This window comes from Bactrocera dorsalis, chromosome 2 (genome assembly GCF_023373825.1).
Source record: "Bactrocera dorsalis isolate Fly_Bdor chromosome 2, ASM2337382v1, whole genome shotgun sequence".
NCBI lineage: Eukaryota > Metazoa > Arthropoda > Insecta > Diptera > Tephritidae > Bactrocera > Bactrocera dorsalis.
In genome coordinates, this window is record NC_064304.1 from 5,193,136 (window position 1) to 5,769,851 (window position 576,716).

General features: G+C 38.6%; 9 protein-coding genes across 17 annotated transcripts; 7 read left to right on the plus strand and 2 right to left on the minus strand.

Moving 5' to 3' along the window:
- The first annotated feature begins 11,903 nt into the window (after positions 1 to 11,903).
- LOC105225867 (putative uncharacterized protein DDB_G0279653) lies at positions 11,904 to 15,163 on the plus strand. The gene is made up of 4 exons (XM_049447485.1): positions 11,904 to 12,073; positions 12,135 to 12,739; positions 13,209 to 13,388; positions 13,462 to 15,163. The coding sequence occupies exons 2-4, from the start codon at positions 12,633 to 12,635 to the stop codon at positions 15,044 to 15,046; spliced, it is 1,872 nt and encodes a 623-aa protein (XP_049303442.1). The 5' UTR covers positions 11,904 to 12,073; positions 12,135 to 12,632; the 3' UTR covers positions 15,047 to 15,163.
- A 31,873-nt stretch (positions 15,164 to 47,036) lies between these two features.
- On the plus strand, positions 47,037 to 79,049 carry LOC105225868 (uncharacterized). 4 transcript variants are annotated; one of them, XM_011204535.4, is made up of 14 exons: positions 47,039 to 47,547; positions 59,006 to 59,038; positions 59,129 to 63,509; positions 72,895 to 73,046; positions 73,133 to 73,267; positions 73,338 to 73,595; positions 73,658 to 73,997; positions 74,062 to 74,148; positions 74,228 to 74,378; positions 74,659 to 74,824; positions 75,086 to 75,229; positions 75,431 to 75,530; positions 77,320 to 77,463; positions 77,846 to 79,049. In XM_011204535.4, the coding sequence occupies exons 3-14, from the start codon at positions 59,530 to 59,532 to the stop codon at positions 78,402 to 78,404; spliced, it is 6,216 nt and encodes a 2,071-aa protein (XP_011202837.2). In that variant the 5' UTR covers positions 47,039 to 47,547; positions 59,006 to 59,038; positions 59,129 to 59,529; the 3' UTR covers positions 78,405 to 79,049. The 4 variants fall into 4 exon arrangements, with proteins under 4 accessions (XP_049306466.1, XP_049306465.1, XP_011202837.2 ...); XM_011204536.4 differs by having other exon boundaries at positions 59,132 to 63,509; XM_049450509.1 differs by lacking the exons at positions 77,320 to 77,463; positions 77,846 to 79,049 and adding an exon at positions 76,336 to 76,617 and having other exon boundaries at positions 47,037 to 47,547.
- Positions 79,050 to 82,865: 3,816 nt separating this feature from the next.
- LOC105233611 (sterile alpha motif domain-containing protein 5) lies at positions 82,866 to 449,413 on the plus strand. 3 transcript variants are annotated; one of them, XM_049446973.1, is made up of 18 exons: positions 82,872 to 84,300; positions 172,493 to 174,625; positions 402,558 to 402,854; positions 408,271 to 408,569; positions 408,665 to 408,714; positions 410,534 to 410,640; positions 414,690 to 414,767; positions 417,948 to 418,004; positions 425,701 to 425,755; positions 426,717 to 426,874; positions 432,320 to 432,483; positions 438,996 to 439,077; positions 440,303 to 440,506; positions 444,870 to 445,062; positions 447,455 to 447,597; positions 448,179 to 448,480; positions 448,662 to 448,783; positions 448,956 to 449,413. In XM_049446973.1, the coding sequence occupies exons 2-18, from the start codon at positions 174,269 to 174,271 to the stop codon at positions 449,411 to 449,413; spliced, it is 3,126 nt and encodes a 1,041-aa protein (XP_049302930.1). In that variant the 5' UTR covers positions 82,872 to 84,300; positions 172,493 to 174,268. The 3 variants fall into 3 exon arrangements, with proteins under 3 accessions (XP_049302932.1, XP_049302930.1, XP_049302931.1); XM_049446974.1 differs by having other exon boundaries at positions 82,873 to 84,300; positions 448,977 to 449,413; XM_049446975.1 differs by lacking the exons at positions 402,558 to 402,854; positions 408,271 to 408,569; positions 408,665 to 408,714; ... (11 more) ...; positions 448,662 to 448,783; positions 448,956 to 449,413 and adding an exon at positions 262,281 to 262,540 and having other exon boundaries at positions 82,866 to 84,300.
- Positions 449,414 to 449,443: 30 nt separating this feature from the next.
- On the plus strand, positions 449,444 to 452,174 carry LOC115065733 (serine/threonine-protein kinase minibrain). Its single transcript, XM_029548296.2, has one exon. The coding sequence runs from the start codon at positions 449,444 to 449,446 to the stop codon at positions 449,960 to 449,962; it is 519 nt and encodes a 172-aa protein (XP_029404156.2). The 3' UTR covers positions 449,963 to 452,174.
- Positions 452,175 to 460,579: 8,405 nt separating this feature from the next.
- Positions 460,580 to 482,841, plus strand: LOC105233612 (carcinine transporter). Of its 4 annotated transcripts, none has more exons than XM_049450406.1 (11): positions 460,580 to 460,834; positions 471,763 to 472,184; positions 473,772 to 473,884; positions 477,813 to 477,975; positions 478,264 to 478,440; positions 480,363 to 480,512; positions 481,374 to 481,601; positions 481,743 to 481,870; positions 481,937 to 482,023; positions 482,097 to 482,431; positions 482,498 to 482,841. In XM_049450406.1, exons 2-11 carry the CDS (start codon positions 471,877 to 471,879, stop codon positions 482,591 to 482,593), a joined length of 1,785 nt encoding a protein of 594 aa, XP_049306363.1. In that variant the 5' UTR covers positions 460,580 to 460,834; positions 471,763 to 471,876; the 3' UTR covers positions 482,594 to 482,841. The 4 variants fall into 4 exon arrangements, with proteins under 4 accessions (XP_049306363.1, XP_049306366.1, XP_049306365.1 ...); XM_049450409.1 differs by having other exon boundaries at positions 471,768 to 472,184; XM_049450408.1 differs by lacking the exon at positions 460,580 to 460,834 and adding an exon at positions 467,919 to 468,330.
- Positions 482,842 to 510,450: 27,609 nt separating this feature from the next.
- On the minus strand, positions 510,451 to 542,406 carry LOC105233613 (uncharacterized). Its single transcript, XM_049450413.1, has 7 exons — positions 541,121 to 542,406; positions 527,136 to 527,884; positions 520,729 to 521,058; positions 520,366 to 520,543; positions 520,040 to 520,143; positions 511,894 to 511,971; positions 510,451 to 511,818 (listed from the first exon to the last, which is right to left on the minus strand). Exons 2-7 carry the CDS (start codon positions 527,505 to 527,507, stop codon positions 511,699 to 511,701), a joined length of 1,182 nt encoding a protein of 393 aa, XP_049306370.1. The 5' UTR covers positions 527,508 to 527,884; positions 541,121 to 542,406; the 3' UTR covers positions 510,451 to 511,698.
- Positions 542,407 to 562,720: 20,314 nt separating this feature from the next.
- LOC105233615 (trithorax group protein osa-like) lies at positions 562,721 to 565,039 on the plus strand. Its single transcript, XM_011215736.3, has one exon. It carries the CDS (start codon positions 563,476 to 563,478, stop codon positions 564,733 to 564,735), a length of 1,260 nt encoding a protein of 419 aa, XP_011214038.2. The 5' UTR covers positions 562,721 to 563,475; the 3' UTR covers positions 564,736 to 565,039.
- A 391-nt stretch (positions 565,040 to 565,430) lies between these two features.
- Positions 565,431 to 566,442, plus strand: LOC115065732 (uncharacterized). Its single transcript, XM_029548292.2, has 2 exons — positions 565,431 to 565,762; positions 565,847 to 566,442. The coding sequence occupies exons 1-2, from the start codon at positions 565,742 to 565,744 to the stop codon at positions 566,249 to 566,251; spliced, it is 426 nt and encodes a 141-aa protein (XP_029404152.2). The 5' UTR covers positions 565,431 to 565,741; the 3' UTR covers positions 566,252 to 566,442.
- A 3,626-nt stretch (positions 566,443 to 570,068) lies between these two features.
- On the minus strand, positions 570,069 to 571,655 carry LOC105233614 (uncharacterized). Its single transcript, XM_011215735.3, has 2 exons — positions 571,457 to 571,655; positions 570,069 to 570,674 (listed from the first exon to the last, which is right to left on the minus strand). Exons 1-2 carry the CDS (start codon positions 571,478 to 571,480, stop codon positions 570,183 to 570,185), a joined length of 516 nt encoding a protein of 171 aa, XP_011214037.2. The 5' UTR covers positions 571,481 to 571,655; the 3' UTR covers positions 570,069 to 570,182.
- Between the last annotated feature and the right edge of the window lie 5,061 nt (positions 571,656 to 576,716).

Below are 576,716 nucleotides of genomic sequence, written 5' to 3' on the forward strand. Positions count from 1 at the left end.
GAGAACTAGATGGCCGTGCGAAAACTTCAAATTGATAGGTTCAGTGTTTTCAAAGAAATTTTTCTTACTCTCAATGAAACTACTTAGTATATAATAGGTTATGTTTTTTGTGGACAACCATTCAAAGTTTGGTGCCTGGTGGATTTCCAACATTTTGTGTCGGGTTTGTGAGAGCTTTACATTCACAGAAAAAGTGGAAACCCGTTTTCGTATTTCCTTCTTGCTTGCAGATGCAGCAACGATTGTTACAAAGCAGACCAGTGCTCTCCAGCATGTTCCTCAAAAGGTCAGTGCCTCGAAATAGAAGTTGTAAGCCTGTATTTAATATTTTGGTACTAAATAGTAAATTCTTGTTTATACTCCTGACATATTTGGCTCATATCTTCTGTGTGTCTTGTAGCTTGTTGTTGTGTTCCATCTACATTGAGCAATTTATTCAAAATGCGTATAAAGTTCACTTTTAATAAAGGGTGATTTTTTAAGAGCTTGATAACTTTTTTTAAAAAAAAAACGCATAAAATTTGCAAAATCTCATCGGTTCTTTATTTGAAACGTTAGATTGGTTCATGACATTTACTTTTTGAAGATAATTTCATTTAAATGTTGACCGCGGCTGCGTCTTAGGTGGTCCATTCGGAAAGTCCAATTTTGGGCAACTTTTTCGAGCATTTCGGCCGGAATAGCCCGAATTTCTTCGGAAATGTTGTCTTCCAAAGCTGGAATAGTTGCTGGCTTATTTCTGTAGACTTTAGACTTGACGTAGCCCCACAAAAAATTGTCTAAAGGCGTTAAATCGCATGATCTTGGTGGCCAACTTACGGGTCCATTTCTTGAGATGAATTGTTGTCCGAAGTTTTCCCTCAAAATGGCCATAGAATCGCGAGCTGTGTGGCATGTAGCGCCATCTTGTTGAAACCACATGTCAACCAAGTTCAGTTCTTCCATTTTTGGCAACAAAAAGTTTGTTAGCATCGAACGATAGCGATCGCCATTCACCGTAACGTTGCGTCCAACAGCATCTTTGAAAAAATACGGTCCAATGATTCCACCAGCGTACAAACCACACCAAACAGTGCATTTTTCGGGATGCATGGGCAGTTCTTGAACGGCTTCTGGTTGCTCTTCACCCCAAATGCGGCAATTTTGCTTATTTACATAGCCATTCAACCAGAAATGAGCCTCATCGCTGAACAAAATTTGTCGATAAAACACATTTCGAACCGAACACTGATTTTGGTAATAAAATTCAATGATTTGCAAGCGTTGCTCGTTATTAAGTCTATTCATGATGAAATGTCAAAGCATACTGAGCATCTTTCTCTTTGACACCATGTCTGAAATCCCACGTGATCTGTCAAATACTAATGCATGAAAATCCTAACCTCAAAAAAATCACCCGTTAGTTCCATTAGCTCCTTCATTCAATAGAACTTCACAGGTTTTCTTTATACCTAGTACTGTCGCTTGAAGATGTTGGCTGAGTATTGTGGGTGGATAAAAAAAGAAAGCTCGAGAATATTGGAGTGTATCCCGGCTCTACTTCGCAGTCCAGTTTGGACCCGTCGATATATAATATGTATCCTCCCCTACTGTACCTCTTCCCCGTTATAGTCTGGGGCGAATCATAACAGAAAGTGACTATTGAAATCTAACCATAGGAGAATGTAGTCTGATTTGCTTAAATTTTGTTAATTTATGATGGCGTTATGCTCGTAATCTTTCCGGCTCTATCCTCCAAATTCATTAATTCTAAAGCAGAGCGTGTTGCTACTTTCAGTGTTTACAGGTCTATGGCCAGCTGATGTAATCAGTCGAATATGATTTGATAGCTCCAGTAACCCATGTTATTATATTTTTTTTAATGCTGGCCTCCAAACCAATGCTCCATAAGTTAGAATTTATCTAATGACGGCCGTATACATCCACATGAGTATATTTGGATATTCGAAAATAGATATAAACCCTTCTGCCAAAAATGTAAGAGAATTGCTTATAAAAAGGAATGGTATCATGATGGTGTTAAGGAAAGGTTTTGCCAGTATTATGGTCTCCTCTCTGGAAACAATATTTATTCTGAATACCTTGCCAATTAACTTACTTCTACCATCTACTTCGTTAGCATGCTTTTATTGATTTAAAAAGAGGCTAATTTGCTATCAATTTAATGGTTTTTAACAGTCCGAATCACAATTGTTCAGGTGGCAAAAATAAAAATTAATCCAAACATCTAAAAATGTGTGGATCAAACTTCTTTAGACTGGTTGGTACATTATTTTTTATATTTTTTGTTCTTGTATTTCAGCAATTAAGCATTTGTTTTACGCCACAGTTTGACTGTTAAGTACATACTTCTCAGCTGGAAATTAAATTAATTTTATTTCGTTTCCGTGTAGTAATACTATTTACATGTATTGTATGTACACATGTATGAAAAGCAATTATTTTATCGTAAAATGTTATTCGCTCTTTAAGTGCGTCAAGGAAAAGAATGCGAAAGCGCACAGTGTTTCGAGTTCATAGAAAATGAAAAAAAAAATCACATAATTTTAGCAAATATTCCAGCAACTATATCTTTACATTTTAGAATCAGTATGTTAAGCAATTATACCTTTTGTTCGAAAAGAAAGCATCGAAAGCTTGCTTTCAGCAGGGCAGCGCTAAAGAGCAAAAATCTCAGTTCATATCTTTACTTTTACGAGTGACTGTATTCCAAATTTTGACTTCGGGCGAGCAGTAAGTTTTTCCTTTTCAAGATTAGTTTGGTTCTCAGCATTCCTGAGAGTTTTTGTAATTGCTCTAGATACTTGATATTAAGCGGGTTAATACCTGCTTTCTATATTTTATCGAAAACGTCTCTTTAAAATCTAATCAAACTCTCAATATTCTCAAAATTCAAAATCTTACTTAGACGCGTCCAATAGCATATCGTCACCTGAAATGCAAAATAACGTATCATCAAAAAATTCGAAATTGAGTGTCTTATTGATTACGCTTCACTACTTCAAATTTTATACATAATATTAAATATGTTCAACATTTTCTGGTTCTGCGGTCATATATAAACCATTTTCCGTGTTTCATTCATGCCACTGTAAATTTCTGAAAATGTTGTTACGTTAATTTGCATTTCAGGTGATGATATGTATATATAATTTTTTATTTTTTTTTAAGTCAGAAAAATTCCTAAAGGCATAATTCCGCCTTTCAAACTCATAACTGGATTAGATCCTTATTATCTTAGTTTCAAGAACTTTTGTTGTGGTTCGAGAACACTGTGAGACCGTGGCACACTTAAGCAATACCGCAAAAAGAACAAAGAGAAGAAAAAATGTTGCGAAACGAACAAAATGTCTTGAATGCTGGAAATGTTAAACATTTTTATACCCACGGGGAATGTTTACGAGACGCTCTATCATTTACTGAATGAGTGAGGGTCGTAATTTAAGAATATAACCGGTATACTAAAACTTTGGATTATATATAATGACAACAGAGGCTGATATTTTTTGAAATATTGGAAATTGTAGTTTTTTCGTTTATATGAAGTAAAATTTTGAGGCTAATTTGCATTAGAAGTAATGGCTGAATTAAGATTTTATTGGGTGAGCGTAGCATAACATAGAAAATAACTAGATATTTCTCGACTACATATCATGATAAGAAAAAGTTCACTATGAGATATTTATCGTCAAAAACAAAAAACAAAAAACAAATAAAAAATAGGCGACCACTTTGTAGAGAAACAATATATGTTTTGAAAGAATTTGGAAGCAAAATATGAATACCTCTGTCTGATAACAAGAAAAAAAGTTATAACTGCAAGGCCTCCATTTGGATAGATTTGGAATGTCTAAACACCTACGAGTATGTATTTGTTAGAGTACGAAGCGAACAAAACAGTGTATGCCAATCGTCCACAAACTTCAACCGATGTAGTTAGGTTATCTGATTAAATGGTGTAATACCGTTGGCTCTTCTCCCAAGGAACAGCATTATCAAAAGGGTAAATTTCACCAAGAAGTTCAAGGTTGCTGTTAGCAGTAAGACTAAATGGAATGATTCCACTCCCAAGCAACTGCTTAGGGATAGTACAATCAAGTGATAAACCGACGTCTTGAAAATGTCGGAAGAAATTGGTGCATGACCACCCACCAAACTCTCGATATCTACGGGCAGTTTTCCAAGCATTTTTCTGGCAGATGTGGAGATAAGCCTCCAACACAACTATCGCAGCGAACTTTTAATCATACTTAGCGACAATCACGAGGCACTTAAAGCTATGAGATCAAGTCACTACTGGTGCAGTAGTATAGAGAACGGCTGAATAGTTTGGCGGAATGTAACCAATTGAACCTCAACTGAGTGCCCGATGACAAAGGTATAGCCGGTATATAGGACCTGAACACTTCATCACGGTGATCCTCATACCATAAAGGAACTGCTCCGTAAAAAAGATGGAGTAGATAGAGAGAGGTATTGGCAACAACTTCAAGGCATGCGTCATTAAGTTGCTAATCAATCAACCGCCCTTGGGACAAACTTAGGCTACTCGTCGCATTCTACACTGGCTAATGTAAGCAAAAGAAGCACTTATACTTACATAATATGGACCAAGCTTCTTGTGGAAGTTTCCGGTTTGCGACAGGGAGCCTGAAACTCCAGAACACCTGCTAATTGACTGCATAACAGTCTGAAGACGCAGGATAAAGGTCCTTGGATCCATGTTTCCAAATGGGGATGAGATCGCCTCACTAGCACCTAGCAGTATATTGGAATTTATCAATATCTATTTATCTTATTTTAGGTTATCTGATGATGTCTTCTAGAAATGCATTGTATTTGTTTGAATCGGTTGTATCCGAATTTCGTACCGTACTTTTTAGATTCGCTTTCGCTATATCGAGATATTAATTTAAGCTAAGGATACTCTCTGTGCATATACGAGTATGTTTATCACTATGTCTGTATGTGTATGTATAGTATGTGACAAAGTACAATTTAAACAATTTCACTTACAAGAGAGCCTGGTATTCCGTTCTTCTGCCGCAGCTGCACGACTACAAACCGAGAGTTCGTTACTGGCAAGCAGCTTGAAGCACACACACATATGCATGCTCATACATATATGAAGATGTTGGCACACGCACGTGAAAGGCCATACTTTTTAAATAATATTGTAAATATATGTAGATAATTATCTGATATGTGTGTATGTGTTGCAGTTGTTTTCTTCGCCGAAATTAAGCGATTCGCTGTACTTTTTGTGCGTAGAAACAGTCCTCTTCACTTGTCCCAATGGTTGCGGCTCCAAATGCAACTATATGTACATGTGTTTGTCGCTGTGTGATGTGTGTCTGTGCTAAATTAAAAATTAAACTTGTTTCTGTAATTAAATGTATTCACAAGTTCTTTGTTGTTGCTCTTTTTTGTATTACTTTCTTTTAGTCAACTGCTTTACGTGTTTGTCGTACGGTCTGCTGCGTCCTTTCCGTTCTTGCGAAGTTAACTCATTTACCCACACACTCGACAACTCGAAAACACACACACACCAAAGAGATATGAACGCAGCTACGCACACATACACACGCGCTTCCCCTTTTATTCGTGCGCTGCTCGAAACAATGACAACTTAAAGATGCCAATTAAAACCGTAATCAACAAAAGCTTCAGTTCTTCAGTTTATGCTTTTTTCGCCTTTCCTTTTCGGCATTTTGATAGTCTTTTAACACAGCTGCTGATGAGCTGACGACAGCGGCACAAAAACAAAGCCAACGCGCTGATGTTTCTTAAGCTCAGCAATGTAGGAGTGTGTGCGTGTCTCCAAATATGTGTGTATGTGTGTGTGTGCGTAGCTTTGCAGCCTTAACTGGCCTTCAACGCTGCCGTCCGCTCGCCGCTCTTCGCTGTCCGTGTGGAGCGAGTGGCGCTTTGTGTCGGCGCTGGGCGCCGCTGGCGTATCCAATTAGGCTGTTTGTTCAGGATATTTACAAATGATTAGGGTGGCATTTGCGGCGGATTTATTATTGTCGTGACAATTGTTTCTGCTGCTGCTGCTCGCCGTGCTGAATTGGTTCATGGGCGTGGCCGGCGTTGACACGTTTCTGCTGGTCGCTCAGTAAGAATTTTTGATTTCGAACCTTTTTGTTTGTTCAAAAACTTTTGGTGATTGTAATTAACTCTTGCGTACAATTACTGTGTGGTCTTCTGATTTCGGAAAATTTATTTCCTAAATGTTTGCAACAAATTCAGAATTAAGTTCAAGTGTAGACATACATATGTAGAATAAGTATGCACGAGGTGGTTGGCGCTGATCATCAATGGTAGGTTCATACCATATCTAAATACATAGTTATGCGCTCTGATTCGTAGAGTTTGAAGTTTGAGTTGCTAGAAGAAGGAGGTTGTATATTCGACGGTTTTGGCTAGAAGATTTGAGACGTGCGCTTGAGGGATCTGATTTGGTATTATAGTTAAACATTTTCTTCGAAAATCTCCGGCAAGAATTTATACGTAAAATTCTTTCATATTAAATAAAACTAATTTTAGGTCTTTAATGAAATTACCATCTGATGAAATTTTACTCTTATGGATAGCATAAATACATTTACAAATACCTTAATACAAATCTGAATTATGGCCTTCAAAATAAGCCTCAGAGTCTGTGAAAACATAGTACCAATACTTAATCCAATTTTCCATACACTTCTTATAAGCCTCCGCAGTCATGGCCATCAGTCTTTTCAACGAATTTCGGTTTTTTCGACTTTGGCTGATTTTGGTACTCCATTCACTAGATTGTTGGCCAGTTTTGGCCTCATATGCAGAAACCTACGCCACTTCAGCAGTAATGATGCGTTTGGTGAATGTAGGAGCCTCAGCTCATTATCTCACTTCGCTTGAAAGGGCTCTAAAAGTGAATTCTTTGATTTTTACTTTGAATTTATTGAACAAAGATGTGCGATAATGCTCCATCTCATACTGCATTGGTTATTCGTGATCATTTCGCCACATTTTCAACTAATATCGTGCCGCTAACCACCGCATGCGCCTAATTTACCTTCGTGTAACTTCTGGCCATTCATCAATTGAGGACATAAAAGCTGACTCGAAAAAGGGTCTGATGACCATCACGACGGGGATATTTGCAAGTGCTATGCTGACTGGAAAATTCGTTGGCATAAGTGTATTGCAGCGGGAGCGGATTACTTTCAAGAAGATGAAATGGACAAAACTCACATTTCTTTTGATTACATTAGTGTATAAGGATGAGTCCGATTCAATTTTGATCCGATTGTAATGTAAATACTTACCTTACGGCCGACCAAAAAGAGCAACAATGATCCTGAGCAGTATATGGAGCCAGATTTTTTGATTCTTCATGAATGATTCAAGGTTCCGTCTTACACTCCGGAGTTTAATCGATAGCCATTTGGCCATGAACCGAATCCAAAGCGTAGAAAAACTCAACAGGCCTTTGTAAAAGTTAGGACTACATTTTTGGATGAGTTTGTAACCATTTTCATCGACTTTTTGGAAAAGAGTCTTAAATAGTGATACTAGAAGTTCTTCTAGAACATTCCGCCATTAGCGCATCAATTGAGGAAGACCCAAATCAGTCTCTCACACGTCGTTCTCAAGCTTTGGGCATCTCTGTGACGTCATAGTAGCGAATTTTGCGAAAAGATCTTGGTCTACATCCTTACACGACGTACTTTTACCGTGATGATCAAGACCGGCAGGTTACTGTGAATGGGAATCGCTACCGCACAATGATAGCCTAATATTTTCGACTGAACTGGATGATATGAACTTAGACAATATGTGATTCCAACAGGACGGCGCAAGCCATACAGCGTATGCCACAATCGATTTATTGAAAACCAGGTTTGATTCTCGAAACTCTCTTGATAAATCTAAAAGATTCTTCCGTTCAAGAGAGTTTTTCATCGAGATTTAACCACTAGTTGAATGCCGACCGAATTTCTAAGCAACAGCAAAATATCTATAGTTTGATCCTACTTCTGTAGCACACTACAACAACACCAATATTCGTATTGCTTAGACATCTCTCTCTTGAGTCTGTGGTTAGATCAAATTTACTATTCCCCCGCAGCTGGCAACACAATGTTGCAACTGTCAACCACTTCTGCGAGCCATCAACACTTCATGGTCAAGTGGCGATTTGCCAGAAGCCCATTGAGCATTGAGAGTTTGCGGAAGTGTGGGCAGCGAGAGGGATTGGGTATCGCTGCATCGAGCCATTTGGCAAGCAACAAGCAATCGGCACAGCAATCAGCCAAGCGGTGAGGTGCCAACTGTCACACCATGCAGCAACAGCTACAACAATTAGAAATTGTGTTAACAGTTGTACCTCTTGAGCTGAGCGCAGCGAGCATTAGGCGTCGCAGCGGCACAATTGCCATGCATTTGATGTTTTCGAGTTCATGCCTAGATAAGCACTCAGGTGCACATGTAGCACTTGTGGCGCCGTTGTGGTGGAGTGGAGTGGAATGGGGCACTCGTTATTGTTATTGCCTTTGCTACAGTTATTGCTTGCTCCAGTTGTGCGTTGTTGCCTCCGCTGGCTGTTTGCTAGCGCTGGTGTTGCGACCATTGTCGTGCGTGTCTCAGCTCTCCGGCCTCCGCGCTCCAATTCGTGTGTGTGCGTGTGTGAATGTGTGTGTGGGTCACTTGAACGTTTGGGCGGTTGGGCGGCGCAGGGTAGCCTAAAAGCGTGCTTGCAATTGAATAAATGTGCGCATAAACATTTACCGTTATGGGTGCACACATATGTGTGACAGATTATGAGGCTGTGCGTGCATGCAACCGCAACGCAAGCGCTACAACAACCACCAGCGTGTAATTTGCATCACTTGCCACCAATTGTCTGTGAAACATTTGGTGTGAAGACACTTCGCACATGCATGCTTGTGCTTCTTCGCCTCAAACTTGAAAATTCTGACACTGCCGCAGTCGCAGTCGCAGTCGGCGTCGTTGCTGCCTCAGTTGTCCACACGACATTGTCAATTGTGGTTTCGCGCTGGCGGCTGACGACTCTTGGTTTGGCGGTTAGTGACTGCTGTTCGCTTCTGCCCAGAGCACTTCTCAAGTCGGTTCGGAAATTTGTAGCCGGGGAATTGACGCATCTTCACAGCTTGACTCGAAGTGCATTTCTAGTTGATAATTATTTTTGTTGTTTAGTTAACATAAGCCGTTGTGCGTGCGTGTGTGTGCAGCGACAAGCAAATGCGGTTGTTTGCTTAGGATATCTGCTTGTTGTAGTTGCAATCTGCTTAAAAGTTTGAGTCCTCATTCGTGTCTTCTGAAATGAAGTTTTTGATAGAATTCACTAAACGGTATTTATCCAGTGACTGCTTAGGCGATATGTTTTACTATTATTGCGGTAAAGTGAAATAATATAATGAGTTTCAATAAGTGATGGTTATAAGATTTAATTCAAACTATTAGACTATATTTGAAAAAATTATAAAAAAAGAAAGAAAATCATAGTAGGAATATAACCACCGAAAACGAAAGATAAAAAAGCAAACATTTAGGAAAAATAAAATAATTTACGGGCGATCTGAGGTCGGAAGAGAAGAAGAGGGCCAAGATTAAATTTTTAAGCGTTTTAAGCGATTTATCTCGATTTCCGGCAAAGCTACGAGTCCTATAGTAAAAAGTTATATGGCAATGTTGTAGGTAATGACTTAATCTACAACTTTTGTATACTGACTTTTTCCACATAACCTCAAAATTTATCTAACAAGTTCAATAAAATTCCTGAAAGCTTGTTTTGTGTATACTTATAACGGATAATATTGTTTAATATTTATATTAAATAATAAATTAGTATACATATTATCTAAAAACTTAGGAATAAGTTCAAAAGAACTCATGCATATGATTGAGTGTTTATTGAAATAATGATAAATTAAGGAGTTACATGAGTTTGCTAGGGTAAAAAACAGCCTTTTTTCAACAAATTTATTCTCATATAAAAATTGAAATATTTTATCAGAATTTCTTAGCATTACGAGTACAAACATACACTATTAACAAAGAAATTTTGAAATTTTTGGAAACAAATATTTAAAACTCGGAAAAAGGTGCGGCGGCGTTGGCAGGATAACTCCTTAAGGATCATCTAAAGTGAAAAAATACGTGTTTCAGTTAAAACCTTAATTTAGAAGTTGGACAAAGGAAAAAAATTGAAAATTGGTTTTTGGCATTTTTACAAAAAAATGAAAACTTTAGTGAGAATTTCGCGAAACTTTTTTTAAATAGTTACTATCGAAAAAAAATCCTTCATCCAAGTCATTAAGAATTGTATCTCAAAGACTTGTGTAAAATTTCATAAAAATAGGTAAATTTGTTCTCGACAAATCTTACCAACCGACTTCAAAAACACAGTTTCGAGAAAAACGCGTTTAAAGACGGCGCACTTAGCCTAGCTAGCCTCGAGCGCACAAGTTCTCAAGGCTGTATTTCCGAAACTATTACTCGGATCAACTTGCAAATTTGGGACAATATTTTAGAGGTGTTGTAGAATTTAATAATATTTAATTTTTTGAAACCCGTAAACCCATGTAAGTCCTGAAAGTTCCGGCCGAACCAGTTTGGATGTCGGTTTCAAAAAATACCTATGTATGTCTCTGAAATTAAGTGGAATTTTGAAAAATCATCTTGAAGATAGAATAGTTAAAGTTTGAAAATACGCAAGCAAAAAATGGTTAAGGAGCATACCTAGTGTGTGTTTTGGAGTTATACCGGATCTACGACGGCGCTAAAAAAGGCCCTCCACTGCTGCATTGATTATCTGTGGTTAAAACCTAAAAATACAAAAATTTGTTTAACTAGAAGATATTCTTCGTACGATGTTTTATGATAGAAAAAAATCGAAAGTGACTATTAGATGACGTTTTAAAAATAAAAAAATATAATCTATATAAAGTAACGTGAAATCAGATGACTAAATTGAACTTAAAATTAGTTAATAACTTAAGAAGAATCAGAATTCAGTTTCGGTGCGACAATGTCTAACTAGTTGACCAAAGTTATTGTGAAAGAAATTTTATTTATTTTACTTGATAAGTAAAGGTAAGAGCCATGGTACACTGACGGCTCGAGTCGTCTATGAGTTTGCAAACGTCTACAACGGATCTGGATGCCGGTATATAAAGGTATAATCGACAATGAACCGGCCAACGAACGAGCCCACTCTGCGGCGGCTTCCAGAATGATGGACCAGAACCATGCATAGCGGTGGGGTTTGTTATCACAAAGTAGCTTCTCCACTACTGGAAGGTTACATAGCAAAGTTTAGAGATATGTTCAACCTCCTGTGAGACAAATTCCATCTCCTTGTCGCACTCTATACTGAGCACTGCCGACTCAAGAAATACTTGTCCAACAGGGTCATAGCCTCTTGTGCAAACTTCAAGTTTTTGCGACATGGAACCGCAGACTTCAGAACACTTTATTCTAAATTGCCCAGCAATTGTAGCTTTCAGTTCTTTACGCATCTTACTTTCTAGATAATGTCTTCATATATGTATATAACGAAAAGTGTTTGGTTAGTTCTTCCTAGCCTGAATGATATAATCAAGTTTCAAGTCGAGTTAAGATAATATAATAAGAAAGATATTTTATATATCTAAATGTTGGTATCTTATAGGTGGGTACTCTGTGAAAACACCTTAGTACCCACCTCTTAGTTATTTCTTGAATAAATAAACGAACTTTTTGGTCTGTCACCAAAGTACCTCTGTGATATGCGCTGTGTTGCTAGTTTTAAAAAACGTGACATCTTCCGCAGAGTTCAATGCTTCAGACTATGCTTGAAGAAACTTGAATTACTCGTCACACCACTCACTTGTAGAAAAATAAATATCAATTATTTTTGTTTGAACAAATCATAGTCGGCCTTAAATTATCATTTATTCATTTATTATTTACTGAAAGAAAATTGAACTAAATACATCTCGGAGACTTTCCTTTGTGATTCTTTGCATTTTTTATTGCATGGTGAAGGCCCATGCTAGTGCAACTACCTGATTATGACACTACCCAGGTAAGAGAGAGCTTAAAGCAAATAATCCACAAACTTATTCTAAAATAATTTTTCGCCACAGATTTGACTAGAACTTAACAATTTATCAGTGATATGCAGTTATTTGAGAAAATGTTCTTTAATAGCCGTGTATCGTTGTTTGGAACTCACCGGATTAGTTGTTGTGCATGATTCACAAGAAAACTATATCTGGATAACAGGCATGAAACAGACTTCTGATTGAATCTAACACCTGTAACAATAAACATGTACTCGTATTTAACAAAACGTCGAATAAAAACTGTATATTTTAAACCGAAATTTCTCGTGGATTTTAAAAATCTTTACTAAAACAGATTATTGAAACATAATTTTTGAGTTTTAAAGTTTGCTTTTTATAATTGTTTAAGTGGAGCTTATTCCATATTCTATCCATAGGAAGTACATATGTTTTTAAGCTTAAATGCCTGTACTTCTAATCTCTTTAATTGCAGTTGAAGAAGTCGAATCTTGTTTTTGACCTACAACCATATTACATAAAACTATAAATTTGGAAATAAGCGCATCGTAAAGGGCAAAAATGTTTGCCGACTACGGAAACGTACCCCCAAATCATGCTCCAACATACAGTGATGTGTCGGTGAATCCCTTTTCGGCCGCCGCTGGCCTTGATATGGATCAATACTCGTAAGTATTCAAGTCGTAACTACCAAAATTCTTACCAAGATAATAAGTAGTCTAGCACCAGCAATTAACGGTTCTTATAGAATATTGTATTATAACTTTCGAGATAGGGCATTAATAAGGATTCTAAAGGTTAATTTCTTGAGAGGATAACAGATCTTGTTGTAGTAAGAACTAGGAATCAGTCTATTTAACTATCATAACCTAAGACCCAAAAATATTCCACAAATATTTGTAAAGAATTTTACAGAAGCGACAGTCCCTAACATGACTCAAGACCAGTTGAAAACTGGTTACGTAGAGCCGACTGGCGCCAATAGGAAAATATCAGCGGTTTGTATAAGTTTATTACGAGAAAACGACCACAGGAACAGCACAATAAAACTTTAGCGAGGCTGAGATAGAAATGCCGTTTCCTGGTTTCCTAAATACAACTTAATATATTACTATATCACCTCAAATTCCATTGCAGAAGTGCTGAAGATCGCGCCAGATATCCAAGTCATATGGCGTATCCAATGTCGCCGGAAATGGGCGAGATGGACGAAGCAACCAATTTACATGGCTTGTATCCAAGTGGTGGTGGCGGGGGAACAGGCTGGGGCGATGACCCCACAGGCATTGGCGGTGGTACTGGACCCTCCGGATATGGGTTAGTATGGAATTGTACAAAAATGCTGAACTTATTAACATTAACATTATTTATCGAAATGCTTTACTAACAGTTATGGTGCGCCCTATGGCGGCGGAGCTGGTGGTTATCCCGCACATGCACCGGTACATGTGCCTACCGGTGGCTCGTATTCACATCATGCTATAGCCGGTAGCGGTTATGGCGGCTATGCACCACCTCCGCCAAAGATCTATGCCCGTCCCCATCCGACTGTGCCGACTAAGGGCTTCAAAAAGAAGCATAGCTCCAGTGACAGTAATGCCTCCACAATGAACGCACTTACGTTGTTGGCATTCTTCTTCTTTGTGAATCTGCTGCAGAGCTGCCTCAAGGAGAATATGGAAGCCATGAATCCCACTGTGATGGTGATGACGACGAATATGGTGCGCAATCGCAACACGAAGCTGGCGGAAATGAACTCGCGTGAGCAGAGCAGTTCGCCAGCATCGGCATTCACATCGGGCGCGAATATTGTCGTGGCGCCAGAGACTTTGGTGTCGGCGGGCAGCAGCTCAGTGGCGGCAGGAGCGCCCGGTTTGACCAGTGTGACGCTACAAACATCACCATACAGTGATGGTGGGGGCGGCGGCGGTATTGCCGCTGGTGCAGCTGGTGTGTCGGGTGCAGTGAATGTTGGTAACAATTTCGCAGGCGGCGCTGGCGTTACCAGTAACAACAACCATATTAGTAATTACAACAATAACAATCACGGTGGCAACGATAATGGCAATCGCCAACCCGGAGAACCTCAATACAGTTATGGCATCAACGGTGTCAATAGTGGACCGCAGCATCATAGTGGCGCAACGGTAATGCAGAACCAACAGAACCAGAACGCGAACAACAACAATAACAATCAAGCATACGGTGCTAGCCATCATGGTGACACTTATCCTTTTTCACCCACGCCAACAATAATAACCGCTAATCGCGATCCACGTCCAGAGTTGTATGACCCACCCTATCTGTACCGTAATCAAACAATAAACTCCGCCACCAGCCTCAACCAACAACATTATTACCAGCAGCAGCTTCAACTGCACCATCAGCAACATCAGCAACAACGTCCATATCCACCCGAACAATTTGAAGAAGAAGAGTATGAAGCGCAGTCGCCACAACAACAACCTCCGTCTCAAATTCAACAGCAGCAGCAACATGAACATCACGTCCATAATCAGTTTCAACAACAACATCAACAGCAATACCATGAACATCGTCCAAATGACAACTATGCACCACAACAACAAACAGATCATCATGAAGAATATCACGAGCATCACCATAATCAGCCACCGGTTCCTCATCCGCCACATGATCACTTCCAGCATCATTATCCAGCTCAACACCCTCAGCAACAGTCTTCGTTTCACTCTCATCAACATCACAATTACGGCACTAACCGTCGTCCATCGCCCCCCAACAGGGGCTATAGTGAGGTATCGCATCCATGGTCTTACAGCCCGGCTTCTTCAACCTTTAGACGTGGCTCGAGCAACTCTCCACTTTCGTCGTATACCTGGTCTTCAGACTCTTCAAAGGGTCACGTGAGTGGAAATAATAACTTTGGTGACCATGACGATGATGACGATCGCCGATATGAGGACTCATTTTATACACGCTCCGAGAGAAAATAATAGCAAACTATGAACTTAATAAGCATTTAAATGACTTTGAAGGACCTTGCTTAATAAAATGTCAATATATTTTAGATCACGATTTTTTGGGTAATAAAGGAATAAAGTGTCGTGAAATTTGTGGAACATAATGTCATATTTTTTATTAATTTATGTAAGGGTAACTACCTTTTTACTTAGCCTACCAATGTTTTACGTCAGAATCTTTAAAGTGGGCTACTCAAAGTTTGGTGTAATATTAAAATAAAACACATAAAGTCAATTGGACAAACGACTCAACATATTGCTCTAAGCTCTCTTTAGCGGGATACTTAATTCAACATGAGTCAATAGGTTTAGTACCCTGGAGCTGGAAGCTACTTTGAACTATGTTAGGTTAGAGTCTACTGATGGGCTATCACATCATATATAGACCTACTTTTCCTTAGTAAAACCAGAAAGAGGGTTCAGTTTAGTTTGAGTAGAAGTGTTTGAACTGAACTTTAATAGTGACTCGAAACCTAATTCTGATATTTCATCTAGTCCTTTGAACTGCGAATCTGCTAAATATCGAAGACGAGTCTTGATAAGTCTTCACAGTGGTATAGAAGATTATCCATCGTCTCTCTCATGCCTTCTTACCTGTACTTACTGCGTGTATCGTTATTACTTATATCCATCCGGTTCGCGTGAGCTGCCAGTAGGTTGTTACCCGTCATCAGGACAAAAACCGTCCTGCAGTCCATTCGAGGCCACGTAATTAATAAGCGTGCGTGGCTCTTGCACACGAAGTCTGTCAACTGAGGTTCAGTTCCGAGATTCAGTTCCGAGCTCCCACTCCATTGGCCCTTTTGATCTGTATGAGTAGATGTAGTAGGTTCTACTGGGGAGTCTCATGCGCCACTCATCTTCTTTTTGTGTGGCTTGAAACCCTTTCTACGAATACAGTGCTAGCATCGGATTTGTTATGCGGTCTATTTTATCCACCAACCCCCTGCTTATTGAGCTATGCCCGAATTCACCTAACCCCACCAATCTTTCCACTGCAATGTCGATTGGTGTTAGGTTGAGTAAATGGTGCATTGAATGTACGAAGGATATAGTGAAGGAAAATCTATTTTTTCTATACTCGAATCAACCAGACAATGTTTTTAGGATCAATGGTAATAAGGCTATATGTCATGGACTCTATAGTTATAAACATTTGGAGAGTAACGAACAGAATTAGCTATTGCTGACAATAATACAATATATTTGCTAGATGTGAAGAAGAGCTGTCAAAAACAGCTGAAGGCAGCTTAAGGTAGCACGCTTTTTATAAGGCTTTTCTGTATTCTTCGAGAGCAAATTTAGCCCTTACTAATGGAGTACATTTTTTTTGGATTAATTTTTTTATACTCTGAACATGGTATTTTAAGTTTACAATAAAGTTTCTAACAACCAGAAAAATACATAACAGATCCTTTATAATATATATATACCTACTATATAAATGATCAGGTCCAATACAACAAATATGTAGCTGCCATACAAACTGAACGACCGGAATCAAGTGGTTGCATGGCAAACTTTTTCATTTGAAGAGATATATTCATCAAATTTGATACGTAATTGTATTTGGTAATCTGACCGATTAAAGTTATTGTAAGGAATCTTTTGTATTAGGGAAGGGTACTTCAGCTTGGGCGCAACCGAAGTTAGCGTTTTTCCATTTTTTTGTTGATTTTTAACTTGAATTACATGATAAATTGGCAACTTTTGTGTATCCTTTTCTTTCGGTTATAGCCACTTAATGATTGTCCCCGCTAAATTATGAAAAGGTTATACATTTTGAGAGTATCCACATTGTGTGCACTTATTTCAGTAAAATGTATATACATATATATATATACAATCACTTAGATGTGAAGCTAATCTGAGCAAGAGAAAAGGATTGAAAACTTATCTTTTTAACTCAAGTGTAATATATTCGAAGGAGTGATAAGTCAATCGCATGAAGTATATGCTTAATCCTTAAGCTGAAACACAAAAGCGGTTGAGTACAAAGGTGGGCTCAATACTCGATCAAAGTCTTATTAATTTCCAGCTTATTGCCAAAAAGGAAAACCAAAAAATCGAACGACTTCTAAGTGTGAGCAGCCACAAGCAGCTGTCGACTGGGAGAAGGTTTTGCTATTGAGGTGAATTCACAACGCTGTGAATAGAAACATTAAAATGGATTAGCATGCGGAACAGTGTGTGACATTGCAAGAGCCAGGGCACTGGCAGAACTCCACTGAAGGTACAAGGTGGCTGCAACCCTGAAAGCAATTGCTGACACGGCCACAGCGATTGGCACTTGAAAGCGCCGGCGGCTTGTGACACGGGTGTTGGTGGTGGCAACGCCGTTGCACTTAGTTATGCAGATGCAGCGAATGTGCGTGGCAGCCGCACAAAGGCATGTACGCCAAGCTGGCGGACGGGACGAAGGCAAAGGATTGCAATAAAAATTAATACGAAAAGGAATTTCCAAATATGTAAAAAGCAAAAAGTGGCATCACAGCCACATACTCTCACACCGGCTGCTTGCGTATGCATAGGGGCATGTGAGCGGCTTGCAACAGCTTGCGCCAGCATGGCTGGCAGTTGTCAGCTTTCAGTGGCTGCCGAGCGGCAGTCTCTATGCCACAGCACTTTTGTGTCCTCGCTGCACATATTGCCGAAAAAAGGAATTTTAAATTATCCTTTGAGTGGAATATTGTCAGGCGAAAATTTTATTTTATTTTATTCCCCTCACCTCTCTGGCTGCCCGCCTCTGCCACTCTCGCGCGCATACATTTTATTCCACATTGGCATCTTTATTGATTATTGATGACGCCAAGTGGCGTTAGTGGCGCGCGGCGCTGCGTGCAACGACATTAACGCCACTGCATCAGCTCGCACGCACACACACCAACACACAGGCAGGCACCTCGTACAGTGCGCTTCAAGTTTGTGAGTGGAGCGTCGCGCTATAAATTTTATTTATTTTTCATCCTTTAATTGCAAATGAGGTGTTGACAGTTGACATATAGCGCAATGACACATGCGCACACACACACGCACACGCACGCATGTACGCGAGCACACACTCTCAGTCATTGGCGCGTGATCGCACGCAACCGCAGCACTTCCGGTGCGAACGACATTTAATCAAATTTGTAAGACACGTTGGCATTTCGCTCGCTCCGCACAAAGTCACTTCCATTCACGGAGATTGCTCGCAGATAAGTAAATTGAAAATGCAATTCAGTGCGTTATTTTAACAGTGACTCCCCGCCCCGCGCCTTCACGCAGTCGCTGTTGGCATCGCTGCCGCTGCCGCCGCCGCAAACGCAGTTGTCGGTTAGTGTGCGGCGCGTAAACACTTAAGAGCACTCACCGCATGCCCCCATGCCGCGCGCCCCGCTCGCTTTGCTTGATTACGACGCGCATTAAAGCGGCGCTTGGGCCTCCGCCGTGCAAATGTGGGACTTATCGCATTAAAGTGCTGTTTTTCTTTCTACTTGCCGTGCTTGCTGCCGCGTACCGTTGAACTTTCACCGATTTCATATGCAGCCTTTCATTCGCATTGTGCGAGAAAATTAAAACTATGGCAAAACTTAGTTAACTGCACTCTCTCATTTAAATTAGCTTAATGCCGATTTTTTGCCACACTTCTACTTCCATTAACGGCATTTATTTCAGCTGGCAAGCGCCTTAGTTCTCACAGGTGCTATAATCCGGTACACTGAGCGGTTTAAGGTAAGCTCTGTACAGTTTATGTAGATCTTTCGCAGATAGATCATATTTAAGGGCAATCGAAATCCGTACTGATTGCATCTTTTGGCGTTCTTTTATAATTACAAATATAAATTGGTTCGTTTCGGCACAAAAGATATCCTTCGTATTCTTGAAAACTTCATATCGTTCCAATCTGAAATTCATTTATAATGACAAATACAGATACGGTTCCTCACAATAAAATATCGCTTGGATTCTTGGAGACTTTATATCATTCCAATCATTTATCGGCCCTTCCAATTTTTTTCGTTTTGTCAACTAGAGATTAGTAGTACTTCTCTAGTGTGAAGCTAGCACTTTTAGTCTGGTTTCTTCCTCAATTGTGGGTGTGAGTCTTTGCTTTCTTCAGTGTCTAAACATTTTTGTAAAAATTTACGGTTATACTAAATTGAGTATGTTAAGTATGTCGGAGAAATCACTAGAATATGGTAATTGCAGCTGTCGCACAAATATTGAGCTATTTTACTTTTATTGGTAACTGAATTTGTACACCTTTAGTCGAGTTCTGCACTCCATAATAGGTGTGTGACTAGACTTAAATAAAAAAAATAGAGTTTTTTTTATCAATTTCAAGCCGCTTTAGAATTTCTGACAGCTATTGGTTTGATGATAACATTACTTTTATATACGAGGTGTGTTCAAAAAGTATCGCGAAAGTTTTGCTGACAGTTTTCTTCGATTGCAGGGGCGTGGTGCATCATGAGTTCTTGCCACAGGGAAGAACGGTCAATAAGGAATATTACCTGCAAGTTATGCGCAATTTGCGCGAAGCAATCCGCCAGAAACGCCCGGATTTGTGGAAGAACAAAAATTGGCTTTTGCACCACGATAACGCCCCTGCTCACACACATCGTTGCTTGTGCGCGACTTTTTGGCCAAAAACAACACACTAATGATGCCGCAGCCACCGTATTCCCAGATCTGGCCCCCTGTGACTTTTTCTTGTTCCCTAAACTGAAGAGGCCCATGAAAGGACGACGTTACGCTTCTCTTGACGAGATAAAGACGGCATCGAAGGAGGAGCTGAAGAAGATAAAAAAAAAATGATTTTTTGAAGTGCTTCGAAGATTGGAAAAACCGTTGGCACAAGTGTATAATATCTCATGGGGATTACTTTGAAGGGGACAAAATAGATATTCATGAATAAATAAATAATTTTTGAAAAAACACAAAATTCGCGATACTTTTTGAACACACCTCGTATTCTCGGATCCAAAAATTTGAGTGAGAAGTAAAAGCAAAATATTTATGGTTAACAGCCAGTTATTGAATGAAATATGCCTTTTTTATAGTAAGAGGAAACTTTGAAGGCCGGAGTACGGAACTTTAATCCAAACCTAAACCTAACCTACTCTCAACTAAAGACTCTCCCACGGAACCGCGGGCTAAATATTACTTCGTGAAATATGCCTGCCTTGAAATCCCATTTTTTGAGACCCTGGTTATTGTGGTGGAGACTAATTATTGACAGAATTAAATTTTATTTTTTTTAGTTAGGTTAGGTTACTAAAAATGATGTCACTAGAACAGCTTAGATCGTCGATCCGTTGTATTATTTAAACACTTTTGTATACTGGAGCATAAGCCCATTACAAATCGACGATGCGCTTTGATTCTTCCACACATTTGTTGAGACGTCTGTAGTCATTTTCAGTTTTGACTTCTGGTGTGTCGAAGGTAAGACTAACTAGTTGTTTCAATCTCAGTAATGCAAAGGCTAGGCAATGGAGTAGAAGGTACTTAGATATTTCCACTTCACTCACCTTCATAAAACTTTGACAACTAGCGATCGACAAGATTATTAATCTTAACGCATGGGTGTCTATTGGGATTATTGGCCAGTGTCTGAAAATAACTCATACAACTGCGGCAAGATGAAAATTACTCATGGCAAGTACATACTTTAGCAGCTCACTTGCATTCTACTCTAGCTGAAAAGGATCTCGCCGTTGCAGAGGAGCTCACCTTTTACTGAGGGAGATGTAACTCGGCCCCATTCTGTTGTGAGCGGGGCAAGCGAGCTTTGGGCGCTTATTATTTTTGGTATCTGCGTTGGTTGAACGGTGGAAACATTTCCTTAAAACAAGAACTTATAAAAGAATGTACAATAATTGTTAATTTATATGAACTGGACTCTTTTGGTCAATATTAGATTACAGACGTCGATGTCTTCCAAATATCTCATATATTTTTCAACTCTACTGGGCCTCGCGCTATCATCTAATATCATAAAAACTTTGGAATTGTATTAAACACATTCCAAACTGTTGAAGCTCGTCAAATTTTACTTCTCCTCATAGGATAAAGAGCTCTGAGATCCTAACATTAACAAAACTTATAATATTTATTCAATTACAGTATTTATGAGTCCCAGCAATCATATTTTTTCTCAAAGTGTGCGCTTAGTGCCAACCGGTATATTGCCCTTCTTTTGCAAAGACAACAATTCAGCGCTGACATTGTTGCATTCGCCCCTTTGCAGCGCTCTCGAAGCGGATTTGCGGCATGCAACTACTGAAAGTAGATAAATGTAGGTGAGCACTTACACAGTCGGTACACATAACTGCACTCAACGCGATAAACATTTCACATAATTATTTTAAGGATTCCACATTTACCGCCACACCCCTCGCAGCACCGCATTTCTCTGTTTTTCGCTTTGTGCAACATGCAACACTAGCCCTGCATTGCACTCATTTATGTTTGCTATTTATTCCTGCGTTGCAACACACCGCAGCTGCTTATCTAACGCCGGCACACGCACACACACGCTGCTAGAGAGATAAATATATATATATGTGTGTGTGTGTGTGTGTGGCTGTAAGTAAGTACGTACTTAGTTTGAAAGTTGAGAATTGTGGCAAGTGCTACTGTGCGAAAGGGTTAAATATTTTACGTTTGCAGAAAAACTGCAAACGCACTTGCAAAAACTCACACACATACAAGTGGAAATACACATACATAGACGCACATGGTTTCGCTTGCAACAGCAACGGCTGAAAAACTTGGGAAAACCAATCTGCAGCAGCAGCATTTCATAATGCAACATGCGTGTTATTGTTGTTGTTGTTGATGTCTGCGTGTGGCATACAAACGAAAATCCATAACTTCGACAAAAACAACAACAATCGTATTGGCAAAAACAAAATGTGTCATTGTTGTGCTGCGGCTGCCGAAAGCAAAAGCGAATGCGAACGAGCATGAAGCTGCCACATGGGAAGCGCAACGCCATGCAAAATACACAACAACTAACGCACACACATATACACACACATAGTTACACATAAATTAGGGTTTTATTTCAGTTAAATTTCATTTGCTATTTTACAGAAATGTTCGGATTCTTCGCTCGTGCGATTATCTGTGTGTTCTTTACATGTGTCTTGGTGGCAATGAGCAGTGTTGCACACGTGCGCCTTGTATTTCACAGCGTAAGCACATGCGCGCCCGCCCACAGACGCCTGCACACAGCTGCCAGTATATCGACAAATAAGCCCTGCTGAGCTGGAAATACGACAATATGACAATTTAGCCGAAATTCGCTCCTTTGCCGCACTCCTTGCGTCTGTGGCAAAGCAGCTGCCTGCATAACGGTGCATATGAGCTGCATTGAATATCCGCATTTGTTGTGGCTGTATTTACGCTTTCCACAATAATAGTTGTGCCTTGGCTTTGTGTGTGTTTGTAGTTGCTCGTTTGGGTTGCTCATACGCCGTGTTGGGCGTGCGAAGTTTCCGCCACTGTTGTTATGCTATTTGCAGTTTATTGCTCCTGCGTATGGCTGTGTGTGTGCGTGGAACTTGTTCGGGTTTTGCAATGTTGTGGTTCGCCTTGTAGTTTTGCTGCAAACAAATTAGCATTTATTTTAATTAGAAGACTACTAAAATTGCCATATTAAGTGCTCATCGAGCGAACTTTTACACGTTCGAGATAAATGTTGGTTGTTGTGTTTTGCCAAATATTGGATAACTGTAAATTTTTGATCATACTACGAATTGCTTGAATAATCTAATGCCACAAAGTGATAGTAGAGAGTACTGTAGAGGTGTGAGGGGAGCTAATGACATCACTCGTATTAGAAATGAAAATATTTGATGTACTGTAAGTGAGGTTATATCCTCTTCTTCTTCTTCTTCTTCTGTATTGGAATAGACACCCTCGCGTTCAAAACAGCGCTTTAGTTGTTCTTTCTTTTGTGTCAATTGGAGATTTCAAAAGTACCCCGGCCCTTCACCATCTTTCCAACGAAGTGGAGTTCTTCCTGTGCTTCCCCCGACAGGAACTGCGTCGAAGACTCTAAGAATTGTACACTTTTGTAACAGATTGTACCTTCTTATTTCTTCTGTAGTTCTTGTATTTTGCAGCTCTCCAGCTCCAATAATTTTCTCCAGGAGTAGATATAAGAAGTCGCACGATAGGGAGTCTGCCTTGTCTGAAATCTCTTTGGGTATCGAACGCCTCAGGGAGGTCCTTCCAGATCTTGACGGAGCTTGTGGTATTGCTCAAGGTCAGTTTAAAAAGCCTTTATTGATTTTTGAGCCCTGAAGCCACACTAATTTTTTTATATTGTAAAAAGAAGCATCGAAAGCCGTAGTGCGGAACTTTAATCCACAAAACCTAAGATACGCCTAACTCAAAACTCCCACACGGAACCACCGGATAAGTATTACTTCATTGGAGGGACAGGACATTTAAATCTTATCTATTGTGCAGACTGGCGGAAGCCTAATCTGTTGAATTTAAGAGTCGACTTGACACATGCCCTTAAATTATCGATCGTAAAACTACCACCGAATGTGGTTTTTAGTTTTTCCTTGTACTTGAAAAGCGAGGGCAGTAAAATAATACGTGTTCAGAGTCTTCTAAATACTCTATTTTCCACGGGAAGCCACATTGATAAGGAGCAGTCAGTTTCCTTGTTGTGGACTTTAAATTTTCACACAGTACTCTTTTTATCAGTGCTTTGCCGCCATATTTGAATAGCTCGACCGGCAATCCATAAGACCCCGCCACTTTGTTGATCTTCAAATGGGTAATTACTATTCGAACTCCTTCATGGTCTGGCAACGGAACGTCTATTCCATCGTCATCGATTGGCGAAGTAAAGTTTTATACTAACATTAAAGGCATCGAAAACAGATTCCACTCAGATAGCTGACTACACCGATCCTTTGTGATACATAATACTCATAACTACTGATCGAAAGGGCTTCTATGTTCGACTCTAGACCAGAAGGTTATCGCTATGTAAAGCATTAGAACGCTGGAGAACAACGGATACCCAGCGAAAAAATAGAGACTCTCTTGCCTGCTGATCAACTTTGCTGTTTACATCGACTCACCTATGGACAGGCATCCAAACGTGTCTGATCCGAAACTAGCTTGTAGTTATCGATAATGAGGATAGAGACTGCTAACCAACTTTGAGCGCACTTCCTTTTTGGCAACTTGCAAGTCCAAATGTTTGTCTGCCGAGTATCAAGTCAATCAAGTTTCTGCAGGTGGCTCAAAATTTGTGTTACTTCAAACCTTGAACTTCGATTTCATAAATCAATCCTCATTTTCTATTTTCCTCCTAAAACACTTGAGGATTCATCCTCAGAACAAGCTTCACCTCGACGTCAAGCAGTTCAGCGCAGTTCGCAGCGATTTAACTCAATCCATGCAGTGAATTATAGTGACACAGTGGCTTGCTGACCCAGTGCAAGATTTATGGCTGACCAATACACTGTTATGCTGACACCTACACACATATGCACAACTCATTCACACATGCAGACCTTTATTCAAATAAGTGCCTTGTGTACAAATATAAGCTGGGGATGAGCTTGAGTAAGGTATTCTTAGTTCGAAGGAGGATAAGGAAGGTATGTGTATAGTTCTGTGTGGCAGTGACAATTGCTGGAGCAAGAAAATAGTTTTATTGTGGAAAATGAGAAAAATAGCCACAAGTAAATGCCATAAAGTTTTTCACTTACACACCGGAAATGGCCAAAGGATGACCCCAGCAAGTGTCGTCCTTCCTCACTTGTTAAGAATATCGTACGAGAGTAAAGCACTAGGGCACGGCTACCCTAGAATATGTGGAGGGTAGAACGTCATGTATTTGGTGCAAATATGCCTGCTATGAAATTAGCGTGAGTAATTATTAATTTATGATTTAATTAAATGAGTAGAACAGATATACACATAAATAATAGAATTTAGAAGTTCAAGGACAATGACTTTTACCAGCTTAGTGCTATGAAAAGAAAATTTTAAAATAATTATATAACTTTGGCTATATTGAAAAAGGAAAATAAGTTAATTTCGGTTACATTGCACTTCGAATACGTTCCACAAATAAAAAAGTTTCCTTAAAAGAACTTGACTTTGATCGGCCAGTTTGTATGGAAGCTATGTGCTATACTAAACCGATATGTACCATTTCTTCGAAGATTAAAGCAATAATTCATGCCAAGTATCGGAAAGATATTTCGTTAAATTAAAAAGTTTCTAATACAAGGACTTGATTTTGATCGGTCAGTTTGTATGACAGCTACATGCTATAGAGGATGCCATCTGAAAAAATTTTTCGCAGATTATAGAGTTGCTTTAGTTAATGGTTTGTGCTGAATTTCGGGAAGATATCTCGTCAAATAAGAATACTTTCCCCACAAACAATTTATTTCGGCTATACACTTTGTATAGCAGCTAAATGCTATAGTGACCCGATCTGAACAATTTCTTCAGAGATTGCAATGTTTACCTTAGAAATAATGTATGCAAAATTTCTTCAAGATATCTCGTAAAATGGAAAAGTATTCTATACAAGCACTTGGTTGCGATCGTTCTGTTTGTATGGCAGCTATATGCTATAGTGGTCCGATATCGACTGTTTCGGCACAAGAGCAGCTTCTGGGTGAGAAAAGGACGGATGCAAAATTTCAGATCGATACCTCAAAAACGAATGGTCTACTTCGCGTTTATATGGAAAGACAGGCATGGCTAAATTGACACAGCTCAGTTTGGTGATATAATATGTACCATATAAATATTCTCCGACATTCAGTCTTTCGACGTCTGATCAGGGTATACAAAAATCTAGTATTTTTCACTTGCAACTGCTCGTACCCTTGAATTTTAATATAACGTTTTGACAGAAGAGTTGACCGGCAGGGTTTCTACCTACAAACACTTTATTTTCGAGTTAAAGAATTTCCATCATCCATGCAATTTTCCACTTTCACTTTTATTTTTTATTTCCTGTTGCTTATAAACTACACTTCGCATTCATTGTTGTTGCCGTTGTTGTTGTTGTGAGTCAACTATTGTCCCTATTGCCATTCTGTTTAGTTGTCACAGTGTTTACACGCGCACTGTAATACATTTTAGATGAGTTGAAACAATTCATTTGGTATGTAAGTTGACACACACACTCAAATGCACACACAGACACATTTGCATGTTGTAGCTAACAGTTTTGTAATTTTTCTCAGTCGCTGCGTTTAGCTGACACATTCGTAAAAATGCTGTAAAACGTGCGCTTTCATTTACTTTTACTGCTTTTATTATTCCTTCGTCGTTTGCCTTTATTTTCATTAAATATATGGCGTAGTGCAAAATGCAGTCGGAGTGTGCAAATATTTTCACTTGCCTTGCCACACGCCACTATGTATGGTTTTGAGTGTGTGTGTGGGTGTGTGTACAATTTGCAATATTTACTGTGCATTTTCTCTAGATTTCTTTGCAAATAATTTTCTGCAGTTTTTTCGCTTCGCATATTCCGGCATATGCCCCACAATTGTACATACATATATATATCATACTATATATATACATATATATATATATGCATGTGTGTTCATTTGCGAATATTTGTGCGCAAGCTTAGCTCCGGTATTTGCGTTGTATTTGCACTGTCATGTGCTTGGGCGAAAATGACACCAATGTTGTTGGGTCAGTTGTCCTCTTTGCATTTTCTATATTCTATTTTATTTTATTTTACATTTTATTTTTCCAGCACAACTGCACAACTTTGTTCCGCTTCCGGTTTCGCTTATTTGCCTGTCGACGCACACACACACACACTAAGCAGCAAATCCAAACATATGACTCATAGGACTCGTTGAGCGGATAAAGTAAATCATAAAACTGATTCACAGCACTTACTGCGGGCAAATATGAGAGTCTTCCATTGAATTTCATTTTTGAAATCACTTATGTTGACCCAAGATCATGATAAATGGTAAATTGAATTTAAATTGTGTTATCAAATGCGTTCATAGAGTCTACTTTTACGCGCATGGAAAGCTCTACCCAGTGGAGAATTGGCAGCAAATTGTTCATACATTTTTTTCTTTTGCTCAAAATAGCCATAATATCCTTATGTAAATAAACTCTTTATAATGTTTTGCAATTAACTTTTCAAATAGTTGGCAACTCTTACGGAAAATACGACATATAGCCCTTTTTTTACTTCAAAAGGGGGGTCTCACTTTCGAGGAAATTTTCTTCTTCTCATTGGGTGTGTTTTTTTACGTGAACGGGTCCCAGCGCACAACCCTAGAGAGGGATTTTGGCTATCCTGACGATACTTGGTCTAAGACCAGAAGTCGTAAACTGCTTGAGCCATATGTTAAAGAATCGTTGCTGGCCACTACCAAGTGAATGGTGCTCAGAGAACCGTAAGACTACATGCAAACGATGGTTTCAACGGTTCAAAGATAATGATTTTAATGTAAGAAATGAAGATTATGGAAGACCACCAAAAAAGTTTCAAGGCGCCGAGGTGCAAGCAATTGATACAATTAAAAAGCAAATGGCAGTCATTTTAAATGTTGCAAAACAAAGAATTTCAGAAATATAACGGGTGATTTTTTTGAGGTTAGGATTTTCATGCATTAGTATTTGACAGATCACGTGGGATTTCAGACATGGTGTCAAAAAGAAAGATGCTCAGTATGCTTTGACATTTCATCATGAATAGACTTACTAACGAGCAACGCTTGCAAATCATTGAATTTTATTACCAAAATCAGTGTTCGGTTCGAAATGTGTTTCGCGCTTTACGTCCGATTTATGGTCTACATAATCGACCAAGTGAGCAAACAATTAATGCGATTGGGACCAAGTTTCGCACTCAGTTTACTTTATTGGACATTAAACCAACCACACGAATGCGTACAGTGCGTACAGAAGAGAATATTGCGTCTGTTTCTGAGAGTGTGGCTGAAGACCGTGAAATGTCGATTCGTCGCCGTTCGCAGCAATTGAGTTTGTGTTATTCGACCACATGGAAGATTTTACGCAAAGATCTTGGTGTAAAACCGTATAAAATACAGCTCGTGCAAGAACTGAAGCCGAACGATCTGCCACAACGTCGAATTTTCAGTGAATGGGCCCTAGAAAAGTTGGCAGAAAATCCGCTTTTTTATCGACAAATTTTGTTCAGCGATGAGGCTCATTTCTGGTTGAATGGCTACGTAAATAAGCAAAATTGCTGCATTTGGGGTGAAGAGCAACCAGAAGCCGTTCAAGAACTGCCCATGCATCCCGAAAAATGCACTGTTTGGTGTGGTTTGTACGCTGGTGGAATCATTGGACCGTATTTTTTCAAAGATGCTGTTGGACGCAACGTTACGGTGAATGGCGATCGCTATCGTTCGATGCTAACAAACTTTTTGTTGCCAAAAATGGAAGAACTGAACTTGGTTGACATGTGGTTTCAACAAGATGGCGCTACATGCCACACAGCTCGCGATTCTATGGCCATTTTGAGGGAAAACTTCGGACAACAATTCATCTCAAGAAATGGACCCGTAAGTTGGCCACCAAGATCATGCGATTTAACGCCTTTAGACTATTTTTTGTGGGGCTACGTCAAGTCTAAAGTCTACAGAAATAAGCCAGCAACTATTCCAGCTTTGGAAGACAACATTTCCGAAGAAATTCGGGCTATTCCGGCCGAAATGCTCGAAAAAGTTGCCCAAAATTGGACTTTCCGAATGGACCACCTAAGACGCAGCCGCGGTCAACATTTAAATGAAATTATCTTCAAAAAGTAAATGTCATGAACCAATCTAACGTTTCAAATAAAGAACCGATGAGATTTTGCAAATTTTATGCGTTTTTTTTTTTTAAAAGTTATCAAGCTCTTAAAAAATCACCCTTTATATATCCAAAAAGTATGGAAAGTGGATGCCAAAAAACATTTGTGAAATTTTGTTACAAAGGCACGAAAGAAAATCTGTTTTTCATCCAATTGTGACTGGCGGTGAAAAATTTTTATAATTTAAGAATCCGTAACAAAGAAATCATGGCTTAATCCGGGACAACTATATACATAGAATGCAAAACCAGATCGATGCGGTAAGAATGTTCTGTGTTTGGTGGGATCAGAAAAGTCTGGTATATCATGAGCTTCTACAACTTGCTAAAACTGTTAATATTAATCGCTACAGACAACAAATTATCAATTTGAAGCATGCACTGTTCGAAAAATTACCAGAATAGACCAGAAGACACGACCAAGTAATATTTTTATATGGCAATGCACTAGCAAACAAAGTAAAATCGGTTCAGGATACTTGATTCAAATACTTGGCTGGAAGCTGCTACCTCACTCCCCGTATTCACCAGACTTGGCTCCTTTCGATTGCAATTTGTTTTCATCAACGGGACACGCATTGTCTATGCGGCATTTCGATTCCACCACAGGAGTCGAAAATTGGGTGTCTAATTAAATTAATTTATTTAAAGCAAAGTTTAAAAAGATGGCAACTCTTTTTAAACAATTTTAAATTAAACGCTTTTTAATTTGACACACGCATTTTTTAATGATTCTTTTACGTATAATTTGATAACGTGTCAACTTTTGCTATAGTTGGAACCTTCTAGCATTACCTTTTCTGCGGTTAGACCCTTTTCGTGACTTTTTCTTTGGATATTTAAGTAGGCTCTGCTTCCAATATAGTCGTATTCAGTAAAATGCTATTGTAATGATTATGTTAGGTTAGGCTAAAAGTTCGATGTTTGCAACAAAGGCCACTAGGGATCCAAGTGAACAGCTAAATAAGCTAAAACCGGTTCATTGATATGTCTAAATGTCTATTGATCATGAAACCCACATAAATCGTCGGAGCCTTTAAGAGTTTAAAATTAACCTGACTCACGGAAAATATGAAACTAATCAAACAAAACCTGGACAATAGAGAAGGAAAATGTTTCTACCCCATATTCCTCATTGCAATTTTGACAAATTAAGTCCTGCAAATTTTTTGCTCGTTTTGCTTGCTCAGCTTCCGCGAGGCCCGACATTCAGTTCTCGAACGCATGAAGACAGGGAAACCTCTGCTTCCTTTTTTGATGGAATTAGGATAAGGGTGCCTTTTTTTTGCTAGATCATAATGCTTTACAATTTTTTAAGATCCCGCTGTGGTCAGGCACACAGGCAAGTTTAAATAAAAATATCTTGATGGACTTCAGAGAAGTTCGCCTGCTGCTTCCTTGTTAGCTGCAACGTCTACTTGAGATACAGATAGTGGTCTAAAAGAAGAGTGGATCGAGAACTACCATCAGAACCCGAGTCCCTCGAACCTTCCCTTTAAGTTTCGATCCGTCCGCGAAAGAACTCACTGCGCTTTTTTCCAGCCCAACCACATATCCATCAAAGCTGATATACATAGGAACCGGTAGTTTAGCGATTGCGGATTTTCCGAGCGTCATCCATTAGACAATTACTTTATAGAACAGGCCCAACCGCTTCCGCATAGCTACTTTACCACAATATAAGGCAACAAATGACTTCTTCATCCTCTCTTCTAAATTGGGCTTTATGTCAGCTTTCTATTAAGGTTGAGGTCCAAGTACGACAGATGGAGATCGAATTTGTGGCCTTACCGTATGTAAAAAATTATAAATTTAGAGTAAGATGAACCAAATAACGGTCATTTTACAAATTCTATCGAGTTTCCTATTTGTTTAAAAGGAATTTCACTCAAAAAGGAAAGTGAAATTAAATACTTGAGCGGAATGTCTCACTCTCCTAGGCTACTGAGTTTAACTGTTCAAAATTTATGAAAAAACAATTATTGTATTGTCAGTAAGTAGTAAGCATGAACATTTTAAATTTTTTCACATTTTCGTAAATAATAATATTTTCCTTCTCTCAAAATTATTAGTGAAAAGTTTCGCTTTTTTCGTCACCCTCCGGAAATGCGATTTATATTTAATTTTCGCTGCAAAAATGAGTTGTGGCTGAGCAAAAGATTTTGTCAAACACAACGCAAATACGCTTTACTCGAAAACCCCTTTCCTACATACATATGTATATACCACACCGTTTGCTCCTCTCCTACGTAACTATCGCAGTAAATGCGCCCAAGCCTTCTTTGTGCCAGCTCAGCAGCGCTGACTGCTTAACAACTCAGTGGATGATAATAAAAAACGCCGAGGATGAGCAGGATTAAGTGTTCGCATTCATTGTATTTACTTTGTGTGAGCGCTTTGTTCTGCGAAAGTATCGCAAGAAATTACGAAACTTAGTTAGTTTTGCACAAACCAAGCGCCGCGCCAATGAGCGTGAGCCAACTTGTAATTCATGTGAATGCCACAGCTGTGTTGTTGTTATTATTACAGTTGTTGCCATTTGGCTACGATGTATGACGCTTTTTCCGATTCCACTTAACCTCTCAAACTCGCCGCTCAACTGGCTGGCGCACAAAAAAAGGATAAGCGATAACGAGCAGCAGCAGCAGCGGAATGGGTGACAAAAACTGTGAAAAGATGCGATGAGCACACACACCCACACACACACAGATAGAGATATACGCAAACAAGGCGATTAGTACAGTTTACGCATTTCTTGCGCTTTGTGGGCTGTGCGTTCTGCGTTGCCTGGCCAACGGGTCGTATGAGTAACGGCTTGCGTTGTTGGCTGCGTGCGCGCTTAATGCGTCTGTCAGCACCCGCTTGCACACACAAAGCCACATACACGCATACATATATATAGAAAGCAAGTTTATGTGTTGGTGCGCTTCCTGCCGTTGCGTTCGTTTGCTTGTCTGCTGTCGGGTTGGCGCAAATTAATAGTCGGACATTTTTATCACACTCACTTCGGCGAAACGAAAGTGCGAAATATTTTCGTGAATAATCGGATTAGACATTGCGGAAATCTTAAGCATTTAGACATTTCGCCAGACAACGCGCACGGAAGGTGCTTAATGCGAGTGCTTATAGCATTATAGTTTAGAAGTTTGCTGGCAGTAAGACACTCTTTGTCTGCCGATGTGTGGGTGTGGGGGTGTGTGTGTGTGTGGCCTTGTCTTTTGGGACTGTGAATGATAATGAGCTCAGTTGAATCAAAAGGATAAGATAAAATGGCGTTGAGGTAGACGAATTCAGCAGCTGCTTAATTGCAATGCCATTTGATGGCGGCTCATTGAGGAAAAATTGAGGCGACGACTGAAGACTGAAGAAAAATGTTTAAGTAATGAAGACTCAAATGAAAAATTGGGTACTCATTTTATGTACTTATATAATGGTGTAAATGTCTCACGCGTTTGTGAAAATGGCTTATGATTAAAGTTAAGAACGTTAACTTAAGGATATCGGGTATAAAAATTTAAGAAATGTATGTTATATAAAGAGGAACATTCTAGCAATATATAGAGGTCCAATATAGGTCCATCAAAGATTATCTACCTATTAGTATTAGTCTTTTCTGCCTGCGTAGGTTTGATGATCCAAAATTGAGATTTTAAAGACATTAATCAGATATTATTATCTTTCATCAAATCAGAATAAATGAAATAAAAATCATTATTATATAATAAAAACCACGACAGAAAGACATCTACCATGTGATCAATTTTGACCCGGACTGGCCCAAGAGTAGTAAAATCTTTTTTATGTTAGTGGAAAATTTGATTTCAATATATCAGTTATTTTTGTTGTGTGTTCAGCAGCTGTTTAATCAAAGAGCGAAAAGTTTGTTTGGCATTTTTTACTGTGAAAAAAATTGGACAACAAGTTTGCTTAAGATTTAGTGCTTTCAATGGATTTACGGCTACGGAATCGTTAAAAATGTTGCATAAGTGTTTTGGAGAGTATACTTGATCACAAGTCAAGGTGTTTGAGCGGCACAAAGTATTCAGTGAAAGTCATAAAGTCATCGAAAATTTGCTTCAAGCGACTTATTCATACACCTCTGTTAAGTTAAGGAAATAGTGCTTTAAAGTCGTCGTGTCGATATCACAGGACCTTAGCTTCCATTATAATTGGAGTCAGCATATTTTGGTTAATGTTTCCGAAACGACGCGAATCAATGTCATACTCATACCAAGAGACCTTAATGTTTTGCATAAACGATTTCGAGTAGAGGTCGCTAGGGAGATGATTCTAAACGTAACGTGAGTTTATGAATATGATGTCGAAGCTGTTCAAGAAGCCAGCGAATACTGCAGTCAATATGAATCAAAGATTACCAAAGATTGCTGAACAAACTAAAGTCCATCTCAGCCGAGGCTGATAAGAAGTAGGAAATTGAATTAAGCATAGACATGTTTGTATTGGCTCAGTACCCTATTTGGAAGCCGTGAAAAATTAATATTTTTTATCAGTCCGAGACAATTATGATCAATAGTACATATTTCTCTGTTTTTCGAAAATTCTTGAAATACGTAGGTTGTCTTTTATATTTCGAGAGTTGGCCTCCCGAGTGTTCCAATTTGGTAACTCACAAGTTTAATGTAATATTTGATTTTTGTTTTTATACATACTCAGAACGTTTTGACATATGAGCACTGTCTGGGCTGTTTACAGTAACTTAAAATATTCATATCGGTCAAAAAATGGAACTAAAACGCGAATATTTTCTAGCGATTGCTTTTCAATTCTAATCATGGATTAACTCAGCAATACTACATTATGAACTAATTCAATTTTTCGCGATGAAGCTCCATCAGGTATCAGTGTTAATCAGTGGCATGGTGAATGGTGATGGAGGTTGTTAAAAATCGGTTGTTGTTTCGGAAACTAATGATGTTGCGCGCAAACTAATATTGCAAGTTCGTCGTGTGACATATCGTGAGTTCGATACAATTTTAGTCATTAGTGGGATCAGGATACATTCACTAATGCGTGAAAATTTGACTGTAAAAAATGTGTTGATGTTGGATCCCACACAATGTGTCAATAGCACAAACAAGGCTCGAGTCGATTATTCGATAGAAATGTAAAATAAATTTTCGGTGTTTCGAAAAACGTCCATGTCATTGTGATGATGAATAGTGGATTTACGCGTATGGGCCCGAAAGTAAACAGGAAAACCAACCGCCGAATATGGATTTCTCTCGCATCGACTGAAAGGGTTGCTTTTTTCAGCACTCTACTCACGATTTGATGAGTCATTCATCGATTGATCCTGGCTTGGCACAGGTTGACTTCTTTTTATTCACCTACGAGTATGTAAAAAATAATCTAAGAGTCAACGTTTTTCGAGATCTGAAGAGGAGGTGGATGCGTTCAAAAGGCATGTTTTGGAGACTCCTCGATTAGAGTAGCAAAAGTGGTTCGAAAATTATTCCAAACGCATGCATAGATCTTAATGTAGAAAATTTCAAGAGCAGTAAAGTTATTTTCGATGATTAATATTTGTTTTTGTCCTCTAATCTCGAAATATTAAAGACGGTCGTCATAAAAAATTTGTGTAAAAATTAAGCAATTTTCAATGTGATGACGGAGGCAATAAGTGATACATTAAATCCTTTTGTGTTGTTGCTTGCGTTCACTTTTATTATGGACTTAAAAGCAGAAAGAACCGAAAATCGTATACTTTGTGACAAAAAAGTAAAAATATTTAACTAAGAATTTGTCTCAAATTTTCTACTTCTAACCAAATTTCATATGCGGAATCGTTGCGAATGCTGGAAAAGACTTCTTTTTAACAAAAACACAAGCCTATGAGAGGTACCTTTGTAAAGATGGTTGAGAGATCGTTGAAGACATCCTTCGTTCTGGACGACATTCGACCTCTTCAACCGATGTTAATAATTTAAAAAAAAGTGCAGGATATGGTGCTTGAAAATCATCAGGCAAGTGTTAGAGAGATGGCAAGAGAGCACCATATCGCTCGGGCGTACATTCAAACGATTTTGGGGGATATTTTGGATTTCAAACGCATTCTTGCTCGACTCGCCCCGATAAAGCTGAACGTTTTTTAAAACGAGTGCCGTAAACAGGTCTCTTTGGAATTTTATCGGAATGAATGGAAAAAACGAGACAAAGCCGCTCAAAGATCAAGGTGATGCTCATTGTTTTTTTCGATATTCGTGGTTTGGTGCATGGAATTTGTTCTGGAGAGCCAATAAGAAGTTCTATTTGGCCGTATTGAGGCATTTGCGAGAGAACATTTTTCGAAAAAAGCTGGATTTTTGTAAGAACATTTCATGGATTTCAAACCATGATAATACACCATCGCATCGAGCAGCGATTATGACCGAATTTAAAGCGAGAAACGCAATGAATACCATCGACACACCACCGTATTAACCAAATTAAAATTAGCAGAAGGAGCTGAAGGCCATCCAAATTATCATTTAAAAGCAGGCTTTAATGATTTTCAATCCTCAAAAAAAAATATTGCACATTTTCCTTTAAACATTTTAAGTAACTATGTTATATTGGATATACAATAAACTCGATAAATTCTGAAGAATTTTGGAGTTTTCATGATATTTGATATTTTAATAATAGCAATTACTTTTTATATCAAGCATTTAACAATGCATTATATAATAATTTAAATAAATTGGAAGCTGTTTAAGGTAAATTTTTATAGACAAAATTATTGTGTGCCGCTAATGCCCATATATTTGCTTCTAAAATCGCCGAACTTTTCGCAACAATTCCGCATCATTATTATTTCATCATGGCGATTTGAAATTACTATCGCACGCACACAGGTGCACAGGTACATACATATGTACATAGGTGATAGTGGGCATAATTTAATTTGGCATTATTGAGGTCGTAAATAAATTGTTGGCAGCGCGTTTTCGGCTCATTCGTTGTTGTCTGATTTCGGCTGTGATGCGGCAAAGAATTTAATTATGCCACTGGGACATGATAGGTGCACAACTACATGCACACACGCACACATATATACACACGCACCTTTGCATTTGATAGACGCGTACGTGCAGGACATAACCATTATGTGTGTATGCGGATGTGTGATTGGGCATTTGCACTCGCAGACTTTGCCTTGTCAGCAGCAAAACGCGGCGCCGTCAACAGCATTGTTTGTGTTGCTGCGAAAATTAGTCTCCAGGCGAAAAAAGCAACGCTATCAGTTATAGACGCACACACACAGGGCACACTGTTTATATATGTTATATATGTATGTGTTGGTGTAAATGGAAATATATATATTTATCAGCGCATGCATTGAAGCGCCAAATTGATATTTACATAGAAAAATGCGGATGTGAACAAGCAACAACACACAAGCATTTAGTTGGCTGTTGATAGATGCATGTATTAGTGTTTCTGTAAGTGTGTTTGTGTGTGTTTGCCAGTCGATAAATGCCAGCGAATAATATAAAACATATGTACGGCCGACAATTTAATTCGTTGCTTTGTTGCAGCTGCAACAATTCAATGCAAATTACGCACACACACACACACACATGCACACGAACACTCATGCATATTTATTTATCAATGCCTGCTTGTTAAAATATGGCCGCTAGGCATAAAAGTGCTGTCCATTCAAATATAATTTCCTGTCAAACAATGTTTAGTGAGTGTCCTGACACACACACACACACATGCATACACCAACACAGACAATCAAGCACATACAGCAAATTCACCAATACATTCGCGTTTGTTTCGTTGGCGCTGCCACATCGGTCGTTGATTGGTGATTAACCGTTAGGACCGCTGCGCATTGGCACAATTCCAGTACCGTTGAGAGTACCGCTGGCACACATTTGCCGCATAAAAGCTCAATACATCGTAGTGTGTTGCTGTTGTTGTTGCAGTTTTTGTTCGCCTGGCTCAGTCACCTTTGCGTTCTCACCTATTGGCCAAGTGACCGCTTGTTCGGCGGGGGGTGGGGGGCTGCTGGAGTCGATGCAACAGTCGGTTCGTTGTGCTGGCTGCTGTCGGTGTAATTGCCGTTAGGACAGGTGTCATAGCCACCAGCACAATGCAACTGTCACATGCTGTGGCGCGTGCGGTGGCGCAACAAACATTGCTCAGTGCCACAATGTTATTTATGACTTAATTTTAAAATGTGGTTAGCCTTACTTGCGCGAGTGTGTGTGTGAATGCGCTCATGTATTTGTTTTTATGAAACTTACACCGCGTTTTTGGTTTATGTGCTCTGAAAGGCTGCACAGTGGTTCGCCTTGAATAAAATATTAGAAAGAAATAAAAGGTTTCCATCTTTGATTGTTGGTAACATCACACATGTGCGTGGTTTTCTGCGTTAAACTAGTTGTTTACAAGGCTCAGAGAAGCAAAAATTTGATTCGAGCTTGACGAAGAAGCTCAGACGACAAAGAATGGGGGGGGTTTAAATATGAAGGAAAACTACAAAAAAAAAACCGACTTATGTGTTTTTCCATACTTTGGAGCGAATTCATTGTGTCCAGCCCACTCGGATGACTATCGATTGGACTTCGGAATGAAATGATGGGGCCATGAATAATCAACTGTCAACTGTACTTTTTCATGATTGTAATATAAGTGGGATGGAGCCATGTGAGGAAGTTCTCTGAGCGTTAGCAGTAGTCAGAAACGATTTTTTTCTTTCGGGCTTAGATCAAGTATCCTCGCTAAAGGAAGAAGGCGAAACATCCCTCCTCGGTGCTGTCCGCTGAAAGACCCGCCACGTTAAATACACATACAATGAAAAGAAGAATTAAACCGCGGATGAGAGAGACCCTCGTTTTGATGACACCCTTGCAAACGTATTAAGAATTACGATTTAAGGGCATGCACCTGGAATGGTCCATTGATTGGGTAGGTGTCACTGCTCAACTGATTGATGTCCTCGGAAGAATAAAGGGAGATATCACTGCCGTACAAGAAATGCAATGGACGGGACAAAGACTGAGACGATTCGGTTCTTGCGGCATTTACTTCAGTGGCCATATGAAGGAGAGTAAATTTGGTGTGGGATTCGTTAGAAAGAGACTCCGTCGCCGAGTTGTGGTATTCACACCGGTGGATGAACGTCTAGCCACAATCCGCATTAAAGCGAAATTCTTCAAAATGTCGCTGATTTGCGCCCACGCCCTGACGGAAGAGAAGACGAAAGGCAAGAAAGGAAAGGAAAGACGCCTTCTATAAGCGTTTTGGGGTTACCTATGAGAGCTGCCCCCACCACAAAGAAGATATGGTTATATTTAGTACTGGAATCCTCAAGGATTGAAAAGCCACCAAACAGGTCGATCATATTGTGATAGACGGAAGAGACCACTATCACAAGGACGTTCAACGTCTAGAAGCGAAATCAAAACAGACAGCCGAAAGATTTTCTATTCGACTACACTCATGCTCTCGCGAGGGCAGACATCAGCACAACTTGGTATAAGAAAACATTTCAAGTTCCTTACTTACGCAGAAAACGAAACCGCTGTCTTTCGGAAAAGGGGACACAGTTGCGATGAGAAATGTCATTTCATAGTGGAGATAAAATAGATATCGTAACGTTACAATCGACTAAAGCACGTGCAGGATGATGCAGAGCCTTGAACAATGACATTATCTGATGAGTCGGCGTTACCAGATTTCGAGAGAAAGGTTCTGCGGAAGATTTATGGTGCTTTGGGCATTGACGACGGTATATATACGACCACATTTACATAGTTCAGCGAATTAAGAGAGGTAATGTCGTCCAAATGGATGAAAATACTCCAGCTCTGAAAGTAATCGACGCAGTATCCGCCAAGGAAAGCAGAGGAAGAGGAACCCCTCCACTTCTTTGGAAATATCATGTGGAGAAGAACCCGGCTACTAGTATATGGTATTGGACAATTAACCAGAGCAGAGAAATATATCATTTAGAAATAAAATGCACGACGCTACAGACGGTTTTAAGGTTCTGGCGAACCTTAAACCACTGCAAACGAGAGCCAAGTCCAAAAACTTGACAATTTGATGGTTTAAAATCACCGATTGACAGATAAAGACCCCGCTGGTAGTGTTGGAATATCTTTGGCTCAGGCTTTTAGGAATGTTATATCAAAAATCACGATGTTGGTTCGACACGATTTTTTTTTCAATAAGTGGACTCATATCTTACAGTAAAAACCATATTCGCTTAATAAAGCTTCATGCTTCAAGGAGATAAAAATCGAATCGAAAAAGGTATTGAAGTCTGTACCCGAGAAAGACTATTCTGACTGTTTCGAGGACTGAAAGAAACGTTGGCTAAAGTTTGTCTTATCGGGTAAAGATGACTTTGAAGGGAATGAAATTGATTTGGAAAAATAAATAAGTGATTTACATTTTATAAACAAACTCAGCTTATTTTTTGATAACAACCAAGTATTGCCTATCTAAAGCTTTAACATTTTCCTACCTTTCTGGTAATTCGTAGATTCCATCCCAAAAGAACTGCACCGACATGGCGGCTAAAATGAAATAAAACAATTTTTGAAACCCTATTCTGATGAGAACCATATTCAAGTGAGAGGGTTTTGCATCGACCGGAATAAATGATATTCCTAAAGGCGAGTGAGGCAAAACTTCCCGGCCGCTATTTTCCAAATAATTTTTAAGCGGTCTGGCAACACGAGGCCGAGCATTGACGTGATGAAAAACTATTGCTTCGTGTTTAGTCGCAAATTCCCGGCATGCTTCGGCAGAATGCTCCTTTCAATTTGATTAATGTTTTAGAGAGGCACGTCGAGAGAATTTGAACGCTGACTGATTGTCTAAAATCTGCAGATCTGCAGATCTGCGACAAGGACAAAAGAGTTAAGAGTTATGAATTATGAATTAACATCCGACCTTGTTTTCACCCACGGTGCTTATAATGGTCCTATTGTACGACATTTTCAATTTAAGTTCAAACATGTCATGTATGCATGTATGTGTGTGTGTGTGCGGTCATGTAATTTGATTTCAACAAAATTTCTGTTTCTGTATTTGTTTTTAGTTATTTTCGGCGCAAGTTTGCCATCGGTCACTCTGCCCCGCTGCACTTGCACAATGACCGCTTGTTGTTGTTTCTGTAAAAGTATGTGTTTTTGGTCAGCGTTGACTGTGTGTGCCATTGGCGTGCTGTTGTTGACTGCGGTTAATACATACTGACCTCGGCACCAACTTTGCTCATGATTTTAAATAAATATACGCTTTTTTCGGTTAAACGATTTAAGTTTGTACGCCTGTGCATGGCTGTGTGTGTATGTGTCTGTGCGCAAATTTGCTGTGTCACGAGCGATTTATTTTCTCTTTTAATATTCAATAAAATTATTGTGCATTTTCAACAAAAACATCCGCAAGTACGTAAATTGCATGGACCTCATATGACAAGCTCATAACTTCAAAAGCATTTATGTGGGCGTTCGTTTACCGCCCACTCTTTCACTCACTCTCCCTCTCTCACACCTACTCGCTTGGTTTGAGCGGCTAAATTGCCCCATATGGACGACACGGCCTACATGAATGGCAAAATGACCAAAACTGAAATTATGTGCATAATCTGATTTATATAAAATTCGCACTCAATGTTTTGTGGTCCTTTTAAATGCCCCGGGGAATTCGCTAAATGGGTGTAAATGCGCTGTGTATGCGACCAATATGGGGCTTGTAAATGTTAAATTACAGATGTGTTGCTGACACAATTGAAATTTAACCGCAAAGTGGCAGATCGCTTTTTTGAACACACCAAATATTTCATTTTAAATTCAATTAATTTTTCAATATTATGTGGCTATTCCACAGTGTTTGGGCTTTTTTAGGGCTTGAAAATAAAGTGGAACACGTTTTTGTGTACTTTTAGCTTGTGAAGAATATGCAGGAGCGTTATGCCAAGCGGACTTTCAAAAAAGAATTCGCAGGCACGCAAAGTGTCAATAGCCTTTCGAAATAGGATTGCCTACTATCGATATAGGCTGTATAAAACTTTTATTCCTCCTGTAAATATATAGTACATACGGTGTATTGTTATGTAACAGCGCACCTGGTTGCTCGAACTATTCAAAGTATATCAAATTTTTATACCACTGAACTCAGCAGCAGCTCAACCACCGACAATGTCAAACAAGATCTGGCCACAGAACTTTAACTTGATTGACAAGGCGACCGACAAAAAGGATCGATGGAGAAATTTTGATATTAAGTATATAGGGCCATAAAATGACGGGAAATTACGAGTTTAAGGGATTATCTCAACCATCTATGATAGCAAAAAGAAAACGTTTAAGGAACTTTGCGAGGGTGTTAACAAAAACACTGGAAGCTTGGGTATAAAATAGTAATGAAGTGACTCTTGTTCGAGCAAAGCCACCTGACTCAACCGCTGTCAAAATAGAACAAATCGTAAACCCACTCTTCCCCAATCACGAAAAATATTTAGTGTTCCAAAATAGAATCTAAGATTTTCGAAAAACCCCCAGTTCACCCTCGAAGAGCTGCAACTTGTTTTTGGCAAGGTCAAGCTCAACAAATCACCCGGCCTGGACGGGCTTCCAGAATCCTGAAAATAATCGCTGCTGGGCGACTGACAGTACTATTGAATATGTACAACGCCTGCCTCGAAGTCCGAATATTCCCTAAACCCTGGAAAACGGGTGGTGCTAATCAGTAAAGGAAGAACAGATTCAACTTGTCTACAGCATGCCGCCCACTATGTATGCTTAACACAGCGGGAAAGCTCTGTGTAAAACTACTTCAACCCAGACTCGAAGCGGCGGACTCCACCCTAGACAACATGGCTCTAAAGCCCGGCAGCTCAACTCTTGGAACTATAAAAGCCTCATTGAAAGTGTAGAAGCCACACAGCGTAGATGGCATAAATAGAAATGAATAGTGTTGCTGGCGACTTTAGATATCTTTAGAAGGGTGGATATGATCGAATAAAACTTTAAAATTCCCGACTACCTTTAGAGCTGTGGTGTGGAGTTACCTTAGAAAGAGAAAAGTGCTGTACCGAACTAGAGAGGGATCACGACAAGTAGCGGTGACATCAGAAGCAGCTCAAGAATCTATTCTAGGCCCAGGCGTGTGGGACATCAGCTACGCCTCTACATTGAAACTCGAAATGCTGGACGAATCGTACTTATTGGTTACGCGGACGACATTGCAGCAGTAATTACAGCACGAGACACAGGAGAAACGCGAAGATAGCTTAATCAGATCATGATGCGCACGACTCACACAACCTTCAGCTTGCTACGAAAAAAAAGAGCTACTACTGCTAAAAATAAGCACTTCTTGAAATAAGTATGCAAACGTCTACGGATATTCTCAGGACACAACACGCAGTAAATTACCTAGACTGGATTCCATGCTAACCTTCTGGGTATAAATCTAGCACGTCGCAGAAAAGACAGCGAAAATCTCCTCCCAACATAGCAGAATGATGACCAACATAGGGGGCCCTGGCCAAGGAAAGACAAGGTGGTAGTTTAATGACCTGCAAATGGCACATACCGCTGCTGTGACGTCAGCAATGATGATGCGGAAGGAAGTTTTACAGCTGACATCTTACCTTCAAATCGTTACTGAGCAGATTCAGAAAAAGAAGAGGATGTTGAAGAATGTTGAAACGTTAAAACATTATATTTGCGAATGACCAATCTTCAGAGGATCGGAATGCAATATCTTCTATGAATCCAAATGCTCCAATGCTTTAAAATCAGGAGTGTCTCTGCCTGCAGCTGAAGAAAATTCCCCTCAGTACATAGAGGGTATTTGTATCACTATTCAGAACTCCTATATGCCAAGTAAAGTTGAATTGATACCTTCGTGTAATTTCTGGCTATTCAGCAAACTCACATGATCACTCCGAGGACACCATTTTGACTCAATTGAGGATATAAAAGCTGACTCGAAGAAGGCGGTGGATTTTTCCAAGTGCTATGATGACTGGAAATAAGTTTATTACAGCGAGAGGGGATTACTTTGCAGGAGATAAAATGGACAAAATTCACTTTTCAATTTGATCACAGTAGTACAAGAAGATATTGTCCGTAAAGTGAACTAAGGTTCTAAAAAAATCAAAAATTAAAAAAAGTCGATGGTGTTTAAAAAACCACGACAAACATTTGCTTTCATTTTTGGACTGCCATAATTCGATTCTTAATGAGATCATAAAACGGGTAGGTCATAGTATGGATCACTACCTATAAACCATTTAGAAAAATTTGACGTAATCATATGCCACCGAGTAATCACTCAATCGAATGTGAAAGTTGTAATTTCAAGAAAAACGCGTTTGAAGATAAACTGATGGAGCTGACATAGCTACATTTTGGCAAGACTTAAGAAGGCTGTAACACAAAGACTATTTGAGATATTATATTTAGGGGTATAACCAATCGTAATATGGAGTTTTTGTTAATTTCAAAATTGGAGTGCATCTTAAGAACGCCCGAATTTTTTTAGAACGATGTCTAATTTAGATATATACTTATGTATAGCAAAACACTTTTTCTGTCTACTTTAAAGGTTGAACAGTAAGTAAGTACAGTAATATAGATATTCAACTCTCTACTAACAATTATCACCCTCCTATTTTAGAAGTCGCAGTTGAAAATGGGAACCGCATCGCCTACAACCCGGAATTACCTATATACCTAAGTACAAATGTATGTTGTTTGCAGTGTTTATTTTTTCTTTCATACTTTTTCATTTTTAAGAAAACTCACTTAGCAAACCAAAGAGCATACTCAAAAGCAAATATATTCAGAAGTAGCTTAGAGCTCCATTTATGGCATAATTGTCGAATTATTGTTCAATATTACTTTAATAAGCATAAGAAGATTTGCGCAAATAAACCCACACTCTACTCATGAACAACAATAACACCTGAGCAGCCAACTTAAAGCCTTAGCATTGTATCTTTGTGAGTGCGAGAGTAACTGTTTTGGCGGTAAATATCTAAAAGAGCGCACAACCGCGCTTTTATTTACTGAAAGCTGGAAGTCTAAACCGCTGTGCGCGTGTATGTGTGTGTGTGTGAGTAAATTAGTGTTTACTTGCATTAAAGCCATTAATCAAAAGCACGAGCACATAATTATGAGCTCACTGTGGGCGGGTGTACTTGAGTATATTGATATTAACAAGCGTTAAACGGTGAGTCAACCCACTCAATCGGCACTTTGTCATTGTGAAGATGCTCGATTTGCGAAGCAAAGTCACGCCTCGCTGCTAACCGCAACCGCAAATAAGCGTGCAAACTCGGCTTGTTCTTTCAGCGACACATACATAGACAAATTTTGCACGTGTGTGTGTATAAAATATGAACTAACAAAGGTGAAATTCAAATGCTTATTGATTTAGAATCTAAGGTGTATTTAAAGTAGCAAATTAATATTTCATTAACTTTCGAACGCCGGAGTGAGTCTGTACCAGAAGGCGAGCAAGCGAGAGAAAAAATACCAGCTGAAAAACACATGCGCAATTTTACGTACGCTTTAATTATTTTAAGTTTAAAATTTTATATTTATTTGTGTGTTTGCCTCCAGTGCGGATTTCCAAAAACAATTTCAGCAATGTTGGCACCCATCTGGCAAGAGATCAGCGCCGGCAAAAGTCAAATTGCCGATCACTTAATCGCAAATTAGGTGGCGGGGAGCTCTTGTGGCTCACTTATTTGCTCCAAATGTGTATAAGTTTGTTGTTATTCTAGATTTTCGCATTGTTAATTTGTTCTCTCGCGAACTTTCTTCTTGCTGTTTATATTTTTATTACCTCCTTCCTACAGCACACAATTCTGTGCCCGGAAAATGTTTTTTTTTTTAGTATTTTTGTTGTTGTTGTTGTAGCGGCATTTCTTGTTGGACGTAGTGACTGCTGGTAGTTTCGCATACATCTTGGTTCAAAAACAACTTTTTTGTTAGGAAAAATAGTTTTTCTTTTAAATTGATTAACTAAATATTTTTCTTCTAATTTTTCTGACTAGAGAACGTGTCTTTACTTTTATGATCTACAAATGATAATCGAAAAAGATAGTTCATAATGAAATTTGATTAGGCGAATACTAATTTTTTATACTCTGAACAGGTTCACAAGCCGTGAAGTGTGAAACAGCCAGAAGAAAATCCCGGAAACCTTAAGAGTATAGATATAGTTGCACAGCTTGACGAGTGGAGTCCATTTAGCCTGTCAGTACATACACGAAACAGTCGCTCATTTTTGAGGTATGGAACTGAAATTTTAAACATGATCTTTTTTCTCCTAGAAGCTGCTCGCAAATACACAAACTGAACAAACACTGTGAGGTCATTTTTGGCGCTTCCTTAGAAAATTTACCATAGAGATGTATATATAAATGTTTAAGAAAGCAAAGCTTAGAGCAATCATAAGTTATAGATCTTCTCATTACCTACCACATTGTCATATAACTTTTTACTATAGGACTCGTAGTTTTGCCATAAATCGGTATAAACATAAATTTAACCCTTAGAAATTCAACCACGGCCCTCTGCTTCCCGTTTCCGACCACAGATTGACCGCAATATATTTTTCCTTTCATGTTTTTATATTTCGTTTCCGGTGGGTATCATTCTACTAGGTTAGGTTAGGTTAATCTGGTAAGTCAATAAACCACGCATAGGCCAGCGAATTTTAACAGATTCTGGGGCCTGACTGCCGATATCTCCTTCAGTTTATCATACTGTGGGAACTTCATTCTGCGGGGGCGTGCTTTGGTTGAGGTCGTCGTATAGGAAATGCATGGGTTTCCCAATGTTTTTCACGTTTTCGGATGTTGGTCTTACACCATTCTTGGCAACCTCGTCCACTATTTCATTGCCCTCGATGCCTTTGTAGATTGGTACTCAGTAGAAGTTAAGTTGCTTACTTTTGGCAACACTTTCCATAGCTACCCTGATTCCCAAGACACTTCTGACCGATATTCGATTACTGCTTGGCTGTCTACGTAGATGTTGACTCTTGAATTCCCTGCAGGTGCATTGGAGGCCAACTCCGCGGCTTTCAGAATAGCAAAGACCGCAGCCTGAAATAATCTGTACCGGTCCAGAAACTTAAAAGGTTGACTTATCTCTATCTCTGGACAGTATATCCCCGCACCAACTCCATCGCCCATTTTCGAGCCATCCGTATATATGTTTTGAGTGTTGCGCGCAGCCAACATACCTTTAACTTAGCCATTTCTTTCTATGTTTACTTTGAACCTTCTTTCACAGTTGAAAAGTGGAGTCATGTAGTCGGTGTTTGTCCAACCGCTATTACCCACCGAGCTATGCCCGATGGTTCTATATATGTAAACCATGCTTGTAAAACCTTCTACGATCCCTTATATGTCTCCTCATCTATAACCCCGAGAACACTAAAGTTAACTAATTAGTGAAATAGTTGGTTGCTTTAAGGTGTCTACAATCTAGAATTGTCTAAAGTTATTGGGTATAGTATTGTTAATGGCTAATACCTGAAATGATAATTTGATAGGCTCTATGAATTAAAGTTTTCCATGTCAATGCAAATCTTTGCTACCAAAAGAAGCAGTATTTGGACCACACTATGCAAACATCGATATAAATCCATACACGCGTGCCGCCTCTGTGCGTACAAATAGCAAAAACAATATCAAATGCTAATGTCTATTTGACGGCGCACCAACAATTGCACACTCCTCCACACACACTTGCGCAAACATACAGCGTCAAACAAGTGAGCGCGGCCGCGATATTTCTAGTACTCATTGTAGATGATCACCGCTAAGCGCTTTCAATTTCTATCTCGCATTTGGCGTTCCATGTTTCAGTTGTCTCCAACCCCTTGCGACTCAACGCCAACAACCAGCAATGTTGTCGTTGTCACTTGTATGTATGGAATGTATGTGTCAGTGTCTTGTGTATGGGCCCAGTGTAGTTGCAAAAGTGCTCTCAAGTAGCAAGCTGTCGGGTGGGTGGATGCAGGCGTCGCGCGGTATGAGCCGTACCGCTGAGGCAACACGGCGCTTCAGCGATGCACGACATCTCCCCAAGACGTCGCTCGCTGGCTGGCTGGTCGTATGGACTGACGCTTCAGTCGCTACAAGTGTGCGCCGCCGGTCGAACGTGTACTCTGTCCGCATGGCTTTGTTGGCCAAATAACTACAAGCAGTAGCGATCGCGCGTTAGATCGACAGTTCGCCTCCAACACGACGGAGCCGGTATGTGTGTGTGGACGGCTCGCTAATATTTTTTATACAATTACTTTTAGTTGGAAATATTTAACAAATTTATCATAATAATTGGAAATAGTAATTAAAGTGAAACAGCAACAACAACACGCTAAAATTGATCACAGTGAATTAATTCAGTGGAAATTAAAAGTGTGTGTGACTCAAACTCAGCTTTTGTTATTGTTGCATGACCAGTAAGTCATCAAGAGTTAACTAATAGCGAAAGGGTGTGCCGACATCGGTCGACAAGTTGCTGGATGCGCGCAGAAGTTCAGTGTGTAGGCTGAAGGCCGGCTGTGCCCAGAAGATTCTCGTCGTGAATTGCGAATAAAGCGAATAAAGGCCGAGGAAAGCGCCATAAATTACAATTGTAAGTAATCAAAGCAGATTGCGCATTTAAAACAATTAGGTAGGCAAGTAGAAATATTGTGGTTGCATACGAGTATGTGCTCCTGAAATGGAAAGCATACTGACATTCCTCAATCAAGTATGCAATTTTTATATTAACGCAACGGAAACCTGTTCAATTTGAGGTGTGGTTCGGATTGTAGTTAAAAGAAAGAAATTGTTTCAGTGTTTCAAAAGAATGTATGTTAAGAAGTTTGTAAAATTATATGCTAGGCTTGCCGTTCTTCTCTCTTCATACTTTTACCTTGACAGCGCCCCTAACAAAATTTAACAAAAAATCTCTATGAATCGAGAAACTTATGACTGACTATAACTGGAACTGAACGTAGAAGGTGATATCTCACATAAAATTATTGTCATAAAGCTGAAGTATTAAAAATATAAAAGTAATACCAGAATCATAACCGTCAAATTGGTATATAACTGGTATATGCTACCCACAAGTACTCATTTGAGAACCTACCGCATACAAAAACTTTTGGGATCATAATAATCGAATTCAAGAATTAATTTTTTCTGGATTTTGATTAAAAATTATAACAAAACACACCGGTTATTCATTAGAAATGTGAAAAAAATAAAAATTATTTATACCCCTATCTATCATCAGCAGTTATGTTAATTTTTCCCATCAACCATTGTTTTGAAAATTTATGTTTCACCACTAATTACTTGTTTTGTTCGATTTCACTTTCATCAAAAATTTACTAAATAATTTTCAAGCACATTACACGCTTAATTACACGAATCTACGGCCTCCACTAAATTATTTATACCGAAAACGACCTTGAGATGCCATAATTTAACTTAAACTGTTTATACAAGCATAAATGTGATCACAGCTAAACAACTCGAAAATTAATAAATTTTATAAAAACTCCACTTTTCCATTAAGCACGCAGACAAGCAACAACAATTTCGGCGTTTTTAAAATGAAAATGAGCATTTTTGTTTACAAATTCATAGTAATGAAAACGCTCGGAAAAACACACGCTGAACTTTCCACGAAAATACCAAAAGATTAATGTGCATTTGCCGAACACCCTACATGCGGCATTATGCGACTTGTGGAAACGCAAATATGCTTTAGAAACACATTTAGACAATTTTAAAAATTAGGAAGGAAATGACGAAAAGGTGAATATGAATGACTGAAGATCGAAGAACAAGTTATAACAATACTACTAATACTACTTTCTAAAAAGAAGAGGAAGAGGGGGAAAATACAATATATAAATGCGGAGTATATTATCGTTAAGTGAAATGTAGGCTGTTAAAAATGGATTTAGAGGCCAATATTTGAGAATTGATTACAAAGACAAAAACTTTTTTAAATGACCAGAATTTGGATTTATTTTCGATATTACCTTATATTCAAATTTATCTACGAGAATTGAGTCGTGGTCTAGAAAAGCTTTGTTTTGATTTTGAAAGATTATCGGTTGTAATTCAGGATTCGATTTGACAACAAATGTAATAGCATTACTATTAAAATGACTTAAGAATTTTCAGATTGTCAAAAAATTAATAGCTTCCTCCCTCCATAGAACCAATAATCCATAGAATCACCGTAAAAAGTATGCAAAAATATGAACTCCAACTTAAGCGACATAACACTCAGAAACTCGAACTTTCTGCTTTAAACTTTAGGAAAATGAATGTCATGTTTCAAATATTAAAATTTTGAAAAAGTATTTAAAAAGATTATCCTAAATTACCTACATATATTTTAGTCACTACATATAGGTTAGATCGGTTCGTAATATAGCGAAAGAAAGTACAAGCATAGCTTTTTTTTCAACTAAAATTAGTACACGACCGGATGTCTAGATCAGCTCTCGAAATATGGACTTGAATGGTAAACGCAAATTTCAAGTACATAGTATAGTAAATACCGCGGCATGTCATACTTCGTATTATTTGCAATAAATAAGCATTAAAAGCCAAAAATTTATTAATAATATATGTACATTTGTTGTATGTTCGCCAAAATCTTGAAAATATATTCGACACGATTCCACTCACGCTTACCCCGGTTGGCGGTTGCTTTTCAACAACAATAAAGGCGTCACAATCGACTCAATGAAGCTGAACAGATCGAATGTAGGTACTAATGTATGTGCCATATATACATATATGCGTATGTATGTAAAGGGTGAACCATTTCGAGCTTCGCAACTTGTTTAAAGAAAAAACACAGAAACTTCAAATTTAGTGGGGAATGTTTATTATCATTCGGGAGAACATTTTTTAGCATTTATTTTTTGGAGATTATCTCTTTCAAATCTTGGTCGCGGCTACGTATCAAATGGTCCATCCGTTGAGTTCAATTTTCGATAACTCGTTTGAGTATATCGACTGGTAACTGGCGAATGACACGAGTGATGTTTCGTTCCAAGCCCTGAATCGATCGGTATTGTCCGCATAGACTTAAGACTTTGCATATCCCCATAGGGAAAAGCCTAACAGTGTGATATCACACGATCTTGGTAACCAATTGACCGGCTCAAAACATGAAAATATCTGCCCATCAAAGTGTTCTCTCAATAAAGCCATTGATTGAAGCGATGTGTGAGAAGTGGCGCCGTCTTGTAAAAACCAAATGTCGCCGAGATCCCGAGTTTCAATTTTAGACATCAAATAGTTGGTTAACATGGCGCGATAACAGTCATTGACGGTTACATTCTCACCGGCTTAATTTTTGAAGAAACACGGATGAATAATTCCATCGGCCCATAAACTACATCAAACCATTATTTTTCTGGGTGAAATGACAGCTCTTGAATCTCTTCAGAGAATAGGAATAAAATAAGGTAATTTTGGTCGTTTAGATACCCATTGAGCCGGAAATGAACCTCATCCCTAAACAATCTGGTTCGAAAACGTCGGATCTTAGCCCAAGTTATTTCGAATGGTGTCGAATCAACTCTCTAAGGTCTTCGTGTTCACTCTCAGCTACGGCTGCTTTATTTCATGCCTTTCCCTGGTCTATTCGGTCGAATATTATCCAATAGAGAAAGCTGGACGCTTGGTAGGCCGATTATGTTGACCTTAAGTTGAGCGAAGTCCACGAAACACATTCTTTACAGAACGTGTATTTTCTTAACAAAGTTAAACGATTTGTACCTCCACTTGGATCACCCGTTATATTTCGGGAAACGCTTGGCTGCTCGTTTTGTTGCAGACTAAAGTGTCGATATGTGAATTTTTAAGTAAACTCTCAAACATACCGAAAATGCAGACATTTGGAGAAAGAATTAAATTGTAAAATACATACACATGTACTTACATATACATATATATAAATACATCCATAAATATATACATCCGCGTATGCTATACACACCGCAGAGCAAAACATTAACCCACACAAGCCATTGGAGGCTTTGGGGCAGACTGTATATGCATCAGTCAATGTCAGTTGGGTACGTGCCAAAATCCAAAAAGAACCACAACAATAACAACAATGCCAACAACAACAACCAAAATAAAGGCGAATAATAATATTAAATGTTAAATGCTGGGGTGTTTACAAAAAGGAAGGCAAAGCACAAGCAGAAATCAAGAACCAAAAAGTATTTAGCATTTAGTAAGCAAAAGAGCACATTGTTTAGTCGGTACTCGTATTAAGCGGAAAACGCTCGCTTAACGGCAGCTGGCTGAAGTGATCGTGGCAGAGTATCAAGTGCCGCCTTCTGGCGCTGATGGTTGGCAGATTTGCTTGGAGTACAGCAGCAGCTGCGTGGCAAGCAACAATTACGGTGGCACAACTACAACAACTGCTGCCTGTAGACAGCACAGCTGATGGAGCGCAAACAAAAATGTGTTTCTAGTTGTTGTAGATTTTTAGTTTTTCTTTTCTTCTTTTATTTGCTGCCGGATACTTTGTAGTTTTGTCCAAAAAGAATATAAAAATTTAATTTTTTTTGAATGCATTCCTACAATTCAAACATTTTCTTATACATATATGTATATACTAGGGTGGTAAAAAAATTTATGTTTTTCATTGCTTGGCGACTTGTCGCATCTTTACGTCGAGATCTTAGATTGAAAGCGTACAAAACACAGCTTGTGGAAGAGCTGAAGCCGCTTGAGTTTCCCAAGCGACGTCGCTTTTCTCTATGCACTCTTGAAAAGTTCCAAGAAGAATCAACGTTTTCGAGCTAAATTTTGTTCAGCGATGAAGTCCACTTCTGGCTCAAAGGGTCCGTTAACAAGCAAATTTTTCTTATTGGGACGAAGAGCAACCTGAAGAGATTCGAGAGCTGTCATTTCTTTTTATTATAATTGATTATTCGATGTCTGAAACTGGAGCTCTTGAGCTCGGTGACGTTTGGTTTCAACAAGACAGCGTCACTTCTTAAACATCGCATCAACCAATAGATTTATTGTGAGGACTCTTCGGTAAGCAAATAATTTCACGTTTTGCGCTGGTCGATTGGCCACCAAGATCGTCTGATATCACACCGTTAGACTTTTCCTGAGGAGATACGTAAAGTCTAAAGTCTATGCGGACAATCCCGTTTCGATTAAGGCCTTGGAGCAAAACATCTTGTGTGTCATTCGCCAATTACCATTTGAAATGCTTGAACGAGCGATCGAAAATTGAACGCAATGAATGGTCCGCGTAAACGTTTGAAAGAGAGAATCTTCAACAAAAAAAAGGGAAAGAATGTTCTTTCGAATGATAATAAACGTTCCCCGTTAAATATCGTGTTTTTTCTGTAGAAAAGTGGAGATGCTCGAAATGGGTCACCCTTTATTATTTTAAAGCAACTTTTTTTTCTTATGAAATTTATATGCATCTCAATAAAAAATTAATTTAAAATTTCAAAAATCAAATTTTCGTAGGAAATTTACTGCTAGAGTTGTCAAAAAATCTATTACTCAGAGTACCAAGCAAAAAAAAAATAAATAATTTATTTTTACCCACCCTAATGTACATAAATATTAATTACATGTTGAACAATTATCACTCAACGCCGTACGAATTTCTCTCAACGCAATATGCGAAATTATTTTAGTGCGTCTGTTTATCTTTAATTTAATTTTTATTTTACTTTTTCCCTCTCAGCTTGTTCTGTCATTGGCAACACTTAATTATTGCCAATAGTTGCGCAATGTCGAAGTTTATTAGTAATATGGCAGTTGTAAAGTTGATATTTATTCAATTTATGTATTTCGCAATAATTGGCATCGCCCACTTCTTCACTTTGGTTCGAAGTCCATTCGTAGCGGCTTTCACACTCGTGTGTGTGTATGCTCAAGAACATTAGAAAAACTTAATTTTTTATGGAACAATTGACCTCGATAAACACAGAAAACGAAACCAAGAACACCACTGACAAATTGGAAAAATGTTTTACAAATTATTATTTGTACACAATAAAAATAAAAAATAAAATAAAATTGAAAATAAAAATTAGGGCGGCATTTTGGCGTTTTCGAGTGGAACTTCAGAAAATGAATTTCTCGGACAATTTTTTTTATTTGGAATTTGAGATAAATTTGTGTAAAAATGTTTATTCCAAAGATTTTTTATTACAACGAACTTTTATTTTCAGCTAAAAGTGTTGAAAAATATGTTCTTAGGAGCTCAAGTGTCAACATTTTTTTTATACGCTCGTCTTATAAAAAATTGAGTGGACAGCAAGTCGAAAGCAACGCTTCGGAATATTTCGTTTACGTATATATTTTCTCGGACTATCAAAATCAAATACATTCGTATTTGGTTCTTAATATGATGGTTGAATGATTGATGCGGGGATACATATATTATCAAGAGTTAGGCATAAGGCAGACTTTTAAGTTACCGTACCATTCCAGTGTATTCTGAGGTCTTTACTAATGCGAAGGTCACGGAGCTTTTTTCTAATGCAACTGTAGTTAGTTCAAGAGTCTACATCTACGTAGACAGCCAAGCAGCAATCAACGAAGTAACCTTGCATCGCATATCCGCCATTAGTGTCTTGGGAAGTAGGGCAGCAATGAAAAGTGTTGCCAGAAGTAAGCGACTACACTTCGACTGGGTTCCAGGTCACAAAGGCAACGATGGCAATGAGATAGTGAACGTAATTGCCAAGAATGGTGTACGACTGTTATCCGAAAATGTGAACCGCATTGGTAAACCATTGTAGTTTCTTGAGACGATCTGGACAAAAGCATGGCAAGGAATGTGAAAACGCAATACAGTGATCTAAAGGGATACAAAAATATTGTGCGGTGGGTCAAAAGTATATAAAGTTCCTGCTCACTTTTGATGGAAGTGATTGCAGAAACATGATTGGAATACTAACTAGTCACAGTCCGGTGGCAGCACACGGCTTCAGAATGGAGCTGAGAGATAGAGGTGATTGCTGGAAATGTCAAGAGTAAAGCACTAGAGATACAATGTAGGATCTCTTGTGAATTTTAAGCATTTAAGGACCACAAGACACAGAAGTATAAATAGTAAGGCCGCAGAAGAATTGAAATACGCGTCAAGCGCTGGCATTCTGAAGCATGACTACTTCTCGGGAACTTCATAACGGCACTCCATCTGGCATCGCTAAGAACCAAAACTAAACTCGATCTGACGCGCTGTTGTAAATTCGGCAATAACCGCGTAAGGGGTGTCTATACCAATAGAAGATGCTCAAAAATACTAGAGAAAAATCAAATATTACACCGACTTCGAATTATTCGCTTTTAACCAGAATTATATTCAGTATGGATTTCATGAGTGATACCTGATTTCCATTCTGAAGGACCACTTTCCAATATTACCGGTCATTTAACAATAGGGCTCAGGGGGCAAGATGTTCTGTCTATTAAATATTTCCTCTGTAAATTCCCTCAACCATCTCCCTATATGCCTAGATTCTATAATACAATGTGATTTTTTATTGAACGTTAACCAATCTGAATGCAAAATGGTAATTGTATACATACTTACATATAAATAAAATTGTTACTAAATATTATGTAATCAATATATCATATTGAAATCCGGTTATAAATAACTTTAGTTTATGAGTTACATAAAACATACACTTACCCTTTCATCCCATAGGATTGCATAGATTTTTGAGTTCAACGCCCTGAACATACATACATACATACATATGTATAAAAAGTCACACGCAGTTCTAAAAACAACTCATCATAAAAGTGAATCATTACTACCCGACTATTACTCAAAACATATTTTCATATTCGCATATGTATTTATAAACATACATAGGTGTTGTACTATTAATGAAACACCCTGCAGGAAATTCATTAATATTTTCCAATAAGCATAGCTAATGCGTCATAGGACAGAATCATATCGCTAATTCTGAGAAAAGAAATTATATTTTAAGCATTGTAAGTGATCAGCGTAACGAGCTGCCTCGATTTTGCCATTTCCATCCATCTACATTTATATGCGAACAACTCCTTCAGTTTTTGAGATATCCATCTGAGATTGAGAATTCGTCTCTTCTTTTCGCTTTTTGATGCTAATTCGAGATACCAAGTTTAGCCAACCCTTTTCCATCTAATCCCTCCTACGGAGTGGAGGTCTTCCCTTACTTCTGTTTCCACCAGCTGGTACCAGTGGAATTGAAAACCTTCAAAGCTGGAGTGTTATCATCCATGCGGACAACATAACCTAGCCAACGTAGCCGCTGTCTCTTAATTCGCTAAACTATGTCGATTTCGTCGTATATATCCTACAACTTCTTGTTCCATGGACTGTGGAAAGGACCATAAATATTCCGCAAAACTTTTCTCTCGAACACTCCTAAGGCCGACTCATCAGTTGATGTCATTGTCCATGCATCCGCACCATATCGCAGGACAGGAATTGTGAGAGACTTGTAGAGCTTGGTCTTTGTTCGTCGAGAGAGGTCATCGATTGGGGAATCGGGACCGCCATCTATAGATATTTGCTTCGCTGCATTATCCATTCTGGAGAAAGCAGAACTAACGGCACTCAATCATCATGCATGCCATATTTGAATAGATCGACCTTCCATCGGTTCAACACGAGTATGCTCCGGTCTTTAAACCTTCTGTTAGTCGCCGCATCTTTTCGTTGAATCGCTTCCCTCTTTTACTCTCCGTATCTACCCCATCGTCAATCAGCTCCGCCACTCCACACGATGTTACACTTTCACTGTCCAGCAGCTGTTCTTTCGACCTTTTCATAAACCAATGGTTTCGCTTGCAGCTGTGCGTAAGGAGCATAAAATGTCGTCCCATAGTTTCCCTATACCGAGTTGCTGATGAGTGCCCTCAGAGAGTTCTCAATCTATTCATACTTACGCATTTCGTCCTCTTTCTCTTTTGTTTGCTGTACGTAAGAAAACACATTTTCCTACAGGGGTTTCAATCATAAGTGCACGCACAACTTGTCCGCGTATCTGCTTACGCACACACTCAAGTGTGCTAATTCAGGCGCACTCATTAGCGCTTTTAATAGGGATATTTCCTTTAAGGTAATTACAAAAACAAAAAGGCAAAAACACTGTTTACACGTTCAATTACTAACACATTGCTGAAAAATATTTATGGAAATTTACTCGCCGCTGCTGTTTGTTGTTAGTTTATATAGCACTTCAGTCGCCGATGCGCCTAGTTGTTTTTGTATTTGTGTGCGGTTTTTCCTGTGTCGGCATGAGTGAATGTGGCGTCGCAATATAATTGCGTTTATTTTCAGCCATTCAAATGCCACATTTAAAAATTGCACTACTCGAATGAATTTATATCACACACATACAGAGACACATATACACATACATAATTCTAAGTATACTACTAGTACGTCGATTTGCCGATTCCCCCGCTTCTCCGCCCTTGGGCAACTTTTTATAGCCTCACACGTGGCAACGGAGGGGACGCTGCATGGAAAATGTTCCGTTTGTTCCGTTGCAAATCAATCGGGATGACGTCAAGCCACATTCTGCCGCATTCTGTGGCGTCCTATACTTATTTGGTTTGATTTGCTGGGTATTTGATTGTGTGTTTATAGTAAAGAACCTGGCATTTATGCACTATATACCAGATATATTAGGTGCGCACATCTGTGCTGCTCATAAAACTAACATTATTCACAAAGTAACAGTTTGAAATTCGCAGACTTTGTTGAAATATATTCTAAAATTAGTTTTATTTAAAATAATTATAACATTAATGGTGTTCGTCTGACCAATGAGAATATTTATTTAACCTTCTACTTCGACTACTTTGTGAAAACAGTTGTGAATGTTCGATTAATTTTGGGCACATAAAATTTTAAACTATGATAAAAGCAGTTCAAAATATTGTGTTCTTCTTACGCGGTTGTAGCCGAGTTATGAACAGGGCGCCAATCGTTTCTTTTTTTCGTTATTTGGCGGCAATTGGAGATACTAACCAAGTGCAGCTAGGTCCTTCTCCGCCTTATCTCTTCAACGGAGTGAAGATATTCCTCTGCTTTTACCGGTGGGTAGCGAATCGAATACTTTCAAAGGTGGACTGCTCTTCTCCGTAGCAGAGCCGCTACCTTTTTAATCGCTGAACTATATACCAATGTCACCGTGTATCTCGTAGAACTCATTGTTCCATCGACTGAGGTATTCATCGTTGTCAGTGCAAAGACCCATACATCTTCCGCAAAACTTTTCTCACGAATGCTCTTAACGCCGATTCATCAGCTGATGCCATGGTCCATGCTTCCGCATCATACATGTATATCAGAATGTGAATGATGAGGGACTTGTAGAGTTTGGTCTTTGTTCGTCTAAAGTAGCACCTGTTGGTTCTGAGTAGGACTTCAAAGCTGACATTGTTGTTGGTGTTAATTCTGGCTTCAAGATAGACGAAATTGTCTACGACAAAGATGATTGTGAGATAGGGAATATTTCGTTTTGTACTCTTTCCCAAACTGACCTTGTCTGACACAAGGAGTTCCCCTATCGTTCAAAATATTGGCCTGATTGTAGTTCTGATAGAGATATCGAGTGTAGCTTTCTATTCAGACAGTGATACAGGCGAGACTGTCCGTATAGACTTTAGACTTTACATATCCCCACAGGAAAAAGGATATATCACACGATCTTGGCCGTCAATGGATCGACCCAAAACGTGAAATGATTGATGAGTCCATTGAGCCAGAAATGGGACTCATCGCTGAACAAAACCTTGCTTGAAAACGTCAGATCTTCTTGGAATGATGGCGCCAAGTCGTTCCACACGTCAATTCGTTCCACACGTCAGTCCGAGTAGCTGCGAACGGTGCCGAATCGACTTTCTACGGTCTTCATGTACACTCTCAGCTACAGCTGTTATATTTTCTTCACTGCATGTTGGACAAATCTACTCGGTCGAATATTGTCCAGCAATGATTGCTAGGTTTTAAGGTGGTTAATGGTGTTGCAAATAGTTGGCTCAGTGACATTCTGCCAATAACCTGTTAGCACTCCTATTAGAGGTTTTAAGCCATTTCTTTTAAATTTTGATAGTAGGCATGTGCAGCCCATGTTCTATACTTGCCACGTTTGTTTGCTTGTTACGCAAACCAGGGATAGACTCAGCTAAATTTTTAACATGCTCATCTATTAAATATTTACAAGTGGTCGTAGGCATACAAATTCTCTTTTTATCTTCATCTGCTGCACAGTTACCAGGTATGTTACTTTGCTCTAGAAGCCATAGTAGGTTTATCGTGAAATCGGATGTTACATCCACTAAGAGATTGAGGTATTCTTTCACTACCTTTGACGGAACTCTAGGACACTTTAGTGATTTCAATAACATATAGTATATACTCTGTACTGAGCACACTCCTTCTCATGACAACATGACTTTCTTTAACTGATGTAATCTCCGCTTGGAAGACACTGCAGTGGTCTGGTAAGCGGAAGAGGATTTTGGTATCAAATTTAGTGGGTTATATAGTTTGGATCATCCACATAGATGCTTATCTTTGCATCCCTGTCCACCTCGCTCCTTTCCACTCTCTGGAAGTTGATGTAAATGCCATTCAAAATAAATCTTATGAATATATTATACTATACATATACGATCACCTTGAAGATGACATTGACAATGAGATAAACGAATTGATCATTTCTAGATAATTTCGGTTTTCGTTTTAGAAATAGAACTTGAAAGAACCATTTTCGTAGAAAATCTGAAGACAACTTTCAAAAGAAATATACATATGTTTAATTATTTCAAAATAAAATGATATCCCTATACAAGACATACATATATAGCACATACGTTCATTTGCAAATGCGCATCTTATTTGAATAAGACTTGACCATGACCGACGTAGTTTCTAAATTTTCTAAGCAATCAAAGCTCTCAGCACTAGCTAAAGTACTTTCTGGAAATCTTTGTTTATAATAAAACTTACACAAAAGTAGATCTAACATATGTCTTCAACAAATTTTCTCGTTTTTCTTTTCCAGCAAATCTGGTGAATCGGGGGAATTACAAACGAAGTGAGTATGCACAACTGTTCAAAGCAAAAGCGCAATTTTATTCAAATGAAAAACAAATTTCTTTCCATAAAATTCTAATAAACATTTTAGCAGATTCCGAGTAAATGACACACAACCTAAGAGAGCTTAAGAATAAAAAGGATAAACTAATCAACTAGATGCGAGCTACTTTTAAAGATACGCCACTGAACGTTATTTATAAAAAGCTTCCCATCCAGTAGCCGCAGAGAGTGGCTGAGTGATAAAACTCAAACAAAACAAGCAGGAAGAGACAACTGTAAATTTAGTTGTAACCGAAATAAACAACGAAAAAGCTAATAAAAACAAAAGCGACTAAACGCTCGGCAAATGCTAATGATCTTCTATAAATATACAACTTAAGCAAAGAACAAGAGCGTAGGCAAATAAGGGAGCAGACGCCAACCGGTTTGAGTGAGTGCTTGAAGTGCCAAAGTAACGCGCGAAAACACAAGCGAACAGCGCCTCAAAGTATGTTCAACTTGCTGCGGCGCTCCTCAAAGAAGAAGAAGAAATCCAATCAGGAGAAGAGTCCCAAGGCAGCGCGCTATTCAGCGGGAGTGGCGCCAGAAGAGCGCGCTGCTAGTAGCGATAGTGATAAAGCACAGAGAACCGCTTCCATTGAGCGTTATCGCTCTTACAATGAGTGGCAGCGCGAACGGGAGCGCGAGCGCGAATATGAGCGAGAGCGGCAGCGCGATGAGCGGCGCATAGGGTTACCAAACCACGCGTTTGCAAGCAAAACGTTTACACGCGCGGAAATAGAAGAGTTCGATGATTTAAAAGATTTAGAAGAAGACGAATACGACTATTGCGATGATGATGAAGATGCGAGAAGTGATGAAAGTGGACTGGCGAATGCGGGACGCAAATCACTGCTGGCGGGGCGTGGTGCGGCGGCAGTGAACGAGCATTGTAGCTATTTTCGCAGCAAGCGCATTGATGATGAACGCGAACGCGAACGCGAAGTGGGGGACAAATTAAATTTAGCAAAAACAACAGCTGCCAACAACACGCTCACGGCGAATGAAGAAATTGATGCTTTCGCACGGGGTGGTGGGGTTGTGGCAGCCACAGGCAGTGTCGCGTCGTCTGCGTTGCCCAACAAAGCGGCCACTTTGCGTAGCAATGATTTTAATGTCGACATAATAAATAAGTTTTCATCTAATCCAAGCAAATTGGATGTGCACAGCGTTGTTGGGCACGAATGCGAGGACGATGATGATCGTACCGCACGAACGTACGCTGTGCGCGACGCTGTAGATTGCGGTGAGTATGAGTCGCTGAATCGCCATGGCAGTTCGAACGCAGAAGCTGTGTGGCAGGGGCGCACTTTACCAGTTGTCATTAGCGGAAATTCTAATAAAAACGATCGATGCGCCAATCGATCAATAATCGATACAGAACAACGCGGATCTATTCAACAAATCGCGAGTAGCGCAGCGTGCGCCGAAAATGTCGAAAGGGCTGTCGCAGCGGCTGCGGGTAGTGAAAATAGAATTAGACACTGTAACGGGAACGGTAATAGGCACAAAAGTGAAGCATTTCATGGTGATGAGCAAACTGCACTAGCCACTGACACAGCAAGTGCTGCGGCAATTAACGAAGTGAAATATCGAAATCTTGAGAAAACAAATAAAACGCCGAAAGTGCAAAAGAGCCACGAAGCGAAACGACAATCGAGACTATCGCTGACATTGGGACTGAATTTGAAGGGTGCGCGCAGTAAAAGTATCACCGACGTCTCAGCGGCGACCACCGATTCCAGCATTGTCACTGGCTATTACAGTGGTTCGAGTAGCTGCTCCGGACGCGGTCCGCGAAAGCGTTCACAACTTGGCAAAGCATTTAGGTATTCATTCCTGCGCGGACGTTCGAAGAGTAGCGACACAGAAACGCCCTACGAGGAGGACGACGCCGCCGTGTCCGTGTTGGAGAATTCAAAAACCGAACGCAGTGTTAACGGTGTTGGTAGTAAGGCTTTCAAAAAGAGTAAAGAATTCTTAAGTGATTTATTTATGGCGCGTGGACGTAATCATAACCGCAGTCGCCATACACAAGCACAAGTGCAAAGCGCTGCCCAAAACCAACATTTACACACACAACAACAGCAGCAGCAAAAATTGGCACAACTTCAGCAGCAAAAGCAACAACAAGGAACCGCGAAGGACGTCCGTACGTTAGCACCTGTCAGTGCGCCAACAAACGTCAACAACAATAGTCATCCCCATCATAATCAACGGCAAAAGCAACAGCAACAACGAAATAGTCATAACAATAGTTCCTCCCCTGCAGATCCAGTCAAAGTAATGCAAAATGGTCAAAATAATTCAGCTAGTACACACCTTGACTTGATCTCCGACCCCTCGTACGCTTCCACAAATAGTTATCAAATAACGAGGTCTAATAATAGCGCGAAGAATGTGCGCCGAACGTACGAAGACGAAGAGCGCCAACGACGCAGCAATTCAGCGGGAGAGCAACCACTGAGCGTGAGAGCTGATTCGATGGATGCCGGTTTGCGTGCGCGCTCAGCAGATCCGCAGTGGAACGCGAGCGAGACTGGAGCCCAGCATGAGAGCAAAGTGATCGAAGAGGAGTCGTTCGAACAGAGGCTGCAAGTGCCCTGTGGCAGCGAGTGTGATGTTATTCGCGAGATAAGAGTCGAATTGAACGGTACATTCAAAACGGCAGGCACGGATAACAACAACGCGGAACAGCCGAATGATCGTGCGGGGTGTACTGCAGACGATCTGCGTAAGAATAAATCAAACAACGCAAGTAAACAAAACGAAACATCGAAGGTCGGCGGTGAAGAGTGTATAATAGAAAGTGACGTAGAGGCAGAAGAAGCTGACGCAGTAATTGTGTGTGAAAGTGACGTCCAAGTTGGCGTTAACAGTGATGATTTTAATGGTAATCAGTGCAACACCGAAGTGACGACATGTAGTGCAGCGAGTGAGGCACCGCATAGTGCGTTCCCCTTAACAGCAACAACAACCGCAAGTGTACCAACAAATAACGCGAGCGGCGAGCGCGAAGCGTGTGACGTACCGTCGTCAATACCAACTTTTCTGTCTTCGTCTGTGTGCCCTAGCGACGCCCCGTCCATGGGACAGACTAACGCTAAACCGAGCGAAGCCGCGCCCAGTTCTAGCGCTGACACACCGGGTGCATTTCGCGAAACGGTTTTGCCGCAAACGAACAGCAGTGACGTGAGTGCAAGTGTTGACGATGCACCGCGTGTGCCGATATTACCCAAAATAACAGTTGTGGACTGCAGCGGCAGCTCAAGTGGTCTAGAGAATAGCTTAGCTGGAAGCCCAGTGGAGCAGGAAGTGTTTTACGATTTCGAAAATGAACCACTAACAACGAAACGCGAAAGCGGCGGCGTGGAGATAAGCGCGGTAGATGAGGACGTCGAAGACATAGAGGACGATGAGGTCTTCCACGATCAGGAAATACCCGCAACTGTTTACCAACCCAAGTGGCCGCTGCGCTATAATCACAGAAAACTGGAGAATGTGCCCGAGCAGGAGGAAAATGAGGAGGAGAGTGATGCCAAGTACGCTGCAAATGACGGCGATGCAGACAGCTTGGCAGACTCGGACTCTGACGGCATAGAGGCTGGTGCCGGTATTGACGTGACAAAGATCGACAACCTTGACATTGAATATGAGGATAGCCAACATTTCGATAGCCCTGAGCGCAGCACACTCAAGAGTGCCAATACGAGTGATTCTAATCTGAGCAACAGCTATCCCGATTCGGGTATCAGCGGCATTGATTCTCACAGCTCGTCAACATCGTCGTACAGCCGCCGGCATTCGAGTAGCGACAATGAAACGCGCGCTACGCGTTCAACAAAGAGCGGGTCACCAATAATGCAACAGCATTACAATAACAACAACAATCGTCAACAGCAACTACACACACAGTCGTTGGCACAACAACGTTTGCCCTTCGTGCGCGATGGCAATTCGACCGATTGCGATGAGACGCTAATGCAATGCGACGATCTCGACTATCTGGCAGAGGCTGTGGATCCGAATGAACGTTTGGTCTGCATCGAGAGCATCAGTTTGCCGGATGTGGTAGTGGAGTCAACGACCGGGTCGTCGATTGCAAATATATCCGCTTCCACCGCCACCTCGTCTAGTAAGGGCGACAGTGAGCAGATTATCAATATCAACGGTGCCACTGGGAACAGTATTGGTAATGTGCACTTCATACCGATTCATGTGGAGGGTAGCGCACCAGCCACGCCGAAGAGACGCAGTCTTGACGACATTGTGCTCGGCACTGGTAGTGGCATTAACAAATCCTTCGCGCATATGAACGGGCTGCATCAGAAGACAACAGTGGAGATAATAGAGGAGGACAGTGAATTGACAAACGGCTCGGTGAACGGCTACCAGAGCAAGGAGAACGACGCAACGGTGGAAAAACTGAGGTGCGTATAAATAACTCTCTAAATTTTGTGAATTTCTTAATTATGAATGCCAGTGTTAGTGGTGGGTTAATTAGGGTACGTGTTGGCGTTATTGTTAGTGGAAATTATGTAATGGTTCCGCTCGAGTAACTCTGTGGTAACTGTTTATTTGGACTTCCGGAAAATTAGTGCAATTTCTTAGAAATTATGGCTAATATTCAACGCTTCTTTGTATTATTTTTAGTCTTTATAAATGGCTTTTTCACGAGTATCTCTCTCTGACTGGCAGCTCATTAAAATTTGATTTATTATTCGCTTATGGGTGTATTTAATGTTGAAATTTTTGATTTCAATACCAAAAAGTTAAAAAGTTTTATTTTTTATACGATTATATTGTGTCGAAACGGAATATTCTAACAAAACAAAGACTTAATCACAGGTGGGTAAGAGAATTCGCAAATTGTTGGCTTTGCGCCAGTTTCTGCGCTAGATTTGATCGCGTCGGGAAGCAGCTGCTTCTCACATGTCTTCAGGTATATTTTTGATACTTAACGTATTTCAATTTACCACGAAGCAACAAAGCATTTGGATACATAAACAGCCATAGCTATATGTACACAAACTCGTAGGTAAAGGAAGTGAAATAATAATTGTAGGCAAGATCAAAGTATTCTGCTGAAAGTTCTGAAAATGAATGTCAAGTTGCGAAATTTAATCCGCATTTTTACAAAAAAATATATTTGAATATATATATACTTAACATTTATGAAATTGTATTATGAAAGAACTACGTATTTAGCTAATCTCCTATATTTCCGGTAACATATAAAAGCAAAGTGAAATAAGCATTTAATGATTCATTTGTATGGAATATTCTGCTGATTGTACTACATAGAAAAGAGTTCACAGTTTAATTTTAATCAAAAACCTCTGCAGATTTTGTAGTCTCCCTTTTTCTGGATTGGCAAGAGCACACTAAAATTCTAAACGCCGGGCAAGCTTTTGTCCGACCATATTCTACAAAGAAGCTGTTGCATGCTACCTATTAGTTCATCGCCTCCGTATTTTAAGTCAAATTCAGGTAGAACAGCTCGACCGGCAATCCATCGGCCACCGCCGCTTTGTTGCTTTTCAGACGGGTAGTTGCTGTTCGAACTTTTTCATCGTCGGGCAATGGAACGTCTATTCCATCGTCATCGATTGGATAACCGGGTTCACCATCTCCTGGTGTCATGCTTTCACTGCCATTCAGCAGGCTGGATAAGTGTTCTCTCCATAATTTTAGTATGCTTTGGGCATCAGTCATTAGATAACTTCTGGGGGTTCTACAAAAGTATGCTAAGGTCTTGAAACATTCTGTTAGTCGCCGCATCTTTTTGTAGAATTTTCGAACATTACCCCTTTCGGCCAGCAACACCGCATGTGTTGTGGTTGATTGTAATGTTGCGAGGTAGGCAGTCTTTTTTCTATACACTGCGACACGGCACTCCTCATCGTACCAGCTGTTCTTTTGCATTTTCCGAAAACCAATGGTTTTGTTTGCAGGTGTACGTAAGGAGCTTGAAATGCCGCCCTACAGTTCCTGGCGAAGTCATAGTGTCACACTTATAGTAATCTTCCTCCCCTCCCTATTGACAAAAAACTGCAACAGTCGATTTTCACAAGGTACTCTTGTGGTGAATTGTTTACCAGCAAATTCATACAGCACAGAAAGGAAGAGATAGTAATCATTAGGTGCCAGGTTTGGACTATAAGGATGAATACAAACCGAGCTCCCTGGGCATATAGTGAGTTATTATCTATGTGTGTTGCCTAGCGTTGTCCTCATAGAATCTAATTCCTCTCCTTTTGGTTGATTGCCTTCTTTCCATGGTCCAACTGTTGACAGTAAAGGTCCGAATTGAAAGTCTCATAAATGCGCATAAAGCAATAACTTCTACAGCGATAATCCTAGCTTGGCCACCGTCTCTACCGGTGAACTTTGATTCGATCACAACCATTTTCCCTTAATGTTATCGTATTTAAGTGACAGTATTACTGAGTCAAGCAAACAAAAACTATCTGAGAATAACTTTTGGTAAGAACTCTCTTTAAAGGCGTATAACTATTGTACTCTCGAACTCGAAATATCAGAGAATTATCTTTGATAAAAACTAAGCTGGGGAGAACACATTGAGAGCAAGGCTACCAAAGCCCTTCGAAGCTGAAACTCCCGCAGAAAAGCCATTTTCCCATTCGGCTTACACTCTATATCTTCCGCCTCATAATAACGTTCGAAATAAAAACTTCTTCAACAAAGGCTCTGAAGGTTATACGCGACATCCGGCCAATTCAAATGCAAGTGAGTTATTAGACAATGCTTACGGCCAGTCAGCTCATCATTTTATCGCACTGGAACCAGACTACTGTGCTATGATCGACAGTTCCAGCGTCGAAATCTACATATTCACTGGCGGATGAAATGGTGTAACCGGAACTGGAGCGGGCTTCTCCTGTCGTACTTAATCTATACACAGCAGGCAGTTTCACCGTAAATGACTGCAATACAGTCGTGCAGGCTGAATTTGTGGGCATAATAGAAAGTAGTATGTGGGCTTCTGCTCTAACCAGCAAAGTCGTTAAGCATTATAGTCGATAGCATGCATACAAACAATATTTCAAGTATAATAAAGGCCCTTGAGATCTTAAAGAATAATGCATCCGTTTACAATAGGAACAGTTCGACTCCAATACCAAGAGCTTTCAAAAATAGTTGGAATAATACTTAAATGTATTCTAATTCAATTCAAAACGTACAAAATAATATGAAGCAGCTGCATATGTTGATATACCATAAAATTACTGTTTTATTCAGATAAAGGTTAGGTTAGGTTAGTTTGGATAAGTTGGCTAAAAAGGCACGCATAGGTAATTTTTGTTCCTTAACCTTCCTTAGACGGAGGTGTGATATCATAATTTAGAATACCATCGCTTCATGTGAATTTTAACAGACTCTGTGGCCTTTCTAACGATACCTATTTCAGTGTCTCATACTATACAAAGGCACAAAAGAAGCTATACTGACTTTCTGTTGCCTTGCTCTTTAATTTTTTTGCAATCTTCTTCATCTGTCACCAGGTTTGCGTCACCACCAGTTCAGTGAGTATTTCAATCGTGCTTTTACAGTTTCTCTATTGAGTGCCACTTTTTATATTTCCGATCTACCGTTTTACACATGGCTTTTGCAGTCATGTACCTAGATAGGTCATTCTATCGCATTTGATCTTTCTTGCTAAACTCTGCTCCAGATCACGCAGATAAAAGTACATTGAAATAATTTCAAGAGAACTAATGAGTGACGCTGACGGTTTTGGCAAGAGTATCGGTATCGGGCACTCCAGTTATTAGTTTATAGCTTTAATGCGCTCTTCTTTCTAAAAGATTGAGGTTTCAATGTCAAAGAATACATTTAATTCACTTCTTTATCAAATTTACGAATTAATGAGCTTCACCCTTAGCGTACACAGTGGTTAACTTTGCAAGTATTTCCAATTGCTTCATTTCAATTTTTACCCAAAATTGTTTGACTAATTTTTTTCCACGAAATAAAGGCACTTCCTCACTCCAACTGTCAAGTGATTGAATATTCGATAATAGGAACCACTGATCAATAGTAATTTATTTTTGCAATCTTATTGATCGAAAAAAAGTTTTTTAGAAAAATTTTCGTTTATAATATAAAAATCTAAAACGTTTGAACATTTTCTGTTTTGTTAGCTAAACATAGCAAGTAAATTGCGGCGCGTTTTTCTAATTCATTCTGCATATACTATTAATAATGAGACATGCACGGCGTATGAGTAACCTTATGAAGCCAATATACTATAGACTGACACCTACTCAATCATATGAATGGACATACATATTTGTAGTATAATATATTAGATAAAGACATATCGTCACCTGAAATGCAAAATAACGTATCATCAAAAAATTCGAAATTGAGTGTCTTATTGATTACGCTTCACTACTTCAAATTATATACATAATATTAAATATGTTCAACATTTTCTGGTTCTGCGGTCATATATAAACCAGTTTTAACCAATATTAATATTTTGTTTCACTCATGTTCCATTTTATTCCGTGTTTCATTCATGCCACTGTGAATTTCTGAAAATGTTGTTACGTTAATTTGCATTTCAGGTGACGATATGAATTCATTTGCAATATTGAAATATTGTATTTTTATTTATTTATATACAAATATATTGGTAGTCGAGAAAGTATTTTCGTATTTTGTTAACCAAAACAAATGGTTTTATAAGCAATTCGAAAAGACTTTTTCGACTACCCAATATATGAAAATACTTAACTTTCAATGAATAATTATAAGAATAATTATAAAAATTGTATTGTAGAAAAATTATTTTCATTTGTAAAGAACGCCTTGCTCAGCCAACTAAAATGATGATCCAGCGTTGTTTGCAGACCATGAGTCACATAATCTGCGCCTATTTAAAGATAAATTTCGCGTGTAAAATAAACTGTCCGCATTTATGCCTAAGTAATCGCCAATGATTTGAGAAAAATTTTCAGAATTCTTGCACAAAATTACCACGCCGATTCGCCGAAGTTTTTTTTTTGCTGAAAATCATTCAGTTTTTCAAAGATTCAACAGAAAACAGCGAAAACACCGAATTCAAAATTCAAATACTAACGAAGGAAGGCTAAATAAAACTCATGACGGAATGAATCGTTTCGTATTTTCGGACATGCAACCAGCCAAACTGTTGCCTACATATTTCTATATTAATGTCTCGCTCATATATATTATAACTACGTGCGTGAGTATGTGTGCAGGTGTGTGTATCAATTCCCACGCTGGCGCATTGTGGGCGCACACACAGACTTTCTACACCAAAATTCAGACGTTTTCGGCACAAATGCACCGGCTAAATGGCAGCAGTAAATAACTGCAGTCCAAAGGAGCTGCGTGTGTGTGTGTAGGTGTGCTTCTGCACGCTTTGCAGAAATTATTGTGTGTTAAAGCTCATGCAAATATATACTTATGTGTGTGTGTGTGAATATTTTGCTCTAGTTTTCGGGCTCCAATTCAACGCTGCTTGTGTGTTTTTGTGTGTGTGTGTAGGTGTGAGTGTGTGCGGGTGCGTTTGCTTGCATTTCTAATTATGATTATTTTGGGAGTAGGACAAATCAGCTTAATATTTATTGCTTTTGTTTCGACATGCCAATGTTTGTTTGCTTTGTAGTTCGGCATTCTTCTGCGAAATTCTTAAAATATTGGAAATTTTGAGTGAATTTTTTGAAATATGCGCGTCATTGAGCAGCTAATCGCATGTGGTCCACGTGCTGTTTACTTTTTACAACCGAAATGGAGCGCTTTGCCATTGTTTTTTCTTACAATTAAAGGCAGGAGGGGGTTTTTATATGAACAAGTATCTACAAAGTATGCGTATGTATGTGTGTGTCCATCATTTAATGCTGTTTAACATTGAAATCTTCGCAGTTGCGTAAAAGCATATCCAATAAGTGGCTTTATTGGAAAAGCACCAACACGCAGGCACACATGCACGCGTACACTGAGGCACCACTTATTTTATGTTGGTGTGTGTGCATTTGCTGCCAGGTTCTGTGCATATTTATACTTAGTCTTTACATTCTAATTGCAAGCCATTTATCTGTCAGTTTATATTGTGTAAAATCAGTGTTTATAATTAAGAAATTGCGAAGTGCTAACAAAATTTTTGGTAAATTATAAGCGAGTTGGCAATGAGGAAATCTCTAATGCTGCGCGTATTGCAACCCAAAATTTAACATTTTCCCCCGAAATATTTAACAAAAGTGTAATTTACGTGTTGAGCAGGGAAAAAAGTTTAAATAAATAAACAAGAAGTACGCAATATAAAATGAACAGTGCAAAGTACACCCTTACACTTGTATATCTATTTACTATTTATAAATATGTATGTATGTCTGGTGGGTACGACTCTCACCTACCTGCCGCTTAATTTGTTTATATTTGCCTCTGAGTACTTTGATGGCGGCAACAATTGTACTTATAGACAATCTTGAGATCTATCCCAAACATTTCAGTACCATCACACATACACTGTTATATGTAAATATATATATATATATATATATGCGCTTTAGGGTGTCCATTATTTACCAAGTTGATTATTTTCTGATGCTTCTTAAAATTTCAGTGTTTCCCTTAAAAAACAGGAAAAAGCGTTAACTTCGGTTGCACCGAAATTTTGATACCACTCAGTTTGAATGCCAGTAATATGCTATAGTGATCCGATCTGAACAATTTCTTCAGAGATTACATTACATTCTTAAATAATAAGCTATGAAAAATTTCTTCAAGATATCTCAGCAAATGAAGAAGTTTTCCAAACAAGAACTTGATCCTGAACGTTCAGTTTGTATGGCAGCTGTATGCTATAATTATCCGATCTGAACAATTTTTTCGAAAATTACATAATTGCCATAGATAATAATCCATGCAAAATTTCTTCAAGATATCTCGTCAAATGAAAAAGTTTTCCATACAAGAACTTGATTCCAATCGTTCAGTTTGTATAGCAGCCATATGCTACAGTGCTCCGATATCGGCAATTCCGACAAATTAGCAGCTTCTCAAGCAGAAAAATATATGTGACAAATTTCAGATCATTATCTCAAAAACTGAAGGACTAGTTCATGTATATACAGACACGTGGACTGAATCTATCTGATTACGTCAATCAGTTAGATATATACTTTATAGAGACCATATACATTCGTTCTTTTAAGTCTTACAAACTTCGTTGTATGCTTGAGTTACCTCCTTCAGTGTTATAAAAAATGCGCTGGTAAAACAATGAACACCCTAATGTATATGTTTATGTGTGTATATTGCAATATATTTGCTTTGCCACTGACATCTCCTCCCATCTCATTTCATTTACGTTCTTCAGCGCGTGCTATTTTGAAAGCAATTTTTCAATACGAAGTATTTATATACACTCATACACATACATACTTATATACAGGCACTTAAATATATATTCAAATCGTAAAAAGCTACCGAAGCGCCAAATTATCCGTTTATTTTTCCATTTTTTCTTATAAACAGAAGCGTTAAATATACGTTTTTAAAAATAAAATGCTCATAAAAAACAATATTCGTGCCGAATTCAGATAAATAAATCGTACAAAGTACCCAGTAGGAATAATAAAACTGACATACAAACTTCACTTTTCAAATAGCGCACTCAGTGTAAGAGCCGAAAACTGTTTTAAAATTCAAAGTATTTTCTTTCTAAGAATATAAAATAAAAATTTTGAAGGAATAAATTAAATATTTTTCGAGTTACGCGGTCTCGGATCGCGCAATAAAAAAGGTTCTTCACTCTTGCGGTTATAATGACCTTCTCCGTGAATGAAATCTAAACATGACAAAATTAAAGATTGAAAAAATGACGGTGAAAAAATAAATTTGGCCTGCCGAATTTCGATTTATGTATGTATGTATTGTATGCATAACTATGTACTACTATGAGCAAAAATTAGTAAGAATTTGTTCATAATTTTAAAATTCTTAATTTATTTTTCAAAGTCTATGTCGCTCACCTCAAAGTAAACCTTCTTGGCGCCATTACACTTGACCCAACGTTTTTTGCAATTCTCGAAACAGTTGTTAAAGTCAATTTCCGAAATAGCATCTAATGAGCTTAGCGATTCACATTTAATTCAATTGACTCAAAACGGTTTCCCCGGAGCGGTCGTTTGGATTTGCTGAATAACAGATAGTCACACAGAACTAAATCAGGTGAATACGATAGATGGATGGCAAAACATTGGATGAAAATTTCTCGAAAAACTTCTGAACAATCAATGAGGTATGCGACGGTGCATTATCGTAGTACAAAACCAAAGAGTGGCATAACACTCAAATAGTATTCCTTGTTGACAGTTTGGGCGGTAGCAAGGAATTCGGAGTGCACCACACCTCGATAATCGAAGTAAACTGTCAACATTACCTTGAATTTTGACCTGCTTTGATTTGTTTGCTGCTTCGGCTCTCATTTGCCGCGATATTCGCCAATTGATCGTCTGTTGCTGGGTCATAAGCATAGACTCATCGCCAGTACATTACATGACATCCTCGTAGTCGGAAAGCGTTGTTTCACAGACGTTAACGCGACGCTGGTTTTCGAAAAAATTGAGTGATTTTGGAACCAATCATGCTTTTCCAACATTCTGAACATTTTGGCACCAGAAATTTGATTCCGCACACAAAATTTAATGGAAATTCTTTCTTGAATAATTTCACTCATTGTGAAAATCGCCGAATTCATTTTATGTACATACTTTAGAATAAACAAGCTTATACTGAATACTTATTTTGAAAGTTAAGAGAGAAATCTGGATCTTGTGCCTTGTTAAAATTTATCGTACTTCCTGTTTTTCTAAGGTTGTGTGGTCTAAATTTTTGGTTAATAGGGTATGTTGATAAGCCAAATGGGTATTTGAAAAGTGTGCTAGCACTAGTGGAAATTCTAATTTGCGCAATTAGGAACACACTAAAACATATTATACATATATGAATAAAGCATTTAATATAAAGAAATAATATAGAGGGTTGTTTGATTAATAGTTTTAGCTTCTTGCAACTTTTTTTTAGTTTATTAATAAATATTTTGGATCGAATTTCTGTGCGGGTGACCTAACAACATTTGTCATTTGCTTTACCCGTCCAACTTAAAACAAACAAATCTGTACATATTTAATATTAATTGAAAAGTCCCCGGCCTACCATAGTAAAAACATTCTTTTGGAAAAACTCATTTTTTTTAATTCAAGATACGGTGGTTGCAGGAGCAATCCATGGACTTTTGTCACCGTTTTCATTCACTTTGACACGGTGCATTATCTTGGTAAAACACTTTTTTATCTTCAACTGCAGCCGTTTTTCGACGATTTCGTCATTTAAACTCTCCGATAACGTTCGCTGTTGATACTTAGTCGTTCCTTTTTCAGGAAGTCAATGTCCGAAAACTTGTCCATTCTGGAACAAGTGTCCGAAAACTTTGTCATTTGTTTTTTCAAAAAGCAATATTTTATCAACACACAAAATTCCTTTTTATAGATTTTTTCAGAATAACAAAAACTCAAAATGATATAATTTATAAACTTATGATCCGACAAGTTTTAAAGGTTAGGTCTAACTAAAAGCCTTATGGATATAATTCTAGTAGCGCCACCTAAGCGTCAGGCCGGCGACTTTTCAATTGACTTTTTATGTACATATGTGTGTAGACTAGATACATATTTTATCTCGCAACAAATTTAGGCTAAGCAAAATATTTTATCTGCATTTAATAGAAATTAAATTAAAAATTAATATACTTTCCAGACGCGAACTAATTGAACAGAAATCACGTTACAACACACAAATTGGGGACGCGCAGAAGAATGTGCAAAATCTGCAGAACAAAGTCAGCGAGATGCAGGCGAAAATCGAGAAACTGGAACAAGAGATGTCGGCGAAGGCGTGGAATGTAGAGCGTAAGTTAACCGAATTAATCAAAACTAATTACTCTTCCCGAACACGAATAATCGGTATTAATGTGTGGAATTACATTTATAAACAGGATTGCAGGGCGAGCTGAGAGCGGCGCAAAAGGACGATGACTTCGTGCGAAAGCGACTGAAGCTGCTGGAAGATGAAAAGACAAGTCTGCGGCATAAGTACAGTGAAAACGAGGATGAATTTAGGAAGAAATATGGTAACACCAACTTGGCGTCAATGCAATTATAAAGTGTGACTTTTTTATTAAATTACACTCTTCCATGCAGAGGAACTCGAAACGCAGTACCAGGAACTAGAGGCTAAGTACAATGAGACGAAGAGTTTGGCCAGCAACTTGCAAACTCAACTGGCGACGGCACAGACCGAAGCGGAGGAATGGCGCAAGGAGGTGGAGAAAATACGCTGCGAATTGGAAGCGCAGATCCAAATATTGAAGAATGCGTTGGAGAACTCGGAAGCGGAACGAAAGATCTGCCAGGATAAATGGCAAAAGGAATTCGAAATGTTGAGAACACAAAATCAAGGTCAGTTGAGAAATAACGAAACATTTTGCGAAGGCTGCTTAACTTACAAAATATCATTTTAGATCGAGAGGAGAACCTTATGGCTGATTGCGAATGGCAACTGCGCGAAATACGCTTGCAAGCGAAAGATAAAACCGATAAACTGCTGCACGAACGCCAGTTGGCATTGGAGCGAACCGAGGAGCTGCATAACGAGTTGGAGGAACGCAAGCAGGAAGTCGCGGGCTTGAAGGTGTACCAGGCGGAGGTGAAGTCACTGCGTGGCGTTGTGGTCGAGCAAGAATCGGCGATAAAAACACTCATGCAACAGATAGACAACATAAAGTCCGAACTGCAAACGGCCAACATGAACTTGGAGGAGCAGATGAAGGCCGTCAAGAAAATCAAAACTCAGTGTGATAAGTGAGTAAAATGCGAAATGCGTTGTAGGTGGTAATAATTGAATTTATCTTAATTTGTTTGCCAGCGCGCTCTGTGATAAGGAACGAGAAGTAGTCCATCGTATCAATGAAGTGCGCCATCAAGCTGCCGTCTTCTGGGAGGACAAACTTTAGTGAGTTCTTCGTAGTTTGCGATTTTTCCAAATTCTAACTAATATTTATAAATTTTTATATTTTTGCTTGGGAACACAGTACAGAGATGACAAGACTGAAAACAGAACTCGAATCCGTTTATGTGGACGAGCGTCGCGAAGCTCTCGATAAGCTGCAAGCTGAGCATATTGAAGAGCTCCGAGCGCTGACAAACCGCTACACCGCCAATGAGGATGAGCTCAGAACTGAGGTATGCATTTAGTATTTAAAGCTACTTAGGGTTGATGATAAACTTATTGCAATAGGAAACCTTTTATAGAATAGATTTATCGAAACTTTTCTCAGAGAAAAATCAATGACTGTTCTGATCTTTCAGATTCAAATCTTCTATTTCATTTGACTATTATATTATATATCTGTCAAAGACCATAATCCCAACTTAGCCCTCTTCTTTTTCAAAAAATATTGTTAAAGACACGAAGACAGACTTTTAAATGAGTCTTTGAATCTCTTTCTCATCTGTATTTTAGCTCACTGAAGTACAAGAGCGTTTTGAGCGGAAAAGCGAGGAATTCACTGAGATGCGAGATAAATCTGATAACAGCTTGCTGCAGATGCGAATGCATTTGGATCGCGCTGATCGTGAATACCAAAATGCAATGTGTCGGGAGGAGGAGCGACGAGAGGCATTAGAAGGTAAGCAGATTTCTTAAAAAGCTGTAATTTTTAAAGTAAAAGTATTTTCTTATATAAATAAATAAAATATAAAAAATTTTGAGAGTATGACCGACAAAAGACAAAATTTTTTGGACTAAGCAATAATTGGCTAAACGACTTTTTAGTCATCTTTTCATAAAGCCCAAGCAACTTGTTGAAAGAAACTTGTTTTATAGTTAAAAATATGAAATTTCTACTTTAAAGTTCTTCAATTTCACTAATAAACCTTTACATTTCTAGCAAACCTACGCAAAGAGTTTGATGCCGAAAGAGAGGAAATGGAAGAGAAGTTCCGCGAACGCTTAAGTCAGGTGAAGGAGGAATTTGCCAAGGAGCTGCAAGATGCTACACAGGAAATGCGACAGAAGCAACAAAAAGAATTGGGTAATTTAAATATTTAAGCATTTTCAGCTCAAAAGTGTTTTTAGGAAACAAGGTTGTAAAAAGCAGTGTTATAGATTACACTGTTGTGGAGAAAACTAAACTACAAATTACAAAGCTTTTCAAATCCTTTTCCGTTTTATAATTATAATTATTTGTTGAATCGTTGAAGATATTTATTTTTTTATTATTTGGTTATTACAGAGCAACAAAAAGCTAAACTGCAAGCTGAGAAGGAGGAAGCGCTGCAAGAGCTTTCCGATCGACATCGCAAAAAGCTCGCCGCTGTCGAAGAGCAAATCAAGTGAGTTGAATATTTGTAATTTCTTAGGATGTATGACTAAAATCACCTCGTTTACTAATCAAATGTTAATATATATCACATTGACTGTATATATGAGTTTAAGAAACAAAAAAATAATATTTTTGCATGGCAAGTAGATTACTCCCTGTTTTCAACTAATAGAAGTGGCTTGACTTAGAACAATTCAAACACACTCCTTATGCTTTACTGCTAACTAAGATTGGCATTTTTCAAAAAGACAGTTTTTATGGGTAATCCATTTCGAGGCTCCCTACTTTTTTTTAAGAAAAAAACACAGAAACTTAAATTTTAAAGGGGAAAGTTATTTTCATTCGAAAGAATATTCTTTGGTATATATTTTTTGAAAATTATCTCTTTCAAATGTTGGCTGCGTCTCAGATGGTCCATCCGTTGAGTCCAATTTTCGATGACTCCTTCGAGTATTGACCACACCAAACAGTTGTTTTTGCTGGATGAAATACGGCAATTTTTCTTGTTTACATACATTGAGCCGAAAATGGCTCGCTAAACAAAATTTGGCTCGAAAACGTCGGATTTTCTTGGAACTTTTCAAGAGCCCATAGAGTGAAGCAATGTCGATTGAGAAGATTGAAAAAATTACCTATACTTGAATCACCCGTTATATGCATCACTTGTTTTACTAATTTCGAAATTTCTAGCACTGCATGCATCACCCTTTATAAAACAACCCCGCTTTAATTATTGTACCTTAATTGATAACTTTCTTCAAATAATGCAACAACATTTAACATTTGTACTTACTTTGTATGTACTTTTTCAACAGCATTTCGTATGCGATTCGTGGTGTTTTCGTAAATGCTGAGTCATTTGCATCATCAGCATCGTCAACATCATCGTTAGTACTCACTGCCTTGTATGTGCTTGCGCAGCGGTCGTACCCATACATTTTGCCATCACTGTTTGTGCTTTACATGACCATGTCGCCATTCATAACATTAGCATGCTTGATATTGCACATAATCGCCATGTTATTTATAAGATACCGTTATTTGTTAAATGCAAATTGATTTCACGCACATAATTATGTTTCAATATGTTACATACACACAATAAAGGTTTTTATTTGAAATAAGATTCCGTTAAATTTTGGATATTTATGGGTAGGAATGTGGAGGTTCGGTTAAATTTTGGGTACTTATGGGTAGAAATGTAGAGATTCGGTTACATTTTGGGTATTTATGGGTAGAAATATGGAGATTCGGTTAAATTTTTGGGTATTTATGAGTAAAATGTAGAGATTCTGTTAAATTTTTAGATATTGATGGGTAGAAATGTGGTAATTCGGTTAAACTATTGGGTAGTTGTGGGTAGAAATGTGGAGATTAACTTTTCTTCTGAATCAGTATAAGGTTTAATTTAATATTTCCTCTGGCAATACTTTACTTTTTTCTAAGTAAACCTGTCTTCTTTAATAAATTTATAAAGCGTCATCTTGCTGAAAAATATGTTCAAATATAATACACATGCCCTAATAGAAGTGCATATGTATTGTAATGAAAAATACAAAACAAAAAATTAAAAAACACTTTATAATTAGTTCGACTAAGCACATTTGGTTATCCCGTATATTGAGCAAGTTAATTCTCCCCCTTAACACATTCATTCATTCTAATTAACAGTGTACGAAAAATAGTATTTTCTTCCCAGTAATTAATTCTTCAAACTCTAACAAATATTTCCAAATTTTTCTGCTAAAAATACAACAAAACTTATAACCAACCTATAACCAACCGACCAATCGCTACAGAGAAATTGAACTTCGACACAAACACGATTTGAAGGATCTGAAAGCAGCGTATGACACCGAGAAATCGGCCATGGACAAGCGTGATATCAGCAATACGAACGAAATTGAGCAGCTCCATCGGAAATGTCGATGCCTGACAAATCTGTAAGTAAAGCTAATGCGTTCATTATAAAAAAATATCAAAAAGCTCAATTGGTTAAAACGAAGAGCTTAAAAGCTCGTTAATTATAAATCGAAAAATTTGAAATGTAACGCGAACTTTCAATATTTATTTGTTTGGAAAATTTGTATACTCGCAGAGAAATATGTCAATATGTGCTAGCACTGCAAAAGCTTTCGGTGGTCGCTACTGTGCATAATTTCTAAAAGCTCGACGATGTAAATGTTGTAATTAAAAAATTAACCTAACAAACTCAATTGGTACAAATTATAGAATTATAGTATCGATAAAGATACTGAGCTTTCACGCTTACAAACGCTTTCACCTAAAGCTTTTATTTTCATACACTTAATTATTTATTTTTAGCTTTGAGGAGATGCGCATGCGCTATGAACGGCGCGATCCGCGACCCGAAGATCTGCGCGAAATTGAAGAGCTGCGAACGCGTTGCGAGTCGCAGGAGCGTGATCTATTCGAGCTCACCGATCGCCTGCGTGAAATGCAAATACAAATGACCAATATGCAAGAGGCTAATGGTGAAGCGGGCAAAAAGCCTGCGAAACCCGTGAAGAAGCCACCACCGAAAACGATACCAACAAATTGTGATGTCATCTACGAAGATGAAAACGAAGAACGTGAATCACCACCCCCACAAACGCCCACAAGTCGTACAGCCACACCACTGAATGAAGAAGAAGAAGATGCGGAAGACGATGATGATGATGATGACGATGAGGAAGCGGACCAAGATGGGAACAAAGCAGTAAAAGAAGTTAAGACCCAACAAGTCGTAAATAATCAGACGAAAATCGTCAATGGCGATGCCAAAACTGCCAATCTGATCATTTCGAACAACGAGCTCAACAAGAAGAATATCAACACAATCAACGAAGACGATGAGAGTCACATGATAACAGCGATGTAATCGCCTTGAAAAGCTTATAAAGTTGCAATGCTTTTATGAGCTTATTGATACTCGGAGCTTTTAGCGATTTACAAAAAGTTTTAAAAACTTTTTTGGGTTAAGAGCGAAGAAAGCGTTCAACGCCTCGAAAGTTTGGTACGCGTTACCGTGACGCTGATTTCCTAAACTTCCTTTAAACTATACGCGCTCACACACCCACACACATCTAAGTGTGCACACACAAACACAAACAATTTTTTGGAAATTCTTTGTTTACTTTGTTGAAGAATGGATTATGTTGGAATTTTTAGTTACTCTATTTATATAGAAATTGTTACATAGCTATATAATATCACCGTTACATCGGAGAATGTCTGTACACTCACAAACACACAAACATTTAATATCTTTATTGACTATCATTGCAAGGCAGCTCGATGACAATTTTCTTAATATAATTTAATTTTTGGCCCTTTTCGAAAGCTCATTTTTTCTGAAAAATATTATAAAACCCTAAAGCTTCGAAATTGTAATATTCAAACGATTTAGTTTTTAGAAAGCGAAAAAAAATTATATAACCAAAAAATTAAACTAAATTTAAGTGTAAAAAAATTGTAAAATTTTAAATAAAGTGAAATTAATAATTAATATTTGTAACTGTAAAAATTGAATTTTTATTTCTTGATTAGATTAGGTAAGGTTTATACTAAAGCTAGTGTACGATAGTTGGATCTTGAACAAGTCTTCTTCATGTATAGCGTAGACAACACTTACGCGGTTATAGCCGAGTTTACAAAAGCACGCCAGTCGTATTTCCTTTTCGCTGTTTGGCGCCAATTGGAGATTCCAAGTGCAGCCAAGTCCTTCTCCACCTGATCTTTCCAACGAGTGGAGGTCTTCCTCTGCTTCCCTTGGCGGTTATTGCGTCGAATACTCTCAGAGCTGTAGTGTTTTCATCCATTCGGACGAGATGACCTATCTAGCGTAGCCGCTGTCTTTAATCCGCTGTACTATGCCAATGTCATCGTATAGCTCGTACACTTCATCGTTCAATCGAATGCGATATTCGCCTTTATCTTGAAAACTCATAACGACGTCTCATCATCTGTTGTCATCGTCCATGTCTCTACGCATCGGGTAAGGACTTTACTACTCAATTGCCTCAGTTCGAAGTATCATCTGTTGGAAAGAGTTATTTTGCGTTGGATTTCAAGGCTGACGTTGTCGTCAGTACTAATGCTGGATCCAAGATAAACGAAATTATCTACGACTTTGAAGTTATGACTGCCAACAGTGACGTGGGAGCCAAGTCGCGAGAGCGACGACTGTTTATGGTTATGGCTGATTATAGTTTTAGTCTTATTCTTATAATCACCATACAGCTTCTGGCGATCAGCGTCGTAAGCACCGACTCGTTCCCATTATACTGCTAGCGGAGTTATCCCTTCTGGCCAGCTCACCAATTTTACAGATGCCTGATACCCATACTAGCCTTATCACAAAGTTAGTCAGTTACTTGGAGCTATTGATAACGAGGTTAGGCATTCCTTTGCCAGCCCTAAACCCACGGCTAGTGAGCTCTAGGCTATTAAGGCCGTCTGGATATCAGACTGAATAGTTACTTTTCTGAAGGAGGCTACACTTGGAAGCAGTAAATCCACTTCTACTTTAATAACCGCAACTTCGGCTTGAAAAACACTGCAATATTCAGGCAGTCTGGAAGTGAAGTTGATAAAGAGCATCTAACAATATTCCATTCCCCTCCACCAACCCTCTACTCAAGCTTTGACGCATCCGTTAAGAAGGTCGCTGCTCCTCGTCTCTTGCAGGTATGTGGACAAAGGAGAGGTCCGCAAAGTTTGCTTTTGTGACTACATGATCCAAAAGATCCGGTTAAGACGATCTAAGATTTGGCTACATAGCATTTGTACTACTTTTTAGATAAAATATGGGCATAAACACCTCTCTTTATGGAGAATTAGTACATTTTTTATTTAACATATTTACAGTTAAACTTCTATAACTCGAAGTTCTCCATAGCTCGAACTCTGGAGTAGAAGTCAAATTTCATACAAGTTTCCTCCCCGAACTCAAGTCTCTCTAACTCGAAGTGTTTTTGTGGATTAGATAATAATAAAAATTCAATAGTTAAAATAATTTCTTTGAAAATATTTGAGTACTTTTAGCGCTATCGAACTATACCCGATGAAATGTTGTATACATTTTCTAACTCGACTTCAGTAGCTGCGAACCCAGTGCAGTTCTTTATCAAATTCTAGATATTATTTACAGGTTTTAAATAAAGCATACATTAGGTGGTGTTCTGTTAATCCGACCCATAAGAAGTATTTCTTTTAAACATTTATAAAAAAAAATAAATAATACAGCTTTCAAAAAGTGTCTTCAATTTTTGCAGTCTTTTAATTAATTACTTAATTACACATTTCAAATATCAATCAAGTAATGATCACATATCAGTTACACTTGCCAATTACACTCTGTTGCATGTGGAACATAAGACGTTACTTAAATAAGTATTGACTTAAGTTATTCCACAATTCGAAAGAGAGGATATAAGAGCAAAACTAAGAGATTCGTGATTGTTCGAATTTTTGGTACTCCAGTTGAGAGACGAGGTGTTTCTATATTTCTTGTTTTGTATACAAGAAGCCGGCATAGCCGAAGGTTCTGCTGTGGATGCTATTTAAGAGGTGACCAGAAGATAAAAATAAATTTGTAACTTTTAAGTTCTTATAAATGATTTACCCTTGAAAAGGAGCATAATTTGTCTGGACATTAAAGAATCATTGCATACATACAAGCAAGCTTCATTAGTTGCGCTACCGAAATAAAAAGAAATAACTGTAAGTCTAAATATACATACATATATAGTAAAATATGTCTACATGTTTACAAACTGTTCTTATAATAGTTGGGTTGTTGAGGTAAATCTAGGCAACCCTGAACAAAAATCTGATTAGAACGCTTAATCTATCAATTATTACCATTTGATAGCAACAACAACACAAACAATAAATCAACTATTTGTTGTGCCGATCGCACCAACTTCGCATTGGTGGAATTACATGTATCTATGGCGAGCATAGCAAGGTGGCTGATCAAGCGATTGACCGACCGCTGAGTCGCCTAAGCAACGAAGCGCCTAAACAGGTTTAACCTTTTTACAAGTACTCGTATCAACAGCTTCCACTACAATTGCGACAAAAAGTCGAAAATTCCTGTTTTGCCAAAACCATTCTCAGCAACACAAACAAAAATAGTTGGTGATCTGAGCAATTGTTGGTTCGCAAGATTTGTATTTGGCTGCCTTACATTTCTATAAACGTGACTACACAACTATTTGTTGTTGTGACTACACTATCGTTGGCTCTTGCTTGTTTGCCAATGCATGTGTGTGTGTGTGTGTGTGACGGATTCGATTCAGTTCGAAGATTTGGATGCTGGAGTTCAAGTGTTGCTGCTGCCCGTTCCACCGCCCACCTCCCAATATCATTTGACACATTCACAGTGTTTCTCAGTTAATTCAATGCGCTCATATTGCTTAAAACCTGCTGCTGCTTGAGGGAGCCGGACTTTACGTTTTGATTGTTGCTGCAAGTCGTCTTCGTGTTTTTTATTTTGTTTTTATTGTTATTTTCTTTAATGCAACTCTTCTTTACAACTTCGTTTCATGAGAGAATTTCGAATTTAATGTTCTCGGAGCGCATTTCTAACAGAACTTGGTGTTTTTCGAATTACGTCGGCGCTCTTAGTTGCACTCTTCTAAGAGGGAGGTTTAGTATGTACAATCTGCATCCCTCTAGGAAAATACTGCCAGATCTGGAACTTAATATGTATTGATGGGAGAACAGTGTAGTTTCAAATTTGTGAAATTTTAAAATTTCGTAAAATATTAGGTTGATTTTATAAAAATATTTTCGTGGTGGCAGTAAATTCTAGACTCGAAAATACATGCTGTTTGACTTTATGCAAAGGGAGACATATTTTGGATTTTAAATTCCAGAAACACTACCTAAGAAGTTTTAAATCCGCTGCAGAAACCGTGAGAAATTTTGAAAGCTATGTATATATCCCACAAGCACAATATGAAAAATATTTCAAATTTTGAATAGTTGAGTCTACTTTTATTTTTATTTTCCATAGTCAGTTTCCCAGAAGTACCTGGCTATAAAAAAAATTTGAGTAAATATGTTGATACTTATGTACTGATCACAAATTATGCACGTTATACTGCGTTTCATAATAGAATCGGTCTATTTTTTTAAGACTGATTGCTCGAAAAAACAAGAAGAAGTAAAGTAGGAGCGGGAAAGAAATAAAATACAGCAAGTTCTCTATCTTCAATGACTACTTCTAAGAGATTGCACGTCACCAAGTATGTGTCAAGACGCGATAACAGTTCTAAAATTCGAGCATGAATTACTCTAATAGTATCTAGAGAAGAAAAACTATCCAATACTCTCTAGAATTAATTTTCTTTACAAGGGTACTGAATTTCTTTTGTGATGCTTACAATTTCGTTTCAAATTTCCTACCTGTCCTTTGGATTCAGTAATTTATCCCATTCCACACTTTGGGAACCTTCGCTCTTCTACTCTCTTGACTTTCTCAATTGCCTTTTGACACATTCGTATACCATTTCGAACTTCGAACTGGTTTCCCGAAGCGAATGTCTCGCACATCGCTTCTGCTGGACTCCACAAGCTACGCGTCGTCGCTGCGCTGCGTTCCAACATTGCTGCCACAGAGCGTTGCCGTTTTGCTGATTTGCCATCGAGGCGCTGCGCTGCATTTTCAGTTCGGTTTCGTGCATTAACGTATTTGGACGTATAATAAACAGTGTCAGCGCGCAAAGAATGCGGCAATTCGCGTTGTTTGTGTGTGTGCATTCTGTGAAGAAATGAAAACATAAAAAATAATTAAGTTCGGAATAAATTGTTGAAAGTGTTGGCAATTATAATACATTTTTGTGAAAATACTAGATAATACTGAAAATAAGATATTCGTGTGTGTTTGTTGTGCTAGCGGTGGCTAACGAGTAGCGCAGTGCAGCATCCAGTCAGCACGTTGTTGGTGTTCAAGGAGCAGCAGACAGTGCGAAAAACGTCGCCGCCCTAGCAAATAATGAAGCAAAGGTGCATTCTGGCTGCGCCACAAGCGTTTGCTGCATAAATTAATGAATGAGTGAAGTGGCAAGTGAATGAATGATAAAGTTGTGATAATCGCACAGTGTGGCATGATGTTATTGAAAAGGGTGAATGCCACCAGTGCCAAGTTTTGAATGAAATTGCCGCTCCAAGTTCTCCCAGTTCAATACTAATTACAGTCTTGAGCACAAAATCTAATTGACTTTCTCGACTTAGCAGAGACAAGTTAACTTAAACGCATGAATTTGATTGTGAATCCGCGTGTTGCTATTAAAGTGTATAGCACAATTTAAACGTGTAAGTTCTGTTCCTTCAAAGGTCGCGTCAAAGGTCAAATCACCAGAAGTCTTTTGTGAAAACCAATTTAGCGAAATAAGCAAATTTCAAATTTTCAATGTTGCATTTTCATGTTGCAAGTTGCGTGATATTGTGAAAATATTGTAACGCCTCTTCAGTGCGGAATTATAACTTAAGTCAAGCGTTTGTAAACAGCTACGAAACAACAACAACGCGCTATAAAAATAAACAAATTTGAAATTTGTCATATTTATAGGCATGAACTCTGCCGCGGACTTTTTTCGAGCAGCTGAGCATCATCACCTACAGCAAGCAGGCGGCTCATAGGCCTTCTCGACAACATAAGCACCTTGGCTGACTTTACGCCTGCAAGAAAAACGCACAATAAGTAAATAAATAATTTTGAGCCGCAGCAAAGTCGTCTCCTCCAGCCTTGGGCGCCCCCAAAAAATGTGAGTATTTCCATGAAAATTTCACGTAAAATGTTAAAAATACCAATCAAGCGCTCAAAGGACGACTCCTCGTCGCATTAAGCCACACGTACGCGGTCGCCCTTGCGCTCCGCACCGCGTCCGCACACCAAGCAGCTGACGTAGCCGCACACTTTGTTGCTGTTTTCCTTTTAGGCATTTTATTATTTTATTTACCTGCAATTTTGTCTCTATTTTTACGGCCTTCTGCCACCTTAACCTTCTGTTCGCTCGCGTGTTGCGCTCCACTTGCCATTCCAATTGGATTTGTGTTTTCTGACTTTGTTTTCGAGTTTTATTTTTTTTGTTTTTCTTTCTGTTTGCCTTTACGCAGTTTTCTGCCTTTCGTGCTTTCCCACTGTTCTTCACTTGTCTCGCTGTGTTTGCGTTTTCGCTTTAAGTACTCAGCAACGAAATCCTTTTCGGCAGGAATTCTTGTATTTTATTGTAATTCCCGCTATGCAGGATATTTAAGGATATATTTAAGCTGCTTTATTGATTGCACCCGGTGTTTGGGAAATCTGCCTCAGCCTGTTTAAGTTGAATATATTGTATGTGTGTGTATGCGCCGTTGCGTGTTCTTCGGTGTGCTCTTTTGGCATGTTTTGTTTGTGTTTTTATTTTATGTTTTGCTTTCGTTGTTACTTTTGTTGCTTTTCCCACTCGCTGCGGCCCTCTGGTGCTATGCTGTGCCTCAGCGCCTCAGCCATGCCAGAGGTGTCCTGTGCGCACACCGCTCAGCCCGCTCGGCGTGTGGGTTTGTCAGCTTGTCTCACTGCCTGCCTGTCTGTCGGTTGCTCTGTCGGCGTGTGTGCCTTGTGCCTGCCTGTTGTTTTCAGTCACCAGCTATTTGACTGCCGCCTGCTTCGTTTTCGGGGTTGAAACATTAAACCATCTCAGTCCTTTTCTGGGCTCTTAATGCTATTTTCTTATCGATGAATGAATGAAGAAATAAATGTATGCGTGTGTGTGTATGTGCGGTTTTCGGAATGCGTATTTGATTGTATGTACATAACCCGAAATGGTAAACGGATTTACTGACAATTGTCGAGCGTAGAAATCAAATCGTTTGGGTTTCCCTAATTGCTGCTTGGATTTCATTTGATTCCGTAGTTATTTGGCTTTGTTTCGAATTCGAACAATAGTTTTAATGACAACTTACGCTGTGAAATAACGGTATGCGTTTTGAGAAGATAGTTGGTAGTTTGTCTATAAATTTTATTTTAGTTGGAGTTGGCCAAAATAAAAAATAAAAATATGAAAAAAATTGCATAATGATTAGAAAATCCTAAATTCTAACCAAGAAAGGTTAACATATATGTAACTAAAAATAATGTTTTCTAAAATCTCGAAAATTTTAATTTTAAATTTTTGAAAATTTTAAGTTTTCTGTTTCGGGAATTTTGATTTTATTGGCTACTTTGTCTCAAACATTTTTCAACTTGTTCTTTTCGTTTTTTCAAAAACCTATTTTATAAATATTTTACAAATCATTGAACATGCATTTTATTTAAAAAATATTAAAAAAAAAAATAAGATTAAAAAATTTTTCTCATCGAAGTTTTCAAAATTGGCTGTGTTAAACAGTGTATTATTTTTAATTATGCCATATTCTATCAATTTTAAATATAAAAAAATATTTTTATACATTAAAATTAAATTAAAATTAGACAAAAAAATACATATTTTTAATTTAAAATTTTTTTAAAATAAATATTAAGTAAAAAAAAAATATTTTTACAAACAATTCAAAATTTTTTATTATAAAATTTTTTTTTTAACAATTTAAAATCTATTTCATCGAAATTTTCAAATAATAATAATATATTTTAGTAAAAAATATTTTATAAATATAAATAAAATTTTTTAGTAAAAAATGTTTTATTTTAATTTAAATTTTCCTTTAATACATTTTGTAAAAAAATAAAATTTTAAGTAAAAAAATAAATACATAAAAAATAGTTCTTTGTTTAACAGTTTAAAATTAAACAATAAGTTTTTAAAATAAATTTTGAATACAAAAATAAAAAATTAAAAAAAATATATATTTTTCATTAATTTTTTTTTAACAATTTAAAACTTCTTTTATCGAAATTTTCAAAATTTGTTGTGTTAAACAGTGTAGTTATTCTAAATTTTGCCTTTTCCTATCACTTTGAAATACTCAAAAAATATTTTTAAATATTGTATAAAAATAAAATTTTTTAGTAAAAAATATTTTATTTTAATTTTAATTTTCCTTTAATAAATTTTTGTAAGAAAATAAAATTTTATGTAAAAAAATAACAAAAATATATTAAAATATATAAAAAATTATTATGTATTAAAATATTTTTTATATATTTTTTATTACTTTTTATATACAATATTTTAAAATATATTTTTTAGTTTAACAATTTAAAATTATGTTTTTTTTTTAACAATTTAAAATTTTTTTGATCGCAGTTATCAAAATTATTTGTGTTAAGCAGTGTAGTTTAAATTTTACAATATTCTATCATTTTTAAATAGACAAAAAATATTTTGAAATATTAAAATAAGATTTTAAATAAAAACAAAAATATTTTTAAATATAAAAATAAAATTTTAATTAGAAAAATATTTTTTTGTGTTTGAAATTTTACATTATGTTTGAAATTTTCGAAAATTCTAAAATTTTATTTTTGCTTATATGTATGTTCTAATAAATTTAAATTGTAAAATTTAACATCACGGGCAGTCCTCTTAACTGGACAGCTGCAATAATTGAAGAAATTTAATGAACACAAAGTTGCTATGACCGGACCTGAGTACGTTCCACCACAGAGCATAAAATAATTATTTTAATTAAAATTAAAAGAAATTAATTCTTTTGTGTTTTCTGGTTCAACCGAACGGACACGACATTATTTTGGTATTATTCCGAACAAATAATAATCTCTTATAAACGGAAAATACCTACAACCTGCGACGTTGGGTTTCCGGTTATGAGGAACTTCACTTTACTTATATAAGAATTTTAAAAAATATTCAAAAAATAATAATGAAATATTAAATACAAAATATTATTTAATAAAGCTTGATGAAAACTATACCGTTTACGATATGTGCATAGTTTATTGATTTCTGAAAAAAAACTAATAATTTCTGTAAAAGATTTAAATATGAATTATTGATACATGTACATATGTATATGTATATGTAGGCTTTTATAAGCACAAATATGAGTATTATAGCACACACATATACCGGGTATATTTTTTAGTAAATACCAACAATTACAAATGGGTTAGAAAAGAATCCTCACTCCCTACCAATATCAAGTGGCTGAGTTCAAGGCGTAGTGCATGCCGCAAGTGTCCGCAAATAATGTGGCACGTTTGTGCAATGAAGTCGCCAATGCCAACGCAGTTGACACCGACGCCGCAGCCGAAGCTGAAGCCGCCAATTACGCTAGAAATCCACACCAGCAACACTTTGGTGTTAAAGCCAATTCCAAAAGCAGATAAAAGTCCAAGCAGACGACTTAAGCGGAATGTGGCGATTGAAATAAATAGAATCGCAGCGAAATTACGAGTAAAAGCCAGTGCGGCACAAGAGGCAAGCACAAAGCGCTGGAATTGGAAAATTGTTAAATAAATTAAAGCGCTGGAATGCGACAACACGCGCTCCTTTTACGGCGCGCTAGAAGTAGCTAAATGGAGCAGCATTGCGTTTGTTTCTCTGCACTTGTCTGTATGTGTGTGTGTGCACCAAAGGCAGCATAATAAATATAAATGCGCTTGTGGAACTTAATCCAGCACAAAGCGGCGCTCTCAGGCGAACTGAACTGGCGACTTGATTAGTGGCAGCCACAGCTGTGTGAAATGCACCAGGCGACAGACATAAATTCAAAGTGAAATATGCAATCCATATGCAATGCGGCAACGCAGCGCCATTAGACCGCTTTTATACCAAAGAAATCCCGATGTTGCAACGTGCACAGCATTTGTTGCCAATGGCCGTTGCAAGTTGGATTTTAATGAAGAACGAAGAAGTTGTGGCAGCTAGTTGTTGCCGCCTTTAGAAAGCAGTAAAATGTGTGGAAAAAGTGGCTTTAATAACTGATAATGACAAGCGGCTTGCAAGCGCCGGATATAATGAACGCTGATGATGTCAAATATGGTGGATATTACAAATAATTGTTCTTGGAATTCTTGAAGTTGCTTATAAATTTGTTGAATATTCTCCAAGACTCCAATAGGAAATGCATTATAGTGGAACTAGTCAATCCTATGCTATATTATTTTGCAACAAAAAAATTTGGTCCAAGGCGCCTTCTTGAATCTACACTTATGTTTTAAAAGCTTTCCTTGATTCAAAAATCAATTAAATCATGAAATTCACCCTATATTCGTTGAAAGTTCTCAATCTTATATAAATTTATGCTTCTCGGGTCTATAGTGTTAATTGTGGTCGGTTAAAGTTTTTTCTTGGTGTTTTTGATATATCCTGGAGTTAGCCTGAGTTTAATTCAGACTCATTTATGTCTGAACTTACAAAACAATAACTATATTTTTAGTATCTAATATAAAATAAGGATTTATCGCCTTCAAAATTACTTGAAGCCGGAACCAATACAAGTTTGTCAAAGCTTAATCCAAAAAAGCCTCGAATGGGCATTCAGTACTTTCAGCGAGTTTTGGTTTCTTCGGGTTTGGCTCATTTTTGGAGACCCATTCACGCAGTTTCGATTCCATATTCATAAGCCTCGCTAACTTGACAAGCATCTCTTTCCTGTACTTTTGTTACGAATCTTGCACTGACACGTTTCGTAACCAAAACATTAACCAAATTAAGTCGTCTTATAAGAGATTTTGAGATCCTCTGCTAAGTTTCTGATGTTAACACGTCGATTTTTAAGCAATTTGTTTTAGCAGCGCCAAGGGTTTGATGACTTCAAGACCTTCATTAAATGCTTTGTGGCACTCAAATACTTTTTTATTATTTTTTTTTTTATAGTAGGGGAAAGCAACGAATGCCGGAGTGAGGAACTTAAATCCGCTAAACCTACTCCTAATTCAAGACTCTCCTACGGAACCACCGGTTAAGTATTTCTTCGAGGGAGGGACAGTATATTTAAATCTCCTCTATTGTCCGGACTGATGGACGTCTAATCTGTTGAAAAAATCTCTGTTTTGTCATTATGACTGACACATGAGTGTCGCTAAATTATTGACCGTAAAACTGTAGTTTTTAGATTTTCCTTTATAATTGAAAAGCGAGGGCAATAAAATAGGGTTTTTTATGCTCTGATCATGACGGATATTTCGAACCACCGTTATGGTGCAATATGTAAAGATAGCTTCTAAAGCACCCATGTACACTAAGTTTTTAGGTCAGACTAAAATCCAGGTCCCCATGTCGTCTGCCCATCCACTAGTGGATGTCCGGTATATGTAAGTCTGACGATCTTACCGCTGCTGCTACTGTATTTTCCGATTCTGTTTTAGGCGTTGATAGCTAATATAAAAATCGAGTTCATCTCATTGGGCGCTAAGGGCATTAAGAAGACTCATCAAAGCACTTTTCCAACATCTGCAACGATTCTGAAACCGTGATTCTATTCGAAACATCAAATTGCAAGCAAACTCGCTATTCACTCAAGAGATCAAGCTTCATGCGAACGTAAAAAAGAGATGCAACAAGCTAGGAAAAACTTGGGACTAGTTCGGGTCAAATTTGATCAGGTGGCATTAAGATTCGATTTTCTATCATCAGTTGCAGTCGGTAGTTCAAAGCCTTATATACCATAATTATCATGAAAAATCTAATTTTTTTTCAAGTTTCGAAAATTTTTATGATTTTTTAAGGTTAAAGAGTTTCGTAATATTCGAGCTAACACGTCATTTATAAATACATATACAGTTGTATAAATGAAAAGTGACTCATATTTCGAGCACTAATGACCGCCATGAAGCAGATCTGTCAATATTAATAACTATAATAACTGTAAAATATTTCACAACTGCAGTACAAGCACACACACAAAGAGACAAGCAGGCCTATATACCATAATGACCTCTTAGAATCGCTGCTTAGGTGCATTAACTGGTATAAAAACAACAAGCGTAGCTGCAACAAAGCGATATCTAACAACAAAGCTGCAGCATGGAGCAAAGCCTCGCCATCAAGCCGCACAGCAGACGCTTGGAGAGGCCAATGCAATGCAGCAACATGACAAAGCTGTCGATAAGCAGCAAAAAAACAACAAAACAACAACAAAACGAGATGGAGAGCAACAGCAAAAAGTAGCCAGTAAAACCGGTTGCATGCTGCCGTACAAAAACAACAAAACAAGCAAAAGCGCAATCACGTAAGTAGCAGTAGTGGTTAAGTAGCAGCATCGGAAGATCAAATTGAGTAGAGGAAGTGCTGACCAGGGGCAGGGGAGTAGAGGGAAGATTTGCTGCTCACTCTTGACTGCTGCTGCCGCCTGCGACGCAGACAACAAGACGGATGGGAATGTTGCTTAAAAAACATTAAAATCATTGCAGGTAGAAATCGGGGTTGTTGTGGTTGTTGTTGTTGCTGCTGTGCGCCAGCCAAAGTGAAAAAGTGCAATCGCAGCCGACAACAACAGCGACAGGCGTCCAACAGCGTCCGTGATTGCGGACGAAAGGGATCACCGGCAGCCAGCCAGCCGTACCAACGGCAGCTACTAATAGTCAACAAAGTGCAACAGCAACAGCAACAACAACAACTGCAAATGGCATTGCAAGCCAAACAAAAAATGCGCAAGCAGTCAACGTGTGGCAACGCCAAAGATGGTCAGCAGCAGACAGTCGAGAAGAACAGGCTTGAAGCCTTGGAGCAAATAAGTGGTCGGTGCGGTTATCGGTGCGAGGTGCGCCTGTTGCAAGTTGCTCAATGCAGTGCCGATTTTCTTTTCGCTGCGGTGGCTCCTGTAGTTGCATCATTACTTTGTTGTGCCTTCGCTACGCCGTTGTTGCACCGATAGTTTGCGTAGCAAATCCACTGCCGCAAAAGCGCATCAATCGTTGCAATGTGTTGTTGTTGCACACAGCGTTGCAACGCTTTGTTGCGGTTACGACGTCGTTGCATGCAGCATTGCAAGCTGAAACTGATAATCATGGCCGTTGCAGCAATCCTTAGTCGCAGCTCAACTGCGTGCGTATGTGTGTGTGTGTTGTGTCTGTATGCAGTTGCTTTGTTGTTGTCACAATTGCAGTCGTTGTTTGTTTTAGCTGTGCGTCTGCTAGGCAAAGTTGCACGAGATTCTTTTTGTCGTTGATTTAGGTGCATCGGCGTACTTTTCTCGAGCTCTTCGGCAGTGAGGCTGCCTTCTTCGTCTACTAATTTTGTTTATGCCACAACTCGCTCGCCAGGCACTTAATGCGTTTATTTGCTGATGTGCTCTGTGCTGCAAGTTGCATCCAATTCGCTCGCAATTACAGCTCATAGCTGGCTCCGTTAATGCTTTTAACGATTTATTGTTGTTGGTTTTAGTTTCGCCTTTAATGTACTTTTGTTGCGTTTTTGGTTAAATGTGGTTTGAAGATTTCTAAATTGTAATGAAAGCAAACTTTTGCATAGAAGAGTATGGTTTTTGGTAGGTAACGCGGAATTTCGTTGCTTTCTAAATAATTTTTTGTGCTAGGATTATAAGCTAACGAACTCATAGCCCTGCATTGAACTGGTTTTAATTTTTATTTCAATCATCAAAAATTCACTCGCTTCAACAATTTTATGAGCATTATAAAGATTTGCTATCTTGATTTTCATGTGTTAGTTTAGGAGTGGGCTTCGGAGTGGCCAGAAACGATTCTTTTACATATGGCTTGAGCAGTTCACGACTTCCGGTCTTTGACCAAGTATCCTTTGGGTAGCCAGAAAACATCCGTTTGAAGGCGAGCTAAAATGAGAAGGCGAAAAATTCGTGGGTTTGGGACCCGCTGCGTAAAAAGCACTACCAATGAAAAGAACAAGTTGGTATGACAGCTTTCCTCTCAAGGACCTGACTTTGATCAATCAGTTTTGTATGGCAGCTATCACCCACAGTGTTCGGATATCGGCGGTTCCGAAAAATGAGCAGTATATTGGAAAGAAAAGGATGTGTGCAAAATTTCAGACCGATATCTCAAAAACTGGGCGATTAGTTCGCGCATACACAGGCGGATGTGACCAAAACGAGTTGGTCCCCTACGTTGAACATTTATATATTACTTATGTACTTCGTGGCAAACTTTATAAACCCTGGGTATAAAAATATATTTGTGCTGTTTGGAATCGTATTTCAATTTTCTTATTATTTATTGGTGTAGACACTTTTTACGCGATTATAGCCGAGTTTAGAACAGCCATTCTTTCTTTTCACTGTTCGGCGACTATTGGAAATTCTAAGTGTAGCAAGGTCCTTTTCCACCTGGTCTTTCCAGGGTGGTGATCTTCCTCTTCCTCTGCTTCAGTCTTGCCAACACCGGAGCTGAGTAGGCAAAGGAAAATCCTCTTTTGACGAACAGAGACCAAATTCTACAAGTCGCTCAGCATCCCCGTCCTGCTATATGGTGCAGAGGCATGAACGATGACAGCATCTGATGACTCGCTGTTACGAGTTTTCGAGAGAGAGGTTCTGTGGAAGATTTATGGTCATTGGCGCATTGGCAACGGCGATTATCGCAGTCGATATAACGATGAGCAGTATGAGATATACGACGTCATTGGCATATGTAGTTCAGCGAATTAAGAGACAGCGGCTACGGTGGCTAAGTCATGTCACCCCAATGAATGAAAACATTCCAGTTCTGAGAATCTTCGACACAGTACCCGCCGGGGGAAGCAAAGACCAAGTGAAGTCGGATGTAGCTACACTTGCTCTGGATTGGTAATCATTGCGGAGCTTTCATATGAAAAAACTGTATATGAAATGAAAGCTGTAACTGGAATTGTTTCGAAAATGCATGAGAATATTAAAGCAATATTAATCGCTCACACAGATACCCGATTTGAGCTAATCATTTAACTAGATAGATGGATTTCATTAGGATAAATACTTTATAGAATATATCCTATTAAGTGCAACACCAGGCAAATTCATGAATATTTGTTAATTTTTTTTGAAAACCAGTAGACTAGTGCTTTAACTGCAAAATCTAATTAATTAATATGAATGCGCGACGGCTAACAACAAAAGCAAAAACTAAACACTAAAACCATTTAAGCGCTTATCATACACACACATACATACATGAACAATTGTTGCATGAAAAAAAGTGAGAAAACCCGATATAAACAAATAATTATAATAAGCTAAATATTTGCCTAGATTCATAACGGCATATAATTGCCAAAAGCGCCAAAAAACTGTATACAAACACCGCATGTGTGTGAATATGCTTGTGGGTGTGTGTGTGTGCGTGTGGTCGCATATTTGTGCGATTAATTATATTTTTATGCACCGTCTAAATTTCCCATAATTGCATAATTATTTTTAATTAAGCGCGTTGGAACGTCACCCAGAGCTATTGTGCGGCGTTTAATGCCCTGTTTGTTGTTTTTGTCGGCGGCCCACCTGTTAATATGCCGGCGCTGACGACTTAGCGGATTATGCTGCCCATGCTTGCCGCAATTTAAAGCGCATAAACAAAAGTGATGAGCATGAAATTTATAATTACCCAATAATGGATGCCGCACAAATTCATGCCACACACCCACACACACGCGCACAACGGCGTGTATGCTCATGTATTGATTTACTTTTGCGCGCTTAAATAATTTATGCACTGTTTGTTTGTGTTTGTGTGCTTAAGTAAATGCATATTTAAATTTTTAATGCGCGTTTTCGGTTGTTTATGCCGTTTATAGGCGTGTTTACATGCAACACGGCCACATCACACGCCCCACGCCCACTGGTCGCTTAAATAAGCCCGTAGCACGCTTTGCAGGTGCAAATTGAAGTCGCACACACACGCACACACGCCAACCAGCGCACGCACACTGTAATGAAACAATTAAAAGCCTTGTTTGTGGTCACTCCGTCAATCGCCCAATACGCATCCGTGTGTGTGTGTGTGTTTGCGTGTAATGGCTTTGGTTGACGTTTGTTTGCGCGCGTTTGAGTGCGTTCGGTTTCCCTCGTGCTGTTTACCTTTAATTATTGCATATTTAATTCCAATTAAATCAATGTTTCTCAATGAGCGCTTATTGTTAGTGGCGAAGTTGTTTGGTCAGCGCTTGCATTAAGACCTTTTCGATATTTGCGTTGAAGGAATCATTTTTCATAACATAACTGTTAGTTAGAGAACTACATTTGCTTCTCCTAATAGTCTTGACCTTGCTCAATCGAAAAAATTAACCAAAAAACGGGAAAATAACTGTTAAATTTGACTTCTGATTTTTTTGTTTCATTCTTGTCTGGTGTTTTGTTTTTAACAGATTTCAATTCTGCTAAGATTGTTTTACTAATTACTGTTATCTGCTGGGAATTTCTTTCATAAACCGTGTGTCCTTCAAGTCGATCATGGTTCTGGATAGATAAAAATTATTTGTCCTATTTATTATTACCTATTCAGTTGGTTTTTGAGCAGAGCTTTGGCAACGTCTGCACAAACCTTTTCCAGAAATTCTTCTTGCATGAGAGGCTTTAAAAAAGACGGTTCATTGCGCAATAGAGAAAAATAGCCTGCTAGATCTGTATAATTGTGAAGCCTTAACGAAAAATGTTCTCGGTTTTAACCTTTTGCTTAAAACTATAGATGGATGGTGTCAAGTCGCGACTGTTTGTTTGATGACAGGAGACATTTCGTCTTGTCTCCGTTCTCTACCAAACTCATTTGCTTTCCTTCTTCATCCAACTTGAAGAAAGCATAAGTAACGCCGCGGTTGTTATGGCCAATGATATCGATATAATCGGACCTACTTCATCAGTTGCATACTTGTGTAGAAGAGATCTTCTCTATTCAGATCTACAGCTCGATATCTTCTTCAGCAGTAGCTTGAAGAAGTCGCAAGATAGGGAGTCGTCTTGTCTGAAATGCTATCGAACGGCTCGGAGAGGGCCTTAATTTTCACAGTTATTTTCCAAGATTTAGCGCATGGTGAATATTTGGGCAGTTGTTGATTTTCCAGTCCTAAAGCCACACTGATAAGATCCAATCAGTTTGTTGTCGGTGTGCTTTAATCTTTTACACAATACGCTCGATAGAACCTTATATGCGATGTTGAAAGGCTTATATCACGGTAGTTGACGTAGATTGTGGGGTCTCCCTTTTTGTGGATTGGGCAGAGCACACTTAAATTCTTATCGTCGGGCATGCTTTCATCCGACAAAGAAGCTTATGCATGCTTCTTATCAGTTCTTCGCCACCGAATTTCATTACAATACTCGCATCTCACAGATTGACGATATTTTCGGTAAAAAGTCAACCATAGGCACTGGGAACCACATATTCGGTATGTGGGAGAAAAATTGTGCTTCGTTAAGGCTACCTCGAAGACATTATTTTTGCAAAGTTATACTTCGATATCTTCGAGAAAGTTTTAACCTGTATATTTTAAAGTGATAGGATCAAACGGAATTTCAGATTGTGATATAGACGAAGTGGGCTTGGTTGAAGGAATTCATAAAGATATCTCAATGTTAACTCATGTTATCAGTTGCTCAGACGGACAGGCAGACAGTCACGCTAATTTCAGCTCGACTGGTCTGTCTGATAATATTTGTAATTATATATACATACATAGCTTTCGTGTATACGATTTTTTATGACATTAATACTTATGTTTTCATCAAAGCTCTTAAGCCCCATTAAATAATTCACAAATACTCACCCTTAATAAACAGGTTTTAGAATCATACGAGGGCTGCTATATATATTTCTGGCCTAATAATGAAAATAGGCATATTTATCAACGAAAATGTTTTTTTTTCGTTGGATTTGGCTCGTCTTGGAAGACCCACACGGTCGATTGCTGTTTTGTTTCGGGCTCATACGCATAGATCCATGATTCGTCACCTGTGACGATCTTATAAACGTCTTTTGAAGCACCGCGATCGTTTTTTTCAGCATTTCTTTACACCAATCCACACGAGCCTTTTTTTGAGCGATTGTCAAATTGTGCGGGATCCAACGAGAACAAACCTTTTTTACGGCCAGGTGTTCATGCAATATCGAATGTATGCTGGTGGGAGAAATGCATAGGCATGCCTCTATCCGCATTATCAGATCACGTACGGCATCGATGTTTTCTGGCACAACGGCTGTTTTTGGACGACCTTCACGGAATTCGTCTTTGAGCGAGCGTCGGCCACGATTGAATTCGTTGTACCAGTTTTTCACAGTGCAATAGGATGGTGCTTCATAGCCATACAAAGATTTTAGTTCATCGATGCACTCTTGTCGTGATAATCCACGTCGAAAGTTGTGAAAAATGATCGCACGAAAATGTTCACGAGTTAATTCCATTTTTTGGCCGAGATGATTTTTTTAATTCCCTGTAAATAAAACAATTCACTATTAAATGACAAAACGTTCTGAGTGATGTTATGATTAAATATGTCTTAGTTTCCAATGGAAATGTCAGATTGCTCCTGGCTACACTTAGTGTTGCCTTGGCCAGTAATTTATATAGCAGCCTATGTAGTACAAGGCAGTTCGAGATGCTAACACAACCGTCTTTGTCAATGTGAATGTGAATCCCTCGCGCGCCAATTCTTTGAAGATTTTGTTACTAACTTTAAACGAACCCAAGCTTACAACAACCATATTACAAGTTTATGAACTAAACATAAATAATTTCCTCTTCTTTGAAAAGTAAGTCTAGGTGCTCAATTATGGAACACACGTTTACTTATTATTCTAAGTCATCCAATATTCCTTGTAGCAACTTAGCTACCATTTCCGGTTATGCTAAAGTACAAGTCTCTCGTTACAATTCACAAAAAAGTCCTCGCCGCCTCTAAGTGGCATGCGTTAGTGCAATGACAAAAACAGCAGGAACTTAAATCAACAGCCATGCAACCCGAACCCGAACCTTAACCGCCACAACCTGCGATGCGAGTCATTGTCGCTGGCGCACAGACGCACTCGCATTCTCAGACGACAGCAGCAGAAACGCAGAAACAGAAAACGTTTTCCATGAATGCAACTGGAAACCCAACACAGCGGCGGCCACGGTTCAGTGCACCAAGAGCCACACCAGCCACCAGCCAACAGCAACGACAACAACAGCGACACAAGCGGCAGCATGCATTTGTCAGCCAAGGCAGCAACGGCAGCTGCGGAGCGAAGAGTCGGCTGTGGCAGCGATTGCACAAATGTCGTAAGTCAAATGCGAAATGCAGCAAACCGCGAAAAGTGTTTAAGGATGACTCGAAAGAGGCGAAAATACACACAAAAATGAAGAAATTTCTGCTGCTTCTTCCAGATTTATTTAATTTTTTTTTGGAAATACGCCGTGGTAATGCAACGCGCTGCCGGTGTGGCAGTGAGGCAGTGTGGCGCGCGTTGGCAACACTGTTATTGCTCCAGCTGTGGCTTCTGGCTGCGGTTCCTGCGGCTTGGCAAGAACCCAACAAACCATGAAGTAAATAAACGCTGCGGTGAGTATGGCAAATAAAATCTACGATTTAGTAACTAAGTAATAACGGGACATAGCGAACTGCTGCAGCAATAAAGAGCCATGCAGCCGGAGCAAGCACCCAGCCATTGTTGTTGCTGGTGTCCAAAGTTGTGATTGTGTAATTTCGTAGATTTTTGCATCTTTTTGCGACATTTTTGTCGGGCTTCTGCATGTTTCGTTTGAGGAAAACCCGAGAAGGCGGAAACGCAAAGCCCGAAATGCAGTGCTGAATGCAAATCGCTGTAATGCAACGATACGCCGCCGAGAGGTCGGAGCGAAAGGAGCGAGTGAAAAAATAAGCAAATATATGGTGGAAGAAGGAGAAGCAGAGAAACATGTACAAATTACAAAAAGAATTGCTACGGATAAAAGAAAAACAACAAATGCTAAGCACAAAAAGCCTGCAGATTTGCTCGAGGTAAAAACTCGTGCAAAAACGGAAGAAAAAACTAAATTGCAATCAAGGCCCTTACACACACACACACAGACGGGCGCATAGAAAGCGAGACGAGTTAAGAACTAAAGGCAATAATTAAGGCGAACTGAACTGCATCGAAGTGAACTAGTGAAACCACTGACTGATTCGCCGCACATTCGACTCCATAAAACCCTGAAAATCCACAGAAAATCAGTGAGCCCCCGACGCAACAGCCAGCGCAACGGAAAGTAGGCACTAATCACCCTACCTGCCACTTAGGCGTGAGTCAACAGCACATGCGTGTGGGTGTGTGTGAGCAAAGACAAATACAAACAAATGCACGGAGAGCTTTGCCACTCATTTTCCCTTTCTTCGGTGCGACAAGACAAGCACAAATCAAATGGCCAAAGTATGCGCTCACAAACGGCGCTGGCGGGGGAGGGGAGAAGACGAGAGCAGAGGGTGTCTAGCAGTGGCAAAAAGCAAATAGCAGCGAAGTAAGTGGCTTCGGAAGAGGCGTAGGCAGCTTTGGTGGCCAGGCTAAAGATGAGGCGCCGTTGACTGTGCGCTAGGCCGGTGGCCAGTCTTCGAGGAGGTGAGGGGGGGGAGGGGCGATCGAAAAAAGTGCACTTGTTTTATTGCAATCAACATGCAAATGCGCTTCACTCGATTACTACGCCGTGCATGCTCACACACACACACGCTCATATACTTGCCTATAAGGCAAAGGATGCATTGCATTCAATATGGCTTAGTTCTAGTTGTTGTTGTTGTTGCTCGCCACTATTGTAGCTGCTGTGCTATGTGTGATTGCAGCTGTTGGCAGATTTTTTACCAGTTTTCTGTGTTATTGTTGCAGCACTTGTTGTTCTTGCCGTGCCTAGTGTTGGCAGGCAACTTGACTCGGCTTGTGCAGCCGCCCTGTGACTCGCTGTGACTCCCTTCCCCGTTGGTGCAACAATTGACTGCTGTTGTAGTTGTTGCTACGACGCTGCTTTTTTCTAGTTATGCTCGCTGCTGCTTCTTCTTCTTTATCATCGTATTATTTTGTTAATTCTTCTTTGTTGTTGTTTTCTTTTTGCGGTGCAACTTTCAACTGCAATTGCAGTGGCTTATAAACAAGGCAAAATTATTACAAAAGCGTAGCAAAAGCAAAAGCGAAAAAAGAAAACAAAAACAAAAAGAAAATCAAAAAAGAAGCGAGGAAAAATGCCGCGCTGCGCCGCTGTTGTATGTATGTGTGTATGTAGTTTCCAGAGCATTATTGCCAGCTTTTGTTTTTGGGCGCTTCTACAGACACACATACACACACACACACACACTCTCAGGGCCCCGTGTAGTTCACCGCTTATGCAATTGCCTTAACGGATTTTTTCACTTTTTCGTATTTTCTTCCCTCCCCACTTCGTATGAAAACGAGCTGGTTTTTGTGTTGTTATTGCTATTGTTGCGCTCGGTTTCGGTAACACTGTCACAGTTTTATGGCAGGAAGTTGGCTGCGAGTCAAAGTAATTACTGCGCAGTTGAATGTTTTGGCTCGCTGCTGACTGCCTCACTGACTCCACTCCTGCTTCCCTTCATGTTCACATCTCCACTTGCTGCATGCACTGCCGTTCGTGTGTTGCATTCTGATTTTGCTGCTCGCTTCCTTCGTTCGTCGCTCGCTTTCGTCGGGTTCAAAGTTCAACGTGTCCAAGACATCAAAGCTCGTTGGCAACGGCAGTGAGCTTTCGATTATTCGAAATTCCTTTTTAATTAGCAATAATGAGGCCTCTTATTTTGCACTCTGATTACTATGTCGCCTTTGTCCTGCTCGCTGAATAATAGCTTGGAGGGCATCCAGAGTGCAGATCAAGTTCAATACACTTTTGTGTGCGCATACAAAAACGAAATACCAAATGAAGTACCCGAGAAAATAACGAAGTTATTGTAATTGAAAGTTAAGTTCTTCGCAGGATTAAGTGTATCCTTTGAGTTGATTTGTTTTTTTTTTTGTTTTCCTTCGAACTGTGAGTGGCGTAAGGAAATAAAGTGTTGTCTTGCAAGTAACTCAGATAAATTAAAGGGTGGCAAGTTTAATTATTTTAAATACACAATAACAAGCAAGCTCAAAGTTGCATTCGTTTTGAAGAAAAACATATTTTTGAAGAAAGTTTGATTTTTCTTAATTAGCGTTGGTGTCAGGGAAGGCGATACATTGACTAAAGCGATTCTATCAGTTCTTTTAATACAAATATGTAAAACGGTCACCGCAATCTACTAAGGGATAAACTTATGCTACTTGTAGCCTTCTACCCTGGCCATTGTAAGCTCAAGAAGCACTTACAAACATGGTTCTTGTGCGAATTGCCGGTTCTGCGATATGGAGCCTGAAACTCTAGTACACCTGCTAATTGACTGCAGGATAAAGGCCCTTGGATCCATGTTTCCAAATAGGGATCACATCGCCCCGATAACACCTAGCAGTATATTGAAACTTATCAATATGCTGGGGCTAAGTGAGTCGTTGTGACTTAGACCTTGGGTAGCGGTGCAATCCTCATTTACTTATCTTAGTAAGTAAGTCTTTCCAATGATAGTTTTCTTGAGGTTTGAGAACGGGAAAATCTCACTAAGAGCCAATGCTAGAGAATATGTTGGCTACAGAAGCAATTTCAGCCAATGTATCCTTATTTTGCTTATTTGAGACACGGGATTACCAGACTGAAAAAAATAACAATCTCGACTACTACTGACTTAATCTGAGGGAATTTGAATGGTGCTACCAAATATTTTTGTTGGACTCTGGTAAAGTTTTAAACCTGTTACTATCAAAACGGCGAATAGAACAGCTTCAGTCTGATGATTATTTCATCCATATTTCAAGTGGCTGAACACTACATATGTTTTAAGTACAATTGTATTTTTGGCTTGTGGCGCCGTCACCAAGTACATATCATCCAATTCGGGCCAAAAATATTCGGTTATCATTGAGCGCTAGAGATTCCCGTTCACAGTAACGTGTCGATCTTGATCATCACGGAAGAAGTACAGCACAATGATACCGCCGGCCCATAAACCGCATCAAGCCGAAATTTTTACAGAATGCAATGATGACTCATGAAGTGTGACGACTATAAATTGGTCGAAGTGCTCTTAAAGTTGAGGCTACTGACTCCAAATTTCCGCAGTAAATTTTAATAATTTCGACTCGTTGTTGGACCGTATATCTTTCCATGATGAAATGGCAAACCTTATTGAAGAGAAATGTTTAAAGAGCGGGAAAAATATGACGTCTTTTGCTGTCCCTATCGGTCTGAGTCATCCACCGTGGGTTCCTGACTTGACACCGAATGACTTGTTTTTATTCCCTGAACTAAGAAATTAACGTTTTTTGACACCTGAAGAGGGGGTTAATGCATTCAAAAAGCAGGTATTGGAGATATCTCGAATGGAGTGGCAAAAGCACTCCGACAATTGATTCAAACATATGCAAAATCACATAGTGGAGATTTTGAAAAACAGTCGTACAAATTTCGCGTGCGAACGCTGACTCTTGTTATTGGAATATCGAATTGATTGGTGGCTTATAATAATTTTTGTGATTATTTTGTACCGAAAAAGCAAAAGCTCTGAAGGAATTGTTTTATTATACGCAATAATAACACGTGACATTTTTTGGAGCCAAAATTTATGCTAATTTGCTGGAAATAAAATTTGTGACCAATTATAAGGAGACAACGCCACAAATCACGAGCGCGTTGATTGAATAAATCCCTCAAGTCATTAGCTAACAATTCTCAGAAGTACAGCAAAAACTACGAAAAAGACTTGAGATCAGAGATTTCACTTAAGCAGCCATGCCGCTGATGCGCTATTAGCGCTGACAACAAAAGCAGCAACGCCTACCACATTACTCGCAACGCAGCATGCATCAGAGACTCGGAGATCACACGCACACATACATATGCAAACATATGTGCAATGCGATATGAGCATGTGTGAGTGCCATAAACAACTGCAAGCAGTCCAATTAACATGTCAGCACAACTGATTCTTCTGATTCCTGCATGTTGACATGTTCAACGGCTGACCATAATCTTCTCGCGCGCTTTGCCGCAGCGCTGCTCGTCGATAATTATGCGCTAATTAAATGCCACATAGCAGACGAAATTTTCGGCAGCAACAGCAGCGGCAGCCGTTCGGTATGGCAGCACCGAGAGCGACACAAAGCGGCCGGAGGGCGGACGCGCCGCATAAAATGAGTTGTCTGAGTTCGAGGCGAGGCGGTGCGCGGCGTGGTGCGGCGCGTTGTACAACACATGTTGCAAGCAATGCGTGGCGAGCAAAGTGCTGATGTTGCACTTTGTTGTTGTTGCATGACAAAGTTGCTGCTGCTGCTGCTGTCACGGCATGATGCACAATTTAACCCTTTTTTATGCCGTGGAAAAAAGCAAAAAGGCAACAAAAAACAAAAACATTTTCTACCCAAAAACCATAAACATAACATGTTTTTAATTATATGTGCCGAGTGATGAGTAGGCGGTGCAAGGGGAGCGCTGAGCGACTGTGTTGCCTGCGCGCAATTTGTCTGCACGCGCACACACACACACACAGCCGCCTCACTTGCGTAGGTATGCAGGAATGTGTGGCACAGCCAGACATAGAATCCTTACATATTTGACTGTTGTTGTTGTTGTTGTTGCCACAACAATTTGTATTATGTAGCTGATGTTGCGCTTTCGGTTTTGTGCCGTAATTTTTGAAGAGTTAATGTCAGCTGGAATGCGTGTTGCACAGACACAGTTGGGCCCAACAAGCGGCAAGCGGACCAAGGAGTGAATGAGCGCGCCGTGTTTGCCACGCAAAAAATTAAAACTTGTTTCGAAAATACCTCAATAATCCCTTGCACGTCGGCGACAGCCACTGCGTGCACTCGTGTTGCATGTTGCCTGCATACCTACGCAGTTGCCACCAGACAGCGCTAAAATTATCTGCCTCTTTGTTTTTGTTTTGTTTTTCTCATTTGCGAAAAAGCCTCTGCTTTAATTTCTCCTTCCGTTGTCCGTTTTGCTGCATCTTCATTTCGTCCGCCATTCATTTTCTGCTCTAAATTACCATAATTATACGCAATAACGACGTTGCAGCGACTTTTCTGCCTGATAACTAAACTAAAGCATCGGAAATACACACCGTTACCCTTGCCACTTGGCGTGCAACCTGCCGTTGCAGCGTCGAAAGGCAAAAAGTCAACCGACTGCAGCTGTTGCACAATGCCCAGAGGCCACATGCAACACCGGTGACCGTTGACTATTGGCAGCAGTGTCACACTGTAGTTACAACAACCCGCTGCACACTGGCGAACAGCCACAAAGACAATGCGCCACTAACACTAGCCGCGCAGCAACAACAACAGTTTAGTTCTGGTTCACTGCCACGACTGGCCATCGCCGCCGGTCAACTTTATCGCTGAGTGGTGAAGGGTTACATCGCTTTTTTGCTGTTGTTGTTGTTGTTTTACCTGCCAGTTAGTGGACATTTTTATTTGGGTAATAGTTTGCACGTTTTTACGAGCGACTAATTAAACAGTTTCACACACCAACTCAGCGCCCCTCGAGTGCGTCGCTAACGAAGCGTCAAAAGGTCTGCATGGGGAGCGCGGGAACATATGTCATGACATATTCAGTTGTCTATGTGTACTCTTTATATTCGTATTTAGCTATGTACTTGCCTGAAATTAGTTAATGTGTGAACTTACAACTCTATTAACTAAGCTTGAAGGGTGTGACCTTGCGTTGTGTATAACTTTAGGCATTTGCTGGTCGAAGGCAAGTGACTTCCTGGCTTTACCTTTTAAATATTTGAGAAAATTTTTTTATTTCTGATGATAAAACTACTCGTATGTGAATCTTGAGTTTAGATTTTATATTGTGTTTTGTCTTTGATAATAATTTCTAATTTAATTGTTTTGTTTTGTAGTCTTTGTCCTCCATTTTGAATTTTGACGCTTGGAAGATTTTATTAACTTTTATTTTTAGTTTCTATGCATTCCATTTCCAATTCTTGGCTTAGAGCCAATTATAATGACAAGAGGTCTAGAACAAATATTTATTTCCTGACAAATCTAGGTTTCTCATATCATTTTAATGACTCAGAGTGAGGTCTCTTTACATTGCATCTAGAATGTTATTCCAAGTTAGACATTTGGAAATTTACAGCTCACTGATATCTTGTTGTAGAATTATGTAGCTTGAGCGATAAGTTTACAGACTATAGTAAATTCTTTTTCGGAGTTATCACTTAAATTCGCTAAATTATTGGACTAGTGCGCAAGGTTCTATTTAAAAATCCTATCAGGTGTTTTATGATTATGGCAGATGTTCTCCAGCATTTATTTGCTGAAGCTCAGTCAACCCGACTTAGTACTTACCAATCGCAATATGGTTAGGTTAGATTAGGTAAGGTTAAGTTAGGTTAAGCTAGGCTAAATGGCTGTTTCCTCAGTGTCGTGGAGTGATCACGCTTAAACTGTTATGTTCTGTCCTTTCTTAAGCCAGATGAAGTACTCCTTTAGTTAAATATTAGCTATCGGCAAAACGCCCTGAACATATCACAAATTTGCTTACGTTTTTTATTACATCTGTTTTCGTAATACACGTGGTCGACTGAGAGTATGAGATCCGCGGATTTTTTGCTTTAAACTGGCAATGTATTGGGTGTATTCGAGAAGGAGGCGTTGGGATCATTCTACCTCATCTTCTTCCAATTCTACCATTCCTGTCCTAGCAAACTCATCAGCCTGACAGTTTTCGGCAATATCGTTGTGGTCAGGCATTCAAACCAGTTTAATCATAAAATAGCTCGAAGCTAGAGGTAAGGAGTCTAGACTCTCCTTAACAAACCTGGAGCGCACAGTCTGCGAACTTAAAGCTAAAATTGCTGCGCAACTATTAGAGTGGATAATCGTCACTGTTAAAGAAGCTACGCTCCGGATCAGTAAATCAACTGTTACCTTTATGGCGACTACTTCCATTTGAAAGACGCTGCAGTAGTCAGGAAGCTTAAAACTGGAGTTAATGAACAGTTCTTGACAGTGTATTCCTCCACCAACCTTCCCTGCAAGCTTTGAATCATCCTTAAAAAGTCACTGCTCCTGAATAAAATCGAAATGTGGGGGTATTTCAAAGTGTCAAGGCTCGCAGTCACCAAGTACCCAGATTTTCTGAGTATGCGTGCAACTTTCGCGTTCATACACCTAGCGGCTGTGTCCACCGGTGCCATATGCAGTACATCGTTCAGCGCCATAGTTGGTGTAGTTCCAAACAAAGCAGTAATATGTAATAGCCCTTGAGACCAATGTGACCTTCCTCGCTGCTTCGTTAAGACTCTGAATAATCTCTACCACGAAGTTGAGTAGGACGAACGAATTTTTCGGGCCTATAACTATAACGATCTAGAAATTGTGAGTATTATTTCGATCGGCATGTTAAATAAATCGGCTTGTTTAAAAACGATAACTTTTATACTTTGAAATATGGAACAATTTACTTTCAAATATAGATAATGACAGTATTATAAAACATACACTTTAGTATTATTATACTTTCGAACCTCCGTCGGTTGATGTTTCGCCGGAAACAATGTGGATATCAATGAGAATGGCTTCCGGAAATTTCTGATTTCTAGAAATCTATTGTAGTTATTTTTCGAATGGAGATTCCAGCTATTCAAAAAAACTTAAAAAATATTACCAAATATGTTTCCGAGAAGTATTATTAAGGTTTTCTTATTAGCACTTTTTAGAATACGAATAGAATAATAAAGAGTTGGCAATCTTGTAGTAAATTTTCATTTATGTAATAAGTTTTTAAACGATTTGAGTCAGACGAAAGTTGTTTAAAAAATGTTCAGAAAATAGTTTGAGTCAAAATGTTTTGGATAAAGTTGGCAACTCTAAACAAAATTAGACAAAAATCAAGCCTGAAGTTTGGTATATTTTATTTATATGCTTTTTGAAATATTTTATTTAAATTTACCTTTATCGATTACTGGTAATAGCGTCGTCGAACCAAAGTTGTAATTTTAATATAATTTGTGTAGAGTCTTGAAAGTTTAAATTAAAAAAAAAAATCAACATTATATCGTCACCTAAAATGCAAAATAACGTAACATTACTTTTCATAAGTTTACAGGCTAAGGAAAAACCATATATTTAAATGTAGCCACTCATACTGAAACAATATTTGAGTTTTGGTTATAAAACGGTTATTTCAGGTAATCAAAAAAGTCTTTTCGTATTTTGTCAATATATGGCTTTACAGTTGCATATCTCCAGTACTACCAATCATATTGTGTCATACCATATAGTGGTGGAATACGAAAAGACTTTTTCGACTAACCAATATATAGGTTACACCTGACCGCGAAGGCTTAAAATTAAAAAAATTTATGCGTAGGCAATAAAAAACTCAATTTCGGTTTTTTTGATGCGTTGTTTTGCATTTTAGGTTGCGATATACTGAGTATTATCGGCGATTAATTTGTATGATCGGTACACAAAGTGTTAGTTTATGAACCATATAGGTAAAAAAAAATTAAGAAAAATAAAAACAAATTGTAAGGGCGTTCATTTGTGTGTGTATATGTTTGAAAATTCGTGTCTGTTGCTTAAGCTTTTGTAAACAATAAACTGTAGTTATCAATAAGGTAGTCACGCGGTAGTTTCCAGCAGAAACACACACTTATCAAACGATTTGGAAGTGAAAAGTAAAACTTATCACAAGCACTTTCGATAACTAAGTGAGTGGGAATGCGAAGTAAAACACGATAATTTCGTGCACTAATTTTGTAATAATTTCCACTAAAAACAAACAAAGCGAGCGCAACGAAAGCAACATACAACGCTGGCGCGGCGACGCCTAGGCGACGATCAGCGCGCGGAGCAACTGAAGCAGCAGCAACTCGACACTAAGCAAATATAAACAAACAAATGGGCAAATAGACACAAAAACTTAAGCGGAGATATCAGCAGAAATTATTTGATTATTATTGGTAAACAGAGGAGCGGTAAGGCGGTAAGGCAGGGCGAGCGCTTACGCGTGAGGCAGCTAAGCAGCGCATAATGGATGACTACACACATGCCCAAGCGCACAAACATACATATCAGCAGTTTATGGTGCAGGAGTCGAATGTTGCTGATGGGGCACGATAAGCGCTGCCACGATGCACAGTCGGCAATGGGAACCGCTACAATTGACGCAAACTAAAAGCAAATGAGCGTGTGGTTGTTGTGAGTGTTGTTGCAACAAAAAAGTGTTAAAGTAAATAAGTGGAAGTAAACAAAGCAGCAAAAAAGAAAACGCTTGTTTGGGAAGTCATAAAATTACAACAAATAATACAACAATAACGGCAACAAGCATGGAAATTGCAGCAACAAGCAACACATAGACCGTTATAAAGCAGTCAGCAAGCATCGTAAATTAGAAAAGTGATAAAGCAGCGCGCTCGGCTGGTGTCTGGCGGGTTAAGCGGTGGGGTCAAGGCGCAGCCAAATGCCCAAAAATGAAATGCTGTGGCATTAAGCGTCGCAATGACAGACAAATTTATGTTGCACACAAAACAATTGGAGCTGCATGCAAAGCGCGTGTGATTGGGGGAAGGTCAGAAGCCTCAAAAGCCTACAATTAGGCGTTCATGCAACAAATACTGCACTCAGCGCTGCACAACGCGCTTGTACACATACACACATACATATATTGAAATGATTGGGAAGAACTGCGCGCCCGCATTCGTACGTGCAACAGATGCGCTGCGCTGCATTGTGTTTTTTTTCAGTTTGCTTTCCACTTCCACACCTCCGTGTCATAAAAGTTGCCTTTTAATGTTTTTCATAAAAATACATATTTTTATGACCCCGTTATGATTGTGCGTTCGTGTTAATGAACTACACAGCTACCAAGACCCCGCTCACCCGCTTCCCCGCGCTCCTTTAATTGCTGTCTCGGAGTCTTCGTTTTACCAACGCCTGCGCACACTTTCATTTGGACGCACAAAAACATATAACAACAACAACATATAAAAACATATAACAACAACAACAGCAACAAAATTAATTGCTATACATGTTTATTAGAGGCGATCACACGATTGAGCTGTAAAAAATATCAAATATTTACGCACACATATTCCGGTGATGATTTTAGCTGCGCGTGCGCGTGTGTGTGGGTGTGCGCTCGAGTTTATTACTATTAATTTCACGCGCCCTACAACGCTTTTTATGACCACTTTTTATTATGGACATGCTCCTAAAAATATTTAACAACAAACACATGCACACAAACACCAACAAATATGTGTGCACTTATAGTCTGTATTTCATATTATTTTTTTATTCTTATTTTTTAATTTTTTAAATATTATTTTAATTTTTTTAATATTTTTTTCAATATTTTTTTTTTACTACGAGTACAAACACATATTTTACACGCGCTTTGCCCTGAAAATTCGTATGTTTCCGCATTGCTTGCTGTCGGGAATTTATTGTTTTTGTATGATTTTAACTGTTGTATCACGCTGTCAACACACATACTTGCAATGTAAATAATTGTAAAATAAAGAAACACCAAATAGTGTGCCTTTTTATTGCGGCGACCACAGGGAAATTACGCCTCGCTTAACTTAACCCAGTCACAAAAAAAAAACAACACAGACACATATCAATATATACAAACAAATATACTATGACATTTTATTGCCTTTGTCATAATTGCTGTTGAGTATAAGTGCCTTTGGACTTATTTGTATTGATTTCAAATTACTACCCATAAAAACGATAAGTTTATTTGTAAAATTAATAATATTTTTTTAATGTTTTTTTAGTATTTTTATATTTTTTCTTGTTTTTTTTTTAGTTTTTATTATTTTATTATTTTTTTTTTGCTGTTTTTAATTTTAATTATGTCGCTTAGTTATCGTCATTTTGCAGGTTCCGCTCGCAGCGCTATTTCTCACTTTTCATGCCCGCTGCTTCAGTTCAGCGTCAGTAGTTCTATCATACATCTACATATGTAAATAGTTTATATGTCAATATGTATACGAAAATGAGTAAATTTCTGATAATGCTCTCAATAATTTATGTAACCCGGTCGCAAAGATTAGAAGAACCACCAATATGTGTTCATACATTTTTTCATGTTTTTCCTATAACTTATTTACATTTGTAAGTAAATCGGTCATTTTCTCTCAATTGGTGCCTTAACACAATTCACATTCATATTATCGATATTTTAATGCCTTAAAATTATTTGATCCGTCCGAGGTTCCCTACTTTTGAAAAGAAAAAAAAACTCAGAAACGTCAACTTTAATGGGAAATGTTGACTATCATTCGAAACAACTTTTTTTTTGAATTGATTTATTGAAGATAACCTTATTCAAATGTAACCGATGATCCCACCGATGATCCCACCGTTGAGTCCGAGCAAACCCAAAGAGATCACGAGCTTCCATTTAAGGATCGAGTATCGCCATTCACGGTTAAATTCTCATCAGCATTTGTGAAGAAATTTTGGCCAGTGAAATCATCACCAAACATCGGTTTTTTTTGTCTGGATGAAATGGCAGCTCCTGAATCTCTTCTGGTTGCACTTCATCCCAAATGCGGCGTGTATGGTTAACCATTGAGGCCAAAATGGGGCTCATCGCTGAACAAAATTTGGCTGGAAAATGACGTATATTCTTCGAACTTTTCAAGAGCCCACAGAGCGAAGCGATGTCGCTTGGACAGATCGAGCGGCTTCAGTTCTTGCACAAGTTCTATTTTGTACGCTTTCAATTTAAGATCTCGAAGTAAAATGCCTCAAGTCGTTCCATACGTCAGTCCGAATTGCTGCGATCGCCAGACTACTTTAAAGTCTACATTGAAACTTTAAATCGAACTGTTAGTTTTTAAAGTCTTCACAGCTTTGTGAGGACAAATGCTTTCAAGTCTTATTATCTTATTATTCTGAGTTACTGCCTAGAATTACAACAAAGCTTCCACCTTCAAACTACTTTCATCCCATACTTTCAGAATTTTTCTTGCGGCACAACCAGGTTGATAGACATTTCAACAGAATTCTTCGAAATGCAAATGACAAAAACCGCAAGGCAACAATTTACTTAATTTACTAATATGAACAATTTGTGAAATTGTCTTAAAGCCACACACACATGCTTTATTTAGTATTCATATACTTTTAAGTGTAAAGTACAGGCTTACAGTGTACATATTCGTAGTGTTATATACGCAAACTGCAAGCAAACAGACCAGGAAAAGTTCTACTTACTAACTCAACTAGTTATAAATATCTCCTGGTAACAAAAACGTTGCCTCCGAAAATCAACTATTCGGAGGGTCCAGATTTCCATCAATTTTAAAAATATTATATATAAGTTATTTTATCACACTTCAAAGGTTAAATATAAACTAATATACAAACAAGTAAGGATGAGCTAAGTTCAAGTATAACCGAATATTTCAACTTTTGCAACTTACAAGGGTTAAAACCAGGGAAGTACCTTCAGATACATAAGGCATGCTCGTTATATGGGGAATGGGGCGATTTTTCGCCCGATTTTATTCATTGTAAGCACAAATGTTATAAGAATAATACGCTCCCTCAATTTTATTAAGGTAACTCACATATTGGTTACTCCAAAAAGTCTTTTCGTATTTTGTCAATAGATGTTGTTGCAGTCGCATATCTTCAGTGCTACCAATCACATTGTGTCATACCATATACTGTTAGAAAGGTGTGAGATTTTAAGCTATATTTAACCAAAAAAAATCGAAGTGTTCCAAAACGATATTCCAACTCTGTTAGGCCTCAGTTTACTGAACGTGGAAATAATACATGATTGCATATTTGTTATATTTATATATACTGCCGCAAGTATATATATACATACAACGGTGAAAGGACACTCGAATGCACTCAATCCTGAAATAGTTTTGTAGAATTCAGTTTAAATATTTTATGCGGAAACCAAGAAATATTTATTTGCAGCTAAGCTTATTTGTTGTTGCATTTGTTTTTGTACTGGCAACATAGCATCACACATATTTTGTGTGTAAACTAGTAATGGACAACAAATATTGTGTATCTGATAGATACATTTATATATAAATTTATTATATTTTAGCATTCCGTGTTCATTGGTTTCGGTCAACGAATTTCATGCCGAATAGCTAAATTCGATTGCGCGTTGATTTGGAATAATTTAATTGCATAATCAACTTGAATTCATTGCAGACCGAAAGTATTTGCTGGCAACTTTTTTCACTCACATCAACTCTTATTCTCCACACTCCAACCACACCTTTACGGGGGGGAGGAGGCCTTCGCTATGCTTTCAACTGCATCAATTTATGCACAAGCAGCTCTTTCCGCTTGCTTCCGTGGCAATTTGTTGTTTGTTTACTTTACCTGCTGAAATATTATGATACTCTCACAAATGTGCCCCTTGTGCGCTCTAAAGTTCTTGAGAGCATAATAAAACGAGTATTTTTCAAGTCACTTGGCAACCACCCGCACTTCCACGCCCCGACAGTTATCGCCCACGCGCCACACCCACCGCGCTCTTGTCGTTCATTACTCGCGCTAAACGCCGTTCGCCAGGTCGAGCTGTCGGCAACACCTGTAGTATCGCGCGGACTTCTCCTGCGCTTTCGCTTCACACGCGCGTTTCGCCACCGTCCAACGTCGTTTGCATTCAACGCCTTGCCAGCGCGCGACGTTCGAATGCGAATGTCTCGCGCCAAATGCCTGAGTGTGTGTGTGCGCTTGAAGTTCGCCTTTTAATTTTCTTATTCACTTGGTGTCCTGCCTGCATGTCCTTTCCTTGCTGGCGCGCGTTGCGATACTCCTTTCGTCGCCAACTACACCGGCAACTTTTATTTGCTGCCAACACTGTTGTTATTGCTGTTCTGGGTATTGCTTACGGAAATGTCCTGTCGTTCGCTTCGTTCGCTGTGTCCACTGTGACATGTTCGTGTCAACTGCCCGGTGGTTCAGTACTGGTCTCCTCCCTGCTTTATTACCATGCGTACGCGTCACCGACTGAAGTGGCAGCAGCATTTTATGTAGTTGCTGACATTTTCGGGCGTGCTGTTGATTGTACTCGCCGGAGCGTACGCAAACCGGCTGAGTGACTGCCCGAGTGCCTGAATGACTGACTGACTGGCAGCATGATTGCCCGACGTTGTAGTCGCCGTCCTTGTGTGCGTGATTTGTATAGCGCTCGCTGGGTTTTTTCACATTTATTATTAGTTTTAACGTTGACGATTATTTGTCCCCCATTATTGCGTTGAAAGGTAAAATCTGATTCTCACGTCCGTCTGTCCGACTGTCCATTTGGACATTCGGTTGTTCGGACATGGTGTGTAAAGCAAATCCTGATGTCACGTACATTTGTTTAATAAAAAGACGAGAGACAAACATGTCGTAAAATTCGGGCAGACTGATGTGTGGCAAGGAATTTAATTTCTCCCGACAAAGACGCATCGCTTCAAAGAAATTGTATTAAACGCGCTGAAATTATTTATTTATTTCGGTTGTGTCGTATGTGGTTGGCTTACGTAAAAATTTAAATATTCTGAAGTTATTCATGAAAGAGCGGGTCTTCAAAAATACTTCAGTGATATCTTCTAAATCTTTTTAAATTTTATGAAATCCGAAGGTAAAATTCTTTACATATCTGGAATGATAGGTTTAATAATTTAGTTTGATACTAAGCAGCTGAGTCGGATAGTTCTTAAAACCTAGGTCGTTAGAATTATTCATAAAAAATTGGCATCCAAACCTTATAGTTCGGTATCTATATGGTCGAAATATATGGATCATCAGTTCTTCTGCAAAAATTCACAAATATGTTGCTCCATAATATAAAGTTCTTTTTAGACTTTCAACTACAATTAATATACATATAATAACATTTTCGATTTATCTGAAAATTTTGACCTCCCAAAAGAGGGACAATCAAGAAGGAAGAGTTCAATTGTTTCCACCTCATATTCTTCCATACAGATTTTTCAGATTTCGTCTGGTAGGATTCTCGGACTTACTGCGTGGACGCCAATAGGGCAATGGCCTATTTAATGAGAGCAAAGAAATCACTAGTTCTCTTACGATCGATTTTGGGGCAAAAGGCATTTGCGACAGCGCATGTCCCGATGGTGGACTGGCAGTGGCCAAGTTCCCGCGAAGCCTAGCTATTCAGTAGTAGAACACTCGAGGAGAGGGAAGCACCGATCCGTTCCTATTCTATCGAGAGCGGTTCTACGTTGCCTTTTCTTGCTAGCTCATCATAATTACATAATTTCCCGCGATTCCGCTGTGGCCTGGTAACCCATACTAGTGTTGTCACAAAGACACTCGTTGTTATTGATGCCGATTTGCTTTCTGAGTGGATGATCATTTCTTTGAAAGAGGCTGCACTCCGCAGCAATAAATCTACTGCTACCTTATTGGCTGCAACCGCGGCTTGGAAGACACTGCAATAGTCAGGAAGTCTGAAGCCGGAGTTGTTGGAGCTTCTGACAGTAAATCCCTCCACCAACCTTCCCCCCATCTTTAAACTAGTCAGGTAATTTAATCTGAAAAACTTTCCGCTAAGTATCTTTTTTCGGAGGTCCTCCTGTAAATCGGTTTGCGGATTGGTGGAAGCTGAATTTTTTTCAAAATTAAGTGCCGATTATTAAAGCACATGAATGTGCTCTAAGTGTACATTATTTTTATTTATTTATGAAAAAATGCTTTGTCAACAAAAAATCATAGGATAGAGTCCAAATCGGTTCTATGATGCCATCTTTCGTTCTGGCGTTGGTCCGTTGCGTTTCCAGTGAGCTCGTCAACAACCGGAACTTGTGCGAACTTGAGAAGTAAGAACTCAACCGAAGTAAGTAAGAGGTCATCCGAACTCCTGGCTCTTAGCAATGAGAGATGGCTCCCCACCATTTTATATGCTCTGAGGGGACATTGTCCAATAGGTTTATGTACAGTGCGGTTAAACATTCTGTCGAAGGTTTTTTCCAAAGGATGGGAGGCGAGGTGGAATCATCTTGTGACTTCCTTTTCTATTGCTGTTGATGCTTCATCGGTCAATGAGGATTCGGGGATCAACATGTTAAGAGATTATGAGTGAAATACTTATATTGATTTTGGTTCAACCCTACGACCTAACCTAACCTCTTGAAGAAAGAATAGCTCATTATAAAAATAAAACAGGAAATATATATAAATACATATTTATGAGTTGCAATGTGAAAGCTGTTTCCAACAGTTTGAAATATATGTCTTCTCTATCAAATCGAATCTTTTCATCAAACAGCCACTGCTAAGACTGTAAGCGCTGAGTCAAAATATAATAACTACTTTGCAGCTTAAGTACTTAAAGAGCAAATGATGCCACTAAGTATGTGTCCGTGTGAAATTTACATACACAAATGTGTTTGTTTGTATGTATGTGGCAACATTCCCAACTGTGGGCATGCATTAACAGGCATATTGAAGTACATTTCCCGAAACTGCCAACTTAAATCAACTCATGTCAGTCAGCGTGATGCTGCGGGTTCAGCAGGCAAGCCCCTCAGCGCCACTGTCCACAATTTAATTTGATTTTTTCTTAAGCTGGCAGCGCGCAAACCTTCACATGTGCCGTTGCAACGCTGAGGCAAATGAACGAAATTCGCCGCTGTTGGAGCAACTTGCTTCTTGTTAAACACCAAAAGCACCAAAAACACCAAAAGCGAAGCGGCAGCAATAACAAAGCGGCCAGCCGTTGGGATGAAGGAAAAATCATTAACAGAAAATACTTAAGCCGCAACAAAGTAAACAAAAAACCCCAAAGCAACAAAAAAGCAAAGACCAACAACAACAACAAGAAGAAAGTAAGTAAGGCAAGCAAGTTGAGCTGACGAACGCTCATGTGTACGTGTGATTGTGTGTGCACATACCTCTCATCGTGCAGACATGTGTGTAGGTAGTGAGGTGAACTGTCAGCAGGCAGCAACAACAATTGCAACTTTTTTAACAACTGCAATAACAGCAGGAACGAATAAATATTGCAACGTCACTCAACATGTTGCAGCGTGGCTGTGTTGCAGCAACGAAGGCGCAGGCTAAAGCATGGCAACAACAGCGGTGGCGACGGCAGGAGCGGCGCTGCAACTGCCAAAGATGCCAGTGTAATGTGCGAGCGAACGGTGGCAGGGGTGGTGCAGGGCGGTATGTTGCACGTACTTGTTGTATGCACAATAAACTTCGAGTTCAATAATACCACAAATTCCGCAAAACTTTAAATTGATGTTACAGTGTGTAATACACTTTGACTGTCAAAGTGGACGGACAGCTGCAGGAAGCAACAGCCGAGTGATGAGGCAGGGAGTGGCGTGGAGTGCGGGCCATTGCAGGGCGGTGTGTGCAAACAAAGTATGCTTTTAAGTACACACGCCGTTGCATGGCTGGCTGGACCGATGCAGGACTGCACTAATGGCCGTGTGGCAAGGTGCTGGGCATGGGACTGTGTCGGGGCACAGTACTCCAGCACTCCGAGCGAACTTTGTGCAAATGAAGAAAATGTTGCTTAGGCAAAATTTGTTTGCGAGTTGCAATTTTGCACTTTCATGCTTTTAAGTTGCACGAAAGTGGACTTGTGCAGGCCTGCGTGTGTTTGTGAGTGCTCACTGGCGCCCAGAAAACAACACAAATAATGTAATCAACAAGAATCAACCACAACAACAGCAAATGACAACAAGCAGCACAACTTAACAACAACAACAATGAAGTGCAATCATTACGCTTGTTATTGTTGTTGTTGTGCATGTAGTTGCTGCAACTAGTCAAAGTGTTTTGTTGTCATTGCTTGTTTAGCTGAAAACGCTCTTGTTATTCCTGTTGTTGTTGGCCGCAGCCAACTTCGAACTACAAGCAGCGCCCGACAATATCTTATTGTGTTGCAAGCACCACTTGAAAGTTGCTCACTACTCACTTTCAAGCGTCAAATGCAGCAACAGCAGCGGCAGCTACGTTTTCGGCTGTGAAAGCTTCGTTCGAAGGTGGCAGCTTGAGTGGTGGAAATTTTCCTTTCAAAACGGCTGCAACAATGCGGCCAACAACTGTGCTTTCGAACGGCAGCTGCTTGAAGCAGCAACAGCAGTAGCTACAGTTTGTTGCTTTTGTTGTGAATTAACTGCTGTGGTTTTGTGCAAAAATTTCGGCCAACAAGTTTGCGGAAAATTAATTACAAAATCGTGAGGTCAATCTTCTTTCAACGCCAGCAACACTGATGACGTCGACGTTGAGCTGGGCGCTGTGAGCGGTGCGCTGCAAAGCTGCTGTGCGGCAGGCAATGTGGGTGCGGGTGGCTGTTGCACGTTGCAAGTGTGGTGAACGTCGCTGGCAACAAAGTCTACAAAAGTTTACGCTCACTTTGCACATTTCATTTTCGGGCTTCGCAACAGTTTTCCACGCTCAGGCTCCGCCACCGCCGGCTGCTGCGCCCCCGCGTGCCCGCAACGCCTTCTCAGTTTCAGATTTTCGGGTTAATTTGCATTTTCTTCCATTTCCTTTTTGCCATATAGAGTTTTCAATTAATTTCTTCTGCATTTTTAGCGTGATGCATATTTGAAAGTATTTCCTTCGTCGGTTCGTCGGTTAGTTGTTTGTTGTTCGGTTTTTGCAATGCTAACAACTCATTTTCCCTCCATTTCATGCACGCTCACACACACACCTGCGTATCTATATAGGTTTCTTACTTTGTTGTTGATTTTCAAAGCATGAAAATTGAATTTTCGATTGGCAGCTTCGGCTAAAGATCTTAAATTACCTTTTAATTGGAGGATTTATGATGCTAGCAAGAAGTGCTGTGAAGGGAATGCTCAGCTACAGTTTTGGCCACAGCAGCGTTTTAGTTTTCAGTAGCGCTTGCATTTAGTTCGTGATATTATTCTTCCTAAGCTGCCATGACCTTCATTTAAGAAGCGGATCTTAAAATTGTTATTAACATATTTACCAAAGCAAAGGTTATGTTAAGGCCGAAACTTCTTGAACAGTACGTTCTTGAAGTTATAAAGGCTAATCCTGTTGAAGGTTCCATACTTTCTTAAAGAAAACCCACAGAAACTACAAATTTAATGGATGATGTTTATTATTATTCGAAAGCACATTATTTTCCATTTATTTTTTGAAGATTATCTCTTTCAAATGTTGGCCGCGGCTACGTCTCATCTGGTCTATCCGTTGAGTCCAATTTTCGATTACTCGTTTGAGTATTCCGACTGGTAACTGGCGAATGTCACGCGTGATGTTTTCCTCCAAGGTCTGAATCGAAGCTCCAAGGCCTGAATTGTCCACATAGACCTTAGAATTTACATATCCAGACAGGAAAAAGTCAAACGGTATGATATCACACGCCATTCGACCGGGCCTAAAAGTGAAAATATCTGCTCACTGAAGTGTTCTTGCAATAAATCCATTGATTGATGCGATGTGTGAGAAGTGGTTCTGTCTTGTTAAAACCAAATGTCGAGGAGATCACTAGCTTCAATTTTAGGCATCAAATAGTCGGCTATCATACCGCGATAAGGGTCACCATTGACGGTTACGTTCTCACCGGCATCAGTTTTTATGAAATATGGACCGATTATTCGACTATCCCACAAACCACACCAAACCGTTGTTTTTTTGGATGAAATGACAGCTCTTGATTCTTTTCAGGTTGATCTTCGTTCTAAATGCGGAAATTCTGCTTGTTTACATACCCCTTGAGCTAGAAATAGGCTTCATGACTGAACAAACTTTGTCTCGAAATCGTCGAAACGGATCTTCTTGGAACTTTTCAAGAACCCACAGAGCGAAGAATGTCGCTTGGGAAGGTCAAACGGCTTTAGTTCTTGAACAAGCTGTATTTTGTACGCTGTCAGTTTAAGATCTCGACATAAAATACGCCAAGTCGTTCCATACGTCAGTCCGAGAAGTTGCGAACAGCGCCGAATCAACTCTCCACAGTCTTCCTGTATTGTCAAACCAAATACGGACTATCTTAAAAACGGACAAGGAAATATGTTCCCCATTTCTATTTCAGAGCTTCGAGACTACCAAAACCATGATGACATACTAAAATTTACTCGATAAATACCTACAATCATCAGATAAAACAAATTTTTAAACTTTGGCGAATAACCAATCAAAGTATAGCGATTAATTTCTTAACACCAATTCTTATCGCTGAGGAACGCTAGCGCGATTAACCTCGTATTATTACCCACGATTGAGCCAAACCCTCAGATGTCAGCGAACCTCGGTTAAATAATAAAACTTTTAAACTCAGAAAGCCATACATTAAAGTAATGAGAAGAACGCTTAAAGAAACTGGAGGCATAATTAATATTTAAGACTTCAAACTTACACTTGCACACCCATACAAATACATAGAAAAGTACATTTATATGTATGTGTGCCGCTGTTTGCAAGCGTCAATGCATGAATGTAATTAAAGTAAATGAACTTTGCGGTTAAACAGTTGAAAGCAGCAGCAGTTCCTCAAACAATCAAACGGCATTAGGGAAAACTCGTGCGGTGGCACTTGAGAAAAGAAACGAAACGAACGCAGGAGCGCCAGCTTAGTTATGAATGCGATTAAAATTACAGTTAACTAAGCCAGCAGCCAACGGTGCCGAGAAGTTGCCAAGTTTGAATATTTAGTTCCACATTCAGCGGATATGGAGCTTTGGCGCTTAAGATTCATTGGAAAAACAGCAGCCTTTGCTCGGGTCTGAATGCATTCCCGCACACAGCCATTGAAAAGGATCGAGGAGTAAGATTTTACTTGCGTTTGCTTTCTTATAATTGTAAATTGCAAGGAATTAAAGTGAAGTAAAATCTTATATTTGGAGCGAATGCGAGAAAAAGTAGTGTGGTGGTTATAAAAGTAAGCTTGGAGATTGGGAGATTGGTGCAGATTCTGGTGTAATAATTATGTTGAAACGAATGTCGTAGTATTAAGATTTTAAAAGAGTAGAAAGAAGAATTTTTTCACTTCATTTAGAACCCGGCTGAAATAACTGAATAGGAAACGTGGAGACCATATGAAGTACAAATAAAAATGACCAGCTTCGTCAATTTAGCCATGACCGTCTGTCGTTTTTCTTTTTTATAGCGGGAGGAAGCAACGAATGCCGGAGTAGGGAACTTTAATCCACTAAACCTTATGTACTCCCGAATCATGACTCTTCCACGGAACCGCCGGATTATATATTACTTCATGGGGGAGAGAAAGACTTTGGTTCTTGTCTATGGTACGGACTGCTTGACGCATTATACTGGTATAAGTACATCTCTGTTCTTTCATAATTAGAGTTTACGTTTGGCTATCGCTTTTTATTTATAAGAAGACTGACTGAGTGCGGTCGAATTGTCGACCGCGAAACTATCGCCTAGTGTAGTTCTTAACTGTCCCTTTGCATTTAAAAGACGAGTGCATTAAAAAAATACCTGCTCAGAATCTTCTATATATTCTATACCTGTCGGACAGTGCGGATTACGGTCGTGATCAAATAGGAATAAGTAACTTCTAAAGCACCTAAGTCCACTCAGTATTTAGGTGGAAGTCTGGATCCCCATGTTGCCTATCTCTTCACGAATGGATGAGCGGAATCAGTCTGTGGATCCACCGTCCTTAAGTTTGCCACCGTTGCTGCGCTGCCGCATTGTTATGCTTTGGTTCTCTCTTCTCTTTTTACGCCTGTAGATGGCTCTGACAGCTGGTTCAATCGCGATGTCTGTCCGTCCGTTTGTCCGTCTGAATAAGTGCAAACTACTTTGTCAGGTTTTGAGATATTGGTTTGAGTTTTTTGAAGAACTGAAGCCTGGTTATTACTACCAATCGAATAGTGAATCAAAACCCCAAGTATGAGCTACTGAAAATAATCCCAAAAATATTTTTAGGGATTACGTAGACCCATCTGACAGGGTTTAGAAGGATAACGATTACGTAGACCCGTGCGACAAAGGAACGGTTTAAAGGGTTTACATAGGCCCGTCTTATAAGGGAATGGTTCACAGGTAGTAGAGATACAGGTAGTCAGTTTGCTAATTTTTCCAGTTGTTGTTGTTTTAGCGGCAGAAAGCATTACTGAAATAAATTTGAAGAAAATTGCCATGTGGCCGGTTAAAATTTTGGTTCGTTCCGGTTGCGGTTTCCTGAGAACGGTTTACCTAAAAGTTTGCGGTGATTCCTTTTACTTCGAAAACAATTCTTAAATACTCTTATTTGGATATATGCAGAGTGTGATTAACTAAGTTATGTCATTATTGGCTCGTTTTTTTTGTACAATTAAATTTAAGAGATCTCTGATAATCGTTCTTTCCTCGATTTTGTTCCAAAGTTTCGGACGCAGCGCTATCTCTTAGCACCACAGTGCACAGTGGATTGAATCAATTCTCAATTAATAGATTACTTGTGGGAATTCCGACTCGATAGCTGACATGCTTTTGCTCTTAGTCGGGTCCACACAATCGTAAAGAGCTCGTCTCAATATCAGAAAAGAAAATCATTATTTAAATTAAAATAACTGCCACATTGGTGGAAAATTTTCAATCTTAGAACCACTCATCGTTCTTCGATATGAGTTTGTGTGCACAAGGATTCACCTCTTACATAATCCACAAATATTTATGTCGGTGTTTTCAATCTGTTTTTCAAGGTTCACATATAATCAAAGAGTTGCTCGCAAAGGATTTTAAGCGTCGTAGGTAGTAAAGACGATTTTATTGTTCTTGCAACGTCGCTCGCTCGCTGTGCTAACTGTTACGGTTGGTCGTAAATTACATTACAAACTGTGTCCCCTGTCTTCACACACACACACACGCATTGGGGCACGCATTGCATTTCAATTCATTCGATTCGAATTTATGTGTGTACACACTCGTGACAATAAGCAGACGTTGAGACTCTGCTAGGTGTTCTAGAGACTAAGCGGCGGAACGCAAAATGTTGCCAGCTTGCGGCAAATATATCAGCAGCGATAGCTCAAATTCAGCAACGTCACCGTCGTCACCGTCACCGGAATGTGTGAAGCATGGACACAAAAAGAAAAGCACTCACATACACAAACACACACTCGCATACAAATGTGTACATGCAAATACTTGTGAATTCACTGACTGGCTGTCTGACATTGCCACAGCCTACACCTGTTGTCTAAGCAAGGGTTTTTCCTCAAACAATCTACAAATAGCAAAAGTATACTCGTGCATGTGTTTGTGTGCATGTGTGCGTGTGTATAACTCTTTAGCCTCCACGGTGTTGACGGTTTTTGTAGACGTGTGTTGAAAATTCGTAATTTCACTTGAAAGTGTTGAAACAATCAGCGTTGGTGGCATGCCACACACACAGTCATATCACACATGTAATATGTATGTGCGCGTTCTAATATATGCGCTGACACCTAAAATTTGTCTGCGACTGCCAGAGAACTCATACATATGCATGCGATATGTGCTAGCGCTTGCTGTTGTTGTTGGTCTTGTACAGGTATTGTAGCATTTCGCATTGCAAAGCGGCGAAGATGGAATTGAAAGGCAACGCAATGCATTAAAAATGGATTATACGTCACGTGAGCCGTCACAACAAAAACATTTGGTGGGGCAAAACAACTGTTTGTTGGTGTGTGTGAAAAAAAAATAAGAAAAGGATATGTGCGTAGAAATATTTGTGCCTGGAAGGTTGTGAGAATTTTCTAGTGTTTTTGTTCTGTTTGAATCTATTTATAGATGAATGTGTGTTTTTTGTGCATCCTTCAGAAACCGTTAAACCGTTGCGAATATTCATGTGTGTGAGACACAAATGTGTGTTTAGGAAAACATCAGATTTAATAATGCGAAATACTACTGTGGGCAAAAAATTGTAAGACTTTTTAATTAATTTCTGATGTCGAAATGTTCAGAATGTTGAAAAATGCCTTCGGTGTTTATTGCGAGTAAGTGTTTTTGGTCGAGAACGCGTTTACGACAAACCACGTCCAGGACGAATATCAACATCAACTGATGTTCCACACGTCAAAAAAATAAAAGAATTGGTGCTTGAGAATCTACGATTCATAGTCAGGGAACTTACTGGCATCATTGGAATATCAGTATGATCAGTGAAAATCATTTTAGGCCTAAGAAAAGTGAAAGCACAATAGACTAAAAATCACTAAATATTTTCGAAAATCTACGTCGCGTAAAACAATGCTTTCCGACTACCAGCATGTCATAAAATGTATTATTACTGCCGATGAGTCTTAAATCTATGCTTACGTCCCGAAAACACATTCAATCGGCCGAGTATCGTGGCAATGGTGAGCCGAAAAAACCATGTCAAAGCAAGTCAAAAATCAAAAGTTATGTTGACAGTTTTCTTCGATTATCGAGGTATGTTGCACAACGATTTCATTCCAACCGTCCGAACTGTCAACAAGGAATACTACTTGATCGTTATGCGTCGTTTACGCGAAGCTATTCGTTAAAAGAGACCGGAATTATAGACCATCAACTATTGGATTTTGCTCCACGATAATAGACCGTCGCATACTGCATTGATTCTTTGTTATTTTGCCGCCAAATTTTCAACCAATATTGTGCCGCAACCACCATATTCGTCTGATTTAGCTTTCAGCAGCCTCAAACAAATGAAGATATAAACAAAGTCGTACTAGTTTTTTGTCATAGTAGTATTGGAGGATGGAGCCATGTGTAGAAGTTTCCGCAAGTAAAGAAATTTCTCTGAGCGCCATTCTCTTGGGAGTGGCCAGAAACGATTCTATTACATATGGCTCAAGAAACTCACGACTTCCTGGTTTAGACTAAGTATCTTCTGGTTAGACAAAGAACATCCGTTTGAATACGAGCTAAAGTGAGAAGGCCAAACCTTCCCTCCGCAGGGTTGTGAAAACTAAACGACAGCCTTGCTGTTGTTAACTCGGCTATAATCGCGTAAGCGGTGTCTACGCAAGTAAAGAAGAAGAAGTATCACTTCAGTAATAAAAAAGACTGGGACGTGCATTAAATTGCGCTTAAATCGATATCTCAAAACCCTAGTCTCTCAAGTTTGCGTATATACCGCTATACAAATAAAGAGACGGGCGCGATTAAATCGGCTCTGCTCAAAGGTACACTTAATTCTTTCAATTTCACTTTGCCAAGGTAGGGATTTGTCCTGTAGATTTGACTCCAGCAATATATCTCAATTCTCTCTTTCTTTTGGACTAAATAGAACTTTCATATGAGCTTTCACGCACTGGATTACAACTTATATATTGGCATACTCTTAAAACGCTCAACTTTCTCAAATTCTTATACAGATTACTTGATGAATTGAGCCGGTTAGAAAACTTGCTAATAATTCCGATTTTGCGTTGAATATTCTTGTACATTTTTTATATTCATATTATTAACTATATATAGCATATCAATGTGTTTAAATTAACATTTCAAATTGAGCTTTCACATAAGTTTCCACCAAACTTTCTAACTAGTGTTAGCTTTTGATGATGCCAGCAATTCCTTATGGTGCCGACCACATATTTAATTGTCAGAAAGCTTCCATTGTCTGAATTCTTGACAAATGTAAGTTATTTTCGATCATGTCGAAAAGAGCTTTCACATAAACTTTCATTAAACAATCTACATAGTGTAAACTTTTAGTCAGGTCTCTGTTTCTTAAAAGCAGAACTCTTTTGGAACTTGGATCCTATTCGAAAAACCTCAAAATACTGTTGTGCTACACCCGGTTTTCATGGTTCTTCAAGATTCTAGGTATTTCTCTAGAGTTTATTGAGTCATGCAACCATCAAAAGAACTGAAGAGCTTGAGAAGTTTAGTTGGTTCAGGGAATTACTATCCAGGAGTAAATCACATTTTTCTTTAATAAGAATACCGATATTAGTGAAAGACGCTCGTAAACCAAATTCTAGCATTTCTTTGATTTATTACGAGCATTTGAGATTCAGCTGATGCTTACGTAAATCTGAGCCCAGGTACCTTTGAGTGTATATTGGTATGTGAATAATTTCTAATATCACTGAATCCCACATTAATCCCATTTAAATTGGTTTTATCGAAAGGTCAAACATGTAGACAATTTAATTTGTAGACACACACACACAAATACACACATACACGAATAGTTTAAAATGCTGCTTGCCATGCAAATGCGCCACGAAACAGAATTTTTGTGCGTCCGTCGGGTTTCTGTGTGCATAGCGGGCGTATCTCCAGACAAAGTAATACTTTTTACCACCAGCTTTTAAATACATATGCACATGAGTGTGTGTATGTGTGTGTGTGTGTGTGGGTATGAAACTATAATCTAAAAAGGACATCACAGACGGCGGCGCGTGCAGACCGACCGACGTGCGCTGGCTGGCACTGAGTGATGTGCATAAAGGGGCAGAGCCGCTGGCTACAGACGACTGCCAGCATTCAATGTTGGCTTAAAGTTAAGCTAATGCAATACAACTACAACTGTTACTAAGCGTTTCGCATTATATTGCTACAATAGTGAAACACACACACACACCCACACGTACATATACACATGAAAAGCCTTTGTAGTTACATGTAAGCGATGGTGGGTGTGGAGGCGGGCATCCTTCAGCGCTTCATTTAGCTAACTGATTATCTTAATGCTTAAAGTAAATTCCTGCAAATACGCACTGCCCTGAGCGCCGGCTCTGCTCTTCACTCGCTCTCGGTTTCGCACAAAGCCGTTTTGCAACACATGGCCACGCCGCGCGCTCCGCCCAGTAGGCCGCCACCAAAATCCAATGTTCGCCAGTGTGTGAAAGGCAAGAGTGGCATTGCGGCGCATCCTCAATGGCACACACATACAAACAAATAAATAAAAATATATGTGTGTGTGTTAGTGCTTTGTCCATCTTTGCGTATAAAACTCGCAATTCTTTCAGTCATTTAGCCGAACAAACACTGCTGCCACACACACACTCACACACCACATCACTACTCATGTGAATATTTAAGCCATTTTCCTAGTTTGCTTTACAAATCTTTTGGTTTCAAGTGTAATTTAAGTAGAGCAGTTGGTTATATACCCTTGTAAGCAAGTAATTGTGTATGTGTGAAGTTGTGTTCTACAAGTACATACATATGTATATGCCACTTTTATTAAGTAGCAAGCAACGCTGTTTAGTATTTAGAAAAATATGGGTTTCTAGTGCACTCAGGTTTGCATCTTTCTCTTAAACACACACATTTTAAAGCTGTGTAATTAGCTTGTTTAGAACTGTGTGTAGGTTATCTGTGGTGGATTTTGTGTGATTCCGTGTTCAGGAAGGCAGCAGATAAAAGTTCAAGTTCTGGCGCTTAGAAAAAATAAAAAGAAATGAGATTTAGGAAAATTTGCTTTGCTTTTATTGGGTCTATAAACATATGTGTATGGTTTGCCCAGAACTTAACTTACCTTTATTATTATTCCACTGTATCGACATCCCGAACAATTTCGTTCAAATGCCGCTTTTTCAGTGTACACTTGTTATTCTAACTGAAAATTAATGCCAAACACAAGAAGAACTCGGATAATCTTGGGAAGTTCCTAAAGCAACCATTTCGAAACGTTTAAAAATAGGACAATATGGTGCCTTATAAATTGAAGCCATCCAACCTTCTAATACGATTTTGCATATCAGAAATGCTGCTTGAATGCTACAAAAAGAGTTGTTTTTGCATTGGATTGAGATTGGTGAAGAAATTGATCTATTAAGATTACACTCAAGGCAAAAAATCATATGTGTAACGTAGAAAAATAGCCAAATCAACGGCAAACCCGAACATCCATGACGCAAAGGTATTTGGTCTCTGAAGAGAGTGCTGTATTATAAGCTTCTAAAACTGAGTGAAATCATTAATGGAGAGCTCTACCGATAAAATCTCATGAAATTGAAGCTGACGTTTGCCGACAAAAACCCAGAACTTGCGACAAGACTCGAGGCAATAATTTTCCATGTTAGCAACGCTCGGCCTCATACTGCAAGATCTTTAAAAACTATGTGGAAAATGCTGCTGTAATGTCTCGCCAAACTCGCTTCACACTGCAGACCTTTCCCCTTCTGACTATCATTTTTTCCGGTTGATGCACAACGTTCTTACTGGTATATGATTCACATCAGAAATTATTATCAAAATAGGCTTAATTCATTCAAGGTTGTCAAGCAGGCTCGGTTCTTTGGGATGAAAACAACAAATTTCTAGAAAGATGGGAGAATTTTATAGCTTCAGATGGAAATCAGACTATTTTACCTGTTTTTCTAAAATGAATGTTAAAATTTTGAAAAAAAAAAGAAATCAGATGAGTCAAAGACATTTAAAAATGTAAATGATGAAAAGAGCTTTCATATGAGCTTTCACGCACTGGATTATAACTCATTTATTGACACACTCTAAAAACTCATAGCTTTCTCAAATTGTTATACAGATTATTTGATGATTTGAGCCGGTTAGAAAAACTTGCTACTGATTCTGATTTTCAAAAAACATTCTTATAGATTTTTCATATATTTGAAACTAAATTATCATTATAAATATATAGATGCTCTATTAATACGTTTTACTGGATACTTCTAATTGAGCTTTCATATAAGTTTTTCACTAACCTTTCTGAATAGTGTATTTCTCATTTCTCATTTCTCATATTTAATTGTTATAAAGCTTCCATTATCAGGATAATTGGCGAATGTAAGTTATTTTCGATTATGTCGGAAAGAGCTTTCACATAAACTTTTACTAAACTCTCTTAGTAGTTTATGTGATTAATATATCATTTGCCAACCACATGTTTAGTTGGTAGAAAGCTTCCATTATCTGAATTCTTGGCGAATGTAAGCTACTTATGATCATGTCGAAAAAAACTTTTACATAAGCTATTACTAAACTATCTAAATCGTCTAAGCTTTTGATGTGTTTAATTTCTGATATTGCTGAGCACATCTTAAATTGTAAGAAAGCTTTCATAAAATATACATATAAATTTAAATCGTGCCTAGAAGAGCTTTCACATACGCTTTCCATAAACTTTTAACTAGTTTAAGCTTTTGATGATCATATTATTTCCTGCTAAACGCTTTTATTCTCTACATTTGCGCTAAGAGTGGTAAGCTTTTTTCGAGAAGCTTTCATTAGACTCATTTTTCAACCTCACATGTTATAATTGAGATTTCCTATCCTTCGATTGAAAACAACTTGGCGGTCAGCTTTAATGCTTAACATCCACTCGTACAAAAGCTCTTACAAGTTAGCTGCTGTAGAGCATTAAGCTTTCACTTTTGTTGAATAATCACTATCATACCACAAACAGTTGAGTACAAACGTTTCAAATCACAAAATTTCATAAGGTCAAATGCAAACGTTGCAACCGAAAGCTGAGCTTTAATGAAAGCTGCTGCTTAAATACGAATTTCTAACAAAAACAATAAAAATAACAAAACTATTTCACATTTTATTCCGTTTTAGTTTGTCGCAAAGTCACTCTGCAACTGTGCTTTCGAGTGTTTCTCATAACGGCATAATGTTGCAAATACAAGCGCAAGCAAATATTAGTTATCCATGCATAAAATTACAAACACACACATACACACACATATGCATAAATAAACAGATAGCAGCTTTTTACTAAATTACAACGAAGAACTTCATCTGCCGTTATGCAAAAACGGAACGTGCAACATATATGTATATATATATATAGTATATATACACAAACGAAAACGCATGATGACCGTGTGCTTCAAAGCAGACGACGAAAATATACATTTGCTCACACCAACACCGACATGGAGATTAGTTTTCATATATTAAATACACACACACTTACATATACACAAATAAAGGTTGGTTTGAGCGCCGAACACACCCAAACCACAGCGCGTCTAATCATCCACAAACACGCATGCCACAATATGTTGCACATCCTTAATGGATGCCGTCGCATGGGGCTCACAAAACGAATGGGCAGCGGCCAAAAGCATACCACCACACACACACACACACCCAAGCACTTGTTTGCTTATAAAAATGTGTGCGGAGCACCGAGAACGCAAAGTACACCTAAGCTGCGTCTTCTTCTTCCTTTTGTGGTCATTTAATGGACACAAACATACACAACTAACTGTTACGTGTGCAGTTATGTACAGCGTCATGCGGCATGTGTATGCGTGTGACGTAATAATGTTGTAATGACATCCATGTGCAACATTTTGGTTTATTTTTATTTTTTATGCTGCCAAAATGGCATTCAATCTCATTCCCTATGCACGAGTCTCATTCGTTATCCTCGAAACGTGCCACACACGAGTAACAGTTGTTGTGGCAAAATTTGTGGCACGCAAAATTATAACTGTGCATACCGAAAAAGCCATGAAGCACAACTCACACATTCGTCCATGCAAATAACTGTGGGAAATTATTGTTGTTGTTGTTGTAACTTTGTTCATATTTTATTTATATTTTTGCTTAAATATTTCATGTTTTATAATTGCGATGTTCTTTGGTGTGTTTTCTGGTTATGTAACACTTCCACATTTTTGTGTTCTTTTTCATGTTCATTAACCAGCGATTTCACTAAACTTTCAACATTTACATTTTTGAAGTTGACGCTTTACGTGGGTGGCTAGTTAGGTTTCGCGTCCAGGCCACTTTTCGTAACATCAAAAACATTTTGCAGATTCCATTGGAGAGTTTTCTCCTGCATCGGCTGAGAACGGGCGTTTTTAAGCGCCAAAACACCGAGAAGATGAAGCATCTTCGGTGCTGTGCTGATTTGGACTCAATTCTCTCTTTGTAATTGCTCTCCTCAGTCCAATTTTCGATGAGTCGTTCGAGTATTTCGATTGGTAACTGGCGAATGACACACGAGATGTTTTGCTCCAAGTCCTGAATCTAAGCATGTCCGCATAGGCTTTAAAAAAAGGCTAGCATTATGATATCAGATGATGTTGGAGGGCAATCGACTTTCCCAAGATGTAAAATTTCCCGAAAAATTTCTCTCAAAATCAGTTGATTGATGCGATGTGTGGGAAGTGACTCCATTTTGTTCAAACCAAATGTCGCCAAGATAACGAGCCTCGATTTCGGACATCAAATAGTCGGTTATAATGGCAAATAATCGCCGCTATTGACGGTTACGTTCTCCCCGGCATAATTTTTGAAGAAATATGGACCGATGATTCCACCAAACCATTGTTGTTTGGATGAAATGGCAGCTCTTGAATCTCTTCAGGTTACTCTTTGTCCCAATTGCGTCAATCTTGAATGTTTACATACCCATTGAGCCGGAAATGGGCCTCATCGTTGACAAAACTTGGCTCGAAAACCTCGGATCTTCCCTGAAATGTTCAAGAGTCCATACGGCAAAGCGATGTCGTTTGGGAAAGTCGAGTGGCTTCAGTTCTTCGCTTTCTATTTAAGATCTCGCGCCAAGTCGTTCTATACTTCAGTTTGAGTTGCTACGAACGGCGCCGAATCGACTCTTCACGGTCTGCGTGTAAGTTCTACGGCTGCTATATTTCCTTTACTGCGTGCTGGAATTTGGTCGACTCACACGTGATCACTCAAAAAAAAGGTTTTTGAAAAAAGTATCTCTACATGGATCACCCCTTAAAAATATCGATAGAATTATTATTTTTTTTAATTTTAACAATAAATGCATCACAGAAGGATTCTTAAAGACAACTGAACTGGATCGGAAGACTCGAAAATTTTTTCAAATTTTAATAAAATTATAACTTCCAAAAAAAAAAAGTATTTCGAGAGTCTACCCAGCTCGGAAATCCAGGTATTGTTTCAAAATCACGAACAAAATTTTTAATTGCTTCGTTATTGTTTCGGAAATGAGCGAAGAAGCGAGCATAAGCTGCTTAAAAACGAACCCATTACGTACATACATACACCTGAACGGGTATGTAAGTGCGACCTCAACACTGAGCGCCCTGCGTTAAGTTCATCAAAAAGTATGCGTTGGGAATGACTTAACATAACACGGAAAAAATAAAACAAAAACAACAATCACGAGCAACTACGGTATCATCATACTCAATAATAATCCACGCGTCATTGCCTCGAACGTCGGGTAGAGCTGTTCGTGACGGCACATCATTCGAGTTGCGCGTTGCATCAGAGTGCATTTGTTTGATTATGGCATTAGTGCAGCAATAACAACAACAGCATGAAAAGAAAGCGCTGTCTGCTGCATTCGCATGACACATCTGAGCGACACTGCGTAGCGCAGCCCCCCGCTCCACGGCACACCATCGCTCCTCCCTTGCTTTGGTGCGCATTCAGTCAGGGCCGGGCCATCAGCGGTGGCATCAGTGTCAGCGCACATCGCATTATCTCGCTCATTATTCCGACATTCAACGCAGTGTTGGCATTCTCGACCCACATCGCGTGAAGCGGCAGGCAGCAAGCAGCAAGTCGACAGTAGCCAGCAGCCGGCAGCCAGTTGGCCACTGCCGCCGCCGTGCTATCAGCTATCGCCGGCAATAATCATCTGCCCGTGCATGAATTACAGCGTCAAGTGCACTTTGCGCTGCGCCCCTCTTTGCGCCTCTTAGCGGCATTTCATTTGTGTTGGCTTCTTTAGTTGCGCTCACTTGAATATGTAGATATTTATATGTAAGTGGCATGGCCCAGTGTTGAACTCTATGCTGGTGTATTGGCTGCAGCATGCCACAAGTTTATGCCACATAGTGCGTGCGCGGCCTCGTCGAGCTACTGTTCATAAGTTTCCACTTGGTTGTTGTTCTTTTATGGGTGATCTTGTTGTTGTTGTTGTTGATACATGCGTAAGTGTGCAAGTCAAGTGTGTTTTCATAATCTTCTTCTGCTTCAGCAATTCTTCAATATATTCTTTGTTATTTCCTTCGCCATATCACTTCGCACAGGCGATTGTTCAAGCCCTGAGAAACAAGCGAATAATTGTGTCGAAATGCGGTCGAATAATGTAATATGTAATATAATAATTCTTTTTCATGAATTATTGAAAGTACATAAATAATTGTATTATTTATTTTGATTCAGTATCAAGGTCTTAAAATAATATTTTTTTTAGAAATGTAACAAAAACTTCTGAAAACAATATACTACTTGATAATCTTAAAGAGAGGGGATAAGAACGGGAGTAATTCTCTATATGAAATTACCCCAGAAACGTTTCGTGCGCCTTTAGTTTCTCTATCTAACTTACCGTACGATTCAATCAACATGTGGAATCTTGAACACCGAAAAAACACAATAATAAGGAGCTCCATCAATTCTTTAATGATATTACGACACGATTCTTCAAAATTTATAAAGAATATGACGGAGTTATATTCACTACCTCTTCCTCTACGTACGAACAAGGGCCATACATGTTTCGCAGAGCCTTTCTCATCAGATGTTGTCATCGTCCAACTCGATTAAGTTCTTTAGCTGGAATTAAGAGCAAATTGAAGAAGTTGGCATGGAAGGGAGTCAGCTTGGCTGAAATCCCGCTTGGTACCGAACGGCCGGCAATCCATCGGCCCCGCCGCTTTGTTGTTCTTTAGACGGGCAATTGCTATTCGAACTTCTTCATAGTCGAGCAATGGAACATCTGCTCCATCGTCATCGATTGGGGCATCGGGTTCGCCTTCTCCTGGCGTTATGCTTTCACTACCATTCAGCAGGCTGGAGAAGTATTTCCTCCATAATTTTAGTATGAGCGTCGGTTACCACATCACTTTTGGGGGTTCTACAAGAGTATGGTCCGGTCTTGAATTCTTCCGTTACTCGCCGCATCTTTTCATAGAATTTTCGAGCATTACCCCTGTCGGCCAGCTTGTCAAGCTCTTCATACTCACGAATTTCGGTCTCTCTTTTTTCTGTCTGCAAATGCGTCTCGCTTCCCTCTTCAACTCTTGGTAAAATCCCATAAAGAGAGAATGAAAATAGAACATTGTTAATTAATAATGACAAATAATACTCGAAACTTGAACCACTCTCGTTTTTTCGTATAGTCTCTCATCTCTTTAATCACTTGCCTCTTTTCCCATTTCCTACTATTTCACAATTAATTGGTTGCGTCGATTGTTAATGACTACCAAACTTAGTGATGAAAGTGTTGAAAGATAATAGTGAAAAACTAAAAAATTAATGAAAGCCGAAATGAAAGCAAAACAGAAGCACTGAAAATGTCAGCTTAAAAGTCGCTTGTGATTGCGTTACGCTGCTGGTGGCTTAAGAAGCTTGCTTTTATTTCTAGGTAGCGGCAACACGGTTGCAACAAAAGCAGCTTCGCTCTTGGCTTTTCAGTTAGCCGATAAGAGCTGCTGATTGCCGCATTGTTGTTGTTGTTGTTGCTCCTGCAGTTAGGTGGACGCGTAGGAGCGTTAAGGTCAGCGACGCCTCCGTGAAAAGAAAGCGACGGAAGAGAGAATGAAAATAAAGTGCCTTATGCAGGCGCAGCACACTTTTTTACCGTTAATGCATTCGCTTACAGTTCTATTTCTTCCTCGCTTTTAATCTGCATTTCCAGCTTACCTCCAATTTTCCAATTTAAGCGTCTTTTGGCGCTGAGTTTGTAACACCGCGCCTCTTTCTTCGGCTTTCGTCGACTTTTTTGAGTTAACGCATCGCAATTAGAAGATTTCTTGGCCCTAATGGCTGCATAAGTCATACCCGGCGAATGATTCATGCAAAGTTGCCTCGTCTTTCATCAGTTGCTTGCGCTTTCCACGCGCCGCGCTCTAAAGCTGATTCCGCCTGCTGGCGCTTTGCTGTTTTGACTCATTTAGCTCGCCTATTCGGTTGCTTGTATTAGCGCTCAGTCTCAGCTGCAGCTAAGCAATTTTATAGCCTCCGTTGCAAGCGGATAATGACCCAGTGCGTCATGTTGCAACGTCTGCCATGTTTCGCATGCTGTGTGGCTTAAATTCGCGGAATGTGCGTTGTATTTTATGACATTTTGCAAATCACATAAGACGATAACGTCATCTTGCACGACATGCCGTTAATCTGTTGACTTCTTGTTGCTCTACTCCGTCTTCTTTCGGCCGTAAATGTTTCGCTTCTTAGAAGTATACTTTTTAGTATTTCTTAAGCAAATAGTTTAAGAGTGACTTGTTATAGTCTGAGTTGGTAGCTTTCTATTTTATGACGCTTATATAGACTTTCTTATAATTTCTGATGTTTTTAGTGAGTTCTTAAGTAATGAGTAACCTGTGTATATGTTACTCTCAAAGAAAAAAGTTTTATTTGAAAGCTCTTTTAAGCTAAAGTATTCAGCAATACAATTCTTAAATTATATTGCCTTCAGCCATTTGCTTATTTCCTCGCTCTCCACATAACACTGAACGACCTCGAGCAACATTTTTTCAAATAGCTTCCCACGAACAGGATTTCTCAGACTAATAAATTCACAAATTTAGTTACTAAGTTCTGTCTAACAGCTCAGCCACTACTAAATAATACTAATACAACCTGCTAATGATTGTAAAATAGTCAACACAGTAAAAAACCACAAAGCAAAAACAAAAAACGCAAATAAAACTCAAAAACCATTTATCAAACTTTTTGTGAACGCATTTTGTGAGCAACACTCGAGCACAAATTTGACAGCTGTGTGAATTTCTGGGAACTTGTCGCTTACCACTGCGCTCTCAAGAGAGATACAATCAGCGCGCTGGGCTTGACAAGTTTAGCATGCGAGCTTTCCATTGAAACGTTAACACACGAATGTGTCCATAAATCAGACGAATGACATGGCAGCAAAAACAATAAGTACCAACAAAAATCAAATCGAATTTTCGAATTGTAAATTCGAAACGAAACACAACTCACAAAACAATATTGCATGGTGATTCGAGTACTTGTTGTACTCGTACTCGTAACTAATCTGACATCTCAACAGGTGGCAACAATTACTCATTTGCCACAGGCAGCGCGGCTTGGCAGTGGTGGTCCAAAACGCTGGGCGGCAGCACACTTGAACGCTCGAATGAAGTGCGACTTTCGGTTTCACTTTTTTGGCCTCCAAAGCAAAATGTTAGCTAAATGCATTTTAATATAGAGATACATTTGTCTATATGTAGTATTACATTTTTAAATACTCTTGTGAACCAATTCGTGCTAAAAGCCATTCAACTAAATCCCATTAAATGCTCAAGTGACTTTTCGAATTTGGTTTTTCTTGCTACTTTTTGATTGTTTTTCGACTGGATCACATTTCCATGAGAATATCAAAGTGGAGTGCAAAAGTAGAGAGCGACACTTATTGTAAATGAAATTTTATGAGTTTCAATTATGTTTATTTCAGTGCTAAATTTGTAAATTAATCGTTTAGAGCTTTATAGTTAATAGTTCACCAATAAATAGCTTAAAATAAAATAAAGATTATTAACCTCAATATTTTTCTTCTCTTTACAGGTAAGTCTCAGATGTTGACAAACCCATATAATGAAACAGAGCATTCACCACAATTTGTAAGTCTTAAAACAATTTATAGCTATGTAAATGCATTACTCTGTAGTAAAATAATGCCAATGGTTAAAAGCTCGGTCCTTAATTTATGCTTGTGTTATAACTTTTTGCTTGTTTCCGTATTTTTGTCACAACTTCATCTTAAAAATTTAAGCTCAGAAGAAGGCAAAGGTATAAGAACCGTTATCTTAATTTCAGAATTTTCATCTCCAACACATTTATATAAGAGCTAAGAAACGTAGGAAATAAATCTCATAAGACGTTTAAGCTCACTTCGACTGCTCATAATCGTATCCGGGTATTGTCCATAACTATGAAAATACTAGTATTTGGTTCCAAAATTGTGTTTATATCGAAGTTTCACGTTTTTATGTTTCTCCATGTAGTTTAAAATATCATCGAAATATGTTTAGTCTTGTTTAAATTAAAATTCAATCTAACATATTCTTCGCGGCGTATGTTCACCAGGTTTCGCTTGGAATATGAATTCTACCTGGGATACTTCGCCATTAGTAAAAAACATCTTTATATCAGTGGTGAATAGAAAGATAAAAATGGAAGAGAGAGAGTTAGAGAGAGAGAAAATTAGAAAGAGAAAGATGTAGACAGAGAAAGGGATAGAAAGAGATAGAGATAGAAATAGAGACAGAGAGAGACAAAGAGATAGTGTGAAAGAAAGAGATAGATAGAGATAAAAAGGAAGAGATTGTAAAAAGATAACGTTATTTTTAGTAGCTCCTTCTTCTTCGAAAAATGGCAATTATTTAGTTTGAGTTTTTCAAAGATCATTCATATTCTCTCAATTAAACTATTTTCTTCATCTCAGATTAGTTCCAAAAAAGTGTTTTGAGGATACTCTATGTAGTTAGAATTAACGTCGACGTAAGTATGGCCGAGATGACTCTTCAAGGCGTATGTTTGAGATCAACTTAACAGATTACGTTTGGAATACAAGTATACGAAAATTCTAACGGTTTCCTTATCCTGAGTGACTTAATCTATCAGTATAAATTTTCCGTAAAACTGCTTTAATTGAAACTAATACAATAATAGGTTAAACTGGGTATATTAACTTTTAGACGATATTTGTAATACCCAGGAAGAATCGTCGGTGACCTTATAATATATTTCTCTTCCTCTTTATTGGCGTAGATATAGCTTACGCTGTTATAGCCGAGCTTACAACAGCGGAGACTGTTTTCTTCTTTTTATTGAGGGTATTTTTTACGTGGTGGGTCCCAAAGAAAGCGCACAACCCTGGGGAGGTATAATAATATAATATACTAATATATATTTGATCTACTGGACTAGCTGAGGCCATCTAGCTTTGTCTTGTCGGTCCGTCATAACTGAAGGACTAGAGTTTTTAAGATGTCGATCTGAAATTTCGCAACCGTTGGTCACCAGGTACCTGCTCTTTCCACAGAACGGCCGATGTCGGGCTACTATAGCATGAACAATCAGCATCCAGTAACTATGGACAACTTTTTCAGTTGGAAAAATATCTTCACGATAACTGACCGATCAAAATCAAGTTACTGTAAGGAATCTTTTGTATTTGTGAAGGGCGTTGTAGCTTCGGTGCAATCGAAAGGGTTTGCCTTTATTTTTTTTTTTCGCTTTTAGATTAACATCCAGATTTTTGTTTAATTGTTACTTAGTTCATTATCCGAGTAGCTTCAGCACTTGAATCACACTGGGAGAGCTACACTTTCGAGTGAGCTACACCGGGGTGACAGTTGTATGATAAGCTCCTACCTTCGGCAACCATACCTCATTACCGAGACTCCATATGTGTGTTTTCGCTTCTAAAAGGCTCTGAAACAATTTTGCTCTCGGCAACTATTGAAAAGTCACGCTTGTTGAAAAAACAACATATGCCAACTCTTATTTATTTTATCATCATATAACTATGCAATTTGTATTATTGTAGTATGATGTCACTATTTCACTATATTTGAAAGTGGAGAAAAATTTTTGAATTTTAAATGACCAATTTTCCGCCTAAAAATCAAATTTATTGGCAATTTCGCTTGCAGTCACAATATTATTTGTAGTTTTCAAATTGCATTTGCCTTTTGTGTTGCATTTCAAAGCAAATATTGTGCATTTCGAATGGAAATTGCCACACACACACACACATACATACATAGATAAAAGTTTGTGTATTTGTAAGCGCCGAGGCTATTAGTTTAATATTTAAACATTTTTCGTCAACTCGAAAACTATGTAATTTGATATTTTGAAAGTTGCCGCCTTTGCGCGCGCCGCGCTCCGCCATATTTTATGTTGCACAAATTTAATATGAGCACTTTGTGAGCGCTGCAGCGTGAAAACGTGTCTAAAAACTTGTAACACATTTTATTTAAAATTTTTCCTTTTTATTTTAATTTTTTTTGCCTTTTTATTTATTTTTTCCTTTTACCTTTTTTTTCGAAAAAAGTAAGAGTCGAACTTTTTAAGTGCACCGAAAAACGACAAGTCAAGCAGAATAAAAGGAAATAAGCAGCACAAACACACGCACAGGCACGCGCATGTATGTGTAAAGTACGAAAGTGGAAAAAAGTAGTTTCCCAAAAGCAATTATAGCCGAACTGTTGCAAACGAAAAGTTTTATTTCGAGTTAACACTTTTGTATGCGACGCGCGCCCCACTCGCTCTGCGCCCCGCGCGCGTGTGTCAATGCACTTCAGTGTGTGTGTGCATATGCATGTGTTTGCACACACACACACATACACGCGCGCGCTTGGCACACCTGTAGGCTATTTGTGTGAAATATTTTGTAAATAGAGCGATCATAAAAAATGCACTTGTCGAAATGCACGATTTTTTCTGCAAATAAGCAGCAACAAAAAATGTCAAAAATTGCAAAAACAACAAGAACACACAACAAACAGTCGTAGCATTTATGAAATGAAGAAATCATAAAAGAGGAAACAAGAACTAAGCTGCAGCTTTAATAAAAATGAGGTCAGCAAACAGCGCTTTGGCAGCGCGCGCCTATGAATGCGAATGAATGCGCGCAATAGAATAAAGCGCAAATAAAAGTGTAGCACAGCGAGGGAAAAACGAAAACGAAAAATGCAAAACGGAAGGCGAAGAGCGAATATATTGGTGGAGCGCGGCGGAAAAGTAGTAAAACGTGAATTGCCAGCGCACGAATGCCTGGCGCTCAAAGGGGCCACTAACCCGCTGGCTGCGCGCGCGTTTGTGTGTGAGTGCACACGCACTTGCAAGGGGCTGGCACACACACACTTGCGAACACAGGAGTCGGCAGCGCGCGCACACACACACACTCACAAGCACAGGAATCGCCAGCGCTCAGCTATGCCACTTGCATTTGTATGCCTACTTGCTATTTATTTAGCAGCATTTACCGTTTTTTCCCGCTGTTGTTGTTGTTTACTTGCCGAAATCTTTCAGCTTTTCGTTTTTTCACATTTACGCCGTGAGTTTATTCAACTTTTTGCGCCACTAACACGTCAACACTGTTTTCATTTAGACAATGCAAGTAAATACGAAATAAAAACTACTTGCCACCTCAGCGTGCCTTGCCACATTTCGCAACGCATTCAGTAGCCAGCATTTTGTCCAAAACCGAAAAAGAAGAAGTGAAAATGCTGAAATATTTATTTCATTTTTATTATTTGTTGGTTTTCATACAAAAGCGTTTGGGGCGCGCAAGCTGACGGCAGTGGCGGCGGGGCAGGCCTATTGTCAAGCATAAAGGAGCGCTTCTTGCATGTGTGTGTGTGGCATACCGCGCGGATAGTAGGCCAAAGTAGAATGTACGTGTGCTGGCTGCGCGTGTAGCGCTGATCTCAGCGCTGTTGCGTCGCAGTGAAAGGCGGTGAAAGGAGAAGAAAAGCAAGTGAAAGCACTCCAACTTCTCTGCGCTTCGAGTGGCCGAGTTTGTCGGTTCGAGTGGTTCCGGCGAATGGCCGCAGTGTGCGGCTGCAGCAACAACTCGCCTTCCCTCCCATTGCCTCGTGGTGGCAACTGCATGAAATTGCAAGCGCATAGTTGCTGGCATTGTGCTGTTGTTGTTGTTGTTGTTGTTGTTGGTGCGCGCTCGACTATTTGAATTTTTTAAAATTGTGTCGAAATAGTTGTTAGATCTAGTTGAGCGGTTTGTATTTGCCAGCGCTTGCGCCCCTTACGACATGTTGTAATCTCGCTACAACCGCTGTTTCTGCTGCTGTTGTTGTTGTAGCTGTTGCATGCTGTATTCATGCAACATTTAGTTTCACACTTCTGCATGCTATCAAATAACTGGGATTGTACTAGCGAAAGTAATTTCGTTACTTTTTATGTCCGTTTGGAATTCGTTGCCGCGTTTTAGGCGCATTGCCATGTTGTGCTTTTCCCTCTCTCGCTTGCTGTTGCTACTAGTGTATATTGCTTGTTTTCGTTTAATTGCAACACAATTTCGTTGAGTGCTTCACAAGTTGTTGTATTCATGTATGTGTCTGTGTGTATTTGTTTGTATGTATGGATGTGTGTATTTGTTCATGAATGTGTATGTGTGTGTGTGTTAATGGAAAAAGCTGCATTTAATATTACAAACATAAAGCAATTAGCAGCAGATACAAATTAAAGCGCAGCTTTTCGGTACAAAATGGAATTCGGTAGAGGGAAATTGTCGCTTTTCGTAAAGCGAGCGTTTCAAAGCATCGCCATAGAATATTCTAATAACTGTAATTTACGAATTTTCAGTTTGGAGCTCTATTGATAAAATATTTTGTTAAAATCAGTAAATTTTTAATTGAAATCTATTTCTGAGGACAACTTGACTTGAGAAATGGAAGACCTCTTCTTATGTCTATTCATTCACAATCTCTCTTTGCCTACCAGCGCGAGTAAACACGAACTCTATAACACTAGGCTCCACTTAAATAACGGCATCATTTTTATTTATGCTTTCTTTGTAAATATTTTCCAAAGCATTTTAGGATTACCGCCTCTCTCGTCACCTACATTTCCGCCCACTATTTACAGTTGTCGTAATCATGTGTATAATTTACTAAGAAACCGTTAGTCCTTAGTGGCAACACGCAAACCTGTAATTTTCAATTCAGCATTTTTTAACGGCGAATGTAGCGTTTTGTGTGTGTTGACAGCAGCGGAAAAGTAAAAGCAGGCAATAACATACATTTTTTATTATTTGTAAGTGGAAATATTTACTTGAAAAAAAAAGAAAATTGTCAATATTAGAAAGACATGTAGTTGAATACGCAGGACTCGATTTTAGGGTTTACATAATATTTATTGTTGTTGCTTTTGTTGTTATAGCAGAAAAAATAGAAAACATTCCTGAAGTGATTTAGAGCAATGATGCCGAGTTGACAGTCCTTGGCAGGATAAAAATCCAGGTCCGTTCCGCTTACTTATTGTAGACCCGACTGTCATGGGAACTTTGAATAAGCCAACGTAATATTTTTGTAATTATGCTTGGCTACACATATTTGTGAGAGTACAATTAGTAATGTTTTATTCTCTTCAACTTTTTGGCTTAAGTAGAAGAAGTTTTATCAAGTCTGAACTCTAAATGAGTTCCTTCAGTATTCTTGTTTGATCAGTTAGCACTGCATCCTTGACTAAAAGACTTCTTAAAACAAAAACTGAAATATTAGAAGAACCTTCTCAAATTTGTAGACTAGGTTGGTTGGATTACAGCAAGAGAACTTCACATTTGGACCTCATCGGTAGGCTGGGGTAATAGTTAGCGATATGGTTTATTCGTTAAAATCGTGATCGGTGTGATTTTAACCTCATTGATATGAACGATAATGGTGCAACCCGCCTCATAAATGAACCATATTACAGGCCCTGCAAAATAACACTTAGAAACAAGACTTTAACCGATCGAAGCGGGATCGCTGTAGTTTTAAGCTTTCTGTGAATTAAGCTCCTGGATAGGAAGCTTTCATGGAAGCCGAATATGGAAGAGAGAGCAAAAGGCATCGATTGTCTTATACTGTTACAGTGGATCCATTGGCAAATGGTGGGATCTTTCACCAAAAGTGATTCTCCGGCTCTACGACACCATTTGGTTCTATGGAGTCTTTATGTGACTAGAGAACACTACAATTGCAAAGAAACTCGAGAGCGTTCAATGGGCGGCGCTCATCAGCATGTGTGGCGCACTAAGGTTCACTTCAACTATGACACTTAACACAGTCAAAATAGTGCTTGTAAACATAGGCGAAGGTGTAGTTGATATCAGACTCAGAGAATCTGCGATCTTAAAACAACACGTATCTAAACACTGGGATATCCTGACACACCTTGACTTAGGAGGTCAAAGTTGGTGGAGCGATTTACTCTCTATCAATTTCAGCTTTAGACTTTCTGACTATTGTAGTGTTTTCCAAGGCGAGGTTGTAGCCATTAAGGTAGCAGTAAATCTACTGCTCTGGAGTGTGGCCTCCTTCAGAGAAGTAATCATTAACTGAGATAACAGAGCGGCGATACTAGCCTTGAACTCCGTAACAGTGCGTCTTTGGGATTAGACTGGTATGGGTGCTATAACCGGGTAAGCGGTTTCTACGCCATTAAAAAAGAAGAAGAATCGCCATCGGTACATGCACTGTCACAAACAACTTTTGCCCCAAGATCGATTGCAAGTGATATACTGATCGCTTCGCCCTCAGTAAGACTAGCCTCTCCCTAGATATAGGGCTTTTAACAGGCCAATGTTCTATTAACGTCCACGCAGTAAGGCTAAGCATCCTACCAAACGCTATCTGAAAAAGCTGTATAGAGGAAGATGAAGGGAAAACAACTTAACACTTCCTTATTGACTGGCTTGAGCTTGGGAGCGCATAGCTTCAGATATCCCGCTGAACAACTGGGAATGTAAATTAAATACCTGTGCAAATTTGTATTGGCTACTAAGATGTTTGCTAATGTATAAGTTCGAAAAGTTGGTTACAAAGTATTCTCTAGGACTCAGAGCACGAACTCTACATTTAGTGATGAGAATAGTATCCTTTAAACTCATAAGCCGATTTAAACAATCAGAAAACTATCTAAGTAGTTATTTTACCATAAAATCATATCGTACTAATGTAATATAGTAATAATCGCACGATTGAAGAGATGAAAAGTATTACATTTTGGTCTCAAAATCTCACATTTTAAGTGCTTTTTTCGACATTGTCATCGAACCATGCTTAGCATTTACACAATTTTATTTAGCAAAAATAAACAAATAATAACCATAGATCCTTAGAAATATGGAACACTAAATGCATTCATTAAAATGCAACAAAAACATGCGCATTTCACATACAACAACATTATAACCGAAAGTTATTGACATAAAAGCAAGCATTTTCACTTCATCTCTTCGCGCAAAACAAACAGAGTTGCCAACACAGCGCAAACAAAGGGGTGAAATATCTGCAAATTAACACCTCACAGAAATTTTCCCAATATTTCCGAAACTAATGGTATTGGGCAGCAACAATGCAAACAATAGAAACAATAGCCATTCAACTGTTGTGGCACCAGCAACATATTGGACAAGGAAGCGAAAAGCAACACAACAACAACGAGCAAATAGTCGCTGATGAAAATCCCGAAAAGCAAACAAATGCGAAACCCACACTATTTGAGTTTTGAGCAGAGTTTTGAGCAAATACAAAAACAAAGCAAAAACTATAACAATAATATTAAACACATAAGTGTGTGTGTGTGTGTTTGGAAAAATTGCGAAAAGTGGTGCAGTGAAGCACCGATGGACTTATTGGCGAAAACAAAATAAAAATCTATAAATAAATAACGGTAAAAATAATAAATAAATTTGAGCGCGCTGTTGCCGCTGTTACCCAGAGCTTGACTGGGCGTGTGCGTTTTGAGACGTGATGTTTACCGCCGCTGAGGGGCGGCATGTGGCATGTAGCCTACACCGAGTGTTTTCCGTAAATATATTTATTTGAGTGTGTCCATAAATATGTTTGTTTTTGTATATTCTGTGTGTGTGTGTGTGAGTGAGTATGGCAAATTTTGCGCTTAGCTGATTGCGTTGCTAAATACGCGACGAAAGCAATAAGTGACAACTGCAAAAACAATGGATGACAGCCGGGCAAACAACAAGTCGACGTTGGAGTGACAGACAATAAGCGGAAGGATAAGCGGATAATAATCTGGATGTACATATACTTGCTTATACCGTTATGTGTGTAAGTACTGGGAGCTGGCAATTCGTTTATGAACTAAATTCTCTGAAAAATTGCTTACTGTAGCATGACATGCTAAACTTCTTATAAGGGATTAGACCCTGCTTTAGAATCCACATGTTAAGAAAACGTAATTGATTTTTAAATGTGATAATTATAAGATCATTTTGTTAAGATTTATAGTATATAGGAAGATGTTTAGGTAACTGTTCCATATACATAAGTACATAGGTAATGTATAGCGATCTTCTTAGCAAGAACTAATAATAGAGGGCTTCCATTAGATCTCCTTAGTATGAACTAATAATTAAGGTTTTCACAGGGTACCTATCGCCTTTCAAAGTTACTGGAGTGTTTCCTTTCCATCTCCGCCTTAGACAATCTTTTCAGCAATCTCTAAAGAGGTTTTCCATGGATATTCAAAAAATGATATACAGAAACTAGAGTTCCTTGGGTGCCAAATAAGTAGTTGTAGAAGCATTCCAAGTTCTATTGACTATATAGTTTGAATTGCTGAAAATCTTAGGAAATTTAAATTTTTCGAAAACTCTCGAACATAGGTTAAGTGGCTACCTAACGATGCACCTAGGTCTTTATGAGGTCAACCACCAGCACTAAAATCCCCTCACTCTTTTGAGTCTTGCAATCGCTTAAAATATGTTCTATTCTCTTCCTCTTCTTCTCTTCCTCTACCTTCTGACAACTTCTACAACAGTCGTTATATGGCATCCCTAGTTTACTGACATGTCTGCCTTATATCAGTACTTTAAATACTTGTAGACGGCACGTGCGACCTACATTTTCACTCATGCAAGTCCGGGATCGATTCCACCGAGGCTCAACTATGTTTATAACATTTTCGTCTATTTAATTTCTGCAAGTAGCCAGAGGCAAGTAAATTCCCTCGTTTGTCCACTTTAATTGTAAGATGGTGGCTGTTCGAGATAGCTCATCTGCTTCACAGTACCCAGGAATATTACTATGTTCTGTAACACATTGAAACCCTCACAAGTTCCATATAAATTTTAAAGGAACAAGGCTTGTTTTGCTTCTTCCAATTGTCTAGTATAAAGTTGTTTAAAGTGTTTCGAAAGAAATTCCTAATTTGCGGTCTTCGTGACGTACCTATAGTATGATCTATAGTGTTCGGATAAGGATTGGGAAATCAAATTATGCAACCTTTAAACTAATTTTACAAAGGGTCCTTCAGGTAACTTAATTCAAACCTTGTGTTACAAGAGATTCCAGGAATTTTCTGGAAAACCTTCGAAAAACAAAGAAAATACTTCTGGGCCTGGGACAGGAACCAAAAAATCGAGCTATCAAATGTCCTATCAGAGTTTGAAGTTTATTTGTCTTTTTATGTATGTCAGAAGGAGATTTTCTTCTTCTTCTTTACTGGCAAATCTCTTTTGCGGTTCCTCTTTTCGCTATGTGGCGCCAGTTCGAGATACCAAATGCGGGGTGGCGGGGGGATCTATATTTATGCTTCTGGGTAAGCAATTACAGTTGTAAAACCATACTCTATTCCTACTCTTGCGTCCATGCCGCAAGCTGGAAGTGTGAGTAACCCTTGGGTAAGATGCGGTAACCAACCCGTGTGGAGCTTGGGGTCAGGTCTAAAAGAGAGGATGCTTCAGTGGCTCCACTCCGAAGTCTTTGGTTTAAGGGTTCGCTGAAGTCTAATTGCAGCGTCTGTTCACCAGATGAGGCTACGAGCGGGCGTCATTCTAAATGTGTATAAAGCTTTATACTACTCGCCTAGCGAGATTGTGCACTGGGTTTGGGACTCGCCGTTTAGAAAATACTCCAAATGAAAGGAAACCAAAAATGATTCCTTTCTCTTTTAGCATAATTTCAGTTGGGTCGTTAGTAAATGTGAACATATTCGTGAACGTGATGACAACGTTGTTCGCCAGTTTTAGCAATTTTCATTGTCCAAACAAAGACGAAATTCATAATTAGGTGCAAAATGAAAGTAAACCCAGAAATAGCGAAAGCCAAAACATAAATATTGACTCTTAGTATGTAGAACATGCCGTTATGAGTGAGAGGACTGACATCCAATTGTGGTTAAATGGAAAGCAATAGGAAAGGTAACGCGACGACGTCAGGATTTGGCTTAACTTATTGCCAGGCAGGCAGCTTGCGAGCGCGATTACGAAGGACAAGGCACGAACACAAACATATGGCGCGCGGCGAGAGGAAAGGCAGCAGTTGTACAGCGGGATGTAGCAGAAGCTAAACTAGTGACGCACACAAAAAAAAAAACATTGGCGTCCCTGAAACAGTGATTGTTTGGGGTGTTTCTCTGATAACTAGCAGCGCTTGCAAAGAGCGGTCACAAAGTTTGCACGTGGATTATGTGTAGTGCGTCAATGAGTCCGTCTGTGTGTGTGTTTCCGTCAGTGTATTTATTAATAAAGCATTTATTATTAGTTTTTCCTTCTTGTTGCTTCATTATTTTTTCCGCATTTTCCGCAGTTTTCCACCCCTTCCACGCGCCTCGCCAGCACTGAACGGCTCGGGTGGCTGTCAGCGCAGCGGATTTGCTGCTGTCGACTTTGCCAAGCTGTCGTCTTGTTTGTCCGCCGTTACTTTGGCGTTGCGAACTTCATCCCTTTTGGAAAATGTCGTTTTCATTTCTGCAGTCAACATTAAGGCGACATGTAAAGGATTTGTGCGTACGCCAGTGTCCCTTTCGCTGGGTCCTTAACGTTACATCATTTATTTTGTGTTTAACATTACTCAGGGATTTAGTCAACACACAACGCCCTTGTCGCAGTTCGACGGTTGTTCGGCGGGGTGGTACATTGCGTGGCCAAACAGTGTCTGATGTGGCGAGGTTCAGCTGCTTGCCACTTCTACTTAGGTGGAAATCTATCTGATGAAGATATTCGTTCGATAAGCGTTGACTAATGCACTCAGCTGTTGTGATGCCGAGTAAACGATAAGTTAATGTTTCGATATTTTTACCGTTATTTGTAGTAATTTATGAAAATGTGTGGGTTTGTATACATATGTATAGTTTTTAACTTATAGTTGAAGACCTGAGACTTGGGAGTTCTCTCTGATGTTGTTCTAAAAGCTTTACAAATTGTTTGCCGTTGCCATATCTAGAAAATATTATTGGCAGAAAACTTTAAAATTACCTAAAGAAACTGAATAGTGAAAAATTAATATTTGGGGATACGGAACTCTTGCTCTTCACAGTAAATTGAGTATTCGTTCAGGTGGTTTTGCTCGCCCGGTTTTCGGTTGTCGGTGCCAGTCGACCGTTTGATTCAAGTATAAGCTATTTTCGGCAATATCGAAAGTTTTTCGTTGAACTATTGAGGCTTTCCGCATGAAGTAATGACAGCTGGACTCTGCAGTCATCTATGAAAAGGGTTAATCACTAGCTGTGTGAGCTGTTTTGAATCGAGCTTGACCAACACAGAGTTCATCTGAACTACAGGTCGAATGAAAATAATTAAAATCTTTTGTCAGTCTTTTTGTCTGTCCGTTTCTGTTTACGCGAACTAATCCCTCAGATTTTGAGCTATCGATCTGAAATTTGCGCACTTCCTTTTCTTATTAAAAAGCTGCTCATTTGTTCGAACCGCCTATATTCCGCAATAGAGTAAAACTGCGATCGCGCAAATAGATCGGTAAAAATCAAGTACTCAAATAGAAAACTTTGTCATCGAGGTTATGCAACGATAGACCCAGAAAACGTGCGGTTTTGACGGGATCGGACCATAGGAAGAGGGGTGTCAGATGTGTAGGGTTAGTTGGGTGATTGGTGCCTTGCGAGCAACTGATGTTAATAGCTTTTCTTGTTTTTTTCTTAGTTTCCTCGACGATAAACATTTCCTCGGAACAGAAGCAAAAGTCGAGGAATCTGAAATTTGAGTTCATTCTACTCTTAGATGTTATCAGAGCTCCACAATATGTTTTCTATATTACGAAGCTGTTAGCTAAGCTGTTATTTCCGAGAATACTTATTATGGAAAGCTTTATCAGCTTTGGTCGCAGTGCAGTTCCTTTCATTATATTGTTATTCGTCAGAAACTCGAGGCACAAAGAAAATACTGATTTTTGATATGAACATACATCCTTTCCTTATTCTTCTTCCTCTGTTTTCAGTTTTTAGGACTTGTCGCGTAATCTGCTTTTAAACCAACGATCAGCAGTCTTTTTGTGAACAGCTGCCGCCGACTTTGACATTTAGTGGGCCTTCATAACGAATATGTCATGCCAATATTTTACGCACCAGTGTACATATAAAAGGTAACAGCAATTATTATTGGCCGCTGCAGGCAATAATAAGTTTTTCGAAAATATAAATAAATCAAAAACAAATACGAGCACTTACTTTCACACACACACACGTACACATTCACGTATACAATTGGCGTGAGTATACGTTTGACAATGCCAGCGGCTCGACCTTTGGTGCAGCGCAGCACAGCAATTTTTATGCTCGCCAATTTGCAGCGTCAACAGCTATTGATGGCGACGTTCAAAGTAAATCGCCAGCAGCCGCCAATTGACGCTCCATTTTCAGCTGGCAATTTTTTGCTTAAATTGAAATTTATTTCTTTGTCACACACACGCACACATACACACACATGCACACAGAGAGAACAAATGTTATGTGGCACCACCGCTTTTGGCTTTTATTTCGACATGCCGCTGCCGTTAGCTGGTCGTTGGCAGCGATAACTGTATTTTCGCGCTTTTGCATATCGCCATTGTGTGTGTTGCACGCCGCTGTGTGGCACAATGGAGCTATTTTTGTCACTTTGCCGCTTGCGCCGTTATTTTTATATATTCTCGCTTTATTTACTTTTATCCGCAACAATTTCGCCATGTCTCAGTGGGCGTAAGCACAGCCATGGCGCGCAACATGGCTGTTGTTGCAAGCAAGCGCGCCAGCGTTGCAAGTGTTTATTGCTGGGCCGAAGTGCCCACTACAAAAGCGCACATGTGTGTGTGTGGGCAACCTCCGGTGTGCAGGCATTTGTGTGCGCGATTTTTATAGTTGCCACTTGTCGCATACTGAAGTGGCACGGACGCACACCCACCGCGTCTAGCGAAGAATGAATGTGAAAATAAATTTTATATAAAATTGCAAGTGTGTGTCGAAATAATTGTCAATGGCGATAGTGCTGGCGTGCGATTGTTGTGCTTATTGTTGTTGTCGCTGTGTAGTGTTGCAACTGTTGACTTTGTAAGCGCGCGTGGGTGTGGCTGTGTACGGCGTTGGCGCGCTGGCTCGCTGGCAGCTGTTAAATGCTATTTCGCAGTCCATTACCCTGTGGTTTTATTGTCCATTACTATTCTTTCTGACACTGAATGTGTTGTTGTTGTTGTTATTGCTGCCTTTGTTGCTTTATTGTTATGCTATTATTTGTGGCAGGGACTTTAGTCGTCGCTCTTATCTGTGTGCCAGTTATGAGAGCCACTTTACAATTAAAAATATTCACAGTTATTTTTGAGTTGATGGACATGAAAGCTTGCGAAAAACTGCAAAAAGCTTTCCTGTGTGTAATGGATACTCCTGCGATGGCTTTTTGGTCAGCAATAGTTTGCAGATTATTTATAGTTGTCACTCAAATGGAGGGTAGTTATAGTCTCACGCGTCTCTCTCTCTCTCGATCGATCGAACGAAACCGTTACCGCGCTTCGCTCTCTTTCTCTGTCTCGATCTATCGTTCGAACGAAACCTTTACCCAACAGTCCATCCCGAAACCCGAATTAGCCGCCGAAATTCCATCCATTCGTTAATCAATCACTCCGATACTTTGTCGCCGCATAAATTAACGCTGATAACTGTGTATGCCCTCGAACAAAGCCCTCAATTAAAATTATCTTCTAATTGTCTTCTGCGCACTTAAGCACTTTGAATGCCTCGAATCGGTAAATGTGACACAAATAGTTTGAAATTTGATTAATTGCTGTCTGCTCGAGCAGGAAGCCGAAAGGACAGTGCAAGCCGATAACATCGCCATATGAAGTGACCTAAAAGAATATTTTCGATAAAGAAAAAATTGCTCGCTACCTGCGTTGTTGTGTGGGCAAAGGTCAGTGTGTGACACACAAACCTACTGCGCTGGAAAATATTTGTGTGAGGATAACACGTCTTTAAACTACAAGGAATCTCACTTTGTGGCAGGTATATACATGAAAATCCTCTTTCGCTGCCACAAACAAGCAACAGCAGTGACACAAAGGCAAAGAAAACTGCTGGCAGCTGACATTTTGTGGACATTTAAAATTATATAGGCACACAAATACACATTTTTTTTTCACTCATGTGCCTTGTGACATAATTCGGAGATCGTTTTTCACTGAGCGCGATGTGACGGCACAATGAGCAGAAATGTGTTGTGCGGAGATTGTACATATTGAAACATTTCGGTCAAATGAAATGTGAGCGGAAGCATGATATCGCTGAGCGAATAGATCAGGCAGAAATTAGGTTTGTGAAATCGAGAAGATGTAAAAAGCAAATATAATGAAGTATATTTGTATTCGTCAATTTGAAAACATTAACCTAGTTAATGAGGCATAAATTAGGGGGATCATAATGTAATGGATTAAGATAATTATTTTAACTAATTACTAATAAATTAAGTAATAAATTAATTGTAAATATGTAACTAAAATAAAGTACTCTCTTAAGTTGTGGAGATTACGTAAAAAAGTCTGCTAAAAATGACAGAATGAAGCAAGTTTGACTTTGGCAATTTTTAGCAGCGATCCCGTGAGCAAATTACAACTTGGTTTCACTAAAGAATCTAAGTCATCATTTAAGGTATCATCTTCTGAAAAGTCGAAATTGGTTTTCCCGTTACACAAAAGTTTAGTAAAAAGTCAATTGAAAAATCCTCGGCACCATAGAGGTATACCTTTTTCTTTGACTAAAATTCGTTATTTTTATTCGAGAATGCCCTTCAAAGGTGTTACACTGATTATAGCGATATTCCAACTTTTCGATACCAGCATTATAGTACGATTTGTCCTTTGCTACAAAATAAGCCCCAGTTTTGGCGATGACCTCTTCACTCGAAAATTTTTTTCCCAACGAGCATTTCTTTGAGATCTGAGAACAAGAAATAGTTGCTGGAGGCCAGATTTGGAGAATTCGGTGGATGAGGATGCATAATTTATGGATATTGCCCTGGTGAAACAGCACTTTTTTCCTTCAAATGCGGCTGTTTTTCTGCATACTATTGATGTTTCTCCCGTTTTCAAGGTAGTCATAAAAATTATTCTATGCGTATTCCAAAAACAGACGCCATAACCATGTCAGCCGACTATACCTTTTTTTACGCTATGAAGCGGATTCATCGTGTACAGTCCACTCGGATGACTGTTGATTGGACTTCGGAGTGAATTGACCTTCATCTATTGTCACTTATCGACGCAAAAACTCGCGCTTATTACGCTTGAACATCTCCAAACTCTGAATCCTCAACTCGTTGTTGTTGTTTTCGTAGCGGCATAAAACCTTCCTGAAGTAATTTCGAGGAATGGTGCTGAGTCATTAGTCCTTGACCGTATAAAAATCGGGGTCCGTTCCGGTTACTTAGACCCAACTGTCGTGGGAGCGAAATTCTTTTTAAAACAAAAAGTATCCTCAACTCGTCGTTGTTTTTGGTAAAAAGCGAGCTCTCGTGGTATCCAATTTGCACAGGGCTTTTTCAGACCCTAATATTCGTTAATGATATGATATTCACATTCAGTTGATATCTTTAGAGTGCCTGCTATCTCGAAATTCACTTTACGGTCTTCCAAAAATTTTTCTTGACTTTTTGATGTTTTCGTCAGTAACAACATCTTCAGGGCGCCAACTGCGCACACCTTCTTCGGTGCTCATTTCACCAGGCCTAAACTTCAAATGCTGGATTTTGATGATTATGCAGTGTCCAAAAACTCCTAGTTTTTGCGTCAACTGTATTTCTGCCCCTCAAAAAGCAATATTAACACGCCAAATTCCTTTATACCCAATTTTTTCGCAGTAACAAAAATTGCTTCACTCAAACTGATATAATTCACAAACTAATGATGTCCGACAGCTGTCAAATTTATATTCGCGTCTTTGGAAAGTTCGGGCTAACTAAAAGTCATATGAATTTAGTACTACTAGCGCCTTCTATGTTATGAGTCAGGCTTGGGACCTTTGAATTCACCTGTTATGTGGACTGGTCTGCCAAAAATTATTTGTGAAATTTGATTTTTCATCATTTTTACAAGCAATTTACTCGATCCCAGAGGCCACTTACAGTTTGGTTTCATTAAATATCCTAACTCATCATTTTTCCATATCTCGAAATTAGTTTTTAGGTTTAACAAAAGTTTAACACTTGCTTTTAACGAATTCAACTTTCTCTCTTTTCTTTTGCATTTAAAAGGTAGCGATAAGGAAATTTGTTAGAGGCTTATTCGCATATAGTATAACTTATGTTTCGCTTTTCTTCAGAACTTTTGCTATGACAGAAAAATTCAATATATGCGATTTTCTGAGTTCTACCACATCGAGGCAAAGCAAAACAAAATTTTGAGTAATTATTTGTCTTTTTATGCTTTGGCAAGCACAGTCTCCATATTTTTAGAGTGTTCATTCTAATATTAATTATGTTCTCGTCATTTCTTTGTTGTAATATAGACTCTGAAGCCATAGCGAGGAAAGTTTTATGTGAGTCGGTCATAATTCTGGCACTCTTACTCTTTTTGTCAACGATATCTTTGGTGAGGGATATAAACAGGATACCATTTTTTTTCCTTGCAAAGAGCTTGTTCGGTCTTTAGAGCAACACATAAACTGTTTATGAGATCCAACGACATTTTGTCAGTTATTCACCTCCTCAGTGAAGAGAGATTCCACAAAATCAGAGATTATCAGAGTTGTTTCATCGTTGCTAATTATAAAAGATCACTCGATTTTATTTAATTTATATAGTTATGAGCAAATATAGACCAATTTGCACCATATTTGGAAGATAGCTGTACCTTTCCACAAGTCATGTGTAATATTATTTGATTTGAAGTCGTTGTCTACTAAGTCAAATGACTACAAATGCTGTCCAGTCAAAAGAGACACACGCTAGAAATGGAAACCTTAAACCCTTAAACATTTTAAACGTTATCAATTCATTTCTTTAAGAATCTCCTTTAACATTTCTCACATATCGACGCATAAGTCCTGCATTCGACTGCCGTATTAAAATATCATTACATAGCTGTCGAATTGATTTTCCACTTAAGCACGTCACTTTGACTTCATTAAAATCAAAGACGGAAAATGTCCCTTCGCGCTCATTAAAAAAAGCGGATTCTTGAAATCCTTTTCGTTACAGTTTAAAGGAAAATAATTAATCTTAATTATATACGGTAGAATTTCGTAATCGAATCAAATTAATGTGGCAGCATGCCAAACATTCCACGAAGTACCCTTTTTGGATGGCAATGCCTTAGTGTGTGCGTGTGTAAGTGTGCGCTGCTCAATCAAATACAATAATTAATCATCTTTTAATATGCACATATTTGGAAGTCAGCTTCAAAGCTGGTTGGAAGCTAATAAATTGCTGAAGGAAGGCTAAGTCGCTGAATATTGAATACATATTTGTGTGTATGTGTGTCGGAGCGCCGTCGAAAGAAGTTAAAATTTGCTGAATGGCCGTGAAATATACGCACATATGTATGCGAAACTCACGGAGGACAGCGCCGTGCTTAAAAGCGCTTCAACAAAGACGCAGTCAAGTAGAAATCCTTTTAGAGTTTTCGCTTGAAAGCGATAAGTGTGCATGTTTGTGTGGCGTGTATTGGTAATAGCTGTTTATAGAATCCATATTTTGCTCTTGCCTGTTTCTAGAGCTGCTTGAGAGGTGAAGAATGAGGGTGGCACTTTAAATATAAGTATTTCAATGCCAATGTTGCAATAATATTAAAGATTAGTTATTTAACTATATACATTATAATAATTTATAATGGGCGCATTCGTTTGGTGAATCGTTGGAGAGTAGTGAATCGAACAAACTTTACCACTTGTTCAAGCAAACTGGTATCTTCTGCGATGCGCTAACATATTCTCCGGCGCAGGTGCAACTTTAAGATTAGATTAGATAATTAAATGAAGATTTCACTGGGACCTAAGGTCTACATATTGTGCCCTCTCCTAAGTCACAACGACTCAGCTAGCCCCAACATATTGATAAATTCAATATTCCAATTCCTAGGTGCTATTAAGGCGATATGATCCCTATTTGGATCCATGGATCCTAGGTCCTTTAAACACGCCTACAGACTGATGTGCAGTCAATTAGCAGGTGATTATATAAGTGCTTCTTGAGCTTGCAATGGCCAGTGTACCGACAAGTAACCTGAGTTGCTCCTTTTCGAGGTTAATTACCTATTTAAACCTTTTAAGGTTGTTATCATCCATTAGCAACTTGGCACGACGCATGCCATGTAGTTGTTGCCAATACCCCTCTCTACCCATACCTTCATATTTGCGGAGCAGCTTTATGGTATGGAGACCAGCCGCAATGAATTGTACGATATCGCAGAGAGGGTTCTCAAATTTTCCGATAGCTATGAAAAAAATATCGTCCGCATATCATTGACAGCGAATTCCATTGTTAGTTAGTAACACGAACGGTTCGTCAACGCTCCATAACCTTCGGTTTCTAAGAACGCGCTTAAGAGAACTTTCCCTCTTTTCAGCGAACTCTGTATCTCCGAGGTTAGCTGATACAGAGCAGTATTGGTTGATCTGTCTGCCCTGTAAGTATGCTGGTTCGCGTGAAAAGGTGCTGATTTCAGTGCCTTCGACTTTATTTCATAGTTCACGATCTTTTCCATACACTTCCTTCCTACTTTTGGTATAAAAATCTCCTCTGCAATCCTCCATGTTTCACGGATATTCGCCAGCGCAAGGCTATCTCTCATCAGCCGAACAAGGTAGGGTAGTAGAACCTGCCCTCCCTATTGCTTAAGTGCTAGAAAGATACTGTCCGACCCGGAGATCTGAATTTCGCGAAGAAAGCCGTAGCCCTCCTGATTGTTTCCGCAGAAAACAGTTGCTTTGCGACTACACAATCTACATAAGCTTGTGTTCTACTCCAGGTAAACACTGGTCTTCCTTAATTTATTTCGGGAAATGCACACGCGGAAGGGCCGTAGCTCTCTACTCTTTCTGTTTCGTGGATCTAATCTCCTTGTTATAGGCAGTCAGGTTGTATCTGTACTCCTCCCAGTTCCCAGTATGTTTGGCCTTGTTGAAGCTTCAATACCTTTGTTCTGAGTACAGATTGTCTACTTGACCACCAAGGTGGTCGTCTTTAAGTGCTCTCCAGTCCTAGAGCCGTTGCGCCTCTCTCCTTTAACATTTAACCCCTCGTAACCTTCTCATAGTAACCTATTACGTTTGCCGTGCTCGCAAACCAACGATTTGCAATCACTGATAACGGAATCCAGATGTACCTCAGGACCACCCTTATGGGCGAAGCATTTAGTATATAAAAGAATCTTTCTTGGCTGGTACCTATAAAATTAGGAAATATATTATTTCCATCTCTAGTGGAATATATGTATGCATCTTCTGAAGACTCCAGCCATAATCTCAACAGGACATAAATTTCACTTTATGAATGAAAAATTATGAATAGCCAAATTACTTCTTAATTTTTTTAGTAATAATGCCATCAACTGCGCAATCGCTTATTTATATCTCATCTCAATTAGTCTAATACCGAGGTTCACATATTTATTAGACGTTTCTCATGAATTTCTATCAATTAATAGCAAATGAAATTCATTACTATGCTAAACAAGCCAGTTCCGTCACCACACACGTGCCCCGCAGGGCCAACGCTCCGCAACAATAGCAATAAATAAATAGAAACGTCAATCCGTGGTCATTAAAGAATATTTTGATTTCTCATAGTTCTTTTGGAAAGTCTTCCATTTCGGCGCAATACCTCATAATTGCGCTTGCAGCAACGTCAAATCAATTCAATCGCTACTAATTTATACGCGCTTGCCCCGACGCTTGCGACCTGAACCTTCCATGGCAGTCATTCCGTTTGCGGCTACTTGGCTTGGCTTGGCTTGATTGCCACACAATGGTAATTAACTCGTAAAAAATCAACACATTCGATATTATTTAGCATTAAATCGATGATGAGGAGCGAGTCAACGACAAAACCCGTCACTTGAGAGTCGAGCGCGCTGCTTTCACATGACTTGACTTGCGGCAGCGTGAGGAAGTGATGAGTGGGGTGTGCGCTACCAGCGGCTGCAATTAATTGAGTACCGAGTTGTGGCTTTTATTGTGATATATTTCCTTTCCACATATGGCTTTGTTTTATCAATATTTCTACTTTATTTTACGATTATTTGCTTTGTGGCATGTATATGAATGAGTAACTGTGTTGGTGTGCCGCCGCCAAAGACTTTTTATGCGTTTTTTCTCAGCTCAATCGAACGCACTGCAGGCAATTAATTAATATGGCACTCGTAAAATATTTAAATTTATCGCCAGCTTCTTGAAATGGTGACAGCAGGGACCAAGGCAGCATCAATTGAACCACGAACTTGCCACGAACAAAGGCTGTAAAGATGTGGAGACCGTTAGGAAGTTAAAATGTCAATTTGAGAGCAGTAACACTTGTGTTTAACTGTTATTTTTAATATAGCATCTTAATAGATTTCAAATATGCACTTGAGCTTCCAACACTAGAACTTTTAAAACTCGAAGTTTTCCATAACTCGAATTCCTGGATTTGCAATAGAAGTGAAATTTCATACAAATTTCTCCATAACTCGAAATCTCTCCAGCTCAAAGCTTTTTTGTGAATTATGGTGATTCGAGTTGGGGAAGTTGAACTGTATTTCGCCAAAGCTTTAGTTATTGACCAATATAATTTAGTGCCTCTCCCTCTCTCATTAAAGAATACTCACTCTGTACCTCTCTCTGTACCTTTCCAAAGCCGAAAATATTTTTTTAGTCCCCCATTTATTTAAGAATCCACATTTTATAATAAATTTGTTACACATTTTCTCAATAAAATTTTCAATATACTCTACTACCAAGCATTCTCCAGCTTTCACCCGAATATAAAAAGTTAATAATGTCTTTCATTTCCACTTGACTAATCAGCACAATCGTTTCAGCTTGTGAATTCTATAAGCAGCCACGCATACTCATTCACAATTATCGTCGATTCCTTACACTTCGTCGCCTTGCTGATTCGCCTCTTGCTTGTGCTCATCCGGCCACCGGTGTTGCACGTGCGCTTAAAAGCTCTCGCGCCCTCGGCAGGCGAAATGCATTTGTCAATTGTTTTTTTTTCTTTGCACTCACCCACAGCATTCGACGGGCGTGCAGTGTGGCCGCATTGTCGGCAAATGTCATTTCACGCAGCTTGTTCTGACTAATCCTAAGCGATATTGACATTTGGCGTGACTAATGATTTTCGCGCTGCTCTCCGGTGTTTATTGTCGCGTTTGTGCTCTTCGTTGTAGCTTTTATCCCGAGATGCGGCGTCGTAAGCTCTCCTGTGCGTGGTACTTATTGTCAGTTATTTGTCATATTTCTGTCAAATAATATTTCCAAATTAATATTATTAATGACTGCGAGTTTATCAGCTCGTAATTGACAAATTAAATATTACACTCTTGATGAGAGTAATCATCGTTTGTAATGAGTTGAGAAATTTGAGGAAGAGCATTGTTTAAGTATGTTTGTAATATATACATATGTATATGATAAATGTAATATTAAGGGTCATTGCTTTTGATATTTGTGGGATGTCATTAATTTTTTGGTAATTATTTTCTATTTTTTCTTTATACCTTGAACTCAAAAGGGAACGTTAGAGACCCTAACAAAGTGTATATAGACCTATAAATGATCAGCGTGATGAGCTGAGTTCGTTTAGACATATCTATCCTTAAACATACATACGATGTATCATACAAAGTGAGCGATCAAAATCAAGCTAAAGATGCTTCAATATTCCTTTACTGGTTGGCACTTGTCTATACGAACTGCATAAGACTGGGTTACATCCCGTAGGCTTGGAGACGAGTCAGAGTTACGTTGATCACGAGGGCTGGCAGGGGCTCCCACGTTACGCTCAAGTACTTTAGGCCCATCAGCCTCTCCTCCATCTTACTAAAACTCTGAAGAGACTGTTGGAATGGTAAATGTAAATAAGGAGGCGTATTCCGAGGGACTATCTTTCAGAAGCGCAACGTGCTAATTGTTAAGCCAAGTCAGTGGATACTGCCTTAAATACTATCGTGTTATGGCTGGAGGAAGTCATTAGGGTTAAGGAATTCGCTGTTGGAACCTTCATTGATATTGAGGGAGCTTTCAATAACGTTCTGCCGGAAGCTGTCGTTACTGTTGTGGACGATCTTGTGATTGAATCAAACCTCAAACACCTCATTCTCAGTCTTCTGTGCGACAAAGTGATTGGGACAGAATGAGTCAACGCACGTTGACGAAGGTGTAGTTCTCTCTCCTCGTCTATAGGTCCTGATCATTACTGACCTACTTAAAAACTTTAGAATCGTGATTGCCTATGCAGACGATGTATTATAGCACTTATGGTTAAAGGAAACTTCCTGAGTACCGCGCACGAGTTGACGCAGGGGTATCTCAGCGTCATAACAAATTGAGCAGCCCACTCAACATTTCCTTCTTGACTGTCCCGCGTTTTGGAGGTCAAGACTTACCACACTTGGGAGCGCATACCTTCAGGCATCCCACTAAAATGGCGGGAATCTTTGATCAGCCATCTAACCTAACCTTTATTCGATAAAATTGCATATATGAAGGTTATTAAAGCTTCATTAAAGCCGAAGTTAAGTTTCAAATATATCCTAAAAATATTTTTGTGCAATTTTTTCGAGAATTATGTGGTCGAATTTTTCATTTGATATAAGATTGCCGAAGCCTGAGTTCGAATAAAGCTACTAATGCGCCGGAAACGATTTGTGGAGCTTGGTCTTTCGAAGAATGCTAGTCGTGTTCCCTTTGCTATGTACATTTATAGTTCAGTAAACTGTTGTCATAATCCTTGTGCATCTACTTATTAGCATAGTAATTAGTAAAAAGTATAAAAATACTCCAAAATTTCGACAACATTAGAGTCATTAATAAAGCAATTAATTTGTTATTCAACCAAAAGTTTTTCTAATCACTGAACTTTTACAAATCCAACTGCTAAGCCTCAATGAAACATAACAAGCCCAAACGAAGCACAAGTAATGGCCTGCGCAAACATTAATTAACCATAAAATTATTAGGAACTATAAAAATCTAATATTTTATAGCGCCGACGAAATACTTGAAAGCTAGTGAACATTCGCCACGCACAAGTGTCTTGAGACTGATAAATACACGCACAATGTAGCAGAGCTTTCCCACCATACTCAAATCGCAATAAAAGTGCCAAGAAAGCTCATCAATATCCAACTAATTAACTTGATTTCGAGATCGTAAAAACGCCGCAAGACATTCGAGTTATTAAAATGCTATATAATGTTTAATTTAATATGAGTGAAAATGTCGAATTTAGCTACGCATGTATTTAGTACGGAATCTGTGTGTCACACATGTGTACGCAGCTTAAAACAGGTTGGAGAGGACGTGTGTATGTCGATTGCGCTTCGAACCGCTCAAACGACCGGAAATCCAGCAAAGCAAAGGCACTTCAGTGAAGATACTTGCATGTGTGTGTTAATATTATATATAGGCTGCCAGGACAGACCTTGTAAGGAATTTCGGTTTCTGTGTTGGCATTACATATTTATCTCGATATTATTATACTTTGAGCTCATAATGGATATCTTCTACATCTCTCTTGTTACTCGCTATTATGACGTCAGGTAAGCTTTTGGATGAAACAAATTCAATGGGTATTCCGCATAGACAATCTTCCATACATGTGTTTTAAGCATACGCGAGTATAGCTTTGAATTTTTTCAGTTGATTTAGGTACTTTCAGCTCATTTTTGGAGCGGTCTTCGCTGTTTCGACATAAGATTTTCAGCTATGCTATCAAGCATCTCTTTTGACCCTTCACTCCACTTGTGGTCATTTTCGCAAAAGGTTCAGGACTTTATGGACGAGTAATTTTTGCAATCGATTCAGGACTCTATGGTCTATGATCTCTATGAGTCTAGCTTTAACACATGTCGTATCCAAAACATTAACCAAAAGTTAACCAAAACTTTACCCAAAATGTATCCAAAATATTAACCAAAAAGCACTTGATGTAATTTTTGCAATCGATTCAGGACTTTGTGGTCTATTGTCTCTATGAGTCTAGCTTTAACACATGTCGTATCCAAAACTTTAACCAAAAGTTAACCAAAACATTAACCAAAAGTTAACCAAAATATTAACCAAAAGGTAACCAAAATATTAACCAAAAGGTAAACAAAACATTAACCAAAACGTACCTAAAACATTAACCAGAATGTATCCAAAACAATAACCAAAACGTACCCAAAATATTAAACAAGATGTCTTGGATTGGTCCATTGCTAAAAATCGCAGGACCAAACATTCCTTAATTGACATATGGAGCACAAACTTCAGACGAACAATGAAAAGGGTTTACCAGTCTAGGAAACAATTTCTTCGGACTCGGTTTGCGCGCGCAGTTTATATGGACCAGTGCGGATCAGATGATATATATATATATGTTTGAAAAAAACCTTTAAGGCACTTAAATCCCTGAAATGATTAGTTAGGGCTAAGCTATTTAGGGACGAGGTTCTTCGCTGTATGCAAACACTGAGGGTTGTTTTTGGACTAAATATTCTTAATTTTGCTCAATAACATGATTAAAAAAGGTTGTGGCTAAGTGTTTTTCATTTCACGATTACCCAAATTCTCAAGTGAAAATCGGAAAGGTATGGCTTTAGACTCTTAAAGTAGCTAGATTATCAATTTTGAAATAAAAATAGGCTAACTAGATGCTACAACATACCCAATAATTTCGCACAAAATGTGCGCCAACTAAATCTAGAATATCTAAACTCACTTTAGTTTGCCTTTCCCTGCCTGGTCTCGCATAGCCTGGCATTCACCAGTTCGCCGCAGCGCTCATTGATATGCTCCAGTTAGCAAATAAGCGCTGCTATCTATTTACACACACACACACACATTTATATATGTATGTATATCATACACACAAGTATATCACTGTGTGCGTGTGCGAGCGTAAGCGAATTTGCCCTACTTTGCAAACAACACAAACTCCACTAACGAAGTTAGTCGTGAATGTTGCCAAATAGTGCTTAAACTGCTCGTACAACTGGTACTTGTGCAAGTAATAATTAGATTTGAAAATTGAGATAATCAAGTGGACATTAAAATTTTACAGCCTTCCCCCCGCTGCCGCCCCACCGTTGGGCCGCCATCGCTCGGAAGAGCGATATGCAGCAAACATCCGGCGTTTGGTGAACGAGCGCTCGTGAACTCAATAAATTAATTACACAGACACTTGATACTAACAGCGGGCGCATACACAAACACACATACACATGAGCATGCAAACACACTCAAATATCGTAAAAGTGTTAAATGTCGTGCCGTTTTTTGCTCTCCGCAAAGTGTCACTGCTCATTGGACATTTGCTCTAATGTCATTCGCATTATTTGACCAACTCAATAGCACCACTGTTGTTGTTGTTATTATTTATGTGTCATTCGAAAGATAACCCGTTTTTAGTTGTTGCACTGCTGTTTCTTGTGTCCTCTGACATGTTCCGACACACACACACACACACACACACACGCACACATGTTTTCTAGTGCAGAATTGTTGTATTTAGAATTGAAAGTGTCACTTAAACTAAATGAATTCTGCAATTTGGCAAACGTTTGCTTGGAGATTCGTGGTTGACTCGAGCTTTCTGTGCTATCACAAAGTGATTATGGTTTCGGTATTAGTTACATCGTTTGGTTTAGTAAGTTTCAAGTGCAAATGCTCTGCGCCAGTGGTGAGCCTGCTCAGGCTCCTCTTAAGCGGCAGCTCAATTGTCAATGAAAGTGGCAAATTTCACATTCTCAACTAACTTTACATAAGTGCCTGGTTCGTGTGCAGTGTGATTCGTAGTACTTGGAGACTAATGAATGACGATTGACTAAGCTGGAGTTTTGTGCCTCAAGTTAAAAGCATACTTTGAATTCATAGAATGGTGTGGCGTAGCCCATTGAGTTGAGATTAAAATAATTACTTTCAATTTAGCAGTTCTCTCGAAGAAAGTTGTTTGTGAAGTTCAAAAATCTATTGGCAAAGTTAGGGACCGAATATAATCGTTGGAGTAGAAAACCTTGAAGAAAAGAACAAATCATTTATGCTGTATGCCATGGCTACGACCATGAATTTTTTTGGTGTAACCACATTTGTCTTATATTTAGCACTGTTTTGGTCTTACGATACGCATATTGCTCTTTGACTCACCTCCTTCCATAGATCTTACTCTATGGGTGAACCATTTCGAGGTTCCCTACTTTTTCAAAGAAAAAACACAGAAACTTCAAATTTAATGGGGAATGTTTATTATCATTCGAAAGAATATTCTTTGGAATTTTTTTTTTTTGCAAATAATCTCTTTCAATTGTTGGCCGCGGCTACGCCTTGGATGGTTCATCCGTTGAGTCTAATTTTCCATGACTCGTTCGAACATTTCGTCTGGTCTGGTCGTTCGCTCGAAGGCTTGATTCGAATAGGGATTGTCCGCATAGACCTTAGTCTTATTATATACCCACAGAAAAAATTCATCGTGTTGATATATCTCTATTTTGGTGGCCTATCGACCGGCCCAAGACGTAAAATTATCTGCTCACCGAAGTGTTCTCTCAATAAATCCATTGCTTGATGCAATATGTGGGAAGTGGCGCCGTCGTGTTGAAACCAAATGTCGCCGAGATCACGAGCTTCAATTTCAGGCATCAAATAGTACCGATGATCCCACCGGCCCAGAAACCACACCAAACCCTTTTTTCGAATGGAATGACAGCTCTTTAATTTGTTTAGGTTGCTCTTCGTTCCAAATGCGGCAACTTTGATTGCTTACATACCCTTTGAGCCAAAAATGGGGCTCATCGCTGAACAAAATTTTGGCTTGAAACTGCGGGATCTTCTCGGAACTTTTCAAGAGACCACAGGGAGACTTGAAGTCCCTTGGGAAGGTTGACCGGATTCAGTTTTTGCATAAGCTTTTAATTTAAAATCTCGTTCCATACCTCAGTCCGAGTTGTTGTGAACGGCACCGAATCCACTCTCCAAGGCTTTCGTTTTTATACTCTCAGCTGCGGCTGCTATATTTTCTTCACTGCGTGTTTGATGTGGTCTATTCGGTCGAATATTATCCAATAATGAAAGCTGGATCTCAAAATGGGCGATGGTTTTGCGAATAGAACGTTCAGTGGACCGACTATGTTGACCATATGTTGAGCGAAGCGCGTGAAACACATGGTTGAATAATTTGTGAATTTTGTTCAGGCGTAAGTCTTTCCATAAAATGCCAAACAATACTGAACACCATGACAGCTTGACACGACTCAAGCGTGGTCTGTCAAAAGAGGATTATTGAAAAGAGAACCTCTATTTGGATTGCCCATTATAGCTCTGAAAGAATGAGTTAGCCTGAAACTGAAAACCTTCACCTTAAATGTCCTTTATTAGCCAATTCATCTCCAACTTTGCTATCCAGGGTTGGTGAGTCTAATGCGAACAGTCTTTTAAGCAAGAAATATCAAGTATGTTATCCAAATACTGTCGTGTAAAGTTGCAAGACCGTTATATTGACTTGCACCCCTTGTGCATGTCATGAAATATTTCTCTTCTCTTCTGTGTGTAAATTCAAGTAATTACACTGATCTAAATATTTACTTGCAGCAAATTGACAGGAATCTTAGCATAATCGAAAGCATTTAAAATTTAAATATCGTGCCACATTTCAAGCAGAAATGCAGTTTCACTTATTGGAGAGCTAGAATATGGATATATATACATATAGTATAGATGCCTGTCGAATCACAGTAGCCAAACCAAGTCCGCAAGTTAGGTATGCGGCGAAATGTTGCAATTGAATTAGGAATGTAGCACAATTGACTTTATTGGAGAGTAGCGAACGGCACCGAGCCACTTCGGCGACTTCTGGATAACCAATAACTGCGACATATATACATATATATAGCAATATATTAATGCTGCTGGTTGTAGGTATTTGTGGCAGTGTTAAAAATTTATATTTTTATTTGCAACCAACTGACAGGCATCACTGCAGCAGCGTGTGGCATAAGCGCACACACTTACAACACAGCGAACAAATATGCCACTATGCAAATGCATACGTGCACGAAGGTGTATGTATGTGTGTTGCACGTACACCACCCACTTGAATTGGTTTAACCTAATTCATTTGTAGGTTCATTTACCCGTGAATAGGAATTCATCAATCATGCATTTGATTTTGTGTGCAACAGCACAGAATGCAGTGCGGGGCATGGCGCACAGATAGTTGTGGCAGAGATACACACTGAATATGCATACAAGCGCTTGTTTGCATGTGTGTGTGTGTGTACGTGCATTAAACGCACTTCAAACTGAGATTGATTCGAAATTTGCCTATGCGATTGAGTGGCTACAAACAAGCCAATGCAGTTGGTGCGTGTGTGTGACAATTGCATGTTGCACGCGTTCAAGTGCTCGGTATATGCATATGTTGCTTATGTCAAACGCTGCAATTGACTGTGCCACGCTCGCCTCTAATGAAAATCCATAAGAGTATGCAATTTCGAGTTCTTGGCCTGCAACGCAGTGCCGCTCCGAGGTATTCGTTTTTGTTGCGCCACAATAAAATTGCTGATTGGCTTCGTTTGTTGCTTTGTGCTGCTCGACGGCATGGACGTCGAAATTTAATTTATTGCAAATTAATTGTGTGGCATTATGTCACTAACGTTATTTTGTGCGCTAGAAATTAAGTCAACGTGCCGCAAAATCAAAATTTTTAATTAGTGGGTCTATTACAGCGAAAGAGGTGAGTGACACACTTCGCTTTCTTCCGCATTTTTATGTGTGTAGTAGACGGAAGTATAATTTTAAACTTAGTTGAAGATCTTTGGCTCTGTTGACCAATATTCGAGCCAAACACTGCAGCATTGTTATTTCAGGGCATTTCCACGGTCATTCTCGATGCATCTTCGGTCAGTTTGTATGACAGCTATATGCCATAGTAGTCTGATCTGTACAATTTTTTCAGAGATTGTAGCGATAGCTATGAAAATAATATATGACGAATTTCGTGAAGAAACCTTGTCAAAATAAAAAGTTTTCCTTATAAGGACTTGAGTTTGATCAGCCAGTTTGTATGACAGCTATATGTAATTGTGATCTGATCTGTACAATTTCTTCAGAGATTGTAGTGATGGCTAGGAAAATAATATGTGACGAATTTTGTGAAGATATCTTGTCAAGTAAGAAAGTGTTCCATACAAGGACTTGATTTGGATCGGTCATTTCGTATGGCAGCTACATGCTATAGTAGTCTGATCTGTACAATTTTTTCAGAGATTGTAGCGATGGCTAGAAAAATAATCCGTACAAAATTTCATAAAGATATCTTGTCAAGTAAAGAAGTTTTCCATACAAGGACTTGATTTGGATCGGTCATTACGTATGGCAGCTATATGATATAGGGATCCGATATCGACAATTCCGGCAAATGAGCAGCATAGTAGTAAGAAATATTTATTTCCAAAATTTCAGAACGATATCTCAAAAATTTAGGGACTAGCTTGCTGATGCAAAGATGGGCAGACAGATTTTAGTAAGCTAGATCTATCTTAATAATTCCTGTTCACCATTAATACTATATATTTGGAAATTTGCCCTCACCTAAACGACAACCCAAAAAGTCTAAAAATTCCTTATAATAACTACTTCGAACTATAACCGTTATAACGTTATTATTGGACACTTCATATTTGCACTTAAACAATTAAGTTTATCGATGAATGTCACAATTTGACAACTAAAGTTCAAGTGCTCACTTAAGTCATCAGGCAGCCACAACCGTTATGGCTCACAGCGCTTGATTGCACTGACTTTCTGCTCTCTGCCTTACTCAGTAGCCAGTGGAAGACCGCCGCAACGACCAATGCAAGCAAAAAACCACAATATAGTTAGGCTTTGTGGTGAAGCAATAAACGTTTTGTTGACTTTGTACTTCAATTTAGTAAATAAATTAGATACAAATCGCCGCAGTAATCAATCAATCGCCGGTTCGGACTGCTTGTCGAGCGCAAATGCAAAGGAAGGTAGGAAGGCGGGAATAGTTTGCAAAGTATTGCATAGAAATTAAGTGAAATACTTTCGATGCAGAACAAAGTGTTGGATTTCGGTAAAGGAAGCAGTGTTTGACTGAACTGAGTGTAAATATATATGTAAGTAAAAAACACAGGAAATAAAATTTTTGCTTTCCAATCCAATTAAAAATATTTGTATTTGTTCTTAACCTTAATTTGCTCGACCAAAATAGTTTCCAAGAAGTTTAAACAGACTTTGAAGGTCAGACCATGATGGCACATAGTGTAGCTTGTACCTGAATTTAGAATGATACCTCACTTTTCAGTATTTCAGTAGAAACGCTCTTAAATAAAGATGTTGAAAGTGTCACACTTCCCACTATGATCTTCAAGGGCATTCTGGGGACCCATCCACTCACAAGTTCTAGTAGGCATTATTTCGTATGATCTACTCGTAATATGCTTTCGCAACAAAATATGTCTTACTTTTCTCAAATCAAATAAGTCAAAAACTCTCCCAGCCCCTGCAAAGTCCAATACACTGCTAGGTGCTGGTGAGGCGATATGATCCAAATTTGGAAACATGGATCCCAAGGCCTTTAGCCTGGGTATTCTGACTGTTATACAGTCAATTAGTAGGTGTTCTGGAGTTTCAGGCTCCTTGTCGCTGTACCGACAATTTACACAATAAGCTAGGCCTATATTATATAAATGCTTCCTCAGCTTGCGGTGTCCAGTGTAGAATGAGAATATTGGATTTGTTCCTAGGGCGGTTAATTAAATACTTTTCTCATGAGACTATGACCCATCATGAGCAACTTGGAATGGCACATGCCTTGGAGTTATTGCCAATGCCTCTCTCTGCCTACTACTTCTTCCTTGCGGATCAGCTCCATTATGGTACGAGGAACCACCGCAGCATTGTTCAGGTCTTAGCATGTTACCGGATGTTACGGAGCGGGCGAGCTTATCAGCCAATTCATTTCCGGCTATACCTTTGTGGCCGGGCACCTAAATGAGGTGCACTTGGTTACATTCCGCTAGACTATTGAGCCGTTCTCTACACTCCTGCACCAGTAGAGATTTGATCTTATAGACGGAGATTGCTTTAAGTGCCGCTTGATTGTCGCTAAGTATGGTTATAAGTTCGTTACGATAGTTGCTGTGGAGGTTTATTTCTACACACTGACTTATGACAAAGACTTCTGCCTGAAAAATGCTCAGAAAACTTCCCATAGGTATGAAAAGTTTGGTGCGTGGTCATCCGACTCCTGCACCCATTCCCTCCGTTTTCCAGCCGTCGGTGTACTACTTGATTGTTCTATCCATAAGCAGTAGCCCGAGATACATTCCATCATTCCATTCAGCCTGAAGTTTACCCTTTTGGTTATGCTGAGCCTGGAAAAGAGTAAACGGTATTACAAAGTGACAAAGCAATCTAAGATAAATGAAGTAATAGCTCCAAAAAGAAAAATTGCGAAACTTTTGCTTTGAAAATCACACGTCCGAAAGGCAAGGGGTTACTGTACATATTTTTTATTCCAAACAGCATTCGAATAATTAGGCCACCAGCGTCTCTCATAATGCAACTCAAATTACCAAAAAAATATTATTGCTTGTCTCGAGTCCACTCAGCAAGCATTAAGGGTCTCTAAATATGTTTATTTAGCTTTATATCAACTGATGTAACTGTAAACAAGCTGTCATGTGACGGCTTGGCAAATACACAAGGAGACTCCTACGCTTTCGATTTATGCTCCGCGTTCGGTCCATGCGGCTGAGAGCAGCTGATTCAATTATTTTTATATGCTGAGGCAACAAATGGAGCTGGAAAGGAAAATACGAAATCGCTGCATAATTTGTCGGGCTTATGAGATATAAAGCTTTGATAAACACACGCTGAGAATTAAACAAATAATTCGCTGAATTGACGCTTACTTGCTGGAAGAACTGATTTCTTGTTATTGTTTTAATAAAGCTGTGTTTATGTATTTTCTGATTGCCTGCGTTTTTCGAAAGTGGTTGTGCACTTTATTGTTGTTGTTTATACAGTTGTCATACAAGACAGAAGCGAAGAATCGGCCAGGATGACAACAAGAATAACAATTTGACTTGCGCAACAGATCCACGTATGGATCCAGCAGCAAGCGGCAGAGTCCAGCGTCCAGTTTTCGATGCGATTAGGCAAAAAGCCGCAAAACCGGCTAATGATTACATATGAATGTATGTGTGTATGTGTTTCCGCTAATGCTTATCCGTGTACATAAACAATGGGATGTAATAAAATATTTATGCACTCTTGCTGTTGTTGTTTTAACTTATTAACAACGCTTGTTGCTGCGCGTTTGCTGGGAAAACAATGGAATTAATCACGTTCGCAGCAATCAACGCAAACTTTTAGGCACACACACACACACCCATACATGAATTGGCAGTTTGTTTATACTTATTTGCCAAGAATATAGTTGGTGTCACTGTTTGCAGTGGATCCGCCTAGCTCTGCTGTCTAACCTCCCCTTGTACTGGTTGTGCAACCACCTGGCTGCGCTGTGTGGTGGAACGTGTGGCTTGAACGGTGCCAGTGTCGTTTTGAAATTGACTTTTAGCATTTTCCAGCGTTGAAAAGTTCAATAAAGCCAAAAACCAAATCCGTTTGTGATTGCCTTTGAATTTGCATTGCGATAATTACGCGGGTAGTTCGATGAGGCGGTGAAATTTTGTCTTCACTTACAACTTTCGATTAGCAAACTTCTTCTTCTTCTTTACAACAGCGCGCCAGTCGTTCTTTATTTTAGCTGCTTGGCGTCAATTGGAGACTCCAAGCTAAGCCGGGCTCTTTTCCACCTGGACTTTCCAATGGAGTAGAAGGGTTCCTGTTCCTCTGTTTTCCCCGACGAGTACTGGGTCGAATACTTTAAGTTTCAGAGCTGGAGTGTTTTTATCTATTCGAACAATGTGATCTAGCCAGCTTAGCCGCTTTCTTTTAATTTGCTGAACTATTTCAATGTCGTCGTATATGTCAAACAGCTCATTGTACCATAGAATGCGATATTCGCCTTGGCGAACGCGAAAACGAACATTTCTCCCGAAAACTCTTAACGTCGACTCAACAGATGTTGTCTGAATAGTATTAGGTAGGATGGTTTCATACAACCAGAGCAAAAGATCTGAACGATCTCCTTCGACAGCGTCCTTTCATTGTGGTGGGGTCCCACACTAAAAAGGAGTTACTCCGTATAGAGGAGACAGACCTTACAAGGTTTAATGATACTATCAACTTATTACGAGACAAAGTCCGTCTCCTTGTCACGTTATATACAGGGCACTGCATGCTCAGGAAGCACTTGTCCAACATGTGCATAGTCTCTGGCAGTTGGTTGCCGACATGGAACTGGAAAGAAACGTAATAGCAGGATGAAAACTCTAGGATCCTTCTATGTGGACAGGAATCACATTACCTCAGTCGCACCCAGCAGGTTCCTGAAATCTTTTAGAATACTGGACCTTTGTGACCATATGTGATATATGAGAGGACACAATAGACCATAGGTCACAGTGGAAAATCTCAATTTTCTATCTAATGTAATCGAGTAGTATTTTTTTCAGGCTTTTATTGATCTCTGTTATTGAGCCTTGTCCAGTGTGCGAAATAATTAGTCATAACCCACAGTTATTTGAAAAGTCACTGACTCTTAAAGCTTCACTCGTATTTTCCGCAATATTGCTTCAAGCGCAACCAATAATTGCTTTCGCGTATATTTAATTCTATCTTTTATTATTTTTTTCTCGAGTATTTAGTTGCTCAGCTTTATCATCACCATGGCATCTCTTGTGTGGCATAAACGCTTTTGTGGCGCTGAAGCGAAGGTGAAAACCTGAAAAAACCGCGAAATAAGATAAAATTAACTTTGAATATATTTGCTGAAGTCAAAAGTTGTCATTTAATTAAATTCTTTAATTAATTTGGTATTTTGTGAATGTCACGCCGTTGCGATGGGTTCAAACTTGATTGTTGGCTGTGTGAGGTTTGTTTGTGAATAGTTTTTCATAGCCTCAAGTGTCAGCGAGAAAAAAAGTATTATAAGCAGTAATAGAGGGCGCTCAAAAAGAGGGTCCAAGGTGGTTTAGTGGTGAAATTGACTGCTTTACAGTTGTGTGCTCGAACTGTGCTCTAGAGGAAACCCTATTATGTGCTCATGATCTTAAACCCAGAGAACTCTTCTTACTACAAAACTGCAACAAATTTATATATTCTTTCCAAAATTTTCTTACCTCAAAAGGTGAACCTTCTTACAACAATATTCTTAATTAATTGAGCTCATTGATTTTTATTATATTTTATGCTCACGCTCGCGCCGTAAGCGCACATTTAGACTGAGCGCCAGCAATAATGATTGGCGCTGTTATCATCTCGGCGCAAGCACACACCTCATAACTAATGATACTATCAATTATGCCCACCGCCAAGCCTCCGCCAGTGTGTTGAGCTAAGTGTGATTTTCACACAACAACCAAATCGGGCGAGCGGTATGCGTATGGACTCACGACACAAGGTTCGAGTGCCCGAATGTGGATTCCCCATATGAGCACATACAAACAAATAGCGGAGTAGTGTGTGCCCGAGACACACAGTCGCTTGCTGCGCCCCCTCGAGGGGGGTGCTAACACATGCAACCAAACTCATATCTCTAGCTATGCCGTTATGTGTGTGATGTTGCACGTTTGGTCGCTTTGAAAAGTGGCATGCTTTGGCAATTTGAGCGCTGTTCGCTCACAATGAGCTGCTGGCATGCGATCGAAATCAATAAATGTCTTCGATACTCGTATGCTGTTCTATTTGCCATTGGAAATAACAGTTAGCGCAGCTACGAACGCATGTACTCATATGCTTCGTAATGCTTGTGTGTATGTGTGCATGGAAACTCTGAAGTTTTGGCCTTTCAAGATTATTTCTCCACTAATATTTGTTCGAAATGAATGAACTTAATTAATTTTGGTGTTATTTGTATAATTTTCAAATGTATTTTGACTATGTACATATGTATGTACATATCTAGACATGTGTGTGGGTACATGGGTGCAGCTCCTTCTTGGCTGTTTGCTGTAATGAAGATGATGATTGTTATGTTGATATTGATATGATTTTAATGTTGTGGGTTTTGTTAGTTCTTGGGAATTTTCTGTTTAATTTTGTGGGTGATGTACAGTGTAATGCAAGTGTTAAAAGTGTAGATAAATTTTAGAATTTTTTAAGTCTTGTTTTTTGAAGGTGTATTACACTAAAAAATAGGTTTCCTAAATATCACATTTTTCACCAATTATGGCCAGCTCATGTGAAGACTTACTATCATGAATACTTGTACGACCATTATTTGGAAAACGGTTTTTTACACATAACTAAATGGTGATCCATTTTGAGATTCCCTACTTTTTTAAAGAAAAGGCAGAAAAACTTCAAACTTAATAGGGAATGTCCATTATCATTCCAAAGAACATTCTTTGGTATTTATTTATTGAAATTTATCTCTTTCAAATGGTGGCCACGGCTACGTCTCAGATAGTCCTTCTGTTAAGTCCAATTTTCGATTCGTTCGAGCGTTTCGACTAGTAACTGCCGAATGACGTGCATGATGTTTTGCTTCATGACCTGAATCGAAGCGGGATTATCCGCATGGACTTTAGACTTTGAATATCCCAGAGGAAAAAGTCTAACGTTATGATATCACATGACACTGGTGGCCAATCGATCGGTCCAAAACGTGAAATTATCTGCTCACCGAAGTGTTCTCTCAATGAATCTATTGATTGATGCGATGTGTGGGAAGTGTAGTCGGTTATAATGGCGCGATAACTGTCGCCATTGTTGGTTACGTACTCACTGGCATAATTTTTGAAGAAGTATGGACTGATGGTTCCACAGACTCACAAATCACACCAAACCGTTGCCTTTTAGGGATAAAATGGCGCTCTTGAATCTCTTCAGTTGCTCTTCGTTCCAAATGCGGCCAAAATTTGGCTCAAAAACGTCGGATCTTCTTGAAACTTTTCAAGTGCCCGTAGAGCGTAGCAATGTCGCTTGGGAAGGTCGAGCGTCTTCTATTTTTTTTTTTTATGCTTTCAATTTAAGATCTCACTCAAGATGCGCCAAGTCGTCCCATACGTCAGTCCGAGTTGTTGCGAACAGCGTCGAATCGACTATTCACAATCCTCGTGTAAACTCTGGGCTCTCACTACGGCTGCTATATTTTCCTCACTGCGTGCTGAACGTGGTCAATTCGGTCGAATATTATCCAATAATGAATGCTGGGTCTCAAGATGGGTGATGGTGTTGCGAATAGTACGTTCAGTATGCCGATTATGTTGACCATAAGTTGAGCGAAGCTCGCGAAACACATTCTTTACAGAACGCTGAGCTGAGAGATCCCAGATTAACAATGTTTTCAGTGTAAATGTCTTATTTGAGCAACAGGATAGTCGAGATCAATAGCTTTGAACCACAGAAGCCGCCATTGAAAGACCACAGAAAGACCAAATTCGAAAGGTGATGGAGATAAAAGACAGAAATGTTTCTTCTGAAAGTTTTACTTGAGATCATCTGTGATAGAGTAAAGCAAAATTAATGAAACCGACAACAATCCCGCACAAAAACTACATTTACTGCAGACTTCTTTTGTGTTGTCGTCGATAATTTTACAAAGAAGTTGTTTTTTCCCATCTCAATACTCAATTTTCATCCAATACTGAACCACTGTAACATATCAAGCATATCTTCGGCTTCGACAGTCAGTAGCCTGGGAACATAACTGTGTTTATTAATATGCGCTGCAGCATATTTATTTGAATTTATCGAAATGTGCGACTTCAACAATTGACAGACATAAAATTTAACACTTCTGCTTGACCCCAGAATTTAGAGAATTTGGGACTTTTTGATTTCGCATAAATATTAATTTACATTCATTTAAGTCAATGGCTGGTTGGGCGCAGTTGGCCTGCGTCCTTGTCAAAATAGGTTAAATGAACATTTTTCATTGCCACTTAAAAACATTTAGTTCTCACAATGTGCATGTGCAAGAAGTCAACCCTTGAATCAAGCCAGCTACACACAAATCTCTCACACTCATTCTCTCTTTCTCATTGCAGTGCATCAAACGGAGTGCGCAAGCAGGCAGCTGAGCGCACAGTGGCGGCATTATCAGCAGCAGAGAAACAGTCAAAGCAACGGCAGCAACAACAACGCGCGGTAGAGGATACGCTCTGAAGATGAACCTGTGTTAGAGCGAAAATGGCTGTGAGAGACGTGGCCGTAGCCGTCTTCTCAGCAGTAGTCTGGCCGTGACCGTCGAAGCGTTTGGTAGTGTTTGTGATGACAGTCGGCGCGTGTTGAGAAAATGTAAGGATCAGTGCACGAGTCGTTTTTGAGAATCGTGGTGGAATATTAAAAAAAAAAATAAAAACAAGTGAATGTAATTACGCGGCGAACGTGTCTGGAAAGTGACTACTTATGCAAATACATAATTTTACGATTATTTTTATTAGCAACGCGACCGACTGCGAGTGGCAAGCGGGCACATATACAGTTATCAAGAAAAGTGCGAAATTGAATGAAACACCGTGACGCGTAAGTCGCCGCGACATGCACGTATGTGTGTGTATGTGCCACAGTGTAGCCTAAGCTGTAAGTGCCGTTTGGCAGGTCAACCGTTTGTGCGCGGATCTTCATTGAGTTTAATGCCATTTAAGGCAAAGCAACACATTCCTGCCACATGCCACCAAAAACAAGAGTGTTGTAAATTTTTATGTTTGTACGCGCGTTTGTGAAATCTTATGAGCGCTGCCATTAAAGCTGCGCATAACGAGCGCGCTACTACACAACGAAGCGAAAAAACGCTAAGCGCTAGATCGTGTTCGAAAGAATTATAAAACGCGCAACAACAATAACAACTGAAAGTGTTTTAGCAAAGCACCACTGCCAATTGGCATTTGTTCCTTAATGCGCCTACGAAAATCGCTTTCTTCCTGCCCCAGCGCGCAAGTGTTAGTGTGTGTGCGCGCCGCGGTGCTTAAGCGAAATTGCAGCGATTTTAACGATAGAAATGTGTGTGTTCAAGTGTTTGCTGCCAAATTGATTTAAACTGCCACTTATGTAGTAAAAGCGAAAATAAAGTTGCACGAAAAATGCGCCAGGTGAATTAGCGCGCAAGCAAAGATTTCCCCAAACAGTGGCACAAAGCAAAGCAAAAAAAAAGAAAAATATCAAGTAGCGCCAAAACGAAATGTGCAACGCCCCTTGACGCGCCACCCCGACAAACGACGAAACGGTAAATGAAAATATTTTCGCGGAAATTGCATGCCGTGCAACATTTACCAGCAATGTCCATTAAAAGTTGCCCCTTGCGCGTGACTGTGTGCATGTGCGCCTAGCAGCCAAGTGACTACTGCCGCCTAACAGTGCAACTGCGCGCGGCCATAGCGCGCAACAATACAAATAAAAATAAACGAATTTACGAAATTTAAGTGCAAAATTAGTGAAATAAATAATATAAAGTGTTATTATCGTGCGAGTGCAACAAGCCGCGTCGCGCCACCGCTTACGTTACAAGCGCGCGCGCTGCCACATGTGAGCGCGCCAATATACACGCGTCCCACCAGCCAACCCGACCCAACGGGGCAAACGACCAACCGAGCAAACCGACCGTCAACAATAATTACGCGCGCGTAAATTGGTCCCATTTCGACATTTTGTAGCGCGTTAATTGCCGCATACACGCTAAATTCGCACATCAACAACTCGGGTACAAAACTTCGCGCCATTAGCGTCCGACCTCCCAAGGCACCTGTTCGTGTGGCATTGCACTGTGTGTGTGTGTGTTCACTGTACACCGTTAATCGCTCGCCTGCGAACTTGCCGCACACACAATGGCCGTTAGCAATATCGTTTGCGAGTGGCTACGCGCCCTTGGCCTGTCGCAATATGCGGAGAGCTTTCTGGATAATGGCTATGATGATTTAGAGATTTGCAAGCAGGTCGGCGATCCCGATTTGGATGCTATTGGCGTGGAAAACCCCGTGCATCGCCACAAGTTGTTGAAGAGTATACGGCAATTGCGTGAAAAAGGTGCCGCTTCCGTTTATTTCATGTTGAACGATCCGAGCTCGCTATCGGGCAGTATGGAGATTCTGTGCGAGACGCCACCGAACGAGCTGGATATAGTGTTGCGTGAACAATTGGAAACCGATGGCATACGTTTGACAGCGCATCCTTATTCGACACCGGTGAGTACGCCACTTATTCTTTCCTTATTGACGTAGACGCCGCATACGCGGTTATAGCACGGCTTTTGTGTTCCTTTTATTAGAGTTTTTACGTGGCGGATCGATTCCAAGCCTAGCACATAATCACGGGAAAGGACGATTCGCCTTTTCATTTTGGCTCGCTTTCAAATGGATGTTTTTTTGGCTACCCAGAGGATACTTTTTCTAAGACTGGAAGTCGTGAGCTGCTTGAGCCATATGTATAAGAATCGTTTCTGGCCAATCTCAAGTGAATGGCGCTCAGAGAACTTTCCCCACTTCCGAGAATTTCTATTCTGTTTTATAAAACTTGTTGGATTCTCAATGAGAACACTTAAGAGTTCGCCACAAACACTCTACCTTAAACTTGAGTTTGTAGCGAACCTTTTAAGTCACTGTTATTAACACCAAATAACAAAAAATTTGTTAGAAAAAAATCAAAATTTATCTCAGCTTCCCAATGTGTTTGAAAAACTTGACTGTAGTTCTGAAAGACCCAACTTTTAGCTCGAGTTTATGTTGAAAATAGCCTCTTAAACCGACTTTACAATTACAAGCTAGCCAGCTGCTATTTTCTATGCGCCAACTATGACTTTCATACGAATCGAACAGGTAATTAAAATGCTATTGATTTATTTATGAAAGTTTCGCCTCACCGCAGACCTCAACCCTCACACGCTGTGGCTACATATGTATGTAAATATGTATGACTGAAGCAGCATGGCTTCGACGAGATTGCCTTACTATGAATCACAGCATCAGTGACGCAGAAATCACGCTCCATCACACACGATTCCATCAACAGCATGACAACACACACTCACTCACACACACACATGCACGCAAATTGCATGAAACCACAACAAACCCCGGCAGGAGACTGTGCAGACGAACTACAGCAGCTAATATATAACAAAAACAACAGCAACAACAATGCTGCATGACAACAACCGACAGTCGACGCCAACATGTGGGCGCACCATCTACCACCGCCGCCGCCGCCGCTACTGCTGTTGCTGTTGAGTTTTAAGCTTGATTTATTATGTAAAATCTGCAGAGCGCCAACAACAACAACTAAGCAAACCACAATAACAACAGAAATGGCAATAACTTCAACTTCAAGGCAAATTAATGTCCGTCTTCAAAATTTTGTGATTTATATCTATTTCACATGGTTTGACTGCTGGTCGACGAGTATGTATGTGTGTGTGTGTCTTACTTGCGAATATGTTGAAGGTGAATTCTCTGGGGGGCTGCTGCATGTAGATGCGGTGAAAGACATCGCATCGCGTCTGAGTGTGACGACAATGACCGGGATGCCGCTCAAACACACGCACACACTCACACATTCAGAACAATCATGCACAGTTAGACCGACTGACAAACCAAGACAACTCTGATGAATATCTCAGGCTCAAACTGGCAGGAGCGCGCACATATTCATGCATATCCATAATACACCTCTTCAACATCCCCCAGCCAGCTTCAGATTTGCATTTATGGCGCCGCCTACGCAAATAAATTTTTAGTACATAACCTCACAAATTGCAAATTCACTTGATTGTCACTACACGCTTGTGTTTGTGTGCCTATGTGTGTAATTTGCCAGTATTTTTGTTGTGCACATTTCGATGTTATCTTTTGCCTCCGCCTTCGCTTGCGCCACCCATACTCGCCGCTCACCTGCTCTCGAGCTGGTTTGTGTGTCGGTAATTTATTTATTATTCATTCAACTGCAAAATTGTTCCTTAATTGCCCATATCAGGCGAAATGAAATTTATTACCTGCTGTTCTCCTCCACTTTATCATCGTCATTAAGTTTCTCATGCATCGCCTGTGTGTGTTTTGTAAGCGCGCATAATGGCCTGTTGGCGAACGGCTAGTCGATTATCCTCGTCAGCTGTTGACGTCGCCCCCCGGCGCTTGCCCTAGCTGCCCTACTACTACTAACTCCAGTGCCCGTCTTCAGCTCTTCAGCCCTTTAGTTGTTGTACCACTATGTTTATCTGTCATTTGTGTACTATTTTTTGTCTTGCTTTTCGCTCTCGGCTCTGCCACAGATTTACAAGTTCTTTGTCCACTTATTTTTATGCCATCAACCTACGGATCAAAAGACTCAAAAGACATTTACTTGTGCTTCCTGCTGCTGACATTGTTTTTGTATTTAGTTTACTTCATTCTCCGTCTTTCGGTTTCGTTTTGTTCTCGCTGTCTTCGGCTTCGCTTGATTTTATTACGTTTACGTGCAACCTTGACCAGGTCAGGCAGTTAGTTATTTGCACACGAGCTTGCTCTGCTATTGATTCGCCTTTTGATCTTTACCTTAAATCGAGCAGATGGCTATTAATGACACCGGGGGTCGTGGTGTGTGCAGTGGGTATGTTTCAGCTCACACTGAGACACTGGAAATTGTTGTATCGAGAAACGACAGAATAAAAAATAAATTACGCAGTCATAGCAGAGATTTATGGTGAGAAGCGTGAAGAGAACTGAATCAAGTCGCATTTCTTAGGGGGAATATCTGATTTTCTTCCTTTTTCCAATCAGGAGAACCTAAGTATATCTTTATTTATAAAAATTACTGTCACGTTGTTTGTCCTCGATGGACTCCTGAAGTACTGAACCGATTTTAGCAAAATTTAGCACACTGTGTTCAGTTCAAACAAACTTAGAAGATAGGATAGTAAAAACAATTCAGGAATGATAAATGTAGTCAAAGCTGTATTAAATGGACGCTCTATTAAGCGGACATCTCCACTAACCATGCACATTGGACGGTTCCATAATTTGTTGATGTTTATTAAGTACATTCTGCGATTGTTTTCTTTAGAATAATCAATTTTTAATGTCGGGGGAGAACATCGTTTCTTACATAGAAAGGAGCCTTCACTTCTTTATTTGAATTACTTTTAAATTTGAATTCGCTGCACTACCCAAGATTTGAATGAAATGAATTGAAAGGGTTACCACTTGATGCTAACAGTGCAGTATCATCAGCATAGGTTACCATCACTGTGGATTCACAGTTGATCACTGGAAGGTCTGCTGTATAAAGAATGTAGACCACAGGGGCGAGTGCACTGCCTTAAGGCACGCCAGCACGAAAAGATGTAACAAAATTAACCAGATGTTCAGGTTTTCCGGGTTTCCGCACATTATTATTGCGATGATAAATGACAATGTCTGAGCATTTCCGGAGGTAGCGCTTTAAGTTCAAATGGAATAATTCTGTCATAAACTCTAGAAAGTTGTTTACTAGATCTTCTGGTTTGGCAGCAACCAGAAACGCCTCTGAGGACTTGTTGCGCAATTTGCAGAGAATATGCTTCAGCTTCTTAATGGTACGAAGTGTTTTGTCTTTAGGATTTCTACTGACTTGCCTTGCTTTCCGAACTTCATCATTACCTATTGCACCAGAGATGTCTGTCTCGCTTGTGGACGCCCTGTGTGGTGCTAGCTTCTGGCGTATTTTTATGAGCAGCTTTGTGTATACTTCTGGATTTTCATTACGTCGTATGGCTAGTAAGTTGGTTCACCAGCCGATTGCCACATAAAATCTTTGCTCCGAAGAGAGCACATTCTCTCAAATTTTTTTATTTCTCTCGATCCAAACTACTTTAACTCATACATAATTAATATCCTTCAGCTAGTGTTCGTTTAAAGTGCAGTCAGATATGTCCCTACTACTCCCAAACATTCCTCAATTTCAACGAAACCCTTTTAATTACACTTTAAAGGCGCTTAATCAAATTGAGTTGGTAAATAATTGTTCAAACGAACAACTATTGAGTTTAATTTGACAAAACCGTTAGCGCACTATTAGACATGCAACCAAATAATTGTAGCAAAAAAATACTCACAAACATGCAACAAGTCGAACTAAAAGCGAGGAAAAAAGCATAAACTAAAAGAGAAATAAACAGCGCCATGAAAACTTTTCGAAGCACACACTTAATTTGTGAAAAACAGCAGCATATTTAATTAATTTAATTGCGAACTAATTACGCTTGCTATTTAATTAAAGTTAGGTGGCAAAGTAAAAAGTCCAAAAGTTGAAACGAAAACGACGGAACAAAGGAAAAGTGATAGCATCTATGGACTACCGGTGGCGCGTCCGGGTATGGGTGAATGAGCTGAGTGTGGATCATTGAGCACTCTGCGCAGATTGACGCTATCTCTGGCCGACTGCAATTTATCTAATGCAAGCGGAATGAGGGCATAACGGTTTTGTTGTTGTTTAGTAAGTTTGCACCTAGTAGTGGGTTAACCGAATTTGGGTCATTCATTTCGCATTATTCGCAGTAAAAAGCCGGTGTTTTTAGAGTAATATTTACATACATGTATTTACATATATAGCTTTTGATTGTATTTTTTTTCCAAATTAAGCAGGTTTAATGCAATGCATTTTATAAAAAAAATTACAAATATTTTTCCCGAAGTTCATAAAGGCTATTAAATGCTTGTTTTAATGACCAGATCTCACTCATATTGGGTTTTAAGAACATTTAGTTTAAAACATTGGAATGAAAACTTTGCACACAACTGTAACTTCATACGTAGGCTGTCTTAATATTTCGAGATTTGGCAACCCTAATGTTTCAATCTGGCAACTTACAGCTTTATCGTAAAGTTTGATATATTTGTTGTAATACATACTCAGTACGTTTTGACATACGGGCGCTTTTTGTGTTGTTTATAGTAACTTAAAATGTTCTTCTCCGCCAAAAATGGAACTAATATATATATATAGCGATGAAGTCCCATCAAGGACCAGTGTTCATGGTTGTTATGCGGAATCCAATCAGAGTCTTGCACCACTTCTAGACCAATTACGTAAAGGTCGTCCAAAATCAGTTGTTGTTCCGGAAATTATTAATTCTGTGCGCAAACTGATATCGTCAGGTCGTTATGAGACCCAACCTCAAATTTGTGTTGAAATGCCTTCATAATAAAATTTGATAACATAATTTTTTTTGACTATTTGCTTCTAATAATCCTCCTCAGTGCAAGAAAAAAACTTTCTCCGCAGGAAAATATAATCTTCGACCTTTTGGTCGGCATGCCGCACTCTGACTCCAAAAATGCCACATGCGTTTAAATATTAAACATACAAAAGATAAATAAAATTATATTTATATACTGTCTGCGGCAGTAATCCGGCCATATTTTCCCACAAGCGTCGCAATGTAGACCACGCTGTCTCATTCCTGTCGCTTTAAATTTATAACTTTGGCTTTCGAGTTCAACGATTTCTCAGTTGAGACGCTGTAATGCGGTCATTTAGTGACATAATAGCAAGGAATTGCAGCAATGATTTATGGTAAGCAAATGCTCGTGTCCAGCAACAATGCCGAGTTGCGGCAACTTCGCAATTCGTTGGTCACTCTTCGGTATAATAAATTTCTTGGCAAGCAAAAGAGCATCTTGACTGGCTTTCCACAACTTATCTGCAGTTGCATATAGTAATCTGCTTTATTCCCAAATGACTGGCTGTTATTTTGGACGGCTGTGTGGCAACTGGCTGTTGCTGCGGCACTGCAGTGGCTCTCTTAGGGTCAAAATAGCATTTTTGCGCACAATACCCCTAATTGACTTGTGCAAGACGTCGGCGCCTGAGCCAGTTAAGTGAGAAGCTGCAGAAATATCGCAAAATGCTTGCATGTGGCAGTGTTTTAGTTTAAAAAATGCAAACTTTTAAATTCTGCTTGCAACAGCTGAGTTTTTTTTTTTTGTTTTTGTGTACTAAAGTTTAAGCTGCCACATTTGCAGCTTTGTATTTTCTGTTAATTGTGTTCGCAATTGTTTTAAATAAGTAAATTCTCCGACTTTCACTGCACTTTGCTTCGAGGCAATTCTCGTTTAAAAAACGCAAAAGGAAATGTTGCAAGCAGATTGTTTGGCTCTTTTTGCTTCAACACAAGTTCCATCAGCCCAATTATACTTTGAAGTTGCTTATTTATGACAGTACAATGTGCCCTTTTCATCGTCGGCAATCATTTCCTTGACAGACTCTCATGCTGCCACATCGGCGTTCTCGCATTTGCTGAGTTACCGTAAAGTTCATACTCATACTCAAGGCACACATATTCTTTTGTGCTCAACACTGTAAAGTTTTTAAAACTTTCTCACATTTGCTTATAGCGCATAGTTGGCAATCGGCGGCTTAAGCAACCCTGTTGGAAACATGTGTGGAGGTGAACCTCGTTATGTACTAAAAGAGAGAAGGGAATGCCTTTAAGACTGCCAAAAAAATGTTCTACACTGGGAGCAGCTGTGTAAGATAAAGCAGTTAGAGGAATCCTGCCCATTCTATGACTAGATTAGTGAATTCCAAGACTGTGGCTCTATCGAAATGAAGACAATTTTCCAAGAAGAAGACCATCAATTCTTGACACAGTTTAGAACCGTCGGTTAAAGTAGTCGTTTTTATTTCTCTAATCAGAAAAAAATATGAGTATTTTATAAGATCTCAACTCTGGAGAATTAACCAGATACTCTATACAACGATCTCTCATTGTTCCGTAGCAATGCTGCCTCTTCAAACTGTAACTCGATACTAATACCCTACATTTTAGCAATAACTTCTCTCAGGATATGTTTGAAGAATAATACAACCAAGTTCTTATTAAATTTCCTGTAGGCTTTCGTCCGAACATTCACACATACTGTGCAATTCCTGCGCGCGATGAACTTGCAACTTCTGCTCACATACCAAATACAATTTAATTTGAGTTGCTAACAAATTGACAGGTTTTTAGCAACTGCGCGCTCTTGCCGATGAGATGTAACTTTAACTCAGACAAGAACCGAAGAAAAGAACTTCGCAACTGTGCAAAGCAGGCAATAATAGAAAAGTCGTATTGGAAGTTGCAAGTTGTAAGTTGTGTGAATGAGATACACAGCGTCATTGTGGGGCAAGTATTTATTGGCATTGTGCGATTGTCAGGCGGCCGTCGACCATCGGCAGTTGCCAACTTGAGCGCTACCTACATGAAGTGGACAAAATTCTTGAAGACTTTTCGACATTGCGACGAGTGGACATTCAACTACAAACGAACACTTCTAGACGCTGTTAGTGGAGTTGTTGCCACGACTTGTCACCGTCTTCCCACGTACGTGGCATGTATTTTGTTACACTGCAAGACAGCCAAGGATGAGAGTCCAATTGACGGTTCGTGCTGAGTGGGCACTGTCAACGGCACACACACACATAATGACAGCGCACGCCAGCGCTTTAAACGTTTTTTGACATTCATTACAGTTGACAAACATTTTCGTAACTGACACATTTGGAAATTAGGAGCATCCGCTGCGCTGCGCCATCCTTAACGCAGGTTCGTAAGCGCGCTGTCGGCACGCGTTCGCTTGTTTGCTCTGCTGTAAATGTCACTGTTGGATATACGAATATGTGTTTGTATGTCTGTGGGATTACACACATTACCAGCAGCGCACGAGCTTTAGTTTGTCAGTCAATTTGAAAGTTTAAATGTTGTCGCTTCCGCTCCGCGAACAAGCTTTATTATTTATTTATGTCAATTAATGTCACAAAGCGTCAAACAAACAGTTACGTGTAGCTTCTAATAGATATGTATATGTACAGAGGAATACATGTGTTTTGTGTCGTCTAACTGTTAGAAGGTTTTAATTTTTTATGTGGTTGAAAAATGGTTCTAAATTTTTAGTATTACTTGAACGATTGATAAGTGTTTATTGGAAAATTCCATTAATTTTTGAAAAGTATTCTTTTTGATAGACGCCAAAAAGTTTTAAGGTGCTGATAAATTATAAAGAAGGATCAGGAAAGACCTCTTCGAGCCGTTCGATACCAAATGAGGTTTCAGACAGGGCGACTACATTTCGAAGCTGACGTTGTTGTTGCTGTTAATGCTGGTTCCAGGTCAGACGAAACTCTCTACGACTTCGAAGTTATGACTGTCAACAGTAGCGTGGGAGTCAAGTCGCGACTGTCTGTTTGATGACAGGAGATATTTACTCTTCCCCTTGTTCACTATCAGACCCATTTGCTTCGCTTCTTTGTACAACCTGGAGAACGCAGAATTAACCGCGCGGTTGTTACGGCCAATGATCAACGGCATTTGTCAGCATTTGTACACTCTTATAGCAGATTATGCAGATCTGTAGCTGGAATTGTTTTCTCCAGCAGCAGAATGAAGAAATCGTATGATAGAGAGTCGCCTTGTCTGAAACCTTGTTTGTTATTGAACGGGTCGGAGAAGTCCTTCCGGTTCTTGACGGAACTTTTGGTATTGGTCAACGTCAGTGTGCACAGCTATTCGTTTTCGGGGATACCAACTCCGGACAGCTCCTTTTCGTGCTGTCGAAAGCAACTTTGAAATCGACGAAGAGGTGGTGTGTGTCGTTTCTCTTTTCACGGGTCTTTCCTAAGACTTGGCGCGTGGTGAATATCTTGTCGGTTGTCGATTTCCCAGGTCTAAAGCCACACTGATAAGGTCCAATCAGTTTGTTGACGGTGTGTTTTAATCTTTCACACAATACGCTCGATAGAACCTTATATGCGATGCTGAGGAGGCTTATCCCACGGTAATTGGCGCAGATTGTGGGGTCTCCCGCTTTAAAAATTTGGCTAAGTACACTTAAATTCCGATCCTTTCGTCCGACCATATTATACAAAGAAGTTGATGCATTGTCTTTATTAGTTCTTCGCCGCCGTATTTAAATAGCTCGGCCGACAATGCATCGGCCCCCGCTGCTTTGTTGTTTTTCAGACGGGTAATTGTTATTCGATCTTTTTCACGGTCGCGCAATGTTGACGTCCATTCATAGTCATTGATTGGGGAATCGGGTTCGCCATCTCGCATCGCGTTATGCTTTCTCTACCATTCAGCAGGCTGGAGAAGTGTTCCTTCAATAATTTTAGTATGTTGTGGGCATCAGTCACTAGATCACCTCTAGGGGTTCAACAAGAGTATGCTCCAGTCTTGAAATGTTTTGTTAGTTGCAATACCTTTTCGTTGAATTTTTGAGCATTACCCCTATTGGCCAGCGTGTAAAGCTTTTCATAGTCACGCATTTCGCCCTCTCTTTTTGTTTGTCTGCGTCTCGTATCCCTCTTCAGCTCTCGGTATCTATCCCATCTCGCACGTGTTGTGGTCGATTATAACATTGAGAGGTAGGCAGTCTGCTTTCAGCTATTTTTTTTTTTTTTGCATTTTCCGAAAACCAATGCAGCTGTACGTTAGGAGCTTGAAATGCCGTCCCAAAGTTCTTTTATACCGAGTTGTTGATGAGCGCTCTCAGAGAACAAGAGTGCAAGTCCAGTAGAAAATCATTCGGCTATTTCTATTTTATACAACACGAAAATTTCGTCCTATAAAATCGAAAAAGGTTTCTGGATGAGTTTTATCCAGTTTTCGTATATAGAGATTAAAATTTTCGCAGCTTTTGGACCTTTCTCACTTGCAAATGTGCAAATATATGCTTAACTATGATAATTATGTACCATAAGTTTAGAACATATGCAGCAAATTCGACCAAAAGTAACAACAAATTATGTATTTTTGTTGCTATAATTTTCCACTAACTACTTCGAGTTGCGTATTGCGGTCTGGAAATGTGCAAAACTCTGAATGGCCACCGCAAATGATGCAACCACAAATTTAAAGTTGCCCGATTAAGCGAATAGTTTTGGGACGCATATTATGCACACACACACACACACACATATGTGCAATCGAATGCATGTAACTTTCCAACACGATGATAAATCAGTACAGCAAACCAGCAGCAGCAAAAATGCTCACTGCTCGACTAAATGTCACACAAGCTGACTTGGAGCAGTTTAACCGGCTTACAAGCATTTACATACACGAATCTGTGTGTGTGCATGTGTACTTAGTGTGTGTGTGTGTTTGTACAGTGTATTAAGGTGCTAAAGCCTGAAGCAGTTGGAGCAACTCGTATTTTCGGGATTGCAATAAATTGCGGGACAAAATGGTAACTCTTTGATTGGTTATCTACTTTTAGTGATCACTGAAATAATTTACCGTTGTAGATCGTTTGATGTCGGGCTTTTCAATAATTTTACAATTTTTCGAAGGACTATATGAAGATCAATTTCTTTAGATAATAAAATGATGCAGGGCTTTTAAGAATAGGAAAGCTATAACACTCTTCACAAAAACAAAAGATTTGTTGCAAGAACTTTGAACAGTCAGTTTGTATGGCAGCTATATGTTTTAGTGATCCGATCTGAACAATTTCTTTGGATATTACATTACTGTTTTATGTCACAACCCATACCAAATTTCACGCAGATATCTCATCAAATGGAGGAGCTTTTTATGTAAGCGCCTGATTCCTATCGTTCAGTTTGTATGACAGCTATATGCTATAATTATCCGATCTGAAGAATTTCTTTGGAGATTGCATTGCAGCCTTAAATAATAATCTATGCAAAATTTCTTCAAGATATCTCAGAAAATGAAGGAGCTTTCCATACAAGCACTTGATTCCTATCGTTCACTTTGTATGGCAGCTATATGCTATAGTGGTCAGATATCTGCCGTTTCCGCACATAAGCAGTTTCTTGAAGAAAAAAGAACGTGTGGAAATTTTCAGCACGATATCTCAAAAACTGAGAGACCAGATCACGTATACATATAAAGACAGATGGACGGATAGGCAGACGGGCATGGCAAATCGACTCAGCTCGTAACGCCGACCTATTATATATATATTTTATAGGGTATCCAACGTTTTGTTCTGCGTGTTACAAACATCGTGTCAAACTAGATATACATTGTAAAGGGTATAAAAATGATTAACTGAGAAGCTGCGATCAAAAAAGCTTAATACCGAACTTTTAATACTCACAAAGCTTTCGGGATTCGATATTTCGGGCACTGATACTGAGCGCATTGTTGTTTCTGGCAATTGTAAGGCATAAATATGTCTGGCTGTGCGGCGTGTGTGTATGTGTGTGCACACAAATGTTTATGGAATAGTAATCACCCGCTTAAAGCACTCACCAAGCACTAAAATTGGGCAAATATATGGATAATCTTGTCAGAGGACATAACGGGGTGCCTACAGCAAACGGCAACAGTAACAACAACAATAGCAGCAACAAAAGCAAATGGCAACAATAACAACAGCAATAGCAGCAGCGGCAGCAATCAAGGAAACGAGGCAACTAACGTGGCACGGTCGTCATAAAGCTTAATGACGTTCATTTGAAATGGTCATAAATGGCGCTGAGTTGAAATGTTGACAGCAGTACATCCGTTACTCGCCCCAGCCGCACCACTGCCTGAATACCCCTGCAGCTAAGCACAAACATACAACTGTAAGTATGAAAGGTTTTCGGTCAGCTGTTGCCCCGAGCCCCAGTCACGGCGTCTGTATGTAAGGTTGGCTGTAATCATTAAGCTGCCTTCTACGTTTGTGCTGCCACGATTTATGAGCGACAGCTTCGACGAAGTTAGTTGACAATTTCTCGTCGAATAAGCGGCACCGAGCCAGGGTCCGACTTGGAGCCAAACTCGAATGGCCACTGCAACTATTGTTTCACAGTTTTGGCAATTTTAAGGTATCTAGGTGTGTGTGCACGTGTGTGATGGAGGAGATTGCTGACGGTTCGGCCACCGCTTGTGGAAAAATACGAGCGTTTTGCTGGCGAAACTCGTGTGTCGCTTTAATTTTGCGCAAATAAAGTAGAAGCAGCAAATTTTCGTTGCAACATGCTTTACTGCTACCATTTCTGTGTGACAAACACACATACTTACACATGCATAAATGATTGCCACATGTGTGTGCGCCGGTTTGAGTGCCTAAGCAAATGTAAACGTGGCAATGTAAATGGGGACATTTTCCACTTTTCCACTTGCGCGTTGCAGCCAGCGTCGGTCTCCCGGTGGCGAGTGGTGAGCGGGCCTTAGCGTCGTGTGGCTTGCGGGACCACTGTCGCCAACTGTGGCAACAACGTGCATACAAATGCAACTGTAATGTTTTTAGCGCTGAAATGATATACTACCTTTTTGTTGTTGTTGTTGTTGCCTATGTTTTTGTTGTTGCCCTGCTGCTACTAATTTCGGCTAGCAGGTTTTTAGATTGCATTTCATGCGCAGCGCTCTCCGACTCCAAGTTACTATACACGTTTTGGCTCTTTTGGCCCATATACATACATACAATCATACATACATACATATACATATGCAAATATGCACTTGCGTGTGTGTGCAGGCATTTCATGTTTTAATCGCTTCATATTCTGTTAATTACAGCAAACAAGTGTGTGTGTTCCCTCAGCGCCGCAGAGCAGCACTCCCAGCCGGTTGCTCCTTGCTTTGCTTACCCACTCTCACACACATGCACTCATATATGCGCTCTCATGTGTGTGTGCATGTTTGATTTGTTGAACTGTCCTAATTAGGCGGCCTATTTTCGTTGAAAAGATTTACCCGCGCAACCTGCCACATTCCCAGCAAACACACACCCACCCACTCGCATGTGTGTTTGTGTGACCTCCCGCTGCCCTCAAGCGCTAGCTGTGACTAACGCTCAGCAATGACTTATTCTCGGTTGACAAACACCGTGACAGCCGGCGAAATGTTTGTTGCCAAAGCACGAGCACAAACGAGCTGGTGTTCAACTATGCTCTTGTTTTGCCAGCGAATATGCAGATGAAGTGCCGCTTGCCGCTGTTCAAGCTCGAGCTCGAGCTGGTGCTCCCGCTGCTGCTGCTGCTATTGCCGTTGATGTTGATGGATTCTGGTGTATGCTAAAGTGGCGGGTTTGTTTTGGGCTGTCTGCTTTGTCGGCTTATTCAGTCGGGCGTTTTTAGTTGCCTAGTAATTAGGATCTCCTCGCACTGCTTTAGTTGCTCGGAATGGGGCCAACGTCGGATTTTCAGATTTTCCATAAGTAAGTGCCAGCGTATGGTGATTCGCTGAAGCTCAAGTGGTTTCGAAAGTCGCTTGAGAAGTGACATTTTGCTCTTGTGCGAGTATGTAGACCTTTTGGAGGAACTTCAAGTTGATCCAGAGCAAGTTTTAATAAAATTTCGTGGCTTCTCAAAAAAAAAAAAATAATAAAAATAAAAATATTCGGCTGTAGGAATTTCGAATTGCCAACTCACACACGACTGCCTTAGAAACAGTACTCTTTAAGCGATTTTAACTGTCGGTATTGTTAAATTTTGGCATAGGATGTTATTGTCCCAAGAGTCCTACTTTCTATAAGCTAAGTTTTGGATTTTTTTTTATTCAAATAACGTATCACTAGGTAGACTCAACTTTATACACGGGATCTGTAAGGATCATATACTGGTATATGCATCAGTGGGGCCCTTAAGACCCAAGTCAGGCACTAAACTCCACTTTATATTTACTGTCAATTGCTTTGTAGGCAACTGACAGCGAAGTCAGTTCTCAAACTGAGGGAATCTGGTCTATTGAGGACCTGTAATAAGTGACATGCTTGGATATTGAGTAAGTTCCCATTTCAAGCCGATAACACAGATTATCCGTAATCCTATGGAATGGAACTGAAACCCGGTCCTCAATATTGTCTTGTGAGAAAGAGGTTAGGAGCACTATAATGAAGGGATAAGCATCTATATATATGGTTCCAAACTGGTTAATCGACAGTGAGGTGGTATCTTTTCAGCAAAGTTAGGTACCCAAATTGTTTTCCGTCTACCACACCACTGCATTGTCTTCCAAGCGGGGATCAAATCAATTATAGAAAGTATTGTTGATCTGAGAAGTACATTGTTCACAACAAGGAATGTATTCATATACACAGATAGCCCAGCGGCCTTAAAATCACTACAGTCTCATTGAGTCTCATCGAAGACACTGAAGGAATGCCTTGATCTCATACTAATGGCTTATTTAACGATAAACTGTAATGGATTCCAAGACCTAGTGATATTCTGGGCAATTACAAAGCCATTGAACTAGGCAGAACCTACAATTAGACTCTGAGAAAGAGAGATTTTGTATGTCACTGTCAATTTATAGATATTTAATCGACAAACATGTGATGGATAAAGCTGAGTCTATATTTGTTTGATATTTTTTGATGTTATACATACTCTATAAATGGTTACAGTAACTTAAAAAATTCATCTCGCTCAAAAACTGAAATAAAGTTTTGGTCATTAAGCTCCATCCAGGACCAGTGTTTACCGATGGTTTGATGAATGTATTTTACATTATAGATCACGCCAAGGCAAAGGTTATCAAAAATCACTTGTTCGTCCGGAAACGATTGATGCTGTGCGCAAACTGGTATTGCCATCATGATATTAGGATAAATATAGACAGCATAAAATTAATATGGCTGTTTCAATAAAAAAGATTCTGTCGATACAACAAAAACAACGAGTCCTTCAGTCTGCCTTGAACTGGCACTATTCAGCTATTCTACGAAAGTTATAGTTGTAGGAGAGATAGGAGCCAAGGAAAGCCAACAGTTATAATGAATGAAATATATATTCAGTTCTCCCCTTTTCACAATTTTCTTCGAATTAATTTAAATTTCAAAAGCAATATTTTACAAACACTTTGAAGTTCATTTACTCCATGAAAGCCATGAATGAGAATAACAGAAACACGCGGCCATAAAAAAGAGAAATGTTGCAGGCATGCGCTGCAACACGGCAATGAAATGCGCTTCCGCCAAAATTTAGTTGTCAAAGTCACACAAAATGTACAGTTAAATGGCAACACAGCGCACGGGATGCTGACAACACTCACACACACACACACATAAATGAATCGCGGCAACGCACTCTAATGTTCAAATAAAGCGCGCTGCATGCTCCACACAATTACCACAACTGTGACGTGGCGGTGCGCTGCTTGCAACGACATGCGACATGCAACATGCCGCCTGCATGCAGCGCACAATGCCACAGCATTGCGAATGCAAATGTTGTGCCCGTTTGTGTGGCAATAAATTTCATGGCTGCGACATTTTGGCATTTTTATGTACTTTTCCACAAAAACACACACACAGATACACGTATGTGCGGTGTTTTTTGTGCGCGCATATTTATTTACAACAATTTCGTAAGCATCGGTGGCATTTCCATTCGATGCAACACGCGCGCCTGCAACAACATGCTAATTTGTTGTTGTTGTCGCAAAGCGCACGCATTGTGCGCCACGCGGTGAGCCCTGCGCGGCATTTAAAGGTGCAACTATGCAACGCGCACTGCCTACAGTCCGCTGGTCCCCCCTCCGCGGCGCGTCAATTAAACTTTGGCTTTGTCAATGGCGTTCGTTTTGGCATGTCGAGCGCCATTTCGGACACTCGTAACAAAATGTGAATTTATATTTATTGCCTACAGTTATGCGCTTACATTTATATATTTGCAACTAAATAACGGTTATTTTTTTACGCTGCTTTCCGTTAACGGTGGCTGCTTGCGCATAATTCACACATTTCACGAGTGATTAGCCGAGTGCCGAGGCGCATATTATTCAGCGTAGGCATTTTGGTAACAACAACAATAAGGAGACATTTAAGTCAAAGTAAATTTTGAGAGAAATAACCGTTAGTATGCCACCTTAAATATTTTCATGACTGAGGAACTCAAGTTTCAAACCTTTTTTTTTAATTTTAACTCATTATAACTCTTAGAGAGGCTCTTGAAGGCCAAAAGAATACCAAAAACCATTCCCCAAACTTTTTCTCAGCACCTCTTCCGACCAAATTCGCGGGAAGGCGGTCAAAACTACTTCTCTGAACTCCAAAAAAATAATTTTCTCTCTTGACATAACCTAAAAATATGTTTTTTTTCGTACCACATGAAACAACAAATATTTCTAAAACTTGCAACTTGTATGCGCGAAAGAAGCAACAAAAACAGCCGTTGCGCCGATAACTTATCCATGTCATTGCAACATACACAATTGCGAAGATTAATTTTTAATTGCCGGCAAATGTGCGGCACAAAGCAGCGTTTAGGCGCTTGTAGCAATAACAACAACTGCCAGCATGTAAGCAGAATTCAGTAAATCATTGTTGCCACAGCTACATATCGGTATGGCTGCTGATTTGTTGCGTACAAATCATGTTGCACGCCAATGCACCTGTGAGACATGCAACAAGCGGCAACTTCCTACAGACGAGCAGCAGCTGTGGCACAACATATGCGCTACAATTGCTTAGCGAGCACCAGACTAAATGCGGCAAATTAGCGCCTTGGTGCAACAACAACATACACATGCATATGTACGGACACAACGATACACATTTACGCACACACAGGCACACAGTTACGCATACATAGACACACATTTTTGTAGACAAATGATTTTGTAGTTCGATGCTGCAACATTATGCAAGCGCATGCAACATAAACAAACGCCGAACATAGCAAATAAGCGAATTAGCATTGCGATGCCGGCGTTTGGTTGTTTGTGTTGCCACCGCATACCGTTAATGCAGTGAAATGCGTAATTCCACTTTCGGACGGACGGACGGACGGACACTTGCCTTCCGCAGCATAAGCTACATATTGTTGTGGCATGCGCTTGATTGAGTGAATTTGGGGATTGAGCTGCCTTCGCGCAACCAAGCCGCCTTAGCCTGCATATTTGCACCCCCGACCCCGAATGGCCGGAAATTGTGACGACCCGCGACCAGTACCTAATTACTTGCAAATAAGCCGCAAACATTATCGGGCAATTGTTCGTGTTTCGGTGTGTGCGCAGGTGTAGTTCCAAGCACCGAAATAACCGTCAGTTTGGGTGACTGACTGTCCGACCGCCTGAGTGTACGACTGACTGGGTATCAAGCTGCCAGCGGCGTCTGGTGTTAATTTCCTACTCGAAGGTGAATATCCTGCAGCAAGCGGAGAGACTTAACACAATTGAGCCTACTTAGCTGTTTGTGTGGTCGCCTTAATGCATAGCGGTATTGTCGACTGTCGACATGGATCAGTCAATTATGCTCCTCCTGACAGCGCCCCGCGTGGGCATATTATGCGGCTTGTGGGCGCTGTCGGACCTTCACTTCGGCTAGTTGATTAATTTATGAACACGCTTATTTGCAGCTGTTGTCTCACATTCCGGCCGAATCAGAGGCACGAATAGCCGCACCGTTTCTCTGCCAACAACACACCGAAAGCTAGGAGCTCAGCCTCGCCATGTCTTGCTTTCAACTGGGCCGTATATCAAATTTCATTGCGCTTGTACTGTGCCTCACATGACGGGTGTACAAAGTGTATGTGTATAATGTCTTAAGCATTTATGCTTATATATTTGTATGAATGTATGTATGTATGTATGCATGTATATATGTATGTATGAAGTGTAGCTGAAATATGGAAATGTAGTCAGGGCACTTCCTTCGCTAGCTCCTTTGTGTCAATTGCATATCAACTTCAGCTCTGGTATTATTACCTCCTGTGGTGATTACAAATGAATGCAATGTGGTATAATATATGTATATATATATGTACATATATTTAAATACACTTATTGATGTGTGTGTTCTACGTACAGTATCATGAGCTATTAATTTCCCTAATTGGTACCAATATAGGGTTAATAATATTCATAATACGCGGTATTTATTTAATTCCGTCTTCCATGCTGGATAAGAAGCTGAAATGCCTGCTTATGTAAATACTAAGTGGTTATATATCCTTCCCAAAAAATTAAATAATTAAATTAAGTTTTCTTAGGTGTACAAAAGAAGCATCCAGGTGATTTGTTAGCCAATAACCTTCGGCTCAGAGTTTTCTAGGTCTTGTACAACTTTGCTTACCTGAAAACTATAAAATTTGGAGCTCTCTGAAAAAGCTTTCACACATCAGAGCTTTTGAAGAGTTTTCATGCTAAAAACTTTTTGGAAAAAAATTTTTATAAACCCCAATTCGAGTGAAAGATTCGGCATAAAGTTAAGTTTTCTAAGATTTACAAAATAAGCATCTTTAGAAGCTTTCACACATCAGAGCTTTCGCGGAGCTTTTGAAAAGTTTTCATTCTAAAAGCCTTTTAGAAGGAAACTGTCTATAAACCCGAATTCGAATAAAAAATTCACCATAAAATAAGTTTTTTAAGATATACAAAATAAGCTTCTGCAGGATCTGTTTGCTAATAACGTTCTGCTCGGAATTTTCTGGGTCTAACACAGCTTTGTTTACCTCGAAACTATAAAATTTGGTGCCCTCTCAAAAGCTTTCATACATCAGAGCTTTCGCAGAGCTTTTGAAGAGCTTTCATTTTAAAAGCGATTGAAAAATCCGCTATAAAATCTGACACTTTTGACGTCGCTGAGTAACTTTATTACTGTCAAATTTTAAAAAACAAAGAAAACACGCCTTTGTGATGTTCTACACGATTTAAATTGTATTTTATAGGAAAATACATATCGATATATAAGGCTATAGAGACTTTTTGACATATTTCTGACATACTTTTTGAGCTACAAAGCTCGAATTCGATCCATAGAAAGTGCTTTTGAATAAGCAAGCCTGGAAAAGCTTTTGCTTGTCTTAAAAAATCACTAGTGGATCTGGTTTCAAAGTGACTTTCTATATAAGTAATCTTAACTTATTCAAGTCTTCGTCTTGCTAAAAAAAGCTACAAATCATCATAAAACCATGATGAGTCTATATAAAGTACAATAGTTGGGTTAGCTAAATAAATGAATTCCCCGTTGTAGTCCTGTTTGGTCTTCGCCTTGTCTAAAAAAGCTCGAGATTCCTTTAAAATCATGAAGAGTCTATAAAATGTTTTACAGCACAGTAGGTTAGGTTAGGTAAATAGAATGATTACTCGTGAAGCCACAGTTAGTCCCACTTGAACTGCTATACATAGAAGCTTGTCCGTTGTGAAGCCCAGAACTCCTAGGATTGGATCAAAAATACCCTTGTTATAATATAATACTTTGGCAGAATACTTATAGCCACTTTGTTCTCAGCAGTATATGTGTGATCTCTCGAAAGACCACTCTCGAGTTTGGTGAATAGTGTTTTTCTTATTTTTACATCGCAGTTAATATTTTCCAATATCAACTTGTCATTCTGTTAAGTTTTGTTCTACACTTCAAGCCTTGAAAGTTCGTGCAAATATGCATCCCTTTCTCATACTCATATTTAGTACATATCCCTCCACACTTAATTACAAAATCATTTCCTCAACTTCCAAGGTTTTAAGGAAAGGCAACATTTAAAGAGCATTAATTAACACACAGCAATCAAATGCGAAAAATTGCCTTAATTTGCAGAAAAAATGCGAAATGAATGTAATCCGCAGCAAACTTAGCATATCAGAAGTAATTTCCTGCGAAATTTCACATGCCAATTCACATATCTCGATGTTGTACTTGTGTTTCCGCCCCCCGCACATTCGCCGCTCCTACATTCGCGCTCACACATTCGGGGATTACTTTATTTGTAAGCCCCAATCGCGAGCGTATGGACTACTTTTGCTTATCTGCTGACATACAAACAAGCGAGAAATTAACCTGTTGCCCCTCATTTTTCAGCGCAACATGCAAGCCGCATACCACACTCGGCTCGGCTGCAATGCAGCAAATGTGTAAAGCGTACGAGGCGAACGGAAAAAGAGTAGGCAAAAGGGAATTTCACATTTCAGTCGGTTTAATACGATTCCACCACATACATATGCATGTGTGTAAGGGAATACCGTTATAAGCAGCGAATACTTGCTATAATTACTTGTTGTACGAGCAATGTAATGTGACCTCTCGTTTTTGTTGCGCCTCGAGGTTTGGTGGGTGAAAAACTGGCAGTTGGATACATTAAAAGTAGTACTAAAATGCATTGCGAGATTAGCTTGAAATTGGCACTAGTGATATTACTCGTAATTAAAAGTAGCAAGTCATGTTTTTTGCGTGGAAAGTGTGGCATAAAAAGTGCGTTTCTCAATATCATCAAATTACTGACTTCTTTCCACATGAATACTAATTTATTTCTTCATTTCTTTTACTTTCAGGTAAGCATCTCTGATTGTATTAACTGTAATGCATGTTTATAATTGTTTTCCTATGGGTTTATATAAGCATGTGGGTGAGTAGATATAATGTTTATTGAATCTTCGCTAAGAAAATTTAGAGAAAATGTAAAAACTACTAAATATCAGTATATTGGACTATATTTCCAAAACAGACTAGATAATCTTGGAAGTAATATGCATAAAGTCGCAAAACAGACTCACTACCAAATGTGAGCTAAGAATAAATGAGTAAGAGTATAACCGATTTCTAACAAATTCAGTCAAAATCGTTAAAAAAGAAGCCAATTTTATTAAATGAAATCTGAAATATTAAGAAACCTCAGCTAACTTGCCGTTATCTACTTTATTCACTCTTTTTCGAAGTATATCGATGTAGCATGGGAAATATAAGAAAAAATATAACATGATTATAGATTCAACATATTATTGCTGCTGTGTAATTGTAAAATTCTTCGTTGTTACAAAGGTCCTCACTTGGGCAGCTTAGAATGCCGATCCGTTATGGCGCCTAAAAAAATTCCTTTATACTGGATCATAAGACCATTACGAACCCGCGAAGCGCTTTGAGCTTCCCACAAATTTATTAAGAAAGATGATCAAGAAAAAAATATGAATTTCAGTTTTTTTTTTATTGTCAAGCTCGGTAATAAAGAATCTAACTATAAAAATTATTATAAGTTTATTTATTTTCTCATTTATTTAACAATTTGCTTTCCTGAAATAACAAAAATTACGGAGTATTACAAATTTTCATTGATTATTTTGTTTTTATGGCTGTTTTTAAAGCTTCTTGATATTTTTTTAATTTGAATGGATTATCTAGCTTATTTTTAATTTAAAAGCCCAAACTCAGTCATCATCTTCTATTCGCATTATCAGTGAACTCCATACTCCTTTTAACTGTATGATATACTAGGAATATGAAATCCGAAATATTGATTAATTTCTATATAATCCTTATACATACAAGTTGTCCATAAGTTGGAGAGATCTCTGTTAAAGGGTTAGGAGCAGTCAGAGGCACGAAAAAATGAGAATTTTCAGTATCTTTTTTTTTGCTATTAAATCGTGTTATTTTACAAAAGTACATAGTAATAAGGCATTATTATATATAGAATGCGTTGACTTGAAGTCTCGAAAATTTCAAAAAAAAAAAAATTATTTCCAAAGTTATAGTTGTTTGTGTTGACCCAGTTCCAATAAAAGGCAAGTACCTGACAACCATAAGTCCTGGGAGATTCATCTCAAATCAATCGGACAAAAAATTAGTTTTATAAATAGATAATCCTGGGCCTGGTCGAAGGATTATCTTTCAAAATAATTATAATAAAATAGAACAACAGTTTTCTTTTGTTTTAGTATGTCATAACGCCGTGTTTTAACAAAGAATTTAGCGAAATAAACTTTTTATGGCAAATAGTGATGGTTTTACTGAAAAGTTAGATTTTTGAAGGTACCTAATTTCAAAACTAAAAGAAAATTTTGAAATATAAATTTTCTTATTGAAGTATAAAATATTTGCAATTTTAGAATATCCTGAAATAAAGGGTCGATAGCTCACATGATGATTGAGAAACCTGCTGATTTTCCTCGGACAAAAAATAGCATTTTTCAAAAAAAAAATTTCTCAAATAAAAATATTTTATTAGAATTTTTTATAGTTACAAACATACCCCATAAGCAAGAAAATTTTGAAATTTTTGGAAAAAAAAATATTTTAAAGTAGGGCATTGCGACGCCATTTCCAGAAACCCTCCTAAAAAAGATACGCCCGATTTGACAGGGTAACTCTTAACAGGATCATCTAAAGTGAAAAATACGTATTTTAGTTAAAACATTAACTCTGAACTTGGACGAAAAAAATGACTGAAAATTAGATTTTTGGCAGACATTTTTACAAAAAAAATGAAAACTTCGCAACTTTTTTTTCAAATAGTTGTAATTGCCAAAAAAGTCCTTTGCCCAAGTCATTAGGAATTGTATCTCAAAGACCTGTGCAAAATTTCATGAAGATCAGTTGAGTAGTTCCCGAGAAATCTTGGCAACCGACTTCAAAAACACACAAGTTCTCAAGGATGTAATTCCGAAACCATTGGTCGGATCAACTAGAGGGTGGGCCATATAAAATTTTAAATTTAAAGATAGGGCGTAAAAGATTGAGTGTAGCGTTTGCTGTATGGCACGTAGCGCCGTCCTGCTGGAACCAAATGTTGTCCAAGTCTTCCTCTTCAATTTGCTTGAAGAAAACTTGGGTTAACATTGCGCGATATCGCTCACCATTGATGGTTACGGCGGTTCCTTCTTCATTTTCGAAGAAAAATGGGCCGATGATTCCACCAGACCAAAATCCGCACCTTACAGTGATTCGTGCTGGGTGCATTGGCTTCTCGACGATGACGTGCGGGTTTTCTGTGCCCCAAATGCGACAATTCTGCTTGTTAACGTAACCATCGAGGTGGAAATGAGCCTCGTCCGAAAAGATGATTTTTCGGTAAAATTGACCATCCTCGGTCAAACGATCTTCTGCCCAACCTGCGAACTGTTTTCCAGTTTTCTTCTAGGGATTAGCGACCCATTTCGTAAGTTTTAGACTTTATACTGAATATCTGTCACTTTCCGAATGGTATTTGACGTGTCCAATGTCGAAATATAGATCATTTAAATTTAAAACGTTAGGTGGCCAACCCGTTATTACTTGGACAATATTCTAAAGGTGTTGTAGTAGAATGTAATTAGGCAATCAAAAGGTTAGATTTTTTGATACCCATAGATTTATGTAACCCTTTAACTAAACAAAAATTATTTGCATGAATGAAATAACCGATAATATTTGCTTGGAGATCGGTGTGAAAATGTGCAGGTCACTTGTACCCAATGCTACCATAGCAAGGTTAAGAAAAGTAACAAAATGCTAAAATAACTGAAACCAACAGAAAATTGAAAATCTTGCATTGCAAAATGTGAACTTAAGTGTCAATTCATACTTGAAAAAAAGAAAAGAAAAGAAAGGAAAAGAAAAGAAAAGATATAGTTACGCCCTACACATATTAAAAAAAAATATAAGATCTTGTCCAGTACCTAACAGTGCAGAACTTTTTGATACAAATAGACATAGAAACTTCAGATTAAAGGGTCTTGTCGAGCGAAAAACGGCCTACTTTCAATAAAAATGTTTCCATATATATATACATTTTTTTATTCAAAGTTTCTATTATATCAGAAATACATATTTTGTAAAGATTTTGTGCAAATTTTAACGGAAAATAAATTATAACTTGAAGACTTGTGTCATTAAGAACTGCTGAGTGGCGCACGAGAAACCTTAACCGACGTTGGAAACACGCTTTCGAGAAACACGCGTCTAATGTTACAAATATCTATATAGCTGACCTCGAGCTACAAAACTATTAACCGCATCATTCTAAAAATTTAGAACAGTGTTCTAGAGATGCTACAAAATTATATAAGTCAATAAAAATAATATTTTTTTGAAGCCGTGAAACCCATGTATCTCTTAAAGCTTCATAAGTCACAATAAACAAAGTGTGTATAATTAAAAGAAAGCCATTAGTGCCCAAAGTTCTTAGCACGTCTAAACTCAACAAGAAAGTAGACTATTTCAACTCATCAATCTCGCAGTTGTCAATCAACTTGATTGAAAGATGTTTCTTTAATGAATGACACTTTGAGACAAAGCACCATTAATGTCAACTGCATTTCAGACTCGGTGACTAATCTCAGCTTTTCTGCCGCTTGTGGTCATTACTTTACCAGCGCGTGCATTTATCCACTTAGCCATGACAATCCCTACTCCATTTACTTTGCATTCACGTGCATTTAGTCAATCTCTTGCTCTGTCTCTTGTCCCTCCGACTTTAGCTACTCCCAACCATATTGTAATTAGTCAATGCACTTTGTTTGCTTTGTTCCCGCGCAGTGGATTCGGGACGCACCAGAGCCGTCCTGCAAAGGATCACTGTCAAACGAATTAAGTCGAAATTAGTAGCCCAATCTAGAATACAAACTCGCAGCCGCATTCGTAGTTAGCATTGAATAGCCGACAGCTGATGCTCTGTCTGCTCCACTTCACATTGCGCCGGCGGCGGGGCAACAGTCGCACAAATGCAATTAAGAAACCAATTTCAACAAGGAAATTCACGAATTTTCACACACGAGATAATTAACTCTTTGCGAAGGCTCGGCGACACCAGCACACACGAGTACATGTGCATGAGCGCCTGCTCATATGTGTGCGTGTGTTCGGTGTAAGTAAGTGGAAACGCACGATCAAAGGATTGGCTGTTGCGAAAAGGTTCAACTAAGAGAGTACTAGACAAAAAGAAGAAAAAGAAGTTAGGAATCCGAAAAAAGCAGCAATAACAACAAAACAGGCGCATATACAGACTTGTCAGCCAACCAAGCGACTCTGCGCGGAAGCTATTTGAAGTGATTGAGTCAGAGCGAAAATGACACAAAGGATGCACACAGACACGCACACACCAGCAGCCGCTGAAAGAAACCAAACAATGCACATGCAAACCTTTATTACTTCACATTTGTATGTGTGCTTGCAGCAAAAAAATCCCACTAACGCTGAGGCAAGTGAATGCGGCCGGAACTGTGGCACCCCAGCGACTGATAATCTCTCGGCGCAAGGAAAACGCGGCAATGTGTCAAGTCATTCGAATTTGTGCGATAGCACACGAGCATGTATATGTGTGTGTGCGTGGGTGGACTAGTGAAACTAACGCATAGTCATTGCAACAACGGCAGCGCCGTACAATGCCGCAATATGCCGCCACTTAGGTGGCGCTGCCACGAAAAGCTAAATTTTTCGACATGACAAGCGTCGCAACAGTGTGACGTCGCTGACGACGGCTGCCACAACCGCGCCAAGAGCACACAGTGCGACGTTGCGCTTGTCGCAGCGGCTGTCGGCCGGTCTGCTGGAGTACTTCTAATTGGAAAAGCATGAAAACGCAGGAAAATTGCAATTGAATTCGTTGAGTGGCATGCAACGCAATTAACCTACTCGCATTCATACGAGAGTATATCGCTCCATATATAACCCAGCTTATACGCATATGTCTCTGAGTTTGTGTGTGTGCAAATTGGCAACGCCAACTGTCGCGCATCCTTTCACGCCACCCCGCTGGTGGCTGCTTCCGTCGCTGTGCTGAGCCGTGTTGTTAGTCACTCGCACAACGGCTTGTGGGCGGTTTGTTGCATGCAGCATGTGGCGCGTTCGAAGTGACAAACACGAAAATCAGCCAACTGCAAAAATGTGCGTACGAAAAAAACGGTCGTCCATGTGCATATCAGACAGACCCTGAGTTGGTAACTATGTGTTGATGTATGTGTGTGCTTTCCGCGCCAAGCTGTTGGCTGCGTGGCGGCAGGAGCATCGGAATTTGCCAGGCTTTTGGTTGCGCTGACGTACAGCTTGTGACTGTGTGGCATGAATACAACCAGGCACATAAGTGTCAGTGAGCAGGGAGTTTCATCGTTTGCTGCACCAGCTTTTACCGGCATTCAGCGGCACTTGTGGGTTCAAAAACCCCAAATAGTGGGTGCTAAAAGATTATGAACCAAAAGGTGGTAGTTTTTAGTACTGAAAGATCGGTAGCTGCTTTCGTTGGAACATAACCTTAAAGCTCGATGATCCTTAGGGAAGCGCTAATATTTTATAATATCCCACAGGTCTTTCCAACTGACAAAAAAAATATTTTTTTGACTCTTCGAGAGAGAGTTGTGTATCGAATTCTTCACTAATAGCTTTAAATGCTGTTTTCTTCTTTTCAATGGGGGTCTCTTTTGGCGGGTCTCAAACCCAGTGAACAACCCATAAGAGGGATCATTCGCCTTCTTACTTCAGCTCGCCTTCAAACGGACATCTTTTGGCTACCCAGAAGATACTTGGTCTAACATCAGCAGTCGTGAGCTGCTTGATCTATGTATATGTAAAATAATCATTTCTGGCCACTTCCAAGTGAATGGCGCTCAGAGAACTTTCCTTATTTGCGTGAACTTCTATACATGACTCCATCCTTCTATCTATCTTCCGCTGTTGTAAACTCGGCTATAACCGCCTAAGTGGTGTCCTCAAGATTTTTAACAAAAAATTTTCATAAAGATTTTCTTATTTCGATATGACAGTCGGGAGTTGGAACCAACTCAGTAAAAATGTCCTGCAGATCTGCATAACCTTCATCATTCTCATCGCTAGAATATTTACTTAACTCACCAGCAAGCACCCTGTACTCGCACTAGCCCGCTGTTATAGCAATCATAAGCCGGAAGTAGCTGCTTTTAGCTTTTCGGCATACACATACATTCCCCTCCACCCTCCACTCAAACACATAGTCACAGCTCCGCGCTGGCATGTATCGTTAATGAGCGTCAAAATACCTAAAAGTATGCAATGTTTATCAACCGGTCCCTTGGCTGCTGCAACTTTTATTTGCACGCTTTAAATTCGACAGCGAAATTGCCAGTTCCAGCTCCACCCCTGGTTGCCTTTTGGCTGGCTGACTCTACGACAGCGCCAAACAATAGTTTGCTCGCGAGTTCGCTGCATTTGCCAGCCAGTTCGTCACGTGTTTGACGCTTAATTAAAAGTGTCGGCATCATATGTACACATACACACACATACACAAACGTGCACACCTACACAGCGCCGCCCACGTGTGGGACAGCTGACATGTGGCTTATGGCATTGCCAACGCCAACTTGCCGCCGCACCGCCTGCCATCATTTACAATCAGTGTTGACTGCTGACAACTTTATTTCTGTGTTCTTGCGGCCCTTTCTTTGCTGCAACGGCTCAGCACCTGCCAGCCAATTTTTTGCCGTTCTCTCACCATTTTTATAACTTCATGTGTGCAAGCGAACCCGCATTTGGCTACATCTTCGACTTCTACTACCGTTAGCCCCCACAAGGCTGCGGCAAAGTGCACAATGATGTCGTGCCCCGCGTGTATAGTGCACATATGTGTTTGTGTGTGGCGCTATGTTGCACACACTGCTTTTTTGCACCGAAAATATGCGCCAGGTCGTCGGTGCGCGCCCGTGCTACTCCATTTCATTTCGTTCTCCGGCATTTTTTCCGTTTTGTTGCGCGAAAAAAGCGCGCTCACATTTTACAATTTAGTTGCACACCCACTCTTTCGTTTAATTAACAGGCAGCGGCGGCGGTGGCTTGCATGTGCGCGTCTCGCGCGCTGTGTGGCAAGCGGACTTAGTTAGCGCTGGTTTGTCGACTGCGCGTCCGCCCACCTTCCGGCTGCCGTTTGCTTATAGTTGTGCTTTTTCTTCGCTGTTTCTCGTTTGTTGTTCATTTACTGCCACATGAGGCGCGCGCTCCAGCCGCTCCCCGCCACAGCGCCCTCCGCACACTTTTAGCTGACTTTATGGCTTTCACTGGATTTTTTACGTACTTCCGCAACTTCATTCCGCTTCTTTTCACATACTTTAGTTCTTTCACATGCTGCTGCTGCCTTTGCAATCTTACGGTCTTCCTTCTGCTGCACCGCCCAGAGCCTTTGCTCCGTGCCATTGGTGGCACTAACTATGCATCGTTAGATCTTAATTATGAATTATAGTTTTCGGAGTGCATGTAAATGAGATAATTATACGCAACTCGCCGGCTCGCGCTCTGGGAAAGCAGCAAGTCCATAAAACTCCCAGCATGCAGACATGTGAATTTTTACAGCGCGCCATAAGCATGTATATGTTTTGCCATTTTCAACTTTGCAATTCGAAATTCGTCTGAAAGCGCGGAGTTGAAGACATGTGCATGTACGGAAATGAAGTGTAAATAAATTCCAATTATGATTGCGTGTAGCATACATGCGCTCCAGCTCGCGATTCTTGCCACAGGCTCCGCGTTTCAAACAGAAAGCTCTTGCTTATATAGTTATTTATCGTATAAAATGGGTTTAGCTTTCATTCCCTTTTGTTTGTTAATTCAAAATTAGTAGTAGACTGAATTTTAAATTAGACACCTGCTGGCTTAACTGTAATTAGAAGAGGCCTCTCCCAAGGCAAGCCTACTTCATGCACATAATTTAGTTTTTGAAAAGAATATGCATGGCTATAGATGCATAGAAATGAGTATTCTTGCGAAATTTCCTACAAAACATTTATACTAAAGAATATTAAAGATTTGCTGTACCATAGTTTGTAGGCTATCCCGTTCAGCTTAAGAAAGAATTTAATTTCAAATGAAATGTTAAATTGTCGCCGAACAATAATATTTCTTCTAAGAGTCTTTAACTTTAACTTCTTCTGCGAACAGTCGATTTCGAACATAGTAAACAGTTAAGCTTTGTTGTAATATAAAACCCATCTATTAACAGCTGATGGATATTCAGAAACCATGACTGAATCTGAAAATTAGATTTTTTAAACCGACAAATATTCCAGGTGTCAGAAATCCAAGTGCGACCCAATGAAAGTTAGAGAAAAGAGTGGTCTGAAAAGCTTAAGGGTGCTTAAAGAGAGTAGTCTTTTCTTGTGGAAGCTTATGGTCTCATGTTAAAATTTAGCTGCTTTAGCAAACTGTCAGCCTCCGAACCTAACCTACAAGTGATCTATTGGAAATTCAGGCGAAAATTCTGAAATAATTGTATGTACATATGTTACCTATGTGTAATAAATTCTGAAAATCAGAGTTGTCACTGGTGGTATGAACTCTAGAAACACTTCTGTTTTGTATGCATATTTCAGGTATCAGAAACCCAAACAACCGAGTGAAATTCACACATTTGACCCTTTTCTACGGATTGTTCGAATAGTGTCTTTGAAAAGAGTATTCATCAAAACTTCGCAGTGTCTCAAGGGATCGCGGTCTCTCATTGTGGAAACCTATTGTTTTACTTCAACACTCCCGGTCTTCTTTTTCGAACATTCGGACTCCAACTTGCCCCAAATGATATTTTTATGATCTCACACATATTGAATACTAAATTCTGGAAATTGAACTTGGCTACCGAGGTGTGAACTCTGAAACCAATATTGGAATATCCAAGAACATCCGAGTGAAGGTCAGACAGTTAACCATTTACAATACGATTGGTCTCATAGGAAAGAGACGTCTTAAAAACTTAACGGTATCTAAAGAGACCACCCCCGCTTGTTGTGGAAGCTTATAGTCTTACCCAGAATATTTGACAGATATTTTTTCCCGAACAGCTAGGCTTCAACATAGTACCCTAATGATATTTTTATGATTCAACCCATATTATCAAAAGCAATATTTAGTAAATTCGGGAAATTAGAATTGGTCTACCGAGTCGTGTACTCTGGAAACTATTTTGTGACAGCTTTCTGTTTCCCGTCTGCGAAAGTTTCTATTTAATTTTAAAGTACGAAGGCTCGGAACTGTCCGGGAGTGGCTATAAAATTCTGGAATCACGTCTTCTCTTTTATTGGCGTAGACACCGGTTTGACGGATATAGTCTTCCTTTTCGCTGTTTGGCGCCAATTGGAGATTGCAGGGTGGTCTTTCTTCACCTTGTCTTTTCAACGGAGTGGAGGTCTTCCTCTTTCTTTTCTTTCCCTGACGGGAACTCAGTGCTGGAGAGTTTTCATCTATTCAGCGAAGCCGCTGTCTCTTAATTCGCTGAACTATGTATATCTCGGACAGCTCATCGTTCCATGGACTGCGGTATTCGTCGGACCATATATCTTCCGCATAACCTTTCTTTTGAAAACTCGTAACGCCGACTCATCGGTGCCTCTGCACTATATATGTATATGATGGGGAATGATGAGTGACTTGTAAAATGTGGTCTTTGTTCGTCGAGAGAGGACTTTACTCTCAGTTGCCTGCTCAGTCCGAAGTAGCACCTGTTGGCAAGAATTATTCTGATTTGGATTTCTAGGATGACGTTGTTGTTGATATTATTGCGGGTTCCTCTATCTTGGAACTAGCATTCTAGAATCACTATATTATTTAGTAAATTATAATTCCATCACGATCAGTCACAGGCACTCCGCATGATATGCATGGGAATGTGGATACCTGAGCTCGTCTAGCGCCAACTTCGCTCAATTTGGAAATTTATTGCATGTACAAACCGGCCGCTCGTACGCAAATCTCCATCTAATGCTCGTAACGAAAGAACAAAGTATGCGAATCGTAAAAATGCAAATGTATTTGTTTTGTGTGATTGCATACGAAATTTTACGATTGCCTCGAATCAATTCCAAACAGGTGTAGCTGCTAGCGCGCTCGCTGGCAGGCAGGCAAGCAGGCAGTGCGCCGAATTCCACTCGAGGCCGTAAAACCTACTACGCCTAGATTGATGGATCGGGAAGCACTTCGATGGGAACTTTTAATGTGGCAAATTAATTGGATGGCTTGTTGCGCATTTATGGCCCGAGCGAGTGTGTTGCAACACGGGACACGTACGCAGTATTTACAACAGTTGAACGCCGTTGAGGAACAATAAAAGCTCATTTCGACATTTGTGGGCCATAAAGCGCGCTCCAAGGCGCAATGAGTGTATGTGGCGTGTGCGCGTGTGTGTTTGTGTGTGTGTGCTTAGCATCGATATGGTAAATTCGCAATTAATACTAACATTTTATTGGCATATTTTATGAGTTGCTCCTAAAAATGTTTAACAACCCGCCGTGCGGTGGCGAAGCAATGAGAAAGTAATCGCAAGCACCACAAAGATGTTGCAAGTTGTTGCGGCCGCCGCCGCGTAGGCACACGTGTGCGAATCGTAAAAACGTCGCTTGGACGAGAACAACCGAAAGTGAAGGTATGCGGCTTGATAACAGTTATGCAAAGCTTAAATCAGAAAATTAAATCGGCAGTCGGTGGCGAGTAGAAATTCGCTGAGAGCGGAGCGGCTGCAACATTGTATGCGTAGAAGAGTATGGAAGAAGCGGCGCGCAAGGGTTAAGCTATTAATTTCTACTGTGAGATTCGATATTATAATTTGTATTTGTTTTTTTTTACAGTTTTTTTCTTGGTTTAAACAAAATTCCGTTAGTGAATATCATATTTGCAAATTGGAAGCCCTCAGACATGAAAATGAAAAATAAAAAGCCAGATAATAGTTCTTTTTTTCCTTAGTTTGAAGAGACCAAATGCGACATGGCAACCTCTGCCCCTACTTAAGGCGCTACTGCCGCGCTGGTAGTTGGAATGGCGTCCTAATGCCGTCGCTGAAGCGTTAAAAATGTCTGCGGCGTCGCACGCATAATCCCTTTTATTACAACCAAATATATGTGCTCATTTGAATATTTGCGAGTGGGCTGCCAGGAAAGCTCAAAAAAAGTATTATATTAACAAAAAAAGAAGCACCGCTACACACACACACACACAGAAATGCACAGCTTCCACACATGCCACACAGCGTCTGCATGCCGGCAACAACAGCGCGTTGTAACGAGTTCAATGCCAAATATTCACATGCCGCAGGAAAGCAGGAAAAAAGCATGCCACACAATGCTCGTGGCGGGTGGCTTGCGGTCTCTGCCAGATTTTGCTTTTTGTCCGGCACATGTGCATGGATATTTTGTGATTTTCGGTTTCTGGGCTTTTATGTGCCCCAGCGCCTGCGTATGTGTGTGTGTGTGGATATTTCATCTCCAAAAAATGGTATCGAAATGTGCCGTCATAAAATGCCATAAAGCTAGCAAACCAATGCGCATTGCAGGCATTTTCCAGCTGAAGCTGGAGCGCAGCTGCGTCGTAGTGCGAGCGCAAAAACGCCACACTCGTACGAAGTACTGTAATCAGGAGATAGCAAAAAATGTGCTATTTGTGGCATGCTCGTGTTGTATGCATGAGCATGTGATGGCAGAAAAACAGTCATATTTGAGGTAAAGACACACATGAGTATATTTTATTGAACCCTGCGAGAAATTGCTAAAAATTTTAACCGTGATGGACCAAGCTAATAATAATTGTTGAAGTGGAAGTGGAGTAACTTTGAGGTTAGGTTTCGAATGTTGGGAATATATCAGTGAGTTTGCGTTGGTTTAGCTGTCAGCTTGCTATTCGTATTGATAATTCCTCTTTAATGGCGCTTCGCTTAGCAAATTATCCGTCCCAAAGGATCTCTTCAATGCACTTTCCCTTTCATAAATTCGCGTAACGCAATGTTTGTCTATTTAGTTGGTGTTGTTGTTGTTTTAGTGTTCAGAATTCTACCGAGTTGATAGTTCTTGGTCGGTTAAAAGTCCGGGTCCGTTCTAGTTACGTAGACCCAACTGCTGTGGGAATAGATATTCTATTTAGTCACCACTTTCTCGTCTCGGAAATGTTCTTATTCTTAGAGCTATGGTTAGAAGCCTTTTCTTTACCTATCATTGCAGTATGAATTTGAAACAAAAGCCCTGAGAACCAGTAACCACAAAATTTCAAGATTTTTTTGGTGCTGAAGCTCAATTATTCCAGAAAAAGATTGTTAAAGGTGCACTCATCCTTATCAGCGTTGATTTAAACCTGTTGAATGGACCCTCAACTATATTACCGTCAGGGTCAAGTGATGTTCTAAACATTTCTATTCACTCAAGTATTTTCATTTTGAAGCTGTAAAAAGACGCGGGCCTGGCGAAATATGTACTGTCATCAAACAAACAGACGTCGCACTCACGACTTGGCTCCCACGTCTCTATTGACAGTCATAACATCGAAGCCGTAGATAATTTCGTCTATCTTGGAACCAGCATTTACACCAACAGCAATGTCAGCTTTGAAATACAACGCAGAATAAGTCTTGCCAACAGGCGCTACTTCGGTCTGAGTAGGCCATTGAGAATGAAAGTCTTCTCTCCACGAACAAAGACTAAACTCTCAAGCCGGCCTGTTATATGGTGCAAAGGCAAAGACGATGACAAAAGCTGATGAGTCGGCGTTTCGAGTTTGTTTGAGAGAAAGGTTTTGCGGAAGATGCATGGTCCTTTGAGTATTGGCAAAGGCGAATACCGGAGTCGATGGAACGATGAGCTGTACTAGATATACGACCACACTGACATTAGTAGTTCAGCGAATTAAGAGACAGGGACAACCTTGCCTAGGTCTTGTCGTTCGAATGGATGAAAACTCTGGAGCTCTAAGAGTATGCGACACAGTACCCGCCGAGGAAGGCAGAACCTTTTATATGGGGCAGAAATATGGACTATGATGACCCGAAAGGAGAAGGCACTTGGTGCATTCGAAAAAACTGTTATTCGTAAGATCTTTGATTCTTCGAGTAAACTGTCCTTCGCAAGATCTTTGTAGCCGTCTGCGTGGGGGATGAATATCTAATTAGATGGAACCACAAACTGCACGAGCTGAACGTCGGTATAAATACTGTAGTATATAGTATAGTTAAGCATTGGTTAAGCCAAGTCGTTAGCATTGAAGACGATGCTCCAGCAAAATGCTCCTTCTTCTCGGTATCCTTGGGTGGAGAATAGAAGCTAGGAAGCCTACGTATATAATGGAAGTACCAAGCTTGGGATGTACAATTGACGTAACCGCGCTATAGACAGAAGCAACTGACGAAGTTTTGTGTTCTTGGCCCGGACCGACCGATCCACGGTTGTAGTGACAAAGATGAAGAAGAAAAAACAAAGTTCCCATATAATGGCACTTTAAGAATTATTAATTTCGCAATCGCCGGTTCTAAGTTCTCGGAATTCACTGATATTTTATCTATCCTTTTCTTTCGGCGACCTAATCCTGTCTTGATCACTTTATCGCAAGTCCTTGCGAAGACTTTATAACCTAAGCTTAACAATTTTTTTTCCAATTCTTCAACCCCGCTTGTGAAAAATGCTTGCAAAACCCCTTATTTTCCTCGTGACCTCTTTATCACATTTCTGCCATTTACGAAAATATTCCGAGCAGCACTCTTGTGCGGTTTTTAGACACAGTATTTTATGCAAATGCCGAAAAAAAGTGTGAGATTAAATGTGCAAATACATTTTTTATGCCTCTCCATTCTTTGCGCTTGCTAATAACCTTCAAAAGGGATTATTGTAAGCTTTTTATTTAATAATTCATCTATTCATGGCTATGCACACGGCCTTTTTTCACTCACGCGTATATTAGCGCGCTCAGTCGGACGCTCAATGCCGCGCCAGCAAACTTTATAAATCCAAACATTAAAGCAAAAAAAAAAAACAAAAAACAGAACAACAACAACAAATGTGGCAGCTGAATGATTGACAAGTGCTCAATAATGCGCAACACTTTTATTGCACTTTAATTATGGATTTCTGTTGGTGATGGCCAATTGGACTTTGCTGTGAAAATGTGGCGACAAGCACACGCACACAGCATTCCACTTGTGTTTGTGTGCGGGTGCGCATATCAAATGTCATTGCGAGCATTATTGCAACTTTAATATGAATGCGATTTGCCACTGCGGCTAATTGTTGCACTTGGCTTATTGATTGCCTGCCTGCCTGCCTTACTAAGCGCTCGCTCGCTGGCTCATGGCTCGGTGCGAGTATTAAATGCTTTCGTTATTGCATTTATCCAATATCATTAAATTGGCATTGCAGGGCTTAAAGTGGACTTCAAATGGCGCCAGCGAATCGATAAAAGTTGAATGGCATGCAACACACACGAACACACACACAGACACATGCACAGCTGTGTGCGCCGCTATGCAATATTTCCCATATTTATTTAAATTCGAAAACGTTTACGCGCCCCGCCTCTGCGCGTGTGTGTGTTTGTGTTTGTGCGCCAAGTAATAACGGCACAATTTCATATCGCCACTCCTTGGGCCATCGGTCGCAGCGCTGCGCCGTGCCATTGCATATGCCGTACCTTTGAGCCGCCCAATCTGCCTTTGAACCGCCTGTCAACATGACGTCCATGCCCTTCTATCCATCAGCGCCGGGGTTCATCCGGTCATCCGACACCCGCCAATGCTTGCCCGGTCCCATCAGCTCTGCCCGGTCGGCCTTTATCAATTCCACTGCATACTTGCCTACATATTTGTGCCTTTATCACCGTTCACTTGCACACACATACACTTTATCTGTGTATCTGCGGGTCTGTGTGCGTTCATAAATAACTGTTTGCCGCTTGTTGCAGCCATAATTATGCTTTACTTTTTGCATTTCCACCCATATACAAGCACCGTGCCAACATACACAGCTACCTATCACACACACACACACACACGTATATGCACCCACTTATATGCCCGTATACTGTATGCCTGTTCGTCGTCCTGCACCTCCAGCATTAATTCCACAACTTTAATAGCCACAACTCGTTGCATATTTTTACGCAATATTGCGGCCGTAAAGGCTTTCATGCCGGCGCATTGCAGCTCCCCGCATCCTCTCTCCTCTGTCTTCCGCCGTTTGCTGCGCTCCACCTCCTCCTCTTCGTCCTCCTCCACTTTTGCTTTAACGAGCCAGATTTTTCATGCTGTTGCATTTATACTTTTATTGGTTATTCTTGTTGTTGTTGTTGTTGTTTTGTTGCGGTATCGGATAATGCCAGTGTAACTGTCGCTGCGGTGGCTATAACGATTTAATCGCTGGAATTCATATCCTTAATGATGTGAAATATAGTACACTTTAATTGTGATGGCAGGCGGCGCGCATGGCCGGTCGGTCGGCGGGGCTCGAACGGCGCTGGCGTAAAGTCGCAGCAGGACCGTACATTCGTTTTTATTGCATTCAATAATGGTTCGAAATTCTCAACGGTGTTATTAATGTTTTGATTTGCAAGCTTTCGATATTTTTTCGGTAAGAAAGTGCTTTATAGTCGATTGGATAAGTGCGTTGCTTGCCAAAAAGAGTTTCAGAAAGAAAATAAATAAATATAGTTTGTTGCTTAATACAAAAATATGCTATATATGCTAAAGTATTTAAGCATCTAGGGATCTAGGGGTTTGGGTTTCGGTACTAGTACTCCGATATATACTAGATATACATATAAAATCAAATCGAATTTGATCCGACCTGACAAGAAACAACATTTTCACATATACTATTGAAAAATAATTTTGTGTCACCTCCGAAGCAGACTCCTATTGAGCCAATACAAGCATACCCAATCTCAATGTACTTTTTTCAACATTTCTTATAAACCTCGGCTGGGATTGCCTAAAGTGACTTCAACAAATTTTGTTGTTTTCTTTTTTGGCACATTTTTGGAGCGCCATTCGTTAAAATGTTGAATATTTTCGTGTAATTCAAAAACCCACGTCTTGTCACCAGTAATTGTGACTCAGCCACGATATCAAGCATCTCTTTTGCGACCTTTAGTCGACGTTATTATTTCCAAAAACTCATGTCATTTGGCACGAGCTTAGTATTCATACGCAAAACCAAAATGTGTTACCTTTATACCCAAAACATTAACCAAAACGAGTCACGTTGATAACCGTAACATTAACCAAAATGTTAGGTATCCATACCCATTACATTAACCAAGATATTGGGTATTCATACCTAAGACATTAACCAAAATGTTGGGTATTCATACCTAGGACATTAAACACAATGTATCGACCCAACGATTCATAAGAGTCGATCTGGTATCTCTCGGATGTCAATACGATAATTGTATATACACTTCGAGAGGTATAACATTCATTTTTCTAACCAATTTTGCTTGTAACTGTAAAATCTCATGAAAACAAGTTTATCTGGTACTTTACCTGCTCCAACCTTAAACCATGTATAAGCCTTCTTCTTGAACTAAGCAAATACTAGACGCAGCTGAGCTTTAAGCGCTTGTGGTACAGAAATCTTTCCCGGTGCTGGATATTAATTTTACCAATGGTTGGATCAAGATCACAAAAGCTCTTGCAATTAATAATCGATTGCTCTCAACGACTTAGACGGAGCGTAAATCAGAGTTGCATAAAAAATATGAATTTGTATGAGAACGATGTCACTCGGTTAAGATATTTTTCCCGACACAAGTTTAAGGTTGATGTCAGAGTGGACACCAGAAGCGATACGAAAACCGAAATGCTAATAGTTCAAACGAAGATCGATGCTTTAGGATGACAGGGAAAGCGGTAAAGTCTTTAGGTCCTCGAAAGTAGCTTTGGTGCTCGCTCTCACTCTGACAACTATGAGCGATTAACACTAGGGAACACATGCAGCGAGTTTTAGCTTGAAGTAGCGCCATCTTATAGCATCGCTTCTCACTTCCACTCGGACTTTAGCTCAAGTACATTGTATGACGTAGCTCAGCGAGCTATTTGCTAAGCCAGATTCCAATTAAAAAAGCAAATTTAAGAAAAAATTAATCCATATAACTCACCATTTCTCGGTGAAAGCTCTTACCCTTCATTGCAGCAACTCTTCAACTTAACTTACATCAACATCCTCTGCTGGCCGATGCTTAAATCGCCTTGTCAGCTGCTTAATTTCGCGCAATCGCTGCTAATTTCATGCTGATTAATGAATCAAGCTCACAGTTAAACTTTCGCAGTGTCAACGTTAAGTTCTTGGCGTCCTTTCGCGCCCGTTGTGCTAGTGTCTGCGAATCCTTTATGTCGGCCAGCAATCCATTTGTCATTCGCTGCATAAATGCGCGCCGTTTTTTCACCCGACCAATTGTCTCCTACTTAAATATTTCAATACAAAACTCATTATTCTTGCTCGCTTGTGACACGAGCGCTTAAATTGGAGAAAGAATTTTTTGCAAATGCATGCAAATACACACACACACATACATATACACACGTATGCGATCATTCATTATAACTGTATTTTATGTAGTCACGTTTTTTGTCTATGCCAGTGTTGCCAGTTGGGGTTCGAGTGTGAGCGCGCAGCCGTTCGTTCACCCATTTCAATGGTGGAAGCAATCATGCAATTACCCATTTAATCATTCGCGCGCTATTTGTTTTTGTTGCTGCCTCTTATTGCCACTATAAGCGCGCCTCTTGCGCCCGCTCGCGCGCTTTCATTTCCGCATAGGTATGCGGCGCGTTCCCACACTCACTTCGACACTCGCGGCGATAATCAAGTTAATGAGCTGCGCCACACAACGCTTATGCCCCGCCGCGCCGCGCCGCTGGCGCCTGCGTTTTCACACACTGATTGGCCCATTTGGCGCTAATCCGCGTCGCCAAACTGTCGCATTAAATCAATAAAATTAATTATTTTATTTTATCGTAATTGTTTAACCAGAAAATGTCCTTTCATTAGAGCTGCGATCCATTAAAAATGCGCCGGGCATTGGAGTGCGCAGCATATGCTGGGCGCCTGTGGCCAATATTTGCATTTATGTGTGTGTGTGTCAATTATCCGTGTAGGATAAAGTATGTATGTGAGGCACAGCACATCATTTGTTATTCATAATCACGCGCATTTATTAATAATTATGGCACGTCCGCCATTTTGGCCCCTCCAGCAAGCGTAGCCACTGGTGTACCGTTTCGGTAGCAATAATGTAGAACTTCGGCGGATTAAGGTCATATTTTCTTTTCAATTGGGATGAAGAGGATGCTTTTCAGTGGTGTCCATATTTTTATAAAGTCTACTCTGCATAAAAATGGATAAAATCGGCAAGGGAAGGATACATACTGAATATTCAGCGTGGCCAACGAAATGAACTTTTCAGGAACTCCAAATTGCACAGAAGTAAAGGCATTGATTGAAATATTTCTCAGCAATTCATTGGTAAAGAAGTTACAAAACGTATATCTTTAAGCTCGTTAAAGCCCTAAAATTGGCCGTCTTGTCCTCAACAATTTATATGAGAAGTTTTCATTTAGAACTCAATCCAATTTTCTCGATCTAATGAATATACAGTACTTCATCAGCAAACAGCATTAAATGCTTCCTTCTGCTTTTGTTTTTGTTGTTTTTCTTGTTGTTGCTGGTTATGTTAACTAGTCAGTTCGATTTTTGTGCTGCTCTTCATTCTGCCCATCATTGGCCTCCAATTAGCGATTAAAATCTACTTTTTATGAACTTTACATGTACTGTATTTGCCTGTGAATTGATGACTCCCTGTGTATTTGTGCTGATTGAGAATGTGTTACGGCTTTATTTTATATACTCAGTTTCAACTTTTTCCCACTTGACCTTTCGCCACTCAATTATTCATTGCACTTTGCTCGATATTTACATTATTTCCGATTTCTTTGAAATTTTCTTGCTGCCACTTTATTGCCTTGCATATTTCAGGGCGCAACGGCAGATTATCATAAATATTTTATAACGAAATTAAGTTAAAAAGGATTATTTACAACATAACTGTGAATGTGCTGTAATTGCCTGAGCATTTCTTTCGCCCCGCACAACTGATCTGCCGCCCGGTGCGGCGCTGGATTTCGGCGCAAGTGCAATTATTGTTGTTGTGTTTAACGAAGTGTGGCAATTAAGCTTTGATTTAGTTGTGCGGTGATTGCAATGGAATTATGCAAATTTCTATGGAATAATTTCGCATATCCATTCGGTTGTGTGCATTTTGAAAAACTTTAATTGCGTATGGATAATCAGCTTTCCAGTGATGTTTTTATAAATGCTCGCACGTGAATTTTTCATTAAGCTAGAACTGCATAAATTTCCTTTAAATAGTGTCAACATGCATAGCGCTGTTATTTAATGGAATTATAACCGAGTAAAGCATTAAATATTTTGTCCAAGCTGCATATAAATTCATTAGGCAATTTAAATTTTAAATTAAGCAAACAAATATTTTAATCTGTAAATATTTTTCAGCCATAGCTGGAAGCTGATTCTGGTTGAATTTGTGGGAAAAATTTATTTAATAAAATGTGTGCAATATGTATTAAGGTGAACAAGAAAAATCGACTATTTTTTACTTTGTAAATTGGTAGACACCTCAAAAAAGATATCTCAAGTATATTATATAATCTTTATTTTAGAAGGGAAGTCCAACGCCTTTCAGCTTCCTAATGCCATAACCTGAACAAGGTATGTTTCGCCTTCTAGAAGAAAGCGTCTGTGACCCTATAAAATATACATAGAGAGTGATCAGTATGACGAGATGAGTCGATATAGCCATGTCCGTCTGTATATTGGCCCCTCAATTTTTGAGATAATAATCTGAAATTCATTACGCGAATTTTAACAGACTGTGGTTTCACTATCAATAAGTCCTCCAGTGTATCATACCGTGGGGACCCCATATGCTTACAGCGTTGTTTTGACAATGCGGGATAATATTGTTTTCCTGCTGTCTTGCTCCAGACAGTTCCTGCAATGTTTTCCCTTATGCCATCATGCGGTCGTGTGTCGCCAGACAGTGACCAGTAAGCATTCCCATCCTGTTCCTACAGTCTCTTTTATCGAGAGCCAATATGAACCATTTTGCACATGACTTTTACAGTTTTTCACCCAGTCAGCTCGTTTCATCGGGTTTCTCTTCACAATGCTTCTGTCCAGATCGTCGTATAGACAATGCTTACGCTTCTCAATGTTGATCACGTTTTCGGATGTTAGCCGTATATCACTCTTGGCAATATGACCGAGTATTTTATTGCCCTCAATGTCTTTGTAGCCTGGCATCAAGTAGAAGTGTAGTTGCTTGCTTTTGGCAACACTTCCCACTGCTGTTCTGCTTCCCAAGGCACTTCTGACCGATGTGCGATAAGAGTTTACTGCTTTGATTGCTGCTTTGCGGTCTACGTATGTAAATGTTGACTCTGGAATTGTCAGCAGGCGCATTTGGTTTCCTAGAAATTGTGGCCAGCTCCATGGCTTTCGCAACATCAAAGACCTCAGCTTGAAATATATTGCAGTGCTTTGGTAACTTAAAAGGTTGCATTATGCCTAACTCTGGACAGTATATTCTCGTATCAATTCTATCGACCATTTTCGAGGCATCAGTATAAATGTTTAGAGTGCTGAGCGTAGTTAACATACCTTTAGGCCAGCCATTTTTTCTAAGTTTACAGTGAACCTTTTTTCCCAGCTGAAAAGTGGGATGATATAGTCGGTTTTTGTCAAACCCACCGAGCTATGCTCAAAGGTTCTATATGCGAATTCTTCTGTAACCAATAGTCGTCTCGCCGATTTTGCCGCGCAGTTTTCATCGAAGAGGTCTATAAGGTAGGTGGTAGCTTTAGTATTAGTTCAAGAGCCTCCGTTCGAGTCGTTCTTACAGTTCCCGTTATGTACAGCGTAGCGAGCCTCTGAAATCCACTTTCCGGTTTTCGTACGCCTGTTCACCATACTACGCACCGTAGAGCAGAATTGGTCTGAGAATGAGAAAGGGAGAGAGCCCACAGGTTGTGCCGGGCATCTACCTACACGCATATGTATCATTGTTAGCCTTTCTTACTCTTTCCTCCACATTGTGCTTTCACAGCAGTTTGGTGTCTAAATAATAGTTACCGAAATATGAACTTTTCATACCAATAAAGGAAAGTATAAAGATAAGAGCTCATACTTGGAGAAAACTTTTGAGGTGTCCAGTAAAGACTATTTAAGAGTAAAATGTAAAAAAAATCGAATCTTTTACCCACCCTAATCAATTTATATTATATAAAATCACTAAACACTAAAAATTACAAAATTTTCACAAAATGCTTAATCTCAGCTTGCAAGCGCTGAATTAGCTCTTGTTGTTGCAGCAAATAATATTTAAAATGCATACAATGTTTCAGTGATTCGGGACCTAAGAGGAAAGCACACAAATTATATACATATGTGAAAACTGCATATATCTATATATGCACCTTACACTCGCCCTTCAATAGCATGTTTTCAATGCCTGCCACTTGTCGTTCATCATTTCGCACAAAAACCGACACTCAATTGGCATTCGTTAATAATTTTCAACTTTGGCAACGCATAGAATTTCGCGCTTGAAAACATACTTATCGCGCTTTTTCCATTTGCTGCCAAATTTTTTCGAATTTTTCGTGTTTTCCGCAGATTGACTGTTTTTATAAACGCTCTTAATCTATCTTAAATTCCGCGTCACTTCTGCGCGGCCGCCGATTGTTGGTGGAAATTCGCATTTGCGACGCCTGAAAGCGCCGCTTTTGTGCCAAAGTGCGCGCTTTGTTTTTGTGCTGATTACATTTGCTTTATTTGTGGCTGTGTTGTTGTTGTTGGTGTGGGCTGCCGTAAATGCATCGCTGCTGCTGTGTGCCGTACACACTCAATTGCTCAATTTCGGCAATCGAAATTATTTACGAAATTCGCGAAATTTAATGAATATTCATAAAACAGCGGGAGGCAAAGTTTTAAGCGCATATTAGCAAAAAACGCGCCAGCGTTGCTTTTATTGGCGCGCGCACAAAGCGGCAAACAACAAACACAAAACGGCGCGCATACAGCGCGGCAATCAAAAAATTATGAGAGGAAATCAATGTTTTTCGCTGGCGCTTTGTTCATCGCTTTGTGCGTTTTTTCGTTTTTGTTCGTTTCGTGTTTTTAGTTTTCGTGCTTGTGCTCGTTTTTTTCGACAGATCATTCATATAATGGCATATGTTGTGGTTAAAATTCAAATATTTGCTTTTGTAGACACCAAAATTCATAAGCCTCAGTTTGCAGGATTTTGAATTTTTAATGAAATGTTTGGTCAATTTATTGGAAGATTTGTGGGGAAAAAAATTACTTTGCCAAAAAAATATGTATTTCAGGAACAAAGCCGTGCAATCGGTGGATGCTGGTGAGTGATTTTATTCACAAAAATCATTTTGTCAGAGGGAGTTTAAATATTGAAATTTTTCATTTTTGGAATAAAGAGCTTTTGGCGCATAAAGTTCTTTAAAGTGTTGAACAAAATATTGCAGATTATTTAATTTTAAAACTTCTGAATTTAACATGGATCCATAACATTTTTTTTTCAAGATGTTAAAGAAAACTTGGATTTATATTTGTTTCCTCGGGAAATATGAGGGATATCTCGTGGATATTTTCTTCAAATCAGCATAAGGGAAGGTTTTTGAACAGAAGTCAGTATAGAAAATATTGAAAGAATACTGCCTTTTGATAAAATATACTACAAAGTAGACTTCTGCGTACCGGACGGTTAAAATCTTTACTGACAATCGAAAGGTAATTGATGTTCCCGAGATTCCAAAATATCTAGGACGACAACCCTTAACCCTAACATGGCGTATGTTGGTTCCAAACATTTTTAATTGAAAGTTAGTCTTGGTAATATAGTTGAGGTAAAAGACTGTGGCAGGACTATATCCGTTTGGCTTATGTAGACCGAACGTACTGATCGACTATCACGCTATACATATACGTAATAGTCCTTAGTAATGCCAGATGGAGGTTCTGTTTACTTTGAGGTAAAGTACTCAACATCTACTTTTCATACTGCGTCTAGTCCCATGAGCTTCTAAATAACTAAGACGAGCTCTTGATGATGCTGAGCAGAAGCATAGGAAGAGTTCCAGCGCTTTTCTCATGTCTACTTCTCTACACTTTTTGCATGTATCTGGCAAGCATGTGATAACAGTTGGGACCTGTTGAGAGGCGCTCCAAAATGTTTGAGTCTTGACCTTCCAAACGCGAGACAGTCATGAAAAGAAGGAAGTGTTGAGTTTTTTTCCACCTCATCTCTCTCCATGCAACTTCTGCAGACAACTTAAGGTCAGCCTTATTGCATGGACGCCAATTGGGCGATAGCCTGTTAAAAGACCCACAACTAAGGTTAGAGAGAGCAAAAATATCACTAGATCTTTTGCGATCGATCTTGGGCCAAAAGGCTTTCGCGACAGCACATGTAGCGATGGTGGCCCAGCGCAGATCTAGTTTCCGCAAAGACCAATTATCTAGTAGAAGAACACATGAGGATACGGGACGACCGACCCGCTTCCAATTTACCGAAAGCAGTTCTAAAGTGCCTTTTCTTGCGAGCTCATCAGCCCTGCGATTCCGCTGTGGCCTGGCACCCATACCAGTCTTAACGGAAAGACACTTAATGCTATTGATAGCGAGTTTAGGCACTCCTTGACCAGCCCTGAACGTACTGTTAATCAGTTCAAGACAAGTATCGCCGCTCTGCTATCTGAAGGAATGTAAGCAAGGTATTGCTAAAATGTTTTTCGATCTAATTGGCGAGTCAAGTTTTCATATTCTAAACGTAATTTTGATCAGAGTTTTTTCTATGCCTCATACTACTAACTAGAACCTAACTAGAACCTCTAAAAGTAAGATTGATGTGGAAGCTCAGGAAACACGTCACAATCATAAAGTCGAAGAGCAACTAAAGGAGCTGCAGATATCGTACTTCACAAATATTGAAAAACTTATTCTAATAGCAAATATCTTCTTAAACCGCCGTTAGCCAATCACTTTAGCAATCATTTAAACCTACAATCTTGATGAATTGATGCAATCGAGATTTCTTATGCAAAAATGGAATTAAGCACAAATAGCGAGAAATGTGAATGTGAAAAAATACAAACTCAACAGTAATCCCTCCAAATTGGCGTGATCTTGACAGTCATGCCACAACATATGTGCAACATCACGCCGCTTGACGCGCTAATGTGCCTCCGAACACACACAAAAATACTTCTAAGAGTGTGTGCTTGTTAATTAAATTGCGGGCGAGAGGCAAAAAACAAAATAAATAAACACGTGTCTTAACGAGAAGCAGCCTGCCGATGATCTTGATTGAAATGCTTCGACAATCGCACTTCGACGGCCAACGCAGAAGTCGAAGCACTACATATAAAGCAACAGAAATGTAGTGCTTTCCGTCAAACATCAATATTTTGTTATTCGTCACTTGATAAGTCTGCAGCGAAGAGCAGAGGATACTGTCTCTGTTGGTGTGGCAGTGCATACGCTCTCGAGTTGTCTGTGTTGCACGTTGCCTTTACGACCCAACAACGTTGCTCAGACGGCAAATACCAGCAGCAATACGAGTTTTATTGCTTAACGCGCAGCAGTTGCAACAACAAATGCAACAGCAATGCATACATGAACTCACATATCAATCAGCAAGCGCACACAGAGGCGCTCGGCCTGAGAGCCCCAGCGCCGTCGCCGTAAGCAGTTCCATTAAAAAATCTTTAAGCAAACAGCGCGCTGCGTTCGAGGCTTAAGAAAACAAGCAACTGTTGCTTTTTAATTAAACGCTAATGCATGGCTGTGTGTGTGTGTTAACTCCATATGGTCGGCGCAGCAAGGCAAATTGATGTTGCGAAGGGCCAAAGTGTAGACACATGTGCAACAGTTGTACAAGCCGTTTATACGGTGCGGCTCGAGTTCGCACTTGAACTTGCCACACTGCTTGCTCTTCTTTCCACACCACTCGGTGCACATGGATCTGTATATATACGAGTATATGTATGTATGTATATAGGTGTATGCAGAAATGAAAATATAGTTGATGACTATAATTACCAGTGCACCTGGCATTCGCGTACGAAGCAACAATCTGAGTGGATGAGTGTACGAAGGCAGTTGGGACTGTCGACTCAAAGTAACTGGATTTGAAAGCGATCAATTCAAAGTTTTCAGAAAATATGAGAACTTGTTTAGTCTTCCCCATATTGTCCCAATATTTACTTGAGAACATCGAAAAATCTAAGCTCCCTCCAGGGTTGAAAAGGTGGACTATGAACTACCTGGGTGGTCGACAATAATCTGTACTGTTTTGAAGTAACAACTCTAAACTGAGAAGAATTCAGCATAGGGTTCCGCAGGGTGGTGTCCTCTCCACGTTGCGTTTAACTTTTACCATTCAAAACTTCCTCAACCACTAGATTTCTATCACCTCGTACGCTGATTATTGCATGATAATGAGGTCGGTCAATTGAATCGATGGCATGCTCTCAAAAGTAAACGCTATCTCTCCGACCTTTCTCGCTGTACGGAACCTAAGTCTTCTTTACTAAAGCCACAGCGACCATATTCATAAACAGGACGAAGTAGTTTAGACTTGGCTTTAATATTGCAGTCGATGGCGTTAAATTTCCCTAAGATTTTATGTGTCACATTCGACAGCCTGTCTTGACTCGACCGCGATTATTGCCAAAGTACAGAGCCGCAACAAAAGCATCAAAATACAAAGGTTGTTCGCAATAAACAACGCAGTCGGTCGGCCAGTCCTTAACTATGCTGCGCTAATATGGTCACCTGAATGCAGGGAAACGCAGATAAGGAAGCTTCAGACATGTAAGAACATTGCCCCCCAGATTATAACAGGAAGCCTATTGGTGTCTCCCGTCGAACAGACAGTGAGGCCGGCATGCGGAACCTCCTCCTAGGGGCATAAAGAGGTTCTTCCTCGACTACGTCGACCACACGTCGGACGCAACTATCTTCAAACATGCACTGACCGTCGTTCACAGTGGAGCCATAAACACCTTCATCGGCTCCTCAGTGTATGGCGTACTCGGAGTCAAACATCCCACCCTTTGCAGGCGAAGAGCTCTAGTTCCCGCGAGAATCGAAAGTGAGTCTGGCGCAGCTTAGTTCTGGATACTGTAGCACGTTAAACTCCTACTTATCTAGAATCGACCCCGACATATCAAATATATGTCCTGAATTCAACGAGTCGCCGCATGACTCTAACCACCTCTTTGTATGCCTAGATTACTCAAAACATCTGACACCTCTCTCCCTATGGTGCGAATATGTCGAAACACCAAGTTTCCTGGGCCTACCGTTGGATGACCTCCATGACTACTTATCTGAAACTCAAGGCGTAATAAGCGCTCCGACAGCTCGCTTGGCCGGTTTATACCTACAGTTGGTGATATCTTCCTTTGATCCACCGATTGCAGTTATGATTCTGTCAAAGTTACAAAAGAATTTCGTTCCGCTTGTAAATACCTCCAGTAGAATTTTTTTCTATATACGTTAGTAAAATAAGATCCTACGATGATTCCGTCTGAACTTAAGTTAGATGTAAATACTTACAAGGCTTTTTCATGGAGACGGTATGGGAGGTTTGGCGTTAATGACGTATTTAGGTAATCGCTAAGACTAAAGAAACCCTTATTTGTTCTGGTTTGTTAACATCGTTTATAGGTCTTGCAAAATCTCTCCGTATGTTTCGACAAAGGCGCAAATCGGTATACAGAAATCGGCACATATAAAAATACTATTGGAGATTGTCTCGAAGGCTGTCTCAATCTAACAATAAGATCAAAGAAAAAAGTACAATTAAGATTAGCAAAAAATGCACCAAATAGTACGATTCCAACGCTGAAAGCGTCTAGTACAAGGTTTTAGAAAAATAGTACTCAAGTTCATTGTTTGTTTCGAACCCTTGACCACTCTGCAATTAGACAAACACCGAGCGCTGAGCTCTGCACATATTTTCCCACACCACTTCAAGTATTACCGACAGGACAACTTCACTACTTGAACTCAATACCAACAACAACAATTGCTGCGCTTTAACTTCCAACTCTCGCGAAAGTTGCATTCGCTGTGCATGTAAATAATTTCGCCTCAATGAACCGCTTGATGACTTAATTGCTTACGCAGTGCCACTATAACTTTGAGCTGAGCGCTTGGAAGCACCTGCTGCCGCGCGCCTAAAACAAAAGCACATAAGCCAATACGCATATGTCCACGTATGTAGCAACGCGCAGTCATTTATGCATAAGTATGTGAGTGTGTGGGAGAAATAACTCTTTATGAAATTTTAATTACACTTTTTAATTGGTGTATTCTCCTTAAGAAAACACGACGCATAAAGAACGGAGCGCGTAAACGCCTAAGGATATATGGCATTCAACGTGAGTGTTTTTGTATTGAGTAATTACATTGCCACGCTACACATAACATATGTATTACGAAATATATGCTTGCAACAGTGCCTGCCGCACTTAAAATTTCCGCGCGATATCCTTGACAGCTGGCAACGAAGTGCGAATGCCGAGCGCGCGCAAATTTTTATGTCTGTCTGGCGCGCGGTGCTTATATGCCCGTGTGTGTGTGCGTTTCATTTTCATAATAAAAATAAAACCAAATGTCATAATTGTACGCGCTTTGCTTGTCGTAGCGCGCACTCGAAATAGCCATTTCGGCTCATTATGTGAGCGCTCATTTGCCTCGTGCATTTTTGTGGCAATTTTTCGCTTACTCATCCCCGAATATGCTGGGGCTGTCACTCATTTTCACACTTGCTTAATGTTGCGTTTATGCTCCCCAGCTACGCGCCACATACACAGCTACGTGTACCGTGTTGAGAATGCTGTGCTTTAGTGCCTGCCACATGTGGTATGATGGCGTTGCAACGCCCCGTGGCATTTATGAGCTGCCAAGCCAATGACAATTAAAATGTAAATTAACATTGCACCACAATTTATGTGAGTTTCCGCCGTTGCAGCCGTACGCCCGCGCCGCATCGCCAATCACTTTGTTACCTTTGGCAAGCAATGTTGCCAGCGATGATTTACGAGTGTTTGCGCCGCCGCGCACCACCGCGTACCACTGCTGCCACGCTCCCGCATGCTCAATTTACAGGCATGTATGTGTGTGTGCGTTCGTGTGCCGATGTGTTTACTGCCATGCGGTTGCAAGTTGTAAGTTCGCAATTGTCACAGCGTCAAGCAGCAAGGATTTATGTATGCACTAACTTGCCACCTGCTCGCAAATGAACTGTTGTACTCAACATGTGTGTGTGTGAGCTTTAGGATGCTGCATGCGCGCGTAGCTTCTTGTAAATTCTCAGCCACTTTAATTTAATTCCTCTATAAATTCTGTTAATTTGTCAAACTGTGACACCAACTTGGTGCGCGCCCATAAATATGCAACAATTATCTGTCAACTTTTCACAATGTAAATTTACATTCGAAAGCGTTTTTGTTTTATTGTCAGCAAATACTTTGACTTGTTTTTTTTTATTGTTTTTGTTGTGCGCGGCAAAAAGTGGCGTGTCGCTTAATTTGCATGAATTATTGAGCAACATATTTGCTGATTTGCCACTTTTCACACGAAATTCACGCAGTTAATAAATATTGAAGCGCGTTTTTATTAAAAAAGCATAGCAAATTAACGGCAATTGCGTTGTACGTTAATTAAGCAATGAAAAAAATTATTTAATTAAAAAAATTTCTTTTTTTTAATTTTTCACGTATTGAATTAAAAACAAGACACAAAGTTAACTTCGGCTGCACCGTAGCTATAATGCCTTTCACAAATACAAAAGATTCCTTACCAGAACTTGATTTCGATCGGTCTATGGCAGCTGTGTGTTGTAGTTGTCTGATCTGAACAATTTCTTCAGAGATTACACTATTGCCTTAAAAAATAAATCATGCCAAGTTTCGGGAAGATAACTCGTCAAATAAAAAAGTTTTCCATACAAACACTTGAAGCTGATCGTTTGCTTATAGACTAAGATTTTATTTATTGTAAGGGTGATTTCTTGCCGATTAAATAGTTTATTTTGCTGTATGTTAGGCGTAGGTATGTCGCTAGTAAATAAAATGTATAGTATAAGAGTAGTCCCAGGACACTTCCTTGGGCTACACCGGTTTTTATTGGTACACATTTTCCCTGCTTGACTCTGAAGTAGCAGTTGCTCAGGTAAAAGGCAACTAGGTCGTCTAAATACTGTGGAAAAGAAGTACTAATTTATGAAGTAAGCCATAGTAAGCTATCGAATGCCTAGGATATGTAAGAAAAACAGCTGTGCAATCCTGTTTTTTCCATCGCATCTTCTACTATGTTTGTTATTCGATGAACTTGACCGATTGTGCTCAACATTCTACCTTAATCCAAAATGATGAATTGGTATAAGGCTCTTTTCTTCAGTTATTTTGTGAAGTCTTCTTATAAGTACAACTTCAAGTAGCTTGGACAAAAGAGGCAATAGTGAGATTGGTCGATATGACTAGGCCTCTTGTGCGCTTTTGTCAGGTTCTTTTTGACCATAATGATTTCAGATACCTTCCATGTCAATGATACGTATCTGAGATTTAAGCAAGCGTTTATTGTCGATGTAAGCTTCGCTAATGCTTTTCTCATAAGACTTTTTAGCATCAGACTTCATAGCATCATCAGCAGTCACAAAGTCAAAGCCAGGAGCCTTTTTTGGCTTAAATCCAGTTTTAATGATATTTTTCTCTTCTTTATTTGTTGCTGGTTGGTTTTCAACTACACATCGCGATCCGTCCGGCTGCGGTTAAGTACCATGGGACATAAAAGGATTAAATGTTTTAGTTAGTTTCTCAGAAATACCCCAGGCTCAAAATTTTAGTTTTCTGAGGGCTGTATTCGACAATATTGGTTTTCTAACATTTTTTACAGCTTTCCAAAGGGAATAATCTGTATTTTTGTTTGAAGTTAATTTCTCAATATAATTGGAAATATTTTGATTTGTAAATAACTTAAGTTTGGTGCTGAGAAGCTTAGTTAAATTGTTTGGTTCTGTTTTATATTGAGGAAATCGCTTGATTCGTATGTCTATTCGAAAGATAGGTGGTAGGTATATCGATTTCTTTTAGATGGCCATTTAGGATTAGATACGAGTATACTGGTGAGTGCTGAATTTAAGTCCAATCCATTTTCCCCGGTAAAGAAAGTCTTGGCTATTTGTCGTGTGATGAAAAAGTCGATCAAGTTAGATAATTTTCTTGTGTCGGAAGGTCAGTAAGTCAGCTTGCCATTAGACATGAAGTCACATCCAATGGCCATGGGTGCTTCAAAGAGCTATCTTCATTTCGATATTTAAACTATTGAAACCCATTGCGAGTGTTTTGGGTTAAAGTCACCACCCATGATGTTTTAGAATAAGTTCTGTGTACAAGTCCTCTTTGATATTGAGTCTAGGTGGGCTATATATTACAGTAATGCTTAATTTTCCGAAACTAGAATCAACCGATATGGCCGTGGTTTCGAATTCTGAGACAATTATATTAATTTGTTCGTAGTGGGGAATTTACATGTCAAATAACAAATAACTTTTTTTCAATGCCGATTAATTGTATGAACAAAACAACCGATTCATACCAATTACTTGATTATTGAATAATAATAAATCTAAAATATTTATCTATGAGACTAATTTTAAACAAAAATATTTTATTTAATCCTAACTTTCAAACAAAAAATTTAATATATATTTTCTTTTCTTTCAGGTGAGTTTGCATACACATAACCTCCCATTGCATAAAACATAAACATTTAGTAAGTATAAAAAACACTAAATTTTCAGAAATACCAGATACTTAATATTTCTTCCCCCCGGTTGTGTGTGTTGACACCCAAATGCAATGAAATGCTATTAAATATTCAAAGCTTTCGAAATTTCCTGCGATAAATTTGAACGAAAAGCGATATGCAACATGTCCCCTGACATTTGGCGCCTCCGCGCTCCCCATACAAAATCACTTAAAATCAGATGGCGCAGGTATTTGGTTACCAACAAAAACCAATAAAAAACGAAGAGTGTGAGCTCCAGCCGATCTTGCGCTGATTAACAACAGAGTTATGTGACAGCGTCAGTGCAACTTTATGGGGCATTTAAAAATGCATTTCGTGGAACTGGATGCCACATTAACGCATTCGTGTCATTTGTACTGCTTTTCTCTCGCCTCTTCTCTTCCTAACGCAGTGCTAGTGCCAGTGCCAGCGCCTAGAACAATTGTCAATGAGCGCAAACTTGTTTTAGTGGGCAATAAAAATTAGTGATTTTTTTAGCTCTACATTTTTGTTGTTGTTTGTGTTGATGCAAAGATGACAGCGGTTTGATATTTTGTTTGAAAGGCCATAAACACATGAAAAGTTGGAAAAATATCAAATTACGCGTGGAGAGTTCGAGGTGAGCCGTTTAGCCCTGTTTAAGGTGTAAATGAGCTGGTGAGGTGATTTTGGTGTGCAGAGTTCAAAATGGTGTTGATCTTGTTAGCTAGTCGTAGCGATTTGTTAAAGGTGGGCACTGCTTTAAATTATTTATATTTGTTCGACATTTGAGGGCGTGGAAATGAATTGTTGGCGGATACGAGACGCCAACACCCTGTTTGAGAGTGCTGTAATAATTTTGAATTTTTTTTGTCTAATTTTTTTTTTATTTTTTTCTTTTGGTTTTTTCATATTTCTTTCTTCTGATTTTATAAGATATTTTTTTTAGATTTTTTTTTTTAAGATTTTTTTTATTTTTTATTTTATTTTAATTTTTTTCTGATTTTTTTCATGAAGTATTTACGTCATTTTGTGTTTTCATGTTGAGTTCTTGTGTAGTCTCCTTCGCGCATTGCTAACAAGCTGGCACGCGCGTTCGTGCCGCACAGCGGGTTGCATTCTAACTGTAAATCAGTGCGATGATCATTTTTATCGATTTGTTATTATTGTTTTCTTCTTTTACCTGAACAACTGCTGAACCATGATCTTGAATCGCTTGAACAAACATATTATAAGCACCACGCGGCTCATCTCATACCATTTGGGGCACACCAAATTGTTAATTGTTGTTGTAGCGTTGAAATTTACAACATGTTCATTTAATTTCGATTGCTACAACAATTTTATAATTTCTTTTTCTTCCTCCACTTTGCTGAAGCTTTCCAATGGCTTTGTAACAAAGCGCTCACACGCAATGCCAACAACAAAAGCACACCCGCTACAAAGCTCGGTATTTGTTTAAACAATTTTGCGTGGACGCAGCGTTATCTGCGCGGCGCTTAATAAATTTGTTGCCACAGCCGCCGCTACATCGCCAAGCACGCATCTTTAAGTGAACATGACTGCCGCAACAACAAATATATGTTATCCCCGGGTGTTTTGTCTTCCGCATCTGTTGCTTGTATCTTCTGCTTTCTTCTTCATCCCAATTCAAACTGTGTTAGTCCGCTTTCATGGCGTTTTTGTTTCAGCGCGTTCGACAGACGCACACACAATTGAGAAAACCATCGCCGCATTGTGTTGTGTCAGTCGCTGCTTGGCGTTTTAATTGATGATCTGCGCATGCGCAACAGTGTTTCTCACATTTTCAAACCTTTTTTCTTTGACTTTACCTTTTAACTGGCGTTTTTTGCTTAATCATACACACCCAAGCCTGTACATACATACACACATACATTTGTTGTATGAGGCTCCGCTAGCGCTGCTTTTGTGTGCTTATCGCAGCCATTCAAATCGATCGTTTTGTATTTATGTGCTTTTTAATGGCGTATTAATCACGTTAAACAATTCGTTTGAAATTATACATATTTATGTAAGCGCAGCTCAGTCGGCTATCACATCGTATTCAATTTATTTACCAACAATAAATTTTGATTCACGTTCACGTTTTTTATGTGTTTTTAATAAACTTTTGTGGCCCAAGTGGATCTGGTTGAGAAGTCGGTTTTTACATATAAAATCAATAATTTAGTTTTAATGAGCTGCTCCTCATAACAATCTAATGACCAAGGCTGCAGACAGGTTTTGAAGATCTTGTTAACCATTTTACAGACCTTGTATTGATCGTCTTGGAGGGTAGAAGTTTTATTAATTGATTTTGTCCACCATTCACATAAAATATATTTTTATATACCAAGAAAGACTCATCTTTGATTTTTAATTCACCTCAATCGTAAATTAGAAAATTCATCTTATTAGAAGCAAAGCTCCCAGATCGGCGAACCAACAATGGAGACTTATTAAGTGTTAAAGACAAAGCTTCTCACTGGTACATTGTAGCTTCATTGCAGCATTGCGCTGATTTTCCGTTAGTTCCGTAGTATTTTGTTCCGACTTGGAACGATATTGTTTTCAATTCGAAATGTACATTTAGGTTGATCGACAGATTGCATACAAGCTCAGGTTATTCTGGAGCAAATTTACTTACACTATCTTCCTTTTTGAGATTCCTCTGTTTTACAAATATTTTTTGGGAATTTTTTTTGTTACCAATTGGCAGTGTGGAATGGACACACTAACCACTTTGGTAGGGTTCGAGGTCCATCTAAAATCTATGTTGTTTTAGGTCCGGCAACCGATTGCACTGCAAATCCACATTGAGTGATCAAAACACTCTGCCCACCACGTTACTCCCCGAGGGGCTAGTCCACATGAGTAGGTTGGAGCGAACTCCAAGGGCTCCTGCTGCCCGTGGTACCAGAATTAAGTCTCCAGGCATACTTCTACCTGTTGAGCTTCCATACTGCACTGGACTGGTGACCGGTAGTTGGACTCTGTACTTTGATCCTACGCACCCACAATTACACAAGAACCTAAACTCAAGTTCCAGCGAATTGTCTTCGTCACCTAAATAACTTGCGCCCAAAGCTTTCAAACGACCATAACTGTTCGGCATTCCAACTAGTGACGATCACACCCTTTACATCTAACCGTCCATCTGTCCAGCTAACTCCCATTCCCTCAAACTACCTGATGTCCTAGTATATTGCACATTCTGTAATCCTCAATGCGTGCTTCAGACCCTTCCTATAAGTTTCTCTAATGCAAAAATGCTTTCAGATGTTCATGCCCAGTAAGTAGGAAGCCCAAGTTCAGACAGAATCTGAAGTCTAGATTCCCTAAAAAACCTAACATCCCGAATGTGCTCTTAAGTCCCCGACCGTCATGGCTATTACCCCAATGGTTTGCTACTTCTAACCCTATCATCTAGAAAATTTCTGGACCTTAGATATTCCTTCCTCTCCACATCTCCATTAGAAAATCAATCATTCTGAAGCATGACACACTCAAACCTCTCCTTAACATGAATTAAACAGATCGCTGTATGACAATCAGATCATTAGGGCCATAGCGCCTAACAACTCCTGCATTGCATCCGTTGAGACGGTGCCAGATACAGACAAACAGGCAATCATCATATAACGCTGTATGGAGAAGAGTTTTTGGCGCTCCAGGACTGTCGTGGCTGCGTTCCACCATACAGCGGCTCCATAAGTGGCACCGACCACAAACAAGCCGCGATATATGGTGCGAACAAGCCGACGTCCGAAACCCCAATCTCTCCGTAAGACGCGCCTGACCCTGCCCGTTCTATTTCACTCCACGAACGACCTTAATCTAACAGAAAAAGATCATCCGTATATGCAGAACATTTACAGAGTTGTTCCAATTGTGCCAGCAGGGACCACTCCGATCTCAACACTTCCATGCATTCAAACAATAGAGGCCTTTTTGCCCGAAAGATAGCTCCGCCAGTGAGTAATTTCCAGATGGCCAATCTCCTCCAATCATTCAATCACTCAATCCCAGATTAGGCAGACAAATGGCCTTTTGATATATGCTAAGGACTCTGAACATACATCACGGTACCTCTACACTACGTCCTTTTCTGATCAAATACTGCCTATTCGACCACATACCCCGCGTTAGCTCCTGAAACAGTTCCACCATCACTCTTTTTAGCACTTTACCAACTACTGGAAGGAGACTGATGCCCCGATAAAAACGAAGATCGTTCTTGATGTTATCAGTTGAATTCAGGAGGAGAATAACCCTAGCTCTTTTTCACTCACGTGGAAAGTATCTCTTACACACGCGCTTAATTGCTTCCAGGTGTTCCGGAATGAGCTGCCACAAACTTTTGCACATCTCTCCGCTCAAGCCATCAAGACCTGTGCTTAGACCTAACCAGGCCAAAGGCGTACCCCAACTCCCCATTGTCTAATGGAGGGACAGGTTCCTCTTGTGCTTGAATTATCTGTACCTCCGACCCAGGGGAAATAGTAGAAACAACTGTCGACAGTTGATCTTCAACTTCTGGTCTTGCTTCCCAAAGAAGTGTACCTAGTAGTGTAAGTATGATCCCACGCCATTTGCAGAGATCAGCCATCTAACCTAACTTAATTTGACTTCATGCTGCTGAGTGCATTTTAATGCTAAACACTTAAACAGCCAATAAACTCGAGTTTGTGGTATACCGAGACTATGAATGTGCCAACATGGCTTGCACTTTATATTTCCACCTAAATACTCAAATAAATTCTATTGCGCATACGGAGAAGCGACAAAAAGTCTTAATCAATTGGCAATAAATATTTAAACTGCAATCTTGTTGCAGTTTGCTGAACTTCGACTTTGATTAATAAACGACCTCAGCGAAACTCGTGTGCTGTTGAAAAATTGATGAAACACTTTCAGCAAGCGGACAGCCGACAAGCCAGCGAGGAAAACTTCAAATTTGCTGTGCATTCCCAGAACACGTGTGTGTGTGGGTGTAGACGATTGGCAGAGGGCGGTGAGCGAATGCGCTGAGCAAATAGCAGCTTGCAAGCGTTGAACCCCCACAAAGTGGATATTGCCGGTTGTCTAATACTTTATTACTCGTCGTGCAGCGTTGCCAACGACTGTGAAACTGCAGCATTGCCGTTTCGCCGCTTCGAACGATAAAAGCGCATATCCAACAGAAATTGCATAAATAAATCATTTCTAATGCCGCAAGGAGCATGTTGCAACACCACAAATGCGCATAGGTGTGTGTGTGCTTGTGTGCGAGTGAGTGCATATGTGCGCCTAGCCGCCTCTACCACACATGCCTGCGCGCGAATGAGAATGAGAAAAACGCTATTTGCCACGTCAGCAAAGGCGCTGGTAAGCAACTGTTTGTCGCCGCACACAAAACGGAGGACGCAAGGTTAGATGCCGGCGCGAGGAGCTGCCACGGCAGTGTCTGCTGGAAAACCAATCAATATCGCACATTGCCACCGTTATTGCGGCAACCGCATCAATGGCGCGCTCGTAACTGTGCCTCGCAAACGCTATCAATGGCGGCAAGCGCTGATATGGCGGCCGTGACCATAAAATGCCGACTGATTGCCAGTGCCAATGCCATTGCTATTGTTGTTGTTGTTGGCACAGCCGCCTATGCCAGCGCCTAATTCGTCACTAAATGTTCGCCGCACTTAATTTTTTCCAATTTTCCCAGACATGCTGACCAAAGTAACGGGTTTATTTCGTGTGTGTGGCTATGTGTTCCTGCGGCCGGTCGTGTGTTTGCCAACAGCGCAACAACAACAACATATGAGAATGTATGCGAATGAGACAATGGCGAAATGAGCAACAATCATGCCACATAAGCGCCTGTGCCACAGCCGACTGTGCGGGTGGACCACCCAGCCTGCAGCTTCCACTGGCTGCGCCCCCGACCACCTGCCGCGCAGGATGTTGCCAAGCAATTTACGGCACAGAAAGGCAACTCTCTGCAGCCAATGCAGACACTTCATAGACGCATTCGTAGGCGACCTTCATATGCCGTTAAATGTTGCCACGGCACATGCCAAGCAACAATATCAATACAAGCAACAACAACAACAACAACGGCGGCTAACAGCAGCCACTTTGCAATATCAGCGTGAAATTGCAACGCCAAATCGAATCAGTCCGCCCGGGAAATTCGATTTTCAGCAACGATTACGAACAGACAATTGCCGAGCGCAGACAGCACACAAGTAATGTACTCTCACATGAGGTCGGCAATGCGGCACTATGAGCATATAAGAGTGTGCAAGATGAAAGTGGAAAATGAGGTGGTGTGTGTGGGTGTTGAAAGTGATGGCTGAGCTGAAAATTGTGGCAGATTGTTGAATATTGGACGACTTCGTGCCACCGCTGCCTGCGCCTAGGCTGGTGGACGACGTCCTGCTGGAAGAACCACAATGGCCAGTTTGGTCGTTTACTAACAATGCAATTTGCGAAGCGGAAAATCATTTTTACGCGCTGGCAAAATGCTTGCAACACGGCACACACGGCACACACAGCACTAACACATGCATAATCTGTGTATTGCTGCTGAAGTGTTGAAGCACATAGACAAAACAGAGCAATAAAATTCGCTCCCAAATATAAACACAAATAACGAAAAGCAAAAACAAAATCACTTTTGGCCAGTTGGGGGCACTTACGTCCTCAGCGCGAGGAGTGTGTGTATGTGTGGCAAAACAAAAAGGATTATAACGAGTTTTATGGCTGGCCACCTAACATCGGCCAATTCACTAAATGAGATTTTCCAGCATAAATGCGAGCGCTGTGCACGCCTTCCCCGCACCGCCCGCTTGGCAGTGTGCTTTTAATGTTTTATATCCTGTCTGATGTGCTGCTTTAAAATGGCACCCATGCTTTGGGTGTATGTGTGTGCGTATACACGTGCATTTTCGGCAAAAAATTTTGTCTCGCCCGACAGCAGCCAGGCACCCACTTGTCCCTCAGCGGCGGCTGCGCCCCAGTTGCACTTGGCTTTGAAACGGTCGCGTCTGGCTCGGACACATCATGTCTCGTTGCAGGTTGCACGTTGCGCGCTCATCACGTTGTGTCTGTTGTTGATTATGAAATGCAATGAAATGAAATTACAACAAATAAACCGTTGACGAACATAAAATGAGGAGCCTTGTGCTTACGACATGTTAGTTGCGGATTTGCAGATTCGGTAATATCCACACATACATAAGCATAGTTTCATGCCAACAAACTCATATTCTTCTAAAAAACACAAATGAAAAAATTTGCTATGCAAGCACTATTTTGGTTTGGGTTGAGCTGTTTGTATGGTCCACTTTAAAAAATTTCTACGAAAATTGTACTTTTAGCTTGGCCCATATTTAAAGCTACGTTTCGTGAAGACGTCTTGTTAAATAAAAAAAGTTTGTACTCCTAGGAGCATCAAGAGGTCCTTCTTCAACTCCGTCAACGACATAAACCACACATTGACATTGTTTCGAACTCAGCTTCCGATTAAAAAGTTATCGAAGGTGGTTTAAAATTGCAGTAGCCTCGCGGCAATCAGCGATAATACTTTGAATTTTAGCCATAAAACTTTGCTTACCACGGCGGGTACTGAGTCAAATAGTTAAATAAATATAGTGATCTGTTCCACTCGGAACCATGATCTAGACAACGCAGCCTCTCCCTCCTGATTCGCTGAACTCTTTCATGGTCGACGTAAATCTCGTACAGCTCATCGTTCCATCGACTGCGATATTCGCCGTTGCCAATGCACACGGACTATAAATCTTTAGCAGAACCTTTTTCTCAAAAACTCGCAACGTCGACTCATCAGATGTCGTCATCGTTCATGCCTCTGCACCATATAGCAGGACGGAGATCATAAGTGACTTGTAAAATTTGGTCCTTCTTCGTCGAAAGAGGACTTTACTTCTCAGTTGCTTACTCAGTCAGGTACTGCTTATTGACAAGAGTTATTCTGCATTGGATTCCGAAGCTGATTTTGTTGTTGGTGTCATTTCTGGTTCCAAGTTAGACGAAATTATCTACGAATTTGAAGTTATGACTGTCAACAGTGACGTGGAAGCCAAGTTGCTTCGCTTCCTTATCCAGTCTGAAAGCAGAACACTGTTACACTGTGGAAATGTAAGAAATCGGACAACGAACACACCTACTTGCCATATAATACAATTTCAAATTCATTCCGATTCTTTTACTTCACAGTACAAATAGTGTCTCCAAGATCTTATCCGAAAACGCTCAAAATCTGACATGAGATTTTTAAGCCCCAAAAACCGAATATATCGTCGGCAGTGCCTATGCCTGACTTTATGCTGAAATTATTAGCCAATTTCTGAGATATGTTAATAAAATTTAGAAAGCTTCTTTCCCTGTTATTAAAGTGACTTCTGTACAGAAGGATGCACCAGTTGGAGCAACCTGACAGAACTATTTCGCAAGTAGAAACTCTATCCAAAACCCAACTACCCACTGCTTCTTCTACAAACTCCAAGAATTACTTCAGTCCTAACCTTAATTTATTTCAACTAGCGAATTGACAAATAACGCTCTTAATTTCCTCCGATAAATTCAAAGCGAATATTTAAGTGCTGTCGCCCAGGCAGCCGGCACATGCCAACAAGCTGCCAAGTGACCAGTTCGCGCTTAAAGAACAGCAAAAATTCCATAATGTTGGCAATTAAACAGAGACAAAGCCGAAATCCCGATATTCCAATTATCCGGCTTTTGCATGAGACATTTTTCTTTTATTCTAACTGCAAGAATTCAAAATTCCATTTCACTCAACAACCGTCCATGTGCTTCCCTCTACGCCGCTGCGCGCTCTTCCATGCCATTTAGTGCTGCTCGTTTGCAAAATGGACTAAAGGAATTTTAGGCATCGCCATTATACAGTCAATAACGGTTAACGGTTGGCAGCGAGGCAATGACTTTGTGTACGAGTCGCTGGACGGGCGGCAGCCAGTGTGAATGCAACAAATTCGGAAGAACAGTCAACAACAATAAGCAGCCATAAGCGCCATACAACAACAGCTGTTGCGCGCCACGAAAAGTCGTCATGCTCCCATGGAGGAAGAGTCGCAAATGGAAATCAGTGTGATGGCGAGTGCGATTTTTTAATCGTAGTTCGCTTTTCGCTACTCGTTCTCTCTCTCTCTATCTCTCTCTCCTTCGCTTTGGCTCCTACACACTAATGATGTTGCTAACGCTTTTGAAATTAAATTGTTGCTTCGCCTTCGCGCTGCGCCTGCACCGCGCCGGCGACATGCAAAATAACTTCGCGAGAGTTGCCAAGAATTTTTCATTAAGTGACACAGTGGCTGGCAGCAGCGGCTTGTGACACTTCGCAGTGCCGTCACCGCCGCCGCGCGCGTTCGATTAGGCGCAGTTAGCAACATGAAAAATTTACGCCGGCATTTTAATGGACACGGCAATCAATCGACACTGTGCGATAATTATCGGCAACTAAGCGCGTTGATAGGCAGGCAGGCAGGCTGTGTGCTGGCAAATTATTGTCTTCTGTCACAAGAAGCTCACAAATCGAAGTAATTTCGCTACACAAAAATTTCAATTTCGCTCAACGCTCCATTTGGGCATTTTAATAAACATGAAAAATTGCCAAAAAAAAAACAAAAACAAAAGCGAGACTGTCAAAGCGAAAAGGCTGCTCAATAGACGTTCAATACACTAATAATGATGATTGAAAACAGGATATCATTTCAGCGCGCCCGTCCTTCGGAGTCATTTAGAGTCCTTTGCTGTCCCTTGGTGTCCAATGGTGTGTGCAACGTTCAAGCCAGCTGTCCGTTATTCCTCATTCCCAGCAATTACTTGAGCAATTTTATGTTATCGTTGATTTTTTGTTATCTGCAACTTGCTGGACTTGCAAGAAAGCGTACAAAAAGGGCGGCAAAAATTGCTTGAAATGGACAGCAGTTGCCACTCAGCGCAGCGAAATTGCAGACGCTTCGGTGATTAATGTAGCGTAGAATGGTTTTCAATCATTCGTGCAATAGCTTCCAGACTAAAAGAAGCTTGCTGATTTTTTTTTTTAATTTTTTGTTTGGCAATCAGCATGGGAAAAGTGGCGTTGCAGCTAAATGAATACTCGCAACGTTCTGGCTTTGCGAAAACCAATTCGCAACTTTAACTTTTCCATTTCACGGCTGAATTTCTTTTTTGTGTTTGCATTTTGGTTACGTTTGTAAGTTCTTACTTACAATGGTTAAATGGTTAAAGAAACTACTTTTAATTATAACTTTAGTGTGTGTCAAGGACTCAAGTGGTTCAGACTGTGAAGATTCTATGACAACTAAGGCCAATATTGGTTAGTTAGCTCTGAAATTCAAAAAAAAAAATCTTAAAAAAGTCCGATAATACAGAGAAAGCTCTCATAAACGGACACTGGCGGAATCAGCCTTCTGTCCTCTTGTTATATATGTCCACTTAATAGATTGTCCTTCACAAACATCAAAAATTGTTGGAAACCGGCCAATGTACTCTGTTAATGGAGATGCCCGCTTAATAGAGCGTTCGTTTAATAAAGCGGCGCTATAATAGAGCTTCCCATGTAGTTCTCATCAACTTGCAGAACGTCGATTACTCTAAGTTAAACAATTCTTGCAAATACAATCATAACTGCAAAATTGCCAAAAACAAATTTTTTGAACCCCTTAAGGGGTTACATGGGTTTCCTCAGCTTTTTTTCAAACTTTTTTCTCATATAAAGAATTAAATATGTTATTAGAATATAGAGTAGTTCCCGAAACATCTTGACAACCGGCTTCGAAAACACAGTTTTGAGAAAAAACACGTTTAAAGGCAGGCACTTAGCATAGCTAGCCTCGAGCGCATAAGTTGTCAAGGCTGTATCTCCGAAACTATTACACGGATCCACTTGAAAATTTATGACAATACTCTAGAGCTGTTGTAGAATTTAATAAGACAATAAAAAAAAAACTCGATTTCTGAAACCCTTAAACCTATGTAACCCCTTAAAGTGTTGTGGATTTGATGAAAGAGCTAACTTTATGAAGATGAGCGAACTGAGGATGTCTAAAGCAAATATTTGCCTTTTCGGATCAATCATTTACAGAGAAATTTTCATTGTAATTATATTTTGAAATTTTTGAGATGAAGAAATAAAGAGTATAAAGATCCCTCTCTATTCGATTGAATTTCAAGTACAATAATATAAAGATTTAGATGATGATTGTTTCGAAAGGTTTTAGTTGAATTAACGAAGGTCTGTTTTATGTGGTATAATCCTTTATGCCCATTGAAAAATCATGGCCTAGAAATCTTTGAATATTATTTCTAATATATTTGCTAACTAAAAGTCTATATTTAAACTTTTTTTATAAACCACAATTTTCAATAATTTATTCATTCAATAAAAGTGGTGAAAAGTTGTCTACTTTCCTTCCATTTCTGGTACGCACATTCAATTTCATCTGTCAATTGATTAATTTCATATTTCATTCACACTTCGCAAACACATATGTACCGTAGTTGTTGTGAGCCCGGCAATAGGCCGTTAAACGTCGTGTATGCTTTGTCATGGTGTAATTGGAAAATTACGTCAATTATACAGTTAGAAGCGACAATCGGAAGCTAGCCATCGCTGGCCAACGCGGCTGCAGCTGTTAGACTTTTCACTTTGTGACGACGTTGTTCTGCCGCGAAGGTGTTGTTGTGGGCGTTTTGAACACGTGTCAGGAAGTTTGATTGTTGGCAAGCTGGTGTCGTTCCGCTGAGAGGTTATGGAATGACTTTGCAGTGTGTAAACCACAATTTTATATGATATGCTATGTAAATTAATATTTAATGAATGTTTAATGAAATTAATATGTTATTAGAGAGCTATTTGTATTGTATATTGAATATCTATATTTCTTTTAAGAGGTCGATCCTATATTAGTAGTGTTCTATGTATGATGGAAGACACACGTCCAATAAAATATTAATATTTACTATTTAAATAATTGCTTTTGTTGGATGTCTTAAGTGACTGTCTTTCTCTAAAGACCTCATGACCTAATATTGTATATTTATATAGTTTGAGAACAAGATAGACCCTTTAGAGGTGCGCGCCGAAGATACCAGACCCCAAACTAATATCTAAAACAACTATCCCTTCAAATGTTATGCCATTATTTTTCTGTAGTCGTTCTAAGAACATAACCAATAAAATATCCTCTAGGATGAGAGTCGTTCATAAGTCCAGTTCCTGCTCGATTATATTGATCCACATATGCTTTGCTATTGGTTCACATCGCTTTCGTAAGCCAAAAACTATATAATATTCCGTGATTATCTTGTTTTCGTTTAATGAATGCGACTAATAGCACTTTGATGCTTTTTTCCAAACTAATTTTCAAGCTCCTCTAACACACTTTGTTCCCTTTTTTTCTCGACTACTTTTTGATCTTCTTTAACACACTTTGCTCTATCTCCTCTCTTCCTCTCAATTATTGCAAATTATTTTCAATTCATATTTGTAATTTTTGAATAATTTTGCAACTTTTGTTGCAATTGCTAATCCTTTATCCCAAAGCGCGTGCAGACACCGAGCTGACCCCGCGGCGATTTGTATAATTAGGACTGTAAAATTAACATTTTATTCGCATCAAATGTTGAATATCTCGCAATCGTAGAATCGCATATTTTATTTGCGAAGCGCGTAAGTTCCCACAGCTGACTCGCATTCGACCGCATAATTTGCGCAGTAATATGGCAGCGCTACAAAAATGGCGGAAATTTCGCACAGCCAAAGCGCAATGTGCAACTACAATTCTTATTAGCCGCATAAATTGCCGCAGCTGCGTCGAGGCGCCGCTTACCGCGCCTTCGGCTGCATGAAATTAACGAGCGTTGCAGCATTTGCGCGCATTTTGTAGCGCTAATTTCACCATTTTCCACCTACAGCCGCGCAGCGTTGCAAGGCGCATTCGCACCCTTTTGGGCCGCGCGCTGCAGTCGCGGCACTTGTCAATAGCCGCTGGCACATTTGCGCGGAAACTTCAAATTACACTGAAAATACATTTACATTTTGTGTTTTATGCAAACAGGAAGGCGAAAATTTCCGCTCGGCCGTCCGTCCGTCCAATGCGGCATGCAACACGCGCGCATAGCGGCCGAAAATCACAGTCATTGTGGAAGTTTTGAAAAGTTAACTAACAAAGCAACAGAAACGCGAGTGAAAAATAGTATATCAAATGAGTTACGCTGCCGCATTTGGCGTAGCGCTCATTGTGCTTTCCCCAAACTACAACAACACATCGGTCACAACAGTTAGAACTACAGTAATTGCAAAGCCATCAGCGACGACCGCTTCCGTCAGCCACATCCTTCGTGTCACTGTAGTCGAAATATGTCCGTCTATCCGACCACCCGCCTGCAGTTGAAGCGCTCGTCTTCCTAACCGCCGCTTGCAGGTTGCGGCTTGTATTGCTCTCGCGTCGTTGTGCGGCGCCCACGAACAACGGCGGTGCTGCTCCGCCGCCGCAACATGCTGTTGCTTATTATTTCTATGCCGCAGGCGTAATTTTTAAATATTTTAACTCCGCGCAGCGCCACTCAACGCACAGAAGGTAGTTGCGTGCATCCACCGAAGGGAGAAGGAAAGTTACTAGAAATGTTGGATATGCATTGGAAATGGAAACTGTGCACTCCCGTGCGGCCCCACTCTAGTTGCAACACCACTTTTGTAAGCTGCCCGCGTTCGCTGCGTTACTAATTGGGGTTAACATTCTCAGCGGTGGCCGTGATGCGAGTGGTGACTGCTCGGCATGGCTTCTGCCTTGCACAAATAAACGTTGCTTACAGCCAGCTACTTGCAACCCGCTGTGCCCTTCCTCACCTCTCCACATTCAGCTGCATGGGGCCAGAGGAAAAGCTCAATTTCACTAATGCTTGCGCGCAAAACCCCAACAGCAGCGCGCTTAAAGTGGAGAAGTCGGCTGAAATATTTGGTAAAATAATTTTGTGGTCGCACCGTCGGTACAAATGCGTGGAAGTAGTGCAAGAAAATGCGCAAAAATTTAAAGAATGCATTTGCAGACGTACCCAGAAGTTTCGATGCCCTGTGGTCCAACAGATTTACCCGCGTTTTGTAATTACTTTCTGCAGCTATTTAGTATACTCTTAGGCGAAAAAGTGAATATTTTGCAGAATGCCACAATAGCTTAAGTGTGCCGCTTTCATTAGAAATGAAAGTTGCGCGAAAGTAACCCAGGAAATGCTGCAAAAATGCGGTACTGCGCACAATAAGAAGAAAGTAAAGTTGCTTAAGCGAATTGTAGCCGATTTGTGGTATGGCGCTGAAATGTATGCTGTGGCACAGCAACAGTCATTAATGCAATTAAAGAGCGCGTTAGGAGGAGTCTTAAATAGGCAAAATTTAAAGACCTTCAAAGTCCAATATGAGGCACATAACGCACTTCATTTGAACGCACTGGCGAGAAATATTCGTTTTAGTGTTTGGATTGTCACCTCAGAGTTTAGAACGCACAAAATTTATCCGGACAACTTTTTTCTTCAATACTAAGCAACTTTTAGTTATGCTGTTTGTCTTCTGTTGGATGTCAAACTTCGAGTGCGTTTTTTCGCACTTGGCGACTTGATTTCTCTATCGCCCAAGGAAAATATTATGCAAACCTTCATAGTGCTCTCCTCCCTTGCCGCGTATCTCTCAGCTTTGTGGCTAATTTAAATTTCCTCAAAATATATTAATGTGTTTTCTTAGTAAATGCAAAAATAATAAAGCAGTAGCCGAGTCAACTGGACCTCCCATGCTCCTGGTTTGTTGCCCCGTCATTGTTGGCGTCGTGCATATATATTTTATATGCATGGTCCGCCGTGTTCTCCTGTGCCATCATATTCATGGCGTTATGTAAACAATTCCGTTGATAATTATTTTTGCACCGCATCTTCATTAAAAATGTAAATGGCAACACTTTGCCACTTTGTGATTTTTTTTATTCTGCACTCTTGGATGCTGCGTGAAATTGTGGCTATGAGGTAATTGATGAAGGGCGAAATGAGGAACTGTGTTTTGCATCGAGAGATTATGGAAGAAAATATAAAAAAAAAAACGGAAAGTTTAATATATTATTGCTGTATAGTGTTGGATTTCATATTAGGCTCTTTTATACGAATAGTAAAGTTGCTCCAAAGAGAGGTATACATTTAGGCTACTTTTCCTAAGGTTTGGAGATATGCTAAGGTGACTGTTTTTAAAGGTCATTCAATGAAAATCTAACCTGAATGGTATTTCTGAGAAAAGTTGCATTTAAAGTTATTTCAAACGAAGTTGGAGAAGAAAGAAAGTAGAAGAAGAAATGGCAGGATTAATTTTGTAGTTTTTAGATTTCTCCATCCTGCTTCTCAACCCAGAATACCCCAGGTACATCCATGGAATAGAAACCGAAAATTTTTTCGACAGATTTCGCATTTATTACAGTCACATTTCTTATTTTCCAAGTGGTGCAATCGATTAAGGCTTCTGCACTGAAAAATTCTATGGATTTCAATCTAAAGTTGTCGGTAACTCAACAGATAGCGCTGGTGTCGCCGTAGTTATAAATCACCTATTTCTGTTGATTTAAGTATTTTTAAGTCACTAATTTGCACTGGCAACTTTATTCAAGATTACTTTTAATCCAAAGCCGCCCAGAATTTATATAAAAACCGTTATTTTTCACCTGTTTATTGAGCAAAATGTCAGTGAACCCCACTGTTAACAAACCAAAAGCTCATTGACTGCATGCAACATTGCCTTACGAGTGCCACAACATGCATAAACGAAGTCGAAACTGGCGGAAGGACAATTGCAACAAAATGTACGCAGCTGCCACAGCAACGCGTATGAGTACAAACACATATATATATATATATACAGACAAATGCGCCGTGCGTATGTCAATAAAACGCAGGCCATAACACAGAGAATGCGAAATCAAAAAAAAGTGGAATTTCAAAAAGTGAAAATTAAATAAAAGTTCCACAAAAATATTGAAAACTCGTCAACTCGTTGGCATAGCACACACTTACGCCCACCTTAACGCACGCACACAAACGCACCGGTGCGCTGGAGTGCCACGGCCGGAGTGCCGGCATACAAACTTTTGCTTGCATTGCGGAATATTCACGAACATTCGTTGGAAAAAGCAAAAATAAGCGAAAAAACGCCTGCATTATTAATTATTGTGTTGGCATTGCACACACACACACACACACGCACGCACATAGCGCGCCTTGCATTGGCATTTATGCACGTTGCCGCGCGCTAGGAGCCGCCGCATGTCCTGGCCGGCTGTCACCGTTCGTCACAGATGTGCGGTCGCGTTGCGTGTGCGCTTGGCGCGGCCTGAAAGCCGAACGCGGCGCGGTTGGCATGCGGGGTCTGGCGTGTGGCATCAATGTTGTCATAGCTGTCGTTGCGGCAACGCGCTGCCGCTAATGCAGCGCCTGCTCTCCAGCCGCACGGTGCAACGCACGCGCTTGCAAGTGGCAATGGAGGATGTGTGTGCGCCGCGCGCTCAAAGAAACGCCGTGCAAACAACAGAAAATTAATTTTAAATTAAAATTCGCTTAAAAATTAATGCATTCGCTGATGCAAGCGTTTTTCCGCAAAACCAATGTGGCATCTCAGTTTGCACGTTGCAACAGTTCTTTTTTTAATTACGCGCAATGTTTTTTTCGTGATATTGGTTGTAATGAGAGAAAAATGCGGGTTTTTGGTAATGTATGTGCAACACGCAGTTGTCAAATGACTTGACGCATGTCAGCTGCGACGCGGGGCGCAAAAAATAAGCAACTCACGTAAAATATATTAGCGAGAACGTGACTGTAGTTGATTCTTTTTACAAAATATATTTTATTTTTATAAATTTTGGAGCAATTATGAATAGGTCGTAGCTTGGAAATAAAAGGACTTACATACAAGTTGCTTCAGAACATCGTTAAAAACCTCGTTAGAGGGCGCTATAATCCAGTTGCTATGAAAACGATGAAGCTTAGAAAAATTATACCAGGAAATGAGCAGTGTTATATTTTAAGTGCCTTGATAGTTTCCAAAACTCAAAACCAATTAACCACAATGCTGAGACTTTACTCACTCACCTTCTAGTGTAGAAAAAATTTAACCCCACTAGATGGCGCTGTGATACAGATACTATAAAAGCGGTGTTTATAAGAAGGTTTACCAGTGAAACGAAAAAGTGTCCGAGCGGAGTCAAAAAATTGACATTTTGCTGCAATGTACAGTTATTTTCGTGCACGAAATGGTTCAATTGTTCTGTCAAGTGCTTACTAACATAAATACAGCGCAATTATATAACAAAAAAATAAAATATTCAACTACGTATTTTCCGTCAAAACCACCAATCAACTGTAAATTCATTTGCTCATTTTTAAGCATTTGCAAATTTAATTTCTGAACAAGACAACCAAAAAGCTTTCACTTGCATGAAATTGGAGAAAAACTGCGCTTATTGCCATTTCACAATTTACAATTTTCCACCACCAAATATTAGCTCAATTCTTCAAGCATTCGTTTACTCGTTTGCGCTACTAGCCCCTGCAACATTCAACGGCAATGTAAGCATTTGCGCGTTTATTTTCCTCGGAATATTTATAATTAACTTATGCAAATCTTGAGTTACAGTTCTTCGCTCGCGGCGACGGTGCGGTTATATTCGTTAAAATAAATTAAATTTCCAAATATTATTTTTAATTCCAACGAAATTTCGTTCAAATGGATTTCGTCTGCGCTTGCAGCGCAGTTAGCGCGCGCTTGCCACAAATAAATGCGGGAATTTATTTTCCGAATTCATATCGCACAAACGAAGTTAATATGTTGCAACTTGAAATGTAAATAATTGCTTTCCTTTACCTTGCGGGTGGCGTTGTATTGGTTATTTACTCGCGCTGCTCGAGAAAAGAAATGTTTTATTAAATATATACATTAATATATACAAGCATATGTGTTATGTAGTACTTCTCGGCTTACTTAGTTGTTGCATAAAGTTTTAATTCAACTCATTGATTACAAATATATTCAACTAAGATTCAAATACTCGTCTCATGTAATAAACATTTCTATTTTTTTCAATCTGGCAATCTTCTAGGTTAGATGGCTGATAAAAGATCGCACGTGATATATATAGTCCTTTTTGCAGCCATAGAAGAGGAACTCCTGTGTTCTAATATATTGTTCTGCTTTGTTCAAAAAATCTTGTCAAACACTAGTTGTCAAAGTTATATGAAGAAGAGTGTCGTGGCAACATGTGGACATCTACTTCTCCATAGTCCAGCCTTTACAAGAGTGAGTCTGAAACATCTCGTTAGACTTACCTTCGGCAAACCAGTAGACATAGCCGAAACTGACATTAGACGTCTTAACAAATTTGTGGGAGGTTCAAACATTTGTCGATTTGTAAGGGTCTTAAGATCCAGTATATAGGAGTTTCTTAAGCACCACAACGGATTCTTATTTAAGCTGTCCAAGTGAGATCCCTCTTAGTATCGATCTCTTAACCTAACATAACATTCGAATAAATTATTCTAACAAGTGGCTGTAAGTATTTGGATTCTCATCATCCGATAATAAGTAAAAGACCGAAATTGAAATTTTTATTAAATTTAAAAACAGAAATTTTGACGTCGACTGGTTTTTTACTTTACGCCAAAATGTAGGTGGCACTTACCATAATTGAAGCTAATACAAGTTTATCAAGGACTAATTTTGCAAAAAACTTGAATTGTCTAATCATCTTATATTAAATATTGTAAAGTATACTTTACATAATTTTTTGGTTAGAGTTCGTCACTTAATATGCAAAACAACGTATTATCAAAAAATAAAAATTGTGCTTTTTATTGTTTACGATTCACATCATATTGCTTATAAGTATGTGGATAAAATTTTCAGCTTCCGTCAGATATAAACAATATTTAACCATTTTATAACCCATATATAACCATTTCATAACGAATATGTAACCAGTTTATAACTGCTACATAACCATTTCATAACGAATATATAACCATATTATAACCAAAACTCAAATTTTGTTTTAATATCAGTGGTTTCAGCTTCCGCTGTTAGATATAACCAATATATAACCAGTTTATAACTAATATATAACCAGTTTATAACTAATATATAACCAGTTTATAACTAATATATAACCAGTTTATAACCCATATATAACCATTTTATAACCAATATATAACCATATTATAATCAAAACTCAAATTTTGTTTCAATGTGAGTGGTTTCTATTATATCGGTTTTACTTCGCCTGTATACTAATGAAAGTGATGCTACGTTATTTTGCATTTAAGGTGACGTTATGTACTTTTTGAAAATTAATATGTCACTAATTGAAAATATAACGTCCAAACATATATGAATTTGCGATTCTGAGCTATTATATACAACTTTTGATAATACTGTCACAATTTTAAAAATTTTTCGGACTTTTTGAGTTAACTCTACTCTTAACCTATTACAGTCTCTACTAGTCTCTCACATTTTTTTTACTGTTTAAATCGCTAAGGTAATTGAACTGCGTAGAATATTTTCCCAAATTGTTATTTTTTTCTAAGAAGAGCAAGGTGCAGTGAACCTGTAAAGCAAAACTGCCCCACACACATACATATTCATTCGAAGATAGTCTCTGAAAAAGTGCAAAACTAAAGCAAAAATGCGTCAGGCGAAAAAATCGAGTTTCCGCAGATAACTGATGACTTAGTTCAACGAAAAAGTGCCAAAAGATTGCAGCAGCACACCTCAATGGCTGTGTCGAATGAACTGTAGCCCTCGCAGCAAAAATGCCAACAAAGACACTGGAGGTAGTAGTGGATGCGAAATTACTATTCTCCAGGGTGTCTTACGTGCGAATACTAACAATGCAAAAAATTACCACGTCGAGGGTGCAGTGGTAGTAACTAATAGAGTGAAATATACGCAGAAGAGGAGGGCAACTGGGCGAGCGAAAGTGTAAGGTACAACAGATCGAACAAACAGAAGCAGGAAAAACCGAAACAGAGGGAAAAACTCGTGAAAAATGACTGTGTGTGGCGCAACAACGACGTTTACTGCTTAAATGTGGAAACCACGTGTACCTAACGGTAGTTTACTTTAAGGGATGTTTAATTTAGCCACTCGAAATTGTTGCATTTCCAACGGTGCACAACGGTGGTTGGAAAAAATCGAACAGATGAATCATTTCAGCAACATTTTAATTCGGATTCGGTTGAAATTTCATAGCATACGCGCCCAATGGTATGCAATGCCGAATGAATAAAGTTGCCGTCGTAAATAGACACCGAATGAAAATGTAATGAAATTGTGAATTGTCTGGACACTGCTCCCGCGAGGCAAGTGTGTTAAGGCGCTGCTTTGTTGGCGGCTTTGCTGCTCAAGTGGCAGTGGCTTAGCAAAGGGAAAAATACAAAGCAATTTCGCTACTGTGCCACCGTTTGCCTCTCTATTTGTATGATGTGTGTGTGTGTGTGTGTAGTCTCGGCGTTGACAAAGCGTACGCAGGCGAACAAATAAAGTGTGACAGCTAATTAGATTAAGTTAATGCCGCATTTATTGGCAATAATCAAATGCGCAGCTTGAGCACGCAGTCAAGGCGGCAGCGGCATAACGGTGCGTCGAATTTCGGAATTTTCACGCCACAAAGAATATTAGCTACACAAAAGGCGAGCTCGTACATCGATGTATGTGTGCGTGTGGGAGTGTGTACGCAGAATTTATGAATGCCAGCGATGATTTATCGCGGAAGGCGGCTATTGCTGGCGCTGGTGCTTGTGGTGAGCAATGTTGCAGCTCCAGCGGGATTTGTTTGTGCTTGTGGAAGTACGTGTTGAGTCTTAAGCAAACTTAGATATTGCGTTAATTAGCTGGCTACCATAATGGCTGGAATGACAGACGGAATGGCAATGTTGTAGGAGGACACATTTTACAGCTTCGCAAGTGAAAGTTTATTAGCTTCGTGGCATCCCAATTTCATCATAAATTTGACTTGTTTCGGTCTGCGAATATATCTAGGAAATTTTCAACTCACAGAATGAGCACTAAATTTTTTATATAGAAACAGAAACTGTTTGTAACAGCCATAATAACAAAGGAACAATGTGAAGGCAAGGAAAGGACAATTGCAACTCGGCAATTGCATTGTTGACTTAGTTTTGGCCACATACAATATATCATAAAAGCTTCTTAGTGAAAGAGTAAATTTTTGGGACATTTTTAGGTTTTTTACAATCTTTTATTGTGCGAGTGTGTGTGTTCCAAAATGAGAAATGAGCTTAAAAAGCTCTTTCCAAATGTAATAGCGTGAGAAAAGGCACTTAGTATCTACAAGAAAGTGTGTGCAACGCGCACATATACTCAAACAAGTATAAAAGCACTTCATATGCATTACAAAAGCATCTAGTGTTGCACAGATGTATATAAATACCTCTGTATGCGATACAATGGCTTCCAATATAGACTAGCGTGCTTGTAAGTAAAAGCAAGTTATTGTTGTAATTGATATTTTACGAGAATATTACATTAAGAGTTAATTAATTTGAAATCATTAGGTCTACAATCCGAGCGATTTGCCAAGAAATTACGTAAATTGATTATTATTCCATTGTACCAATATTCCGAACATGTGTTGGGAAGCTACTTCCTGAGATGAATACATTTCAAAGTCAGAAAATTGAATGTCATATCAATCAAATGAAGCCAAGAGACGTTAAAAGACGACAACAAGAAGTTGTGTTTGCATCGAATTGTGACTGGTGATGGAAAATAGATCTCTTATGACAACACCAAATGCCAAAAATCATATTTGAAACTTCACCAAATGCCAATTTGACGATAAAGCCAAATATCCTTGACGCCAAGATATTGAACTTTGTGCGTCAGAAAGACTCGCTATATTATGGGCTTCTAAAATCGGATGAAACTATTAATGAGAAACACTAACGACAACCACTCATCTAATTAAAGTGAGCAGTTGCCGGAGAATGTTCGGAATTTTCCAAATTCGAGACCACAATTTTTCATAATGTATGGTAAGTTTTACGTCACCCGCCTTAAAGCTCTGCCCTTGCGCTTTCTAAATAACATTTATTCCAGACGATACAGCATGCTCACACTAGAATAAGGTTCACATATGATACGGCAGTTACAGCACGATATTAGTTGAAAATTTGGCAAAAACTGACAAAGAATCGATATAGTATGCGACGGTGCATTGTCGTGGTCCAAAAACCAAGAGTTGACGGGCACAATTCCGGCCATAATTCCGGCCTCTTTTACCGAATACCTTCGCGCGAACGGCGCATAACACTTAAGTCATACTTATTGATGATAGTTTGGCTGGTCGGAAGGAATTCGGAGTGCACCACATCTCGATAATCGACCACTACTGTCAACACAACCTTGATTTTTGGCCTACTTTGACGTGGTTTTTTCGCTTCAGCTCACGATATTCGGCTGATTGATCGTTGACTTCCGGGTCGTTTCAATAGATCCAAGACTGATCGCCAGTCATAATGCGTTTCATGACATCCTGATAACCATAGTTTAACGGATGTTAACGCGGCGCTGTCTTTTTAAAAAATTGAGAGATTTTGGAACCAATCGTGTTTTTACTTTTTTCTGGCCCAAATGATCTTTCAAGATGGTTTTCATTGATCCTTCCGTTATTCCAACGATACCAGTAAGTTGTCTAACTGTTAATCGTCGATTCTCAAGCACCAATTGCTTTATTTTATTTTCACCAGTAATGTTTATGACCTTCCTGGTCCTAGTTCGTCTACGTCTTCTCGGCCCTCTTTGAATAATTTGTTCCAATTAAACAATTATTCCCAAAAATTGTATTCCGCACACAAAATTTAATGGAACTTTTTTGTTGAATAATTTTACTCGTCGTAAAAGTGTGGTTCAAAAGAGGAATTATTTTTCATAAACCCCATTGAAATTTAAGTAAACGAACTGCAGAACTTCTTCATCTCCACAGCTTCTAATATTCTTATTAAAGAAGCTGTTTTCGAAACGAAAACCTATTACGAGTTTTCTCAAACCAATCTTGGTTTTGGTGAGCCAAGTCGATGATCTTTCGAAAAGTAGATAAATGTAAAGGTAAAATGCATAAAATAGTAAAATATTAATGAGAGAATCACTTAGCGTATATATTCTTAATATTCATTTCCATTCAATTAAGCATACAGTGCCTTAAGGCAACTAGGTATTAAAAATATTTAATATTAAAGGCAGGCATCTAAGTTCTAGGGAAGTTCTGGTTCAGAGGGAAATTTGCACATTCTTGCGAAAAGAGGGAAATAACTATTTCCGCCTTTCAATTAAACTATAAAATTCACTATACATAAAATACAATCAATATTCATAAGCTGAAAGGCACAAGCAGCATAAATATTCACATAATTACCACATCTACAACTGTGCAATAGAACAAGCAGCGGTGGCATAAAAATGGAATTGTATTGCAATTATAAAAACATCAAGTGGCATCACAATTATGCTCAGCTAATGCATAGATGAATTACTCAATTTCCCATCAGACCGTTGCCGAGGTTCTATCGGGCTAAAAATATGCAGCGCCGCGGCAACTGAGTGTGGCAAGCAGAGCCCCTTGCAACGGAGTCACACAACATTTGCCACGCTGACGTGCGGCAGTTGCAACCAAGTGAAACGCAGGAATTTTCTCAGCCCACACAAGAGCAGCCGAAGCACCAGCCATAACAGCAACAACAACACGCACACAAGCACACAAAGAAAGCGCTGAAGAAGCAGCGGAAAACGCAGCGAGTCAATCAACTTCTCAGGCAGTGGGCGCTTGTGAGATGAATAAGGCAAGGTATTTAGATGTGGCAGTGGTGGCATGTTTACACACACACACACGTACATGCGCCATATAAGTGTGTGACTTCTGGGCATGAGGGCTGCCTGTCTGGTGGCTCGCTCGCTTGAATTGTTGCGGAGCTAAAGTGTACACATATTAAACTGCTGACATGCTTGCGCTTAGCTGTGTATATATATATATGAGTGTGTGTGTGTGTGAGTGCGTTCACTCGCCGATCAAATCAACAACGCAATCTTAATGAAGGCAATAATTTAGGGCCAAATGCGAAATTCCCTATGAGACGCCAGCGATGCGTTGATAAATGCACAGCAACAAAAAACAAAAATAAACAACAACAACTACACACACTGTGTTCAACGCAGGCGACGAGTGATTGAGGTGCTGGAAGTGAAGGTGATGCCGTGACAAAACTACACGCAGAGAAATGATTTCGCGATTTTTGAAGAAGAAGTGCTTTGGAAAAAGAGTCGATTATTTTTGGAGAATTTATATTAAGAAACTCGTTGGAAAATAAAGAGAATATAACAAAAATGAAAGGAAATCTAAAAAAAACCTTCAAGTGAGCTATGGTCGCGAAGTAGAAGGGTAGGGGAAGGAGTTCTCGGTTTCTGGAAAATTTTTCTGCTAACACTTTTTCAAAATATTTTTTCTTTTCGGGAAAACTAACCTTTTTATATCCAGAAGTTCATCTCCAAAAATCGGACCATAAAATATTTTTAAAGTTCAAAAATCCTATTGCAAATATCAAAACGGAAATAAAAAATGTTTTTTGTCACTGAAAATCTTGCCTTCTTTCTCGCGGTGCAACCATCCGCAGCCAGCTGCGTGGTGGCAAGTCTCATTTGCATCAGCCACGTGTGTGAAGGTGCATGAATGTGATAAATTTGCCGCGACGATGCTGCTGAATTTAGCTTTGCCCCCGCTTTTTGTTGCCTAAGTTGTTGTTGTTGCGACTACCGCGCAACGATTTGCTTCAATAATTCGAATACTTTGCTGCAAAAGTGTTGCCGACAGACGTGGCAACTGCCACACATACAGTCATGCATATGCAAATGCAAGCAGCCTGTGTGTGCAGACAGATTGGCAGACGTATACAACAAAAGCAACAACAGAAGTCGAATTGTGTGTGTGTATAACAAGAATGGCTTGCCTTCCCCTTTTGGCCAACAAATACAACATCTTTAAAACGCTGCTTTTGTGCGCTTGCGTGCTTGTGTATGTGTGCGTTAAGTTTTATTGCAAGACTCATGAGTGCAATTTAAATAAATTAATTAGTTTGTATTTTTAGTTGAAGTAAAAAATTAATGCCATTCACTCCCGAGTGACGGCTGATAGCTGCTGGCCGATAGCGCTGCCCTGCTGCCTCAATTCGGGCCAAAAAGTGGCCGAGTGGCGCAGTGGTGGAGTCTGAAAGTTGTAAATTGCCGCCGTCAGCGGCGTGTCTGTCAGGCGACTCGTCATGTGGCAAGCACACAAAAGGCAGCCGCACAAAGTGAAAGTGAAAAGACTTGTATGCAAATAAATGTTGTAATTACTCATTATGCCACTGTGTTAACTCAGAGCGCACGCGTGTGTGTGTGTGTGTGTGAGTGCGCGTGGGTGAATGAAGCATGAATTGCGGAGTTGTTGGAAGTTTAATTTTATTTTAATGCTAAATGAAGCCAATGAATGTAAGACAAAGCGCTGTTGAAGAGTTCACTTCAGTGGCCGCTTGTATGTGTGTTCATTTTAGTTGCCGTTACTCTATAAATAGCGTAGAGTTAATTAAATTGTATTAAAGACCAGGAAAATGAGCTTTAAATACGCCAGGCATTTTACATATTTATTGGAAAAGGATAAATTTATCTTTACGAGGGCTGCTATATATATTCCTGGCCTAATAATGAAAATAGGCATATTTATCAACGAAAATGTTTTTATAGATCCATGATTCGTCACCTGTGACGATCTTATACGGCCACGATTGAATTCGTTGTACTAGTTTTTCACAGTGCTATAGGGTGGTGCTTCATACATACAAAGGTTTTAGTTCATCGATGCACTTTTGTCGTGATAATCCACGTCGAAAGTGAAAATGTTCACGAGTTAATTGGCCGAGATGATTTTTTTAATTCCCTGTAAATAAAACAATTCACGATTAAATGACAAAACGGTGATGTTATGCTAAATATATATAGCAGCCTATGTAATGTCATGAAGCATGTGCCACAATGCCAGGCCGTTGAATCTATGTTGAAGCATGTTCCACCTCAGCCACGTTTTCAAGCGGCGAAGTGTCGAAAAAGAGTGTCACATAGAAAATATGCGAAAAAGACTATGAAGTCTAGGGTATAGTTCTACATGGCAGTTCTTCAACGTTTTCAATACAGTAGTCGGAACCTCTTGTCTTTTGGCTTTTGCTTCTACCCCTATCGTACTGCCAGTGATCAAATTCACCTTTGATCTTCAAACGTCGCACGAGATTATCGTTATCCAAAAGGCCTTTGAATATATCTGTCAAGCAGTCAATAAATTTCCATTTCTTTGGTTTTCAAATGTACTTTTTCTAGAGGCAGCAAAATCAGATGAAATACATCAAAATTTTCGCCGATTGTCTGCTACATAGGAATGCACACTGAGATCTTGTAGTATTCTTCGCAAGTTTTCACGCAAAAATTTTCGCGTTTTGTTTGTCGGCCGCAGATTTTTGGGTTTTCTTCGTTAACTTTCAGTTCTGTCGCCAATTTTTTCGTGTCTAAATCGATCGAAAATGTTTCTCACCTTTTTCACCCATATCCACCACTGCTATATAAAGGGTGATTTTTTAAGAGCTTGATAACTTTTTTTTAAAAAAAAACGCATAAAATTTGCAAAATCTCATCGGTTCTTTATTTGAAACGTTAGATTGGTTCATGACATTTACTTTTTGAAGATAATTTCATTTAAATGTTGACCGCGGCTGCGTCTTAGGTGGTCCATTCGGAAAGTCCAATTTTGGGCAACTTTTTCGAGCATTTCGGCCGGAATAGCCCGAATTTCTTCGGAAATGTTGTCTTCCAAAGCTGGAATAGTTGCTGGCTTATTTCTGTAGACTTTAGACTTGACGTAGCCCCACAAAAAATAGTCTAAAGGCGTTAAATCGCATGATCTTGGTGGCCAACTTACGGGTCCATTTCTTGAGATGAATTGTTGTCCGAAGTTTTCCCTCAAAATGGCCATAGAATCGCGAGCTGTGTGGCATGTAGCGCCATCTTGTTGAAACCACATGTCAACCAAGTTCAGTTCTTCCATTTTTGGCAACAAAAAGTTTGTTAGCATCGAACGATAGCGATCGCCATTCACCGTAAACGTTGCGTCCAACAGCATCTTTGAAAAAATACGGTCCAATGATTCCACCAGCGTACAAACCACACCAAACAGTGCATTTTTCGGGATGCATGGGCAGTTCTTGAACGGCTTCTGGTTGCTCTTCACCCCAAATGCGGCAATTTTGCTTATTTACGTAGCCATTCAACCAGAAATGAGCCTCATCGCTGAACAAAATTTGTCGATAAAAAAGCGGATTTTCTGCCAACTTTTCTAGGGGCCCATTCACTGAAAATTCGACGTTGTGGCAGATCGTTCGGCTTCAGTTCTTGCACGAGCTGTATTTTATACGGTTTTACACCAAGATCTTTGCGTAAAATCTTCCATGTGGTCGAATAACACAAACCCAATTGCTGCGAACGGCGACGAATCGACATTTCACGGTCTTCAGCCACACTCTCAGAAACAGACGCAATATTCTCTTCTGTACGCACTGTACGCATTCGTGTGGTTGGTTTAATGTCCAATAAAGCAAACTGAGTGCGAAACTTGGTCACAATCGCATTAATTGTTTGCTCACTTGGTCGATTATATAGACCATAAATCGGACGTAAAGCGCGAAACACATTTCGAACCGAACACTGATTTTGGTAATAAAATTCAATGATTTGCAAGCGTTGCTCGTTAGTAAGTCTATTCATGATGAAATGTCAAAGCATACTGAGCATCTTTCTCTTTGACACCATGTCTGAAATCCCACGTGATCTGTCAAATACTAATGCATGAAAATCCTAACCTCAAAAAAATCACCCGTTATAACTGTGAAAAAATGCTTTTCGACTACCAGTATATTAGGAAACGTATTATTACTTGCGATCAGTCTTGGTTTTATGCTTATGATCTGGAAAGATGAATTATGACAAAAAAGGGTTCTATTCCGATGATTGTTGACTTGTTTGCATGTCAAACTCATACACACACCCATATCTTATCGGTACTTATAGTGATCTCCCTGAATGTGGGATCGGTATACGCACGAACAATCATGTCCAAAGAGACCTATTTAAAGTACTCTTTTTCAGCTTTATCGGAACCAGTCGGGCCTAAACGCGTTTTCTACACTAACTGTCCATCATAATCATTCTGGTAGTCGCTCTAACACTTGCTTGAGGATTTTCAAGTACCATATTTTCATCAGTTAAAGAGGTCGAAGGTCGAGCAGAACGAGAAATAGACGAATTTGAGGCAAATTCTTGCTACGATATTTTTATCCATTGTAAAAATCGCAACGTACTACTGAGGTTACCGACTTGAGCAGTAGCTGTAAACAAACTTTTCGGCAGATCGCACTTATATTTGGCACATTAATTAAGGACAGTCCTGCCAACTTTGCAAAATACATTTTTTGAAATGTCATTTACCAGGTTTAAATACAATTTACGAGGGAAGCTTTCTGAAAGGGTTATAAAATTAGTTGTATAATATCCACATTAGTGTTTTTCCACAATATATTAACCCTCAGGTATCTGATAAGTTCAGAGCAGCCAAACATATCGATTCTCTCCATATATATTCCTTTGTTCTAAAAGTATTAGTGATTATGATTTCAATAATTAAAACTTAGATGATTGCTCACCAAATAAAATACAAAAGCATTCAGTATTAATTCACAGCAAAGAAGCCTCAGGCCGCCGCTCTGCTTTGTATTGCTATTAACCGCTTATCAAACATTTACATTTGAAAATACTTTGAGTTCAAATAGTAGCAACAAAATCTTTACTAACTTTGCATGCTCATTAGGTATGCGTTTAATAAGAAATCTCATTACGGTATTTATCAACAATTTAACAGTTAAACTCTATTTGCACATCAATTGACATGCAATTTCTAATTTTCTACTATTTAACTATTTAATAAGAAATTATATAACACCGGCAGCACTGGCAGCTAATATCACTGGTTTCTGGTTAAGTAAGACATGTTAGTGTACTGTGAGTGCGTCGTGTGGCAGTTGCAACATGAATTTTAATTAAAATCGTCTGTTGGCGCCGAGCAATTCGTCTTTGCATTTCACTTAACCTTTCATTATTCGATTTAAGTGAAATATTAATTTTAATTAATCCACAAGAAGCCGTTAAGCAGTTGCACGTAGCACGTAGCAGCCGTGCAACACAGCTTAGCGCAGCAAATGTGTTCATCAATGAGCAAATATATTATTTACACATTTACTTAAATAGACTTGCGGCATAATCGCATGCATATTGCAACTGCATGTGGCAAGTTGTGCGTGTTTGCACATGCGGCAGGCAGTTTGCCGACGACAAACAGCTACATGCTAACGGTTATATTTAACAATCCCAATGCCAACTAGTGCGTGTGTTTGTGTGTGTGTTGCATATTGTCGAATAATAATGCCAATAACAATAATAATAATCAAAATGCAAATCAGCATGCAACGTGCAACACATTACGCCTAACGCCAAATCAAACACACATTCAAGCGTGTGCAGATATAACTGCGCATGCTGCACGTTGCACGTTGCACGTTCTTAATGCATTGCAAATTCATTTAATTGTCTCGCCCAAAAGAACTCAAATTACAGCTTCACACGCACACACACACGCGCATTTGCGACAAGCACGATTTAATGCAATAATTGTTGCAGCTTCCAACCCCCGCTTGCCGGCTTATGCTCTTGCTCTTCTCACCTCATTTTACTCGAATGACTTACTTTTTCCCCGGAGCGAAGGTTGTTCACCGCCATTTCTGTATTAGAAGCGTGAATTTGTTTTGTTGTAATGGCGTTAGAACTACAATTGCGGCAACAATCACAGCGCGGTGCGAAAACAGTCTAAAACAAAAACAACTAGCACAGCGCGAGGAGTATTGGTAACCAGATATGGCTATTGCTCTGAACATGTTATCAATTACTCACCACCCAAGCGTCATTTGTAGTGTGTGCGGGGAGGAGGGTCAGCTCGTTGCGCTAATCTGCACCGCCTTTGTGCACCCTGCCACAATGCAACACTGCAAAAAATGTAAGCAGATGTCTTAGAGCTCTGTAGCACAGCTGGAAAGGTGTGCCCATCAAGAGTACAAGTGAAGCAGAGAGTGGCGAATAGAACAGACAACTGGCAAGTCAAACGGCTTAACGGTATAAAATTCCAAGCATCCGTTCTAGTGTATAAGCAATATATAACCAATATATAACCATTTTATAACCAATATATAACCATTTTATAACCAATATATATCCATTATATACCCATTTTCTAACCAATATGTAACCATTTTATAACCAATAAATACCCAATTTATAACCATTTTATAACCAAAACCCAAATTTTGTTTAAATTTAAGTGGTTTCTGTTATATCGTTTTTCCTTACATTTTTTCCTGTTTTCGCTGCAGCCAATATATCATAACACTTTGTTTCAGTGTAGTGCCAACAAATCGTGTGCATTTATGCATTTGTGTCTGTGGTATTGTTCAAAATTGATTAAACCATACTCGCACTCCCAATCCACTGTCAGCTGTCTAATGCTAGTATCGTTAACCGGCTGTCGGTATGTGAACTCACACAAAGCACCAATCGACGAACTTGCCACCAGTGCTGCACAAATAAATATGCTCACACACACACCCTCAAACAAGTGCGAATACAAAAAACACAACTCTTCAGCAAGCGCACACGAGTGTCTACGAGTTTGTGGTCCATTTAATATCTTTGTGACATTCTTGCTTGTCCGCACCGCCCACTTCCATGCAAGCGCCACCATCCTCTGCCTCATTTGTCCACATGCATTTACCACTAACAGTTAGGGTGCGGAGTGCGGGTGTGGCGCGCAAGTTTCAAATGGCTGTCAATGTCAGCACAGCTGTTACATATGATTTGATTTTTCACCGAAATTGCCATGAATTTGACACTCTAGTTATTTTCTATTGCGCTGGCCATTTCATTACTGCAGCAATATGCAAAATTACTCTCAAAGTGCATGCCATATGCGAGGGGATAGGAGAGTGATTAATCTAATTTTGGACTGTGACGACATATTGCAGCTTTTCGGTGTGCTTTTGCAATTGCAGCAAGTGTGGTAAGGGATCAGATATTCGTATATTCGTGCAATACTTAATGAAAATACATGGCAATTTGATCTCGAGCGGAACATTGCGAGGCGAATAGAGTCGGCTAATATAACCGTTATTAAAATTGTGCAAATCGCGAAAGAAATATAGTCATTGTTCTTTTATTTTTAGAGGCTCCGGTTGGAATATTCTCGATCATCAAACTTCTAGTAAAATCAAATTATTAATTAAAACAATACTTGCGCTGATTCGTTTTTCTAAAAAAAAATTTTACTGAACGAAGGAAAACTTATTAGTGGGACTCTTAACAGGCCACTGTCCTATTGGCTTACATGCGGTAAGAATGGGTATCTTACCGGATGCTGACTGTAGAAGCTGTTTGGAAGAGGATGCGGTAGAAACAAGCCAGTACTTCCCCGCGTTTGGGAAGTCAAGACTTAGACGCTTGGGGCGCATACCTTTGGATATCCCTCCGAACTGGCGGGCGGAAGTTAAGCGTCTGTGTAACTATGTATTGGCTACAAAACGCTTCGCCAATCTGTAAGTCCGAACACGGGAGTTCTTTTTCAATGGCATCACAAAGGACTACATATTAGTCTACGTGTGATCTTTGATCAGCCATCTAACCTAACCTAACCTAAGGAAAACTAATCAAAACAAGAAAAAAACATTAACTTAACTCCGAACCTGCGCTCTTTTATATGGTCACTGTAGTAAATGCCACAAGGACCTACTCGTCTCATTCCTTGTCCCGTCTATTGCACTTCTTGGACGGTCGTACTTTCAGCCATTACTCTTACGAGGGCATCAACCAGCTGGGCAGCGGCACCTTCTCGATTAAGGAATCGGATATTCCAGGTGCATACTCTTAAATGGTAATCCTTAATGCATTTGAGATGGTCTTCATCAAAAGGGGGGGTCTCTCATCCGAGGCTCTTTTCTACCAAGCGTACAACCCTGAGAAAGATGGTTCGCCTTCTCACTTTAGCTCGCCTTCAAACGGATTTTTTTTTGTCTACCCAAAGTATGCTTGGTCTGAGGCCGGAGGCCGTGAGCTGCTTAAGCCATTTGTAAAAGAATCATTTCTGGTCATTCCCAAGTGAAAGGCGCCCAGAGAACTTTCCTCATTTGCGTGAACTTCTACACAAACAAAAAAGTTTTCCACACAAAATTCTGGAAAACGTTAGTTAAGCTGTAGTGGTCCGATATCGGCGGTTCCGACAAATGGAGAGAAACGAACGGACAGGCGAACATGGCTAAATCGATTGAGCTCATCACGCTGTTCTCCTATGGTATATAGGGTCTCCAGCGTTTCCTTCTGGGTTTTACGAACTTCTTTGAACTTCGGAAAAATATAGAAAACTTTAAAGTGCCGTCGTTTTACAAGATAGATGAAAATCGCTGAAAGAGCTGAGTGTTATTCCAAAAATCGAGTTTGAGAAGTGTTACGACGATATCAAGAAGCACTGGTATAAAAGCGTAATATCCAATGCGATCTATTTTGCAGGCTACAACATTAATATGGACAAATAAATGAGTTTTTTTTTCAAAATAATTAAATTATCGTTAGTTTTAAACACAGCTCGTACGTGTATTCGAGTTTGACTCGAAAAATTTTGCAATACCTGACATTTTATCTGAACTCGATTTATGCTCTTCTAACTTAATGACATCGAAATGTACTGCTCCCAGGCAATATCTCCAAAGAAAATTGCAGAAAACAAATTTGCAAAATTTCTAGTGACACACCTGCGCCCAGGAGCTCCTTTTCAATAAACAATTACGAGAACAAAAAACTGTCTTTGCTCACGTGCACTAAAAAACGGTAACAAGTAATTATCGGTTACCTATTGATTGGTGGTTTGCTCGCTTATTGGCAGCGCTGCAGCGGCATTGTGGCTCTGTGGCATTGTGTTTGCCAGGAAACCTTCAAATTGATTACTTTGAATGCCAATAAGCAGCACAGCCAACCGACGGATTAACAAGTTGTGACATTTCCTTGGCTGCGTAATTTGCTTTGCATACACACCGACACACAACAACAAACGCATACAACCCAGCATATGCTAACTCATTGTGTTGCATGCCTCATGATTTTTCAGTTTTCTTATTTTTTGTGTGTTTTGCTTTCCACTTCTATTCCGTGCAATCGCCATGTATACAGTGTAAACAAGTTGCATTGCCTTTCGTGTTTTTTTCGCTTCTTCTTTTGTTAGTTGTTTACCGAGGTCCTTGGGCACTTTGAATACAGCAAATACTGAAGTGATATGTGTGAATGCAATGTTTGCCTGAAACAGTAACAAAACAGAATTTTTTTCGACAAATTTGTACATACCTATGTAATGTGGTGCGGGCATATTGACGGATTTGAAAAATTAACTATTTTCATGGAAGCGCACAGTGGGACGTTTTAAATTTTTTTTTTTTTCAAAAAATAATGAATGTTTAGTGAAAGCAATCTCAAATTAAGACATATAGCACAATTAATTTGATTTTTAAATTTTTGCACTCGCACAGTGGGCCGTTTAATATCTTTTTTATAAAAAAAATTATTGTTTAGCGAAAAAATCTAAATTTCAGACATTTTTTGTTCAAAAAATTATATTACAAGTTTTAAATAAATTCGTAAAATTTTTTATTATTTTTTTATAATAAATTTGCATGAAAAAAATTAATTCAAAAACATGAAAATTTAATAACGTTGAACATGCACATGCTGAGAACTTATAGATTAAACAAAATAGCTGCTAACCATAGTTTATAATTTTGGTTGTAAAAAATATTAGGGTGTGTAAATTTTGTGCAGAATAATTTTTAAATTTCAGAAAGCATTGCCATATTTGCCTTATATTTTCAGAAAATCTACTTTAAATATTATTAAATGTATAAAAAAACATTAGGGTGTGCCTCACAAAAGTATATATAATATAATATTTTTTCTTTTTTTAAATTTTTCTAAAAACTGCAGTCTTGCGAGAATATATGATCTTTGTTACGTTTATTACCGGCATATTTAAGAACCACCTTAATAATATAGTGTAGAGAAACTTGCGAAAATTTCTAATTTCAGAAAGCATTGCCATATTTGCCTTATATTTACAGAAAATCTACTTTAAATTTTATTAAATGTATAAACAGCATTAGGGTGTGCCTCACAAAAGTAAAAAATTTTTTTTTGTACAATTCTTTGACTAACTGTAGTCCTGAGGAAGAATATATGATTTCCACACACTGTGCTGTAAAAAATAAAACGGTTGTTGCACGAAGCCAACAACAATTTCCACCTAACTGTCGATAAGCCAGCTGAGAGCCTAATAAGCGGTAACAGTTTGACAAACAAGCAAACACTTCCCGCCCGCCCAACAACTAAGCTACCAACACACACACACACAAAATTACTAGGATCTGTGCACGAGTAGCTGTTGCTAGTCACTTATGCGAGGCAATTGAAAACGTCCCACACGAACGGAAACAATGCACTTGCAACATGCTAACAAGGTAAAAACGAGCGCAAAAGAAAACAAGCGAAAAAGCAAGAAACTAAAAATAGAAATAAATTCAAATGTTAGTGTGTGTGTGTGTGAGGAAGCGCAAATTTGTATTCCAAATAGAGCATATGATAAAGGGGCGTAACTGCAAATATGTGCACATGCAGCATTAGAACCTGGTCAAAAAAAAAAAAAACAAAAACGGGAAACAATAGAGAGGTTCAGTTGAGTGCACTCGCATGCAGCTTCCAATGTGCTCGACACTCATGCCTCACAAATTACCTGAGGCATGTTAACCAATACCACTGCGCTCGTTTTCGAGTGTGATCAGCAGCAATTGCTGTCTATTTGCCCAGTTTGTTAGACAGTTAGATGGACATTTGGCATCCGCCACCTGACTCCAAACAGCTGCCACCTGGCAGGGCATACATGCCACAGCACGGCACGGCATGGCATGGCCTGGCACGGCAACAATGCAATGTTTGTGTTGATGAACTGCAAATATTGCACTTGCCTGTCTCATGTCTGTGCACATAGCGCACTGCTGCTGAAATTTTCTATGTGCAACAACAATGCAAGCACTTTTTTCATATTGATAAGTCCGCTCGTGTGTGAGTGCTTATGCATGTTTGGCCAGTTCATCAACGCATTTACAGGCAATTTCCACAGTAATTGCCTGTGAAGGTGCGCTTTTTCACTTTTCGCTGCGGAAATGTGAGCGAAAAGCATAATTGAGGGATCAGTACCGCGATAACAAAGCATATGTGTTTCGAATTTTTAAAATATTAGGGTATATTAAGTTTGCCACAAAGCTTGCAACACCCAATACGGTGACTTTCGAGAACGTATAAACTATATATGTACATATATATGTATATAAATGATCTGTGTGGCAAGTCATATCCGGGGGAATTAGAGCCTCAGTTTCTGAGATATAGATTAGAAAACTTGCACTTGCCCATTTCTCCCAAAAATACTGCTTATTTGGCGGTCTCGTCGATATCAGACTACTATAGCACATAGCTGCCATACAAAATTACCCATCAAAATTAAACCCTTGTATGGAAAACTTTTTTGTTTGATAATATATCGTTACGAAATTTTACAAAGGTTATTGTCCATTGATACCCCACAATCTCCGAACATAATGTCTTGATCAGGTCACTATTGCGTATAGTTGCCATACAAACTGAACGATCGGAAATAGGTGCTTGCATGGAAAACGTTGTTATCTGACAAGATATTTTTACGAAATTTTGCACGAATTACTACCTTAAGCATTACTACAATATTTGAATAAATTGTTCAGATCGGACCACTATAGCATATAGCTGCCATACAAACTGACCCATCAAAATCAACACCTTGTATGGAAAACTTTTATATTTGATAAGTTATCAGCACGAATATTGACCAAAACTGCGCTACAATTTGAGAACATATTTTTCAGATCGGACAACTATAGCATATAGCTGCCATACAAACTGAACGTTGGAATCATGTTTTTATATGGAAAGCTTTTTCATTTGATTGGATATCTGCACGAAATTTGGCAGAGACTGTTATTCAAGGCATTACTATAATTTGAGAACATATTTTTCAGATCGGACAACTATAGCATATAGCTGCCATACAAACTGACTTTGACTTTAACATATTTTTCCCTGCTTTTATTCTAATTTATCGCTAAAGACAATATTTTTCCTAGCCTGCAACCAAAAAAATGCAAATAACTTATACATAACCTATAAAAACAACAAAACCTTCTTAACGCCCACAAGTATGCTACATTAATTTTCCATCAATATTTTTAAATGTAAATACATTTTTTCTAATTCATTTTTTTACTTTTTCTCTTTACAGGTAAGTGATCTAATGCTCACCGCAGGCTGCCTATTTATCAGCGCGTATGTATGTGAAGGTCTTTCCGAGTCATTTGACCGTTTATAGTTAACTGCTGCCGCGCTTTAGGCGCAATCATGCAACTAGTCACAAAACAATTTGAAATAATTGCGCACACGACACCGCGCAATAATTTACACGAAAATTTATTAAATATAATAAATCATTGTTTTACAATTCATTACACCGCCAGACGGACAGACAATAGCCGGCAGCCATGCAATTGCAAATAAAATGCAAATAAATAAAGCAAGCGCTCATGCATATGCACACGCACACATGATTGAAAAACAAATACTAGCTCACACACATACACATATACAATGACGTCGTGACAAACCCGAAGCCATAAATATGCTCGCAGCTAAGGACCGCAATAAAACGCTTGTAATTAGAATACATTAGTTTTTTAAACGCCGCAGAACATGCAACACAATTGCCATATGAACATGTCGCTGCGCACCTCCGCCATTGATGCCGCACCGCCCCGCCTAACGGGCAATTTAACAAGCTGCTAGGCGGTTTAGTGTAATGACATGTAAACACATGCAAATGCCCAGAAACAAGCTTTTCACAATCATATGCTCGCTGCACAAACGCACATACACACTCAAATGTTTGTGTGGCTTACCGCTTTCAGCTACTTGTGCGTGTGTGTGTTTAGTTGAGAGACTTGCTCGCTGCCGTTGGCCACAAACAATGCCGCCATTCAATAAATGAAAAATTATTGTTTGATATTCTCTAATTGCGATTGTAATTTTATGCAAAGTGTCGTGTTTGCGGTTGCGACTTCGACGAATTCATTGTTGTTTCTAAATTAATTTGTGTTTCGCTTAGTTTTTTAGTTTTTTCCAAAGTTTTTTTATTTCATACAGCTATTTATTTTATTTTTAGACACATTTTTCTTTTGGAACCAGCTTGGAATTTTTGAAAATGTTTGTTCTTTTCCTGTATTCGATTTAATTTTAATATTTGATGAAATGGACAAAATTTGAACCAATGGTAGCTGTAACAAACTCTTTTTTGGCAGATATACCATATTGTCACCTTAAATGCAAATAACGTAACATCACTTTTCATAAGCTTACAGGCGAAGGTAAAGCGGTATAATAGAAACCACTCATATGCAAACTAAATTTGAGTTTTGATTATAAAATGGTTATATATTGGTTATAAAATGGTTATATATTAGTTATAAACTGGTTACATATTGGTTATAAAATGGTTATATATTAGTTATAAACTGGTCACATATTGGTTATATATTGGTTATAAAATGGTTATATATTGGTTATAAGCTGGTTACATATTGGTTATAAAATGGTTATATATTAGTTATAAACTGGTTACATATTGGTTATAAACTGGTTACATAATGGAAATGTTACATATCGGTTATGAAAAGGTTATATATTGGTTATTAAATGGTTATATATTGGTTATACGTTTGTTATATTTGAGAGCGGAAGCTGAAAATTTTATGCTAAATGTATTTATGTAGTATGATCTACTGAATGGTAAGCAATAAAAAAATGTCTGATGTACGTTGTTTTGCATTTTGGGTGATGATATACACTTAATTTGTTCCCTTTTTCTATCGAAGGGAATTTCTAGAAAAATCCATGCAAATATCTGCGAAATATTCTTTTATACAATGTAATGTTAGTAGCGCATTACTGAATGTTTTAATACTAGCTCTTCAAATTCTATCACCTGAAACCATAAATGATATTTAGTGAGCTTGACGAGACTTTCGTATGAAAAGTTATATGCCCATATTTTATTATACTCAATGGGGGAAATTTACTAAATAGTCGGTGTTTTGATTCGCACACGAGTTCTTCTTTCCCAAAGGTCATTGCTTATAATAATTCACATTTGGATATCCCTAAATCGAGGTGTTCTTTCAATTAACTTCCATCTCCCTCCTCAGAAAAATTTCTTGCTCTTCAGAAAAATTCTTTTTCAACATTGAAAGCAAAAATAAGGCACAAAGGCGACTAAATCTCGAGAATACACCTGAAATTGTTACATACTGACCTAATCTGGCTTTTGATCAATGCGCGCGAATGCTCGTTCCCTGGCAAGAGAAAATTAAGAGTTCGCACTGCCACACCCAAACAAAAACCTATAACATATAAAACTCTCTCTTGGCACAAGAGATCGCAGTATGAAAATGCACCTATAGGCGAAAAATTTTGAAAACGTGGGTATGGCCCCGACCTCTAATAGCTTTAATTTACATATATCTTAAACCATTAAAACTACAACAACTAAGTTTGACAGACGCAAATATTATGAGAACTCCTACCGACAATGCGAAAATGGCTGAAATCAGATGTTAACTTCGCTCACTTCCCATATAATGGTAACGTTTAAAAACTACCAATAAATCAATAACTAAATACACCAGAGACATTAAATTTTACCAGATAGATGGTATGACAGAGCTTCAATGGAGTCGCGGTCAGAATTGGATGAGTATATGACCTTCCTCTGTCATTTTAATGATGCAGTGTGAAAAAAGAAAATTGTTGAAGGAAACAAAAATTTTATAACAACTAGTTTTTAGAACAAGTTTTCATGAATAAATAGGGACATGGACACAGTCATGGATTTGAATTCGCTGACAGTAGAATTTTGCTCTCAAATACTTAGTTGAAAGCAACGCTGATGGAATCGTCATCAGATCAGTCATCGGATCATCACTTGTCACGAAGCTCTTTGCAGTAGAGTTTACTACTAGGATCTTCGAGCAGCATGGTAACTAGTGTAAGAAACAACAAGTTCGAGTACAAACTCATCAACTTTTGTTTTAACGCAAAGCGAACTTACGGTTATATATCTCCGAGTCTATATCGGAGTCACTTCCAATTACATTAAATAAAATTAAATTGTGTACTTGCATTGCAATGTTAATGGCAACATAACGGCTCAAAATATGCGCGCGACTTTCAGTTTTCATTGCTAAATAAACATGTTTATGCGCCTACACCGTTATTGCACACTTTTATAGATAGAAAATTGTGTTTGAATTTCAGTTTCAGCGGCGCTCGACCGCATTGATGTTTTACCAGGTCGAATGAAGCGGCAATATCAAATATTTTCTAAAGGAAACCTACACAAAGTCACCGCAAAAAGCTTGCTGAAGCTCGTTCACAGCGCACACTCACACATGTATACACAGGCACACACACACACATAGATAATGCCAAAAATGCCGCACACACACAGTCAGATCTGGTAGCTTCACAGTTGACTTTGAATTTGATCTCCACACAAAAGCAATGCTTTCACGTGTCTGTGTGTCTGCGCTTGTGAGGAGCTGTGTGTGTGTGTGTGTAGTTTATGCGCCTTTTAGCCATCAATTTACCGTGCATTGCCTTTCGTGGTTGCTGCGGTTTGCTTTATGCGCTTCATTTGACAAGCCCCACACCGACTTGCCACATGCCACATGCCGAACACTTACAGCAACAACATAGCGACGCTGCACTGTAAGCTACATTTAACTGACTTTTGCTGCTGACATCTCAGCGGTGACCTTGTTTCCTCTCGACAATTGCAAACTGTTTTCTCAGATCCACCACACACACACATAGGTATCCATAGACACACTTATATACGTGTGTGAGTGTAGCTCTATTTGCTGTACAAGTAGTTGCGTCGCTTGGCTGTGTGTGTGACATGTGTGCTGTCGATTTGCGGTTGCCGGCTGAAGTTGCAGGCGAGATAGATTAAGTGTTGCCAACCCAAAACTGCTCTTAGCCCGAACATAATGGCGAAAGTTGGTGGCAACTAAGTTTATGGCAACATTACGTTGCAAGAATTTCATCAAATTGTTTCGTTCGCAACTTAGACAAAAGGTAACGGCTTTGTATTGCTTACCCGAGGCTTTAACTTTTCCACTTTCCGTGCGTGCATTCCTCTGTGTATGTGTGTATGTGTGTGCGGCAAAGCGTTTATGCAAATTGAAAAAATTGCTACTTCATTCGCATAATATTTTTAATGCCGCTCATAAAATTAACTATTTACTTTTATTACTTTGTAGCCGTACCGTTAATAGCTTCGCTTTGTGCCACACGGCAATTCTCCTTTATCAATTTGCGCTCAGCGTCAAAGTGCTCATTGTTATCCTTTCATTTTCAATTTAAAATTGTCTGCCGCCGGAGATTATTTCTACAATAAATTTTAATTACAATTACTTACTCGCCCATATGGACGCTGTAACTTTTACGAGCTTTGCTGGACAGCTTATGCTGGCTTTGCCTGCTTCCAGGCGCTTTGGTAGGCACAACACCAGCTGGTCAAGCCACTATTGTGTGCTCTCATAATTGTTTTGACTCTTTATGATTTTCCATTAAATTTTTATGCATATGACATTGCCGGCTGTTTTGTGGCACAAGCGTTAACTCAGTGCGCCCCAGTCACGCCGTCAGCCAGAAGTGTTTAGCTGCAATTTCCTATTAAAATGTTGTTGGTTTTAGCAAGAGAGCGTATTATGCGGGCTCTGCTGTAAAGTATACAATTACTTAATAGAAGCTAAAATAAGGTTTAGTAAAATGCAAAGAAAATTTTGCTGAGAGGATGCATATAAATGCAGCTGTAATCAGTTATGCAAAATATTATCGATTAATTTTAAATAAAATAATCGACTTATTTTCTTGCAGGATAGAGTTACGTGTTTCCTTCAACGAATATCTATAGGCAAAAAATATTTATTTAGCAAATGTTCAGAGTCCAAACAGTAAAAAATTATACCTAAAATTATTAATCGATAATTATCGAGTTTTGTTTTTTTTCACTTGAAAAATGTTTTACTACAACAAAAATATACGTTTTTGAGTTTAAAAAGAATAACATTATTGCATTTCACACTTATCGAAATATGTATCAAGATTAATCAAATAATAACGCTTTTATTCCATCGTAAATATGTCAGCACCAACCTAAAAGTTAGATAATGCAATTATGAATTGCGAATAATTAGATAAAACTTATCTGCAACTATCGAAACTATGTAATTATTTACGATTAATCGATTAATATCGATTTTTTCATTCGATTAATCTGCCATCACTAACCATTTTTCAATAGCTGCACATATATGTTTCAATTTATATTTACCAAGAAAATTCTGACGCCTGTTGAGATTATGTATCATTAATTCATTAATCGTCGATTATTTTTGTTATCAATTGTAAACGATTAATATCGGTTTTTTTTCATTTGATGAGATTTACATTGAGAAAAGCAGATGTATGTGAGAGTATATACAATTACATTAAAACTTTTCACGCTAATAAAGACCATGCAACAAAAGCTTTAAAAAAATCGATTATTAGTAACTTTCTTCAAACAATGAAAATATCACCACCAAACTTACTTCAATTATCGGATTTATGTACATCAATTTATTAACTTCTGTTAAAATTCAGTCGCCTGTCAAATCCATTCACCAAGAGGAATCGATTAAAATCGATTTTTTTCGATGAGATTTTCACGAATTAATAAAAAAAATAATAATAAAAAAATGTTATATATATTTTTAGATAAACGTATATTACATAGACCCGTCTCAAATGTATTGAGGCTATGTACAAATATTAATCGATTAAAATCGATTTTTTTTTATAAATTTATGAGACTTCCTACATTGAAAGAAATATATGCTATTGAAAGCATATGTATTTAAATGTCGAGCTACCCAAGATAAGGAGAACAATTAATCGATTTTTTTTAGAATTTCTTCAATCGATGAAAATTTCACCACCGAACTTATTTCAACAGCTGAATTTTTGTATATGAATTTGTTAGTTACCTAAATATGAAACGATTAATATCGATTTTTTTCAATCGATGAGATTTTCACCATTCAAAAAAAATATGTGTATTTAAAAATTTGAACTAACATAAAATCAGCTCAAAGCTTATCAAAAGATTGTACCAAAATTAATCGATAAATATCGATTTTCTTTTAAAAGAGTGCCACCACCCACCAACCCTTCTTTAACCACAAAACATATTTTATGCATAAGAATTCTACACGCTTGTCGTTACGATATACTCAGTATTATGCAAGCACGCAAACGTCTTTGCGCCTGAATTACCCGAATTTTTACGACCCCACAGGATTTATAAATTTTATACTTTTACACCAGCCATGAGACTGATACGCTGAAGGCTTTGTCATATGTCTTATTGAGCCATAAGCGCAGATCATGTCATATCGCTACCATCTATCGCGCTGAATGATTGAAAGAGTATGATGCCACATTCCCTCCGCCTGTAATTGGCACTTTGGCAACCCGCCACATACGCGAAAATGCGCGCGTTTCGTGCGAATTATTACCGTAAATTTTGTTTTTTACAACTTTTTGATGTTATTTGTGCGCGTTTCGTAGATTTTAACGTTAAGCGCGTTCAAGCATCGAATGATTGACAGCATGCAAGTTTAATCCGTACGAATTGAACAGGCAACAAAGTACTGTTAAACCACAAAATACTTGTGTCGGCGCATAAAAACAGCAAAATAAAACAACAGCAACAACAACAATAACAACATTGAACGAAGTTGTTTCTGTGTGTGTGTGTGTGTATGTGTTTGCATGGCGAAGTGTTAAAAAGCGTTTAAAACCATTGTTGCCAAGCGCCGTAACAACAAATGAGAATATAAATAAAAAATGTTGCACCAACCGAAACAAAAGAGGTGTTGAGCATAACAAAAACGAGGGAAAAAGCGACGCGCCGCCCCCGCAGACAAGTGCTTTGCAGTATAAAACGCGCGCAACGGTTGCAAAGTGGTGTTAGCATGCGGCAAACACTTGCACACACACACACACTCGCAACACTTAAATCACTTTTATGCTTGTTTATACCGCCGAGTGCACTTAGCAAAATATAACACTGCGTCAAAGAAGTTGCACGAATAAACACTAAAAATTATATATGCATTCAAGAACTCGTGTTTGTAGTCTATCAAAGTGTGCGTGGGATGAACAAAACTTATGGAAAGAAATTGTGAAAATATTAAAATCTTGTAAGAAGTTTTTTGGCGATAATCAGCAAGTTGCCGCGCAAACCCAAACACACACACGAGTTCAAAAGCGGTGGCTTGCCTTCCAGAAAGCGCTTGATGAAGTTAGTTGCACGACAGTTTCGTTGCTGGTACTTCACCGCGGGTAAGGCATGTCTTATCTGAACGAGCACAACCACACCCGCAACCTCAGCTGTGGCTGACCAGCACCGCCGCGCAGTCCAACTCCTTGAGCGAGTATTGCTTACTTAGACACCGTTACTTTCATTCTCACGTTGCAACACCTGCGCGCCGCGCCGGCCATTGATGGCTCTGCATCCAATGAATTCTCTTAGCGCGCCTTCGCTGGCGTCATTGCGGTAAACCACTTGAAACCATTTCGTGCCATTCTTTGGCTGCTTCACGAACTGTGCTGCAAACAACGGTTATTTTAGCCGCACATCAGCATACCCAGACCGGAGAGACCGAGTTGTACTTATTGCTAGCCTCTTCAAACATTAATTCTGCCACATTTCTTTTGATAACGGCACAGCGTAATGGCGCATTGTTGCATGCCATGAACAATTTGTGAAAGAATTCAGTAGAATCGTAGAATATTGTCATCGCGGTAACCATGTAGGAACATCAAGTGTTAATTTTCAGCGAATATTTTTAGTCTAGCAAAAGCCGGATGGCCGGGATGATGTGACAAGACGATTGCATCTCGCCTTCCTCCATACAGCTTTAGCAAAAAGTGTTCGACAAATGCTTGTGGACCCATTGGAATAGTGTCCAGTCAGAAGACCTATAGTTATGGAGAGATTGACTTTGCTAAAAGCCAGTAGGTCGATGGACCTCTTACGGTTCACTCTGGACCAGAAGAATTTCTCAGCTTTCCTCTTGTCGACCAGCACCTACCAATTTCACGTCCAAAGGACCAATGCTAGAACGCAAGAACACATCGGAAAACCAACTCGCTTCCAAGCGGATGAAAGGGGGAAAAGGTTGGCCTTCCTAGCAAACTCATGATTCTTACAGCTTCCGGCTGTTCAGCTGTCACCTGGCACCCACACAACTCTAATATGGTAGTCAAGCTAAAGTTCATAGAGAGCTCCGGACAAGACACCACATCCATCCCGACGACTCCACATCCTACCCTCCTCTTCACTAACTCATTCTGCTACTAATACAAATCAATTGTGTAAAGTTTTCTCAGACAATTGTTACAATTTTCCTACTGGGCATGCTTTCTTTTACCTCTTCAAAGGTAGCACAAGAATTAAATACAGACTTCAGCCGGTAAGAAGCTGGTGCAACGCGAGCGCAAAACCAAAACAAATCGAAGTCTCCGGGTAGATATAGAACAAAGGAATTGCGCATGCCGTAAGTGTAGCAAAATTGCGAGGAAAAAGATATATGTATGTGTGTATGTATGATAAAGCGTAGGAAGTGGAGGAAATGTCTATAAAAGCGTGCGAATATTTCCACTTCATCCACTTATGTGCCAGAAATGTGACAAATTGCACTTCATTGCTACGTGTTGGTATAAAATTTTCGTTATTTAAAGAAAATAGATTGCGCAAAATGTTCGCCGCAAAGTTGCCGAGACGAAGTAGAAATGAGTAAATGCATGTTGCATTTTTATCTGTGCCACATAGCTCTGAGTAGTGTCCTAGTGGTGGCACGTGCAGTAGTCAGATTCAGACTCAAATCATTAGCATTCCCCGAGCGAGTTTGATTAGAAATATGAAATATAGTTTTACGAGTAGATTTACTTAAATTTAGAAAAATGATTTACCGACTGAGAAGCGAGTTTGCTATGGAAGAAGAGCTTAGCATGCTTTAACCTCTAGTTGCCGTTGAGTTTAAATGAAAAATTAATAATTTCGTAAGTATTAGCAATTCCCCAAAGTAGGTAAGATATCATGCAAAGAAGGGTAATTTCAATTTCCGGTTTAAAGAACGAGTTTTCACTGCTCTTATTTTTGCTTTAAGAGAATGGAATTTGAGAAACTTTAAGATACCAATATTAGATATGAAGCGTCATGAATATTCAAAGATGCACTCCGGACTATAAAGGGATGACTCCTAAAGTCTCCCATCGAACATCTGCACACTGAAGTTCGTATGTTCCCAGTTAAGCCAAATAGTTTCTGATGTTGTGTATTCGAAGAAATCACTTCTGCAGTCTCCTGCTTGTAGCGGAACCGCCTCCTAGGAGCATCAAGACGTGCTTCCTTAACTACGTCGACGACATACAAGTAAGACAATACGACGACCAGACTTCGGACGCAACTAACTTCACACATGGCATTCGCAGTGGAGCCATTAACATTTTCACCGACTCCCTCTCAGTGAGTGGCGTACTTAGAGTCAAACTACCACCCATTACAGACGACGAGCTCGAGTTCTTACGAGAATCGAGAGCGAACCTACCGCAGTCTCGTTCTGGATACTAAAGCAGATTAAACTTCCTAGTTATTCATAAGCAACAAACCGACTTATCAAATATATGTGCAGCATGCAATGGGTCCCTGGGCTTACCGTTGGATGACATCGATGACAAATTATCCTGACCATCCTAACGGAAACTCGATAACCGTTACAACAACATTCACAGATACAGATATGCTGGTTTTGTATGTTTCGTAACGCCACAGTCTATTTATATTTATGGAAAATTTTGATTTGAATTGGGACAATAAGATGGTGAAATTTCTTTTCTTTCTCTCCAGTTGGTGGAAAAAGCGAATTAGTAGCTTTCGTAGAGTCGATTAATATCAACTCCGGCTAATGCACCTGGTTCGTAGAAAGTATGTCAACCAAGATGTTTCAATTTTAGTCTAGTGTAAGCTGGACAGTGGAAGAAAAATGCCTAGATATTTCCACCTCAGCTCCTTCCGTACAACTTTGTTAAGTAGCGTCTACCAAAATCTTTAGCCTCATTCCTTCTCTCGAATAATTGCAGCCATATACTCGTAAACCTTGCTGAGAAGAAGTTAATCAATAAACCTATTTCAATCTACCCTGAGCCAGAAAAAGTTCGTAATCGTATATGTGTACGCTTGCTGATCTCGCGAGAGATCCTTACATCCAAACGCCAGAATACAAGAAGGTAGGCGAAAACCGGCTCGAACCCATCCTGATGAAATTTGGATGAGTGTGCACTTTCTTGCAAATTCATCAGATTTGCAGTTGTGAGGGATTCTGTTGTGATCAGGTACTCAGACAAGTCCAATGTGGAAGTAGCTTGTTGTTTCTGCTAATGAGGTCATGCAATCCTTGACCAGCTTTGACTCCACTGTCAACGAGCTCAATGCTTGTATTGTGATTGTAATCTGAGAATGCCTCTGAAATAAGCTGCTTGAAAGCACCTAGTGGTCTGACAGTCGGGAGCAAGAGTTGATTGAGAGTTTCCTCCAACCTTCTCATTGAGCTTCGATGCATCCATGACAAATAGCACTGCGACTTTTCTCCAACGACTACGCTCACATTTCCCTAGAAGATACATGGGTGAATGAGTACCGCTCACAAGTGGTCCAGCTTATCAGAATTGCAGTTGAAGTAAGGAAGAATTTCGGAATGTCTTCTGGGATCATGGTTGTCCGGAGTTTATATCATCGCTTCTAAATACCTTTATTTACCTATTCTTATTAAGGAAATTAAGTGAAGACGGGCTATAAATATGCAAGACAGCAGCAAACGGCCAAGCTGAATAATCTCTCAGAGTTTCTTACGTTCTCAGCAGTTGCATTAGTAGCTTTGTACATCTGGAAGTCCTAAAGACTGACCGTGTCAGTTACTTGGAGTGTAATTCGAACGAGTAGCAAGTTAACTTTCTCTTCGCTCATCTTTAGAAAGTAACTGATTCTTAGAATTATATCCTTTGTTGATTCCATATTCAAAATCTTTGTGGGAGTTCAAAGCACACGAAGAACTCACGCTTGCACCGCTTTTTCAGCATTTAACATTTAATGCGCTTAATTTAAGCCCTTTCGAAATTCCCGTGAAAAGTGAGAGTTATTGTTTCGTTTCTCGCAGAATTCACACTCGCGAGCACTCATTTGCATTTGCTGCGTCGAAATGAAAAATGTAAATAAATTAAGCTTGCATATTAAATGAGCCGCGCATAAATCTCATTTGAGGCTGCTGCCAAAGCAACCTAATTCCTCTTTAATATATACAATGCAAATAACTACAAGCGCTGAGTTACTCACGAATTAATCAAGTTAGCAAGAATGAAAATAACTTAAAACCCAACAACAACAAGACGGCGATGCAGCGGCAGTGCCACCAAAGCGCTGACCACACAAACAAGTTAGTGAAACAGAAACAAAAATAAAAACAAAAACACAAAATAAATAAATACTCGCAAAGGACATCGCTTACAAAATAAATAAAGCCGAGAAGCGACACAAAAACCCAACTTCAAACTTTTGCCGAGTTGAGAAGCCGCGCCGAGCATTATTCATATTCATGCACGTGCAAGGCAAGGAGGAGGTGAAATTTGCATTTCCAATTTTGCATAAAACCCGTCATCAGCTGTTGTCAGCTGCAAGCTCACAGCGCCGCGTGCGCGCTTAGTTGCCACAGCAACGGCGAAAGTGCAACCGCAGCTGCCCTTTCACAAATAAATACGCCACACTCACAAACCCACCCGCAACGCCGCTAGTGGCAGAATGAGCGTGGAATTTAGTTATCAGCGTCAGCCAAGCCACCAATGCCACCGCTGCCACCGCTGCTGCTGCTGCCTTTGGAAAACTTCTAAACTAAATAATGTCTCGTTATCTTCGTCATTTGTGGTCGCCACTGTGTTGCCTTCACAACTGCTGCCAGCGCGCGATACAAAGCGGCAAACGAGAAGAACCACAACAACAACAACCAAACAAATGCTACACGACAGCGTGTTGTAATGAAGTTGTTGCCGTTCGACATTTGCTCGCATTTTCATATTTGCTCGATGTCAACGAGCGCAAGCAACAACTACGCTAGTACCAATACCAGCAACAACAACAATGTTGGCATCAACATCAGCCCAAACACATAAGAGTAAAAGCTTGTCGTAATGAAGCAAGTGGCAAGAAAAGTGTGTACAGGCGTCGCCGACAAACTTAAAGTAAAATTAATATTCCGCAAACATTTTATTGCATACCTTAAGGCGAATTAGAATAAACAAACAGCTGAACACAAGTCAAATAGCACAAACACACGCGCACAGCTGCCACCCTTTTTGACGTATGCACACATAGACAGCTGCGTGCGTGTGGCATCTGCCAGCATTGCCAACTGCGTTGTTGCCATTATTGGCGGCGGCAGCCTCTTAGAGCGACTCCACTGGTGTTCAAGCAAGAAATTTCTTTGTAAATAGCACAGAAGACTCTCTATTTGCTCTCTGGTTTGAAAGATGGTTGGAGTTTGTCAAGCTTTCGCATTGCCAGCGTTGTCAGGGAGTGCGAAAGGAAGATAAAAAAGCGCACAGAATTTAATTTTCGTCTCGTAGATATTTTCATTAAGTTCAGGGTTAGTTATTTTAGATTTTTTGTTAAATCAATAGTTGGTTTCATTTTTGTTAAAGCGTAGTTACAGAACCAGTATGGAAAAAATTTTCTTAGTTCTATTGGGTTGTCGAAAAAGTATTTTCGTATTTCTAATCAAACTTCAACATATTTGTTTTTATATTTATAATGAACTTAAATGAACCAAATACGTACCACTTTGGTCGACCGCTAGAGATATTATTCCATCAGTGTAAAACTTTTATGGTTGCTCGTCTAAAAACTGTGACAAGTCATTATGTAACAGGTTCGATTTCATTTCGTTTCAGCAAAGAATCCCAGATGTGAATTCGGTCCCTTTAATTTTTCACAGACAATTCATGAGGTGCACAAGCATCGAGCTTCTTTTTGTAGCCAACCTTTTCTAAATGGTTCAAAACCGTTTGATGATGATTGTTAAATTCCTTAGCGATGTCATGGCTGCTTATGTAAGGGTCCTGGTCAATCTTTTCCATAATTTCATTGACTTTTTCAACGAAGGGTCGACTAGAGCGGGATGCATATTTCACATCGAAATTTCCACAACCGAAGCGAGCGAACCATTGTTGTGCTATACGAAGTGATACAGCATCGTCTCCGTGAACTTCACAAATTTCATTGGTGGCTCTTTTGGTATGAATCTATAATTTACACTCTTCATAAAGATCAAGCTTCACGCGAACGTTAAACAGACTTGGGCAATCGAGGGAAGATATTTTCTCAATTCGGTTTGGCACGTAGTTTAAGTCCACCAGTCCCAGTCAATATTGATCAGTTGTGGTATCGTTAAAATTTAGTTTTTATGAGTTCCAAATGGAAACAAGATCCAATTGTCGCAGTTGTCTGGAAAGAAGTTGAGATAAATTATATTTGCAGATCTGAAGAAAATGCTTGAACTCTCATAAAACTAAACTTTAAACAGCTCGGAACTTATACCTTCAGTCATCCAGCCAAATTAGCTCGAATTGAAATACGTCCCCTCAAAAGTAAGTTACAAGCTCAAAGTGATTTGTCGATTATTGAGTATCTTCATACGTCTTTAGGAGTTTTGGATTTCACTATCGGTGTGAAACTATCACTTAGTTTCTGCTTCGATTAGCTCGAGCCTAAAATGTACATGGTAACCATGTAGCATCTCTGAAACCACGAAACCTTTTCAACAAAGTTTCCAAACTCTATACACACTGAAACACGCAACTAGCAAACGCAAGAACCTTGGCTTACACACACAGCTCGTCTTGTCACTGGCTGCAGAAGAGCGTAGCGAGGCGAGCAACAAAGTGATAACAGCCGGGCTATGCGGCGGGGTAGACGGGATGACAGTGCGTATGAAAGGCGACAAGAGAAAAAGCCAATTTAAATTAAGCGCCACAACTGTCAAAGAAGTGAGATAAAACTCATTAAAGACGAAAGCAGTTGGTGCCTACAACGTAAATGTAAATATTGTGGAACTCCGAAAGCGTATACAAGCACACACACATCTGTACATATACATTGGCAAAGGAATGTCTGCTGAAATGAGGCATAAAAGGCAGGATGTGCGGGCAAATGTCGGCAAAGTTTTTGTATTTTATATGCTGGGCGCTGCACTGGCAGACTGGCTGCTTGACGCGCTGACTGAGTGTCTGTGCCCTGGCGGCTGTTTTATTGTGAGCGTTAATTTTTTGACGGAAAACTTGTCGTTTCGGCATGCCAGCTTTATTAACTTTTCGTCGCAACGCCGTTGTTGTTGTTATAGCGGGTCGGCGTCGCTGTTGGTTATGCTTCATTAAAACGCCGTTTATAAAGTGACGAGCCGGCATATCTTGATTTCGTTACAAGCAATAACCGGCCGCGCCACTTGCCCCTATGTTGTTTGTGCAACGCCTGGCGGAATGCCATTGATCATGCGCGCGTGTGCCGCCACGAGTGAGCGAGGCATGAATAAATGGGAATTTAAAACGCCGCAGAGCAATGACACACACGCGCAGGCTGGAATGCGCTTTGGAAAAATCAAATCAGCGACTGTTTTGGGGGCAAATCGTCATTGGACGCCGCTGGGCTTGTGGAATTATGACAGTGTGAAATGTATTTTAGATTTACGAATGCCGATAAGCGCGCGATAAGGCATTGTGCCCAACGAAATTTAAATTCACTGCTACAACAACAAAGTATATAAGCATATAAACAAATAACAAACAATAATAATGGTTGACTGATGGAATGAAAAAATTACTTCAACTTAATAAAGAAAATTTATTGCCGCTCACTGTTGCACACTCATTTCACGCCACTGCCAGCCACACTCACACACACCGGCTCCGCTTTAAAACATATTCAAAATGCGCATAAATTTAAATTTATTGCCTTTGCGTACAGTTATTAGTCGTCAACGTTGTTGTAGCGCTTGTTATTTGCCTTTATTGTTGTTCACGCGTACGTGCCACACACCGTTGCCACCAGTTCACTGCCTTGCTACGCAGCTCTTGGCTTCATTAAGTGCCGAATTTGTATGAAAGCTAGTTTTGGTTGTTGTTGTTGTTGCCCGTTTTTGGCTACAAATTTGAATTCAATTAAGCTCTCGCACCAGCAATCTTTTCCGAAATCTTTTTCCTTACAAATTATTATTGTTATTGTTGCAATATTGTATTTCCGTTAATTGTGGCCGGCGGCGGTCTGCTGCTTCGTCTGGGAAAAGTGCTTCCGTTCGTGCCACAAACTGGTGCATCAGTACTCAGACGTAAGAAAATATATTCGTATGTATGTATATATTGGATCTTAAATGGTGGTTATGATGTTGTTTGGTCTGAGAATCTTTTTCGAGTTGAGGAAGCAGTGAGTGGATCTAAAAGTGAGTAAGACTTATGCTCCTGAAATTATGTGTATTTTTAAACCTGTAAGAAAATTTTTGTTAAGAAAAAAGTTGGTCATAAATGTCCAAAAGAAATTTTAGCAGGACTAATTCGATATGGTACAAGTAATCTTCTTCTTCTTTAATTGTTTTAGAACAAGATTTAGTATCTCATATTTTTCGTCAGCAGGTCAGGTTCCTATGATAACTATAAACTTTTGTAAGTCGTTTTCCATCAACTGTCAAAATTATAATGATAAAAGCAGTCTTCTGATATCTGTGTTCATTAACTTGTGAATATTAAGGGTAGAAAAATTGTGTTTTAATATGTATGTTCATTAATTATTGACCTAAAACTATAAAATATACATATGATCAAATTTGACCCGGACTAACAAAAAACTATATTTTCACGTATTTTCTATCATTTGTGAATTTTAAAGTGAGAAAAATTTTCTTTGGATATTTATGTTCATTACCTATTGACCTAAAACTATAAATATAGATATAAATATAACAGATCAAATTTGACCCGGACTAGCAAAAAATAGCTACATTTGCACGTATTTTTACACAAATCTTTATCGGCGACTTCAAAATAGGCTCCTGATTACATGTCTCGTCTGGAATAGTCTTCAGTGCCTTCAGTTAATCCTTGAGCGGTTTGCGCTCATTTTGATTTTTGAGCGCCATTCGCTTGATTGTTAGATAGTTTCGTGATCTTATTTTTAAACTCATTTTTTTCATTTGTGACCTTCACTCGAAGTTGTTCTTTTTCTTCTGTTGTTGTGAGTCCAGCTTCATACCCAAAACATTATTACAGTATTAAAAATGTATTGAGTGTTCCCATGAAAGGTACTGAGATCCTCTTCTTTCTCTCTGTTCTGCACTGTTTCAGAGGTGGCTGGTCGACTAGTATGCGGCAAGTTTGCGATGACTTTCCGGTCTTCTCTGAATACTTTGTGCCACTCAAATTCTTATTTTCATAGCCGTAATTCCATTGGAAGCACATATTTCCAAGCAGTATTGTTCCAATTATTTTCCTTGGGAAAAATCCTCTACAGGGTACAGATTATATGGATCAGTCCACGACAAATATCATTAAATGTAAATTCCTTTACATATTACGTCGTCTAACCATATCATATCGAAACATGAGACAAGTCTTTTCGGTTTTCTTAAAGTTGGTTGAAGAGCGCATGACAAGAAATGGATAAGAAATGTTCGGGCTCAACCTTCCCAATGATCCTGATGCTTCGTATTTAACAAAAGATGTTCAGACCGTAGCGAGATCCCCATTTCTTTCTTTTTCATATATAATATGCACACATATTTCTAGGTTTGCGACCCAGATATTGTTATTGCCTAGTTGACAAAAAAGAGACCTTAAAGCTTATGAGGTTTTTAACGAATCTGAGTTCTTTTGAAGTTCACAAACTGAGCCTTATCTTCCAACTTATTTCTCTATTCACCACTTTAAGTATATAGACTAACCGAAATGTATTCTAACTGCTTTAAAACTACCCGCCTACTACCAACTACCAAAAACTACCATAACTTTCATATAGCTTACAAATTTAAGGTTCTGCGTTACAGAATTTCTGCTATAAAACCCTTTCAAAACTAAAGTCTTGCGCAAAATTCCTTAAAACTTAAACTGCCAATTCGCCTGCACCGCAATTCGAGTATTACAACACACGCCGTCAACGACATTAAATAAGTTTTCATCGTCGCACCGAAATTCCTTGGCGCTTTCAACAAATGACACCTCTTCAACATCTTTCAATGCTCGCAATCCGCTTTTCAAACTTCCATCAAACACCGCTCAACAAAGAGAAATGAGAAAACACTATTTTTACTGCGCAGATAAAGAAAATAAATCTATTCTTTACGCTCAATAGAACACCTCGATGAGTTAGACAGACTTGCTGCTTTCTTCTTCTTCTTTGGTCCCCCTCAACAACTGCACGCGCCTGCATGCCCGGCTGCATATCGACCGAGCATTGGTCAAAGAACTTTGCCATTTGTTGGCGTGACAAAGCATCTTGAGCGACGTGAGAGGCGCCAAAGTGGCTCAAGAGTGCGCTGCTGCGGCAAGAAGTGCCGTGTGCTATCTTCTACACTTGCACCTGAACTTGGCGCACTCAAGACGAAGGTGAATGTTGGCAGGTCGTGTGTTGCACGTTCACTACTCCGCCAAGCCATGGCGTCCCTCGCCGGCTCTCTCTCGCTTTCCGTTTGCGCTGCCATTTTCTTCGTTTTGTTCGTCAAACCCAGCTGCTTCGTCTTCTCGCCTGTCTGCCGTAACAAATAAGCTGACAAACAGCTTTACATATCTTATTCAAGGCAAACTTACAGCAGCCGCAGCAAAACCGCAGTAGCTACACCAGCGGCAGTGGCGGCGGCGACGGTGGCAGCAGCACCTCGAGAAATTTATGAAAGGAAGCAGCTAATAGTTTCGACGGCAGACAGCAGATATGAGTATTATAAAGCGGCTGCATATATATCTTCCGTGGCTGTGTGGCTGTGCGGTGGCGATAAGGTGAGGAGGGCGCCGGCGGCGTTGCTGACAATTGCACACCTACGCCGGGACGGTGCAAGTCTTGCACTTGTCTGCTGCCACATTTTGTGGCCAAGGAAATTCACTCAATCCACATGCGTGCTTACATATACACTTGATACACAGTTGTGTGCAAAAGTTTTTACCGCCAACTTGCAGCTCGCAATTTGCGCCTTTCCAAATTGCACACCCAAGTTGCTAAGCAAGCAGCCGGCTAACCAACCGGTTTGGCTGTTGCATGTTGCTTGATTGGTTGGTTGGTTGTTGGGTTTTCCTTTCGGTTAAGTTGGTTACTTGTGCCCACAAACCATTATTTAAGTGTCCTTGGGGAACTTTGCCCCACTACTTATTCATACATGTGTTTGTGTGTGTGTGTGTGTTTGTCGACGAGTGTGTATATTTATGAATTTGTCGGCACGTCAATGCAGTCAAGCGCGCAGACAGTCACTGAGTCGTGCTAAAAACTTGAAGTTGTCGCTGACAATTTGTTGTTTTATGCAACATTGGTAATTGCTAACTAACGAAACAGTGTTGCAGACCTACGAGTAAATATTTGGTAGTCGAAAAAGTCTTTTCGTATTTTGTCAATAGATGTCGTTGCAATATTTTTTATCTAATTTCGAAAACATTATATTTGTGGGCTTGAAAAATTCCTGGAAAGCGCACATCAATTTTTAAATAAAGTTCTTGAGGAAGCTACACAATATCCTATAGTTGGCTATTAACTCTAGACAAATCGTCTTGAACTTATCACAAATCTATATATTTATATGCTTCAGATATTTCACCTGGATGTCTTCTTTTTTTTTAAGGTAGGGAGAAGTCTCACAAGCCGGAGTGCGGAATTTCAATCTGCTAAAGTTAACATACTCCCAATTCCAGACTCTCCCACGGAAACATCTGATTAAGTATTACTTTGTGAGAGTAATAAGACTTTAAAGTCTCCTCTATGACACGGACTGAAGGCCGCCCGCTTTATAAGTCTAAGTTTTGTTTGTGATTGTGGCTGCCGTTTCGCTGACAGCTTTCCAGTTATCAGTGGATTGACACAAAAGTGTCATCAATCGTTTATCTACCACTGAGTATAGAATTATATGTACTTAAAGAGCGAGGGCAATAAAAGTATACCTGCTCAGAGTCTTCAAAGCACTCTGAACACGTCGAACAATTCGGAATAATGTCATACTGGAATCTATTCAGGTAGCTTCTAAAACATCCATGTCTACTTAGTAAGGGTTTAAGTAGAAATCCAGGTCTCCATGTCATCTGTCAATCAACAAATAATGTCTGGTACCAGTCTATAAGTCCACCGTTCTTTGAGTGAAGTTTGTCACCGCTGCTGCCACATTGTTAAGCTTTTGACAGTCTCTTCTCTTTTGACTTCTATAACTTAACTCTGTAACTTGTATATCAGCAATGGGCATCATACAGGCTACTACTTCAGCAGCCTCGCTTAATATTGTTCAGAAAGCACTGATAACTCTTAGTGCCGACAAGCTATGACTGTGCTTGTCTGTCTGGTATATTCTTTAATGCCTAGAAGTCTAAATGTGTGAGATTGGAAGTATTTTAGCCTTGATCAAAAAAAGATATTAACAAAAGTAAAATTTTAGTTCATTTCTTGAAAAAACTTCTTACGAGTGGTTAATTAAATCCAAAGAGCATAAGGCGACTTTGAGATATCTCGTATACGCTCAATGGCTTAAACACGCCATGTTCGTTCTCTACCTAACCCATAAGGTAACCGATTACATAACTAGTTGAATATAGTATTTAAAGTATTCTTTCGAACCTATAATATTTTCTTAGCTGATATGAAGGCTTTGATTGTAAGAAACGAGCGGTTCGATGTTTCGGTATTCGATAAAACAAGCGATTATGGATCGATCCATCTAATACAACTTAGAGCGGATGTTAGATTAACTGTCAAAAATCTCAAAAATGCCTCAGCAAATCGCACTTACCTTTCTTCGGCCAAGCGGGCAAGTATTGTAGAAAAGTTTTCAAGCGAAATGAGAGCAAAAGAGTGTGAATTCGGTTGGACACTATGGTTCACGATGGTTCTGAAGGCGTGCATAAGCTGAACTCTTGTGACGAAAGTGAAGCAATAGTTCGCAGCTTGAAGGGTATAACTGACAACTAATAATTTGTAATGAATATGAGGTAATAGTTGTAAGGCGAAAGGACTAAAATGGTTAGAAAATAGATACACTTTTCATCTCAACTCTTACACTCCGATCACGTCTGACAAGTTAGAAAGAAGAATAATACTCTCAAGTTCCTTTTGCGAAGAACTCACATGAGTTAAAAAAAGCCACAATTGTTTATAATACATTTTTATTTAATTATTTTGGTATACTTTAATTACAAACAAATTAACTCGGCTTAAGCCACAGTGTTTTCTTGATTATTTTTACAATTTAGTTGGCTGTCATTTCGTAGACAATTGCATCAGCAAACTTTCTGCGCATTTCCATAAAATCAAACTTGAATTCATTTTTACGCCAGTTTGTTGCAAGTGAGTATGCAAACAACAACATTAACTTGGAAAATATTGCAACGAAACAGCGTTTAACCGCCGAGTGACAGCCATTGCAGCAGGTGTCTGCCCATACGCACACCTTTGCATATAAGAAGTTATGGAAATAAACTTTTCTTCGTATGTATTTGCATACCTACATATGTTTGTATGTATATGTACATATATACGTATATTTTATGCATATTTGCCTGTACTTTGCATTTCACTGTCTCCTCATGTGCTTGTTGCACCGTCAACTCCGTGAAAAGCTTATGTTAGCCTCAAGTGATGCACTCAAGTGAAAGTGTGTTGCATGCATGTGCAATTGTGTGCGTATATGCGTGTGTGTGTTTAGCATAATATGTTAATATATTATTTCTGCAAACTTATTGGCACTTCCTCATATGAACTTCGGCTCTTAGCAGAAAGTTGGTGGATTAAGCAATTTCATGCTCTAAAGTATAGAAAATTCTACTGTTGTGTATGTCTCCACTTAAAAAGTGCTTGAATTGTAGTAAAAAGAGATTGTTAAACATATTTTATTTGCAAACACTGAATCCTCCATAAAAATACTTAGCGACTTATCGATAATGGCACTGCGTTGCAACAACAATTGTAAGTACAAAAGCGCTGCAAATTTAATTATGAAAATTCGAAGTGTTGGCGAGACGTCCATTTGTACTAAAAAGTTTCAGTGCTCTTGTCCGGTTTCTTTTGTGCGTTTTTCGTCTTCAGTTCGCAGCTTTTGTGGCCACTAATGCGTTCCGACTGCTGGCTACTTTCAACACACAAAAAAGTGACCAAAGTTTGTATGTGTTTGACTAAGTGGGATCCGGCTAATGGAAGCGCGTAATTTCATTAATTCGCTTTAATTTGTTATTTCATTGTATCTTGCGCTAGTATATATATGAATATGTTCGAATATACGCTGCTACAAATACATATATACCTACAATATATACCAACTAGTATGAAGTCCACCAGTTGGGCAGCGGCTCCTTCCCAATTAAGGGGCCATTTCAGGTGGATGCCTTTAAATCGTAAACCTTAACACGTTTGCAGTGGTCGTCATCAAAAGGGGGTCTCTCATACGAGGCTGTTGTGTCCTTTCCATGGGGGGCGTTTTTTTACAAGGCGAGTCCCAAACTCAGCGAACAACCCTGAGAAGGGATGATACGCCTTTTACCACTTTATCAATGTTTTTTGGCTTCCCATGGGATACTTGGTCTAAGAACGGAGGTCGTGAATTGCTTGAGCTATAAAGAACTTTCCTTTTTTGCGCGAACTTCTACACATGACTCCACGGATGCCGTTAGTACTGTTTTTTTCCAGGTTAGACAAAGAAAGAAAGCAAACGGGTGTGTTAGTCAACGAATAATTTCGAAGTAGTAGATAATTTCGTCTCTCTTGTAACCAACATTAATATCAACAACAACATCGACCTCGTAATCCAACACAGAAAAACTTCTTACTTCAGACTGAGGCGAATGAAGACCAAACCCTACAAGTCACTCATTATTCCCGTCCTATTATATTGTATAGAAGCATGGACGATGCCAACATCTGATGAGTCGGTTTTATGAGTTTTTCAGAGAAAGGTTCCGCGGAAGACTTTTGTATATTGACAGCGAACACCGCAGTCGATGGAACGATGAGCTGTATGTCAGCGGCTACCCTCTGAAAGTATACGACGCAGTACCCGCCGGTGTACAGATGAAGAGGAGGACCTCCATTCCTTTGGACAAGCCAGGTGGAGAAGAACTCGGCTACACTTTGAAGCTCCTATTGACGCCAAACAGCGAAAAGAAAGAACGACTGTCGCGCTGTTGGAAATTCAGCTGTAACTGCGTAAGCCGTGTCCACGCCAAAAAAGAAAAAGAAGAAGAAGTATGAAGTCATCCATTCAGCTCGGGAAGAAACTGGCAAAGCAATTGGAAGGTCTAGACGTTGGGTGTTTTCAGTCCCAGTTTCGAACTTGAAATTTCTCGGTCTGGTACAAAATTCATATTATCTCAAGTCTTATCCTTTATATAATACTAATAATTCGCATAATTGTTATTGTAATACTAAATCTAGAATCATCATTATTCTGAAGCATAAATTTGTCTGAGCATTTTTAAAGACATCACTTCAAAAATCTCAAATTCTAATGAAATTTTCATAGCATAACGGTTTTACGTACTTTAACATTGGTGTCGGCACATCAGACGGCCACACACAGAGACACAGTTTTAGCCGGAGCACTTTGCTGCAACTGAAGTTCTTTGACTCGTTTGTGCGGGAAAAAGTTGTTTTATAAAAAAAAAAAAACAAAAACCCGGCTGAAAGGAAAAATATTCAACTTTCACGGGATTTCGCAAAGCCGAAACAAAAAACTCGCAAATAAAGCCGCAAACTAAAGAAAAACTTTTCCTTTCAAAGCGCTATTGCTTGACCAGATAATAACCTGACTGCCGTTTGTTGGCGGCTGACCAAACCAAGCTGCCCGTCAGCGAGCGTGTTCGACTCACTTTTCAAATGTGCAACCGTAAAAAACGAGCAAACTTCACTTGAGTTCGCTTCAAATGCAATTAGTCGACGGCTTGTCCAACTGACACACACCCCGCATAGCTGCGGCCCACCCCCTCTCCAACCACACCACATGGACACTACCAGCCACAAACACATGCGCGCACACGAACACGAAGCCGGCCGCTTCGCAAACTTTCGTTGACGCCTTTTGGTTTCTCCGCTTTGCTCCTTGCAGCGCAGAGCATTGACGGGCCGTTGTTGCAATGAATACCGTTGTGAAAAGTGAGAATTTGCGGCAAAGTAAATTGCGGAAAGCTAGTGAATTTCCTATTTTCACTCTGCGGCCATTTTGTGACCGATTCTGGAGTGAAAGTGAAAAAAACCATGGCTTTTCTATAACAAAAGCAACGAACAACCCACACACACACATGCACACACGAACTTCGTGCACAATAAACAAGTTTAGCTAACTTCGTTAAATATTTACCGAGGTACCGTTGCAGTTGGTTAAACAATTAATGCAAAATTAATTGTATTTGCTTGATGATGAAGTCGGAGCGAATCACGCTGTTGTTGTTCTTGTTAGTGGTGGTGTGCGAAACGTGCGTTAAGGTAAACTCAATGAAAAACTAACAATTTTCGCTGGCAATTTAAGATTTAAGGTCAGCGGCTAATTTCATTTGCACTCATTTCGGTTAAGAATAATTAACTAGCCTCTGGATAAACTCGCTTTTAATGAAATTTCGCGAGTGAGATGCGATGGCGAAGTGGTTAGCAAATACGAATTCAGTGTTCGGACGAAGTTCTACAGTTAAATTACATTGTTAAATTAAAAAAGAGTCCATTTAAAAGCAAAAAGAAGCTATAACACCCTCCGCATGCACCTGCCTTATAATAAATATATATGCATTAGAGCGGGTCGTTTTTTTTCATAAAATCACGTATGCGGGAAATCTTCTACGGATCATTCTGAACAATTTTGCCTAAGAGACTATGGGTCTAAAACCGGTTTCAAGCCAGCGATTTTTAAGGCGAACTTTATAAAATCTGACTAATCAGTTCAGCGATATGCGATATAGCATTCTGTTCTAGCCGATTCCGATAAATGATCAATAGAACATGAAAATGCAACTACGTACTAAATTTCATTCGGATATCTCAAAAAATGGCAAAGAACTTTTCATGATCTCTGAAAAACTCTTCCTTAAAAATCTCTGGCTTGAAACCGATTTTAGAACAATAGTCTCTCAGGCAAAGTTGTTCAGCATTCTGAATCATTATTCGAAAAAAGGTTCTCGCACTCGCGATTTTTCCATTTTTTGGGTACTTTATAAATCAAACCGCACTAATGTATATACATACCAGCTAATGCTTTCATTCTACGGTCGGTCAAGTCGAATTAAGGTGAGTTAGGGTAAAAAACTATAATTCAAGATGATCTTTATCTTGATTTTGATCATTCAGTTTGTATGGCAGTTGTACGACATAGTGGTCGGATCTGGCTAATATGTCGAGAAATTATAGATTGCCTTAGAAAGTAACCCATATCAAATTTCGAGAAGATATCTTGTCAAATAAAAAGTTATTCAAACATGGACTTGATCAATTTCTATGGCAGCTATATCCTATCGTGGTCCTATATCGCCGATGGCCACTAAGGGAGACCAATATAGAGTGTTCTTGTCAGGAAAGCATCTGCTTTTAAACGTAGATTTTTTAAATGTTGGTTTTGTATACTCAAATGTATTTTTTTACACAGGAAAGCTTCTTAAATGCAATTGATAAGGAATCTAAGTATTTCTCTTCATTTTGAAAATCATTATTTTATCAAGTCCTGTCATTTAGTGTTGTATTCCTTGGCTTAAATCATTAATTACAATATTTTTTTCGAAATTTCTTAGCTCAAAGCTTTCAAATGTATATAGTTTCTCTGAACTGATCGGCAACTTAATAGTAATTTGCGGTTATTTCTATTATTTTTGAATCATCTTTCAGAGAGTTAAGTAAAAAAGAAAAAAATTTAAAATATAATTTCTCCATTCAAATATTAGTGAAAATTTCATTTCTCATATTAAATGAGAACTATTTTTATCGCATTCATGAGAGTTATTGTTATTGCCTTCAGAAAAGACCGAAAGTAATATTTCACTAAAATAAGAATTCAACTTCAATCGCACTCAAGTTTGAGAAAGCAAAAATGTTTTTATTGTGCTCTTATGAATACCATTTTGAATTCCACAAATATATTTTCGCATCTTTCATTATTCAGCATCACAATTGACCTTATTTTAATGCCTTCACATGACGCTCATACGCACTGGTGTACCCATGTACTTTTGAATGCTTATACAAACATATCGATAACTACAAACACTTGTCTGTGGATTGCCTGTGGCTGCTCATCTTTCAACTTTCACCTTGTCTGCACATACTTATACACATACTTACATGCATGTGTACATTCATGGATACATACAGACATACATTCCTACTAGAATACATGCATGCTGAAATCCACCTAAAGTATTGAATATTCTCAATAAGCGTGCGCACCTTACTTTACGTGTGTGTGTGCTTGCGAAATTGGTGACACATTTATTTCATCACCAAATTTTTTTCGTTTTTATTTTACTTTTTCGTTTTCTGCTTTTTCTTGCAATTTACTTGAAATGTTGTTTAGGTGTTCCAAACATGCATTGCTGTTGTTGTGTTGTCATTTTTAGTACAGTTCATAAAAATACACATGAAAATAAATTGAAAAATTCCATTTCACAACATTTTCACAGGCATGTCAAACAAAGTTACCACACACACACACACGCAACACACACACACGCAAGACACATGCAAAGGTATGAGTATTGTCTCTCCGCAACTCTGCCACCTCGTTTTTCGTGCATTTTTCTATCAAGCATTTGTGTTTGCATACATTTACGCTTCATTCCTCCATTATGTCTTTCCTTTACACTGAATGCCGCCTTTTCCCGTCTATGCCACCCCGAATACCGCTTATTTATTTGCGTCAGTGTTTTATGGATTGGTTTTTCTTCATTGAATTAAATGGCTTCATCGGCAGTTATCACCGTCGTCGTCATCGCCATCGCCATCTTCATCGTCAACCGTCGTAAAATTGTGGCAACATTTTTCAGTTTCTTTTGCCGAAAAAGAATTGCTGACTTTTCCATTTTTTCTTTTCTGGAAATAGTGAAATAGTGCTGTGTTCTCCCATTCGCTTACATTACTCAGAAAAATATATTTATTTAGTGGGTTGAATACCTTGTTTGGTAAATTTCAATTCAAAGTGATATTTATGTGGCGAAGTTGTTTGTCTTTTTACGTTGGAAAAAAGAAAAATGTGTAATTTTTTGTGTTTTAAGAAACTTGCGTGGTTCTTACTTGCTACCTTATTTAATATAATCAGTTAATATTAACTGAATTATGCTAAGTATATGATCATTAGACGGTACTACCGCACATGATTAACTATTTTCCAGTATTCAATGCCCTAAAGATCTCATATGATTACCTATCCTTTAGTTTTTGCCGCACTAAAATCGTCACTTTTACAGTCGCGCCTAAAAAAACTTGTCTTTCTTATATTATATAATAAAATTTGTGTGTTTTGAAATCTCGGAGATTAGTTTATGCTCCAGGTAATTGCTCCAGAGACCCTTTTACAAATATGAGTTTATGTGCCGTATCGGCGGAATTCGAATTATTATATACAATACGATAAGATATGTCTACTATACACAGCTGTCTTACTGGGCTTTCCAATAGGGATGATATGATTTCTAGTTGTCGTTTCGGCCATTTTTAATATGATATGATCTGTAATTTTACTTTCATTGTATTTTGTAATGTTCACAATTTCATTCCGGAAAAATATACCCAAGAATAACGTTCACAAGTTATCCAAATATTTTATGAAAACTATCGTTCTCCAATTGCAACTTTTCGTGCATTTTTGCCATTTTATGACCGTAACAATCGTCCGTCTGACAATAAATTAAAATTTCGAGCGCACATTTTCTTCCATAATATTCAGGAATCAGCAAGAGGGGGAACCGCTCGAAGTAATGAAAATATTGCTCCCTTTCAGGTCAGTGCTGCTGAAGACCGCAATTTGTCGATTCCAAGATGTTCTCAAGTATTGGGACCGTCTCAAACCGCAACTTGCGGATTTTGAGAAAGAATTTGTGCTTGTCTCGATATCAAATTGTTCTCACTCAAGAACTCAAGCCATTAGATCACCGTAAATGTTGTAAATTTGTTGATTTAGACTTGGAACAACTAGAGAAGGATAACTAGTTGAATTCAACTGAGATTATATGGTAACTTCAGAGCGAATGTTTGGTCTTATTTGTCAAATTCTTCAGAATTTTTGTTTTTTGATGCTTAGCTTTAGTTTTTTTTTTATAGATTCATGTTTTCTGAAAGAAAATAGTTTTAAGCGTATTTTTTTCAAGCAGAAACTGACAAATTTGGATATAATAATATTGAAGGAATGTGAAACTCAAGCTTCGAAAGCACTTATAGTGCTTTAAAATAACATTTATATCCACAAAGGAAACTTTCAATATACCACCACAATCAAGCTGCTACACTCAACATATCCTTTGATGCAAACATGTATAACCGTAAATGTACGAAATTATGAGAGTGCACGAAAGTACACAAACATAAAAATTATAATTCAACTGCAATTCTTCCACTCCATTCGATAAGCAAAGAGTCACAAAAAATGTATAACTGCGTTAAACTGAAATAACTGTATATTCGTGTCAACACAAAAGCCCACAAAAATGCCGTCTAAGGACGTGCATACGTAAAACTTTGCATGCCACATGCCACAACCGCTGCCACACGCACAAGCTATAAAATCAACTTGAAGAACTCAAATTGCCTGGAAACCCGAACAGCGAAGAACGTTCGATTCGTTTCTGGTTTTTCTGTTCGCTCCTTTGGCGGCGTAACTTTTTATGCCGCAACAACAACAACACGGCCATAATGAAATGTAAACCCACTCGATGCAGGCGCAGTACAAGTAACAACGCTGTTAAACACGAGCGCCGGCAGAGCGCACACACATTACTGTTGTTGTTGTACAATAGTAAGCGAAGAGTTGCAATAAAAATCGAGTATGCGCTCGCAGTGAATTTTGTCAACTGTTAAACAGAAAATCGAAAACGATTAAACTACATTTTTTGTGCGCTTATTTATTTATTTCCAACTGCCAGCGGAGGGAAACGCAAAGCGAAGCCTACATGTAGGCGCAAATGTTGAGAAGCAAGGTTTTTGTTGCTTTGCTTGCGTCGTCTAGGATAATAGCGGCAATATATTTGCATGCACACGGACACATATATAAATGTGTTTATCTATGTGTGTGAGAAAACAAACAAAGCCATTAGTTGAGCTGCTATGTGTGAATGTGTGTGTGTGCTGGCTGTTGAATGAGCGCTTAAGTGGGTGGTTGATCGAATGCGGAAAATAGGAAATTGAATTTCTCAAAACGAAACCGCAATTACATGCATATGTATGGGTGCGCTCAACAACACACACACACACAAATACATATAAAGATATGTGGCATGCCACACGCTCTGCATTGCGAAAAAGCAGCGCAAAAAGTCAATAGTGAAAATTGCAAAGTGTTTTAGTGAGAAAAAGTCGAGCAAAAGTGAAATAAAATAATGTGAAGAAGAACAAGACCGAACAAGAAGAAGAAGCAGAAAAATGTCAAATAAAGTCGCTGCGCGCGCCAGGCGGTCGACATTAAAAGCACGAAAGGATTCTCAAGAAGTTTCTTGCCGTCGATTTTCAAGCGGCAAAGCGTGTCCCAACAGCACGATGAATAATACGAACGGCACGAATGGGTTGGCAATAAAAATGGAAATCGAAAGCAATAAAAAATAAAACTTTGTCGCTTATTTATATATATTTTTTATATTTAATGTTATTTTTGCTCCGCAGCAGCAGCGGCGCAGTTGGCGGAGTTTATATTGCTTCGGCATTTCTTGAGGTTCCTGGCCGCAATGCACAATTCAATTCGCCGAGTGCAAGTGAAGCGCGTTCGCTTTGGTGTGGTGTCTGTCTGTAGGGACTCAAATATATTTTTGTGTGTTCGTGTGGGTAATGTATAATTGAAGTGGTTGTCGGATGTGGCGCTTTTTCGTTGGCGGTATGCGGTGCAATGCCATTAACTCTCGACATTTCATATGAACTGAAATTTTCCTGAATAGGGGTTTCTTATATATTAATTTAGGAAATATAAATGAAATAAATAACAATAAAATAATAAAATTTACATATAATATTCTTCTGGGTAATTGTTTGGCAAATAAGATCTTTTAGTTATAATGTGGTAAAGCATACCTTTAGGCTACTATTTTATTAACGTATGAAAACGCTGTTAGCACTGCTGTTTCTAACTATTCTTTATAATTTTACCCAACCTGTGGTCTCTTTTTTAATTTTTTTTTTAACTTTAAATACAAAAAAATATTTTTGTTTAGAACCAAAGCTTAAATCTTTTAAAAATGGTACCTAAAATATCGCTGATTTTCACTAATCGGTACGACGCATAACTTAATCATGAATCCAGTGGTAAACTTATATGCTATAATGACATATTCTTTCTTAGCAACATTTTTCTGAACTAGACAGCATTTTTCTTTAAGTGTTGCCTACATTTTGGCGTCGAAATAAAAAATGTATCGAATTAAAGTTACAAAGTACAACCGAAGGTTAGATTAGGTTAGGTTAAGTTAATAAGGTAGGCCAACGATCCATGCATAAACCAGTTTTAGTCCTTTGCGATACCAGATGGAGTTCAGTTACTAGATCCATGAGAAGTAGCCATCATTTAGGATGCCTTGATTGCTACTTGGCTGCCTACTTAGGTATTGACTCTATTATTGCCAGCAGTTACTTTAGAGGCCAGCTCCACGGCTTTCGCAATGGCAAAGGCCTCAGCTTGAAATATACTGCAGTGATCCGGCAACTGAAAAAGGAAAAAGTTCTTATGTTCTTTCACAAAATATTTGTCTGTGCATTATATACCGCTAAGTTCTTACAATTTCTCAGATTTTGTCATCTTACCTGTACATTTCGCAATTGTTTCCTTATTTATGCAAACTTCACCTAACTACAACCTTATTCCATTCCCCAGCTATGCCGCTTAATGAGAAGCGCACCTTTGAAACTCGATGCGCCCTCATTTTAAAAATTACCGCCAACTTCTTGCGCTTCGTTGCGCAAGCGAACCCAGCGCGCCACCACGCTAGAATGCCCCGCCACCTTGGCTACCAGTCGAGAGTAAGTCGCCTTAAGACGCGACCGCGTGTGTACGTGCTGAAGTTGCCAACAAGCGCTGCCGCCGCCAGATGAACTGCAATCCGGCCACCGATCGACGGGGAACTCGGCAGCTGTGCGCGCTTGGGAATTTCATGTTTGAGTGGTTCGCGCGGCCGCAGTTTGTGCCACAACACGCGCTCCTCCATGCCTTGCAACCAATGTGTCGCGGCGGCGAGTATGCAAATAAATGCGCGCACTAACACATATGCAAATGATGATGGCGCGCTTGTTTGTGGCATATTTGCGAGCGTCGCCGCGCACGTTCTTCGCTGCTTTGCATGAATGCAAGCTGTGCTGCTGATGTGTTGGCTGCTGACTGGTGGCATGCAACTTCCGGCTTACGCGTCAGCCCTATCTTCTTTAGCTGCCGCCGCGCAAATCCTGCTGTCTGTGTAGTTAAAGCTTTTGTTGTTGTTGTGGTTTATGCGTCGCGTGGTTGTTTTAGTGGAGAAGTGTGTGGGTGTGTTTGTGTGTGGCGCTGCATGAGCGCGCGATGGGAAATTTAAAAAATTGCAGGCGTGAAAATCTGCCATCGATAAGCGTTCACATGGAGGGCGTTGCAAGTGCCGCTACCTTCGCTTCGCAATCTGTAAAAATTACCGTTATGTACCTTTTATCGCAGTTTATGATAAAGCATGCATATTTCAGCTACTTGTATAAGCAACGCACAAGTGGAAATTAAGGTCACAGGATATTTCCTTGCGCCGCGTATCCTTAAGCCGTACGAATTCCTGAATCTTCGCCGCGCGCCTCCAATCAAAGGCACATAGTTGTCTTCGCCGTAAGTTTTAAGTGCCCTCACTTACGTGTCTATGAAAATTTATTGCCACCAAAGCGGCGCAATTTCATTGCCGACTGCGCGCTGCGTGTACCTGTCCGCTTGACAAGCGAATAAAAATGCAAAATCAGAAATAAAAACTTTATTGCGTTTCGAGGATATTTTTACGCCAATAAATTCGCATTAAATAAGTAATTTTAACGATCGACGCTTTAGAGCGCAGATTAAACTCAATTACCAATATAAAGAGAAGCCGCAGCGAATTGCCACGCACACACACAAACACATGCACAGACACTTATGCGGCTGTGTGTGACTTTTGTTTGGGGTTGGCAGATACTTGCGAATTGCAATGGCAAATAAAATCGTTCACTCGCTAACATTTAAATGCCAACAACTACAGATACAGCTACAGTTACAGTTACAATACAAATTATGCGCATCATTTAACTTTCGATTCGTTGCGTTCGAAAGCGATTCGATACAATCCACAGCAGAGCGCTATGCATTGACAGAAGCGCAGCAAGCGAGCGCCGCGTCGAATTTGCCATTCTTATATTCGACTATCAGTTGAAATCTACCTATGGCTCAAGTTAATCTGCTTTTTGTGTGGCAAGGGATCAGCGCAGAGACGACAACGATATGACAAGCGGGGTATAAAACCTACAAAACCATTTTCATATCTAAGTAGATATATATATATACGTGGGCATATGCACGGCAGGTACACAGTTATTTTGTGTGCCATTTTAAAGCGTTTCAATTGTGCCATTGCCGATGCACAGGCGGCATTTGCAAATGCAAACGGAAACCGGCAAAAAAAATTTCGTCGTCAAAAGTGAAAGTTGAAAAAATGGGCGGAAATCCATTTAGTGGGTATTTTCTGCAACATTTAACGAAAGTGCTATCAAAATCAATAAAAAAAAAAGACATTAAGTATGCTCCATTCCGCACATTTCATTTATTTTTATCTGTTTATTTCATCTGCCGCTCAAATGTTCGAAGTAGAAAGCGATTTGTTTATAAAGCTCCTCTTTTTTCCGACGAAAGCTTGATAAAAAAGGGGAGGCTAAAGCTGCGCTTACCTTTTCGATACACTTGCTCAAGAGAGTATGTTGCCTTCATCCATGCATCAAGTTTATTTGATTGCCAAAATATAAAATGATTTTTATTAGTGAATATAAGCCTCATCTTATTCAGGAGCTCAATATTCTTCTTTATTAACGTAGACACTGCTTACGCTGTTAAATCCGAGTTTACAACAGGGGCCGTCGATTCCAAGTGTAGCCAGGTTCTTTTCCACCTGATCTTCCCAATAAAATGGACGTCTTCCTCTTTCCCTGCTTCCTCCGACGGGTATTGCGTCAAACAATCTCAGAGCTGGTGTTTTTAGCCAGCACAACCGCTTTCTCTAAATTCACTGAACTATGTTAATGTCGTCGTATAACTCCTACAGCTCATCGTTCCATCGAAAAGCGACCGTTGCCAATGTGCAACTTATGGTCTCTTAGCGCAGAACTTTTCTCTCGAAAAGTCAAAGAGGTTGTTGTTGGTATTATTATTGGTTCCAAAATAGACGAAATTATCTTCCATTTCCAAGTTATGACTGTTAACAGTGACGTGGGAGCCAAGTGGCGAGTACGACGACTGTTTGTTTCATGAGAGGAGATATTTTGTCTTACCCTCGTTCACAGTCAGACTCATTTGCTTCACTTCTTTGTCTAACCTGGAGAAAGCACAACCAACGTCGCGGTTGTTATGGACAATGCTATCGATGGCTTACGTCAACAGTTGTATACTTTTGTAAGAGATTTTACCTTCTCTATGCAGCTTTTAATTGGGGGTGCTTTTTACAGGGTAGGTCCCAAACCCAGCGTACAGCCCTGGGAATGGGATATTTCGCTTTTCCCCATTCGCTCGCTTTCAAACGGATGTTTTCTGGCTACTCATAGGGTACTAAGTCCAAGACCGTAAATTTGTAAAAGGTTCTTTTCTGGCCACGCCCAAGTGAATGGTGGTCAGAAAACTTTGCTCACTCGCTTCAACTTCTACACAAGCCGCCATCCGCTGAATAGTTCGTGTAATTTCTTGTATTTGCCAGATTTGTTAACAAATTTTGCATGTTAGGTAGTATTGTGTAGTTATATCCTCATGAAGTAACTTCTTTAGATCCTGTCAGGCGCTTAACTTAGAGATGTATAATAGATTTATAACAGATTTATGCGACTCTTGATTACTCCTACGCTTCCTTAAGGCGGAAAATTAATTTAAATGTCGGTAGTTTCATCTCGCTTAGTTTCCTGATTCCTCCTAAGCTGTGAATTGGCAACAATAAGATGGCTGGAAAAGAGAATGAGACACTCTGTCTGGTTTTTGGTTACATTATCAATTAATCATTGAATTGTATTTTTCTTAAGCTGATTAAGAGCGACCTTACAAGTGGCTAAACAGTTTAAATGGCAGGTTTGTCGAAGCCAAATCCTATTTCTATATATTATTCGTTTTGGACTCATTTTTGTTAGAGGTCATATTCATAAATCCATGTCTGGTCAGCAGTAATGATACGTTGATGAATGTTGTGCTCTAAGCTATTTTGTTAAGTATATCTTTAGTCTTTGTTATCTCTAGTCGACATCCTTTTTGCAAAAGACTCAGTTCTCTTGGTACAAGCCTCGCCTTGACACGCTTCATACCCAAAACAGTAATCAAAATGTGTTCAGTAGATCCATAAGAGGTCCTCAGTCATCTCTCTAATGCCAACACAGTGATTTTCAAGCACTCTTTCTTCAATATTTTCGATGTTGTCGTCGTGAACAGGGGTGGATGGACGACGCGCATAAAGCTAGTTTTTTTTTCACTGGATGCCTCCCAAAACATTTTTTCAACATTTTCAACGTTTCCATAGCCGTGATTCCATTAGAGACAGAAAATTCCTGGCTAACTCTACTTTTACTTTTTGTCCTTGGTATAAATTGACGTGACATCAATCGAACATGAAAGACTTCTAGAAATCTAGGAAAAATATGCTTTGTTTATCTAGTTTGCACTCAGTTGAAATGGACCAGTCCTACTCAATTGTGATATAATATATCCACGTAAAACTTAGATAAATGCTTTCTGTAATTTTTAAGTCGCCTCAAAATCGTTGCATTTTAGCTTTGCATTACGTTTTTGCCCTCGTAACCCTCATGCTGATCTGGTAAACATACTGATTGTCAGGAATAATAAACCTGCTTTCATATAATGTAATGTATGGGTATGCTGTCTCGAAGCGCATGCGCTATAAGCAAATGAATGTCAGAATTCAATTACAACTCAAACAGTCAAGTATTATAAAATCAAATAGCGCACAAACCCAAACAAAGCCAGCACATTAAACACACCCACACGAAGCAAGAAGCACAACCAAGACAACACACACACACAAATAGCTACCCACACATAAACCAATAAACAGACAAGCAGTGCCATCGCACCTGTGCAACATTGACAGACTTGTGGCAGCTACAATACGAAAACATTGCGGGCCAGCGGGAGAGCAATTGGAGTGACGATGCACGGACGGACGGACGGATGTTAGACAACTAAATCGGAAGGCGGGCGAAAGCAATTCCGAATTCGTTGCGATGAATTGCAAGTGACTCCAATTGTAGTGGCTGCTTTCGCTGTTGTTGTTGTTATTGTTGTTGCCGTTGTCTGTGCTGTTGCCACAATTGGAAATTGAAATTGTAACCACGGCTGCCAGCGCTGTGTTTATTGCTATTATTGTTGTTGCTGTTGTTGTTGTAGGTGTAGTCGCGCTGTCGGTGCCGATTCCGGTGACAGCATTGCTGACTGGTTGCTGCCAACCATGTCGGTGGTGGCTGCCGTTGCCGTGTGTAGACGCCGGTGTTGCATGCAAAGCAACAAAACAGTCGCAGACAGACAGACAGTTACATGTGTGTGCTTATGTGTGGTTGTGTGCGTGTATGTTATACAGACGCTGGCATGTGTGTTGGTGGGCGCCATTTCAGGTGGAAAATGTGTGAAATTGAAAAAAGGTACAACAACAAAAACGACAAACACAAGAATATGCGGAAAAGAAAACGAAACGAAGTCGAGTCTTTAAATATTTGCACACTAACACACACACGTGCATACTTATACTCACACATTCACATGCAGGTGTGTACTGGCGTTGAATTTAGCGGAAGGAACTGCTTAGACGAGTATATTTATGCTGAAAATACATATGTATGCGCTATTTACCCTCCCAATGAAGTGGAAACCATAAAATTTTACAACTTTCGATTTTCGATTTTTAGCAACATTTTAGCTTAAAAAGCTTAGCCCGCCTCACCTGAGCGAGCTAACATAGACAAGCGCCGACAGCGGCTCGTCTACGGTGAGGAAAAACAACGAACGACAATTTCTAGTGATACTTAAATGTATATATGTAAATATATATATTTTATGTATGTCCGTGAGTTCATGCCACTTGCTTGTGTTCCTGTCTGTCCTTTTACATATTCATACATTGTATTTACGTCATGCCGCAGCCACATTTGAAAGGCTCTGCGCCTTGTGTTGCATGTGGTTGCTGTGTTGCCGCTATTAGTGGTGGGCGGAAATGGGCGTTTACTTAAGAAATACTTTCATAGAAATTTCAGCTATGAAATTATTTGCAAATTGTGGGTAAACATTTCGTCCTGACGTGACTATGTACAGATATTCATAGCTTTAGAATTGCTGCAGGAACGCTGAAAAGAATTTTGGGTTTGAATTGCGTTGGCCAAATTGTTTCAGCCTAACCTTAAAGTTGATTTTCACTTATCGCGAAAACAATTCTCATAAAAATGCTGATTTTATTGTGTGATATATTTTTTCTTTTGCTTCAAGTTACAAAATAATAAAATTCTTAAGAAAGTGTTTCGGAGAAAAAAATTTTAAAAATTTCTCTTAGGTGTTCTGAAATACAAAGGAAAGGTGTTAAACGAAATATTTCAGTTCAGATTATAAATAAGTCCGTTAGTAGACTTTTGAATGTTTTGTACGGTTTCGAGGTTCCTTACCTTTTTTTTAAAGCAAAAACAAAGAAACTTCAAATTTAGTAGGAAATATTTATTATTTTTCGAAAGGTCATTGGCATTTATTTTTCCTTCTCTCTCTCTCTCAAATGTTGACCGTGGCTACGCCTCAGATGGGCCATCCTTTGAGTGCAATCCTCGATGACTCGTTCGAGCATTTCGACTCGTAACTGACGAATGACATACTTAATGATTTGCTTCAAAACTTGAATCGAAGTGAAATTTATTTATTGATTTAACAATAATTTGCTCAGCATACAACAGTTACTTAGATGATCAAATTATAAAGTTTCAAGAACTCATTTGTTGGATTATATATAATTTTTTTGCGTAGAAAATAAAGTAGACCTTCTTGTTGTGATTAGCATTTTTTTTAGGTAAAAATTGTATCAGTCATCAGAGTGTACTACACACGATAAACCCGCTTCAAAGCTGGGAAAAACGGCATAGTCGGCTGACAAGATTATGACGTCTGTATCTTGGGCTGCGCATGGAATAATTTTAAATGACTACCTTACAAAAGGGAAGAACCGTCAACAGCATGGATGTTATTGGACCGCTTGAAGGACGAAATCGCCGAAAAACGGTCGTGTTTGAAGGAAAAAAGTGTTGTTTCACCAAGACTATGGGCCGTGCCACAAGTCAGTGAAAATCCATGAATTGGGCTTCGGATTGCTTACGCATTCATTGTATTCTTAAGCTTCTTTTTTCGTGGAATGAAGGGGTGATTGCCACAATTGACGCTTATTTTGAAGCGAAAGACAAATCGTACTACAAAAATGATGCAATTAACCTATGTTGAAAAAAAGGAATTTTGCCAAAAAAAATGTCTAAATATGGTAGGTCGTTGACTTTTCAATTCACCTGTTCTAACTTTGTTGTTGTATCGGAAGAAAACATTTTTAAAATTTTTTTGATGAAAGCTGCCAATTTTTCTGTCCAACAACCAGATTTTTTTCACTTCTGAAAACCCGCTTGTCTGTGAAAACAAAATAGAACCGTACAAATTTATTGTTATTTGTGTTGTCTTAAGTTTTTCATCCAAAAAGTGATAAAATTAAACTATTATTTATATAAAAATGAAAATTAATTTATTCAGAAAGCGTATATAAAAGAAATATAATAATACAAGTATACGAGTATCTATGCTATTATTCTATCGCGTCGTATAATTTATAAAGCCAACACAATCCTTTTAAAGCGCAAATAAGTTTTCATAGCGGAGCTTTAGAAGTGCTGCGCTTAAAGTAAAATTAAAACTCACACAAATTTACGAAAACGCATTAAAAGCGAAGCTCAGCAGAAGGCAAATACAGCTTAGCAATATAGCTGCACTTAACTTTTTACGAGCTCACTTTGTACGAAGCAACACCTGAGACAACTTTTACAAATGCGACAGCGAGTGTAGGGGTGTGCAACGCTTAGAAAATGCAGAGCAAGCGAACTGGAGCTAATAAAGATAAGCAAATAAATAAAATAAGAAGCAGAAGCAGTAGCAGAAGTGGCAGGGAGGAAAGAGTGTAAAGTAAATGCATAGATACACACACATATACACATAAGTAAGCGTAAGGAACTTTATTTGTATGAAGCAGTGCTAAACAGATCTAAAATGCAATTTAAAAGTGAGTTAATTTTCTGCTTAAAGTTACATAAAGCGCAAAATTAGAGAAAATTATAGAAAGCAAAGCAGCAAATTGAGAATATTTGTAGCTAAGCGCACACACGCTTACCAAATTTCAATCATGACAAGTTGCAATCAAAGTAAATCATATAGGCTGCGGCTGGAGCTTATAGGCACTGAAATGCTCACAACTATTTTCAATGCACAGACACATCTTCTCACATTTCTCTATTACCACACGCTTTGCCTTCCACACTCAGCGCCAAGATGAGCCGCCGCCTTTCCTCATGCACGTCTGACAGTAGCCGGCTTATTAAGCGCAGACCCTAATAATGAAAGCCGGTATTATTGACACCTCTCGAGAGTGGTGGCGACAGTCAGTCAAGCCATCAGCGTAAGCGGATTTCCTTAAGAATAGGTTTTTCAACGATTTCAAATGTACTTATGAGCACACATTTCCATCCACACATTCTTGAGTGTGTTGCTATATGAGTGTGTTTGTGGGTCGGAGTGCGGATGTGAGTGTGGGTGTGAGTGTGGAAAACGTTTGATCACAATTGGAAAAGCTCACAATGGTAAGCGGATTTAAAACTACAATTGCTTTTGCCGTAACAAATCAGAGCGTCTCTGGAGTATGGAATATTATTAGGTGTGAAACGGATTAAAAAACGGTGCAAGGGAAAGCAGTGATAAAACTCGTGTGATGGGAAGAATATTTATTTTTTTACTCTCTTGTTGGTAATTTTATGTTGAAATTTGTAATGTGTTCATATTTTTAATAAAGATATTTATTTGAATAGATAGTTTATGAAATATTAACCTTCTAACCTTCGAAAAGTATATTTTCAACAATTCTTTTATTTCTTCGGTAGTTAAATTCCCAGGTTAATTAGATTATGTTAAGAGGTCGATACTAACAGCAATATTAGGACGCAGGACACTTACAAATCGACAAAGTGCTTTGAGCATATCAATAATATTGGATAGTCAAAAAAGTTTTTTCTTATTTCTAATCAAGTTTTAACTAATTGGTTTTTTTTTTTTGTTTATATTTATAATAATAAATTTGTATACAAAATTTTCAAAATATAGCGAATTTTTTCATTATTTTCGCTTATTTTTGAACTTGTAATTTTTTTTCAACTTCCCAGAATTTAATTTTTGTTTAAACGAAGCTTAAAATATCACCTTTCCAACACTATATGGTATGACACAATGTGATTGGAGATAAAACACTACAGTGGTTCAGTAGTCTAGCTTCTTTTAGAAAGGTCTCCCTTCAAACTACTTTCAATCCATCCCTAAAAAAGCTCACTACGCCTCATCTCTAGCGACTTCTCTCCATCAGGATATGCCTCTTCGGTATGTGAGCGGAAAAACGGTAATGAGTGACCTCTTCGACGCAGTAATCCAAGTTTTCAAGAATGCGGCTGCAGAAGTAGAGAATTTCGGCGTATCCTTGTTGGGATCTCTGCATATACCTAGCTTCTCTGAGCCCTCGAGCACACTTTCCATTCATACACCTGTCCGCAATATCCACTGCTGCTGTGTTTAAAAAAGCATTAAGTTGGTATAGTCCTTAGTGCAACGGAGCGCTCTCCGTCAGACGAATACACCATAGAACATTACTGACTTGACTACGATTTCGTAGAGCCAAAACACCATCCTTGGTAAGAGTCTCCACCTATTCCATATAGCTCTTCTACAAGAATGTAGGCAACCGATGTCTTTCTTACATATTTAGCCTTCATGGAAGCTTTTTATCAAGGATAAGCCCTAAATATTTCACCATATCAGGAGGTTGAAGGCGACAACCCTAAAACAGGGTAAGGGTTCGTTTGGGATCTTTTACCTCTTGGTAAATACCTTTAAAGGCGAAGCTGCTTCTAATCGCTCAATTCAATGCCATTTTGAGGCACTCTTTGGTTAGCGATTATACGGTATTTAAGAATTTTCCTTTAACCATACGGACAACATCGTCAGCGTAGGCTATCGCCCGAAAGTTCTTTACGTAGATCTTTTCCCACTAATATTCAAAACAATGATAAAAGTACGCATTTGAGGGGTTCCCTTATTAAATTTTCGGAATACCTTTGCACTGTCTCACTCCGCTACGACCGTTCTGTCACAAAGAAGACTCGTCAAACCTTGGAGGGAGCAAAAACGAATATGTAACTGGTATAAATAAGTCTGAATAACCGTTTTTCATGACTTTAATAAGATATTCAGATATTTTCGTGTATTGAGTTTAGCCAAATATTTTTGTTGTTGCTTTTAACAATAATTTGTTGCCGAAAAATTGCACCATTAACGGATCGACTTAAGAAATGGCGAAACAAAGACGTTAATGACTTTGTATAAGAACCAAAAAATTAGGTTATGTTCGATTCAGCTGCATAACAAAAGGTGAGATCCAAGGTGCTTCAGCCTTGATCTCCCAGATATCGGTCAATCATAAAGAAAGTTTTTAGCTGAATATTTTTCGTCTTTTTCCAAACAACTTCTTGACTACTTCTTCTTTATAAGTTTGGAAGATCTCCTCTTTTCAAGCAGATTTGTTTATAAGCTTGCGGTAAGGCATTATATAATGGATTTGGATGTTTCCAGAGCTTAAATTTCTATTTCTTTCTACAGTCCTTTATTTCTTTCTTTTCACTTTCAGCTTGTTTAAGTTTGTCTCAATGTCTGAATTATATAATACAATATACAAAATAATCTCATAAATTTGCTCAAAAACATTTCAGATGAAATATATTCTAATTTCTAAGAATTTCTAAGAATTTTATGTCATTTTCTACATGACTAACGAAGTGTAACTAAAATGTTTTTCTTTTTTTCTTTTCAGGTATGTACCCACTCCACAAAAAGTATTTCAGAACTGCCTCACAACCACCCACAGGTTTGCTATGTATTTATAAAACTTCATGCCATCGTAATAGTACTTTGCCGCAAAATAAGTGTACAATTCATTTATGTGGTGAAAACCACAAGTGAGTGGCCTTACGACGAGTACTAATGTCCAATAATTAAGAGCCTCAAAGCCACTAAAAATAACTTCCACGCCCGCTGTACACACTTAAAGTCACCGACGGTGAAGAGTGGAAATGTCAAGTTCAACACAGGCGAACACAAATCACTTGCCAAACTGTTGCCACCGCTCGTGGTGTGAATTGCCTTGCCCGCCCACCCTCGCGCCAACACACCGCTTGGCAGCAGCACTAATTGCCGCACTCTAGCCTAGGCGAGCGTCCAGAGGAATGTTGTGTCTGTGTGTGTGTAGTATCGGTTGGCCGTTGGACAGTGCGCAAAACCAGCGAATGAGCTGACGAAGCAGAAAATAATAAATGTCCCCATTAGCAACACCTTTGCATTGTTGGGAATTCATTATGATTTATACGCGCTGCTGAGGCGGCAAAATGCCAACAAATAACAACACTGTAGGCACACGAACGCAGCATATTTCTAAACAACAGTGATTTTTATTGCTGCTGCTTTTGTTGCTGCTACTTTTGTAACCAGTGTTTCGGCTGAAGACACGGTGACACCTTTTGTGTGTAAGTGTAAGTGGCAATGAGCGGAGTTTTGGCATATAACCCGAGTCAAACGCAAATCGCCTTTCTGATAGTTTGCTTAAAAGTAAATTTAAACCCAGCAGCAGTACTCAGAAGTGACTACGAACTCTAGACCTTACCTAGGCTTAAAATATACATCAAAATTTTACAGGGTGTTGTAATTTTCTACTTCTATCTCATATTTTAGATATTTTTCTGACTTTTATGGTGTCAATAAAGCTACTTTCATGAGATGAAAGTAGTTCGATCGAGACTGAGCGAAATATTGGGTAGTCGAAAAAGTCTTTTCGTATTTCTAATCAAACTTTGATATAAATTTTTTTATATTTATACTAATAAATAAATAAACAAATATGTTTTTCAACAGTATAAAGCTTTCAAAAGTGGAAATTTCCAGAACGAAAACGAGCGAACGGCTGCAACAACACCTATTGACAAAATACGAAAAAACTTTTTCGACTACCCAATAATTTTGATTTTTGATTTCGATTTTTCAAAATTTTACAGTTTGGCTACCAATGTAGTTAATTTTCCAATCTAACATAAATATGTAATCCAAATCCATTTCAACTTTCGATTTCCATGCAAAAAAGTGGGGAATCCCCACTTTAGTAAACATTTTTGTTGCTCTAACATTTTACTTTCATCGGCCACTCTAAATAAAGTTCCATTTTCACTTTCCATCATACCAAAGCACGCACGTGACATGTGTTTTTGCTGTAAGCCTTCATTGGCTGCTCGTGTGCTTGTTGTGGCCTTGTTCAACCTGCCTTGTTGCCTAACACTCATCAACGTTGATGGCAACACCTTTAACTTGCGCAATCACCAATGTTCTAATGCATGTAACACAAACACATATGTATACAATACATACATACAAGTCAATATATATACACACACACACACATATATATGTTTATGTGTGTGTGCGTGCACTTAACGCTGACTCTTTACACCATTCACTTAGGCTAAGCCACTCGACCGATTTCACCAACACATATTTCTCGCTTTGCTCTATGCTCTGCCTTTTATTGCTTATTGCTTTTATTGTTGTAGTTTTAATGTGCTTTCGGTTGTTTGTGGCGGGTGTGGGTGTGTGCTGTTGCATTTGTTGGCACTTTGCTCCCATTTATTTAATATGCCAATTTGTGCCACACTTACCACAGCTGCACCACTAACCAGCGACCCGCTTTATATCCCCTCCCCACCTCCCTCCACCGTCATCACTCACTCAGCGGTCATTTTTTATTTGCCTAACACCCGCACATGCGAGCACAGCCTCGCTTGCTCTGCCACACCCGTCGCTCTCACCTGCAATCTGTCATTTTCGCTTAATAAACGCTTAACGTCGTCTAACGGCTTATCCCCGCCGCAACGCCCCTTTTCTTTTTGTTGCCATTACAATCGTTCTTATGGCGTATGGCATGTGTGTGTGTGTGTGTGCAACATAAATCTGCCACTTTAATGTTGACTTTCTTGTTCAATTGTGACTTTTTATTGCTTCATCGCCATATTGTTTTCGAACTTTGTCCTTATTTTTTCGCTTTTCTCACACATTTTTTACGACTTTTTCGCCAATTGTTTGCGTTCGCATTTCGTTTGTACGCTAGTTGCTTCGCCGTCATTGCCGTTAAATATAACTGTACAAACACACATGCACACACGCACATTTGCTCGCGTTGCGCAAATAAAGCCGTGGTGGCTGCCAACTGCTCGCTCGCGTTGTTTGCGCCATTCTGCCTGCGGGCCATCCATTTTGGCCAAAATAGTCGTCCGGCCCCGGCTGTCTGGTTTCTGTCCATTGCCGTCCCCACTCACTCGCTTGCCTTTCATCATGTTGTTAGTGTGTCTGACATAATTTCTTCATATGATCGCTGCGTTTTTCCTTCGGCATGTGTCGTCTCTGGCTTTGTGCGCTTTCGGCTGTTGCAAAGCGTACAATGGCAAAAACAAAAACAATTGAAAAATTGTGGCAACTTCTGTCGAGTCACCGAAATTGCCGTCCAAAGTGTTGATTTATATCTCGCCACAGATTTATGGTTATGATTTAATGTGCTGAAGGCTCGCATGATATTTCAATTGTGCCGAATTTAGACAGACAAATGCACTCTCCTCCACATATATATGTGTGTGTGTGTGTCTTCGTATTACTTTTTATTAACTCGTGTTTGAATTATGTACTTTCAGAAACTAGTTAGTTGGTTTTAAATTTATAGACTTGTAATCTTGATAAAAGATAAAGCTCTTCTCCTCTCTTTTAAATTCTATTGGTCATTGTCTCTGCGTAAAAAGCCATAAAATAAATTACAACAATAATCACTGGTTTACCAAGTTCAGATAAGATCGTCTAGAAATGAATTTATTCAAACAAATGTATATAAATTTTTTGTTATATATATGTATATATGTATGTATATTAACAATGTTTGAATATATATGACACAACTTAAATTGACATTTCAACTAGCTGGTTTCTCATTGTGGATTGTGCTTTACTACAGGAATGTCCCTATGCATAACGATGAGCAATTAAAGATTAACTTTTTTAACAATTATAATAAAAATTAACTTCAAATATGTTTTCTGTTACTTTAACTCTCAGATACTTTAGTATTCAATCACAATACCCGTAATCTAAAATATTTTGATTTTGAGAGACTTCGAAGGGTGTTGCTCGTAGAGGAATGGAATCAAAAATTGCAATTTATGAATTTCTTTTCAAGCTGGCCTTGCTATTTCTGAGCTTTTTCTATACTTGCAAAATGTTGCTATAGAGTATACTAGATTTTTCACCTAATAGTTGATTGTGTCACCTAAAACTAAAATGTACGATTTGGAGTTAGTTATATACAAATGGACGAGGTGATAAGAAGAGTTGAAATACAGTTGACTATCTGTACGTCCGTTTTTCCGTCTGTCCGCAAACAACAAAAGTGAATAAAAATTAAGATATGTATCTCTCGGAATAATATCTACTCACTGTCTAGTGACGGCACGCGCCCGCAGAATGGGGCTCACATATCGATAACACTTATGGCTAAAGTAAGCACCAAGGAAACGATGGAGCATCTGTTGTGCATTTGTGTCGCATTGGCAAGACTACGCTGTAAGCATCTGGGGCCGCCACTGTATGATATAATGAAGGAGGTATCGACAGTAAGGTCGCAGAGTCTGTTAAAATTCCTGTCAAGCGAAGGCATCCTAAAGGATGACTACTCCTCATGGATCTAGCAACTGAACGCCATCTGGACCAAAACTGTTCTATGCGTGGCTCGTTAGCCTACCAGATTAGCCTAACCTAACCTAAGATATCTTAATGAAACTTGGTATATAAGATCCACCATTGGCATTCAAAGAGGTTAGATATTACAAATCAGATCATTGTCAACGACCACGAAACGCCATTAATCGAGAACCTCTAAACTGTTAAAACTAAGCTCCAAATTGAGATACAAAACTGTAGTTTGGTTCAACAGACTGCATCCGTGTTTTGAAACCTACAAAAAGCTAGATCAACCAAACTTGCGCAAAGCAAATATCTTAAGTAGCCTCCTCGAAAGTGTAAAAATAGCTGAAATCGGATTATAACTATGCCCACTACCCATATAACGGTTATGTTAAAAACTAATTAAAGAGCGATAACTCAATCAATAAAAGCGTGAGTGAGATGTTGATACAGAAATGCTTTGTAAGAGCGGGTATCAAAACTGAACAATGGGCGTGCCACTGCCCTTATTTAGGTGGGAACTCATTTCTCGGGACCTACTTGAACAATTTCAATCAAATTTAGTACATCATATTATACTAGCATTCATTTCCAATAAATAGGCAACTGATAAAATATCAAAAAGTGAAGGACATGGTGCTGGGAAATCGTCAGACCACTGTTAGAGAGATGACAAAAAAGGTCGATATCTCTCGCGAGTACGTTTCAAAGATTTTGGTAAATAATTTGGATATGAAATGCTTTCTTGCTCAACCCGTACCGATAAAGCTGAATTTTTTCAAAAAGAGAGCAGCTTTCAGAGAATCCTTGTCACTAACCCTAGTCATTCCAGAGGATCCTAGTCACTAACCCATATTTACGTTATTCCAAGAATTATCGATCTCAGCTAAATTATATTTTTTCACATTATTTGTAGGATTTTCAAAAAATATTTCTTTCCAGAATAATAACACTAACCGACAATGGATTTTGCTCTGAAATATAAATTATATATTTTGGTTCCTGTTAGTATGTATATCATTAGAAAAATAATAAAAAAAAATCCTTAGGTCCAATTACGATAGTATTATTGAAGTTATACTTCTTATACGAGTTCGGAAAAGGTTGCGATAGATTCAGGTGCATGGAGTACATATCAAAGAAACCTATGAAAATATCAAAAATCTACTACAAAAAATACAGTATGCTAAACATTCTTGGAAAATTTGTTCTGATTTAAAAGTAGTTGGGATGTTACTAGGTATGCAAGCTGGTTACACAAAATTTTGCTGTTTTATGTGCGATTGGGATAGCAGAGCTCGAAGAAAACACTATATCCAAAAAGAGTGGCCAAAAAGAACAGACCATGTACCTAATCAGAAAAGTGTTTCCAATCTTCGTCTTGTTGAACCCGAGAATATTGTATTGCCACCCCTTCATATAAAATTAGGCTTAATGAAAAATTTTGTAAAAGCAATGGATAAAACGGGAGAAGGTTTTCAATACCTTAAAAGTATATTTCCGAGACTTAGTGATGCGAAATTAAAAGAAGGGATTTTTGTGGGGCCAGACATACGACGAGTTATGAAGGATCAAAACTTTGTCTCTAAACTAAATACGTTAGAAAAAAAAGCATGGCTTTCATTTGTTGAGGTTGTAAAAAATTTTTTGGGTAACACCAAATCACCCGATTATGAAGAACTCATATCAAGCCTATTGACGGATTTTCAGGCTTTAGGGTGTAACATGTCCCTGAAAATACATTTCCTACATTCGCACTTGGATTTCTTTCCTCCCAATTTAGGTGCAGTCAGTGATGAACATGGGGAGAGATTTCACCAAGACTTATTGAGTATGGAGAAAAGGTATCAAGGCAAATGGACTCCTAGCATGCTGGCAGATTATTGCTGGATATGCTTACGTGATAATCCTGACTACCAATACAGCAGAAGTTCAAAAAAGTACAAGAAAATATAAATTGAGGGATAAAAATTTGTAATATTCAATATATTTTTTGCAAAAACTTTACTTTTATTTTTCTCTTAACCTGGACCTAGCAATTTTTTTTTATATTCAAATTATATATGTACCTTATCAAAGCAACATAAAAAAACAAGTTTGGTTTCAGAGCAGAAAATAAATGTCAAAATTGTCGGCTAGTGTAATTTAAGTTTCTTTTACAGTTAAGTCATGAGGCCAGTAATAAATTTGCACCTCGCGGTGTCAGAGTTTAATATCGGTAAAAACTTTTACTGTTTTCCTTTGATTTTATCTCTCACCATAATCTTGTGCAAGCAGCTGTGGTGAATAAATACCTCAGTTTGGAATTTTATATTGAGTATTTTTGAATATAAAATACTCAATATAAAGGGATACATATGCGGATCTTATTATCCTCCAAATCCTCTAGCTTGAATCAGTATTTCTAAATTAACTTATATGATGTAACTTTAGAGTTGACTTTATTACTACTAGACAGTAAAAACCATACTAAAACCCGTTTTAATTGAACAAATAAAATTCTCTATCTATTCCCACAAAAAATACCAGAAAAAGGTGGCTCATTTACGTTATTGAATTTTCAGAAAAATATTGTTCACTCTCGGCAAAGCTCTTTCATACAAAAGATTAAGTAAAAATATGTTGCCACTAACATTAACGGAATAGTGCCATTAGTAGATAAAAACAACAACAAGCGCCAAACAACAAGGTTAGAAACCCTGACAATAAACAAAAAAAAGTTTAGAGTGAACACAAATAAAGCAAAGGACGGAAATGAGCTCATAACCTGACATAACCATGGCACATTACATGAATGGTGACACCCATACAACAATAGCAACCTGCACTTACTTATACATACATACATACATACATACATGCATGCATACACACAGATGCTGCTATGTTCGAGCTGTTGAAGCAAAAAGTTCAAAGCGACACAAGCTGCCGAAAAGTATGCTACATATTTAGTAAGCATGAGAGTACGTGTGCGCTCGTGTGTTCGTGTAAGGTTGCGCCATTGTTTGAAGACTATCTCAAAAATGACAGCATCATCATCAGCGGCGGCGGCAGCGGCAGTGGCAGATAAAAGTAATGGCGGCAGCAAGTGCAACAAAGCTTTGTTGTCGTAAGCCAACGAAGAAACAAAAGCAAAACACATACTCGCACGCGTGGTATGTGCGGCAGTCACCTTTGCTTACTTAGCAGCAGTAACGACTATTTTACGATGTTATTAAATATGATAATCCCCAGCGTTTAAGTGTAGTGGCAAAAGTTCATTAAAGTAACTGCGTTGGAAATGAACGCCAGCGTGCACACACGCACACACACACATAGACGTATAGCACTGCTCTATTCACCTACTGCTCGCACACGCACACACACATGCGAATGTTTACAAGTTGGGTCAGAGCACTTCGAATGCCGCCGTAAATGCCCGAGATGGCAGCGCAACGCAATGTGGCAAGGTAATTGCACCGTTAAGATTATATTTAAAAGCGGCATTAACAGTGAGTCACGTTCTTTTTACCAGCAGCAGCAGCCGTCCCACCGCCCCGCGCTTGTATTGTGCGAAAGTACATACAGCATAAAGAACAGCTATAAAGCCAATAATAAAGTTGCTAGCTTTGTGGAGGGGGGTGGCAAGAGGAACAGTAGCTCCAACTTGGGCGCTGGCACAGGGGCGGCTTGTTTTCTGCCACAAAAAGAGTGTGGATTAAAGTTTCACGTTTAGGCTCTCTTAACTTTTGCTAAGCTGACTCACTCTGTTGCAACCAAATTCTTATGTGTGTGTTTGTGTTTGTTTTTTTTCACACATTTACTCGCGCTTTTGTTTTGGCAGTTTTGGCTTAAAGCACCTGTCCACCCACCAATTCCTTTCTATTGTCCTCTCTCCACTGCCACTTGCCATTTTTGCCGGAAATATGTCGTCATATCCGTCGCCGTCACTTTCGTCCTGTCAACCGACCCCGCCCTGCTCATTAAATAAAGTAGCTGTAATAGCTTAGCCCTCATATAATTCTTGTACTTTGGCACACTCTTTTATGTTATTGTGCTCTCTGCACTTCATGTGCACTCATTTCAACAATATGGCGCTTTTGTTGTAATAATTTGTTGTATTTCTGCTTACCTTTCATTGCCACTAAAGTTAGTTGTGACTTTGCTTTAGTCAAAGCATAGTTTCTGGTTGTTTATTTGATTTTTAGTTGAGGACTTAGAGCTGCTTCTAAATACGGAAGGCACTTCCAGATGGCTATAATTTATAACTCGTGTATAACCTAGTCTTTCTTGTGCGTAGCTCTGTGAAAATTTTAATATGCTGATAGGACTTTGAGAAATTGGAAGGTTAGGAGTCCAACCCTTTCTCTCATTTTTGTTAATTTTAATTTTTTGCTCTTCAATTTAGAGATCACAATACTTTTAGTCAAAGTTTACTGTACTTTCCAAAGACTTCTCTCCTATACTCGTACATAAGGTCTAGTAAAAAGAAATCTATTATTTTTGCCTTCAATTGAAGGTTTCATTTAACACCGTCTGAATGATTTTATTTAGGTCAAATATACAATAAATATTTTGTTACCACTTTGAAGTTCACACAGAAATACTCGACCTTATTGAACAAAAAACTGGAAATATCAATATACACAAGCTTCTCTTGAGGCAAAATTGTTTGTCATATACGTATACGTAGACAGGACCAGTTGGGTCCGTACTATAAACTGGATGCACAATAATCTCCCAACTATGCTCCCGGAAGTTTATTGAACCTACTGCAACACTATTTCTCTCCTAAGAGCCAAAACTGACCGTTTTGAGCGATGGCTTACATTAAACGGTACAACTTTTGACGGTACGAAGGGGAGGAGTTTATAGCAGCTGATTCCCTGGCAAACTTCTAAACACATAGCAAAACTTTCTTGTCCAACAATACAATTTTGGTTTCCGTTTACGCCGGACTTTGCTTAACATTGTTGCAAGTGACGGGCTTTTCATCAGCTGGAGATTCGATTCAGTAGGTTTGTTCTGTTTTAACTCATGTGGGACCCAAACACCGAGCTTCTGTTTGCATACAGCTTTATGAGAATGATTTTAAAGATTTTTTTGTGGAATGATTCGCTCTTGGGCTCGCTTGGTTTACATGATAGTCGGACACCACAGTTTTATTATTTCAACTATATTTCCAGCAATTGGTCTTTGAGGTCTTTGGGCATCTTAGACACTAAAATTACCGGAACGAAATGGACGAAACCAAAATTATACATAACTTTGTATCAGAACCCTAAAAATAATAAACTGCCGCTAAGCTGACGTTTTTGTCTTTATTGAAGAAAATATTTCAAATAAGGCTTATGTTTTCTTTGCCACTATTCTTCTTTGACGCTCATATAAAAATGTGTAAGACAATCACAAAACTGTCTGACAAACTTTTATTAGTACTATCTTTCATCAACTCCCCAACAAATCTGGTTGTGTTTAATTTACTTTCCTTAAGTTTCATTGTGAAAGGATTGTCAGGAGTCTTTTGAAGACTAGGATGCATCATATTGGCGCATTGCTGTTTTTTTCATTTAATATTTTGGTTGAAAAGATTTTATTCAGAAATCATATGTCAAAGTTTCATTGACCATTCAAAACTTATTATTTTTATACCCTAAAGAGGCTATATTATATTTTCCCAGAAGGAAACGTCTGAAGCCATATAAAATATCTAAATAAATGATCAGCTTGAAGAGTTGACTCGATTTATCCATGTCCGTCTGTCTGTCTGTCGTCCTTCCATCTGTATTTTCGCGAACTAGTAAAAAATTTTACATTTTTTCTCTACAAGAAACTGCTTATTTATCGGAACTGCCGATATCGGAAATGTGGCAAGAGTTATTATATTATAAAGACAATGGTGAAACTTCCGAAGGTATCGTTCAGATCGAACCACTATAGCAAATAGTTGCCTTAGAAACTGTTCGCTCACAGTCAAGTCCTTGTAAGGAATATTACGAGTATGCGAAAGTGAACCTGTGCAATCGAGATAAGCATTTTTTTCTTGTATATTTACGTACGTTGCCTTTTACATTTCGGTATTCGAGAACAAAAAGAAACTTCACCCCCGCAAAGCGCTTCACAGTTTTTCAAAATATTCTCCATTCAGATTTATCCACTTTAACATGGGTTTAAACTAATAATTCTCAAAGCACTTTTGCGACTCTGATTCTGAACGAACCAAGCGCCCTTTCGGGTGTCGGGGAAACATTGACCTCATAGTTTATTTTTAACGAATGGAACAAAAAACAAAGTCATTCTGTACCAAGTCAGCTCTAAACGGCGGATGATTCATCAAATCGATGTCTTGAGTGCTCAAAACTGCATTTGTTTCTGTCGATGTGTGAGAGCGTTGAATAATGAACCCTCTTCGGCGATTGGCTTGCCTGATTTCTTGAAATTTAATTCCATGTTTTGGTCGAGAAGAATATTTTAAGTTACTGTAAACAATACAAACAGCGCTCGTATGTCAAAACGTTCTGAGTATGCATACCAACAAAAATGTCAAATGTTACGAAACAATTTTGATTTTTCCGATTGCAGACCTACTATAGCCAAATCACGACATATAAAGGCACCTACGTATTCATTAAATTAGACAGAATCAAAGGTAAGCAGCTTGTCTGTAGTAAATGACGAAACCTTCGAGACCACTAATACAACAAGTTTAGAAGGTCGCGAAGGATTTTGAGAGTTCAGTATTTTAATTTAAGGCTAGTCTCTCTTCCGCATTAGTCATTTCTAATATAAATGTAAAATCAAAGTGTGCCCGGACTGAAAAGTCTTTTAACCCCACATATTTTTTTTTTTTTTTTTTTTTTTTTTATTGAAACGTAACAAGGATATGGTTTTACATTTCATTCAAATTGCAACTAGTGACTAACTTAAACTAACAAGCAATATTTTTCATAATTTATAAGGTACAACATAAAAGCTCTATTAAAACTTTATTCAAAAATTAAACTTTGTGTTAAAAACTAAATATTATAATATTTGTTATTTTTTACTTGCTTAAAAGGTCACGAAACGTTGTCCTTTTCAGTCTGCGCTTGCTATTTCGAGTTTCTCCCAGTTGTCGGGCTTCAGCATTTACGTGATTTTGTAACCTTGTAGCATGTTTCAATGCCGTTTCGTGAATGACTTCCTGAACCATTTTTATGCGGAGATCACGATGTAGATCTGAATTGCGTATGTACCACGGGGCATTTACAATTTTTCGCAGGACTTTGTTTTGGAATCTTTGCACCGCCTCGATGTATAACGGTGCAGCGCATCCCCATAGTTGGATACCGTATGTCCAAATGGGCCTTAACGTTTGGTTGTAGACTAGGATTTTATTTGAGGTAGTTAATGGTGATTTCCTACCGATTAACCAGTTTATTTTGTTATATTTTAGTTTTAGTTCTGCAACTTTCCTTTGTATATGCTCTCTCCACTTTAATTTTGCATCCAACGTAAATCCAAGATATTTCGCTGAGGTGGAGTACGGTATTACCTCATTACCAATATGTAAGGGGATATACGTGGCACTTTTGTTAGTGAAGTTTATATGTACAGACTTCAACTCGTTTAGAGTAATGTTCCATTTTTGTGTCCATTCTACAATCTGGTTAATTGAAGACTGCATTCTGTTCGACGACTCAGATTGATTTTTACCGGTAGTAATTATGCAGGTATCGTCTGCAAATGTGGCGATTGTGCAGTTTGGCGGCGTAGGCATATCGCTGGTAAATAGAATGTATAGAAGGGGTCCCAAGACACTTCCTTGCGGAACACCCGTTTTTATTGGCTGTAACGTTGTATACGATTGTCCCTGTTTGATTCGGAAGTAGCGGTTGCTCAGGTAGGAGGCAAGTAGCTCAGTTAGTTGCTGTGGAAAAAGACGTCTTAATTTATAAAGTAAGCCCTGATGCCATACTCTATCGAACGCCTGAGATACATCAAGAAAAACAGCTGTGCAATTTTCTTTTTTTTCCATCGCATTTTCTATTACATCTGTTATTCGATGAACTTGATCGATTGTGGAGTGTTGCGATCTAAATCCAAATTGATGAGTTGGTATGAGGCCATTCTCTTCAATTATGTTCTGAAGTCTTCCTACAATTACGGCTTCAAGTATTTTGGACAAAATAGGCAACAGTGAGATTGGACGATATGACGAGGCCTCCTGGGCGCTTTTTCCGGGTTTTTGTACCATAATGATTTCAGATACCTTCCATGACAATGGGACGTATCTGAGATCTAAGCAAGCGTTTATTATCGATGTAAGTTCTTCTAATGCGTTTCGCGTTAGATTTTTTATTACATCAGCAGTCAACAAGTCGAAGCCGGGAGCTTTTTTTGGCTTAAATCTAGTTTTAATGATATTTTCCACTTCTTTAATTGATGCTCGTTGGATTTCTCCTACGTATTGTGATGCTACCAGCTGCGGTAAAGTTCCATGGGTCACAGAGGGACTAAAAGTTTTCGTTAGTTTCTCTGAAAAAACTTCCGCTTTTTCTTCGTCAGTTTTGGCCCAGGATCCGTTTGGCTTTCTGAGGGGTGTATTAGACAATATTGGTTTTCTTGCATTTTTTACTGCTTTCCAAAGGGAATAATCGGAATTTTTGTTTGGCGTTAATTTCTCAATATATTTAGAAATATTTTGATTCGCGAATAGCTTTATTTTGGTACTGAGGACCTTGGTTAAATTGTTCAATTCTGTTTTGTATTGAGGAAAACGCGTTATTTGCCATTTTTTACGTAATTTTCTCTTTTTCTTTATGAGATCTAAAATGTCTGATGGATATTTAGTATAAACACTTTTTTGTTTCGGAACAGGAGTACTTTTCCATGCTGATTCTTGAATCGTTTTCGTAAATTTCTGAACTTCATCTTCTAAAGTATCTTGAGTTGTTATATTTACTTTAGTATCAATATTTTTGTCGAGCATTACTTTGAAATACTCCCAATCCGTAAGTCTATTAGAGAGATAAGGCGGTATGTCGATTTCTTTTAGATGGCCATTTAGAGTTAGATATACTGGCGAGTGGTCCGAGTTTAAGTCCAATCCATTTTCCATGGTAATGCAGGTCTTGGATATTTGTCGAGTGATGAAAAAGTCGATCAAGTCAGGTAATTTTCTTGTGTCGGAAGGCCAGTAAGTCGGCTTGCCAGTAGACATGAAGTCGCATCCAGTGGACATAGCAGCTTTAAATAGCTCTCTCCCCTTCGGTGTCGTAACTCTTGAACCCCATTGGGAGTGTTTTGCGTTAAAATCACCTCCCATGATGAACTTCCCATGGTGTTTTCGTATAAGTTCAGTGTACATATCCATTTTAATATTGTGTCTAGGTGGGCTATATATTGCGGTAATGCTTATTTTTCCGAAACTGGTTTCAACCGAAATGGTCGTGGTTTGAAATTCTGGGATACTTATATTAATTTCTTCGTTGTGGGGAATATTATCTCTGATAATTATGGCACTCCCCCCTCTCGCATTGTTATTTGGGTGGTTCGAGCAATACGTCTTGTAGTTTTTGAATTTGACGAAAATCTCATTTGTAAAATGGGTTTCTGATATAAGACAAATATCAATTTTTTCTACATGGAGTAATGTCTCTAGTTCTTTGCTACGTTTGAGTAAGCCATTTGCATTCCATGTCATAATTTTTAACGGTTTCATTTTTGCGTATTTCTTTCTTTTTGCTGTCGCTCTAGTAGAGTAAGTCGTTCATGGGTAAGTTTATTTTGCTCTTCTAGCTTATTAAGCTTGTTGAGAATTATCGATAGATTATTGGTAATATCACTAATAGCATTAGAATTGGTTTGGTTTGCAGACATATGTTGTTGTACGTGACTACTACCTTTAGTTATGCTGGCAAATGAGGGTTTTCCTGCTTGCGGACTTACATTAATAACTTCCTTCTGTGGAGCCGTAGAAGCTGTTGTGCTTAGACGTTTTGATTGTTGGTTATGCTCTTTATTTTTTTCGGTCGCGTTTCTAATTTTTTGAAGTTGTTTTGCTACTTCACATCCCCTATAGTTCGCAGGGTGACTTTGATTGCAGTTACAGCATTTTGGCGGTAGATCAGCAGGTTTTGTGCAATTTAGAGTAGAATGATTTCCGGCGCACTTCACACACCTTGGTGGTTTACAACAATAATTTCTAGTGTGACCGAATGCCTGGCAGGACTTACATTGCGGCACTAGATTCGATGGCTTGATGGGCTCGAGTTTGACGACCGAATTTAAAATATGCTTAATTTCGTAAATTTTTTTGATGTTCTCTGTTTTTTCAAAGCATACAATAAACATATTTAACGGATTTTTTGTTTTATATTGTAGTTTGTTTATGACCTTCGTAACTTTGAAACCCTGCTTCTGTAGATCTGTGACAATGCTTTCAGGCTCACATGAGTGATGTAGGTCTTTTATCATTACGCGTATATCACGCGATTGCTTGTCCTCGTACGAGTACCAAGAAATTTGCGATTCATTTAATTTCTTTGTGAGTATTCTGTAGTCTGAACTATCTGAGAGGTTTATTTTGCATGAGCTTGGGACAGTGAGCTTAAGTGTGTAAGTATTTTTAACTTCCGCGTTTATCAAGGAACGCATCAAAGGTTGATTAAAATTCTCTGATATAATAATTGGCGGAGGGCGACGACTTATTTTTATAGCTTTTTTACCTTCTGCTGTGTTTTCCGGACTCGGAGAGTTCAGCGTTATATCCGGCGATGAATCTGCTTTACGTTTTTTACTTTCCCTCTTTTTTTTCTTTTTTAATAACCAATTTGTTTCGTTTTCCAACTCATCTTCGTCTGTTTCTGCGACAAAGGTCGATTTTGTTGGAGAAGAAGACGTTTCGTTGGTATATTGGTTTAATGATTTCCTCAAGTTTTCATTTTGGAGTTTAAGTTTTTCATTTTCATTTTTTAATTCATTGTTTAATGTCTCTATTTTCGTAATGCGTTCGAGCAGCATACCTATTTGTTCACATTGTGTTCCCCCACCAGGAGGCGGGGTTTGTATGTCCATAGCGATCTTGTAAAATTGTGGTTACGTTACGTACAAAAAACTGCCTTACCAACTGCTTTACCGACTGCGTGCAGATAATGTAGTGTCCCTGGCCACCTACAACTCTGCGTAGACAGCTGGTTTGCCGTGCGACAGAAACAGCTGATAACCACTTTAATTGTGCGGAGGAGAACTTTTTTTGCGCGAAAATTAATGAGTGTTTTTTAATTTGGTATTTTTTTTTGTTATTGTTTTAATATTTAAGCGATAAATTAATTATGGTTTTTATAATCTTATTTAAACGATTTCAATCGAATTGATGTGCCACGGGTTGTCAGCGATGTAAGAACCTCCGGTGAATCTACCAGCAAATTTCCTCAGCCTGGATTGTAGGTAAATTAAAATAATTGAGGAACAAACTTAGCTGCGACCTTTCGCTTTGACACTAGTATGACGACATATTGAGATAGTAAAAGTGGATGAATCAAACCTTCAAACGTCAACTATGATTGATATACATATTTGAGTTTAAATATTCATGAAGCTAAATTCGCTCCAAGAAATTCCTTTATTTACTATGATTGTTTAATTTTATAGCATACATTTAGGCGGTGTCGTGCAATCAATTAGACGCCTTCGAGCCCCACAATTAAACTTGCACCGCACGATTTCCGCATGCATTTCCTTCATATTTTCAATGCTACTTAAAGTACAGTTAAAGGGGCGAAAAATAAATATAAGAGAAAAATGGCAGTAAAATTGAAAGCATAATTGAAATAAAACAATAAGCAAATATGCGGAAATTTGCATATCAAAGGCATGCGGACCCAGCGCGCCCTGGCGCCAGTTTATATGGCTTAAATGATAAAAAAATATATATATTTTTACTGTTGTTGTTGTTGGTGTACTTTTTCAGACGCTTGCTGTGCCACTATTATTGTATGTTAAGCGTTTCTTGTTGTTTTCGTTGTCGTGTTGGTGTTGTAGCTGCCAAATGCAAATGTCATAAAATAACGTCAATAATGCGGCGGAAATAAAAATGCAAACAACAACAATAAAATGCAGTGGAATATGTGGAAAATGCGGTGCCACATGCCCCCGTTGCAATGTAAGCCGACACGCCGCCGAACAACCGAAAGGCAGTCGAGAGTTTGTATTTCATGCATATACAGGACTTGCAGCAGAATGAGTGGGAGTGCCGATGTGGTGTGTGTGTTGTTATTGTTTGGTGCCCGCATATGGTGAATATATGAGCTTGGGTTGCAAAGCAATTCGTCAGAGTTCGCGTCAAAAAGCAATTAAATTTTTATTTGCAAATACTTTGCTCCGCTTTAGCAGTCACAATGAAGGGGCATGCCCCCGCACGCACCCAACTGCTTGCAACGCCTTCATGCTGCTCGCAAATTGCATGCACAATTGTTGGTGGTTTGGTTCGGTGAGTCAAGCGTTCAAAGCCTCTCTGTCACACAAACACATATACAAAAGAATGTGATCACACACACACACATATAAAGAAAAGTATGTGAGCAAACACACACATACACAAGAATGTTCACACACTTACACGGATCTGCGCTCAGACTGACACATGACAATCTGGCATGACAATTTATGCAACTTCAACAGCAACAACAACGACAAAGTGTCATGTTACACTCACACACATATGCAGGGGTTGACTGACTAACCGACTGCGTGACTGATGGATTGTCAACAGTCACCTGCCTGCCTTGTTTATGGTGTTGCATATTTATTTGTGCGCCCGCACTCCTTGCCACACGAATTGGAGTTGGCAGCAGAAGCCTGGCTGGGCGGAATTTTCATAGCAACTCCACAAAAATGCAAACCCACACTGTCGCTTGGCACCGCACACGCATGTACATGCAATGCAGACGGACTCGCACTCGTGCGGCGGCAGTTGCAATCAGGCGCCTGTATGCATAATATCAACAAAACACAAATTGTAATACGAATAGGTACAAAAACAACACTCGATGGTGGCAGGCAAACAGCAAACGGTAAAGGCAAGCGAGGTGGCAACAAAAAAGTTGTTGCAACATGGCGACAAATGTCAACTGACGAATGTCAATGGAATGTTCTGAAGTTGCCACACACAACTACACACACACACATACCAATACTAGTAAAGTATGTTGTAGTTGAGTGCTGGTTTCAGGGTTCACATTTACGATTTTTCAAAAAGATCTCAGGGGCAACTTTCTGCTTTCTCATGCACACTGCCAGTTGTTGTTGTTTTGCTTTTTTAGTTGCTGTCACGTTGTTTCTGTTCAAATTGTTGTTAAACAAAAACTCAATTTACACCTACCGCACACCTGTCAGCGCAGCGAGTTGGTACCGTTAGTTGACTATCTCATCTATTTAACACACACACATACATACGTGTGGGCCACACTCACCTTGGGTTATTAGAAGTAATTGTAGCGTCGTCTGTTGTCGAGGAGCAACATTTACCAACAACAACAACAACACTTTTTACTTGAAAAGCGTTTTAATAATGCAACAGCTACCAGGCCCCTCCCGCTAGGTGTCCCCAAATCATCGGGTGTGAGTGATGACGCCGCCAATTCCCGACCGTTTCTATTTATTTTGCTTTGTTGTTGTTATTCTTCGCTTTTATGGCCAACATTTCTTGGTCTGCTTTGTTGTTGTTATTTTATTTGTTGTTTTTTCGGGTTTCTACATTCTGTGCGTCCATAAAAGTTGTGGCCACACACAGATTGTATAATTGCATGACCATGTGGCATGTGGCATGGGTCTCCAGCGTGCATACCTTGCCGCACAACAACTACAACAGCAACAGCAACAGAAATAACACATTCCCAAATTGGCTGGCAAATTTTATTTCGCTTTTCTGTGCTTTTTCGTTGTTGTTCTTGTCCTTGATTTCTTTTTTCGCCTCAACAGTTGCACAAACAAGAAAATCATCTTAGAATTACGACTCCTGGAGGATTAAAAAGTCATTCTGTGGGTGTGCTAAAATGTCCAACGGCGGCGGGGAAGCGTGTGGTGTTAATGGCTTCTCACATATACATATCTTCGTATATGTGTGTGTGTTCGTGCATATATTTTCTACACCAGTCGGCTAAGCAGCAAATCGCAGCGGTCGTAAAACAACAAAAACAAAATGAAATAATGTACGAAAAAGCACAATAAAAAGTATTTCGAAGTTTCGGTAGAAATGTGCCACACACACACGCGCACACAGCGGAGGGAATTCGAGCAAAAGCAAACTCATGTGGACATATGTGCGCACATTTTACAAATAAAGTCTCATTTCTAAGTGTGTGTGTGTTTGTGTATGTGGTAATTGCCATTGAGGCAATGACACAGCCGCAATTGGTTGCACCCCAGCATGTCATAAAATGTGGCTTAAATGAGTCAACAGTTGTTGCCAAACCAAAAAATAACGAATACATTTGCAAAAAAAAAAAGAATTTGTGAATATTCGAAATTGAGTTAGTGTGGCAAGTATATACGCAACGAGTTTTTTTTTTCTTGAAACGATGTTGCCATATTTGAACATTTTTTTTGTGCAAGCGTTTGAATAAATTTCATAAAACCTCAAATAATCTAAACAAAATCTAGTAAAAAGACATACAAAATTTGTATATAAAAAAAAGCAATAAAAAGAAACAAAAATAATAATAATAATAAAAGATCCAAAAAGGTCAAGATTGAGAACTTCGGTAATAATTTATATTATATTGGGCATACATCGTTTATTGCCTTGCTGGAATTTTACTTAAACAGTACCTAAAAGTCAGACAATATATCATACTGATTGGACGCCTAAAGTTTTTTCAATGAGTTATTGAATAGCATCCGTCTACATTGGATCTAATAGACAGGTACATTGTGGAAATACTCCGTGAGCAAAAAATAATAAGACTTTTTAATTTCAATTTATTTAAATATTTTTTTCTAAACTCTGCGTTCAAAAAGTAACGTTTTCGTTTTCCAAAGTTTAGGTAGCTGACTTCAATAAACTCTTTTTACACAACTGTATCATTCCAATGGCGTTCGCGGTTTCTGTGAAGCACTTCAAAACTCAAATCCAAGAGCAGAGAAGCATCCATAAACAAGCACCTTTAGGGCTGTTAGCATTCCTTTGTTTAAGTGTTTGTGCTTTTCTTAATCAAATACTTCTCAAGGAGTTGAACAATGTTGACCCATCTGTAAATATTATATTGTTCCAATCACAGTTAATTTTTTCCCACGGCCAATGTAACCTTTTTAATGTATGGTTCTAAACATAACACAGTACTGCCGTCACGTGATTCCCCATGCTTCCTTGATTGTCATCTAGTACATTTTCAGTCTCTCCATAATCCGTATTTAAATGCTTTACAGTCTTTTTTAATTCACCGGTACTGATTGGATGCTTCAAAGCGTTTCTTATACAGAGCACTCATTTTTCTTATTTCACGACCCGATGTGACACTTTATGAATATCGAAGAAATTGACCGGATTGTACACACCAATGATCGTAATTTAACAAGTGTTTGAAAAAAATTCTAATAAAATAAAAACAGTTTTCCGTGAATTGAGCGCGCAAAGAAAAAAACTTTATTTTCTAGTGATTTCTTAGATTTGAGCTACTGTTTGTTGAGGATAAAAGCCAACCCTGTTATATATCTATATGTACTATATGTTAATGCTATGTAGTTTCCGAAGTTCTCGAACCATATTACTATGAACCAAATGTCTAATAATATTATATAATACTATAAAATTTCTACAAATACCGGCTGATTTAAATTGAATCTAACGACTTGAACTAGGACGGAAAGTTTCAATATCCGTCATCCTAGTGACTAGTTTTCATTTGAACGTGATATAAAAGTTTTTAATTTTTCCCAAAGCATTGGCTCAGGAAGCTCTTTTAAGTTTCGAAAATTTACATACTTTGAAAACTCTACAAATTATTATTTTATTGCATAAATCTACACGACCCTAAAGGTTCAAACATGTATCGATTTGTTTCTTATATTTATTCTTTCGTGTCTTATATATTTCTCTATTCACCTGACATGCCTCAAGTCTATTTCTTACAATGAAAGCAATTAGTTCAGCCACTGTTTCGTTTGAGGTTTCATTGGTCTTCGTCTAATTTTACTTCACAAATTAGTTAAAAAAACTATATGTAGATACCAGAAAAATGTTTTATAATTAGTTTTCCGCTCTAGTTTGGAATTAATGTGTAAAAATAAAATAAAATATTTGAATACACACCAGCGTAACCCATGAAAAGTTAGACGATTTTCGTGAATTTCTTTAAAAAAAAAGTAGTCAATAGCAAGTTTCGAAGTTCTTTGGACATAATAAGGCATATTTTCAGGTATATTTTAATATTTTTTTTTTTACAAAAGTGTTGAAAAATAACGGAATTATGTGCTGTCTTCGGAAGTGTCAAAAAAAAAGTTTCCCAACTCCTGACTTGATTCCAGCTGAATGAGTAGCTGAAAAAAAAATTCAAAAAGATTATTAATGTTGAAGATATTTGCCATACAATGACCTAGAACTTTTGAAAAATATCATATTATATATCATATTAACTAAATGGCGGAGTTCTGAAAAAAATCGTTTTTTAATGCCAAATTAACAATTTTTAACCAATTAAAAAGATCGTAAGCCATTGTACAGTAAATATATTCAACAATACTCAGTTTCAATTCAAAGCCGATCGGTCAATTTCTTGTTAAGTTACGATATCAGCAATTTTGAAAAACATCGTTTCGAAAAAAACGCATTCAAAGTTTACTTATATATAGCATGTTTGTACCTGCGAGCGGTCGTTCTTTAGAACACTGCCTTCCAAAAACTATTCAAGATTTCACAGCATATTTTTGGAGATATGAGCTATCGAAAAAGCAAGGAAAAGATTGCTTTGAGAGTGTCACACTGTTATAGCCCCTTAAGCCAATCTAACATAAAATTCAAAAAGATGAAGAGGAACCGAACACAGGCAGTTATAGAGATATGGCTAATAATTGTTTAGAAAATTCGACCCAATTTTATTAAAAGCTACCGAAATGTTAATTAAAACATCGAACGTAATTGTTATTACCTTGTGGAAGGTGGACGACAATTTCGAAAGATGATTGAAATTGGATTGAATTTGGTGGTTGATGATTCGTTGCCACGTAACCTACTCGCAATTAAGTGGGTACTCAGAACAAAATTTGTATCGCATTATTGGAAATATGATTGAGCATGCGAAACATGTAAAAAATCCTTTAAAACTTCAGTAAAAGCAATTGCCACAATATGCCCACATATGCCTTTACTCGTAATTGCTGAGTGCTACCTCCGAAAATATTTGAAAAAAGGCCAATATGAGTGCATATGTTTGATTGTAGAACGAAAATATTTTGATTTAGGCAAATTGTATTTAAACCACACACATCAATTTCAATTACAACAACGTGGCTTGCACGTTCACTTCACTCACCAACACATAGCCATGCATATTTCCGGCCTGATGAAAACTTGCTAAGCCCCTTATGAAAGCAAAAATATACAGATTTTCTGAAACGAAATTTTTAGAAGGACACACAACAAAAACAAACAACAATTTTGAAGCTCATATTTTTCTATGTATATGTATGTGTGTACTATATTATTTGTATGTGTGCATAAACCACAAATGCGGTCACATGCCACCTGCGCTAAATGCACATTGCCTCATGCAGCATGTGGCATGCAACGAGTGAGTAAGTGCAATGTCATGGAATATTAAAAATATTATTTTTCACTCTTACTTGGCAAGCGGAAGAGAGAAAATCGAAAAAAGCCACAGAGATATTAAAATTTAAGCAAAATATGGGCTTTGCACGGCGGGTAATCCTCAAACGCGTAACTAACAAGTCAACATGCATATATGTATATGTGTGTGCGTGTGAAATAAAAAAATATTAAATATAATACCCAAAAATCTAAATAAAAGTGAGTTCAATATTTCGCTAAAAATTTGTAAATTTTTTGGCAATTCGGAATGCATTTGAATATTGCACATATATGAATATATGTATTAGGGTGGGTCAAAAAAAATCCTGAAAGATTATTTTTTGTTTCGTGCTCTAAAAAACTGGTTGAAATGCACCTCTTAAAAGCTTGTTTTTTTTCTACCCGCTTTAATGTGTATGTAAATATGACTTTGCTTTATTTAATTTCTATTTCTCGTTTTGTTGTGTTGAAATTTTTATGAAAGCTTTTTCAGCGAAGATTAAAAATTTGTTCTCTAAAATATACTGCCCAAAAAACCAACGAAACACAACAAATATTAATAACAACGCATACAAACGCTTTTATGAAATAACTTTGCTTACATAACCTCCTGCTACCCGCACTTAATAAGCACATCGCAGCGTTGAACGCCTCCTGGCACCGCCTGCCACACATCTCAATTAAATTATTCTATTGGTTTTGTTACCATCGTTAATTTGTGTGTGTTTACACTGTTCGTAGTAATAATACAGCAGTCATAACGCCCAAAAGTATGCCACAACGACAGTCTATGCGGCCGTGGGTGGCGTAAGTACGCGGCATTGGCCCGAATGGCAATGTTAATCACCGCGAATGAGCGCGTTTCAACAAATTTTGATTTATGTGAGTGGTACACACGCACACACTCACATACATATATACACCCACAAGTACAACAAGCAATATTTACCTACGCAACACAGCCAATTACAAGTTATTATTCATTACTGGCGGGTTCATTACTTTGTCGGGGCAGACAACTTTATCACAAATGTAAATGCCAAGTGACAAGCAAAGCAAATGGCTTTAGTTGTACAGTTATGTAATGTGGTGGGCCTGTCATTTTCTGTCTGTTTGTTTGTTTGACAGCTCGCTTTGATTAGTTAAGTTGCATGTAGGTTTGTAGTTAGATTGTGCTATTAACGGCGCATAACAAAACATACTTTTTGGCGCTCACTTGCTGGGCAAACAACCGAGGGCGCTCACAAAGCTTTGCGTCACCGAATGATTAGCTTTAAGTAGCTAATTATTAGCCTAGTACGCGGCAATAAGCGCACTAATAATGAACTGCGAATGTATCTGCATAACTGTAATGGAATTTGAATAACGGGGTTAACGATTATGGCCTTCATAACGTTAATAATCATTACAATGGTTATATTTATATACACAAAAAGGCTAATTTTATATTATTTGCCTACATTTATATCAATTTAGAGCTTTTTTCAACAAAAAATACGTTTTAACCAAAAGTAATGGTTGTATTTATTGGTTCCAGTTAGTAAGTACTGCTATACAGTATACTAATTTGAAGAAATTAATTCCTAAATTGCATATTGTTTTATAAAAATGCTGGCAATTACTTCAAATTACTTATTTCGTTATCAATTTTGGTTATAAAAGGTTAGACGTAGCATACCTTTAGGGGCGGCTGACATTAAGTGAGTTGTACGGCAAGCCTAAAGCAAGAAAAGTAAAGAAAACACTTCAAAATGAACACGACGCAATAAAATCGCGTTATATTTCAATAGAGAGTTGCCACCTATCTAAAAAATGAAACTCAAGAAATTAATAATGTTAACTTTAATTGACAGATTTCCACTTATAACTGGCTAATCTATATACCTATATTATTTACTAATATTTTGACAAACAAAAAGTAAAATATCGAAACAAATATTTTAATCATAGCGACCTTCAACATCTCATAATGAGTAAAATTTTATTTTTTTTTTGAATTTTTTTCTATATTTAAAGCTTACAATCATCATGAAAAAATCTCACTCTACAACCATCAAACATATTTCTCTTTTATATTAAATGACTTTCTTCCTTAATACCCACCCAACGGTCAGTCGACCTCAACCGTTAAATGCATATAATTGCTTCCATCCACTTTATGCCCGGAATCATACTTCCAAGCATTTTTTATTTTCTCTTTTTCACATTCATTCGTATGCGGCAAGTACGCCGAAAATCAAACACAACGCTTATGGCATAAATTTGTGCTTATTACAGCAAAATAAACAAACAAGCGCCGTGCTCCAGCACAGTGATGCTGGTGATGGCAAATCACAAGTATTGAAATCTCCAGATTGTATTGAATATTTTGGGCAAACAAAGCCAACCGGACAATGCAATAAATACCAGCAAAGATAAATAGCGCAGGCAATTCGTTGGCCATCCGCCGTCCGTCGTCCGCCGTCAATATCGACATGAAGTTATCATCATCCTCTCATCTGTTGTTATTTCACACTCGGCTGCCTCAAGGTCAGCAGGCAGCAAGGAAATTGTAGTGACACAACAATTTTTTTTTTTTGTTGTTGTTTTGTGTTATTTTGAGGCAGCTGCTGGTTTTTTGTGATTTTTGTCATTCGAAGCGGTCTTGTGGAATTTTGTTTTGATTCATAGAATGTGTGGGAAGAGGTCGTGGGAAGATGTGAATTCAGTTTTTGAGCGAACCCCGGGGGTTTTAAAGGGCAAAAAGAGTGGGATAAAGTGCGAAGGAAATTTTTTCCAGCAGAGGCCCTCCAACAAGAAATTCTGGATCCGCCACTGGCTTCAGTAGAAGGCCTTTGGTTTAAGCAGTTCCAGGTTTCTTGCTACCAGTTGACGCTCTTATAATTTTTTACTAAACAATTATTGAAAAAATTTGTAATTTAATATTTTATTTCTTGAATTTTCAATTTAAAATAATTTTATTATTATAAAAAAATTAAACTTTTGAATTTTTTTAAGCATATTTTGAAAAATCACTTTCAGCTAATCAGTGCTTATTCATTTACTATAAATATCAAAATTTTCCTACAGGGCAGCTTACGTAGCAAAATCATATTCCGACATCTTCGGCTATGCGCCATATGTTGCCAGGACTTTTCCCTTACTCACTATGCACCCAAATATCTTTATTAATAATTCAACGTGACCTTTTCGCATTCGTCAATGATTCGCGTCAAGCAAATGAATGTTTGTGGCACATAGCTGTGTTGTATTTTTGCTCCAACGCTATATATGTAATATTAACTATGAATGGAGAGTATCTTAAGAAAATTCGCTTGTCTTCGCGAAAGATCCAATAGATTCTTACTACAGAGGTAGTACATAACATATAGATGACAGAAGGTGCTATCGACAACGTTCCTCACCACACTCGCAAATAAGTGGATTGGTTTGCATGGACTGCCTGCTGTCACTTACGGTATTACATCGCTCTAATGTTATAAATAAGAAAGCACATATTTGTAGAATTAGCAGATGAACAAATAAATATTTTAAGCACACATTGGATAATTAAATTCTTAGCCGAATTTTGTTATTTATTTTCTTTTAAGCCACAAAGAAAAATGAATGTATGCTCACATGCCAAATTAAATATATTTCACTTTCATTTATTTAATTTGTTTGCTTTTGGTTTAAGCATATGTGTCAACTTGTCAACGAAAAGCTGACAGCAGACGATTTTAAACGATTTCAAGCGAGTGCCGACGGGATATCTGTGCGTCGACGAAAATGCTGCTGTTTATTTGCCAAATCTCAGTTGACACTCGCTAATACTAGTGACGGTCGACGGTCGGTTGAAAGTGAATTTTTTTTTTTGAAAAGTCTAAATCAGCGTATTCAAAATTGCTTTGCAAATGCTGTCATTTTCCAAATACAATATGTAAATATATACAGCAAACGCGTGTGCATGAGTAGTGACACATATCCTGTAATTTATCGCCTTTCAAACGATGTGTGTCCTAAACAATTTGTGTGCGATGGCCGAGCAAAAAAACAATGAGCGGCAAATATCGTCTTTATTTTTCATTTATTTAAATTTTTTTCCAAAAACACAGCCAATGCTGTGTGCTATTTTTTTATACTCTCGCAACAAAGTTGCTAAGGAGAGTATTATAGTTTTGTTCACATAACGGTTGTTTGTAAGTCCTAAAACTAAAAGAGTCAGGTATAGGGTTATATATACCAAAGTGATCAGGATGACGAGTAGAGTCGAAATCCGGATGTCTGTCTGTCCGTCCGTCCGTCCGTCCGTCCGTGCAAGCTGTAACTTGAGTAAAAATTGAGATATCATGATGAAACTTGGTACACGTATTTCTTGGCTCCATAAGAAGGTTAAGTTCGAAGATGGGCAAAATCGGCCCACTGCCACGCCCACAAAATGGCGGAAACCGAAAACCTATAAAGTGTCATAACTAAGCCATAAATAAAGATATTAAAGTGAAATTTGGCACAAAGGATCGCATTAGGGAGGGGCATATTTACACATAATTTTTTTGGAAAAGTGGGCGTGGCCCCGCCCCCTACTAAGTTTTTTGTACATATCTCGGAAACTACAATAGCTATGTCAACCAAACTCTATAGAGTCGTTTCTTTCAGGCATTTCCATATACAGTTCAAAAATGGAAGAAATCGGATAATAACCACGCCCACCTCCCATACAAAGGTTATGTTGAAAATCACTAAAAGTGCGTTAACCGACTAACAAAAAACGTCAGAAACACTAAATTTTACGGAAGGAATGGCAGAAGGAAGCTGTATCCAGGATTTTTTTTTAAATTGAAAATGGGCGTGGCGTCGCCCACTTATGGACCAAAAACCATATCTCAGGAACTACTCGACCGATTTCAATGAAATTCGGTTTATAATATTTTTTTAACACCCTGATAACATGTACGAAATATGGGCGAAATCGGTTCACAACCACGCCTTCTTCCAATATAACGCTATTTAATTCCATCTGATGCCTTCTCTGTATAATACAATATATACACTAGGAACCAAAATAAAAAAAATATGTAAATGACGTATAATGAAATCTCGATTATCACTTTATCCTGCGAGAGTATAAAATGGTCGGTGACACCCGAACTTAGCCCTTCCTTACTTGTTTATTTTACACACACATAATGTAAACATACACACATGCCTAAAAGCGCTAAAAACTGTTAGCAGTGTTGTTATGTCACCACCAATCCCTTCCGCTCCTCTCTTTCCCCCCTCTCTTCCTCTCTCTCTTCGGCTTCTAACTGTGATTTGGCTAATAGCTCTCTCTATTGCCAAGCACGCACACACACTCGTGCGCTCGCAAGTACACATGTACGACATGGCGTATGAGTGCTTTGCGCTGCTTCATTTTGCATGTCGATGACAACGAAAACCTTTTAAATCCTTGTTAAGTTGCCTAAATGCTGCGCAGCAACAACAACAACACAAACAAGCGCGCACAATAAAGAAATTGATGTGGTTGACAGCAAGCCACAAATGCAGTTCACACACGCACACTCACATAAGCGCACTTACATACATGTATGTTTGCTGTTTGTGTGTGTGTGTGTTTATGTTAATAAAAACTTCTAAATGCTAAGTTATGTATTCGCACAAACACAAGCGTGTATATTGCTGTACATTTACATATCAACCACAAGTATATCCATTAAGTTGCATACCCACACCCACACATACTCATATGCATATGCGTGTGCTTGTATCGCGCATGTTCTGTGCAATTTGTCCCCTGTGACATGAAACAACAATAAGAATATTAGCAAAAAATATAAATTTATGCTGATTGCAAGCTATGTGCCGCCTGCCGCCGGCGTGTGTTGCTGTGTTGGCAGTGTGTGCGTACAAAATATAACTAAAGTGTGACAAAAGATCTACCCAAATGTACTAACTAATGAGTTTGTCTATATATTTCTACATATAAACTTGCATACATTTTTGCTTTGTTGTTACCCAGTGAGCAATGAAACTCGCAGCTAAAGTGATGGACCTTTATGATCTAATGGACCTTTATATTATAACGGGCGTCTGTCCGTCAGTCCGTCCATGCAAGCAGTAACTTGAGTACCCATATAGATATATTGATGAGATTTGGTACACATATTCTAAAAACAGAGACAGTAAGTTTTACCCCCAAGATGGTATGAGAGGCCTTTCGTGGAGCCGGGATTAAAATTGGACGATAGGAGTGGCAGCGCCCACTTTTAGGTGAAATCGCAGACACCTACTTATGAGGCATACAAAATATTGTATCTTAACACGCACCCGACCGATCAATTTGGTATGGGCAATCCTCTGGCGGTTACAGTGTGAAAATTGGCTAAATCGGTATACAGCCACGCCTACTTTCAGTACTTAATTTTAAATTCCATTTGATTCTTTCACTTTTCAGTATACAAACCAAGGACGAATTAATATTGAAGATAGAATTCCATCGAATAGTGTATTTGATGTGTGCCAGGTTGGGACTAAAAGTTGTGTGTATCGAACCAATACTGTTCAAGCCATTGAATATATACTGTACTAAATGTATATGTATGGTAGACCAGTGCTTATAGTTGCCTTTTTACAGAAAATATATGCCAATATTTACATAAGATAAAATATATAATTAAAATTCAAAGAGAATCCTTTCGTGATAAGAACAGTAATATGTCTGTGTCCCACAAATGGGTTGAATCGGGTCAATACTTTCCTTAGCCCCCATATACTGCAACTACACTGCACTTGCTCCAACGATCCTCCAATCTGTAGATCCCAACTTTGCAGTGAGAATCCGGAAGGTCTGCAAAATACTCTTCAACAGCCGTTATGATCTTTGAAGCAAAACGCTTGTCACTCATACATTTTTTGAATTCTGTGGTGAATATGGTGGATGCTCCAATAATTCGAACTTTAATTATTGGATTTTAGCCATTGTCAAAGTGCATTGACCTGATGAAAAAGGATTTTTTTCTTCTGCAAACCAGGTCATTTTTCATGAATTTTTTCCTTCAACTGGTTCAAAAGGTTGCAATAATATTCAGAATTAATTGTTTCACCAGTTTGCAAGTAATCCTAAAACAAAATCTTTATCCTCTTGTTTTGATTCAGGATCTTGATGATAGTCCTAAGTCTCATCCATAGTGATGAATTGATGCACAAAATCCACTTTATTCTTTTTAAAACGCTCCAAATATTGCTGAGAAAGTCGCATTCGCATGTGTTTTTGTTCCAAAAAAACTGGTGGGTCATTTTGTGGGGAATATTAGAGAACAGCTTTTATAGTGATTAATCATTCATCTTCGAGTAAACATTTGCCAAGAGCTTCTAACACATATGACTAGAATAATTCTCATGGAAAATAACGCCACAGAACAACTAAATATTTTAAAGTCTAAAAACAAAAAGTTCTTTAGAGATTTTGAGGTTTAAAATTTCTTGATATTTCTTATTTCACTTAAACTAATAATAAAAAATATTTTTTCTTTGCAGGTACGTACAACTTGATGAAAATTTTTGGTCCTACAGGTTTGCTAAACAATAAGTATATAGTAAAAAAATAACAGAAATTATTACATATAATTTCATTTCTCGATATAAGCTAAAACTATTTGCCTCTGTTTGCAAAACACTAAAGTTTGTTTGGAAGAAATTGAGCTGATGGGCATAAATCAAAATATACTTATCTGTATTAAGATTTAGTTTCTTGATACTCTAATAACAGATTTCTTTTAATGCCTCAATGCTTGAAATTGTCATATTCTTCAGTATCGGTGCTTTCCTCTTATAACTAGAACTCGTCATATGGCTTGTGAGGTATACAAAATATTGTCGTTAAATAAATAAGCAAATGAAGATTAAAATGAGTATGAATATGTCTATAAAATCTCTGTTCGTCTAAGTGGAAAATATGTGAAAATTCACACGAGAATATATTGCCACCACACACAACCAGCCACAAACATACATATGTACATATGTGCTAACGCATGAACATGCATACACTGTTAAGCCGACAAAGCGAAAGACAGTCTTCAAACAGTTAGTTAGCAGGCAGAGAGCAAAAGCCGAAAGTAAATATAGAGCAAACACACATACACACACTATCTTTATATTCATGTATGTATGTGTGTGTTTGTAAACAAAAAATAATAATACTAAAAATATACAAGGTGCATAGTGAGCGACGGTGGCAAGAAAGCTGTAGCTTGTGGCATCCACAATAATCTAGATGCGGTTGCAAGGAAAACGTCAAATCAACGAGTAGCTGGAGCTCGTTAGAGCACGAGACCTGTGTATGTGTGTGTGTGTGTATAGGTGTTTGTGGCATGTGAGTTCATGTGCTCTTTGTTTGCATTTATTTGCATGCATAGCATGTATTTGTTGTTGTTAAAGTACACCTACAATGACAATAATAACTGTAATCAGCATGCAAAGGCACTCAGCAATGTAAGAGACAAAAGCACATAAATAGAAGAAGTGTTAAATGTAATTTAGGTAAGTACTGCGACTGACAACCAACAAAGGCACTCACTTGGCAACCTACGAAAACGGGAGCGTGACTGAGGGGAATGACTGCTTTTGTGCGCATCATACACAGACTCACTCGGCGATGACTCACAGGTGCAATATTTTTGAATTAAGCAAAGAATATGCCAAACAACACAATAGAGAGCAACTAATGTGCCAACAAAATGGCGACTGAAGTGAGTTTTGCTCTGCAAAAAATTAAAAATACAATAAAGAATAGGTGTGTGGCAGAATGTGGGCAGCGTTTGTGGCACATTTGTATGTATGTACTTTTGATAATTAAGAATTGTGTTATTTTATTTTTTGAATGGAAAAGTAGTGCAATAAAACGAAAGAACGCATATAAATTAATTCCTGCACAAAAGACTGCATTAAAATATGACTTTATATGAACACACACACATACTTTCATATATATATACGTTATCATTAAAATACTACTTTATATAAACACACGTACACATATGCACGCGTGTATTTACTTTCAATTTATATTTCCAGGCTGCCACCTTGCCTCCCACATTGCCTCTCACATTCAAATTAAATGCAAATATTTTAAGTTTATTTTATTATTTTTCTTTCTCTACCGGAATTTCAAATAAAAAACTCTCGAGTGTTGAAAAAATGGCTTCAGGTGCATAGCAGAGACGCATAAGTCCATAAAACCGTAAGATAATATAACGTTGCGCCATTTGCCTTTGTTCTCTTCACGTGGAATGAGTGGACGGAATATGGCATTTGCCATTTTGGTTTTCCATTTAAATTCATTAAGTCTATTTTTTCAACAAATTCAATGCGTGAAATGCGCGAGAAATCAGCTTTTAATGTGAAAAGTCAACAAAGCATTATAAATACGAAACTTTTCTCGACCTTGGCTTGTTTTTTCTGTTTTGTGCTGTTAAGGATTAGACCGCAAACTTGCCTTCTTTATTTGAACAAAGCGATGAAAATTTTGGGTATCATAGAAAGGCAAATAATGGCACTGAAATTTTATGTAAATTATTGTAACAAAAATTAAAAAAATCTGAAATCTGATATGAGCTGATAAATATAGACTGACGTTAGAAGGAAGTAGAATGTAAGATGTACGGGGGAATGTTTTTAAGGATTGTTTTAGATGCTGTGGGAAAACCATGAAATGAAATCTGCTTAGCATTGCCCGCTTCTTGTGACCTTTATATGCACCTATAAGGTTGTCGAAAACACTGAATGCACTTTCGAGTATTTACACTGTGGAAAAAATACCCGGAAATTGTAAATAAAACGCGCAATACTTAATTATTATTCAATATTTATTTTGTTGCCTTCAAAGTAGTCCCCACCAGATGCAATACACCTATGCCTCCCATTCTTCCACACTTTTTATAGGAACTTTTTCGGATCGTCAACAGCTCCTTCAGCAAATTTTGTTTTATGTCTTCGATTGACTGAAAACGGAGCGGCAATTCAATACAAGAAAAAATCACACGAAGCCCAATATGGTGAATATGTTGGTTGATTGATGGTATTCATTGTGTTTTGGTTTCAAATTCGTTCACAATCGTTGCTTGATGCGAAGGTGGATTATCATCGTGTAAAATCCCTGAGTTATTCTTCAGATGTTCTCATGGAAATGCCTCAATGCGATCAAATAACACTCCCTATTGAGCGGAACAAATTCATTCTTTACCAAATGAGATGAATATCGATAAAATAATGAGTATCACCTTAATTTTTGAGCGGCTTTAGCGTGAATTTTTTGGTTTCGGCTCGTTTTTTTTCCCTTCATTCCGTTGATTGTTGACTTTTTGAATGCCAAACTCATAAACCCATGTCTAATCGGCAGTTATAATGCTTTCCATAAATGTGAGATCGGGATTCGCACGATCTAGAATGTCCAAAGAGACCTGTTTACGAAACTATTAATTCAGCTTTATCGAGCCGAGTCGAGCAAGAACGCGTTTCTTCTCAAAATATGCACCAAAATCATTCGAAGGGACTCGCGAGAGATGTCGAGCTCTCTTGCTATCTAACTATCTATATCTAGCACTTGTCTGATGATTTTCAAACACCATATTCTCCTCTTTTTTTAATATTTTAATCAGTTGAAGAGGCATGTCTTTAACGACCTCCTGCCCGTGTTTGAAGGCTTTGTACCACTCGTAGACTTGTTTGTTTTTTGATAAAACTGAATCAGCGTAAGCCTTTTCCAACATTTACAACGATTTCACACAAGAAATTTGGTTAGAAATACAAAATTTTATTCAAATTTGAGACTTAATCAGCTGCTGTTAACAATTTGATTTGACAGATCGCGCTCATTTTTGAAATATCATTCTTTATTATCACAATGTATTATTGATACGAAAATGATTTTTCTGTACATAACCGGCCGAACCATCCGTCACCGACTCTGAAAACAGTATTCCGAGAAAAAGGCGTTTTAAGTTGTGGAAGTCGAAATTTTTAGAAATGTGCTCATATCTCAGAAACTATTTGTCGCATTAACTTTAAAATGTTAGTGAATTATTTTCAAATATATGTACATTCGGTGAAACTATAAAAACTAAAATCGATTTTTGACAGAAGTCGATATCAAATTGATATATTCACCTTGAACATCATATTTTTAAGATAGGACTTAGTTTTGCAACAAAATATGATCACGCCAGCTTCACAATTTTAAGAAGACAGAACAAAGAAATCTTCAAAGTCTTTATAAATACAAGTCTTTCGATTATATTTTTACTATTATATATACTGTGATACCTACTACAGGGTAGGCCATTTAAAGTTGACCCATTTGTTTCTAAAAAAAAGAACAAAAGAAAACAATGTTTTTTTGTAAATTTAAAAAACAATTTATTTTGGTCCAAGGGGATTTGTTTCAGCTAATATTTAAAAATTAGATCGCGTAAATGGGCACCTTTAGCTTTGACAGCTAAATGCACTCTTTTTTCGACATTTTCCATGACTTTGGCCAATGTTTCGGATGATATGGCGGCTGTTTCACGTCGAATGTTGGCTTTCAGTTGAGCTAAGGTCTTTGGCTTATTAGCGTATACCTTGGATTTCAAATAACCCCACAAATAAAAGTCTGGTGGCGTCAAATCTGGTGATCTCGGTGGCCAGTCAACATCACCATTTTTCGATATCAATCGCCCGGGGGGCCCATTTGCCAAAATTAAGGCGTCGCGGATAATCAGCTGGGTTTAGTTTTTGTGCCATTTGAATTTTATATGGAAACATCTTCAAATCTTTATGAATTATGCGTCGGAGAGTGGTGCGAGAGATGTCTAATTCCTGAGAGCGGCGATAACTCGATGTCGATGGAGTCTCCTCAATACTGGCTCGTACAGCTTCGATATTTTCATCAGAACGTCTTGTGCGTTGTCTGGATGCATGACTGGCATTACTGAGATTACCGGTGTTCACAAATTTTGCGTATAAAGACTTAATTGTGTTCTTAACTGGAGCACTTTTCACTTTATTTTTTTTGCGAAACGCACGTTGAGTTAACACAATTGAAAAGTTATTTTGAATATAAAGCTGAACAATTTTCTTTTTTGGAGTGTACTGTTCCATGGTATAAATTGTCTTCGAATGACGCTTCTAACGCGGTATGACATTAGCCGATTTGTCAGCGCTGTTAAAAGTTACAGCGTTGCCAGATGGGTCAACTTTAAATGGCCTATATATGTATATAAATACTATGATGAGACGATTGTCTCATGTCTCTAATTGTCACAATCTTAATTTAATGACTCCGTTAGTCAGGAGTCTCATTTTGGTATTCTGGCAGATACAGTATACTACTATTCAATATAATACTACACTGTATTTGCCAGAATACCAAAATGAGACTCCTGACTACAGAGTCACTAAATTACTATAGTCACTATTAGAGACATGAAACAATCGTCTCAAGCAGAATACCGGTATAATACTAATAATATTCTATCGCTGCAAAAGTATTAGCTAAATATACGAAAAATCCTTTGCAAATTTCAATGTATTCCTATTTGTTTCGCGTATATGAAATATTTTCCGCCCACGTAATAAATTCCTCTCAGTGCGATTACGTCAACTGAGACTACATCGCTGCTATCTAGCAAGACTTCGGCTTTTACTTCGCGCTACATTCGCAGAAAGAAAGATTGCCGCAGGAAGTGTTATGACCGAGCTAACGCGCTCTTTCAAACTATTTCGCTATACAAAAGCGCTGGCTGTGTACAGACGCTCGCGCACCGTCGCGCATCATTTATCACGAAGTCGATTCAGCTAAGCGTTCAGCAAGCAGACAACCAAGCAGCAAAGTCAAGTTAAGCAAACGCCTGCAGGAGCATTATCACCTCTGACAGGAGGAGCGAGAGTGCCGTCGATCAGCATGTGACATTGAGATATTTATTGCACTTTTGTGGCGCTGCATTCAACCCAATTCACCGCTTCAACAGCCAGCAGCCAAGCGCAACACCCTTTAGCTGTCGCAGCGGCAATTCACCGTAAACGCAGCGCAATTAAGCAACACCCTTTCAAGCAAAAACAACAAAAATGTGTTGCAATTGACGCGGCAAATGTGTAGACGGACGATCAAACGCACTGACGAACTGAAATTTCACACCCTTCAGCGCGCGAAAAGCAATGCAGTGCAACTTCGGAATGCATCGGCTGCAGTTGCCGAAACGTTAGCAGAATGCTTTCGCTGTCGGTTGAATAATCAGACCAATGTGTATACATTTTTGGACAAAAGTTCTGTTTTAAACGGATTTTGCGGCTTCACTGACGACGACAGCAGTAGCTTTAACCCCGTGAAAAGCTCTAAGTAGTCCGGTTGTGAGGCTTGGCTTGACACGAGCTTCTTATGACAAAAAAGACTAGAAGTAGCTTCTCGCCATGAAAAATATTGTAACTAAGCTAAATTTATAAATAGTTTAAAGTATTCATATATGCGAGCTCAATTTTATACACTCACTGTTATTTAATTACCATTTTCTAAAACACATTTATTACGTCACGAATTTTTTATGAATATATAACCTAAATTCCGGCAGCAACAATTTCATATATGTAATTCCATTACTCGCCTACTCCAGTTCGACTTTAGTCCTCACGCCCAGTCGCCAATTTGATTTGTTGCCTGCGTAAGTGACTTAATTGCTTAGTGCTCACCTTTTGCGTGTTCCACATTCAGCTCCTTTGGCTGGTGCTATCTCAACGACGACGCCAGCACTGTCACTCTCTTAATTTAATACTCACTCACCTTGTATTTCCACCGACTGCCTGCTTCGCTTACACTGCTTCCACAGTCTATTCTTTCGAATAGATGCCATTGTGCGCTGAAAAACTGCCTCTTCAAGCGCGGCGCCTTTGTGCGCGTGTCGCTCTCGTACACTTTAACACTACCGAAGAATATAATTGTTTTCCATTAATCAATTACTGCACTCAGTGTTGCCCGCTGTAGCGTCGCTGCACGCCTTTCACTCTTCCGGCGGCCTTCGCTTCTGCCGACTCACAGCTTCGCGTAAAGCTCACTTCAAAGCCAGCGCTACTTGCGAATTCTCTCGTCTTGATTTATTGCATACCATTTGTTGTTGCTGTTGTTGTCGTGTTTTTTGGTGTTAATGGAAGGTGTCTTTAAAGATTTACCATTTTGAGGGTGGCGTCTGCAAGTGCTCGAAATAAATAAATTAGCATCTTTTGAAGTTAATTGGCGAATTAGCGTATCCTTTGCGCTAGTTACACATCTATGCATAATTATGTAGCCTTTGAAAGGCTTATGTAACGGGAAATTCTTAGAACTGTTTACTAAAAATGTTAAATATTTGAGAGCATTTAGTAAATTCTCAAATACAAGGGCTAATATTCAATGTTTGACAGCTAAGTTTATTGAAGTTAATTACTTTTCCAAATTTAGTGGCCATCTGGCAACCCCACTTCAAATGAAAGTGTCGCCAATTATCTTTAAATTAGCGTGAGCTGTTTATCTAACATTATTTCAGAATAATTGTATTTTTTTATTATTTTAAAACTCAGTGGCAACCCTCTTCGGCTAAGAGCGGCACCAATTACCCCTAAATCAGTAGCCAAAAAGGAAGAGTTGGTCATTTTGACTAAACCGGTCAGTAGTACTTCTATTTGAGAAATGTGGCAACTCCGTTTAATGTTTATTTAAATGCAGCAACATTTTGTTTAAAAAAATTTTAAATCTGGCAACTCTATTCGAAAAACAGATTAATAATCATTTTGCTTCTCCCATCATTACAAAATTTGATTGCAATAGTAAACTGCTAAAAAGCTCAGAAGAAAAAGCTCCCGAGTAAAAAGCTTTACAGAAAGCTTTAATGTAAAAGCTTCTAAATTTTAATCGAAAACAAATTAGAATGAAAGGATTTTTAATTGTAATTTGTACTGAACATTAATGAAGCAACATTTTATTATAAAATTATTATATGTGGCAACTCCATTCGAAAAACTGATTAATTTTTGGTTGCTAAATGTGGAAACCCAATTCGAAAAATAGCTTAATATTTGTTTTGCTTCTCCCATTAATATCCAATTTGATTGCAATAGTAAACCGCTAAAATTCTCAGAAGAAAAAGCTCTCCAGTAAACAGCGTTCTACAAAGCTCTAATGCAAAAGCTTCAAATTTGTAATCGAAAGCGAGTTAAAATGAAAATGTTTTTAGATGCAATATGTACACAACATAAATGAAGCAATGCAAAAATAGCTGTCCATAACGCTTTCATGTGAAAGCTTTAAATTTGTACACGAAATCGAGTTATAATGAAAGCTTTTCCTCACCGAAGGCTGCAAAATTGATATAGCGACCAACATTTTAAACTACAAACAAGAAAATCGGTCATCACGTGACATAAATAGAAGTTTGAGTAGGACCCAAAATGCATCGAACATGCGTACAAATAAAAACTCCACTATACACGGTGTTGTTGTAATTCTTAGAAAATAAGTGGTAACTTCGATCTGGTATTTCGGTTTTGGGGAACAGAGAAACCTTCAAAAATATTATTTTCGCCACATTTTTTAAGCACACAAATGCTAAATATTTTCAACCACAAAAGTTATAAACCCTTTTCGACAACACCCGATGCAGACCGGTGTAAAACCATAACATTTTCCCAAATAGTGGCGCAATTTGCATGAACGCTGCCACTGCGAACAGCTTTTACTGCTTTAGAATATTGTAATTTGCATTGCATTTGCCACAATTTGCAAATTTATGCGACGAATCAACGAACCGCAACGCGTACGACATATGTACGACGATTTTTACAACAACTCGTAAAATGTTGATTGCTTTTAGGCGCACAAGCGCATGGCTGCAAAAAGTGCGTCGACGCAAGGGCTCTCATTTGCACGCACTGACGGAATTAAATCGTTGCTGGTTTGTCTGACTTGCTGTTATTGTTATTGTATTGTATTTGTACAACAAGTTTACGCTCAGCACTTATGTAATATATTCATAAACGCCAAGTTCGGACACAAAATGTCGGCAGTCTATAAAAATTTGTACTGCGGCCAAAGGAAATATGCGTAAAAATTCGGATATAAATAGCAAATAAACAAGCCAGCAACAACAAAGCAGCCGAAGAATTCTTTTAAAAGAGCAGTACAATAGAGTGTAAGGGAGCAGCGGAAACTTCACGGAAGTCGGAAATAAACACAGAAAACTGTTGCTGTCACCGAGCAAATGAACAAGTGAAAATGAAAATAAACAAAAAGCAGGCACACACACACACACAATCACACATGTATACAACAACAATGCGGCAAGTTAAATAGGGACACATACAGGAAATATGTCACCGGTGCCTGCAAAAGCCAAGAAAAACCACCAGAAAGGTGGACCGGCAGCTGCTGCTATCCTGCAGGATGTGCGCGGGGGGAGCGGGGAGTGGCGAGTTAATATTTTCATTTCATCTGCACCTTATTGACAAGTGACATGAAATTGTAATTTTTTCGGTTGTTGGCTGTGGTTGTTACCTCGCAGCGGCAGCGGCAGCGGCCGTGTTTATCGCAACTGCGACATGATGATGATTTTCGCCGTGGCGCTGTTAAAATAAAGCTATAAAAGTCGCAAACACAAACAAATAAGTATACAGCACTCACACAAACATACACACACATGGGCATGTGCAATGGAGTTATTTCTGCAATGCAAAAGTCATAAATTTCCAGCAGTTTGACATTTGTGAGTCATTTCGTTGCTCGTTTGCCACTTGTATACATACTGCTGCATGTTGTTGTTGCAGTCGCGTTTTATTGTTGTGTGCTCGGTGCCTTTGCACTCATTTGCGCGGCTTTCAACTTCTACTCCAGCTGTTTTGCATAGCGTTTGCTCTGTATTCACTTCAGTTTTTTTTTTGCAATTGGGCTCTTTGCTGCAATCATTTGTTGGTCCGATCCGTTCGTGTATGTTCTGTTGGCACTGCTGGTTACCCGCACGAATTTCGTGATATGCTGGCAGCATATTTTCCGGTCATAAAATTCATTTTTACCGCCGCCCGCCTCTGATGGGCTGGTGCGGGGTCTGCCGCTTATTATTGTTATCGAGTTTGTTGCATTTATGTACATTTTATACAGGAGGCTTTATTTGATTGCCCGTATTAACTTCCAAATTATGCAATGAAGTTATAATGCCGAAGATATAAATGTTTCTGAGGCGGTTATTCCAACTTTAATACCGAAGAAAGGTAGAGATTGCCTTAAGATAAAAAATCTTTAAGGCTAGAGTTTCATTCGTTCAAATCAATAATATTTCCCAAGAAGGTAGGGTTCCTTATTCATGATAAGGTAGATGGGCTCATATTAATATAAGAGTTGTGAAGCCTATGTGCCATCAACCCAACCTGAGAGACAAACAAGCGGAAAGACTAAACACCAAGAGTATTAAAATGGTTTATTCTCCAGTTGTAACTCTCCAGAAGTTTTAATCTGTTCAACAACGTGAACAATTTTAGCATTGGCTTCTTAAATAGTTGCTTCAGTAAAAAGTAAAGAATGAGCAAATCCAAAGTGAAAACGTTTCTCATTGCCTTTTTTGACGTCAAAGACATCGTTCACAATGAATTTTTTCCTCCTATACAAACCGTCAAGGCCAAGTTTTACGTAGAAGTCCTCAAGAGACTCAAACGAGGGATCAATCGGGTCCAATAAGACATTGAAAGTTGTACCACCCAACGCCCCGGCTGACACCCGCCTTTCTTGTGAACAACTACCTAACCAAGGCCGACATCTCAACCCTTCCGCAGCCGCCTTACAGCCCAGATGTGGTCACCCCAGACTTTTTCGTTTCCTTGCCTGAAAAGGCCGATGAAAGGCAAGCAGGAGACGACAGAGGGATCCAAGCAGCATGCACCTCGGTTCTCAAGGCTTTTATGGAGAATGTCTTCCGTTGCGCCTTCAGTGCTTGGAAATTCCGCTGCATCGACACAGAAAGAGCCTATTTGGAAAGTTTTAAAGAATTGTAACGATTAGTTAAATAATTTCTACGCACCACTTAAAAACTTAACAGTATTTTCAACTTCGCCGAGGCCAAATGAAACAAATGCCCAAATGATTGTAAAGCTTAAGAAATTAAAGAGTATCTACAACAACTGGCCACATACCTGTGAAAGCACAAAACGCCCATCTCACCATTGAAACTCACACTCCCATTGGCATAAAATCTACAAAAAGAAAAACACGAACTTATCAAAAGAAACCCTTCCAAAATGGACAGTTCCTATTTTACTGCCAATTGACTACACTTAACACCGTAAGCAATCCGCTTACATTGCCTACTCCAAGCGCCACGCCCCACCCACCCTACGCTTAACGCGTTGAAAGACGACTAGTTAAACTTTGTCTTGATACCGCTTGAGATGTCAAGAGTTTGTAGATTTATTTACTCTCGCTACGCCAAGTTGAGCCCTTTCGCCCACACACAACCATTTCACTTTCCCCCATGTATGCATACCAGTACATACATCCTGACAGAACCCTCTCGGTGGCTAAAAAACGACATGCGAAATGACCAGCGCAAGCGAAAGACGCTCGGGATGAGTTGGCGAAGCATTAACTGACAGCCCTGCCAGTGAATAAACAGTGAAGTCAGCACATTTAAAATGTAACCAAACAAGATTTATTGGACTTTATTTCTTTTGTCTGGCTGTCAAACATTTTCAGGGGTCAATGCGCCCCAACGCAACTTTTCCATGCGCTCAACAATAAATTGTAGCGTTTCGTGTATTGCAGCGCGCTCGCTGGTCCACGCTGTTGCTCTTGTATGGATGAGTGTGGTTGCTTGTCGACCGGGCGAGCTTTTTGAGTAGGGTAAGTGGTTGCATCAATGTGGATAATTGCGGATGTTGTGCGTTGTAATGAAGTGAAAGTATCGATGTTATGGCGCGAACTTTTGCAGCGGAGGGAGAGCAACAGCAATTGTTTCGATTTGAAAGCGATTTTTTTGTTGCTCGAGCATTTGAGTTGACGCGCTGAGGAGATAAATGTGTGAGCTTTATTGGTGTTAAGGGTAAAATAACAGGAATATATTTGTACGGATACGCGTTTAATTATTAAAATTACTTATTTTTCGGAAAGGTATAAAATTTTATTAAATCATACAAAGCAAATTGTATTTTTTATACAGTCGAAGAAATCTTGGTGCTTGGTGGTTTTAGTCGAATAGCTGCTTCTGCAGTTGTGTGAAGGCATACTGTTGTTTAAACTTCAATATTGTCAGTAAAGCTCCCTCTATGGTATAGTACCCTATGTAGGCAATGATACTTGTAAATCTGTGCCGATTTGTTAACATGTTGCCTACATTTAGGCGCATTTCTAGTTTATACAATGTTCGATTTAAATATGTTGAAGAAATCGATTTTATATTGAAATTTTACTGATTTTGGCGCAAACTGTATTCGTGCATGGATGCCTAGCAGCATATGATCGAAATATAATATAATCAGGATATGTATTTTGGTATGTCGTTCTCCCCATTGCTGATCCATATTTTATACTGCTTATTCCAAGTAAACTTTTCAGGATTATCCAACAGATTATGTTCCGTTATCAAGACCTACTAGTAACATATCGGCACCTAAAATGCAAAATAACGTAAAATCACTTTTCTTAAGTTTACAGCCGAAAGAAAAACGGCATAATAGAAATCACTAATTGCGAAATAAAATTTGAATTTTGGTTATAAAATGGTTATATATTGGTTATAAAATGGTTATGTATTGGTTATAAAATGGTTATAAATTGGTTATGAAATAGTTACATATTGGTTATAAAATGGTTATATATTGGTTATTCGGACAGCGGAAGCTGAAAATTTTATGCCACATATATGTAGTATGGTGTAGTGACACGAAAGCAATACAAAACTCAAGTTTGAGCTCATGCTTTGAGCTGCATTTCTGATGACAATAGAATGGATGTGTATACATTTTAAAGCATACCTACAGGCGCAAAACTTTTCTCTCACCCTTTCGAAGTCCTCCAGACGTTTATATATTTTCTAAAATCTATATATATCTAAATTTTGATATCATTGATGAATTGATTTTGCTGACAGTAAAATAATAACAATAATTTTCCTCCAAATTTTTCAAGTTTAAAGCGTAATCTCACAAATTTCTTTCAAAAACACAAAATGGCGCTCTCCAATTGCGTAGCATATGCACATTATACTTACGCGCATATATGTATATACTTGCTGCAACCAGACATTGCAGCAACAAACAAGCACGCAGATAATGCTAAATATCCACTCAAGTTGCAAATGCGCCACAACGAAACACAAAATCGAAACGAAAGCGGAAATAAAACAAAACACCATAAAAGGAAAAATCAAATCACAAAGTAAGCAAACCGATATACATGCTGCAGGAAGAACATTTAAAAGGACACCAAAGGACATTCAACATTTATGAGCAGCAGACAAAGGATCACAGCAAGAAAGGCAAAAAAACAAGAACGAAAAAATAAATTTGCAAATCAAAAATTCCGCAAACAAAATAAACAAAAATGCATAAAAGCAAGAATTTCAGACAGAAAAAGCGAAAAAGGCGAGAAAAATCCAGAGAAGTCTAGCGGCGATAAGGATAAGGCGCGCAAGACCCAAGTGTTTGCATGCATTTGCTGCCGCCCCGTATTCACCACGAAATTTCCATACGAAAAAACTGCAGCGCGCTCAGCCGCTCAGCTGCTGCGACTACGTATGGACGTAATCTTGCGCTAGACAAAAAGCGTGTTGCTGAAATTTAAAGTGAAACACACTTGCTAATTTGCAAGAGCTAAGGCAACAACAATAAGGATGTCGTTAGCGTTTAGTCTGACAGGAACATGTGTCGATATGTGCAAGTAAGGCACTCATGGCAACGGCTTGAAAGGCGGAGAGCGCGAGAATGGCGGAGATTGCGCACAGTGTTCTAATGTGAGAGTAACGTTGGTTAAATTTACAAGCGAAATGGAAACTCGAGTTCAGATCTCTGCGCATATTGACATTTGTTTAACCCTTGTTAGTCGAAGCAGGTCTAGTAGACCATTATTGCTCTTTGGAGTCTGAATAGAGTATATTTTGACGATTTTGGCCCTTGGATTTTGAGTTATCGATCTGAAACTTTGCACACATCGTTTACTTCCCTAGAAGCTGCTCAGTTGTCAAAAGCGCCGATTTCGGATCACATTGGAGTACAGCTGCCATACAAACTGAACAATAGGAATCAAGCGCTTATATAAAAAACTTTTTTGTTTGACAAGATATCTGCACGAAACTTGGCATAGACTATTATGCAAGTCATTGCTATAATTTCCGAACATATTACTTCGATCGGGCTACTATAGCATATAGCTGTCATACAAACTGATCCATCAAACTGAACATTAAGAACTTTTTATACCCTTTTTTGATATAAGAAGTGCAGCTTGGAAGGGCATTATAGCCTTTCTTGCTTCCCTTAATCCAGTAGAACCAATCAGTTATGAAGAACTAAGATTTTTTTTAATGCATATCCGTCTTATGTGGTTTCACATTCGAGCTAAAGCGTCTCATATAAACGGAAAATAAACAAGAAGATAGTAAAATTGTCAAAATTTCTTTGTTTTTTCGATCCTGAAAAATATATTACAAAATTTTAATCCAACTTTTCCTAAACATGTTCAGAAACATCAAGTTGTACTCTCTTTCTCTCAGAGATCGCAGAAAACCAAACAAAAAAATTTGACCTTGAATAGCCCCTAAAAAACCAAAATATTTTAAGCATTTCTTCAAAAAGTTTATTCAAATTCTCATCACCCGAAATCAGTTTGGGCACCACTGTATGCTGCGCGCAAATCCACCGTTAGTAGCGACAGTTGCAATTTTACCTGGAAGTGCTGGAAATTGCTGTTGCTGCGAATGAAACGAGGTGAGGACTTTAAGTGGGTGCAAAGCAAAGCGAAAACAAAACCAAAAACCAGCAGCCAACTGAAGTGGAAAAGAAAGAAATGTCTGCGTTTTGATGTTGTTTGCACGAACTCGCGTATGTGCGTGTGTGTGGGCATGCATACTTATGCTACATGCGGCAGTGTAATGTGGACGGCAAATCTTTTGGTGGGTGCAGCGCAGCGTAACTAGAAAAATCAATAAAACGTGTCGTCGCGGCAGCAGACAGACACTTTTACTTTTTAGCAGACACGGCCAAGTTAGACACACACATGCGCACAGAAGTATTTGTGACCGCAAGTGTATGCGTGAGGCATTGTACGGCCACGCTTATGTGCTTGGGTGCTTGTGAGTGTGGCTGTGAGGTAAGTTGCATGTTGCTGGTGGTTAGCTATGTCATGTGTGTGTGTGTATTGTTGCTGCTTCCTGTTGTTGCCGCTGGCGCAAGGAAAAAGGTAGCACCAAATGCCGGCGACATTAAGAGCTGTCTGCTTAAGTGGGTGTGGCCGCGTCTGCCACAGCGAAAGCTTAAGCTCTGCTGGCATGCGGCGACATGTCTGACGTGATTTGCGCTTACATAGCCGCATATCTGCCTATACACATCTCAAAACACATACGTGTATGTGTGTGTGTGTGTGACATTTATATTTGCTTCTATATGCTTTTAAATGCCACTTAAAGTCGTTTCGGCATTACGCCATGCAACAAATGCAATTCGCTCGGCACATAGACGAATATACGGCAAAAAAGAGCACAAGAAAAGGCGCAGATAAGCAGAGCGAAGGAAGTGAGGTTGGCGCACGCCCGGCTGCCGGCAGCACATGCAACTGACAGGCACACACACGCGCGCACACACATCCTCTGCGCTGTCTGTGCTTTGTCTGTTGCAACTAAATTGCTTGTTTTCCGCCCCCGCGTTCTCCACACTCCTCGCCTAAAGTCTCTCCCTCCACCGTGCAGTGGCTCGACCATTGTGCAATTGCGTTACTTATGCATGTGTCCGGCAGAAAATTCCATTTCGCAAACATCATCAACATCGCATCAGCGGCAGCGAGCAACGCAACCGGCAGCCATATAACAAGGATCAGTAACTTTCCCTTTGACAAAAGCGAAAGCTTAACAAAAATGGAAAATGAAATAAAATATGCACGAGTGTGCCACACAAGTAAACACTGCAAAAAGTTGCTCCCTCATTCATTTGCTTTGTTCGCTCATTGCTGCAACAATAGCAACATATTGTTGTTCTTGTTGCTTTTTTTTGGGGGGGTTTTTTGATTTTTTGATGTTTTGACAAAAGCGCAAAATTCGTTGCAAGCGATTTGGACAGTCCAAATGGATTTCGCCCAAGACTACAGGATAAATTTGTTGTCTGTTGCTTACAGCTCATCAATGCAAGAACAACAAGCGCGTTTGGTGTCGCCGACATTGTTGAACCCGAGTCAAGTGTATATCTCGTTTGTTGCTTTGTTGCGTTTGACTTCTCATCCGCTTCCATTTCATATATTTATTCTATTTCATTTTATTTTCTACATTTATTTTGTGTGCACTCATTTGTATGCAGACATTTGAGCAGATGATTGCGGGATTATTTCGCCGTAAGTGCCCTTATTGTACTCCCGAAAGCAAAGAAACGCAGTTAAATGCAACAAAGACAATTCAATTTATTCCAAAGTAAATATGAAATTATTTCTTTTTTTCATATATACAGTGCTATTTGCTGTTACTAATTTGAAATCACAAAACATATCGTCAGAAGACACTTTTGTTTATTTTCATAACCATTTCGATGTTCCTTACTTTTTTAAAGAAAAAACACAGAAACTTCAAATTTAATGAAGAATGTTTATAATCATTCGAAAGCACACTCTTTGATACTTATTTTTGAAGATTATCTTTTCGACTGTTGGCCGCTGCTACGTCACAGATGGTTCATCCGTTGAGTCCAATTCGCGTTGCCTCGTTCGTGCATGTCGACGGGTAACTGACGAAAGACACGCGTACTGTTTTGCTTCAAGGACCGAAACGAAGCAAGGTTGTCTGCTTAGACTATAGACTTTATATATCCCCACAGGAAAAAGTCTAACAGTGTGATATCACATGATCTTGTTGACCTATCGACCAACGCAAAATGTGAAATTATAAGCTCACGGAAGTGTTCTCCCAATAAATCCATTAACTGATGGGATGTGTGGGAAGTGGCGTCGTTTTATTGAAACCAAATAATCGCCGAGATCGCGAGCTTCAGTTTCAGGCATAAAACCGTTATTTTTTCTGGACGAAATGCCAGCTCTTTAATCTTTTCAGGTTGGTCTGCGTCCCAAATGCGGAAATTTTGCTTGCTTACATACCCATTGACCCAGAAATGAACCTCTTCGCCGATAAAAATATGGCTCAAAAACGTCGAATATACTTAGAACCTTTCAAAAGCCCACAGAGTGAAGTGATGTCACTTGGGAAAGTCAAGCGGCTTCAGCTCTTGCACAAGCTGTATTTTGAACAAAAATAACATGACAGCTTGACACGAATCACGCGTGATCTGTCAAAAAGTTCTATTGAAAAGAGTACCTCTCATTGGATCACCTGTCATATAGGTTATAGAGTCTCAGACGTATCCTTTTCTATGGGTTAGATCGCTGACGGCCTTTTTACTTAGGCTGCTAAAAACAATCTTTTCTGATAAAAACTGTTGTAGTTGGAATTGAACTCTCAGCAAAGCGCCTTAAACTTATCTATATTCTACCACGATTTCACCGGGTTTTCTAAAGATGTGCGATCCGAGGTATTTTCTGTCATCTGGCAAGGGAAATTAGGATATTCGAGCAGGTAATTGTTGAGCTGATGCTATCCCATACTCTTTCAAGCAGCTTATATGTTACCTGAAACCCAGCAGGGTCCAGTTAAAACTCTTACAACTAATCAAGAGTGAACTTTGCTGAGAGCGTGGAGCTCACCAAGCCTTTTAAAATTGATCTTGATACAAACGGATATCGCAATTGCATAGTTTCTGGTAACTGACTAGCGTTTGCTGAGCTCACCTGATGCTCAAGCCACCAGTAATGAATCGCAAACAGCCAGTTGAGCTCCGAGCGGTTCCCATTCTGCAGTTTGTGGTACTCTGCCTGCTTTAGCAAGCTCATCAACCTTGTAGTTTTCCACAATTCCGCTGTGGTCCAACACCCAAACCAGTCTAATCATGAAGTAACTGGATGACATAATTAGGAAGCGGAGACATTCCTTCATTAATCTCGAGCGGATGGTCAGCGAGCTCAAGGCTAACATCGTCACGCTAATATCGGTGTTAATAGTCATCACTTGGAAGAAGTTGTCCAGTGATCAACTTCCTTTTAAAAACAACTGCAATGATCAGGAAGCCTGAGACTGGAGTTCATAGAAAGTTTCCGACATTAAACTCCTCCACCAAGTATTGATCCATCGAAAAACACACCGCGCCTCTCCTAAAGCGATTTCTTCCCTTCATACCTCACTCTAAAGTATGTGATCAGATAAGCGATTGCCAGGGAAGGGGATTTAAAAAATTAACGATTTCTCTCTGAAAAGCACTTTTCTCAATGAAATCTCCAACATTATTCAATGCATTTACGAATTGGGTTCTGGTGATATATGTATTGTACACCAATAAACAAACATGCTATGTATATATGTATGTATAAGCATTGCTCCGACTCCTTCTATGAACTCATCCAAAGGCCTAAACTACTTTCGCTTATAATGCAAGATGTTAACTTTAGCTTAGCAGTGTTAGCTTTATCCCGAACCTTGAATTTGTGCTCTAAGCGCAATGCACTGCACACATACATGCGCAAATATTTAGCACACTGCAACTGTGTGTGTGTTGAGTTAACAAAATAGACCAAAACGTTTGTTTACATATTTATGCGGTTTAGCATATCTATTTGTTTGCTTCACTTATTTGCTTGCTCGCTCGCTATTGGGAACGTTCATGCAAACACACACACACAAACACAGCAACACAGTGGCTGGGACACATATTTGCATTCGCACTTGTATTTGCATTTGGATTGGGTATTTGTGTTGCTGTCTCCGGACAAATGTTGTTATGTGTGCAGCGCACATTTTTGACATTTGTTTGTGTTTCATTAATATTTTAGAAGTGCTGCAGATCACCAGCTTGCTCCTGCTGCTTCTATGAAATTCTTGTATATATGTGTGTATATGTACTTAGGTGTATGTGTGTGTGGGGAACGCGCTGCGAAATCAAAACATAAATATTAACATTTACGAATTGAAACCGTATCGCCTTAAGCGCTATTCCGTATGCACAAACAAACTCATCCACCCAAACACGCGCGCACACCCTCACCCACACTCACACTAGCGTGCGCTTGTCAACCGCAAACGCCGCCGCAATACGAGTACACTTGTCTAAACTTGAGGTCGCGCAGTCTAGCGAAAATGAAATAAAATTCATACACAACACACACGCTCATCCAGCCGACCATATTCACCTCAGGCACACATGTGTGAGTATGTGGGTGTTAGTGTTGTGTGTTAGCCACACGCTTGGTGGTGGCGCTGCCGACTTTTATATTCAGTAGCGTTGAAGCGCGTGAACTGCAAATTTGCATAGCGTAATTTTTTGTGGGTACAACAACAACAAAAATTTAAAGAAAATACAACAACATGCCCATATGTCTGTATATGAGTTCATATGGCACAACAGCCATGCTTGAACCAATCAAGTTGCTGATCCCTCTCTCTCTCCCCATGAACGCTTCGCAAACAAGCGCAAAGCACAATATTTACTTACAATATTCGAGCGCGCCATATGCAATTAGGTTTTGGTATAGATGCAGCGCTTGCTTCGGTAACGCGTTCGAAATTTAGCAATTAATATTTATTTATAAAAAATACTATTTTAAATTTCTGAAGGTTATTTATTTATAACAGTTATAATAAGCCAACGATTACTCTCTTCACGTCCAATTTATGCGATAAGTGCGGCACAAGTCACGTCATGAAAGACATTATAAGCGGAAAGTTTGCTTGCCTTTTCTTGTGACAGTCGCGATTTGAATTGCTCAGTTTCTATGGCAGATATGTGCTATAGTTGTTCGATCTGAAGAATTTAGTCCGAGGTTTCCCCACTTCCTTGGACGATAATTCGACTTCGAAGCCATGACTCTCAACTGTGACGTGGGAGCCAAGTAGCGAGTTCGACGACTGTTCGTTTGGTGACAGATACTTTGTCTTGCCCTCCTTCACTACCAGACCGCCAGCAGCTCTAGGCTCTTATAGAAGATCGTACCTTCTCGATTTAGCTTAGCAGCTTGCATTGTGTTCTTCAGAAGAATAAAGAAGTCGCATGATAGGGAGTCACTTTGTCTGAAGCCTCGTTTGGTATCAAACGGCTCGGAGAGGTCCGTCCCGATTCTGACGTCAGTTTACGTAGCGGTATTAGTTTTGCAGGAATTTCAAATTCAGGCACAAAGGCAGCTCTTTTTCATGCTGTCAAAAGCAGCTTTGAAATCGACGAGGAAGTGGTGCATGTCGATCCTCTTTTCACGGGTTTTTTATTTCACGGCTTGGCGCATGGTAAACATCTGGTCAGTTCTTGCTTTCCAAGCCAAAATCCGCAATGATAAGGTTCAATCAGCTTGTCGACGGTGGGCTTTAATTTTTCAAGCAATACGCTCGATAGAGATACGATGTTTACGGAGCTTATCTCACGGTAGTTGAGCTCGCTTGAATCCCAATCGTCGAACATGCTTTCGTCCGACCATGTTACTCTTCAGATGGCCAATTGCTCTTCGAATTTCTTCATGGTCGGGCAATGGAACGTCTGCTCCGTCGTCTTCGATTGGGGAATTGGGTTTGCCTTCTCCTGGCGTTATTCTTTCAATGCCAATCAGCAGGCTGGATACTTCTCTCTTTATTTTAGTATACTTTGAGCAGCAGCCACTAGATCACCTCTGAGGGTTATACAAAAGTATGATCCGGTCTTGAAACCTTCTGTTGTCGCTGCATTACCTCTGTCGGCCATAAATGATCGGCTTCCCTCTTCAGCTCTCGGTATCTATCCCATATCCCACACGTGTTGTGGTAGCACTTACTTCTAGATATTTTCAACAAAATTGTTTACAGAATATGTTTTAGAATGAAATAGAATTTTCGCCAACAATGCGAGTCAAGTCCAGAAGACCTGCTATGGTGCTAATGTAATACTCCAACTTGTGTTGCCACATATACAAAAATATATAAGAAGGTATTTCCAAAAACATCCACATTTCACAGTTTGTGTTGTGCTTTTGTGTGGACGAGCGGCAGCAGAGTTGCTTAGCAACATGCGGAACTAAGAACTTACACGTATTGTTGTTGCTAGTTGTGGCCAGCTGACTTTGTGGCAAAGCAACTGCAGTTGTCACTTTTCACGGTTGTTATTGTTGCTGGCGCAGCATGAAGTACTCAAAGTCGTCCAATCAAAAGTTCACCGCTGTGCGTTAGTTTGGATTACATAACTTCAATTGTATTACTTCAACGTTCCAGAATTTTCTAATGAAATTTTGAAAAGGAGTTCTATATTTTTCTAACGAAAATTTGCAAAGCAATTTTCGAATTCCGAAATCGTATATTTCGAGAAGAAAAATTGTAGCGCAGTATTAAAAAAATCTAAAAGAGAACTGAAGATTTTAAAGTATAATAGTTGCAGTACACCCTACCTCAAAGGATGCAGTACACCCTACCTCAAACTGTAGCTCATTGAAAATAATCGATTATTTCGTATTATCGATAATCATTTATGCAACCTAAAAAAGGTAAACTTTCTTTTACTGCAACTTTAACTTGTATTACACACAAGTGATTTCTTTGCGCTTTCTTTAAAACTAACGAGATTAGCTCCTCCACTCTTCTTGCACGCGTTGCTGCTCCCTTATATTCTATTAGCTTTGTACAGCATCGCTTTTTCTATGCAATTGCACTTTTATTGCTTTCGCCACAGCTGATTGACTCGATTAGAAGCCAATATCGTCGTGCAGCGAACTGGGGCGAAAAGCAAGCGAGAAATGGAAATTGAAAGAACTCGAAGAAAATTATCGTAAATTCTCCAACGTTTATGTGGACTCAACAGCTACTCAATAGCAACATATGATGCTTCCCACTTACATGTGGCACATATCTGCATAGATGCTTGCAGCTGATAGCAAAAGCTGTGTTTTCTCAAGGGAAACGAATGAAATATATTTGATTTTAAAGTGGAAATTAAATTTGCAAAAAAATTTGTATATAATTTTTCTACAAATATTATTCTTGCTGTGAGATTAAATGGTATAAAAAAATTATTTTAAGATAAGGTAAGATTTTAAGTTTAAATTTTATTAATAATTACCTTAGCCACCTTCCAAAAAATACAAAGGATTAAAGCAACAAACTTAAAGTGCTCTAATTAAGCGCTTCACTTACTTCGTAAACTGCTGTACAAATAATTTAAAACAAAGAAATAGAACAAAGGTGAAAACAATAAACAAAAAATCAAAACACACTAGTAGAAGAGGGTGTTATCTTGCCTTCACTCAACGCGCGCTTCCAGGGCTTGTTTTTACGAGGGAGTGTGAAGCATAAAACTCGCACTATCTACCCCTTTCAGCGCACTGAAATATTAAAAGTATTTGTGTACAAATTATGTTTGTAGGGTGTACAAGTAGCAGAGCGCTTAAGTTTAATGCTCTCGAGTAAAGTTTCGCTGCACTGGCGCGGCGATAAACCGCCAACCAGGGAGATAGGCTAATTTACAAGATTTTAAATAACTGATTAGCGCAGCGTTGTGGCATTAATAAAGGAAGCAACAGTCGGAAAGGGGTGTTGCTTACACAAAACAATCGGTAGCTCCTCGGCCTTGTGGTGGGTCAATAGCACCAGGCGATGCAAATGAGGTCAGAAGCAGGCGAAGATAAGATGTGGCAAGCCAACCGAGGCGCTCCACTCAAAGAGCATAGTTAGTTTGCTGTCGGTTGTTTACTTTGAAGATTATGCGACACGAGTGCTACTTTGTCGAAGTCTTTGCGTTAGCGATAGGCAAATGAGTAGAGTTGCAACCCTTCTCAAACTGAGCGCAAACCGGTAGCAAGTTCTAAGTTCTCGTCGAACAAGTGAGTATGTGTTACGTCGTGTTGTCAACTGAGTCAATTCATTTAACATTTTCACCGTTGTAATATGCTCTCCCTTGCCGTTATATAAATGCTCGTGTTATATCACTCATAGACTAACCACGAGACGCAACCCTACGCAACGCGATGTGGATCGTGCGTGTGCTTGACAGCTGAGTGTAAACAAGTGTCAACTTGACATTTGTCAACATTGGCGTCTATGTTTTTACCGTTGTCACCTTGTGCTCTTGACATTAACATATTTCGTGTTGTTTTTATGCCTGTGATTTGCTGCTTTTGAAAAAATCAGTGAAATGACACCTGCCATGTGCGAATCACTAATTTGTGCTATTGCTTTTTAAATATTGTTAATTATGGATAGATGGCTGAAGCAGTTAATGGTGATCGATTTTATTACATCCAAAAAAATCCCTTCTAGGACGTTGAATTGGAGACATTTCTCGATGAGGATCTGTATCAAATGCAAAAAGAACTTACTTTAGCGTTGAGAGATCGCTGCAAGCCATTGCAAAGCGACTACATACACTGGAAATAATTCGGAATCAAGGTACTTGGGTTTCTTAAGACCTCAATACCAGTTGAGGCACGAAAAAGTGATTCCTGTGTCTGACAACGCACAGCCTCCCCTTGCCAAACACCACAAAACATAGCAGAAAACGCTTAAATGAGAAGTCTTATCCCACCCCCTATATTCCTAAGACCTCCGAATACTATTTGTTCCGATCGATGGCATATGGTCGAGCTCAGAAGAAATTCCACTCACAAGACGATTTTGAAAAATTGCTTGCTTTTGGTATCACTAGATAAACAATGTTACTGCAATGCTATACGAGCATTGATGGAAGAATTCGTGACTATAAATGGACAGTATTGCACGTCGTCAAGATCGTGAACTTCCATTTCGGGCATCAAATAGTCGGTTATTATGTGGCGGTCGCTATTGACGGTTACATTCTCACCGCCATCATTTTTAAAGAAATATTAACCGATGATCTCACCGGCCCAAAACCTATACCAAAACGTTGTTTTTTCTGGATGAAATGGCAGCTCTTGAATCTCTTCAGGTTACTCTTCGTTCCAAATGCGGCAATTTTCCTTGCTTACATACACATTGAGCCAGAAATGGACCTTATCACTGAACAAAATTTGGCTCGAAAACGTCTGATCGTTTTGGAACTTTCTTGCACTAGCTGTACACTTTTAATTTAAGATCTCGACGCCAAGTCGTTCCATACATCAGTCCGAGTTGCTGCGAACAGCGCCGAATCGATTCTCCATGGTCTTCGTGTACACTCTCAGCTACAGCTGTCATATTTTCTTCCGTGCGAGCTGCACGGGGTCTATTCGGTCACACATTATCCAATAATGTATGCTGGGTCTCAAGATGGGTGATGTTGCGAATAGTACGCTCAGTAGGCTCATTATTATATTGTTCATAAGTTGAACGAAGCGCGTGCTTTGCAGAACGTTTTAAGGCGGAAATCTTTTGACGACAGAATTTATGAAGGGAATATTTTATTGTAAAAATATTACTAAATTTTTTTCTTAGTCTACTTTTTCGATTTCTTTTTGCGAATATAGTATGATATTTTTATTTTCGACCACAACAGTACTACAAATGGGAACAACAACTGTTACACTGCTTCGCCTCACCACCAGGGGAGTTGACTTGAAAATAAGAGAATTCGTATACACGCACATGCTCCGCACATCTCATGCATAAAATCCAGTAGTAATATCACTTTAGGTACCTGTGAGCGCAATATCGCATATTGGAGGATGACAACTTTTTATGAAATCGCATATGAAAACAAGTAGTGAAATGGAAAAAATAAATAAAAACTCTTAATGTAATCACAAACCGAACGAAAATAGCAAAACGATATGAAAACAGGGCATAAAGAGTTTCAAAATATTGCATTTAATTTCGATAGCCTTTGAAAACAACCAGCCACGCACACAAAGTCAATATGTGTACCTAAATGCATGAACAGACACAAACACATACATATTTATATCTATATACAACATATATGTCTTTATATACTATGTATATGTTTATGCTAAAAGCGAAATGAAAATTGTGTTGCACTGCGTCGACATGTGTGTATGTGTGTGTGGGGGATGCAGGAAAGCTTTTTATTTTCTCACAAATGAACAGTGAAACTCTCGCAAAAATAACCGAATAAAAATTGTAGAAACGCAATCGAAATATAAAAGCATTTTCGGTTTTTAAATTTCTCCATGCACACGCATACACCAAAACAATCATATACATATATGTATACAAGTGTGTGTGGCTTACTGCAGGCTTATATAAATGTTTTGCTGTGGAAATATGTTTCAGCGCTGAAATTTGTACTTCGCAAGCTTAAAGCACAGAGGCTGCATACGAAGCGCATATGCTGTGGGCAGGAACGGGGATGCAGCGGCTTTTTGTATGAATGTGTGTGTGCACCGAAAGCTATGAAAATCATTTGCAGCAGCTTTGTTTTTGGTGAAAGTTTCGTGAAATTCTATGTATTTTCTAGCTTTTCTGAATGAATGCTTATGCTTCTCTATATTTACATACACATTTGTTGTTGTTTTTCTAATTTTTTGCATTTCAGTCAGCTTTTCTATGTTGTGTCTTACTTCGTAATTGTCTTATAGTTATTTTGTTTTTATTATTTTGGTGATTATACTGAAAGTATGCAAAGCTTGTTTCCAATTCAATAAACAAAGCGTTTTCGACTACTTTCGTTGTTTTTCTTGGCAATTACATACATGTTTACATATGTATGTATTGGAGATTATGTGTGTGAATATGAAAAGTCTGAACGCGTGTGGAGCTTTTCTTTCTCATTCAAATTTTTACAAGTCCTTACTAATATAATCAGGATCTACAATGGAGGTATGGCTGTTTGAATCTCTGCAGCTTGAGCACATTTTGGTTAACTTTTTTAAATATTTGGATATTGTATTGGTTATAACTCATAGTTAGTTTAGTTGTGGGACCGGCCAATGTGCATGGTTAATGGAGATGTCCGCTTAATAGAGCGTTCATTTAATAGAGCTTTCACTGTATTTTCTATTTATGGATTGTTTTTACTATCCTATCTTCTAAGCTGGTGCAAACTGGTCGCAGTGTGCTAAATTTTGCTAAATTCGGTTCAGTAGTTTAGGAGTTCATCGCGGACAAACAAGGAAACACCTAATATTGTGATGACTGTGGTGGCATATGCTATTGAAAAAGCTAGCCATCAAAGTTCTATGAGTTCTCGTATTAACCTGGTGGAATACTACATCTTTTCATGGATCAATTTTCACCTTCTCTGTTAGAGTGCGTCACTCAATTTGTGCAGCTGACAAAACCTCAAAATGAACGATCCACTTAAAATCTCACCAAACAGACAACATAACATTTTGTTGATAGTTACCGCCCTTCGAAGTGGTTCGAGCTGGTTTATACTTTTAGGTGCATAATCTTCTGTTATTTACATTCTTGTAAACAACGGTCTTTTCATCGCCAGTAACAATGGGCTTCAAAAATGGATCTCTTCTTTGATTGACGTTTGATATGCAAATCTCAGTCAGACGAAGCAAATTTCCTTCTCTTAAAACATGAGCAACCCATATCTCGAACTTCGAAATTAATTCTTTATGTTTCATATGCTTATGATGCGTTATATGCGTTAGAAAAATGAAATCTTTCAGGAATCTCTCGAATTGTTATTCGATGATTTGCATGGACCAACGACTTTGTTTTATACACATCGAAATCGATAGTTCTTCTAGGGCGTGGTGTTTCCTCAATATAAAACTTGTAGGAATGAAATTTTGCAAACCAATTTTGGCATTAGCTTTCAACATCTTCATATCTTCTCCGCACACATTGTATGCCTTGCTTTTTTTGCGCAAAAATTACCTTCCGATGATTTTTGGCTGTAATTTAAAAGAAAATGAACTTTGATTCTGCTTGTGCATTATTTTTTTTTGATCTTTTAAATTTTTTTTTACATCAAATCGAGAATATGATATCAATTAAATGGCCGCTACAGTTGATTGTCATTTGAGCTCTTTTTATAGCATTTTCCATCACTTTGATCAGAACTTTCGGCGATAGGTCCTCACATTCTTGACGCATGTTGCTTTTAAGAGCTGCAAGAGTCTGAGGCTTGTTGACATAAACCCGCGACTTCAAAAAGCCCCACAAAAAGAAGTTTGGAGCGGTCAAATCAGGCGATTATCTCAATTCATTAAGTTGCGGCAAAAATAACTCGTTGATCATTGCTCTGTAGCGCTCACCACTCACAGTAACCGTTTCGAAGAAAAAAGGTCCGATGACTGCTCTAGCGAAAACAGCAGGGGCATAAGACTTTGAGCGGGTCGACATTGGCTCTTCGCAGGTTACACACGGATTTTCAGTGCCCCAGAGCGTAAAGTTTTGCTTATTACGTACCCGCTAAGGTGGAAATGGGCCACATCACTCATGAAATTATTTTGTCAATGGAATAATCATGTCACCTTGTGAGCGCTTAAGGAGCAGTGTGGAGCCATATGTTAGACGCGATTGGCATGTGGTCAGCACAAATGTCAAAACAGAACTGACATTAGAGGCCAATTGCAAAATTTTTAGCATCTTCTGATATGATAATAGGATTACTTTCGCGCCACCCTGTATATTTCGATTCTAAAAACTATTAGCAAACGTATTTCTATCATATCTATGTATGATCAGTGGGGAGCCATTCCTATTATGTAGGACTAAAACAACAATAAGTTTATTCACGAGAGCCGTTTGACTGCTGCCGATTCTATCTTTAATAACCTTATCTACTTATTTGTTCGATTCGCCACTACCAAATTTCTAGAGAAACAAAGACAGCTACGAAAACAATTAATATTTGGTAAAGATATAAATTTGGCTTTTACTTCTTAAATTCACAAATAAACGCATATTTGAAATTTTGTATTCTAAAAGTTCTCAAAATATTGCAGAAATTGTAAAAATTAATGCCGAATTTCGAATATAAAATCGGAGAAATTCAATTAGAGCCTTCACTTGACTTCAATAACGGTAATATTTTTGAAATTCCTTGCCAACAGTTTAAGCAGATGCCACACACGCACCTAAGCCCCTTGAATTACACCTTTGCACCTACAACTTTGTATGTATGTGTGTGTGTGTTTGGGCACACATAAACCTTCGACAGCAGCTGCAGCTAGTGCAACACTGCCAAAGTAACAGTACCGGTTGAATAAATTTAATTTGTTATTCCCATTTATCTGTGGTCCGCAAAACTGAAACAAAATTGCTCCAAGGAATTGGTACATGCCCCTTCACCCGCACCCACCCGCTGGGTTTACAGCTATCGAATGATTTTAATGTAGCAAACAGCAAGTGCTGGCCATTTGCCATCGACTTGACTTGACCAGGGTGAGGTGCGGGTGAGAGGCCTTAATGCTAACTGCCGTTAGCGTAAATTGCTTAACTCTTCGCCTTGTTGGCAAAAGCTTTGAATAAACATGCCACGCACATACTTACTACACATGCAACAATAACGTGAAACAACAATGTGTGAGTGCCTTGGATTATTGCTGGAGTCCGAAGGTAAGCCAAGGAGCCGTCAATAAATTTGCTACCCAACAAACTGAAGCAATTAAAATAAATTATGATGTGAATATTTTTGAAAATTAAGATGAGCAGTTCACCCCAACCCCCCAACCCTCTCATTGCCAGCCAGTTTAATGAGTCCTTTCTGTCGGAAGGTTGTGTGGATGCTTTATTGTGTGCAGATATTTATTGCATTAGTTGGATTGGGTGAGGCAAATGTGGCACGCATATAAAACCATCTGCATGTGTGCGTGTATGTGTGTGTATGTGTATGGTAAGCAATGTAACATGAAAGGATGAAAAGATAAGTGAAATCAACTTTGGAGTTAACCTTCCGGCGCAGATGTTTCAATATTCAGCATGTAATTTGCAAAGCTACAACAACAACAATATATATACATATGTGTATGTTGGTGTGTGCGTTTCCAACTAATCTAGGCAGATGTGCGCTTTTTTGTCTTTTTTGCTAAGCGGAAGAAACTGTCTGATGAATCAGCGCGCGGTACGTCAACCCGCACACTCACATACGCACGAACACACAGTCCGTCTGTCGAAAAGCTCACCTGACTCACGCCAGCAGCAAAATGAAAGCGTTGAAAAGCACCACAGCTGCGCTTCTTCGCATATGCACACAACTATATCCTTTGCATTAGCACTAAACTCGTTATGTTTACGTCGAGGCGGACTTCGGGCGACGTCGAGACCCGGACTGAGTCCATCCAAGCAGTTAACTGTGGCAGCCGAAATCATAGATTCAGGTCATGTGCCTGTGAACTCAATTAAGGAGCACATAACTTACAAACCGGATTACAATCATCAACGGCGCTGCCAGCACAACCGACAACAGCAACAGCAGCAACAACAAGCACAACAAACAAATAAGCATTCTAACCAATTTGAAAGGATATGTTGCAAATGCCAATACCACTTGGCGCTCTGCGCTCCTTTTTTATGCAGGACAAAGTTCGCCACAGCCATGCCCTCTAATTTGTATGCAAACGTGCATGAGCTGCGACCTAACTGCCTCCCGGCGCACCTTACTGCCAGCGCCGCCGCACTGGAGTTAATGTTCTTTCGACCACGTGTGACGGCCCGCACATGTGCTCTTCGTGGACTCAGCTGCAGTGCTTCGTCTGCCGACCATCACCGGCTCGAAAAAGGACAACTCCACACACCGCGCTCGCCCAGACAGACACATTAGCGTACGAGGCGCTGAATCCCCTTTTTGGTGGCGCCCAAAAAGTGCTCGCCTTTCTGAAAAATATCTGCTTCCGAGCCCACTTGTTCACACTAATATGTTGTTATAGCTGCTGCTGCTGCTTTGTGTTTGTTTTGGCTTTTATTGTTGTTGTCTGTGGTTGCGACATGAGGCATTTTAAACGCCATACGTTCACCTCACCTCACCTTATGGACCAAAACAATTTACAACCATAAATTTTTCGCCTTGCCGTGCTTAAGCAAATGCTTGCCGACGTTCATATAAATATTTGTTGCCTTTATTGTTGTTGTGTGTATGTGTACTGTACTCAAGTCCATGGCTGAACTTCATAATCCTACATTTGGGTTGTGTGTCAGGCTTGCAGCCTCACTATTTGTCTGGCCGGCCACTGGGGTTGTTCAACTGTCAGTTCTTTTGCTGCAGGATATGAAAATTTTCACTTGAATAATTAATTGGGCGAGAACAACAATAAAAGTGACTGCCAGCAACTAATTGCTTGGAGCAAAGTATGCGAGAGAGGTAAACTAAACTAAAAATGCTTTGCAGGGTTTTTAATCGATTGCCCGGAAACTTGCTGCTAGTATGCGAAGGCTTTCAGATTTGCTACAACTCTTTTGGGTAAGCTGGACTCCCTTAAATTTTTTTTGTGTTGAAATAATGTTTCAGATCTGCGTATACCAACTTCTGCATGCACATTTCTACACATACAAAAAAATAATAAATTTATTTGAATCCACGTTGTTCAGATTTGGTTTCATTTGAAAGGATTTGTTGCATGCAGGAGATTTAAACTATTTTTCTTTGATATTTGATTTCAGTCTGAAGTGCGTTCTGACATTTTTAGTGAAGCACAACAGACTATGAATCCAATTTTCTGACAAAGTATGGTTTCAGAACATAGAAAAAGTCGGCTCTCCCTCTTGGAACCTGTAAATTAATATTTGAAAAAACTCAAATAATAAAAATACCATGGAAACTCTAATCTGTCATTATCAGAAATACATAAGTTCAAAAGCAAGATGCATTAATTAAGAAAATATTGATAATCAAAAATTGTGTGAAAGCCTCTTGAAGTCTTCTGAAAATCATTCAAGCAACATGATTTAAGAGCCTTACAGCAAATAGAGTGAAATACTATCTAGACGAAGAGTTGAACCAGGTTAAAGAATGGAATGCGACAGCCCTAATGGAGTTTAGAAAGAGAGATTGACAGAGAAAGAGCTTCATTCGTCTGATAAACAAGAAGTAGGAACATTATTTTCACTTATGTAGGTGGCCTAATTCACAAGTCCCGGTCCCACAAACTCTAGAACTAGCGAGTATGATCCCGAGTAAACTGTATCCTGAGGTCAATGTCAGAGTGAAAGCGAGCAGGGATGCTATAAGATGACGTTACTTCTAGCTACATATGGCTGCATGCTTCTTCTTATGTAAATCACTGAAAGTTGTCAGAGTGAGAGCGAGCATCAAAGCGACTTTCTGCAACCTCAAGAGCACAAAGCGACAAAGCAGATAGTGCAGTTGTTTCTTCTTGAACTTTCTTTGCTATTATTAGTAATTGTTGTTTCCTTATTTATTGTTTTGCATTTTTGTCCAATTCTTTTGGGGATCTGGTGAAATTTTGTTATTGTCTGAATGTGTATTTTTGCGTAGTTTTACAATTTATTTGATATATGATGTAGAGCTACGTTCATAAAGCCATGCGCCTCGCCTTGCCGCACTCACTCTAGCATCTCCGGTATTCGCGTGAACTATTATCGCTTTGGTCTTCATAGCGCTTCTCGCTTTCACTCTGGCATCAACCTTAGCGCATAAGATGCATAGCCTAAAATCTGTAAATAATACACTATCTGAGCGATACATTCTGAGATATTATAATACAAATCAATCATGGAGAAGTAGACTTCAAACAGAACAGCCTGAAAAAAATATTACTATACACGCCTAAGACCTTCATGAGCTTTCCTAGCACATGTATTTGGTATCACGCTTCATTAAAAAGCTTGGATTGTCTCGTGAAACCAGATTTCACCTTACAAAATGCTGAATGCACCGGCAGATTCTATCTAAGTTATGCCAGAACTCACTCAATTTAAACACAAGTACTTGAAGTAATATCGTTAATCAATAAAAAAAAACTAAAGTTTAAATAAAAATAAATGAAAATAACCAAAATAAAAGTTATAAAAAAGTAATATTATAAACGTTTAAAAAATTAGTTAAATGAAAATAAAAAATTAGTAAAAAAAATAAAAAATAAACATTATTATAATTAGTTAAAATAAAAAAAAATTAAAAAAAATTAAAAAAAAATAAAAATGAAAAAATTAAAAATAAATCTTAAAAAAAATTAATTAAAATAAGAAAGGAATTAACAATAAATTAAAAATGAAAATTAACATAAAAAAAATGTGTTAAAATCAAAAATATTAGTTAAAAAAATAAAAAAATAATTATTAAAAAATAAAAATAAACACTAAAAAAATAGTTAAAATTAAAAATAAATTAATAAAAAACATAAAAAGTAAAAAACCATTAAAATATTAGTTTAAACAAAAAATGAAATTATAAATAATAGAAAAGTTAAATTAACAATAAAAAAATTGTTAAAAAAAAATTATAAAAAATTAAAAATGAAAATAAACATTAAAAACTTTGTCAAAATTAAAAAAATTAGTAAAAAAATTAATTATAAAAAAAAATAAAAATAAACACTAACAAAATACTTTAATTAATAAAATACATAAAAGTAAAAAAACATAAAAAATTAGTTAAAATAAAAAAACATTAAAATAAATATTAAAAAAATAAAAACAACCATTAAAAAATTAGTTAAAATAAAATATAAAAAAATAATAAAAAATAAAAAGAAAATACATTATAACAAATAACGCAACGAATATATCAAATCGAACTGCCATCTCTTTCCTTTACATACGAGCTACACGAAAGCAAGTATTCGCTACAAGCCGCTAAGTTGTCAATGAATTTTCACTTTTATTTTCAATGTTGTCTGCTCTACCGTTACACGCCAAACGCTTGTTAGATTAGTATCACCAGTATCGAGCGCCGCTGCCGTTATGCGCCCGCCTTTTGGTCAATTAGCAGCACTGCTGCCATGCAGAGTGGTGCTGTCCGTGTGACATAACCCGCAGTGTGCTTCAAGGCGCAGAAGCATTTGGTTTTGCATATTTGCTTTGTTTATTTGCGGATTTGCTGAGTCAACACGGCGTTTCACTTGCTTCCTTCCTTTTCCGCTTTGTTTGCTGCGTCCAACTCGTTTGCGGTGGCTGCGCTCGGCTGACAGCTTACCGTTGTCCACTTGCCGGCGTCGTTGTGCGGCGCGACTTATCTGCCACAACAAATCTTTATGCAATTCTCATTTTTATTATTTGCAGTGTTGGGCAACACCCCTCAGCGCATGTGTGTGTGTGTGTGGCAGGCAAGCCAAGCGCTAGACAAAGCATAACGGTGTTTGTGGCAAGCGCACGCCAAACACACTCGCGTGACCTCTGTGGCATGTTGCATGCATGTAGTTGTGCCGGTTATCAACACCGCAAAAAGGATTTTAATGCATTCAAATGCTTATCGCCTGGCTTAAGTGTTGTTTTATGCGCTCTTTTCTCGCTCTTCACGCTGCTGCCCTCACACACACACCCGCCACACGATGCTATTATCCATTCAGTTTTTCAGTATTTAATGCACACATATAGGTACGTGTATGTGTGTGTGTGTTTCGTGGCAGCCTGTGTGGCTGGTTTTAAGCTGGTGTTGACGTTGTTGCCGCTAAGCGGATTAACGCGAGTAAATAAATGAGAAATGGCAGAGCGGCGAAAGAATTTTTTGAAGATTTGAAAATTGGATTTGTTTTGACGCTACAACAGAAATAAACAAAATAATTTAGCGGTACTTTGAAAACAGCGAAAATTGTTTTGTTGTCTGAATGGTTAGAATTTTATGAGACCTCAATGGTAATGAATTTTGGTTACGACTGTCAGCAGCTTTGATAAATGCTTCGATTGAGTACGATATTTATATGTTCGAAATATTATTTATTTTTTTTATATTAACGTTTTATTCCATACTCACCAAGGCGGAAAGGTTGGAGACCCTGGAAAGTTAATGGATAAATGATAAGTATGACGAACCGCGTCGATTTACTCGTATTCTTTTACCTCAATATACGCGAACTAGTATGTAATTTTTTTAGATATCGTTCTGAAATTATGCACACGCTCATTTTTCCTCAAAGGGTTGGTCATTTGTTAGAAACACCATTATCGGACCACTATATGCTATAGCTACCATACAAACTAATCGATCGAAATCAAGTCCTTGTATGAAAAACTTTTTTATTTCATGAGATCTCTTAACGAAATGTGGTATGGAATATTTTCGGAAGTGGCGCTGCAATGTCCGAACATATTTTTCAGATCGGACCACTATAGCATATAGCTGTCATACAAACTGCCCGATCAAAATCAAGTTCTTGTATGGAAAACTTTCTTATCTCATGCGATATCTTAACGAAATTTTGCATAGATTATAATCCAACGTATCGCTGAAATTTCCGACATTTTTTTTCAGATGATATTTCCTTGGCATATAGCAGTCGTACAAACTTAACACTCAAAATCAAGATAAAAACCTTTTTATACCATTGAATGCTGTAAGAAATACACCTTTGAAGGGTATTGTAACTTCAGTACAGCCAATGTCAAATTTTGTTGTTGTTTTATTAATTTTTAGCAAAATTTTCTTTTAGAAAATACAAAAAAAAAACCTTTACCCCAAAATGATGATTTATATTTCCATCAATTATTCGCGCTATTTTAATGTTTATTGGCTTTTCATCAGCTCACTTAACAACAGCAACAACAATAACAAACAACAAACAGCCGCAAATGCATTGACTTTGCACAATTGGGTAAATATTTTACATGCAGTTTCAAAGATAAATACTTTAGGCCAACAAACAGCGTTCAGCATACGCCCCGTAACACTCACAAACACACACACATCACACTTATGTATATCAATGAGTGTGAACATTGTGGGCGCGCCATCACACCTTATTCGTATTCATTCAACATTGTCGTACAACAGATTTGGCAATTATTGATAAATTTATTGCGAACGAAAACAAGCAAACACACACCTTCACATGCATGCGCACACGCACTCACACACAGGCACCATTAAATGTATGCAAATGACAGAGTGATTGATTACTTTTAATCGCGTAAAATTGCACTCGACGCGTATGACAGCTCCGACATGCAAAGCCAATTCACGCAAGCAAACACACACACACACACACACACACTCATAACACATGTACATATGCGCTGCATGGCAAACAGACAAAATAAGCGCTTGTGAATTTATAAAATTTAATTTGTGTAACGCAAATGTTAACACAGCGCCGAACCGTGCCGCGCGCCAAACATCAACACTGTCATAAGTAGGCGCACTTAACGCATTGCCGCGCACACACACATGCACATAAAGCTTTTATGAATTGCTCGCGAAATTCGGCTGGCTGTTTGTGATTGGCGTCGAAAATTGATTGAAAATGTAAAATTTATTGGCAAAGCCGTCGCAAGTTGGCATGTGAATGCGCGCTCACGTGAATAGTAATGCGTTTGGTTGTGCGCCTAAAATTATGCAACGCCAAATTTTATTGGCATTTGTTTATTGTCAGCCTGCGGTTAGCAAAACTTTAACTATAAACTCAATTTTGCGCGCCAATAATCGTTCGCATTTGTTGAAATTCCAAAACCAGAGAAATCAAACCTTAGTTTAGTGGTAGTGGTGACGAAAATACTTCCGCCCAGCAATTTGAGTAGTGGCCCCTGTGTGGTATTCAGTTTTATGGTATTTTTAGTAAAGTTCCATGCAACATTGGAAAAAGAGGTGTTGCTTTGAATAGTTGTCAAACTAATTTTTCAACCATGTTGGAGAGCAATCAAAGTGGATGTGATAACAGAAAAAATTAATACAGAGAGTTTAAGGGAATACGTGGAGATTGATAGTTCACTGGTTCTGCATAGATTTTGTTCAGTTAAACTTTCAATAATTTATAGTACTGTGAACTCGAGGTTATCAATCCTTTTTGTGTTTAACGACAAGCTATCCGCCAATCCTTAATACAACATGCAGAAACTTCAAAGAATTTGTATTGGATAAAATTTTTTCTATAAAATTGAAGAGTTTGCGCGAGTTTAAGGATTAATTTGATATTTAACGTTATACTACTGCAAAACACTTAATTTAGCGTTTAAAATTTTCTTAAACTCGGTTTGCATTAAAAATTGTCTACACAATTTTGGGAGTTTGAGCGAGTTCAGAGATCAATTCGGTGCATAACAATACACTGCCTACCAACCTTTAATTCAGCATTCAACATTATCTTAAACTCGCTTTAGCAACCACTTTTGCTACACGTTCGAAGAGTTGGGTGAGTTTAATTTTCAATGTGATGTATAATGTTACACTACCCCTCAATCCCTCACCTTGCATTAAAAATTTATTTAAACTCGGTTTGGATAAAATTTTGCCTAAGCAATTTCAAGAGATTGGGCGAGTTTAAAAATTAATTTAGTATATAATACTAAACTCCAAAATAACCGTTAATTTAGCATTAAAAATTTCGGTAAACTCACATTGGATACCATTTTTGGTATGCTATTGAAGAGTTTGGGCGAGTTTAAAGAGCAATGTGGTGTTTGACGTTACACTACTCACCAACCTTTAACTTAGCATTTAAAATTTCCTTAAACTCGCCTTGAGTACCTTTTTTTGTTACACTGTCGAAAAGTTCGGGCGAGTGTAAAGTCCATTGCGGTATTGAACATTACACTCCCCACCATCCCTTAACTAAGCATAAACAGTTTCCTTAAACTCGCCTTAGCAACCATTTTTGTCTATCCAAGTGAAGAGTTTTGGCGAATTTAAAGATCAATGTGGTGTTTAACATTATACTACCCCCCAACTCTTAACTTAGCATTCAAAATTTCCTTAAACTCTCCTTGAGTACCTTTTTTGCTACATTAACGAGGAGTTTGGGCGAGTTTAAAGACTAATGTGGTGTTTAACATAACAATATTTATTAACCCTCAACATAACATTTATTATTTCTTTAAACTCGACTTGGTTAAAATTTTGGCTACCCTATTTTGAGCGCTTGGGCGAGCTTAATGACCATTGTGATGTTTAATGGTACACTACTTCTTAACCTCTAAATTAATATTTAAAATTTCCTTAAACTCGGCTTGGGTAATATTTTGGTTACACTATTTCGCAAGCTTAGCCGAGTTTAAAGGCCAATGCGGTGTTTAACATTGTAGGTATCATCACTATCCAATTTAGCATGGAAAATTAAGCTAAACTCTCTTTGATTTTCACTCCGACTTGACAACCAAAGAAACACTCCAGACTACACACTCAAACTGAAACTGAGTCTTAAATTTGTTTTACCACTCGTGCTCAACATTTACAACAAACACATAGTCACTATCTCTATGTCACATCTCACCAAACCCACTGTAATGACAGAATTCTTAAAATCACTATTTACTTGTATCCAAAGGCCCATCCCATAACAAACACCTTTTCTATTTCGAGCACCGCAAACTATTTGCTAAAATTATCCGACGCTTTCGCTGACTTTCACAACTAAAAATAAAACGTGTGTGTCAAGAGGCAAGGCAGCCGAACATATGCAAACACTTAACGCCGAATGGCAGCGAAGTCTCCGCACCGCGTTCGCTCTGCTTGACAAGTGGGCGTACGCCTCCTTCAGTCAACAAGTAAATGCCATGCATATGCAAGCTGATATTTAAATAGATACACATAACACAAACAAAAACAACAATATAAACATGTTTATATAAAACAACAAAAACAACATTGATTGCTTTGGTAGCATCTTAGATATGCCTTGCACCGCTTCCTCTCTCTTCCTTTCCGCTGACGTGCTGACAGGCGCTGAAGCACAACAAAAGCGGGAATGCAGCAGTCAAAACATGGCAGCGGCAACAATTCGCACGGCAGCCAACAATTTGGTGACGGAAGTGCACCAAAGAAAACAACATGTATGCATGTATGTGTCGGCGGAGAGACTGAGTTCATTGCACGCTCGCAGATTTTTGTAAACTTTCGTTGGCGCGAACTCCGCTGACCTCACGCCTGCATATCAGCGACGTTGTTTTTAGGCCGAGCACCTTCGCGTATGTTCTTTGCTTGTAATTTTTTGTTGTTGTTTTGTTTTGCTGCAGCGATAGCGACAGCAACAGGAAGAGAAGTCCACACGTTGATTATGCCATTGTTTTTGTTTGCCCAACTCACCCTTACCAAATATGTGCTGTTGCTGTTGTTGTAGCCCGTATCAGACGGCTAAGAAAAGTTTTCGCCCGTCTTACACTGGATTTGGCAGTGTTACGCGCGCGAAATCTCAAAAAGTTACGTTGGCAGTTTGCTGAGCAGGAAAGTAGACGTGGCATACATCTAGGCGCTGTAGTCGACGCTGAACTTCTTTCTTTGCTTGCTTCCAAATTGAGTTTACATTATCTTTTATCGCACTTTTTTGTTGTATTCTTGCTTGAGAAACATTTTTTTTTTGTGTTTTAGTTTTGTATTTTAAGTTTCAGTTTTTCGCTGAAAATTCACACTTTTTGGCCTACTGCCAGTGAAGTTGATCTTTCGTGTCTCTTCCTTTTTCTCGTTTGGCTGGCGTTGTGCACAAGAATCAGCGAGAATGCCTGCTATTTGAATGTGGATCTGAGGAAGAGATTTTCATTGCATTGTTAGCAAACGTCGCGCCGGTTGGCGGTTATACAAGCGCATCCAATTCGATTGCGAAACTTTTATTGGCAATGATTTCTTTTATTCAGCAACCTTTCTTCTCTTCTTCTCAGTTGTCTCAATTAAGACATTTTTCATTAAGCTTGTTTGATCATATTTCTTAATTACGTATGGCCTCCTTAAAAAATCTTTCCACCAATTTACTACGAGCTCGCGTTTAGTCATTAAGGAGTATATCTATGAAGAGCAAACTTTTTCAATGAGCGTAATGATAATATACACCCCATCATATGTATATGTACAAGTATGTTTGTATGAAAATTCAAATGACTAAAATTCCATGCAAATTGAATCACTTCAGACATTATCATGAACTCACATTTTCCATCCCACCCAAAAAAGTTCAAACCATTTCTCAGAACACATTTTCCAACACCATTTATCAAGCAGCTGCCAAGCCAGCAAATAAATTATTCTTCGCACCTTCACCTGCTTGTACTCCGAATTCGATGATGACACAAATTTGTTTATTTTCTATCATCATCAATGTCCCGTTGTTATGTGTCAATATTGACACATAAATATTTTGTCATCTTTCTGGTAATTTGTGGATAATTCGAGTAAGTGCTAAGTGACTATTTGGAAAGAAAATAAATAAATGTGTATGGAAAAAGATGAAAAATTTCTGTGATAAGCTGAGGCATCAGAAAAAGAGAAGCATAATAATTTATTATTATAAGCGTACTTGATAAGAACAGTAAACATGATGAAGTTTGTATATATAGATATTTATGTATGTATATCCTAGGACTTCTAATGAAGCTTGTAAGTGTAGATAAGGCGAATAAATTAAAGATATAAATAATCGTTTTCGAATTACCTTTTTTGAGTTTTCTATACCCTGAATAGGGTATATTAAATTTGTCGCTGTTAGAGGCCTGGCCTATATATCCAATACATAAATGATCAGTATGATGATCAGAGTGATCGGAACCGCCTCCTGGGCACTCTCAGTGAATGGCGTACTTGGAGTCAAACTACCACGTTGTCATGAGAATCGAGAGTGACCCTTGCGCAGCTTCGTTCTGGATACTGTAGCAGGTTAAACTCCTACTTATCCAGAATAGATCCTGGAATATCAAACCTACATATGTACAGTGCGCAATGAGTCACCGCATAACATTAGCCACCTCTTTGCATGCCCTGCTAACCCTACACAACTGACAGTCTTCTCACCATCGTCCGAGGCCGTCGAAACAGCTCGTTTCCTGGGCCTACCGTTGGATAACGTCGATGACAACTTATCTAATCCTTACCATCCTAGCGGGGATTAGGTACTCGATACAACAACAACAGGAACATTTTGTATTTGGGACGGGTATTATGACTTCTGTGCTTGTCTTGTTCAGTACTGCTCTACTTTCGCAGTGCAGAAATTTTGAAAAATGTAAAACAGCTCTTCAAATGGTTTACAATATATTTATTACATTCATATTTCGCTTTAGTAAACTTCTCAGTAAAGTTGTAGCAACCCAAATTTTCGTCTTTATTGAGGCAAAATACATTATTACGTCTATCATCATCATCACTTAATATTCCGGTTTAAAATTGATGTATTATATTATATATGATAAAGCATTTTTTGAGACGTCGTATAGACGACCATGCATCGTAGAAGCCGTTTCTAAGTGATTTTCGTTCTGTAGTGTTACAGCATTATAGAATATATATAGATCATATATAAATATGTATTAAAACTTTGTAAAAACATCCCCCCACCTTTGTACTCAAGTTCTTTCCAGTTGAATTTTTTTCAGCGCAGAACTCAAAAGTTCTTCGTTCATGGTCGTTTTGTACCCTAGTGAATAAAGAATTTGAGGCCTAACTGAAGGGGGTATCCACGTGTGAAACTAAAAACTTGATTTTTTTTTACTTCTTTGAGTACATATGTACAAATATACATCTTTATATATATAAATCTTCTGACCGTGTGTTTGCATTTGAACTGCTCCTAAATCGGTTCATCGATTTTGATGAAATTTTGTGTGTATGTTCAAGGAGATTCGAGAATGGTTTAGATTTACAATTTGGTCCACTGGAAAATGTTTTTTAAATTATTTTTTCATTTTTAATCAATTGTTAATTTTGGAATGTTTGACCGATAGATGGCGCTACCATTGCAGTATCCAATATTCAAACCTTAAATTGGCGTAAACGTGCATTAAACAAAACGATGCCAAAGTAAAAGGCGACATCTGTGGATCAAGTTTTTATATTGTGGACAGAGTTCGTTCTTAACCTTCAAGCGGGCGCGCGTAGTCGAATCGACGTCGCTTGGTACATTTACGTTTATGCTACTATTATTTCACATTACATTTTTAATAATTTTAATTAATTTTTTTGACCAAATAGACTTTAAGAACAATGATAATATATCTAAGTGCAAATAAATAAATAATTACTGAATAATTAGTGCTTTATTTCTTTTATTCATCTCAAACGTCTTTTCGGTTATTCTTTAACTAATACTTATAATCCAACTAACAGAAATCATATAGATGGTATTAGTAGTACTACCTATGTATCAGCGGGTCCTCTAGTATATGATAATATTTTCCAAAAGAGTTATGTTGATTCGGCAATAGTTTCGGAGTTCATGAAGGTGCTTGTACGATTTTTTTAAATTTAGTTATCGGTGCCTAAGTTTAATTTTTTCGTTTTTCTTGAACCACTTATCCTCATTTTTTTTGCGTAACGGCTGGACCGATGGTATGAAATTTTCAAGCATTTGCATCTGCTGCCAATTTTAATGAATTAAATGGTCAAGCACATAATGAAAAATCATAAAATAAAAGAAAAGTAAAATAATTATTAATATAGTCTGTTTCTGTTTATAAAAAGTATAATATATTTTTTTTATGTATATAAATACCTACAAAATATACTAATTTTATTTTTTTTTCTACTTTCAGGTAAGTTAACGACAACTTTCGATCGAACCCGAAAACACATTTTCTCATCAAATTCAAACCGCACCTTGTACAAATATTATATAAGTATGTATAAATATAAAAAGCAAAAATCATATACATGAAAGTAGTGAGTACTAATTTATATAATGAATTCTTAAACTATTTATTTCAGTAGTGATCAGAAGTAGTGGTAAAGTCTTAACATATTTATGTAATAGTTAGTAACAAAACTACAAAAAATTTGGCCTGTAACTCATCATCATTGTCTTACTAATAAATTCAATCTCATCACACCACAAAAGTGCCCAAAGTGACGAACGACAACCATTTTTCAGCGTAATAACTAAAAGAAAATGGCGAACTGAATTTCCCAAGTCCGAATTTAACACGCGCTAACGATTGATGGCTTCACACATACTTGAAACAAACATCACACCCACTCAGACTCCTTGCATTATCGCGCGCTGCCACTCGGCTCCAGCGCTCGGCGCATTGATTCAGTTCGAACCGTAAATTCGCCAGCAACTGCAAACAATCAGCAAACAACACAATAAAACAGAGCAACTGAATGGAGCTAATCAGATCATTGCACGCAGGAAATGCCTTTCTATTCGAACTGAATTAATTCTACTATAAATAAACAAAAGCGCAGAGGAGTGCGGGGAAAGCCGCCACATTTCGCAAACTATTTACCTCAGCTGCTTTTGGTTTCTTTGTTTCGCAGCACATTTTTCGCATTCATTTTCGCTTTGCGCCTATGGTGAAGGCGGTGGCTGGCGATGTTGGGGGCAGCGAGAGGCAGGGCAAATGCTATGTGGCTTACTTGTTCGGGGTTTATCTGTGCGAAGCACGCCCACACAGCGCAGGGCGAAACTTTTGACTTCGCCTGTGTGGTCACTGCTGCTGCAGCTCATTTGAATTGTGTGCGTAGGGCTCGTTTCTTCCTTGCTTGATATCTGATTGCGTCAATGCGTGGCATGCAGCGCGCTCGCCCCGCTGGCCACCAACTCAAGCACGCAGCGTTCGGTTAGTTGACGGGTAGCGTTTGACTGACCGGTCAGCAAGTTAGTAATAATTCACCCTCGAGCTCAGCGTTGTCGAAGGCTGATTGCCAATCGCCGCGCGTGTGCGCTTGTGTGTGAGCCTTGCTCTCATCAGCATCATTCAAGTAAAGGCCTTGCATGGAAAATTACCTTATCGCTGCGTATTGCTTTGATAAATGCCTTCGCATGTATGTATGATGTGGTAATAAATATGAGTATGACAATGTGTGCTCGTGTGTGAGTGTGTGACATGCGTGGGCATTTGCAGCGCTCGACTGCCTTTGAATGCGAATTGATTTAGCAGACGTCGCAGTTGTCGTCCTTTGATAAAGTTATGCAGTCATTGTATGTGTCTCCGCAGTGCTCTGACCGTCTGGCCCGCCAGCCGATGGCATTGCGTCACCAATGAAACGCGCTTGTCCACACTCAACGCCAGCGGCTGACCGTCAGTCATAATTGCGCGCTGTCGCATTGAGTTCGTGCGTTTCCCATATGTTCGCAGTTCTCCCCCCCCCTCTCCGCTCTGCTTATTATTTATTCAAATAGATTTCCTTACCAAAGGGGCTCTGTTATTTATTTCATTGTAGTGGCTTGCTTGAGCTGCTGCAAATGTTGTTGGGGTCTTCATTTGTTTTGTATTTACTTAATTTGCCGCATTTCCTTTATTTGTTTACGCATTCGCTCATTTCACGTGAATACAAAGTCGCCATTCGTCGTTCATCTAATCGGTTTATTGTCGTTTCGTTGTGCGAATTAATAATATACCGATTGTTTGTTGCTTTTTGGCATTATTATGATAATAAGCGGATAGAGATTGGCTTAAGGAGGCATTTGGTGTGTTAAACATATTCAATTTGAGACACTTTTTCTCTATTTTTATTAATATTAGAAATTATGTATGTACGCGACGATCCTGGGAATCTTACAAACGGCAAGAAAAGTTCCAAAAGCTCAATCGTGTAAACCCACATAGTGAAAAATTGGCTCATCTGAACTATTTCCAAAGTGTTAATTATTATATTGCTCTTGTCATCTTTTGAAGTCAGACATTTCAGTCAATTGGCGGGTGAAGTATAACACTTTTAGTGACGTGAAGTTAAGCATAAGAAGGAATTTCGTGTGCTCAACTTTAGTATTGAGCTGTTTAGTCAAAGAGGCCGAAAACCATATCGTCGTCTTCCTCTGACTCCGGCTCTTCAGCCAGCACCAGCAGTTAAAACAGGGGCAGTAGCAGCAACAACAGATTTTCTAGGGCCTTACGAACTCCTTGATGGTATTACTTTTAATGGAGATCATTGAAAAGGAAGAAACAATATCCTTTGCCACGTTACTTATATACGAAATATTAGAGATGAGAACGATTGAACGTGATTGTCCAGATGAGGTAAAAACAAGCACACAAATGTACAAAAATTGGATGTCCACAAAATGAAGTTAAATGAGTTAACTGACGCTTTAAATATATTAGAAATATAGTATGTTGAACGAATTGTGAATATTTCGATAAGATCCCACAGTTGTATATAAAACAATACCTATATTTCAAGCCAATGCAAAGGATGACAGAATTACCTCAATTAGACTTCGAAATTCTCGCGCACTCACCATATTCTCCAGATCTGGTTCATAATATAAGTAATTTTCTGGTTTTCAAACCGCAAAAGTATGCTCAGTGGAAGGAAAATCCCGAAACTACGGAATGGTATCACGAAAACATGTATTCTGAACGCATCAAATGCCGCTTTAGATGTCGGAGAAACGTTGACCTCTTCATTTATTTATTACATGCGAGAATCATTCATCGTTATCGGATCAAGTTATGACTTTAGGATCAATCGGCGCCAAGTTAGGGATTTACGGTGAATTACTCATCAAATCGAGTCGATGTGTGAGAGCTCGCATTGTCGTGGTGAAGAATTATTCATTTTCGAGTTTGATTTTCTTGATTTCCTAAAAGACAAAAAAGGCAAACAAATGGTTATATATCACTCAGATTTAACTGTTCTGCATTTTTTGGTGGTATGGTAGCTATACGTTAGGTTTTTCCACAAAAAACAAGCAACCATTTGCTGGGAAGAGCTTCGTGAGCGAACAACTTTTGTTGGATTCAGCTTATTTTAACATGGAACAGTTTTGAAGCACCGCTATTACATTTTTAACATTTCACTCGACCAATCGACACGAGCATTTTTTTTGAGCTATTGACGAATTGTGTGGGATCCACAGTAAACAACAATGTTTTACAGTTCGTGCCATATTAAGGGTATGTTGGTCCTACTAAAACCTAATGTTGTTTCAGCCTCAAGAAGCTCACGATCTTGCAATGTCAGTTTGTACACAGCATCAACAGATTCCGGAATAGCAATTTATTTTGGACAATCTTCACGAAATTCGTCTTGGAGCGATCTACGAACTCGACTGAATTCACTGTACCATTGATAAACACAAGTCTTTGATGCAGCTTCTTCCTCAAAAATTGATCAAAGTTCATCAATGCACTGTTACAGAATTAATCCACATCGAAAGTTGTAAAAAACAATAGCGTTAAAATGTTCACATTTTTATGAATAATGATGAATATTTTAAGTTACAGTAAACAACACAAATAGCAAATGTGTTCAACGCGCTGATATGTATAACATCAAAAATGCCAAACCTTACAATATAATTGTGAGTTGCCAGCTTTCAACAGTACTAGTATTGCTAAATCCCGAAATATAAAAGGTAACCTACGTATCTGTTACTAACATTTTACTGTGCTATTGTAAAAATTTTGACTATTACTTATCCAAAAAGGGTTAAAAATCTTGGCGCGTTTATTCCAAAGGTTATTTCCTTAATGATAATTCTAATATAGTCTATTTTGATTGCTTCTTGAAGCCTGGGTTAAAACTTCAAGTGAAATTAGGAAACTTTCACTTGGAAATTTGCTAATAAACTTAAACTTAAGAAATATACTTAAATAGTTAAAAACAACGCAAACATGTTAAAGTTTCTAGCTTAAAAATAACCAGCCTTTCCCGAAGGTCAAACTATTCAATGGCAGGAGTCTCTTAAGAAAAAATAAAAATTCTTCTTTTGCAACTAATAAAAACTTGAAATTAAAGAAAGCGAGTTACTTGCAGCTACAAATACACTCCAAATGGAATTGCCTCCCAACGCTGTCTGAGCGTCTGCGCATTGTGTGTGAAGCAGCATATGGCGCATAAGTTTGATAATTTAATTTTGACTTGCAAACATAACTTTCGCTTCAAATGGCACACACAGAGAGCAGCCGAATCTTTTGTGAGCTCACAAACACCACTCAACTTAAGTGAAACAGCACTCCACTTCAAGCCATTCCGCAGCAATTCGATGCGGTGCGGCAACTAACGTGCGCTTACAAAACTATTCCAACTATTTACATGCTTACGCATGTCATACTATTGAAAGTATTTATGTATATAAATATATATATGTATATATGTATATATATATATCTGCATATATGTATGTATGTATATGCCTTCAGGAATTTCTGTTTCTTGGGCGAATTTACAAATGTAATGTGTTGTTGTTAGGCAAAAGTTCAGACGACGCAAGAAATGTGAAAACATCAGCGCAAAATGTACATACATACTTACATATAGTACTTGCATATGTACATATGTGCCGAGGTGAAACGTCAAACTCCCAACAAATATCGTACTTTTCATACAGACAGCAGACCGCGCAGCCGAGTGACAGACAGGCGTAAGCAATGACTGATGGCTAGCAAAACGCTTGGCTTGCAGTTGCCATTCCGGCATTTCCGTGCTTATATACACATGTCGTTATGTAGTACATAAGGTGTACCAAACTCCAGGACTTAATATGCGCCGCAGTGTGCGCCATTATTTTAACTTTGTTGTTGCTTGCTGCGCGACTTGTACTGAAGACCTCACCGACTTTCAGTACATTTAAGTATAATCCACCAAAGCGCATTTTATATTGGCTTCGCGAATGCGCCCAACTGCTGTAAACACACAGCAGTGAAAAGCATATAGTACTGTATCTATTTATATGAACACCATCTACAGCTATTACCAGCATCACGCGCAAACTTCTGTGGCAGCAACAACCACATACAGCAAACGGCAAAGCCATCAGCGACACTATCATCACTATCACCAACGCCATCATCGACGTTACCGTTTACCGGCAACCGTCGTACAGCAACATGAACGCCGTCGACAGACGGTAGCGCCAATCAAGCAACAATTTCAGCAGCCATCCAGCGAACGATGCGAGCGCTCGTTTACTGCATTTGCCCCTAAAGTTGAAGCGTCAGCAGCTCACAGCTCGCAGCTCGCACGGGTATTTATGAGGGCGTTAAACTCATACATCACTTTATCTGCAACAACATCTGACATACAAAGTAACTAAGTGTGTTGCAAGTATTGCTTGCTATCGCATTATGTTGTTATGCTGTTATGCCGTTAGCCGCTGTTGTTACGGCGTCAGCAGCCAACTACTTACGCTTGCTCATCAACACTTCCGTTATTAACGCCCATTGGCACTTTACGCGTTGTTCTACGGCAACAAAACACATACACACAAATAATCATCCATATATATATACACATACATTGATATATATGTCTGTATATGTGTTAGCACATACTTAGTTTACTACGGCTAAGTGCTGCGGAAATGGCTTTCATTTATTCATATATTCGTTTGTAACTGTTGCAATGCTTGAGCTGCTCTCTTCTCCTCCCGGCCACACACATATGCTTGTCCATTCATCCGTGTTTCGAACCGTTTTTGGCTTGTTTTCGGCTGTCATGCTGCGCCAATATGTGTCAAGAGTTGGCAATAATCAAATAAGACAAGCAGAAATGAGAAAAAATATGAGCGAAAATAGAGAGAAAAAATTCCGTTAGGCGTAAATGGCAAAAAGTTGGGATATTCGAACGGAAAGGCTATGAAAAGGAAAATATAATATTGCAAGTTTTTTTCGGGTTGCTCAAAGCAGTCTAGCATATACCCTTTACGCAGTTGCTAGTGTTTGGAATTCATATATTTTCACAGTCTATATTACTAGGAGGGGCCCTATGTTACGTGTTTATAAAATAGAGCGCTATACAAGTTTTTTTTTAATAAAACAAAAACGATTTGGGATATCAATGAAAGTACATTCAATGCCATTATACATGGAACTCGATTTCTTTTACTTGGCCACCAGAAGTCCAGACGCTGAATCCAATTTTCCACGGTTTTCTAGCATAAATAGGCCGCTACTGTTGCAGTTTCATGTTCGATATTCGTACGATGACCTTCGTCGCTGGCTTATTGGCATAGACCATAGACTTGACGTAACCCCACAGGAGATAGTCTAACGGCGGCAAATCGGACGACCGAGGTGGCCAATTGACTGGGCCATTTCGTGAGATAACACGTTCACCAAACTTGGTTTTCAATAAATCGATTGTGATATTCGCTGTTTGGCTTGTAATGCCGTCCTATTGGAACCATCACAATTGTCCTAGTTCATGCCATCCAATTCGAGCCGAAAATATTCGGTTATCATTGAGCTGTAGCAATTCCCATTCATAGTAATGTGCCGGTCATGATCATTACGGATGAGGTACAGCGCAATGACCCCATCGGCCCACAAAACCGCAATTTTTTCGGGATCCAATGGTGACTCATGGAGCACGTATGGATTGCTTTCTGACCAATAACTCAAATTTGGTTATTGACGAAACCAGAAATGACCCTCATCGCTGAAGATGACTTTTCTATGAAATTCCAGATCATTTTCAAGTTGTTTCTTAGCCCAATTGCCGAATATACGGCGATTCTGGTGGTCAAACGGCTTCAGTTCTAGCGTCTATTTGATCTTTTAAGGATGTAGGCTAAGATCTTTTCGCAAAATTCGCCACAGCGACGTCACGGAGTTTGAGAACGACTTGTAAGAGACTGATTTGGGTTTTCCTCAATTGATGCGCTAGCGAAAGCAATATTCTCGGCACTACGGGAACTTCTTTATCTTAATGTCAACGAAATTTTTTTTTACTGTGGATTCAAAATTTTCCACTAGATGCTCAATTCTTGATCTCACAGGACGATTATGACGACCATAAATTAGACGTACCGCTCTTAAAATTGAGGCCTATGATTCAAATTTGGGTAGTAAATTTCAATAGTTCCGAGTCGTTGGATCGTATATCTTTCCTTGATGAAATGGCAAACCTTAATAAAGAGATTTATCAAAAGAGCGGGAAAAATATGGCGTCGTCTGTTGCCCCTAAAGGTCTACTTTTGTAGCGTCTCTATTGAAAAACCCGTTGATAACAATATTAATAATAGATTCAATTAATCCATCTTCAATTTGTTTAATGAATAACTCATAACTCAACCAATCATTCCAAGGGTATAATATAAATGCAAGCCAATATTAAACGAGATGAGTGGCAGCGATGGCGACGCTTTGAAAACAGCCAAAACGGAAGCCGGAAATAATCATTGTGTATTAGACGAAAGCATTTGGCCAGCAAAGACGCAGAGGCGACGGTCGACGCCCACATAAACACCAAAGAATTGATATATGCATACTTGTACACACACATGTCCACCAACAAACACACACAGTCAAACATAATGTACTTACATATACAAGTATATTAGTATAATCATGGCGAAACATTTCCACTGACGACTTGTTGGCACAGCGTCGTTGCTCGGGCTTCAGCGCCATCTCATTTCCGCCAATGGCAGTCGCCTGTCTGCAGCTGTTGGCCCGTCAGTGTACACAAGCGCTCAGTGGCGGGGGCGCCATTTATCTGCACCGAATCAATGTGGAAATGTTGCCAAAATAGCACTTCTGTGCAAATTGCAATTGTGTGCAAATGCGCGCGTGTATGTGTGGGCGTCAGTTTGTGCTTTTTTGCATTACTTTGTGTCTTTTGTGTCTCTATTTTCGTTATTTTCGTTTGTTTTTTACGATTATGTTTTGCTGTGGTAATGCGGCTGACAATAAATTATTTTATTGCGACATTTATCTGTTTCACTTGGTTTATTTCGTTTATGAATTCGCTGATCGTTAGAGATAATGTATAGACTAGTTTTTCGACGCTGATGTCTATCATGTTTTCTGTTATAAATAATTTACTCAATTTTTTACGGAAAGGTGACAATGATTTGGCACACGTGGCGGAATATAATACTGCCAATTGAAAGGGAGTAGGGAAGTAATGAAATGGGCATACACATATAAAATGGTATAGAGGACAATACATGTTATGGTAAATCTGACATTATATTCATGAATAAATGGGCTTATTATGGAGAGGTATAAAGCTATACAACTAATGTGGCAATCAAACCAGCCACTTGAATTTTGGATAAATAATATTTTCGAAACGCTGATGGTCAAAGTTTGCAGTTTAAGAACTAAACTTGTTTAATATTAATTATTTGTTTTGGTTTGGCGAGGCCTTTCGCTGGAAAATGACGAGGTTGTGGTATTTGCCTTTCTTGACATTGAAGGTGCTTTTGATAATGCGTATCATGCAAGCGTCATCAAGCACTGAAGAAAAGGAATGTGGCGGCCTTACTGCGTACTAGTGCAGCTGAAATAAGTGTGGGGGAGAGTAAAATTCATCTTGGTACTACGAGGGGCTGCCCACAGGGTGGAGCTCTTTTCCATCTGCCAGTCGATGAGCTTCTTAAGTTGCTCACAAACAATGGGACTCGACGCCAGAGGTACGCCGATCGTCATAATGGTATAAGGTAAATTTAAGAATACTTCCTGTAACATAGTCTAAAGGGGCTTAAGTCGGTTGTTTGAGCCTCCATCTGTCGAAACTGCAAAGACTCGTCTGCGTCTGCACTTCAGAGGCAATGCGCTCTTTCCCAATCGGAGCACTTGAAGTCATTCTGGAGCTTACACCGCTGCATCTTGTGATCAAACAGATACCGAAAAATACCATGCTGCTTATAGCAGCAGAGGATTTTGCCAAAGGGAAGATAATGTCATCTCAACAAATGAAGGCTTTAGGAGAAGACATATCACTGGGCCTTCTTCCTAAGAATGGCGTTACGAAGAGAGTAAACCTTACGAAGAGGTTAAGAGTTACTCTCGGCAATAAGGTGGAGTGGAGTGATTCTACGCCCGACCTACTACTGAAGGGTAGCATAATCCAGTGCTACACTGACTTCTCGAAAAGCATTGGAGCAAGCATTGCGGGACCGCATACCAAACTATTCATACCAATGGACGTTTTTTGAGCTTCTTTCAAGCAGAATTCTTTGCCATAAGTCAGTGTGTAGAAGCAATCTCCATCACAACTGTCTCAACCAGCGTATTGCTGTACTCAGCGATAGTTATGAGGTCAAATGGCTATTTGAAATTAAATGGAGGAGTGTATAGGAAGGCTGAAGCGCCTAACAGTCTGCATACTTGATCTGGATGCCGGGACATAAAGTAGTAGCCGGCTCGCTCTACGACAGTTTTCAGGATGATGGACCGAGAACCATACATTGCAGTGGGGCCCCACACCATAAAGGAGTTGCTCCGCACGGAGGCGAGAACGGACCTGCAGCCAGCAGAATTCCTCCACGCCAAGCTACTACTGAGATGTTACAACCTGGCACGGTTTAGATATATGATAAACCTACCATGAGACAAATTCCGTCTCCTTGTCGTGTTCTATACAGGGCGGTGCAGCCTCAGGAAAAACTTATCCATCATGGGTATAACCTCAAACTGCCGGTTTTGCAGCACGGAACAGGTAACTCCAGCACAACTGATTCTAGATTGATCAAATCACTTCAGTCGCGCCCAAAAAGCTTCTGGAATTATTTAGAGTGCTGGACTTTTGTGACCATATGTATGTGATATAGGAAACCATAGACAATTGATGGAGCTCAAAAACTTTTTGAGTTATCAATTTAAATTTTAGTGTATCATTACGAAATCATATCCTACAGAAGCATATCAAAATCAATATTTTAAGTTCCAACTTAAGTCTACTGTTTTCCTATATGAGATATGCAGGTTAAACGATTTATTCACATGCATATATAGAAATAATCGTCAATACCTATGAACATATAAGTATTATATGCAGCAGTATGCATGTCAAAATGTCTGCCTTAAGACCGCCTTAGGCTGTTCGTATAAGCCTTTAAGCGCCTTTCTGGTCGACTGCCATTTACCCGGCTGGCCAGTGGCCGATGTTTGCTCATTAAACGCCCGAGAAAACAATCTGCATGCGCGTAACTCGCAGAAGTTTTGCATGGCTGGCAGAAATGCTTTGCCAATTAAGTGCGCACACACGCATTGGTGCGCACATAACGGCAAATAACACCTACATATGGACTGCTGTACAACCTGTGTCTTTAATTTGGCATTATTCTCGTATTTGCATTGCTCATTTAAAGCAGCGCAAGGCAGACGTGCGTAAAAAATAAAAGTAGCGGCTATTAATGAGCCAATATTTGTAAGCGTTCGGGGCATTTCATAATAATAATAGCTGCAGCTGACTGGCGGGGCACCACATTACAGCCACGCAGCAAGCGCTAATTAAAGCAGGTAGGCTTGTGAGTGTGTGTATGCACTAATATATGCTTAAAAAGGCAAGTTTATCGTAATGCTCTTAAGCACTTTTAACGACTTAATTAATTTCTCACATTCGACATTTCAGCCTGAGGCCATGCCATTCAGGTTTCAGCCATTACCCTGCACGTAAAATGGTCTATAATCCACTGTTGTGTGTACAGCTATGCGTAAATTTAATGATGCTTAGCGATTTATTGCAATAATATTGACATTGCTTCGATATATAATAAGTAAGTAAAAGCATTCCCGTACACCAAAAGCCGCAGCGCCTTAAAGCACGCAAAGAAATTTGAAAGCCTCGCATACCGTATGTGTGTATGCGTGTGATAACCGCATTATAATAACCATAGATAAGTGTGTGGTCGTGCACATGTCTGTGTTTATTTGCACAAACTTCATGTGTACACATAATAGTCTTCATATTCACTGCCTGTGGGAGTATGAGTGGGTATGTGTTTGTGGTTTTTGATCAGCGCCACGAAGTCCATCGCCTTTAACGCATATTGTACTAATAGTTTTCCGTTTTATGTCAATTTCGCTAAAAGTTAACTGCAGCCACCCTCCGCACCCACACACACATGCTCCACCTGCGCTCATCCTCCACTGCGTGTACTCTGCACTTCCTTTCCTTCTCACGCCCTTCGTGTGCTCACGCGTGCACTTTGCTGTAATGTGGACTTCGCTCTGCTTCGTTGCACGCGCCTTGGCTTGACTTTTATCGATTTAATGTTTGCTTTTAGCGTTCAATGTGGTGATTCACACCTCCCTCACACCGCCGTGTCGCCATATATAGATATCTAAGTGTTTGTGTGTTTGCTTGCACATAATGGCAATGTGAGCAGTCACTCAACCATGCTCTCTGGTCCCAGCACGTTGGCGCGTAGCTCGGTTGCATGGCAGCAAAAATATGAAAAGTTTATTATGATGTCCAGGCAGGCGTACGTGTTGACGCCAACGCGACCAGCGTTTAAGGCGTGCAAAAAGTTTTCTTTCTTATAACAAAAAATATAGTTCTTTGTTCGGTGAAAATGAAAGTTCTCTCAGGCACTATATTCATATGTGTGTGTGCACTCATACTTGCTATTTTCTTTTCTTCTAGGATTCGTATTCAGAAGATTTGTATAATATTATACATATATAGCATTTCTTTAGTAGAATAGTGGTGGAGGGAAAAATAGTTTGCAAAAATAATTAATGTTCAACTGCACTACCTTAAGCAATCATTAGGATTGCTTTCTTCATAATGCTATATATTTGTATATATTTTATATTTCCCTTGTATTCCTAAACTTCAGTTATATAATACGTTTTGGATTCATGTTCAAGAAAATGTGTAAATTGAGAAGCTACTCTTATGAACAAAAATAGTAAGACTTTATTTATAATTTAAAAATTCTTAATTTATTCCTCAAAATCGGTGTCGTTCCCCTCAAAGTAATGCTCCTTAACCCCATTACACATATGTCAACTATTTTTTCAATGCTCAGAACAGTTGTTTTAGTTCGTTTCCGGAATATCTTTTTAAGGTGCGTAGCAATTCATGTTTAATGTCTTCAGTTGACTCGAAAATAGTTTCTCCGGAGCAGTCCTTTGAGTTTGCTGAATAGCCAAAAATCACAGTGAGATAAATCAGACCAATACGGTGGCTGTAGCATGATATTAGCTTAAAACTTAGCGAAAAGCTGACGAAGAATCAATGCAGTATGCGACAGTGTAGTATCTTGAGGCAAAAATCCTCACTTACCGACCTCTTTTTACAAATAGCTTCGCGCAAACGACGCATAATACTCAAATATTATTCTTTGTTGACAGTTTGGCCGAACGGAGTGCACCACACCTCAATAACCTTGATTTTTACCTGCTATGCGTAGTTTTTTCGGCTACGGATCACCTTTGCCATGCAATCCGGCCGATTAATCATATGTTTCCCGGTAGTAAGCATAGATCGAAAACTCATCGCCTGTAATAATACGGTTTGTGACATCCTGGTAGTCGAAAAACATCATTTCACAGACGTTAACGCGACACTGGTTTTTGATTGAGTGATTATGGAATCAATCGTGATTTCAGTTTTCTCAGGACCAAATGGTTTTCACTGATTTTTCCGATATTCCAACGATGCCAGTAAGATCTCTGACTGTTCATCGTCGATTCTCAAGCACCAATTCTTTTTATTGAAGTTTTGATTACCAGTTGTAGTTGATGGTCATCTTGGACGTGGTTTGTCGTTAACACGTTATCGACCCTCTTTGCTCACGACAAACAACTATCACCGAAGCCCTTCTCCAACATTCTGAACATTTTAGCACCAGAAATTTGAAACCTACAAATGTTAGAAAAATCTCTGCATTTTATTTCGATGTACTATACGTAACTACCATAAATGTATATACTTACTTCATATGTGTGTGAATTTAACAGATCTTTGAAGATTGAATTTATATTTTTATTCTCGAAAAAATTTTGGTTCTCTCAAAAAGTGATTTGTAATGCCATTTAGGGTGCTTATAAACACTATTTTTATAACCAAAACAAAAGTCGAGCCAAAAGTCCTCACATTTTCCTTAATTTTTAATCTCCTATTCAGTTTACTCGAAGAGATCGATGATTTCCTGAAAATAAACGTATATATTTAAATATAAATAATAACCAACTGGCTTGACCATGACATCATAACTTATAGCAGTGTAGAACAGCCACTTGTCCTACTTTTCGAAATCAATCTATTAGAAAGCATTTGCAAACAGAAATCGATACGCAGAAGAAATGCCGCGCCGTTCTTGTACAGTGAACACAAATAGCAGCACTAAGTCCTCCACTCACCACGTCACCCTTTATTATGCTAATTCCAGTAAACTTAACACACAAAAGTATCTAATTTCTAGCACATCCTGCACAGCTGACTGACAACTCTTCTAATCGAAAGCACCTAGTACTTCAGCACCCGCCGCCTCTCCGCCTACTTCGACTACTCATATTTCGCGCACATTTGCCGCCTGTGAGTCACAACAGCAGCAATAATTTCCTTCTTGTTATCCGCCAGTCAACTGATCAAAGTCACGGCAATCAACTTTGATTTCCGTTCGCTGATTTACGGCACCAAAACCTTGATCCGAACTGCGGCACAAATTGACTGACATATGGGTGCCCACCTTCAGCGACTGCAGCAACAACATATACGAGTACGCACCAATAACAACAACAAGCCGCATCGTGTCACAATTCATCAAAACAAATCCGCACTCAGCCCTGCCAGCAACCGGATCCCACACCACAACAGTCCCTGACAGTTGTCCCTGCAACGGTCGGCGGAGCGGTGCACTGAAGGGGGCGCAACCGTCACTTGCCACAGCCAACGGGTTAATTTCATAAATTTTACATTGTTGTAGTTGTGGGCGTGTGTCGTGCTCGTACATGACAATCGGCCTGCTGTCATGCACTCTGTATGAGTGTGTGTGTTTGTCAGGCACAATCTCTGCGATATATCACACGAGTTGTCCATTATAAGTTATTCGCTTTATTTTATTTTAATATTTTTTTTGCTTGCTTTGCACACCGTTTTGCCCTTCTCGCGCTTCTTTCTTCCCTCCTCGCGCTTCGTTTTGCCTCGTTGCGGTGGTTAGTCGGCAGTTTGCGGCGGTCGCTCGATGACAATACGTCAACCCATCATAATACCATCTGCAAGTGCACGTGTGTGTGTGTATGCGCTCTGCGGGTATTACCGTTCCAGTAATCGTGTCTGTCTGTATGTATGTGTGTGTGTGCAGATAGTGGGTTTGGCGCTCGTTTATGCTCAAAATCAGCGATTTGTTAATAATCCTTTTATTCATTCACAATGTAGCTCGTTAAGTTAATGAGTTTACAATGACGCTGCTAGTTGCTCCCTTTCACACACACGCATACACCGATATTTATGTGTATGTGTGCTTGTATAGTATATATGGAAGTATTTGCATGAGTGCTCAATGCTTTGGCTGCACGTGCAACTGGCGGGCAGTCAAAAGTCGCCGTCGCGATGATCAGCAAAAATCCTCATGGATATTCATAGTCACAAACACACACACACATATACATATTTACTCTTAAGCGTTACATATATTCGAAGCGGCTTGGCGTGAGTGTCCGCTACAAGGAAGCTAGCGAAGTGAGTAATTGCTCAAATGAGTTAATATGTCTGCTCCAAGGGGGTCCACATAAATGGAGAGAGGTAGAGCTGGTGGCTTTAAGGACAACTTGTATATATATATATGTATGTGTGTGAAGGTGTAAGTTTCTAAAATTAGCTAAGTCTTTATATTTGAAGAGCTTAAATTTACTATTCTTATATCAAAAAGGCATATTTAGTTTTTTGTAAAGGAAAATGAAATAAGTTTTTGTTCCCTTTCTGAGCTTGGAACTAAATTATTTTTATTTTTCCCAAATACTTGCCTTATCATTATTATAATTTCTCGAAATTAATGTCTAGCAAATATTAAAGTGTAATCAGAGCTGGCTAAATCCGTTAAGCAACATCTGTCGCAATGTTTTTAATCAAAAGCTTGCTGTCATGTGTGGCAGGTATAAGTTTCTGTTGCCATAAGTCACTCGTGCAATAAACGTGAGTTCAACGGCGATTAAAATCTTATTAAGCAAACTAATTTTGCCATTTCTAAGTTCGCGGTGATGATTGGTGGAAACTAAAACTTCAAAATATTTTACAAATGCTCTGTCACAAAGCTAACTACATGTGTTTATATATATTATTATCTTGAAAAATTTATAATCTTAATACATTTTCTAAGCTTCGAAATTCATTGAGCAATACGCTACATACTAGTTAACTAACTAGTTAGCTATCGGTTAGTAAGTGGTTAAATACCCAATAGCGCTAATCTTTATTAATTTTTAATCTTTATAAATTTTCTAAGCTTCGAAATTCATTGCGCAATACACTACTAGTTAGCTTTTGGTTAAGTCACTGGTTAACTACCCAATAGCGCTACCTTAAATATTTGTTAAATGTAAGGCATAATTTATTTAGTGAGTAAATTTATTTGTGTAAGCTACGAAATTCGTTGAGCAATAAACTACTATCGGCCAACTACCGGTTAAGTCACTGGTTAACTACCCAATAGTCCTACCAGAAATTTTTATTTAAGTTGCTATGGACTCCTTAAGGCCGGATTCATGAATGTAACCGAAACTTTTGTCGTTTATCTTTTTCTTTTACAAAGGTTGCATGATATACTCAGTCTGTAGAAGACCAAATTTAACCAACATTTGTATGGCATAATTGAAGTAAATTTGAAAAAAAATTTTAAGTAGGTCCAACAATATTAGACTTTCTGAGCTAAAAACTGCTATCAAGGTGTTCTAGAGATGTGTATTGACAAGATCTAGCGCTAGTGTTTTCTTTAAGAGCATGTTATAAAAGAATTTTTCAACTTTCTGAAGTTCAAACAAAAATACGGAACCTAGAAAACTGCATGAAGAAATGATGCTGTACAAAATTGTTTTTTTATTATCTTATATTTAGTGGGCGTTATACATTACAAATTTAATTTTATACTACTTTTCTATGCGCTTATTTTGATATTTTGACGTTAGAAAGAGTTGTTAAGGAAGAAAAATGTTTTATCCGAAAAATCATGACATTGATTAAGCTTGAGAATATTTTCCATCAATTTAATTTCGAAATATTTTTAATTTAAGACCTAGTGGAACTAAATACAATAACAATTATACATATGCGAGCTGGTACCCAAAGTGCCGAAAGGACCAATAAAGGTTTGCTATAAAGGGCCCCAGTCGTCTAAAACTGTCAAAGCGGGAAAAATTTACACTAGTGAATATGAAATAAGAAGGTACTGTGACATAAGTACATATGTATATAAATATATTTATGTATGTGTAAAAAGCAAGAAATTTGCTTACAACTAAATCGGCTGCTCTGAAGTTGCAAAGTCTAATGCTCAAACTTACGCAGCTGTAAAGTGGAAATCCGCAGCGCCTAGTCATCACATTCTTCCATTATACATATATCTGCATATGTATATATGCGCACACGCGCACACTAAAACACACGCACAAACATTTTCGAATATTTTCTAATTAAACGTGCATGTTTTACAATATGGCACCGTTTACGGAAATGCTTTTAATTTCTCGCACAGCTCGTCACGCTGCCAACCCTCTCCTGTCAAAGCGCCTCTCATGTGTCCTTACTTGTAATGTTTGCTGCATGTATGTGTGCGTGCCTGTCAGCGGGAAATTGTCGAATTAAACGTCGCTACGCTCAAAAATTGTTTTTAATTCATTACAGCTGCCTGCTCCCTGCCCCATCTGCCCGCTCACCACCACTGTCACAGCATTTTAGACGCCGTCGAATTGCAATTTGAATTTAATTTTGTGCCTGAGGAATGTGTGAGTGCGTGTGTGCGCCTTCAAAACAGAAAAGGCATATGAAACACTCATTCGTATACACTTATGTGTTCTTTGTTGTTGTTACTGTCAAATTTAATTAAAATGTGTTCTTCTGAAAATTTAATTTTTATAGAAATGTCAAGTAAATAGTGTAACATATGAAATACTTAAATGAAAGGCAGTTATGTCTGCATATAGTTGCTTATTGACATATTTACTTTGTTGAAAGTAACAGAAAGTTGTAAATATATATATAGTAGAACTGTTTAGTCAACTTGCAGCTGTGGCTTCAGCGTCAAACCTATTCACCATACTCTGAAACCAATTAATTATTAATCTTCGAATAGAAATTATTACTGCAAAATTAAAAATAATATTTGCTATAAAGCCTTTAAGACTACTGAGGTAATAAAATGTAGACTATACGCTTAATTTCACAACTAAGAATCATAGTCATTAATCTTTAACTTTCGTCGATTCCATAATTTAGTTCATAAGGCAGAATTGCTATTGATAGTAAATAGAGGAGTTAAAGAGGTCATTTAGTGAAATACCTATAGACTTCGCTCATCTGTGATAAGGACAGAACTCACAGGCAATAACTTATTGTCTTTAGCTCTAGACCTATATGGAACAAAAGAATTTATCTAGGTCCTTAGTTAAACTGGAGTAAAATCTAAGAATTGAGCGAGTCGCGGTCCGTTCGTTACGAAAAAATTGACTTTTGTTTGTATATTTCTAATGCAGACTTAACTAAGAACATTTCATATAATATATTTGATCAAAAGCATGTAGTTTTATGAGATAACGAGCCCCAAACCTATCCTAGCGTTGACTGTTCACTTCGCTCAGTCAGCTTTCCCAAAAGTAGTATCATGAATATGGTCAAAAAATATTTTTTTAAATCGCTCCCGCTTTCTAAAATTTTTAAATATCAACCAAAAAACTTGTTTATAGTGATAAGTGGGGTTATGAACGTTAAACAAAGAAAAAATTTGTTTCAAGGGTCTAAAGTTGAAATCAATTAGTAGACTACGTCCAGTTGTCAGAGTCACTTCAAGGGCAGAGTTTTCAAAATAAACGATGAATGGATATTTAGGTTAAAAAATGAGTGGATAAATGAGCATCATCCTCTGACCTCAACATACATACCACACTGGCACACAACATCGACTCAGACTAACAACACTGATACGCAACCTTCACCACATTCACCACTTACAATCCACATTCTACACTATTCAAGAGAGCACCACATATCGACACCCACACACAAGTACACCAATCATAATTACACCACTCACATCACACCATCCGGTTCCACACCCTAAAGGAAATAAAAGGACCGACGAGGAAATCCCGCTTTCTTCCTTTTCGACATGTCCGCTCTTAAATATTTTCGAATCCACAATGAATGCTGGCAGCGCCATTTTAATACACTATCGTAAGACCTTATATCTTGATATTATATATTACGTATTGCTGTAATCTCAATGAAACTACTTATCTCTGTTATGGTTTTTGTAGATATACATTCAAGGTTTGGCATCCAAAAGTTCGGTGTCTGATTTGTGATAGAGCTGGGAGCTCACAGAAAAAGTGAAGAACCGTTTCCTTGCTTCCTTAGAGTTTGTACCTATGGGAAATGCATACCCATTTTTAACGCATGTTCTCCAAATGGTCAATGCCCGGTTATGGTCGGTATATATTTTTTCTGTATCTATGTATTAAGTCCTTACTTCTTATATTGTCATATACGTATATTGGCCATACTTGTTTCGCATTTTGTATTGGATTGTATAATTTCATCTGTTCGGAGCTATTTGTTCAAACCAAGTTTAGAGCTTCATCTTGATCGTTCCTAACAACACGGTATTGTCTCTGCCTTCGGTCCATCTAAAAAGGTTCCTGACTTAGCTGACTCGTCTGCTTTTTCATTGCCGAAAATGTTCCTTTGATCGGGAACACAAATTATGGACAAGTCGAGTTGATCTGCCAGTGAGCTTAGAGTCTTCCTCACTTTGCTTACCGCACTGGATGTTGATATTTGGTGACGACATAGCTGATAGTGCCGCCAGGCTGTTTGTGTAAGTTGCCTTCTTCATCCTTTCTTAGTTGTTCAATAGATCTCCACACGGCTTCTCTATGCCTATAACTTCCACTTGGAAGATGCTAGCTGAGTTTGTTAGCCAGAAATTATAATCACATACTCACAGAATTTGGCCAAAAGCCTCCATCAATTTGCAATGGCTGCACGAGCAACGGAACTGCTCGTTTTCTATTGAACGCACTATTTCTCCTTAATAACCCCTTTAAGTTCTGCGTTCATTAGAGAAACAGTAGTTTTTGCTGATCTTTAATATCTCACTTAGAATAATGACTGGATTGAAAAAACTCTCCAGGCACTTGTTTGCGAAACCCCCTACAATAACAGTACCTTTAACTTCTTGCAAAGCTTTCAAAAGCAATATTTACCTTAATGTCTCCAAACAAAAATTCAAATCAAGTTAAGTGTCATCGCCTATACCTCGAAGAAGGCTTAACCTTGTGCCATAACTGCAGTGTAAACATTTCGAACCTGATCGAGTTCCTCCTATTTGTGGTACAAATTCAAAAATACTGCGCAGTTTAATTACACATTGCACATTTCAACGCTGAGTGACAGTAAAGAGCAAAGTCAGAGACAAAACCGAATCGAATTGGGAGTAGCCTTCTGGCCACACACACACATACAGTTGTTGACATGTTGCAGCAACACAAGCCATTCGAGGACAAAGCACACTGTGTATTTTGCCATTTAAGTCAAATCTTTGTGCTCATATCCTGCCAACAGCAGGGCACCGAGAGTGCGCTCACTGCCAACGACCCTGCAGCCACAAGCTGGCAACGTTGGGTGCAGTCGTCAGTAGATTGACTGTCTGTGTGTGTGTGAGCTTAATTTGTTATTACCCACATTCCCGAAAAATCTTTGTTGCAATGTGCTTGCCACACACACACACACACACGTACATTTTGAAGCTTCGACGCAATGGCAACGGAGTGGCTGCCAGTGCAGTTGACTAATTGTTAACTTTTGTTGTTGTTATTCTTGTTGCTGCTGCGTAGCATTGTGCTATGTTGCCTTCGGTGGATTTCTAGATTTCATTCGAATGCTTTTCACTTTTGCTGAACACAATAAAATAAGCAATAATTAGCATAATGCTTCATATTTAATGTAATTTCTTCGTTCTGTCGCTGCCAACAACAACTGGTGTGCGCAATTTGTTCAAATATTTGTTGTCACTGCTCCAACATGACACACACACACACACACTTCGGGCGAAATTTCTGCACATGTGCATGTGTGTATGTGTGTGACAAGTTCATGTTGCTGCCAGCGGGTAAGCAAATACACTGTCCCCACACACACACACACATACATCGCCAATGGAATAGTCACACATACACGAGTGCGTGCTGATTTTCGAAAGGCGTAGCTCGACTGCGAAATGGCAAAATTCACTACAAGCTGCAGCTGCCACTTCGTCCGCCCACACCGCCGACGCCAATGTACCCCACAGCGTGGCACGGCATTAAGTGCGTGCCCCAAGGCATCGTGTGTGCGCACCAACTCGTCTCGGCATTTCTCTGCTTTTAACTATGATTGTGCTTGTTGTAACTCCTATTATTGTTGTTGTTTTGTATTTTTGCATTAATACTGTTGCCATTTCTACAGTTGCCGCTGCTGTCATTACACATATTGTTGTTGTCGTTGTTGCGCAATTACGCAGGAAAGCACCCTACTCTAGCGCACACACACACACACACACGCACGCTTACATATTCATTTGTTGTTTTTGAGTGAAATTAAATTACGTTTGCCTTTTTGTCTGCAAATTATGATTAACAAGAACAAAGCAAATTATGCTCACAGTCCTCGTAAGTGCGCTTTAAAGGCACCGGGGTGCTCCCTCCCTCCTTCCAGTCGTTCACAGCCATCGAGTTGAATCGCTTTTAGTTGTGTATCCGGCGAAAATGAAAATTCGTTTGTATATACAGCATTGTGCTACAGTTGTAAGCATATTTATATGTACGCTTCGCTTGACGATTACATAATCCGCTTAAATGCACAAACGAGATTAGGTTTAATTCGACAAAAGCTACATCCCAACTTAACTCCGCATCCATTTAATTAGTAATTAAAGTAATTATTTCTATATGTTCGAAAGAGTTGATTTATAAGAGAATTTAACACGATAGAAGAAAAATAAAAATATTTTAAGGAGTCCCAGTAGTTTTCATTGGGGGGTGTTTTTTTTGTGGCGAGTCCCAAACCCAGCGCACGACTCTTGGGAGGAATGTTGCGCCTTCTCAGTTTAGCTCGCCTTCGAACGGATGTTTTTAGATTACCCAGAGGATACTTGGTTAAGATCGAAATTCGTGAGCTGCTTGAGTCATATGTAAAAGAATCATTTCTGGTCACTCCCAAGTGAATGGCGCTCAGAGAACTTTCTTATTTGAAAAGTAGACAGAGAGCCAAATGTCGAAAACGTCTCTTAAATTTAAATAAATTTTTTTTATTATAATAAGCTTTTCCTTTATAGTTTTCCAGTCCAAATCTTTTTTTAACAACCAGAGGTAATATGCCATCACTTTTTGATCTGGTGATACCGCTCTCTTTAGTATATTCTCTTGAAATATCCAAAAATTATCCATATGACTGCGGAGATCGTCTATATTAATTGATTCTACTTCTAGAGCTGATAGTTTGTCAGAAAATTTGGACAATTTCTTTATAATTTGGTGTTTAATGGTTATTCAGGACTCTAAACATTTCCAAGCTTCACTTTCTGCCACAGTCATGACTTTGACAAAATCTGTAGCTTTCGTGAATTGCCGTACTTGACCTTTACACCGTAAAACCTTCAATATTTGCACATAATATCGTTAAAAATGCTTTGTATGGGGATAAAGAGACGCAGAATCCTAATCATGACTGGAAAAAAAAATTTACTAAGACATCCAGGGTAACAAAAAAAAAATATTTTTTTTAGAGGCGTGTTATAAGACCTTAATGGGTAGATCTTGCGAGATTTAAGCTAAAATTGGCGATTTTTAAGAATAAAAATTTCAGAAATTGATAAACAATTCAAATTTGATAAAATTTTACAAAAAAAGGTAAATTTTAGCCAAACTAATTTTATACTCATGGTTTTCCGACTTGTCTCGCAATTGTCCAATTGGTATTTGACAAGGCCCAATTTGTATTGAACTTTTACAAGGGGTTCTGGTGCATCAAAAAATATATATTATTCATAATGACTTATATGCCATAAATATACTACTGTGGCCAAAAAATAAGGTGACATTGTATTTATTTTGAAAATTCTTTATTTATTCTTCCAAATCAATTTCATCCCCTTTAAAGTAATCCCCTCCCAATGTAATGCACTTATGCCAACGGATTTCCCAATCTTCGAAACACTGGTTGTAGTCACTTTCCTGGATGGGCTTCAGTTCCGTCTTCGCCGTCTTGAATCTCCTCTATCGTATAAAAACGGTATCCCCGGAGCGGTTGTTTGGGCTTGGTGAACAGCCAGAAGTCGCACGGCGCCAGATCAGGTGAATACGGTGGTAGCGGAACGATATGGGTTTGAGTTTATGATATGTATATATCATGTATCGGATGAAAAATATTCTCAATAAGGCAGACATTGGCATGGTAATCTAGTTAGAGATGGAAGTACTCGTCGTCATGAATCTGTAGAAAATGTCCGAGTATTTTTCTGTCTTTAACAAATTTGTTGTTAGTTCCACTAGTTTGCTAGGAGATAGTTTTGAACTCATGACACTTTCCCTTTGTTGGATGACATCAACACCCATACAACAAAAGAGCTTAGTGAAATGAGTTTATTCTCATATTCATTCTAACTGCATATTGTTACCAAAAATTCAAAACAACTTTTCATCAAAAAAATCGAAATTGAGTTTTTTATTTCTTACGATTTACTACATCATATTACATATAAGTAGCATAAAATTTTCAGCTTCCGCTGTCAGATATAACCAATATATAACCTTTTCCTAACCAATTTATAACCATTTTATAACCAAAACTCAAATTTTCTTTGAATATGAGTGGTTTCTATTGCATCGGTTTTCCTACGCCTGTAAACTTATAAAAATTTAGTTTGCATTTTAGGTGACGATATATATATATATATATAAACAGATATTATAAATAATTGTAAAGCATATCCTTTCTTCTACGCTTCTGCTAAAATTAATTTAAGCTTCATTTGCAGCAAATTAGCAATTTATTTTAACAACATTGTTTTGCCTTATTAGATCTCAAGATTGCTCAAGACGAGAAATTGTTTATTGCAATATAAGTAATACGTATAACATATAAATATGTATGATTTATATATATTTGTGCAATTCGCAAGTCTCATAAAGTTGTAAGTTATAACGATTCGAAAACATATTGTAAATGTGTAAACTCATTTTTGTATGAAATCCAACAACAATTTTTTTAAACAAGTGTAAAAATTTATAATTTTACGATTTTACGATGCTTTACGACAGGTTGTGAGTACCCCAATTGTATATATGTAAATATATACATATGAATTTGTATTTGTGTCTATGCATGTTTGAAAGTAAATTTAGTCATCAAAAAGTATGAGGGAGGGACGTAAATTACACTGAACGCAACACTTCCTTAAATTTTCTTTGCTTTATCTCCGACTTTTTTATTTCAATGTACAGGGAAATAAGGCAAATTATTTTATAGAACGAGCGTGTCTTCGCCTATAGTATTCACACACAGCTGAGAATGAGTAGAAAGCAGCTGAGTTCCAAATATCTATTTAAAGAGTAATAAAAGACTTGCATGTACATATGTATGTATATATGTAATATAATATAATAACGTGTTTTATTAAAACAAATCCACACATGAGAACATAAATTTCAAAATGAATTCACCTGTAAGAATTATAAATAAACACTTGACTGGTTTGCACACTAGGTCTTCTCTTAGAGGGTTGGAACGCAAATTGTTTCAAAGCAGTCGATGCTAGCATACCCGTTAGAAATTGCATATGTATAATAGAGAAACTTATATCGTCACCTAAAATGCAAAATGCTATAGAAACCACTCTTGAAACAAAATTTGAGTTTTGGTTATAAAATGGTTATATATTGATTATGTATTGATTATGTATTGGTTATATATTGGTTATATCTGACAGCGGGAGCTGAAAATTTATACAACACATATAAAATATGATGTAGTGAATCGTAAGCCATAAAAAACTCAATCTCGATTTTTTGATGATACGTTGTTTTGCATTTTAGGTGACGGTGTGTAACCAACGACTTCACGCCTGCAGAATATGACATTAAAATAACAATTAACAAGAAAATTATAAAAAATTTCAAAATAAGCTAAAAATAAATTTTTAGGGACTTCCACAACTCAATAATGTTTAATATTATGTCTTCATTAATATTTTATTATTCCATAACTACTTATTTTACGCCTTCAAATCATTAACTACCTTTCACATATAAGCAAAACATAAAGGCAGCAAAATCTTCAAAAGCTGCCTCTCTTTTGTCAAGACGCCATTAAGTGTTCCTACAAGGCAACAATTCCTTGCCTCCAGCGAAACCGCCAAAATTTTCCATATCGACTGATATATGTGTGTATATATGTATTGCACATGACTAATTTTGTCTCTAAGATCACATTTGGCTCGAAATTGTTGAATCACCTTGAGGCAACCCACCGCATGCGGTAGCTAGTCTAAGGCGCAGCGAAATTCCGCCATATTGCCTCATATGTGTGCTACCGCTGCTTTATTACCGCTAAGACATCATCCTCCGAGTGTGTTTGTGCGTAATGTCAGTGGCTGCGCTTACATGCGTAGTTCTAAGCACTTACGTATGTTGTTGAACACAGGCGCCTCCGGCAGCCTTAACTGTTTACCAGTTTAGAGCCGACGGCTGGCGACTGTAAGCCACCTTCAACCACCTTTAGGAGTGAGCGCTCACGTCGCAGCTGTGTGCAGGCACGTTCTGCGAATAGCTGCGTATGTGTATATGAGTTACTACATACTTACATATACAAACACGCGTTTATGGCTGTATAAACTCCGCCAAATTGTCTGGTTTTTTCCTTTCGAAAATTACTGCAATTACTTGTGCGCAATTTCCTCTACAATAAGGTTTGAGTAAAACGCCGAAATGTCTATATTAAGCACTTACCTATGTTTATGTTCTAAGCTAAAAATATATTTTGTGTGGCGTTTGTTGTTAAGGGCTTGTAAATTGATTTACGCAACACGGAAGTGATGTAAGAACTGTTTGTAAAAATACTGAGTTTTCTTGATATTTTTTTCTTCAAAGTTGCTTTGGGTTTGGTAATCCAAATAGTTTATACTATAGGTTAGTCGAAAAAGTCTTTTCGTATTTCCAATCAAACTTCAACTTATTTTTTTATATTTGTAATGAATTTTAATGCATAAGAATGTACCATTTTGTTACTTTTTGCTATTTCTGCGCTAGAAACGTTATTCCAATAGTGTAAAACTTTACTGGTTCTTCGGCGAAAAACTGCGACAGTAATTTTCATAGACTTCTCTTGAAGCCAACTCTACTCTATTAAGGAAGTTCTGCATTGACCGAAACAAATGGTAACCCGAAGGGCAAGGTCAGGGCTTTATGGTGGATGCATCAAAACTTCCCAGCCAAGCTCTCCAATTTTTGCCAAGTCATCAAAGATGTGTGTGGTCTAGCGTTGTCCTGATGGAAGATAAGGCCCTTTCTTTTGATCAGTTCTGGCCAATTCTTTTTCGATTGCTTGCTTCAATCTCATCAGTTGTTGACTAGAATGCGCAGGCTTACCTACATTCCCTGCATTCCCGCTCTCGGACGCTGGAACTATAGGCCTCGTGCCAGAGTGGAACACAAATGGTTAATGGATCTGGCTCTTAGCGAGGTACACATGGCCGCAATAATAGATGTTTTAACACGACACTGACTCATTGTTACTCACGTGCTGAGGCTAAACATTTGGAGAACGCAACTTGTCAAAGATGCGGCGAAGAAGATGAAGTTCAAACATCTAGCCCCTTTCGGCTTCACTGTCCAGCTTTCGACTAGGGATGAAGCATTTTGGTTGTCATAAATAAATTTTTGGCTGGATCCAGATGCTTTGCAGATATACGACGGTATTTTTGATGCATATTCAGGTGTGCTGGGCATCACAATGGAAAACTCTCTCTAGCAGTCCAAATTGGATTATTCGTAAACCCTAAAATATCAGCTTATATACGTAACATAACCCAGCATTCTATCAGAACTGGCACAAACTTTGTATAATATTCTCAGTTTGTCTTCACTAAAATATTAGCTATTATCCCTCCTCTCTATATAACCTGTATTTTATATAACGGGTGATTTTTTTGAGGTTAGGATTTTCATGCATTAGTATTTGACAGATCACGTGGGATTTCAGACATGGTGTCAAAGAGAAAGATGCTCAGTATGCTTTGACATTTCATCATGAATAGACTTACTAACGAGCAACGCTTGCAAATCATTGAATTTTATTACGAAAATCAGTGTTCGGTTCGAAATGTGTTTCGCGCGCGTGTTTTGTTCAGCGATGAGGCTCATTTCTGGTTGAATGGCTACGTAAATAAGCAAAATTGCCGCATTTGGGGTGAAGAGCAACCAGAAGCCGTTCAAGAACTGCCCATGCATCCCGAAAAATGCACTGTTTGGTGTGGTTTGTACGCTGGTGGAATCATTGGACCGTATTTTTTCAAAGATGCTGTTGGACGCAACGTTACGGTGAATGGCGATCGCTATCGTTCGATGCTAACAAACTTTTTGTTGCCAAAAATGGAAGAACTGAACTTGGTTGACATGTGGTTTCAACAAGATGGCGCTACATGCCACACAGCTCGCGATTCTATGGCCATTTTGAGGGAAAACTTCGGACAACAATTCATTTCAAGAAATGGACCCGTAAGTTGGCCACCAAGATCATGCGATTTAACACCTTTAGACTATTTTTTGTGGGGCTACGTCAAGTCTAAAGTCTACAGAAATAAGCCAGCAACTATTCCAGCTTTGGAAGACAACATTTCCGAAGAAATTCGGGCTATTCCGGCCGAAATGCTCGAAAAAGTTGCCCAAAATTGGACTTTCCGAATGGACCACCTAAGACGCAGCCGCGGTCAACATTTAAATGAAATTATCTTCAAAAAGTAAATGTCATGAACCAATCTAACGTTTCAAATAAAGAACCGATGAGATTTTGCAAATTTTATGCGTTTTTTTTAAAAAAAAAGTTATCAAGCTCTTAAAAAATCACCCTTTATAAAACCACAACACTTCCATTTAATTTTTCTATCATATCTTTCAGCTAATTCCTAACCATAAACTTCTTCAATTTTCTGTCTAATTTTCTAAAAATTAATTGGATACGCGTTAGATACCGATAGCTGACACCGTTTGTTCACGCTGATTGCGTGCTTTTATGTGCCGATTGAGATTTGCTCGTAATTTTTCGCACACAACATTTTTATTAGCCACTAAAGTTGCTGATTCATGCGCGTAGCAGCAGCGCGCCACCAAAAATACACACATACACACGCAAGTATGTGCTACATGTGGGGCTACAGTTATGCCATACATATGCGCGCGCTCGGGCACTTAAGCGCAGAAATTATATGAAATTCTTGTTTAATTTTCCAACGAGTAATACTTTTGTTGTATTTTCAGGCGCACGGGCGCATAACTCATTTATAGCTGGCGACTGTACATACTTAAGCAAGTGGTGGGGTCTCAAGAATTGCAATTAACCGCGCGATAATGTCTGTCGTTCGCGCTGTGTCTTCGTGCGCGCTTAAGATGTGTGCTTTGTATACGCGTGTATGTGTGCATGTGTGTGTATGAGCCATTAAAAATTTGCCTGTGGCGTGCCTTATCGCGTTGGCTCGCTGCACTTGTACATTAATGTTGCATATTTTTAGGCGTTGGCGCGCGCTAGCCACGTATTGAGCGTGCACCTTTAGCGCGAGCAATAAATGCATTTCTGTGCGCGGGACAGCGCTGATAAAGCAAAACGCACACGGCGCGCATAATTTATTTCAAGTAGTGGAAATGCTAAAAGCTAGTCAGTGTAGTGGCGCTGGAAAAAGTAGCGCTATTAAGCGCGTAAAATTAAGTGGAATGTGTGATAAGAGTAATTATGCCATTAGTAAGCTGAATATATTGCAATTTAAGTGGAACGAAATATTTTTCTTACCGCCATATATATATATTGATGACTATGTAGACTTAAGTAATTTGTTTAGTATTTTTACTATACTTCATTTTTTTCAAAATTATGAAATTTCTATGAAAAAATATTTTTAATAATAATAAATAACTTAAATTTCATCTAATCACCACCATCAACCAGTAGCTATTTCACTTCACATTCACCGGTAGTTCACCTTCTCAGTAGCTCAACTTATTCTCATCAATATAAAATTTAATCACAAATCTATCAAAGCATGTCCTTAATCGCAATAATCAATTACTAATATTTAAATAGAAAATTTATCAGCCTAGCCCCCGAATCTCATGCTAACATCCAGCACATACCTGTACATACATATGCTCATATTAGAAATAAATACTCTCACTCATAAGCTCCCCAAATGCCGACTAACCACTGCCCACTAATTTAACTCTATACATTATAATTAAGTTAATTAAAATCCTTAACCCTTGCAGTGACCACAATAAGCATCACCCATGATCCGCATGACCGCCCAGTAATCATTCCATTGCACAAACAAAAATCATCTTTCATTACAATTACCATAACCACTAATCAATAATCCATACTTCAATCATCTCCGCTTTCATTTAATTGCTCGCTACTAATACATATATGTCTAACCATTCACATACATCACTCCACTTCTTCAAGAAAAAACCCTCTTCCACTCATTATCTATAATGCAACATCAATCACAACAAAATCGTAGAAATCCTCATTCCGAAATCGAAAAGTAGCAAATCTTAAACCAAATAAAATTTTGGTGCCGTAACCGTTTAGTTTGATTGTTGTTGTAATCGTATTGTGTTTTGTGTGTGTTTGTCTTTTGCAGGACGGTCAGCGCGGTCATTTAGAGGGTCTAGCATCCGTCTATTGTGAATTGTTAATGGCTCCCTTTGGAGATATTTTAAGTGCTTTAGAAAACGCTCGTCAGGCGGCGTGGGCGGAGCGAAGTCCCCTGAATCCGGCCGGTGGCAGTGGGAGTAGCGGTAGTGGTAGTGGCGTCAGTGGCATTGGTGGCCCCAGCGCCAGCACACACCACCGGCATCACGGTCATCGCGGCCATTCGAGCCAAGGTGGCCTGCCAAATAGTCATAGTCAGCCAATTTATGTGCCAGGAAAATACTCGGTATGTATGTGTAGCATAGTTATGTAAGTAGTAAATATCTATTCTTTTTTTTTTAATTCGGTGACAATATTTGCATTCAAAAATCAACTGAGTTCTGAAACAATCTGAATTCTGAACTTTTATATGTATAATGCTTTATTTAGAATATTCCTTCCGATTATATGAAGTTCTTTCCTGATAATAATTTTTTTAATCATATTCAGCATTCCAACACGGTTCTTTATTTCTCACCACTCGGTAGATTTAAATGCAACCGACCCATTACTTCAGCAATAATAATAATGAAAGAAAGGATTTTTTCTCTTATTTATGCAAATAATAAGTATATAAAATACCTCAGAATGTTCTTATCCCATTAGACTAACAGATATATAATTTAATTTGGTGAAGTTTCTATATACATATTTTATCATGAAGTATTCTACATTTTAATTGATAAATTTTTAATTTTTTTTTTAATATTTGATTAAAAGAAAAATAATTAATTGTTTTTTCGAAAATGTTACATAATGCTTTTTCATGATTTTTTTCAAAATTTTTTTTAATTTTTTTCAAAATTATTCCAAAACTTTTTTTGAAAAAGTTTTCATTTATTTTTCGAAATATTTCACGTTTTTGTTCCAAAATGTTTCTTACGGTTTTTTCAAAATGTTTTTCGTATTTTTTTTTGCGAAATTTTTTTCATATTAAGTTATTTTTTTTTTAATTTGTTATAATATTTTTCAAACGGTATTCCAAAACTGTTTTTCAAGAATGTTTAATATTTCTTTTAAGTAATAAAAACACTTATTTCGTTTGAATCAAATTTCAAGGAATTTTGATCAATTCCTTTTTTTAAATGTTTTTCATAATTTCTTTTCAAAAAGTTTTCGATATTTTTTTTTGTAAATAAATTTTAATATTTTTTTCCTTTTAATATTTTTTTCAAAAAGTATTTTAAAACTTTTTTTTTAATATTTCTAAAACTCTTTTTTAATATTTCAAAACTTTTTTTGAAAAAATTTTATTTTTTTTCCAAAATATTTTATATAATTTTTGTTTCTAGAATGTTTCATAAAATGTTTATCATAATTTTTTTTTTTTCAAAATGGTTTAGTTTTTTGAATATAGTTTTCATATATTTTTTCCAATAATTTTTCAAAAAATTTTAATATTTTTTTTTTCAAGTTATAAAAATACTTTTTTCGTTTAAATCATTTTTCAAAGTGTTCTGATCAATACGGTCGAGACAACTCCAAAATATTAGTTTGAATGCGCAAACCACCTCTTCTGGAGCTGCCATCTGTTGACCAATTATTTTTTTAACTTTTTCAATATTTTTTTACGAAAGCCAACATGAATTTCATTTTGGTATCCTTGAAAAGTGTGTGCGATCTTCCGCAAGATATATCTTCGAGATTATCATTTAAAATCTCACTGATGATCGAAATACACTTTTATTGAGGAATTATTTATACTTTCGGATATACTTGCATTTATAATACTATAACGGGGTTAAGCTTTGCGCGTGGCAACTGAAGCCAGTTTACTTGAGAAAGCAGATAACAATCCTGAGATTGTATATTTGCAAAAATGTATGGCAAACCAACAATAAATGACTTTCTTTCGTTTTTTGTAACAAAAGATGGTTGCTGTCTGGGCTTAGTACGGTTACTACAGAAACTATTAACACTAAAATCCAAACTTAAATCAAAAAAAAATTCAAAAACACCAAAAAATCCTAAAATTAACAAAAAACTGTGCGCACAAAGACTGTCTCTGACTTCCCAAGGTTACGCCATATTGTTGCAAATCGCAATAACCGCCTGAGCTTGCGTCGAGCGACCAGCTCATACAAATATTTTGAATAATTAATTTTCATTACGTTCACAAATTATCGCTTCCATTTCGCATTCAACTTTTATGCAAACGAATTTCTTATGGAATTTTGAGTGAGCATACAAACCGTTAGACGCTGTAAGGCCGACACAAAACAAATTTACTTTCTTTCATTTAATCAAAGATGAAACTTTTCATGAATTAAAAACAATGTACGAACATTTGCAATTGCTTTGTGTTGACGCGTCCATGGGGATTAAACGAAAGTCAAGCAACCGACAAGAAGCAGAGCGTTAGTGACTTGTAAGCTGCTCGAAACCGACTCGCTCGCAAAGTCAAATAAACACGCAAACTTAATATTTATATTATATAAATAATATATATATATATATGTATATATATATGTGTGTTTGGATGTAACGGTAAATAGTGTACAAATAAATTTGCTGTCGGCATTTCACTTTTCGCCTTTACTTCTCTAATTCTTTTATTTAACTTCTTCGTGCCACCGCACCAAAAGGAAAGATGAGCTGCCTTCTCACTTGCCTGTTTATCTTGAAATCTAGTGAAAACCGCAGCTGTGTATTTGTGGTCCCCAAGCAATCCAAAAAGCTCAAACCGAATTTCGAAAGATCGCTTCAAATTCATTGCAACAAGAGCAGGAGTATGCCACTTGCACATATATTGTTACAAAGATATACAGAAAAATAATTTAGGTGCATACTTATGGTATATATGTAATAATATTAGGGTGTGCCAAAGCATCTAATAACGAATTTTTGGGTTAAAATTAACCTATATAATCGTACATAGAAAAAATGTCCTTTCAAAATCTTCTTCACGAACTCGAAAGCGGTAAATTTTTCAATGAAAAAAGCTTTGAAAATGAAAACCTACACAAATCAAGAAGCAATTAAAAAAATTTCGCACTAATAATTCCTTTAAAGTGTACCCCTTATAACCAAAACTTGCCCAAATCCAACCAAAACTGTTGAAGGCCCTAATCATTGAATATGTATATATTGTATCTATAGTTGACTTTTGACCGGAAAATCGGTCAATCTGTGAGATATAACGGGTGATTTTTTTGAGGTTAGGATTTTCATGCATTAGTATTTGACAGATCACGTGGGATTTCAGACATGGTGTCAAAGAGAAAGATGCTCAGTATGCTTTGACATTTCATCATGAATAGACTTACTAACGAGCAACGCTTGCAAATCATTGAATTTTATTACCAAAATCAGTGTTCGGTTCGAAATGTGTTATTATCGACAAATTTTGTTCAGCGATGAGGCTCATTTCTGGTTGAATGGCTACGTAAATAAGCAAAATTGCCGCATTTGGGGTGAAGAGCAACCAGAAGCCGTTCAAGAACTGCCCATGCATCCCGAAAAATGCACTGTTTGGTGTGGTTTGTACGCTGGTGGAATCATTGGACCGTATTTTTTCAAAGATGCTGTTGGACGCAACGTTACGGTGAATGGCGATCGCTATCGTTCGATGCTAACAAACTTTTTGTTGCCAAAAATGGAAGAACTGAACTTGGTTGACATGTGGTTTCAACAAGATGGCGCTACATGCCACACAGCTCGCGATTCTATGGCCATTTTGAGGGAAAACTTCGGACAACAATTCATCTCAAGAAATGGACCCGTAAGTTGGCCACCAAGATCATGCGATTTAACGCCTTTAGACTATTTTTTGTGGGGCTACGTCAAGTCTAAAGTCTACAGAAATAAGCCAGCAACTATTCCAGCTTTGGAAGACAACATTTCCGAAGAAATTCGGGCTATTCCGGCCGAAATGCTCGAAAAAGTTGCCCAAAATTGGACTTTCCGAATGGACCACCTAAGACGCAGCCGCGGTCAACATTTAAATGAAATTATCTTCAAAAAGTAAATGTCATGAACCAATCTAACGTTTCAAATAAAGAACCGATGAGATTTTGCAAATTTTATGCGTTTTTTTTTTTAAAAAAAGTTATCAAGCTCTTAAAAAATCACCCTTTACATACATACAATTGGCATTCAGAGAAAATCCTTTCATGACAATAGTAAATCGGTGTGTCAAAAATGGCTGGATTCGGGCCAATACTTCCCAAATATAAAAATCTTCGAACATCCAGGTGACTTTGTACTGCATATACATATATCTGTCAAAATGCAAGTTATCTCAATGAAAATCAGAAAGCTTGTTTTACTCATAACAGTGTATCTATGGGCCTAAAATGGATCAAATCGGGCGAAAACTTGACCTAGCCCCCATATAACGAATATCAGGATTTGCGAACATCCGGCTGACTTTGCTCCATATGATTGGTGATTGTATGTGATGTTAATGAAATCCAGAGAATATTCCTTTAGTATATGGTGTGATAAAAGTTAATGTGGAGGGGTAGAAAAGACGTGTTCTCATCGCCATGATTTCTACCCTAGCCTTCATCTAAAGAATAAAACAATGATGGATATTTGATTAGTACGAATGTCGCTGCCTTAAGGTGCCGCAACACCCAAAAAAAAGGAATATAACTTCGGAAATGGTTTGAAAAATCCTTTTAGGGAGACCTTTCAGAATATCTAAGCTATCGAATTTTTGAATAAAACAAATATTCGATTTCTTCAAATTTTTAAACTAGAACAACTCCCTTAATATTCGATGTTAGTTCTTCTTTAGCTCACCCTAATATATACAGCACATATATGTGGTAATAAATATCCAGGCAGCAGGCAATAGAGCATTACCAATCATCATTTAATTCATTTCGTTTGTACAAATACAACAAATTTGAATTGCTCATGTAACCGTTATGGCATTTTCTTATGTGCTCGAGCACTTTCTTCATCTCCAATTGCTTGCTGCTTCTTTCCTTCGCAATCCGCACTGTCTACCGGACAACACTACGAGTATGCCGACCTCAAAACTAATGCACTCGTTCAATACCGTTATTTCTTTCGCTCACGAGAAATGTAATTCAGCTGTAAGTCTGCTCGTTTTGCTATTTCTGGTGCTTGATTCTTCTTTGCTTTTTATTTGTTTTCTACCGCTGCCTTCTTCTCCCTTCTTCCGCCTGGCGCCTACACAACTCGTTCGTTCGCATTTTTCTTCGGCAACAACAAGTCTCGAAGGTGTTAATCCGTTTTAGCGTTCAAGTTGCACAAACACTTGGCAGCTGCATGAAAGCTGCTCAAATTACTTTTCAGCCATGTTTACGGCCCAACAATAACAATAACACAACAAACAACAGTTCGCAAGCAATTCGTGCAATACACAACTAAGAAAATATTTATCCTACGGTTTGGCATTACCGTTTTTGGCCGTATTTATTTTTCATGCTTACTTTATTGCCACTTCTAAGCGGTTGTTGCAACTTGCTGCTTTCCCGCTTTTTTCTTCGCCTTCGTCTTCACCTTTTTAGCAGCGTGAAATGTTGCACCAACAGCAAAGTAGTTAACAGCCCACTCAATTTAATTTACCACACACATATAAATATATACTCGTAGTTAGTTTTAGTACACACACATACACACATCAGCAAAACCCGCTTGCTTTATAGGCCAACAAATCTCACTTTTGTTTTCTTGCGTTTTTTTTGCAGCCCTCGAGTTGTCTATCGGACAAGGAAGAGGACGAAATTTACGGTTTTGGTTATGGTGTTTTTGCACCGCGTGTTGCACGTGGCGGCCTCACACAGCAGCAGCAGCTACTGCAACAGCACACCTTGCAGCAGCAACAACAGGCGCAAGCAGCACAACAACAACAGCAGCAGCAATTACCATTAGTGCCAGGTAGCCAACAGCATTTGCAACATCAGCAACAACAACACCAGCATCAAGCCCTACAAGCCCATCAAACACTCCCGCCGAATGTAGCACACTTGAATTTCCTGCAGCAAAAGTAAGTTGAAGGTGTTGCCAACCACAATGAAGTGCAAAAACACACACACATATCCACACAATTTCTAATTCTACTTCATTTCCTTCTAATTACAGTTGCTTAAGTCCAAGATCAGCGTATTTCTACGAATTTCCACCTAATGCAGGTAAGTTTCCGATTTATTACCAACTAAAAATGGCAGAAAATACGTGGGTAGGTGAAAGAGTTTGTTAGCAGTTTGGAATAAGGAGATATTTGTATTGTGTTTTTGTTTTATTTTGTTAGTCGAACTTAAAACTTTTGAGTTTGCGAACATTTAAAGTATTAATCAACTGCAAACTAAAGGCAACTTTTTAGCTTCTAACTCTTTTTCATTCAATTCCAATCACTCCTTAGTCGACCTTTTATAATTTACACTGGTAAAATGAGTACAAATCGCGAATCTTAAAGAAGCCGATACTTAGGCGCAGGTCCGCCTCAATATATGGATTTTTTTGCTCTTAACTTCGCGACTTCAAGCTAATTGCTCGACTCCCTTTTAGATTAGACCGATTCCTCGAAAGAGGCATCATTTCTTACTCCTCGGAATCGTATTGACCTTATGTAGCACGTTCGCAGTATTACAAATTTAGTATCAACATTGGATATATGGTACCTGAGAACCCGCAGAATCACCGTGCTTTCGAGACCATTTGTGGCCACGGTTTTGTTTCAAAAATTTGTTTGTTTGAAGAAATAAGTTGGTTTGTGCTTTACATATTGATCAGTGGATATGGAAATATGTCCAACCAAAATAAAGTACTTTCCATAATCGTTGAAAACTGGGAAGTGAGTTATGACACACTAGTGTTCGAACACTGGTACCTAAGAACACAACCCTATACAGGGCGGCTGTTCCGCTGCTCACATAATAACTATTCCTGGCCTTTCAGCTCCTTCAAGTTTTGTTTGATGCAGTGGACCCTAGAGTAACACGTTAGCCGGATGAGAAGGGACATATTCCACGGCTCCCAATACTCCACCTTAAAAGATATTGAGCAGCCAGGTGGATGGAGAGAAGTCGCTGAAGTCACGGATGGGTCGAAGCTAGGAGGGAAGGTTGGAGGAGGAGTTTTACTATGAGCACTCACTCTTAGCTTTGGGCTACCGGACCACTGTAGTGTTTTTAGGCGGAAGTAGCTGGTATTAAGGTGCAGCCAACAGCAGAACGTCAATGCTGTGCTCTCAAAGCTAATAAAGGGGTGTCAGTCTTCTCTAAAAATAACATCTAGTCATCACTGGACTTGTTTCGGTGCCTGGTCATAGCGAAATCGTTGGCAATTGCAAAGCCAACGAGGTAGCCAGAGGGGCGCTCTTGCCACGCTTACATCGGAATGGGACCGAGTTGGATTTCCTTTGGCATCTTGTGTATTAATATTAGACCAATGGGTCTCAGCATGTGCTGGTTGAAGAACCGCTACTGTGCGACTGCAGGATCCTTTTAGAGTAGAATGTAGGAGATCTTCTGAATGGCTTACCCTTAACGAAGTTTATCTTGCCGCCATAATAGCAGTTCTTACTGGACATTGTCCAACAGGCTTTCATGCGGTAAGGTTATAAATCCTTCCAGACTTAAGTTGTCAAATTTGTATAGAGAAGGGTGAGGTGGAAATATCCAGGCGCTTTCTACTCCTTTATCCAGCGTCTGCAAAATTGAGAATGAAACATCTCGGCAGTTTTATCTTCGACGAACCAAAAGCAAAGCAGAAGCTGACATTGGGCGCTTCAATAAATTTATGTAGGCTCAAAGCACTTAGTCTATTCATAAGGGTCTTATAATATATTTTGTCGAAGAGTTTTTAGACGTTCTAATCTATCCAAGTGAGATACCTGCCAGGAAAGATCTCTCAACCTAACCTAAATATAAAAATTAAAATATAAAGTTCTCGTACCATCAGCACATAGCAAACTAAATTTTCTGTGTATTTTTACTTACTCTTTTGCAGAAGGTCGTGAGACCAAGAAACGTACCACCTTAGCGAGACTTTTAAAGGGTCTGAAAACTGTAAATCGACGAGACCGAAGTAATCAACAAACCGCCGCACAAGTGAGGGTAAGTAAAAACAAGTTTTATAATATCAATAAATAAATAATAAATTAATTAATAAATATTAGAAAACTGGCAAAACGGAGTACCCTAGTTAAGGGATCAGATATTACATAGAGTTAGCACATACTGCTGATTAGTAGACTAAGCAGCTGGGTCTAATAGCAATAACAAAATGTTACCAAAGTCAAGCCTTACTAGATATTGAGCCAATATTTTCGTTTTCCTAGCCTGCAAGCCTATACAAAGAGCGTATTTATCTATGTTTTTCTCATTCTCAGTAGTCCTCGTTAGGCAAGCGCTATCACACAACACTTTCTTCTAAAGCCTTATAAGTATCTGCGAGTTTCTTGTGCACTTTTGTACTAACCAGCAATAGTGTTGCTTTATCGCTTTAAGAATTTCGAAGCATTCGTAAAACTTTTAGGGGTGCAGTAGAACTAGCAAAGCCAAACTTTAGTATTTTCTTGCATGATATTTGCAAATTGCGCCGCGGCACTAAAACAAACGTTTGAGTCGTCTTCAAATGGCGTCCATATACTTCTCCATCAAATATCCTGTTCTGTCACTGCTGCTCCGCGTTGAAAGTGTTTTATGCCACCGAAGACATAGTGTGCCACATCAATAATGCACATACTATGGCATAAACACGAATATTTAGCTATAAAAGGCAAGCGTTTTTTATGCGCATGTGAGTTGCGCAAGTGCGCGCTTATTGCCGCTACAAAATGCTGCGCTAAATTTTTCATGAGCTGTTTTTTTCCGCTTGCGCCATCTTAAGGAGACAAATGCGCCACGACCATCTCCAATCAAATTCGCTGGAGTTTGCTCTTTAAATGCTTGTTTTGCAAATTTCTGTTTACATTCGCTTAGCTTTTAGGGGTTCATCGCTGCACTTTGTTTTTGCTGTTATTACCGTGTTTATATTGCCACTGAAACCGAGCGCGCCACATGCCAGCATTCCGCTGTGCTGCGCGCTTATTCTTTTGTTGTCATATTTAATCTACACCCTAGGGACATGCAAATTTTTGCTCAACGCACACACACACATATATGTACAGGTGTTGGTATGCACAACATGGGAGCGCCTGCCGCCTGCCACACCGCCCCAATGTCCGACCGTCTTCCACGCTGCCGCAAGTGTTTACAATGTAAAGGTTAAACGCGCCGCCGACGCCGCTCGCCGCCCTCGTTTATCTGCTATTCCAAAAGGATTCATTGAAGACGTTTTCTTTCTTTGATTAAACCAACATTTGCCAGGGGAAACATAAAAGGCGCAAGAAGGCGACGTAAATATTCCGGCTTTCTTGTAGAAGAAAGAACTGCGAAGTTTCTTGGCAATGAAACGGTTGCAGTGGCGCTGACTTGGCGATGGCATTGGCCGCCGAGATAGCGCACAGCGAGCAAACAAGCGCGCAACACCCCTTCCTCTCACGCTGCACACACACACTTTCACCAAACGAAGTCATAAATAACGCGAAAGGATAGAAGACACGCAACTGAAGATAAATATTGTTTGCTTGTCTACATATATATATATGTGTGTGTGGGTGTGTGTAAGCTATGACACCTGCGTCCGCAAAAACGCTATTGAAAAGCTGCCAACACAAAAAAAGGATAACGCTCAGCTAAGGTGGTTGGTCGCCGCAAAACGCGGAAGCCGTAAATTCAGCAGCAGCAAAGTGCGATTAGGCTGCCAACACCAGCCGCTGAGGGTTCCTGCAATTCGGTTTCACTTTACAAATGTCTAATTAAAAAATGAAGAGCGCCGCTTTGAGCAGGCGTTGAATGAAGCGCGCGAGATTATGAGAAAAAATTACAGCGATCTAAAATTTTACGATAAGCATTTCTTTTGTGCGCAGACCCTTGTCTCAGCTTAATTATATGATATATTTGAACGTCCGCAAGGTTCAGCCGCTGCGCTGTTATCAAGTGCCAGCGTATGTCTCACGGATTTATTAAAATCTGTTTGCTTTGAATTGGCCACAGCGGACACATTGCCAGTAAATTATTTGCGAGTTTAAAATATTTTTGCTTTTAGACAAAACTAAATTAATAATTAACCAAAATAAACGAATGGAAGAATGAGATAATTACAAGAGAAATCTTTTGAGAGGAATTTCTTGTTCAAAATTTTCGTGAAGCAACCTCTCAATGCAAATGCAATGTTGGATGATGGCGCTTTGAATTTGCTTTAAGTTAGAGTAATGGCAAACTTAGTTGGATAATTCTAAAAAATATTATATTCACTTTTTGTATTTTTTAACTGTCTGTAGTATGCAAAATATCAAAAAAAAAAATTATAATTATTTAGTCAATTTGGTTTCAGCGTTATCTCCGAAGTAAACTCTCCGATCGCTTTGATTTTTTCTGCTTATTTTTTATATGTTTCTCAGTACAAATACCAACCAACTTTACGGTTCATGAAAAAGATAAATTTTTCGGTTAAAATTTGAAACTTTTTCCAAATTTTGCTATTTTGTTAATTTTCTTTATTTTTTTATACACACGGGTCTTTGTATAGGCAATACTTTACAGATTTACAGTGCGTTCAAAAAATGATATTTTCCAATGGACCAAGCTACCTAGTGTTTGTTGGGAAAAATGTTGTAGTTGTAGAAAATATTTTCTTTTGTTCTAACTGCAGTTCTTTCAGTACTTGCTTTAATCTCCTGCGTTGTCTTTTATAACCTGATATCCTTGATGGCAATTTGCAAATAAATTTTCCAATTTTTTCCTAAATTTTTATTCCAAAATAAGCGACCTCCAGGCATGTTGAAGAAGCTGTATAAAATCTCTTGTTTACTTGAAACGTTTTCTAGATATTTTGTCTTTCATTCCGGACCAAATATTCTGTACTAGATCGGCGTCAATTAACTGTAATGACTAGTCTAAAGTAAGAATTTGTTACTTCTTGTTTCCTTTCAGTTCAGTGTTTACTGCTATGCTTTGGATCGTGCAGTATCCAATCATGGTTATTTCTACCGTAAAGCGTTTCAGCTAACTAGAGTAAACTCCTTTTATATAATTTTAACATTCTAACGGCATTAGAATTTTCTTTAAAGCACCTCAAATTCATGAGAAGAATGCAATCAATGAACATGCATCTATTGAGGCTGCTTAACACTTCATTGAGTAAGTGTTTGTCCGTTTCTTAGCCAAACATGTCTCAAGCGGTTGAACAATACGTTGATCCATCTGTAAATATTTCGTTTCTCCAATCATTTTGTCAGCACCCAATTCAATTTTTTTTCAATGTGTGGTTTTGAAAGTAGCGGCTTGCTAGCACTACTGCTGCGTTTGATGCCAGATCTTTAAAGTCTTCCCAATATTGTATTTGGTGATATATCCAAACTCTTTCTAAAAAATGTTTAACCTCTCTACGGCTGAGCACTGGTTCCTTCTCAAAGAGAAAAAAGTAGCTTTGTCCTCACTTAAAGATATCACTTGCTTCCTGCTGCTTCCGTTTTCAGTTTTCCATAATGGTCAGACTACCTCTTCCAAAATATACAACACCTATTTATATACTCTGAATTTTTTAATAGTTCATTTGGGATCTTTAGGGTGCTTTGTTAGAAATGCTACTCCAAAATATTTCTTATATCGAGATTAATTTTCCACTTTCACGCAGGAACTGAAACATTAAGCAGTAAAGTAACTTTAATATTGAAGCAAGTTCGGAGCGTCTAAAGAAATTGCATGTGAGTTCATATGAATAATGAAAAAAAATTTACCCTTGTACCTTCCGACCCTAAATGAAGACGGACGTTAAAATTTTCTTGTTTTTTTTGCGAGGAGTTCCGTATATATTATTATTTTGCGTAAAAAATGTTCCTAGGATTTCTTTAACTGTTTAATAGTCCAAACTCAGCAGCTGATATAGCTTGTTTCCAAAAGCTAGAGTATTGAGATCGAGAACGTTTTTCCAAATATCACCCAATCATATTTTCGTATTTTACTGACACTTTTTAGCTTCAGTTTATCCATAATATCTCTATGTTTCGTGCCCAGAAATATGAAAATAATTAATAAATATTTTTTTCGCTAATTTTTAGGCGGCGAATGAACGACTGAGACATTTTCAAACAATGAATGGCGGACAACACCAAAGCTTTGAAGAGACAATCCACAGGGTAAGTTTAAAAAAATTGTAGCGTATGAAAATGCAGCACTGTTTGTAAGCAAGAAAAACTTTAATTTTTATAAAATCATAACATAACAAAATTAAAAAAAATCAAAAATTCAAAAGTTCAAAAGTTCGCACAAAAAAATTTTTGCTTAAGCAATTTTTTTTTCTAAAAAACACAATTAAAAATTTCCTAAGGGTTTATTATTTTTCCAATCACATAGATAGCTAAAAGTTTATAAAACAATTTCGTATATGCGAATATATTTTTTTAGGGTGGTCCAATCACATAGATTTGTTTGCAATTATTTATGTTTTGAGATTCCTTGTTTTTTCAATAATATTTTTTTCTATGAAATCATTCTTGGTCCGAGATTTTAATATTCACATTTTTCTTTGGTTTTTTTTGGTCTTCGAATTGTTGTCTGTGGAAGCTACTCGGGTCTACGAAAAAAGTGCCTGGCAATGCCAAAGATTTTTCAGCTTAAAATTATATTGAATAAAAAACCTAAAAATTGTATTATTAAAATAAATGAAGACACCTGATGACCGAATCAAAATTTAAATTTTTGATAAAATTTTTTAGTAAAAAAATTTCACTTCAGTGGAGTGACTTAAAATATTGAAATTATTCTCAAAACTATAATTCCTTAGATCATTATCACATTTCTGAGTGTAAAAATTCTATCGGTGAAGCCGCTTCGTAGAATATACGTTCCAAATTCCTAAATTATTTGCCGATCGATTTTTTTTAAATAAAATCCTCCATGAATACATGTGGGGAGACAGACACTCAGTTTATTTATATTTTCTTGTTGCAGCGCATCCTCTCCAACATTTACACCCCTTAGTTTAGTACGATTCATTCAATTGAAATCCTTTTAAAGCGATTGCAAACACTTTTCTTAAAACTCACTAGCATGCAAAGCCTTCAATACAACAAATTTGCAAGGAAAGTCAGAAATTCGATATTATTGAACTGAATTAGTTATGCACCCTTTTATCGCTTACATTTGTACAAGGGTTCACTACTCTGAAAATAAAATACTTTTGCTTCGATTTTAGATAATAGACAGATTTCGTTCAACTCGGCGTATGAGTAACCTCTGAGATTTAACATTTTGCCACAAAGCAAGAGTGGCCGAGCATTTACTATTCAAAAATCCAACAGCTGGCAGGGAAAGTTTGAATCCGTTGAGCATTCAATTCATTCTTTCAACGAGACATTACAGGAAAATCTACATTAACCCTATAAGAGCAACACCACTGTCACCCTATGAATTTTCCGATTTCCATTTTTTTTTTTCAAAATAAAAACACTAAAAATATATTTTTTAAGTCTGTTTGCTATTAAATTTGTTGAAACCCGGATTAGCAGATAAAAATCGTGTTTAAAAATGTATTTCATTCCCCCCATCTCATTTTTGTTGCTTGTGGGAGGGAAATATGTATCTTGAAGCAGTTCAAGCATCCAACACACCAACCAAGCTGCAATCTAATAGAAATAAAAGCAACTAATAACACAAAAACAACAAGAACTCACCTGAGTGTCAGTGGCGTAATGACATTGTCGCGCAGCGCTGAGGGTGTAGCCGGCAACAGCGAATTGTATGCAATATTTAAAAGTTCATTGCCGTCGACATTCATTATTAATGACAAGTGCAACAACAACAACAACAAAAACATAACAGCCGCTGTGTCTAACACGACCGAGAACACAGCTCCCGTGCGCATGAAATTGCAACAACGGCAACAAGCGAGAAATAAAAGTAACAACTCACAGGTGGCGAGGGAGGAGGAGGCCCAGCACAGCGCCGCATTGCCGTGCAATGAAGATGTGAGCATAAGAAAGTGCGGTGGCATAACGGCGCTGCTGGGCTGGTGCGCCAGCCAGCCACGGTGTAGCGTGTATTGTCGTTACATGTTGTTACCGTTTTTCTGGTGTTTCTTGTTGTTCCTGTCATTGCATTTATTATGCATATTCTCCTCAGACACTGCCATAACTTACTACACGAAAACAAAAACGAAATACACATAAAAACAAGAAATAAAAGAAAACGCGCTGCGTTCCGTTGGGGCGCCGCATATTGTTGTTGTGCTTGTTGAGTCGTGTATGCTAACCGAAAATATGCCTGAACCTACTGCATAAATTAGACTTTTTGTGTGCGCGGCAGCAAATTCGAAACAAAGTTTGACTTGCAGAACGTGTTGTTGTTGTATTTTTTGTTGTCACAGTCACACGCCACACATGCAGCAGCATCCACAGTCCACACCACCTGCGGGCTTGACTCAAAGGCACGAACTTCGGCGCCACAGCGCTGTAATTTCGCTTCAATTTTTTAAGCGCGCTTAGTTGTTTTTGCTGTTGTTGTATTGTTATCACTCGCCTGGCACTATACTGCTTCTTATCCGCAGCCTATACCACTCGCGCGCCTAAGCTTGTAGTGCTTATTATTGCCAGCTGTCGGCGCCGTGCACTAGCTCCCCTTTTGTTGTTGTGTTGCATGCTACTTGTTGTTGTTTAATTTTGTCAATTCGTGCGCACAATTGCGCTACTTAAGCGTACTTTTGGCAGCGCCTTCATTCCGGCACACCACGTTGCCAATGATGGCATTTAAGGTAACCGTGTTGCAGATGCTGCCTTCGTTGCCACCAATGCCACCAACGTCGCCACCACCGCTTTGTAAGTGTTTATACAAACTTTCAGCAAGTGCATACACGAAAAGCGGAATATTTACAGTGTGCTCTACACACACTCACACGCACAGTCGCAGGCGTGACGCTCCTCACATCGTCTGTGCCTACAGGGCGTATGAGTGTTCGCAGTGCCTGGCTGCCGGTTGACAAGTGTTTCGCATACGCCGTGTCGTCGCGTTGCAAAGTTTCCATTTTTTCCTTTTTGTTGTTTTAGTTTCGCTATTTTTGAATACTCATTACACTGGTAGTGGTGCTCTTTAGTCGCGCCCATAAGTATGCACATAAATTTATTTACTTTATTTGCATGCTGTTGCCTTACAAAAAGCGAACTTTTGACTGCCAAATAAAAATTTTGGTTTTCTGCAGGCCTCCTCTTAGCTTTAAGTATATATTTAGCTCATTTTTGCATCATCAAAGTGCTACTTTCGCTTTCGAGTGCCATTAAAATGCTGGAATTTAAAAATATTTCGTATGTGTTTTCCATTTTCAGCTGAAAGTACAAGAAGCAATGCGCAAAAAGGAGAAATTCCAACGCGAACACGAAGAGGTAAGCCTGCATTAAATAAATAATTTTTGCTTGAATTCGCATATTTTAAAAATTTAGTTGGTTGCATAGGCTTTGAAGAAAATTATATAAATAATTTAGAGTTTATTATCGAAAAAATATACAAAGTGACAATTTAAGGTTTCCTGAGTTATCAGGGCCAGGCTCTTATTAAGAAGTGTGAGTCTGTTATGTTATTTTATTCTTAATATTTCATTTTTATATAATATTTAGTTCACATCATTGCTATAATTTGGGTCAATATTTTATATTTTTATTTATTTATATTTAAATATCGTTTTTCAATCAGCTTTTTCATTTTACACATTTTTCTCAATACTACACATTTCGAATTTGTGGACAAAGGACCCGATTACTATCAAATTTTTTTTTAGCCAAAGTTTTTTTTTTCTTTTTTTTAATTTGAATAAAAATCGAATTTTGTCTATCCGAAAATTAACCGCTTTCATTTTGTCAATTTTTTGTTTTTTTTTAGTCGCCATTATACGGACAATATTTTTAGAGAGAGTGTTTTTCATTAGGGGAGGCGTGTAACTCAAAAAGTATTAATATTTTTCTTAAATATTTTTTACAAAAATTCTCAAAGTTGCAGTTGCAGTCGCAGTTGTTTTAGTTTTAATTAACTCTTTTTGTAAACTGTTTCAAGTGATGTGTTTCTTAAGTGGGTGGTCTAAAGGCCCGAATTTCGAGTGTTTTGTTTTTTGTTTATTTATTCATTAAGTTATCCATCCTATAAGTTGAGGTGTAAAAATGCTATGTCATTGGGGGCTTGCGTGGCATTCCCCGAATTTATTTTTTTATTTTTTTTTTGGTTAAATAATGATTAAAATCTCACCTTTCCAACACTATGTGGTATAACACAATGTGATTGGCAGCACGGGAGATATACAAAAAGACTTTTTCCCATTTATGTAGCCTTATTGGAAGATATTTTTTCAAGTATGATTTTCATTTAGTAGAGCATAATTGTCCATCGATAAATAAGTACCTCTCGAAGGGGATTGATTTACATTTTTCTACCAATTGGTTTACAACAGGGCGTAACTTTTAAAAGTCGATCGAAACTAGGATCATTTTGGTCTTTCATTTCATCATTGTTGTTGAAATGCAACATTGATTTTATTTTTTCTAATTTATTTACTAACATATTGTCATGTATTAATTTAGCGTCCAATATCTTAGACTATTAGGGATTTGAACAATAGAAGACATCACAAAACTTATCCCTAAAAACTTTTTTTTAGATTTTTTTTTTCCATTTTCTCTGGGTTTTTTTGACAAGTGTATAAATTCGATTGATAAACTATTAAACCCATGAGATCATCTGAAAAAAATATAAAAAGTAGCTGCACGGGCCATCAAAATTTAAAAAATCTGCCGGCAGATGTTTGTTGCTTTTAACTCCTTTTTAACATTTAGGTCAAAAGAACATAAACAGCTTTCAGATGGAAACATAAATCCGCACTAGAAGTTTGCTTCTTTTATTGAGCGCCGCTTAGTAATTAAATATATAATAACTTCTATGGTCTTTAGAAGAACATTTCGGCAACAGTACATCTATAAAGCAAGCGACTTTCCAATAGATTGTCTCATTACTCTATTCGGACATCTAAATAAAAATAATTTTAGAATTTTATTCCGATTAAAAATCACAATTTATTTGTTGCTGCTTCACGTAAGCAATCGCAAACACAATTTTCGAAATACCACCACTCAAGCATATATACTTGCACTGCCGCTCTTCATATGGCTTGCCAAGCTTAAACTGCTGCTTTTTTGCTTAAACATAAATAATTCAGTCTAATTTACTAGACCAGAAGACAAATGACACATTTTCACTTTCCTTGCACGCAAATAAATTACAATCTCGCAAACTTCGGTCTCTCGCTGTTTTATGCCATGTAGTAGTGGTCAACCGCAGGACACACATATACAACCACAACAACAACAACTACATAAATACATAAACAAAAGACCGAAAGAGCGCTTGCTTGAGCATTGCAAATAATAAATACAAAATTGGCTTGGAAAAGTGTGCGGCTATGTGCAGTTATTCGAAGTTAGAAGTTCAAGTGTGTTGCCTTAATACTTTGCTGGCCGCCCTGCAGGAAAACTGTAGCCGAACTTTTCTTAATTAACTGCATGCATTACAATACAAGTTGGCACATATTAAAGGTTAGTGCAAAGGAACTCTAAGGGCGAAGAGGGTGAATGAAAGAAGGCTCACAATATAAATTACAAAATTTTGAATAATTTTTAAAAATTTGGAAACATTTTTCAGCACCTTAATTTCCCATAGTTACCCGCCAGTACGTGCTATTCGTTATCCTTCCACCAGCTTACCTGCTCGGCTTATTCTTAATCCATATTCGGTCCAGCCTATTCACACGCTTACTCGGCAGGCAGCAATTATGTGCCACCACAGCACCACACACACACACTCACCACTGTAGGCGTGCATCAACCACAGTGGCGTACAAAAGTGGAGAGCTGTGATAGATTGCACACGTAGAGCCTGCCATTGTTGGCATTGTTGGTCGGGCAACGAAAGTGTTAGCTAGATTAAATCTAATGTAAGCGAAACTTTTTAGACATGTAAGAGAAATTAAACCGAAATAAAACCAAACAAAGATTTATAAACCGCCCTGCGCCTGAAGTTATGCCAAGATGCGAGTATTCGCACACGCACACACACACACATGGTTACAATTGCCTCGTAAAGGCTCTGTGGCAGAAGTTGTTATGCAGCTGTAGTTCGCACTAAGAAGAACGAGCTGAAGCTCTCGAAGAGCACGTCGCTGGAATGCTGCAATTACTGTCTTACACTTGCCATTATTATTGTTGTTGTTGTTATTGTTGCTGTTGCAAATACAAAGCAGCAAAAATAAATTCGAAAAACTGTAACAAAATAATCAAAGTGAGGCAAGTTAAAGTACATATGAGACAACAACAACAACTAAAACTGCCGTTACTTTGGCTGCACATGCATATTCTATGAGTTATTGTAATTGCTGCTATGCCTGGCTTCCCTGCCATGTTGTGGCCACTGCTTTTGGCTGGCTGTTGCTCCTCTTGCCACTGTAGCGTCGGCTGCAGTGGCTGCTGGAACTTTTAGTGCAAATACACACACATAAAGAATATATGTGCCTGTGTCTTCACATATCTCAGTATGTGTGTATTGACAGTTATTTGTGTGCTGCTGGAGCACTTTATACTCTGTCATTGTTGTTGTTGTTTTTTTGTCTCCCTATTGTTAAATGCGCTTATGTTTGTTGTTGTCGCACGACTTAGCAGCCTCACATTAAAATCTGCACTCCTCCCCAAAAACACTTTGCCCCACTAGCAGCTCTATTATTGCTGCCAACAGCCATGTATGCGTGTATGTATGTGTTTGCTTGTGTTGTGTACACTTCAAACGCCTACAAACTGCCATGTAGACAATGCTTCTTACGCCCGCCACACTCTGTGAGTTGTTGCATGGCAATGGACAGTCGCTCAGTCATTTATTTGGCAGCGAGGCGGCAGCGCTGGCGGCGCATGCAATATTCATTTTCCAACAAATGACTGCAATTTACTCGACTCTTCTTCTTCTTCTGCACTCGTTCAAGTGCGGGATGCGCGCGGCGGTTAGTAGTGTGCACAGGTATGTCGTTCTAGGCATTGTTTGTGTAGTGATTATGTATGAAAAGGTGATTGCCCGCGCTCTCATGCCTCTGCAAGACACTCTGTGTCTCTTTGTAAGGCATCTCTGCGGTGATAAAATCTTCGTTTTATTTAATTACTGCGACTAATAAACAAGTAAGAATTCTATTATTCGAAACTATGGTTATGTACTGCCGTAGATTCTATTTGGACTTAATTTCATTTTGTATGTTTCGTTTGAGGTTATGTTATGCAAAACAATTTTTTCTAAAATCGGCATTTCAATTGTCAGTTAAGCTATAAAAGTTCAGAAAACTGAAAGCTCATCGTTTATAAAATAATAGTTTATGCCTTGGATATGATAACGTTTTTTTTGAAAATAACCTTCTCTGACTCATTGACACATGACTCTGAGACTCATTTACAACCCGCCGATCGGTCTTCATTTTCGCTGTTTGGCGCCAATTGGAGATTCCAAGTGAAGCCAGGTCTTTCTCCACCTGGTCTTTCCAACGGAGTGGAGGTCTTCCTTTACTTTCCCAGCCGGCTACTGCGTCGAATACTATCAGAGCTGGAGTGTTTTCGTCCATTCGGACCACATGACCTAACCAGCGCAGGGGCGTATATCGCGCACAGCTCATCGTTCCATCGAATGCGGTATAGGTCGTTGTAAATGTGCAAAGACCATAAATCTTCCGCAGAACCTTTCTCCCAAAAACTCGTAACGCCGACTCATCAGATGTTGTCATCGTCCATGTCTCTGCACCAAATAGCAAGACGGGGATAATGAGTGACTTTTAGATTTGGTCTTTTTTTGTCGAGGGGGGACTTTACTTCTTAATTGCCTACTCAGCCCGAAGGAGCATCTGTTGCCAAGAGTTATTCTGCGTTAAATTTCCAGGTCGACGTTATTGTTGGTGTTAATGCGGGTTTTAAGAATAGAATCATAAACGACTTCGAAGTAATTACTATCAGCAGTGACGTGCGACCCAAGTCAAGAGTGCGACGACTGGGTTTTTGATGACAGCAGATGTGTAGTCTTCCCTCGTTCACTACCAGTCCCATTTTCTTCGCTTTTTTGGCCAACCTGAAGAAAGCAGAACCAATATTTTTATACCTTTTCCAAAAACCAATGGTTTCGTTTGCGGTTGTATGTAAGGAGCTTGCCGGCCTCAGTTCCCTTGTACCGAGTGTCTGATGACTGCTCCGAGGGAGCAAAATTGCAAATCGAGTAGAAAATCGTTCGGCTGTATCTTGCGATCGCAGCTTCTCGACAGCGTAGCTTCTTTGGGTTTATTGACGAGCATTTTATTGACACGGATGAGGATCTCCGCTTGCAACAAGATAGTGGTCCGAGTCAATGTTAAGACCTCGGAGCGTACTCACGTCTAAAATACTGAATACGTGTCTTCCCTCTATCACAACATGAGCGATCTGGTTGGTAGCTTTTCGATCCGGAGACAGCCAATTAACCAAATAATCATATTTCGGGCCCAGCGAAGTCGATCAACCTCAATCTATTTGGGGATGTTTCATCATAGGTTACCGGTCGTTGTGCCAAAGATGCCTTCTTTGGCCACCCTGTCGCCAAACACGATTTTGATATAGTGGCGGGGGTAGCTCTTATAGCTGCGCTCTAAGGGCTCACGGAAAACATCTTTGGTCACATCGTCCTTCTCTTCCGTCGGGGCGTGGGCGCAAATCAGCGATATGTTGAAAAACTTCACTTTGATGCGGATTGTGGCTAGACGTTCATCCACCAGGACCTTTTCGCCTCAGTCCTTGTTCCGTCCATCGCATTTCTTGGACGGTGGTGTTGTTAACCAGTTAGGCAGCGGCACCTTTCCAATAAAGACACCGGACATTCCAGGTGCATGGCCTTAAATCGTAATCTTTAATGCGTTTGCCATGGTCGTCATTAAATGGGAGTCTCTCATCCGATGCTGTTATTTTCTTTTCATCGGAAACGCTTTTACGTGGTGCACAACCCTGAGGAAGGATAATTCGCCTTCTCACTTTACCCAGAGGATACTTGGTCTAAGACCTGAAGTCGTGATCTGCTTGAGTCATATATAAAGGATCATTTCTGGCCACTCCCAAAAGATCACTCCTAAGCTTAACATTAACTGCTTAAATCTTTAAATTTCAAAAGCCTTACTATTCAATAAAAATATCAGTGTCTAAGCAAGACGCCAACTTAAATTAGAATTCAGCACACATTTGCCAGCCAATGCTTTCAGGAATGCAGAAGTTGCGCATAAAATTGTAAAATAAACTCTTCCTAATGGAACTTTGTAATTTCTTATATACTTGAAGGCGACCCAACAGCATTGACTATTCACGCCCGCTGAGCTGCTGCAATTTGTATGGTTGCATATAAAATAAATAAGCAACAATATACTAAGCTGCATGCACATACTCACACACGCGTGCGTTTTGTGTGTATGTCCAACACAGTAGGAATATGTGGGCCCCCTGCAAAGCGACACAACCGTTGAAGCAGGCAAAGTCACTTCCATGGCGCTGTTGGCCAGCGTGAATGTGACTTCAATAAAAATCCACTCAAGACTTGCAACTGCAACAATTGCGAACTTTTACCTTCCACTTGGAAAATTCTGCCTTCCTTCGTCTTACCGTTATTTTTCTCAAATGCAGCAGCTGCACCGCGTCAGCTGCGTTCTTCCGTGTCCCTAATAAGGCGCGCTCTACACATTTGTGGTGCTGTTGTTGTTGTTTTTTTATACCGTTGTCGCTGAACTGTTTGTTGACAACAGTCACGTATATATTTAATCCACCAGCGTGGCACACGCTGAGCGCAGCGCAAAATGTTGGCCAGCATTCGCTCATTAAAATTTGTTAGTTCGCAGTGGAAAATGTTGTAAGGAAGTTGTTGTCATCAAAATATATAAAATTTTTGTGTAATACATAATTACTATATAAAAATTAATACTTATTTTTACTAATAAAAACGCATTTGTAATACAGCTGCAACTTACTTGAATAAAATGGCATACTTTGATGGCGGATTTTGATTTTTACCTTCTCTGGTAAAATGTATTTATACCTTGATCGGGGTATATGAGGCTTGCTACGATCTTTGTAACACACAAAAGGAACATCGGAGAATTTGTAAAATATATATATAACTGATAAACGTGACAAACTGAACCGATTTATCTGTCTATCCGTCTATATATACTCGAATTAGTCCCTCATTTTTTGAGATATCAACCTGAAACTTTGTGCACGCCCTTTTCTCTCCAAGAAGCTGTTCATTTATCGAAAATGCTCAGATCTGGCAACTATAGCATATAGCTGTCATACAAACTAATCGATTGAAATCAAGTCCTTATACGGAAAACTTTTTTATTTGACATGATATCTCCGCAAAATATAGCACAGGTTATTATCTCGGATATGGCTGTAATCTCCGAAGAAATTGTTCAAATCGGACAACTATACCATATAGCTGCCATAAAAACTGAACGTTTGGAATCATATTTTTATATGGAAAACTTTTTTATTTGGTCAGATATCTGCACGAAATTTGGCAGAGACTATTAACCAAGGCATTGCTATGTATTCTGAATATATTTTTCAGATCGAACAACTATAGCATTTTAGTGTATTTTCGTGATCTTTGTTAACTCTGATTTAAAAAAAAATTAATTCTCTAGCATAAGTGTTTCCGTAATAGGAGTATTTCGAAAAAATTAGAACAATTTTGCCCATCTAAAATTCCATAGTAATAGTATTTCGAAAAAATGGAAAATTCTTGTAAAATTCCTAAAAAATATATAATTAGTTGGTCATAAAAAATGTAAAGTTGTACTATCGAAGACTTCTCTCTGGTTTAAGTCTTAGCTAGAAACACTTTGGAGCCTTTTTGCCTTCCAAAACACACTAAATATTTTGGAAAAAAATTCGAATATATACTTTATAGATATTTACTACACATAGTACTTATATACATATATATATATATTGAATTATATATACCATTTTACTTTAATTCAATTTTCCTTTAATTTTCTAGATTTTGCGTGATATACGGCAAGGTTTATTACAAATGAGTCGTGAAGGTCGAATAGGTGAGTTTAAAAGGGAGCTTTAATACAATTTTTATTTCTGCGAAATCCACAACTTAAAATTTTTGTTTCTTTTTTTTCATTGAAATAAAAATTTGCATCAAAAATACACAACTACAATATTTCCTCAAACATTTTGGCATTTAGTAATGCCTCGCTGTTGCACCTGCGAAAAAGTTGACTTTCCGTCCCAACGGCTTTGTTCACTTGCAACAGCAAGCAACTCTGTGAGAGCAACTCTTATGCCTAAGTGAGCATAAAATGCATACGTCCGTTTCCGTTTGGCGTGCAAACAGTTGCATACCCACACATACACGAGCACACATGCATATGCATGCAAAGCTATTTCTGCTTTCAGTACAAGAACAAGCCAACACAAACAAAAATCTTGAGCACATGCTCAACTCTTTTGGCTGCCGCACTACTTTAGCAGCCAAGCAACGCGTTCGCATACCAATACACCCGACAGCTAGACGGACAGACACATACGAGTGTTGGTCGGCTGCGTCTTGGCGAAATGTGGAGTAAACAAAGGTGCAATGACACTTTTCGGCTGCCGCTTAGCACACTTAGTTTCTTACTTCTCGCCATGCTTTTGGTGCGACTTCTTCAAGCTTGTTGCTTTCTTTTCTACTTGAAGTCACAGTGCACTTGAGCAGCGCGACATTTTCCATGTAAATGCGCGTGAAATGCTGAACATCTGCACACAAGTGTCGGTATGCAAAAATCGTTGCATACTGCGCAGCGCAAAGCACGTGTGTGTGTGTATGTGAGCAGCGACGCATTCGAGTGTTTCTTAAGGGAATTTTGTGTATTTTGGTAATTTTCTCAAGTGAATTTAAGCACAGCACGATTTTCATTAATTTTGAGTGCAAATTTTGTGTATTCTAAAATTAATTATTTATGTTATTTGGCATATTTACTAATATTTGATTATATATATTTTATTCTCTTTCCTTCACAGACGATACCTACATGTATGACGATGCTCTACGCGGCCCACATTACGCCGTCAGCGGTCTACATCACCAGGGTCACTGGTATGATGAGCCGCCATATGAGAGTGATCCAGACGACTTCCTGATGTCCGGTATCAATTGTGGACCCGCGGCTACAATACAGGTAAAAATTTTGAACCTCTTCTATTTACTCTTCGTCCCAAATGCAGAAATTTTGCTTGTTTATATACCCGTTGAGCCAGAAATGAACCTCATCGTTGAACAAAATTTTATTCGAAAACGTCGGACCTTTTTTAAACTTTTCAAAAGCCGAAGCGACATCGCTTGGGACAGTCAAACGGCTTCAGTTCTTGCACAAGCGTAGTCTATTCGGTCGAATATTATCAAATACTGAATGCTGGGTCTCAAGATGGGTGAAAGTGTTGCGAATAGTATGCTCGAAGCGCCCGAAATACATTCTTTATAGAACGTTAATTTTCGTAATAAAGTTGAACGGAATGTAAACATGAGCAGCTTGACACGACTCACTCGTGATCTGTCAAAAATAAGCTATTGAAAAAAGTACCTTTACTTGGATCACTCATTATATTATATTCCAACATTGATATATTTCGTTCATAAAGGAATGAGAAAAAAATCTGCCTTTGTCCTTAACTTCAACTTAACCACAATTGCTGTTAGCTATAAAAAGAAATACAACAACGCAACATTCTTAAATTCAGCATTGTCGTCTCTTTACTGTAATCTGATACGCCGCAATTCGCTGCCAGTCAACCACAACCGAAGGCTACGGAAATTCATCTCAACCTTTAAGTGGTTACCTTTTTTTCGGTGCACAGAACGGACCAATATCCGCTTTAACTTTTTGAGCTGCGGCTTTTGCATGTTGCAACCTTTTAACTGTACGTTTTTTTATTTTATTTGGTTTTCTGTTGCTCACTTGGACGCTTCTTTTGAGCATTTTGCAAATAACTGAAATAATTTTTCGAATTTAAGCTTGAAAGTCGTCGACTCACTTGCCGATTTAAGGCGCAGCGGTTTTATTATTTTTTTTTTAATTTTATTTATTTATTTTTTTTTTTTTAATTTAGAGTTACAAAGTGTCAGTGGATACTGCATAACAGTGTTAAAAAATTATTATAAATTTTTGGTTCAAAAATCTTTAAAAAAAAATTTCTGATTTAAAACTTAAAAAAATTAAAAACAATTTTTTTACCTCTTCTAACAAATTTCGATAGCAGCGCTCTCTTATGCTTCTTTCAGCTTCATAAAAATATTTTTAAACCAAAAAATAGAATCCCCCCAAAGTAACTCCACCGTTGGCTTCCTTTTAGCCTCCTTTTAGCCCTACTTTACCACAAAATAGCAAGACACATTTACTTCACCGCCTTACCTCCTCCACATGGCATGGGTTGAAGACAGACCCACACACGGGCGCACCCTGCGTGCGGTTTTAGTTCAAGTTCATTGAAGCTGCGCCATGACGCGCTTCACTGCCGACTTCACTCTGGCGTGCGAGCATCCTTTATCGAACCCTGCTCTTTTTGCCCGTTACCACTCATTATTTGTATTTCCAACTACCCGTTTGCCTATTTTCTTTCCTTTTACAGTTGCCTTTTTTGGTCCTTTTTTAGTGTTTTTGTCTGTCTGCCCGAGTGTCTCTGTTCGGGCTGCAGTGCACATTTCTTCGATTTTATTTGCAATCGCTTTATTAAATTACACGCTGAATATATTTTCTTTGCTTTGATTTCGGGTTCGGCAGCGAGCGTCCACAGGCACACACACACCCATACATGCGTCTGTGCATTTATGATTCTTTGCTGGCTGCCGTCTTCCCCAAAGCAAACGCTCTTTGCTGCTCCTTTTTTCAATTTAGTGTTTTCGCTTCATTCGTTTGCTTTCTTTTATTGCTTTCTATTTTTTATTGAAATTCACTTTATGTTTATTGACAACGCGGAAATGCATAATTCTTGTGGAACTGCAAACCAAATGCGCCAACCGCCACCCACAAGCGGTCCTATGCACGCCGCTCACCCGCCTCGCGTTTGGCAAATACGGTTCGTGCTTAAGAGCGCTGCGAAGACGCTGGCTGTCCTTTACAATTTCCGCTTCCCATAATCCTAATAAGTAGTCAGCTGCGATTTCGCCACACTTTTGTCTGCCAGGCGTCTGCGTCGGCGTCGGCGGCAGAGCCCGAGGTTACGGCGTAATCGGAAACCGCACTTCGCGTCGCTCCTTTGGTTGCTCAAGCAGCGACAGCGGCCGTAGTAATAGTGGCAGTTGTACATAACTGTAAATGCCAATGCATTTGCTATTCGATAATAGTAGTTGTTGTTGCTGTTGGCGGCAGATTAAACTGTGAACTTGTTTTCTCTTTGATTTATGAGCTTTGTGGCTTTTCGCAAGTGGTTTTTGACTCCGCATCAAATCCTTCAATTTCCATTCAGTTTGCTTTGATGTCAAATTTTGTTAGTTGCGCAATCGAACACACACCCACACACACACACACAAACACATAGTTTGTATATACATATAACCCACACATCCCTAACAGGCTTTATTCATTTGCGTGCGCCGGGCGGTTGTGCGGTTAGTGCCGGGCAACGCATAAAAAATACAACGAATATTTGCGGTTTTTTGTTGGCCCAAATAAATTTCGCTCAAAATCATTTGAATTGGTTGCGAAAAGACGCAAACACGGTGCCGCATAAAGTAACCAAATAACGGAGTATTCGAGCAATTGTCGTTAAGGCAAATTGTTATAAATTTATTAGGAATGTATAACTGCGCTGACAAATGGCGAAAAGTACGCGCTTTCGTGGGGCGCGGCATTATTTCGTAGCCACAAAAGAGCAAATTTCATTTATGAGGAATAATCAAATTATCAAGCAAATAACAAGCACTCAGCAAATAAAGAACTACGCAGATGATTTATTTGAGAGATCGTGGGTGGAAGATAGTGGTTCATATAATCAGTGTTCATATATCTATGAATGTATGTGGCTTAGAAGAATTTTTTTTGTAATTTTAATAGAAAACGAAGGGTAAGTTGAATCTGGGGTTAAAAGTGAACATAAAATTTATTAAAGCTCAAACGTTTTTGCTCAATTTCCAAACAAAGTTGAAAGACATCAAATTTAAATGTCATGAATTCTCAACTTGAAACTCGAATTTGAAAATCTCTAAAAAAAATATCAGTTTCAAGATAGCTTTTAGCACTAAAGTGCGTAGGGCCTCACTTACCAGTCTTTGCAATGCAGGAGCCTTCGTAAAGTAAAAATTACAATACTTAAGTTTAAAAGCTATGTAAGTAGGTATCTTCTCGACTTTAGTGAGCTTAGGAGAGCGATAGCTGAGTAGAGTTCTGAATATCAGCGCACCTGCAAAAACTTATTTTGGAGGAGACGCGTAAGTCAAATTTTCTTCTATTTTTATTATTCCCCGTGCTTAAACCCTTCAGAGTATAAATCGCAATTGACGAGTAACTTTGACAAAGTTTTTTCATAGATATTGAATGAGCTTTGCCATCAACTTCCCAATATGACATATTTGGATTACTAATTAATACAAACTTTATAAAGAGTGCTGAATTTCGAGGTTCAGTATTAAAAAAAAATATATACACAGAAACTTTATTATCATTCTGGTAACTGTTGAATGAGACTTGTGATGTTTTGCTCCAAGGCCTGAATCGAAGCGGGATTGACCGCATTCGACTTTTGACTTTACATAACCTCACAGATATAAGCCCAATGGTGTGATATCACACCTTGGTGGTCAACCATCCCAAAGCGTGCAATTATCTGCTCACTGAAGTGTTTTCTCAATAAATCCATTGATTGATGCAATGTGTCACAGAGATCACGAGCTCCACTCCAAGTTGTCTGTTCGGTCGGCCGAGTTTGTTGACAATAAATTGAGCATAGTGTGCGAAACACCGAAGAAATCAATTATACCATTTTAATAAGGAATCTGTAAACTTTCTTAAATCAAGTTCAACTCGATGACTCTTTTTTTCGTTGTAAATTTTTTGACACTGAATTAAGCTTATTGCATAAAATATTGCATAATGCTATGAAAAATCCTGAAAAATAAATATGTGGAAATCATCAATGTTTTACTGTTCAATTGTGCTACAAGGTTTCAAAGTCGGACATATTATATATTTTCAAAAAACAAAATTCGAAGATCCAACTTTAATTTTTTGTTAACTACCTAGTAAACTCAATAATATTGTTTTTCAATAACCATATTTTTTTTTTATCAACATTTTTTTGAACTTCGCCAAATATTGCGATTTCGAAGGCTAACTTCGAAACGCGTAAACATTTATTTTTACCTATTACTCATCTATCGAAAACAAATAGTTTGGTCCTATAAACAAAAAAAAGAGAATTTAGCAGTTCAGTGTTAATTATACATATTATTACATGCGTTGTAATTTGATACTCTCTATCGATAAAATATAGGGTGAGCCAAAAAAAATAATTTTTTCGCTTAGTAAGCATTAAATTTCGCACAAATCTAAGAGTTTTACGATTTACAAGGTCTGTCGCAAAAGAAACAGGACTGTAAAAAAACAACAAAAAATTAATATTATTCAAAAGTTATATTTTTTTATTCAAAGTCGTTTCCTTGTGCTTCGATACAGCGTTTAGCCCGGTCAATTAGCATTTCAAATGAGTGTTTAAGGTCATTTTTCGGAATGCTCTTGAGAATATCGGTCGTCGCCTTTTGGATAGCTGAAATGTCCTGAAACCACTGCCCTTTCATGGGCAAATGAAGTTTTACAAATAAGTAAAAATCACAGGGTGCCAGATCAGATGAAAATAGAAAACTGTGAAGCGAAGGATCCTTATAAAATATACAAATTTATTTGTAAAGATTTTCTTAGAGGAACCTATTTTTCAGAGTACAAAACATTTTTTTTTACTCACCCTATTAATATATAAATCAAGAAAATGTTTGAGACTTCTCTCTTCTGCAGTCCCTGGAAAGATTCAATATTTTTTTATATTTATTATTTATAAATTATTAATTTCAATCGCTTCGAAGCTTTCGAGCTGCTTTTCCAAATTTCCCAAACTGGCAATTTGATTAAAGTTTCGTGCATTTTAAGAAATGTAAACACCGTAATCAAACCAAATATGCCAACATTCATTGTGCATACTCACCGCCATAAAAAATACGTACAACAAAACAAAAATAGTGATCCCATTGAAAATTAAAACACAACCGAATATTATGGGAGAGAAAAAGCGCTGCTCAAGCAAGCAATCTCAACAGAATTTTGAACTTTAATACCAAAACACAATAGAAAGCGCACAATCCACACCTTTGTTGGCGCAGCACATATACTCGAATTGGCCATATAACGGTTTATCATACAAATTCAAATAAGGCTTGTATTGCTTAGTGGCAAAGCTTTTTGCCAACTTTTCTAAACTTTGTTAATTTTTCATAATTCCGAGCATTTTCCCAGCAGACCGCAGCCACATTTACGGCCGCGCGCACTGCCACACACACACACAGGCAAATGTATTTTTCTTTGCGAATATTTTAACACTGTTATAATGTAGCGTTTTTTGTTGTTGTTTCTAATTCACAGGGCGGTCGGGTACGTTTCACCTCGAACCGTGAGAGTGTTGGTGTAATTTCATTAAGATCCGCCGGAGATATTTCACTGCCACAGCGAGGACCGCCCCGGCGTGGGCTTATCGTGCCACAGCAGCCGCCAAATCCACCGACAATAATACCGTTAACGCATGCCAGGTAAGATTGTACGCACACCTTACACATACACATGAATATACACATGCATATACATATACCATAAATATAACGGCGCATAGCGAAACCCATTCAGCGAGCGTTTAAAAGCACGAGTAAAACCGAAAAATACACACTCGTAAGCTTTTTCAAAGGGTATTTCCTTGTAGGCGAACACTCACACCTACACCGGTGTTTGTACGTATGCGCTCAGCAGTATGTTGCTTGGTTTTATAGTTGCTTGTTGTTGTTGTTGCTGCTGCTATTATGGCGTTAGCTGCTGCTGAAACAGTTTCTGCTGCTTTAGTCAACACATTAATAATAAATATGGCTGCAGGAGCTAAGCGCACGCACACACCACACAGCATTCACACATCCTTACAGGCCACACACATGCACACACGCATCTGCAAAGCCAACAGCTCGTGTCCGTCAGCAGCAGGCAAAGCAAAAGGTGTAAATTGAGCAAAATATGCGCCAACAAAAAAGGTGTGCAATAGCACACCTACAAACGATGCTGGGCGCCACTAAATCACACCTTTTATATGATAGTACAACAACAATAACAACAAGTTTTATGTAAAACGTAGCAAATATAGACCAAAGCGTAGCGAGCGCGGCAAAAGCTGAGGGTTAAGTAACGTTGGCGAATATCGGCGATTTATTGCGGCCGAATAAATATTTTAAGCAATTTAACGGCATATCAAACAGTTACTCATAAGTAGGCAATTTTTGAGGTTACGAGCATAACGCACACACACATCGAAATATGTTTTATTGTGAGGGAGCAAGAATTTACGTAGTAGATATGTAAGTAGAGCATTACTTACGTGCAGGACAATCGAATGGAATTATAACAAAAATATGTACATGTATGTACATATATATATGTACATATATTTTTCATGTTAAAAAAAAAATTACGAATTTTTATAAAGCAATATAACTATAAAATCAGAGTAGGTAAAATTTAATAAGATTTTCTCATTATTTAAGCAACAAAACATAATAATCTGTTTCTAGTTAGAAATTCGAAATCACATAAAATCAAAAAGTAAAGGCTTAGGCCATCGCCGAATTTTCATAAAATTAAAGTACACTCTTGGGTCCTTCATTAGTGTATAGAACGGCTGAACAGAGTATCAGATCGTAACTAAGTGCAGGTTATCTGACCTAGCTGATGAACTCGTCCGCTCCGCAGCATCTACCAACCTGGTATGCCTTTCATTGGTCCACCTACCACAAAAAAGATGCTCCATAAGGGTGAATGAGTGGGCAGGAAAGCGTATTGGCAACAACTCCAAAGCATACGCCATGCCAAGTTGCAACCTTAAAAGATTTAAATATGTAATCAACTTCCCAAGAAACAAATTCAGGCTACTTGTCGCCTTCTTCTACACTGACCAGTATGGGTGCAAGAAGCACTTATGCTTACTACATGGTCCCAGCTTCTTATGCGAATTTCCGGTTCTGCTCCAGACCACCTGTAATTGACTGCACAGCAGTCTGTAGGCGCAGTTTAAAGATCCTTGGATACATGTTCACAAATAGGGATTATATCGCCTCGAGGGCACTTAGCAGCATATTGGCATTTATCAATATATGTATGTACTGTGGCTTAGTAAATCGTTGTGACTTAAGAGAGGACACACTCGACCTTAGGTCCCACTGCAATCATCATATGTTTACCTATTCGATCGGAGTCTTTTTTTCCTTTTAATCGTTGTCGCCATTTTGTGGATTGGAGTAATATTGGAATTGGAGTAATATCCGATTTTTTAGTTGACTTTATGCTTCATTTTCATCCAATTCCATTTGTCATTTTTCGGGTACAAGATTGATTCCACAGTCATATAAAGTATTTCATCCTTACATGCAAAAAGCTGGTCCAAGTGGTTTTTGACTTCATGATTTCGGGTGACGATTCTTCCACCCAACAAATTTTGCAGATACCGAATTAAATAATATTCCGAAGGTGCCCAGTCTGAAGAATATGGTTGGTGAGGTAGCACTTCCCATTCAAGCTGCAAAAGCTTTTGGCGAGCCATCAAACTTTTATGCGCTTTCACATTAACCTGTTGGAACACTATACGCTTTCTATAGTTCAATTCTGGCCCCATCTGTTCGAGTGCATCACTCAAATTGCCTAGCTAATCACAAGTCACTTCAAAATTAATCGTGGTATTGTCGGACGGAAGCTTAAAATAAACGATCTCTTCGAAATCCCACCAAACAGACAACATAAGCTTGTTTTGCGAGCTATCGATAGAGCTGGTTCATCTTTTAAAGACCCTGATTTCTTGCTATTGATATTATTGTAAACAACCCACTTTTCTTCTCCAATCGCAGTGTCCTTCAAAATGGATCACTTCTTTGACGTTTGATAAACAAATGACAGTTAAATGATACCAAGTAAATTTCGTTCTGCCAGAACATAAGTAACCCATATGACGAACTTTGAAATTGATCATAGACGTTTCATGTGCTTATGAACGGTCGCGTTAGCAAAATTAAATCTACTAGCAATCTCTCGAGTTGTTATTCGATGATTTGCGTGGACCAACGACTATATTTTATTGACATCGACATCAAAAGGTCTTCCAGGGAGTGGTGTATCCTCAAGATCGAAATTGCGGGAACGAAATTTTGCCAACCAATTTTGACATTTTGCTCAGAGCAAACACCTTCATATCTTCTCCATACACATCATAATTGTACAATTTTCGCGTTGAACTAATGAAACTATGAGTTTTGCAATTAATTTTTTCTTCAATGAGTTGTAAAATTTAAGAGAAAACAAATTTGCCAACCATAAATATATTTTAAACGGTTAGGTTACGAGAAAATCGTTTGAAACTGTTTTGCAGAGTTGGCAAGAAAAATAGAAAACTGCAAGTCAGCGGACCTTTTCGTTACAATTAAGAGCTTATGCTTTGAAACACTATCTTAGAGCTTTCCAAGAACCTATTTTTCAGAGTACCAAGCGTAAAAAATATTTGTGTTTTTGGCCCACCCTAATATATGGTATCTAAATATATGATGATGCGCATAAAACACCCCCTAGTTCCCACTTTCACCACTGCGAAAAGGGTTCCCCACAAGGCGCCACCAATTTCTAAGGCCTACATTTTATTGCGACAATTCGGTTGCCAATTTTACGTTTATTGCGGTGTGTTTGCTACAAATTTTTGTTACAATTGTACGCCCAAATAACAACAACAAAACATGCTAGATTTCATTTACATGGAATGCAATGTGTTTGTTATTGCTTCTGTTTATGTTTCGGTGCTGGTGTTTGCCCTTTTTAATAAAGCCAAACTTTATAGCACTTTTCATGCCAAGCAAGTGTATAGAAAAGAATTTCAAATTTACTTATCGAAAATGGACTGCATAGCACATTACTTTCACGTATTGGCAATAACGCTTTTGAAATTACCGAAAATTCATCGCAGTTTGCTTAACGACTGGGGAGAAATTTCAGTTCGGGGAACAAAAAAAAATCACATGTAGCCAAATCTGGTAAGTACGGTGGTTGATCGGTGGCTTTAAATTCGACCAAAATCGTCGCCCGATGCGATGGTGCATTATCACCATGTAAAACCCATGAATGGTTCTCCACAGCTCCAGCCGTTTTCAACGGATGTTCTCCCTTAAACGCCTCGATACGGCCAATTAGAACATCTTATTGAGTGTCTGTCCCTCCGGAACAAGTTCATGATACAATAAACCATGAATATCTTAAAATAACAATGAGCATCACCTTGATTTGTGAGCGGTTTTGGCTGGGTTTTTGGTCTCGTCTCGTTTCTTTCCCTCCATTCTGATGATTGTTTCCTTATTTGCATGTCAAACTCACAAGGCCATGACTCTTCGGCTGTTGTATTGCTCTCCATTAAAGTGTGATTTCAATTCACACGATTCAGCATGTCTAAAGAAATCTATTAATGGAACTCTTTTTGAAAAAATTCAGCTTTATCAGGACGAGCCGAGCGAGAATATGTTTCATACCAAAAATAGTTTCCTAATATGTTTCTTATATAACAAAAGTACATCGGTATCTCACACCGACCCTCCTGATTTACTTATAAGCCCAAATAAACTTGCCAAAATAGAGTTTCTCTAATTTAAAGTTCAATTAAACTTACGCACAACAAAAAACAACTTTCACCTTGCCACATACAGGTGGCATGAAAAGATTTGTGCAACCACAATTCACCCACATTCGTGTTGCATATAACACCAAGTCCCACAAAAAATACAGGGAAACACATAACATTGAAATTATAGATTCGCAGACCCATTTGTTTAGTCGATTCCAATAAAATCGCCTCTGTGGCAACGTGAAAAGTTTTTGATTACTTCGGCGTCGCAAGCACACAAGCATTCGCAGTCTCCTTGGATTAGACCAACAAAGTCACACTTTGATAACGGCGAGTGATTCGTGTTGCGCAGTACACATATACACACACACACACACAGTTTTGTTTATAACTTCGGCTTACTGAGTGTCTATTGCTTTGTTCGGACGCTCCAACTGTCTGCCAGTGCTTACTGTCTCAACTGCCAACCAGTCTATTTGGGTGCGTACGTGTGGAAAACTACTAAAAGGGATAACCTAACTCGATCTAGCAACAGCAACACACACACACACACGCAGGCAAACAATCGCATCGATACCTCTGCACTCACCTCTCGCCGAGGCACTCGAGCAACTTTGATTGAGCGTGTGTTTGCGTGTCTTGAATTGTCTGTGGGCTATCGCAAATCAAGAGCAATTCGCACTCACGTCTGCAATAGTTGTTGCCCCATGCCCGCTGTCGACGTACGGCTGTTCATCAGCAGCTTGACTTTCACTCCGACTTGAGCACTTGAATACTCCGGCCACTTGGTCCGTGCCGCCGCCCTGCCTCCAAGTGCCAATATACGATTTCGATTTCGATTTCTCATTAGTTTCACACTTTACGAACGGTTTGTGTTTCGACTTTCTTCGTCCGTTCCTCCGTCCGTCCGTTCGCTTGTGTTGCTTTTGTGCTTCATTTACAGCGCCTCTTATCTAAATGCATTTGCTTGCCCCAGTGCGTTTCCTTTCCATGTGAACTTGTCTCTGTGTGTGTGTGTGTGTTTGCTTATGTATTTGTGCGTAACAATATGAAATTGATGACTTCGAATGCTTTGTCGACAGTTGATTTGGGTTATTATTGCTATTTCGGTGCGCTCCCCTGCGGCCACTCACCGCTTCTTCAGTCGTACAGTCATGTGATATGCCGGTGTATATTGGTTTTATCAAGCGGTTTCCAATTCTTTACAATCAAGTGCCTTCCACCTCTCTAGCCGCTCCTTCGTCCTCTTCTTGCTGCTATTGATAAAATGAAATTTAAGCTCGCTGCTGCACAAAACAATTTTTTCTTCTTAACACCGAGCACAATAATCATCAGGCTTGAGTTCTGGGTTTGTATCTTCGCATCATCCTTTTAATCCTTTTCTGCTTCACCTCAGAAAGTGCTTGGGTACTTTGGTTTTTGTGCACAATCGTGCAAAGGTGCTGAAGTTTATGGAAAACTTTGTAAAAATTCTTTAGCTTGCCCAGTCCACACTTTAACGGTACTTAAGTGTTATGAATGGGTTCGTTTGTGGTCTGTTGACCACATTAACTTTGTGATGAACCAAAATGACAGCTATTAAAAGTTCAGTCTGACGTGCTTGCCGCACACGTCTGATTTGAAGAGTATGCATAGCTAATCTTGATTTGGAAAAGAATAATAGAGCGAGAGAGAGATTGTATATTTCATGTCTTATACATATATACAAATATACCCTTACATAGAAAGATATTTTGTCCTTCAATACTTGTCTATGTAAAGATTTCATAACTCAAGCATTCCAACAATTGAAGCGTTAGGGTGAGTCTAAAGCGGTGTGCGATTAGTCAAGCATTAGCGAGTATAATACTGAAATTCGGAGAAAATATGTTTCAGATAATAATATGCCTCTATGTCAGAAATGGATCAAATCGGATATGTGGGTCCCCTAGCACTATATACCTTTGCGAATACCTTTCAGTCAGTACGTGTGTTGAATATTGTTGAAATTCAGAGAACGCCTAGCCTGCTGAACCAATTCAATCCAAATTTTTTGCAGATCTCCAGGAACGTTTGAATGTTACATAACTATAGTAATGGATTTAGAGAAAAAAGGTTATAGTTTTTAGTTAAGAAACTCGAAAATGTATTGTTTGGCTGACTCTGCCAATAAAAAGACTGTCAAACAAATAAAAATAGTCCACAAATAGATCTAAATTTTGATCAATCTCTCTTCAAAAAAAAAAATTATATTAAAATTAATATTTTTTTTTATCAAAATCACGAGTTGAAGTAAAAACAAAATACACAGTTGCCAGATTATTAACTATAAAAACAATAAATCAAATACTATGTGGAAAATTAAAAATATAATTCTTACGCAAACTATCCAAGTAATCATTATTTAGCAATATTTTCTGCTTTTCTTTATTTCAGATCGCATGATCGCGAGAGCGGCGACTACGCGGGCTCCATTTCGGATCTGCAAAGTGTCACCTCACGTCTCAGTGCAGTTTCGGTAAGTAAAAATAAATGCATACAAATAAACAAATACAACAACAAATTAAAAACACAAACAACAACAAATTAAAAACGCAAACAAAAACAGGTAAAAACTTGAAATTAGTTTTCCGTTAATGAAAACATGTCGGAGACAAGCTGCAGCAAGCGCGATAAAATTCGCAAAATCAACACAAACTTGAGCGAATGGCCACTAAGACAGCCACCTGTGTGCGCATTCTCGCCATTTGCGCGCATAATAAAAGCAAAAGCATTGAGTTGTCACGCGACGCGGCCGACAACCACAAGCAAGCGAACAAACGCTGGACGCACAACAACTCACCAAAGCGTCGTGGCAGCTATTGGCGGCCGCTAAATTGATTAAGTGCACTTTGACAACAAACTTTTGCGCTGTTGCGCCATCGCGCAGCTTGCATCAATGATTGCGCCATCGCATTCGTGAGACATTCGTGCAATTTGCAAGCGTGAACGCTGCAGCATGTCGCACGAAACATGAACAGTTCTCTAATGCTATAAGTAAGGCAATAAAACTGCAAATGTTAACTAAATATAGCAAGCTTGTTGTTTTTGCCAAAAGCTTTCAAACAAGTTTGCAAAGTTGTTGTGATTTTGCCGCAGCACCAACTATCACCGCTGCATTTTGCATTGCTTTCAGCTGGCGCTGCAAGCTTATTCCACTTTTTTGTACACTTTTATGCGTTCTATTTCAGTATGCCAACTACTTTTGCCGCAATCGTCATTCAACTCACATTTTTGCAATAATTTACATTAAAAAGTCACTCATACGCCAGGTAGCACCTCTAGTTTAGGCAGTGTGTGCGCTTTAATTAGTAGGCGTTTGACGCACAATCTCTACAGCTGTTTTTGGACGACTAGTTTTACGTTCTACACATAACGGTTATAGCTGTTGCGCAGTGCGGTAGCCTTGCCACATCACTATAATTTTGAAAAATAAATATTAACGTCTAAAACCCACACCCAACTCAACTGTATGTCCATAAGTTAACTTCACTGCTGTGTTCTGCCAACTAATCATTGCGCCCTCAACCTCACTCCACATCATCTGTGGTAAATCTAAATTTCACTGCAATTTTCCGACCAAAGTCCAAGTACTGCCCAACTTCAGCCACATTAATAATAACGATTGCACTACCTGACCCGCAACTGCTTTCAATTTCGCTTTATATTTATAACGTTGTTTTTTTCTCTGTTTTTCTTTGCAGATCGGCACCAACAACTGCACCGCCCGCTATCGTACGCTGAGTGGCGGCATCGGCGAGTCCCCATCGCTCTCGCCAAGTCCATCATCCGATTACGAGGATATTGCGGCAACGCGCGGCCTGCCGCCCAGTCTGGCGGCGAAGAGTAAAAAGAACGGCGTGCCGCACAAAGCCAACACCATCAGCCAGAAGGCCACAGTGCATCATGTAAGTTAATTACCGTTAGAAGAGCTGAACGGCCACTGATGGTCGCCAGCAACGGCAACAATAACAACAACAGCAACTAAGTGAATTGCATGCGTGCGCACGTGTATGTGTGTGAGTGCGGTGTGTTCAACAAACAGAAAATTTGCAATTTGCCGTCGTAAATCTCATGAAAATCAAAAAGTTTGCTCTCCAAATGCAAATCATGTGTTGAAATGTGTAAATGGGAATCGAGTAATCGAGTAATAATGCAAACAGCGAGTGTGAGTGCATTTTGTTAGAAGCTAAATCCTTGCTTGCAAGTGTGCGTAAGTGTCTGTTTGGATATATATGTGTATGTGTGTGTGACAGACCGTACTTTAGCACACAAATTGTAGGAACCGTTTGGCGGCCGGCGCCCAGCGAGTCTGTGGTCGCTGCGCACCGACAAATTCGTAAGCGGGCAGCTTAAGCAAATGGCCCGGCAGCGTGTCAGCCGCCCAGCCAGTCAAGTGTCTACACACTGCCACCCGATTTATGCGCCCATTTCAGTTATTCAACTTGTTTGCAGCTTGTCAGAGTCTTCTGACTGCTGTGCGTGATGTTGTTGTTGCTGTGGCTTTGCATTTTTGTGTTTACATTTGCAATCCGATTTCGTAGCTGCATAAATCGTTGGCGCTGGCTGGCCATTCACCATGTCGCTGCATGTGAAAGTGTAGGCATGAGAGTGTATGTAAGCGCCTGAAAGTATGTGTGTGTTTACATTAAAGCGTGCGTGTGTGTGGACTTCTTTATTAATCGCATTAGAGGAACTTTTCAACTGCTATTTGCCATCATTGCTGCATTCGAACGGCACTAAATTAGCTTAGGTTTGTGTGCCCATTTGATTGTAATTCGCAATCGTAACTGTATTTGCGGCTGCCAGAGCTGACCCGGATTTGCGAGCTGGTCCTTTCGAATTGCTTTGCCATTGCAAATCCACTCGTAAATTGTAACTTTGCGAAAATATTACACAACGCAATGCAGTTGCGCACAAAATATCACTACACCAATCAAGAATATTCGCACAAAACTCGAGCGATTTGTTGATTTTTGTGTGCAAAAAAATACTTCTGCGTAATATTAATATGAGTGGGCAAGGGTAAGGGTAAATTGAACGCATTAAAAAGTAGTTTTCGGTAATGAGGCAGATTGTGCTCAAAACCACTCAATCAGCTCTGTATCATTAGCCACAGTTGTGCATATTGGCATTGCCATTGATGCAAAAGAGTACTCTGCCTTTGCCAATACTAAGTATGATTACAAGTAATTAACAATACTGAAAATTTAGATAAATGCTTTGCATATTCTGCTTTATTTTCAAACATGTCGGTTGTATTACAAAATATTAATTATAATGTTGTTGATGAACCGAGTTCCTAAGCCCTGTGGGGGCAAAGTACGAAATCAACTGTCATCCAAAACACTTAGCGACATATCCAAGAAACAGGCTGTTTCGAACAAAGTGGAAGGTATGTTAAGTGTGTGGGTTTGACGAGGACTCTTTTCGGTCAACAGATATGCTAAATATGCCAGGGTCTGTTCTGTTTAGAATGGTTAAAGAAAATACTAATTTACTATGCCACAACACGTGCCTCCACAGTTTACTCAGAAAGTCTCTAGAAGACTTTTAATTTGGAGAAGTATTGATTGTAGAAATGGACTGAACGATTTCAGGTCTATGTAAATAACGGTGATAGAGGTACTTTTTTCTAAATAGGCTTTTTTTGGCAGATCACGAGTGATGTGGTATTTCATCGTAGAAAAACTTAAACTTTGTTAAAGTTAGATTTTATAACTCAACATGAGTGCCATAGGGCGAGATCTACAGACGTTTCGAAATTATACATATATAAGTAGCTTAAAAAAGCAGCTAGCATATGCATTTGTGAAACTCTTAGAACCTTGCCAAGTCAGGCTCTATACGTATTTTTACATACACTGTCGACTGACTAGTTCTGTAAGCAACTAGCAGCGAAGTCGGCTCTAAGACTGAGAGAAGCCTTCTTAATAGTCGTTTGTAATAAGATGTTTACTAAGATATATCGTAATTTCCAACACACGGATTTTCGTAATCCAATAAAATTTAACTTAAATTTTGTCCCCAATATTTCCTACCCTGCCAGAGAACAGTGTAAGAGGGGCGAGCTACGAGTATACGGAAAGGTCCAAATTGGATAATGAACCTGCAATGGTTTGTTGGACATAGTGATATTTCTAGTAACTGTGAAGCAGATGAACTAACCAAAGCAGGCAGCACCCTTCATTTAGACTACTGAAGGTAGTAATTTATATGCCTCTATCTTCTTGTTTTTTTTATTTATTTTAAAGTACAAAATGTGTGAAAATAATCATAAATTCAGGACCAATTCACTTTTGTTCGATATGACCACTTCTTGCCCTAACCTTTGCCTTGAGACTGTCAAAAAATGAATCGCAATCTGCCCGAATGTGACTTGCCGGTATTTTGGCCCACTCACGGACAATGGCTTTCTTCAGCATCTCGGGACTGGTGTATTTTTTACTTCGGACCTTACTCTCCAAAATGGCCCAGAGAAAATAATCCATTGGATTCGCATCTGGTGAATTCGAGAGCCATGGTGTGGTCGTAATTCTTGGTTCACTCGCGCTTTATGGGACGGTGCTGAGTCTTTACGGCTTCAAAGCCTCCAGGACACCTTCCCGATAATATGTCGCATTTACTTTGACACCAGGCTCGATGAAAACAATTGGAGTATCGTTGGAGTTAATCTCAGATTTGCTAAACAAGCTGATAATCCTGACATTAATGAAATATGGGTCGCATAAGTCGACTATTAAAAAAGAAGTACAGGCAAACTCTGGTAGGAAAGCTAAAAGATCACTGTCTAACTGTTAGCTATGCCAGAAGTCTAGGAACACCATATAATGACTATGGAGAAGTTGTTTGGAGGTAGAAGAAGACGAGACTATAAAACATCTTCCATGCGAGTGCTAGACTTTGTATGGGAAAATAATGGCAATCTTCGGATGAGTATTTCTTGATATTTCGGAAGTTGCACATATAAACTTGTACTGAACGGTGTGATTGAGAGAGAAGACAATAGAGTAAGGGGAGTTTGAACACGGTGGCTTCACAAAGAGCCTACCAACGTCGTTCCCAAAAAAAATATTCAATAAAAAGCCACGCTCTTTACAACTTTACTTTCATTATAATACTAAATTTTAAAGAATTAGATTCTCTGTGAAATATTGAAAAAGCTATTTACATAAAACAGCTTCTATAATCATCAATGAGTTATTTAAACAACTTTTTTTTTATACAATTTTTTCTTAAAAAAATGTAAGTGAACTTATCGGTTATAATACCAGTTATACATGATTATAATACCAGTTATGTACCCGAATATACATATTGGAATACATAAATTTGGATATACTATTCATACACGATGAAATCCAAATTAATGAGTTTCTTATTTACATACATATTAGACCTTTAGAAAGTGCTAACACAAAAAGTAACGGATAAATTTGCTAGTTTGCCTTTGGTAAATATATGAAAAAGACAAAAAGGGGCACGTTGCTAGAAAGAACTAATTTTAGCTAACTACAACTACACTAGGAAATACAAACATACCAGTGTATACATAGAAGTATGTACATGAAGAGAATGTACAATGTGCATATATGAAGGGTTGCCCTTTATGTACTTATGTATGTATGTATATACAAATGAATTTGAAAGTAAATATATCTATGTATATGTGTGGCAAAGCTAAATGAATGTATCTGATGTGTGTGTGTTCAATGTTGCTGTATTTGTTGTTGTGTGGGTGTGGCAGCAAACTTTTTAATGATTTAACTAACGAAACTTTTGCCTTTCAACTTTTTCCCTTCCATTTCATACCAACGAAAACAACCAAAAATCCACATGAATGTATGCAACACGCCGCGCCACTACTTAACACACGCACAATTCAACTTTGCTTTCATTTCGCATTTCGCTTTTATTGCGCGCTTTTCGCACATTATTTCTATTTAATAAACATTTGATTATCTTCGTTTATATTTGTTTTTATCTTTCTGCACTTCATTTTGGTGTTTTCTGCTTTCTTATATTGTTGTTTTATTTTTATTTAATTTTCTTGGCAACTCTGTCATCGCCAAATCAACACGCAACGCCTGCAAATATGCAACACAATAATTTGCGAAACCAACGAACCAACCAACCGACGCTACCGCCGCACTAACTGCAACCCCATCGACAACAACATCAACGCCATCACCGCGGCAATCAACAAAAACAACGGCAACCCACCAAAAACAACCACAAATGAACTGTGCGACTCGCTGCGTCGCCGGGCAGTCGAACGAAATGCGAAACTCACCAAAGGAAATTGGCGTATTTAATGAGAACGGAAGGAACTTTGTAGCCACAAAGGATACTTCGAGGGATTTCAGCAATTCTCAAGATAATACCGACCGCGGCAGCATGAGCGACCAGGCCTTTGCGTGCTCGGCAAGTTCGGTGGAAAGTTTACCCAGCGCTTCCGGTTCAAGTAAGTTTATACTACATGTCTCTCTCCCTCTATATATAGATATATGTATATATATATAAATAAATGTGAGTGTGTGTGTCTTGAAGTCGCAAGCCAATCAAAGTCTGCTCCAACCCACAAATGGTTTTTGTTCACTTTCAATTTTTCGCAAATCTGCAACCGCAACTGCAACCACTTGTCTACGTGCCGCCCAGCTGCAAGCGTCGTGTCTCGCCCGTGATGTTCGCCAGCCGCTTTGGCCGGATGTGCTGTGCAGTTGCATATTGGTCTATTAACTGCTAAGTTGTTTTACATACAAATTTACAAGAAGAAGAGGAAGAAGAAGGAGTAGAGGAATTTGCTTCGCGCTGTGTGCGCCGCGCCCACCCATGGCTCACACACTGGGTGGTGCTTGTTCTACACGCTGTTATTTAAGTGGTTTTTCGGCAAGCGTAATAAAAACGTGGAAATTCTCCGAACTTAATGAATTTTTAATGTGCTGTTGAAAGTGGAAAAGTTTACACTGGAAAAAATACGACAAAAACAGCAAATAAAACAAAACGTTAGCAACTTGAGGCTGCGTAATGGCGCACGGAGTCAAAGCGTTAAAGTTCGCATGCATTTTAACGACCCTGCAGCACAGTGTTGCATTTCACTATATGCAGAACTCCACGCATACACATGTAAATACGTATGTATGTGTGTGTGTGTGTATGGCTGGCATTTCTTGTCCGCATATTGAGGCTCAGCAAATTCTGATTGCCGTTAAACAATTTTAATGAAGCAAACTTTTGCTTTTTCTGTGCGGCAAAAATGCCATGCAGCCCCGCACTCATAGCCGAGAAACAATAGCAAGCAATCAAAATCTAAAATACCGTTAAAAAATCTTCGCAAAGCAAAATTAGCAAAAGTTCATCCTAAAATCGACAAAAGCGATTGCCTTGCAAAGTGGATTTTCTTTGCTTTACAGTTAGAAACTATACTCGTACGAGCAGCAATTGCATTATTAAGCAGTTTGCCTCTTTTACGACTCTACTAAGCTATCGCTATCGATTTGTTGTGGCGAAGTAGAGCCGACCAAATCTTAATAAACCGTTTTAATAACAAAGCTACAAAGTCAAATTGCTAAAGTCAAAGTTTCACAAAGCCGAATGAATTTCGGAAAGTTTTCATTAACCAAATTTTTGGCCGTAATCTTCTTGCTCTTGAAGTTTAAAATAGAATAATTCGGATAGAGTGTTCTTCGGAATTTTCGAAAATTAATCATGCAATAAAATTTTTTTAATTAAGGAATAAAAGTTTAAGCGATTTAAAAAGCGTTAAAAGTTCGAAAATTCGCCAGTCGAAGCAAAAATAGACCCCAATTACCTAAAAGCTCATTCAGAATGCTCTCTTTCCCAGAAAAAGTAAATGATGAAAACTTTAGTTTATGTGCTCCGTATGATTTTTTTCGTTATTAAGGATTTGAAATTGAATCGGGTTGGAAAACTCTTCCGAACAGTGCTGATCGAAATTTATTGAAAAGATCTGTCAACCCTAATCCAAAATATTTTCATCTTTAAGGATTCCTGAATGTTTGCAAACTGTTTATTATATTTTACTTGTAAACTTTATTGCATTACCCTTTCAAACCATATGGCAACCCCTTACAAAAAACTGTACCACTATAAAAATTCTTAAATTGCTATAATTTTTAGTATTTCTCTGGCTTATACACACTCGTAAGAATTCTAAAATCGCTTCAATTTGTGATATTTTTCTGGCTTCTACATATTATAGAATAAAAATTTTGTAAACATCTGGCAACCCCTTACAAAAAAAATTTGCAACTGTAAAAAATATTAAATCGCTTAAATTTTGAATATTTCTCTATCCTATACATTTTATTGAATTCAAGTTTTAAAAACATCTGGCAACCCTTTAAAAAAAATTGAAAATGTAAGAAATATTAAATTGCTGAAATCTATAAACTCTCTTTCTCCTATCAACTTTATTCTGTTAAAAATTTTAAAAAGGTGGTAACCCCATAAAAAATCATTTTCGATTGCAAATTTTTTTAAATCTCTTAAGCTTGTAGACTTCCTTTCTCCTATCAATTTTATGCAGTTCAAAATTTGAAACAGGTGGCAACCCTATTCAAAAATATTTTTGCAAGTACATTTTCATAAATTTGTACAGTTTCTTTCTCCTATCAACTTTATGCAGTTAAAAATTTGAAACAGGTGGCCACGTTTCAGTTTACGTCTTGTTTAAGCAAATGACTATGTGTTACACCAAAACCCAAAAAGACATTGATATCGATTAAGCACATCTCTCTACATTTATATTGAACTAAAGCGTTTCCTTTTGCCATTTAACATTGCATATTTTTTAACTTTTATCTAACCTCCGTTTCCTCTCACCTCCAACACAGGTACCCAAGCTTTGGTGCGACCAGGCAGCCCGCAGAGCTCCATCTCCACCGAAGATCGCGCTTCGTTAGTGCAAATTTGCAAAGCCAAAGCACTTGTCGACAGTATGCCGAATCCATATGATAAGGATGCGCTCAAGTTTAAAGTAAGTACCATAAGTAAGCAGCTCAGATACAAGTAGACTAGCAAACGACGCGTCGCGGATGCCAATGATTGGCGGCCGAGGCAGCTGTTGGGCGAAAGTTTCGCCAGCGACCGCTCCTCGGCGCTGCGGCAATGTGAGTGCGAGTGAAGCCTTCAATGACTCCCTGACACCTCTGGCCCAGCTTGCGACTTGTTGGTGTTCGATACTCTTTAGAGTTGAAAATAAAAGTAATTTTACAAATGCACTCAACACAGGTAAAGATTATCGGTCCTTCGGCCTTTCAGTGTCTTTGCCGAATTTCGTAAAGCACTCTCAATGACTGCCATTCGCAGTGTTGATGAAATGTCAAGGCTTTTCGCAGCACTTGTGTCTTAAGCGGCCGGTATGTGTAAGTAAGTGCGAGTGAGTTCACTTCTTGAAGACAACCAACGAGTGCACTTCGAAATTTTAAACGCCACTCCTTCGATGTGCCGCAAATGTAAATCTTTATTGTTGTTGTATCCCTTTATCTTTTGTTTATTTTCGGCAGTTATCTTTAACCTCTTCTTTACTCATGTACTACTCTTCTTTGCTCCCAACAGAAAGGTGACATAATCGATGTGCTGTCAATGAATGCCTCCGGCATCTGGAAGGGTCGTTGTCACGGTCGTATCGGACACTTTAAATTCATCAATGTTGAAGTGTTGCCCGAGCAGCGTTTGAAGTCGTCGAATAGTAAAATCCTCTGTGCTGGCGGTTTGAGCATGGGTGGCGTTGGAGGCGTCGTAGGCATGGGTGGTGGTGCCAGCATGCGGCATGTCAGCAGCAATGGTCCGAGCTCGGTGGAAGATCTACTCTTTCGCATTGGACTGAAGGAGTATACGTCGGTCTTCATTTTAAATGGGTAAGTGGCGTAAAATCGAATGAACACACGAAAGAAAATAAACTTGTTAAGCAGTGGATTTCGTATTAAGAACCGAAAATTAGAGGTCGTAATGCAGAAAAAACTACATGTATATATTCAGATGCTTCAAAAGGCACGAAACTGTTTTAAATTTTTCTTTCTCTCTCTTTAATTTTTGTAGCTACGAAGACCTTGAACTCTTCAAAGAGCTGGAGCCTGCTGATTTGGATTACTTGGGTATTGTGAACCAGGAACATCGCGCCAAATTGTTGACCGCCGTGCAGCTGCTGCATGATATTGAATGTAAGTCTTTGCACACCTCAACCTTAGCTACCAAATGAACCACTTAGCATAGCATATTGATTTCTTAATTCTTCCATATTAACTAACATTTAATATAACTGCATGTCTTTTTCACATTAACCCCACCAAAACCCCACTAACCCCGCTCCATCATTTCATTGTTTCGCTACAGCTTCCCATTTCTCCCAAACAGGTTCGGATGGCGACATCGCCGGTTCCAGTTCGGAGAACGACGAGACACGCCTGAATAATATTAATAAGAAGCATGGCGCCTCACCCTTCGGACGTCGGCATTTCCCACGCGACTCCGGCTGCTACGAGGGTTCGCCTGTGCCCACCTCGCAGACACCCACACAAAACATACCCTCCACCGATGAGTCGAACAGCTTGGACGATGTCGTCACCAAGTGTTCCAGCGAGATTATGAAGCGCGTCGAAAGCGCCCGCCGCCAAAAGGAAAATCCATTCAAAGCCGGACTCTCCGCACGCGTTGGCAAGAAGGCGCTACTGGGCGCCAGCCTAATGGGCGAAGACACCTTGACACGCGGCGGCGGCCTCAGCGAAAAGTCCAGCGACTCGGGCGTCAGCAGCAGTTCGCTGTCCTCGGGTCCCATGAAGAACAGCACTTAACACTTACCCACCATACTCGCGCACGAACTGATGCTTGGCGTCGGCCTACCCGGCCCCGGCGTGGGTTTGGCTGGCGGCAGCATCGGCGGTGCGCTAGGCGGCGGTGGCGCCACTTCACCTACCACATCCACTGCCTCGGCAGGCATAGTCGGTTGCGGCAGCAGCAGCGGCCTACTAGGCAGCGCCGGTCTGCTTCCCGGCTCTGCCTGCAGCACCTTGCCACATCCGCCGTCTTCCGCCGCTGCGGCCGCCGTCGTGTCCAGCGCCTTGGCGGCGGCATCTGCCACCTGCGCGGGCGTCGGCAGCGCAACAGCGAACTTGAATAGAAATCTAGTGATATTGCGCAATCACTTGCGTAAAAATACGAATGTGGCACCCGCCTCAGCGGTCGCAGCGTCTGCGTCAGCATCAACAGCGCTGTCCACACCGACACACACGGGCGCATTCAACGACATCACGCCCACCAACACCAACACGAACACACTCAGCAGCAGCACAATCAGCGCACACATCAACAACATCAATACCAATCTGGATCGGGATCAATAGCCCAGCAGCAAATGGCTTGGCGCTTTTAATTTAGTTCGCTTATTACGTTATGTTAATTAGATGTAAAAAAATACGCAAATTAAGTGTGGAGAGTAGCATTAAAGTGAAAATCAACACTTCATTATCATAGTATAACTGTACATAGGTCTATTTATAGTTGTATATGTATATGTAAATCGCTGTGATGACGCGTTCGAATATGCTTCAGTTCAAATGTACAGTTAAAATAAATAGTGCACTCACACACACTCATACACGCGCACACACACACATGCATTGTTATTATAGCAAACACAAAAAAAAATTTAAAACAACGCTTTTATATATTTAAAAAAAATTATATATATATATAAATATAGTATAACGGATATTTTGCATTTGTAATTTGAGTACTTCCTCAGGTGATGGCATTTAATAAACAGCATTTAATTATTGTATGTTTTAGCGGCAATTTTTATGTACAAACACTTCGCAGCATTTATGCAAATTGATTGAGAACAACGCGCTACAACAACAACAATAACAAAAAAGTCCGAAACTGTTTATTTAAAAGTATTTATAAAAACAGCAACAAAAAGAAACGAAGAAATTTGTGTTTGCAACTCGCAACCACAAACAAACACACACACAGACACATACAAATAAACAATAAGAAATTAATATAATTAGAATGTGCGTATGCGCACACACACACACATACTAGTGCGTTAAATGAAATTAAAAGCCAACTGCACACACACACACACACAAGCACACCATAAATACGTGATATTTCAATACGTCCATGACTTTTTTGCTTCAATTTGTCGTTACTTATGTATAGTTGGTTAGTATTAAAAGCGCATCGCATTAATTTAATTGTATTTTAAGTTTTTTCGCATCACTTTTTCCACCTTTATGCATTTAATTATAGAAATTAACGACATATGTCCAGCTACAAAATAAGCTGTCCGCGTTACTTTCGTTTCTCCTCTTGAATTGTTTGCAAATATTTAATTTAAATACGCCAACAAATAAAAATAAATAAATAATTGCATTGGAAATCAAATTATTTAGAGCTGAAAATCAAAGTTGCCACCTTGTGAAATCATTATTATTAATATACATATATTTTATTTTCGAACAAGCAGCCTAAAGGTAGGCAATGATTAATTCAATTTTGTATTTGTGTTAAAAAGATGCAAATTCTGAAAAAGCTTTCCGAAATTCTTAGTTCACTTACTGTTTTTTTCGAAATTTTATATCATAAAAGAAAATTTTGAAAAAAATTAGTTGTGATTTTTGTCACTTTCTATCTTAAAAGAACAATTTTGGAAACAAAATTGTATTTTCCTAGGAAGCTCAAATAGAAGACTCATAGACCATATTTTTTTTTTTAAGTTAATAAAATTCTCCCTCAAAATACATTTACGTACATAATATATATTTTTTGTTCGAACATGCAGCCTAAATGTAGGCAACAGATAAAAATTCTCGAAAACTTTCAAAAACTCTTAGTTCACCAGCTGCTTTTTTTGAAATTTTATAACTTAAAAGCAAAATTTAAAAAAATGTTATATAACTAAATTTATGCCAGACCCTGCAAGAAATTAAATTACTTTTTTTAATAATTTATAAAACTCTTACAACATAAAATAATTTTCCGAAAAAGCTTTTCGAAATTCGAAAATTTACATGTTAAAAGCAAAATAAAAAAAAAAACTTTTTATAACGAAGCACAAATGTTACCTACTGAAATCGTTATTGTTAATATATATTTAATTTTTATACCATGCAGCCTAAATGTAGGCAACAGCTCATTTTTTATATGGTTTATATGTTAAAACAAATTAATTTTCGGAAAAAGCAGTTAGTGGACTAAGAATTTCTGAAAACTTTTTACCGCATTTTTATCTTTAAATCTTTTTTGATAAAATATTTATGCCACTAAGCTTAAAAGCAAGAAAATTACATAACTGAATTTATGCCAGTATATACATATATTTCATGACTCATTTTGTAAACATACTGTATACATATGTACCTAAAGACTTTTTCAGCGTTGCAATTTTTGCTATACTTATTTTTATGAAGTTAATTTGAAATAAAAATCTTGAATATTTAGTGAAAATTTTCAAATGACTCACGCTCACGCGTATAAAAAGAGACTTTACGGTAACCAGCGCTAATACTCACAGCACTTCTTACAATTTCACTAAGATTTCGGTTAGATAACTGATTGATTTGAAGAAAATGACATAAAAAAAATTTAAAAAAAAAATAAATTATAAAAAAGCATTGAAATTGAAAAAAAAAAAAAGAAATAAAAAAAAATATTACAAAAATAAAATTAATAAAAAATATTTTCAGGAGTACTTCTTTAATATATTTAATTTTGCTGTCCCATTCAACAAATTTTAACAAACTTAAAGTTAAACTAAAAATTGTAATAAAAAAATTAAAATTAATAAACAAAATATATTTTCAACAGAACTTCTTTATTAAATTGAAATAAATAAAATTAAATTAAAAATATAAAAATTTATTTTAAAAAATTTCTAGCGTACTCTTTCCCAGACTTGTTTATTAATATTCTTTTTATGTACAAAAACTGCAATTCAACAAAAAAGAAAGTAAAAAGCAAGATTTTAATAATCAAAAGCAATACAATCGAGTACACGCTCGAGGTTATTAGAGAATGTTGGTGGAAAATACAATAAATAAAATTCTAAGCAAACGAAATGTAAATATTAAATTCCTATTTTAATTAAAATTAATTTTTACAAATATAAAAAATTCATATATTGTATCTTATAAAAAATCTAGGCAAGTAATAATGAATTTTGTAAATATGGCAAGCAACTGAGCATGAAAATTTTAACACCAGTAAATCATATATATTTAGCAATTAACTGTAAAGATATGCAAATGTTCAATAACTCAATGTATTCAATAAGCAATAATCAAAAGAAAAAGAAAAAGACAAATTCAATTGTATGTCTGTGTCTAAGTGCATACGATAAAGATAAAGATAAGGAATGAAATATATTAATTAACTAGCAATAACTTTAAATAAATAAAATAAAAATAAAAACTGAAAGCGTTTGCCAGTAGTTAGAGCACAAAGTTTAGGTGTTAGGCCAAGTGGTTGGTGGAGTAAGGGAGTGGGGGAGAGAAATCAAAACGAAACAATACAAACTTAAAGAAATTATGTAAATATACGCATACATATACATACCTACTTGTAATCTATGTAAGTGTGTGTGACAAACGCACGCAAAAGTTGTTACGAATACTTTATTAGGGAAATCAAATGAGAATTAATTAATTAATTTTTAAACAAAAGCAATTAAGCTAAGCATTACAGAATACAGAATACGCATTTAAAGAAAAACGAAAAAATAAAGAAAAAAGATAAAGTTAAATTAAATTTATTGTAAATTATTGCAAATGTTAGCAGCAAACGAGAGAGCAACGCTTTTTAAATTAACAAAACACAAAAATTCAAAAAAAGAAGTTAAGTAAAATGAAAGTGGATAAGTAAAAATTCAAATAGCAAATCTACAAACAATTGTGTTAGTAAGAAAAAAAAAAAAAAAGAAAAATACTGGTTCAAAAGTGAGAATATACATATGTATATATGTGTGCACGAAGGCATGCAAAATAGCGGTAAACAACTTGTTCGAAAACAGAAAATCAAAATTTGCAAATACATAAATCCAAGGCGTTTAAAAGCAATAAAAGGTGCTAATCGAGTGTCTACAAGCCAATTTAAATGTTTTTTTTTATTTTTGAAATTTTATTTCGATTTTTATGAATTTATTTATATTTTTGAAAATTTATTTTGATTTTTGAAAATTTTTATCGATTTTTGAAAATTTATAAAATTAAAAATTAATGCTGATTTTGGAAAATTCAAGTTGATTTGTGAAAGTTAATGTTGATTCTTGAAAATTTGTTTAATTTTTAAAAACTGATTTTGGCTTTTGAAAATTTATTTTGATTTTTGCAAATTTATTTTGATTTTTGAAAGTTAATGTTGATTTTTGAAAATTTTTTTTTTGATTTTTAAAAACTGATTTTGGCTTTTGCAAATTTAATTTGATTTTTGAAAATTTATTTTGTTTTTTGAAAATTTATTTTAATTTTTTTAAATTTATTTTGATCTTTGAAAATTTTTTTCGTTTTTTGTGAATTTATTTAGATTTGTGAAAATTGATTTGGATTTTTGAAGATTTATTTTGATTTTTGAAAATTTGTTTTAATGTTTTTTGAGTTATTTTGTCTTTGAAATTTTTTTCGATTTTTGTGAATTTATTTAGATTTTTGAACATTTATTTTGCTCCTTGAAAACTTTTCTCGATTTTTGTGAATTTATTTAGATTTTTGAAAATTTATTTTGATTTTTGAAAATTTATTTTGAATTTTTTTAAATTTATTTTGTGTTTTAAAAATTTATTTTGGTTTTTGAAAATTTATTTTGATTTTTGAAAATTCGTTTCGGTTTTTGAAATTTTATTTAGATTTTTGAAAATTTGTTTTAATGTTTTAAAGTTATTTTGCTCTTTGAAATTTTTTTCGATTTTTGTGAATTTATTTAGATTTTTGAAAATTTATTTTGCTCTTTGAAAACTTTTTTCGATTTTTGTGAATTTATTTAGATTTTTGAAAATTTATTTTGCTCTTTGAAAACTTTTTTCAATTTTTGTGAATTTATTTAGATTTTTGAAAGTTTATTTAGATATTTGAAAATTTATTTTGATTTTTGAAAATTCATTTCGGTTTTTGAAAATTTATTTTGATTTTTGAAAATTTATTTTGAATTTTTTTAAATTTATTTTGATTTTTAAAAATTCATTTTGATTTTTGAAAATTTATTTTCATTTTTGAAAATTTATTTTCATTTTTGAACATTTTTCTACAGCCAACTTACCACTTGTCATGCAACAAGCTAAAACAAATTGCTACAAAATCAAACCTAATTGGCTTTGTTGCGCTTTTTCTTCACTTTACTGTACTTTTGCAATAAAATAGTTAAGTTTAAGTTGAAATTTACAACAAAAACTGAAGTCTTGCAAAAATTTCCACTCAAATACTTGCTTCACACGTTTCCACTACAAAGCCACAAACACACTCGACAGCCACAACAAAAATTTTGCTTGAAATGCCAATAACAAAAAGAACAACAACAACACTTTGTATGTACTGTAGATATACTATGAAATCTAAATATAAGAAATTGCAGAAATTTGCGAAGAAATTTAGAAACCATATAAATCAATTAGTCAAGCTTGAAATGAACCTGGCAACATAAATCGCATGCATTTGAGAGGCATGTGCTAAGTATTATGGCAAATTAAGCGAGTAAATTAATTATGTGTCGATGTTGAAGGCGCTAGCAAATGCAAATTGAAATGCAAAATACAAAAAAAATGCAACAAAGTAAATTTTAGTAACACACACACACACACGCATAAACAATCGAGATGGAGTAAATTTAATGAGAGAAATGAAAGCAAATGAAAGCAAATTGCAGTAATTGCATTTGAAAGCGAATATGTAAAATTAATTTTAACGATGCTACTGCATTTCCATGTATGTATGTATGTTTATGGGGGCGCAGCGTGGAGCAAAAATTAAATATTAATTACTAGAATAAATAAAAGTATTGAGAGATTTCCAAATAAAAAACACATATCTAAAAATTAATTGCAATGCGTTTTATTTTTGATCGACATGTGTTGAGTTGATTATTTATTTGTGGGGAAAGGTGAGTAAATGTGGGAAATATGTGTAGCACTTTGTACACACTTACACCAGTGTATATTAAGTGTAACACGAAGTTAGTAACATCCAGCACGAAAGTTCAAAAGCCAATCGTTGAAATATCGGAGGGTTCAGTGAAAACCATTTTCAAAGATCATTTGGGCCAAAAAAAAAGTGAAAACATGATTGGTTGCAAAATAACGAAATTTTTTCAAAAACGGTTTCGCGTTAATGTCTGTGAAACAACGCTATCCGACTACCAATACTGGCGATGAGTCTTGGATCCGTGCTTAGATCTGGAAACAGACGTTCACTCGGCCCAATATGATGGCAAAGGTGAGCCGAAGCAGAAAAAACACGTAAGAAAAGTAAAAAAATCAAGGTTATGTTCACAGTTATCTTCGATTATTGAGGTGTGGTCCACTCCGATTTCCTTCCAAATAGTCAAACTGTCAAAAAGGAATTCTATTTAGTGGTTATGCCTCGTTTGCGCGAAACTATTCGTAAATAGAAGTCGAAATTATGAACCCACAAACTCTTTGTTTTTGCACCACGATAATGCGCTATCGCATACTGCATTAATTCTTAGCGAGTTTTTCGCCAAATTTTCAACAAATTTCGTGCCGAAACCACCATATTTGTTAATTCCGTATTATTTCCGGCTGATCAACGAACTTTAACGACCGCTCCGGGGAAACCGTTTTGAGTCAATTGAAGAAAATAAACGTGAATAAATTGAAGATTATTCCTGGCTGATCCGAGTGGGATCATTACCTTAATGCTGCAAAAGCCAAAGACTTGGAAGAATCTTTAAAGCACACATCCGGAGTCAAAGTGGTGTTCCTGTCAAAATCAGGCAGAGGAACACTCGAAATTGGTAAATGAATGTCCTAGAAAAGCTAATGGACATACACAGCAGATCAATAGTACGGGATTGCGGTAGCTTCACTGCACACCATGTATACATAAAGGATCGTTCAACAAAAACCGCCCTACATGAGGTGATAAATGTAATAGAAAAGTCGGTACATCTCCAACAGTATACAGCCTTTCTTGATATAGAGAGAGCATTTGACATTATAGGACTAGAATTAATCACGTTCATTGAGTCTCCAACACATGGCGGCAAAGTGTGCAATGGATACAATGATGCTTACTGTATGGAATGAACTAGCTATTTAAGCAACGGCACTCCGCAGGGAGGTGCTCTTTCGTCGCTGGTATGGGTGGTGTCACTGAACAAAATACTAATCCTACTCAGTGGAGGAGGAGTTAAAGCATTAGCATATGCAAACGATAATGGAAAGTGCCTTACGAAGGTTGCACCTATGTGCCGCAAACAATGGACTTGACCTCTAGTCCCCACTAAGACAAACTGATGACTAATATGTACATACTTCAATCTAATCTCCCAACATCAGGTAGCACTACAATTCCTCTATCTAACGGCAAAATATATATAGAGCACTGGCCTGGTGGTCCGCATTAAAGAGAGAATATAATATGAGAAAATTCTTCTATGCGGAAACACTGGACATAGAGAAGATCTGTGGGGTTCTACTGAATAACAAACGGAAGGATACAGAGAGCTACGGTATACACAGTTAGCCAGGCGATATTGTCAGCTTTGCCGTCGCCAAGGAAAACTTCAGCATGGTCAACAAATGTAGGAAGGCTCACTGGCAGGCCAACTTCACTTGTCCATAATTTGGATTTTCAACCATAGGAACATGGTCGTCATGGAATTGGTCATCAATTGCACTTGTGAATATGCTATAATAACACCGAATGTAACCGAAATTAACGTTTTTCCTTAGTTTTTAATATTTATTCTTGACATTGTTAAATTTATAGGAAATTTGAGCTTTTCTGTAATATTCATATCTCACTATCTCAAGTTTCTTTTAATTTCGATATGGAACGTTTTAGGTATGATCCCAGTGTTTAGTTAAAGGCATTCCCGTTGTATTTAAGATAGTTAGATATTTGTTTTCGTCGAGATAATGCTGTGGGCCAATCACAAATGAATGAGCACACCTGACTCAAATCACATGCCATGGGGATAAATAATCTTTCATGTGCTTTTATAATTTCTTTATTATAGAAATAAAAACTAAAATCTCTTCATAAGCTATTTAAATAATTTCATGCTTGCTCAAATAATAAAAAGTAACTAAATATAACTAAAGCAAAGCAATTTATTGCCATGCTAAGCCGTTACTTTGCGGGAATTTCATAAGAATTTGAAATTAATTCTGAAACACACACAAACTCGCATATTCTTGCTGTTTCTTTTGCTCTACGCAAATCTACCTATAATTTCGTAAATAAATAGAGCGCTTAAAATGGGTAGCTTTTAAAATTATTACGGTCTTTCATAGCAAAAATTTACAATCTAATTTATTAATGTTATTATCAATTGTTTTTTCCATCAATTTTGTTTTTTTGTAAAAGATGTAAATTTTCTGCTAAATAGAAATATGTACCATATAATATATGCAAATGAGTCGATTTATTCAGAAGGACGTCAAATATTCTTTCGATTAATCGCTATCATTTTAGTTTACCTTTCAAGAAAATAACACGAGCATCACAGTTTCAGTTTTAAAAGGGGGTGAGTATGTACATAATAAGGTGTGTGACCATCAGATAAGTGGTGGAAGTGCCCCAAGCAATAAAATATTTGACTGTGAGCTACTAATGCTGTGACCAAAGAGAAAGACACAGAGTCATGCTTTTAAATTTCACGCATATTCATGTATATATGTGCATGTGTGTGTAAGTATGTATGTGTGTCAAGTACCCTAGTAAATACTAGTATGAATATTAGAATATAATTTAAGAAGCATACTTATGAATATGCCCACATACTTACAACCATGAGCGTAATGACCGCGTGTCGGTATATAGAGGAACATTATAGAAGAATATTATGGAAGTACATATACACCCTGTAGAAATATTTGTACAGAGATGGGAAATTATACTATTTTTTATAATTTTTCATAATTTTTTTCTAATAGCATCGGGACTTAAGTAAGAGAGCTGCAATATTTGAGAGAAATTAATGATTAGTAAGGCTTAGCTTTTATAATTTAGGAAGGCGATACAGAAATGTGTTCCAGTAGGACAAAATTAGTTAGCCGGTTCTGTTACATTCAAACTAAGAAGGGCGTAGAGAAAGTCTGTAGGAATTTTACTTCTTTGAGGTTAGTTTTGAGTTTGACTTCATGTGAAGTTCTCTGACCAAAAAAGAGCAGTCACTTTCCACCAACTTTGACAATTTTTATAAAAAACAAGTAAGGAAGGGCTAAGTTCGGGTGTCACCGAACATTTTATACTCTCGCATGATAAAGTGATAATCGAGATTTCATTATCCGTCATTTACATATTTTTTTTATTTTGGTTCCTAATGTATATATTGTATTATACAGAGAAGGCATCAGATGGAATTCAAAATAGCGTTATATTGGAAGAAGGCGTGGTTGTGAACCGATTTCACCCATATTTCGTACATGTCATTAGGGTGTTAAGAAAATATTATATACCGAATTTCATTGAAATCGGTCGAGTAGTTCCTGAGATATGGTTTTTGGTCCATAAGTGGGCGACGCCACGCCCATTTTCAATTTTTATTAAAAGCCTGGGTGCAGCTTCCTTCTGCCATTCCTTCCGTAAAATTTAGTGTTTCTGACGTTTTTTGTTAGTCGGTTAACGCACTTTTAGTGATTTTCAACATAACCTTTGTATGGGAGGTGGGCGTGGTTATTATCCGATTTCTTCCATTTTTGAACTGTATATGGAAATGCCGGAAGGAAACGACTCTATAGAGTTTGGTTGACATAGCTATAGTAGTTTCCGAGATATGTACAAAAAACTTAATAGGGGGCGGGGCCACGCCCACTTTTCCAAAAAAATTACTTCCAAATATGCTCCTCTCTAATGTGATCCTTTGTGCCAAATTTCACTTTAATATCTTTATTTATAGCTTAGTTATGACACTTTTTAGGTTTTCGGTTTCCGCCATTTTGTGGGCGTGGCAGTGGGCCGATTTTGCCCATCTTCGAACTTAACCTTCTTATGAAGCCAAGAAATACGTGTACCGAGTTTCATCATGATATCTCAATTTTTACTCAAGTTACAGCTTGCACGGACGGACGGACAGACGGACGGACGGACGGACAGACGGACGGACGGACGGACAGACGGACGGACGGACGGACGGACGGACGGACAGACAGACATCCGGATTTCAACTCTACTCGTCACCCTGATCACTTTGGTATATATAACCCTATATCTGACTCTTTTAGTTTTAGGACTTACAAACAACCGTTATGTGAACAAAACTATAATACTCTCTTTAGCAACTTTGTTGCGAGAGTATAAAAATATGTGAAATATTCATAAGGAACAGAAAATTTCATTTTTATGCAATAAGTTCACACTGTTTCATCAGCCTAAATACTTAACTCTCTAGTGCCTACTTAAAAACTAAAAAATCTAACTTATAGGCTTGTCTCAGCACACATATAGTATATGTATCATGACAAATATGACAACAGGTCGGTAAGCGCACTTCGGTAGTTATAGGTATGTATGTAAGTATCAAAAGTAAGTATCAAAGTACTTACTTAAGTACCAGAAGACACTTTCGCACACACTTATTCGCTTATCAATGATGCCGCCTATTATATACTAAGCGGCGACTAACTACAGATGCACTTACATGTGCATTATAAAGTCATACATATACATACATACATATATGTATACCTATGTCGGATTTTTAGTTTTACTTTTAAATTATTAAATTGCTTTTGTTTATTGTCATATTCCTCAGTCAATTGTCTTTTGTAGGACTTTTTCTCTCCAACCCGACGGTTCGGTTATTTCTTAGTATCAAACTAAACGTGTGCGCACTCGCTTCGTATATTCGCAAATCAGCTTTAATAAACAAAGTTGTTCACTGTTTTACTAGAAACTCGAACTTATGTGATATAAAGTTCCGTCTTTTATATAATATATAATATTCTCCCATAAATTTTTAAAGTATACGCGCGGAATAATAAAAGTAGAAAATTTTTTGTTACCAGCAAAGACAGAATCAATTACAGTTACTTAAAGGTAAAAATTATGTAAAATTTTATTTGAAACGATTTAGTGCTAATATGCTGGATTCTCACAGAATCTTGTATATACATTTAATCAATAATTACCATATCGAAAAAAAAGTGAAAGATTACTATAAAAGAAATATACGACATGCAATTTACAATGCAAACAGATAAACTAACGGTAATCATAGATTAATCGGATATAGGATATAATAGGATATCAATTTTAGAAAATTTGGAATCTATGCTTTCCATGTTTGCCATGCTATAATATCAATAACAATTGTTTCTTACGTATAGACGAGTTCCAGATATGTTCGAATTAAAAAAAATGAAGCAGTATAAGAATGTCGAATAAGAAAAACGAAGCAATCTAGAATCTCGAACAAAAACATAGTTTTTTGAACCTGGTTTTTCCTACTTCTTTTTTCTTTCTACACTACTATAAACAATAAATAGTAAGACTTTGTTCATAATTTTAAAATTCAAAGTGATCCCCTTCGACCCAATACACATGTGGAAACGTTTTTTTTTGATTCTCGAAACAGTTGCTAAAGTCAGTTTTCGGAATGGCCTTAAATGCGATTAGCGCGATTGTCTTCAATTGACTTAAACCGATTTCTTCGCAGCGGTCGTTTGGGTTCGCTGAATAGCCAAAAATCAAACGGAGATAAATCAGGCGAATGAGTTGCTTGTGGAATAGTAGTGGTATGGTGAACGTAGAAAACTGTCAACAAAACCTTGAAATTAACTTGCTTTGACGTGGATTTTTTGGTTTCGGCTCACCTTTGCCACGATATTCGGCCGATTCATCGTCTAATTTCGGATCGGAAGCACAGATCCAAAACTTATTGTCAGTAATGATACGTTTCATAACATCCTTGTGTTCGGAAAGCATGACCCTGTTTTAAAAAAAAAAACCGAATGATTTTGGAAACAATCGCCCTTTCACTTTCCTTAGGCTCCACTGATCCTTAAAAAAAAAAAACAAACAAAAAATTACTATAGTTTATAGTTAGTTTTGAAATTTTCAAATATCACAGTGGGATTTTTTCAAACAAAAATTCTAGGAAAATGAAATGCTAATGCAATCGTACGACCATATAGCGAATCTTAAGGGAGCAAAAACACGAAAATAGCCGTAAGAGCCAGATCTGAAGAATAGGATGGATGTGCAGACAATTCGAAGCGTAATTCATGGGTTTTTACGATTACCATCGCTTTCACTGCCTTGTGACATGGTGCATTATCGAAGCAGCACTTTCTTTTTCTTAAAATCTTTCGCTTTCCGGCGATTTCATTCTTCAAATGACCCAATAAAGGTATGTTATAGACGTTGTTGATGATCCTTCTTTTTTTCACGGTAGTCAATAAAAATTATTCCTTGTGCATTCCAAAATACAGACGTCATAACCTTGCCAACCTACTGTTGAGTTTTTCCACGCTTTGGAGCAGTCCACTCGGATGACTGAACTTCAGATGTTTCATGTTTCATCCATTGCCTCATATCGATGCAAATATTCGGATTTATTAAGCTTGAATATCTCGAAACACTGCTCGGAATCATCAACTCGCCGTTGTTTATGGGCAAAAGTGAACTGAACTTACGCATCTTCTTTGCACAGCGCTTTCGCATACCAAAATATTCGTGAATAATATGTTGCACAAGTTCAGTTGGTATCTCTGGAGTGCCTGCTATCTCGAACAACTTCACTTTACAGTTATATAAAATAGTTTTGTCTACTTTTTGTGATGTTTTCGTCGCTAACAACCTTTTTGACCTCCATTACGTTCACTGTCTTCGGTGCTCATTTGACCACGTCTAAACTTAGGATATCAATTCTTGATCTTAATTTTTCGTAACACTGTCCGGAAACTCGTCATAAATCCAACGGTATCACTTATAAGGAAAGCAAAACTTTCTGAAAATTTGAAGAAAACCCTAATGAAATTGCAGTGTTCTAGAAATTAGTGAGATGTATAGCAAACTGCGTTGTTCCGAAGTTCGTATTAGAGAAGTTCGACTGTGGTATTTACATTTGATTAACACCTTGCTATGGCTATACATATGTATGTATATTATACGATCGTCAGAAATATATATATGATCCATAATACAATGTTTTTATAGCTTTCTTTACATATCATATATTCACTACTTTGCGGATCGATGATGTTGCATACGAAATCACTACAACTTTTAATTAATTTTGCGCTTTCCGATCTTATAATCAGTTGGGATGATTGACACCCATAACAATATCATATTTTAAAAATAAATTTATAAAACCATTGATATGAAAAAAAAAAATTTATATAACTATTGATATGAAAAGCACATGAATATGTACCCACGTTGAAAGTTCTATTTTTATGAATGATCGATTTATTTTCATTGCCCGTCACATCAATTTCTTTCGCTGTGTAATCAAGCAGATTTTCGTAAATATATTTCACCGCTTATCATTTTTTAACACTTACTGCTTGGGGGCCTATTCGAATATACATACAATACATATGTAGACACATTTACGGTTGTATGTTGCTATGTTTCTTATCTACTATATTGTGCTATAATACCGTATGCAGCCCGTTCAGCACGTCATTAGCAATTATGACGTTGTAAATTATTTCCCATACTTCTTTAATTGGTACATATCATTCACATGTACATACATACATATGTACAGGTATGTATGCAGGGGTGCGCGTAAATATAGTCTAACGGCATGTAATTTGTCATAAAATAGTCGCCATAAATCATATCGCTTACACTAATTATCACCGTAATAATAGTGTAATATTATATTATTTTCATAGACGAATGCGTAAAAGATAAATTTTAATTATTTAATAAATTATATAAACAATAGTTAACGGTAGTACACCCTCGAGTCTTTTCAATGCCCCTGCAGGCCACAAGGCAATGCAACGACGATTATATCCGCTACAGATAATGCCTCAAGTGGCGTCCTACACTAACGTTCATAGGCAAGGGTGCTTTTGTATTGCGTAGTAAATTTGATCGGACGCTCAGGCATTGGCATTCCTTATCTAAGGTCTAGACAAATAGTAATTACAATTATAGTTACATATGTACGTAATAATCGTCTCCTCTAGGTATTTGCATTTGAAATGAGTTTGTAAATAAATTTAGAAAGACATCTCAATGCAATGCAAGATTTCTAGTTCCACGAAAGATTTACAATTTCTAATCTCTCAACGTATACTCAGTCAACACCGATAAAAAGTCAACACCATATAACAGTATCACACTGGGTAAATGGCCTATCATTTAGATCTACCGTTACACTTCAGACAACTTTTATGGATTTAACATTGTTCGTTTTAGGATAACAAAGTAATATGGCTTAATTAGGTTATAATTAGAATTTAGACCATACTAAACTATTTTAAAAAGATAAAGATAGTTGTGATGATTTAAAAGAAAAAAATTTCCAACAACGATAGTGTGGCACCTAAATTCTTATCAGATCTTTATTCGTAGTATGAAACAACCATGAAGTATGGATGCTTTCGCCCAAGCGAGAAGCGGGTGCGAACTTTGAAAGCAGATGCTTTCCACAAATATATGTGAAGATGAGATACACTGCTGTGAGAAAATTTGAAACTTCGATTTGTGTACATATATAAAATTGAATTGACGGGAATTAACATTCAAGTAGTTTACTGTGGATGCTAACGGCTATAATAAGGTTTTATAATACTATATACTTATGATCTTGAGATTGTGGTGCGAAATTTATACATACTCTAAATTTAGTATCACCAAGATCGTATGATATAGGTCATAATATATATAAAAATTTGCGATTATTAAACGGTGAACATCAATCATTGCGGAGAATAAAGTGCTTTCCTTAGCTTTTTCTGATGTTTGAGCTTGGCTTCATTCTAGAAACAAAAACAGATTATATAACAATGTCTAAAGACGAGCTGAAAGATTTTTTTATCCAACCAGAGTCATAGTTATACCTTTCATAAGCAATGGTAAATTAGACAACGGTAGGTTCAATACTTTTTGTTACACGAAATTCCCAAAACTTACAAAACTACGCTGAAAATACAATTTTTCGAAAAAATGTCGCTGTAAGTCCAGAACATGTTCCAAGAAATTAAAGACAACCCGTTATATATGATGAATGAATACTGCAAATATTAAAAATACTTTTTTTGAAATAAATAAATATGGACTTATATTTAAAATTTAATGAGACAGTTGAAAAAAACGAATTTACCAACAAAAGTCTATAAAGGCTATATCCAAGGTAGGCATCGCATAACATATTTCAAGAAGGTACTTCGACAAATGAAAAAGTTTTCCACAATAGGACTTCATTAAGATCGTTCAATTTGAATGGTAGCTATATTCCATAGTGGCCTGCTATCGGCGGTTTGTACATAAGAGCAGCTTCTTTTGGAGAAAAGGACGTGTGCAAAATTTATGATCAATAACTCAAAAACTCAGGGACTAGTTCAGGAATATACTAAGGAACCGACGGATGGACGCAGAGACTGACATGGCTAAATCGATTCAGTTCATTACTCTAATCAATTATACTATATACTTATTTCATATAAGGTCTCCTTCTGGTTGTGACAAACTTCGCGGCAAACTTAATATAGCCTGTTCAGAGTATAAATATTAAATACATATCCATTACCTAACATATTCTGAGTATCATAAATTCTTAAGCGTCGCGTAAGCGTAATACCGTTTAATCAATAAAAGTGTTTCGATAATCTCTGAAATGAATGGAAATGTTATTGGCGTCATTATCTCCGAAGACCCTAATGTGATATATGTACACATAGATAAACCCCACAAGTACACGAAACACGCCTTGGCGTCAAGATTATTAATGCTATATTTAAGTTCATTCAAAATTACTTATCATTGGAATATACCCACTTAAGTGCCCACTCCAAATTTCCGACAAAACTTCTTCAAATAGAACTCGTGCAATTTTTTACACAAACCAATTATGTATGTGCACAGTCATGAACGAATCATAAATCGAGGCTATGGACAAAGTTAACTGTTTGCCTGTATCCAAACGACTTCAAGCTTGTACTCTATATCGTCTGACGTCTGACTACTATTTACTTGAACAAAAAATTATAACCATGCTATTTGATGTTAAGTATACCAAACAGGTGAGGTTCGGCCTTTTTATATGCAGAACTATCATTTTTACAATTTCAACTGATAAAGCGAGTAGAAGGAATAAGTGGATCGTCAAGCGTTTTTTAATGACATTCCGACACATGCCAAGAAGAAAGTACCATCGCGTACTTGCGTACCTACAAACAGTACATGAAAAAAGTTGAGGCATATCGAAAACTTAAAGGTCAACAACTCGACAACTTTTTGCCATTTTTCCGCTAGAGACATTATTCCCTCAGTGTAAAATTTTTTTGGTTTCTCGAAGAAAAACTGCGACTGGTAATTTTCACAGGCTTCTCTTGAAGCCAACTTCACTCCATTAAGGGAATTCTGCGTTGACAGTAGTGATGAGCGATATTTCACTACCGGTGATTTTTTCACTGTGATTGAAAAATCGCAAATCGCAACTGCGATCACTTTTTATAAATAGCAGTTCGCTTCTATGAACTGCGATTGCGATCGCAGTTCGAAACTGTGATCGCAGTTCGAACCAGTGAATTGTGATCGCAGTTCGAAACTGTGATCGCAGTTCGAACCAGTGATTGCGATAGCAGTTCGAACCTGTGAATTACGATCACAATAGCAAATAGCAGAAAAGTAACAACTTTCTTCAGGGTATTGTATATATCGTATATGCTATTTTTCGTCATAGCGGTTTGAAGTTTTGAGTGTAACGTTCTTATATAAAGCATTTTGTGATGAAAACAAGAATTGTAACTAATTAATTTCAGAAAAAGTGATGGAATAAAAAAATTACGGGTTTTTAATATTTTCCCAAAGATTAGGAAACTCGCGTTAATTATTTGGTCTTGAAAATATTAAAAGCGGGTATTCTAAACAAACAAATTATCAACCACACTAATGGTAATTCCTTCTAAGAAATGTGTGAAACCATCATACCAACATACAAATGAACTATGCAATACGCTCTAAGTGTCAGGTAGCCGAACCGCTCCAACATTTGCGAAAATGTAGTGAAAAGAAAGGCGGAAAACCTACGTAAGTGGTAAGTGGAACAGACCCGGACTTTTATTCGGCCAAACAGTGTCAAATTGGCAGAATCTGCCGCTACAACAACAACAACGACGTTTGAACGTCGACTTAGTTGCGATCGCAATAGCCATATAAAATCACAGTGATTTAAAAATAGCAATCACTGAAATCACAGTGATCTAAAAATCGCAATATCGCTCATCTCTAGTTGACAGAAGCAAATGGTAGTCCGATGATGCAAGGTCAGGGCTATATGGTGGATGCATCAGAACTTCCCAGTCAAGCTCTTCCAGTATTTACCGAGTCATCAAAGATGTGTGTGGTCTAGCGTTGTCCTAATAGAAGACGAAACCCTTTCTGTTGATCAGTTCTGGCCGTTTTTTTCGATTGCTTGCTTCAATCTCATCAGTTGTTGACAGTAAAATGTAAAATCAATCGTTCGACCAGACTGGAGCAGCTCATTGTGGATGATTCCTTTCCAATCCCACCGAACACTCAGCATAACCTTTCGAGGCGTCAGTCCTTTGCGATATACGACTGCAATGACATCTATTGACAAAATACGAAAAGACTTTTTCGACTACCCAATATACATACATACATATGTACTTGTATATGTGTAAGCTTATAATAAGAACTGCAAAACTTTTTTCATTCACTGTATGTTATGCAGAGACACCGTGCTAGCGGTGTAGCGGCGTGGCATGAGTACATAAATACTCCACCGTGCGATAGTAAAACAATTAAATTTGCTTTCCAAACAAGCAGGGCTTTCTATTTATCACCACCGATAACCACCGAGCCAACAACACTTTTTTTTTGCCCGCCCGCCTTCGTGTTGATAATGTGGTTTTAATTCTTGACAATGCTATTTTAATGTCAGATTAAATTTAACGCTTACCAAAACAAGATCAAATCTCGGAGCAGTTCACGGTTACTGGAACTGGCCTTTAGTCGAAAGTTAAATTCTGGAAATAACTGTATAACACTTATATGCTGCAGCAACGGGATTGAGCTTACTGCTCATAATTATCAATTATATCACCTAATGCAAAATTGTTGTTACAAATTGCTTGCAAAAAAGATAAGTGATAAGTGAATGAATGGTCATTTTGTACCTTCCAACGTGATATCGTGTTTGAATAGTTTTCAAAGTGAACGCGGAAAGTTTTGATTACATTTTTTTCGTATTTTCCTCGAGTAAACGCGAGAGTTGTAAATTTGGTAGAAATTTATTAAAACAAAGCAGAAAAATATAATAAAGTCAAAGTGCTAATATACAATTTTTACTGGAGCTGTAAATTCTGGCGGGTAAACATTTAAAAGTAAATTCATTAATTATAAGTAAATAGTTTATAAAAATTAATAAAAATGTTAATGAAAATACTTTTTATGAAAAAGTTAACCATGTAAAAAAATTCATAAAAATATTTATACAAAATAAGTTTAATAAAAAAATTAACCCTGCAATGCCTCAACTAAAACTATAGCAAATTGTGCAACTTTAAATCGCAAGTCATTTTCACAAACGGCGACGATTTCTTAGCGAATCACAAGTGAAATATGCACACAAACTGTTTGATAAAACCAAAGTGAAATTCCAAAAAGTTACAAATAATCGGCAGCTAAAATAAAATACTATAATTTATCGCTCGTGCCAGTTAAAATAGTTAAATAACACTTTTCTATAAATCTGAAGTAAAATTTGCCACAGATGTGTGTGGCTGCGGGCTATTTGAAGTGTCCTGGTTGCGAATTTGAGTTCAAAAATTGGCCGTACAATTCACGTACAGTTATTTCTGTAATTTTAGTAAATGGTGCTAGTTTTATACTTACACTTCTTGGCCACAACACAAAATATCCTACGTGTTAGGCCATTTTTACTATCATTTTCGGTTTAAGCAACGTAAAATTAGCTAGAAACAGCCTCTAAATGGCAGTCGCAAAATGAGTGTAGATTAGTGTAATTTAACCAACTTTCTTAATTGATTAAGTTTCTATAAAATATTCCTTAATTTAACGATAAAAAATGCTCATCTTCCGGATTGAATTCCTTAAAATTACAACAAGTTATAGTAACTCAGTGTTTAGTCAATCAACGGATGATAAATGAGAGATTAATGAGAGATTAAGTTTTACTGTCCAGCTGTCAGGTCATACAAAGCCTCGTTCTTTAAATGCAGATGAAACTTGAGTTTAATTGGAGCTGAAGTATTCTTCATACAAGACATCAACGCTTTTTGTGAACTATAAGAGTGACTTGATATCTAATTTTGATACATAGTCTAGTCTTTTAAACTGTGGAGCTGCTAGATATCAACGACGAGTTCTAAATAATGCTGGACAGAGGCATAGCTGGTGTTCCAGCGTCTCTTTTATGCCTACTTCCCTTAACTTTCTGCATGTATCGTCGGTACATATGCTCATCAGGTGCGCTTGTGATGCCAGTAAGTTGTGACCCGTCGTTATGCCAACAACTGTACTTCAATCCTTTTAAAACCGAATGAGTAAAAAGCATGCGTCTTTTCCCGAGGAACTCTTGTACATGATTCTGCATGTCCTTAAGACATTGCATCTCGTCCTGATTTATCTGCCAACTCTTTCGAAAATTCCATTGTATATCGATATTATTGACTTCCGTGTTTCCTGGACCAGTTTGGTAGCCTCAGATGCATGTCTTGATCTTATTTATGTTTCCTATCCGAGTCGCTTTCCTAACCTCCTAGAAGATAACACAGTACTCCACAAGCTTGAAGCGTCGCCTTAGAGTAATCTTAAAAGCATTTATCAGAATAGTTATTAAGTATTTAAAACTCTACGTAAAACAAAATTTTCCTCCCAATTTATGAGGAACTGATTTGAACTGTTTAAATTATGTTAAGCTTAATATACTTATATGTATGTATTACAACGGACCAACGTTCTAAGCATAATAGAATGTTTATTGAGATCTGTGATCTATATACCTATGATCTAGTACTCCCTCCCAATTATCGCAAAAGCTCACATAGGTTCATTAACCTTATTCAAGGATCATGCAATGCGCCAGATAGCAATATGGTACCTGTTGTGTGTATGGTTTTCTGAATCCCAGAGTCTAGAAGTAGGGACTCCTTAGCTTTCGGGTCTGTGTTACAAAATTGACATACAGTAGAAGAGGCAATACCCATATTATATAGATATATCTTATGTCTGCCTGAAAAATGCTCAAGTGCCCTTTGTCACGGAGAGCTTAGTGCGTCAACCTCCAATTCCTGCTTTAATGTGATCTAAGTATATCTCTAAGTAGCAGCCTCATGACTTACTTTTCTATCGCAAGATGTTGAAGAGGGTATAATAGTGTATATATACAAGATAGATAGAGCAGACTCGTTACAAAAGCTCCTTGGCTCTCAAGTTCTATAAAATGCCGTTAATAGTAACCCTTTAAAGTGCTATAAGTAATCCCTGCGATAACTGTGACTGACTTTTTACGGAGCATATCAGTTAACCTTGAAGATATGTATATTTGCAAAATTAAACAAAAATATAATCTTAACTTTCTAAGCACTAAATTTAGATATAAATTCTAAAAGTGGGACTGTCTTCACCCTTTAATTTGTTTAATGTACAGATCTCTTAAACCACCAAAGCTGCAGCGCAAATATTACCAGAACCCCTACCGACAGTGTGAAAATTGATAAAATCGGAAGAAACCCCTCTCACTCTCAATATATCAATAACTAATTACCCCAGATGGACAAGTATATAATTTTACCTCCGAAATATAATATTATTAGTGGGCTTTAAAGGAGACGGGGTCAAAATAGTATCAAAAATGGGTTGAATCAGGTCAATACTTCTCTGAACCCTCATATACCTAATATAAAGACTATCTAACTTCCGGATGACTTTATACCAAAGGTATCGACCAGTAATTCAGTAATTAAAAAAAATTACAAAACGTGTTTTATTCCTAACAGTGTATCTTTGTGTCTAAAATAGATAAAAGTGGGTGAAAACTTGACCTAGCTCCCATATAAGTAATATCAGGATTTTCGAACATCCGGCTGACTTTACTCCATATGATTGGTGATGATATTGAAGATACCTTAATGAAATCGAGGAAACATTTTTTAGTACAAGTATGTGCTATGATAATAGTTAATAGATAAAATGGGTTAATAGTACCCAAACTCCCATATACTACGTACTATATAATGATTTCCGCTTTTATAACAAAATATGCCGAATTTTACTTGTACACTTGTACACTGGTTATGAATATATAAAATTTCTTGGTTTCCGATCCTCTGTTTGTCGTTTTACATCTTGAGGTATTTCCCCTTTCTTTTATTCTCGCAAATTGCAAAAGTATAAAATGTACGGTTGCACGCGAACTTAGCCCTTCCTTACTTGTTCAAATTGGATTTAGATATAAAGTGACCAAATAGAAAACTGAGGGGCATTGTAGCGATAATTGCGCTGTGCAATAAAAATGAGTTAGTAAACAAACAAAAACGCATTCATAAAATCACAAACTTAAAAATTGATTTTCTCACAAGTGATAACAATTAGTTAGAAAGAACCTTTGAATACTTAAATATAACTTCCATAAATCAATAAAGCACTTCACTTTATTGCGCATTTTTTGCTTTAATATGACAGCGCGGAGTTAAGAGCTTAATATGGGCACTTAAAGTGGGCACTAAATACATATATTTCACCTTGCTTATCGCAGCCTTTTAATTCTCATACAAATGCAACTTTATTTCCAGAACAGCATTGTCTCTACTGAAGCGTAGCGCTATCTTTGGGCTAAACACCAAATTTGAAGTGACAGCCACAAACAACTCGATGCACAAATAATCCCACACAAGCAAGAAAAAAATATGTTGGATGAAGTGAAGAATGGCGATGTCAACAAACAAACTGTTTCAAAGGAGGAGGAGGAGGAGGACGAGTTCGATGAATCGGAAGCAAATGATCCCTTCCAGAAGATCATGGAGCGCGTCGGCAATCACGGACGCTTCCAGCTCATCTACAACATGACATTCGTGCTGGCTTTGGCCGCCGCCGGCTCGATGGTATATATGAATATCATATTGGCGCTCGACATACCGGAGCACTGGTGCACCGTGCCGGGGCAGGAGCTGACGAACTACTCGCTAGATGAGTGGCGGCGTATGACGTTGCCGACGTAAGTATGCGCATAGTAATATGAGCACTATGCAAATTGGGAACTGTGCAAATAAGTATGTGTGTGTAAGTCTCTATGCATATGTGATTTTTCTATCAGGGTGATACTTAAGTGCTCCGAAAAAAAAAAATTTTATGCCCTGAATAGAGTACAATAAGCTTGGCATGCAGTTTGCAACATCCAGAAGGAAACGTCGAGATCCTATAAAATGTATATATAGTAAGCGAAACTGGCTGAGACGAAATCGCCATGCCTGTCTGTCTGTCCGTTCGTTCGTTCACCTGTATATACGTGAACTAGTCCCTCACCTTTTGAGGTATCGATGTGAAATTTTTCACAGGCTCTTTTCTCTCCAAGAAGCTGATTTCTTGTCTGATCTGCTGATAACAGACTCCAAAGCATACAAAGGGTGATCCATTTCGAGGATGTTGTCCGCATAATTTTTAGACTTTACTTATCCCCATAGGAAAAGTTTTAACGGTGTGGTATCACACAATCTTAGAGATCAATCGACCAACCCAAAACATGAAATTATCTGCTCACCAAAATTTTCTCTCAATAAATCCCATCATTTTTTAAGAAATATGGGCCGATGATTCCACCGGCCCACAAACCACCCCAAAGGGGGGTGTTTTCTGGATGAAATGTCAGCTCTTGAATCTCTTCAGCTTGCTCTTCGTCCCAAATGCGACAATTCTGCTTGTTCACATACCCATTAAGCCAGAAATGAGCCTCATGGCTGAACAAAGTTTGGCTTGAAAACATCCGATCTTCTTGAAACTTTTCAAGAGCTCATAGAGCGAAGCGATATAGCTTGGGAAGGTCGAGTGACTTCAGTTCTTGCATAATTTAAGATCTCGACGTAGAGTGCGCCAAGCCATTCCGTACGTCAGTCCGAGATGCTGCGAACTGTGTCGGGTCGACTCTCTTCGGTTTTCGTGTACACTCTCAGCTACGGCTGCTTCACCGTGTGCTGAACGTGATCAATTCGGTCAAATCCAATAATAAATGTTCGGTGTCAAGATGGGTGTTGCTGTTGCGAATAGTACGCTCAAGGAAAATTGTGAAAAAAAGTTTAATATGGTTTCCATTGTTTAAATTTTTCTGCAACATAATAAGTCCAATAAAATATTCAAATATTAATTTCAATATTATAACCAATTTTGTAAGAAACCAAATTGTCATAAAGAAATCTACAAAACTATATATTAAGTACCACCCTTATGTAGCCAAATATGTACGCATGTGTGGCAGCATTTTTCATTTCGTAAGAGAATCAGCTTTATTTGAATAAGAGCAAGGTGAGTTGGTTCGCCAACAATTGGCAGCTGTTCATCTGTTCATTGTTGACTTTTCACGTTGTTCATCGAACCAGCGAGTGCGCGGTTAGACTCCGTTATTTCACGTAATTTTATTTTATTTGATTTCATTTCATTTTATTTTATTCCACCTAATAAGTCGCTCCCATGGTGGAAATTAAAATTTAAACTCGATTCTTTTATTTGTATTTGCATTGCTGCCAACACCCACACCCACACCCGCACACCAACAACAAACACGCGCACCAATGTGGGCTCATACATACAGACAGAAGGATAATCGCGGCGCCAGCAAGCACAGCAACTGCGAGATGTATAATGCAAATTTCACGGAAATCGACGATTGGCTGCGTTGGAATAAAACCGAGTCAAATGTAACAGGTGAGTAATGGCCGCGAGCTATACCAGTACACCCATACCAACTTAGTATATGGTGTTTTGGTAGCTACGTTGCCTTTGAACTCTTAAACACCGCCAAATCAATATGTAACGGTACATGTGTCTTATGTAAAGAAAGAAACTAAACATACATTCGAACACATGCCACAAAACTCAAACATTGTCTTTCACACAACGGAGCACAACAGAATTAGAGGGAAGTGAGATTTTACCTAACTCAAATGGTTCCTGCAGTTCCATTAAGACATGTAGGCGATGAGATCCGAAAACTTATAAAATGTTCATCTGCTTTGAGTTTCTAAAGGTTTTTCTATTAGAAACTACTTTATACAGTACTGGAGACTTTTACCCGGATTTATCCGCTGTTTAGCGCCAATTGGAGCGTCCAAGTGTAGACAGGTCCTTCTCCACCTGGTCTTTCCAACGAAGTGAAAATCTTCCTTATCCTCTGCATCAGTTATGACAAAACTGTCGAAAAAGCCAAGTCGTGAGTGTGTCGACTGTTGTTTAATGATAGGAGGTATTTCGTCTTGCCCTCGTTCACTATCAGACCCATTTGCTTCGCCTCCTTATCCAATCTAGAGAAAACAAAATTAACGAGCTTGAAATGCCATCCCACAGTTCCCTTATACCGAGTTGCTTTTGAACAGAATGCAAGTGGAGTAGAAATCAGCTCCTCAACTTCGAACCTGCCTTGCATTTGATGACGTGCATTTTTTTGGTTGCGATCTTGAAAGTCATCCAATTCAATGCTGCGACCTCGGAGATCACCCTTCTGAAAATCACAATAGAACATCCACGAGATCTGACATGGAATAATTTCTCTCCTCTGATCTTGTTACGAATTACAGCTTAGTTTACCGTTACCACTTTAAAGCATTGTTGCACTTACTCTCCTCGGGCTGTTATCCTTTTCTAATTTCGTTTATTTCGCATTCAGGTTTTACACTTTCTCATACATTTTTTATCATGCCGTAACTGGTTTTCACACACATATGCGGAAGCGTTTTTCATTTTTTTCGCCATTCACACATTGACCGTCTAACAGCGTCGGCAAATTGATTTATAGTCTGCGTGGCAAGAAAGAAACGCTTCTATTGCTGTTTGCGAGAAAAAAATGGATTTGACTTGTGGCGTTGAGCGAAAATTTGCATCCATAAAATACGAGTGGAACAAGCTGAAGTTTGCTCAGCAAAACAACACGAGTTGCAAAATGCTGCTTAATTTATAGGGTCGGATTCGAAGAGAAGGAATGAGTTTGAAGATAGTGCGCTAAAGTTGAAACACGAACGTGGATGAGTGCAAAGCGAAAGCTATATTTTATATGTATGCATAATTCGATGTGTGGTTGTCGATTGAGAAAATTTTAAGGTTAAAGATGTTCGAAAACACTTGTGAACAAAACCGTAATCTGAAGGCTCTGACAGTATCGAAAATAGTTCTGTAGACAATTTGAGAAAACTACTTGTTTTTTTACTTCGCAACAACGCAGTTTCGAATATAGAGTCCATAGACGTCGTCGGAAGGTGAATAGCTGCGAAAGTGGGTATCAGACTCAGAGAATCTGTGTTCTTAAAAGAACATGTATCTGAATCCTCGGATATCCGCACACACTTTGACTTTATACCAGACCACTTAGAACATGGAGCCGACAAACCGAACTCGGACGCCTCCTTCTTTAATCCATATACCGAAGATAGAAAGAACAGTAGAATTCTTTACGGATAGGTCAAAGTGCGGAGAAGGTTGGTGGAGTTTGGAAGCTCTCTATTTACTCTAGTTTAAGACTTCCATGACTATTGCATTGTCTTTTAAGCCGAGGTTACAGCCAGTAAGCTAGCAGTAGATCTGCGACCTCCTTCAGAGAAAAGACCGTTCACTCAGACATCAGAGAGCTGATACAAGCCTTGAACTCATTTACAGTGCTCAGGGCTGGTCGAGGAGTGCCTAACCTCGGTATCAATAGCATCGGGTGTTTTTGTGATAAGACTGGTGTGGGTGACAGAACATAATAGAATCGCAGGCAATTGTAAAGCTGATGAGGCTAGGGTGCCGCTACCGGTGGAATGGGAGCTGTTCGGTGCTCCCGTATTTTCTTGTGCTCTACTATTGATAGCTGGGCTTCGCAGAAGCTTGGCCCAAATTTGCTCGCAGGAGATCTAGTGATCACTTTGCCCTCAGTAAGGGTAGCCTCTCATTAGTTGTGGGGCTTTTAACAGGTCATTGCCCTATTGGCGTCCATGCAGTAAGGTTGGCGATCTTACCAGACGCCATTTGCGGAAACTGCATGGAAGAAAATGAGGTGGAAACAACTTAACACTTCCTTCTTGACTATCCCGCGTTTGGGAGGTCAAGACTTAAACACTTGGGAGCACATACCTTCAGACATCCCACCGAACTGGCGGGAGTTCTTCTTTTCTAAGGTTTCACAAAGGACTACATATATCAATCCACCTGCTATCTTCGATCAGCCATCTAACTTAACCGAACCTGATTGCAATAATTTTAATGAAGGAACTCTGCTAATCAGGACTCGAATTAGGCCAATAAGCGCACATAGAAACAAACACATTAACACGGCTCTCGTTAAACTTTATAAGAAAAAAATTAGCTAGTAGCAGTGATTTTAAAGCATTCGGGGCATGGTGAAACGAACAAAGAACACGCATAAAATGAAGTAGGCGCCACTGAGAGAAAATAATAAAGGAAGCCTTTCATTCAACTATTGAGAATGCTTGGAACAAACAATATCCACATTTCTCCTTCTAACTCTCTTCTCATTGAATTCAAAAACATTGTTTCAATTGAACAACTCTTGAACATAAAACGTAAAACTGGTAACCAAACCAAATCGAAGCATCAAGAAAGCCCATAATCAATCCACCAAAAAATTAAGCATCTTAAACTCTCGGATTATCCACAAAGCGCACTTCGAAAGCTCGCAAAGAACGGCATAACACTTTTCGAAAAATTCAACATTAAAATTCAAAAACTTGTTACTTGCAACAGCGATAATTTTCCACAAATCGCACAAATAAATATTTCTTCGAAAATTGTGAAAATGTGAAAACTTGTAGCCGAACGGCAAGCAATAATTGAAGCAAAAAGTACAAAACCGAGAGCAAAAGTGCAATGCTCGTAATAAAAACTAAATCAATGAGCAGGAAGCAACATGAACAGAGTGGCGCAAGGGCTGCAGAAGCACAACACGCTACTTCCCTTCTCAAGAAGGAAGAAGGTGCGAGAAGGCGGCGGCCTGCGTGTGACGAGGAAAAGTAACTTTTCCATTTGCTCGGGCATAACTTTTTACAACTTTGCACTTTAATGCGTTTCACTTACAACAGCGATGCGATTTCATTTCACTTCCACTTCCACTTACAATTCCATGCTCGCTTCAACTCCCTTCAATCTCGAACTTGGCTTCGGTTTCTACGTTTCATTGAATTTCATTTTGGTTTCAATATATTTCTCGCTTTGCTTCTTTTGTGGTCTGCTCGAGTTCAGTTTAGTTTTGTTTAGATTTCTTACGCAGCATCTTGGATCGAGTCGGTCGGTTTGCCTTAATTTTGTTGTAATCTGAGGCAAGCAACTAACAAACAGTTACAAACTCGGCTAAACGGTATGTACTTATGTGTCTGTGTGTGTTTGTTTGTGTAGAGATATAGCGTCTGTCAGACGCTGCGGCTTTCCCTGGAGACAGCCAGTCTAACACCTCCATACACATACTTATTTATATAGATAGTTAGGTGCTCATAATTCTCAATACATTCTTACTACCAGCTCACTTTCCCACTTACGCTCGCCGCTTCCTCCCCCACATACATAACCACTTACATATATATTTCTTGTTGATTGTTGCCTTCTGCCGTGCCATTTATGCATCCTTCCTGCTATTGCTTCCGTCTTGCAGATTGCCAGCATGGCTGGAGCTACGATCAGACGTGGTACGAGTCGACCATACCGAGCAAGGAGAACTGGGTGTGCGCCAAGGATTTGTATGTGACGAACACATTTGTTGTGGGACGTGTGACAGAAGTCATCGGATCATTTGTGCTGGGACAAATGGGTGATGTGTAAGTGCAGCGACACTTCGTAAGTCCACAGTTGCAGCGCGGCGTCGTTAATGTCGGCGCTTGGTCGACTGGCTGTGTTGGCCACAGTTGGATTAAATAGAAATTTACTGTAAAGCTGTGTAACGCGACGGCAGGCGGATAATTGAAAATGTTTTTCCGCTGACGCGTTGCTCGGCTCCAGTGCTGCAACTGCAACTACTTAAATGCGCTCTTCGCTTTACTTAGTTTGCCGTTTCATTGACTGTCATTTTTGTTCTCTTTTTTCTCTTTTCTTTCGTGCTACTTTAGTTTTGGCCGGCGCCTTGTCTACTACATCAGCATCGGTTGCTGCGCGCTGGGACGAGCGTTCTCCATCGTAACCACCAATGTCTATTATGTGTTCCTCTTCTGCACGGGATTAACTGGCTTTGCGGTGAATAGTTTGTTCCAATCGCCACAGATTGTTGGCATGGAAATATCGAGAGAGTAAGTGTTGCAATAAAATAACAAACAATCACAACAAACACAACATTATCAAACTCTTAATTAAATACCGTAATGTTGTGTGAGAATGAATGAATTTAATTTAATTTTGTTCCGTGGATAGTGTTATACCAGAAGAAGAATAGTCGATTTAGCTGTAGGTTGTGTGAGTCATTTTGTTCCTAAAGCATAGTCCAACTTCCCACCATTAACAGAAGAAGCTTGATCGCTAGTTAAAAATAACAGGTCTGTTGAAAGGTCCCCGGCCATAGATGGCGAAACTAGAAGTAACCCATATAATCTTTAGTCAGCCCTAATCCTGAAAATCCGCGAGCATACATTTACAGCTGTCGGATCATAGCATTATTGTACCATAATCTCCGAAACACGGCCCCATTCGAAGAAAAAGAATGTGCAGTTTCACCAAGGCAATGCACCGTGTCACAAGTCAGTGAAAATGATGACAAAAATCCATGAATTGGACTTCGAGTTACCTCCGTTGTTATTGTTGTAGCAATAGAATTATGCCGAGTTGCTTTGGCATCCACCGTATTCTCCAGAACTGACCTCTAGCAACTATTTCCTGTTCTGAGATCTCAAAAACATGCTCATTGGAAGATATTTTCGTAGAATGAGGAGCTGATCGCCGAAACTGAGCTCCATTTTGAAATAAGGTATACATCGTACTACAAAAATGGTATCCAAAAGTTGGAAAGTCGTTACAATCAGTGCACCGCCTTTGAAGGAAACTATGTTGAAAAAAAAAAAACAAATTTTACTGTTATATTTTGGGCCCGCAAAGTTAATTAGCTTTGTTCCAACGGAAACAAGGAGCGTCTGGAAAGTCAGACAAACAGGTTTTCATATACGGAATGGATACAGATTTTGGTTGAAAGAACTGTAAAAGAAACCAGAAATTTGAGAGTCATAGGTTAGGTTAGATAGCTGAGCTAGAGAGACCGCGGGTGGAGTGGTATATGTAGTCCTTTGTGACTACTTTATTCGGGCGTATAGATTAGCAAAACGCACAAGCAAACCGATCCCGCCAGTTCGGTGGGATATTTGCAGATATGCGCTCCCAAGTGCCTAAGTCTTGACCTCCCGAACGCGGAACAGTCAAGGAAGAAGTATTGAGTTGTTTCCACTTCATCTGGTAAGATCGCCAACCTTACAGCATGGACGTCAAGGGCAATGACCTGTTAAAAGCCCCACAACCAGGGAGAGACTAACCTTACTGAGGGCAAAGAAATCACTAGATCTCTTGCGATCGATCTTGGGCCAAAAAGCTTTTGCGACAGCGCATGGCGGTCCAACGCCGTTTTTCTATATATACAGTATAGTGAAGAGAGGCAGAGACTCGTATTAAGGCGCAAAACCTGATAGAATTATGATTATGTACAATACTACATTTCGATATGAAGCCCAAGAAAGTAACGCTTCAAAAGTGATTCGAAGAAAATACTTACTCTCTCTAGCTCTTCATCTCTCTCTCGCTCTCTCAGAAAATACTTTCTCTCTATAGCTCTTCCCCTCTCTCGCACTTCTTCTCTCTCCCGCTCTTCCTCTCACCAATGCTTTCAGTACAAGAGTACGCATTAAAGCTGTATTAGCTGCGATATATTGGATAATTAGATTTCACGAGACCATGCATTTTTAATCTACATGGGATCGAAAAAATTAGGTAAGACAAAATTGTTACTTTTACGTGAAACTAGACTTTTTTGCTTCAAATCTCTACCGCTTATTGAGAAACAGACATATATGTATACTAACAACTAACGTTTGTGGCGACTCTCTGACTACTTAGTACACGTTTGAGCATTTTAAGTTGCGCCCACTCGCCGACTTTCACCTCACATACACACATACATACATATTATATATACACTCTGTATTCATTATTTACTTGTTTTTATCTTTCGCAGACAGGACCGCAGCATCATCGCTATTTACCAAAGCGTTGGCTGGTCCATTGGCACATCGCTGATGCCGCTGCTCTTCTGGTGGCTACGTGATTGGGTTGCCTTCATGTGGCTAACAACGATCCCAACCGCAATAGTTTTAATTTTCTTCAAGTACGTATACCCACACACACACATACACATACCCATCAATACACTCATACTAAATACGCGAACTACACGGGAATGTTGGGTGCAACAACAAAGTTATCTCCAATCTGTACAGCAATGCATAGCGAGTTCCAGAAGGCGCATAGCAAATCGTACTAAATGTACCGCTACAGTTTAACTGCAGCAACACGAAAGTCGCTCATACGACGTGACGTACAGTTGTACGTGTGCGGCGTGGCAAGCAAAACGGAGGCAAGGCGCGGAGTAGCAAATGAAGCGGCAGCTACTCGCGCATTCAAACGGTCATTCATTCACTCAATCCATTTGCACGAGTTTCTAAGTACGCGCGCCTGTGTGTGTGTCCGTGTGTTTTGCTGCATGCTGAGGCAACTCAGCAACGATTTGCCAGTGGGACTGTCGATTTGTGCGCGCTTTCAAATCGATTTCGTTTGTGAATTTCATTCGAGCGCATCGCATCACATCACATCACTTCGAATGGCCGGTGAGCGCGCTGCCCTGGATCCAATCAAACTCATTCAATTGTTTCAATTTCACGTGCCGCCGCCACGCCACGCTACGCTACACCGCGCCACTGCGCCGATACACGTTTCGCTTTTTGCCCGTCAGCGCGCGCTGCTAAATACACTTGTCCAGCAGACGGACTGAAATGAAATTTACAAGAGTTTTTATGGTTATGCCGCCAATATACTTCCAACTGCAGCGCTTTGTTGCAGCTCATGGTTATTGCATTTTTGTTGTTGCTCTGATAATTTCTCGCATCTGCAGCGCTTGCTCATACCATACACATACATACATATATAGTAGATAGTAAATTGGTCTTTCTCAATTCAATTCTCCACGCAGATACGTCATTGAGTCGCCGCGCTGGTTGATTAGCAAACACCGATACGGCGAGGCGATCACGCAATTTAAGAAAATTGCAAGAATTAATGGCCGCGAATTCGACATGACGGAGAAGGAGCTGGCGCAGATGTACACCAATCGTCAGGTGGACGAAGTGACATACGGCATGGCGTCGCTCTTCAGCGGCTGGCATCTGACACGCAACACAACCATTATGGGCTTCAGTTGGTAGGTCAGCAAAAAGGTTGCTTCTACTATTGCCTTTATTTTTGCCATTTGTGGTCGCAAAAAATGGGTCACAGCCCATTTGTGGGAAACAAACTGAAATCTATGAAGTAGCCACAAAGCAAATAAAACGTTTATTTTCAGGTGTGTTGTGGCGGTTTCTTACTTCACGTTGGTGCTGTTCAGCACGCGCATGGGTGGCAACCCGTTCCTGAACTTTCTGCTGCAGAGCGTGGTGGAAATACCCGCTTATGTGCTCGGCAGATACCTAGGTGAGTGCGCCTTAGCAACCTTTCGTCGAACCAAATTATAAAAAAATTGCGCTTACCTCTTTCCAGGTGATACTTATGGCCGCCGCTTCACGAATTCCTCCTCTTTCCTCATCTCATTCTTCGCCTGCATACCGCTAATTATCTATGCGGCAGGTAAGATAAAGTTGAGATATTTACTAACTCCTCACAGAAATCTGGCTTCACGCACTTTCCTTTAATATTTCAGATGTCGAGTACGAGATGGTCATGGTGTGCCTGGCCACATTCATCAAGTTCCTCAATGCGCTCACCTTCTTCACGGTCAATCTGCAGAGCATGGAGATTTATCCGACTTGCATGCGTCAAACGGGCATCGCGCTGGGCACGATTCTCGCGAATGCGGTCGGCGTTTGCGCGCCATATCTCGTCTACTTGGGCACAACCGTGAACATAAGAGCGCCCTACTACATTCTAGGTACACTATTCTTCATAGGCGGCATCGGCGCGCTCTATCTGCCCGAGACGCTGCACAAAAAGTTGCCCGATACAATGGAGGAGGCGCGGCACTTTGGCAAGCATGACGTAAGCGCATGTGGCATGCAAATTTGGATGAATATTAGTTAATCCCGGAAATGTTTTTATTTACAGAAATTCTTCAGTTTGCCTAAGGCGCCGCCGAAAGTGGAAGAGACGCGGCCCACTGCAGAGGAAGTTCGTCTCAATCAAACAAAGTTTGCTCCCTAAAATTGCGCAACCAAATTGTGGCTGTTGTTGTTGTGTATGGGAAATATATAGTTATGTTTAGCTTTATGCAGTATTTTCACCAGGTGAAATTAGTTTTTGTATGATATGTGCAGTTGTGTGTTTTGTGTACTTTAAGCTGAACTTAGTCCCGTTATATTTACAAATGTACATGTGATCTATGAATTTATGAGTTTTAATAATCGGATAACGCAAATAATTGTGAATATGGAGAAATAAAAAATTTAAAAATCTCACACCAGTGAAATTGATATTACCGAAAAATAAAGTGCTTTCTTTAAAAATTAATGCTTTGGAAAAATCGTTAAATACCGATTTTTTCGAAAAGCAGCGTCGCGTTAACATCTGTGAAGCGATGCTTTCTGACTACCAAAATGTCATAAAACGTACTTTTACTTATGATGAGCATATGTCCCGGAAATAGACGATCAGTTGGCCGAATTTATTGGCAAGGGTGAGCCGAAGCCGAATAACCACGTCGAAGCCTGTCAAAAATCAAGGTTATGGCGACAGTTTTCTGCGATTATCGAGGTGTGGTGCACTCCGAATTCCTTCCGATCGCCCAAACTGCTTGATTTAGCTTCGTGTAACTTCTGCAAACTCAAACGCCCAAGTGACTTTCACTCTCCACCTAAGTCTAGAAAACAAACAGCTTGCCTACCGTAAAGGGCACAGCACCACTACAGCACTTAGCATCATAAATGCTCAGATAGTTCAAAGCCTCAACCAAAATCCACCCTGCGAGTGGACGATCCTCGCAGCGTTAGACTTGTCAAAAGCCTTTGAGACACAGTCAGCCACACAACGGTACTAGAGGACATCGAAAAATCTGCGTTCCCTCCAAGGTTGAAGAGGTGGACTATGAACTACAGTGTACGTGAGTGGTCGGCAATCATGTGTACAGTCCTCTCCCCGCTACTGTTAATTTCCTACATTTCGAAACTCCCTTCTCCATTAGAGGGAATTTCTGTCACCTCGTACGCTGTTAATTGCACGATAGAGACGTTGAGCAATGAAACCTCCCATTCTGCCTCACTATATCCACAGCGACCATATTCACAAAGTGGACGAAGGAGTACACACTTGACCTATACATTGCAGTCGATGGTGTTAAAATTCGGACTCTCAATATCACTAAGATTTTAGGCGTGACAGCCTGTGCTCCTTTACTCCTCATACGACTGCGAGTATTGCCAAAAGACAGAACCGCAACAAATTCGCAAATCGCAAGCCGGCAGCACATAAGGAAAAAACAAACAAACGTTGTTGGTAACATACAAGGCAATCGGCCGGCCGGTCGTTAACTACACCGCACCAATACGGTCGCCTGGATGCAGTAAAACCCAGACGAGAAGGCTTCAGACATGCCAGAATACTGCACTACGGACTATAACGGGGGAACGACATAGATTTTGAAAACTAAATTAAGACTCTTAAAATTATGAACAAAATCTTTTTGCTCATAGCAGTAGTATCTCATTTACGCACAGCTTTCGGATCCCCCCGATTCATTAAAGATATGCGCAACAAGCTCCTTTGATAACTTAAAAGTGTCAGCAATCTCGACCAGCCACATTTTAGTGTCATTCAACTCATTAGAGGATTTTTTATTGTTTTCATCCATCACAGCCTCTTGAAAATGTTCATTTCATAATCTTCAATGCTTATACCGTGTACTGAAAACCACTAACCACTTAGTAACGAGACTAACGGTTATAGTAACCCATGCCGAAAATGAATGTGAAGTTACAGAGGTAAAACGTTGCTTCGTTATTTTTATGGATCTACTTTTGGGCTGACTGATTCTTATAGTGATGGAGCAATCATGAATATCATGATTCAACAATTAAAAAAACGGTAAAACCATGTTAACTTTCCCGAAGCTATAACACCTTTCGCCAATAAAAACAGATTTTCATACTAGAACTTGTCTTTGATCCAACCGTTTGTATGGCAGCTTTATATTAAAGTGGTTAGACATCGGCGATTCCAACAAATGAGAGCCTTCTTGGTCTCTTGACGATCAATTTCAATTTCTTGAGGCCAAAGGACGAGGAGCTAGTTCGCATATATCCAAACAGAGGAACATGACTAAATCGACTGAGTTCGTCACACTGATCATTTATATATAAGAAGACCCTTTGACATCTTGAATTACCCTCCAAGTTGTTAAAAATTTCGTGGCAAACTTAGTATACCGTGTTCAGGGTATAATTAAATGATGATATAAATGAATATTTCTTCTCTTTTTTATTCTAAAACATGATCAAGACCTGGCTTTGCAAGATAAAACTATCGTAAATATGTTTTTAAATGCAATCTTTGCTCATGAAGTCAATTATTGCTTTAATCTGGCGAAAAATTTAACCTAATCCCAACCTAATCCTAACTCAATCCCAACCTAATCTCGAGAATACATACCGATGACTGCCTGTATAGTTGAGGACCTATATAGATTAAAATATAATACTTCGAGCTTATTAAATTTATCATGCCTTCATTCGAGTATACTAATCACAGTTAATTCCTTATCAAATCCGCACTAGTAAACAATAGTAGATGACAAGCACTGCTATCGCCGACGAGTAGTAAACAAAGCCGGCAAATGTTATTGTTGTGTAATAGCATTTTATATCAGCAAACCTAATAGATGTCATTTGTCAACAATGGACTTTTATTTCATCATACCATGCAATACTGCAGCACACATACTAACACACATAGCACACAGGCGCATAAAAGTAATCGCCTAATATGCAAGCTCACTCGCGCCGATTTCGATTGCAATTTATCATCAGCTATCATTCTGTATGCCAAATATCGGCCATCACTGTGTCGCCAAGGCCATTACTCAGGAGGCCAGGTTATCGAAGGCGTCTCGTAAGCCACAACACCGCTAACCGCGGAACTGCTTCTGAACGTGATTCTAAGAACTAATATTTACCTTATCGCTCAGCGCTGCGAAAGTAAAGACGAAAACTAAGCTACCGCAGCGCGTGCGGCGGGAGCGCGTAGTCGCCTGAGAGCATAATTTCCGTAAATAATAAACAACCCCATATAAATGCTAACCACAAGCATACAAAATAACAGCGAACGTATTTGGCCGCCGTACACACACACGCGCACTTCAGCGCCCGTACACTTCAACACCCGCCCGCCGCCGCTACTCACATGCACAGCGTACACAGACAGAGCGCTGCAAATATAAATCATAATAAATAACTTAGAAACACCTCAACATGAAAGTTGCACGTTTACAACGGTGTTGCCAACAAGTTTGAAAGTAATTTTTATCGCTGTCGCTGTTGCTTATGCTTATGCTGTTGCCGCCTCCGCTGCCACTCTTCCACCTTAACTGTTTATGAAAGAAAAAAGCTTTCGCAATGCTAAGTTTGTGTGTATAGCCGGCCAAGTAGCACACGGAGCTGTGAACGACCTCTTTAACTGGCAATAAGACACTGTGAAAAAGTTGTTGGTATAGAGAAAGCTTTCTTAAAAGCTGGGCGATCGGCGTAGAAAGTGTGAGGGAGTTACACATTAGTACATCCATGTCATGAAAAAGCTGCTGTGAAAGAGTTTTAATATTCAGAAAATTTTTTTTAAGGTCTCACTGCCTTAAAAAGCTTCACTGAATAAGTGAAAAAGCTCCATTAAAAATTATAAGTGAAAGCTCCTCCACGATTGTATAATAAGAATTTTTTCTTAAGAACCCTTTGTCGTCAAAAACTCCACTGATTAAGCGAAAAAGCTCGATAAAAAATTGTAAGTGAAAGCTCGTACAAATTTCTTAGTATTATATTCGATTAAATGCATGTGATCACAACTTTCGTTACTAAAAAAGTTTATTTGAGCTTTTGATAAATTTATGACAAACTAAACAAGTCATTTACTAATTTCACAATCTAGGAGAGCTTTTTAATATTAGTAATAAATAAAATAGGTCAATAAACTAATATAAAAATTTGTTCTCTCCTGCTTACTTGGTGAAAAGACCGTCAATTATTCTTTAGCCCAATTTCCTTCAAATTTCTAATCCACTGAGCATTTCTTTCCACCATTCCACCAATTTCTTCAAAACTTCGCTTTGCTGGGACTTGAAATCCCAAGTCGAAACATTATTACTTTGTGAACTCACAGTACCAGACCTACATTTTCTCTCCGTGCAGCAGCTCAGCTGCAAAAGTATTTCATCTTCTTCATCGTCTTCTTTCGCTGCTTTATCTTAGCGTGTACGTTAACACAGATATGAGTGCGCTCACATACAAAATTATCCTTACACACCACTTTCTTGACTTTTCGCCTCGCCAAGCCTTGGTTCGTAGTAACTATTTCCGCTGCCTTCGTAGTTGCCAACCGGTTGCCTTCAGCTGCGTAGATTTAGTAAATTTTTTATTTGTGTTGTTGTTGCGATAAAATTGATTCATAACTTAAATAAATCATGCGTAAGTAAAAACTTTGTTGGGATTTATCAACATCACGCACACTTTAGCAGCAGTGCTCAAGCACATTGGCGTTCGCAATATTAGAATTCTGTGCTGAAGAAAACATAATTCGTTCTCAAAGTTCTGCATTGATGGAAACAAATGGTAGTCCAATGATGCAAGGTGAAGGCTATATGGTGTATGCATCAAAACTTCCCAGCGAAGATCTCCCAGTTTTTACCGAGTCATCAAAGATGTGTGTGGTCAAGCGTTGTCCTGCTGGAAAACGAAGTCCTTTCTCTTGATCAGTTCTGGCCGTTTTTTTTCGATTGCTTGCTTCAATCTCATCATGTTAAGGCTGCTTATGTGACGGTCTTTGTCAATCTTTTCCATTTTGGCATCGACTTTTTCAACGATAGGCTCAAAGCAAGATTTCACATCCAAATCTCCAGAACGGAAGCGAGCGAACCATTGTTGTGCTCCACGAACCCATACAGCATCGTCTCCGTAAACTTCACAAATTTCATTGATGGCTTGCGCGGCATTCTTTCATTTTTATACAAAAATTTCAAAATAAAGCGATTTTCTTCATTTTTTCCCTCATCTCTGAACATGTGTAATTTTTTTTCAACTTCCGCGAATTTAATTTTTTTTGATTAAGGGAAGCTTAAAATCCCACCTTCCCAACACTATGTGGTATGACTCATGTGATTGGTAGCACTGGAGATATACGACTGCAACAACATCTGTTTCCTGTAATCGATATAATCGATGCTGAAAACAGAAGCAAAAATTTTCTGTAATACGCTTTTATTTTCCCCAACACTGTATACAATCCAAATACAAACACTCGTGTGCAGAAAATTCGTTTTGCAACACATACGCATATCTAAATACTTCCGTTGTTACAGCATTTGCACCTCAGCCCCCCAATATTTCTTAGACGGCACGCGTATTTATAATAACTCCCTATTTGTATTTGTACAGCCAAAGTGTTGGAGTGATATGTGTTTGTATGTACGAGTTATTTATGTGCGCTCGTGTGTATGTGGTTTCGTTGAGGTAATTTATTAAATTTTGCATCGTAAAATTAACCCCAAAAATGCTGATGGTCCTGGTGCCTTTTATTATGATTGTGTTGCTTATGGCGCATTCCTGTATTGTTGTAGTTGTTTTATTATTTAGAGGGCAACCACATGTAATGCTGCCTTCGCGGCACAAAAGGTAGTGAGTCGGTGTAACGAAATCAATTTGTTACCTCTTGGCGTGTGTGTTGAAAAACTTATTTGCGGCCTTCCTTTTCATCCATATATTCTTACATTTGTAAGAGTAGTAATGGGTACCCCCCATGTTGACAGGGTTCTGCTCCAGAAACCGGTTGATTATTGAACATTTATTATATTTCTCACGTAGTTGTCATTTATGGTGTACTGGCATGCATGTGAGCCCAACTTAATCTTCTTACAATGCAAATTAAACTTTTTATGCAATAGACCTACCGCTACTCAATCACTGTCTACAGTCGGAAATATTCTACTCTACAACTATTTTGAGACAAACTAATTAACAAACCACTCTAGTAAGAAGGAAATACCTTATATATCAGGTTGTCAAATATCTTTCCCAGTGATCAGCTTTAGTTCAAATATGCGCCATTTCGCTCGATAATCTGAAGAACTCGGATAGTCACTTTTCACAAGCCTCTTATGAGTTCAACTTTACACCAATAAGGGCATTCGCCATGGACAGGAACAGGTGGTAATCACTTGGCGCTATGTCCGGGCTATATGATGGATGCTATAAAATCTCCCATCCGAGCTCCCGTCGCTTCTGACGAGTCATTAACGAAGTGTGTGGTCTGACGTTGTCCTGATGGAACACTACACGCTTCCCGTTGGCCAATTCTGGACGCTTCTGGTCGATCGCCAGTTTCAAGCGGTACAGTTGTTCGCAGTAGTTGGTAGAATTAAGCGTCTGGCCATTTGGGAGCAGCTCATAGTGGATGATTCCCTTCCAATCCCACCAAACACCCAGCAAAACCTTCCTGGCCGTCAATCCCGACTTGACCACTGTTTGGAACGATTCACTGGCCTTCGACCACGACCGCTTTTACTTAATATTGCAGTATGTGATCCATTTTTCGACGCCAGTCACCATCCGCATCAAAAATGGGTCGAGTTAATTCCGTTTCAGCATCATATCGCAGGCGTTGATTTGGTCCAGAAGGATTTTTTGCGTCAAATCATGCGGCACCCAAACATCAAGCTCTTTGTGTATCCAGCCTTCTGCAGATGGTTTAAAATGGTTTGGTGACTAACTCCCATCGATGTTTTCCATGATTTGTCAGTATTCGTCGTGGCCAATGCACAAAGGCCCATAAATCTTTCGCAAAAACTTTCACTCGAAACGTTGTAACGCCGACAGATCAGATGTTGCCATCGTTCATGCCTCTGCACAATATAACAAGACGAAGATGATGATTGACTTGTTGAATTTTTCTTTTTTCGTCGAAAGAGAACTTTACTTTTCAATTGCCTACTCAGTCTAAAGTATCACCTGTTGGCAAGAGTTATTCTGTGTATGATTTAGTCCATAAATTAACGTAAATTTTTTTGTTCTCGTATGTAATCTTTTCCAACAGAAGTGGAAATGCAAGGTCTTATCATCCAAACCATTAAATCAACATTCGTAAAAACCACGTGAAAAATTCTGCAAAAGAACATACTAATCCTGAAAAGCTCGTATGACATTAGAGTTGAAAACACTCCATTTAACCTCAGAAATATAATCCCCATAATTAATTTAGCAACCGCCAAGAAATAATTAAAAATATTGACAAAGTTCCAAGGTAATCCAAAAAATTAAACCAAAATAAATGCATTTGGCAATTAACAAGCTTCATATATTAATTGAGGACTACAGCCCAACTCCCTTTTATTTTTGGCTTATTGTGTTAAATATATTGCTTTGTTATTTTTCTTAAATATATTTCTGTGTTGTGTATATTGAGCGATGCTGGACTCAGTGCAGTAATGGAGTAATGCCGAAAGAGCCAAATTGCATTATTGTTGTTAGCTAAATTAACTGTTGTGCCTGTTACTTCGCCGCCGTATTGTCTACTTTTTATATTTGAAAGTTATATCCGGTTCGTAGACACTGGTACTGCAATAGTAGGGTTGTGCTTAAATATTATATTGGAAAAAATTATATGAGGTTAGGTACAATTCAAAGAAATTAACTTTATTTATTAAATTAAGAATTATAAAGATAGATAAATGAACGAGGATTGCATCGCGACCTAGGGACTATTGTATTATATAACAAGTTAAAGCATTTTGCTCAAAAAGGAAGATAAATTTAACTTTAGTAATGAAATCGTGTTGAAATATCTCACGCAAACGTGTCTCTATTATACAAATAAATATACATTTTTTTAAATTAAATACTTAATAGTTATTCCAGAAAAAAAATTTAATTTTCCTATTTCCATACAAAATATAATTATCTTCTGTTAGGTGGAGTAAATTCAAAGTATAAATATAATAAGAATTGTTTTTCAATTCTAGTACGCACCCATAATTTTAACATCATTAAGAGCACCCCTAATCTGCATTGCGGGAGTGGCAAGTGTTGCATTAATGAAAATTAATGTGTGTTGACTTGCAGTGCTTGCATCTAGTCAACCAAAGCACCAGCAACCATATTTTTTGGCAATAAGGAGTAAGAAAGTTTTGGTTGCAACGTCGGCCTCCGCGGTATATGAAGCCAAAATTGTTTCTAAACTTTGCCAAGAGCACAATTAAATTGATTTTTTTCGACAAAAACTTTAAAGACAGCCCTTTTTTCTAGTAAAAGCTTATTTCAAATATCTTTTAGACTGTTTGTATATACATTGTGACAAAAAAGTAGCCGGAAATTGGAATTAAAACCCGCGGATAATTAAAAGATATTTCAAAAACATGTATTTTGCTAAGTTGGTAGGACTGTCCTTACTTAATATGCCAAATATGAAAGTTCTGGACGACCTTCGACGTTTTAAACTGATGAAAATTTAAGAAAAGTGAAAGATATGGTGCAATGAATACTATCGATCAAACATCGCATTTTATTTTGTTTCTCAAATTGAAATTGCCACTCTCTGGAACCCATTTTCAGTCGTTCGAAGTTATAATACACAATTCGCTGAAAGAGCTGAAGGCCAACCCAAAAAGTGAATGTGTTATGAAAAGTGGTTCGAGGAAAGGTATAGTATAAACGTTGACATACTCCAGTCTTTCTATTTCGTCGTTTACCATGTAGTATTAAAGTATTTCTTATTAACCTTTGTTTGACTAAAACTAAATGATTACACGTAAATTGCGGCAAGGTGGGCTGAGTATGAAAATTCACAAAGTTATGTTTATAAGAAAATAACAATAAAATAACCTAGGATCTAACTAACTAAGCAGGCACCATTTTATTTACTATTAATGCATTGTTTTTGTAATTATATGTGCTCTTGTCCCTTTTGTTTATTCGTCGCAATTCACTCCGTCCTCAAAGTCCTCCAAAGATATGCGCATTGGCGTTGCGTACTCTCCAACACTGAAACTGAAAAAAGCTGACCCAACTGAAATGTCGAAGTGGTGGCATTGTGGCAGCTCACCAACAGGCCTTTTAGGTATGTAGGTACCGTAATAACATTTGGAAGCCAACACCGAAAGCGCCAATGCCAAAGGATGATGGCGATAAACATTATTGTTGATACGCGAGAGCATATGTTAGTACATACGGTTATATGTATGTACGTGGATTCACAGTTACACACGTTTTGTCTCGAAGAAGCGGGTATGCAGTAATGCTGGCGTATCCCTGTAGTATTTTCACGACTTTATGCACACCATAGGAAATATGTTGGTGCTTCTTTTGACCGAAATGATAAAACAACTGCAGATGCGTCAAGATAACTAGAACTATTCGCTTCGAACTTAATGAAGTTCTCTACAATTACTCACAGAGCGTTTCAGGATTATACAAGCGCACATATATCTATACTAAAACTTATAATTGCATAACCTACATAACTTTCCTTCACCAAATGTAAGCTGTACATGTTATGGGACAAATAGAGGTCGTACAGGATTTGAGCCGATTTCGAAAAACCGCTCACACCGAAGCTGCCATATACATTACTGAAATATTCATCCAACATTTAAAGCTCGTTCTAAATGGAGGCATCCAAAATTAGTTCCATTAGAGGTCCATTTCATGCATCCCACGTGGATACTAGGTCCTTATTTGTAAAGGGTGATTTTTTAAGAGCTTGATAACTTTTTTAAAAAAAAAAACGCATAAAATTTGCAAAATCTCATCGGTTCTTTATTTGAAACGTTAGATTGGTTCATGACATTTACTTTTTGAAGATAATTTCATTTAAATGTTGACCGCGGCTGCGTCTTAGGTGGTCCATTCGGAAAGTCCAATTTTGGGCAACTTTTTCGAGCATTTCGGCCGGAATAGCCCGAATTTCTTCGGAAATGTTGTCTTCCAAAGCTGGAATAGTTGCTGGCTTATTTCTGTAGACTTTAGACTTGACGTAGCCCCACAAAAAATAGTCTAAAGGCGTTAAATCGCATGATCTTGGTGGCCAACTTACGGGTCCATTTCTTGAGATGAATTGTTGTCCGAAGTTTTCCCTCAAAATGGCCATAGAATCGCGAGCTGTGTGGCATGTAGCGCCATCTTGTTGAAACCACATGTCAACCAAGTTCAGTTCTTCCATTTTTGGCAACAAAAAGTTTGTTAGCATCGAACGATAGCGATCGCCATTCACCGTAACGTTGCGTCCAACAGCATCTTTGAAAAAATACGGTCCAATGATTCCACCAGCGTACAAACCACACCAAACAGTGCATTTTTCGGGATGCATGGGCAGTTCTTGAACGGCTTCTGGTTGCTCTTCAGCCCAAATGCGGCAATTTTGCTTATTTACGTAGCCATTCAACCAGAAATGAGCCTCATCGCTGAACAAAATTTGTCGATTTCGAACATTTCGAACCGAACACTGATTTTGGTAATAAAATTCAATGATTTGCAAGCGTTGCTCGTTAGTAAGTCTATTCATGATGAAATGTCAAAGCATACTGAGCATCTTTCTCTTTGACACCATGTCTGAAATCCCACGTGATCTGTCAAATACTAATGCATGAAAATCCTAACCTCAAAAAAATCACCCGTTATATGTGTGTATGTCTGGGTGAGTGGAAAGTTCAAGTGCAGCATAAAACGGTGCTGGTCGGCGAACAAAAGCCAACACCTCATGAAAAATTCATTTCTTTCACATGTTTTATGGCTTGTTGAATTTGCCACCGTGCAACGGAACACAGTTTGAGCCGGGTCGCAGTCAGTGTTAAGGGCAGCGATGGAAGCCAAAAATATCGGTGGACGCATGGGTGTCAGAGCAGCTGGTCGATTTGTGAAGTCTTCGGGTTGTAAATTAATAAAGGGCAAGCGGAAGCCATGCTTAGGCTGGAGTCTGGGAGTGCAGGCTAAGTGGTGTAGCGATTTGATATAATATTCGGCAAAAAGATAAAACAAAAACGCCAACTAAACACTCCTGTTGCTTTATGCGCACACACATTCGCATGTGGCGCGTCCACATGTGTGCCCTTGGCAGCGCAGCACGAAGGACGGCAACGGCAATAAAAGTGCTCCATTCATGTTGATAATTTTCCTCCGAAAAGCTTAACGAACTGAAAATTTGCCTGCAGATTACTTAGTTGAATGTCGGCAACGGCAGCTTTGCGGTGCTTTTCGGCCGCATTTCCACATGCGCTCACTGACAGACACACATAAATACAGTTAAGCTGTGTCTGCGCATATTATTTTCGGTGTTAAGCTCTGCATATGTTACGGCATTCTTAAAATCGTACACAGCTCTCAATATATAAGCATATGTGCTTAAGCGCTTTCAATCATTTGCCGAAAGCATTGAGGTGTGGGCGTAAGTGAAAAAGGCGGAATTCATAATTTGGTAATTTTAATTTCCGGATTTAGAAAAGCGCAATTGTTTAAACATCTGCGTGGCGCTAATGGCGTGTGGTGCACAAGTGGTTAATTTAATACGCGATTTTCTGGCTAGAAGAGGCTGAACATGTGGCCTTTAAAAGTCTTTGGCGGACATTTTGACCTTAAGGGAAGTCTGGGATTTCAAAAAATCTATCATATTTTGCCTTAAAGTGAACTTGGGGGTCCCAAAACTTTTACTCAATCCGCTGTAGTGCCGCTGCATTCGGTTAAGTCAGCTTACACACGTACTACTTTAAACTCTTTTTTTCGAAATTGAATTATTCCAAACGCACGACTATGGCCGGTTTTGACTGTCTTGTTGAGATAGCGATATGAAATTTTAAACACCAACTTTTTACTATAGAACTTGTCATTTAGCGGAATTGCCCTTATCGGACCACATTGGCGTATAGCTGTCCTATAAGCTTATGGATCCACCTCAAGCCCTTGTAAGAATTTTTTGGACAAGATACCTTCACGGAAGTTAGCAGAGATTATTGTCCAAGATGAGACAAGACACAAGACTGCTACAGTAGATAGTTGTCATTCAAACTGGCCTATCAAAGTCACGATAATATATATTTTTTGCCAACTCCGATCGTTGTGTTCCTTTTTCAATCAGAAAACCTATAAATTCTTGCAAAACTGTTCAGCAAAGTTCGCACTTTAAATCTTGCCCACTGCACTATACCACAAATAAGAGCGCATTTTCTCCGATTTAACCTTAAATCAGCCGAAAAAAAGTGTTGGTCTGGGAATTGCAATTTAAGCGCAAAATTGACAGGCTGTAAGGCCTTTCTCTTTCAAATGCATTGTTTCCAAAAACCAAAAGGGAAAAAATTCAAAAACCAAGCAAGGCGAAAAGGAGTTGCTACCCAAGTAGAAAACCGTTACATTTCGTTGGAAATATCGAAAATAGCGCGACGCTCGAGGGCGCATTCAACGCCACAATAAATCGAACAACACTGACACATTCGGCCGCCCGCCTATTTGTGTGTGCGGGTGTGTGCTTGTGTGTAAGCCGAATAAAGTGCACGCAGAAAAGCCGCAATGCTGCAGTGGAATGCAACGCAGCGGCAAGTAAATTGCAACACCGACTCTACTGACCTCGAGTACGCACACACAATTGCGCCTCGTGCCTACTATTGGCAGATAACATTGCCGCGCTGGGGGGTGTGAAGAAGCTGTTAAAGTCTCTGTAGTTGAGGCTGTAGCTCCTTTCGCGCGCCATAGTCGACTTCATTCAGCCGCTACCGCATTGCCACATGCCACATGGCGACTGCCGACTGCCGACGCGACGCAGAGACGGGGTCATCACCGGAGAATGAACTCGCATGCGTTGTTTTTGTAATGCGCCGGTTTTTGGTGTAGCGTTATTGTAATGCTGGCAGTCTTATATATTCCCACTCACATGGGGATCGACTAATAGGATTTGAAGAGCGTAAAATTGGTTCGTTGTGAACATGAAATATTCAGTGAATCCTTTTTGCGCCACCAACTTGCCACACCCGCCGCCACACCGCCGATATCGGCAGCGCCGACCCGTCGGATATGACATAGTGCAGAGGCGAGAAGAGCGGTGTCGCGGTGTTCGCCACAATACACAGCGCCAAGAGTAGGTTGCAGCGAAGCTGGCAACTCACCGCAGTTTTAGTTGTACTGCTGTGCTTTTTTGTTGTTGTTTTGCTTTTGCTGGCCTCTACTACATTTCATTTACTTCTCTGCTCTTTTATTTTCAATTATCGATATTCCCTGCAATCCGTTGGCAAAAGAAGATGGTTATTTATACCGACGAAAACAGCAACGGCGGCAGTAATTTGCCTTCCCTTCTGAATCGTAAATATTTACCCAATGTTTTGTGGCAGTTTCGGTGTTTACAGCGCTTATTTGTTGCCACCGAAGACTCGCCAGCTGTTCGACATGCAGCCACGCCGTTCGAAGATATACGTGGGACTGTGTGTGTGTGTTGTGTGCTGTGGGCGCTGGCCAATATGCAACGGTATTCGGTATTCGACTTGCCAGCGCTCAGTGAAGTGTTTTATTATCGCAAATAAAGTGAAATCACAGCGCTCGTTAAAGTTGCAACAACAGGCGGAACAATGATTTTTACAGTATTTTCAACAATGGCCGGATAATTGAATAAGATGAAACGGATAAATATTGTCCTTTCACGGCAGTGTTTATCCTGCAGCGCATATTTTCGGTTATAGCGACATGAAATTGAAGTTGTATGTGTTTCGTGAACCTCAATTTGCCGGTGTTGTTGTGAGGTATGACTTCTTTCAAATTTATCAGTTATTAATTTAGTTAAAGTTTTATAGAGAATACAAAAAAAACGTCCTTCGTGTTTTCAGGTTGAGTATACGTCACGACGTACCACAAGTATCTATATCAACTATAGCAAACGTAATGGTTATAGCAAAAATGTTAATATTATATACATCCACAGGGTTCGAACAAAGTCCTTTGGGTAAAGATTTCATTACGTTTGATTAAACTTTGCAAATGAGTTTGTTAAAAATATCGATAATATTTTTTTCATTATACTGTGGAAAGTGATCAAACAAATTATTTTCAGGTATCTAAATACTAATAGAAAGGTCCTCAGCTTTCTATATCTTATTTGTTCCTTATTACTCAGTCTATCTCAGTTTTGTGATTACTTGAATCAGTATAATTAGAATACACATCAAAGATGGACATCAGCAAAAAAAATATTTTACAGTTATAGTGTTAACGGTCGTTTTCGTCGTTGCCGGAAGTAATCGCCCAGAAGCTTGGTTGGGAGTTTCATATGTATCCACCTTTAGTGGCTACCTGGCCCTATGGTAAGTGATTACTACATGTTCCTGTCTATGGCGAATGATTTTGCTGTTGTTATTGTCGCTACAAAAGAAGCTTGTGAAAAACCGCTGTCCCAGTATTTTGGCAATAAAGACAAGAGTTTCAATAACGAGAGTATTTAGAAGTTATCTTCAAACAGACAACATCTTATCGAACAAAACAGTGCATATTTTTTCTAAATTGGACCATTTTAGCTATGAAAATTATACAAATTTAATCTCATATATTAAGTAAAAATTATGGATTTCTCTTTTCTTGACCTTATGTGTACATGATAGACGCTTTATATTATAAAAATATTTTAGAGTCACCGATTACCTCAATGCTATGGTCCGGAGTTATCTTAGCATCAGAAAACCAGACTGAGGGTGGCGGCAGATATACTGCCAGACTTATAAATGTGTGCGATGGCAACGGGAACGCACCGCCGTGGAAGACCTAATTTGCTCAGTTCATCTCTTTAAAAACAATTTCTTTCTTCAAAACTCAATTTCTCTGGAAATTGAAAGGTCAGTGAAAAATTGCTATATCGACTCACAGTACTTGCCACAATTTGCCACATCCTGCATTAATTTTATGAATCTATGTTTTTGTTGTTGTAAATTCGTAGTTACATTTCTGTGTTTCTTTATTTTAGTACATGACAATTTCGAGAATAATACAATAAACATTTTTCAAATAATTTAATTGTTGCTAAACGCATTAACTTCAATGCTTAACTGTATATGAATTTACCGTAAATACTCGCATAGCTTAACTGTATATTTAAAAAACATATTTACTGCTATATAAAATTTTTATGCATACTTGCGTGTATATATGTATATTGCCGACTATACAAATGTATATATATTATATAATAATATGTATGTATGTATGTATATATGATAAATATGAACACACAGATAATTTGATTGTATAATTGCTCGTAACAATTTTTCTTAAACATTTTCAACATTTCGCATTTCCAAGCGACTAAGTTTCAGTTCTCTAACACATCTGCTCATCGATTTTACCTATGTATATATGTATGTATGTATATATAACTATGTATATATATGCTTAGATTTTCGCTTTATATGCTTATTATAATAAATTTTCGCATGCAAAATTGTATGGGAATTTGTTGGTGTGTTGTCAATATTATATATGTATAACTGTGATTTTATACGTACATATATACTTATCTATGTTTGTATGTATACTTATTTGGTTGAGTCTATGTACACTCATCAATACAAATAAATGCAAATTTGGCTTAGCGTTTGACAAGCTTCACAGCTTAGTTGGCTTAAACTAGATATATAGACAAGTCTATATTCATATGTGGGTGAATGTCTACCCAGCAGTGAAATTTCTAACGAGTTAGTAAAATAGTAATTTCCATGCGGAATTTTTTTATTAAAAATTGAACTAGTCCGAAAAGCAGCAGATTTATACCAGTTTTTGGGAAGCGGGTTCAACCAAGGCGCAGGGATAAGTCGAAAAATCAGCATTTTGGAGTACAACTCTGTCAATTACCTGTTTTGAACTGGTTTAAAACTAGTTTATTTCAGACCAAAACTTGAGAATCTCAAAAAATTTAATTTAAAATTGTTTGGGAGGTTATAAATTAAATTAGCCCGTCAACTAAGTTTTTTTGAACTGGTTTAAAACTAGTTGATTTCAGACCAAAATTTGATAATCTCGAAAAGTTAAGGTTAAAATTGTTTGTGGGATTATAAATTGAACTAGACCGGCAATTAACTGTTTGGAACTAGTTTCAAACTAATTCATTTCAGACCAAAATTTCAACTAGTTTGTTTCTGACCAAAACTTAAGAGCTTTTAAAATTGAGAGGTTTTTAATCGAAATAAGTTAGGAAGCGCTAAGTTCGGGTATAACCAAACAATTCATACTCTTGCAAGATTAAAGCCAGGGTAGTACCTTTAGGTACATACGATCTGTTAGCTACATACATATATGGGGTCCAGGGCGAGTTTTCACCCGATTTAAGACCGCTAAAAGAAAAACATGCTCAGTAAGATAACTCACATATTGACCGGTATAAGTGGTATAAAGTCACCCAGAACTTCAAAAATCTTTTTTTAGGTATATGGAGGCTCAGGGAAGTATTAACCCGATTCAACCCATTAGTAGCACATGGACATACTACTATCAGGAAAGGATTTCTCTGAATTTCAATTAAAAATGAGACACATTGACCAATATTTTCGGTCAAAAGTCAACTATAGTACTGGGTTTTTGTTGCATTGAGTCGTAAGGTGGCATATTCTAAGGGCATTATTCCTGCAGAATTTTATCTTGTTATATTAATTGCTTCTTGATTTGTGCAATCGAAGCAGATGAAATTTAAAATTGTGTTATATGGAAGTAGGCGTGGCTGCAGTTCAATTGCGCCTATTTTCGCACTGTAACTTCAAAATGTCATGGGATTTCCATATACCAAACTTAGTAGAAAGCGGTCGAGCGGATCGTGGAATATGTAACTTTACCTAAAAGTGGGCGGTGCGACGCCCATCGTCCGATTTGGACAACTTCACTCACTTCTTTCTAATTTTTTAAGCACTGATGACCCCAAATACCGCGCTCTCCGTTTCCATCTAAATCTGTTTCGGTTAGTTGGACCTGACTTTCGTGAGCGAAGTATGGAAAATGTTGTTGTCTATTGTTTGTAGTTGACTGACTAGTTGGCCTTGCGGTTCAAAGTAGTTCTAAAGTAGTTCAAAACTAGTTACATAGATTTCACTGCAGAGTATTTACATAATCGTTATTGTTGTTGTTGAATACAATTGCTTTTAATATTTGAATACTAAACTTAATGTGAGCATATGTATGTATGTATGTGTGGGTGTACTGCCATCTAAGCACATAATCCACCTTGCATGTACATATTATGGAGCTACGAATACACAAATACATAAACATTTTATATATGTATGTATATAAGTATTATATATATGCACATATCGTAATTTAGCGCTTAGTTACATATGTATACATATATATACATATATATGCATATAACAAATATATGTATCTGCCTTTAGTACTTCCAAATATTCAATTTGAACAAATAAATTCTGCAACAAGCGGTTGTTATGTAAAGCACACACACAAACACACCCACACACTGGCACATTCATTACCTTTAACTGTGGGCAAATACAAATAGCTTTACGAATCGGCGCTGTGCGCTTGTGTGCGTGCAATTTGCAGTAGATTCAATTTGCCGTAATACACTTTATACAATATTCAATTACCAATATCGAGTGGCCAAATACAGTTACCACTTCGCCGCTGTTGACGCCGTAACTACTTCAATACTCGAAATGACTGCATTACACAGCTGCCTTTGCGTGGGTGTATGTCTGTGTGTGTGTGCTTGTAATTGCATATGTTTATTTGTAAAATATGGCCATTACACAAGCACTTAATCGCTGGTGTAATATTTAAACCGGCCTGTGGGAAGTCAATAGGCTTTAAGTAGAACTTTATAAGCCTGCTCATTTGCCTAGTGCCACGCTAAGCAGCTGCTGATATTGTTGATACGAGTAATAAAATTTATTTGCTTAGCTTTGTGATACTTTCATTAGTTGTGAGGCTAGCACTAGCCCTTTGTTTCGAAGCTTTCATTGCTTATGCGGATTTAACGGAGTCTTAACGCAGAGCATTGTAATTTCGATATACATATCAGAAATGAGCGGGAGTTGGTTTAAGTGGATGTTATGTAACAGAAAGGGATGAGAAGTGGAGATTTTCAAATTACAAAAAAGTAGGTCAACTCTTTAGCCAAATGGTCGAATAGACATTTTTAGTGCGAGCAAAAATGTTGCACATGCATTAGACGATAACTAAATACGAGTAATGGCAAACAAATAAAATATACGGGCTCACAAAATCAGTTTTAATTTGATAGTCATTGGACTTATTCTGCATTGAAAATCACTATTTCACCAGATAAAATCTTATTATTTGTAAAACACCTCCAAAAATCGCGATCTGATACTGAAACATTAACTTTTTCATAAGTCGTTTATTTTGAACAGACTTTTTCAGTGAAATATTATTCTAATTGTTTATCACATAAGACCAGCGATTTCTTAATACCTACTAAACCTTCTAGCAGCTGCATCGATTTGCTCTCATTTTAAGTGGTTATATCCACTCATGAATTTCAAAACACGTTTAATTTTTTGATTATATATCGATTGTATAAATGTATATTGAAAATGTTCTCCAAAACACGTTAGTGCGGGGTGATTTACAGGAAGCCAAAAAACGAAAAAATCCCGTATACATGGAATTGTCTAGGGATCCTTCTGTACAACTTTGTCTAAGAGACAATACATCTGAAACCGGTTTCAATCGCACTAACTTACTAAGTTTTGGAAGTTTATATGCAGAAAGACTTTCTAAACCTTTCCGAGGTTCTGTAAGAAATTTACTGCGTGTGCAACTAAATCGAAAATTTTTCAAATTATATCGCCGATTACACTAGTTTACAGTTATTTTGCTATTTTGTTTTTAGAGGCGGTTTCTTGCTAATTTTAGGTTACCAAAACCGAAAATTATATTAAAAATTTCCCAATACGTATGAATTAATGTGTTCTAGTCACGGGGTGTAGGGTCGAACCACCACCATTTTCTAACTAAAGTGGTAAAAATAGCTGTACCTGATGCAACATTTTTAAGCTTAAATTCGTAATCAGGACACCTAAAATCCCACAAAGATCTCTTAGAGCATCAGTCGCAAATTTTTCACTTCAAACGATTTATTCAAATACGGTGTCGAAGAAATGATAATGATAAGCATACATTAGCTTCTTGGTAGAATATGGTCGAACGAAAGCATGAAAGCATTATGACGATTGAAATTTAAGTGTGACCCCACAATCTGCGCCCACTATGATCGACCGTATTTTGTGAAATAAAATTAAAAAAAAGCCCACCGTCAACAAATTAATTGGATCTTATCAGTGTGGCTTTAGACCAAATCCTGAAAAAGACCCGTGAAAAAGGGTCGACACACACTACCTCTTCGTCGATTTCAAAGTTGATTTTAACAGCCCGAAAAGGAGCTACCTTTATGCCGCGATGTCTAAATTTAATATCCCCACAAAACTAATATGGCTGTGTAAGCCGACTTTGAGCAATGCCTAAAGCTATTTCGGGAAGGACCTCTCCGAGCCGTTCGATATCAAATGGAGTTTTAGACAAGGCGACTCCTTATCGTGCGACTTTTCCAATCTACTGCTATAGTAAATAATTCGAACTGCAGACCTAAATCAAGAAGGCATAATTTTTTATAATAGTATACAGCTACCGGCGTTCGCCAAAGGTACTGATATCATTGGCCTCAACATCCGTACCGTTAGTTCTGCATTCTCCAGACTGAACAAGGAAGCGAAGCAAATGGGTCTAATAGTGTAGGAGTGAAAGGCGAAATATCTCCTGTCATCAAACAAACAGTCGTCGCACTCGCAACTTGACTCCCACGTTACTGTTGACAATCGTAACTTTCAACGAAACCTAACGCAAAATAACTCTTGCCAAAAAGGGGCTACTTCGGATTGAGTAGGGTTGAAGTAAAGACCTCTCTCGACGAACAAACACCAAACTATATACGTCTCTCATTATTCCAGTCCAGCTATATGGTGCAGAAGCATGGACGATGACGGTATCTGATGAGTCGACGTTACGACTTTTTGATAGAATATGTATAGTCCTTTGCGAATTAACAACGGCGAATACTGCAGTCCAAGGAACGACGAGCTTTAAGATATATACGACATCATCGACATAGTTCAGCGAATAAGGACCCTGTCTAGGTCATGTCGTCCGAATGGCTGAAAGCACTCCAGCTCTGAGAGTATTCCACACAGTACCCACCAGTGGAAGATGAAGAAAATACTTGACCCCTTAATTTGAGTATTCTGTCTCCGCTCATTCTCTTTCCAAAATATGAATTTGCAAGAAACGCTATTATTCGAATATTTTGTCCGAATTTAATAAGATTGTTTATGATAGACGTAAGTAACTTTACATCCTTTATAGCAAAAATGGGAATTAGGGAAATTCAAAATGACTGCATTCAAAACTCTTTCGAAAAAGAAAAAGCGAAGATAAATATGTTTGACAGCTGAGATCCTAAAAGTGATTTAGTCGAAGACATTGGTTCGAGTAGTTAACAAAAAAGTAGGAAAATTAAAATTGGTTAGTAAGTTAGTTTATGAATTATTTTACAAATTTTGTATAATATGTTTATGTTTATACAAAAAATAGCCATTATATACATATGTATATAGGAGTAAAATTATACAGCTGCGTTAATGTTAATTCCAAAGAAAAAACTCAAATTCAAATAATGGGCATTCTCCTAGTGCATTTCTTACCATAATTATTAGCCCGCATAAAAATTGAGAACGTTTTTCACAAAAAATTAAATTTTTGGCTTAGAAATATTTCTAAAAGCTCAAAATCAAATCTCTCACCTCTCTGTTCGCTGTATTTATGGATTTGTGTGCAGGTGTCTAATGGCATTGCTTGACTTGACATACTACATACATACATACAATATTCACATTAGTATTCTTATAACAGATGTTTGGTTTGTATGCGCTTATATAATAATTGCTGTAAATATTTTTTAAAACTTAGTGCATAAATACACACACATAACTAAGTAATATACTTATGTATATATTAATAAATATGTTACAATACAGTTTCACCTATGCTAGATAACTACTTAAATGCAAGAGCTTTTTCATAGCCACTACAATCACGTATACGCATATATATGTAGGTGTAAGGTTTTACTCATAAGTAATATTTAAATAGCGGTATAATTGTAAGTGTATATATATGTATGTGTATGTATATGAGTATGGGTGTAAATATGCCTCTGAACAATTTCCGCCGCCGCAATTGCGTTGCCATCGATAAATTACTATAAACAATTGCAGGGATTTTAGCAACCGAAACAAGCTGCAAACACACACGCACATGCACACACAAGTGCGGTGAGCGTGTAAATATTGAACGCCATAAATTTGCATTTTCATACTACACTGCGGTGCAGTGCACTGGCAGTGTGTTTATATGTATATTAATTTGTAAATTTGTTTGTGTTTATGTGTGTGTGTGTGTTGAAGCCTGCTTTTAAGTACAAGTATTATTGCTGTTGTTGTTTTTTAACATATTCTTTTACTGTAACGGGTATTAAATGGGCGCATTACACCGTAATGTAATTACTTATAAATAAATTATAACATTTTATTGCTCTTGTTGTTTTTTAATTTTTATTTTTGTTCTTGTTTTTTTCTGGTTTTGATTGATTTTGCTGTGTTTGCCTTGCTTATGTTCGTGTTAACCTCTTTATCGGCGCTACAAATGCATACTTTCATTAACATAAATCCGCCTGTGAGTGTCAATTCACACCCACTTAATACAAATTGCAGTTCAGCTGTTGCTGCTTGCCACATGCCGCACGCCACATGCCACAGCGCCGACTTCATAATTCATCAAACGTGGCATTGGCAATCGACCGCTCAACTTGCAGCATTTAATTTGCAATCGCACACACACACACACACCGCGCTCACTCCCCATCAACTGTTGCTTTTGTTGTTTGGCGTGTTTAAACCCGTTATATTTTATTACTGTATGCATGTCTGTTTGTATTTAATAATTCGATTTCATGCCTCAATTTGACACAAAATTCCCCATTCAAATGGAAAACGTTTCCAATATTTATCAACAACAACAACTACAACAGCAACAATAACGATAACAACTCAATCCGCGATTTATAACATAATTTTTATTATTTTGCGCGTTTGTTGTTGTTGCTGTTGCAATCGTTTCACACTTTAATTCGGCAGCTTTTCGTTGGCCATTTAAATTGCATTAAGCATAATTGTGGTAATTGGCATATTTTTCGCATTTAAAGCTCGCTGCATTCATAACGATTGTCGCCGTTATCTCCAAATGCACACCCTTCACACACACACACGCACACTCACATGCGCACACGTGATCTCGTTTTTAATTGCAACCACTCCGAATGCCGCGTTATTGCCTTAAATTGCCAACAGCTTGATTAAATTCTTTATTGATCGGCGGTTGCTCGTGTTGATGGTGCATGAGCATTGCGGTGATTGCTGTACTAAAGACGCAGTGAACTGTGTTGCCAGTAAACAAATAAATGAATAAACAATGAGTCAAAAATAAAAACAGGAGAAAGCTTTAAGTTCAGTTGCACCGAAGCTATAATATCCTTCACGTATACAAAAGATGCCATACAAAAACTTGATTTTGTTCCGGTAGCTTGTATGATAGCTATATGCTATAGTAACTTGATCTGAACAATTTCTTCGAAGATTGCACCATTGCCTTAGACAATAAACCATGCCAAATTTTGTGCAAATATCTCGTCAAATGAAAAAAAATTCATATGTATAAGAACTTTATTTTTCTTTTTCAGTTTGTATGGCAGCCATATACATATGTAGTATATAAAGTGGTCTGATTTCGATGGTTCCGGTAAATGAGTAGCATCTCGAAAAAAAAATTAATTTTGAAAATTTCAGATCGATATCTCAAAAACTCGTATATCCAGACAGATGAACAGACGAACATGACTAGAGCGACTTAGCTCACACCGATGACACATTTCCTTTCGGATGCTACGAACTTCGTCGCATACTTAATATAACTTTTTCAAGGTATAAAAACGAAAAAAATGATAGGATATTGAAAAACCTCTACATTGAATAAAGCTGTGGAACTCGCCCCACAAAAGTAGAAAAAATTCTTAATTGTATAATTTTGGCTACATAACTCTGAACTCGGCTGAAGAATATGTATATTAAGGGATTACATTGGTTTACGAGTTTCAAATAATCGAAATATTTTATAATCTTATTAAATTTTACAACACTTCTCGAAAAATGCCTTAAATTTTCAAGTTGATCCGAGTAATAGTTTCGGAGATACAGGCTTGAGGATTTGTGCGCTCGAGGCTAGCTAGACTAAGTGCGCTGTCTTTAAACGCCTTTTTTCTCGAAACTGTGTTTTTAGAGTCGGATGGCAAGATTTCTCGAGAGCTAGGTCTTTGAGATACAATTCTTAAAGATTTGAATGAAGGATTACAACTATTTGACAAAAAAAAGTTCCAAAATTTTCAATGAAATTTTTAATTTTATTTAATGTCTGCCAAAAATCCAATTTTCAGTTTTTTTTCTAAGTTAAGGTTTTAACTAAAATCCTGCAAACAGGTTCGTATATTTTTTCGAGGTGTCACCGGAAATGGCCTCGCAATGGCCAAGATTTTTTTTTCAAAAATTTTAGAATTTCTTTGTTAATAGTGTATGTTTTTAAAAATAAAAAATTTCTATAAAATATTTCATTTTTTATGTGAGAAAAAAATTGTTACAATTTTTTTTTTTTTTTACCCCAGGAAACCAATGCAACCCCTTAATGCCAGCAAATGTGAAGTGATTCCAAACAATCAATTTCATCCGATAGATTTTGTAGTGAAAATCTGTGATGAATATTAAAATGGACGAGAGCATTCTCAGCCTACTTTGTAAGGATATTTGAAGAGTCTTCGAACGCTTTTTCGTTGTTTGCTATCTTTACTCGATGCTCTCCCAATCATTCCAATCCTAACATCCGCCCTTACCTTGATCAGCAAATTTAGACGATTTTGAGATCCAAAAGCAATGACCTAACAGACCTTCCTGAGTACTGAGAATAACCAATGCTAGTAAGAGAGAGGTTTTCAAATGGATAAAACTACTCTGGTTATGATCGAGAGAAAGTACGACAGAAATACATGGGAAAATCGCTTAGGGGAGACAACAAAAGTTATAAATCAAAACTGTCCTCTTGGCACAGTAATTTAACAGTTGTCTGCAACTGGAAATGTGTATATTCCATGTTGCCCATAACACTTTAAAATCCCACTCACTTTGTATCGCTAGTTTTCCCAGTTGACCAAATTTAACAGTTTGACCAATATAAGTAAACTCAGTTATGGCATTACAACAGCAGTCAGTCAGTCATACGAGTACAAACGATATTTGTTCTGCCTAATTTAGCTCAAACTAAAGTGTGAAAATAGTTTTTTTCGCAAATATTTCGCAAAAACTAATGCATTATGCCATTTTGCCATTAGCAATGCTATTATATTATATATATATATATCTAAATTACATGTATTAAGTTCTGTGTGTGATGGCGTGTAAGTGTAAGCCCGCAAATAGAATTAATAAACACATTTTATTGTTAATGCGCGTAATTGTCTGTGGATGAAGCGCATAAAACCCATTGGACCGTGGAGAATTAACAGTAAAATAACTGTGTTGCAATTTTATTGTTGCCATTTGTATTAAAAGAAAAAATATGGTAGGTAGTGGCTAACTCCAATTTGGCTAATTGCAGCTTAGGCACGTGCAACAACAGACACTGTACACACGCGCACCGCTCACACAGCTTAAAGAGCGCCCAATTCACGGGCACAACCACGCGACAAGCTGTTTGTGTGAGTGTGTTTGTCAGTGAGGCAGCTACACATTTGCCGCTTTTAAAGTTTGAGTTTTGGAAATTTTTCGGAAATTCAAAATTCCAGGACGCTAATGGCTTTTGCGGTGTAGTTGAGAACGACTGCGCTACGCGCGTTCGTGTGAGAGCCACACACCGAACTGTAAATGTGCATATCATCACAGACACACACGCATGCACACAAACGTACACGGTTGCAAAAACACGGCGACGTCGCACAACTTGATTTACATGCACTTAAGTCGCCAGCCCGACAGCGGCAGGATGACGAAGGGTCGCGGCGGTGCGTTAAGAGACACGGCGCAGCGCAACAAGGCAAATGCCATAACGCGCCACTAGCAAACAAGTTAAAAAGCGCTTAGTGCTGCTGAATGCCTGGAACGCGTAGCCGTTGGCATTGGTTGGGCCCGGGTGCCACAATCCAAATGTTTTGCGCCACTTTGTGCTGCGTGCGGCGAGCCACCGGCGGCGGCAAATGGCGCGCAAATGCATACCCACAGCACGAACTACACTTACACAACAACAGCCACCACAAGAGTGAGTAATATGTTGTAATAACAACTAGTGGTTGCACCAATGCCAAGCGCCGAGCAACAGCAGCCGAACCATCATTAGCAGTGCTCAGACGCGAAATGGCTCATTAAACAAATTTCGAATGGCAAATTTCGGTGCAAAAAATGCGTAGCATCTGATTTTGAAATTAATTGAAAGAGCCAAAGAGGTTGCGGGACTTATTGCGTTGTTTCAACAAAGTGTGAAAATGAAATTGCACGCTGGAAAACAAGGCTAATGTGAGCAATAATTCAGTCAGACGAGAATTGGGAATTTGAACGTAGAGATATATACAGATACATACATACATATATGTATATATCTACAGCATGCAAAGTAATTAATTCACTAACTTTGAAACCGATGTTATTTTAACATGTGGGACCGGCTTCATTTCATTTTTGTCAAAAAACTAAGGAAATAGAAAATTTGTTGGATATTGAAACCAATATTCCGAATTTTTTACGAATGCAGCTAGAATTTGCTAAAATGAAACATCGTTTGTTCTGAAACCTACAACAGAAGCTTCCGGTTAAAGCTTGTAAGCAATATTTTCAGTCGATATATAGAAAGCGAAAGCAAAAGGTTAGGTGAATAGTATATTGAATGGAAAGTGATCAAAAATATCAACGAGAATTGCGAAAGAGCTTTTTGGGCTTTCAAAGTGTGTTGAAATCTGTTCAAAATAATGAAATGTGCTAAACAGTTACAATAATAGCAAAATGAGCTTTTTGAGCTTTCTTTGCGTGTTTAAATATGTTCAAAATAGCTTTTATTAATATTGCAGAAAAGAGCTTTTTGAGCTTTCATTGTGTGTTTAAGTCTGTTCAAAATAGCTTTTATATTGTTTTTACAGCCATAACATTTGAAATGGTTGAAAAGTTTCGTTAATAAAGCTTTTTGAGCTTTCATTGTGTGCTTAAGTCTGTTCAAATTAGCGTTTATATGAAAAGTCAAAATTTAAAATGTACAAAACCGTTTCGTTGAAAGCGAAAAGAGCTTTTTGAGCTTTCATTAGATGTTTAAGTCTGTTCAAAAGAGCTTTTGTATTAATATCGCAGTAAATGTTTGAAAAGTTCTAAAAAGTTTCGTTAATAGCGAAAACAGCTTTTTGAGCTTTCATTCTGTGTTTGAGTCAGTTCAAAATAGCTTTTATATTAATAACGCAATAAAGATATTTCTTTTTAATCCAAAACTGTGACTTCTCTCTCTAAGTTTTTTTGTAGAAAAAAATCGAAAATTTACTACAGAAGATTGAGAAAAATGATTCACTGAAGAGTATATAGTATTTTATATAAGTTTCTCTCAGCTGTTAACTACTCCCGCCTAGCACAAGAAACATTTAATGAAGTCGGGTTATATAATACATTTCTTAAGTGCAGGAATGTGCTTGAAAATTATTTCCTATTTTTTTTGCAGTTCTCGCTATTTTCAAGCCCTTTTACAATGATCCAAACAGACATTTTTTTTTAAAGAGAACCACATTTTGAAAAATGAATGAAAGTTATGGAAGAAGTTATTATATGCAATTTTTCACCTTTTTTTGAATGTATGAAGAATGGAGAGCTGAGGGGAATGAATCAAAAACAAAATGGAAACTGTCGAAGTAATTATACGTAGACTGTATTTAATATTTCATGATTTAACAATCTCAGTGTTACAATCTGGCAACTCACAACCATATACATTTTTGATGGTACACCTGCTCTGAACGTTTTGACACATAAAACTTTTTATTTATGTTTACAGGTACTTAAAATATTCATTTCTGTGTTTACAGTTACTTAAAATATTCATCTCGGCCAAAAGGAAAATTAAATCGAGTTTTAATTTTGATGATATGGTGTATTTTATCCAGATCGAAGATCTAAAACAAATTTCCTGCAGGTCGCCAAAACTAGTTGTTGTGCCGGAAATTATTGATAACGCGGGCAAATTGGTATAGATCGTGAGATTGAGGCAACTATAGGCATTAGTGGAAGCAGTATACTTTCAATAATGCATGAATATTTGAATGAAAATTTGTTTAAGAAAAGGGATGCTAAGTATAATAACAAATCATGGGTCTGCGAATAGCCAAGCGATACAAATTTTGTAATTTCTTCGAACTTTAATTTGATTTAAAACAAAATATTTCCAATATTCTAAATAATTTCGAAACAAACAATAAATGATTTTTGATTGCGACTTGAAATATAATAGTTATCACGTCGGATTGCAAATGTCTTTGCTGTTACAGTCACCTATAATTCCCATACACCATCAGCATGCAACTGAAAATGAATATCAACTATGGCGCTTTCAATATAGAGCATAAAACTTGCAACGAAAGCCCAACCACATATGTACGAACATATCATACATGTACATACATATATTGTATATGCATATATTCCTATCTATGTATTTATAGATGTGTGCAATAAAGCGCATTCGGTCAGTTGGCGGCATCGATCGCACAGTACTGTTCTGGCGCTTAAACGACTGGCAGCCATACACAGAGACAAAAAAGCAACAGTGCGAATGCGGAGTCACCCTGTACGGCCGGTTTAACAAGTCCGTATTCTTTGCGCTTGTCCAACGGTTTGTTGGCCATTTGGTTTGCGCTTATTCACTGCTAATCCCTGGTGTATTGGACATTGTTATCCCCTTTTAAGCACATTGACGCCCGAAAGGATTTGCCATGCTCGTCGGTCGTCGCTGGTTTCACGCTGCTCGTGACTCTTTGTTCATTCACTTGGTCAACAGTGTCGGAGCCGGAGACCGACACAGCCGCAGCGCACCGCACCGCACAGCTTCGACTGTGAAAGTGAATGATGTGCCTAATTTATCGCCCACCCAAACCGTTATGTGTGTGTGTGTGTGTACAGTTGCAATTGGCCGCACTTTGGTCGATGGTCGATGGTTTAGTGAGTGCAGACACTTATATATGTATGTGTATGCATGCATGCATGTATGTGTGTGTGTGTTTACTAGCTGTGCGTAGCGGTCCATTGGAATGACTTAAATTATTGGTGCGGATTTTAATTGAGGTTTTTGCCATTTGCATTTATGTGTGTTGTTGGGTTCCATGCCACATCGGCCACAGCGTCGCTGCCACTGAGTGCTGCCCTTAAAACTGCAAATGAAACTAATTTATCCAGCAAACTTTATAGGCAACTACAAAAACTGCGTTCTTGTTGTTGTCGTTGTTGTTTTTGCTATGTCTCCTTCTGCTTTGTGGCATTGCGATTTTTTGTCCGTTTTTACGTTTTGCGTCAGGCAATTCGAGAAATGGAAAATTGAATGCATAATTACAACCGCAAAGTTATTATCATTTTCGCACCATCGCCACAACTGATGAATTATTTCCTCAACCCGCACCCCACTGCAGCGCGCTGCACTTTTGCGTTCCTCTTACAGCACACCTCTGCATTAAGCACGACTCTCTCACAGTTGGTTCTCGTAGATATGTTTGTCAATATCGTTCACTATCGCCCTCTTCGCCGCGCTGCTGCTGCTGCACATCGCCTCCCCTGCGTCGTCCTTGTTGATTCCCTTATCGTTTTCTGTCGCCTCTTGCGCTTGGCTCGCCGCCGATGTCTCTTTCCCGTTATCTGCATCGTTCACCTCTTTTTGTTCGGTTGCTTCTGTCGCCTCGCCTTTCGCCGTGTCCTAAGGATGCTTCGTGTAATTGTTGAGTGGCATTTCGTTGACCATGGTGTGCGCCACCTCCTTGCCCCTATCGTGTATGCCCTTGTCATGCGTTTCGCCTTTTTTCTTCTGTGTCTTCAACTATATAAAATAATTAATGAAAGATATATTGCTTTGGTCAATGATTTACACAGGGGAATTTTATTTAATAGTTACTCGTCTTATTGTCTCTTCGAAATTCTGATGCGGCTCCACGCGCTTCATGGTGCTGCAGGCTTTAAACTTCTCCGCGGACTGGAAAAAAATGATTGAGGAAAAAGAAGAAAGATATGAAAAAATTTTACCAATTAGTGAAATATATATTTATTAAATTAATTAACGTAAGCTGCAGGCCTTGTACTCTTCTAGAAGCAACTTTCACAAATTCAAGCGCGAGTCAATGGAATCAAGTCTAAGAAGAGCACACAGAGACTCTTATACCACCGCTGCATGCTTCTCCCAGCCTTATAACTTCTTTCTCGACTGTACCTTGTGTAATACAATGGGTTTCGCATGCTTCGATCAGCTTATGGCCAACATAATCGGTCTACTACATCACCTATCTTGAGACCTACTAAACCACGCCATACACACAGCGAAAGCGATATAACAGCCGTAGCTGAGAGTGTGCACCAAGTCCGGGGTGAGTCGATTCGAGTAGTTCGCAGCAACTCGGACTGACGTATGGAACGACTTGGCGTCGAGATCTTAAATTGAAACTCAACAAAACACAGCTTGTGCAAAAATTGAAGCCGCTTGACCTTCTCAAGTTATATCGCTTTGTTCTATCTGCTTTTGAAAAGTTCTAAGCTGAACCGACGTTTTCGAGCCAAGCTTTGTTCGGGGAGAGGTCCATTTCTGACTAAATAAGTATGTAAATAAGCAAAATTTCTGCATTGTGGACAAAGAGCAACCTAAAGCGGTGGAATCATCGATCCATATAATCGAATATTTGATACCTGAAATGGATGCTCGTGATCTCGGCAACATTTGGTTTCAACACGACGGTGCCACTTCCCACACATCGTTTTCAATGGCTTTATTGAGAGAACACTTCGGTGAGCAGATAATTTCACGTTTTAGGCCGGTCGATTAGGCGCCTAGATCGTGTGATATCACACCGTTAGACTTTCCTGTGGGGATATGTACAGTCTAAAGTCTATGCGGACAATCCCGCTTCGATTGAGGCCATGAAGAAAAACATCACGCTTGTCATTCACCAGTTACCAGTCGAAATGCTAGACCGAATAAACAAAAATTGTGCTCAACGGATGGACCATCTGAAACGTAGTGGCAGCCAAAATTTAAAAGAGATAATCTTCAAAAAGAAATCCCAAAGAATATTCGTTCAAATGATAATAAACATTCCGCATTAAATTTTAAGTTTCTGTGTTTTTTCTCTAAAAAGGTAAGGAACCTCGAAATGAATCATCCTTTATATACAGTAGAATTTTTGAAGTAAAAATATAAATATTTTTCGAACGATCTCCAACGATGCTAAACAAAAGCTCCACTACTGCTCTAGTGATTCAGGTCATCACCGCGGATGAAACCTAAAACAATTCTCACTAGAAGATATTAACCGAAAATTGACTTATGATAGCAAAAAAATCGACAAAATGGTGGCGTTTAATCAAAGGTTGAATTGTCCCAAAGTTTTAACCGTGTATGTCTTCCCACATCAAAACACTGTCAGATTGTATAAAGAACATGCATCTACAGAACGTGGAGGAAACCCTTGATAATGTTTGGATTATTTGCCATCTAGTAATCACTGCAGAAAATTCGAAGAATGCTGTTTCGAAAAGACTTCGTTTGAAGATAAACATTAGGAGCTCTACCCCAAAAACTGTTTGAAGTATTGATTTAATCTTTTAGTATGTTATTAAAAAAGTATGATATATGGAAATATGAAAAAATCAATTTTTTTTATTACACACTGGTCTGCCCCCTAAATAGGGTTCAAAATAATGACGCGGGATTTTGATCTTCCCTAGGATCAAGCTGCAATAATTTAGAATTATTTTCTGCAATTAAAACAATAAAAGCAACACAACTACCTCTGAAAACAATATAGCACAATGAATTAAAAAATTGCTATACGAGATCCAGAACGGACTTATAAAAGTATAAAAGAATTGCCCATTGATGATGCTGACAATGCTAAGAACGCAAATTTTTCGTCAAAATAGCATGACTATAAGTAAAAGTTATATAAAAGTGTTAGCGTCAAAATTTAGTGATGCCGCGAACCACCTTAACAAATTTTCATTATGCACTACTACATTGCCGTTTATAATTACTACTCAAATGAAGTATTTTAACGCCAACTACTTTAAAGCCATTTACCACCAACAATAACACAAAAGAAAACTTAATAACCAAGTAATGAGATGAACTTTGTGTTAGCCACTGCCACTGGCACTGCTGGCTGTATGGAAACTTTCTAAAGGAAGGAAAATCGACCGGACAAAAGATTAGCGAGAAGCGCGATAAAAATAATAATCCAAGCGACACCTGAAACAAAAACGCTTAACACAAGCAAACAACAACAGCAACATAACCACTTCACGGCACTCGACAGTACGCTCGCCCGCTTGTAGTGACTTGTCCAGCGAGATGCCGACGCTGAAGCGCCACAGACGCCAGCTAAAATCCACCTTTCAAATAACGATTGAAAAAAGTGGTAGAATAGAAGAAGCTGCAAACTAGTTAGTTAAAGGCGTGGGCGAAAACATGAGCCAAAGTAACATTTCCGCAGCAGACCACGTAATGAGCGAAATTCCACGGCATTTAAGCACAACTTTTAAGCAACACCAACAACTCCTACACACTCACTTCACTTTACTTTACTAACTCTCTCTCTTTCTCTAGACAACTCGCAATTCTTTTCAGCTACAACTTTTTGTAATAAAACCCTGAACCCGCACCTGCTTTGCGTTCATTTTGGCTTCTTGCAACAACAGGATGTCAGCGATGTGACTACACAATACGACAACGAAAAAGGCAATAACAAATATAGCAAAAACAAACAAAATACAACAACAATACTAAATTGTATAAATGAAAACGAAAGGCGCTGGCAGCGAGACTACATAACTCCCAGGGAACCGAGAAGTAGTCGCTTTTGAAATTAAATTGCTGCCGTGTACCGCCAACAAACGGTAACCGAGAGACGTAGAAAAGCGCTACGAGTGCTCGGAACAGTCTCATGTCTCAATGCTTGACGTCCAAGTCCGAGTCCAGAGTCGATTGCCCGAAGTCAAAGCATATTTTCCGGCACCTCAATGCGCAGTTGAGGTAATTCACAAAAATTGACCACAAAACAAAAAAGCGCATGCAAAACAAGCACAAAAAAATATTAAATAAAAATTTAGTACAAACCGCAAAGGACGGAAGAATACAAAACATCAGCGGACGACCACAAAGGCGCAAAAAAAGTACACGATTCACTTGCTGTGGGACCGAACGTAAAGTTATAAAATTTTTTGTAGATTTGTGTGTGTATTTGTGTATGTGTACTTTCGGGAGGACATTGTGTCAAGCACAAATAAACACGTCCGCTGTGAAAAAGACAACAAGCAGCGCAACATTAGTAGTTGCCACAACCCAGCAACAAGCGTCCGTAAAAACAAAAACGAAACCGCAACAAAAAGCGAATTTCGTTTAAATATTAAATGAACAACTGGAAATGATTTAAAATATAAAAAAGTAAGTGAATGGCTAACAAAAGCTCTTCAGAGATTAAGAAGTCAAAAATGATTGAAGCGGAGAGCTTTTTGACTGAACCTCTTTTTGATGCGTTTGGAAGAGAAAGGAATGTTTTTAGAATTTTTTTTTTGTTGTAAAGGGTGATCTATTTCGAGGTTCCCTACTTTCCCTTTGAAGAAAAAACACCGAAACTTAAAATTTAATGGAGAATGCTTATTATCATTCGAAAGAACATTCTTTGGCATTTATTTTTTGAGATTATCCCTTTCAAATGTTGTCCGTGGCTACGTCTCAGATGATCCATCCGTTGGGTTCAATTTTCGATTACACGTTCTTGCATTTCATTGCTGGCGAATGACACGGTGAAGTGTTGCTTCAAGGCCTGAATCAATGCGGGATTGTTCGCGTAGACTTTAGAATTTTCATATCCACACACAGAAAAAAGTCTAATGGTGTGATATCACACGATTTTGGTTGCCAACTGACCGGCCCAAAATGGGAAATTGTCTGCTCACCAAAGTGTTATCTTAATGAATCCATTGATTGATGCGATGTGATGTGAGTCCGTCTTCTTGACACTAAATATCGCCGAGATCACGAGCTTCAATTTCAAGCATCAAATAGTCGGTTGTCATGGCGCGACAACGGTCGCCATAGATGATTACCTTCTCATCGGCATCATTTCTGAAGATATATGGACCGATGATTCGGCTAACAAGCTACACCCAACCGTTGTTTTTTTTTTTCTGATGAAGTAGCACCTTTCGAATCTCTTCACTTTGTTCTTCGTCCCAAATGCGGTAATTTTGCTTATTTACATACCCATTTAGCTCGAAATAGGTCTCATGGCCGAACAAAATTTGGCTCGAACACGTCGGATCCTCTTGGAACTTTTCAAGAGCCTACAGAGCAATGAGATATCGCTTTGGAAGATGGAGCGGCTACAGTTCTTGCACAGGCTGGATTTGGTACGCTTTCACTTCAAGATCTCGACGTAAAATGGCCCAAGATCTTCCATACGTTAGCCCGAATTGCTGCAAACACCGTTGAATCGACTTTCCACGGTCTTCGTGTACACTCTCAGCTTTGACTGCTTTATTTTCTTCACTGTGTGCTGGACGTGATCTATTTTGGTAAATATTATCCAATAATGAATGCTGGGTCTCAAGATGGGTGATGGTGTTGCGAATAATATCCTCAGTGGACAATTATGCTGACCAGAGGTTAAGCGATGCGCGCTAGGTACATTCTTTGGAGAACATACATTTTCGTAACAAAGTTGAACGATTTGTAAACGTTGTTCCGTAATAGGTCTTTCCACGATGAAATGCCAAACAATACTAATTAAAAATATGATATCTTGACACCACTCACACGTGATCTGTCAAAAGTCAAAAAAATCCTATTGAATAATGTACCTCTACTTGGATCACCCGTTATTTGTATGAGTTTTATACTACTAATATTCTCTGAACACTTGGGAAAAATTATTTTGGAACCGAAGTAATGAATATCTGATTTTGACCTCAAAACATTGCCTACATTTGGGGAGAAATTTCAAAGCGTGGCCTTCATTCAGGCTGATATAGAACTTAAAAATTCTCAAACGTAACCTTGCAAAAAAATTATATGTTCTAAAGGTATTATATGAGATCTGATCACAACTTCATATTGGATGTATTTTTTAAAATATTTACCGTTTTATTTCAATAAATTTTTGATTATTTATAATATAATTTAACTATACCTCGGATTAACTTAACTTAATAAAATTTTCCACAACCAAACAACAACCCACACCTTAAATAATAATGAAAAGGGTGGCAACAAATGGTTGAACATGAATTACAAAGCACAATATTGAAACAACACCAAAGTGTGTGTAAAAAGATACGAGTTGGAGGTGTTAAGGGGCAAGAAAAAAGCAAACCAAGAGAGATTCACATATTTGTTGTAAAACAAATACACGAAATTTCGGTCAAAAAACTTCAGGCGACCGCGCAGCCCAACACAATGGGGAAAGCCATAAAAGGCAAACACACCGAAAAAAGAGTAACCGCATAAATGTGCACGAGTCCGCAATGACAACAGCGCGACGTAAAGGTGCAAATGAACAAAATTCTCCGCAAGCCCACACGGCGATCCAATTTGTGCCCCAACAATTCGAATATGGTTAGGACGAAAATGAAAATACCGGAAAGAGCAATATTGGACTGTGGCATATGTAAAAAGCAACTCAAATGAAAGAAGTAAACAACAAAGCGAAAAAACAAGCGAACTACATTAAGCTGTCTACTCCCCCACTAAACAACTGCACATGATATTTGTGTCTAGCTGTTATATATATACTCCAACACCCTCTCTTGCTTTGCTCAAGGCGCTCAAAACACATCCGCAACTTGAACAACTAGAAAATAGTTGTTTCCCTCGTTTACCTGAAATTGTTGCAATTTAAAGTTTGAGCAATAAAAGTCATATGAAGTATGTTAGGGGGAGCTCAGCACTCACAGACACACACACACACACTTAAGGAAGCTATCATCAACTAGATTAGAGTAACAATTGCAGTTGTTGTTCGCACGCAAACTTTGAAGAAGTGGCAATTACTTTTAATTGCCACGGAGCTACTTAACGGGTTAACTGTATGAGGATTTGGCGAATTAATAAGAAAATTGTAACAATTCAAGTGAAGTGCAAATTAGGAATATTACACTATTTATGAATGAGCAAATATGTTTAAGCTCATGACAATAATGCATTCAGAATAATTTTTTGGACAGACCGACAATTCAGTATGCCAATCTGGGTGCCTGGTCACCGCGGAATCAGCGAAATTGCAAAGCCAATGAGCTTGTAAGAAAAGGCACCCATACCCATATTTTATGAGGATGGAAACACTGCTTATTCCCGCCCATCATTCACCGGTCTTCGTGCGTTCGTGCGCTGGATCTTTGGGCTTCGCGTGAGCTCAGCAAACGTTGGTCCACAGCCAGCACTTGTGGGGTTGCAACAACCTTCGGACCTGCTTAGAAATGCTCACATCGTCATAAGGATAGGTGTGTAACAAGACACTGTGTCATTGGCATTCATGCGATGAGACTAAACATTTTGGTTAACACAACTTGTCGAAGTTGCAATAAGAAAGATGAGATGGAAACATCTATACACTTGCTACTTCACTGTCCAGCTTTTGCCAGACTAAGGATGAAGCATCTTGACTGCTTTACTTTCTACGAGTCCGGCGAGTCCGTTGAAAAAGACATTAGCGGTCTCAATAAATTTTTAACAAATTCTAGGCATTCTGTCCGCATACGGCTGCTTTTTTTTATTAATACCTATGAGTTATGGGCATCACAATGGATAAGCGTCCATAACAATTGAAGTGAATTAATTCGTGGACTCTCCAGTAATTAGTTTACCTTATCTAACCTATCATAAACCATATATGTCAACAAAATCAAGCTAGCTGTTTGAAAGAATTACTTAGAAACATTAGTTGAAATCACGTCCTTACCTTTGGACTTCCACATCCATCTTTCGAAATCGGATTTGCTTCGCATTGGCGCTAAAACTTAAAATCATTAACGAGGAGCGATAACAAACTTATGTGAAGCCACAGGTTGAGACACAGAAATATGTGTATAGTAATTGCGACAGTCTCCTCCCAGTACGCTTTTTGGCTGCGTCTTACATTGGTTTGTGACGTCATAGATAAAAGGAGTCGAAAGCTTGATTAACACTCTTATCAAGGTGTCATATTATTTTTGTTCAGTTTGGCATTTGATCATGAAAAGACTTACGTCTGAATAGCATTAAAAACTGTTCAACTTTATTACGAAAATTCTGGTTCCAGACGAACTGAAGCCACTCGAGCTTCCCAAGGGACATCGGTTCGCTCTATGGGCTCTTGAAAAGTTCCAAGAAGATCGAATGTTTTGTTTAGCGATGAGACAACAAAAACGTTTTCGTATGGTTGTTGGAACCATCGGTTCATTTTTTTCGAAAACGATGCCAGTGAAAACTTAACCGTCAATGGCGACCGTTATCGCGCCTTTATAACCGACAATTTAATACCTGAAATTGCAACTCGTAAGCTCGGCAACATTTGAATTCAACAAGACGGCGCCATTTCTCACACATCGCATCAATCAATGGATTTATTGAGAGGACACTTTAATGAGCAGATAATTTGACGTGTTGCGCCAGTCGATTGGCAACCCAGATCATGTGATATTACACCGTTAGACATTTTGCTCTGAAGACATGTAAAGTTTAAAGTCTATGCTTGCAATCCCACTTCGATTTAGGCCACAAAAAATCACGAGTGTCAATCGCCAGTTACCAGCCGAAATGGTCGAACAAATCATCAGAAATTGGACTCAACGGATGGACCATCTGAGACTTAGCGATAGTCAGCATTTAGCAGAGATAATCTATCTATCTATCTATCTATCTAAATAAATTCCAAAGGATGTTCTTTCGAATGATAATAAACATTCTGCAATAAATTTGAAGTTTCTTTTTTTTTAAGCACCATACCCCGAAATGGATCAGCCTTTATTTACCAAACTTTATGCGTCTAAATGAAAATGTACTCAAATCTTTGACATACCTTCAATTGCATTTCTTCATTCGGGTTATTTTCTTCGGCACCTTTGTTCAGACCGCTGAGGAAACGCGCAAATACCGTACGTCTTTTATTCCGATTACGGCCCTCTGGTTAGAAGAGAAATGAAAAGTGTTAAAAATAATAATATATGTTGAAATAAATCTATTTGTTTTCCTTGAAAAATATATCGAAATATCTTCAAAAATATTGGTATAAAAATCTTCTAAGAGCATGTCAAAAATTGCGTTTTCAATATTCCTTGTTTTTAAATTCCTCACACACTCACATTCAACCACATACTCACATTGTTATTTCCATGTTGCACCTACCTGTTGCCGAGAAATCGTAGAAGAAATTCCGCCGGGCGCCCGGATAGCTGTGCTGCATGCCATTCAGGTTAACCGCCGATTTCGAATCAATTGCACTTCTGGCCATGCGATTTGCCAAATCGTTTTGCGCAAAGCTGTAGATTTCATTCTCCTCACGATTGGAAAGGCAGCTCGATGGCTGCAAACGGCCATAAAAAAACCAGAAAAAGTGTTCGTCAAAAAAAAGAGGATCAGGCGCAACAAAAACCACAGCAAATAAATCAACAACATCATTTGATAAAGTGCATGCAATAAAAATGTGAGGAAAAAAGTAAATTTGAGCTACACTCGGTATTGGACACGGCACACACGGCGTATACGTACCAAATATTTTCCAGGCACATACAATGGTTGGCTATGGCTTGTCGGCAGAGTTGATTGATTTGCGATATTGCCGCCAATAATGCCGAATCCAACACCTACGCCGCCGCCGCCGCCCATCATCCCCGACATGACGCTGACTCCGATGCCGCTACTGCTGCTGCTGCCACCCGCGCGCCGCGACAAAGTGTGACCGGTAGAAATGCGCACATGACGCTCCTTCCACTTGGAAACGCGCACCTCCTCGATGGCGTCCAACACGTCCTCGTACGGCATATTAATCTGTTTGCTGTAGTGCGCGGCAAGGCCCTCCAAATAGCCGCGTTTGCCCTCCTGCAACAAGAAACACACAAGAAGCAGAGCAAATCAAATGTGAGTGTGAAAAAATTCCACCAAAAAGCTCGTGAGCTGTATCAGAGTAACAGTAACAGTAACTTGAAAGGCAATCAGCGTAGGCGGGCAGTAATAAAAACGCGACGCGCTGCAACTCTTTACAAGCGCGTAAATTTCAATCGAAGGAACGTGTGAAAGGCGCCCAGCGGCAAATTAATGAAAGCAAAATTTGCTAAAGGGCTCGCAATACATCAGCTGAATCGCTTCTTAATTCATAGTCACCCATACTGATGTAAATATCAAAACGATATGAGTCACCGCCTGCCTTTAGCTAGCTAGAAAAGTTCATATCTCCTGCTAATTAGTAAGGAGCTGCCACTTCACCGCAGACAAATGTAATAAACACACGCTGGCGCACTACTTTTGTACAAGTATGTACAGGGTGCTGTGTGCTGTGTCTACAACACAAAATATTTAAATTTGTAATTATGGAAATGCTAAGTTGCGATGAGTGGCGGTGATGAGTCATCGTCATCGTCGTCAGCGGCAAACTAAATACTTGCAGCGTTTGAGCCGCTTGTGAGGCATTGCACTTGCTTCAAGTGTGTTGTTTTGCCTCAACATCACACACGCACACAAACATATGCAAATGCAGCTCTCAGACACACTACTATATCCACCCAACCACTTGACATTGAACTGCCACATTGCCACGCCGCCATTTCATTCAATGCGCCGAGCGTTGCCATCTTTCTAATATAAGAGTGTGATGCAAATCGCGGTCTATACATGTGCGCCACGCCGCCGACAATTGGCTGTCTTATAACTGCATGTGAGTTTGAGTGTTGTTCTTGTACCTTTGTGAGTTTCTTCAAGTGCAATTAGTTGAGACGCGCTCGAGTAATCTGGCAACAAAATTCATAAGCCGCCAGACAAATTGTCTGAAGCACATTGGATACATATGTAGTGCTCTCTGAATTAATATGTGTGCATAAATACTTATACATTTACTACATACTATGAGCAAAAAATAGTAAGGCTTTGTTTATGATTTTAAAATTCTTTATTTATTCTTAAAATGTATTTCGTCCCTTCAAAGTAATGCTCCTGAGCTCCAATACACCTGTTCTAACGTTTTGTCCCTATTCTAGAAACAGTTGTTAAAGTCAATTTCTGGGATAACCTGCAATTGGTTCGATCATGTAAATCACTCGGCAATACTCCGAAAATAAAGCTCATACCGTCGTTGCTTTGCGTCTGCTATCTTTTCTACAGATATCCAAATATAATTATTGGCAGCTTTTGTTTTAGAGAAGGATCACATAACTCTGCCACAACTTTGATTCACAAGGAATTTTGTATTTCGAAAAAAAAATATTTAACACTTGGATTTTTTAACTGTATATATTCCGTCAGAAGAGTTTGTGCTTGCGAGGGTTTTCGCTTAAAAAATGTACAGAACTGCCTAACAACGACCTAAATATGACCGAAAACTAATTTACTATTCGACTCTATGAAAGACTACTTGAACCAAGACTCGAATTGGCTATCGACGAAGCTGGAGGACCGTCCCCTAGACAACACGGCTTTAGACCCGCCAGATCAATCGTAGATGCGTTATTGAAAGCATAGAAGCCGCTCAGCACAGATAGCATGAATACAAAATAGTAGTGTTGCTGGCGACTTAAGATGTCCGAAACGCCTTCAACAGCGCTCGATGGGTGGATATGGTCGACGTTCTCGAAAAAAAGCTTTAAAATCCTCGACTACCTCAGGGCTGTGATACGGACCTATCTTAATGTCCGAAACTGCTGGCGGACCCAAAACATGGCACAGGTTTTAGATGGGCCTAAAACCCGAGCAAGGTGGTTAGTGTGCCCATTCCACACTGCCAATTGGTACTAAAAATGCTCAGCATTCTCAGGGCGTTGAACAACGCATTGATTTGATCCGCTATGCTTTTGGCGCCGTGGGGTAAAGCTGTCGTCAGCAGGTACCCACGTTAAGCACACCGGACGTTTTCCGAAACTGCTGTACCGAACTAGAGAGAGATCTCGACGGATAGCGGTCACTCTGAGGAGCAGCACAAGGATCCATTCAGGCCCAGATTAGTGGAACATCAGCTACGACGCTACATTAAAACTCGAATTGCCAGACGAATCATACTTAATTGGCAACGCGGACGACATTGTAGCAGTAATTACTGCAAGAAACACCGAAGAAGTGCGAAGAAATCTTAATCAGTTCATGATACGGACGCAAGCATGGCTCGACTCACATAACCTCCAGCTTGATAAGGAAAAGACTGCTAACAAATACGCACATTTATACCCCTGGAAATAAGTATGCAAACGACTACAGATATCCTTAGGACAGAAAAAGCAGTAAACTACTTAGGAATAAGGCTGGACAACAGACTAATCTTCTTCGTACAAATCCAACACGCCACAGGAAAGGCCAAGAAAAGAGAAAGCGCCTAAGGTCGACGACAATCAACGTCCTATTATATGGAGCTGAGATCTAGCAGACATGCTTAAAAAGGAAAACCGGCGTAATATAGTGACCAGAGTGCACCGCATCGCAGCCCTTAGAGTTGCATCAGCCTACAGAACAGTATCAGGCGATGCAATATTAGTTAGAGGTATTAGAGGTAATGCCTCAATTAACCTTTTAGCATACGAAAGGAAGAAACTGTGAGAGCTAAAGAAAATATTCGATAATAACAAGTGCGCAATAAAATATAGAAAGAAAGATACTATAAGAATATGGCAACAAAGATTGCATAAAGAGAATCGCGGCAATTGAACCACCAGACTAATAAAAGATCTGGACTTACGGACAAGCCGTAAATTTGGAGTTGATTTTTACACAACTCAGCTATTATCCGGTCAGGGATATTTCAAAAAGTACCTCCACAGAATGGGAGAAGTCGAAAAGCCGTCATGTCTATACTACGATGCTACAGAAGCCGAACACACATTCTTTGAATGGGTGTGCTGGCAATGAGAGCACACCGCCGTAGAAGACCTGGTCGGCCGAATAGACGCTGACAATTTAATCAGTGTCATGCTGGAGAGTGAAGCAAACTGGGGGATTATCAAGAAATTCGCAGCAATCTTGCCACGCAGCAAAAATCGGGACGTGGACGCAGGTGCGCAGAGTTAAATCTCTCAGCGAGAAAAAGAGTACGTCAAGTAATGTAATGGTGGCCGACTGTTCTTTAGAGGGGGGCTTTTAGTGACCGGCTTGTGGCACATACCGTTGCTGTGACGACAACACTTATGATGCGGAAGGCCTTTTCCACCCTCTCACCCAAAAATAAAAAATCACAACAATACAGAATTTACGTGACTTCTTCTAGGCGAAATGAGAAATCGCACAAAATCGGTCTACAATGATGCCCGTGTTAACATACTTCCCAACACAAGTTACGCCAACACTATCAAATCGTATAATATAGTATGCCATGCTTCAGCATTCATAAAATTGTGTGCAGTTAGGATGAGTGTAGATGAGATTGTGCAAGTTATGCAAATAGTCATTCAAGCACAAAGCACTTGAAATAACTGAAATAGAGAACTATTTACACATACGAATATGCACCTAGATCCATGTGAAAGCACATTGCAGCACTAATGTGCATGGCAAATATCTGTGTCAATGTATCAGGGGCAAACACCTGCAGTATGCTTGAAAGCCATGCACCCCAACGACATTCCAACTTGGTGATCCAGTCAACTTTAAAGAGTTTTGAGTCCGCTTTAAGCCAGCGATTTCAATCGCACTACAACAGTTATTCATCAACAACAATATGTGTAGTCCGCTCCCCCACCGCTGCTGTCACATTGTAGTCGTCTAAGTAAAGTCATCAAAAACGCATTTTCCCTTCCGAAAGTTTGTAGCCCTCGCTCTAACGCGCATAAACAGCAACAACCGTATTTGTTGTACGTTCACATGCGCAACCTATAAGACACACACGCTGTCAATACGTCACTGCAGCTCCAGCTCCTGCTCCTGCTCATGCTGTACACGCTGCCACTGAAGCCGCAGCTGTTGAAAGCGTAATTGAGACGTGTTGCCATATTCTGTGATGTGGATGCATTTTGCACACAACAACGTCGCTTTACGCCACATGCAGCAGCTACTTTCTTGCATGCCACATTATACTTGGAGCTGTGAAGTCGCTATCTTCGTAAGGTTCTGCAAAGCGCAAAGGGCGACAAGCGCAGATATAATAAGATAACCACGCACGTTCGACATCTTGGAAAATTATTATTCTTGCTGCGGCAATTTGACGAGCAGCAACGAGCGCATGCAGCGGGGGCGCACAAATAATGGCGTTGCAATGTGTTTGCCAATCTGAAACACATTGCCGGGTAAACGCGTCTGCCGTTGACGCGCCAGTGCAAATCTACAAGAGCTGCCGCGCGCCTACCTTCAGCCATGACACTGAGTACGCGAGAGGTTAGGTGACTATGAGTAACTGTAATTAGCAGCTTGGCGCTCAAGCGGATGCGTATATTTATATCCTCTTCTAAATATATATGTACACACTTATACATATGTACTTATTTGCAAACTTACCGCCGGCATAAAGTTTTCGAAATCTCTTCCTTACTTAGACACCGCTCGCAGTGGCGCTTGGCGGGCTTACCAATCGATAGTCGCGCTGTTTGTGCCACTTAAGGCAAATCCTATTCGTTGCTTCTTTTTGTTTGTGTGTTTGCCATTAACGGAACTTGAGACATTAATGTTTGCATGTGCGTAGCGGTTGCGCGGCATAAACGCTGCGAGAAGAACGTTGATAAGGCACGTTTCGATAATGCTTAGCGCCATCACAGGTCTCACGGGTTATTGTTGGGTGAAACTAATAAAAAACACTTTAACTCTTGCATTCAACATTCGTCATACTTTAACAGGTTTTGGGATGGCGATTGTATTTATTGCATAAAGAACACCGCGCTTAAATGATCTTTGGTATCCTTTTGATAATACGTGACCCTATTTGGAGGCTTAGACATTGAAAACTGTTAGCTTTGGATGCACAGAATATGATCCGAAGTGTAGTGTAGACAAAGTCAACAATTCACCTCTCAAGACATTCACTGTCTATTCTTAGGAAAATACTGTGAACTATAATGATTTATTAAACAAAAGCCGTCTATTTTAGACTCAGCTTCTTTCTAGTACATTGCATTACTATCGACAACTCTACTCGAAGTGAACCAACTTTATCCACATTAGACCAAGCATCCTCTGGGTAAAGTGAGAAGGCCAAACATCCCCTCTTAGAGTTCTGCGCTGGATTTGGGACCCGCCACATAAAAAACACCCTCAATGAAAAGGAAACAACAACCTCGGATGAGAGACCCCCCTTTTGATGACCACCATGACATTAAAGATTACCATTTAAGGGCATGCACCTCGAATGTCCGGTCCCTCAATTGGGAAGATGCCGCTGCCTAGCTGGTTTATGTCTGACATCATCGCTGTCCAAGACGTGCGATGTGCCGGACAAAGACTGATACGAGTAGATCCTTGTGGCATTTATTACAGTGACCAAAAAAAGTATCTTCGTCCCAATGGTCGCTAAATTCAGCCTCCATGATGAAACATCCTCAAATGGGTTGAGGCTGATGGACTTCGCCGAGTCACGAAATATGGTTACCTATAGTACTAGGTTCCACCATAGGAAAATTCCTCGAGCTACCCGGTTGTTAGATCGAAAACCCACCAACGAGATCGACCATGTTGTGATAGACGAAAGGCACGTCTCCAATGTTTTAGACGTGCGTACGTTCCGAGGTCCAAGCATCGACTCGAACCACTATCTTGTTACAGCTGTTTACAGCCTAGACAACAACCCGCGGGGTTAAAAAAAGCCGAAAGTATAGTGTGCACAACAATCCGGCGAGTTGCACTACAGTTTCAACTTCCAATCGATTTCAATTTAATTAAGAATTAATATAGTAATACAAGATAAGATTTCTAAAAACTTCTCACAAAAGACTAAGGACAAGTGTCTTACTACCACAAATCAACTGCCTCAATTCTAAATATTCCTGCAAGATACTTACCGGCGTCGAATAGGGATGCGCCGTCAACCGAATGCCATCGGCCTCCAAATGACGCTTCATAATGGCCTCCAGTTCCTTCATAGTCGTCGGCGCATCACAATCGGTTGCCAAAATCTCATTGCTACTGCTCAGCGCCTTCGGATCGTTGATCATCACATACACAATGGCGGCGCCCTTCTCGCGCAACGAACGCACACTCTTCAACAGTTTGTTGCGATGTTGCACCGTATCCACACCGATTGCGTCCAAATCAATCTCGCCAATTTGTTTGCAAATCTCCAGTTCATCGTAACCGTTTTCCATGAAACTCTCGGCATATTGCTGCATGCCAATGGCGCGCAACCACTCGCAGACGATGTTATTGTGTGGCATATTGGCGTTTTCGTATCACGTGGCCGTTAGCGCGCAGCTGCTGCTAGTAGCGGACGTATTCGGTGGCGGGAAGGTGATGTCGAGCGGTGCAAAACTTACCTTCGGTGTTTTTATTGCAGGTTTTGTTTTAGTCGATTTCGTTGTTGTAGTTGTGGATGTTGAAGCGCCCGATACCAATGCCGATGCAGTCGGTGCGGTGGGTGTGCCGCTGCTGCTGCTAGCGTTGTACGAGGTGGCTGTTGAAGTAGAGCTAGCGCTGGACGCAACAGAGTGACTGTAGCTGAGATGAGTTGTTGCCTTCATAGCATCTGCGTTCGTGCGGTGTTAGCGGGTGGGGCAGGTACAGGCGATTGCTATTGCACAGCGGGCATACAAAACTGAAAGAGGAGAGTATAAGGTTATTGATCGTCATTATTATCGACAGAGAAGCTCCAAAGAGACTGGTAAACTGAACCATTGCTATAATTATGTCAATTTTTGGATTTCTTAAGGAATAATATATAAGTACTAGGGGCTTGTGAACTTGTTTTAAACACACTTTTTTCATATTAAGAGAGTAAACCACTAATTTTGGTGTAACACTTCGAATTAAAGGTAAGTAATAATATAAAAATTCCTCTCCCTATAAGGTTTGCCTGGTAGATGGCAGCTCTCTTCCCTATTCCTTACATTCATTTATTTTTATTTTCATGGTTTTTGGATTGCTGCATTTTAAATGTCCTTTTGCGTGTCTGTCAAAGTCAAAATGGGTCAAGTACTTCTCCGTCTTTCGGAAGCTTCCTTCAGGCTTGTGTCGTCTACTTAAACGACAGCTTTCTGTGAATTTCACGTAAAATAATTTTATATTTTTACTGCTCCCTCTTTCATTACAAAATGGTTTTTATTGTTGTTGTTATCCTTTCAACGTCAATTACAATTAAATGGACACATCCAAACCGAATGCTAATGAATAGTTGGCAAATTTTGAGAAAACTTTCTTAATTTCCTTCTATGAAATGTTTGCTTGTGGCAAAGGCCAACACACGCTTATTGGATATGGAAATGCGAATTTGCTAACGCAAGAAGGTAAAAGTGTTTTGACATCGGTCAATTTGAATAACTGACACACCTAAATATATGAATATTTATGTCTATATATGCAAATAAATACAAATTAGGTTGGTTCCTAAATGTTGGAAATAAATGTTTTACATCAGAGTTGTCTGAACTTAACTCACACGTAAAGACCAAAAAGATATGGCAGTATTTAGGTTAGGTTAGGTTATAATGGTCGCCTCTCACACCTTACATAGACTAACTGGTTCTTAGTAAGTATTCGACTACAGGACGGCAACACGAACTTGCGAACTTCAAGAGCATCTTGATATCTAAGTTGATACTTCGTCTAGTCTGTTGAACTGCGAAGCTAGTATATATTTAAGACAAGTTCTTGATAGTGCTAGATAGAGCAGAGGAGGTATTCCAACGACTCTCTCAAATCTACTTCCCTGCACTTTATGCATATATCGTCGTTCCTTATGCCCATACGTCTAGCAAGTGATACCAGTACGTTGTGACCTAATGACTAAAAATCGTCCGGTAGTCATTTCGAGACCATGTAAGTTTTCCTACGCGACTCTTGACCATGATCTTAGCGATCCTGCGTGTACTTAAGGCATTCCAACTTCCTGATCGGTTTATCAGCCTTTTCGAAAATTTTATTGCTTATCGAATCATTACATAAATTAATTAAATATAAATTTAACAACTTTAAATTACCTTGAAATTGATTTTTAAGGATGTCCCTGTTATACCAAGATTCACACAGCTTCAATTAATAGAGAAAATGCAAACACGTTTTCGTGCGATTTTATAAACTCACTGCAGTTGCAAGGAGCCACATACCACTACACACTCAAACACACACACACTGACACATGCATTTATGAGTAATTTAAGACTGCATTGTCTTGTTTAATTTAAATGCAAATTGTTTTTTGTTTTCTGTTTGGAATATCCGACAAGTGGTTACACTATATCAATATTCAACAGCAATTACAAAGCTGTTACTTATCCTTTTCGATATAATCTCCGCCTTAATAAAATACTTCATCGTTTCTATTGCTTTTGTGGAAAATAGATAAATAAATGCTTTGAAATTGCTGAAAACTGTTTGACACATCTTCTTTCGTGTGAATTAAAAGCAAAATCCTTGTAGACAGCAGCAAATTCCAGGCTTACCACACACTAACACACACTTTACTTGTTTGCCAAGTAACGGTCAAGAAATGAAGTGCAGGAAAGTAATAAAATTAAGTCAAATTTTTAGATATTTTGTCAAAACATGACTAGAACAGAGATAAGGGACATAGTCGGAGTGTGAACCGAGGGAAATTTAGCAGTGTATGAACATGGTTTTCTATATTTGAATGCTAGAAAATTAAAATGGTTATTTGTTCTCCTTCGTTATACAGTTCGAAACTAAGTGAATTTTAACAGAGATATGCACATGATTAGTTATGAATTATTGAGTTACTCATACGCACCGCCCTTTCTATAACAAAGAAAAAAAGTTATTTCTAACTTCAAAGTCTCTAAGCTGGTTTTTTTCCTTAGTCGAATACCGTCCTCCCTCCACATTGGTCCGATTTCCAAAAGTGATGTTCAGAACTATGCTTTAATACAAGACGGAAGCTGAGCTTATTACTTTAGGTTTCAACATTTTAATACCGGTATATTAAATGACTTTAAGATCACTCCACATATAATCCTAAACTAAACAATACCAATAAAGACAAAGCGAGCGATTTTATCAAACCAATCAGACACCCACTTTTCAACTTCTGCGTGGGAATCGAATACTGTTCAAGTAATTCCTATCCCATCGATGAAAACAAATGGTAGTCGGAAGGAGCCAAGTGGCTTGAATACGGCAGGTGGGATAGAAGCTCCCAGCCAGGTACTTTGATTGTGGCTTGAATCGATTTTGCTTTGTGTGCAGATGCATTATCGTGTTTTCTGACCCATTCTGGTCGTTCTTCAATCAATGCATCGCTCAAATTCATCATTTTTTGTCTGTAGCATTTAGTATTAACAGTTTCACCAGGTTTCCGTTTAATTTTGTCAGTTAGCTACAGCTTTAAGCATACATTTTTAGCGCTGTAGGACTAAAATTACGTAGGTTGCCTTTTATATTTCAACCCAAGTGTTGTAATTGGCAACTCACAACTTTATCGTAAAGTTTGGCAATTTGAAGGAATACATTTTTAGAACGTTTTAACATACGAGCACCATTTGTATTGTTTATAGTAACTTAAAATATTCATCTCAAAATGTGGAATTAAATCGCGTGTATCTTCGCCCGATTTTTTAAAACTTTCGACATGGAAAATTAACTCAGCAACGTTCATCGATGAACTTAATTTAATTTTTGGCGGTGAAGCTCCATCAAGGACCAGTGTTTATCGATGAGTGGGAATTCAATCGGGGTGGCAGATCACTCCAAGACAAATTTCGTGAAGGTCGTCGAAAATCAGTTTTAGTTTCTGAAACTATTGATGCAGTGCGCAAAATGATTTGAATGATGACAAATGATGAATAATGGATTTATACGACTGAGCCCTAAAGTAAACAGCAGTAGAAACAACTGCTGTTCCCGTACAGAGCACTTTTAAGCAAATTGTTGCTTGTTTTTTTGGAAAGACTGGACTTATCCCAGCCATACCACTAGAATAACGTAGAACAATAAATTCTGAATAGTATACAGTTTTTTGTTTGCCATTTGCCTGTCAAGAAATCCAAAAATCAATCTCCGAACACAGATCGCTCTCCACCACTGCAATGCGAGCTCTCACGCCGACTGAAACAACGGCATTTTTTACCACTTAAAATATAGATTTGATGAGTAATTCACCATTAAGTCTTGACTTGGCCCTAAGTTCAATTAAACTTAAGATCTAAATAGTAAGTCTAAGGGACGCAGCCTTTGCAGTCAGTGAGCTTAGATTAGTATTAAGATATCTTGAACTGAGTTTCTGAATCTTGCGCTCCTTTGAATCAATTCTACGTTCGATTTACTTGCAGTTCCTTCGATTTGTATTACAAATCGGGTTTAAAATGCTATATATAGAATCACCTTGTTTTTAAGACTAAGTTTCGATATCGGTCCCAGTAACTAGTGATTCTCGAGGTACTTAGAGATAGTGCATTTTAGGATAATTGTCGGCAGTGAAAATTGTCCATGGTGTTGGGCCAAGTGCGCTGCCTTGCGGAACACCTGCTTTGACGTCGTATATGTCGGATGCGACATGATTAATTCTAACGTAAAGAATAGGCAGAGTGGAACTAGTAGTTTCATTTTTATTTTAAATAACAACCCTTCGTGCCACACTCTATCGAACGCTTGTTGAATGACTAAGAAAACTGCCGAACAGTAATGCTTCTCTTTCCGCCATTTTAATATGGTTTTAACGATTCTGCGAAACTGCTCAGAGATTCCATGTAGTTGGCAGAATCTAAATTGATGGGCTGGGATGACAGATAGGGATTGCAAAACTGCCAATAAACGACGAAGAAACATTCTTTCAAATTTTGTGTTTTGTTTTGGAGAATATTGTCAGCAACCTTTGGTCTGTAAGATTGTATTTCGTTCGCGGGCTTGTTTGGCTTCGAAATCATTATTAATTTCGGTACATTTCCATTGCGTAGGAAAGTGGCTTAGCCTAAAACTACATTTAAAGTTTAAAACTATGAAAAACAGACATTTACTTGGCAATTGTTTTATTGTCCCTGCATCAATATTATCTAGACCAGGCGATTAAGAATTTTTCAACTGCGACACTTTTGTTTGTAGTGCAATTAGTTTTGCGTGAGATAATGAATGTTTTATCCATTTGACATGAGCTCTCAAGAAACGTCTGAACATTCTGGCGCTGAGTGGTTGCCACAAGCGTCGGTTTTTCTTTTCTCAGAGCTAGACCAAGAACTGTTTTCATCTTTTATCGATACTTGCTTGCTACGGAGGATGTTTTAAATATTTGGTAGCTTTCGACCTGATAATATAAAAGTAATTTTACTATGCACACATAGTCCAAAACTGCGGGAGGATATTTTATATATTTTTGGCTTAAACTATTTTGTAAGATTAGAGATTTCCTTGTATTTTTGAAACCCATTAATCATGTACTTATTTACAATATGTTTTTTTGCCTTCTGTCAGCAATATATGGAAAATATTCTCATTAGCACCGATTGGAGTTTAAATTGAAAGGATATCTACTATGCGCTCAGGCTGGAAAGTGCTCTAATATTGTATTAAACTCAACTGCGTGCGGAGCTTTTGTAAGGCGACTATCCATATATGTACATGTATATGTATGTATGTATATATGTGCGTATATATATACACAGTGTATATGATTGTGTGTGTACGAATCTGTGTTCGGTAGTGTATTCGTAGTAATTAATTTTTAATGCAAACAGAATAGCATCAAATTTGAAATCACAACAAAAGAGCAAAATTTATAATATAAAATAGAGAAAAACGCACAAAAAAATTTTCAAAAACAATTGTCACATAATTTACTGTCTAGACAGGCGAAATTTTGTATTTTCAATTAAGTCCATTATTTTTGTTTGGTAGATTGCACTCTTATAGTGGCAATCTGACAGCGGCAGCAACAGCAGCAGCGCCAACAGCAACTAACATATAAGCTACAACAACAACAAACGAAAATTTTGCATGAATGTAGCAATAATAGCTGGAGGAGTTGCAAATGTATAAACAATACCAACAAAAAGCGCTGACAACAAAACCGTTATGCGCAGCTTGGTGTTGGTGGGGGTGATGGGTATGCAAAAGGATTGCCGTTGGATAACTGTCGTGCATGCATTCAAATAAATATGTATGTATGCGCATAGGCCGAGCAGGCAATAAGTATGTTGCATGTTGCAAGCGGCAAACAGCAATCGTAAGCGGCTTGCAGCCAGTCTAGTTGCTAACAGCAAGAGATTGTAGACATCTTCAGCAGTGCACAGCGAATATGCTGCCAGTCTGAGGAGCTGACATTGTGGTATGCGGCATGCGGCTGCCGAATGCAACTTCGCAGCCCAAAAGTGTGGAATTGCAAGGACGCCAAACCAAATACAACAAACACGCCAAATACGCACGGCTGTGTTGCCTCAAGTATACATACACATATATACATTTGTGTGTGTGTGCAAAGAGTAGACGACAAGCTTTAAGTATGCGGCAAGTGTGCAATATGCGGGCCACTTGCAACCCCAACACCAGACAGTCGTCATGTGGCGAATGCAGCAAATGAATGTGTGGCAGACGGCTTTGCCAGCGTCGAGCTGTCAAAGCGCACTGCATTTTGTTTTGCAAGTAACGGCAAAGTGCGACAACTGCCGACGGCATGCAGGCTGGCGTTGTGGCACCACACCGGCTGTGCAACAAAAGCCGTCGGAGCGGTGACAAAGCCGGCACACAAACACACAAAGCACAGGTAAATATGTACACACGCACTCACGCACAGATATACGCGTGTACGTTTTGTAGCAGGCTGTTCAATCGCTCCAGTGGCAGCGTTGCACTGCTCACGGCCAAGGTTGCCGCCGCTCAGCCGCATAATGACGTTGGCTGAAATAATGCGCGCAACAACAATGCCAATGAGGATGATAATGACGATTGCAACGGTGAAGGTGATGTGCACATTCGCTGCTCTTCGTGAAATTAAACCGGCTACATGCACGACACAAACACACGTACGCTGACATGTGGATGACACGTCGGCCGCTTTGCCATCGGCAGTTCGGGTTGTGGCAATGCCAATGTCATTGCAACACAGCGGCTGGGGTTTCAGCATTGACAGACGTTTCGAGGTTAGCAGCGAAGCCCTACGATGCCTTTCGATTGCAACTTGCTTGAATGCAACAAAGTTGCTAAATTCTGCTGTGCACAATGAGACAATGCCCGTAAGAAGCTTGGAGTCGCTGCACCTTTGTATCTGCGTATTTGGTTGCCATAATTTCTTGGCGAATTTCGATTAATGAAGCATTTTGTATTTCACATAATTTAAACTTTTTACGCGCGATGAATATGTGGGGAAAGTAGTGCAGAATTCATGAACAAATTAAGATTTGATTGTGAGAAAGTCAAATAAAAATACGTGCTTCAAGCTTTCAGTGAAATAATCATATGAATGTCTAAGCATAAAATATGCTCAAAGTCATTTGTATAAAATAAAAGTTCAGCAAAAATGGATTTTCACGATTTCGAACCGAACACTGATTTTGGTAATAAAATTCAATGATTTGCAAGCGTTGCTCGTTAGTAAGTCTATTCATGATGAAATGTCAAAGCATACGATGGTCTAGCAATCTAAACTTAAAACTACTTTCTTTATACACATGTCTGAAATCCCACGTGATCTGTCAAATACTAATGCATGAAAATCCTAACCTCAAAAAAATCACCCGTTATTTCGCAAGGCATGCGTGACCAACATATTTTTATATAAAGCTATATGTTAGTAATAGTTGAGAAAAATATTGCTTGTTAGTTTGCAATTGCCACTAGTTGAAATTTCAATCAAATGTAAACCATATTATTTAAAAAAATTTTGTGACAGAGCGTTCAAAAAAAACGTTTTTGTTTTCCAAATGGTAGGCAGCGTTAATTGGGAAAATTGTTGTAGTTGTAGTCAATACAATGTTTTGTTATTGTTCACAATACTTTATCCAATTTCCTTTTGTTTATTTTTGAGATCTTTGGTGGCAATTTCCAACTAAATTTTCGGCATATTCCAAAGCAAGCGACCTCCAAGTCCAGGCCCAGGTTGGTGAAGCCGTATAAAATCTTTCGTGAAAGTTAAATGTTTTCTTGATACTTTGGCATTCATTGTAACCCAAACACTTTCCATTCTACAGAAACAATAGGTTGTTTGTTTTGAGGACAGAGTCTAACCCTATGCATCGGATCATTTTTATACACCACAGTTTAACCCTTTGCACTCTCAGGAGACATCGTAATTTCAGCATATCACTCGGATGTCCACTCTGAGGAGACATTCAAGTTTATTAGTAATTACGGCGAATTGAGTTATTTTCACGCAATAGCGTTAAATTACAAAGAGATATATACAAGATGTGTCGGCGGGCTTTGTGTCAGACAAGAACATGAGAGACTTGCTCAGGACGGTCTGAGCACTTCTCGGAACTACTTGAAAAGAGCGATAAGAGGAGTTTGTGGAAGAAATGTTGGTACAAGAAACGAGATTCTATAGTATGTCTGACAGGCAAACAACTAGTGGCGGGCGGCAAATTAACCCTTTATAACTCAACTAAGTAAAAAACGGAAAAACTGTATCGTTTCTAATAGATTTCGGATAGAAATGAAATACGTGTTTTTATAGTTTAAACAATTTTTTTTTTATTCGGGTCAAAAGCAACAAAAAAGGGTATGTGACAGTTATGTAACAACTTCTCTAAGCTCATTAAATAATAATATTTGTATTTCGTGAATATTCACATGTTTTTTAAGAAGTGTGAAATTCTTTGAAGCAGTTGTTTTGCTTGTTGTAGCATAAAGCCACACCACATTTTTCACATACCGTTTGTGATACTTCAACACATCCTGGACGCTGCATTCACTAACTTTACCACAGCGAAAAAGAAAGTACCGTTTTATAAGTGATGCCAATACATAAAAAACCAGAGAATTTTAAAATTGAAAAATACGGAGTGTGACAGTGCTACTACATCATACTAAAAAGGGAAAAATTAATTTTCCTATGTTTTGTACCCTCTAAAAGGGTTTGTAACATATCTGTCACATGATGCTATAAAGGGTTAATTATTAATGTCAAACAAGCACCAACCATCCCGGAATGCTTAGTGAGGAGTGTTTTGAAATGTATCATATAACATATATATCTCTGCAAAATTATAAACAATAAAATAATGATTTTTTACAAATAATCGTTCCTCGATCTCAACCAATTATAATCAGCTCAATATCATTTTAATACATTACTGAGTTCTGAAACTGTAGCCAGTTGTTTGAGAACTTGAAAATATTTGTTTCTTATGTAAAATGGCGCTGACTAGCTGATAGCCAACGTCCAAAATCGTGTAGAGTGCAAGGGTTTAAGTTTGCCTCGAATTTTGTAATTCCAAGAAGCAAACGTCGGAGACCTTTTAAAATAAGCGGAATTAATTTAGTCATGTCCGCCTGCATGTCTGTGTATACGCAAACAGAAGCCGCTCGCACTGCCTGAACAATCGGAATCAAGTGCTTGTATTGAAAAATGTTTCATTTGAGAAGATATCTTCACGAAATTTAGAATGTGTTATTACCCAAAGCAACGGTGCAATTGGACGGTTCTGATCTAACATTATAGCATATAGCAGTCATACAAAGTAACCGATCAAAATCAAGTTCCTGCAAGGATTATTTAACCGAAGTTACCGTTTTTTTTTCTTGTTTTCCTATTACATTATTCAATCATGTTGTTTTGCCATGTACATAATTCAGTTGACTTCATTAAAGCCTTTTTTTACAACTTTATCATTATATTAGCGTTCAGCTTTTCTGTAAAGCATCTCAAAATATCAAATTCAGAAGCGAAAGGCCATCCTAAACATGTACTGATTGTGGGTGCTTAACACATCTTTGAATAAATGCTTGTGATTTTTTCAGTTAAAAACGTCCCAAAGGGTTGTAAAGAAAGAAAGTTGACTCATCTGTAAATATTACGTTGATCCAACCATGGTTACGCTTTTCCTATGCCCAGTGTTTTGGAAAGTAAGGTTTTGAGTAAAGTGCTGCATTGCCCGATCTTTGAAGTCTGTCTCTGTATTTAGAGATATATGTATGTATGTATCTAAACATTTTTACAATTATTATTATTTTTTTCACTATAAGACTGAGCAGTGGTTTCTTCTCAAAAAAGCGATAAATAGCTTTGTCCTCACTTTTAGTCCATTTGGACCCTTAAGTTATTTTTTAACGCACAATATTCATTCATTAAAAAATTTTAGAGTAAAGTCTAATGAAAAGAAAAGAAAATTTAGTGAACAATTTTTCAAAATATCCCAGCGGGATATGGTAGACATTGGTAAGCGAGCAAGGTAAACGATACAGCATGATTGTATCGCTTACCCCGACCGATGAAAATTCACACGGCGATGTCCTACGAAAACGTAACAGATCACCTTTTACGCTTACCATGGGACGAAGAATTCTTCGATGCCAAAGTAAACGAAGATTTCTTTGATGCCAAAGTAAACGAAGAATTCTTCGATGCCACAGTTAACGATGAATTCTTCGATGCCATAGTTCACGAAGAATTCTTTCATGCCAAGGTCAATAGGAAAAATTGCATATTCGTATGAAATAGTATTATGTGTACAAAAACTCACCTTATAGGCCACTCACACTTTTTGTTAAAAAGAAAAATGCACTAGATTCAATACAATCGTTATAAAGGTTTTATTTTATGCGAAATGCACTTAAAAATTGTTTATAACAAAATGTGTTTAAATGAACTGAATTATTACAAATTGAAATAGTTTAAAAACGTTAAATATAGGGTGATTTTTTAAGAGCTTGATAACTTTTTTTAAAAAAAAAAAAAAAAAAAAAAACGCATAAAATTTTGCAAAATCTCATCGGTTCTTTATTTGAAACGTTAGATTTGGTTCATGACATTTACTTTTGAAGATAATTTCATTTAAATGTTGACCGCGGCTGCGTCTTAGGTGGTCCATTCGGAAAGTCCCAATTTTGGGCAACTTTTTCGAGCATTTCGGCCGGAATAGCCCGAATTTCTTCGGAAATGTTGTCTTCCCAAAGCTGGAATAGTTGCTGGCTTATTTCTGTAGACTTTAGACTTGACGTAGCCCCACAAAAATAGTCTAAAGGCGTTAAATCGCATGATCTTGGTGGCCAACTTACGGGGTCCATTTCTTGAGATGAATTGTTGTCCGAAGTTTTTCCCTCAAAATGGCCATAGAATCGCGAGCTGTGTGGCATGTAGCGCCATCTTGTTGAAGACCACATGTCAACCAAGTTCAGTTCTTCCATTTTTGGCAACAAAAAGTTTGTTAGCATCGAACGATAGCGATCGCCATTCACCGTAACGTTGCGTCCAACAGCATCTTTGAAAAATAATACGGTTCCAATGATTCCACCAGCGTACAAACCACACAAAACAGTGCATTTTTCGGGATGCATGGGCAGTTCTTGAACGGCTTCTGGTTGCTCTTCACCCCAAATGCGGCAATTTTGCTTATTTACGTAGCCATTCAACCAGAAATGAGCCTCATCGCTGAACAAAACACGCGCGCGAAACACATTTCGAACCGAACCTGATTTTGGTAATAAAATTCAATGATTTTGCAAGCGTTGCTCGTTAGTAAGTCTATTCATGATGAAATGTCAAAGCATACTGAGCATCTTTCTCTTTGACACCATGTCTGAAATCCCCACGTGATCTGTCAAATACTAATGCACGAAAATCCTAACCTCAAAAAAATCACCCGTTACATATTACGAGTATATATGTATGTATATATAAAATATTCAAAGAGGGTTGAAAACAGCAGGTTTTAAAAAAAGTTAAATATACATACATATATACAGACGGGTAACTAGCGGAAAGATCCGGGATGCTGCCAAAGCGGAGATGTTGGTCGCTACTCATTTAGCCATTATGGTTTTCTTTTATTTTTGTGGCTGAGTCTCTTTTCGTTTTTTTTTCTCAAGCAACGAGACTTGAAGAAACGGCCTTTGGCGAGCTTCATACTTTTTTTGAATTTGGTGAATATACTCCGATTCGGTGAAGCCTTCAACTTTCACACATTCTACAAAAAGAGTATGTTTATAAATTTGAAGCTATGTCCTTCAATGTTAAAAACACGAAATACTTACCAAATAGTAACCAACTTTTGCTTGATGATTTGACGAAATAATGAAAAAATTTACTTATAAATTTTATTCCATCAATTTGTATTTGTCGTTTTTTCACGTACTTACTTTGACTTGTAAATATATGAACACAGTAGAATTTTAGCCGCATAGCTTACTTTTATGCATTACCTGGTATCGAAGAATTGTACATAAAATTTTCTTCGAAGCATTCTTCAAAGAAAAATGTAAGCAGTGAACCATTATCCCGCTGGGATTTTATGTTTCTCTCTCTTATCTCTATCTATCCGGATAATACTAGTCTAAGCTTTTGTCATGATAAAAATTACTTTTTATTTCGTTCTCACTAGAAACCACAACATTTTTTTAAAAATTCCAGAAAAAATCTGTTTCAGTTGTTGACTTGTTAAAGTCACCGTGCATATAGGGTAAAACCTCAAATTTATTTAAAATTAACAAATCGAAAGACAAAATTTAATTTATGGTACGCTTTTATACACAGAAATTACACTCCCTGCTCCCTGCTAAAGCTGCCTGCAAGACCTGACCATTTCTAAAAACATAGTATTGTTTGAAAATCGGTATGTGACCACGCATTTGTTCCAACCACTACATTACTGTCGTGAAATTTATTTACATATTTCGAAAATTATAACATAAGCAACAACAAAAACCTTGGCATAAAAATTTGAACAACAATGTCAGCCTGGAAATCCAACGCAGGATAGGTAGGTAGGTAGGAGTGCAGCCCTATCGGACTCAATTAGCACTTGATATGCCATTTTGATACACTATTCGCAGAACCTCCTGTATCTGCTATTACGTTTCAACTTCTCTCTCAAACCATTTTGAGGTTTCGATGAAACTACTTATGTCCGATATGCTTTTGGTGGAAATCCATTCAAGGTTTGGTGCTTGGTGCATTCCAAGTGTTTTGTGTCGGATCTGTGCTAGAGCTGGGAAGGATAACTTTTGCCAACAGGTGCTACTTCGGACGGAGTAAGCAATTGAGAAGCAAAGTCCTCTCTCGACGAATAAAAACCAAACTCTATAAGTCACTCATAATTGCCGTCCTGCTATATGGTGCAGAGGCCTGGACGATGTCAACAACTGATAAGTCGACGTTGCGAGTTTTCGAGAGAAAAGTTCTGCGAAAGATGTATGGTCCTTTGCGCGTTGGCCGCGGCGAATATCGCATTCGATGGAACGATGAGCTGTACGAGATATACGACGACATTGACATAGTTCAGCGAATTAAAAGACAGCGGCTGCGCAGGCTAGGTCATGTTGTCCGAATGGACGAAAACCCTCCAGCTCTGAAAGTGTTCGATGCAGTACCCGCCGGAGGAAGCAGAGGAAGAGGAAGACCTCCACTCCGTTGGAAGGACCAAGTGTTGTTAACTGGGCTATAATCGCGTAAGCGGTGTCTACGCCAGTAAAGAAGAAGAAGAATTAAGAAAACACCATTACCAAATGTCCGCAAGAGTAGAAATCTTAACGACAAAGACCCAATTTGTTTCGCCGTCTACTTCAAGAACGCATAACTTTATGAAAATTTATTTGTTTGTACTTTACTTTGTATGACCTTAAAATATGAATCATCAAATGGTAAAAAAAAAATTATAGTCAAAATACTAATTGCCAAAAAAGGCGCGGAATTGGGGATTCTAGACTAGACTATCCCCTTAATGGGATTATGACTCACCTTAGGCAACAATGAGACAATCCAAGCAATATCAGAGCGAAATCCAATTGGAAATATTTGTGAGTAAGTCCTTATGTTGAAATAATTCACCGCAGCTGCCGCAACAACAAAGTTCGTAGTATTTGAAAATCAATTTACTGGAATGATGCAACACAGTGTCGTTACAACACAAAATAACACAAAGTACAACGGCCGAACAATAACAACAACTAACACTTGCACAAACAACAACCGTTATATGCGTAACTAAGCCATAAATTAGCGTTGCCTTTACCACCGCTTGTTGTTTTTATTGTTATTATTACATATGTCACTGAACGATTAAAGCTGTAACCGTTATTCTGGCTCCTGTTGTTGTAGTTTAGATTGGGTTTTGCACCAAATCGATGTGGCACAGTGCGTACACTATGGCAGCAACACGAAAAATGGGCACAACTTAATGGCGATGGCGAGGAGGGGAAGGAGCAACAACACGTGCACGCACTTACACATGTAAACGGCTTGCAGCAACGAAACAAGGAAGGCACGAGCAGCGCGTGGGGCGGCGCGAAATGTCAGCGAGCGGGTGATTAACACGTTTGATTTACAATTGAGTTGCGCGCCTAGAGACAATTTGGGCGACGCACCAACTAAACCGCACACGCAATAAATTCGTGTTGATTGGCGCAACAACAAGAACAACAAGCACGCGGCTTGCAACCGGAAATGTGTACACGCGCCTTAAAGTCTTAACGCGGTTTACCGGAGCGGAAACGACGCTGCGCGGATGCGACGAAAGGTAGCAAAAAAGGCGCGAAAATGGCGATGTGGAACGGCGCGAATAATCACAGTTATTGCTGGAGACGACGAAAAGTGTTCGCCAGCAACGTCGCAGTCGTTTGTTTTTTACTGTGGCGGTTTGTGGTTACGTATGTCTGCAGAACTTTTGTAGAAGCCGCTTTGATTGTAAACAGCTTTTTAGTTTTGTTTAGACTTTCTTCGGTTTGATTTTCTTTTTTCTTATGGCTTTTATGCGATTTTTGTTTCAGTTTTTTGCTAAACGCAGCTTACGGTTGAAGATCACTTTGGTTTTGAGCTTTCACTAAGGCTTCACTGGTATTTACTGTTTTAAGTATTCTATATACTTTGATTGAAGATTTTTTAAATTTCTTCTATTTTTTGTTTGACACAAAAAAATTTAATTTCCGGTTTATCAAACCTTAAACACTGCTGGTTTCGGAAATTGGTTTTGTGTACAATTGATTCGTTTTTAGTTTTCATTCAATGTTCAGAGTATTTCAAATAAGTATTTTCTGAAAGAACAAAAACAAAAAAAAAACTTTAAGGGGTTACACAAGTTTTCGGGTTTCAAACAATCCAGCTTTATTATTGTCTTATTAAATTCTACAACACCTCTGGAATGTTGTCCTAAATTTTTTCGAGTAATAGTTTCAGAGATACAGCTTTGAAAACTTGTGCACTCGAGACTAGTTAGGCTAAGTGCGTTGTCTTTAAACACGTTCTTTTCGAAGCTGCGTTTTTTAAGTCGGCTGGCAAGATTTCTCGAGAACTACTCAACCGGTCTTCATGAAATTTTACAAAGGTCTTTGAGATACAATTCTTAAAGACTTGGATGAATTATTTTTTTCGATTACAACTATCTGAAAAAAACTGTCGTGAAATTTTCATTTTTTAGTAAAAATGTCTGCCAAAAATATCTGCTTCGTGGGAAGAAAAAAACGTGTGCCAAATTTCAGATCGATATCTCAAAACTGAGGGACTAATTCAAATATATACAGACAGAGAGACGGACATGTAAATCGACTCAGCTCATCACGCTGACCCCTACGGGTTTTCGAATATGGACGGTATAAATTTTATATTAGGTTGTCAAAAAAGTCTTGCGGTATTTTTATTGAATCAATTCGTGTGGCACCCATACATCGAGCTTCTTAGTGACTCCAAGCTTCTTCAAATGATTTATACCGGTTTGATGACTACTATGCCGGCCTCTTTCGACCTATTCAGCGATTTTATCGCAATTTTCGACGTTAGGCCTTCCGGAGCGTGGCGCATCTTCGACCACCTCTACACCAGTACGAAAACGTTGAAACCGTCGTTGTGCGGTGGAAATGGAAACTGTATCGGGTCCATAAACTGCACAAATTTTATTGGCGGCTTGAGATGCATTTTTGCCTTTATCGTAGTAGTACTGTAAAATATGCCGTATTTTCTCTTTATTTTGCTCCATGTTTGCGACGCTATAACTCACGAACGACTTAAAAAAAACAATCAATCAAACACGTGTTAGCGCGTGAAATGAGCTTTCCAAAAAGGTATAGCATGGCCCGATGCGACGAATAAAACTAGAACTACGCGCTTTCAGCGCCAACTAGCGAAAATACCGCAAGACTTTTTAATCGTTCGTCTTTGCTGGCTATTCGTCGAGTTATTGAAAATTTCGAGCGTAAATTTTTTTTTCATTACACTTGTATGTTCAAGTGCCAATAAAACAAAGAACCGCTCGAAGCAATGAAAATATTGCTGCAGTACAGGCAAATGTTGCTAAAGACCTCAATTTGTCGATGCCACGTTCTCAATAATTGAAACTATTTCACACCACAAACTGGTGGATTTTGAGAAAGATTTGGCCTCTCATCCGTATAAAATTGTTCTTACTCAAGAACTGAAACCATTCGACCACCGTAAACGTCGTGAGTTGACTGATTTTGCCTTGGAACAACTTGAAAAAGATTTTTTTAAGAAAATTATCTTCTCCGAAGAGGCTCACTTTCATCTGAGAGGTGCGATAAGTAAACAAAAATGTCGAGTCTGATTCTGATTCATTTACCTAAATTAAAACAGCTTGGTGGACTCATCGATCCGTACTTCTTACAGAATGAAGCTGGTAACACCGACAATATCTGATTCCAACAAGACGGAACTACGTGCCACACAGCACGTGCAACAACCGAATTATTGCGGGAAAGGTTTGGAAATTCGATTATTTCAAGAAATTGTGACATTGAATGACCTTCAAGTGAAGTTACTTGAAGTCATTGGTCTTTAGCAATAAACTAGACTCTATTCAAACTTTAGAAATCAATATTCATGACAAAAGACTTAGTTTAGTGAAAGAACTATTGGAAATTTGGGTTCATCGAACTTCTGAAAAAGAAGTTGTAGATGCCATTTGAATGATGTTAAATTGAGAATTTATTTTTATCGATTTTACTTCAACTGGGTTCCCGAAGAAAGTTCTATAAGTGCAAGCTCTGTCCACACTGTCGTTGAAGATTTATAAAACAACTGTTTTTAATAATAAAATATTTCCAACGGCACAACAAGATTTCGAGTAGATCAGCTTCAAATCTCCTCCGTTATGAGATTAACAAGTGTCGTTTTTTAGGGTGAAATCTTGCCAAATCTAATAGAATAATGAGATAATCTTCTCAACCGCCAAAATCTGGTGATTAAGTATCGGTTGGAGCCTACCAAGTTATACTAGCTGTGGCTGTGTGGCTTTATACTATATACGATATAAGGTGGGTTATTATAACTATAAACTATTCACTTATTTGGAAGTATTAACTTTTGCCGAGTTATATGGAATTCTTCAAATATTCCTTAGTAGCGACACGCATTTTCCCTTTATCAATGGCCACCAAAAGTGAAGGTACCCCAGGACCTGAACTCCAAAGTAAGCAAAAATGCAGTAGGTCGACTTCTTAAAGTTTTTGATTCCAAAAAAACTATTATATTATCCTTTAGTAAACAACAAACATACAATACAAAAAACAGCAATATTTTAAAATTCGTTTTGAACAGAACAGACTGTGTTAAAGAATTACAAACTTCCACCTAGAAATATCCAGCTCCAGTCCCACGTCCTCTTATTGTCTATTTCACTTCGTTTCTTACACTTTGGCGCCAACCACCGACCGGCGATGATCACAACAAAAAACTCAAATTCACTAATAAAAAACGCTGATTATTATCCTTTTTTCGGCGCGGAGCTCAACAAGCGCCACAAATGAATGCAACACTCTATTAATAACAACAAAACGAGCGCCGTTGGCAACGACACCGCTTCACATGCCAAACACGAAGTGGCCGCCGCGTTTCACAGTCTCTGGACACCAGCAATCGCGTGCGCGCAAAGCACGGATATAAATCAAAACCCAGAGACAATTTGATTGCAGCTTTTTTCGGGCGTTTGGCGTGTGGCAATCAGCATGTGCCAACACAAACCCACATACAGCATACATACACAAGCAAACCAGCAACAAAATCAAATCGCGCGCCGAAAGTAAAAAAGCACGAAAAAAGCACAATCAATAAAACTATAAGGCGCGCGCCCCGAAACACGAACTAAAATCAAATTGCTATTTTGAATGCCAACTCAGCGGCGAATATGTGCGGTTCGAGCGGTGGCCGTGTGGCTGTTGATGAGCGCGATGAAGATGCACGATGACGAGTATACGAAAAAAACGCAACCAAAGTATGCGAAGCACGCCAACAAACTGTGCGGCATGCCGGCTGGCTGGCTGGCGCGGAGCCTGAAAGCTGGGGACAGCAAGTCTGCCACAACGCCAGCGTCAGCGCCGACCGACAGCGCCCCGACCGCCGTAAGCGCAGCGTGAGCAGCATGCAGATGCATGCAACGCGCCAACGCTAAAACAAATGTGGCGCGCCGCACACCAACACATGCAGGCACGCATTACCTGAACACACATACATACACACACATATACAACGATGGCATGCAATTACAAGTAGGCACCGGCAATTTTTAAAAGGTGGCAATACTGCCTGCGCACTTGTTCGTAGCACGTTGTAAGCGATACCACAACAGCGGCAGCGGCAGCGGGTGCGCGCACGAACAACAACAACATGTTGGCACACACTTACCGCTTCGCTGACAAAATGCACCAAAACAAATAGTATGCGCCGCAGTAAAGGGGTTGAGTGCCATGAATGAAAGGCGAACGGCCAGAAAGCCATGCGGCAGCGGCGCGCGGAGCAGTTTGCGCGCTCTGGAAATGGGCTCTTGCAACTTGCACGTCGAGTGCATTCTCATCAATGTGCGTGTGCGTGTGCATGTGGGTGGCTACCATACACATATACAACACTTGTATCACACACACACATACATTTACATACACAAATAAGTACATTTATTGCTGGCATTAAGGAGACCACAACAACAAGCACGGCTTCACCTCGGCGCAACCGGCAACGACAGCGGTGGCGGCGACAGCGACGCCGGCGCCAACGCCATTGAAACATGAATGACTTGTGAAGCAAATGAAGTGCTTGGCTGGCAATAAAAACAAAACAAAAAGCGCACAAAAAGAAACAAAAAACACCGGCCGACCGGCAAACAAATAAAAATTAAACCAAAAGCAAAACACAAAAACAAAAGCAAAAACAACAAGTGCAGCTGCAAAGTAGAAGTAGCGGCAGCCGCAACGGCGATGCCGGTGCAAAAGTGAGTGCTTGGCAGAAATATTAAATGCAATGCGAATCACTTGTGAACAAAGCACCCTACACATGGCAGGCGAACGGCGGCGCCACTCGAATTACTCAACATTTTCGTATTCAACGAGCTATGGCTATGCACACTGCTGCATACAAGTGGCAACAATGCGAACGGCTCCAAGTTGAGCTCAAATTGAAAGGCGAAAAATTTTAAATTTAGAAAAGTGGAAATTGAGCTTACAAATGCTTGCTGTCTAGCATTCCAACAAACTTTTCCACAGAGCAGTCACTTATAGAAAAGATTGTTTGTGAAATCCTTAAAATTGGCGCTTTCTCATAAACATTCACAAAGCTCGATATATAGTTATATATTTAAAGGTGGAATATTTTTTCTTAAAAAATACATATGTATATATGTTTAGATGCAGCGTGACTCATGAAGTTGTATGTACTTGTGTATAAGCGACCCGCGAAAGTCTTATGAAAGCTGCCCAATTAACAAAAACGCTTTGAAAGCTTGGAAATTTAATTTTTGTGGGAAGTCTTAAAATTTTCCTTGAAAGTCTAATGAAAACTACCTGATTGTTAAAGGAGCTTTGAAAGCTTGAAATAATAGATATTTCGGGAACGAATTTTCTAATTGAAATCTTAGTTGAGTATCCCATGAAAGAAAGCTACCTAACTAGTAAAGCAGCTTTGCAAGTTTTAAGAGAACAAGTTTACATTAATTCCTATGTGAAATTTCATCGACCTAGCTAGATCAGCTTGTCCAGACTGGCAAATAAAAAACGTGGAACCCTCTAGTACCAGACGAACTTTGAAACTCAAAGTTATTTCTAAATAATAGGCATTCTTTTCACATCATTTCACTAAATAAAGCAAAGAAAACCTTTGTTGTGATCACCTAAATAATGCACAAAAGCTTTTATTTGAGGTGTGGGACTCTGCTAAATTTTTAGCCAAGACACAGACAGACTCAGTAGCAGATTCTCACTATACTCAGAAATCATTAACAAACTAGAAGTGGACTAAAAAATAATACATAAAAATAATCTTAGGAAATATTATTATATTTTTTAATTATTTAAGGTGTGTGACTCTGCTAAGCTTTTAACCGAGACACAGGAAGAGAATTATACCAATATAAACAAAAAATCCTCACTAGCGGGTTCACCCTACATATATTCAGAAATCATTAACAAACTAGAAGTGGACTAAAAACAATATGTAAAAAAATCTTAGCAAAAATCTTAAAAATATAATATAAGTCTTAGCAAATTATTACTTTTATAGGGTGCATTGAATTACTATAAACTTTTATTATGTACTCATATAATATGTCATATAGTACTAGCCTCTCCCAGTGGTATGTAGAATGAAAACAAGCGAGAAATGTGCAAAGAAACAAAACAACAACAACTCGCTTTGCTTACCAGAACATCAACAGCATCACACTTATGCAACAACACCATTACTAAAACCAACAGCTACACCAACCAACACCAGAACTGCCGCTCCATCAACGACAGCAACAACACTGAAGCATGAACTGGCTGACGCGAACAGCTGATTCAACGCCTATGACACATATGAGGACGTGATGACGACAACGCAGGCCACAGCAGCAACAACAAGCAAATTATAAACGGTAGTTGCTCACCACACACGCTGGCACAACATACTCATTTCTCCAATTGCAAGCAAGGATTTACTTACTAGCTGCAAATGCCATGCCAAAGTTTAGCGAATGCAGAGCACACAAGGACTGAGAACGAAACAAGTAGGCTGAAAACTGAAAACTGAAAACAAATTGGCGACGACGTTGGCGACGTTAATGTGGAATGTGATGACGACCGAAAATATAAGAGCGTCAACGGATGCGAGGTGGCGGCGTGGGCGGCACAATGATGCCGTTGATTGCGCTGACGAGCGACAAATGACGACGACTGATGAACGGCGTGGAGCTGGACATGGCTGACGGCGTTATGGATGCGCAAAAATAACAGAGGGCAACATCAACTCAAATGCTGTTAGGCCTGACAAAAGCAGCAACAACATTTGTGGCACCAATCCACAAAGGAGACGACAACGCTGAAGAAACTGCGCAAGCATTCAGCTCAGCCCAGCCACAAATGACTGTCACACAGCGACTTCCACCACATACTCGTACATATGTGCACGTGTGAGTGCAAGGACTTGGCGTCTGCTAGGCTGCTTAACGGAGGGAGCCGGCAAGCCACAGCAGGCAATAGCGCGCGCTGTCCAGAGGGAGCCGGCTTGTGGCAGGGGGCGCTTAGCTGCGCCATAGATTCACATGTTTTTATTTAGACCTGAATTTTCACCTATTTTTTATATTTATTTTGTGTGTTTGGCCTAAAAAGGGAAAAAGGCGGAAACATTTTAGTGAACCTAAACGTGTTGGCGTGTTAGCTGCTTTATGGCGAGCTCAGCAGTTTAGGGGGCGCAATATGGCGTCTGCCTCACTCAATGTTGCAACACAAAGTTCGGTTACATTTGAAGTGTTTGCATAAGGACCTAAAAGTATTGCAATCTCGTGTGTGAGGCACGACATTTTTCCATTGGAGGGGTGAGGTGATTTGATTGAAGTATGAAATGTTGTGACAGGATACTCGTATATAGTTTCTGTCGAAGTGGCATTCGAGTCAAAGTGTAAAAGTGGATGGAGGAAATTAGTTTGCAAATACATGCACGCTTCTAATTACATCAATCTTTTAATTATTCGATTTAGAAGTTGAAAACACACAAACGAGTAAAATAATGAAATGCAGAAGGATTTTTCGGACAAAATTTGATGGGACGGTTTTCTATTTTTTATTTCTAAGTGGATTTTTAATAGGTCCAAGGCATATCAAGGCATATCAGACCAAACAATTAAGGAAAGATTATTCAATGAGATCATGAACTCATTGAAAGAGTGATTCATTTCGAGGTTCCCTACTTGTTTAAAGAAAAAACACTGAAACTTCAAATTTAATAGGAAAGTTTATTATCATTCGAAAGAGAACATTCTTCGGCATTTATTTTTTGAAAATTATCTATTTCAAAGGTTGGCCGCGGCTTCGTCTCAGATTTGGCTCGACAACTTCGAATCTTCGTGGCCTTATAATTATTTTATATTCACAATATTCAAAGTTGTGAACAATTTGATGTATATTTCTTCTTCTTCTTAATTGGCGTAGACACCGCTTACGCGATTATAGCCGAGTTAACAACAGCACACCAGTCATTTCTTCTTTTCGCTACGTGGCGCCAATTGGATATTCCAAGCGAAGCCAGGTCCTTCTACACTTGGTCCTTCCAACGGAGTGGAGGTCTTCCTCTTCCCCTGCTTCCCCCGGCGGGTACAGCGTCGAGTACTTTCAGAACTTGAGTGTTTTCATCCATTCGGACAACATGACCCATGATGTATCTTTGGACCGAAAAAAATACAGTTTGAGACAGAAGCAACTGAAGCAAAAAATTTTTTTTTAGCTAAACTAATAATTGACTAATTCGAATGTAAAGCAGGTTTGTCTCCACCCAGAATAGACTGGGTAATACTAAATTAGCTGCCGCTTTCACGGACTTTTAGCTCCTACGAATTTTTGACCTTTGGCTTGATACGAACATATGAAATATTGGATGGATTGGTTAGAACCCTGGATTACATAGTACTCTGTCACTTTCGTATGCAGGAGTGACACCCTGAAGAAATTACTGACAGGTTAATGCCAAGGCTGCTTCCAATACATTAAAACCATGGCAGACCTCGAAATATGTTCCCCTGCCCGTCATCATTAAGTTAGTGTAGTAACTGAGATAACCTTGGGATCATATAAAGTGACTAACTTTCCTAGAGGTGGATAGCGGCTCTGAGTAGGAACTCCAAAAAAAAAATTAATAGGAACAACAACTCCACCAAGGACGAGGAAAAAAGTAGGTCGGAACCAACCTAAGTGAAACTGGACAGTGTCTCAGGAAGGAGATTCCTTTGATACCTTGGCCGATCTCCTGGAGCACCTGCTAAAAATGGTGTCTGGTAGAAATTAAAATTATTTCAAAGGAGGACGAATATATTTTTTATATCCAAACCTGACAGGTATATCTGCGAAGGTGTTATAAAAACTTCAAGACGATGATTCAAGCCATTTCGGAGAATATTTCTTCACCGACTCTGTAAGCAGCATATCGAGAAGTACGCGCATAACGCTGAGCCGAGTATACTAATTTAAAGGGTTCTTACAAAGACATTCATATATCCGAAATTATTTGCAGAATAACTTCAAATGCGGTGAATGTTCTTAAATATATTGAAATATATACCTTCGATAAACATCTGATCCCACATTCATGGAGGGCATTATAACTACCGATGAGACAGGGTTTTATCAGTTTGACATGCAAAGAAGTCAACAATCATCGGAATGGAGGGAAAAAAAGAGCCAAAACCAAAAACACAACGCCGAAAGCCCTCAAGAATCAAAGTGATGCTCATTTCTTTTCCGATATTCGTGGTTTGGCGCATCACGAATATGTTCCGGGGGAACAGAAAGTCAATAAGAAGTTCTATTTGGCCGTATTGAGTAATTTACGTAAGAACATCCGTCGAAAACGGCCGGATTTGGGTCCGTCTGATTTTTCTTGAAACTGCCGTTCCGTGGAGATGAAAAAAATCAATGAAGGAGCTGAAGACTAACTCAAAAGGTGCTTATGAAAAGTATTTCGAGGACTGGAATAATCGTTGGCATAAGATGGGGATTACTTTGAAGGCAATAAAATAAATATTTATGAATAATTTTGTGTTTTATTTACAATTTCCGTGTACTTTTTTGTCACAATGTATATGCAAACATTTTTTGTTAATCACAAGTGGATAAGAGGCTTATATCTAATATGATCTAAAAAGTCGAACATATTGACAACACTTCTTCAAATTCCTTTTGATTCACAAAATTTTACAACAAATAATATAATATTTGTACATATGTACATATGTAAAGTATAAAAGATATTGTTATCCCTGCTTACTACGAACGTAAAAGCGAAGGTTTATATATGTACATACATATATAACCCCACAAATGCATATACTAGCATATCAACTGCATATGGTATATAGTGTTGTTGCTGTTGCATATAAGGACATTGCCACAAGAAGAGCTGAGTAGACGACATGCATGTGAAAGTCCTCAAAAACTGTGTGACCGAAAATAAAAATGCAAAAATTAATCAAAAACGAGAACCAAAATAAAGTAAGCAAAAACAAAGCAATTCATTCTTATGCCGCAATGCTCTTATGTTGGCATATAATACTTACGTATGCAAACATTCACACCCCTGCGAAGCACACGCACACACCACACACACACACCACACACACACACAGTTGTGTGGCAGCGGAAAGCTTGCATGGTTGTATGCAGGCAGACAGTATTGTGTTGCACTTGTTGTTGCCATGCAGTTGCACGTGCAACGTCACCAAAGACGAGTGACTCGAGAGCCCAAATGTCTTCTCAGCACAATGCACGGCAACGCATCCGAACGCGCCGTCGCCACCCCCAACAGCAGACGGCCCTCAGCGCCCCCACCCCGCTACCTAAAAGTGCTGATTGCGCATAATGCAAAGCAGTACGTGCGTGTGTAGATGTGAGTGTGTGGGTGTGTGTGCTGTCTGCTGTTTTATGTCTCATAGGCTCAGCTCTTGTGCAACCGATGTATTCATATTGGTTGCATGCAACACCATGACTCGGAGTAAAGGGGCAAACTTGCACTCGCTCTGAGATGTGCTCGATTACACGTTGTTGTTGTAGTTGTTGCTGACGTGTTTTTTTTTCATTTTTTATTTCAGACAATTTTTGTTTTATTTTGTTTGTTTTATTGCGTTTTCGTTTTACTTTTTGTTTTAATTGCAGACAATCACCCACACACATACACACATACGTAAACGGCAACTCGTCTAAGCCTTTAGCGGATAGACTCAAAACAAGCTTTGCCTCACATATTTTTTATATCTATTAATTTCTAACCTTTCTATGTGTTTGTATGTTTGTATTGCAGTTTAGTACCCAGTTAGCAGAGATTTGAGTTGGTTTTTACTTTACACTGATTTTTGAAGTAATTAGTTAGACTGTCTTCAGATGAAGTAACAGCTTATATATTCCCTTGAGGCTTCTAAGCAATCTTGAAGAGACCAAGCTTTCAAAAATTGAGTTTTAACTTTTTCCAGCCGGCTTACGCTCTTTCTATTTTATACCAGTTTTTATTTTATCTTATGCCAGTTGTCTGTTCGATTCGCTATTCCATAAACTCTCAACAACTGTCTTAAGTTTTCAATAGCATTTCCTGCAGGGCTATCATTATCTTTGTCTGTTTTATACCAGTTTTTATATTTTATGCCAGTTGTCTGTTCGATTCACTACTCTATACGTTTTAAAGCCATTCAACTCTTTTAAATGTTCAACAGTTTTTCCTGAAGAGCTATCATTATCTCTTTATATTTTATACCAGTTTCTGTATGCTTTATGCCTTTCGATACCATTCAACTCTTTTAAGTTTTCTGTGGCATTTCTTGTAGAGCTATTATTAACTCTTTCTATTTTATACCAGTTTTTTGTGTTTTATGCCAGTTGTTTGTTCGATTCGCTACTCTATAAATTTTTAAGCCATTCAACTCTCTTAAGCTTTCAGTGCCATTTCCCGCAGGGCTATCATTATCTCTTTCTGTTTTATACCAGTTTTTATTTTATTTTTTGCCAGTTGTCTGTTCGATTCGATACTTTATAAGTTTTTATACTATTCAACTCTCTTAAGTTTTCAATAGCATTTCCTGCAGGGCTATCATTATCTTTTTCTGTTTTATACCACTCTTTATATCCTATGCCAGTTGTCTGTTCGATTCATTACTCTATACGTTTTGCAGCCATATCTTTAATTTTTAGTGGCATTTCCCGCAGGGTTATCATTATTGACTAACTACAGTTAGAACATAATGCATATTCATTTGAGCTTGAGCAGAGGTTCATCCCTTCAACGGCATAACTACATATGCCAGTGGAATATAATTATAAGGATCAACATTGGTATAATGTGCTCAAAACCACTGTTTACCAAGGGGAGTAAAGCGAGTAATTTTAATGCCACATTTATTTTATTTTTATTTTTTGTTCAATCAATCGATGGGAATCGCTCGCTTTATCTCATTTGCATACCTCTTTCTTGCCCCTCGACATTGCTTACGTAAACTGAATATCAGCAGTTTAAGTGGTGGTAAATATGTATGAGAATATTTCTATGTATTTACACACATATCTGTGTATGGGATTAAAATGTCATGTGATGTGGTCGTAGTAGAGTATATTTACTTGCAACAGTTCAATAACCTAGAAATCCATATATTTTTAATCTTCAGAAGAGTGAATTATTTGGAAAGCACTATAAAGTTCATATCTTTGTCATATACTTACATAATTATAGAAGCCTATTAGCTTGAAAACGCTCTAGAATTGGTTATGCTGTAATAAATCAAAGCGAGAGCATATTCGTGTACTCACAGAAGACTTGTTTGAAGCGAAACTGAACAATAACTCCATTTTCAAACAAACTTTTTAATGGTATTAAAAAATTTATAATAATTAGAACCGACTCTCTTCTTCTTCTGAACAAAAAATTGGAATCAAGTGTATGAAGAAATATTTGTTTGGGTCGACCACAACCAAAACATTCTAGAGCAGCTAGAAAAGAGGAAGAAAACATCTAGTAGAGATCCTAAAAGCAACATTAACTTCACGACACCATTAAAGAAGAGCCGAAAATTTAATCTGCATAAAAGCAAGGTCACCCCTGCCGAACTCATTCTTAATTTAGAGAGGATCGACTACGACGCGGCTTCAGTTCAGAAACATGGATAGCTTCGGAAAACATGGTATCTAGACAAAAGTCGCAAACATATACACTTCCCGAGTACAACAAACAAGATAAAAGTAGCCATAAGATCTATATGGGGTCTATAACTGGCCTCACGCATTGGTGTTACTCAGTGGTAGTCAAACCAATTTTGCTTTATGGTGTGGTGGTCCGCTGTTAGCAAAAACTCAAAGACTGTTGGAGCAGATACTCGTTGTTCTCTGCATAACGGAAGCGCTAAGAACCATTTCAACGGCTAGAAAGGTTACTCAACCTACCAATCGACATTGCAGTGGAAGAATCTTCAGAAAACTCAGCTGCAAGATTGGCGGCGTTAGCTGAATTCTCCACAAGAACCTTTGGACACATCTTCACATCCTCATGCTTTATTTGGGAGAGAAGTTTTCACGTCACACTAAAAAAGGGTGGATAACGCAGGAGTATGCGACTCGCCAGCCGAACTTATATTGCTTAGAGCAGGATCTCAGGCAACTCTTCAAACTTCCTGAATTCTGTTCAGTATCCTTCAGACGGAAGTATTTGCGGCAAAGTGGCTGAGATAGCTAACAACGTCGATAGCCAGACGGCAATTAAAACAAAAATTTTACATCGTAATAATCTCCTTAATAGCAAGGAGACAGTAGATGTAGCGGCTACCGGAAAGCGAGTGCATATATACTGGGATCCAATTCGAGGAATTCCCGGAAATGGAATGTTTAATGAGATATACAAAAAAGAAATATGAAAGTCACAAAAAACAATATACAAAGAAATTTCCGAAAAGTCTGAGAGACGGATCAAGGTGCAATAGAATGGTCAAAGGACATGCAGGAACGCCAAGATCGTGCAAGAGACCCGAAGGAAAAGACTAAGGCTTCTTATTCACACGCTCTGAAAAGGACATGGTAAATCGACAGGTCACAACCTGCTGCCAACATCCTATGGAACACCTCTTATGTTTCTGTCCAGCATTATCTAGAACTCCAGTTCAATATCTATGAGCTTCGCAGTTTAAGGTTCGCAAAGCGGGTACATACACATATATGGTTCCGTTGAAACACACATCTCCTCAACCTAAAGTCGCACCAATACTTTAAAACTCCTCTTTTGATGTGAAGACCACACCTGCATGCAAAGGCAACTCACACAAACACACGCCATGCTCTCTGACAGTTGTCCTTGATATTTACGCACGTCTTCTTTGGCCGTCAAGTAGTCTTTCTTCACCACTTGAGACAATGCAAATGACGTTTGCTAGCACCAGACAGCTGCCGTGCACGGCATGGTGCGTATGTGCAATGTTTCTAATTGTGAAATAAGCCGACTTAGAGCACTTAACGCAACCCAAAAAGCGAAAACAACAACAAACGGAAGCAAACAAAACGCCACAAACGCATGCAGGCGTTCAAAGAAACGGCACTGAAGGGTGAACCCTTCCAAGTTGAATAATTCTCACTTGACATTTACAATGATGTCGGCGACAAGCAATGCGACAGGCAAAGAAATTATGCAACATGCCACACGGCACGCACTTACGCACGTCCTTAAGCAAACACAAAGATGCATGTGTTCGCAGCTGTGTGTGCGTGTGTGAGTGCCAAGTGTCTAGCAAATGAATGAACGAATAGCGGAATATGCGTAAGCACCCACTCTTTTATGCAGCGCCGCTCTTATCAATGCTGCAGCAGACGCGTAAAAGTGGCCAACACGGCGTATGAACAACCTATTGCCATGCGTGTGCCGCGTACGGAATGCGTAATGTGTAATTATGTAAGTGGATGAAAATGGAGTGAAAGATGCGTGAGTGCGTGGATTTTCATTCATCTGCCGCCATATGCGCACTACAAATACGACGCGCGCTCATTCATTTAGGCGCGCCCGCACATCCCCCTCCGCTCTACACCACGCCATTCATGCGCTCATTAGTATGACGTTTGCAGCATTTGCATTTTCCCATTTCGCTGCTTGTCCACATGTTCATTCAGGGTTAGAACGGCAATGGAGCAGCAGACATTATGCCAGACATCACCCACTCTCACCCCCTGGAAAGTCAATTGTGCGTGCATCGACTGACTGCGCTTGCAGCTGATAGAGCACGTCGCCAGTCAGTGTTGCAACGCACACAAAATTTAATGTTGCCAAAATTGTTTAATGGATGTTGCACAGTTGGCGTTAGCATTAGCTACAACAAAAACAAAGCTCATTTTGGTAATCGCTTTTAATTTGCAGAGCTTATGTTCGAGCTGAAATTCAATGGACTTCGACTTAAGTTAATTCTGAGGCAAACTTTAAAGAACCTAATTCATGATATTTATAATATTTTTCTTAGAACGGCTGGATCTGAACTAGTATTTTCTACTGATAATAACAATAAGACTTCAAAAAAGTTGACTCTTTTTTTTCGCACTCAGTATTGCGTACAAAAACAAATAAAAAACATTATTTATATTTTCAAAAGAGTTGCCATGTATAAAAAATATATTTACGAAAATTATGTTTAAATTATATAACGGTAAATATCTTGCAAAGCTCTAATACAGACATATTTTGGGTAAGGGTTGCCACCTTTCGAAAAAAATTAAAAGTGAACATAAGTTATAGCATCCCAAAACGTTTAACGAAGCAACTGAATGAAAATACTCCGTTAAGAAAGGAAGTTTAAAATATTTTGAAAAAAGGTTGCCACCTGTCGAAAATTTCTTTTACAAAATTTATAGCAACCGAAAAAGTTAAAAAATCAACCGAATGGTAATACCCCATTAAGTAAGGGAATTTGAAATATTTTGAATAAAGGGTTGCCACCTATCGGAAAATTTTAAAATTGAACAAAATGTATAGCAATCGAAAATGTTTAGAGAAGCAACCGAATGGTAATACTCCATTAAGTAAGTAAATTTGAAATATTTTGAATAAAGGGTTGCCACCTCTCGAAAAATTTTAAAATTAAACAAAATGTATAGCAACTGAAAATGTTTAGAAAACAGCTGAATGTAACAATCCATTAAGTAAGGAAATTTTAAATATGTTGAAAAAAGGGTTGCCATCTCTCAAAAAAATTTCAAATTGAACAAAGTTTATAGCAACTAAAAATGTTTGGATAAGCAGCTGAATAGTAATACTCCGTCAAGGAAATTTTTTATTCTGAAAAAGGGTTGCCACCTTTTTAAAAAATTTAAAATTGAAAAAAATATATAGCAACCGACAATGTTTAAAGAAGCAACTGAATGGTAATACTCCATTAATTAAGGAAATTTGAAATATTTTGAAAAAAGGGTTGCCAAATAAGTAAAGATAAGCAAACTGTTACCAAATATATAGTAATCGAAAATCTGAAGAGAAGCTTTAAACAGTAATACTCCCTTAAGAAATTTTCATATTAGACATATTGAAGAAAAGTGTTGCCACCAAACTAACAAATTTTAAATTGTGGAAATTGTTCATACACTGAAAATGGTTTGCTATTTTTCGAAAAAAGTTTAACTTAGCAACGAGTTTCAAAATTTAGGAAGAAAGTTTTCTAGAAATTTTCGAAGTAGACAATTTTAGAAGAGCTTTATACAAAATACCTCAAAATGTGTGCCAAATATTTTATAAAAGTTGCCACATCTAAAAAAAAAAACATTAAAACGGCATACTATATAGTAAAATATGTGTCAAAAGTAAAATAGAACCTTATCCTATTTGACGTTCCTATCCATAGATCGAAGGTTATAATCATTATCGCGACTCCAGGAAGAAACATATTTTCTTAAAATAGTAATGAATTTTTACTAAAAGTTAGGTTGTGAGTTCACTAAAACGTTCATGATAGAGACCTAGCTGTAAGAGGAACTTAAACAAAAGGTGTAGTAAAATTAAAATGAAATTATATAAATCATCGCTGCCTCTCTACTAAATTGAGGTAAAAACTTCCGTTGTTCCCTCGTGGACAAACAAAAGCATTTATTTCCCCTATTCATTTATTTATTTCCCCACGCTTGGCACATTTACAGACAGCAACAGCACTATTGAAGCTAAAAGTTGAATGACTCGTCAAAAATCGCAAAATGCATCTTACCCCTCTCTCACATAGTCTGCACACTCACACACTCACCGTGGCAATTTTGCACTTCTTAAAGTCGGTCTCCAAAACATAATAAAAATAATAATGATTTCGCCATACTCAAAACTCAAAAACATGGTGGCGCACAATAAATTTGGCTCAAATAAAGAAACAACAGCGCAAAAAAGATTTGAGAAAAACCTGTAGAAACGTCAACAGTTACTTGGGCAGCATTGTTTCAGAGCCGAGCATACGAGGCTTTGGCGCTGAAAGCCGGGGGACCAGCACTTCAAAGTAGAGTAAGCGCGCAGACGGGCATTCAATTGCATAATGGGCCATGCTGGAGCCAGCAATGCTGCGACGCTTAGTCGCTTACACTTTAGAGCGGCGGCACGTAGGCGCATGTATGTCATTGAATGGGGCTACTAACGACGAAACCATATAGGCGACTGCCAAACACACGCACACATGCGCACGTAACTGTACTTGCATTTGTTGAAATGCTCCCGAAGAAAGCGGAAGACAAAGCACTCGAAAAGTACAAACGATAAAAAGACATAAAAGGCAATGTAAAGTGCATAAAAGAGAACAGAGAATGCATATGCATAAATGTAAGTGGTAAAACACACACACACACACGTCTTTGAAAGGAAGTGCAGAAAAGAATTGCAATTTGCCTCCCTCCGCCTAGTGAGAAGCCATGGTATCTTTGACTGGCTGTTTCTGGGTGTTTCGGGTTACTCACTTCTTCGACTTTCTGGTTTCGTGTTGTTTTTGTGCTGCGACTTGCCGCCGCAAATGCAGGAAGCCATTTAAGTGTTGCCACTCGCTTGCGCTGCCACCGACAGCTGCTGCTCGTGTAATTTGCAGACAGCCTATTTCACCCTTCGTCCTGGTGCACCGTTCACTTAACGGCTAACCAAGCGCACCACCACCCACTCAAAAAGTCTGCTAGCCTCAGACTACCCACCACCGCCTCCCCCCAACACTCAACCGACACACAGGCAATGGTGTTCAAGTGTTCCTAAGCCTCACTGCCCCACCAACAACTCCACCTTGAGCGTTAAATGCTGGCGGGGCCTTAGCCTTGCCGCATATCTGGAGCGTAATGCAACAGCCAGTGCTCGGCTTAATTATTTATATGGTTGCCCAGCCTCAAAGCCTCCACAGCGCTGTCGCGTCACCACGAAGTATCAATAGCTGGCAAGTGTTTGCCTTGGATTAACTTTGTTTAGAATATCAGTGGACTTTGGCGCTTATAGTCTTTACTCTAGCCATCGCACATTAAATTTATTTTCCTACAACAAAATAGTGTAAGTGCCTGTTGTTGTTAGTTTTGTGTATGCCGTTATTTGATATAAGATAAACGTTAAGCCGCAAAGCAAAGACACATGTTGAAACTACCAAACAAAGGTGCTTCCCCCAAGCTTGAGCAGGAAGAGAAAATCACGAATTAAAAACTAGTCAGCAAAGGTTCAAGCGTTGCTATCAATGCCTGTAATTTGTAGCGAACGGTAAAGCATTTCAGTTTGCGCTGCTGCAATCTTGAGGTTTATTAACCCACCGACGATGACTTCGAGTCAAGCGGACTCTTAATTGAAGAGTGATTTATTGAGTAGTCGAAAAAATTTTTTCGTATTCTGTCAACAGATGTAGCTACAGTTGTATTTATATCTTCTATGCTATCAATCACATTGTATGAATAAAAAGTTAAGATTTTAAGCTGCATTTAACCAAAAAAATAATTAACTCGGGAAAGTTGAAAAAACATTACAGTTATTCAAAAATTAGTGAAAATAACGAAGAAATTCGCTATATTTTGAAATTTTTGTATGAAAAGGGAAGAATGTCACGCAAGCCACCAATGAAATTTGTGAAGTTTACGGAAACGATGCTGTATCAGTTCGTGTAGCACAACAATGGTTCGCTCGTTTCCATTCTGGAAATTTCGACGTGAAAGATGCACCTCGCTCTGGTCGACCTATCATTGAAAAAGTCGATGAAATTATGAAAAAGATTGACCAGGACCAGCAACCATTCTTTTGTGATCTTTCTGACTTCCAAGTGAATATATCTTAATCTAAAGCCTTGTCATTTTTAATCAAATGGAGAGTACTACAAGTCATAGCAGATAAGATACTTGCACATACATATATGCCCACTTAAAGGTTAAAAATTATTTGCTTTCTCCCGACCTCAGCCACTGCTAACATTATGTTCAACAATATTAAAATCGCATTAATGAAATTGCTATAATTACTCATCTCTCGCATTGCCCATGGATGATCCACACATCTGAAATATTGAATAATTTATCGAAACCGAATCGAAATTGTTTACAAACAACTCGATGTCTCCGTTGATTCATTAAATTTCTTTCCTCATCATTGCAAGTTGCCTTAACCAACAACAACAACAGGTGTTGTGGATAACTGTTGCGTTACATGATTGTCTGTAGCTCAGATGTTGCATGATATAACAGTAATTAATCAAACGATTGCGTCTCCGACACATTTTCGTGGCACATTTCCATATGCTTTCCAGCACACCGCCACCAAAGGTATAAACTCAAACGCAAGTCTTTTAAATTTAAACGTTTGCTGTCAAAACTAACCCACATAAATGGAGGCGAATGGTCTCATCAACAAAACAAGTAAAAAACGAAACAAAGACAATTCAATGATAATGCCAGAAGCGGCACTGACGACTTAAAAAATATACCCATTCGTAGATGCGTATATACTCATCTCGATATCTACATATGTACATACAAACACACGTGAGTGTTGGTCAGCTAGTAGCAGCAGATAGGCAAAAGCGGAAAGGCGAGAGATGCTTGAAAGCGAAAGCAAAAAAATCGAATAAAAAAAACAAGCCGTTGACATGTGAATGCGCCAGTATTTACGATATAATAATTTAAATATATTTGTACATATTTACTTATTTACATATCTGCCACATTTATTTTTCAAGGCAGCTACTGCTTCAGTCACTAAACTTTTATTTCATTTTTATTGATATTTACATGGCTTCGTTGCCGTAAACTACTTTTTTAATACCTTTTTCAACACTATAACTGTCAACTAATAATGATGTGATTTATTTTATTGCTTGGTCAGAGAGGCGACATAATATACAGGCGGTCACTTTAATGAATATCAGAGATTATCTTTCACACATGTAAAATCGCAATAAAAATATTCAACATTACTAATACATTACTTTTCATTACCTTCCTCTTTATTGACCCAACCCACTCATCGGTGATATCATTGGTACTCTCTTCATATATAACGCGGTTGGAAGATTTTTATACACTGCACAGAGTGTATTAAGTTTTACACGAAGTTTGAAGCCTGCTGAAAGAAAGGTCGGAGAACCGGTGTGACGAGCTAAGTCGATTTCGCCATGTCTATCTGTCTTTATGTCTATGTAGACGTTAATTAGTTCATTTTCTCCCCAGCAAGCTGCTCATAAACCGGAACTGCCGATCCCGCGTAATTGATTCTAGGATTAGCTGCTATATAAACTATTCGATCAAAACTAAATTCTTGTAGTTATACAAAAAAAACTGGTTACACTGAGAAATTAAGATTAACAACTGGTTAGTCTTTCAATGATCACTGAGAAATCTTGATAGTCAATTTGTCAGTGTTCATAATTAATTTCTCAGTGATCAATTTAAGACTAACCATTCCAAAAATCGTCTAATCAAATTAATCTTAGACTACATCATAGTCAATAAGTTCCTGAGTTCTCTGCCAAAAACCGTGTTTACGGTATAGATAGCTTGTAGCCCAATTTTAAATTCGATTTGATTCTTTAATCTTCCCGGAATGCAAATGAAGAAGAAATTAATATAACGGGATAAAACTTCGCACGAATAATCCGTTTAAAGTCTTTCGTTTTGTGAGCAGAAACTGTTCGAATCCTGTTCAAGTCCCTAGCTAACGAATATTTGGACTCCAGTACCATGACTAGACTTTTTACCACAAAATCGGTCAATGTTCGAGATACATATCGTATATAATTGATTTCAAAAAAGTTTTGGTTGCATTCGAACTTAGCCCGTTCTTACTTATTATTAATACTATTAATACTTTTCTAGACCCATTTCTCGCAGTTCCTGCATGCAAAAAACTTCCAAATTTTCACATAGTGCCGGCTTCCGAACTTCGACCCCTTTCCGTTGCACATTCGTGAATTTTCGCCTACAACAGGCAGTCATTAGATGAAAGTGTTAACTTCCTGCGCGATCAGCGATTGACCATTCCACACATTTTATGGCATGGTTCAACAGCTCGTGTCTGCATCTCTCTCTTTAATTAATTTTATCTCGCGTGACTGGCGTGGAATTGATCAATCTTAGATATGTATATATATGTATGTATGTATGTTTGTGTGTGTGTCAGTTGATGAGTATAAATCATTTGTGTATTTTGAATTTCGTTGCTTGCTTTGTTTTCGTCACACTTTTACGGTTGTTATTGCTAACAACGCTTGTAATTGCGCTGCTGCAAAAAGCCATTCGTAGATAATCGTGATTTGTTGCCTTTCTTTGAAGAGGCTGTTTGTTGTTGCCAAACATTTTATTTTTGTTTTTTTTTGAAATTTTCTTCCTACAACATTTCTTTCGGCTGTTGATCATATTTGAGGTCTCGTTTGTTTATGCCTTCACTTCATCGCAGTTTGATTAAACGAAATGCACTTCACATTCAGAGACAAACCTGTTTCTGCAAATTAAAAATTATAAGCAAATTACCAAAGCAGCGCGGCAGCAAAAAGTTCAGACTCGACTTATCATCAGCGGTCGAAGTTGAATTTGAATTCCAGCAGCAACATTTGAGTGCAGACAACGCAAGTGAAACCATCGCAGAGCGCGAAGTGACACTTTAGAATAAGACGCAACATTTGACAACATTACGGAAAAGTCGAGTTTTCTTCAAGCAAAATGCAGTTTTTCGCGCTGAAACCAAAATTAAGTTCTCAACGTTTTCTACTAGTGACATTACTTCTCATAACGACTACTCTCAACTCCGACGGCTATGGTCATCCGCAGACAGCAACACAACAACATAATGGTTATGTATATGGGCCTCCTCCACCTCCGTCATTTGTTAACGTACCTCGTGCCCCGCAAACGTCCGCACCTACTGGCGCTCAGGTGCCTGTTTTGACAGCTGTAGTGCGCCCACTGGGACCTCCGGGAAGAAATTACGAAGTGAGACTCTCTCAAACAAATCATCACAATTTGCTACACAGACAACCACCTCAACCAGCAACTATAAATGGACCATCCCCTTATTATACCAACAACTACCAACAAGTCAACTCCGGCGCGAGATATGCGCCGCCAGCGTTACCATCTCAATCGGGTCCATTTCAGCAAGCTTTTCGTGGTGCAAGTGATCAGCAATACAGCAACAACGCTGCTGGTTCCTCCGTTTCCAACACACCACATCAAAATCCGCTACTGACACCGCAGTATGGGCAACCAGCACCACCTTCCACCTCCTTAACACCTGCGCCGCCACAGTCGCAATCATTTTTGAATCAAGGTAATCAGCAGCACAACGGTAATCCGCAGCTGACACCGCAGTATGCACAACCAGCGTCACCTCCCTCCGCCATAACACCTGCCTCGCAACAGTCACAATCCTTTGCGAATGCCGGCAATCAACCGCAGCAACAGTCCCCTGTAGGGTCACCAATTGGACCTCAACAAAATAATGGCGTTGGCACCAACGGTAACGCACCTAATTTTCAACTCAGCTCCGGCGTACAGCCTAGCACCGCGAACACCGCGAACTCCGCCGACGGCTCCAACAATGGCGTGCTAGGAAACTACATTTCGCAATCTGAAGTCGGTCAATTGGACCATTACTTCGAGAAACAGAATCCGGTGGGCGACACACGCGCCTATACTCGTCTCATCAACACCTGTTATCCCGATGGCCGTTGCGATCCGCAGCAGCAACTGGGCGCCGGTGAAACCCATCAGCGACACCAGCAGGTAGTATTAAACGCGCGAGCGCGTACACAACCGATTTCGGATAAGTGCCGCGCCCTGGGCAATTCAGGCGCTATGTCGACAATAACTGCTGGATCCGTTAGCGTAGGGAATCCTGCGCTTAACTCGGCGAATCGTCCACCAAATCGCCGACTCTATCAATATACAGAAGTTGTGATACCGCGCGATCCATTCAACTGAAAAAAAAAACATAACAACCAATTTGTGTTAATTTGTTTGTGTTTAGCAAGAAAATATATATATGTATTCGTGACAGTTTTGTTTTGTGAAAAGGTCAGTGTCTACATTCTTTTAAGTTTTGTTTAACATTTATTTCAAGTTTAGTCTAAGTGTATTAAAACGAATTGTGAATAAATTATTATAATGAGAACACCATATGCTTTGAAGGTTTTTGACGGTTGCGGTTTGAAGGTTTCGTTTGATGAATCGGTAATGTACCGCTAGGCGTTTTTTTATAGCCTGAAAGTATGCAATGATTTCGTGTTCCTTCGGTGTTGTTTATCTTGTGATTGCGTGGTGCATGTTCCAGCAACATTGTTGCGCAACTTCGGTGATAATGATCAGTGATGAAGTACATGCATTAGTTTGACAGATCACGTATTTCAGACATGGTGTCAAAGAGAAAGATGCTCAGTATGCTTTGACATTTCAGCAAAGATCCTGTTGGACGCAACGTTACGGTGAGTGGCGATCGCTATCGTTCGATGCTAACAAACTTTTTGTCAAATTTTATGCGTTTTTTTTTTAAAAAAAGTTATCAAGCTCTTAAAAAATCACCCTTGAAAAGCAAAAAGGAACGACCTCTAATATGACTTGCAACAGAGAAGGCATTAACGAGTAAGGGTTTTACGATATACTCGAGCTCCTCACCTATAACAAATAGATTATTTGACACTAATATTTTATTCCTAAAATTTCTGTTTTGTAGTATTAATATAGGCTTAACATAATAGATATTATGTAATAAAGTACTGCGTTCGGAAAGACTCATTCAGCCAAAGCTTAAGCTTCCTTTCCACTAGTTATATCATTCTCATTTGTCTTATTTAACTACAGCTTCAAATGTAAAATCTACGATATGTTCTAAAACTACCTTTATGTATATTCGAAATTAAATATTAAGTTAGTCACTCATCGTAGTTTGTCTCGTGCGGATTGAAAAACAGAATCTAAATATTTCAATAAAATGAAATTCCTGCTATTTATGGTGAGCACAAACATTTGCTATACATCATCAACATACACATACATATATGATATAAATTCAATATATGAATCTCCCAACCACTAGGTCTTCTGCGCCTCACTCACTCAGTCCCACACACGAAGCATTACAAAAGACTATAACACAGGCACAGCAACAGCATTTGGTGATGACTATCATAACTCATCTAAGAACGGTTATGGTTATGAGCAACCGAAAATTCAATTCAATTATCCAAAAGCCGAAAGCACACACACGAACTACAAAGCATCGGAGACAATTAATTACCTGAACTATCAATCAGCACATTCGAAGCTAAAGCCAGTCGGCAACGCACCTTTGCGATTTGTATTTCAAATACCCCAGATGTATGCTGGTAAGCCATATAAACACGAGAAGGATCTACGTAGAATTGTGGAGGAACGCGAACAGCGACGACCGGCACCACGACGTTTAGTGCCATACACCGAGGTAATCACATACGAGCTGTAAGATTTAATGACGATCGAAAAAGAATTGACAGCAGTAAATATTTTACTAAACGACGTAATGACATAGCTAAACAAATAGTCAAAAAAAATTTAATAATTTGTTTTTATTGACACGATAAACAGCGACTTGTTTACTACTAATCATAATCATTGGAAACTCCCCTAAAAAATGGATATCAAAATATAGTGACAAACGAAACAAAAATGTCTATGAATTTACATAAAATATTTTAATTAGAAATGCGTCATGGGAGTATTCTTTAGACTCGTATTTAGCAGATCCAGTTTTTAAGAAGAACTTATAATCATGATGACAAGCTCACTTCATTCATAGAAACAAGATTACGCAAAATTAAGTTGAAATTTAAAATATTTTTAATAGTTTCATAACCAATTCGTGACGTCATTAGCTGAGAACAACTCATTGTCATCTGATTGCACGAAACCCCTTGAGAATCTCACATCTTTGATTTTATGTCAATAAAAGTGTGAAGTAGAAATCTCTATTCTTTAAATGAAAGAATCTCGGGATCCACTGTCACGGCATATAATGGTAGGTAGGAGTGCAAACCTGTTATATTTCGGGTTCAATTAGAACTAGCTGTAGCATTTTAATGCGCTACTCGTAGATCTTTTTATTATTGCTATCATATTTCATTTTCTCATTCGAACCTTTTTGTGGTTTCGATGAAGCTACTAGTGTCCGATATGCTTTTTGTAGACATCTGTTCAAGATTTGATGCTTGATGGACTCCAACTGTTCTGTGTCGGATCTGAGATAATGCTGGGGATTCACAGAGAAAGTCGAAAATTATTTTCTTTTTCCCTAATAGTTCGCAGCCTCGGCAGATGTTATTGTAGGGCATACCCATTTTGGACACATCGCTCATTTGCTGCAAGACCGGCATAAGTCAAAAAAATCGATTCGCCAGAAAACGCGTTTAAAGTTTTAAGTCGTTAATTCTTTTCTTGTTATATTTTGGTCATATCTGTTTTATTATATTGCATTTTTTTTTAGACTTTTTCATATCTTTTTGCAAATTTTTGATATTGTATATTGAGCTCTCTCCTGATCGATCTTAGCAGCTGCCTTTGCCAACTCGTCTGCTTATTCGTTGCCAAAAATGTTTCGGCGCTCGTTAAGGTTAAGTCTAGGTGGAGCTTGCAACATTGTAATCTAACGTTGTCATAAATCAGGAAACCAACAGCAGTTTTAAATCATGCGTTAATTTCGGGACACCCTGCAAATGTATGAGGGTTATGAAGGCACTTTTGACGAAACTAGTACAGTTTCATTTCACATTTATAATTTCATAGTTTTCTCAGAAGAATTTACAGATAAAGTGAATTTAATCACAGCAATCATTTAATCGACACAGTTTTGGCCGTTATTAAGAAATACAAGTAGTTCAAAGTCTTACTCATTCGATGTTATTTAAAACTCACAATATTCACAAATACTATGCTTAATCGAATTTCAGAACTACTCAAACTATAAAAAAAGGACAAACAACATTTGAGAATTGGCGGATATTTATTTGGTGCTTCTTAGCGGGAATGCTATATATGGGTTAAGCTGAACACGTTCAAACTATAACTAGTTTTGAGTATTAAATTTTCCGCTAACATTCTTTTTTTATTTGTTTTGCGTTTTATTCGCTTTGCAACTAAAAGTCATAAACAATTTATGTGGATAGTAACATTCAGCCAATAGTATTATCGTGTTACTAACAGGTGATCCAAGTATAAGTAATTTTTTCAATAGCTGTCTTTGACAGATCACATGTGAGTCGTGTCAAGCTGTCATGTTATTTTTGTTCTGTATTGTTTGGTATTTCATCATGGAAACACTTACGCCTGAACAATGTTTACAAATCGCTCAACTTTATTACATAAACGCTCTGTAATGAATTTTTTTCGCGCACTTCGCTCAACTTATGGTCATCGTAATCGGCCTTTTCCCAACACCATCACCCATCTTGAGAACCAGCATTCATTATTGGGTAATAATAGACCGAATACATCATGTCCAACAGGCAAGGAGGAAAATATAGCAGCCATAGCTGAGAGTGCACATAGACGAAGACAGTGGAGAGTCGATTCGGCGCCATTCACAGCAACTCGGCGATTTGGCGCATTTTACTTTGGGATCTTATATTGAAAGCGTACAAAATAAGCTTGTGCAAAAACTGAAGTCGTTCGACTTTCTGAAGCGACATCGCTTGAAGCTCATGATCATCATTTAGCATCATTTAGTTTCAATCAGACAGTGCCACTTCCCACACATTGTTTCAGTAAATGGATTTATTGAAAGTACACTTTGGTGAGCAGAAAATTTCACGTTTTGGGTCAGTCGATTGGCCACCAAGATCGTGTAATATAACACCGTAAGACTTTGTCCTGTGGGGATATGTAAAGTCTGAAGTCTATCCGGATAGTCCCGCTTCGATACAGACATTGGAGCAAAACATAACGCGTGTCATTCGCCAATTACTGGTCGAAATGTTCCAACGAGTCATCGAAAATTGGACTCAACGGATAGACCATCCGAGACGTAGCCGTGGCCAACATTTGAAAGAAATAATCTTCGAAAAAATGCCAAAGAATGATCTTTCGAATGATAGTAAGCATTCCCGATAAAATTTAAAGTTTCTGGGTTTTTTCTTTAAACAAGTAGGGGATCTCGAAATAGATCACCCTTTATATGAATATAGATGAATATGGGTTTTATTATTTTTTAGTTTTATAAAATAGTCAGAAAGATACAAAGTAGTCAAAGCAAACAAACTAAAATTTTAGGACTAAAAACATACTGGGGCTAAACAGACCAGTCTTCTTCAAAGATATTATTAGGTAACAGATCATTGGATGACTTGAAAATACGATAGAAAAACGTATAATTTTTTGTAAATATTTTCTAATAAAAGTTGTCTTCAAAAAATTTATCAATTAGTTTTATTTTTATTTCGCACCAAATCTAGTAATAGGGTTTTCCACATGGATTATATAAGAAATTAAATAAAAATAGCGGCCCCTAAAAATAAAAAAATAGTAACAGTGTTCGGCGAAGATTTTTGTATATCCAATAGAAACATTTGAGGGGATAGAGTTCAAAAAAATTTTGATTTTTAATCACTTTTTGCTGATTTCTTCACTCAAACCGCATTCACCGAAATTTCTGCAATTATTGCCATTTAACCGTTATTTAAAATTCCTTACAACTCGTAAATAACTGTCCCAGCAGGTTTCGCATCATCTAAGCTCACTTCCAATTAATTTCAAACCGAATATATACCATATAAATGGATCGTTGACGTATTCATTGCTGGATTATTAGCTGCAGCTGGGAGGCAAATTAGCCGTCTCTGCATTTTATGCGCCATCGTTTCATTATCGACTTGACACGTAATGCGACTATAATTAATGATTTCTTCAGTTCGAAACTGGCTATTAATTACATTTTATATTTGTTTCTATTTTTGTCTTTTTTTGTTTATCTTTTGTTTTTGTCTTAAAAGCCACTTAAACTTAGTTCTTGAAATGACATTTTTATGGTTTCGAATTTTGATGGCGTTCGCCGACTAATCGTAGACGCCAACTTGTTCGCGAACGTAATCATAGTCGCCCCGGTTATTATTATAAGCTTGTCTTTAAATTTTGTTTTCGTTTAATTTATGCGTTCGCTTATTTGTTTACAAGCATTATTGCGCATTTCTTTTGTGCAAAAATTCCAAACTTTCTACCATTAAACTCGGGAATCGCCAAAGCGTCGTCAATATTTTGAAAATACATTTAAACAAATTAATTATCAACAAACATTTTGTTTTTTACAATAAATAAGTTATTTTATTAAATGTCTTAACAGAAAATATCACAAGGAAATAAATAAATACACAACAAAAACATCGGTAGAGACTTGCAACACAATGCGTTCAATAGAATTTCTTTTGATTTGCCGGGTTCACGCTATAGAGATCGTAATCGAACTGATCCCATGCATAGGCGTCGGCGCCGCGCGGCACTGAGGATCCTTTTTTCAACTTCAGCATCTTCTTTTTCTCCAGCTTGGGATCGGCCACTTCAATGCGCTGACGTATTTCACGTTCCTGCTTCGACACGGCTTGCGGTGCACGTATCGGTGTATTCTTGGGCAAGAACTGTGTTTCGTCCATACTGAAGTCGGACTCCGCTGTCATTTTTGGTTCGTGGAAACTGGCGAAATTCTGATACTTTATAGAATCCGTGGGGAATTTGTCATCAGCCATAATCGTGTCAAAGTTGTTGCTCTGTACCATCGGCACCTCGGCCGATGCGGAGGCGATGAGTGGGTCGATATTGTATCTGCCGTATTTGCCAACTTTGTAGTAGAGTGGGCTAGCTTCAATCGTTAGCACGGAGAGGAGCGATAGTGCGACGAAGGTTAACTGTAAATGTAAGAATTAAGAATTAATAATTGTAATCTTGTTGTAATTTAATAAAATTATTAAAATGAATTAATTAATTATTTTATTTAATTATTAATTAATTATTATTAAAATTAGTTTAGAATAAAATCAAAATTAAATTAATTAATAGTGAATTAATACGTATTTTTTAATAATTTTATTTACAACATTTAAATAATAATTTAATTATTTAATAAAATTATTAAAAAACTATTTATTAATTAAATTAAATGAAATTAATTTTAATTATTTAATTTTCAAATAAATGCATCATTTAATTATTTTAGTTACGCTAAATTAATGTTTAGTTATTGCCAATTAAATTTTTGTAATAAAATTAAATTAAGTTATTTAATTAACAATAATTAAATAATAATTGAATTTTTTAATAAAATTATTAAAAAGTATTATTAATTAATTTAATTTAGATTTAATTTTAAATTAATTTTAATTACCTACTTAATTTTATTAATTAAAAATTTTAATAATTTTATTAGTTAATTTGTTTGATTTAATTAAAAAATTAAAAGTAAATGTATAATAAATTTTTCTTAATTTTGAAATAAAAAAATTTATGAACTATAAATAATTAATTAATAGAATTAAAAACTTAAATTAATTACTTATACAAAATTTAAATTAGTTCAAGAAATCTAAAAATATTTGATTGAAAATTTTCATTTTCTAAACTTTGAATATTCCAACTTAATACTTTCGGATAATTACTCTTAAAACACTACTCTTTTCCATTAAAAAATTACCATTTTCTGCACAAAATCTCGCATTTTTTCACAATTTACAGTTATCCCGTATAATTTACTTAATCTTTTAGACTGTGTCCTTCAATATGTTCTTAAATCGTAAAATCGCAGTGTCTTTATATCTCACTTAGCACTTGCGCACTTTCTTTATAAACACAAACTTTTTGGGTTGTTGATGCTGTCAAAACAGTGTGGCATCTAACTGCCGATTGAAGCGTCTTTTAACTTTTGAACGAAAATTCGCATTAGCCCACACTGAAACAAGCAGACGCCGACGTAAGCACAGTAGCACCTTATACATATGTTTGCACATACTGTTGTGTATCTGAAAGCACACGTTCAGTTTGGAATCGAGCAAATTTTCGTACACAAAAAATTGGTCAAATAACAAACAAACCATCAGACGCCAAAATCGATCAGCGAACATCGCAGAACCACAGCGAAAAAAGGCAATCCCGCGTGAAACCCGCAGATCCGGTTTTCGGAGAAATGCGCCAATGAACGTGACCGGTCGCTCGCAAATTCTTAATGGTATTTCTCTACAGTCTGATGATTTTTATTGTTTCATTTTGTGTGTTTTTGTTGTAGTTACGAAGGGAAATGTCCAGAATTGTGTGCAATTAAAGGCAAATGTGATTGCACGGCGCCGCCTGCGCAATGCGTAGCGCACTGGCCGGGCTGGCTGGTTTTCTGTGCAGTGAACCCTACATGACCGCAACATGCCAATAAACGACATTAGCGAGTTCGCGCTCATCGGTAGGTGGGCGCAGTCGCAAAGCCTCATAAATTAAACAAATTCTGAAATTCAAAGCCAAATTTGGCAGCAAAAAATACCGAAATGAAATCAAAAGTAAGCGCGACAAAAAAGTGTTCAAGTTCAACTTCATCACACAGATAGGTATACAAATATTTATAGTAATTGTATACCGTACACAACATGGAAGAAAATTAAATAGTGAGAAAAGATATGCATTTCGTATATGTTATCGAATGGAAACAGAACCACTCTTCTTCTTCTTTGCTGGCGTTGGTGTCGATTACGCGAATATAGCCCAGTTAACAACAGCGCTCCAGGCGATTTTTGTTTTCACTATTTGGCGCCAATTCGTCCTTCTTCCTTTGGTCCTTCTTCACCTGATCTCTCCAACGGAGTGAAGGTCTTCCTCTTCCTCTGCTTCCACCGGCGGGTACTTAATCGAAAACCATCAAAGCTGGAGTGTTCTATTAAATCCGGACAACATGACTTATCCAGCGCAGTCGCTGTCTCTTGATTCACTGATCTCGTACAGCTCATCGTTCCATCGACTGCGGTACTCGCTAATGCCTATGCCTATGCGCAAAAGACCACAAATATTCCGCTAAACTTTTCTCTTGAACACTCCCAAGACCGATTCCTGAGATGATATCATTGTTTATGCCTCCGCATCATATAGCATGGCAGGGATGACAAGGGACTCGTTTGATCTTTGTTCGTCAGGAGAGGACTTAATTTTTAATTGCCTAGTCAATCAGTAGCACCTGTTGGTAAGAATGATTCTGCGTTTTTATTTCAAGACTGAACAATGATCCTGTTTCGATCTTAAATTTAAGGAACCAGATTTTCTGGGAAATTTTAATGGTGTAGTTAGTTATCAAGAGATAAGGAAAAATTTCCAAAAGCAAGCAATTTTTCTGCTTCCAAGCCAGACCATGTACCAACGAACGAAACTAATAATAATCCGACGATGCAATATCTGGCGAATATGGTGGGTGCTGTAAAACTTCCCATATAATCGGTTTTAACGAGTTTGGTAACATAACGACGGTCATTGTCAAACAGCAGAATGTTTTCTTTGTGCCTCAACTGATATTGAGGTCATAAGAAACCCAAATCCTTTATTTCTGAATCATTCCCAGTACATGTAGTCGCTTGAAAATGGGTTTACGCCAACTCCCAATGCTGTCGCCAGCTCTTTTTGCGTTTGACGCGGTTCTTCAGCGAGCAACGTCTCCATTCACTCTCTTCGAAGGTTAGCGAACAGTCGCTAATATCGAAATTACCGTCTTTGAAGCGACGAAACCATTCACGACGCATTGTTCCAGTATAAACTTTTTTGAGTTCGCGGTGTGCTTTAGCCACCAATTTGTTGGACTGAAAGAAGAAAATCAAGACATCTCGTCATGATCACCATGATCTTGAATCAAAACAAGAGGCTAAAGTATGGTGTGAGCCTGGATATTCGGCTTCGAAACAAGTTCGTGTCCAAAAATCGGTGAAGCTGGTTATGGCATCAGTTTTTTGGGATACGAAAGGAATTTTGTTTGTGGATTACATGCAAACTGGTAAAACAATTATTTCTGAATATTATTGCAACCTTTTGGACCAGTTGAAGGACAAAATTCGTGAAAAAAGACCCGGTTTGCAGAAGACAAAATCCTTTTTCAGCAGGACAAAGCACAAATCCATAATTTAAAGTTCGATTTGTTGGAGCATCCACCGTATTCACCAGATTTGGCCTCCAGCGACTTCCATTTGTTTCCATAACTCAAAAAATTTATACATGGCAAACGTTTTCCATCAAATGAAGAGGTCATAACGGCTGTTGAAGCCTATTTTGCAAACCTTCCGGATTCTCACTTCAGGGATGGGATCCAAAGATTGGAGGATCGTTGGAGCAAGTGTATTAATGTTCAGGGAGATTATACTGTATAATAAAGTATATTTAGAATCACAAAATTGTGTTTTTCTTATCAAAGGACAAAACTTATTGAACAACCTGGTATATGACACATAAACAAAGTCACTAATGTGGATACGCACTTTCCTTTTCAAATGTCTTTTCTTTTTTCTGAAGCCTCTTATGAGAAATAGCGAGAACTTATTTGCGCACCTAATGCCTCATCTATAGTAAAATATACACTACAGATATCGAAAGTTTCAGTAATACTAAAAGGTTACTCTCTTCCTTACTGAGTCGTGATCTCAAAATTTCGTTGACAAAATCAAAATACAAATATTTGTGTATAGGGTATGAAAATTGAAGCCTTATTTCAGCCACAGTTGTTCTGCCTTTTTATAATCATTTAAATATCCAGGTATTTAACGCTGTTATTTGTTTTCATACATACAGACAGACATTTGCAATTATGTTTGCTCAAAAAAAGTAATTGTGTATGTTTGAATACAAGATTCGCTTTCATACTGTCAATATTATCGCAATCGGCTTATCGGCAGAATATTTATTGTTTACAATTATCAATTTTGACACACTTCTTTGTTGTTTTCACTTTCTCACCAATTTTTTGAATAATGAATATTTTTTGCACAAGTGTGCACAACGCGTGTCGCTTTATTTGGGTATTATGACATTACAAGCAGCAGAGTAATGATAACTTAATAGGTTTATATACAAAATTGCATAAATATACAAATATATGCGCGATCACAGGGGCATTATTGAACAATAAAAAGTGATAGTAATTGCTATTAATCAGACTTTGCAACAAGTTATGAAATTATATTTTCCAAAGAGAGGTGTTTATACTCGTATAGGTATTTTAATAATGCATTTGAAGCTACTTTATCATTGATGTAGTTAAAAAACCCTCTGGCCGGGTTTATTGTATAATATTGTATATAATACGTTCGATGATATCGTAAGGCATTTCAGAACACATAACTCCAAAATTAATACCACTCGAAATCATACCAAAAAGGGATTTTACATTTCCGATATGTGCGCTGGGTATAAGTATAATAAAACTCATAAGGTTTATCCCGAACTTAAACCTCAACCTCTGTGTTGACTTCTCAATTCAATGAATTATCATAATTATTCTTGTTTTTTATCTTGAATTGATAAATAACTTCGGCGTCATTACACTAATTAATTTTATTACAAAACATTACTCTTATGCTTGGGAAATCCCACGTTGATTTACAAAAACTTTGTTTTCAATGCCTGAGAGTTTTTGACATAATTGAAGAAGCTTATAAATTTTAATTTCAATCGTAAATGAATCAAGTTCTTTTTGATTGCAAATTTACGGTCATAAAATAAATTTCAGCCTGTTCGTTCAAGGGACAACTTGACTATTGTTTTTTATATAAAAATTTCTTTTAAAGTGGCGTGGACCTGCCTTTGGGTTTAATGTACATACATACATACCCTCTACTAAACAACCTTTCTCGGAAGAGAAACCTTCAAACCTTCCTTGTGTTTTTTGACGTACGGAGGCGGGTGCATATCTTCGCTGCAACAAGATAGTGGTCCGAATCAATGCATTCGCATGTCTAAAACACTGAAGACGTGTCTTCCGTTTATAACACCATTATCGGTCTGGTTGGTGGATTTTCGATCCGGAGACAGCCAGGTAGCTTGATGAAATTTCTGATTCTTTATATTTCGGTCCCCGGCGAAGTCGATCATGTTTCATCAATAAAGCTGAATTTACCGACCGTTGTGCCAAAGATACCTTCCTTGCCCACCCCGGCGTATATATAACTATTGTAGTATATGCCCCAAAAACATACTCGTCTCAGTCTTTGTCCCGTCCATTGTAGTTCCTCGACAGCGGTGATGTCAACCTTTACTCTTACGAGAACATCAACCAGCTGGGTAGTCGTACCTTCTCAATTAAGGGGGGAGCCTGCTTTAGAAGCTTCAAAAAATCGATAATTTTTTTTTTGCTTAAATCTCTTTAAAAATAATCTAAGAATATGCCCCCATAGTTTTAAAGTGGAATTCGAAATATTTACGAAGCTAGAAGGGAAAGAGCGACCGAGCGTCTAGCGGATATATGAGCGATTGAGCAGAAAGTGAAAACTTTGACGCGCGATTTCTCGGTTTTTCATTTTTACAATTTTTCTAAATTGGCGGGCAAAACTACAAAAAAAAGTATTCAACCAATCGTATAAAACCAAAGCTTATTAGATTCAGTATCTTATTACCTCCTCTGTGAACCTAAAAAGTTCTTGAAAACAAAATTCTAAACTATTTTTTTAGTAAATTGAAGTTAGGTTTTTTGGTGAAAAATGCAACTTTTTTTTTCAAATCTAAAAAAAACTTTGATTTTCGCGTTTTTTCGGGTTTTTTTAGGTTCACGTAGAAGAAGGACTAATGAAAATTAATTATCCATTTGATTTTTTTGTTTCAGACAAAAATTGTGACCTACATTTTGCCCGCCAATTGGACCCTTCAATTGCGCGGTGGTGCACAAAAGTAGATGAAAGTGGGCTGTATTTCGATATTTTAAATTTAAAAAAAAATGTTTTTTGTAA

What these genes read in the sequence shown, in the direction of transcription:
- LOC105225867 (XM_049447485.1), top strand. Translation starts at nt 12,633, where the DNA reads ATGTTTGCCGACTACGGAAACGTACCCCCAAATCATGCTCCAACATAC. An exon ending in CTTGATATGGATCAATACTC is followed by an intron (nt 12,740 to 13,208) that starts GTAAGTATTCAA and finishes ATTCCATTGCAG; the next exon opens with AAGTGCTGAAGATCGCGCCA. An exon ending in ACTGGACCCTCCGGATATGG is followed by an intron (nt 13,389 to 13,461) that starts GTTAGTATGGAA and finishes CTTTACTAACAG; the next exon opens with TTATGGTGCGCCCTATGGCG.
- LOC105225868 (XM_011204535.4), top strand. Translation starts at nt 59,530, where the DNA reads ATGTTCAACTTGCTGCGGCGCTCCTCAAAGAAGAAGAAGAAATCCAAT. An exon ending in ATCAAAACTCAGTGTGATAA is followed by an intron (nt 73,998 to 74,061) that starts GTGAGTAAAATG and finishes TTTGTTTGCCAG; the next exon opens with CGCGCTCTGTGATAAGGAAC. An exon ending in AGGATGAGCTCAGAACTGAG is followed by an intron (nt 74,379 to 74,658) that starts GTATGCATTTAG and finishes TCTGTATTTTAG; the next exon opens with CTCACTGAAGTACAAGAGCG.
- LOC105233611 (XM_049446973.1), top strand. Translation starts at nt 174,269, where the DNA reads ATGGCCGTTAGCAATATCGTTTGCGAGTGGCTACGCGCCCTTGGCCTG. An exon ending in TCGGTCTTCATTTTAAATGG is followed by an intron (nt 448,481 to 448,661) that starts GTAAGTGGCGTA and finishes TAATTTTTGTAG; the next exon opens with CTACGAAGACCTTGAACTCT. An exon ending in GCTGCTGCATGATATTGAAT is followed by an intron (nt 448,784 to 448,955) that starts GTAAGTCTTTGC and finishes GTTTCGCTACAG; the next exon opens with CTTCCCATTTCTCCCAAACA.
- LOC115065733 (XM_029548296.2), top strand. Translation starts at nt 449,444, where the DNA reads ATGCTTGGCGTCGGCCTACCCGGCCCCGGCGTGGGTTTGGCTGGCGGC.
- LOC105233612 (XM_049450406.1), top strand. Translation starts at nt 471,877, where the DNA reads ATGTTGGATGAAGTGAAGAATGGCGATGTCAACAAACAAACTGTTTCA. An exon ending in CGGCGTATGACGTTGCCGAC is followed by an intron (nt 472,185 to 473,771) that starts GTAAGTATGCGC and finishes TCATACATACAG; the next exon opens with ACAGAAGGATAATCGCGGCG. An exon ending in CTGGGACAAATGGGTGATGT is followed by an intron (nt 477,976 to 478,263) that starts GTAAGTGCAGCG and finishes GTGCTACTTTAG; the next exon opens with TTTTGGCCGGCGCCTTGTCT.
- LOC105233613 (XM_049450413.1), bottom strand. Translation starts at nt 527,507, where the DNA reads ATGCCACACAATAACATCGTCTGCGAGTGGTTGCGCGCCATTGGCATG. An exon ending in ATGAAGAAATGCAATTGAAG is followed by an intron (nt 511,972 to 520,039) that starts GTATGTCAAAGA and finishes ATTTTTTTCCAG; the next exon opens with TCCGCGGAGAAGTTTAAAGC. An exon ending in TCGAAGAGACAATAAGACGA is followed by an intron (nt 511,819 to 511,893) that starts GTAACTATTAAA and finishes TATTTTATATAG; the next exon opens with TTGAAGACACAGAAGAAAAA.
- LOC105233615 (XM_011215736.3), top strand. Translation starts at nt 563,476, where the DNA reads ATGCAGTTTTTCGCGCTGAAACCAAAATTAAGTTCTCAACGTTTTCTA.
- LOC115065732 (XM_029548292.2), top strand. Translation starts at nt 565,742, where the DNA reads ATGAAATTCCTGCTATTTATG. An exon ending in TGAAATTCCTGCTATTTATG is followed by an intron (nt 565,763 to 565,846) that starts GTGAGCACAAAC and finishes CCCAACCACTAG; the next exon opens with GTCTTCTGCGCCTCACTCAC.
- LOC105233614 (XM_011215735.3), bottom strand. Translation starts at nt 571,480, where the DNA reads ATGCGAGATTTTGTGCAGAAAATG. An exon ending in GAGATTTTGTGCAGAAAATG is followed by an intron (nt 570,675 to 571,456) that starts GTAATTTTTTAA and finishes TTACATTTACAG; the next exon opens with TTAACCTTCGTCGCACTATC.